A 444,479-nucleotide genomic window follows, 5' to 3' on the forward strand; every position below is an offset into this window, starting at 1 on the left:
CCTCACGCCGGTCCTTGCTCTTTGTGCCACCTGCACTTAACCTGCTGCGCTACCACCCGACTCCCTAGACTTTTATTTTTAAGAATAATTTTTGATTTATAGAAAAAATTGAGACAATAATACAAAGAATTCCCTATAATCCTGCACATGGCTTCCTTTATTATTAACATATTTTTGCTTAAATTAATGAGCTAATCTTGATAATATTATTAACTAAAACTTAATAGTTCATTCAGATTTATTTATTTTTTGTCTGGTTTTAGGTTTTTTTTAAAACTATTTGTTTATTGGATGATGACAGAAAGAAACTGGGATGAGGGAGATAGGGAGAGAGAAAGAAAGACACCTGCAACACCTCTTGTGAAGCCCCCTCACCCCTACAGTTGGGACAAGAGGCTTGAACTTGGATCCTTGCGCACTATAGCACAAGTGCTCAACTGGGTACACCAAGGCCTGCTACCCTGAACCCCCCCATTTTTTTTTCCAGTTTTTGCTGATTTCCTTTTTCTGTTTCAAAATCTTATCTAGGATACTAATTTACATTTAGTTGTCATTTCTCTGTAGGATCTGCATGGCTATGACAGTTTCTCCCTTTTGTTATTTTTGACGACTTTGACAATCCTGAGGAGTGACATTGATGTATTTTGGAGGAAGTCTCCTATTTTTCTCATAATTAGAATGGGCGTCTAGGTTTTGGAGAGCAATACCAGAAAGATAAAAAGTGACATTTTCATCACATCATTACAAAGGCACATATTATCAGTGTGAGAGATGGTTAGTTCTTCTCTTCAAAGGAACATGAATAGAACAACTGTTTAGTACAAAAATTCTTTTTATAACTTGTTATCTATGATGACCTGTGGCCAATAGTTTTGTATTCTCTTTTTTTAATATGTATTTATTTATTCCCTTTTGTTGCCCTTGCTGCTTTATTGTTGTAGTTATTATTGTTGTTATTGATGCCACCCTTGTTGGCTAGAACAGAGAGAAATGGAGAGAAGAGGGGAAGACAGAGAGGGAGAGAGAAAGATAGACACCTGCAGACCTGGTTTACCGCCTGTGAAGCGACTCCCCTGCAGGTGGGGAGCCAGCGTCTCAAACTGGGATCCTTGCGCTTTGCACTATGTTCGCTTAACCAGCTGCGCTACCACCAACTCCCAGTTTTGTATTCTTTAGGTCAGCTTTTTGCAGTGCTTGCTAATCCTCCAGCAGAGACCCTCGGACTCTCTTCCTCCATCCTTATTTAGGCAATGGAGGTTGTGAGCTCTGAAGCCCTGCCCAGAGGTGGAGGAGACAGTTCTGCATCAGTTATAAAAATGGGAAAAGGCTGAGGAGGGGGGGCGAGTTGCCGCCTGACGGCCGTTGTTGACAACATACCCTTTTGCAAAAGAATAAATATCTTGCTTCAACTCCTTTTTTTTTTCTTTTTGCCTTGATAAGTAATTTTAATTGGACGTCGTTTACAACATCAACATAGTCTATGGCTGTTGGTGTGGACTACAATCCAATTACTAGGTCACTCAGAGAGGCAGCGACAGAACTTGAGGAGTTTTCAGGTCTAGTGATATTTACCTTAAAAACACTGAAGGTTCATTGCCTTGTCATCCTTCTGAGGCATTTTTATGTTTGATTTGGAGTTATTTGATGTGAAGGTAAGTATGAAAGTGTCTGAGACAAGAATGTAAAGGAAAATTAAAAGAAGAAGGATCTATATGGCAGAAAGTAGGAGAGTATCTGAACAAGTAAACTCAGAAAGGGGTGAAGGGGTTGAGGGTCTTCTCCAAAGAAGAGTATGGATACTGGAACTTCATTCAGGAGTAAAGTTTGGGATTATGATGTAAATAGATCAGCAAGGAAGTGTTTGATTCATGTTTCCTCACCCTTTGGGCCTCACTTCCAGGGTCCACACCCTTTTGCTGGTTCTGACACATTTTTCAGAGCAGGAACAAGAAAACCAAAATAGGAAGAGCAAAAATAAGGCAGTCTCTACCTTATACCAAGGCAGTGGGAGTTACAGAGATCACTCTGTTGAATAGATCTTAGAATAAGAACATTTGTCCCACATCGAATCGGTGTTAAGATAAGGCTGAAGTTTTCACTGTCCTCAGATGCCTGATTAACTCACAATACTCTGGAAATAACAGTAGGAACAATATACTTCAACTCAGAGAATTTTGAGCTCTTTCTCTGAATCAAGAAATGTAGAAGCTACTGTAGATTTAAGGTGCTGTGCAAGACTTCCTCTATCAGGCATTGTCAGTTATGTGAGGACTTGATACTCTGGGGCACCAGCCCCATTATCTTGTCCAGTTTCTACCAAAAGATAAAATACCACTCACAGTTCACTGGTGGGGAGCCAAGTCTAGAACATAGTGACCTTCCTGCCATGTGTTTCCTTTCTCACCCTCCCTTTTGAAGCCCTTTTTAATTTTATTTTACTATTATTTAAAATATTTATTTATTATTTATTCCCTTTTGTTGCCCTTGTTATTTTATTGTTGTAGTTATGATTATTGTTGTTGTTGGATAGGACAGAGAGAACTAGAGAGAGGAGAGGAAGACAGAGAGGGGGAGAGAAAGACACCTGCAGACCTGCTTCACCACCCCTGCAGGTGAGGGACCCGGGGGTTGGGACCGGAATCCTTATGCCGGTCCTTGTGCTTTGCTCCACCTGTGCTTAACCTGCTGCACTACTGCCCGACTTCCTTTGTTTTATTTTTTTTAATTAATGGTAGTAACTGACTTTCTGGCTCCTACTAAATCCAGAATTCAGGAGCCTGAAGTCCTATATTATACTGTTAGAAAGCAGTGAGAAAATGACATAGCATTTTTGTAACCAAGAAATACATTACATCTTCTTTGGTTCCCTCAACAGATTTTTGGTGACTGCTGTTACTACTGTTTTAAAAAAGTTATTTATTCATTTATTGGATAGGGACAGAGAGAAACTGACAGAGAAAGAGGCACTGGCAGCACTACTTCAACTGTTCATGAAGCTTTATTTCCCTGCAGGTGGGGCCCGGGGCCTTGAATCCTGGTCCTTGCATACTGTCACAGGTGTGATCAGCTGGATATTTCACAGCCTTGCCTGTGATGATGACGAGGAGAAAGAGGAAGAGGAAAAAGAGGAAGAGGGGAGGAGGATGTGTTAGGGACTAAACCTAGGGGTACACATATGGCATGCACTCTACAGTTGAACGACCTCCCAGGCCCACTTAGTGAACACACACACAGGCTCTCTCTCTCTCTCTCTTATTATATAATGTGAAAAAAAAAGTAGAGATCCTCAGAGCTGATGATCAGTGTAGGACTATAGAGGTTCCATATTACCACCCCATGTTTACTGTGTGCCAGGCTTTTTCCATATACTAAGTCTAAGGAGCTAACTGGGATAGGAATTATTACTGTTGTCATTTCCATTACATATGGGTATCAGAGCTGTTAAATGACTCTTCCAGAGTCACATAGTAAGTGGCAGAGAGAAGATTCAAAGTCAGGATGTCAGGCTCCAGACCTCTTGTTCATCACCAAGCCAAGCTGTGCCTGTGTGCTCCACAGCACCTTCTGAATGCCTTTCTGGAAACATTTGACATCAGAATTTCAATTTTGTTAATGTAAGCAATTAGAAGGTATCCCATACTCCCCCCCTCCCTCCCTGCCACACACACACACACACACACACACACACACACACACTGCCTGCCACATAGTTGCTGCTCAGTAAATATTTACTGGATGAATAAATGAATAAATATCCTCTGGGGTGGTATACAGTAAGTCTATTGTATTTATTGTATTTTTTTTTTTTATCTTTTCTTGGCTAACTATGCACTTTTCATTCAAACATTTCCAAAGGGGATTGTTTGGCAGTTCTTGCTGTCCTCATTAACCTCCTTACCACTTTCTTAAAGTAAATATTGTCCCATTGGAAATGAAATGCCTGGCTGGGTGTTGGTGTTCATGTTCAAATGCACAAGGATACAGGTTCTAGCCCTCAGTCCCTACCTGCAGGGGAGATGCTTCACAAGTGGTGAAGTATGGCTGCAGGTATCTTTCTTTCTCTCTTCCTTTCTTTTTTAAAAAATCTTTTTTAGTTATCTTTATTTACTGGATAGAGACCATTAGAAATGGACAAGGGGAGACAGACAGAGAGACACCTGCAGTCCTGCTTCACCACTTGCAAAGCTTGAGTTTGAACATAGATCCTTGCGCATTGTAGCATGTGCGCTCAACCAGATATGCCACCACCAGGCTCCCTTTCTTTCTTTTTAAAAAATTTTTTATTGGGTATTAATGTTTTACACTCAACAATAAAAACAATAATTTGTACATGCTTAACATCTCCCAGTTTTCCACATAACAATACAATGCCCACTGTGTCTCTCTTCCTTTCTATCTCCCCCTTCCCTCTTGATTTCTTTTCATATATATATATATATATATTTTTTTTTTATTTTCCCTTTTGTTGCCCTTGTTTTATTGTTGTAGTTGTTACTGATGTCATCGTTGTTAGATAGGACAGAGAGAAATGGAGAGAGGAGGGGAAGAAAGAGAGGGGGAGAGAAAGATAGACATGGGCAGACCTGCTTCACCACCTGTGAAGGGACTCCCCTGAGGTGGGGAGCTGGGGCTCAAACCCTTAAGCTGGTCCTTGCGCTTCACACCATGTGCGCTTAACCCACTGTGCTACTGCCGGACTCCCTCCCCCTCTTGATTTCTGACTGTCTCTATTCAATAAATAAATACAGTTAAAAAATTTTTGAAAAAACGCACCGGAAATGAAATGCTGTATTTGGAGAATCGTCTCATCAGGGCCAAAGTATCCAGTATGACTGTCTTCTTCTCTCCCCACAGTACAAACTTATTGTCCAGGACTCCCTTAGGACCCCACTGTCCAGGAGCTTGCTCCCCTTCCCTTTCGTGAGAAAGGGAGTCCCTGAGATTTTTTTCCTTCCTTTATTAGGGAATTAATGTTTTGCATTCCAACAGTAAATACAATATTTTGTACATGCATAACATTTCTCTTTTTTCCATATAACAATACAGCCCCCACTAGGTCCTCTGTCATCCTTCTTGGATCTGTATTCTCTCCACCCTCCCACCCCAGAGTCTTTTACTTTGGTGCAATACGCCAATTCCAGTTCAGGTTCTACTTGTGTTTTCTCTTCTGATCTTGTTTTACAACTTCTGCCTGAGAGTGAGATCATCCCATATTCATCCTTCTGTTTCTGACGAGTCCCTGAGATTTTAATGGAAGAAAACAGGTTATAGTTGAGAGACTTGCAGCTAAGGCTGCCTCTTCTAAACTGAAGCCCAGAAATTTGTCAGTTTTGTTTCTTGGTATGACCACAGCAAGTTTTTCTGTTAGAATCATCATCTTCCTCTTCCTCCTTCATCATCTTCTTCTCCTTCATCTTCTTCTCCTTCTTCTTCCTTGTCTTCTCCTTCTTCTTGGGGGGGGGGGTGAGAGCCAGCATAATGGTTACCTCAAGAGACTTTCACGCCTGAAGATCCCAAGTCCCCAGGTTCAATCCCCTGAACGGGCTTAAGGCAAAGATGAAGTGCTCTCATCGGTGAAAACACACACACACACACACAATCTGTTGTTTCACACATCGAGGTATATATACATATATTTAAAGGCATGACAGGGCAAGATATTTTAATGTTGAAAAGTTTTGAAAAATCCTGCACGGTAGTGGATAAAAATGTTTGCTGTTGGACTCTTCAGGTCGGTAATGGATAGACTGGTTCTCATCACGGACTTAAAAAAACTGAAGACAAACGAGATAGGATTCTGATAAACTGGAACCACACGCACGGTGCATTCTGTATTCAAACCAGGGTACTTCCCCCCCCCCCCCTAGTTGCTTAGGTTAGAGATTACTTTGGGAAACTATTGATATTATGCCTCGGCTGAGTCCCAAAGCCCCATTCTCTGGACCATCTCTCTTGTCCGCAGAGCCAGCTCCTTGCGGGTCCGCGACCTAGTTGATGGAGGGCGGGGCCGCGCCGTCGGGAGCGCGCGCCCCAGGCCTGGTCGGTTGGTGAGATCGGAGGTAAAAAGGAAGGCGGCCTGGGAGCGCGCTAGGCCCCACGTGCGCGCGCCCGCCCTCTAGCTCGCGCGCCCACGCGCCCGCCCGCACTCCCGGGAAGTCTCGCGATGTCGTAGCCGGCTGCTCCCGCAGCGGGTGGCTCCGGCTGTTGCTGTGGTTGCCTGAGTTGCTGCTGCGGCGGCGGCGGTGGCGGTGGCGGTGCTCTGCTCGTGGAGGTGTGGGCCCTCGGGCGGATGTTGACATTGTGTTGTTGTTATTGCGGACCGTAATGGCGGCGGCGGCTGGAACCTCATCTCCGGTGTAGCCGGAGCGCGGACAGCCGAAAGCGAACTCCGCGGCCTCTGAACCCGCGTCAGCGACTCCCCTAAAGCCTCCGCCGCCTCGCCTGCCCGCACCCCGGCTTCAAGCCCCTGGAGTCAGGCCCCCTTTGGGCCGGGGGCCTCGGAGGCTCAGGATGGCTGATTTCGACGAGATCTACGAGGAGGAGGAGGACGAGGAGCGGGCCCTGGAGGAGCAGCTGCTCAAGTACTCGCCGGACCCGGTGGTGGTCCGCGGCTCCGGGCATGTCACCGTGTAAGGCCCGGCAGTGGGGGTGGGGGGACAAGGCGAGGACGGGGTGTACGGTTGGGTGGACCCCCACGTTCTCCTCGGGAGCCCGCTTTTCCTGCCGTCTGTCTGGGATGTTCGTGAGTGAGTGTGTGTTGGGGGGGGGGGGGCTCTGAAGCAGAGTGGCCGACCAGGAAGTGAGAACTTGTTTTATTTTCATTTGTTTCGTTTCTCGGGAGCAAACACTGCCCTTGTCCGCTTCACACCCCATTCAGCAGGCCGCTTGGGACCTGGCGAGGTGATGGAACCCTTCTCCCCGTCGAGGCAGGGCTTTTTCTTAAGGATCTACCTCCCCCCCCCCCACCGCCCCAGGATCATCGCCAGGCCAGTTTCAAGGTGGAATAAAGAGGTGCCTCCCCCTGTTTTTTTTTCCTCCTCCACTTGCTCTGTGGGCTCTTTCCTTGCCTTTGCTTTTGAGCCTAGTGCCTTTGAGCCTAGTGACATATGGCTCAGAGGCCAGATCTGGGCCTTTGGAGACCCCAGAGGCAGTCAGTACTGAGGTTCACTGTTGTGTATTTCTCACACATACCCACAGGTCTTCCCCAGTTTCTTGCAGAGACCATTTCTACGGAGCCAATGCCAACTCCTGTAACCGAATATGAGAAACAATTGTGGCGCTGATCATATATTTAAGATATGCAGAAGGATACATGTTAGCAATAAAGAAAAAATTCTGTGTGATGTACACACTCTGATCTGGCTGCTGAAAGATTTCTGTAATCTTAAGTCACTCCATGAGCATGAACTCTGAGATGGCTTCATCTGATCAGAGTTCCTGTGAGTCCGATTGAAAAGTCCAGTGTTATTCAAACAACAAGGAATGAGAGCTTTCAGAAAGGTCATGACTAATAAAGGATTGTGAAAACTTGAACCAAATAATGAGCTGTCCGAAAGCAGGAAGTTTTGTAATGTTTCTTTGAAAAGCCCCGAGTATTGTACAGCATGAAGTATTCATTATTTTATTATTCGTCACCCCTTTAGATCTCTTGTTCAAAATGCAGATCAGACTTAGTTTGTCAGAGATGGTCACACATTTCCTTTTTAGTAAAATAGAAATGTTCTCAGTTTTGAGATTGTGGAACAGTTTTTATTTTATTTTCAGACAGGGTGACTGGAATGCGCAGTGAGTAACTTTTAGTGAAACAGTAAGTCTTCAAAAATAAGATTGTCAGCAGAATCCTTGCATTTCTCAATACAAAAGACTGGCCATATTGTTGTCAGAGTATGCTTATGTAATGCTTTGCTTTCTTTAGCACCTGTTAGTCTATATTCAGGTGATTTAACAGAGTAACAAACACTGCATAATTGCTATCACAGTGCCATTGGAAGACAGTGGAATTTATTGCCACAATAACGATACTAAGTGATTTTTTAAAAAAAAATCTGCCATCATCAGTATTAAGAGATATAAGAAAATATCATGGATATTGAATTTATATTTAACATATAACTTGAAAATTTTTTAGTGTCACAGACTGCCATTGTTGGTTTAACTCTTTGAACCTTTTTTAAATATTTATTTATTCCCTTTTGTTGTCCTTGTTGTTTTATTTTAGTTATTATTGATGTCATTGTTGTTGGATAGGATAGAGAGAAATGGAGAGAGGAGGGGAAGACAGAGGGGGAGAGAAAGATAGACACCTGCAGACCTGCTTCACAGCTTGTGAAGTGACTCCCCTGCAGGTGGGGAGCCAGGGGCTTGAACTGGGATCCTTACGCTGGTCCTTGCGCTTTGCACTATGTGCACTTAACCCGCTGAGCTACCGCTGACTCCCCTCTTTGGGCCTTTTAACCTTAGCTTTAAAGTTAAGAAAAGATTCCCAAATTCCTTTACACTATCCATCTTTTCTATTTCTCATGTTAGAGAAAGCCTGGGAACTTTTGCTATTTAAAAAGGTGTTGCTATGGTTGTAATGTTTACTTTGTTTAAAAAAGTGAAGTTGGGCACTTTGTTGGGTGAATGGAAAATACAGTAAGTGCAATGCTCAGAACCAAATAGGTGATCAGCAGATTTGATTGCAGTTAGCTACTTAGGTTAACAGAATCATTAGTGCTTCTTCATCTTAGCTGCATGTTAGAATCACTGGGGAACACTTGAAACCTTTCCCCCCACAGGTGGCTCAGTGAGTAGAGCGCATGCCGCACTTGCATGAGGGCCTGTCAGTCCTTGGTACATAAGGATCCCAGGGGTATGGCCAAGTAGTGCTTTGTGTGTGTGCTCTCTGTCATTAAATAAGGAAATTATTCTTTTGGAGCAGAAAAACAAAAACAAAAAACCTTGCTTTTGCTTCACTCAGGCCAGTTGAAGTGATTTGAGTGAGGGTCCCCAGTATGATGGCATTTTAAGCCCTACAGGTGATTCTGATGCATTGAGAACCACTGTCCATCATATAAGGAGCAACTATATGCCAGTTTGTAAACAGTATATCTTTCTGCATTAGTTGTTAATATTTCTATGATATTTCTTAACCACTTCTCTCTCTCCCCTGCTTATTTTAGTCCTAAATTCCAGACTCAGATTTACTCTGTGCCACTTGTGTAAATTATCTGTGCCTCTTCTGTTAAGATAGGGGTAGTTATAGTCTCTTAACTTTTAAGATTATTGAGGATTCGACCCGGGATATGACTCAGCTGGTAGAGCATAGGATTTGCATTGCTGAGGTTCCTGGTTCAATCCCCAGTGCTGCATGGGATGAAGTGGTACTCTGACCTCTCTCTCTTTCTCTCTCTCTCTCACACACACATACACACACACACAGTGTTTAATTACATAATACATCAAGGAATTTGCCACATTATGTGGTACTACCCTCAGTAAATACTAGCTTTTTAAATTTTTAATTAATTTATTGGATAGAGACAGTTAGAAATCTAAAGGGGAGGGAGGGATAGAGAGGGTTAGAGACAGAGAGACACCTGCAACACTGCTTCACCACTTGCAAAGCTTTCCCCCTGCAGGTGGGGACTGGGGGCTCGAACCTGGGTCCTTGTGCACTGTAACGTGTGCTCAACCAGGTGTGCCACCACCTGGCCCCCAAATATTAGCTTTTTAAAAGAATTTGTTTATAAAATGGAAACACTGACAAGACCATAGGATAAGAGGGGTACAAGTCCCATGACCAGAACTCCGTATGACATCCCCTCTCTTGATAGCTTTCCTATTCTTTATCCTTCTGGCAGTATGGACCCAGGGTCATTGTGGGTTGCAGAAGGTGGAAGGTCTGGCTTCTGTAATTGCTTCCCCGCTGAACATGGGTGTTGACAGGTCAATCCATACTCCCACCTGTCTCTCTCTCTCCCTAGTGGGGCAGGGGTTTGGAGAGGTGGGGCTCCAGGACACACTGGTGGGGTCATCTGCCCAGGGAAGTCAGGTTGGCATCGTGGTAGCTATCTGGAACCTGGTGGCTGAAAAAGAGTTAACATATAAAGCCATACAAATTGCTGACTAATCATGAACCTAAAGGCTGGGATATTGCAGATGAAGATCTGGGGTCTCTGTTTTGGAAATAGCTAGTAGGTCTATTTTAGATACATTCCAAAGTGCCCATGACTTTATTAGTTTTTACCTGAGCCTAACATCTGATATGCAGGTGGACCCAAGTAGTTGTCTGGGGAGATAATGTCATGGCTGGATAAAGGCTCAGAAGCTGGATCAGGAAAGAGAGTAGCTTCCAAATATGGGAAAAGTGTGTAACTATTGTTGGCTGTAAACCCCATCGATTTGATCTGGGGCCCACATTCAGCATAGGAGCCTATGTAACCTCTACATTCGTGTAGGTCTGAACTCGCCTTCTGTGGTCATGAGTAGGAACATTCAGAACCCATCTTCAGGTGGTAGATAAAGTATGTTATCCAACCCCCCTTTGGAGGATGGAACATTCTCTACCATTGTTTATCCACATTGAGGGCAAGGTCCTATAGGGCCCCCCAAGGGGGTCCCTTATGTTGTTCAAATATTAGCTTTTAATAATTGTTCACCACACAGTTTTACTTTCAGAATTACAGGAGGAAAGATGGTACTAAAAATTCAAACTATCATTTTCTTTCCCTCCCTCCCTCCCTTCCTTCCTTCGTTCCTTCCTTCCTTCCTTTCTTCCTTTCCATTCTTTTTCATTCCCTCCCTCCATCTCTCTCAGTCAGAAAATGTCATGGGTTGGTGACTAAGTTGGGGAATTAGTTGTTTGTCAGTATTGGGACTGTGGAAGTAACTTGCTGATTTGTTCATTCCATTATCACTCATTTTAGGGTATATGAATATTATCTCAGATCCCCAGAACTCTTAACCAACCACCCCATCTTGTGTAGTCAAGCTACCATAAGGGGAGGTCTGGTGGTGGTCATGGGGCTTCCTGGAAGGTCCCCCGTCCCCCATACTTGATGGGAAGAGGGTCACTCATCTTGCTCTGCCAGGGGTAGGCTTACCTGGCTGGCTGAGTTCCTTTGTCATTTTCAAAGCCAATAGTGATTCACTTCAGTTTTATTTTTCCATTTCTAAACAATTTGTATGGGACTAAGTTATTTCAATGAAAATTAAGAATTTTTCTGTACTGAAAAAAAATCTAGACCTATTTTTGTAGTTACCTAGGTAAATATAGTAATACAAAACTTTTTTTTAAAAAAATACAAAACGTTTTTTACATGACTTATGCATAACTCACTGACATACTATGCAGTGAGTGGCTTAGGTAGCACTTACGAAGGGTTTTGAAGTTGGGGGTTCATTCATTTCTGTAACTACTGAGAGTGCTAGGTTTTTCTTGTCTTCAACTCAGTAATACTGATTAAGCTTATCTAACACCTACTGTCCCTGCCCTCTGCTCTGTCCCACTTCTCTCTCTCTCTCTCTCTCTCTCTAAACTGAGAAGGTATTCAGAGCAGTCTTTCCATACCATTTAAAAAATTTTTATCTTTATTTATTGGATAGAGAATAGCCAGAAATCAAGAGGATAAAGGAGTGATATAGAGGAAGAGAGACAGAGAGATACCTGCAGTCCTGCTTCACCACTTGTGAAACTTTCCCCCTGCAGGTGACGATGGGGGGCTTGAACCTGGGTCCTTGTACACTCAACCTTGTGTGCCACCACCCAGCCTCCTCCATACCATTTTTTGAAAACAAATCCTAATGAAAATGGAATCTAGATCAATATGAAGTCTAGGTAAGTCCATCTAGATGTATATTTTCCCAGATAATAACTTTTGAGTAGTGTTTTCTTCTTTTTTTCTTTTTTTTCTCCTGGAGTTAGGGCATGATGCATGCAGTTACACCAATCCTGGTTTCAGTTTTTTTTTTTCCTTCCAATTCAGCGAGGCAAAAGGAAAGATGTCACATCACGAGAGCCCCTAAATGGGAACCTGGGGCTCAAACCCTGATCTTTCTTCATGGTAGCATGAACACTCTACTGGGTGCATCACTGCCTGGCTCAGTATTTTACTTTATTTTAGAAATCACTTTATTCTCATATGGCATGATTTGGTATATGTTATGGTAGTGCAAGAAATTGTTACCATTTTCTATTAAATGGGCAGGTGTTAGTTTTGGAGCATAAGTTAGTTTTGGGACATAAGAATTTAAAATGTATGATTTATCTTTTTAAAAAAAATTTAAAACTTTATTTATTTTGAATGGAGATAGAGGAGAGGGAAAAGAGAGACATCTGCAACACTGCTTCACCACTTGTGAAGTTTCTCCTCTGGAGGTGAGGACTGGGGCTTGAATCTGGTTCCTTGTACATTGTAGTGTGTATGCTCTATCAGATGCACCACTACCCAGCCCCAGAATGTAGAATTTACCTAAACTAAGTTTGCTTTAGTGTGATTTTTTAATATAAAATGTAAAATTTTAATATAAATTAAATTTATATTAAATAAATTCCAGATTCTTCTTAAGTTTTGGATTACTATCATAAGGATAATTTTTATAGAATAAGGTGGCAGCTCCAGTAGGGAGAAGGCTTGTATGAAGCATGTTTTGAGGAAAAGTGTATTTGAAGCAAGGGGGAGGAAGTGACTTGCCCTCACTATTGCATAATCTTTATGTACATACAATTTTAAAAGGTTGAGCTCACCTGTAAATTAAAAGCAGACTTCCTGTAATGTGTGGTTTCTTATTATTTAATGATGATGAGGGAAAATGACTAATTTGTTAGGTAATGTTGGACAAGCTGGTTAGTATTTTAACATTTTGGAGTTCTGTATCTTTAGAATAAATCTGTGCAAAATATGATGACTATTTGTTGAAGTTCTTTGTTTTTTTTTCACAATGATGAGAACACAGAAGGATGTATGAACCTAAAAAATGAGAATTTAAAAATAGTTTTAGACTAGTGTTTCTAACTAATCTATTATTATATCTTACATTATTTGTTCTTGCCTTACATGATAGCTTCCTCTATCAGAACCAAACTTGGGGCATTTCAGAGAGCATCATTTTTGACTTCTAATTTGAATCCTACTACAGTACCAATTTGTTTTGCTAAGGTTTGTTTATTTAATTTATTTTTGCCTCCGGGGTTATTGCCTGCACTATGAATCCACTTACTTAGTCAGTATCTGAGTGAGTATTGGAATAGAGATATTCTTTTTTTAATATTTATTTATTTATTTATTCCCTTTTGTTGCTCTTGTTGTTTTATTATTGTAGTTATTATTGATGTCCTCGTTGTTGGATAGGACAGAGAGAAATGGAGAGAGGAGGGGAAGACAGAGAGGGAGAGAGAAAGATAGACACCTGCAGACTCCCTGGAATAGAGATATTCTATCTCCATTTATTGCTCTTCCATCTTTATCATATGACTTTTTTTTTTTTGCATGTGCTTTATTTTAAGGATATTTATTTTGGGTCTGCAATGTAGATTTTTAAATATTTATTTATTTTGGGTCTGCAATATAGATCACTAGAAAGGTGCCTACTTTATCATATGCAATAAAAATATATATTTTTTTCCATGAGCGAAAAAGACACCTGCGCACCACTCTGGTATATTCCTTGTCTGGTATTGGACTCTGAAGGTTTTGTGCATCCAAGTCTTGCATTCTACTATTGAGCTACCTCTCTGGCTAATTTTTTAGGTACTTTCTGACTTTTGTCTTACCTGTGTGGGCTGACAGTCATGAACCTACTAGCTCTCTGTGTATCTTATTTTCTCCATACCTCCCCCTGACTTTGGCTAAAAGTTGGAAATCTTTGACAGTTAATATCAGTCAGTTTGGTCATTGACTAACCTGTTCACTAAACAGTGAAGTCATTGATATCTGGAACTCTCTAATTTATCAAACTTTTCAGAATAGATATTTACTGATAGTATTGCCTAGTTTAGGAGGATAATGATAATAAAACACAGCAGTCATTTATGTGCTATTACAATAATAAAAGCAACTACTGCTTACAGGGCTTATGTTATGTCCTATTGGTACTTTATATGTATGAGTTCATGAAATAGGCACTGTTAGGCACTGTTACTGTAGCTGGCATATAGATAGGGAAACAGAAAAGGTAACTAATTTACTCAAAGTGACACATTTTGTAAATGCATTGTTAAGGTTTCAACCCAGGACTGAAGAGATACCTGAGGGCTAAAGCATCAAATTTGCATGACTGAAATATTAGGGGCCCCACATTTGATCCCTGGCTTGCTCTTTCATGAAAATAAGTAAGTCTTCAAAAAAAGATAACTAGGGCGGGGGGGGGGAGGGGGGGTAGATAGCATAATTATGCAAATAGACTCTTGTGCCTGAGGCTCTGAAGTCCCAGGTTCAGTCCCCCGCACCACAGCACCACCATAAGCCAGAGCTGAGGAGTGCTCTGGTAAAAAACAAAACATTAAAAGGAAGGAAGGGTTCTTGCTTAATTGCTTGTTTTATTGAGCTAAAGCAACGAATGTAATATAATTTGTTCTATTTATCTTTACAAATACAACAAAATAATATATATCTATCTACAGGTATATGAGAGACAGATTGGTTGATTTTTAGATACAAAAGTAACAACAATTTTTTTTCCAAATCCTGTGAAAAAATTAACATTTATTACATATTAGTTTTTTATTTTAAAATATTTATTTCCTTTTTGTTGCCCTTGTTTTTATTGCTATAGTTACTATTGTTGTTGTTATTGATGTCATCGTTGTTTAATAGGACAGAGAGAAATGGAGAGAGGAGGGAAAGACAGAAAAGGGAAGAGAAAGACAGACACCTGCAGACCTGCTTCACCGCCTGTGAAGCGACTCTCCTGCAGGTGGGGAGCCAGGGGATGGAACAGGGATCTTTACGCCCGTCTTTACACCACCTACGTTTAACCCACTTAACTATCTCCTGATTCCCAATATTAGTTTTTTTTTTTTTTAACACCTCTTTGATGGGAAAATGCTTTTTCTCAAATATTTTCTCAACGTAGAGTTTCTAGTTCAAGGGAATAAACATTTTCTATGCTTGCAGAATAAGTTAGAGACATTGGCCTGTAGTAGAAATTGCCCTGAACTTGGATTCAGGATGGTAAGACACTAGCCTTACTTCGACATATTAGTCATGAAATGCAGATTATTTGTCTCTTATGTGTCAGATTTTTCATCTATAAAAAGAACTTATGGAAAACATGACAATATTTTTGAAGATTTAAAAGAACAGTGGGGGGGCTGGGTGGTGGTGCACCTGGCTCAGTGCACATGTTACAGTTCACAAAGACCTGGGTTCAAGTTCCCAGTCTCCACCAGCAGGGGGGATATTTCATAAATGGTGAAATAGTCTTTATTTTTGTTTATTTTTATTTGATAGGACAGATACAAATTGAGAGGTGGAGATAGAAAGGAAAAGAGAAAGAGAGACCTGCAGACCTGCTTCACCACTTGTGAAGCTTCTTCTATGCAAGTGGGGAATAGGAGGTCAAACCTGGGTCCTCACACGTGCACTTAACCAAATGCACCACCGCCCAGAGCCCAGCTACACAGTATTTAAATATGAGAAATTTTACATAGAAATTTGGTTTTTTCATTCCTCTTGGATAATGAATCTCATATGATCATTCTCCTTTGACAGTAGTCAGCTGAATTTGACTCATGACTCCACATACACACACAAACACACGTGTGCACACACACACTTTCCCATTTGCTACCATTTCTTAATACCTTCACATAACCGACCTCATTCATTTGATTCCTTTGTTCATTTTCACTAATAGTTAAGTTAGGAACCTGTGACCTGCCAGCTCTTCCCTATAGAATCTCAAGGGATTCTTCGTTGCCAGCTACCTTAAGTGCTTTATTGTGTGTTTTAAGAGTTGCTAAGAGAGTGAATCCTCTAATTGTAAGAAACACACACACACAAAACTATGTAAGGTGATAGTTGTTAACTAAACTTTTAATAGTTATTATATCACATAAATTATTATGTGAACTAATAAGTTGTATGTCAATTCTGCCTCAATAAAACTGGCCAAATTTAGTTGCCATACCAAGAAAGATACAGAAAGACGGGAACACTGCTCAGCTCTGGCTTATGGTAGTGCTGGTGGTTGAAGTGGGGACCTCAGCCTCAGGCATGAAAGTTTTTTTGCATAACCATTATGCTGTTTCCCCAGCCCTCACCAATGTCTCTATTATTATTTTTTTGCTAGAGACAGGCAGAGTGTGTGAGAGACCGTAGAACCAAAGCTCTTTTCAGTATGGTGGGGGCTGACCTTGAACTTGGGTTGAACCATGGCAAAGCTGTGCAATATCTGAGTGACCTTTTTTGCCTAACCTGATTGTTTTATCCTTTCCTGGTAATTTATGCAAATGAATAATCAATCATCTTTATGATCTTTGCAGGCAAAGCTTAAAGGTATTAAAATGTTCACCTCTGAGTCCAAGATTTATTAACACAGATTTCTGATTAGCATGATAGGAAGTGGAAAACTATCTGAAATGTGTTGTCTTGGTTCTTTGGCAGCAGATGTTCTGGGACCCTAGGCTTAGGTTATGCTCTTGACTCAAATATATATTAGTGTCTGGGAGAATCCATTTTTGAAAAGCATTTGAATATTTAAGAGAATACCTCTGGAAAGGTAATGAATGCAAAATAACACATTATGTAGGGAAGGCTATTTTCTATTATAAAAAAAAATAAATAAAAAGCCATAAAGCTACTACTTTTCAAGAGGTAGAATGTTAGTAGCAATAAGTTTTGTGTGATAATAAATTGGATTGTTAAGGTTGTACAGTAGAACAAGTATCACCACTTGAATTTTTGAGGCTCTGCAGCCAATAGTTGCAAAAGGGAAAAATGTTTTTGGTACACAGCATATAGAGGTACTTTTAAAGCTATGAATGTATATGAATATATTGTATGAGAAACACCAGTTTTTGTAAAGATTTCCCAAAGCTGAGGGCTAGAGCTATTGAAGAAGATTTGTGTTTAACCTTATATTAACAAATGTATTCTTACTAATATTGCCCCACTGAAATTGTTGTGTGAAGTCTTATATTTCTTTTTTTTGATATTTATTTTCCCTTTTGTTGCCCTTATTATTTTTTTAAAAATGTTCACCTCAGTTCCACTTCTTTAGGGCAGCATAGGGCACTCTTTTCTGCCAAGGGTCATTTGAATATTCATAATATCATACATATACAATCCCTATACAAAATTATCAACTTAAAAAATTAGCCCTGGGATTGGGTGGTGGCGCACCTGGTTGAGCGCACATGTTACAATGCTCAAGGAACTAGGTTCAAGCCCCCAGTCCCCACCTACAGGGGAAAAGCTTTGTGAGTGGTGAAGCAGGGCTGTAGGTTTCTCTGTCTCTCTCCCTCTCTACCCTCTAGACTTCTGGCTGTCTCTATCCATTAAATAAATACAGATAATTAAAAAAAATTAGCACTTAATGGCTAGGAAAATGACTCAACTGGTAGAGCATGCCTGAGGTCCCCAGTTCAATCCTGGCACCACATGTACCTGTGGTGCTCTGACTTCTCTTTATCCCACTCTCTCTGTCTCATGTGAAACACTCTCATATGTAATAGTTTAAAAAAATCACTCGGAGTCAAGCCGTAGAGCAGTGGGTTAAGCACAGGTGGTGCGAAGTGCAATGGACTGGCTAAGAATCCTGGTTTGAGCTCCCAGCTCCCCACCTGCAGGGGAGTCACTTCACAATCGGTGAAGCAGGTCTGCAAGTGTCTATCTTTCTCTCTTCCTCTCTGTCTTCCCCATCTCTCTCCATTTCTCTCTATCCTACCCAACAACAATGACATCAATAACTACAACAATAAAACAACCAGGGCAACAAAAGGAAATACATAAATAAATATTTTTTTAAAAATCAGCACTAAGTACTGCTGTGAAAGAAACTCCTAGATTAATTGGATTTTTGAGTCCTGTCTGGTTGTATTGGCAGTACTGGACTGAACGATTCTGTGGGCTGTGGGGCTAGATATTCCCTATCTCTGTTTTAGGATTACAAATCGCAAAAAAAAAAAAGATCAGTCCATGAAGTCAGTGTGTTACAGCACTCTCTATCACAGCAGTGTAAATAAACTTATCTCAGAAATGCTAACTTCTTAATTTTTTTTTAAAGATTTTTATTTTATTTATGAGAAAGATAGGAGGAGAGAGAAAGAACCAGACATTACTCTGGCACATGTGCTGCTGGGAATCGAACTCGGGACCTCATACTTGAGAGTCCAAAGTTTTATCACTGTGCCACCTCCCAGACCACAACTTCTTAATTTTGTTTGTGGACAAATTTAGATAATTATGTGTGTTTGTCATGGCTGGGACCTCACCACTCCAGGCTGACTTTTCCAGAGAAGGGGTGAGTGTGGTGAGATGCCATACCACCAAAACTTTCACCAGTGTGGTGGGAGTTCAGCTCAGACCTGTGTTGCTCAAGTGACAAAGCAGGTCACTACCCAGACAAGCTATTTTGCTTACCCCAGTTGTGTTGTTTTACATTCCAGTAATATTTGGCTCACAAACACAAAACCAAGTAAATCTTTTCTCTTTGTCATCTCAGCCTCGTATACGAAAGTGTTCATTCAACTGTTAAAATAATTTGTTTTATTTCTTGAATTGCTGGTTATGTTTCTCTACCCCAAACTTCCATTATTAACTTGATATGAACTTGACTTTATTTGAACATTAAGTTTAATGGTCTGTTTTTTTAACAGTGATATGTAAATAACATTTTTTCCCCTTTCTAAAAATAGATTTGGACTGAGCAACAAATTTGAATCAGAATTCCCTTCTTCATTAACTGGAAAAGTGAGTGTTTCAGTTTTGGTTTATTTTTGCTATTTTTATATACTTTAAAACTAGTCTTTTTTTTGGGGGGGGGGTGGGCAGGCAATAGTACATCCAGTTAAATGCACACAAGCAGGTCTCCAGATGCCTATCTTTCTCTTTCCCTCCTTATCTTTCCCTCTTCTCTCAATGTCTCTCTGTCATATCCAGTAAAATAAATAGTTAAAAAAATAAAAATAGTTGCCAGGAGATGTGGATTCATAGTTCAGGCACCCAGCCCCAACATTAACCCTGGTGGCAAAACAAAAAAACAAACAACAACAAAAAAAAACCCAAACTAGGCTTTCCTAGGGACTAGGTATAGTAATTAAGGTGAGCACCTGGGTTCAAGCTTCAGGGCTTCAGCTGCAGGGGAAAGCTCATTAACAGTAAAGCAGTGCTGCAGGTGTCTCTCCCCTCCCTCTCAGTTTCTCTGTCTATCAAATTAATTAAATTTTTAAAAATTCCAAAAAATTAAAACGAGTCTTTCCAAATTATGAAAAAAATGTGCTAATTAGAGATGTTTATAGACAAATGTCACACTAAAGATTTTTTTTTTTGCATTAATATTGCAGTACTTTTACATCTTAAAATTTTTACATCTTAAAATTTCTTTCTAGGTAGCTCCTGAAGAATTTAAAGCCAGCATCAACAGAGTTAACAGCTGTCTTAAGAAGAACCTTCCTGTTAACGTACGGTGGCTACTCTGTGGCTGCCTCTGTTGCTGCTGCACATTGGGTTGCAGTATGTGGCCAGTTATTTGCCTCAGTAAAAGAGTAAGTTGAATGATATATTGTAATTTAAATTTTGAAGTAGGCAAGCGATTTTGCATTTACTTAGTTTTACTTAATTAAATAATTAATGTTTGTATTGAATATGTAACTCTGTCCTGGATATTACACAAGCATGATCTGATCCAGTAGAGGAGTGATTAAATAAATCATGGTGTGTCCACTTATTTTTTATTAAACACTCACCGGAAAACTGTATCATTTGTATGGCACCGAAAGTTGACAGTAGAATACATTCTGTGTATATTGATGACAGTATAATATAATGTATAGGAGTGCAGGGTTTGACTCATCACTTATTTCTCTGATGGTAGGGATGTTTCACTAACCATAATTTTTATTTATTTTTATTTTTGCCTCTCTAATGGGGAATTAATGGTTTCATTATACTTGTTGGCATACAGGTACCTCTTATCTCCCCATGTTAGCTGTCCAGGTGTCTGCAAGACACTGCTTGCTCAACCTAGTTCCTTTTCCCCCCATTCTACACCTGGATACTAAACATTTAAAACTCTTTGAGGAGCTAGATACATTCAGTGGTAGAGTGTATGCTTTGTATAGATGAGTCCTGAATTTGAGCCCTCCATGCCCTGGCACTAGTAAAAAATAAAAACTGTAGAAGACCAGTTTGTAAAATGTCAACAACAACCTATATGAATAGGATTGTAGTATGGATAAGATAAAAGTGTTCATTAAGCTCTTATTTAAATTTCCAAGTGTCTAATACATTTTGATTAATGACATTATTACCAGTATGTGAGATAGTAGCATGAGATGTGAGTTTATTTCCAGATGGTAATATTATTGGGAATTCTGTTTTCTTGTCTCTCTTTTTTTTAATTTCAGTTTTTAAAAATTATTTTAAGGGGAGTCGGGCTGTAGCGCAGCGGGTTAAGCGCAGGTGGTGCAAAGCACAAGGACCGGCATAAGGATCCCGGTTCGAACCCCGGCTCCCCACCTGCAGGGGAGTCGCTTCACAGGCGGTGAAGCAGGTCTGCAGGTGTCTATCTTTCTCTCCTCCTCTCTGTCTTCCCCTGCTCTCTCCATTTCTCTCTGTCCTAGCCAACAACGACAACAACAAAACAACAAGGGCAACAAAAGGGAATAAATAAATAAATAAATATGAAAAAAAAAATTTTATAAGTTGTGATGAGCACATAGTGATGCTGTAGTCAGAAAAATGTTTTAAAGAGTCATGGCTTTGATTGTTTTATAATGAAAGATTAACAAAGTTTTGGCAGAGATAAGCCAAATTAATTTAAATTGAACACATTAAATTTTCTTAATGCTTTAGAAATAATGATACATATAAATACTTCTAACTTGAAATTAAATGATGACTATATTTGTGTAATTACATTGTATCATCAGATAATGATGGGCATGGAAAGACAAATTCTATTTGCACTTTGATCTCTTATAAGATGAATAGGTTCCTACTGAAAAATTTTTACTAGTACATTATTGAAGAGATAATGTCTTTGTAGAATTACTTTTGTAATATTTACAATTGTTTTCTTCAGATCAGTTTCAAAACCGTGGAATTAAATTTTTTTTAATGTAATCTTTGGTGGTTCCTAGAACTACATATGGTTAAATTTATAGTTATTGTAGTGTGCTTATTTTCATATTTATTGAGTGACCTTAAGAGCAAGAACACCAGAACCAGAGCATCACTTGGTATATGCATTTCTAGGGGTCTAACTCAGGACCTCATGCTTGCAAGTTCTGTGTTTTGCCGCTATGCAGCCTTCATGATCATAACTCTTGGTAGTTTAGGTTCCTTCTTTATTTTATTTTGTTTTGTTTTATTTATATATTTTAATGAAAGAGCGAAAGATACAGAGAGATACCAGAATAAAGCTCAGCTCTGGCTTATGGTGGTCTAAAGGATTGAACCTAGGACTTTGAAGACTTGGAATGAAATTCGTTTCCATAACCATTCGGCTGTTTCCCCTGTCAGTAGTTTAGATTCCTTCTTTCCTTCCTATTTTTGTGTGCTTTTATTGTTTAAATGATTTGCTATATATTTAGTAGACTGGTAATTTGTTGTTGTTTAGCCCATAGTTTTATTACTCTAAAAATCTTTTAGATCCTCGGCTGAGGAGATAATATAGTAGTTATGTTAAAATATTCTCTTACCTGAGGCACAAAAGGTCCCAGTTTCAATCCCCAGCACCACCAGAAACCAGAGCTTAGTCATGTGCTGATAAAAATAAATCGTTTGGAGCCATTTTTTTAAAAAATATATTTATTTATTTTTTCCCTTTTGTTGCACTTGTTATTTTTCATTGTTGTTGTAATTGTTGTTGTTATTGATGTCGTCATTGTTGGATAGGACAGAGAGAAATGGAGAGAGGAGGGGAAGACAGGGGAGAAAGACAAGACACCTGCAGATCTGCTTCATTGCCTGTGAAGCGACTCCCCTGCAGGTGGGGATCCAGGGGCTTGAACCGGGATCCTTATGCCAGTCCTTGGACTTTGTGCTATGTACGCTTAACCCGCTGTGCTACTGCCTGACTCCCACTTTTTTTTTTTTTTTTTTTTAAGATTTTGGGAGCCTCTGCTTTTTTTTTTTTTTTTTTTAATGAGTACACAGGATGTTGTACATGTGCACAGTGTAGGATTTAGAAAGTTTCTTAGCAACTTAAGGCATTTTTTTCAGGTGTTTTATTAAATTCCTTTTTTTTTGTTTCAGGGATAAGGCACATTCATTAGTTATGTCTAACACTATAATCTTTAGTCTTAAGATTTTATATATCCAGATTAGATGGAACATTGATATGCCTAATTGTTTATGACCTCTACTATCCAGTAAGCATAATACGTGACTTGGGTTTCTAAAAAGTGTTACATACATTTTCCTCTAATGATGTAAACTATTAAAGAACTATTGAGAGAATGACGTGAAGGTTTTAGAGATCCTGAAACAGGTGCTTTGTATAATGGAGACTAGAGCAGTGGTTTTTAACTTCTCAATTGTTCTGGAAGCCTTCTGAGCCTGTAAACCTTAATTGTGATAGCATAAGCCAGAAAATCGATGCTTTCTGATTTGTGTTTGCTGTCAATCTGGCCTGGTTTTTGTTTGATTTGTTTTCTCTCATAAAGTATTTGTTTCCATTTCCTGAGATTTTGTGTACACACACACACACACACACACACACACACACACTTGTGTATGTATAAATTCAAACTTTGACAGTAAGAGCCTGTATTTTGGCTGTTTCTTTTTTCTTTTTTTTCCCCTGATTTGATACTGATTTACAAATTTTGTCTTTATTTCTTTTATTTTAAGTTTTAGTACACCTAGACTTATTTCTAGATGTCTTTTCTCTCAGCTTCAAATTTAGTTACCTAATACAAGTGAGCTATTTGGGTTATGGTGTAGTAGAGATTGAGAATCCCAATGGAAGAGATGAAAGTATAGGTTTTTGGAGTGAGAATGCAGCCTTAAAAGACAAATTCAAAGGAATTTGAATGTGGTGGAATAATAAAACTAAATATGGGGGTAAAGCAGCGGGTTAAGCATAAGGACCCCCACCTGCGGGGGGGGGGGGTTACTTCACAAGCAGGTCTGCAGGTGTCTTTCTCTACCCCTGCTGTCTTCCCCGTCTCTTGATTTCTCTCTGTCCTATCCAACAACAACAACATCATCATCAATGGCAACATTAACAACAAGGGCAACAAAATGGGAAAAAATTGCCTCTGCGAGCAGTGGATTCCTAGTGCAGGCAACCTAAATGTAAAGTGTCTGTATATGGGAGGAATTGGAAATATTCTTACTTAGTTATGCTGACAGTATTTAAAAAGTACCTAGAACTTTGAGAACTCTAATTATGCTGTGTTTGGGACTTCAGCATTTATAATCAATAACTTTGGATCAGAATGAGAATGGCATTGGACATTTGAATAAAGAATTAGATAGGGCGACGGTAGATAGCATAATCGTTACGCAAAGAGACTCTTGTGCCTGGACCTCCAAAGTCCCAGGTTCAACCCCCCACACCACCATAAGCCAGAGCTGAGCAGTGCTCTGGTGTTTCTCTCTGTGTCTTTCTCTCTCTGCATCTCTCTCAAAAATAAAATAAATAAAATACTTAAAAAAAAGAATTAGATAAAAATGCCTCTAAGATATTGCAGATAATGAAACAAATCAAACAAACAGATTTAAAAGCATCTTAATGAAATTTTAGTGAAAGAGGAATGCTAAAAAGTTTCTAATGAAAGATGATGAATGAAATGTATTTGCATGACAACCATTGTTATGGATTGAAGATGTAATAAATTAGTACTAACATTTTTCAGAATACTCTCCAAATTTATTTTATTTGTATAATAAACATTTATGAGCACTTTTGAATGGTTATTAACACTCTTACCTTCAATATCTTTTTTGTCCTTTAATGTACTTTTAGAAAAATTTTCCCTTTTGTTGCTCTTTTTTTATTGTTCTTGTTGTTGTTATTAGTGTCGTTGTTGTTAGATAGGACAGAGAGAAATGGAGAGAGGAGGGGAAGACAGAGAAAGGGAGAGAAAGATAGACATCTGCAGACCTGCTTCACCACCTGTGAAGCGACTCACCTGCAGGTGGGGAGCCGGGACTCAAACCTGGATCCGTACGTGGGTCATTGTGCTTGTACCACATGCACTTAACCTGCTACGCCACTGCCCGACTCCCTTTTAATGTACTTTTAAATGTACTTTTATTAGGTGGTTTTTGGAACCTAGCCTTCCTTATAGGAGAATGTTTATGCTGTTTTTTTTAAAAACTTTAATTATTTATTTATTTGTTATTGGATAGAGACAGGGAAATTGAGAGAGAAGGGGGAGATAGAGAGGAAGAGAGACAGAGAGACACCTGCAGACCTGCTTCACTGCCTGTGAAGGGACTCCCCTGGGTAGCCAGAGGCTTGAACTGGGGTCCTGATGGTCCTTGCACTTGGAGCCACGTGCGTTTAACCTGCTGCGCTATTGCCCAACTCCCATGCTGTTTTAATATAGTGATAAACATAGTAGTATGAAATAAAATTCACAGAAATTTCTGTCACTGAAATCTAAAGCACACTTGAACTTGTATATCTAAATGATAGATCTTTCAGATTTGTTTAATAAAACCTTCTGCATTATACTGCTTGAACTTTACTGCTACTTTAATGTAATTTTACATATTTGTAGTTTGCATATATGGCTTATAATACAAATCACTCCAAACTGCTAAATAAACACACATAGACACCATAACTCCAAAACTGCTAGTGGTATATTCATATTATATATGTGGACTTACTTTTCTATGAAATTTGTAGTGGAGTGATAGACTCCAATGTGAAAATGAATTATATCTGCTATTGGCAAAATGTAATGTATTGCATTCTTCTAGGATTTTATATCTATTCAAAATTGACATATGATTCATAAAAAGCATACTTAATGTATGCATCTTGATGAATTTAAAGATAAGTATACATTTATAAACTGTCACTATAAATAGTGCCAGAAATCTAACTACTTCCTCTAACAGTGTTCTTTCCCCAGTCTTTATTTGGTGTGTGATTGAACATTTTAAGATTTACTCAGTGCATCATCTTTTTCTTAGCTTTACTGAGATATGCTGACGTGTATCTTTGTGTAAGCTTAAGGAGTACTAATGATTTGAACATCTATATGATTTGAAAGTTAACTCTGTCCTTTTGAGTAATCAAAAGTAAACAAGTGTGATAAATAACACAGCATATAGTCATCATTCATTGTTTATCATATGCTAGAACTGAGTTGATCAATTTACTTGTCCTGATCATTCAGTTACCAAAGTTATTTACATTATTTCTATTTTAAGGATGAGCAAACTGAGGCTTGTATGCTAAATAAGTTTTTTCCCTAGCAAATAAATAGAACATTTTTTTCATAATGCTAAATCATCCTTGAAACTTGTGTATTTCTCTTAGAATGAGAATGCCAAGTAACAAGTTAATGCAATGTAAGGAGGACAGGGACTCTTAATAAAGGAAAAGTTGTATTTTTTTTTTTTTTTTTTTTTTTTGCCTCCAGGGTTATCGCTGGGGCTCCATGCCAGCACCACAAATCCATTGCTTCTGAAGGCTATTTTTTCCTTTTTGTTGCCCTTTTTTTTTTAATCATTGTTGTGGTTATTATTATTGTTATTGATGTCATTGTTGGATAGGATAGAGAGAGAAATGGAGATAGGAGAGGAAGACAGAGGGGGAGAGAAAGATACACACCTGCAGACCTGCTTCACTGCTTGTGAATGTGGGGAGCCAGGGGCTCGAACTGGTATTCTTTATTATTATTATTATTATTATTATTATTAATTTTCCCTTTTGTTGCCCTTGTTGTTTTGTTGTTGTAGTTATTGTTGGTGTCGTTGTTGGATAGGACAGAGAGAAATGGAGAGAGGAGGGGAAGACGGGGGGGGGGGGGGGGGGGGGAAGACAGACACCTGCAAACCTACTTCACCGCCTGTGAAGCAAATTCCCCTGCAGGTGGGGATCCTGGTGCTGGAACCGGGATCCTTATGCCGGTCCTGGTCCTTGCATTTTGCGCCACGTTTGAACCGGTATTATTACGCACGGCCTTGTGCTTAGCGCCATGTTCACTTAACCCGCTGTGCTACCGCCGGACCGAAAAAGTTGTATTTTTATATCTTGTTTTAGATATTTAGTTTGTGGCTTCTTGTCCCCTCCTTAACAGCTCATCTATTCACATTGTGGAATAAATAAATAAGTTCAACTTTGAAGTTTTATTTCAGTTTTGGAAAAGGTATCTCATGTAAAGGTTTTTTTTTTTTTTCAAAACTAAAGGAATATATTGCTGTTTCACTTTAAAGAATTATTTCAGGCTTGAAACTTAGAACTAACTCTTGTATAAACTTAAATTACAGCAATGAATGTAAATGACACGGCTTTTAACTGTAATACAAATATTACTAAATTCTTACTACGAAAGAGGGCACTCAAAAAGTGTAATCTTTAAAGCTTAGATGTGCCCAAATGACACTGGGACTTTAGATATATGTTAAAATTCTTTGAAAATTTGTTTTTCCAAGAGTTTCTGACATTTATTTTTTCTAAATATTTAGAAAATAGAAGGGGTGGTATAGAAAGGGGTTTGTAGAAAGTTTTATCAGTCTTCTTTACTGTCTAGTCTGTTGTAACCTGTTCTTAATTTCAAATGTTTTATTTAATTTTGATTTTTGGTTGTATTTTCCTGCCTGATTTGATATTCTATGTGAAAAGTAGTATAAGTTGCAGAGGGAAACCGCAGCAATCAAGGATCCATTATTTTTACTCTTAGGTAGACTGGTTGAGAGTGTGGGTATTTTGATCTAATTGCAGATTGAGCTGTGTTGGGCATAGGTTGCAAGTGCTTAATACAATTCAGTTCTTTGCGAAATTCTGTTTTTCTGTTTCTTAGGTATGATTCTTCTAGATCTTATTGATGCCGATCACAGTCTTTGTCTTTATCCTAAAAGTTGTATTAACCTTAAGATATTTTGAATTTAGATAAAAAAAACCAAAAAGTTTAATTTAGAGAAAAAGGCCAGAGCACTGCTCTTGTACGTGGTACTGGAGATTAAATGCAAATACATACAAATCCCATGCTCTTATTACTGAACCTTCCCCTGGCTGCCTGAATTTAGCTTTTTAGTCTTTAAGTTTCATGCAGATTCAATTGTTTTAAGGGGGGGTGTGTGAAGGAGGGCAAGAAATCAATCATGTTTGTTGGAGAATCTGCTTCCACTATCAGGATTTTATCTTCTAAGTGCTAGGAGACTGAGTAAAATTTCTTTGCCTCTCTTGCTTGGCCTCTCACCCTTACATGGTGCCCAGAACTCAGTAATCTCTGTAGGGAAAACTGTTACATTATTTAGTTGACTTTTGAGCTGAGCACAACTCAGTTTTGGCATTTGGTAGTGCCAGGGATTGAATCTGCAGCCTTTGGTGCTTCAGGCATGAAATGCTGAAGCTTACATTGCAAAGCTACTTCCCTGGTGCTGACATTGCATTTTAGAGCACATCTAATTTCTAATACATTGACTCAGCTTTTCTTTTTGTTCAATAGAGGCTCACCATTAGTGCCATGCCTGGTTCCCAGCCTTCCCTTAGAGTCAAAAGAGAAGGGAAATGGCCAGTAATCGAGTAATTTGGGAGAACTTTTTCTCTCTCTGATTTTATTTCATCTAATTTTTGTAACTACTGGATTTTTCTGATCTATTTAAAATAAGGAGCAGCTAGAAGATGGCTGAGTATTGGACTGCTCCTGAGGTTCCCAGTTCTATCCCCAGCACTGCCATATACCAGAGTGATGCACTGGCTTATCACCTCCCTCCCTTTCCCCTTCATGTGAAACTCTCTGAAATAAAGTAAATAAAATCTTAAAAAAGAGAAAAGAAATTGAAAGTTTTTTTTAAAAATAAGGTTTTTTCCCCCCTTCAATTTATTCATTTGTGTATGTGGTATGAAGTATAATTCCTTCAGTTACTTTTACTTTAGAATTATGCAGTTTGTTACATGTTTGGAAGGAAAGAATGATGTAATTGGCTTCTGTCATTTTTTAATTTTTTTTTTTTTTACAATTTTTATTAATCTTTTTTCCCTTTTGTTGTCCTTGTTGTTTATTGTTAGTATTGTTGTTGGATAGGAAAGCGAGAAATAGAGAGAGGAGAGGAAGACAGGGGGAGAGAAAGATAGATACCTGCAGACCTGCTTCACTGCTTGTGAAGCGACCCCCCCCCCCCCACAGGTGGGGAGCCAGGGGCTTGAACCAGGATCCTACTTTGTTCCTTGCACTTCACACCATGTGTGCTTAACCCACTGTGCTACCTTTTTTTTTTGTTAACATACTTTGAAAATGATTTCTTTTCACATTCGAATTTGTCAGTACATTTTGTAAGGGCTTTGCATTCATTTATGATTTTGTCTTTGATGGAATTTAATTTTCCAAATATATCTTGTTTATTGGTTAGAGACAAAAATTGAGAGGAAAGGTAGAGATAGAGATGGAGAGGGAAATAGAGACACCTACAACATTGCTTCATCATTCATGAAACTTCCACATTGCAGGTGGGGACCAGGGACTTGAACCTCGGTCCTTACACATTATAATCTATGTGTTCAACTGGGCCTGGTACTACTACTTGGCCCCTGGAATTTTAATTTTCAATGGAAGGATTTAGGAATTCTTATCACTTAATTCAAGTACAAGTAAAAATAGACTTAGCAACTTAAAGTGGAAGGAACATAGTGTTTAAGGTTTGAATCCTGATTTGAAAATCTAGTTGACGTAATCCCCTTTATTGATTATATGATCTTGGACAAGCAATTTTACTTCTGTAAAGCTGAGTACTTAATCTACAAGACAGAAATAAACCTTGTCATGTTGCTGTATTTTATTGCTGAAGACAAGGTGTAAGCAAAAATAAAATGCATTTTGGATAAATCTCACTAAGATGGCAGAACAGAGTGGAAGAAGTTTCTAGATGTTAGCGCAACAGACTGTTAGAGCTAGAAGTTTTTAAATTTAAAGTAAATTGGTTGTTGAAGGCTGACAGTGTAGAGGCTTAGCTATCTAGCAGGATGTTGATATGTTCTTCCATTAGTGATATGTTTTTCTTTTTTTTCCTTCTTTCTTCTTCTTCCTCTCCCCCCCTCCTCTTCTTCCTCTTTCCTCTCTCCCCCCCCCCAGGCCCACATCTCTATAGTGTATTAGAACATCTGTTTCAGATATTGGTGTGAGTTTTGACTTGACAGTACCACAGACTACCTGGAAGTATAATTTCTCCAATTGTTGGTATTTCAGAATCATGCTGTTTGTTACATATTTGGAAGAAAAGATTCCAGAGATCACATGATCTTGATTTCATATCCTAGCTTTACCATTTTCTAACTTTAGTTTTCTTAGTTCAAGTAATAGTTTTCATATAAAAATGAAAGTAATATAAACTGTTCTGTTTATTGTGAATATTAAAAAAAAGATGATAAAGGAAAGATGCCTAGGGTGAGGTCAGATTCCAAGTAAATATCAGGAAGTGCTAGCAAGCTCCTTATTCCTTGTTTTCCAATTGTCTATTTTAATCAATCTGCAGGCATTTCTTCCCATTCTTTTGGTGCTTATATGAGTCTTATATAAATCTGTAGTTTAAAAAAAAATACTACTGATAGGGCAGGGGTAGATATCATAGTAGTCATGCAAAGGGGTCCAGTCCCCTGCACCACCATAAACCACAGCTGAATAATAATAAAAATATCCTGATAGGCAAGGGGGTGGATGGACCTGCCAGCTTCCATGTCCAGTAGAGAAGCAACTACAGAAGCCAGAACTCTTTCCTTCTGAACTCCAAAAAGAATTTTTGGTCAGTGCCTCCAGATTGAGGAAGGGTAGGGAAAGAAAGATAGGGCTCTCTCTGGACCCCAATTCCATGAGGATCAGAAACATTTGTCACCAGGAATCTTTGTTTAATTTATATCATCACCAAAAAGGAAGTGAATCTGGAAAACACCAGAGGAAGTCAGGCACTGTTTCCGTTATTTGAGAGAGAAGAGGAAAAAGTGATATTTGCAAATATTAATAAGTATAAGTGTGACTTAGAAAGAAAATGAAGGTAAGACTGTAGAAAAATGGGGAGGTATAGGTAGATAGGTATAGATATACAATCAACTAACCTGTGACCTTGGTAGAATTATTGCAGTTTCCGCTGGAAGGGAATGGGATAGAACTCTGGTGGTGCAAACAGTGTAGAATTATATGTAACTACATATAATTTTGTAAATCACAAATAAAAATAAAATAAAAAATTCCTGATAGTAATATTTCTGATATATTTTAGTGTAATTTTTAGTAAAATTCATTTGTCTTATGAACAATTTTTCTAATTTTCTGTCAGTTGAAACTTTTTTGAGTTCCTATTGGTAATTTCTGAAGTGCTGCTAGAGGATAGTAGTAACTCCCTTAAGATTTTGTGCCACATTTACTGTATTTGTGCATATATGGCTTTTTCGTTGTCTACAAAGTAATCTAAAAAGGTTAAGAAATACTAGTCTAACTCACCTTTGAACTTATATCAAGCATGCCTTATTTCAGATTGTTGCCTGTAAGCTATGCTCAGTAATGTGTGTGTGTGTTTATGTAAAATTTCTTTTTTTAGATAAAGAGAGGTAGAGATAGAGTGGAAGCAACCACAGCCCTGAAACTTTTTTCAGTGCAGCAGAGAGCAGGCATAAACTTAAAACTTGTTTTAAGGGAGTCGGATGGTAGCGCAGCAGGTTAAGCGCACGTGGTGCAAAGCGCAAGGACTGGCTTAAGGATCTCAGTTCGAGCCCCCGTCTCCCCACTTGCAGGGCAATGAAGCAGGTCTGCAGGTGTCTCTCTTTCTCTCTTCCTCTCTGTCTTCCCCTCCTCTCTCCATTTTTTGTCTGTCCTATCCAACAACAATGACATCAGTAACAACAATAATAACTACAACAATAAAACAAGGGCAACAATAGGGGAAATAAATAAATAAATAAATAATAAAGAAAAAGAAAAAACTTGTTTTAAATAAGATGTTGAATGTTTAAAATTTTATATTCACGTTCTATGACATTATGAATAAATTCCATTTGGGTAAATTTTAATTTGTAAGGTTAAATAGCTGAATTTTTATTAATAGTTATTAGTGAGGAATTGCTTTTTATCATTTTATTGGGGGCTTAGTGGTTTACAGTAGTTGTTGACAAGATATTCTATTTTTTTACTCTCTTTTTTTAGAAGTTCTTAAATTTTTTTATTTATTCTTATTTATTGGATAGAGACAGCCAAAAATCAGAAGGAGATAGAGGAGAGACACCAAATAACACCTGCACACTGCTTCACCACTGGCAAAGCTTTCCCCCTGCAGGGAGGGACCAGTGGTTGGACCTGGGTACTTGTGCATTGTAACATGTGTACCTGATGAGGTGCACCACTACCCAGACCCAAAGATATTCTCTTTTATACATTTTGGTTTCATATTGTCTTCTTTATAGCTTAAGAATGCCATTTCTTGGGAAAATTTAGAGAAATCTTGTTTCCATATTTAATATTTTTATATAGACTTGTACTTTTCTGTAATCCATGACATTTTTATTAATTTTATCATCAAGATCTAGAAAAACCACTTATTGAGAAATCACCTTTTACAGAACTGATTGTGAATAGATGAATCATTGGCAATGAATATATTAAGTAATAATGGTAATTACATATAGAGGTAATGCATCAAAATGATTTGCTTCCCTAAAAGGTTTATTTATACTGATCAGCATAATTTGTTTATAGGGAATAATAATTTATTCCTTAGAAAGCTGTGATATTAAAAACAAAAACCAAAAATGTTTCATAATAAGCCAAATTTGAGTTTTTAGTTTGGTAACTTACTGTATCTGTTGTATTGTGTTAGTATAAACTTATACTAAATGTGTCTTTGGGAGATGATAGAGGTATGTTATATCCAGTATTAATTGTGATTAATCATTGTTTAGTGATTTTATGGAATATCCACACTACTTTATTTCCCTTGCAGCTTTCATGTTTTGCTTTATTTCCACAATTCTACAAAAAAAAAAATTTGAAAATAGAAAACTTTCTATTCTGTTATTACTTATAAGTAAACTTTAGTATTTGAAATGATATTTTTGGATCTCTGGTTTCTCTAACATTGTTGAATGATTATATTAGAGCTAATTTACCAACAAGAAAATATAATCTGCAAGATGCTAAAAAAAAGAAGTGTATGGGAAAAAAACTGTAGTGAGCTCTATGTGATGGAGATGGGTGTGATCTCAAATGCTTGGAGCTGTCTTTTTCCAGACCAGGTTTATGACATGACATTCATTATTCTCATGAAAACTTGTAACTTGTTTGCATGTGAGTTGGTGGTCTTGGTCCTTTTAGTTAAAGATACGATTCTATGATAAAATTAGTTTTCTTGATCATGTCAGGCAGATAGACTGAGGTTTCATTGGTAGAAAAAAACCACTAACCTGTCCTCTCACCCCTAGGGTGTGAGCACTGAAAAGGATTAAGGCCCACTGTAGGGAAGCTTGCACTGAAGCCTGCACTGCCCTTTCCCCTGTTCTTTCAGTTAAATAGAAGATTTTTAGTTCCCATGACTATCAATCCTGGTGCTTTTCAAAAGCACCAAATTCTTTTAAGAAAATTAAGATGACTTATTTTTAGAAATCCACTTGTCTAAAATGCTATTTGTAGAAAGCTAGATATATTTGTTGGCATTTTGTGTCTTATACTTTTTTTTTTCCTGATGCATATTAGTTTGCTTTAATTTTTTAAATTTGATAGTTGATGAAGCATTTAAAAATTAAGCACAGCTTTTTTTTTTAAATTATAGAGTTTGACAGTGTTGAATCTTAGATTTCACTTGAAGTAGCTATTGAACAATCTGGTGGAGATAAACTCTTAACTTTTATTTCCTACTGATTGCATTTATAAGATACTTTATTCTCATGTTTAAAGACTTTTAAATAGCTTTTTAAAATGCTAAAGTGCCACATACTTTTTCAGTATCTGCCAAATAGGTATTTTATGTTGAAATATATTTTGATTTTCTAACTAAAAATCATAGAATATTAAACATTCTTTGTAGTTAAAGCTTTTTTTATTCAATTAATTTGAACTTTTGCTGTTACTAATATAATTTGTGACACAATTTCTTCCTTTATTTTTCTTCTTTTTCTTTTGCATTTCATTTCATTTTTTTTTAATACGGTTGCTGGAATCTATATACTTGTCACCTTGGTGTGCTAGAAATGTTCTACTCAGTTCAAGGGTTTCTTTCTGGTTTTGTATATTCTCACCTGCTCTTCACTGTAAATCATTGAGATGTCAAGTGTAGTGATTAATTAAGCTGCACGTGCAAGTGCCTTTTTTCCCCCACCTGTCAAGCTGGAAAGAAATCTTATAGCAAGATTATATGGTGCTAATTCACAGCTTTTACTCCAGACTGTGAAGTGTGCAGAAATATTTTATTCAGAATGCTGCATACCAGAATTGTTTGGTTTAGAATTCTTAAATATTCTAAGATCTAATTAATTATTGCCAAAACCCTATCATTAAACTCCTAATTAGAGGCAGAGTAAATTTAGAAATCCTACATCAATATTTTGGAATTTAAAGTTCATACTTTGTAATTATCTTTTATTTAAGTTACTTATAGTTTCTCTAAGTTACTTTGTGATGTTCAAGTGATATGTACATGTGTTATATATAGTGTACATATATAAAGTGTATATATTATGTCATATTTACTCACAAACTTCATTCAAAATGAGGTCCATTCTTGTTATAATATAGCATGAGTTTAAATTTGTGATGAAATGATGGTGGTCACTACACTTTTTCTTTTGAGTTAATATTTGTAGTATGTAAGATTAAACCTTTAATTTTTTTCCACTAATATAAAACAACCGACTTGGAAAGCTTGTTCTCCTCACCCTAGTTCTTTCACACACACCTCTTTTTAGTTCAGCATGAGTTAAACCTCAAATTGTATAGTAATCTTAATCTATTATTAAGAGGTCCTAGAAAGGAAGATTACAAGGTAGATTCAGATTTTGAATCAGTTTTGCCATTGGTTTAGCAGCGGGTGGGCAGGCAGATGCCTGCTCAGAGTAGAACCTATTGCCATTTTTCACCATTGATAGAGTAGCCTTTCAGAGTCAATGAGCTCTGTCAATGTGAGCTTGTCAAGGCTACAACTTCATAGACCTGAGAGGCGGTTTGAGAGGTCAGCCCTTTTCAGGTTTGCTGTGATGCAAATGAACTTTAATGCTTAAACAACTATTGGAATTTTTATGTCTGCTCCTTGTTCTTTTTTCTTCACAAAGTCATTGACGAGACATTCAGTGCTTTTTAAATTGGAAGTTGCATTGTGCTAAAGACCTAGTACAGATTTACGGAGGGCTGAAAGCAGTTAGATCATGTTCTTTTCATGGTGCGATTAGAATCAAATCGATTTCCCTACAGCCTTCAGCATTCAGATGGCAATTTTAACAAAGCTTGGGGGCTAGACAAGGGACAAAACGACTGAACTGAATGTTAATTACACTCTGCAGCCTTATTTTCTTTTGATTTGGGGCTGACTGGCAACTAAATTAACAAAAAGTGTGACCATAACTGCTGCCCTATTTTCATTTAAAAGGAGAGCTGCCTCTAAAAGGCTATCTTTACAAAGAAACAAGTGAGGTCTGCTGATCATTGTTAATAAGGGCACTATTTTCTTTAAAATTCTTGCCCCAAAAACTGTTCCCAACAAGTAACATGATAAATTTGGAATTGGTGTAATACTACACAGTGCATTAGTTACTTTAATTTTTTTATGTAATCAGTTTAGAAACTCTAATGTTGTTGTAGTAATTTATTGGTCGTTATGAAGTATAATTGGCACCTACATAGCTGTGGTGTGTCTTTAGTACGTTCAATATGCTCAAAGATTGTATGGTAACTAGATTACAGTGGATACATTTACTATTAACATCAAACTATTCAAGACCAGCTTGATCCTAACAATTTTTTACCTAGCTTATCTTTGCTTCATGTGCACATTTTCATATTTTATTACTTATTTGTGGTACATTAATAACACTAGGTGCTTTTTTCCTTCCATTGCAAGGAAGTGCAGCTGCACCAAGTTGCAGTTGATTCTTGTGGAAACACTCTCCTTTTGCACCTGCAGCTGAGTCAGTCTCATCCTAACACCTGGCACCATGAATTATCCTCTCCTTTCATCATAATCCCAAGCAAGAAGCATTTCATGTCACTTAGTATATATGTACTGCAATAATCAAGTGATCTTAAACGCAAATTTCTGACTTGATTCCTGTAATAGTAGTATTGAATCAAGACTTTGGTATTACTATTAGATAGAACTTTTTGTTTAAATAAATTTTTTCCTGCTTGAAAATCTTTACCTGTGGAGTAATAATTTTCATCTTTTAAATTTGGACATTATTTTTTAAGTAGTTAATTTGATAACTAATTGATTTTTTATTGACTTTTAATTATTCACCTTTCTATTTGCCTTCAACACATTTTGTTAGGAAATATGAAAATAGTCTTATCTTTAAAATATATACTAAGGAATGTCAATACTATTTAAGTATTGTAATTTTTTAAGTGGCAATTAAATTTATATCATAATCTCATTAGGTTTTTAGCCTTTCATAATTTAGAAGCTAGTGAATTTGAAACAGTTAAAAAGTGAAACATATACTATAGAATAAAAACATCTTTATTTTTAAAAGTACTATTTCTGTCAGATTACCAATATTTAATGTTAGTACGTTGATAGTTATATAGACTATCCTATACACAATCACTGTCTTATATTAAGTTCTCTCCTTTTCACACAGAAAGCAGCTGCAAAACAAAGTTTTTCTGAAACCAGTCAAGAGTAAACTTTTTTTCTCATTTGTCTTCCAGACACGAAGATCGATTGAGAAGTTATTAGAATGGGAAAACAATAGGTTATACCACAAGGTGAGTACCACAGGGAGCAGCTTCGTACTGTTGGAGTCTGAATTGCACAGTATGGAAACAGATGCTTTTGTTGAACTAAAAATATGAAAGGTGGACAAATGGTTTAGTCTGTGTGCTGCAATAAAATAGAGCTCATTTTTCTTCTTTTGCTCCTCTACTTGTCTAGCTGTGCTTGCACTGGAGACTGAGCAAAAGGAAATGTGAAACGAATAACATGATGGAATATGTAAGTTAAAGGGCTGTTTTGTGAGTTTCTCTATTAAATGATCATTTATTTTGCTTCTGATCTTATTCTTTCCATGATTATTAATCAGCAAAGGTGTCAGGAGCTTAATCTCCTGAGCGCAAGGATTTTTTACGGTTCACAGTTGCATGGTTTCATGTGCAGGACTGATTTATAAAGTTATGAATGACTTGAAAACAAGGCTTCACTGTGTTCTGAAAAATAATAAATTAATTGCCAAGATAAAATAGCCTGAACATGTGTTGATGGAGTGTGAAATTTTAGATGCTGTATAAAGAATAACCACAACTTTGGTTACGCAGCAAGTCAGATATGGCTTTTTTATATAATGCTAATCAAGTTTCCAACTATGGAAGAAAACCTTTCAGCCAACCCATTGGAGCTTAAGAAACCTTTAGCCTTTATAGATTTTAACTACCCATACTTCAGTAGCCTTTAAAGAATTTTTCAAAATGTTACTAGAATGTTGTTTGTAAAAATTATCTTAAAAGAAACTAGGGGATGAGTTGTTGTTCATTCTGTGTTTATTCTTTAAAAGATTAATTTGACATGTGTACAGTGGATTTTATAATTTATTAAGTATGGGATTTAATTTATTGACTCCTTAATTTTCTTTCCTTTGAAAAGTTGATAATACTATAGAAAATTATGATTTACTTATTCTATTTTGAGTTTAGGTTATTACATTAAAACAAAAGCTCTAAGGAACAGTTAAATTGTTAAAAATTAAAGTTATCGCCTTTGTAAAGTATTTAACACATCATGTCTGATAATTTTGTCCTATTCTTTGAAACAATGTAGCCATCATAGGTAGTATATGTATATGCATATGAAAGATTGATTAAAACAGTGCTTAAATAGTTGGAAATTATCATAAAATCATTTTTTCTCTGTAGCATTTTCCCTTGCTTTCATTATCATACAGTCATATCTCACTTCTAGCCTTGAGCATAAGACATTTTTAGATGTATTTTTCCCCCATAAAATAGCTCTATTCAGTGAATCAAATAATGTAGATTTTACCATTATCTATTATACCAAACATGTTAATTTATGATGATGAGAAAGACACTTGTTACGTCCTTGTAATAATAAAAGAAGCACATTCAAATAACTTGTTTTGAGATTGACCTATAAAAATGTGAGTCTTGTGATTTCCTTGTAGATTATAGGGAATTTTATGTATTTTGGGGGGGGGAGAAAGAATTATACAGATTTTGAAGTTTCTTATGAAAAAAATTTGTTGTGTCTATAAACTAAGCTTAAAACTGAGAGTTAAAAATAAATTGTGTGCTTCTCTAAATGAACTCTGGAAAGGAAAACAAAAGAGTCCCAGTGTTTTTATTTTTAGACAGAGATATGAATGCTATTCACTTGAAAAAATACACATTACATGCTTAGTTTTCTATTAATTAAAAATAATTTAATTTAACAACCTTTCAGATATTCTGAAATACACTTTTGTTTGATTTATCATGAATGTTTAGAAATTAAATACTCTTGCTAAAGCCATATTTTTAATTTTTTTTAAGAGTGTATGTTTTCGATAATTGAATGAGGTATAACATAATTTCAAAAACTTTCTAAAAAATAATTAAAAGTTATGGTAGAAAGTATTTTAGTAAGAAAAGAGCACTTACCTAATGAATTGAGTTCTTTTGCTATGTTTTTCTCTTTGACCTCAGTTTTTTATAGTGTACAAAAACTTTATTTGCTACTGATCCTTGAGTGAACTTTACATATCTGAGGTAATCTAGAAAAAAAAATACTAACTTGATACCAATTTTTTATTCAGATATGGTTAGACAGTATATTTGGAAGAAATGAGATAGTGGTGAATTTTTATGTGATTTTGGGGATGAAAAGTACACAATATTTTTTTAAAGACACTGATGATAGGTTCATATATAGTCAGAGGGTGTTATTTTGCATAATGTTGTATGTATTATGAAGTGTAGTTTTTCTACCCAGGGACTAAAATTATAAATACTACATGATTGAGGACATATTTGAAATATGGGAAGTAGTTATTGAATGTTGACTCACAAGTAGTCTTAAACATTTATCAAGCTTTAGAACTGCAAAGCCACCTGTTAGCTGATCAGTCCTCTTATTTTATAGATAAGGAAACTGAGAAACAGGACTCTGATTTTAATGAAAGTAAGCTAGTGAATATTTTTTAAGCAAGTAACAGAGCAAGGGAGTGAGTAGCAAAGGTGGCACTTATGGCTCAGTAAAGCATCATTAAGCTAATAGAAAAAAAAAAATTTGAGCCAGATAACAGAAGTAATTTCTTCATATAATCAGGTGAAAAGCCAAGACAACTAAAGAGATGTTTTTTTTCCCCCCCCAAAAAGGCCCAGATGACCAAGTGTCAACTTCAAACTAGGAGGTGGGATGAAGATACTGTTTCTGAAAAAGAATGAGGAATTTACCAAACTTGGAAACTCTTAAAAAAAATTTTTTTTGGGGGGGTTGGTATCTACTCCATATAGAGATGGACCAGGGCAATAGTTGAATGTAATTTAAGATAAATCAAGTTGGCAATAAAATTTATCTTTGGTTAACTTTTCTATCTTAGTGTCATTTTTTTTTTTTGGTTTTTAAATTTTTCCTTTAGTTTTCTATTTAAAATCCATTAAACAAGATTTTTTAATGTTTAGTTTTGCTAACCCAAGAAAAAAAAAGAACTTTTTAATAAGGTTGACTTTTATTGGTTAGAGAGAGAAACATAACCAGAACATAACTCAGGCATATATAGTCAATACTGGTCTCTGAACTTGGGACCTCATATTTGTAAGTCTGCTGATCTTTGATCTTGTTGTCCACTTTGAGCCCTGAGGGGAAAAAAAATTCTTTTTTAATTAAAGATACCCCTTATCTGTGACCATATATCCTGGTACAGTGAAATGAGAATAGTTCCAAAACTTAAGGCCTGTGAAGTTAACTTAGAATAAAAGTAGAAAACCTGAATAAGCAAATGTTGGGTTAGCTATATCCACATACCGTAGTAAGTGGGACAAGGATTTGTAATTAAAATACTTTGTTCAAATACCAACTCCACCCACCCTTTTTGATATTAATGCTTTTCAGATTATCAGTTTCCTTATCTGTATAATAATACTTGCCTCATGAAAAATAAGTGGTTGAAATTAAATATCATGAAACACCTAGTATGTGGGTAGTTCTTAGTAAATGCTAGCTTCATTTTTTTTTTAATTTATCATGTATGAATTAATCTATGTGTCAAAAACACTATCACATTATTTTAAATACTGGACTGAAACTATAGCTTTAGAGATGCATTTGAAGCTTTATTAAGATAACAATTAGTGCAAATCTTTTAAAACCTTTTTTTCCTCCTCTTCTACAGGTCATCCTCATAGAATTTTTACCAAAGACACCGATTTTTCGACCAGATTAGCATTTACTTTATTTATAGAGACTTTCCAAGTATGTTGTCTTTCCAATGGTGCCTTGCTTGGTGCTCTCCTGGTGGTGACATAACATTGGTTCTACAGAATCGTGTGGTGTTTTTTTTCCCTCGTTTTTTTTTTTTTTTTTTTAAATAGCCGCATGTTCTAAGAGTGCATTTTTGTCAGACTTTGAAACAGTTATTTCATACAAATGTTTAATACTTAAGTTATTGTGCTCTTTTCTGTTATGTATTCTGATTTTCAAGGATTACTTTTTGTATTATCAAAAAAAATACATTTGAACTTAGCATAAAAAGTGGCCAGCCTTTTTTATTTTATCACTAAGGAACTCACAGTCTTGTATTTATTAATTCCTTAATATTGAAAAAAACACCTTTGTAGGGCTCTATTTATCTATTCTAGCAAGCACACTGTATTATTTTTCTTCCTTTTGCAATTTAACAGTCACTACTTAAAAATGTAAGTTTTCTTTGATAACTTTTTGGAAGTTAGCATCCTTTCTCATACAATGCTTTGTTTATAACAGAAGTATCTGTGACTCTATGAAGACCTATCAAAAAGTTTGAAAGTATTTCTGTTTTCAAAGGTAGCAAGGCAGAGTTACATTATTTTTATTAGAATAGGCAAAACCAATGAATAGTAGGCATGTACCTAATGGTTACTAGAGCTCAGGATCACGAAATACAGTAACATCAGTCAGTGTATTTTTGACCAAGATGATACTAATAATGGCCTTACTTGGGTTATTTTTATTGTTTATCAAATCTTACATGCAAAGATAGGGAAATATTCCTTTTTTAAAAGTCTTAGGTAAACCAGACATACTTGTAGAATGGGTATAGTTTCAGAACAGATTATTACTAAAAAATGAAGGGCATACTTAGTACTGTTTTAATGCACTATTTGCTTTCTTCAGACATGTTTTTGACTAAATATGATATAAAAGTGAATCAAATCAACTTGTTTCTTTTAAATACATATATACATACATAACTTTTTTCTTTCTCTTTTTGTTTGTACATATCTCCATGCATTTTAAAGCTTCTTAAATTTCTGAATTGCTTACGTGTAAATTTTTGTTTTTATAAGCCTGAAGTTATACATATTTTAATGTTACCTTGTTCCATACAACTGTGGTATCGAGCAATAATGTGAATAGTTTTTGAAATTATATAAACTATGCTTAATAATAATTTGTATTAAGAATTGGTACCACTATACATTGTTTTCTAGTATTAAATCTATTAACAGTTTCATTAGTTTACATACCTGTATTTTTTAAAAAGTATTTCTTTGTACTTCTCTAAAGTACTGTAATTCTTATATCAATTTGAATAGTTGAATGCCTGTAGCTTATAACCTATGTTATGACTTTCTGACAACCCAGTATATCCTATATTGGTCATTAGGAATCATTTATGAAAGCTGAGGGTTTTTTTTTTTTCAGTCTGAGAATAACTTATTTACAACCCCCCCCACACACATACTTAACTTGTATTTATAAAGCAATTTTCCTATGAAAAGCTCAAAGTATAAAGTACTCAAACACTTATTTTCTTTACCCTTTGTCTAGGGTGTGACCTGATACCTAAAAGTAATATTATTGAAAAGTAATGCTATTAAAAAACTTGAATACTCCCTTTTTGCTTCATTATAAGAAATTACTGTATGGAGAATATTAAATCTGCCTTAGCATTCAGAAAGAGCAGAATATGACTGTAGATGGTGCAACACTTTGTTCCAGTCCAAAACTTCCTAGTTTGTAGAGCACCATATTAATCAACTTTATCAGAAAAATTGGACCTATGTTTAGGTATAACATTCTCCTGGTGTTAGTCTTCTGTAAATTGTGATTTTAAAATAATTACATTTCCATAAGAATATCTTAACAGTAAGATAATTTGCATAACTGGTAGTATTAAGGATTTTAAAAACTTCCCTAGTTTTACAAAGAGGTGCATCAGTTAAAGATTCTCTAGAAATGTGCAATCTTATATTTCTAATATGTAGAAAAGAACCATGAATACTCAATATGTTGTATTACCATTAAGTCAGTTATGCTTTTTGCAGTTAGATTTCTATGTCTAGATTTTTGTTAATAGCCCCTATTATAATCTTTGGCTTATCTTTTCTTGAATCATGAGTTTATAATACTGAATAATTGCTGAAAATGTTGACGATTCTCATGTTGTGTGAAATTAGTTCAAAGGAAATATTTAAATAATTGTTTTGTAACCCCATACTTTCTGACAAAGTTTTTGAGACAGGTACTTTAAACAAACAAACAAACAACAACAAAAAAAACTGGCCAAGAAAAGATATTATTAGTAGGAAACCTGGTACATAGATTTTGCGTAGGTTGAGTATATCTTATATCTATAACTTTTGTTTATACATTACTGGCATTGAATAATCAGCCAACCTTTCTTATGTCAAAACACTCTTCTATGAAAGAATGTACTTTGTAAATCCTATTTAATTTTAATACATGACTGACTTTCTGGGCTAAAATACACACTCCAAAACCTAGTGACTTTAGTAAACTGAAGCAATACATTTAAGGTTGTTTCTAGGGTAGATATTGCTCCTACTTCAAGAGAGGGTTACTTTACCTACAAAACAAATTTATCATCATATGATTTATTAAGGCTTTGAAAATATTCCCTTGTGTTGCTCTTGTTGTTTTATTGTTGTAGTTATTATTGATGTCATTGTTGTTTTATAGGACAGAGAGAAATGGAGAGAGGAGGGGAAGGCAGAGAGGGGAGAGAAAGATAGACAACTGCAGACCTGCTTCACCACTTGTGAAGCAACTCCCCTGCAGGTGGGGAGCCAGGGCTCAAACCAGAATCCTTGAGCTTTGCGCCACGTGCACTTAACCCGCTGTACTACCACCTGACTCCCTTATTAAGGCTTTTTAATGACTAGGTTCCAATTCATGTGAGGCACAAGTGGCAAATATCTGGCTTTGTAGCCTTCAAAATCATTTGGTCTGGCCCTGCCAAGCAACTGTAGGTGAGATTGAACATTCAGTAAATATAGGAACCTTTTTCATAATGACATTAAGTGCTAATTTAAAAAAACAAACAAACCCAGATTTATTTAATTACTGGAGACAGAAATCAATAAAGGGGAGATAAGGAGAAAGAGATGCCTGCAGCAGTGCTTCACTGCGTGTGAAGCTTTTCCCTTGCGGATGGGGACCAGGGACTTGAACTCTGGTCCTTGTAACATGTACACTCTACTAGGTGCACAACCACCTGGTCCCAAGTGCTAATTTCAAAGTTAATAATTTTGTATAGTCCACAAATATCTAAATGGCCCTTGGCAGGGAAAAAAAAAAAAGCTTCCTTACTCCTGACTTTATGTTTTATGTGTAATTTTGGTTCATTTAAAGTGTTCAGACCTTGAGTAATAAATAGTAAGCAGCTATTTCCCTTTCTTACTTGAAAATTTAGTTTAATAATTTCTTGTAATGTGCTTCTAATGGCTTCTCTTTTAGTTTGTCTGATTACTTCTCTCTCTCTCTCTTTTTTTACAAAAGCATTGATTAGCTCTGGTTTATGGTGGTGCAGGAGAATGAACCTATGACTTTGGAGCCTCACGCTTGACAGTCTGTTTGCATAATCATTATGCGACCTACTCCCCCCCCTCCTGTTTGCTTCTTTAAACTAGTAGATACAGGTCACAGGCATAAAACTTAGACAACACACCATATCAATCTTTCATTATAAGGGAGTGATGTATATAGTTGGGCATATATAGTTCAACCCAAGTTGCATGAGTTCAAACTACTTGAGTTGCATTTAACATCATATATGTACAAGGACTGTTTCAACTTTTATGCTTGACAATTATAATCTTCTTCATGCCTGATGTTTCACTGTAAATATTTACATTGGCTCAACTGTAGTATAAAATCAAAAGAAGGGTATTTTTAAAACTATTTTTGACTGAATTCCAGCATCTAGACCAGAACCCTCTTTCTCCTATTCTGAAGCACTATGGGCCCTTTTGATGCCTTCTTAATGTGTATACAATTTTCACCCAGGCATGTCTGTCTTCCTTTTCCAAATTTCCCCGTGAGAATGTTAATTCTTTTACATTCTTAGCGAGGTGTTTTCAAGACCAGTTAAAGTCAGTCAGTCACAGTAAATGAATGACTGGTCTGATAGTCTCAATTTTATTAAAGTAATACTTCCATTTCAATAAGAGTTTCTTTATTCATTCCCTTTTGTTGCTCTTGTTTTATTATTGTAGTTATTGTTGTTTTTGATGTCGTTGTTTGATAGGACAGAGAGAAATGAAGAGAGGAGGAGAAGACAGAAAGGGGAAGAGAAAGATAGACAACTGCAGACCTGCTTCACTGCTTGTGAAGTGACTCCCCTGAAGGTGGGAGCCAGGGCTCGAACCGGGATACTTACTCTGGTCCTTGTACTTTGCTGCCACGTGCGCTTAACCTGCTGCACTACCGCCTGACTCCCTCAATAAGAGTTTCTTAACTTAGACTTCCAACTGCTTTGACTGTTTAGCTGGTTTTTTCCTTCTCAACAAGCCCTAACAGTCCAGAATTGACAGGGAAGGAGTATGAGGATAGTTGTGTATGGGGCTTCTCAAGCTGTCATTTCTGAAGAAAGTCAGTTTTGTATCTGTTATTAAGATGAAAACAGCAGGTTCAAATCCAATCCTAAATATACTACTAATTATTTCAGTGTGTTCAGTTATACTGTTCAAAAGAAAGTGAAGTGACTTAATTTCTCATAGACAAGATTTCCAGCTTTGTGTTGTTTTAGGAATATACTAAATAAGTTGAGATTTGAAGATTTGTCTTTTAATCTTTGAGTTTTTATGTTCATTACTTTTACAAATACTTTCAGATATTAATTTTTAAAAGAAGCCTAATTATTGCCTGTATGAATAGTCATATTTCAGTACATTTTTTTGTAATGGGGAGTCAGATGTCCCCCATTATAAATTCAATTAACAAAGATTAAAGCCTTAATAGACAATATAGAAAATAGAAATTCAGAATGCTAATTCTGAATGAATTTTGAGTTCTTCCTGATACTCTATAAAATTATTTGACCTTTTTATTTTACTTACATGAAAGAAAGATACTGTTACTACCTCATTTTTCAGTTATTTGCTTTGCTGTCATTTATTGAGTTCTGTATAAAACTTAGTAACTACTTGTTTACTAGTATTGATTGAGTAGTATTTTTATACTTGCTTAGTGCCAGGACAAAAATTGAGTTTTTATCCAGTTTTGCACTTTAAATGAATGAGGTTATTCTCTGTGTGTTTGTGTATTTAAGAGTTAGATGAGCATTAATATAGAGAAAAGTTTCTTTCTAATGGGGTCTTTTAACACACAGTAATGTTTCAGATACTTTTGCAAAATCATGCCTTTTACCTTTTTCTACTTTATATACATGGTTTTCTGGACTTGAGAATCGACCGCTTTTTTTTTTTTAATAAAAATAATTTCTAACTCTTTCACAGAAATATGTAAATGAAGTAATCTCTCTAGACACTCATAATTTTGGCAGATGTTATATCATCCCATAAAAATGTTAATCTTCAAGAGAAGATGTGATATCCATTGTTTTGTCTATTCCTTATTGAACCATAACATGCTTTCAGATGACAGAATTTTCTCTCCTGCTCCTTTTCCTACTGGTTTCTTAATTCTTAAAAGCTGGTTCCAAGTTTTAACATAAATACTGCATACATTTAAAGAGTTCTGGAAAGAAACAACAGTATTCCTTAAAAAAACCTTTTGTACTAAATAAAAGCCCACCTTCAATTCTTTTATCTGTAGCAGCAACTTATTTAATTAGATAATGATAATAATCTCATTGCATTGCCATCAAGTCTTCCTAAATGGGAATTTATTTTAAGTACTTTTAAAGTTTCTATTTCTGTTTGGGGGTTGGGTAGGGGGATAATTCAGTGATAGAGCACATGCTTTACTATTTTCAGGCTTTTAGTTTGATCCTCACAAACACAGAGTAACAAAATAATAAGTCTCTCTTTCTTTCTTTCTTTCTTTTTTTTTTTTTTTAAAGATTATTTATGTATTTATTAGAGAGGTAGAAGGAGAGAGAGAAAAAGAACCAGACATTACTCTGGTACATGTGTTGCCAGGGATCGAACTCAAGACCTTATGCATGAGTGTCTAATGCTTAATCCATTGCGCCACCTTCCAGACCACATAAGTCTCTCTTTCTTTTCATACTTCTTGGAGGTATAATACAATTGTCCTCTCATAATATGAGTTAGACATTATTAAGCTGGTACCAGGAGTAAAATAGATGTGATTGGAAATCAATATGATCAAGTTTACTGGCCGAAAGAAATAACTGTACTGTTCGCCCTGCATTTTGGTTTACTAGGGGAAAGTTATTTAATGGCTAGGAATTGCATATAGCTCTGGACTCCCTTTTATCCATGTTTTATTTATTACAACAGAAATTATTTTCCCAAAAAGATGTTTGAAATAGTTTTTCCTTTGCTATCATGTCCCTTTAAGAAAATAATGGGAAGCTATCTTAAATAAAGTGCTGTATTTATCATTTATTAGTTTGCATGGCATATAATTAAAAATAATAAATGATCATAGGAATTTGTTCCTATGTCTTTAGTGAGCAAGAAATAAAAAACAATCAGAAATCCCTGATGGGTTAACAATTATTCAGAGTCTAGGCCAGGGCCCCTCATGTTTTTAGGTAATTCTATTTGCGTTCTGGCAAGTCTAGTAATAGTTAAAAAATGAAAATGTTAGGTTGGGTTTCAGAAAAGTCATGATTAATTTATCTATACAAAAAAATGTGTCAAGACTTTACCATCAACCCAATAATTTTGGTAAAGTACACAGTTGACTTATAATGGTATTATATTTTTCTTTCAAAATTAGCTGTTGCTAAACAGACATGGTTTTAGTAAAAATGGGGTTTTTGTTTTATTATACAAATTATACAAATATTTGTGGACCTTCCTAATTATGAAGAAATCTGTAGTTGGGTTATATTTAGGGTAGATTGGTTTGGGTCCTATGTTGGCTTTAGTATATTTAGTCTTGTAGAATTAAGCCTTTATTGGCAGAGCCTTTATAATAAAGTCAGATAGTTTTACTATTTTTTTCTTGTTTGCTTTTATCTAGTGAAGTTTTTCTTTTTTTAAAGTGAACTTGTATGACCTCACATAATTCCATGCCCAGAAGTAAAATATGGACTAACTCACAACAGTTGATTTTCACAACAGTTGGTTTTTCTATGTTAAGTAAAAAATTTATGCTGATTTGGTCAAGTTTAAAAAGGGAGCCTGAAACTTACAGAACAAATTGCTCTAAGGGAAATTGACCAAACTAATATCTGTTAAAATGAACATATGAATGAATACATACAAGCACACCCATTATCTCTTGTGAACATGATCTGCACAAATACCTAGAAATAAAATAATGTATTCCCAAGTCAAGTTTAGAAACTATATTCACTAAACTTCAAAGAATTTTTCCTGTGTTCATGAACTTGTCATTTGGGGGGGGGGGGAAGTGCAACTTAGGTATTGCTTTTTTTTTTTTAATCCATAGATTCCCTGAATCCATTTCAACTTTTAAATAGGATTCTCAATAATCCTATTTAGATGTTCAGCATTGGATTTAAGCTTTTGGGGGATGGGAAGCAGAAATAGTTCTAATCAGCACTTCTGTAAATATACGTAGCAGTATTAATGTTTATCTGTTGTACTGTATCTACTGACTTTTCTCATACAATCTTTGTTTCATTATCTTGACTCAGATTCTAGTCACAAATTTAAAAGTAATTTTATATGTATGGAAAAATGTGTGTATATTTTACACACCTATCAATATACATATGCACATTATACAAAACAGATTATAATTGTGACTGGTCACTAAGATACTCATTTGCAATAGGCAATAACCCTCACCTGGATTGTTTTCAGTAAAAAACTATGATAGTTGATTCTATTTGAACCATTTAAATCAAAGGGGAATTTAAATTTTTAAAAATTTTCTTGAGGCATTTCAATATTGTAGTTTTAAAAGAATTTTCTATTTGCTTTTCTTTCATCCTGACAAGAAAAAAAAAAGTTCTCAGAAGTGTTCCCTTTCTCTCAGAGACCTAAGGAAAAAAATGCCATTACTGCTTATAGTAGTTGCTATCTTAGAATCTACCGCAGAAAACCTAAAAGATATTCCAATCTTTTGTACCTACAGTCTTAGATATTGTTAGATAGCTATTCAGTTTTCCTTACTTTGTATGTGAGATGAATATTTCTTGACACTTTTGTTTGCTTTACTAAAGAAATCAAGGAAGGGGGAAAAAAACAAACAAAAAACACCCTGTAACTCATGTGAAGCATGCAGGGTGTTGTAATTTCAGTTTGCAAAGCGGTGTGATACAATGTTGCTGAGCCAAAAGCACACGATAGATTTAATGTAGCCAATTGTGTACTTTTGAAAAAAAGAGTAACTGTTCCCTGTGAGTTAATTTTGGATTTTTTCAAAATCTCTCTTTTAGGCTTTGTGCTGGATTCTTCCAGACAAATGCGTATTCCATGTGGGCCACTGTTCTGCTAAATGCTCTCAGTTCTCCTTTTGCAATCAAGATTATGTTGCTAAGGAGATTTTGCTTTTATTGGTGCCATTGATTTGTGTTAATACGTTTTGAATACCTCTCCGTATTCTTCTGTAGACAAGGCCAAAAGAAAAACTTCCCCGAGCTTCCCAATTTACATTACAAATGGAGCGGTGGTGTAATGAAGCCGATATAAAGTGGGCAGTTGAAAGGAAACTAAAGAGAGGCACTCAAGTGAGAAATGAAGAAATGTGCCGAGTGTAGTCTGTGGACTGCCTTCAGCCCAGCTGCAGGAACTGGCTGTGGCCAGAGGTAGAGTGAGTGAGCACCTCCCAGTGCAAGGACCACCCACTTTTGAAGCCCAGGCTGGTAACCACAGAGTACCTTAGCCCTTGAACTACTGTCAAGTGAGAAACTCCTTATGAAGTGACACAGAGATGGTTATCTCATCCCAAATTCCTTTTTATGTCTTTCCTGGGGCATGACTGATGGTCAACATTCTATGACCTTAAGTTGTCCTTTAAACAGGAGTCCGGTGAATGAACAGCTTGTTTCACTTATATATCTTGTAAGTAGGAGGAGAATCCAATTAGACATATTGGAAACTAGTGAACTGCACAGGTTGCCATACCTAAAGGTGCTAAAAAGAATACTTTTGTGGTACAGTCATAATCCATTGGTGGCTTTGCATGGTTAAGACAGACCTATATATAGATGTGTGAAGTAGAAACACTGCACTGATAAAATCTGAAGAGTTTTTATACATCTTAAATTATAAATGTTGAAGATGTTGATATAGAAATTAGGAATATTGCTCTGCAAGTCTGAGGAAATTAGAAATTGACCACAAGGGAAGCACCTCAAGTGTTAAAAGACATTGGAACTGGAGAGACAGATCAAGCCCAGGCACCACATAGGAAGTGTTATGGCTCTGGAAGAGGCTCTGTTGCTGTGTTGTCTCTCCTCACCTCTCTCTCTGTCTCTCTGGATTAAAAAAAAAAAAAAAAAAAAACAGCCCAGAGTGGTGCAATCATGATGCATGTGCAAGGACTGCACCAAAAACTTGCATTGCTTGGATATGAAAATGACTTTATGTTGAAATAATATTTTAAAGGCTTGCTTACTTCATATACAGAAGGGAAAGTTTAACATGAGTGAAAGAGAAAGAAGTCAGAGCACCACTCTGGTACAAGCAACATTAGGGGCACGAGGCATGAAAATCCCATATGCTTTACCAATTAATTCACTCACCAGTTTTTTTTTTTCAAGGATTTTATTTACTAATCAGAAAGAGAGAGGGAGAGAGAGAGAGTGCAGAGCAGAGCACTATTCAACTTAGGCATATGATGGTGCCAGGAATTGAAAATGTGAACTTTGAGCCTCACGTGTGAAAGTGTGGTGTGCTACCACTTTGCATTTCTCTGGTTCTATCAAAACAATGAAAAAATGATCAACAGAAATCATTAACACTGTACTCACCTAAATAAAAAAATTGTCAGTCTTTTACTATTGGCCAAAAAGCATTATTACTTTGTGGATTTAAAGGACTATCCTTAGAAGGACAACTTAAGACAATGGATAGTTATTGTTATCACATTATTTGGTGATTGGGTTAACTTTGGAAAGTCTCTTTGTTAGGGTTTGGAGTATAATACCCAGCATCTTGTATATAGCTGTGCTACTGGTTGCTTCTGTTCTCCCTGGTCTAGGCTTTTGAGAGAGTCCACCTATCAAAGACTCAGCCTATGTATTAAAAAGACTAAGTCTGTGTTTTAAGAAGGTCTAGACATATGATCAATTTTTCCCCTCTCATATTAATTAAATAGTGGTTTATGTGTTTACACTTTAATAGGAATGTACATAAACACCATTCCCACCACCAAAAGACTGTGTCTCATCCCCATCCCCCCACCCCACCCCCCCACCCCCCACCCCGATCCATACTCCCAGAGAGATAGAGAATGGAAAGGCTATCAGGGGAGGGGATGGGTTATGGAGATCGGGTTATGGGAACTGTGGGGAACTGTACCCCTCTTATTCTATGGTTTTGTTAATGTCTCCTTTCTTAAATAAAAAAAGACAACTTAAGATCATAAGTATAAATTGAAGAAACATAACTTGTATTCTGCTGCCAGTGGGAAATATAAAATTTTCTTTTAAAAAACCTGAAAAAGAATCCTTCATTTTTAATATTTATGGCATTATTTCAGTTTACTCCCCCCAGATATGTGTCAGTTACTGAGCTTCATAGATAAAATTTCAGTTTCAGCAAACTAAATGTGGTAACATATTTGTCTTATATCTCTCATGTTGGCTTACTTGTACTTCTGTTTTTCTCTCCTGAAATAGTTTTAAAGCCTTTAAAAATCAATTATCTTAAAGATTAAATTGAAAAACTTAGAGGTGCGCTTATATTTTCAACTGTTTACTCCTTGGCTGTTTTGTGTTTTTCTATGAATGACACCATTCTTCTATGATATAATCTAAATGAATTGTAAGACCGAGGAAAACAGCTAAGAATTAATTATAGGTAAAATTGAGAAGTACGTGAATACATACATTTTTGTATGCGGCACTGGGGAGTAAACTCAGGACCTCATGCATGTGTAGTACTGGCTGAACCCAGCACTCCCTGCCTTCCTTCCTTCCTGAGAGGAGAGACATCACAACACCACTCAGCTTTTTTTATTTCTTTTTTTTTTTTTAACTTTCAAATCATTTTAATAACCTAACAGTGGTTCAAAATGTGAGATGGTACCAACTGGTCCCCTCTGAGTGGGATGCTGCCATGATTCTCTCACATAAGCACAAAGGCAGTGATGACACAGATTATTTTATTTTATTTTTTATTTTATTATTTGTTTCTACCAGAGCACTGCTCAGCTCTGGCTTATGGTGGTACAGGGGATTGAACCGGGGACTTTGGAGCCTCAGGCATGAGAGTCTGTTTGCATAACCATTATGCTATCTACCCTGCAGATTCTTTTTTTTTCTAATTTTTTATATTTATTTTCCCTTTTGTTGCCCTTATTTATTTTTTTTATTGTTGTAGTTATTATTGCTGTTACTGATGTCATCATTGTTAGGACAGAGAGAAATGGAGAGAGGAGGGGAAGACAGAGAGGGGAGAGAAAGATAGACACCTGCAGACCTGCTTCACCACCTGTGAAGGGACTCCCCTGCAGGTGGGGAGCCGGGGGCTCAAACTGGGAGTCCCTATGCCGGTCCTTGTGCTTTGCTCCATGTGCACTTTATCCGCTGCTGCCCGACTCCCCACACAGATTCTAAAGAACCAATCTTAGAGGGTTCGAGGCCCACAGCTGTAGAGTGTGGTTATGGGATGTTTCTTAGGTAACAGACTGCATAAGAGGCAAGAAACCTCAAGGAACGCAGAGGACTGGGAGCAGTTGCTGAGTCATGAGCACCTTGAAGTGGTTCTTAATGGTGATTTGTGCAGTTTTTGTTGTCTGGAGAGAACTGGACAGAATGGACTGAGAGGCCTTGCTCACTGAGATCAGACTTCTTCAGCATTGCCCTGTTCATTGAGGTAATACAGGAGAGACCAGTGAGGTCTGCAGCACAAACTGCCAGTACCACTCAGTGTTACCCATGAAGCTCACCTGATGGCATCATGTTGCTCCCTTGTCTTTCCTAGGGTTGTGTGGGTGGTTAGATGCACACTCTGCTAGGTGAGCTTTCTCCTGACCCCCCACAGATGTCTATACTATATTTTAGATGCACACTCTGCTAGGTGAGCTTTCTCCTGACACCCACAAATGTCTGTACTACATTTTAGATGCACACTCTGCTAGGTGAGCTTTCTCCTGACTCCCACAAATGTCTATACTACATTTTAGAACTGGAAGGGAGCGTGTTAATCTATTAAATTTACTTTCAAAATTATTTTTAAATCAGTTTTTATAATTAATGTACTTATGTGTGAGAGAACCAGAGCATCACACTCAGACCTAACACAATGCCAGGAAAAACAAATTTGCACGCTTGGGAATCCTAGCTGAAAGAGGTAGGCAAACCTGTTTGAGCACATGAAACATAAGCAGTCTAGTTTTACTCTGAACATCAAACATGTTAAAATTATTTTCCAAAGGCAAGTGAAATTTACCAGAGGTAGTCTGTGATATATGTACTCTGAAAAGCGAACTCCTCATAGTTGTATTTTGTTAATTATGGTACTTGCTTGCTGGAAGGTGATTTTTATCATAGAATGCAGGTTTACATATCTGCCCCTTGTTGACCAGTATTCTATACTTAGAAGACTTTTCTCAGCAAAAACAAATTAGGTCTCTGTAAATGCATGTGGTGTGTGTGTGTGTGTGTATTTTGCCTCCAGGGTTATTGCTGGGGCTCAATGCCTGCACTATGAATACACTGCTCCTGGAGGTTATTTTTTCCCCCTTTGCTGCCCTTGTTGCTTATCATCATTGTTATTATTGTTGTTGTTGTTAATAGATAGAACAGAGAGAAATCGGGGGGGGGGAGGCAGAGCGTGTAAGACACCTATAGACCTGCTTCACCACTTGTGAGGCAACCTCCCTGCAGGTGCATTTAACCTGCTGCACTACCTCCCAGGCTTTTTTTTTTTAATGATATCTGAGATAGAAGAAATCCCAGTCCAGTGTGACTAAATTATACATTAGTATGAAATAGAGTTTTTGTTTCTTTGGATACACCTGACTACCCTCATTCCCCAGTTAGAATTGGAAAGAGAGGGAAGGAGAACATGTATATTTTCTTCATTAGGAGATTTTCCCTTCCATTCTGACCTTAAAATGACCTGGGGAATTTGTCATTTGTCTCTCTAAACTAGGTCATTAGGTATGCTACCAAGATCGCCCTACTCTAGTCCCAATCAATCCTGTGGCCGCTAGCTCACAGGGTACTTTCTGCTATAAAGGCAGTTTTCTGTTTTGCAAATTTACTAGTTTAAAAAATATCATTTGAAATCTAGAAAGCATCAAAAATTATCTCTTTTAGGGAAAACAACAGGTGGAAGGAGGAAAACAAGGTATGGCCCATGCCTGGTGCAGATTCTAAGGGGACATTTTTGGCCCCAAAAATTAAAATGAAATTTTTATACTGCTACTCAACTGAGATCTGTGACCTAGACACTTAAATTATTTATTGCTTGTCCATGTGAAAACGTTTAGAATGGCTGGCAGTCTACCAGACCCTGAGTTACACATTCTGCAGCCGGACTAGACTGCTGGGTAGCCAACTTCACATCAGATTAAACACATTCTCTTCATTCTGAATAGCTTGGAACCCCAAATCTTGATTTTGTTACCAAAAAAAAAATGCAAGGGGTGTGTTGTTTTCTAAATTAAAATTATTTTGTTTTACTGCCACCAATCTGATTGTGACTGCCAAATGTATTTTCTTTGGTGGTGGTGAGATGGAAGGGAAATGGACAATGAAGGAGTTTAGTACTAGTAAAATAAAAAAAAAAATGAAAAAAGGACTCCTACAAGGTCGGATACAATGCAGCCTAGAGATGAACATTCATGAATTTTGTGCTGAAAAAATTTACATTTCATTAACATTTTAAATTACAAAGGCAGGTCTACAAATAATGATTTTTGTGTGTGTGCTCTGCTTTTTCCAAGCAATCATGAATAATGTAATGCTAACTGCATGCTATTTCCTTACTATCATTAACTTCCTTTTTATTTTAAAGTTCAATCTAGCTGTAATATGTAGTAATAACAATTTCAGTCAAGCCTTATTTACACAATACCTCTGTCCCCATAAACTGTGTAATGTTCCCTTTTATAATAAATGCCTTGGGATAATGAAGGATCCTTTGAGCATCCTTGCTCAGCTATGTAAGTAAACCAGTTCTCCACAGACTAGCTATTCTAGTGATAAGGTCTTGGGGTGAATAGTGATACTAACAGTGCAATATTTGATAACTATCATTTGTTAGTGATTAGGATAGAATTCCTCAGCTCCAGTTTGCCATTTTCTCAAAAACATTATACTTGGGAAGTTCCGTGACATCACAAGGAATTTGAAAGGATTGTGGCAGCTGTAGTGACTCACTGTTACAACTATGCAATGAATTGAAGCATTGGAACTAAGTACTCTACTCAAGGGAGTGACTATCCAGCACACTGCTAGTTGAGGGAAATTGACAAGCTGGTGCCTGAGAAATGATAGGAAAGGTTATGTTTTTAGTTACTTATATCAGTAATAATGTGATTATGGCTTAGATAGTGACTGACATAATTTTGGGGGAGTAAAATCATGTCATATAGATTTGAAATATGTTCAGGTGCATACATTTGTTTTCACTGACTGAAAACCTCTGACCAAAATCCTTCAATCTTTTGAGAACTTCTCTTATGTAATTTAAATATTAAGCAGCCTCAAAAATAATGGCTCAGCATATAGTTTTGATATTGAAAGTCACACAATTTTAAAATTATTTTGTGAATATACCCTTTTACAGAAAGCTAAAGCTTAGATAGTTTTGGAATTCTTTTATTTTTTATTTTTTTAATTTTAATGATTTAACACTGGTTTCCAAAAATTACAAGATCTCGGGGATAATTTCATACCGAAATGTGTGTTTGTGTGTGTGTGTGTGTGTGTGTGTGAGAGAGAGAGAGAGAGAGAGAGAGAGATTGTGTCAGCATCACTGCACCCTCCATCAAAGTCCTATGCCCCACCTCTTTCTCTAATAGCCATCACAGTTCTTTCAAAGTCTAAGAGATTACTTTTTTTTGGGGGGGTATGTTAATTCATTTCCTCTGTTTTCCATTTTTCCTCTTTATTGGTGATTTAAGTGTTTTAGAAAATTTTAAAATTTCAGGGGTATAATTTTATGCCAATAATGTGTGTAAACCACCACAAATTCTACCAAAGTTCTGTGCCTCCCCCACCTCTACTACTGCCATAATTCTGACAAAGTTCAAGAGTTCAAGAGGGTTGGAATTCTTATCAAGGAAAATACAGCCTTTTGACTTTGTAGAATTACTGAACTCTTCACAGGGCTTTCTTACACTCATCTAACTGTATGGAGTCCTTATAACTTTCAAAGTATTATCACTCTTTTCCCTTTAATAATGTATGTGCTGTGATTCTTGAATGCCACATCTTCAAGCTCAAGTGGGTTAAATATGAACAATTTCTTGCTTCCTGTCTTGTCTTTCCATTAAGCTTCAAATATGTTTGAAAATTCAATGTGCACATCAAAATTGCATTCTTGGAATAAGTTTGTGTCAAGATCACAAATGAAATTCATTAAACTACTCAAAACCAACAGGATAATGTTTCTAATTAAGTTGAAAGTGAAGTGTAGGAGCTGACAGTGTTCAAATCTAGAAAATTAATATGTTGAGTTTTTATTTTATTTTATTTTGCCTCCAGGGTTATTGCTGGGGCCCAGTGCCTGTACCACGAACCCACCACTCCTGGAGGCCGTCCCTTTCCTCCTTTTGTTGCCCTTGTTGTTGTAGCCCTTTTGTGGTTATTGCTGCTGTTGTAGTTCGTTGTTAGGTAGGACAGAGAGAAATGGAGAGAGGAGGGAAAAACAGAGAGGGGGAGGTAAAGACACCTGCAAACCTGCTTCACTGCCTGTGAAGGGACTCCCTGCAGGTGGGGATCCGGGGGCTCAAACTGGGTCCCTACCCTATGCCTGTCCCTGCGCCCTGTGCTACGTGCGCTTAACCCGTGCGCTTAACCCGTTGCGCTAGTGCCCGATCCCTGAGGTTTTTGTTTTTTTTTAAGTATGCTGCCGAGTAATGATTAAAATGGGCAGTATTTATGTAGTTTTACCAAAACAAAAAATAACTTTAAGGAACTTAAAAGATAGCACCCCAAAACATAAGGGGGAATCATTTTATCATTGTCATTTTAATGGTAAGCTAACCTCAATCTTATTTTTAATATTTATTTTTTTACAGAGCTTCACCACTTAGGCTGACTTTTTCTGACTAAAAAAAAAAAAAAAAATGAGGAGGTGGTTAGGGAAGGAAAGACATGATAGCATTGAAGCTTCCTCCAGTGCAGTGTGGGCAAGACTCAAACCTGAGTTGCAAAGAAGGCACCGTCCCAGGTGAATTATCTTACCCGTCCTTTTCTTAATAGTTTAAAAACAGGTCGTTAGCTGGCCATTTTCCTGAAATGGCAAGGAATTCAGCTCAGTTTTTTAAAATCTATTTTTAAAAACTGCCATGTTAACAAATCTCCCTTTATGAGATTACTTTCAAGTAGTTAAACTGCTTCTTTAGTGTTACTATTATCTTTGTGAAGCCAGGGCTTTTCACATGTGCAATTTCACTGTTCCCAAACCAGCTTTTTCCCACTTGTCTTTGGAAAGTGCCAGGAAGACACCAGAGTACCAGACCTTCCCCAGATATTATGGCACTGCCATATGGTGCCAGGGTTTGAACTTGCACCACATTCGTGAGAAAAATGAAACCAGTTATTAAGTTATTTTTTAATTCCCAATAGAACTTAGGAAAATGTCTGAAAGCCAGTTGTGTGCCATTATGGCTAATGTGCAGTTTTGCTTAATCATTAACATAGGAGTTTTTTTTGTTTGTTTTTGTTTTGAGTGCCAGTAACAGCTAGAAAGATGCTACTAGTGAAAGTGGAGATGTTTGAATTTTTCTACTAAATAGAGTGATACTTTAAATTCATTTGGTGATGAAAGATCAAAGATAAGTTAATTTTGGTTTTTCCCAGATATTGTGCCTAGTGCAAAGGGCAATAAAGGAAGTACTGTCTTTCTGTTGAAGAGTTAAGGATGGAAGAATAAGCATGGAACATATCAAGATCCAATATTCAAGGGAATTACACATGGCACAATAGATCACCAAGGAGCAAATAAGTTTTGTGTTGAGTGGAAAAGTCAGTGATGTCTATAGACTAGAGAGTTGGGATGGTTTTGAAGAAACAGTTGAAACAGTCAACTTATGCAAAAGAAGGGGAAGAGATAAGTATGCTGCATTCAGAGGCTGAGGGCTTCTGTAGGAGTGGGATGTAGAGGAGAATTGGTCAATAGATATGGAAGGCACATAAGTACAATGCTGAAATTTTAACTTTAACTTGAAGTTACTGAATGATTTTAAGAAAATTATTGGCTTAATCAAAACTGCCATTAACCAAAGTTCATTCTGACTCATTTAAAATAAGTCATGATAGACAAATCCTTTGCTAAACTGTTTGAATCTGTATTGTTGTTGTAATTCTTTAAATTACTACATTTAGAAATAAGACTTGATGCAAAAAACAAATATCTTGACAGCCAATAAACAAATATATAAAATCATGAGTTACCATCTTTTCATGCCACAGAGAAGATACTATTTGTACTATCATATATATATAGATAGATAGATAGATAGATAGAAAGAAAATTTAATATGATAGAAGAAATGGAGGTATAGAAAAAACAAGTTTTGTCCATTGCTTGTCTGACAGATCAGTCTAACAATTCTGGAGTTTGTTTCTAGCTCTGCAACTTTTTTCCTGTGTTACCTGGGAAATAATAGTTCTGTGCCTATGTTTCCTCATTATAAAATTAATTTAGTTAAAAAAGCACTTTTGAGGGGGTGGGGACAACTGTGAAGATTAAATAACACAATATTTACACTGGTAATGCCACCAACCCAGAGACAGCTGCAAATGTGGAATTGAGCAAAGTCTGGTTTTCTGCTTGTTGAAAGTACAGTGCATGTAATGGGTGTCAGCCAGAAAGCACTGGAAATGCTTTATAGGATTTGGGCTCATGTGAAATCATTTGAATGCTTTCAAGAAAGCAAGAGTTTGGAATTATATTTTGTTATAAAATAGGATGATTTTATTATTGGGCACCCTGATGAATCCGGTTTGGACAGTGGGAAGAATAAAGCAGAATGAAAGCTGTAGCTGGCAAAGAAGCTACAGTCACCAGCAGGTGGGAGGGAGGAATATTTGGTATTTTGTACTTTGTACTCTTTGACTTTGTCTATATTTAGACAAAATTATGAAGAGATCTTATCTGTTTTCTTCCATCGGAGTCATGGAGTGACCTTGCCTGATAATGGTGTTCTGTGAGGTTTTAGTTTATAGTCAATACGAAAACACTGAAAACACTTGAGGCCTAACACTAACAGCCAGATCCCGAATACCAGGGTCTGCTTTCCTCTTTCCCCTAACTTAGCACAATGTTGACATACAGTTAAAGCTTAAGAAAATACTTTCTAAGAAATTTTAATATTCTGACCCTATGCATAGTGAACAGTTTGGTCTGTTTTTGAGTTTTTTGGTTTTTTTTTTTTTTTTTTTACAGAAAAATTTCAATTTTATTTATTTTGACAGGAGTGAAAGGAAGTGAGAGAGGCGGGAGAGATAGGGAGGGATAGAGAAAGAGAGGCACCTGCAGCAGTTCATTACCACCCTTGAGTCTTCCCCTCTGCAGATGGGGATCAGGGTTTGAGCTTGGGTCCTTGCACATGACAGATAATGTGTGCTCTCAGCCAGAGGCACCTCTGTCCAGCCCCATTTTTAAGATTAATGTAATAGTGGTGTTCTAGGTTTATTGGACAGCACCTTCTTGCCCTTCTTACTCTTTTCTTTCTTTCTTTCCTTCCTTATATTTTATTTATTTAACTTTGCGTAGAGACAGAGAAATTGAGAAGGAAGGGGGAGGTAGAAAGGGAGAATGTCACACTGCCAGTACTGCTTCACTACTTGTGAAGCCAGCCACCCTACAGGTGGGGACCAGGGGCTTGAGTCTGGGCCCTGTAACGTGCACTGGGTGCACTGTCACATGCATGTTCTGCTGGGTGTATCACCACTCACCACCGTGATCACCCTTCACCTACTCCTTTTCTATTTGAGCAAATATTTCTTATGCTTCAGATATTTACTTTGAGCTGTTTTTTTGTTTTTGTTTATCTGAAAGGGAGGGGACAAGTTAAAATTTAATCTACAAGTTAAAACAGTAGATTCTTTGAGTATTTTTACAAATGTCTAATAGAGCATTTTAAAAAATAAAGTTTTTTTTTTCAAGTTCTCTATTTTATGTAAGTGTTAATAACACTGGCTAACCATTATAATGTTGGTCATGGCTGAGTTGACTAGTAATTATAATTTTGTATGTGATATCAGTTACCCTTGATATATCATGAAAGCAACCCTCCACTAGCCTTCTTATTTCACCCTTAACACTTAGTATAGTGCCTGGCAGATTTAGAAGGAAGTGGAACCGAAACTTAACAAATACTGATGATTACACAACAATACCAAGAGTTATTTTAGGTGTTGTAGAGAAATTATTGATATAATGAAATCCTGAGACAAAAAGGGTAATGCCCCTATTCTACAAAGGAAACTTTATTTTCTTCTTTCTTAAAGATACAGAGAGGCAGAGAGGTAGTGAAAGAGATCACAACACTGAAGCTTCCTTCCATACAGTGGGGCGTCTGGCTTGGACCTGGGTCATGCATATGGCAAAGCAGCACTAAATGAATTATTTCACCAGTCCGCAAGTAGACACTTCATAATATCAAAAGAGGACACTTGGGTTTCTTCTGAAAATTCTTTATTCTTTCTCGCTTCTACATGTGACACCTCTTTTCACTCAGATATTCAAGAAAGTAACCCAGGTGTAGACCAGCAAGGTGTTTCAGTGATAAAGCACAGGAGCACCAGACTTGAATGTGCTTGAGTCAATCTCTAGTTCTGTCTGTCTCTCATTAACAAATCTCAAGGCAGAGGGCTGATAGCATAATGGTTATGCAAACAGGTTCTCATGCCTGAGGCTCTAAAGTCCCAGGTTTAAGGCCCCACACCACCATAAGCCAGAGCTGAACAGTGCTCTGGTAAAAGAAAAGAAAAAACTCAAGAACTTTGTCATTTATTCCTCACATCCTATACTCTATACTTTACCTCAAAATACATCTTCTGCAATGAGTTTCTCTCCATATTCATTTCTCTCACTTTTTCCTCAGTGTCCATTATCTTCTTTGCACTGTCACCAAAATTATTGCAATAGTTTTATTTAAAATTTGTTTTTTATTGTTTGTGAGGGCAAGATACCAGAAAACTAATTAGTCATGTGTGCTGCTAAGGACCAAATCTGGGACTCAGACCTATAAAGCATGCAGTCTACCTAGTGCTCCGTCTTCCTGGTGGCAGTAGTTTCTTTACTGTTACCAACCTGCTGCATAATCGCCCTTGCCTGACCTTTACCATCATTTTGCTATCCAGCATATAGTCTCACTTGTACCAGTTTGGCTGCGTGACTTTTGGCTGCACAAAAGGGCAAAGTTTGTCCTCCTTTGGGGTCTTTTATGCATAGTTGCCTAGAATGACTAACCCCTCTTTTGAGTCTCCATACAATATTCAGTGGAGCCTTTCCCAACCACCTCGTCTGAATTCACCCCTCCACACGGTTAGTACCTTACTTGACTTGTGATTATACTTCTCACTGTCTGGTCATGTTAGATCCTAGCACTTCATTCCCTGCACCAAGAACATTGCTTGACACATGATAGTGCACTCAAGAAATGTTTGCTGAAAAACAAATATTTGGGGGGCCAAGCAAAAAAAAAAAAAGCAAGGGGGTCGGGCGGTGGTGCAGTAGGTTAAGCGCATGTGGCGCAAAGCGCAGGGACCGGCGTAAGGATCCCGGTTCGAGCCCCCGGCTCCCCACCTGCAGGGGAGTCACTTCACAGGCAGTGAAGCAGGTCTGCAGGTGTCTATCTTTCTCTCCCCTTCTCTGTCTTCCCCTCCTCTCTCCATTTCTCTCTGTCCTATCCAACAACGAATTGCGTCAACAAGGGCAATAATAATAACCACAACAAAGCTACAACAAGGGCAACAAAAGGGGGGGAAAATGGCCTCCAGGAGCGGTGGATTCATGGTGCAGGCACCGAGCCCAGCAATAACCCTGGAAGAGGAAAAAAAAAAAAAAAGATGAAAAAAAGAAAAAAAGCAAAAACCACACAAACAAAAACCAACCCTGGTAGCGTGCACATATTCCTATGTACAAGGACCCCAGTTCAAGTCCATACCTGCAAGGGACATCTTCAGAAGCTTCTGTCTATCCCATCTAACCCCACTTTTTTTCTCAAATTTCTCTTTCCTGTCAAATTAAAAAAAAAAGATAAAATTTTGTAATCATATTTGTTGATTAAAATGGCCTGACAGATGGATAAACTAAATACAAATAAGCTTTTAGACTAACTAGTGGCTACCATAAGAGAAAGGGGAGGAGGGTGGGTAAACTGAGACAAAGGGAAGGAGCAACTACACAGTGAAAGATAAGATTAGACTTCTACTTTTTATATATATATATTTTTAATATTTTTGTTTTGGATAGAGACAGAGAAATTGAGGGGGAAGGGAGAGGTAGAGGAGGAGAAAGACACCTGTAGCACTGCTTCACTGCTTATGAAGCTGCCCTGCTGTATGTGGGAACTGGAAACTTGAACCTAGTTCCCTGCACACTGTATATGCTCAGTCAAGTGCTAGCCCATGCAGTCCTCAGGATTAGATTATGGGTGAACATGATGTAGTATATACATATTGATTTTCCTTTCTTTCTCTCTCTCTCTCTCTCTCTTCCTCCCTCCCTATCTCCCTCTATCCTTACTGTTTTCTTTCTTTTATTGCCATCAGAGTTATTGCTGGGGCTTGGTGCTTGCATGACAAATACACCACTTTTCAGTGACCATTTCTCCCCTCCTCCCCCCCTTTTTAAAAAAGTTTTATTATCTTTATTTATTTATTGGGTAGAGAGAGACAGCCAGAAATCAAGAGGGAAGGGGTGATAGAGAGACACCTGCAACACTGCTTCACCACTTGTAAAGCTTTTCCGCTGCAGGTGGGAGCTGGGGGCATGAACCCAGGTCCTTATGCACTGTAGCATGTGCATTCAATCAGGTGAAGGCCACCACCACCACCCTTTTTTTTTTTATACAGAGAGAAATTGAGAGGAAAGGGGAAAGGGAGAGAAATAGAGAGACACCTGTAGCACTGCTTCACTTCTTGTGAAGCTTTTTCTATGCAGGTAGGATCTGGGGGCTTGAACCTGGGTCCTTACATGGTAGTATGTGTACCTTATTGAGTATACCACTGCTCAGCCCCACATGCTTTTTTTCAGTGATGCATACATACCATGCATAACTGAACCTTATAATGTGACAGTGCAATTTTACTTCAATTAATACACTTTGAAATAACTGATTTTAGCCTTCCCCCAACCCCTGCCAAATACCACTTTAGAAAAATGTCTCTTGTTTTGGCCATGACTCTGTGTGTGTGGTTTCATTACTTTATTCCTTGCTTCAAGAAACTGTCATCTTTCACTCAAATCCTTCCAGAATGAAGTGTTACTGTCTTTGAATATGCGGTCAAGAAGCTAATCAGTAAGTTACCAAGATAGGTGGAAACAAACAAACAACAACAACAACAGAAAATAGACACTGCTGTAAGACTCTCTCAGCCACTTGGGTCTTGACCCTTGGTTTAAATAAACAAGTATATTTCTCTGATGTGTTTGCTGAAAGGTAATACACAAGTATATGATATGAAGAGGAATGAGACAAAGGCCTGAATATACTGAAAATGTGTAAATTTCTGGTAAGTTGTGATATCAGACCACACACAGACTGCTCTGAGGAAAAACACAGGAAAGAAAGGCAGCAAAAACATTTCTATCCATCTTTGTATTTGTCTGAAGTGGAGTTGAGAGCACAATCCTAGGAGTGCTATACCCCCTCTTCCAACTGCAAGAACATCTTTCTCTTCCTTCAAGTTATATAAAGTTTTTTTTTTAAAAAAAAACACTTTTCATATGAGTGAAAGATGAAACTTGTCTTAATTATTCCAAATGTCTTTCCTAGTGTTAGAATTTGTGTAATGCCAAGCAAACTTTACTAAGCATTGAAAAGTGGAAAGCAGGGGCTGGGTGGTGGTTGAGCATGCATGTTACAATGTACAAGGACCTGGGATTGAGCCCCCAGTCCCCACCTGCAGGGGGAAAGCTTTGCAAGTGATGAAGCAGGGCTGCAGATGTCTCTCTTCTTCTCTACCTCCCTCTTCCTTCTGAATTTCTGGCTGTTTCTATTCAATAAATAAAGTTAATAAAATAAAAGTAGAAAGCAAAGCATGACTGCTGCTCTTACCTATCTCATTTTTTTCATTCCCCCCCCCCCCAATTTGAAAACTTGTATTCTAAAAGAGTTAATCTTAGGGAAATGAGTTAAATTAAAATTGAGCACTTCATAAATTAGGGGTTTGCCAATCTAATCTGTTACCACACTTTTAAAAAAATCACTCCTTGGCTTTAAATTTTACTAGGTCTCTGTTTGCCTAGTTATAGAAAGGGATAGTGTTCTGTGAAATACAAAATAAGTGGTACTAAGACAAATAGAAAAAATTTAAAATTTGTTGGGCTGGTAAAAATAGTTTTTTTGGATAATGTGCTGCGTTGTCTGCCCCCACCACACTGAAGGGAGCTTTGGTGCCCCCCATCTTTTTTTAAAAAAATCATTTGCACACTTGGTTAACCCAGTGGATCAATCATTATCTTTAAACAAATAATGTTGAAAAGATTTATAATTTTAGTATGTGTTCAAAACAACAGTTCAAAATAACCAATGGTGGATGTGAGGACTGAGGTGAGGAGATAGCATAATGGTTATGTAAAAAGACTTTCATGCCTCAGGCTCTAAGGCCCCTGGTTCACCCCCACCACGCCCCCACACACAACCATAAGCCAGAGCTAAGCAGTGCTCTGGTTGAAAGAAATAATAATGATTTGTTTATGGTGGATGTGACTCAATGTGTTTACTCCAACATCCCTGGGGCAGGTACCATGTAGAGAGGCCTCACTATAAGGCAAGAAGACTATGGTTCCTAGCTGCCTTCCTTTCTTATGATAGGGCCATGGGCACATTTTCTATGCCCTTTTTTCAACCATTTTTTTTTTCATATAAAGAACAAGAATAATATAAAAAACAGTTCAAGGTTATTGTGAAGGAAAATCTGTCATCCATACAGCATATACCAAATGCCTATTATGTGCCAGCCATGATTGTGTTTGTACATCCATGGACAGAATAAAGATCCTTTGTGGTTTCTGGCGTCTGCAAGTAAGGGGATGGTAGGTAAGCAAAGGAACATGAACAAGATAAAATAAACGCATGACATATTAAAAGTCCTACATGCTCAAAATAGTGTGGAGTTAAAAGTTCCAAAGATGGGGGGTCGGGCGGTGGCGCACGTGGTGCAAAGCGCAGGGACCGGCGTAAGAATCCCGGTTCGAGCCCCCGGCTCCCCACCTACAGGGGAGTCGCTTCACAGGCGGTGAAGCAGGTCTGCAGGTGTCTATCTTTCTCTCCCCCTCTCTCTCTGTCTTCCCCTCCTCTCTCCATTTCTCTCTGTCCTATCCAACAACAAAGCAACGTCAACAATGGCAATAATAACCGCAACAAGGCTGCAACAACTAGAGCAACAAAAAGGGGGAAAAATGGCCTCCAGGAGCGATGGATTCATGATGCAGGCACCGAGCCCAGCAATAACCCTGGAGGAAAAAAAAAAAAAAGTTCCAAAGATGGACCCTGTGTTACTTTTTTATTTTTTTACCAAGTAGTTTTAGAACTAAGTCACATAGGAAAGAGAGACACTAGCAAATAGTCATGGCATTTAAAAAAATTAATTTTATTAGTGACAATAATATTTTACAAAATTATAAGATAAGGTTATAATTCTATATTGTTCCCACTACCATAGTTCTGTATTCCCATTCCTTCCATGGGAAGTTATAGTAGTTCTTCTCAGGGCGTAGAAATGGGTTGACTATTATTTCTATAACCATCTATATTTACATATATTTGCCCTTTTTTCTTTTAAAAATGTGTTATTAATAATTTATTCCATGATTAAGATTCCACACCCCACCCACCACCAGAGTTCTGTATCCCTACCCTCCCAAGTCGTGACATTATAATGACAGCAAGGCTTTTCCTTTTTCTTTTTTTTTTTAATTTTTATTTATGAAATGGAAACACTGACAAGACCATAGGATAAGAGGGGTACAGTTCCACACAGTTTTCGCCACCAGAACTTGAATCCCATCCCCTCCCCTGATAGCTTTCCTATTCTTTATCCCTCTGGGAGTATGGACCCAGGGTCATTATGGGGTACAGAAGGTGGAAGATCTGGTTTCCGTAATTGCTTCCCCACTTAATATGGGTGTTGACAGGTCAATCCATACTCCCAGCCTGTCTCCCTTTCCCTAGTGGGGTGGGGCTTTGGGGAAGCAGGGCTCCAAGACAAATTGTGGGGTTGTCTGTCCAGGGAAGTCCAATCGGCATCATGGTAGCATCTGGAACCTGGTGGCTGAAAAAGAGTTAACGTATAAAGCCAAACAAATTGTTGACTAATCATGAACCTAAAGGCTGGAATAGTGCAGATGAAGATTTGGGGTCTCTGTTTTGGAGATAGCTAGTAGACCTATTTTATTTATATTCCATAGGGCCCATGACTATACTAGTTTTTTCCTGAGCCTGACATCTGATAGGCAGGTAGATCCAAGTTATTGTCTGGGGAGATAATGTCATGACTGGAAAAAGGACCAGAAAGCTGCATCAGGAAAGAGAGTAGCTCCCAAATATTGGAAAGGTGTCTAAATATTGTTGACTGTAAACTCTTATCGATTTGCTCTGGGGCCCATATTCAGCTTAGGAGCCTATGTAACTGCTGCATCCCTGTAGGTCTGAGCTCGCATTCTGTGGTCATGAGTAGGAACATTCCGAATGAAAAGAAAATATACCTGCTTTTCTTTTTTCTACAATTTGCTCATTATTTAATGAATTAATATCATTGTTATTCATCACATTGATAATATCACATTGGTTCAAGAATAGTAACTTACCATTTATGCAGCAGGCTAAGATCTACTTCATAATTACTTGATAGTCACACCTGGATGAGACTTTTTTTATTGTCACCAGGGTTATCACTGCGGCTCAGCGCTGGCACTGTGAATCCAGCACTTCCGGTGATTATTTTTTCCTTTTTTTCTTTCAATTTAATTATTTACCAGGACAGATAACAATTGAGAGAGGAGAAGAGATAGGGAGAAGTATAGACAACTGCAGATCTGTTCATGAAGCGTGCCTCCCCCTTTGGTCCCCCGCAGGTAGGGAGTGGGGACTTGAACCTGGGTCTTTGCACTTGGTAACTTGTATGCGTTCAACTAGGTGTGCCACCATGCTCAGCCCCCCTTGACAGGACCTTTTCAACCTGTAATTTAGCACAGTGTTAGTTGCACAGTGTTACTATGTGAAGCTAATTTTAGCCCTGGTCCTTATTTTTGCGCTCATTCCAGCAAGCTCAGCCCCTCAAGCACTTCATACCACCAGTGTCAGTTAGACTGCCTCAGGTTGTCTCTGTGTGTTGGATTCAAAGGGCACTGGGAACCAGAGAGTGCAGGTCTGCACACCTCTGCAGAGGGTAACTTAGCTTCAGAAGACAGGCTCAGGGAGGAGGGCTTACCACAGGGCAGAAAGACTTTCGATGCTCCACAAAGGAATGTGTCCTCCTCAAATATCACACAGTCTTAAGGAGAACTTGCCTGCACTTTTTCTCTTGTAACTATAGACTCTGGGGCATGACTGGCTGAAAAGCAGGGGAATGAAACTAAAGCCATGCAGAGTTGACTTCCTTTTAAAAAATCTTTTTAAAATATGTTCTTTTTAAAAATCTTTTTAAAAAAATTATTTATTTATTTATTGGATAGAAACCGTCAGAAATCAAGAGGGAAGGAAGTGATAGAAAGGGAGAGAGACCAACACCTGCAACACTGCTTCCACATTCACAGAACTTTCCCCCTGCAAGTGGGGCCTGGGAGCTTGAACTCAGGTCCTTGCGCACTGTGAAGTCTGTTCAACCAGGTACAACACCACTCAGCCCCTTGACTTACTTTGTATGCACTTAAAAAGTACTGGGTATTGAATTCAGGGTCTTACCCATGTTGCCGAGCCACCTCTCTGTTCCAGTTTTATATTTTGAGAGAGAGAGACCAAAACACTGCTTCACCATCTATTGAATTTTCCAGTTTCTGTGATATGATTTCCTGTAGTGCTGGGGATGGAATCCACGGTCTCTCACACAGAAGGCATGCAATCTACCTACTGAGCCACCGGCTGGTCCCCTTTCATGCAATTTTAAAGAGAAAAGAGCAGGGAAAAAATGACCCAGCTCAATTCTTCTCCTTGTCCCTCCTCCTCCTCCTCCTCCCCCTCCACCTCCACCTCCTCTTTTTCCTCTTCAACCCCCTCTTCCTCCTCCTCCTTTCTCTTCTTTTCCTTCTTCTCATTATTATTATTACTATGATTAGTAATGCAGCGCTATTATTACTGCAATGAGGTAGGGTATACATTATTTTAAAAATTATCGACTTGAAGTTCTTGAATATAATTCAACACTACAAGGAAATGATGGCTCAGAGAATGTAATGAACAAGTGCTGCTGCCTATTTCTGTAGGGTAATAATGAGGGTCACTGCAGATGGGACCCTGTTTCCTACAGTTATAGACTATATAGAGCAAGGCAGTAGGGCTTAGCATCCATGACTAAAAGCAAGAATAAATGAAACAGGAAAATCAGTGAAGCTATGAAATACTTCTATGTAGACTCCATAGATTTCCCCCTCCCCTCTCCTCTTCTGAGAAAGGGCCTTCAGTGATTGTGAGGACAAAGTGAAGAGATGGGAGAGGGAGCAGAGAGCCTCTTCAATATCTGGTGCCTGGATTGCCCTCAGCTCACCAAAAGAGCTCTGCACAATGTGACTCCTTTTAGGAATGAGAACAAGTACCTATTGTTTAGGCTTAAAGAGCGCTAAGTATTTCTTCTGGAGATAATTGATTTAATTAAAATGGTCCCTGAAGCAAAATTTAGCTTTGTATTAAGCACTACACTTGAATTCCTTTTGAATTTCAGCACAAGGCTATTCAGAACTAGCTACGTCTCAGCCATGGAACTCAGGAGATGCTCTGGGCCTAGCCTCCTGCTGTCTCAGCTTTTTACTTTCCTTGGCCCAGAGGCCCCACACAGAAGCTAGGGCAGGGGACTCTTCCTAGGCTGAAGTGGGTGTCATTAATTTTGATGAGGCAAAACAAAAAGTTATCTTTTATATCCTTTTTACCAGCCTTTTTTTTCCATATGAAAAACCCCAACTCCCCACCAGCAGGGGAGTCACTTCACAGGTGGTGAAGCAGGTCTGCAGGTGTCTATCTTTCTCTCCCCCTTTGTCTTCCACTCCTTTCTCCATTTCTCTCTGTCCTAACAATGATGGCATTAGTAACAACAACAATAATAACTACAACAACAAAAAACAAGGGCAACAGAAGGGAAAATAAATAAATATAAAAAATTTTAAAAAAAGAAACAGAAGAATATAAAACCTAAAGGTTATTATATAGTAAAAACATGTCATTCATTTAGCATTACTGAATGCCTACTATTTGCCAGGCATGATTGTAGGTGTTTGTGGTACTTCCGTGGACAGAATAAAGATCCTTTGTGATGTCTGAAGTCTGCAAGAGTAAGGGGGATGGCAGCTAAACAAAGGAACATGAACATGATAAAATAAACACATGACATATTAAAAGTCCTACATGCTAAGCTGATTGAATTTTAACACTGGGCTTAAATTGTTAACACTTTTCTAATAATAACTTTAAAAAATGTTAAATCACCTATAATCTTAGACCAGGGTGACCAGAAGCAACTGGTCTTGTCAGTATATAAGATGTAATTATTTGTAAACAGCATTAAATGACATAAATCATGGTAAGGTCTCATATAGTAAGTAAATCTTTTTTAAATTTATTATTTATTCCCTTTTTGTTGCCCTTATTGTTTTATTGTTGTAGTTATTATTGTTGTCTTTCTTCATTGTTGGATAGGACATAGAGAGGAGGAGAAGACAGAGAGGGGGAGAGAAAGACAGACACCTGCAGACCTGCTTCACCACTTGTGAAGCAACTCCCCTGCAGGTGGGAAGCCGGAGGCTCAAACTAGGATCCTTACGCAGGTCCTTGCACTTTGCGCCACCTGCCTTAACCCGCTGCACTACTGCTTGACTCCCATGGTACATAAATCTTAACCATGGTATTTTCAAAGTAAACCAAGTTCCAAAATAACTTGGTTATAATAATAATTATCTATTGCCCTCTGAAACTTTAAGATGACAAGGAACCTTCCTCATTCTTTATAAAACCTGTATTTCTCCCAGCCCCGGAATCTCTGGGGCGTTGCTTGTTTTCCTTCATGCTTCTCTTGATCTATACTGTTTGATACTACATCTGCTGATCTCAGCCAAATCAGTGCAGCAAGTGCCACCCTGCTATGTTTCACTTTGGACAGTGTCCAGAGACACCAGGTCTGGGACGTCAACCCTCCAGCTCCATTACTCTGACACCAAGTTGCAGATGCTACCATGGCACCAACATGACTTCCTTGGGCAGATGACCTCACCAGTGTGTCCTGGAACCCCACCTCCTCAGAGCCTTACCCCACTAGGGAAAAATAGAAACAGACTGGGAATATGGATTGACCTGTCAGCATCCATGTCCAGTGAAGAAGCCAGACCTCCCATCTTCTCTCCCCCCCCCCATTAAAGATTGTTGGTTCATACTCCCAGAGGGATAAAGAATAGGGAATCTTCAAATGGAGGCAAGGGGATACAGAACTCTGGTGGTGGGAATTATATGGAATTGTACCCCTCTTATCCTACAATCTTGTCCATCATTATTAAATCACTAATAAAATAACAAAAATATGTTCTGCATGTAATGTTAAAAGTTACAGAGGTGGGCCTTCCATCAGGTAGAGTGCACATGTTATCATCATATGAGATGACTTGCATTCAAGCCCCTGGGCCCCACCTGCGGAGGAGAAGCTTCACAATTGGTGGAGCAGTTCTGTAGTTTTCTCTCCTCTCTCTATCTTCACCCCCTCTCTTTCTCTGTCTCTCATCTATCCAAAATAGAATATAAAAAGAAAAAAATGACCTCCAGGAATGTGGAATTGTACAATTAACCCTGGTGGCATAGAGGAAGAAGTGAAGGAGGAGGAGGAAGGGAAAGGAGGAGAAGAGTTCCAAAGGCAGAGTAGGAGGACAGAAGAGGGTGGAAATGAGGAAATTATATATTGGGATAGACAAAGTAGGCCTCGTTGAGAAGTTATTTGAAGTCAGTAGGGCAGTCGCACCTATCTCTGGCTGTCTAGAGACAGACTGTTCTGGGCAAAGGGAAGGGCAGTACAACAAAGGCCAGAGGGCAAGACTGTGCCAGGAATGTTTGAGAGCAAAGAGCAAAGCAGACAGTGTGGAGGAGAAAAATAAACGCAGTGGGAAGCGATGGTCAGAACCCAGAGAGAAATAGGGAGCCTGTCTGACATCACTAGTGGCAGAGGATGGGGAGATTACTGTGTAATAAATAATCCAGTTGTGTAAACGGTCCACATGAGTGCAAACTGGTTGTTCAGGAAAAAGGAGAACAAGTTAGTTGCAAGTTAGAGCAGGTGCTGGCGATCTTTTCTAAGTGGACATACAGGAAGTTCTTTGCTGGCACCAAGACACAAGGCTGAGGATTTGGGTCTAGTTGCCAGTTGGTAGGTAAAGGTGGTTGTGGGAGACTGCGTAAATTTCTTCTTGTCAAAATTTCTTAAGAGAAGCTGGAAGCAAAGTAATCAGCTGACAGGAAGTGAGGAGAATAAAGTATGAACTTTTCCTCTAGGAGATCAAGAGAATGAATAGATTGGGGAAATATATATATGCAGCGCTCAGATTGGGGCCAGTCAGCACTCTTGAGTGTTTGTTTGTTTGTTTGTTTACTTTTTATCCAGAGATATTCAACTTCTCTGGAACAGCGAGAGCTGAGTTTTGACAGCATTGTGATTTTACCAAACAACTGAGAAAGTGTGAGACGGACATGAGATTTCAGGGTTCTAAAGATAGTAATAACAGCATGATAATTAACAACAAAAAAAGTGTATGCAGGCTAAGGAGATAAGATAAAGTTTCAAAGGGAAAAAAAGTGGGGAGGTACTGATGAGTTAGCAGTCCCCAAGAGCATAGAAGGATTGGAGGAATGGGGGTGCTCAAAAGAGCTAAAAAGACAGGAGGTGATGGCAGAGTAGATTATGTCCAAGTGAAGATGATGAACGTGAATCTGGCATCTTAGGATGGTGTTTGGTGCAGAACAAATGCTCAGTAAGTTTAGCTAAGAGTTCATATATTTTATATAAAGTTTGTGAGACCAGATATATGTGTTTTCCAGTGGTACATTTGCATCTCCATTGAGATCTTGGAAAACTTAGTACAATCTAACATTAATATTTCTTCAATGAAATATATGAATATGTTAAGTGGAATCAATAATCTTAAGTCAATATAGCCAGATTTTGTTATTTAGTGAATTTTGATACTAAAGGGAAAAAAAAGGCAACAAAATGGGAAAAATAGCCTCCAGAAGCAGTGAATTTGTGATGCAGGCACTGAGCCCCAGTGATAACTCTAGAGGCAAAAAAAAAAAAAAAAAAAGAATATTGAGATTTCAGAATTGTTGGTAGACAAGAGAAGGTAAAACTAGTTGTCCTGAGATTTTGACTAAGAATGATGAATCCAGGGGAAATCACTTCACCTCTCTAGACATTAGTTATGTCAGTATCTAAAGAATGTTGGCATTTGAAAATTTTCTGAGTCACTATCAAGCTCAACATTCATCCAACTGTTGGATGAGGAAGCTGGGCTTTATATAAATAAATTTTATTTTGATTGACTACAGAGTCTTACTTAAATTGATAACATCAGAAGAATTTAGAAACTTTCTGTATTCAAAGCTAAGAAAAATATCTCAGATACAGCCAACGAAGTCTCTATCAAACTAGTAAAAACTTGCTAACCAGGTAAGTTAAAAGGATGTCATGCTGAACACATACCAGGTTTTAGTAAAAGTATTTATGAAAAGTTGCTTTGTGTAGTTAAATTCAAGTTTATTTTCATTTTTTAAAAAAATTTTATATTTATTTTCCCTTTTGTCCTTTTTTATTGTTGTAGTTATTATTGTTGTTACTGATGTCATCATTGTTAGATAGGACAGAGAGAAATGGAGAGAGGAAGGGAAGACAGAGAGGGGGAGAGAAAGATAGATACCTGCAGACCTGTTTCACCACCTGTGAAGCGACTCCCCTGCAGGTGGGGAGCTGGGAGCTTGAACTGGGATCCCTAGGCCGGTCCTTGTGCTTCGCGCCACATGCACTTAACCCAACTCCCTCAAGTTTATTTTTATAAGGATTATGTTTCCAGTAAATGTTAAGCCACAACTTGCTTAGATGACTAGATGACTCTGATTTTTAGTTTAGTGTGCAAATTATTTGCATATAGTATGCTTACAAAATGCTGGAAAAATTTGTCCTTGAAGGAGATTAAGCACATGCCCTCCTCTCAGTTGCTGTGTTCATCATTTTAGCCAATCCTTTCTTGGTAGGTATAGTAAAGATACATGTCAGCGCAGCTCTGTGTAATTATTACATATTCCCAGGGAAGCTTTCCAATATAGGATTCACTTACTGGGATTGAGCACAACTGTAAAGATCCAAGTGAGTAAATCTCCACACATGAAGAAACAGAATATTTCGTATTCTATTTAAAATAGAGGAGTCTATTCTATTTAGAATATAATATAATGCAAAACATTCTATTTCTTTTCTATAAATATAGGTAAGATACATCCAATTTAAACAAAAAGTGCCCACTTTCTAAAATCCATCTTTAACCCAGGGCATGCTCCTGAGAATCTAGCCACATATCCAGTTGCATTGTCACTTGGATTTGAGTTTGATTCACAGCCACTTTTTTTTTTTAATTTCTTTATTGGGGAATTAACGTTTTACATTCAACAGTAAATACAATAGTTTGTACATGCATAACATTCCCCAGTTTCCCATATAACAGTACAACCCCCACTAGGTCCTCTGTCATCCTTCTTGGATCTGTTTTCTCCCTACCCACCCACCCCAGAGTCTTTTACTTTAGTGTGATATGCCAATTCCAGTTCAGGTTCTACTTGTGTTTTCTTTTCTGATCTTGTTTCTCAACTTCTGCCTGAGAGTGAGATCATCCCATATTCATCCTTCTGTTTCTGACTTATTTCACTTAACATGAATTTTCAAGGCCCATCCAAGATCGGCTGAAAACGGTGAAGTCACCATTTTTTATAGCTGAGTAGTATTCCATTGTGTATATATACCACAACTTGCTCAGCCACTCATCTGTTGTTGGACACCTGGGTTGCTTCCAGGTTTTGGCCATTACAAATTGTGCTGCTAAGAACATGTGTGTACACAGATCTTTTTGGATGGATGTGTTGGGTTCCTTAGGATATATCCCCAGGAGAGGAATTGCAGGGTCATAGGGTAGGCCCATTTCTAGCCTTCTGAGAGTTCTTCAGACTGTTCTCCACAGAGGTTGGACCAATTGACATTCCCACCAGCAGTGCAGGAGGGTTCCTTTGACCCCACAACCTCTCCAGCATTTGCTGCTGTTACCTTTTCTGATGTATGACATTCTCACAGGAGTGAAGTGGTATCTCATTGTTGTCTTTATTTACATTGTTGTCTATATCTCATTGTTGTCTTTATTTATCTAATCTTTGACAAAGGTGCCCAGAGTATTAGATGAGGAAAGCAGAGTCCCTTCAACAAATGGTGTTGGAAACAATGGGTTGAAACATGCAGAAGAATGAAACTGAACCACTGTATTTCACCAAATATAAAAGTAAATTCCAGGTGGATCAAGGACTTGGATGTTAGACCAAAAACTGTCAGATACTTAGAGAAAATATTGGCAGAACTCTTTTCCACATAAATTTTAAAGACATCTCCAGTGAAACAAATCCAATTACAAAGAAGACTAAGGCAAGTATAAACCTATGGGACTACATCAAATTTAAAAGCTTCTTCACAGCAAAAGAAACCACTACCCAAACCAAGAGACCTCTCACAGAATGGGAGAAGATCTTTACATACCATACATCAGACAGGAGTTTAATAACCAAAATGCATAAAGAGCTTGCCAAACTCAACAACAAGACAACAAATAACCCCATCCAAAAATGGGGGGAGGACATGGACAGAATATTCATCACAGAAGAGATCCAAAAGGCCGAGAAACACATGAAAAAATGCTCCAAGTCTCTGATTGTCAGAGAAATTCAAATAAAGACACAACCACTTTTTTTAAATTTGAGATTAATAGTGATTTACAAGATTGTAAGATTATAGAGTGTAATAGTCTCTTTTTTTCCCCCCAGGATATAGTAGTTTCATACCATACCTACCACCTTGTTCCTTGTACTAAACATGATTAGTTCATAGCAGCACAACTTCCAATTTGCCTTTGTGCAGGAATGAAGATTATTGATAAGAACACAGCTGAGCCTACCTATTTGACTAAAGAGTTCAGCTAAGATCCTTATCAGCTGTGACTGTTACTTATGTGAACTAGAGAGGTAGCTGCTCTCAGAGCAGCCTGGGCCATTACTACTCAAAAAGTGGTCATCAGGGGGCCAGGCAGTGCTACCCCTGGCTAAGAGCTCATATTACCATGTGCAAGGACCTATGTTCGAGCCCCTGCTGCCCATCTCCAGAGGAAAGCTTTATGAGTGGTGAAACAAGTACAGCAGCTGTCTCTATGTCTCTCAGCCTCCTCTCTCCTTCCTTCTCAGTTTCTTGATGTCCTATCATGAAGAAAAAAAGGGGGGAAAAGGGAGAGTGAAAGAAAGGAAGGAAAGAAAAAAGAAGAAAGAAAGGAAAGAAGAAAGGGAGGAAGGAAGAAGGAGAAAGGAAGAGAAAGAAAGAAAGAAAGAAAGAAAGAAAGAAAGAAAGAAAGAAAGAGGAAATGTGGTCTTCAATTAAGTAGCATCAGTGTCACTACTGGAAATGTAGACTCTTAGGTTCTCTGCCAGACCATAAAGAACAGCATCTGCATTTTAACCAAGTCCTTAAAAATTTTAAAGCACATTAAAAATTGTTTAAAAGATATATCTTGGGGGTAGGGGCTCGGCTCAGGTTGGAGAGAACCTGAGCATCACCCTGGCACAGACAATGCTGGGGATCGAACTCAGGACCTCATGTTTAAGCAATCAACTCATTCTCCACTATGCTACCTCTTGGGTAGCGCACTAAAATTTAAGAAATACTGGCCTAGAGAGTCACAGAGGACCTAGAACGTGAACCTTACATAGAGATTATTGAGACATTAGCTCAAAGAAGAGCAAGCCAGACAGGCTTAAAGGGATATCAGAACTCAAAGAAAACAAAGCTAGCAGTCAGCCCAAAAATGGGAGTTAAGAGAAATGGGAAAGCTGGACATGCCATGTGGGTCCTATCAGACCTGTGGCTAAAACTCAGAGAGACACAAGCAAGACCAAAATGAGCTACAGAGCACTGTGATAAGGCTTCAAGGCTCATGACTTTGGACTCAGAAGAGTTTTAGAGTTAGATACGCTTGGAACTCAAATCTTGGCTCAGTTTTCTGTGTTGCTACATAACTAACCACTCCATGTTACAGTGGCTTAAAATAGAAGCTATTATTTACTCACAAGATATCTTAGGTAGTGCTCAAGCAGATGGCTCATCTCTGGCTATGTACTATTACTGGACTCCCACTTATGCAAGCAGTTAGCAAGTACAGCAGTTGGGAGATGGGTCCATATGTCTGGTCCCTGTGTCCTCCGTGGGTCCATATGTCTGGTTTGGCTGAGGTAATTTGGCCTCCTCCATGAAGTCTCTCATGCTCAAGGGAGTGAACCTGACTTAGTTCACAAGGTGACAATATTCCAAAGAGACCAGAGCGGAAACTGTAAGCCCTCTTGTGCTCAAAGTTTGAAAGCTACTCCTGTTCTATTCTGCCAGACTGTTAGTCACAAGGCCAGCCTGTGGGATGAGCCTGGAAGAATGTCTGACCTACCACTGTCATGCTCTAGCTCTTTGAACTAAAAGGTATTTAATCTTTATAAACCTCAATTTCCTCCTCCTCCTCCTCCTCCTCCTTATACTCCTCAGAGTGTAAATGATATTCAATGAGACAAGTAGCTCTATTACATGGAATTAGTAGACAATAAATTATAGCTATTATTAATATTAATAACTTATTTTTAAGACATAGCAAAATGTGTGTTTTCCCCATATAGCCTTCTTTCCAACTCACAGAGAGAACTTTAAAAGTGACTAAAGGGTTAGATTCTTACTGGAAGGCATGAAAAGGTACAGAGAAAAGTGTGTGTGTGTGTGTGTGTGTGTGTGTGTGTGTGTGTGTGTATGCGTCTGTAAGAAAAAGGGCATGAGTTGAGGAGTGATATTTGAAGACAGAGCCAGAAGGCCTTTGGTGAGGGTAAACAGGTGTCTATACGCAAGAAGACTCAAAGCCCAATCTAGACCTCTAGTAGAAACTAAACTTTAATAAAATCAGGTGATTCCTGTGACCTATTTTGATAGGTTTGAGAGGCAGTGTTATTAAAGAGAGAGATGTACCACCTCATTTAGTCTACTTAGGTAGGGATCTTAGGAAGCAAACATAACTATTTATATTTGTTTGAACTGAACCTAATAGGAAAATAAAGAGCACACACATCAAATTCCCATCACTTGTGAGACAAGGTAGGCCATGCATTAGAGCCATCACTCTGATCAAGTGACAGCAGAACCTAAGGGAAGGGAGATATGCCGAGATTTATAGGACACCATTTAGATATTTATAAGAGTCATGGCCTGGTCAGACTGAAAGAATGTCAGAAACACTCAGAAAAGAATTAAGCATAAATAAATTATCCTGGCCTACTAAGTGGTTGACAAATGGGTGAAATCTAGACTGTAGATATATCAGATAACAGATTGTCTGGAAACTGAAAGAGACCAGTACTCTCAAAAGAATTTACTATATTGTTAACCATTTAATGGGAGAATAAAAATATGAAACCAGGGGCTGGACAGTAGCGCGCCTGGCTGAGAACACATATGATCGACTAGACACACAAGAACCCATGTTCGACCCCCAGCTTTTCACCTGCAAGGTTTCAGGTGTCTCTCTTCCTCCCTATTTTTCCCCCTCCTCTTTCAATTTTTCTCTGTCCTATTAAAACAAATAAACAAAGAAGCAAGCAAACAAAACTGGGGGTGGGAGGTGGGGAAAGAGACTGCTAGATGCTGTGGATTCATCATGCAGGTACCAAGCCCCAGTGATAACCCTCTTGGCAAGCAGATAAAAAACTTGACTAGATTGGGAGAGCAGAAGAAAATACGTCAATGAACGAAATGGCTGAAGTTCTTCCATAATGTCCCCTGATCTAAGTCACTGATTAGGATCTCAGATTTGGCTCATTTCCCTTCAGAAAGCCCACAGCTCAAGTCTGTATTACAAATTGCAAAAGGTTTGGAAAAATAAGTTTCAAAATGATGCTTGACATTCTGAGGAGTGTGTTTTTCTTGCAGCATGAGACTGCTTCCCTGTCAGTGGTGATGTTAGGGAGAAGCTGCATGTCTGAATCTACTGGAGGCTTTATCTTCCACAGGCTATATATATATATGCATATATATATATATATATATATATATATATATATATATTCTACATTTTGATTCTGTCAGTCCTTCTGGGGACATTGAAAGGAAGAAGGAAACATTCATCATCAGTCCTTCCCATAGAGATTGCTATGTCCCAGAGAGCTTGATAAATCAATTTGAGGTAATAATGGAAGCCATTTTGAAAATTGTCTATTGCCTCTTCATTGGGTGCTGATGTTGACAAGTCCCCTCATTTCCCCACCTTATGTAAAGTATTTGGAGCTAAGAGAAGAGAACCTCTATGAACAGTATGGTCTCTTTTTTTTCTCCTTTTTTTTTTTTTTTTCTTTTTTGCTGTTGTTGCGTTTGTTGTTGCCCTTGTTGTTGCCCTTGTTGTTGTTATTGTTGCCACTGATGCTTTGTTGGACAGGTCAGAGAAAAATCAAGAGAGGAGGGGATACAGAAATGGAGAGAGAAAGATAAACACCTGCAGACCTGCTTCACGCTTGCAAAACGACCTCCCACCCCACCCACTCCCCCGCAGGTGGGGAGCCAAGGGCTCTAACCCGGATCCTTACCAAGTCCTTGTGCTTTGCATCATGTGCGCTTAACCTGCTGCGCTACCGCTGACCGCCCCATGTGCTTTTTTTAATGCAAAATGGGGAAATGCAAGCTCTCAACAGTTTGCTATTAAATTAACATGCCTAGTGCAGGATTTCTTTGTAATCGTTTTTTGTCCTGTTTTCCTGAAGTTTTTCCAGGTTTCTCCTTCAGTAACTTTGTATTTCATTTAACACTGTAATTTGTATCTACTTACTTATTTACCCCTACTCCAGAATACCTTACTGCAAAGCTTATCTTTTATACATCTTGGATACCTCTGTGGCTTTTTTAAAGAGCAATTTGTACATTTCAAATGCTCAAAAACTATTTGCATGAACAAATGAATAAGCCATATTAACCTCTAATTACATTAGCAAGTTTACAGAAGGGAATTTGGAAAGGTTACTTTCTCAGTTTGCTTCAAGTTCTGACTTTTTTTTTCTGCTTAGAATTTCAACTATAGGATTAACCCTAAATTTCCAGTTATAGTTTATTATTAGACATGTGCATATTTTTATTAAAAATCTCTATTTCTAATTTTCTATACTAATGGAGAAAGCATCATGAAACTTAATTTAACTAGGTCTCAAATTATCTAGTTACTAGTTATAGTACCTATTATTTATCCAACATTTATTACATGCAAGATGTTGTTAGTACTTACATACACAATCTCATTTAATGATTGAGATGCTCTAGAAAGTTGTACTATTACTATTTTTAAACTTTAAAGTATTTTTAGTGTTTTAAAAACCGATTTCACCTTGGTTTACAATGTTATTAAATTCACATCCATACATGTATATAAGACTCACCACACCCACCACCAATATTTCAGTGCCATCACATCAAAAAGACTGATCTACCCATACCCCTCCTGCTCCTTCCAATAACCAACATAATTTCCACAAAGTCTAAGAGTTAGTTTTATTATTGCTATTTTGCAAGTACATTTGTTTTGATTGTCTATATTCTACATGAATGAAACCATTGTAATTACTTTTTACTTCCTTATTAATTTTATTTACTATAATCAAAAGTAGATATGACTACTATTATTCCTACTTTACTGATCAAAAAATATTCACCACAAATTTTATAACTTTCCCTAGGTGACAAAGATCATTTAAATTTTTTTTACATTATTCTTATGATGTTATCTTAGAAAAACTATTTTATTGGGAAAATAATAAGATGGTCATTGTCATAGGTACACAATTTCATATCTCCCCATGACTGGTATCAGCACACCACACTCTTTATCAGTTTATTATCTTCTTCTGCCATAGGACATTGAGTTCTCACTCCCTTTGCAACTCCTTTCTGTCTCTTTCCATCCCCCCCAGAGTCCTTGGCTAGGCTCCTGATCAAAGCTACTTAAAATTTCACCCTGTGTTTTCCCTTTCTTTAAGTTCCACCTAGGACTGAGAGCATCTGGTATTCATTCTCCTCATTCTGTCTTTTTCACTTAACATGATTCCTTCAAATTCTATCCAAGTTGTGACAAAAGAAAAAAATTCATCATTTCTTATAGTTGAGCAGCATTCATATATGCCACAACTTCCTTAACCTCTCATCGGTCCTTCAAATATTTTTACATCTGAGTTTGATCACAGCAGATTTATTTTTCCAATGTTTTATTTGAGTTTAAATGAAAATTACTTTAAAATTTAAAATAAAAGTGGGAGTTGGGTGGTAGTGTAGCGGGTTAAGCACAAGTGCAAAGCACAAGGACCCGTGTAAGGATCCTGGTTTGAGCCCCTGGCTCCCCACCTGCAGGGGGATCATTTCACAGGCGGTGAAGCAGGTCTGCAGGTGCCTTTCTTTCTCTCCCCATCTCTGTCTTCCCCTCCTCTCTACATTTCTCTCTATCCTGTCTAACAACAACGACATCAGTAACTACAACAATAAAAAACAACAAGGACAACAAAAAGGGAAAATAAATAAATACAAAAACAATTTTTTTAATTCAAAATAAAATTAAAATTTATGATGGCAGGAAGTGGGTCAGATGTAGTTTTGGTGAGCAAGAGATTAAAATTAGTTTCAGATTGTGCATTTGTCTCTTTAAAGACTACTATTAAATGCCTGTTATGTCTAACGCACTTGACTTTGTGTGGATATGGGAGTCACAAAAGTGATTCAGGACATTATTCTCAACAAAAAAATAAATACCTAACATTGGAAATATGCCCTGATTTTGAGTAAAAATACAAGGTAGAGCATGCTGACCATGTGAAAAGATGAAATGTCAAGGTCCCTATAAGGAAAATATCACTCATAGCTAGAGGACTCTGGGAGGAGTTCGGAGAAAGGGACAGGAAGGATGCAGTTCCTGGTTTGGAGGAGATGGGGCAGAGAGGCAAAGAGGAGCCCTTCCAGTAGAGGGAACACTCAGCAAGTTTAAATGTAAGTTGAAATAATAGACCAAGTACTATTGTTATTATCAATTGCCAGGAGTACTTGGCCTGTCTTATAGGGGCACTGTTGCTAATGTCTTTTCTGAAAACTCTATGCTCCCTTGTCATCTGGACAACTCTTTTTTGCAGTCCCCCCCCCAGATTTATTTCTATGGGGTGGGGGGAGAGAAAGAGAGGAATGAGTGGACAGAACACTACCCAGTTCTGACATATGACAGATCAAGAGATTCAACCTGGAGCCTCTGAGGCCTCAATCACAGCAAGTCCTATGCATTAAAGCTGAACTGTCTCTCTAGCCTTGTGGTTTCTATATACAAGTTAAAAAGTGGAATCTTTATTCAATCAGACTGCTATTAAAAATACCATATGCAGGGTAATTTAGACGGCAAGCATTTATTCTGGGTTTTGGAGGCTGGGAAGTCTGGGATCAAGGTGCTGCCAGAAGACTGTCTTCTTGCTTCTTGCTCCATTCTCCCATGGTGGAAGGGACGCTCATCCCATTCATAAAAATTCCATCCTCAGAATCACCTCCCAAAGTAATCACCAAGGGTGGTCTACTGTCACACTGGAGGTTAAAATTCAATGTGGCTTTTGAGGGTGCAAACTTTCAGAGCATAAGAAATGGAGTTCTGAAACCTCACTTTTAGGCTTGTGTTTAGTCTCCCTTCATACCATCTCTAAGTGACCGTAATGAACTCACTGCCTCCAGTTGCTATCTCTATTCAGATCCTGAGCTTCCTGTGAGCACCAAGTCACTGGTGCCTGAATGCTCAACTTCTACTGACAGACATGTGACTAGCCCACAGCTCTTCCTCAATGCTCTCGTACAAGCCAGCTCTTCCTCATGCTCTCGTACATCACATTTCTGCCCTTAGCTTTAAGCAGTAAGCTTCCACAAAAGCTAAACAGTAATTTCAAGCTACATCCTATAAATACATGAGCCTGCAGTTTTATGGGAATGCAGGATTCACTTTTTCCTTCTACTAGATTCCTCCCTGGGGCTTGGCAAGAGGAAATTGATTCACTCTTAGTGAGAACAAGGAGAGCGTTTTGGGACTCGCAGGGTGTGCTGATCAACATCCTCTCTGACTATTGACTTCAAGAGCTGACTCCCCGCAGCCTCACTGCACCAGCCCCTGGCGTTAGTAACAAATGAAACTCAGAAGCAAATGACTGACTTTCTTTACAATGTTGCTTCTATAGGTGATCTTCCACCTGACAAAGAGATCACTATTGTTCTATAACACCATGAGTGACAGCGGCCTTTTGGAGGATTAAACTGTTATCGATCGTTCATTTTTAAAGAACACTTTAGATTTGTCACATAGGATAGCAAATTTACAACACCCGAGAAGCCAAATAAAAGATTAGTGGGATGAGATGAAAACGACCACCAATTAATTTAATCTAGAGTAAAAACTGCAAAATGGTTGCGAATACTTATCATAATTACAATGACATTAAGGCGCCTTTTTGGGTTGTTTTTGTTTCTTTGTAAATGGGATTTAAGTAACATACCCTACGAAGATGATAAATCTAACTGCATGACGACCAGGTGCAAGAATTCTATTTGTGTGGCATGAACAGGGCTGCTAATCCCTCACTCGTTCTTTTCTGTTTGGCAGTTAAACATTTCCTGGTGTGCCCTGTAATAACAGGCAGCTGTCCTGTCAGCCCTACTGAAAAATGAGATAATAAGGCAGGCAAATGATGTCCTTTATGTCCCGAATCTACCACTTCCTGCAGTTTTCTTCTCAAATGCTTGAAGTAACAAGGATCTGTGTAATTTTCACTGTTTCTTCTTCTAAAAAAAAAAAAAAATGTTAGTCCAAATTCTTGGTGAATGTCATTTCCCTTTGGGACATTTGGTGGAAAAGGAGGCAGCCTGCTTCATTGCACGAGGACAGAAGCCTTCCAAGAAGCCTCTGAATGGGGTCTGTGAAAGGAACTCGCTTGCACCCCCATCCCAATCAAAAGCCACTGAGGTGATCAGAGCTGTAATAAGGGCCTGGAGGAACAGGGGCTGGCTCCCCTCAAAACCTTTCTGATGTGTCACTGGGTCATGGGGCCTTTCAGAAGTTTCAGCAAGAGCAGCAGTATCTGGCTACTCTGCAAGAAGGCTGGCAGGTGGTCTCCTGGTTGAAAAACTTGCAACTGGGTGGTAGGGGGCAGCTGCATATGTGAGCTTTGAGGGGTCATCTATGTCTCTTCCACATAAAAAAAAAATTAAGATTGAATGGCAGAGTCGGATTGTGAACCCAGACACTGTCTTGGCCAGTCTGATATTGAAGACTTTTCCTCTGAGAAAGACACCTTCTTTGGCCTTCTTCATAATCCATACTGCTCCAGAATCAACAACATATCAAATACTCCTGACTTAAATCTCAGTTAAAATGTAGAAGATTCAAGTACGAAGAATATGTATTTTGCAGGAGCTGGGTGGTAGTGCAGTGGGTTAAGCGCATATGCAAAGCACAAGGATTGGCATGAGGATCTTGGTTCGAGCCCCTGACTCCCCACTTGTAGGGGAGTCGCTTCACAGGCGGTGAAGCAGGTCTGCAGGTGTCTATCTTTCCCTCCCCCTCTGTCTTCCCCTCCTCTCTCCATTTCTCTTTGTCCTATCCAACAACAACATCAATAACAACAACAATAATAACTACAACAACAATAAAAAGGCAACAAGGGCAACAAAAGGGAAAATAAATAAATAATTAAAAAAAAAAGAATATGTATTTTGCAATATGGGTTTTTCAATAACTCACCCAGTTATTCATTCATTCATTCATTCAGGCACTCACTAGGCAAGAAATAGAGAAACCAATAGGTCTATATTTTGCTGCCTGTGGTGGTGTTTCAGGAAGTAGAAATAACCAGAGAAACACATTCCAAGCATTCTGGAAATAAGAGTGGTGCCACTGCCCAGTCCTGAAAGGCCTAATGGTATGATTAATTTTATAAATTCCACTTAAACAGCCCAAGAGAAAAATACTTGTTTCTTTTTGTCAGTTGATTCAACTACTTTCCCTCTAGAAGTAGGATTTCAGTTTTGTGACAAAGCTAGTGTCTCTTTTCTTACTCTTTATTGGGATTAATCTTAAAGCAACTGTAGGAAAGAGGTATCCTAGGGGATGGGAATGCTGTGCCCACTGTTTGCTTGTAAATGGGGGAAGGGGGTCATCTGGACTCGAACCCAGGTCACCTGATGGCTACTGAGTTCAATTTTGTCTTGCCCCAGGCAGGGCTCAAGCTGGACGAGGGTTTATAGCTGCTCTATAAGAGAGGTGCCCTTTGAGGGGAAAAGCCCAATGGAGGGCTGAAGGAAGAAGTCACTACGCAGACCTTGCTTTTTTGCTTCCCTATGTTGGAAATTTCATGGTCAAGGTCTAAGCAATATCCATAGCTTATGGTAGTTTGTTAATACTGCTGACCTTCTGTTCCTGCTAGAATAAAGCACTCTTTCATTCCCTCAGAAGTTCCTATTTGTCATTGCTTTGGAAAGAATTATATATATAAACATTATATATATGCATTATATGTGTATATACATTTGTATAATGTATATATGTATATATATAATGTTTATTGAACACTCACTATGCACTCAAGCCCTCGCTCAACTTTTCAACAGGTAGTCAACTCACTAACTCCTCCTAACAGCCCAATAAAGTATTTCTGCTCTTATCCTCACTATATAGATGTGCAAACTGAAGCTCAGAGAAGTTAAATGACTTGTCTAAAGTATGCTTTGGTAAGTGAAAGAAATTACAGTTCAAATCCAGAAAGTCAGACTTCAAACTTTATCCCTATAATTTTTCTCGAAGTAGATGATGGATTCATCCCACGTTTTCTAGAAATGAGCTGTCTAGTAAAAGTCATGCATCACTTAATTTTGAACAAGACAGATTGTGATGACAGTGGTCCCAATATACCATGCAGTCTGCATATGCAGTAGGTTACACCATCTAGGTTTGTGTAATTAAATTCTATGACATTTTCACAACTATGAAATCACCCAATGCAAGGACATACCCCTGTTATTGAGTGATAGATATCCTAACTATGTATAGCTATTTAAATGAGCATATAAGTTAAGTAAAATTAAGTAAATTAAATATTCATTTTTTCCTAGTAGCTCTAGTCCCAGTTCAAGTGACGAGTAGCTGCTAGTGGTTACCATACTGTGTAGACAAATGTAAAACATTTCTGTTATATATAGTGTGAGTGAATATTATTGCTTAGGGGATCCCTGCATACCTATAATTTTGTTCTGTTTAACAAACAAAAACAAAGAGAAATAAAAGCAACCTATAAATTTATAGTAAATGAAAAATATCTGTTGATGATTTTACATGTGTTTTTTTAAGACTAAAAAAGCTCTTTTTAGAAGGATGTTTCTAATGTAGTCACAGAAAATAAAATAATACACCACCAAATTATGTAGAGTGCATTTGTGTTAAAAATACAACTTCTCTCTGTCCCATCCAACAACAAAAGCAGCAACAACAATAATAACAGCAGCAACTACAACAATGGAAAAAAGATGGCCTCCAGGAGCAGTGGATTGGTAGTGCAGGCACCAGGATCCATCGATAATCCTGGAGCCAAAAAAAAGAAAAAAAAAGTACAACACAACACATGTAGGACTAGGGAAATAACATAATGGTTATACAAAAATATTCTCATGCCTGAGGCGCTGATGTCTCAAGTTCAATACCCAGAAGTACCAAAATCCATAGTCGAGCAGTGTTTTGGTAAAAATAAAACAAAAGAACACACATGCACATGTAAGCATCCATACTTGTACATATATACATACAGAGCAGCATCTGGAAAGACACATCACATTGTCAGTCAGGGCTATTCTTCCTAAAAAGTAGTTGGCTCTGCCCACTGAACCACTTCTCTCTCTTTATCTGAGCCACTTCTCTAACACACACACACACACACACACACACACACACACACACACACATTGACATTTGAGTCACATTTAGGATTTGCTTCGAAAACTAAAAAATTCTAAAAAATAAAAATGTATTGACTTTAAAAAAAAATACAGGAAATAGGGACCAGGTGGTGGTACACCTGGTTGAGCACACGTTACAGTGTACAAAGACCCAGGTTCAAGCCCCCGGTCCCCACCTGCAGGGGGAAAGCTTTGCGAGTGATGAAGCAGTGTCTCTCTCTCTCTCTGTCTCCCTCTCTTTTGCCTCCTTCCCTCTCAATTTATGGCTGTCTTTATCCAATAAAAATAAAAGATAAATAAAAATTATAAATAAATAAATATATATACATATATATGAAAGATGTTCTCTTAAAAATGGATAGAGCAGCGGCACACTTGGTTAAGAGTACACAGTACTAAGCACAAGGATCCAGGTGTGACCCCCCCTGACTCGCCACCTGCAGCAGGGACACTTCACAAGCCATGAAGCAAGTCTTCAGGTGTCTTTCTTTTTTAAAATGTCTTTATTGGGGAATTAATGTTTTACATTCGACAGTAAATACAATAGTTTGTATATGCATAACATTTCCCAGTTTTCCATATAACAATACAACCCCTACTAGGTCCTCTGTCATCCTTTCTGGACCTGTACTCTCCCACCCACCCACCCCAGAGTCTTTTACTTTGGTGCAATACGCCAGGTGTATATCTTTCTTTCTCCCTCTCTATCTTCCCTTCCTCTCTCAATTTCTCTCTGTCCTATTCAATAACAAAAAGGAAAAAAAAAGGGTGCCAGGAGCAGTGGATTTGTAGTTCAGGCACTGAGCCCCAGCAATAACCCTGGGGGCAAAAAAAGTAAATACATAAAAATAAAAGTAGGGAGTCGGGCTATAGCGCAGCGGGTTAAGCACAGGTGGCGCAAAGCACAAGGACCGGCATAAGGATCCCGGTTTGAACCCCGGCTCCCCACCTGCAGGGGAGTCCCTTCACAGGCGGTGAAGCAGGTCTGCAGGTGTCTATCTTTCTCTCCTCTTCTCTGTCTTCCCCTCCTCTCTCCATTTCTCTCTGTCCTATCCAACAACGACGACAACAATAAAAAAAAAAAAAACAAGGGCAACAAAAGGGAATAAATAAAATAAATATTAAAAAAATAAAAATAAAAGTAAATATTCTTACTTGGTGTTTGAGGAATTTGGAACCTATATTCATAATTTAAAACATGCTCTGCATCAATGCAAAATACTCTGGGGAAGGTGGAGGAGGCAGGGTGGAAGAGAATTTGGGGATCTTGGTGCACAAAGAAACTGCACCCACATGTCAATGTATACACTGTAAACCATTAAACAAAACAAGCAAACAAATAATTTTTTAAAATGCTCTCCCATACAAGGACATTTTAAGAGAAAACAAATTATATTTAGGGGGTTCAGAAGAAGTCTTCCTAAGATGGCAAGTGGGTTATTTTTTAACTCAAGGCAATTCGACTCTGCAGACTCAAGAGAAACTTTTCCCTCTGCCTTAACTACCTGGAAGAATTAGCTGGGGAGGGCTACACATAGAAAGAGTTCATTCAAGAATTACATTTTGATTCATCATACATTAGATGTGACAGGGTAAACATCTAATTACTAAACATTTCTTTTTTTTAATTTGTTTTAAGTTTTATATTTATTCCCTTTTGTTGTCCTTGTTTTATTGTTGTAGTTATTATTGTTGTCTATCTTTGTTGTTGGATAGGACAGAGAGAAATGGAGAGAGGAGGGGAAGACTGAGAGGGGGAGAGAAAGACACCTGCAGACCTGCTTCACCGCCTGTGAAGCGACTCCCCTGCAGGTGGGGAGCCGGGGCCAGGACCCTTCCGCATGTCCTTGCGCTTTGCGCCACCTGCACTTAACCCGCTGGCTACCGCCCGATTCCCTAAACATTTCTTCTTATGATACTATGGATCGTCCCCCTCCCCTTTAACAGCCCTGACCTCCATCCTGTTAACCAGCCCAGGACGGAAGTCAGGCCTCATTTTACCTTTCTGTCTTTGAAGCTCTTATCTGTGTGGACTCCCTTGTCCTGGGAAGTACACAGGGTGAAGAGTTGGAGGATGATGGGCAAGATGGGGAGCAGTCAATGCAGAAGTAAGTGTGGGGAGTAGGTCCTGAGCTTCAGTTCCGGAGACAGTGGGGCTGGGTCATAATCCCATAACCTCACTCCCTCCATGAGGGGGCAGTGTTGGAGGCCACCTTAGCTGCTCAGTAGAGCACCTGGCCTCCCCTCGCTGCGACTTACCCCTCAGGCTTTTCTCTTTTCCAAAGGAAAGAAGCCCTAACCCTAGTGCGCAACACACACACACACACACACACACACACACACACACACACACACATTGTTAAACAGCTTAACAATAAACCACAACTCTCGGACCAACTACACACACACATTGTGATGCTAAAAAAATTTTGCAAAAGAAAATAAAAGACCTTTTGAAAGAAAAGAAGAAAGAGAGAGAGACAGAAAGAAAGAAGGGAAGCAGAGAATCTACACCGTTATAAATTCCCTTGAATCCACACCTGTTGGCTTTGGCACTCAGCACATGTCTGGCGACTCTCCTGCCTGCCCAGTGCCATTATGGATGTGCTAGCTCACCCATGGCTCCGCAGCTGGTCTCTTTTTGTCTCACTGTAACAGGCCAAATGAGGATTCTCAGGCAGGCTTCCTAGAGGACAGGTTTAAAAAGCAGGGCATCCATGAAGGCACCCAGCAGCTCAGAAAGTTTGGGCCTGGCTGTGGGCTGGGAAAAGGCCTGCTGAAGATGGCTGGCTTGGCTGATCAGTCCAGATGGCTCCCTGGTAGCAAGACAGCTCCCCATACTCCCTCCCCTTCTTCCCCCCAGTGTGGGCTGTCTGCCCAAATGGGTGACTGGGGAGAAGACCAGAGTGCTGGTCACTTGCATGTCCTTTCAACATGCGGCTCATTTGTGGTTTACAGCATCTGTCAAGGGAGTGAAAGGTCTGAGGTTCAAACTTTCAGTGTCTCGAGGGGAAAAGAACAAAACTCTTATGAAGAAAACATTTTTAGCAGATCATCTCAAAGGATGCATTTGAAAGGCCCTAACTCTCGACCCTATGTGAGGAAGTGTGTCACTAAGTAGAAAACCGGAAGGGGGTTTGACCTTGGTCCCCAGCTACAAATTCCTCACTGGCTCAGCTGCACATTCTGCTGTGCTAGGAGCTGCCAAAGCAGCTGGTAAGGGCCCTCAGGGAGCCAGGCTGAGGGAGCCTTGTGACCCAGTGGAAGCTTCATGAGAAGCCTTTCAGTTTTTTTCTTTGAGAGATGTTTGTCTAGGTTGTGGAGTTGAGAATATGTGGCATTTAAGAGCCTGGAGAGCAGTAAATGAAGAGGAAGGCCACCTTGTTATTATAAAAATTTAAATTCAAAGAAAGGAAATTTACCACAATTCAACTAGAGGAAGAAAGAAGCTTCTTGGTAACTTGAATGACTTTTCTTCTAGGAACACAAAACTTTTAGCTAACATGAATGTGTTGAATCTTTACAACCTCTCTAAACAATTTTGGTAAGTGAATTTACCTGGTATCACTACTTAAAAGTAAGCAAAAGACTCTTGCCTGAGGCTGTGTGCACTAGGATTAGCACCCTTTCCCTGGCCCTAGCTTGTGTGGTGGTCTCCTGGTAGCATCTGAATTTATTCTTGCCAGAATAACTTGACAGTTATCAACCTCAGATTCTAGTCAAGATTACTCTGGAAGGAAGGGTCAGAAGCCATCCAGACTAAATACCAAATAAAGACTGTTCTATGTTGGTGACTAAATCAAAACCTCTACAACCTGTTAGGGTAGAGCTAGGCCTCCCTCTGTAACCTCTGCCCATATATCCCTGCCCTAGACTCAGCTTTAAAGTGTTCCATGGAAACCATACATAAACACTTTATGGAAATTATTCATCATTTAGAAACCTATTTTGAGAGTTTTATATGAGAAAACTAGTATGTGTGGGGGAGAGTAGGGGGTGAGGGTGGGGGAATCCTCCAGAGCTGCTGAACAGGAAAAGAAAAAAAAATTAAAACAGGGAGAATCATTACAAAGTTTATTTTACACAGCAGTCAAACTGGAGGCCTTCTATAAGCATGTGTGAGTATGAGCACATGCAAAGAGTTGCAGTAAGTACAGTCCATTCTCATTTTTCATGGTAAAGTCTAGAAAGTCACTGTGAGCGCTGAATTAACAAATTTGAACTAGTGCTCCTGGGAAATACAGGGTTAACTTCCTTTGAAACTTGAGTTACTCTATTTTCATCAGCCAACTAGTACATAACCTTGTGCATGTGCACACGTGTGTGTGTGTGTGTGTGTGTGTGTGTGTGTGTATGTTACAAGTTAAAGACATCTTATTTAATATGTAATGTTTATCCATTCACACTGAACTCAAAGTAAGAGCCTTGTAGATCCTGTCTGAACCAAAGTTGTTAGACACATACATGTATTCCATAAGACACACACAAGTTGTCTTGCACTTAGGAACACTGCACCGTGTTTGGGGGCAGGGGGTGGTGGTCACTAAACATAAATCACCAACAAAAGGACACAACTATGAAGAACTTGGCATTAAACAGCCCGTGAGGGGACAGTGGTTTGCAGAGAGTCACCTAGCTTCCCCTCAGCTGGGCAGTGCAAATCAGCAACTCAAAACTTGCCACTCTGCATATGTCCAAGGAAGACCACAGTGTCCTTACTGAAGATTGATTTTGGGGTGGCAAATGAATTTTAGTGGATGGATGAACTCACAAATATGGGATCCAAGAATAATGAGTATGTCTGGTTCTTGTTCCACATTATTTCCCTAATATCATAAGTTTATCATTGTTCATTCACTCACATATAAAAAAAAACACTGAAGAAAACAAATTGTGTAATTTTAACAGTTTGTATATTATAAATTAATCAGTTTCTTTGTTGGAGAGGACCTATCTGGGATCAGCTTTAGAAAGAACATTATTTGGAGAACTGAAGGGATGGAGAACAGTAAGTGGGGGGCAAGGTGGTGGCACACCTAGTTTAGTGCACATATTACAATACACATGAATCCAGGTTCGAGTCCCCTGTCCTCACCTGCAGGGGGAAAGCTTTGCAACTGGTGAAGCAGTGTTGCAGGTGTCTCTCTGCCTCTCTCCCTTTCACTCCTTCCCTCTCAATTTCTGTCTCTATCCAACAAATAAATAAAGATAATAATATAATAAAAAAAGAATCATAAGAAGAGGTAACAATGATTAAGGTAATTGTATTGTTTACATTTGTCTTCATTCTGCCTGAAAGGTGGTGGGACACTAGAAGGCCATCTTACTATGACCAGGAGAAGGCCATAACAACCTCATCCAATTCTATTTCCATCCTCCCCCTCCAAATTTAACTGCATTTCCATATTTTTCTCTTTAAGCATCCATAACCAACACTTTTGACTTGTCATTGATGCTGGAACCATTTATCCTAAGATAAGGTTTACTTATTATTTATTTATTTATTTTACATTATTTTAATTTTTATTTTTTTATTGGGTAAGACACAGAAATTGAGACAGGAGGGAGAGATAGGGATAGAGAAAGATAGACACCTGCAGACCTGCTTCACTGCTTGTGAAGTGACCACCATGCAGACGGGGAGCCAGAGGCTCAAACTGGGATTCTTACAGCGGTCCTTGCGCTTCATACTATGTGTATGTAACCTGGTACACCAAAGCCAGATCCCTGTTTTCCTATCTTATTTGTTTTTTGTTTGTTTGTTTGTTATTATTGGATACAGACAGAGAAATTGAGAAGTGAGAAAGAGAGACACCTGTAGACCTGTTTTACTCCTCGGGAATCTTCCTCCCTGCAGGTGGGGACCAGGGGCTTGAACCTGGGTCCTTGCACAATGTGATGTGCGCGTTTACTCAGGTGCATCACCACTTGGCCCCTGACAAGGTTTACTTTGTGTCATGACCCTGAAGTCTCCATTCTTTCAAGTTAATGTGATGCAATAAAGGATTCCACGACGTGCAGAAGTACTGAATTAATTGACTCTGAGCAGGCAGGTGGAGGGTGGCCAAGGGCCCTCATTTTCCTCAAAACCTGGACTCTGAATTCTTTGTCCTCCTGATGAGGCATAACCGTCTGCCCATGTTCCTGATGCTTTCTGGGCCACAGCTTATGACTGCTGACTCTGTGCCCTCAGGATAGACTTCCTGGCATCTATCCCTGACCTGTGGCTGACCTTTGCTCCCAGAATTCTCCGTGGTCCTGTTCTGATTTTCCAGTTTCCTGACCTTTTGCTTGGCTTGATCTCTAGCAGCTACAGGCTTTGTCAGCTCCAGCTGGCCTGCTCAGCAGCTTTCAATAGAAGCCAAGTCCTGCTGGCATTAGTCCCTTGCCCCGATACTGTGGCAGTCCTTTGGTTCAAGTCCCTCTCTGGGTGGGAAGTGGGGCTGTCTGGATCCCAAGCCCTCCATAACAGCCCTGCAAAATTTCAAGCCTTTAAAAACTGACTTCCTGAGAACCACTGAGCAAGCTGTCTGCATTGTGGGTGTTGATTTTGTTTGTTTAATTTATTTTGGATAGAGATAATGAGAAACTGAGAGGGAAGGAGGGGATAGAGAGGGAGGGAAAGTGAAAAGGAGGATGAAGAGGAGGAGAGGGAGACTTGCAGCACTGCTTCTCCATTCATGAAGTTTCTCCCATGTAAGCAAGACCAGGAGCTTGAATTGGAGTCCTTGCACAGTGTAACATGTATGCTCTACCTGATGCACCAACTCCCAGCCCCCATTGTGAGTATTTAATATTCTTCTGAGACCATGATAATAATAGAACCTGTATATCCTTATATCAAAGATTTAAAAAAAAATCACATGAAGATGCAGAAGAATAAAGAAACTGACCTGGAGCCACTCATCTATTAAATAATAGGTGTGGCACTAGAACCCAGATCACTAGACCCAAATCTGACATCTGGTCCACTACACAGCATGTACTAAAATAATGTTGATGGTGAAAAAAAAAGAATCCAGGCTGATGTTACATGAATTCATTTTGTTTGAGGATTTTTCTCATTAGGTGTAGTTGCGCTTTGAATTGTATTTTCAAGAGCCTGTTGACTTTGATTTAGCTGTGTGTTGTGGCTTCTCCTATTCAGCTGAACAGGTCACATGAGAAAAGGAAGACTGCACTGCTTGCTGGGATAGCCTGAGGGTGCTTCTAACCGAGCAAGTGCTCTCTGGGTTGGAGAGAACTCAACTGGAGCCAACCTAGGCTGCTGCGTGGGAGAGGGATCAGGAACTGGTGCGGGCTAGCGTCACAGGAGAGAAACTCTGGGACTCTCGGAGGCAGAGGGCAATCCCCAGTGTGTTCAAACAGAAGAGCAGCTGAATATATACTCATCAAGTAGGGTGGAAACAGGATGTAATGTAGAGAGGGTGAAGCGAAAAGAGAGTGGTGGAAATCAGGGTGTGTCTAGGAGAGGGGGTGGAGCAAAAAGGGAGTATGAACCAATGGGGTTTAAACCAATGCCCTGCAGGCAGGGTGGGACCCAGGTAAAACAGTGATTATGTAAATAGACCACATCATAAGTAATACAAGCGAACCTAATGTGATCATCAAAACAGAAGGTCTTATAAGCAGAATTTAGAAGCATACAAACACTGCTTATAATTGTTCGAGTTCAAGTGCAGAGAATATAAACCATTTTAGCTGGTTTAAGCAGAAAGGAGTTCCATAAGGGAACTAGGTTCTTATACAACTTTGCTGGAAGAGCTGTTGCAATAGATCACACACTGTCCTCTGGGAATAGCTTCTGGGAGGAAATAGCAGAACTGGTCCATGGAAGGAATTGGCTCTTTTGCCTCAATTTGGAAATTCAGAAAGTTACTATCCTGATTGGCCACTGAGTCCAGAACTCCCTAATTTGCTGTGATCTGGGGATCAGAAAGGACTCCACAAATGTAGGCAGCTGAGCCTCACATGACCACAGTGATCTGCAAAGCAACTGTGTCCTTCTCTCTGACTAAATCGTATTCACAGTCAAGTCTCTGCAGGATACAGCAGATTGATTAAAGCAAAATCATATTGGGAGTCTTATTTGCAAGGGAGTCTGGGAAATGTGCTCTTCAGCTTTCCAGACTCAAGAAGTTACACCAGAAGGACACTGGAATGGACACTAGGTGAGCAAATATACTGAGTTTCAACCCTGTTTTTACCTCACTTTCCTCATTTACAAAGTAAGAATGCTTTCACTTACTTCATAGAGCTCTTAAAGCCATAGGCTGTTATATGTAAAGTACTATTCCCAGGGTATAGTAAATGATCAGTAGATAGGTGTTACATTGAAATTTTTTAGTTGTGAACTTCTTATAGGTTTCACAGTTTGCTTCTCTGAAAATATTTGTGATTTGATTTTTTTTTCCCTCCAGGCTTACCACTGGAGTTTGGTGCCTACACTATGTATAATCCACTGCTCCTGCAGCCATTTTCCACCATTTTTTTGGATAGGAAAGAGTGAAATTGAGAGAGGAGAAAAAGATAGTGAGGGAAAAAGAAAGATAGATACCTGCAGACCTGCTTCACTGTGAAGCAACCTCCCTGCAGGTAGGGAGTCAGAGGCTTGAAACCAAGATGCTTGCACTTTGTATTATATGTTCCATTGCCCAGCCCTCCAGTTTTATTTTCTTTCTTTAAATTTTTTTAAGTATCTCTATTTATTGGGTAGAGACAGCCATAAATTGAGAGGGAAGAAAGAGATAGAGAGGGAGACACTTTGGTTTTTTTTATTTGTTTATTTATTTATTTGTTATTGGATAGAGACAGAAATTGAGAGAGAAGGGGAAGATAGAAGGGAAGAGAGACAGAGAGACACCTGCAGACCTGCTTCACCACCTGTGAAGTGACTCCCCTGCAGGTGGGGAGCCGGGGGCTTGAACCCAATTCCTAACTGATCCTTGCACTTTGCGCCACGTGCGCTTAACCCACTGTGCTACTGCCCAACTCCCAGGAGACACTGTTTCACCACTTGTAAAGCTTTCCTTCTGCATGTGGGGACTGAAGGCTTGAATGTGGTCCTTGCACATTGTAGCACATGCAATCAACCAGGTGCACCACCACCCAGTCCCCCAGTTTGATTTTCTTCATATGCAATCTAAGCTTTCAGTATCTCTTAGTCTCTTTTTCAGATCTCTTACTTCTTTCTTAGTTTTCTCTAATTTGACCTCAATCTTGCTAATTCTGTTTTCTGCCTCATTTATTCTATTCTCTCTCCCCTCTGTTGTTTTCTGTAGCTCAGCTATTTTGTTACTTTGTTCGGATACTGTACTAGCTTGTTCAGTTAGTTGTGCTCTTAGCTCAGCTATTTCAGCTTTCAGCTCTCTAATTACCTCAAGATAGTGTTTTCTTTCAGAGTCTCATTTGTTGTTTTCCCATTTCTGATGATATTACTTTCAAAAAAGCTTTCCTCACTCCTGTGACTAATGCCTCAATTTATATTTGGATGTTGTCCTCATTCTTATGTTCTTCTACCTTTGGGTGGGGGCTTTTAGCTGGGCTTTTACCCTGGTTCATTTCTCCAATGTTTCTTCTTGGTTTACCATTGTAATTAGTGTGTTGTGAGGTCCCTCTCAGTACTTTAAAATCCACAGATCACTCTTTCCTAGATTGACCTGTGATTAAGTAAGGCACTTAAAGAGTTCACAGTTGTGGAAATTAACAGTTGTTTTCAATGTTATCTCAGTCCCTGAGTTGAAGCCAGTGGCTGTTAAAACCTCTTTTGTTCTTTTTCTTCCCTGTAGGCTATGGGAACCTATAACCATAAGTAGGTTTTTTAACTATAAGTAGGTTTTTAAGCTTAACACTCACTCATTTGCATTTGGTAAGCCTTGGGGGGGGGTCCTCTTCTCCCTTCAGCAGTCTTTTTGTTGGTAAAACAGACTGGAAGTGTCACCTCAACTGGCAAACTGCTAGACTGTAACCAACTGTTACTGTTACTGGTTGAATTTTTAATTTTGTAAAACATTGCAAAAACTATTGTGAATTTCCAATTTTCTAACTTCTCTGCAAATACACAGAGTAGACAAAACACAAACACACCCCAAAAAAGACTTTTCATTATTTCAAAAGATAAACCACTATAGAGGTGTTACCCAAAACATTTGACATAATATAAAAGTAAAATATTAGAGGAACTCTTTTTAAAAAAATTTAGAAATGTTATATTTATTTATTTTGGGATAGAGACAGAGAAATTGAGAGGGCACAGGAGATAGAAAGGGAGAGAGAAAGACACCTGCAGCACTGCTTCACCACATGTGAAACTTCCTCTTCTGCAGGTGGGCACCAGGGACTTGAATCTGGGTCTTTGTGCACTGTAACATGTGTGTGCTACTATGTGTGCCACCCCCTGTCCCTCTGAGGCACTCCTCTTGAGGTAAGGAACAAGATGAGGATGTCTGCTATCACTATTATAATCTAACATTGTTCTGGAAATCCCTGCTCATTCACTGAAATAAGAAGGAGATGAGGAGTAACTGTCAGAAAATAGACCAAGTGATCATTATTTGAAAATTCTATGTTATTTTACAAGATGTATGATATTTTAAGAAAACACAAAAGGTTCCATTGAAAAACTTCAGGATTCAGTATAATTAGAGTCCCGTGTTGTGTCCAGGGAACTAGTACAACTGGTAGAGGACCTACATACATGAGTTTTAGTCCTTCCAACAACAATGACAGCAATAACAATAATAACAATGACGATAAACAACAAGGGCAACAAAAGGGAGAAAATTTAAAAAATAAAGTAAAAAAAACCCCAAAAACTGCTGTAACAACAACAATGATAAACAAGGGCAAGAAAAAGGGAAAAAATAGCTTCCAGGAGCAGTGGATTCATAGTGCAGGCACTGAGCCCCAGCAACAACCCTGGAGGCAAAAAAAAAAAAAAAAAAAGAAAGAAAGAAAGGAAGAAAGGACAAAGGCAGAAACATCAAAAATAAATAAATAAATAAATAAATAAATAAATAAATATAAAAACAAAACAAAAAGAAATTGCTGTAGAGTAATAAGCAAAGAAGGAAAAGACTAGGAGCCATGCTGCATGACTCATGAGTCCTTAACTGTCTGTTCTCCAGCATTCAGCTTTCATGATGCAAAGATTCTGGGAGAAGGAGGGATGAATAGGGAGAAGCAGAAGCAACAGAATAGCAAGCAAGGGATAGAGAGGCCAGAGTGCAAAACAGGAAGTATTTCCTCCAGATTCTTTCCTTAGAAAGTCTTCAGTTCCTATAAGTCCTTGTGAGGTCATGTCCCATGTGCGATATATTTAATTATGAAATAAGTATTTATATATTTAATTCCTTTCTATTATATAATTAAAATTGGATTAACAATTATAATTTTTAAATGAAATCCAATTCTCACCATGAATGTAAATCAAATTAGTTGGAAATATTAAGAAATGGACTAGACCAATGAAAAAGGAAGTAATAATATTTTTTCAAAGGGACATAACAGAGACTTGAAAGAACAAAAAGCACATTTTGTCTTTAGAGGGAAATATTAATAATGTAAAGATGTCAGTTCTTCCAGAAGTAATACATTTGTGTAATGCATCTTCGGTAAGAATTCAGGACAAGAAGCTTAAGGGATTTTGATATGATGATTTTACAATTCACTTGGAAGAGCATTAAATGAAACTTCATAACAATATGGCATTTCACATATAGGTAGGCATAGGTGAAGTTTAAGTTTTAAAATATGGATGAGGAAGTTCTATGTCAAATTCAGGTTGCTAGGTGCCTTTAGGACAGGAGAAAGAAGACAGGGCTGAGGAGATTATATGATACTTTAAATTATTGTAATATTTTATTATTTGTCCTTGGTCATCTAACCAAAAAAACTATGTCCAAATGTCTATTTTTGTTCATATAAGTAGTAGGTGTTATGATACTATCCACTGTGATTTTGTTTTTATCTTTTTAAAGAAAAAAACTAGGGGAAGGGGGGGGGAGAGACTAGACTGTCAGATATTTTGAATTCTCAGTAAGGAAAATAATGTTTTTGCATACAGACCAATGACAATGAAGAGAAACTCATAAGCAAGGTGTGATTTGTGCTTGATGGGTAGATGAATGAAATGAAAGAGAAGTTAGGTGGGAATAGTCTAGATTACTTGTAGTAGAAGGAAGCTTTTGGGAAGCCACTGTGAAGTTTTCATGCCATAATCCATTGGCAGAGTTGCATCTTTCAGGAATAGGCCTGTCATAGTCTCTAGCTGTGTCTAGTTATGGGCTGGAAGCTCCCTGCAGTAAGTGTGACTTCAGAGGGAACTGATTTGACGGAGCAACAATTTGACCTTTCATAAAGTTGTTCTCTGCATTTGGAACTCTGTGAGATCCACACTCATGCCTGCTCAGCCTACCTCTTGTGTTTCACAACTGACTTCTTGCTATAAACTTGGGGAGTATTCTTCCATGATTCTCATGAGCCTTTCTTACCTAGGAGACAGTCCTTCCCAATGCCAGAGGAAAACTGGAATATAAACACCCTGGCTGGACTTACCTCATGATTACCTTATCACTAGTTACCATCTAACCAGAAGAGGGGCCTCCTACATTAGTACCTTTATTAACCCGACCTACATTGGCTGCCTTCTCTTTTGAGTCTCATTTCTTCCTTAATGGGCCATTTGCATTCACCCTGACTCAGGATAAACTCCCCCAGTGGGTTCCTCTGTAGGAATCCACACTGTAATACCAAGGAAATTTTCCAATAAGGCAGTTTGGGAAATATTTACTCCTGCTTTACCTTCACTCTTCAGTGAAGATAGGTATTTTTTACTAAATATCATAGAATACAACCTACCCAGTAGGTGATTTTCTATGCTACCCAATTTCTATTATTTCTTTCTAATTTACCATCCATTTATCAAAAGTGTGCAGAAAAATTCTTATACAGAGACAATGAGATCTCCATCTGTGAAAAGGAGACAAAACTTAAATGGCAATCATTCATTCTAAATAAAGCTTGTTTTAAAATACTAAAACTTTTCACATGAAGTAGTATCAATTAGAAGTCAGCTTCATGCTGGGTGGCGGCACACTTGATAGAGTGCACATGTTACAATGCACAGTTACCTGGGTTCAAGCCCTTGGGCCACACCTGCAGAGGGAAACCTTTCTGAGTGGTGAAGAGTGCTGGAGGTGTCTCTCTTTCTCCCTGACTATCTCCCCCTTCCCTCTCAATTTCTCTATGTCTCTATCCAAAAAAATACAAAAATAATTAAAAATCAGCTTCAGATTTATGTAGCTGAAAGGGAAGGGTCACTGGTAATCTGCATGCACCTTAGTTTAATATGTGATTATGATTTATATAGATACCCCAGTCATTCATTGAAATAAGCTCAAGATACATATTGCATGCTGTTATGTAGTCCTGGGCTGACTGGCCCCTAGAAGAGTGGACCATGGCAGTGTCCTCTGATATAATGCTTGTCCTCATGAGCAGAGCACAACTACCTAGATGTCTGAGCCCACATTGAAAATAAAAAAAATGCCATGGGATATTCTTCCAGAATGCAATGGGCTCTTTTAAACCACTGAACTCTTAACAGAAATCCTTATTTTGATCTTTCATTAGTAGTTGTTAAGACTGATTACCAGGGAGTCAATTTCTGCCTTTTGAACACACATTAAGATTATAATTCCTGGGAGTTGGGTGGAAGCACAGTGGGATAAGTGCACATGGTACAAAGCGCAAGGACTGGTGTAAGGATCCTGATTCTAGGCCCGGGTTCCCCACCTGCATGGGAATCGCTTCACAAGTGGTGAAGCAGGTCTGCAGGTGTCTGTCCTTCCCTCCCCCTCTGTCTTCCCCTCCTCTCTCCATTTCTCTCTGTCCTATCCTCAACAAAGACAACAATAATAACTACAACAATAAGACAAGGGCAACAAAAAGGGAATAAATAAATAAATATTAAAAAATATTATAATTCCTGTTCACTATTACCCCTTGCAGTTGGCTGGGAGCCACGTGGAGTTTTTAATTGTTCATTTGAGATCCTCCAGGATCCTGTCATCATTCTAGATAGTAGGTATCTCATCATCCTGGCTTCCTAGATAACTCATAGATTTTTTTAGCCCAGGGGCGGGTGGCAGTGCAGCGGGTTAAACGCACGTGGCACAAAGCACAAGGATCAGAGTAAGGATCCCAGTTCGAGCCCCTGGCTCCCCACCTGCAGGGGAGTCGCTTCACAAACGGTGAAGCAGGTCTGCAGGTGTCTTATCTTTCTCTCTGCCTCTCTGTCTCCCCTCTTCTCTCCATTTCTCTCTGTCCTATCCAACAACGGTGACATCAGTACAACAGCAATAATAACTACAACAATAAAACAAGGGCAACAAAAGGGAAAATAAATAAAAGTTAAAAAAAAAAAAGAAAAAAAGATTTGTTTTTTAGCCCTGTATTGGACGCAAAACACATGGAAGAAACAGTCATATCTTTTAAAAATTTTTTTAAATTTTATTATTATTATTATCATTATCATTATTATTTATTGTCTTTATTAGATAGAGACAGCCAGAAATCGAGGGGGGAAGGGGGAGATAGAGAGGAAAAGAGACACCTACAGCCCTGCTTTACCACTTGCAAAGCTTTCCCCTTGCAGGTGGGGATCAGGAGCTGGAACCTGGCTCCTTGTGCATTATAACGTGTACTCAACCAGGTGCACCACCACCTGGCTCCCCAGGCATATATATTTTTTCCCTTAGTTAGAGAGAGAGAGAGAGTGAAAGAGACAACTCTGTAAAGTTTCCTTCATTGCAGTGGGAGCCAGGCTTGAACCTGTGTTGTGCACATGGCAAAGCAATGCACTAAGTGAGCTATCTTACCAGTCCCATCCATGTCATTGAAAACCATTGAAAACTGGAATCTAGTTTGTTGTTGCAGAGTGACACGGTTGATCCTGACTGGCATAGTCTTTGGAGAGAGTGGCTGAGGAGATGGCTTTCATGAAAACCTCTGAGCCCCTACGGTGAAGACCTTTGTGTTTGCATATAAATTCCCTATCCTGCCCCCATTCTGTATCATTTCCTGGTAATACTTACAGATAGTCAACCTCACCCCTGTTTTTATAAGGGTCAATTCAAAGGCAGGATATTACAAACTAAGCTCCAAGACACATCAATTTTTAATGAACAACTTCCATGAAAAATTTAAGATTGTTCTAGAAAATTCCCCCTTGCCTAAACCAGATGACATTTACTCACGTGTCTACTGCATGAGTTATCAGGGGGAAAAATTGAATCATGAAACATTGCTGAAGAGTTATTAAGTAGTATCTAGTCCCTAATGGCAAATTCATTTTCGTTTAATAACAACTTATTGTGAAGCATAATGAAAAATAGAGTGGCATGCAAAATAAGCTGGCCTCTCTTTTCATTGACATTGTGCCAGTGTCTTGGGTGCAGCTTTACAATGCTATCCATCTTCATAAAGCACCCCTTGGAAGACATTATTAAACAGCAGGAAGAAATGGCGGATGACAGCTTCATTAGTCATGACGAGGTAATCCTGGCCAACATCTTCTGGGAATTATTAACACATTCCTAAACACCCCTTGGATGATGGCATTCAAAAAAAAAAGAGAGAGAGAGATCAGTTGTAAGATCTTGGCTGTTCTCCAAATCTCACTACAAGTTGTTTTTTTTTTTTTTTTTAGGTCACAGTTTCTCACTCTTCACACAGCTATCTGGAATATTTCCGGGGAATATGTCCAATGTGGACAAGACTTCAAAACTCTTGTCTGTTGCTGAATATTAATAGAGAAAAAAATAGAACCCCACCATTGTGTCCTGGATCCCTGCTTCCCCAGAACCCTGCCCCACTAGGGAAAGAGAGAGACAGGCTGGGAGTATGCATCGACCTGACAATGCCTATGTTCAGCGGGGAAGCAATTACAGAAGCCAGACCTTCCACCTTCTGCACCCTATAATGACTCTGGGTCCATACTCCCAGAGAGTTAAAGAATAGGAAAGCTATCAGGGGAGGGGATGGGATACAGAATTCTGGTGGTGGGAATTGTATGGAGTTGTACACCTCTTATACTATGGTTTTGTCAGTGTTTCTTTTCTTAGAAATAAAAATTAAAAAAATAGAAGTACTGTTCACCCGGTAGACAAATTTTGGATGTATCACGTCAATAGATAGATTAGCCTTCACATTTATTCTTGTCTCTGACTGTAAAATGGAATATCTTAGAGGAAGATCTTTGGGAGTTCAATCAGTACATGGACAACACCAGCATCAAACAGGTTCCTGTGTATCCTAGTAACCAAGATGTCTGCTGCTGGTTAGGATTGCCAATGTTCCCATGATGTTTGCAGCTTTTGGTGAGGCATCTGGGTGGAGTTTTGAGGAGGAACCGTCAGGGAAATAGTTGATTCTGCAAGTAGAGCTTGGACTGTGGAGGTAAAACTATCTTAAGGAAGTTTGTTGGGTGCTTTATGGTGTAGCACAAAAGCTTAAGAATTGGAGAGGCAGAACCAGGAGGTGGCTCAGCTATAAATTGCACAAGACCTTGGGTTTCATCCTGGCACCACATAGCAAACAAAAATGAGTTGGAGGCTTGAACTCATAGCTTTGCTCAGTCACTTACTAACTGTGGTACCTCAGACAATTTAATTAACCCCCCATGGCTTTGGTTTCCTCATCTGCAAAATAGGAGTAATGGTTACCTCGGAGTTTTATGAGAATTAATGAATGTAATTAGGTAAAACACTTGGCACAATGCTGCAAACAAACATCTCTTCCATTTTATGTATATTTATGTAAACAATGCCCTACTTATATACAAACAGAATTAATCAGGATTTACAGAAAAAAAAGCAGTGTGAATTATTCATATTATTTTACTCAAGATACCCAACTAAATTATAAACTACTGTTTTCACTTACTTTTATGATGATTCTTTTTGTTTTATGAGAAGCCAGAGCACTGCTCAGCTCTGAAATACACAACAGTGTTGGAAATTAAAGCTTGGCATTCAAGCATCAAAGTTCTGTGTTCTAAAGTGCTGAGCACTTCCCTTAGTAATCCCATTTACTTGCAAAAGAAGAACAGTGATGGCCAAAAAATAATGGATAGTACTTACAGGTTACAAGATCATTTTAAGATCCTCTATTCAGGGGGTGGGGGTGGGGTGGGTTCAGGCACAGCTTGTTGAGCTCACACATTACCATGTATAAGGACCCTACCAGCAGGGAGAGGTGTCGTGAGTGGTGAAGCAGTACTACAGTTCTCTCTGTCTCTCTCTCTGGTTTCCTTTTACCTCTTAATTTCTCTGTCCTGTCAAATAAATAAATAAAAATATTTTAAGAATATTCTCTATCAACTCTCTTATTGTTCCCATTTTCCAGATGAGGACAATGAGACAGAGAGTAGTAAGTTGCCCATGGTGACACAAGCAGTGAACCTTGAAATTGGAGTGGTAAACCAGACTGTCTGCAGACTCTGTGATCTTAACTCTCCACTTCTCTGTCCATGAATCCTTGTGAATTGGATAGAATCCATTCGAGAACTCTTAGTTAAACTGCAAGCTTTCTAAGGGCATTGAGGCATTTTTACCCATGGCTATCCAAGAATGGTTTTCTCTCTCTCCACATTCGAGTCCTGGACTTTTCAGGATGTTTCCTGGATTCCATCTTCTCTCTCAAGAGTCTTAACCTTAGCCTTTCTATCACTGGCTCAGAATATGCACACAAACACACATATCCTCCAGTGACTCCCAAGGAGATGAGAGAGTACTCTGGTAGCTGAAGAGGATGTGAGAGAGAGAACTGCAAGTAAAAAAAAAAAAAAAAAAAAAAAAACAGGTACAAAAATAGAAGATAAGAACTCTTGTGTAATTCTCACCTTAAGGTAGAGTTTATTTTGAGATACTATGCATCATAAAAATCTCACTATTGTCTTCTGAATTGCCCTGCCTTTGTCTTTTGTGAAATATAGCAATCTATTTTCCACTCTAGTCAGGATGGAAGGATCTTGTTTTTAGTGGTCTTGACAACTGAATTTGTAGCTATGATCATCATGAAATCTTCAAAATAGCTTTTTGTGTTTTCTTTGCAATGAAATTGTGAGCATCACTTTTGTGTATTTGTTTTACAGAATTTGGAAGCAATTTCAATCATTTCTAATCAGTAAAAAATGTTAATAATTTTAATTCCAGTTGGAATGTGGCACCAGTTATGATCACTTTGGTAAATATTTATGAAATACTTGCTTCCTACTTGAAACTGTGCCAAGCCTCAGGACACAAGAAAGAATAAAGATCTTCTCTATGCTGACGGTGGTGGTGGTGGTGGTGGTGGTGGTGGTGGTGGTGGTGGTGGTGGTGGTGGTGGTGGTGGTGGTGGTGGTGGTGGTGTGTGTGTGTGTGTGTGTGTGTGTGTGTGTGTGTGTGTGTGTGTGTGTGTGTTTAGATTTGAGGATGGAGTGTTGATTTCCCAGGAGAGTCCCTTAGGAGTCTGCCTGCATGGGCTCCACTCCAGGACCACTGATCCAGTGGTGTTCTGACAGAGCCCTACCTTTCAATACAGCATTTTTACTCTTCTCCACACCACATAACCCAGCCTTAGAGAGAGTTATCCAGAACTATGTGGACTACTGGGCCAGTGCAGTCACCTCTAGCTAGATTAGTTCCTCTAGGCCCAGGCTAGCCAGGCTAACAAGGTGGTGTGGATAGGCTTAGTCAAGAGACAGGCTGGGTTATGTGGTTATAGCATGTTTGATGAAAAGCTGAAGATTTCTCTTAAAAATTCTGGGGGCCCAGGATGAACTTTGGGGTCACTGGGAATCATTGTAGTGTCAGGCTTTTTAAATAACAGAAGAATTTGTGGCCTGGTAAGTTGACACAGTAGTAGAGCAGAAGGATTTGCAAGTGTGGGGTTTAAAATTTGTTCTCCCCATACTGTATCTGTCAGAGTGTGCTCTGGTTGTCTTTCTCATAAATAAACAAATCTTAGATAAATAAACAATAATTTGACTAGGAATGAATTCCCAACCCCCCCTTTTGATCTATCTTGCATCCTGATTTGCATGAGGATAAGAGAAGCCTTGCTTTAAGTTAAATGTTATGTCATTGGAAATGCCAAATATAATAAATTCATAAATGACCCAGGTAATACAGAACACGTTCTTGTGCTTCTAGATAAGTGAAAAATTAGTCCTCAAATTCCAGCTGCTCCCTTTCCATGGCTTCAGATTTCTAGAAATTATTTTTCTCCCTCAAATTAAACAAAAACATTGATTCAAATGACTAGGTCTTCATTTCCAAGTATTGGGTTGTCAAAAAAAAGTCATTACACATTTTGGGGGGGCATAGAAAAATGTCATGGCTTTTCCAACCACCCAATAATTTGGCCAATGTCAACACATTGAGTTTTACTTTAGACAATTTTAGTCAGGCCAATATGGAAAACAAAAGTAAGCCTCTCTCTCTCTGTGTGTGTGTGTGTGTGTTAGGAATTGAGCCTATTTTTATAGAGTAGTGAGTAATTTATCAAGAATCTGGTTAATACCTTTATCTTGTATTTGAGTTGACTATTTCAACAAACATTTTGAGCACTGGTTGTGAGCACTTCACTTATTCCAACATCACAAATATTGTTTTCTACGTACATGCAATTTCTTCCAAGGAGGGTAGATATTATATCTTCTTATCTTATTTTACTCTTTGAAAAAGAAGAGTAAAATAAAGGTGTGGGTGGATAGAGGAAGAAGGTGGGCTTAGGAAAAAATAAACCTAGTTCTCCAGGTGAAAGTAATGTAATTCTAGGTGGATAAAAATAAAAAACAGTGAAACTTGCTAGACAGTTGGTCATAGACTTAAATATATATAATAATTAAACAGGACTATGTGAACATCACAAATCAAAGGAGGTATTATTCAATACATGGCTTTGTATAGAAAATAAAAATTAAAGGCAAAGCATTTTAAATTCTTGCTCTGAAGCATATCCTGAATGAATTTAACTGGGTGCATGTTAATTGCTTTTTAACCTTCTGCTTTTCCATGTGTCAATGTTCAGAACCCCCTGTATAAAAGCTAGTTACTTGGTTGTGTGGCTGCATTTTTACAAGGGAACAATTGCCAGGATGTCTTGACTCTGGGTTCCAAGTCATTTGAGTTGTAGAATTGGTATGATATTTGGGTAAAAGATAAATTGCAAATGTAGTAAATTATCAAATTATGGGGAACCAAAAGAGGGTAATTCCATTTATAATCTAGATGAAAAGGGAGGAAGTTTAGGAACCCTAGGCTACTCCATTATTCTCCTAAAAAGAGTCCCTGGCAGACAGTAAATGTGGAACAAAGTTGTTGAACTAAAAGACATTGGAGTCTGGGTACTTTCCTGAACAGACCTCAGTGCTAATGGTAGTGGCTATTACTGCTCCAGCTTGAACCTCTTTCAAGTATAAAGAATCCTTACAGGCAAGGTTTCCTTGGGCGCATTTCTCTGATATTTCAGAGTAGAACCAAGAGGATCAAGAGGAGCAAAACTGATGATTAAATGCAGTGAGTTTAATCATCCAAGATCAACTCCTGAGCTTCCAAATGGCTGTTTGGCTGCTGCCTCTGGCAAGAAGCATTTCCTTCCCTTGATTCTATGTTATAATGTGTTATAATGGCATAGAAGACATCGAAAGAATGGGCAATGGGGATCGGGCATGGACTTTCCTTCCTCACACTGGTTGAACAAGCATTTAACAGGCTTTGCTTCCTGTGTCCACTCAGAAATCTTTGAATCTGGCCAGTTCTCCCCTCCCCTACACTACACCCACCATACTTTGTCTGCAGAATAAACCCTAATGTTCTTGGATTCTTGGTTTCAAATAGTGAACACATGTGTGCCAAATGCCTGCAGCTTTGGTAGATCCTGGCTTGGGAGTGATTACTTGCTGGTTGGAATGAGGAGAGGGGCCCTTAAAAGAAATTCACATTTCATTCTTTAGCAATGTGTAAATGTATTGCCATTGGCTCTTACTAGGCAGCTTTAAGCCAGTGGTGGAAAAAGTGTTTTCATTGGCAAGACAGCACATTTTACATATACATATATGTGTGTCTACTTTTTACAGACTGTGAAACTTGTGGCTTAAGCCTTCCCTGCTCCTCTGAGTCCTACCAATGGTTCACAGCCCGGCTTAGTGTCTGCCTCCTGCATGGAAATTTTTTGTGGTCAGTCTAGCTGATTCTGGAGTTGCAATAATCATCTTCACTAGCTACTGGGAACATATACTGTAAAGGGAAAGAAGCTTAGTCTTTTTTTTTTTTAAACTTTCTTTTTATTTTATTATTGGATAGAGACAGAAATTGAGAGGAGAGGGGGAGATGTAGAGGGAGAGAGACAGAGAGACACCTGCAGCACTGCTTCTTCATTCGTGAGGCTTTCCCCCTGCAGGTGGGAACCAGGGGGTTGAACCTGAGTCCTTGCACATTGTAATGCGTGTACTTTACCAGCTGCACCATCACCTTGGCCCCAAAGAAACTGAGTCTTTTGGACCTGCTAGTTGCTAGGAGTGACTTCTAAGACCCGCCAAATAGCGACTCTCAGGGTTTCAGAGGGTATTTTCATGAATTCATATCTGATAAAATAGCAAAAGTAAGATATTTTAACTGCAATAGCTAGGGGTGTTGTCTTTTCCCATTCGGTCCCTCTCTAAAACACTTTTTCCCTAACGGAGTTGTGTGGTGATAAAAAGGTCATGAGTATATGAGTATTTGGGGAGTGAGAGGATGCAGTAAAGGAGAAATTGACCAACAGATTTACTTGTTTGGGGTTCAGTGGATCCTGTCGGATGTTTTACATGTCCTCCCATATTAGTCAATCTAGAGTAAAAATAGTCTCCAGAAACACCCTGATGCCCTCAGTGCATATCCACTTGTCATCAGGATTCTATTGTAATACAAACAGGTTGCACTATGCCTGATACTGGTAGCAGAGAAGAAGAGTGGAGACGTGCAGAAGCAGAGACTAGTCAGCAGAATCTTCTTTTAACAACCAGATTTATATAGTAAGTAGACTCTTTGGTTTTCACTGATATCCAATCAGGACATCATCAGGAAAACACTCAATAATGCAGTCGATTTAATTATAATGCATGGTGCTACCATCTTTTCCAAATAAGAGTGCAAAATAGAATTAACCTGAGTTCTTGTGTTCATGGAGCACAATACTTAGACAACACTATAAAATGAGAGGCAGTATTTCTTGGCATGCCAAATCTCATTTTTATGCCTCTTAGAGTATTGGATCAGACTTAGTTTATCTGAGACATTTTGCCCTAATGAAACTTGGTAATTCCAGGAAAATTTTAGTATTAAAAATACAAAATCATAGCAAAGTTACCTATTTATTCCTGTGATCAAGCCTCCACACATATTCACTCATAAGTTATCATGGAAATTTTAAGGGTAATTTGATTAAATAATTATGTAGTGCAATCCATATAATGGTATTTTAAAATGCATTTGAATTGTTTTCTCTTCTCTCTAGGAAAATGATATTACTGAACAGTCGTCATGTGAAGATGAACATACAAAGAACACACAACCAAAAGGTAGGGAAAAGAATATGACATTATGCTTCATGGTTTTGTTGTTTGTAATATTTGTCACCTGCTAAAAATTTGTAACGTGTTGTGATTTATTTTTCCAATCTGAATGCTTGTTTACTTTCAAACTCAATTATGTATTCCTGTTTTGAATTTTTTTTCTTGAAGAAACTTCTTCCACTTGGAAGCTTCTTACAACCTGAATCTGCCCTTGACCATAATTGGGCGATTTCTTATATCCTTTCATATTATTTTTATAAAAATCATTAAATTATAAAAAACACAGTTTTTTTTTATGCTTGGGGAAATAACTCTTCCATGGTACTTTGTGCAGAAAGTAAATAATATAATCCCCCAGTACTGCTTGTTCCCTAAGGCAAACCACTGTTAATTTGATGTCCATCCTGTGAGCTTTTTTTCTTGCTATTGAGTGTGGGTTTAGCAAACTGCCTGCATTTTTTTTTTCACATCTACCCTGTGACCTCTGGGAAAATGACTACATGTCTTAGAGCATCATCTAAGAGAACGATAAAGAGAGGTTTTGTTTGTATGCTATCTGTCTCTTTGGGGTGTTGGGACAAGAGCTTAGGGCTTAGAACAGCATTTGACACGCTGTACTCATTATATGTTGGTTTATTTGGAAATGCATGCATGCTATTCGTTTTCAGTTATTTCATGGGCTCTCCCTTCCCTCCAAAACCATAAGCTTCTTAAGCTGGGGTACTAATGAAAACCAGCTTTTTCCGTCACGTCTGTTTCCTGGTGACTTTGTGGACGTGAGCGCCATCTAGCTGCAGAATTTGCAGCCATTGTTCCCCCCCCCACCCCCCCCCTCACGGTTCAACTCCTCTGGCTTCTTCTGGTAGCTGGAAACTACTAAAATCTGCCAGAGAATGGAGGACCGCTGTGTGGGACAGGAGTTGAGGCAGGGCACATTCAGTAGGCACTCTGGAGAAGTTAGAAGTTAGAGAAATCAAGAGGTTCTGAAATTTGAGGAGATATTGTCACACAAAAAGTAGGATCATGTTGAATTTATTTAAAAAAAAACTTGGAGGAAAACAAAATAAGGTCTTCAAGTCCTATTGAAATAGCATTTAAAAGTGTCACTAAAATGCTCTACAGGCAAGTAATAGTACTGGTAGAAAGAGGGAAGTTCTTGCCAAGATAACACATCTCCACAACTATATGCCAGCCGAGTTACAGGAGCTGATAAAAGATTAAAGAATGAAGAGATTTTTTTTATTTTATTTATTTTTTATTTAAGAAAGGATTAATTAACAAAACCATAGGGTAGGAGGGGTACAATTCCATACAATTCCCACCACCTAATCTCCATTGCCCACCCCCTCCCCTGATAGCTTTCCCATTCTCTATCCCTCTGGGAGTATGGACCCAAGGTCATTGTGGGATGCAGAAGGTAGAAGGTCTGGCTTCTGTAATTGCTTCCCTGCTGAACATGGGTGTTGACTGATCGGTCCCAGTCTGCCTCTCTCTTTCCCTAGTAGGGTGTGTCTCTGGGGAAGGAGATTTTTTTTTTTTTAAAGGAAGATTGTTGTTGTATGTCTTATTATCTTAAGAATCTTCATAGAAATCAAATACTGATAGATTAATCAAATCACAGACTTTGGAATGAATAAACTCAGTCCTCTCCTACCATTGAATCTAAAATATAGTGAAGAAAAAAAGAAAGGAAGAAGAGGGGGAAAAAAAAAAAGGGTCAGTTCCAGAAGAGTATAAACTCAATTTTGAAAAAAAAAAAAAAGTCTAAGTGCATAAGACTAGAAATACACTATGGTTATTCAAGGGAACACAATTACAAGGCAAGCTGGTTATGCTGTTGTGGGTTGTGATAAATATGCACTGCTTCTGCAACTAGAAAAATGCCTATTTAAAATTAACTTATTGGATGTTCACTTCAAATGCAACGTAGTATTTTGGATGCTTGTGCCTAAAATAACTTTAAAAAATTACTTGATCTGTGGTCCAGGAGGTGGTTCAGTGGGTAAAACATTAGACTCTCAAGCATGAGATCCTGAGTTTGATCCCCAGTAGCACATGTACCAGGGTAATGTCTGGTTCTTTCTCTCTCTCCTCCTATCTTTCTAATAAATACATAATATTTAAAAAATATTTGATCTAGTTTTAAGATGTAGCCATAACATTTTAAAAACAACTTAACAAACGTAGTTGTATGATAGGCCACCTCTCAATGTAGCAAAAATCTCTACATATATTAAAATCAATCTCGGTACATCAAAACTCTTCAGAAATATCTGTAGATATAAGAAAGGGGAAATATAGCAGATATGCTTACATTTGTCAGTCTGTCCTTTTACCTCTTTGCCCATCTGTTGAAAGTGTCTGGAAGTATAGCTAAATTTTCAGTAATGAGTATAACTTAGGGAAGTAGGAATTCTGGGAACGTATATTGTTTATGTTATACATTCTGATTTGAGTTTTTTTTCTTCACAAATATATCCTACATTTGTAGTTAAAAAAAAAAAAAAAACCTTGTACATAAAAAAAACAAACAAAAAACTCCTGTACCAAGCACAGCCACACTTTCTTGTCAGCCTCTCTTCCTAACAGGATACTGATTTAATTGCATCAAATGTCTTCAGACTTCTGGTCTGGAGTGGATTTTCTTATTTCTAGCCCAGTTTAACTCTGCCTTTGGACCTTCAGTTTTGGATAGACTTGAATTGGAATCAAAGTTTCCTCAGTTACAGTAGCTGTGTGACAAAGGAGATGACAAAAGAAAATCTCCAGCTCTCATGCTAAGGAAAAGCACAGTAATGCTCCTGCCCACCCACAATCCACATACTACAAGTTGTGTGGGACCCTTCCCCTCATTCTCCCTTACCACAGATATCCAGTGAAGTAAGGCACAACTCTCTCTCCCACAATGCCCTCAGGACCTCGAGATCCTGGTTATAGACTGCTCTGAGCTAGGGCAAAATTGGACAATTGCCACAGGGTTACCAAATGGCAAACATTGGAGCTGGGGCTGGAAAGTGCACTGGGCCAGGGGTGTGGGGTGGCTGTGAGAAGGGCCACCTAGTGCAGGAGGAAGTATTGCAGTAAAACCTAGGCAAGCACAGTATGTTCTGTTTTGTACCTCATTTACCTGCTATGCTGAACTGAGCACTTAAACTCATATCAACGCTAGAGGCCTACGATTACTGTATTCTCTTTTCCCAACGATAGATATTCTCTCTGTGTGTGTTTGTAGTGACTTTCTCATTTATTTTTAATGCAAAATTAATGGGATCCTGTGGATGGGTGATATAATTTAGCTGCCTTTTGACCCATTTTTTTTTTTTTTCTATGTGCGTGTGTGGTGTGTGTGAAAGAGGGAGAGAGAGAAAGAGACGGAGAGAGAGAGAGAGGAAATGAGAGACAACAAGACAACAGAGTACCACTCCACCATCCCCAGAGTTCCCTTAGTGCTGTCCCTGGTGCTCCCATGTGGTGCTTGGAATTGAACCCAGGGCATTGGGCATGCTAAGTCATGATCTCCACTGCTGAGTCACCTCCCAGGTCCTACTGTGACTTTCTGCACCTACATTAGGTATCAATGATTTTTCTGTTTTTTTTTTTTTTTTTTTTTAGCTGATTGTTAGTTAATCCATCCAGCTGTTCTTAGCTAAATCTCAAGGGAGTCTCAGAGACTATCTTTGAAATAGTAAACCAATTCCAAGTCACTGCGTAACCTCCAGTTACTTCTGTTTCTAATCTTGGGTCTTGGACAAACTAGGCAACCACCCTAGGACCCTTTCTTTGCTGCTTTCTGAGGCTCATGGTGGGGACAATGACTATGCAGATGGGGAGTCTGTGTAAGTGGCTTAGTGGGAGATGCTTTCAGCAGGGAAAGACAAGGAGGCCTCCTCCAGTGAAGAAGCAGACACTGCTTTCACCCAGTAAATCTGCACTCATGGGAGCTCTGGAGCATGGACTGCACTCCAGAGTCTATCCTGCCTTAAGGCCAGGCTCTGACTTTTAGACCTTGTCTCAGTAGACATTGTCTATGAAGAGGTTAACCATCTCCTGCCTCCTTTGAGGCACCAAAGAAAGGAAGCAGGAGACCCATTAACAACTAACTCCTACCACAGAGGGGAGAAGGCAGGGATAGAGTGGGGGAAGGGAGGTACTTCTGGTCCTGGCAGTAGTGTCACTGCAGTGATAGTGACAAACCCTTGATGAGCACCAGACAACAGCAGATGCTGCTCTAAGTACCAGAAGATACACTAACATTTCATGCTCACCACTGCAAGTGGACATAGTCTATTACTATCCACACTTTTCTAATGAAGAAACGGAGTCACAGGAAGATTAACTAATTTACCCTAGGCCACACAGCATGCATGAAAACTGAACTGGAAGAAATAGTCTCTACAATCTATAACCCAGTAGAAGATTGCATCACTCGATCGCACTCTGTCATTTCACAAACATCTCATAAAAACTGCAGCAAAGGTGGGCGTGAGGAATAACATCATTGCAAGACTGGCCAGCTCCTCATGGGGCGCGAGCGCTTCCACACTACGATCATCCTCTCTGGCATTATGCTATTCCACTGCAGAATACTGTGCCCCAATATGGTTCCGTAGCCCCCATGACCACTTGGTCGATTCCAAATTATATTCCTCCATGAGTATAATTTCCGGAACCATCCGTTCCACCCCGGTTCCATGGCTGCCAGTTCTTAGCAACATCACCCCGCCAGATATTCGTCAGGATGCGGCATCATCTAAGCTCATTTCCCACATCTATGCTCCACCAGACCTGCCAATATACGCGGATATCTTCGCCCACCCTGTTCAACGCTTGACATCTCGTCACCCAATCTGGTCCCCTATGCCTACACTGAACTTCTCTGTTCCAGTCTCTTGGAAACAGAGCTGGCAGTCAGCTGAGGTAAAGAACAAACACCTCATCACAGACCCCTGCAAGTGTCAACCCGGCTTTGACCTAGCACGTTATGACTGGGCCCTCCTCAATCGCTATCGAACAGACCATGGCTGGTGCGCCGCTATGTTCCATCGCTGGGGAGCCAGAGACGACCCGAACTGCCCCTGCGGCTACAGACAGACTATGACCCACATAGTCAGCGACTGCCACCTCTCCAGATTCAAAGGAGGTCTCGAAACTTTACATCAGGCTCAACCTGACGCTGTTGATTGGCTACGGAAGAAAGGCAAACGCTAGAAGAAGAAGAGTAACTTTTGTGAGCAGTTTGAAATTGGTGTAATTTATTTGTAGAAGACAGTTGTCCACTTATTCTGCCTTGAAGGAGAGCCTGTCATAGACTGAGAATGCCTCTGCTGCCTTGTGTGCGCAGGCTGATCTGGGGAAGTGCATTCAGAGCCACTGGAGGGGGGGTGGTCAACTAAGACTCCTGTGAGGTGTGGAAATATTCACAGATTCTAGCTTGAAGACAGAAGGGCATTTCTGGCAGAGGGAGTTGTAAAGGCCAGGAGGGATGACAGTGGGGCAGAGTAGGGTGGAAAGTGGTGTTGGGAAGCAGACTGGCAGAGGCCCGAAGTTAGCAGTGGCCTTCAGAGGAGGGAGTGTGTGTCCTGCCTCTGCTTAGTCCTCAGCGTGAATGGACAGAGTCGGTGGAGGTGCTAAATTGTGGGGGTTCGGTCCCTAAACATCCTCACTACTCAGGGGCTGGGTGGGGAGCAGTCCTAGGTCAGCCCGTCCTCTACCCAGCCTGGTATCAGTCAACTCTCCAGCTCAGAGGCTGGAAGAGTTCTGCTGAGTAAGGTCCATGGGTGGGCAGGGAGGGGTTAAATTCCAGAGATTGTGTTCTCATCTCTGGGGAACCTTTGAAATGGACTTGATAAGGAGACTGAAGTTTACAACAACAACAACAAAAAAGATTCACTATGGCAGGCTATCTTAGGTGCTTCTCTCTAAAAACCAGGGAACACAATGCATTCCTATCTTTCTACTCATCCTGTGGAAATCTAATAGTGATCCTCTGCAGGTCTAAGACACTCCCATCTTTATCAAAGCAGTTGCTAGATAACCGTGGAGAGGCTGGGGAGTTAGGATGAGGTTCACAGTTCAGTCCCAGCTGACTGTCTGGGATGGGCCTGGTTGAGTTCTTCATCATGCAATCATCATCAAATCTTGTCAGAAGACTAGGGCATCTTCTTTGCGTCATCATAAAATGATCAGCACAGTCTATTCATTTTGTACAGATTTTAAAAATTGTATTTATTACACACAGAGAGGGAGTTTCACATGAGAGAAAGAGAGAGAAAAACCAGACTATGGATTCTAGCAAATATGGGACAGGGCTGGAACCAGGATCCTTTGGCATACAAGTCTGATGCTCAAACCAGCTGACCTATTCCCCCTGGCCACCAATGCATTCAGCTTTTAAAATTACTAAGTACAATGCATTCTTGACTTTCTAAGAAAGCAGGAATTTTTTTCTAGTTCATTGCTATGTCTTCAGTGACTGGTGCACAGCTTCTGGGAGGTAGCTCATGCCTTTATTATAATTTTTATCATTATTATTTGGCTTTCTGACTTATCACTGGGGCTCAGTGCTAGCACTACAGATCCACTGCTCCAGGCAGCCATTTTTTTTTCTGGTTTGTTGTTGTTTGTTTGTTTGTTTATTGGATAGGACAGAGAGAAATTGAGAGAGGAGGGAGAGTTAGAAAGGGAAAGATAAAGAAAGACACCTGCAGACCTACTATGCCACCTGTGAAGCGTACCCTTTGCAGGTGAGGAGCTGGGTTGAACCCAGATCCTTGCGCAGGACCTTGTGCTTCACTCTATGTACACTTAACCAAGTGCACTACCACCCAGGCCCTGCTTATTGTGTCTTTTAAAATGTAAGCTTTTGCTGGGGATATAGTATTATGCAAAACTACTTCCATGCTTGAGGCACCAGAGGTCCTAGGTTCAGTCCCCAACTCCACTCTAAGTCAGAGATAAGTAAGTAAATAAATAAATAAGATGTAAGCTTTTGTTTTTCTTTGTCTCCTGCAAGTGATCATATGTGATCTTCAACTATATCTCAGCATCTCAGGGTTCTACAAGATTAACTAAAAATTTCAGGTTGACCTTAAGCCTAAGCCATTAATAATTGTTCAGGTTCATTGTCTGTCAAGTGCTCAGCTTTGTGCTAAAAACTGTAATAATATCAATAATCATAATCAAAAATAATGTTTAGATACACTACAACCATCTTCATTTAGTTGCCAGTGAGAAAACTGGGACCCACAGAGATGGTATGAGTCATTCAAGGTTCTAAGTGATGACTGCATCTCTAGAGTGGGAAGAAACTGTTTGGACTAGTCCAACACACAGGATCATGAAGGTTCCCAGAGCATGTTTTTGTGTATGGTATCTTGGCCACCCTGAGCAGGTCTTCAGACATGGGATGGACATGGAGGCCACCTCCTCATTCCCTTAGCCATCCGAGTCCAGCTGTAGCTATTGTTCTGACACCGGAAGACAGAGTCCTCTCTGAATTGTTTTTCTAAGATGGCCTATCTAATGGTATCAAGTTTTCTTTTTGGGTGGACATTTAAAAATTTCCTCACAAAAGTGACAGCTCACTTGGGAGGGTGCCTGCCTTGCAATGCACGTGGCCCAGGCCTGAGCCCCCTGTGTATCACATGGACATACAACATATGGCCCAGTGTAAAGTTTTGGTGCTGTGGTTACTCTCTTTCTCTGTCTCCCTCTCTCACCCTGAAAAAGTTGGTGAAAATTACACACACCCAAGAGACTCTGACAGTGTCATAAAAACCACATCAATTAAAATGGAATAAAGAATTTCTCAGTGAGTTTCCCAGAGCAACTGAGTCAAGTAGATGATATGTGACATGAAACTGCTCCCTGCAGTTGTAAGAAAAATAAAGGCCATGACTCTGAAGCACTTGCCCTTGTAGTGGTGTGAGCTTCATGGTCATTGTGTGGTGACCAAACCTTTGTCTAGAGCTGAACAGTGGTGGCACCTTCAGGATACATGAAAGTCTTCTGAGTTTGCAGCCAGTACTTATTTTCCAGCTTCTGGGCGATTATTAAATTATTACTATTACTATTACTATTATGAGAGCACTGTTCAGCTCTTGGCTTATGGTGGTGCTAGGGATTGAACCTGGGCTTTGAAGTTTCAGGCACGAACATCTTTTGCATAACCATTTTACAGTCTCCTCACCTGGGAAACTTTAAAAAAATATTTATTTATTCATAAAGAAGATAGGCAGAGAGAGAGAAAGAACCAGATATCACTCTGGCACATATGCTGCTGGGGATTGAACTCAGGACCTAATGATTGAGAGACCTTCTTTATCCCCTGTGCCACCTTACAGACCACCCTGGGAAACTGTTTAAAGAAGAATTCTTCATCTCCCTGCACAGGCTGTGCAGACTCAAGGCTTCCTGAAACTCAGGCTCCAGGCAGATTCCCATTCCCTTCACTTCTCTCTCTCCCCACCTCCACCCCCCTCTCCCAGCCTAGAGAGACACGGGAGCTGATACTACAAATTGAGCCTTGTCTTGAATTTTCTTTGGTTGGCTTTCTTTTAAGTCATTAAAGTTCTGTGTTAATTAATTAACTAACTAGCTAGCTACCTAGCTAACTAACTAACTAATTAATTATAATGGCAGAGAGGAAGACCGGAGCACTGCTCAGCTCTAGTTTATGGTGGTGCTCGGCATTGAACCTGGAATCTTGTAGCCTCAGACACAGAAATCCTTTGCATAACCATTATGTTGTCTCCCTGGCCTAAAATCCTGTTTAAACTCTAAACTTTTTTATTTAAATTTTTAAAAAAATATTTAATTAATTTTATTAATGAGGAAGATAGGAGCAGAGAGAAAGAACCAGACATCACTCTGGCACATGTACTGCCAGGGATCGAACTCAGGACCTCATGCTTGAGAATCCAAAGCTTTATCACTGTGCCACCTCCTGGACCACCTTTTTTTTTTTTTTCTTTTAAATGCTGTTGCAAAAATACATTTTAGAACATTGTTAAGTGAATGTTCTAAATGTTGGTGCTAAATTGCATTTGTATGAAAGCTTGCTAAGTCGAGAGACTTTACAAAGTTCCAGTGAAGGCCCATCTGACTGCTGAGATGTTCTTGTTCTCCCCATAGATATTCTCTATCAGAAGAATGAATGGGGAAAAAAAAAAAAAGAAGAATGAATGGGTATTGTGATAAGCTCATTAAGCTATCTTGGTAGGTTGAGTGTTTTTCTTTTTTTCTATTTTTTTAGTAACAGCTAACATTTACAGGGAATGGGATGAGCAAAAAAAAAGCGAGTCGGGTGGTAGCGCACATGGTGCAAAGTGCAAGGACCCGCATAAGGATCTTGGTTCGGGCCCCCTGTTCCCCACCTGCAGGAAAGTCGCTTCACAGGTGGTTTTCCTTCTTCCCCTCCTTTCTCCATTTCTGTCGGTCCTATCTAACAACGCCAACACTAATAATAACAACAACAATAACTACAACAACAACAAAAAAACAAGGGCAACAAAAGAGAAAAAAAAAATCTTATGTTCGAGATCTAAGCAGCTTGTGAATGACTGCGTTTTTTCCAGAAAATGGAGGTCTAGGAGGTCTGAAGCACAGATACCAGGAGTTCTGTCTCCAGGCTTCCACAGTTTTTGCAGCATTAACGCTGAGGGTCAGACAATTCCTGGTTGTGGCAGCCTTCCCCAGAGTGTGAAGATGTTTATAAACTGCCTGACCTCTACTGACTAGATAGATGCTTGCTGTGACCAGTCACAATCCCATAATCATCTCCACAAATGGCTAAGTACCCCCTGGGTTGCATGAGGTATACCTTATAAGGAGTGAACTTTAAGGTGGATCTTAAGAACAACTTTCTGGCAGATAAGAAGATCTCAAAATGTAGTTTTTGATTTCAGAAACTATAGGGGAAAAGACCACCAGCTGATTGGACATCTTGTGATCTAGAAAGAATGGATGGGTCAGTTTTGAACCTGTTCAGGTATTTTGCACCTCTGAACAACTCTGGGCCTACTTCCTCATCAGTCTAATGGACTAACGGCATCTGCCTCCTGGAAATGATAAGAAGAGGTATGCGTGGAGTTTTTGTAGAAATTACTTAGCACAGTGCCTAGTGTAAAGAAGCATCTGCAAAAATAGTAGTAGTTGCTATCAGTGGTTGTTTTTATCTGACTTTCTGTTGGTACTTTCTTTTCAGGAGTTCGGGCACTAACTGTTGGCCACCTGAACTCTGCGTCTGTCATCCCAACTGGAATCTGTGCAAACCTCCCCACAGCAATATTTGGATGGAAATTACAAGCATCTAGAAAGCATTTGTCATTAAAACCGTCAAGAAAGGTTAGAACAACTCTTTGGATATTTTTATATTTCAGCTCAAATGTATTTAAAAGGGCAGCCTATTTCTGGCAGGGAATACTGTATATGAATTTAGTAGCTGAAAGGATCACTTAAGTAAGCTTCTAGAGGGGAAACTTTTTCTGTGTAGAAAGTTCTTTAAAGGCTATGGAGACAGCATAATGGTTATTCAAAAAACTTTCATGACTGAGGCTCTGAGGCTTCAAGTTTAATCCCTAGCACCACCACAAGCCTGAACTTATCGTTGCCCTGGTATCTGTTATCTCTGTCTATATCTATCTATAGCTATCTATTTTTGCTCTGTAGCTTTCATTAAATATATAAAAGGTTTAAAAATAAAAGCTTTGTTAATTATTTTTAAAAGTTTAAACAATGGCAATGTAATGCAACAACCACCATTAGACTCACTATTATTTCATAGGTATGGTATACATACAGTCTTCAAATCAATCAAGTAAAGAACAGACAGATACCTCAGCCTATTGGAGGACCCACTTTCATTCCTGAGGCCCCAGAAGTTACAGGTTCACTCCCTAGCATCACCGTAAGCCAGAGGAGTGTTCTGGTTCTCTTGTTTCCGTCTCTCCTTGAATACCTCTTTCACAATAAGGAAATAACCCTTTCAAGAAATTAATTAATTAAATGTATAGTGGTAACATGCCTTTCTAAAGAGGAGTAGGAGAAGAGAGGTTAAGTACTTGCCTAAAGTCCCACAGCATAATCCCATCATCTCAAGTTACAAGTGGCAAAGGGCTGGGAAAATAGCTCACTTGGTAGGTGTGCTGCTTTGCCATGTGCACAACACACGTTTGAGCCTGGCCCCCAATACATTGAAGGAAGCTTCCGTTCTGTGGTCTCCTTCACTCTCCCTCTGTCTTTCTGTTTCTATCTAAAAAGTTTAAAATTAAAACAAATATGCAGCCAAATCAGAATTTCAACTTTGACTTTTGCTTCACTTCACTTGAAGGCTACAGAGAAAGCATTTGGGTATATGACCCAAACATTCCTCCATTTATTATTCACTTGTCCACATCCCTCGTTTTATTTTCTTACATACACATCTGCTGGCACTCCGTTAATTTCCATTCTTTTCATCTGTTTTTCTTTTCCAAGAAATATTTTACTTTTGTATTTTAATACTCTATTTGAAATATCAGACACCAGAGAGCCCTTCAAAAAAAAAAAAAAGCCTCAGAGACTGGTGAAATTGCTTATACAAGGGTCTTTATACAACTGGACATAATTTTCCCCCCAGATGTGACTCTAGCAGATTTTTCAATCAATACATAGTGTATCTATACCAATAGAAATGCCACCAACCTCTGTGAAAAGCAGTCTGCAGAATTCTCAGAATGCTAAAAATGGACCCAGCAAGTCTTCTCCTACGGATATATCCTAAGGAAGCAAATGCACCCACCTGAAGAGATCTATGTACAGCTGTGTTTGTAGCGGCACAATTTGTAATGGCCCATGTATGGAAGCAACCAAGGTGTCCAACAACAGATGAATTGCTAAGAAAGTTGTGGTATATATACAGAATGAAATAGTGGCCGGGTGATGGTGTACCTGGTTGAGCTCACATGTTACAATGTGCAAGGACCCAGGTTCCAGTCCCCGGTCTCCACCTGCAGGGAGAAAGCTTCACAAGTGATAAAGCAGTGCTGCAGGTGTCTGTCTGCCTCTCTTTCTCTCTATCTCACCCATCCCTCTCAATTTCTGGCTGTCTCTATTCAATAAAAATAAAGATAATTAAAAAATTCAAAAAAGAACACTTCCAATTGAAAAAAAATAGAATGAAATACTACTCAGGGGGTCGGGTGGTAGCGCACTGGGTTAAGCACACATGGCATAAAAGCACAAAGACCAGTGTAAGGATTGGGGTCTGAGCCCTGGCTTCCTACCTGGAGGGAGTCGCCCCACATGCAGTGAGGTCTTTCTCCCCCCTCTCTGTCTTCCCCTCCTCTCTCCATTTCTCTCTGTCCTATCCAACAATAATAACAACAAGGGCAACAAAATGGAAACAGTGGCCTCCAGGAGCAGTGGATTTATATTGCAGGCACCCTCAGCCTATGCCCATAAGACAGTCAGGGCATTTGGGCCTCAGTGTTGCTTGGAGTTCCTTGATGTGCAGATAAAGTAGAGCTACTCTGCTTCCTGTGAGCCCTTCTCTCTCTCTTTATTATTTTTATTTCAGACATATATATATATATATATGGAGAGAGAGACAGAGATTGAGAGAGACAGAGAAAGAGACAGAGACAGAGAGAGAGACAGAGAGGAAGAGAAGAGAAACAGACAGGGAGTCAAATACCACAGCACTGTTCCACCATCCATGGAGCTTCTTCAGGTGATGAATTGTCAGGGTTTGAACCTAGGTCACGAGTATGTTAAAAATTGATCTCTAATAGATGCTCTGCTCCCTGAGTATATGTATTTTTTAACTGGGGTGGGGGGGTAATAGTAAATAGTTTGCAGTGAATGCAGGTATTGACATATGGGTCCAATTTCTTTTTTTTTTTTTTGAGTCCCCACCCTTTTAATTTTTTTATTATTATTAGTTTTTTAGTCCCCACCAGGGTCTAATTTCTCATCTCACCATGGTAGATGTCTGTCTGTTAAATACTCTCACTCCCAGTGTAGGCTTCCCTCCACCATCATGCACCAGGCCTGAAAGTGACCCTCTCCACCCCACCCCTAGTTCGTTGCTTTGGTGCAATACACCAATCCCAGTCCACATTCCACTTTGTATTTCCATTTTGTATTCTAGTTTATCAACTTCTGTCTATGAGTGGGATCATCCCATATTCACCCTTCTCTTTCTGGCTTATCTCGCTTCATATAATTCCTTCAAACTCCATCCAAGATGAAGTGAAGATTCTTTAAGAGTTTAGTGGATCAGAGTGTCCTGAGTTTTCAAAATAGAAAGCTGCTCTCACCCTGGCAGCCCCCCATCCCCCACCCTCAAGTGAATCTGCTGCTGCCTGACTGTGGGGTTCCCCTTCCTCTTCAGTCCTGCCTGGCATTTCTCCAGCCTTTTCCGTCTTCCCCTCCTCCACCTCCATAAACAACCTGGACTGTCTGGAGCCTCAGCCCTGGCTGGAAGTGGCTCCCTGGAGCTAGGCCTCATTACAACCCTGAGGTGGCCAAAGTGTCCCAAACTTGAGGTGCTAATCAGCTCTGGAGAAAAAGCAAACAGGAGTAGCTTCAAAAGTACAGCAACTGTCAGAGTAGGTATTTTTAAAACCTCCCACTGGATCTTGTCTCTAGTGTTCACTAAGTGCCGTTCAACTTTTTAAATGTTGAAATCATTAGCTCCATTATTGTGTCATTCTGCCACATTCATTTTCATCCTTCCATCTCTCTCCACCCACTCACCACCCCTGTTCCCCTCCACAAGCTGAATTATAGCACATTCAAACCTTCTGAAATGGAACTCCCTGAAATATGCTCTTCTCTCAAAATATGTTTACATTCAAGTCACTCAAGTGCTGCAGTGCTGAGTCAAAGACTTCAGGCATTTTCAGGAGGAAGGGAGAGAAAGAGAGGGAGGGGGAGAGGAAGGTGGGGGGGGAGAGACAGAGAGAGAGAGACACAGAGAGAGAGACACAGAGAGAGAGATTGCTCTCAGGGCCTTTGGTGTTGTGTTCTGGGTTGTTTTCCCAGTGCTTTAATTCTTCCTTTGCCCTTTTCCTCAGCTCACCTGATGAAGGGTTTTGCATCCATAGCTGTTTCTTGGTGCAGAGCTGAGAAAAGCAAGAAAGCTCTGATACACTAGGGGATGAAAGTAGCAAGAGCTCCAAAGTTCAAGACTGAATTCTATTGAAACCAAAATAGACCCCAGCACCTTTCTTCCTCAGCTTTATCTCTGCCCTGGTGCTTCTCTTTATTGGAACCATCTGCAACTAGTGCTGTGTTCTCTTAAGATGCACACTCAATTTAGGGTTGAGTGGTTGGTGATACAGAAGAGCCCAAGTTTCACGTTTAAGGACTAAGTGACTTTCATTAAAAAAAAAAAATTTTTTTATTGCCACCAGGATTATTGCTAGGGCTTTGTGTCACCACTCTGGGTAGCCATCTTCCTTCTCCCTTTCCTTCCTTCCTTCCTTCCTTCCTTCCTTCCTTCCTTCCTTCCTTCTCCTTCTCCTTTTCTTTCTCTCTCTGTCTTTCTGATTATAGACAGAGACAGTTGCAGCCTGCTCCACCACTTGTGAAGCGTCCCCACTGTGGCTGGGGACTAGTGGCTAGAACCCAGGTTCTCTCACATGGTAACTTTTGTGCTTTGTTGGCTGCAATACTACCCAGTCCCTGGTCTTAGTGATCTTAACCAGCTCCCCTACCTTCTCTAGCCTCAGTTTTCTCATTGGAATAATGGAATCAGGATATAATATATTAAGTTTTTGTGAGGACTACTTGAACAACTTTGTGTATGTGTTTTAAAAACAACTGAGGTGAAATTTACAGTTTAAAACCAACCATTATAAAGTGATTAACTCAGTGGTATTTGGTACATTCCCTATGTTTTGCAACCACTGCTTCTATTCCAAAAATATTTCCATCATCCCAAGTAAAACCCCATGCTTGTCCCTCCTCCCAGCCTTTGGCAATCACCAATGTGTTTTCTGTGGACTTTTGGACATTCTCTGTAAGTGTAATGATAAAATCAGTGACCTTTTGGATGTGGTTTTTTTTCACTTAGGCTAATGTTTTGGAGGGTCATTCATGTTGTAGCATGACTTTATTACATCTTATGGCTGAAAGATATTCTGTGGTTTGTGTGTATTGTAATTTGCTTGTCCACCCATCTGCTGGTGGACTTCGGGTTATTTCTACCTCTGGACTATTGTGAATAATGCTGTTATGAGTATCTGTGGGAATGTGTTTTTTTGGAATGCAGTAATTGCTTAACAAATGTTAAAGAGAGAGCTGGGTGGTGACACACCTGGCTGAAAGTGCACAAGGACAAGAGTTTAATCCTCTGGTCCCCACCTGCAGTGGGAAGCTTTAGAAATGATGAGTCATTCACACGTATCCACAAACTACTGCAAAATATATACCTGAAAGCAGAAGTACACTAGAGTTTGCAGTGAGTGCCTCCCTAACACTTCCTTTCCACTATTCCAAGCTTTGGGTCCACGATTGCTCAACAATTTGTTTGGCTTCGTATGTTAACTCTCTTTTCAATCACCAGGTTCCAGATGCCATCAGGATGCTGGCCAGGCTTCCCTGGATTGAAGACCCCACCAATGTGTCCTGGAGCTCCGCTTCCCCAGAGACACATCCTACTAGGGAAAGAGAGAGGCAGACTGGGAGTATGGACCGACCAGTCAATGCCCATGTTCAGCGGGGAAGCAGTTACAGAAGCCAGACCTTCTACCTTCTACAACCCACAATGACCCTGGGTCCATGCTCCCAGAGGGATAGAGAATGGGAGGGCTATCAGGGGAGGGGAAGGGATATGGAGATTGGGTGGTGGGAATTGTGTGGAGTTGTACCCCTCCTACCCTATGGTTTTGTTAATTAATCCTTTCTTAAATAAAAAAATTGAATAAAATAAAATAAAATAAAAATCTGAATAAAAAAACTTAAAAAAAAAAGAAATGATGAGTCAGTGCTGAAGGTCTCTCTTTCCTTCTCTATCTCCCCTTCACTCTCAATTTCTCTCTGTCTCTATCCAATATATATAAATATTAAAAAAACAAAGACTAAACTAAAATGAATGTCAAAGAGGCCACCTAGAGCCTTGAAATCTGTCTTAATGACTGGAAAGTTTCCTCACCTCCCCAGAATCTCACAGAAAAAGTTAGTCACAGCTTGATTTTTTTCATGAATGACAGAGCTTTTCATATCTGTGCTCATAAAGATCTAATCATGTGCTGAAACATCCCTAGTGGGAGTGAGTGTGAGAAAACGGGCCGAGTCCTGCTCAGGTCTATTTGTTTGGCTGGGTGACTTCATCAGGCCACAGTAACAGTTCTTCTGAGCACTAGAAAATCAGAATTGCACTAAGCCATAAATATCATGAAGCCTCAGTCTTCTCCTCTTTGAAATGAAGCTGATAGCAGGATGGCCAACTGATCTAGTTTACTCAGGAAACTACTTGTGGATCCAAGACAGAACCCTGGGACTTCGATATCCTCATCCTTACTGCCTATTTACAAATACTTAATTCACAGAAATTTATTTTCAAAATTTCTTTTGTTCTTCTTTACACTTGATACAACAGAGAAGCTGAGAAGGGGAGGGAGGCTAGAGAGAGAGAAAGAGACACCTGCAGCACTGCCTCACCTCTTGTGAAGCTTTCCCCTGCAGGTGGGGACTGGGGCTTGAACCTAGATCTTTACATATAGTAATAGTGTGTGCTCAACTGGGTGTGCTACCGCTCAACCCCAAGAAATTCTTTATGATATAAAGCTAACCTAATGTACTTTAATTTATTAAATATGTATGTTTTGAGCATCTGTTATGTGCTAGGCACTGTTCTAGGCGCTGGGGATGTAGTTGTGAACAAAATGACATAGTCCCTGCCTTCATGAACTTTATATTCAGGGGGGAAAGGTGCTGATATATCAGTGAATTATAAAGCTGTTAGTCTATGAAAATGGGGTATACTTTTTTGGGGAGATGAAAGCTGGTGAGAGGGACAGGATGTGTTGGCAAGAGAGAAAGGGCAGAGTGCTGCAATTTCTGAAAGAGTAGTGTGGCCAGGATTAATTTTCTTGAGGTGATATTTGACCCGAGGTTTGTATGAGGTAAAGCGGTAATCCAGTGAATCTCTGAGGATGAGCAGGCTATGCTGAGGAAAAAAACAAGCACAAATACATGCTCTGAGGAAGAAATATAGCTGAAAGTGTTGACAAATGGCGATATGTCTACAGGTGAGCAGGAACAGCCCTGTTAGGGTTGCCCAGAGAGACCATGGGAGATAGCTGGTGACAGGTCCCAAGTCTGCAGTGAGGACTCTGGCTTTTGGATTCAGAAAGCTGGCAGGGGTGAAGAATGCCAAAGCCCTACAGAGGCTCTCTGGCTCACTCAGAGGAAAGCCCAAGTCGTTGCAAAGTCGACCGTAAAGTCTTATGGTGTGGAAGTCAGCACTTAACATCTAACCCTCAGCCCAGTCATGCCCCTTCTCTCCTCTCCTCGCCCCAGTGAATCCTAACACCACCCACCCAGCTGCTCAGGCCCATTACAGACTGCTGCTATAATGACACTTACTCTTACATTTTTTCTTTGTCTGTTCTATCAACCAGTTTTGCTAATTCTGTCCTCCAAGTGGGTCCCAAATCTTTATTTGTTTGTTTATTTATTTATTTTCCCAAGTGTGACTTCACTGCTCTGGTCATTTTTCCTTTTCATTCTGATAGAGACAAAAGGAGAGAGAGATTTCACTGCTTCCTTAGTGTCACAGCACCTTCCACATAGTGCTGAGACTTGAACCTGAGTCACACACATGGCCAGGCACATGTCCTCCCCAGTCAATTATATCTGTGGCCCAAATCCTATCCCTTCTCTGTCGTCACTACCTCATACAAGTCACCCTAAGAGATAGAGAAGTGATACAATCTGAGCTGGGGAGACAAGTGACTTTTAAGCCTGAGATTCTGAGAAATGACACACGCTGATTTACTTTTTTGAAGACTATATGAAGAAGAACTATGGTGGGCAAAATTGGAAGCAGAGAGACCAAGATCATGGTTTTTGAAAAGGATGATGACTTGGCAGCTTGATGGCATTAGTAGGGACAGATGGCCTAGTTCACCACATAAGTCACAAGGCTCAAACTTTTCTAGAACGCTGTTGTCACAGCAGATAACAGGTCTCTGTGGAAGCTCAACCTATGCAGATTGGACACAACCCTAGGTTGGCACACTTTGCACCCAGCCAGAGAGGAAATTGCCTTGGCAATAAATCTTAGGCTGTAAATCACCATCAGCTGATTGCTGCCTCTATGTCAAGTTACTGGTTAGTACTCAGCATTCCCATCTCCCCTGTTTTTCCTGACACCTACATGAGGACGCTCAGAGGAAATCAGGACTGGGTCTGCTCACTAAGGCCCCCCTGAAATTGTACCCTTGATGGTGGCATTGGAGGCAAATCAGGCTGATTTGATGGACATTTGGGCTCTTCACTGCCTTGTGAGTGTTATTCCAGGGAGGCTCCCTAGGAAAGGCAGGTGCAGCTTCTCTGCTCTGAGCTGTCAATCAGCTTGCAACGGACAAACCTCTCCTGAGCTACACCTGAATCTCTTTCAGGCTTTTGCGCTCTTGTCCACTGAATCAGGTATCCAGATAGAAAGCTGATAAAGAACTTGTGTTATTTTTATAAAGAAGAAGATTCCGTAATTTCCTGCACATATTCTGTTATTTCTGTCAAACAGTGACTCAGCTGTCATCCAATCAGGTCTGACACTGTCTTTTTATCTTGTGCCTAATAAGATGCTCCACTAGTATTTGCTAAACAGATAAATGGGGATAATGAGATTATTGGCTGAAGATGAGTGTGCCCCACAGAATGGACTAGCTCTGCAGTGAGAGGGCAGTAAGCCTTAGACCAAGCCCAATAATACACAGCTTTCCTGCAAAGTCTGACCTTTAACCTCAGGAGGGGGAGGAAAACAAGCAGAGAGGGCACAGGGTAGCTCCATCAGGGAAGTTCTCAATAAAAGGAGGGAACAAAAGGCCCTTTCTTTCATTTTCTCTTGATCACATTGTGTGTAGTCATTTTTAATGGAGAGTTCAGGGTTTGAGTTCCAACTTTGTCAGTTAAGGTAGGTCAGCTCCAGGTATTGCCCATGGGAGCTCTGGTTTTCTCCCTGGGAGCTTGTGGGTTCTCATGTGTTTTGGGGGTACCTGCTGTGGTGTAAGTGCTATCCTGGGGGGTCTCCCAGCCACTTTATCTTCCCTGAGCTTCTAGGTGACTTCTGTGTGGTAATTTCTTTAATGGCCTCCATCTTGTAGCCATCAGTGGGAATAAGGGGCTGTTGAGAGTCACACAGGAATTTGAAGGCACTCAGTGTACTCCAGAGGGCCTCATTAACTCCTCACAAGCTTGTTGGGAATGGAGGACAAAGAGAAAATATGTTTATGAAGCATCTTGTGACTGAACAGTGTTGGGTGCATTATAAATGCACAATAATAGATATGATTCTGAAAACCATCTGTCTCTTTCCTAGAAGTCAAGAGACTAGATAAGGAGTCAGAAGGGGCTTCTGGAATGATCCAGGACTGTTGGGAAAAAGATTTGGCACCATTTGGAGTTCTTATTTTCCTAGGAGATGCAGACAGTGTTCATCCAGTAACACCACTGCAGTGAGGAAGGGTACAGTGTGAAGAGAACTCAAATCCCTGAGACACAAAGCTAGAGATGACACCTAGCAAAGGACTGGGACAGATTCTGCTTAACATTTGATTTATTCTCTTGGCACTTCTTGAATTTCTGGGTCTACAGCCATTAGATTAATTGATTTTACCAACTCAGCAATAGTCCATGCTCATCAAGATATGACAAAGTGAGAGAAACCCTTCAGCTGCATAGGCTTGAGTGGTTGATTGGTTTGATTTTTCTTAACTTCCACTTACAAATGTCTAACCATTATCTTAATAAATGGTAAGGGTATCCACTTTCCAAATACCAGCTGGACCTGGATTCTTTCTTTCTTTTCATGCTGTGACCATCACATCTGTTTTTGTAGTAACACTGTCTAGTCACTCTTGTCAAGGCCCCTGCTCACTTGAGAGAATCCAGGGAATCATGCTCACTAGCTGAGCCTTTGAGAGTTCTGAGCTTCCAAGAGAGTGACTGCTTCTGGCTCAGGTCTGAGGTGTTTGTCCTCAGGCCAAAGGCAAGCCCTATGCTGCTGAATACCCAGGGTGTGGAATGGAAAGAGAAAGAGCCCAATGAAAAAAAACAAACAAACTCTAAAACATAATCAGAAGGGGATGTTGTGCCCTATGTTACCCCATAAAGTTGGAATAAGGATGAAGGGGAGGGAGACAAGGGGAGACATTTATTTTGGGATGAGTAAGGGTTCCAGTTGGATTATCACAAAGTAGTCTAAACTCTTTACTTTTAAACAGCTACCCTGTGCTAGAAGCTATGCAAAGTAATTTCATATAAACCTGGGTTGTAATAACAGAGTACAAAACAGTCTATACAGTCTATGCTTTTCACATAGCTACAAAGGGAGAGAGCCAAATCCAAACTTGATTCCAGACCTTGCCATCAAAAATCATACCACACAACTGCCTCATGTTCTTTTCAAGTAATTCTGTGTTTACTTGTCTCAGTCACTTGGACAGTGTGCTGCTTTGCCATATGTGTGACCCAGGTTTGAACCCAGCCCTGACTGCACTGAAGGAAGCTTCAGGGGTGAGGTCTCTTTCATTTTCTCTCTGCCTTACTGTCTCTATAAACAAACAAACAAACAAACAAAGTAGGAAAGCTGTTAAAAATGTTAGAAGATGGTAAGTTGAGGGGCTGGGCAGTGGTACACCTGGTTACATGCACATATCATCATGTGCAAGGACCTGGATTGAAGCCTCCAGTCTCCACCTGCAGGGGGAACACTTCATCAGCAGTGAGGCTGGTCTGCAGGTGTCTGTCTTTCTCCTCTCTATTTTCCCCCTCAATTTCTCTCTGTTCTTTCAAAGAAAAATGAAATGAAATAAGGAGAAAGTGGCCACTGGGAATGGTGGATTCATCAATAAACCTGTAGAAAATAAATAAGTAAATAAAAGGCCCATCAATAAAACTGTAGGGGAAAAAAAGACTGAAAGTTGATTATATAGTTTTTACCAGATCATTTTTTAAATGTAGCACAAGGGTAGTCATACATGAATAATATTACTAAGATGGGAACAGTTTTTCCATCATTTTAGAGAAAGAAAGAGGAAATGAGAGTAGGAAGAGGAGAAGATAAACACATAGAGGAGTGATGCCTCAGTACCACTCTGCCCTCTATGGAGCTTCCATATGGTGCCAGGATTTGAACATAAGGCCCTAAACTTGGTAAGAACACCTACTACTGGGTGAACTATTTTCTAGTCCCAAGTCAGGTTGTACTTTTCAAATGTATTCAAAGTCCTTATGATGGAATTTGATACTAACATGGTTTTCTATACAAATAATACTGTTGTAAAGCAAATTGGAATTCTTTCTTTCCAGGACAAGTTTATGTTTCACAATGATCTTTATTCTAGAAATTGGGTGATATTAGAACAGTGTATAGCAGTATCAACACGAGTGAAAACTAAATGAGATCCAAGATTGTAACATTCCCGAATCAATAGTATCTTGAAGAGAGGACTATGAACTACTAGACAATAGGGTGGGATGTCTGAGTGGTAGAGTCTTCTAGAATGGCAATTTTCAGGACTGACCCAAGTTTAATTTGGAATGTGCCCTTCTTCTGACCTTTCTCTTAGCACCAGTTCTGGTTCTCAGCTCTGCTTGGGTACCTCAGTATTAGTATTTTTTATAAATTAAAAACAAATTTTATTTATTTATTCCCTTTTGTTGCCCTTGTTGTTTTATTGTTGTTATTGATGCCATCATTGTTGGATAGGACAGAGAGAAATGGAGAGAGGAGGGGAAGACAGAAAGGGGGAGATAAAGACACCTGCAGACCTGTGTCACCACTTGTGAAGCGACTCCCCTGTAGGTGAGGAGCCAGGGGCTCCAACCGGTCCTTATGCTGGTCCTTGTGCTTTGCGCCACCTGCGTTTAACCCACTGTGCTACTGCCCTACTCCCAGTATTAGTATTTTATAGGAATGTACTACAAACAAGTCCAAACTCCTGAAATCCCTAAAACCGGCTTTTAGATATTCCTTTTAAAAAATATATATTTATTTATTCCCATTTGTTGCCCCTGTTGTTTTATTGTTGTAGTTACTCATGTCATCGTTGTTGGATAGGACAGAGAGAAATGGAGAGGGGAGGGGAAGACAGAGAGGGGGAAAAAAAGATAGACACCTGCAGACCTGCTTCGCTGCTTGTGAAGCGACTCCCTTACAGGTGGGGAGCCAGGGGCTTGAACCGGGATCCTTATGCGGGTCCACGCAGGTCCTTGCACTTTGCACCACCTGCACTTAGCATGCTGTGCTACTGCCCAGCTCCCCAGATACTCCTTTTATGTTCCTACTAATGGCGCTATTACTCACCGTCTCTCTGTCTGTTGTCCTACCTATCCTAGCCTGCCATCGTTTCCCTTCTTTCTTTTCTGCTGTGTCCACTGTAATAATCTTACATCTGTTTTTGCAGGAACAGTGCCTTCTGACCTCTGTTACTCCCCCCCCCACCCCTAATGCTCTCTCTCTATTTATTATCAGAATACTGCTCATCTCTGGCTTATGGTGGTGCCAGGGATTGAAGTTAGGACTGTAGAATGTTGAACATTAAAGTCTTTTTGCATAGTCATTATGCTGTTTCTCCACCATATTGCTTTACCTTTGAATCAGATCTACTTCATATCAGACTAATTTTTCTAAAATTGACTCCATCCAGGGTCCTGCTTGCCTCAGAAGTCTCCAGTGGTTTCTGGGACTGCCTCTTGGAATCAATCCACCGACCTGATGTTAAAGCTCTTCACATTGTGGCTTTAACTAGCATCCTGGCCTTTTCTTTTATAAGTGCTTTGTTCAGGTCTGGCACTCTATTAATCAGCCTGTCTTTATAAACCTACTCATTTCTTCTGGGCATGAGGCAGACTCTTCTTTCTGAGATGACCCCTCTGCTCTCCACTCAATCCAATCTTTTTTGATATATATATTATATTATATATAATATATATAGTATATATTATATATATATCCCATTCTGCCTTGTATTATGGTTATTTATGACCTTGTCTGCATCTTCCTGGACTCTTGGTCACTTAAAGGCTAGAACCATGTTCTCCTCACACATAGCAGGGATTCAGAAGTTATGTATGAAAAGGAAGTGATGATGTGTAATTTAAGAGGAGATAAAACAATAGGTACACTTAAATAGACAGATAAGGGCCAGAGAGGCAGTTCCTAGGCAGAGTGCTTGCTGTGTTGTGGGAATAGCCTGGGCTCAAGCTGAAGTGCCACATGGGAGGTGCTATAGTACTAGAGGAAGATCTGGTGCTGTAGTATCTCTGCTCTCTCTCTCCCTCCTTCTCCCCCCCTTTTGCTCCCTGATGGAAAAAGGCTGCCCAAAGTGGTGAAATCACTCATGTGTGAGGTCCAGTTTCCACAAAAACAAAGGCAAAACAAAGCCAGACCCACACCTCCGATAGACAAATCTATCTAAAAATCTAGTTAAGAACGGGTAGGTACACTGACAACATGCACATCTTTTTTTTTTTAATATTTATTTTATTTATTTATTCCCTTTTTGTTGCCCTTGTTTTATTGTTGTAATTATTGTTGTTGTCGTTGTTGGATAGGACAGAGAGAAATGGAGAGAGGAGGGGAAGACAGAGAGGAGGAGAGAAAGATAGACACCTGCAGACCTGCTTCACCGCTTGTGAAGCGACTCCCCTGCAGGTGGGGAGCCGGGGTTCGAACCGGGATCCTTATGCCGGTCCTTGTGCTTTGCGCCACCTGCGCTTAACCCGCTGCGCTACAGCCCGACTCCCCATGCACATCTTTTGAATGTTCAAATTGCAATACTTTATTGGGTAAAATGGTATGATTTGAAAGCTTGAAAGCTATTTACTATTGAAGGTGACTTAAGGCCAAACCAATATAATGAGGGCAGGAACAGGATTTACTCTCCCCCTCCCACCATCACCCCCCTCTCACAGGGTATACATGCATTTTATTTTGAAGTGAAAGTCCTCTAAGTACCTGGAGAGGAAAACCTGACTCCCCTTCCCCACATACTGATAATGGGATCTGAGCACAAAGGGAAACAAGTGCTAACTTTTCAAACCTGGTCCTTAGCTGCAAAAAGAAGGGTTTGAACTCAGTGAGCTTTGTGACATGTTATAATTTGGGAAAAGATGAGGTCTTTATTGTTTTTCTCTGTGAATTTTGGTTAATCTGACTAAAAAACAAAAAACTCTGTACTGGGCAGACTTTCACCGAAGGGAAAAAAGGCGACTTTCCTAAATGCACTTCTGATTTTGTGGTGACGGCAGAGCCCAGTATCTAATCTTCTTCCCCACTTCCTGTGTTATGAAATGCTAGGCATAGTTTTCTTTTGGCTCAGTTCCCTTAAGAGCAGAGAGCTGGGATGAAAGATAGCAAACACTGCCCTCTTTTGGCCAACCTGGGGTTCTGCCTATTCCTCTTGAGTGTCAGCCAAGAGTTAAAGTCAGGCTAAGGGAACCTCAGCATGTAATTCCATTTCAGATACTCTCTGTGTGGTTCTGAGGTTCCAGCAGTGTGCAACATCTTTATTTGGGTGTCACAAACATTTAGCTTATCCACGGCTGCCGCTTTGCACCCGAGACCATTTAATAATAGTTGTTCACACTGACCTAAAAAGAAAAAAAAGTGGGTGTATAGCAGAAAAGAGACTATTGTTTGAGGTTTCTCTGCTCCCACTGGATTACTGGAGAACTAAAGATAAAATCTCAGACAGAAAGCAACGTGTCAGTAGAAACAGATAGGAATACCTCTTATATTGGGTCACCCTTCATTTGAAAAAGATGCCTTTTGTCTTAGAGACTTGAGAAATTCTCAAATAATTTGGTTATGATGTTCTTGTCAGTGCATCCTATGAGATATGACTTTATCCTAGTAGTACTGGCAAGAGAAGCACATTTCTGCTCGTGGAACAGTTTATACATTTTTTATAAGCATCACTAGAGATTAAACATTACTATGATCTCCTTACTTAGTTGATCTGAATCACATTTATTGCCAATTTCTTTCTTGTGAAAATGTGTATGCATTTGGAGGGGCTGTAGATAGTAGGCGGGACGAAGAAGTGCAGGGGCAAATTACTTAGAACTATATTTTATTTTATTTATTTATTCTCTTTTGTTGCCCTTGTTGTTTTTTTTTTTGTTGTTGTAGATGTTGTCGTTGTTGGATAGGACAGAGAGAAATGGAGAGAGGAGGGGAAGACAGAGAGGGGGAGAGAAAGATAGACACCTGCACACTTGCTTCATCGCCTGTGAAGCGACTCCCCTGCAGATGGGGAGCCGGGGGCTCGAACTGGAATCCTTATGCCAGTCCCTGTGCTTTGCGCCACGTGCGCTTAACCCACTATGCTACCGCCCTACTCCCAGAAATATATTTTAGAGTTCTCTTGGCCTTCTGCCAAACAAACTATTTGACTTGGTTTGATAGCTTTTGGGCTCAGTGAATCAATTAATCATCTTATAATTCTGTCCAACCACTGCGTACTCAACCAGGCGTTGATGTACATCAGACAAGCAGGAAAGCTGGGTGACAATTGCAGAGGCAGCTCTAACTGCTGTTCTGATGCAAGGAGACCACGTTTAGAGTCTGCAGCCCATTATTCTGTTTAAAACTGGATTCTGAGTTGCAGCAACTCTCTACCTTTTATATGACTTCAATCTAGTCCTAAGGGAACTTGTTTGTTATTGTTGCTTTGTTATTGCCAGGTTTTCACAACTCTGGGCTGATTTTTTTTCACATAGAAAGAGACAGACATGCAAACGAGAGAAAGACCACAGTGCTGAAGTTTCCTCCAGTGTGGTAAGGGCCAGGCTTGAACCTGCTTGGTCAGCATGAGAGAGCAAGCACACTACCCAGGTGAGCCATGCTGCTATCCCAGGAACTGATGCTTTCTATTTATAGACCTTGTATTTTGATTGGTGGTTTGAAAAATATGGTTAAAAAAAAAGTCACATTCAGCACAAACAACCAGGGAATGGAGCCTAGAGAAAATTTTCTACTGTTCTTCCACTTTGAAAGGTGCTGCCAGGATTGTTACTTTTACAAAAGGAACATCAGGACTCTGCCAGTTCTTGTTATCCTCTCACCAAAGGAAGATCATGGAGGGTAAAGTATATTTAAGAGTAAGAAAATATCTATCCAAAAACAAAGTCAGGAAAAAGATCTGTTTAGTTGTTTTCCTTTTGCAAAGTGCCTTTGATGGAGCATTTGCATTGGCTTATGCCCATGTGTCTAGAATCACTCAGATAAAAGTAGCAGTTTTCAGCCAAGTACTGCTCAGAATGCCTCGTTTGTCTGAGAGTTCCCATTCAGATATGCACAGAGCTGAAATCTGAAACTTGGGGGGTCTGTCTTTTTTTTTTATTTTAATAATCCAGTTGAATAGAGCTCTGGAGAAACATAGTGAGAAATGGGTAGCGTGCTAAAATATTTTTAGAATGCTGACATCAAAAGGTAGACTTTTTTTAAAGAAATAATTTCTGAAAAAATGTTGTCCACTGAGGGAAATGTAAAGGAACAATTTGAAGGAAATACTATAGTTTGAAGAAACTTGATAGCAAATATCCTTTAAATATTGAGAAAAACAGTGCTGGGTTTATATTCTTTCCTTAGGAAATATAAAGTCCTTGAGTCAAACACAAGTTAGACATAGGGAATGTTTGTGGATAACAGCAGCACCACCACCACCAACAAAAAATGTGCACATACTTCAAAAGCTAAGGGGATATTCTTTTTATAACGTTCTATTCATTACTTTTGAAATGTGAATAAGATACTGAAAACTTTTTTTTTTTTTTTTTTTTGCATTTCTGTAGCACTCTGTCAAAGATATTAAGGATAGTTCATTTGACAGAAGAGATGAGTCATGGGGAGAAAATTAAAAAAAAAAGTCACTTTCCAGTGTTGATTTGTGAAGCTAGGAACAGAAATAAGAATGTGACTTTTTTTTTCTCATGGATGTTTGGATGCCATCCTTGGAGATACGCCACATGAGGGCATGTGTCATGGTTGGAGACCTCTCTTCTCCTCATCCCACAGTTTGCACACATTTCAATTTCCAGCAGCCCCAGCAGTGGCAGGCTGCCACATTCTTACTAATAGTATTCCAAATAATGCATCGGAGGGCCTCTTCCTGGAAGTGCTGTTTAGACGGAGGGTACCGTATTTGCTCTGCAACTGCCGCCCTAAATATTGAATTAGCAGGACTGGGCTGCTAGTAACTACTATGCTCTGGACCCAGATGGAACACACTTCCAGGCTTTGCTTGATGTGTCCAGAGTAATACAAAGAAAACAGGGTGTAATAATGACTGTTGACCTTCACATGCGGACATAGATTCAACTAATTTAGAGGTGATTTTAGAACTCCTCCTAGTCCTGGGATCCCAGCATTCAAGAACATTATCACAGATTGGTTTAAGTCACTTCTGCATTGACTAAATCAGTGAAAGCACAAAGCCACTCATGTTTCTGATCGATAGCAGGTACTGAACAGTGGGGGAATACTGAGAGTTGTGCATGGAGCTTCTCCAGCTATTAGCAACGAGCTTCCCATCCAACAAAACAGATTTGCTAGCTTAGCTTTGAACTTAAGTCAACAAAGATAGAAAAAAAAAAAAAAAGAAAAAAACTATGGGGAATGCAGCTATTCAAAGGGAACTGCATTTTGCCAGCAAATAAAACAGTGACTGTTTTGCTCATGAAAAGAAGGCTCCCAACAAAGGTACTAGATGTTTCTTTTTCAGAACCCTCCCATAAGGCCATGTGCATGGTAACTCACAGATGACAATCACTGTGCAGAAATATTTCTAAGCTCATTACAGTGAAAGCACTAGGACATCAGAAGCATAAAAGAGAAACCGACAACTTTGTTTGTCTGTCTGTTTTATAGACAATAGCATGTTGGTTTTGAGAGATCATATTTAGGAAAGTGTAGCACCTGGAATAATTTAGAATCCAATTCTACCTTGGCAGAGACCAATGAAATATTGTAGTAGATAAAGACAGGTCCTTTAATGTGTTAGCTGTTTTTTTTTTCTATACAGTTTCATTATTCCGTAAGTTCTGTCTTCCTTTAATCATACCAATAGCTCTTTGAAATGGGGAAAGAACTACAAACTGGTAATTACCCTTTGTGCTACTATCCAGGGTCACTTTCCCTGCCCCATCTTAAATGTGTTCCCTTGAGTGTGAGATGCTGACCCATGACAGTTTGGGGAGAGTCAGGTGGTATCCTGGACTTCCCTCTCCACACACACACACCAATTAGACATTAAACTTGTCAGCAGTTGCTGACATCTAAAGCCTAAAAGTGGGCTGCTTTGGCACAATAAAATGTACAGGCCAATAAAGTCCGCTTGGTGATTGGTCATGCTCTTCCATATCCTGCCTAGCCTGAGCTCATTTTTATCACCAAATTCACAGCACAGTTTGTCCACAACAAAAGCTCATTAGTTCCAGGCATAAAGTTTGCCCCTCTAGCCACATCTATCTATTCTTAGGCAAGAATACAAAGGGGAAAAAACAGTAGTAACAGCAACAGTAAAGAAGAAACCATTTAAAGAGAAGAAGGAGGAGGAGGAGGAGGAGGAGGAGGAGGAAGAGGAGGAGGAGGAGGAGGAGGAGGAACCATTTCAGGCTAGATTTGCACTTAGCAGCACTTGTCAGGTGGGCCAGGGAGACCTGGTCTTGAGTGAGTTGGGTGCAGGAAGGACAATTTCACTTTGGCATCACCAGTTGCTGGAGAAACAGTGCTGACGAGACTCAAGGCCCACGTGGAGGGAGCACAGGGCTTTGGGAAAAGAAGTTCAGCAGACACGCTGGCTGGGTTACCACCTTTCAGGGAGACTCTATTTCTGGTTCTCAGAGATGCTGCCTTGGACTGAATCTTTGTCACCAAGGGGAGAAGAAACTGCTCTGGTATTCTGTACCATGGTGCAGTCCTTCACTTCAAGTTCACAGAGAACTTTCACTTCACCCTCACTGCTTCCTCTTCTTTGGCATAAAACAATTTAGTGATCTTTGAGGGGGAATTTGATGAATCACTAGTGTGTTGCAATAGTCATTCATCTAAAGCTTCATCAACTATGCTGCTGAGTTAAATCAGTGAGTTCCAGAGAAATCTCTTGAGAAATATGCAAGCACTTTTGTATATCTCCAAAAGGTTTATTTATTTATTTATTTATTTATTTTTATATCAATGATGCTTATCTATTTAAGATTAGTGGTAAGGGGGTGGACAGTAGTGCACTGGGTTAAACGCACATAGTACAAAGTGCAGGGACCCACGCAAGGATCCTTGTTCAAGGTCCCTACAGGGGTGTCGCTTCATAAATAGTGAAGCAGGTCTGCAGGTGTATTTCTTTCCCCCTCTCTGTTTTCATGTCCTCTCTCAATTTCTCTCTGTCCTATCTAATAACAGCAACAACAACAACAAAAACAAAAAGGGGTGAGGGAAAATGGCCTCCAGGAGCAGTGGATTCATAGTGCAGGCACTGAGCTCCAGTGATAACCCTGGAGGCAAAAAAAAAAAATAGAAAAAAAAAGATAAGTGGTATTGTTTTGTTTATTGTTGTTGTTGTTATTGACTTGCTATAGGAAATAGACTCCTGGACTTCTTTTCTCTTTGTTTGTCATTGGCTAATGTCTTTGACACTTTGGTGCAGCTGCTTAAGCTCCAGGGGGATGCCACTGGCACTCACATGCTCAGAAAACTATTCAAGGTGGGTGTTTTCACCAGACATAAAGGTACCTTTAAATCAAAATGCTTTCATTTAGTTGCACCCCAGACTCTTGGTAGATGTATGCAGTCCTGAGAAGGCACGGGGGTGGGGGTGGGGGTGGGGGTGGGTGGGTGGGGAATCTGAGACTCTGAAAAGTGATGACTTGCTTCTTCCAGGCAGAATGAAAAGGGAGGGAAAGGCCTGGCCTGCTGGTCCCCACTCCCAGGATAAACAATTAGAAGGTGCCCTGACCTCAGCTCTCCTGGGCTATTCCTCCTTGTCATCTAGTTCTCCTACTAAAACCATCTCCTTTTGCTGCTTTCTTGCTGTTGTCTGGCCAGCTGGAAAGTAAACAGCCAGGACCTTGATTTTATGCCACCACTGTATTCCCAGCACCTGAAAAGCAAGACCAGAAACACACCCCACAGACACACATCCAAAGTGCTTTATCTGAAGCCCATGGGCTAAAAGTGTTCTGGGACTTTAGAATGTTTGGATTTTAGAAAGATCACAGAGTGTGTGTCACTAAATTATGAAACAGCCTCAAGGGTCCTGTGCAGTGTCCTATAATTAGACACATTTGTGTATCTGCAGTGAAACACAGAGTAGATGAAGAGTCACATAAAGGGAGCTCCTCAAAGGCTTTAAATAGCCTCATGTCTGTTCAGGCCAGAAGTCCTGTCAAATAAGCTTGCTGTCAACTTCTTTGGGTTTGCAGTTTGGATCACACATAAATGATTGTTGGCCTGCAGTCAGTTAATATGTGCTGAGTACACAAATTAATAGATACAGTTACATGCCTCCTATGTACCCAGACTCTGTCACAGGGCTGACTCAGAAGCAACTATGTTAGATAGATATGATCCCTTCCAGCTCAGGCCTACAGAGCTGGAATAGAGCATTAATATGCCATCTCAAATGAGACACCTTTCCAAAGAAGAGTGCAAAGATGGGTTTCCTAATTACCAAAGGGTGAAGTCTGTGAACCACACCTCTCCTCTCACACATCCACCCCATCTCAGCTCCAGGTATATTAGTCATGGACTACTGGAATGTGATCTTCAAGAAGATCCCTTAGTGTGACAATGGAACCAGAAGTCAGAGACACAGAGTTTTCACTGAAGAGTCCAATATTTCTCTATGCCTTTCCTGAACAGTCTCTGGGAAATTTCCTCAGCAGAACATAGTCCCAGACCACCTAGGGGCTGAACACCCCCCCCCCCACACACACACACCTTTTAATTTTATAGTTATCATGGGGGCTTCCCTTTCCAGGGTAACTTTTTTTTAAAGATATAGACAGAGACAGAGAGGTGACCGAGAGAAAGCACCAAATCCTCCTCAGACTCAAATCGGGATCACTTGCATGACTAAGCAGGCAGCCTCCCAGGTGAGCTATCTTGGCGACCCTGAATCTTCTTTAGAGACTAGCGGGAAATGCTGGCATGACTAGAAGTGCAGTGGGATGCTCCTCTGACCTGGAAAACAGGCTGATTTCCTGGGACATCTGTAGCATTTGTCATGGAGGCAGGAAACTAAGTCTCTGAATCCAAGGTACCAACTACCAAGGCCATCTACTTCATTAGGCAAAGGAGTGCTGACCTGTCTTCTGTTGATAAGTCTTTGGAGTAGCTCACCCATCCATCCCTTCCTCCATCTCTCTCTCCTTCCCTCCCTCCCTCCCTCCCTTCCTCCCTCTTAATCAGCAAATATTTACTGACCACCTGCTGTTCCTGGCCCTGTCCTGTATGATAATGTGATTGACATTAGTGCAAGGAGACTGAAGACAAACAGAACATTATTAATTTCACTGCCCCTCCTTTATAAAATGTTTGTAAAATGACTGTATTTTTGATATTTGAGAGGCTGGTGTAGCAACTAGGTGGCTTTGGTGTCAGGTGGATCTGGATTCAAATCCCAGCATTGCCATATATAGCTTTTTTCCATGAAACTCTTATATCTTAGTTTCCACATCTGTAGAACGTGGGCTGGGGTCACTGTGATGATGATTGAGCTAGAAAATGGAGATGTGTAACATCATGCCAGGCATATAGTTGGTACACTCCCATCCATTCATCGAAAGTCTACTATGTGCCAAGTTCTGTGTGATATGAGTCAGATCAAAGAGCTGTGACTAATACTAGATAGATTTCCAAACTATTTAAAATTAAATTTGAATTAATATAGGCTATTTTCTTTTTATTTATTTATTTATTTATTTATTCCCTTTTGTTGCCCTTGTTTTTATTTTTGTAATTGTTGATGCCGTCGTTGTTGGATAGGACAGAGAGAAATGGAGAGAGGAGGGGAAGACAGAGGGGGAGAGAAAGATAGACACCTGTAGATCTGCTTCACCACCTGTGAAGCAACTCCCCTGCAGGTGGGTAGCTGGAGGCTCGAACTGGGATCCTTACGCTGGTTCTTGCGCATTGTGCCACCTGCGCTTAACCCACTGTGTTACTGCCTGACTCCCGATGTTTTTTAAATAAACATTAGTATGTTGCTTGGGAGGTGGCATAGTAGATAAAGCATTATACCCTCAAGCATGAGGTCCTGAGCTCAATCCTTGATATTACATGTTCCAGAGTGATGTTCTAGTTCTTACTCTCTAATCAGTAAATCTTTCAAAGACATTACTATGGTAGTCATAAACTAAATTCATGCTTACTAAAGAAAAACTGGAAGAAAATAGAAGTAGAAAGACACAATGGTGGGCGGGGCTGATAGCATTATGATTATGTAAAAAGACTCTCACATCAGAGGCTCTAGTGTCCCAGGTTTAATCCCATGCACCACCATAAACCAAAGCTCAGCAGTGCTAAAAAAAAAAAAAAAAAAAAGTCAGGTGGTGGTGCACCATGCACAAGGACCTAGGTTTAAGCTCCCAGACTCACCTGCAGTTGGGAAACTTCGTAAGTGGTGAAGCAATGCTGCAAGTACCTCTCTCATCTATCTTTCTCTCTGTCCCCCTTCCCTCTCAATTTTTCTCTGTCCAATCAATAAAATAAAATTTAAAAAATTAAAAAAATAATAAAATAAAAGTACAATGGCGAGGACATTGCAGCTACAAGGCAGGCCTAGTCCTTTGTTTTCATAATGTTTACTTTGTGATAGAGAGGGAATAAGCAAGATAATTTCTAACAATGGTAAGTGCCTCAAAGTAGGGTGATTATTTTATGTCTTTTAACTTCTTAGTTGTGCTGGGATGTCACATGTGTGACTTCACTCTATCTAGGTGACAATTTTCATCATATCTCAGAGAGAGATGGTGTGTGAGAGAGAGAGAGACTGAGACTATGGCACTGGAGCTTCCCAAGGTGATATATTTTCTGAGGCAAATACTCCCATGGGATGTCAAGGCTCAAACCTGAGCTACATACATGACAAGGCATGTGTTCTGCTGGGTGAGCTATCTTCTGACTCTAACATACTTTTTTTTAAAAAAGTTTCATTTATCTTATAAAAGAAAGAGAGACATCTATGTGCCACAGATCTGTAAGCTCTGTTATACATAGTGCTTGGAATGAAACCCAAGGCCTCATGCATGCAAGTCTGGTGCTCTTAAATATGCAGCTGCCTCCTCAAACACCTCAGGGTGGTGTTTCAGGAGAGGCAGTGGGACTGTCAGAGAAGGAGATCCTGAGGAGGGTGTGGTAGAGCTGAGACTGAAATGACCAGGAGCTGGAAGTGTAAAGGTCTGGAAGAAGTATTGTTAACCAGCATGAGTTTTTGCAGTGTTTTTTCTATCCAAACATCCAGCTGTTTTTCATCTAGTCCCAGAGGGAAATGACGTGAGTAAGCTGTTTTTGCCAAAGAGTTATAATTTAATCTTTCTGGTTCTAGAACCAGTTTTTACCAACTTAAAAAAAACTTTTTTTTGGTATCTTTAGTTCTTTCTGGTCTTTAGAACTTAAAAACTCCTTGAAGAGAGGATCAAATGGGCATGGATACTTTATTGAAGTGGAGGCGATGATTTCTCCTAACCGGAACATTACTCAAAAGTCTCAGGAAATGATCCCTCTCTAGACTTGCCATCCATCAGGCCCCATCCTCAAATCTCATGCCTACAGCTGGTCTCTGGATTGGGTATGTCTAGCAGAATATGGCCACTACAGTCAAAGCTGAAGGTTTTTCTCAAATATATTGAGATTTATGAAAAGAATGACAATCCGTTGAAATAAGAGGACATGCACCAGTGAGGATTTGCAGAGACAGATGTTCACTCTTTATTTTGGCTCCCCTCAACTGTGGCTGATAGATTGGCTCTAAATTCTTCACCATGAGCAAAAGTTTTTTTTTTTTTTTTTTTTGCCACACAGTTCTTGTTTTTGAATAACTGGATTGCTGAAAAATGGTCTTGCCGTTAAGAAAAGATAAAATCACCCATACAGACAAAACACACAAGGAACACTGGTCACAAAGGACATAATAGGACCAAGGAGGTTGCTCAGTGGACAGAGTGCATGCATGAGACCCCAGGTTTGATCAAGGCAGTAATAACTAAGCAGTGCTCTGGACTCTCTCTCTCTCTCTCTAATTAAATAAGTAAATAAATATTTCTAAAAGCACGACAAATTTTCTTTGCTAAAATGTCTTCCTTCATTAAGAGGGGTGTCGTTTTTCAACTACTGACATGCATACTCGTAGCTGATCTTTGTACTGCCTTGTGAAAGGCTTCTGCTCTGTTGTTTGATAGAGGGATGCTGCTATCTCATATCTTCTATGTAACAAACATGTAGTAACTGGGAAGTACCAACCTGGATCACATATTCTATTATAAGCTCAGTCTTTGTATTCCAACAAATTATCAAGCCAGATTTTTGTGCCAAATCCCCAAATCTTGCCTGTATCATGTTCTCCATTTTAAAGTAAAAATAAAGCATAAAAAACTAACCAACAACAAAGTCTCCATCATTTTCAAGAAACACTCATCTGGTATCATGTAAGCATTTCTTTGGGGCTGGGGCTATAGGAATAGCTTGTTTCCTCTCCTTTCTCTCCTCCTCCTCCTCCTTCTTCTCATTTTCATCCTCTTCCCCCTCTTCTTGTTCCTCCTCTTCCTTTTTTTTTTGGTCTCCCGCTTTGACCGTTGTATGATAAATTTGGTTAAAAAGCCTTGGAGAACAGACTATTGTGTTTAAGTTCAGTAAAGGATTGCTCACTAGTGCTCCTGAAGATGGTTTTGAACTACTAACTGACTTTATTGTATTTGCCTTAGTCTGGTGAACTTTGGATTTGGATAGGTGAGAAGGTCATTGCTCTTACCAGTAATTTTTTTTAATGCTTAGAATGTACCTTAATGATTAATATATGTTGTCAACTACTGTTAAATTACTACTAATAAAAGTTATTTAAGAAACTAATATGTATGTCCATGGTATAACTAATAACAATTTTTACATCAATTTACATTTCTCCACAATGATAAAAACAAATCACATTCAACATATGGTATACACAGGCAGAAATAACCTTTGGGTTAAACTCTCTAGAGAGCAGTGAATTTTAAAAGTCCTTTATAGTGTGGTTTGGTGGTTAAGGTAGGAACATTAAGGGCCTAGACACTTGCCTGTAGATTTCAGTTTTCTCCCTTATGAGCTTGACTAAACTTGGGAAAATTACTTAATCCTTTAAAACTCCAGTTTGTTTATAAAGTAGAGTTTATATTACCTACCTCATCATGTTGTTTTGGACTAAAACAAGATAATGGATATAAAGGGCTTGCCACAAAGGAGGAACTGAACAGACTATAGTGTTTATTATTATTTGATTTTGCTTACTTTGACATAAGAATTTTTAATGACTGTCAAGTAAAGTGCACCTGAACAGCAACTATAACCACTCCCGCATGAGTCTTCCATTTTTTTTTAAATAAAATTTCTTTTCTTCAAAATTTATTTTTAGGGCAGGGGAGATAGCATTATTATGTGAAATGTCTTTCATGCCTGAGGCTCCAAAACCTTCAATCTCCCATATCAACATAAACTAGTGAAGAGCAGTGCTTTTGTAAAAAAAAAAAAAAAAGAAAGAAATAAAAATATGTTATATCACTATATAACACACATATATGTACATGGTATTATATACATATATTAGTGATTTGTAAGACCATAAAATTACAGGGGTGTAGTTCCACACCATACCTTCCACCACAGTTTTTGTTTGTCCTCCACTCACACTCCTACTCCCAGGATAATCACCATAGTTTTCACAAAGTCTTAGAGATAGTTTGACTATTTTTTAAAAACAAGTTTATGTGTTTCAACTCTTTATATTGCACATACAAACAAAACTATCCTGAAGTTGTCTTTGAGAGAAATGCAGGCCATTTGGTTAAAATTATAAACTACCTCAGTAAGAGTCCTTGAACAACAACAACAACAAAAATCTGAAGGGTAAAACTTTGTGACTTTAGATCTTCCTCCCCTTCTCCACTTTTTTTTTTTTTTTTTTAAAAGCAGAGTCAGGGGTGTGGGAGGTAGCACAATCATTATGCAAAAGACTCCCATCCCTTAGGCTCCAGGGTTAGGTTCAATCCCAGGTGACATCATAAATAGGACTCCAGTGAGTGGAAAAGAAAGAAAGAAAGGGAGAAAGAGAGATAGAGAGCAAGAGAGAGAGATGGAGATAGAGAGAGAGAGAAAGGTGAAGAAAAAAAGAAAGGGAAAAGAAATAAAAAAGAAAAAAAGGGGATTAAACTCATGCAGGATTCCAGTGAGTTGTCTCATGGACCCAATTCTTGTCTTCTTCTTCTTCTTTTTTTTTTTTTTTTAATTTATTTAGTAAGTGGTGGGTGGGGGAAGGAATGTGGAGACACCACAGCACAGAGCTCCTCTGGCACCTTCAATAGTGTTATTTTGTAGTGTCAGGGCTCAAACCCAGGCCTTCACACATGGTAAAGCAAATGTTCTGTTGAGTGAGCTATCTCTCCCTCCTTGCCCCCAGCCACCCACCCCCCAAGCCATCCATTTTTTAAAATGTATTATTGGATAGAGACAGAAATTGAGAGGAGAGGAAGAGACAGAGGGAGAGAGACAGAGAGACACCTGCAGCCTTACTTTACCACTTGTGAAGATTTCCCTCCTACAGATGGGGACCAGGGGCTTGAACCTGTGTCCTTGCGCACTGTAATGTATGTATTTGACCAGGTGTGCCACTACCTCCCACCCCCAGCCATTCTTATAATGGTTTGCTCCAGAAAAATGTAGGAGTTCTTTTTTTTTTTTCTTTATTGGGAAGATTAATGGCTTATAGTCAATAGTAAAACACAGTTGTTTGCACATGTGTAACGTTTCTCAGTTTTCCACATAACAATTCAACTCCCTCTAGGTCCTCCTCTGCCATCAAGTTCCAGGACCTGAACCCTCCTGCCACCCCAGAGTCTTTTACTTTAGTGTAATACACTAGGTGTTCTCTAATTCAAGAATTTTATGAAAGTCATTCTGGGGGGTGAGGAATCACACTATTGAAGATCACTGAGGTTTAAATGCTACACTAGCTTCATTTCCCCCTGATTAGTAAAAAGTGATTTTTTTTTTTTTTTAAAAGCTGTTTCTGAGCTAACCTGGATTGATTTCATTGTACTTCTGAGGACATACTGCTAAACCCCATTGTGTTTACAACCCTATAATTGTACTAGGACACCTCTAGCTAATATTAGGATTTTAAGTAGTCATTGTAGAATGTCCTTAGACTTCAAATTGACATTGGTTAAGAAAACATTTTCACATCCTGGGCTTGAATGGATGCTACATTCAGGGCTTCAATGGATGCTACATACATATTTCACTAATACCACCTCCCACCTTGTTTTAGCAACTAAACAGGAGGGGCTGTGTGTGGCTCCAGCTGTCTCTGCCCTGGCTCACTCTTTCTGTAGGTCTCTCTACATTCTTGGGCCAATCACCTCCCCTGAAATTCCTTTTTAAAAAAATGTATTTAAAGCTATTTAATATTATTATTATTTAGTATAGAAAGAAATTGAGAGGGAAGGGGATGATAAGAGTGGGGAAGATAAAAGATCCCTGCAGCACTGCCTCACCACTTGTAAAGCTTCCCCCCAGCAAGTGGGGACTAGGCACTTGAACTTGTGTCCTGATGTACTGTAACATGTGCACTCTATTAGTTGTGCCACCACCCGGTCCTTGGGATGCTTTTCAGAAAGTGGTTTTGGAACCTTCTGGTAACAGGAGGGAATTTAATCCTCTTTTGAGAAAGTAGCTAGACTAGGTAGTGACATGCTTTGCTGTGTATATAATCCAGGTTGGAGTCCAGCCTCCACTGCATTGGAAAAAACTATGGTACTGTGCTATTTATCCCTCTTTCTCTTTGTTTCTCTCTGTTTCCTTTTAGCTCAAAATAGGCGATCTGGGTGGCCCAGGTTGTGGCACAGTAGGTAAAATATTTGATTCCCAAACAAGAGGTCCTGAGCTCAATCCCTGGCATCATAGGTAAGAGTGATCACTTTCTCTCTCCTTATTTTCCCACTAATAAATAAATATTTTTTTAAAATTAATCAGGCTGGAGTAGTAAAGCTCTGGCCACAAAAATAATAATAATAATACATTTGGGGGGAGTGGTGGAAAAATGTACTTTTTGTTCAAGTCAGAGGCCAAAATACTTCCTTCCTTGGGTGGCCCTTATACTTCCTGGAAGCATAACTGGACATCCATACTAATTTTTCTTTACCCCTGTAGTTCTGTGTCTCTGTGTGATCACTTACTATTTAATTTCCAGTGCCATGTGAGCTAATCATGCTTATTGTACAAAACTTGCAAAAGTGTGGGGGAAATAGAGATAAAAATCACTCCCCAAAGGCAACACCTGTCACATTTCAGCTTTATTGCTTTTCAGCCCTTCAAGGTCTTTGCCTGCTTTAAGTTATTTTTTTTAGAACATGATGCAGAGAACATGCTGTTAACACCATTTCCTTACTGATACTCTGTGCCAGATATAACAGTAGGCCTTTCCCTGTGATTTGTGATATTGTTTGTAGATTTAACCAAAAGAACTTTTGCTAAATTCTTACTTATTACAAGAGTAAGATATATATTTTTTATTAAAACCAGAATATGTGCATAAGTTCAAATAGAAAACTCAAGAATTATCCCACCACTCAGAAATAATTTATGACAGTATTTTGGTCCAGCACTTGGTCAACCATGTTGGTTGGATAAGTGAATTCTCATTGAGCTCACATGATCTGGATGATACTACACTTGACAGTTTGGAGTTTAGGAAGTAGTAAAGGTAGATCTCTGGCAGTGGAGTGACTACAGTTCTGGAGCTGAGGTTAAGTTGCCTCTTCTCTGCATGAGAAGAGGAGGCATGAGACCACTGGAACTCATACTGTCATAAATTGTTTCTGAGTGGTGGGATAATTCTTGGGTTTTCTACTTGAACTTATCCACATATTCTGGTTTTAACAAAATATATATCTTACTCGAGTAATAAGTAAGAATCCAGCAAAAGTTCTTTTGGTTAAATCTACAAACAATGTCACAAATCACAGAGAAGAGGGGCAGACTTTGCATTTTTCTCCAAAGTCATGCAGTTTAGCACGTGGACCACAAGGTGTTATCTGCAGTTCCATGAATATGAGAACCATGGTCAATTTTCATTATTTGGGGGAAGCATTTCAGACTATGGCATTAGATTCTGTAGTGGAAAGAACTTTAAATTTGGAATTCAAAGAGCTGGGTCCCAGTCCCCAGCCAGCCACTCAGGTCTGCAAATTTCATAGCACTTTCTAGCTTTAGTTTTCTCCTTTATCATGTAGATAAAACTAACTCCTAAGAATACACATTCTTCCTGTGTGGACAAGTTATGGTGAGTAACCACGACCCTGAAGACGTGAGTGGGGCTGGATGCCTCTCTGGAATGGGGAGAGGAGGCATGAGAACATTGGACCTCATATTCAGATATTGTCTCAAATTTTGATTTTTAAAGATTATTCTCATACTTGCATGTATATATTACATCAGTGAAAAATAGTTGCATTGCATTTATGAATGTGTAATAAAAATCATGATTTGCTAAGTATTGATTGTACTGTATTTTTACAGCTCTCATTTTTTTGTTTGTTTGTTTTTTTCACTTTATTTTGAGTGTACTGGAAGCCTGGGCCAAAGGAAGTGGCTTTGGTCTTCTGACTTTTGGGAAATCTTCTTTGCTAAAGCACCTCATAAACTATGTGTCACTCTGCATACGTTGAAAACAAAATGGAGGAGGGAAGAGTGGGGTTGTTCCTTGGTGGGTGCTGGAGTGTTTATGGAAAAGATGATGGAGAAAAAGTTGGGGAGTGAACAGGAAATTCCAGAAATAGCCCCCCCCCCCCAGTGTTGTCTGACTCAGGCTACTTCAAACATAAGCAGTGTCGGTAAAATGATAGAAACAGAGGAAAAAACACATTTCAAATGTTGTCTTTCACAGCTGGAGGAAATAGTTCAGCTGATTGAGTGCAGGATTTGCATGCCTAAGTGTCTAGGTTCAGTGCCTGGTGTCATATGTATGGAGTGGTGCTCTAGTTTCCCCTCCCCTCCCCTCCCCTCCCCTCCCCTCCTCTCTTCTCCCTTTTTCTCTTCTTCTCTCTCTTTTCTTTTCTCTTCTCTTTTCTCCTCTCTCTCTTCTACCACATATGAAATAAATAACATAAGTCAATTTTTAGAAGTGCTGCCTTCCTTTCCGCAGAGAGATGGTTATTTTCCAGTCTTTAGGAAGAACAGATTTTTAGGACAAAAATTTTGGCATGAAACAATGAAGGCAGTTAAATATCATTCCTACGGCATTATCTAGAACTCCATGAAGATACTAATTGTAGTAGTAACAGCGTTATTGTAGATGACCCCTGTGTTCCAAACTGCAATTTGTAGTCACTCATGGTCAAGCGTTTCCTTCTAATTTTCTATCCTAAGTCCATTGTATGCCATCATTTATTATGAGGGACAATTTGTATCACAAAACTCATAAAGTTGCTGCAATTGAGTGAAATCATATGACTAGGAAGTTATCTCACAATTTAATAGAGCAAAAATGAACATTTTGCCGTTATATTGTATTCTCAAATTGGCTGAAGCTCTGCCCTTTCATTTATGAGGAGCAGGCTTGAGCCTTCTCATGCTGGGAATTTTCCAGGGTAGTGATGGTTTTCATTCCTCTTTTCTGGTGTCTCTCCTTAGACAATGGTTTCTGTTTAACCTTCACATCCAAGGCCTCCACACTGGCCAGTCCTCGGAGCTAACCTCCCCTAACTCAGATATGAGACGACTGCAGTTGACACAGATAATGTGTCTTGAGACACTTTCCTTCTAATGGCTCCCTGGACCCACTCCACTCTGGGTGGAAGACCTTTTGTAAATGAACTTGGAGACAGCTACTCCCTTTGTTAAAGGTAGACATCACAGTCTTCCTGCTTCTTGTCCCTCCTTCCCCTCTGCAAGACCTGACCAATGAAACAGCTCAGTGCAATCAACTCTTTTCTGATTTTGAGGGTTTGCTGACTCCTGACTCAGTTGAGCCTCTTAACTATCTCAGTCTCATTTGTCATATGAGAGTAGTAGTCATTCCACCCTCACCTGTTTGTTATGAATTTTTAAAGAATTTAACATTTTTAATTATTAAAATTAAATTTTTATTTATTTATTTTGGATAGAGACAGAGAAATTGAGAGGGAAGAGGGGCCGAGAGAGAGAGAGAGAGAGAGGGAGAGAGAGAGATCTGCAACACTGTTTCACTGCTTGCGTGAAGCTTCCCTGCTACAGGTGGGGACTGGGGCCTTGAACCCTGGTCCTTGTGCACTGTAATGTGTGTGTTCAACCGGTTCTGCTACCACCTAGCCCATACTGTGAATACTAAATGATCTAAGACAGTGCTTCTCAATGGGTGTGTGATTTTACACCCCAGCAGATACTTGGCAATTTTGGGGGGTCAGGGGAGAATCACAACACAGGTGGGGAGGACAGGATACAACTGGCATGTGGAAGGGAGGGGCCAAGGATGATGCTACAACTCTCTGCTGCATGGAGCATCCCCACAACCTAGAGTGATGGGACCCCAGATCTCAGTAATGCTGGGGGGGTTTGGGGACTCTGCTAGCAGGCATGTGCCGAGCTCAGTCCATAGGAAATGTCGCTGTCATTGTTGCGGTAGCCCTTCTGATTTGTGGGGACTCTCTTGTCAGAGCAATGAATGTATTTCCTATTACCTCCAAAAGAAAATTTATTTTAGTTCTTGATCTGTGACACAAGACTGCTACTAAAAGGCACAAACGTGGATGGGAAAACTGCATGGGCACTTAACCACAGGGCTAAGCAGAACAAGACAAGAAAGCCAAGTGTCTCTACACTGCAGGTAAACACTAACAAGGGGGGGAATTATATATGATAAGAGCAACTATGCTTTTTCCAAGTTAGCACTAACCCCCTCTGCAAATTGGATGTGTTATGCTCCTTTTGAGAAAAGAGGGCTCAAGTCACCTAAGAGTAAGTAGCAGAGCCAGACCATGAACCTAGGTGGACCCAGGCATTTGGATTCCATGAGTTTGCTATCAGGTGTCCCCCAGTCCCTGGGGTTAATCAGACTTGAGGATGCTCTAGACTCAGACCAGAGAGAGTATATTAAGGTTATACAGCATGCGGGGGAAGAAAAGCAAACAAACATGGACAGCAAGAGTCAATAATTTGAAATGGTGAGTTGATTAGTGTTTATTCAAAAATTTTAATTTTTTTGAAAGTCCAAAGTTGATTTAATTTTCCAGAGCACTGCTCAGTTCTGACCTTTCACACTGCAGGATCCTGGCAGCCTCAGTCATTAAAGTTCTTTTTGCGGGAGTTGGGCGGTGGCACAGCGGGTTAAGCGCACGTGGCGCAAAGCACAAGGACCTGAATAAGGATCCCGGTTTGAGGCCTCCCCCCCCCCCCCCCCCCCGCTCCCCACCTGCAGGGGAGTTGCTTCACAGGCGGTGAAGCAGGTCTGCAGGTGTCTGTCTTTCTCTCCTCCCCTTCTCTTCCCCTCCTCTCTCCATTTCTCTCTGTCCTATCCAACAAAGATGACATCTATAACAATAATAATAACTACTACAACAACAAAAAGACAACAAGGGCAACAAAAAGGGAAATAAATTTAAAAAATTTTTTTAAAGTTCTTTTTGCATAACAATTATGCTGCCTCCCCACCCTCATTATAGAGTTTTGTTTTTTTTAAAGAGAGGGTAGGGGAGTTACCATAATGGCTAAGCAAAAAAAAAAAAAAATCATTTCTGAGGCTCCAAGTACTACCAGAGCTGAGTAGTACTCTAATAAAAATAAGATTAAATAAATAACTAAAATAAATTAACAAATAAAACACACGCATAGGCCCATGCCACCGTGATTTTCAGTGCTGGTGATTGTACCCCTTTCCAAACTCTCATAGCCAAGAGTAAATTAAATCAAATGTGGTTATGATTTAGTTAAGCAGTCAGACTGATTTGCTTTGTGAATTCACTGTTAAAATATAATTCTAATCTCTGCCTCCCATCCTTCTTGCCCCCCTGCCCCCCTCAGTGTCTTCACAATTTCTCACCTTTTCTGAATTCATTAATTACTTTTTCTTTCCTCCTCTCTGCAGCAGGTTAGCATCTTTTAAAAATTTATTTATTTATTTATAAAAAGGAAACTGACAAAACCAAGGATAAGAGGGGTACAACTCCACACAATTCCTACCACCAGAACTCTGTATCCCACCCCCTCCCCAGATAGCTTTCCTATTCTTTATCCCTCTGGGAGTATGGACCCAAGGTCACTGTGGGTGACCTTGGGTCCAGAAGGTGGAAGGTGGAAGGTCTGGCTTCTGTAATTGCTTCCCCACTGAACATGGGCGTTGACAGGCCAATCCCTACTCCCAGCCTGCCTCTCTCTTTCCCTAGTGGGGTGGGGTTCTGGGGAAGTGGGGCTCCAGGGCATATCGGTGGGGTTGTCTGTCCAGGGAAGTCTGGTTGGCATCATGTTAACATCTGGAACCTGGTGGCTGAAAAAAGAGTTAACATATAAAGCCAAACGAATTGTTGACTAATCATGAATGTAAAGGCTGGACTAGTTCAGATGATGAGTTGGGGGGGGGGCTCTCCATTTTCTGGATAGCTAGTAAGCATATTTTAGTTATATTCCAAAGGGCCTGTGGCTATACTAGGTTTTTTTTTTCCCCTGAGCCTGACATCTGATATGCAGGTGGATCCAAGTTATTGTCTGGGGAGATGATGTCATGGCTGGAAAAAGGACCAGAAAACTGGATCAGGGAAGAGAGTAGCTCCCAAATATGGGAAAGGTGTATAAATACTGTTGACTGTAAACCCCATAGATTTGATCTGTTCTGGGGCTGATATTCAGCTTAGGAGCCTATGCGACCTCTGCATCCCTGTAGATCTGAGCTCACATTCTATGGTCATCAGAAAGAATGTTCCAAGCTGTCCCCATATCAAGACCCATACCACCCTGAACATGCCCGATCCCATCTGATCGTGGAAGCTAAGCAGGGTTGAGCCTGGTTAATACTTGGATGAGAGGCAGGTTAGCATCTTAATGGAGGGTAAGTGGTTCCAGCAATTCCATTAGGAGTAAGACTTCTGGCCTTCGGGTAAGTGAGGAGAATGTTCAGTAAGGAGAAAAGCCACAATTCTGAAATGTACTAGTGTTTCACATAAAAAAAAAAAAAAAAAACAGTCTTTTTTTTTTTTTTTTTTTTTCATCCAGAGAACAGCCAAGTGGTGAGTTACAGAGAAATGCCTCAGAGACGGGGTCCTTAGTCTTGCGCCTATGAAGGAAGACAGTCGTGTAAGCAGGAACATCTGGATGGGGCAGAGTCCGCTTTGAAATCCGAATATACAATAACAGTGTTTGTTTAAAGATCATTTGAGCTTGAATAATGGCAAGAGCTAGAGCACTGGAGGAACCTTGTTTGTCAGGCTTTTGGAAGTGGGCACAGAAAAAGTTTGAGGTGATTTTAACAGGGGTGTGGAGGATGGGGCATAGTGGGTGTGAGCTACTCATGTCATCTCAGGCTCTTTAAATTCCTCCTTTTTTTCATTCAGTAGCTCTAATGCAATCAATTCCTATTAAGTCATTTAATTGTTAATTGTTCAGGCTCTGAGTCTCCATTGCCAAATGAGTAAACCTCATCCAACTTCATCTATTTGTTGTGAATGTATATTTTTAATATTTTATTTACTTATTGGATAGAGATAGAGAGAAACTGAGAGGGAAGGGGGGATAGAAAAGGAGATAGAGGAAACTGAGTGGTGGTACACCTGGTTGAACACATGTTACAATGTGCAAGGACCTGGGTTCAATGCCCCAGTCTTCACCTGCAGGGTGACAGATTGTTGAAGCAGGGCTGCAGGTGTCTTTCTGTCTCTTTCCCTCCCTATCTCCCCCTTCCCTCTCGATGTCTGTCGGTCTCTAGCCAATAAATAAAGATCATAAATTGTTTTCAAAAAAGAAGGGAGAAAAAAGACACCTGCAGCACTCCCTCACTGCTCCTGGAGCTCCCCCTACAGGTAGCGTCTGGAAGCTTGAACCTGGGTCCTTGAACATTGTAATGTGTCCACACAACTGGGTGCAGATATCCCAGGAATTTGTAGGTGAGTCGTGTGGATGAGACACAGAGAAACAACCAGCCATACCAGGGAGCAGATCAGAAACCTCCCTCCTCAGCTGATTCCAAATTTCAGCCATGCTTGAGAACCAGGGCGTCTGATGAATTTTTCTCAAACTTAATGATTCATCCAGATAGACTATCATATTATTTTTATAGAAAAATTTCATTATCTTTATTTATTTATTGGATAGATTAGCCATAAATAGGGAAATAAAGGGATGATAGAGAGGAAGAGAGGCAGAGAGAAACCTGCAATATTGCTTTACCACTTGCAAAGTTTTTGTCCTGTAGGTGGGGACTGGGGACTCAAACCCAGGTCCTTGTACATTGTAACATGTTCAGGCTTAACCAGGTGCACCACCACCTGGCCCCTTGAATGTCTTATTAAAATGCAGATTTTGACAGAGTTGTATCAGTTGGAGTTTAGGCTTTTGTTTTTGTTTTTTAATATTTTTTATATTTATTTTCCCTTTTGTTGCCCTTGTTTTTCATTTTATCGTTGTAGTTATTATTGCTGTTGTTATTGATGTCATTGTTGTTGGATAGGACAGAGAGAAATGGAGAGAGGAGAGGAAGACAACGAGGGTGAGAGAAAGACAGATACCTGCAGACCTGCTTCACTGCCTGTGAAGCGACTCCCCTGTAGGTGGGGAGCCGGGGGCTCGAACTGGGATCCTTATGCCGGTCTCCTTGCACTTCACACCACATGCATTTAACCTGCTGCACTACTGCCCAACTCCCAGCTTTTGTTTTTATCTTTTATTTTTTTTGTGGTAGAGTTCACCTACATAAAATTCAGCATTTTGTACTATGTGCACTTAACCTGGTGCACTACCACCTAGCCCCAAAATTCAGCATTTTGAAGTGAATAATACTCAGCAAGGTTGTATCCAATTCTAGAATATCTTTATCACCCTCAAAAGAAATCTAGTATTTGCTGACAGTCCCTCCCACAGGCTCCCCCTACTTCCCTGGCACCATTTCTGACACTCTCTAAGCTACTTTCTGTCTTTCTGCTTTTGCCTCTTCTGGATGTTTTTTTATAAATCAAATTGAACAATACATCATCTTTTGTGTCAGACTTCTTTTATTAAGTGTAATGTTTTCAATGACTGGTTTCAGAGTGAAGTACTACATTAAATTGCAAGTTTATTAGCATTAAGTTTAGCCTGGCTCTCTCTGGTTTTTCTTTTTTTCTTTAAAGATTTTATTTATTAATGAGAAACAGAGGAGGAGAGAGAAAAATCCAGAGAGCCAGATATCACTCTGGTACATGTACTGCTGGGGACTGAACTCAGGACCTCATGCTTCAGAGTCTGATGCTTTATCCACTGCGTTACCTCCGGGATCACTCTTTTTTTTTCACTTATTTTTTTCCCTTTTAAATTTGGCTGATGCTTTAACGAAAGCTCTACCTTCAGATCATCTAGCAAAAATAACCTGAGCTGCTGATAACTGTATTTGGATGATGGTCTTTCTTCATCTTGACCAGTTCCTCTCACTGGCCAAGTACAAGGCACCCACACAGCCTATGTAGGAGATGGTTAGGTCTTCTCTTCTAAGGAACATGAATAGAACAATCATTTAGTTTATATATATATATATAGTTATGTGTAGCCAGCTGTATTTAGTAGTTCTGTATTCTATAGGCCAGATAATAGTTACTTGCAGTGCTTGCTAATCTTCTAATAGAGACCCTCAGACTCCCTTCTTTTCCTTATTTAGACAATGAGAAGATTGTGAACTCTGAAACCCAGCCAAAAGGTGGAGAAGACAGTTCTGTGTCAAGTATAAAAGTCCAAGGGTGGTGGGGCTCTGCTGCCTAACTGCCACTGTTGGCTGCAAACCTTTTTGCAAAAGAATAAACACCTTCCTTAAACTCCTCATCTTTTGTCTTGCAAGTAATTTTAATTAGACATCATTTATAATAGCCTAGAATCCAGAAGGCCCTACTTGGAGAGTCTTGTAGCCATGGGGTCAGTCAGTCTGGCCACCAAAGGGGAAACACTGAAGACACTCGTTAGAGGTGAAGTGAGAGTTAGTGGAGGGCCACTTTTCTGGCAGAGTCAGAAGGAATCCAGATTTGGGGACCCCAGACAGGAAGGGACCAAGGCAGGTGGGGCTTGTTGGGGAGGTCCATCACTCTGTCTGCAGACTAACCCCCTAAGTAGCAGGACCTTTTGTACACATTGCCACCAAAACCATCTCGCAATAGTTCTTTCCACTTGAACCTACTCTGCACTGCTTCTCCATGAGATGACTGAGTCTTCACTTGGTTTAGTAAAGAGATGTGAATGGGGATACATGTATCTGGCAGTCATTTGTTTCTTCTTCACATATCTGTCAAATCCTGACTATTCTCAGGGCTCTGAAAAGATTGTAATATTGTCTTTGTTCTCACAAAATTTATGGTCTCACAGAGATAGCCATGCTAACTTGTTAGTTATTTACTGGATTCATAGGACATGCCAGCCAGTGTTTTAGGTGCTGTGTTTAAAGCAGTGATAATAGTAGGCCAGGTTTCTGTCCTCATGGTGCTTACAGGTACTAGATTTACCACAGTGTAGTTTAGTTAAAAGAGTATCAACTGGGGGCTGGGTGGTAGTGGATTATGCGCAAAGGCACAAAGCACAAGGACCTGAGTAAGGATCCCAGCTCCAGTCCCTGGCTCCCCACCAGAGGGAGGGGGTGTCACTTCACAAGCAGTGGAGCAGGTCTTGCAGGTGTCTATCTTTTTCTCCCATTCCAGTCTTCCCTTCCTCTCTCGATTTCTCTCTATCTTATTCAACAACAACAGCAATGGAACAATAACAATAATAACAACAACAAGGTCAATAACGTGGGAAAAATGGTCTCCAGGTGCAGTGGATTCATAGTGCAGGCACATAGCCCCAGAGATAACCCTGGAGGAAAAAAATATATATCAGCTGTGAGTCTGTTGTTTTTCATTCATTTATTTCAGAAGTAATTATAAAGCCACCAGCTTCCTATACAATAGTCACTCTGTTAAATTCTGCTGAGAAAAACAAAACAGGCCCTTTCTTTCTTGGTAATTAGAGTCAGGTGGGAAATTCAGCTGTGGGCCAAATAACTATACTACTGAATCCATTATTACCAAACTGAGACACAATGTTTGAGAAGACTTCATGAAGAACTGCCCTTGCCTGACACATTTTCTTGGGACTTCACTGTCCTTACTTGAATCCATTATTGAATTGAGAGTTACTCGTGCTTTCCTAATTTTATCATTCCTACTTCTGTAAGGAAGACGCTCATTATATTTGCTCTCTTTTCCTCCCCCTTTTCATGTTGTTATAGACAAAATGATTGTTGTCCTTAATCTATAAATTATAATAATTTCTGTTTATGTACTTTGTCTTAACTTTGGCAAATTAGAGTCTAGTTTAAGTCAGTTCTTATATTTTTAATAAATTTATTGAGTTCTGACACTGCCCATAATCAAAACATACAATGTGACTAATTTGCCACGTGCATATCTATCTCTGTGCATAAGACCATGATAGTCAAGATCATTAAGGTATCTATTGCCTTCAAAAGTCTCCCTGTGCTCCTCTGTAATTCTCTCCTCCTAACTCTGTTACCCTGCTCCTAGGTCCTCAGTGAAGCATAATTTCCACCACCCCCACAATGGAGTAGTCTGAATATTCTTGACTATGATATAAACAAAAGCATACAGTATGTACTATTATATTGTCTGGTTTCTTTCACTTCACATAATTATTTTGAAATCCACTTAAGTTGTAAAGTATATTTATAGTCTATTCATTTTTATTGTTGAATAATATTCCATTGTAACCCAAATGTTCATTCATAGATGAATAAACCACAGACTTTTTAATTTACCCATTAATGAACATTTGAGTTGTTTTCAGTCTTGGGTTATTAGAAATAAAACTGCTCTGAACATTCATGCATGAGTCCTTATAGGGCATATATACTCATTCTTTTTGAGTTTTACCTAGAAATGTAATGATAAACACATAGGTAAGATTTTTAAGAAATTGCCAATTTGTTTTTCAGTGTTTATACCATTTTACACCAGCACTGTCTGGGAGTTCCTGTTCTTCCACATCCTCACAATACTTGATATAACCAGTTTTTAATTTTATAAAGCATCCTAGTGGGTATGTGTTAGCATCTTGTTATGGTTTTAATTTGCATTTTTCTAGTAACAGGTGGTATTGGGCACATTTTTTTCTGCTTATGTGTCACCCATATATGCATATATTTTGGAGAAGTGTTTGTTCAAATGTTTCTATCATATTTTTTTTGTTGTTATCTCATTCTTGAGCCTTTAAAGAAATTACAGAAGAGTCTTACAGTAGGAAATAATAACTACCAGAATAAGCATTTCTTTGCCCCCAATTGACAAATCTTAATGTCAAAATTCCAGGTGATCAAACTCTTTCTTACTGTCTTTTATTTTTATTTTTTACTAGTGGGCTTCTCTGGGCCCACTTCTTTGTTTTTCTTCCTTCCTTTTTTCTTTCTTTCTTTCTTTCTTTCTTTCTTTCTTTCTTTCTTTCTTTCTTTCTTTCTTCCAGGCTTATTGCTGGGGCTGGGTACCTGTACCACCAATCCTCTGCTCCTGGAGGCTATTTTTTCCCCCTTTTCTTGCCCTTGTTGTCTTTATCATTGTTGTGGTTATTATTGTTGTTGTTATTCATGTCGCTGTTGGATAGGACCAAGAGAAATGGAGAGAGGAGGGGAAGACAGAAGGGAAAAGAAAGAGACACTGCAGACCTGCTTCACCCCTTGTGAAGCGAACTCCCCTGCAGGTGGGGAGCCAGGGGCTCAACTGGGGATCTCTGCTGTGTTACTGCCCAACCCCCTCTTTCTTACTATCTTAACTGTGCTTCAGAAGAAAACCAAACATATTTGTAGGAATATACAAATGTTCAGCATCCAGAAATTTAAAATTTAAATTCTTTAGTATCTAACCAAGAAAGTAGCTAGGTATGCCATAAAGTAGGAAAAAATATGCTTCCTTGTACCCCTGTTTCTTTCTCGCTCTACTCTTCCATCTTTTACTTTTCCTGTTTTAACCTTTCACAAATGAAGAAACCAAAGCCTGAGATAAAATAACTGCTAAGATACACGTCAAGTGAGACTCAGATATGGGTGTAAGACACAGATCTTCAGACTCCTTATTGTATCTAGGACCCCTATAACTTTGCTGCACTTTATTGAGTCTGAGCAAAAATTGTCTAGCTCCTTTTACAGCTCTTAAAGTGAAGATATTAATGATATAACAGACCATCAGATGGGAAAAGAAGTGTGACCTACATGCTATTCTTCAATTATTGGCAACTGATTGACATTAGCCAGCACAGAAGCCAAACAACAGTTTGAACAAAAAGTCAAGGAAGCGTTTATTCTATGGTCTGAGAATTGCTCATTGAATTCTTGCTTTCAGGAGAGGTCTGGTGACCTTAGAAGTCATGATAACTTCCTACCACTGGTATCTTAAGTTCAGGATTTGATTTGAAGTGACTCTTCTGGTGGACCTACTATAAAATGGTAGCTGCCAGAGGCAGTCTCCAACTTGTGCTGTCAGTGTGCCCTGTTCTGTTAACTGGTTCGTGAATTTACAGGGAAATCAATTACCATTTGAGCAAGAGCTACGGGAGTCTGAGTGCTGACCTGGGACAAAGGCAATCAAATATGAGATCATCTGAGGTCAAACCCGTGGCTCTGGATAGCCACTTGTCACTTGGAATTGGGCAGGGAACCATAAACACAGGAGACAGCTAGAGGAGTCCACTAATTATACACAACTGTGGCGATAGCTTAGCCTGATAAGACAGGGCAAGGCAGAAGCAATTAAGATGCCAAAAAATGTGTCTGAAAACAGCTTTATTTAGCCAAAAAAATGGTGTAGTCAATTCTCAAAAGACATGAGTAGGATTTAATGGCAGCCTGTTCTTCAATTTAGAGGCCATAGAACATGAAGAGGGATGGAAGGTACTTGCAAGGCTCTCCAACAAACCAATGAGAGCTGTATTGTGTCACTCTGGGGTAACTTTCATGAAAAACAGAAGAACATTTCCCTACTAATCACTAAGCTCATGTTAATGCAACCCAGAGCCCCATGGGAGAAAGACTGGTTGTTGGATACTTTTTTTTATATCATCTTAACTAAACATATTTTACTGGTAAATATATTTACTTAGTCATTTCATCTATTACTACAAACGTGTAGGAAAGAAAAATATCCAACAACAGTGTGCCAAAAATGGAAGACATGACTCCATTCAGTTAAATAATTTAAGGCTCTAATCTCTTCGTCACAAGAAGCTGTGACTGTGGTGTACAAAGGATTCTGGGGTGGGGTTGGGAGGGAGAGCTTTCAGGTCCTGGTGCATGATGGTGGAGGAAAACCTAGACTGGGGGTGAGAGTGTTTTTCAGAAAACTGAGAAATTTTACATATGTACTAACAACTTCATCTAGCCATTAATTCCTTCCAATTAAAAAAAAAATGAGCAGTGCTCTTGTTTCTCATAAAATAAGTAAATCTTAATTTTTTGGAAGGAAAAAAAAAGCTGTGACAAATTAATCAAATTGTCTGAGCCTTATTTTTCTTGAATATGGTAATGGCAGAGAAAGACTACATGTACATAATAGGATTATTTTTGAAGATTAGGAAGAATGCATGCTTCTACAGGTAGCAGGAGTTGATAAAATGGCCATCTTCTTTTTTTTTTTTCTTTTTTTTCTCACTGTCCTCACTGTGTGAATGGCTTTGGGCAAGCTACCTTCCTTTTCTGTCTTTAGGGATTTATTTTTGTTTTTATTTAATTATTTTTTGCTCTCAGGATAGAAAAACTAGAAAGCTAGGAGTGTTATTCTGGCTAGTAGACCAAGCTCATCTCTGAGGTACTAAACCAGAGCAATTAGCAGGAAATTACAACTAATATCCTCTCTACTTTATGCCATGTGCAACCCAGGTTCAAGTCTATCCAATCCTCCTCCCCACCCACACACTAGAGGAAGTTTTGGTGTTGTCATTTCTTTTCTCCCTCTATTTCCTGTCCCTCCCTCTCTCTGTACCTATGTCTATGTCTCTATCTGAAAATGTTAACCTAGAGTGGTGAAACTCTGGTGACAACAACAACAAATTAGCCTTAACAACAGCATATGGTCCTGCCTGAGCTTAAGCTTTCAGATAAAACAAAGTGTCAGGTAGGGGACCAGGCAATAGCGCAGCAGGGTTAAGTGCAAGGACAGGCTCAAGCCCCTGGCTCCCCACCTGCAGGAGTCTGCAGGTGTCTTTCACCCCCACCCCCAGCAAAAAAAAAAAAAAAGAGAAAAGAAAGTGCCAGGTGCCAGATAGAATGTGAGGAGGAGAACATATGTTCTGAAATCAGTGGATCTTAGGGTCAGTTTCTACTGTGCTTCCCACAATTCTGTCACTACTGGCTACCTTATTATGAATATATTTATGAGTAAAATCTGTTTAGTTGAGATGATACAAAAAAGTATCCAGTTAGCAGTAACTACTAATAAGTGGCGGCAATTATAATTAATTAAAATAATTACAGCATTGCTAGTAATCTCAGACATATAATCTCCACCTCATCAATAGTGTTCTCTCAGATACTCAGTTTGCCTCACTCTAAAATTAGCACAGTAACACAGCAAAGAGCCTTTTACATTTCCAAATAGCCTGATTAGTTTCTCAAAATGCAAAATATTGTCTTTTTGTAGGATGAGATTATTATAGGCACAGTGTCTAGGATTTATAAAATAGCCAGGGATCATGGGGAAAAAAAGTTTGTTTTAAAATTCTGGCTCAAAAATAGAAAAATAATGCTGTAAAATTAAAATGTTTAATTCATTATCTATATAAAATAAGCATATACCAGCTTGTCAACTGCAAGTCAATCCATCTGTTATTACATGGAAATGCTATTTGGTGATGGATGTGGGTGCAATTTAGGCTGTCTGCTTTGATGTGGGTGGGGCCTCCAAAAGGAAGAATGAAGGTCTTAAAATAACTCTAATGGGACTGGGGAATGTGTGTTGGCCAGGAATAGAAAGCAAGTGGAAGGCATTCAGGGGAAGAACATGGGGAAATTGGAGAATGACTAGACAGCTAGGCATGACCATTGAGGCTGCCAAGCACCCAGGTATGAGATGCACAGTGTGGACAAAGAGAGAGTAATGGAGATCTCTGCGGTCCTATTACCAACACATTCCACTGCAGCATCTGTGCAAAAATCTTCGCCTGAGCACCTTTCAGCAAGTGGGCCAAGGAAAACCATCAGATAGACAAGTAAGAAGTGACAGTTACTGACAGCCCCAACCACAAATCCTCCCGGCTAAATAGGGACCACTAATTTGAACAGGATACCAGGAGCAATTTCAGCTCTAGAAACTCATTTGTCCTCTCTCAGGTCACTGGTGATACTTCCCTATTTCACCCCTTTTCTCTGGCTTTTGTGTCACAATCCATCTTTATTAAGTAGAGGGCCAAAATATGCCAACAAAATGCCAGGGAGAGTGAAGAAGCAGGACTTTTCCTACGCTAGATGATGGCTGAAGCATGGGAGAAGGAGGAGCCATTAACCCTTAGCCCAGTGGTTTTCCCAGCAAAAGGGCAGCTGACTGATAGCTGTTTATGTTGCTACCTGCTTGCCCATCACCCAAGGGAAAGGAACTCCAGCCCAGCCTGGTAGATGCAAGCAGTGAGGGGCTGAGATGGTACCCTCAGGCATACCTGAATATCAGTAACACAAAAAAGTGACCAACAGCCGGGTCCCTGAAACTGAGGGGACAATGCCACTCTCCTCCCTTTAAGGTTGCTTGTCATTGCATGGACCACTGGGCCAATGCCTCATTACCCCGGCAAGGGCCTTAACCTTCTCATCCCAGACAAAACAAATAAGGGTCAACTGCTATCACTGATCCCAAACACCCATGACAGAAGGGTCCAACTTGATGATTTTCTTTGATCCTCTTCTTGGTGTCCACTGGCATGTGGTTAGCTCAGCAAAGTTTATACTTGTTATTGAGAATTTCTCATTTCCTCTTCAGATTAGCACCCCCTCTGATTCTCAATTTTTTTTTTTTTTGGTAGCAGAAAATTTTACTTAGTTTTAACAACTTATGCCAAAGTGTGTGCCAAAGACAATTCTAAGTACACTACACATACTAAACTATTTTGTTCTTATACAAGCTCTGGAATAGGCACCAATGCAACCCTCACCTCTAAGTCACTTTGCCAAGGTGACTTACTGGCAAGAGGCAAACTGAAGCTGTGAGCCTGAGCAGTCGATAAACTCAGCCCCACCATTGGGCTACCTCAACTTTTTCACTGGCTTGCTCTCCTCAGACTCTCTTAAGGTTGTAGTAAGTTTAATTCAATCATGGTTCAATTTAATCATGGTGTCCTGATGATGCTTTGGGCTGTGCTAGATAAGAGAGTGAGATAGTGCTCACCCCACTTCTGTTCTATATTCTGGTTGCTGTTAGGCATTAAGCCCAGATTCACCCTATGCCTAGTCTTAACCACACATCCCAGTTAAGCAGAGCAGATATTATTCCCACTTTTTTTTTTTTTTGCCTTCAGCATTACTGCTATGGCTCAGTGCCTACACTGCTTGTGAGGCCTTTATTTATTTTTTTCTCCATTTTTTACTGGATAGGACAGAGAGAAATTGAGAGAGGAGGGGGAGATAGAAAGGGAGAGAGAAAGATAGACACCTGCAGACCTGCTTCATCACTTGTAAAGCATCGCCCTGCAGGTGGAGAGTGGGGGCTTGAACCAGGATCCTTGCATGGTACCTTGCACTTTATACTATGTGCACTTAACTGGATGTGTAACCCCCCACCCAGCCCCCATTCCTACCATTTTGTAGATGCGTAGGTGGTATAGCCAGACTGACAGTCTCAGCCACAAAATAATTCAGAAGCAGGCTATTGTACTAAAATCTCAGACTCCCAGTTGTCAATGATTCCACATTGTTATGCATTTCTCCAATTGTTCTGATTTTGGTTGCTATGCATCTCTTAGAATGGTCTTGATTAATTTTATGTCTATTCTCTTACTTTTTTTTTTTTTACATAGAGTCAGAGAAGCAGATCAGCACAGAAAGAGAGTGAAGGAGACTGCAGCACTGAAGCTTCCTTCATGCTGTGGGGGCCAGGCTCAAACCCGCATCATGAACATAACAAAACAGTGCACTATCCATGTGAGCTATTTTGCTAGCTCACATTCTCTTACTTTTTTTTAAAGTTTATTTATTTATTATATTTATTTATTTATTTTTGTTGCCCTTGTTTTGCTGTTGTAGTTATTATTATTGTTGTTGATGTCTTTGTTGGACAGGATAGAGAGAAATGGAGAGAGGAGGAGAAGACAGAGAGAGAGGGGAGAGAAAGACAGACACCTGCAGACCTGCTTCACCGCCTGTGAAGCGACTCCCCTGCAGGTGGGAAGCCAGGGACTCAAACCGGGATCTTTATGCCGGTCCTTGTGCTTTGCGCCACGTGCGCTTAACCTGCTGCGCTACCGCCGACTCCCTCTCTCACTTTTAAGAAAAGAAACAAAGCCAAGAAAATGGGGGAGGGGGAGAGCAGGCACTAGTTTACTTTATTGAACATTTCTTCTATTCAAACTAGAATAACATGTGTTCATTTCAGAGTGCACGGAGTATTTGGCATTTTCCTTAACCTGGCATTCCTTTTCTTAATCCCTTGAAAAATTACAGTCACAATTCACTCAGGAGGTAAATAGCCTCCAGCTCTTGTTTTGGCTGTTCTTCAGCTGACACCCACAGCTACATCATATTTCCTTCAGCCTTCCTAAGAAAGTCCCCTTGCTATTTAGCTCTCTGTCAACACCCGTGGAAATTGAGCACAAATGACAAATAGGTTGTTATTATCAGTCTTGTCAAGTTTCAGTCTCCCTTGAGTTGGTTCGCTTGTGCAGATTTTCTGAAGCTGGTTTTGCAGTTTCCCAGCAGAGTGTCTGGGAAGCTGGTGGTCTGGTTGGAATGGGTGTTGGGTGATTCTTAATGCTACCTGGAGATTACCTCCGAGCTTCTCTAATGCTAAAGTCCTGGGGACTAGGGACAGTCACCTTCTCTCTAGGTTGCCTCTTAAATTTAGCTTAGGGAAACATCTGTGAATTCATTTATTCATTCAAAAGGTATTTATTAAATGCCAACTGGGTGTCAAGTACTGATCTTGGCGCAGGAGTGAAGAATTAAAATTTCCCACTCTCATTTTAAAAAGATGTGTGTGTTGGTGTGTGAGTGTGCACATGTGTGAAAAGGCCTTCAATATCTTAAGGTATGTGTCAGCTACAGACATGTCCAACATTCACAAGTTATAATAATAAATGAGTGAGGCCAAGGGTGTGCTGTTAACCTACCAAACAGCTTAAAATGTAGTGACTTCAAACAGCAACTGTTTCATAGTAGAATTTGAGTTCTGCCCAGCTTGGCAGTTCTTTCATGTGGTCACAGGTGGTAACTTAGATGGGACAGAAGCATCTAGAACACCTCACAGTCTGAGGTGGTCCTGGGATGCTGGATGGAGAGATTCAGTTCTATGCCTCAGGACCTTTTCAGGAGGAGTTTGGCTTGGGATTTGTAGCAACTAGAGAAGAAAACCCGCCTCTAACAAGCATTTTTCAATATTTTGCCTGTGATTATGTTTGCTACTGTCCCACTTGTCAAAGAGAGTCACACAGGAAAGCCAAGAGTCACGGGGTACAGTCCATTACAAGGAAAGGGCATGGATGTGAAGAGATTTGGACACCTTGTGGACACTGCAGCAGCAGCTTGCCCAGAAATCATACTAGAAGCAGGGGCAGAGGCAGAGAAAACCACCAATGGACTGGGACCTGAGTGGCCCTACCTCACTCTGAAATGTAGGCCCTAGGTAAGCAGAGCTTAGGGCCACTGACTGTGTTTAATGCTGTTACAACATTATATTAGCTACTTGTCACACAACCATTAAGTCTTTTAAAAATTATTTTTTATTATTTATTTACTTATTGAATAGAGACAGCCAGAAATCAAGAGGGAAGGGGGAACTAGAGAAGGAGAGAGACAGACGCCTTCAGCCCTGCTTCACCAGTCACAAAGCTTTCCCCCTACAGGTGGTGACCAGGGACTTGAACCAGCATCCTTGCTCTGGCCCCAGCCATTCAGTCTTAATATTTACAACATGATGCTTTGGAATATGTGTATATTGAGAAATAGCTGCCAAAGTAAGAGTTAGTTCATGTTCTCATCTCCTCATATAGATATAATTGTTCGTGTGTGTTGAATTGTTTAAGATATATTTCTAAGGGCAGGGGAGTTAATATAATGGATGTGCAAAAATACTCTCATGTCTGAGGCTTTGAGGCCCCAGATTTAATACCCCTCTCTACCATAAGCTGAGCAGTGCTCTGGTTTTTTTTAAAAAGTATCTGTCTAGCAAGTTTTAAGTATATAATCCAATATTGTTTTCTATCATCGCCATTTTGGTTCTCAGAATGTATTCATTTAATAACTGGAGGTTTGTACTTCTCCATGTCTCACCAAATGTCTACCATCAATAACTGGCAATCTATTCTGTTTCTATTTACTTATTTGTTATTGTACAGAGACAGAACAGTTGAGAAGGGGAGCTAGGGAGAGAGACAGAGACCACTTGTGAAGCTTTCACCCTGCCAGGGGCAGGTGGGGACCCTGGGTTTGAACCTGGGTCCTAGTGCACTGTAATGCGTGTGCTTAACCATACGTGTTACCTACCACCTGCCCCCCTTTTTCGTTTCTATCAATATAAATTTGGCTTAAAAAATTATAAGTGAGATTGTACAGTATTTGCTTTTTTCTGTCTGGCTTATTTCTAAGGAGAATGCCCTTAGAGTATATCCACTTTTCTAATGACAAGCCTCCCTTCTTAAATTTTTCAGAATTTTGGGATGAAGCAAGAGATACAGAGTTGGATTTGAATTTTAAGCCTGACTTCCCTTTTCATGACTTTGGACACATTTTGAAGTCTTTAAGCCTCAGTTTTCTTATGTGTAAAATGGAAACAGTAACATATATATAGATTAGGAGACTATGAACTGCCATGCAATATAAGATGTACTGAATACTCAGTGAGGCAGTCAAAGGGTCAGGGCAGTCCTAGGGAGAAGAGCTGACTAGATAAGGATAGATCATGTTGGACTCAGGAGAATTACTAAATACACTAACTCTGAATTTAAACAACAAAGCAACAAAAATTAGAGATTTAAGTGTTCCCACCCAGTTCCTGGTCACCTTGCCCTTTGTGACTCATCTTGAGCCAAAGACCTAATAGCCCAAGGCTCCCACCCTGCTTGCCGTGGAATTCCACTCCTACAGGTATAACCAACCCCCCAACACCCCTCAGTGCAAATGCAAATACTTGTTTAAACACACCTTGAAAATGCAAAGAGAAAGAATTGATTGGAGCATGCCAACCTCGCCTTGCCCCGCCCCAACCCCTCCCCTTTCAGAAATCTGGAATATATGATGCATATAGACGTCTTCATATCATACATACACATATACAAATACATATGTGTTTGTATTTGTGGTGCATGTTGTATACTTAAATCATATACAATTTGAATTCTCTCTAGTCTTGAAAAAAAACATCAACCATGTGGTGATTCAGTCTATCTGTATCAAGCATACTGTTTCTCCACTCTGCTTATTCTATTTGTTGGAGCTCTGGGAAAGCAAGTGGTGTCTAGTGGTGCCAAGGACAGGGACAGGCAGAGGTGTAGGCAGCTATAAGCCCATTGGCACAGGTAGGTACTTAAGGTTCATTATACATCTTTCTGTTGATGATCCCCTTCACAGTACTACCAGGTAAAGACTTGGTTAGCACTCATTCTCAGTGTTCCATCAAGTGAATGACTCTTCTTAGCTGTGCTGCTCTTAACCCTGCTATTCCTAGTCTTTGGTTGATGACTGAGCTGGCTTTCCCAGGCTCCTGACTGTGGGGGGTTGTTTGTTTATCAGACAGAGACAAAGAGAAATTGAGAGAGACGGGAGAGAAAGGGAGAGAGCACTGCTTCACCACTTGTGAAGCTTCCCTCCACTGGAGGGAGGAGGGGATCTGGGGCTTGAACCCTGACCCTTTCACATTGTAATGTGTTGGTATGTTTCATATTGGTTTGCTCCCCTTCCCCCCGACCTCTGAGAGAATTGGTTTGGCCCTTGCTAGTTTCACTCCCCGCTTTCTCCCCGCCCCCTATGCTAAGGACATCCAGAGTCCCAGCAGGAGCCACGGAGGGAGAATGATGGGGAAGCACATGGTGTGGTGATTTGCCCGTTTGTGAATAAAGATTAAATTGCAGCTTCTCAGCCCAGTCGTGTGTCCCGAGTCTCTGGTCGTCTCTGTCTACTGCCGCGAAGCTAGCCCGGCCTGCTGGCGCCCACAAACGTTAACAACAGTAATGTGTGTGCCCAACCAGCTGTGCCACTACCCAGCTTTCAAGAGTCTTAATGTGGTTTGAATCCCAACTCCCTTTTTTTCACAGAATGAAAATGATGCAGTAGAAAATACAGTTTTTAGGGCTGAAACATCTTCGGTTTAGTTGCTGCTGAGCCATTGGGTGATGTTGAGAAAGTTGATCTGCTTTACTGACCCTCGACTTCCTCATCTGTAAGTAAGCCTGGAGATGCCTGCCACTTGGCATTGTTGTGGAGGCCAAGCCTGATGTCACATTTCTAGGGAAAGAGCCTTACAAATGCTTGGTGCTGAGTAGTCACTTAACTGATGAATTCACAGTTAGAGCAAATCTTTGAGTAATGTTGATTGATTGATCTATGCCACTTCATTAGAACACTGATGAGGAAAAAAGGGAGTGGGAACTCCTGCATAGAGTACATTTATTCTCCCCAGGTCTGCATGGTTTTCTTTTCTTTTTTTAAAAAAAATATTTATTTATTTATTTATTCCCTTTTGTTGTCCTTGTTGTTTTATTGTTGTAGTTATTATTGGTGACATCGTTGTTGGAGAGAGGAGGGGAAGACAGAGAGGGGGAGAGAAAGACAGATACCTGCAAACCTGCTTCACTGCCTGTGATGTGACTCCCCTGCAGGTGGGGAGCCAGGGGCTAGAGCCAGGATCCTTATGCCTGTTCTTGCGCTTTGTGCCACATGTGCTTAACTCCCCATGGTTTTCTTCAGGGACTCTGTTCTCCTCCCATATCCCAGTGATGTCATGTGACATTCATTGGCTGGTCTCAGTGATTCCATCTTAGTGACTGTGGGCGTGTGGTATACCTGTAATGGGAGGATTGTTCTGCCCAGGGCTGACCTGCCTTATATTTTGAGTTTTCAGTATAGATTCTGGCTACCTGCTACTCTGAACTAGAATAAATAATTGTAAAATGAATGAACTAATGATACAGAAGGCTGTTATATAATAGAAGGGCTTGGAGCCTTTACTTAGAAGTTTGGTGATGTTCTTGTGACCAGAAATGTGTAGTAGGAACTTAACTTTTGTTTACAGCAATTCATCTGAGGTAAACTTGGCGGCATTAGACATGGCTTTTGCTTAAAGTGAAGTTTCCAAGAATTTCTCCATGACGCTAAATAAGGGTCAATTACATCTATTAAATGTTTGTTATGTACCAGGTGGCATTTTAGCAGTGGGGAAGCAGCAGGGGGGGAAGTATACAGCATCCTGCTCTAACCAAGCTTACTTTTAGGTGGGGAAACATAAGCAGACAAATAAAGGAACAAAGCATGTAATATACTAATGAAAATGCATCCTTGTGAGGTAAGAGAGGGATTGGGAAGTGGGTAGCCATTTTGGGAAGGACTCTCAGTAAAGACCTCACGGTAGGGACAAGTAGCAGAACCAAGATCCGGTTAAAAAGAAGGGGGAGGTATTTGAAGATGTACATTACCTGAATAAATGAACCAGTACATGCCAAGTCCCATGGACAAAGAGTGTTTGTGGGAGGCTAGTGTGGCTAGAATGAAGGAGACAGAGAAGCAGTGGGGAGGCAGGAAATGGTGCTTTGGAGGTCAGGGCAAGGTGTTCAGAATGTATATGAAGAGCAGTATTATTTCTTTTCTGCCCTTCCTTTACCATCTGTTATCTCTCCTGCTTGACAATTCAGCTTGGGGCTCTTAGCAGCACTGGAGCAAATTCTGACTCCAGTCTCCAGGTCCTCAGTGGGAAGGATCAAATGTTCTGCCACTCTTCCCATATAATCTACAGAGACTATTTCTTCTCAATAGCTAAGCCTCCCTTGCCTTGCTCACTGCTTTTAAGTTTCTTGGTTTGTGTGGAGTTTTTTTTTTTTTTTCCACATTTTAAATTTCTGTGGACTCTTATAAACTTATCTCATCTCTCTAGCTAGACTTATAAGGTCCTGCAAGCAGAAACATTATTCCTTCCATTTCTTTGGTTTTCTCTCCTTCCTCCAGCCCCTTCCATTCATACTATTATGTATGGTTGCTGAGTGAACCAAAGCTCTCGTCTTCCCATTTAAACAAAAATAGCCAGTCCTCCATCACTGTTGATACCACCTTCCTGTTTTATGTTCTTTCAAGCATTAGCCCTATCTGAATTTATCAGCCTTGTTTATTGGTTGCCTGTCTTGACAAGAATGTGAATGCCAGGAAAGCAGGGACGTCAGCTGTCTTCACAGGGCAGGCTTAGAGGGCCTGCCCAGAGGAAAAGCTCAGGGAGTGAGTCTGCACTGAACACACAGCCTTCAATGGGCAATGTTGGCCAAGTTAGATCCATAGAGCTAGTGACCTCATGATTTCATTATGAGGAGGAGGTACTCTGGTCTTGAAAGGCATTTCATTTGTTATAGTTCTTGGGACTCAGACAATGAGATTCTTTGTTTGTTTAGGCTTGTTTGTTTAGGTCAGTGGCAAAATCATGCCCTCCTGTGTCCCTATGCTCTTTCCCAGACACAGGACCTAAAGGTGGGATGTTCTGGAGGAGTTTAGAAGTACTTCCCTGTGGTATACACCCCTCCCCCCCAAACTGTGATTTCATTTGTTGAATCCATTTCAGCCATTTCCCTTTTAATTGATCATTTACAGTCCCCAGGGACTGTAACAATGACCTACAAGGTTAAGAGGAAAATAATGGTGTGTCAATGAAGGAGCCTGCCCTCTCAGCTCTGACGCCTGCTCTGTCTCCCCCATTGGCTCAGGGAAGATGTGGTTTATATTAGTGACCTGGAGAAAGTTCATGCCCTTTGGTAAGGGTATGTCCATGAAATGGCAGAGTGATTAATGGTTTATTTACAGCACTGACATCCAGCCTGTCAGGAACCTTCAGTGGCCTTTGATGTAAAACACACCGAGAGGTCTTGGGTAGTCCTTATCTCCTAGGAGGAGAGAAATCAGAAATGAAGGATGGTGAATTGAGGCTCTGAGTGCTGGGCCTCAGGGGTCTGAATGGTGAAAACAGACAGAGGTCCATGATGGGGGTGGGCAGTACTCAGCAGGGTGCCCAGGAGGGTCTTTCTTCCAGCATTCACTTGGTTTTCCTTTTCTTTCTTGTATCTCCTTCTTGGGCACCTCCATGTCATCTGGGTCCCCAAAATGACAAAAGATAATGACTTCACAAGGTACACATGAATGTCCCCTGAGTAACATCATGGATATTTGTATTTCCGAGGGTAGCTGGGTGGCCAGTGATTACTCCTTGGTACTGAACCATTCATGATAATTTAAAGCTCTCTGGCCTCGAGGACTCTGGGTAAAGGAGCCATACTTCTTTAAGAGAACAAAGGACCCCAAATGATTCCCAGTTGACCAGGACAGAGGATGAAGTTTGCAACAAAAAGCAGACCTACAAGTCAAATGCAGTCCACAGCTGTATTTTGTTTGGCTGCTGAGAGCTGAAAGACTTTTTAATAGTTGCCAACTTTTAACATCAAGATTGCAAATTCACATTAAAAATTGGGCCTCTGTCTTCTCCTGAAAGACTAGAGATATGGAAAAGCTGGGCCTATATTCTCTCACTGCTAAGGGGCCACAGCAGTTGAGGAGTCTCTCTCCACCGCCCCCTGTCTCTGATTTGACACATTGTTTCTCCAAATAGTACTGCTAGGTCATTGCCAATGATCACCACACTTCAGCTATTCCTTTACTTATTTGTAATCTACTCTGTGTATATTTTGGATGAGTTATTTAATCTCAACTCTTTAAATTTTAGTGTTTTCATCAGTCAAATGGGAATACTCGGACCAACTTGATAGGATTGTCATGACTGCGAGAGATATCACATATAAATCCTTTTGTAGTGATATAAAAATGTTCAGTAAATTATAGTGATTATATTATTATATGAATTTAGACCTTGTACTCAGTAAACCCTAGAGTTCCAGAGGGTTTCACTTCTTGTGGGTGAGGACTGGGACCTGAACTCAGGTCGTTGCTCTTGATAATGTGTACTCAACGAGGAGCTCCACTTCCCTGCCCCTAGAATTTTTTTTTTCTAAAGCATCAATTTGAATAATTTGGCTATAATAACCACACCCATAAACCCTCTGAACCCTCACTTAGATGCAAGGAACAGGCCAATACAAATGGAATCAGGTTCATACTAAGATCATCAACTCTCAATTACTCCCCCCACCACACACACCACATTATTTCCAGGCAACAAGTGCCCCAGAGGTTGACTCTCCAGAATCACCAAATGTCAGAACCCTTGCCTCTCTCCTTTTCTGTGTCTCTTGCATGAAAAAAAAAATTCCTATATCCAGAGCATCAATTTTCACAATACTTGTACAGCAAAAGCCTAGCATTGCTCTGCCATAATTTTACTGCATGTTTGAGTTTTCATTATGATAACTGTACCTTCTGCTCCCCACACTGGATATGATTGTTAGATGGAAAGGACTCTCCATCCCCTGGAAGTGCTGGACTTTTATGTGGTTGAATAGGACTTTGGATTGTTTCCCATTGGAAGAGGTTGTTGATGCCAAAGAACAAGTAACATGGACATGCAGTAGCTAATGTTTTGGGGCAATGGTCAAGAGGGGAATATGCTCAGAAGAATCTATTTCCTCTACTTCCTGAGCCCATTGTCAAGGTAACTTGCCCAACTTCCTATGTGCTTACATGAGGTCAAGTGCCTGAGTTTGGGGAGTAAAAGTGCTTTATGCTATTTTCAGTTCTGACCACAGGAATATCCTCCCTGACCTTTTTCATCTTTGTTCACAGGCCAACTTTATTCACACCCCAGGGTGCCTTTGGAAGACCCATGCTATTTTAGAGCTTCCATCAACCTAGGTCTTTGAATGACTGATGCAGCCCTCCCCCAGTGATCCTTTCTAAACACCCACTGTTATCAAGTCATAGGGACTTGGGAATTTATGTTTCAGTTACTAGTATGGGCTTAACTAACATACCAGTGTTCCCAGCAAGTCATCTCCTGTAATCTTTAATATATTTTTCTTAGGGTAGATAATTTATAGCCCAGGAAAAAATGGATTGTCTTACTAGGATTTGAACACCTTAGTGAACTGAAAAGCATAGAACATATAGTTACTGATCATTCAAAATTGTGAGGGGAGTCTTTCTACACACCCATTCCTAGACTCCCCATATTGCTTCCCAAACTTATTCTACAATTCTAATCAGCAGGTTGGTGGCAGGAGTTAGGGAGAGAACTTTTTCTTAATATTAGTCAGAAGGTTTTTCCTATAGTCACCATGCTTACAATTTGTCCCTGTGATGATTAACATGATTTTTTCCCCCCACAAAGCACAAATCCTGGAATTCTGACTAATTTTAGAATCATGTCTTAAGGTGGGGGTGGGAGGGAGTGAACCAGTTTTACTATCTAGCCCCAGGAATGTAGGCCTCCTAATTTCAAGTAATTCATCTCTTAGGGGGTGTTTTTATGTTTTTCTTGGTCACCTACATAGTCATCTCATTCTGCAGCCAGGAGCAATTTGTTTCTCTGAAACCATCCAGCTTCTCAGCTTTGCTTTCCAGCTAGGAAGGGTGATGTGGTGAGCAGTCCTGTCTGACACAGACTGATTCATTGTTGTGTTAGGGAAATAGTTTCTTGTCATCCTACTAGAATATGAATTTGGCAGCTGGGTGGAACTTTAGTTTGTAAAAGGACAGCAGAATGAGGGTGTTGTTGAGCTGGTATGTGATTGTGTGTATCTGTCTTTTATTATGCAACAAGACAATATACGAGGGTTTCTCAGAGGCCTTGAGCATGCATGTTTTGTCAGAAAACTGGCAAGGTTTAGTGGAGGCTCAATTAAATAGTATTGAATCTGATAACTTAGCATGAAATCTGATGAGGAAAAGCATAACCTTAGTTTCTGGGTACTTTGAAGCACAGAAGAGGAAGAGTCATGAAGTTGAACTTTGTTTTTGCCACTAGAGGTGATACTCCATACCTTCTAAGGGTTTAAGGAAGGTGATTTGGGGCCATGTAGGTGGCTTGTATGCCATTCACACAAAAGATCTGGAATTGAGAATTTGAGATTTAAGCAGCTAGTGGTCAAGTGTTACTATCATAGTTTGCAGCATGACTAAAACTGGTCTACTGAATGATGCAGCCATTTCAGCATGTGCTTACTGGATAGCTGCCATGTTATGGGGTGTGGGGCTAGGCCACGAGGATTCAGTGATGAGTCACAAAGAGTCCTGCCCTTGTAGAGTTTGCAGTCTGATTGGGGCGGGGTTGGGGGGCTGGGAATACAGATCAATAAACAGTCTCCATTATAATGAAGTGCAGGGAATGCTACAAAATGGGTATTATAATTCTTCAGGGAGGCTGGAGAAGGGCCAGCCAACCCAGCTTTGTGGAAGGACCAGAGAAGGCTTGGAAGAAATGATGTCTAGACTATGACATAAGGGATGAGATAGAATCATCACAGCACAGCCTGTGGTAAGGGTCAGGGTCTCATAAATTTAGAGAATGTCAAAGAGACTCACAGAAAGTGGATTCTGGCAACTGGGAGAAAATTACAAGTGACTTGATCCTTTTAATATTATTTTTAATTCATGATTTATCACTGGTGATTACTACCAAATTCTAAGATTTCAAGGGTATAGTTTCATACTGCATCCACTACTAAAGTTCTATTCTTTTTAACCACCATAGTTCTCACAAAGTCTTAGAAACAGTTTATTTCATTTATTTTTTAATTAATTATTATTTTTGTTTTCTTCTGCAAATAAATAGATTCCAACAGGTGAATCAGGAATGGTAGAGAGTAAATCTGAGTAAATATGGGAACTGGATCTTGCTGAATCACTAGAACATGTTGAAAGAGGCTGGGCTTTATTTTAAGCTTTATCTTTGCTGTTACAATGGAAAAATACTCTCTTTTTAAAATAAGTTTTTTAATTATCTTTATTTATTGGATAGAGGAGATAGCCAGAAATCGAGAGGGAAGAAGAATGTTCTTTTTAAAGGCTGCATAGTATTTCATTCTAGCATGCTCACTCTTATGGCATCATTGTACAAGGCTTTAAAAAGTAGTATCTATCAATATATGTCAGCACCAGGGAAATATGTGTGTGTGGAGGTGATGAGAAGATGGAAGATGAGAGAATGGGTACCATGGGTCATTTCCTGGAATGTTTGCTACCAGCTTAGAATCATAGTGTTCTTTAATGTAAATAGTATTTCCGGGACTTGCCAAGTTTTTTTTTTTTTTTTTTGCCTCCAGGTTTATTGCTGGGGCTCAGTGCCTGCACTACAAATCCACTGCTCCTGGAGACCATTTTGCTGCCTTTGTTGTTGTTGTTATTGTTGCCGTTGATATTGTTGTTGTTGGATAGAACAGAGAGAAATAGAGAGAGAGGAGTAGAGACAGAGGGGGGAGAGAAAGACACCTGCAGACCTGCTTCACTGTTTGCAAAGCGACCCCCCTGCAGGTGGGGGAGCCGAACTGGGATCCTTATGCCTGTCCTTGCACTTCGTGCCCTGTGCTTAACCCTCTGCACTACCACCCAAACCCCCTTGCCAATCTTTCAATAGATAATATTGAAAGAAAGTGGTCTAGGTTAACTCATTCTGGTTGTGCCAGGTAAAGTTAAATTTCTTTTTCTTTTTTCTTTTTTTTTTCCCTCCAGGGTCACTGCTGGGGCTCAGTGCCTACACTATGAATCCACTACTCCTGAAGGCCATTTTTTTTTCCTTTTATTGCCCTTGTTGTTTATCGTTGTTGTTGTTGTTTGCTGTCGTTGTTGTTGGATAGGAAAAAGAGAAATTGATTGGAGGGGAAGACAGATGGGGAAAGACAGACACCTACAGACCTGCTTCACCATTTATGAAGTGACCCCCCTGCAGGTGGGGGCTGTGGGCTGGAACTGAGGTCCTTGAGCTTTGTGCCATGTGCACTTAACCCACTGTGCTACCCCCCCAACCCCCTTAAAGTTGTATTTCTTTACTAAGAAATGGGTGACAACAACAATAGACATTGTGACTCTAAGAGGGAAACAATTAGCAACATTTCCTGAAGACTCTCCTTGACTGCCTGACTGGGAAACCTGTTTATTTTTCTGTGGAGCATTGTGCAACAAGGGCTAACTGTAAGCCAGTTGAAGAGGGAACACCATGTCTCCATCACTGGGAGTGTCTCTGGGGCAGGGGGTCCATAAGGTCCCTGGAATTTATGATTTGAATGTGTGTCTGGTAGGAACACACAGTGGTCAGCACATCAAAGTGGTTGAAGTCCTCTCCAGGAAAGATAGCTTGTTAGTCTGGTGAATTATCTAGAGAAACATTCACATAGTAGAGTAACCGAATGAGGGAAATCATTATTCCCTTGTAAAAACAAACATGGGCGCTTCTGTATCAGTACATCCCACAGAGAGTAACTAGCTTAATATTTTAATAGGTCTTAGAGGAGGACTTAGGGTCTTCAACTTGACATTGGGGAGAAATCTGCAATCTATATTAAGAATGACCATATGTGAAACAAATGTTAGGCAGCTGAAAATCATGGGCAATTTTGACAAAATATTCATCTGGAGTTTAAGAAATGAAATGAAAAACTCCCTTCTTAAAAAGTTTGCTTTACAAAGAAAAACAACAAAACCCTGTTGAAAAAAAAAAAAACATCTCTGGGAGACATCTGCCTAATGATGTGGAGTTCTGGAAACAACAAAGTGTGAGAGAATCCCTGGGACACATTTGGTGACAGATCTTAAAGAACAACAAACTAGATTTTCCTGAAATGTACTTTCTCCAAATAGCCTAAGCAACTTTTATGTTTTTCATGAGCTTGTAGGATTATCTCAGTATTACTGGAAAAATGATTCAGATTAAGTGAAGGCATGAACATATGATTTAAGAAACATATTAATAGTAACAACACCCTAGGACTTAAAAGAAAGTTTCATCTGTTCACATCAAAGGTTCAAATTTATTATGAATTATTAAACTAGGATTTTAGATGTTGTAAGAGAATCAGTTGAATACAGAGAAGGTTACAGCAAAAAGATAAAGCTTGGATCTTATCAGGGAAGAAAACTAACTTTTCCCACCAGACTCTGTGCCAAGGACTTTCCACAAAAATCTTCTCTTAAATGCACAGCATCCCTGAGAGGTTCATATTATTCCCAGTTTACTAATGAATACACTGAATTTAGAAAAGTAAAGAAACTGTCTCGTGGTCTGGGAGGTGGCACAAAAGCATCAGACTCTCAAGCATGAAGTCCTGAGTTCAATCCCCGGTAGCACATGTACCAGAGTGATGTCTGGCTTTCTCTCTCTCCTCCTATGTTTCTCACTAGTAAATAAATAAAATCTTTAAAAAAAAAAGAAAGAAAAGAAACTGTCTCAAGCCCTATAGTAACCTGCTGAATTCAGATTATAACCCAGGTCTATGGTGCAAGGATGTCTGATCTCTGACGAATGCTTCTGCTTTCAATGGTAGTGTTGTTCCACTTTAATTTGAAAGTCAAGGATGAAAGATCTCAGACCACCATGAAGCCTTCTTCCACTGCTGCTTTTTAAATCAAACAGATTTCCATGGCTGGAAACAGGTGAAACCGGGAATAACCGAGTTTCTGCAAATCTATGCATTTCCTTCAGCACACACTTTCTAGCACTTCATAGCAATAGGTTTAAGTACTTTGTGCATGTGGATTCTCTTAATCAAAGAAATATGCATTACAAAAAAAATGGCAGATTACAAAAATGGCAGAGGCTGAATAACTTGCCCAAGATTACCCAGCTACTATGTGGCAGAGCAGAGTCCTAACCCAGGCAGTCAGGCTGCAGGCTGCAGGCATTCACATCTTTATCCTCTCTGCTAGCTTGTTTCTTTGACCAAACTACTTGAGGTCTAAGGAAATGCCACCCAAGGGTGTAGGTCAGATGCTCAGGTTTATGGTGTGTTTACTTGCCCAGTGTCACATGCACTTTAGGCAAAAGCAGATTTTCGAAGTTTTCCGGAATCCCCCACCCCGTGGCAAGGACAGTGGGGCCTGGACGTCTCTATCTGATGAGGATCTCTTGACCCTATACCACCTCCATGTGTTCTTCTCAGGGGTGGTCTGATTTCACTGGCCATGGTGAATCAAATCCCCACCGAGTTCCCATTTTGGCAGATGGGGGTGGGGCCTGCAATGTCAGGATCATCTAATGGGCACAGAGAAATGAAGACGATTATCTTGTGCTACTCTGTCACTCACAGCACTCAGTTCTAAGACACAACAGGAAGGTCCCCAAAAATCCAATTGAAGAGTAACACTTGCCACCACACACACACCGATGAATACACACAGGCACACACACCCCTCATGCAGCAGTGTGCTGGTGCTTGGGAGAAGCACTTTGGGGCCTCCCAGAAATGGTTTTAGCAGAGCTGAGACTGCAACTAGCTCTATAAATAATGATGACATTTGGGGGGTGGGGAAAATGTAGTCCAGTATTTCTGAATAACAATTTGTATTGATCAAATAAGTACTTCATGATGTTAAAAATATCCTCACTGAATTATCTTTCTTCTATCTGGGTCAAAGCAAAAATAAAGGTATTTTTTTTCTTTCTTTTTCCCATCTACTGAAAGATGAATCATAAAAAATAATAAGCAAAAGAAAAAAATAAATGCAATTCTATAGAAGTTGTGAAGTAGATACTTCAGTTTTCCTGTAGCTGGTCATTTCCTTTTATGAAAATAAAATGATAAAAAACCTCCTTTAACTTATTTCTATTTTCCACAATTGGTCTTTGAAAAAGTTTCCACTTGCTTCTTTTCAACAGTTTCCTCTCAGAAAAGCATGACAAGTGGGATCCCAAGTGCCACATTTAATAAGTTTTTAAATGACAAAACAAGTGAGGGTTTTTGAAGAAAAACACTTCAAATGGTACATTTAATCTAAGGAGGACTGTTGAAAATATGTCTCCTTATGACTGGAGCCTCACAGACCTACATAGATCTGGATTTTTCCAAGCTAAAACACTGGGGAATCTAGTTCTGTGGTCTGAACACGTCATTTTTTTTTTGGAAAGAAGTTGGTCACTGGGCATCTGGAATGAAGAGTGCTTGCCTGAGAGGTATGTTCAAGTTTTGTTTAAAAAGAAAATGACCACAGTGCCAGGAATCAAAACTGACCCTCAGTATTTCCAGATGTGGAACCAAAAGCCAGCATAAATTTCCTAGCTTGTATCAGCTGCTGAAACACACGTGGAGAAGGTGCCAAGGTAGTGGCCAGTGTACAGCTATGTGGAAGTCAGAGCTAAAGAGATAAAGACGATTCATGGCCCTAGCTACTTTGGGAGAATCTGACTCTCCTCCAATATTAGCATAAAAATCTGAGAAGCATAGTGTTCGAGAATACACCTTTTTCCCACTGTGGTGGAGCTGGGGCCTCACACATGTGTGATTTTATACTCCAGGATACTTTTTCATTCAGAGAGAGGTAGGGAGAGAGAGAAGGAGAGGGAGAGGGAGAAGGAGAGGGAGAGAGATAGAGAGATAGGGAGAAGGGGAGTAGAGGGAGAGGGAGAGAGAGGGAGTGAGTAAGGGAGATGGAGAGAGATAGGGAGGGAGGGAGGGAGAGGGAGATGGAGAGAGAGAGAGAGAGAGAGAGAGAGAGAGAGAGAGAGAGAGAGAGAGATGATAGAGACTCTATAGCACCAAAGCTTTCTCTGTTTCGATAGCACCTGCCCTGTTGTCCCAGGGCTCTAACTTGGATTTCCTGCTTGGCAGTGCAGGCACTCACCCTAACTGATGAGCTATCTCCCTGACCCAAGAATGCAACTTAAGTTTTATTTCAAGATACAAAAATATTTAGCCTTCTTCGCCAGCATAACCTACATGTCTCCGTGTGAATATATATTTACATAATATGTACAATTAAATTTTAAAGTGTTGGTAGTATCCCTTTTAGTAGCTGCTTTAAATTAATTATTCTCCTGCTATTGGAAATTGAGCAGCATCTAACTGCTTATCATCATAGATCATTTTCACTCAGTATCTCCCTGCTAATGATTTCCTTTAAACCAATTTGTGATGTTTTTAATTTTTTTTTCAGAGTGTCTTTCAGTGGATTTACATGAATCGCAGGCAAACATCCCTCCTTAGCTTGTTAGTCACACCATCACTTGGAAATCCATTAACAGACAAGCCACCTCCACTGGAAGATGTCTGCGACCATGACCAGTCAATGAAATCTGAATCTACAACCACAGTGAGATCTCTGCAAGGCTTGAAAATGCAAAATGACTTTGTAAAATGGAAAGATCGATAAAATTGCCTACAACTGTAACTATAACTAATATGGTAATTTCATAACCTCACCTTATAGGTGAGATTAATACTGTTATGTTATTTTTGTTTGGTTCCTTTTCATCTGCAGAGATAAAAGAGCTTTGCAAACCCGTACTCTGTAACAGGTAGTTAGTTATATGTGATATAATGACTCATTTAATCCGTGAAAACAACTTTTAGGAAGCTACTATTATTTTTTTTCCTACTTTGTGAATGAGGAAACAGAGCATCAGAGAGGTTAAGTAAGTGGTTCAAAGTCACAATTGTTAGGAGACAGCTGGATATGAACTCAAGCACTATATTCTGGAACCTGAACTCTTAATCATCATAAATAAGTCTGTATGTGACTTTCTTCAGTAACATTGCATCATGATATTTACTTCCTTTTAAAATTATTGTCTTTATTTATTGAATATGGAAAGTCAGAAATCAAGAGGGACAGGGGTGATAGAGAGGGAGAGAGACAGAGAGACACCTGCAACACTGCTTCACCATTCGCAAAGCTTTGCAGGTGAGGACCGGGGGCTTGAGCCAGGATCCTTGCACATTGTAACATGTGTGCTCAAATAGGTGTACCACTGGCTGGCCCTGATATTTACTTTCACATGTACATAACTGTATAGATTTATAATAGCCATCTTAATTATTACATAGTATGTCTACAATAAGTGATCTAACCATGTTCCTACTGTTGGAATTTGAGTACTTATTTTAAATTATTAATGATCTATGACATGTTATTTCATGAACATGAATGCTTTATTTAAAAAAAATTTATTATCTTTATCTTATTTACTGGATAGAGACAGCCAGAAATTGAGAGGAAAAGGGGTGATAGAGAGGGAGAGACAGAGAGACACCTGCAACACTGTTTCACCTCTTGCAAAGCATTTCCCCTGCAGGTGGGGTCTGGGGACTCAAACCTGGGTCCTTATCACTGTAATACGTGCGCTCAACCAGGTGCAAGACCACCCGGCCCCTGAATGAATACTTTAAATCCACCTTTCACAATTTCCTTAACAATTTTCCTTAACAAAGATTTCCATAGATGCTACTTCCAGGTCAAAGGATAAACATTTTTTAAAATTTTTTTCTTTTTTTTTTTAAATCTTTTTTTTAATATTTATTTTATTTATTCCCTTTTGTTGCCCTTGTTGTTTTATTGTTGTAGTTATTATTGTTGTTGTCGTTGTTGCATAGGACAGAGAGAAATGGAGAGAGGAGGGGAAGACAGAGAGGAGGAGAGAAAGATAGACACCTGCAGACCTGCTTCACCGCCTGTGAAGCGACTCCCCTGCAGGTGGGGAGCCGGGGTTCGAACCGGGATCCTTATGCCGGTCCTTGTGCTTTGCGCCACCTGCGCTTAACCCGCTGCGCTACAGCCCGACTCCCAGGATAAACATTTTTTTATGAGTTGATACATATTTCAACAATGATTTCCAAAAATGTCATTCCAACGTACCTCACACCTCACCAATATATGGAAGTACTAGATTCTGGGCTGGGGAGACAGCATACTGGTCATACAAGGCCTGAGGTCTGAGGTCCAAGGTTTAATCCCCAGCACAATGATAAGCCAGAACCAAGCAGTATTCTGGGTTTTTTTCTTTGTATCTCTCTCTCATTTCTCTCTCATTAAAATAAAGCTATTTAAAAATGAGAGTGCTGGGAGCCAGGTGGTGGCACAGCAGGTTAAGCGCACATGGTGGAAAGTGCATGGATCTGTATCAGGATCCTGGTTGGAGCCCCTGACTCCCCACCTGCAGGGGAGTCGCTTCACAGGCGGTGAGGCAGGTCTGCAGGTGTCTATCTTTCTCTCCCCCTCTCTGTCTTCCTCTCCTCACTCCATTTCTCTCTGTCCTATCCAATAACAATAATAATAACAATGATAATAAAAAACAAGGGCAACAAAAGGGAAAAATGAATAAAGTTTATTTTAAAAAATGAGAGTGCTATTTTAAAAAAATTATTTATTTTTTAATGTTTTTGCTTGTTTTATTTTTTCTTTTTTAAATATATATTTTATTTATTTATTTTCCCTTTTGTTGCACTTGTTGTTTTTTATTGTTGTTGTAGTTGTTGTTGTTGCTGTTGATGTTGTCATTTTGGATAGGAGAGAGAGAAATGGAGAGAGGAGGTGGAGACAGAGAGGCGAAGAGAAAAACAGACACCTGCAGACCTGCTTTACTGCCTGTGAAGCGACTCCCCTGCAAGTGGGAAGCCGGGGGCTCGAACCGCGATCCTTATGCTAGTCCTTGTGCTTCACACCATGTGTGCTTAACCCACTGTGCCACCGCCCGAATCCCTTAAGTTTATTTTCACTGGTGACATAATAGTGGTTTACAAGATTCTAGATTACTAGGTGTAGTTCCACACTATACCCATTAACACAGTTCTGTGCCCTCTCCCCACACCCTTCAAAGATAACACCCATAATTTTCACAAAATTCTAGTTGAAGTTTGACATTTTTAAAAAAAACCAGTTTGTGTGTTCCAGCTCTTTATATTGTATATATGAACAAAACTATTTATTAGTTGTCTTTCAGAGAAATGCAGGTGATTTGGAAACAGACATAAACTATAGCAACGAGAGTCCTTGAACACAAACACCAAATTAAAGAAACTTGATATTAAATATCATAGGAAAGATAAGAAAAACAAACCTAAATTTTTAAGAAAGATTAAAAAGTACTAGAGAGAAAATGGCATCACTTAACAAGATTAAGCTCTTCTCTACTTGTCTACTTAGCTGCATGTAGGTAGAAAGCTGGAAAAATATCATGAATGACAAACACCAGACCTGCCAATATACGCGGATATCTTCGCCCACCCTGTTCAACGCTTGACATCTCGTCACCCAATCTGGTCCCCTACGCCTACACTGAACTTCTCTGTTCCAGTCTCTTGGAAACAGAGTTGGCAGTCAGCTGAGGTAAAGAACAAACACCTCATCACAGACCCCTGCAAGCGTCAACCCGGCTTTGACCTAGCACGTTATGATTGGGCCCTCCTCAGTCGCTATCGAACAGGCCATGGCTGGTGCACCGCGATGTTCCATCGCTGGGGAGCCAGAGACGACCCGAATTGCCCCTGAGGCTACAGACAGACTATGACCCACATAGTCAATGACTGCCACCTCTCCAGATTCAAAGGAGGTCTCGAAACTTTACATCAGGCTCGACCTGATGCTGTTGACTGGCTACGGAAGAAGGGCAAACGCTAGAGGAAGAAGAAACTGGAGGAGATGCACTGTCAGTCATTGGTAATCAGGACAGTGACAGCATCAGTAAGAGTGATCAGATTCTAAGGAGATGACCCTGTCTTAAAAACATCAGCAGATCCAAGAAGGATGACAGAGGACTTAGTGGGGGTTGTATTGTTATATGGAAAACTGGGAAATGTTATGCATGTACAAACTATTGTATTTACTGTTGAATGTAAAACATTAATTCCCCAATAAAGAAATTAAAAAAAAAAACATCAGCAGATGCCAGTGACCACTTGTCTTATGCACACTTTCCTACAGCTTTGTGAGGGAGACACTAATAACCAGTTCACCCATGACAAAGTTGAGATTCAAAAGACTTAGACCATTTCTCTAACAGCCCAGCTCATTGGTGAAGTAAAATTGGAATTTGAATCTAAATCTGTCAGATTCCAAGAATCCAGAACATGGAAGGAGAAATCACCTAGTAGTGTCCTTCCCCCCCCCCCCCCCCCAGTGTCTGACAGATTTAGATTCAAATTTCAATTTTACTTCACCACTGAGCTGGGCTGTTAAGGAAATGGTCTAAGTCTATTAACCAGTTCACCCATGACAAAGTTCTCCTTCCACTTCTGGGACTTTGTTAAAGCTTAGAGGACTTGAATTTAATTTTAATAAGGAGGACTGCTTCCCTAGTCACTCCCCAGATCCACAGTTACATATCATCTCTGTAGAGGTTCAGAAATTTGTATTTATCACTAATATTCTCAGCTACATGCTGTTGTTATTTTCACTTTTGAGTCTCTCTAGGAGAAATCAGTCTGGGGGCACAGAGAAAAGACCTTTCTCTGGACTCACCATACATGGCTGCAAGACAGGCCCCTTGGGTAGCATCCAGACACCTTTTGCACCTCTATTGTGGTTGGCACACTCCTGTGTCCTTGGATTCCTATGTTTGGAAAACATTATTGACTCTGTTAACTGACTAGACCAAGTAAGAGGCAGGTCACCTTCTCTGCGAAGTTTGACAACTTTTGTTAGCCCTGGCAGGCTTACCAAAAGCAACCTGGGGTGAAAAGAATGGGTTTGACATTTTCTATTTCTTGTTAGATTAGAGTCATGAGGTGAAATCCTGCCCCTATCAGAGGGAGAAATGTAATGGGGATGAGCAGTGGGTGCGGTGGGTGGCAGAAGCTAGACCTCTGGGGTGTCATTGATAATTTAATGTTGGCTGTGGAATCCACTAGCCATCCATCTTGATTAGCTGCCCTGCCTATAAAGGTCCTGCCTAAAGTCCCTGACCAGGGCACTTCATCTGCGCTCTGTCTCTGAGGCCGGGCAGTTGGTTAATTTCAAGGATTTTGTTGCCCCTATTCCTGCCTGTTCAATGCTTCCTTCTGGGTGGGGTAGATTCTAAAGCAGGCAGGAGGCTGGGAATGCTGGTTTATTGCTGCACTGATATCTGAACTGAGTAATCCATTATGGCTATCAGCTCTCTTGTGAGGTTCTATTGATTTAGGATCATGTGAACATATGCCCAACTCAAAATTTTCTATGGTTGCTGCATTTTAAGAAGATGCAGATACTTTGAGTCGAGAGATATCTATGCTTAGAACTGTGTACAGAATGTGAGCTCAGATCTACATAGGTCACACAGGCTCCTAAGCTGAGTATGGGCCCCAGATCACATCAAATCGATGGGGTTTAAAGTCAACAGTATTTATATACCTTTCACATATTTGGGAGCTACTCTCTTCCCTGTTCCAGCTTTCTGGTCTTTTTTGCAGCCATGACATCATCTCCCCAGACAATAACTTGGATCCACCTGCATATCAGACGTCAGGCTCAGGAAAAAAAAAAACAAAACAAAAAAACCTAGTATAGCCACAAGCCCTTTGGAATATAACAGACCTACTAACTATCCACAAAGCAGAGACCCCCCCCCCCCAACTCGTCATCTGAACTATTCCAGCCTTTAGGTTCATGTAGTCAACAATTTGCTTGGCTCTATATGTTAAATCTTTTTTCAGCCACCAGGTTCCAGATGTTAACATGATGCCAACCTGACTTCCCTGGGCAGAGAACCCTACCAATGTGTCCTGGAGCCCTGCTTATCCAGACCCCTGCCCCACTAGGAAGAGAGAGAGACAGGCTAGGAGTATGGATCGACCTGCCAACACACATGTTCAGTGGGGAAGCAATTACAGAAGCCAGACCTTCCACCTTCTGCACCCCATTATAACCCTGGGTCCATAGTCCCAGAGGGATAAAGAATAGGAAAGCTATCAGGGGAGGGGAGGGGACACAGAGTTCTGGTGGTGGGAACTGTGTGGAGTTGTGCCCTTCTTATCCTATGTTTTTTGTCAGTGTTTCCTTTTTATAAATAAAAATAAAAAAATTAATGTATAGACTTGCTATTTACTTGATGTGTGACCAAAGCATCTTACCCAGTTTCTCTGAATCTTGATTTTTTTTTTTTTCATTAAAGTTAAAGAGGAATTTTGTCTTCTAGGAAGCAGTTTTAGTTGGCCCATAATCTTAGAAGTGGTAGTGGTGAGCTTGGTTACTGGGCGATTTTGGCTTTACAAACTCTGAAAACAGGTGTGCCTACCACACGTAAACAGTTTGACCCATTCTCTCTCTTTTAATATTTATTTATTTTTTGGATAAAGACAGAAAGAATTTGAGATGGAAGAGCGTGATGGAAATGAAGAGAGAAAGAGAGACACCTGTAGCACTGCTTTATCACTTATGAAGCTCTCTTCCCTGCAGGGAGAACCAGGGGCTTGAACCCAGGTCCTTGCCATTACAATATGTGCACCCTACACGGAGCACCACTGCCTAGCCCTTCCTTCCTTCCTTCCTTCCTTCCTTCCTTCCTTCCTTCCTTCCTTCCTTCCTTCCTTCCTTCCTTCTTTCCTTTCTTTCTTCTTTCCTTCCATCCTTCCTTCCTTCCTTCCTTTCCTTTCTTTCTTCTTTCCTTCCATCTTTCCCTTCTTCCTTTTGTTTTCCATCCTTCCCCCTTCCTTCCTTCCTTCCTTCCTTCCACTAGGGTTCCAGATCTGTGTGAAAACTCCTTTTTTCTTTTTTTCACTTTTTTCTTTCTTCTTATAAAGATAGATAGAGAGATAGAGATAGATAGAGAGAGAGAGAGAGAGAGAAACTCAGCACTGTTCTACTACTTGTGAAGCTTCCCCTTCAGGTGGGAGCTGAGGGGCCTGAACCCACGTCCTCATGTATGGTAATGTGTAATCTACTGCCCCAGTTGATTCATTTTCTAAAGAAAGAAGCAGGTTTCACCATCTTACTGAATTATCTGGTAATAACCTCTGGTGACTTAAATGGATTTTCCTTTGATTATTAAAAATGTTGTGTTGATAACTTTTTAGCCAGTGGTATTACTTAAAATGAGAAAAACAAATTAGTGAGACAATTCTCTTCCTCCCCTGAGCTATCTTAAAATGTAAGCTCCCACCCTTCATTTTCATGGGTATGAAATGTATCACCACATGTATCACCTCAGCTGTTGCTTCTTTGACTGTTTCTTTGGAAAACTGGAAAGGTGCACCAAAAAATCAGGTTTGAGATTTCATCTGTGTTGATGTTCAGTCCCCTTAAAATGATTGGCCCTGAGGAATGAATCACTCAAGCTGTCTGGTCGGGAGCACACAGCACAGCACTACTGCTCCATGCTTAGTGCTAGTCTGCCCCTAGACTCAGTAACAGGAAGAGCCTCCAGACAACCTGGCAAGACTAATGGCTCTTGACAAGATGAACACAGGCATCTCAGCGTGCTGACTGCAGCTGTCAGAATTGTGATTTCCATGAAGAATTTTCCTTCTGGAGACTCCCATTCTAAACAGGGCACCTTGGAGGGGGGTGAGGACTGGTGTTTTGAACACAAGCAGATGAGCACTTCTGACTTGGCACTGATATCACTGTAGTTGTATGTGAGGCCACAGGATGCTGAAACCCAGTTAATTCTGGCCTTTGTTTGATTACCTCCCAACCAGCAGCCTCTACTCAGACCATGGGGGCCAGGCAGGATATTTTTCCTCACCTTATGCCTTATCACTCTACCTCCGCCCTGAGGCCTCAGTCAGCTTCTCTCAGCTACCTAGTCCTCTTGAGAGAAAAGTTTTCTTCAAGGTGGGCTCCAGGCCAGAGCTTAATAAATATTGCCCTTCTACAGAACTTTATTCAACAGCCCAATTAGTGTCCTCTGATATCCCTGGAGGCATTTATTTATTTATTTATACATACATATCTCCATACCACAGCAATGCTTAGCTCTGTCTTATGGTGGTACTGGGGGTTGAAACTGGAAATTTTGGAGCCTCAGACATGAAAAAGGCTTTTTGTATAATCATTATGCTATCTCCTCAACCCTCCCTTCAGGCTTTTTCATTGTTAGTGCTTTTTAAATCAGTATCATACTGCATTGAAATAGTCAAATCTATTGACCAGGCTTTCAGAAAATCCAGCAGATTCTCCATGCCTAATTATCACCCCTCCAAATCCCTTATTTATAACCCTTTTGAGATTTTATGGTGTCTTTACCCTCTTCATGTCCTTTATGTAGTTCTACTCCTTGGCTTTTCAGTACTTAATGACTTTTAGCTATGGAAGATGAGGATTTCTCTCTCTTTCCCATCCTCCACGCAACTCTGCCACATGTAAACTGGTTTTTGTCTTTTACCTTGCCAATGGATCAAAATAGTGGTTAGATTGATAAGTAGCTCTTGCGAATTATGGTACATAGCCCTGAATGTTTTTGCAGACTTCTATCCACACTTGAGCTGTATATAAATGCTTTCTCCATATAGATTTTCGCAGACCTTAAGATTAGGACTGGGTTGTTTTAACATTTGCTTAATTTTCTTCAACTGTTGACACTATTCCTAAAAGCTATCCTCGTTGTAAAGCTCTCTCAATAACTCCCCATCCATGAGACAGTCTGTCAGTTTTGTAAGCTGACTTGCAGTTCTTTGCACAACTGTCACTTTATGATCTGTGTCCTTTTCCTGGAGAGTCCCTTCTCTCCTCTGTGGGTCTCATGCATCACGCATTCCAAATATATCTTTTTCTTGATCTAGTCTCCTGAATGAATAATAAGGTATCTTTGGGAAACAATGAATAGGAGAGCTGTTTTTTTTAATCTTAGATTATGACAATGTGTTTAATTTCTTTCCCATTCACCCATCTTGGGCAACTAATATTAAATTTTATGTTGGAAATTATTTTCCTTCAGAGCTTTAAACTAATTTTCCCTTTTTTCTTTTATTTATTTATTCATTTTATTGATTTAATTATGATCGCCAAGTTCATAGGATAAGAGTGGTGCAATTCCACACAATTCCCACCACCAGAGTTACACATCTCATCCCCTCCATTGGAGGCTTTCTCATTCTTTATGCCTCTGGGAGCATAGACCAAAGATCTTTATGGGGTGTAGAAGATGGAAAATATGTCTTCTGTAATTGCTTCTTTACTAAACATGGGCATTGATAGGACAATCCATTACCCCCAGCCTGTTTCTGTCTTTCCCTAGTGGGGTAGGGCTCTGGAGAGGTGGGGTTCTAGGACACACTGGTGATGTTGTATGCCCAGGGAAATCAGGTTGGTGCCATGGTAGCATCTGCAACTTGGTGGCTAAAAAGCATTAAGATATAAAGAAGAACAAATTGTTTAATAATCAGAACCTTAAAGGCAAGGATATAGCAGATGAAATTCGGGGTCTCCAATTTCGAAAAAGCTAGAAAGTATATTTTAAGTATATGACAAGGGGCCCATAACTTTATTTTTCACCTGAACCTGACAGCTAACATGCAGGTGGGCTAAAGGTATTGTCTGGGGAGATGGTGTCAGAGTTGGAAATAAGACCAGAAAGTTGCATCAGGGAAGAGAATAGCTCCCAAATATGGGTGCCCTTCCCATTTTTAAAGATTTTTTTTCTTGCCATGCAGGCTTTTAAAAAATAATAATAATTATTATCTTTGCTTATTTGATAGCCAGAAATTGAGAGGGAAGGGGGTGATAGGGAGAGAACCAGAAACACCTACAGCACTGATTCATCACTCGTGAAGGTGGGACCTGGTTCCTTGTGCATGGTAACATGTGCTCAACCAGGTGTGCCACCACCCAGGCCCTAAATTGCCCCTTTGTCATCCAACTTCCAGTGCTAAGAAAGTTAATACTGTTCTTGTTGATCCTTTATACAATGCCTGATTTTTCTCTGAAAGCTTTTAGAAACCTCTTTGTCTTCTAACACCTTTGACTGGACTTTCTAGTAACAGACTGAAACAGGAACTTGAGTGCTGGCTGGGGAGATAGCACAGTGATTGTGCATCAGGCTGTCATGCCCATGAACTAAAGGTCCCAGGTTCAATCTATAATATCACCAGAAGCCAGAGCTGAGCAGTACTCTGTCCCCTCCTCTAATTAAAGATAAGCCTTTTAAAAAAATATTCATTTTTGTTGCCCTTGTTTATTGTTGTTGCTATTGATGTCATTGTTGTTGCATAGAACGGAGAGAAATGGAGAAAGGAGGGAAAGACAGAGAGGGGGAGAGAAAGATAGACACCTGCAGACCTGCTTCACCACTTCTGAAGTGACTCCCCTGCAGGTGGGGAGCCGGGGGCTTGAACCGGGAACCTTACGCTGGTCCTTGCGCTTTGAGCCACATGCGCTTAACCCGCTGCGCTACCGCCCGACTTCCGAAGATAAGCCTTTTTAAAAAGGATCCTGAATGCATGTGATTAACTGAGAGACTAATTTCAGAGGAAAGGAAAGAGTATGGGTGCTGGCTTGGCTGGAATCTAGCTTCAATCTGATACTCAGAGCTGCTGTGAAGCACACACTCTACTACAGAGTTGGTTCTGTTGAGAGGCAAGACTGTTGACCTCCAAGTTTACCTCCATGAGTTTACAACCTCATGGGTTGTAAACTCTCCTGTACAGGAGCTGATGTGATGGGTGGAACCCCCCGGAGACACAGCTGTCACTGACTGAAGCTTTCCCCCAGAGAAGAGGCTGTGAGCCCTGAGCAGACATCTCTCCCAGCAACTAGCTGTGCCACCCCCGTTAAGGCGATATGGACAAGGCAACAAGAGTGTCCTCTAGACATATGTTCTGAAGGTCACAGTGGTTGGCTTTCACTTTGGAAGCTCTAGAACACTTTATTTATTTTGCTGTTAATATCACCTTCTCTGGAAATTTTATCTAGATGATGGTGTTTCTGAAATTGTTCCAATATTTTCTTATCTGTCCTTCTCCTATTTTCCTTCTCTCTTTCACTTTGTTCTACTATTATTATTTTATATTTGTGCTGTCTTGTGTTTAGTTAGCCTTTTAGACTTCTTTGTTCAGAGTATTTTAATTCTGTTTCATGGTTGCAATATCTTCTTTCCCCAAGAATACTAATGATAGTGTGTTTTCAATTTTTGACTGCTTCCATAGTCTCTTTTTGCTGCAAATTGCTGTTTTCTGTTTGTTCTGAATATTTTATAATTGGGGTTTCCTTTTAATGTATCTTCTGGGCTGCTTGATCACTTTTATTTTTTTTATTTTTTTTTATTTTTAATTTTTTTTTTTAGCGTGTGAACTCAGAACTCGTTTATTAGCAAGGTGGACATGAGTTAAATAGAAAACCAAACAAAGGGAATTATTCTTGAAATATGTCAGACATTATAGGTTTCTTAACGGTCGGCATGCCCCTAAGGTAGGGGGCTGGTATGACAGGAATTGATGAGATACAAGACAGTTCTTCTCCATGATGCAAGCAACTTAATTATCCAAAGGTATCTGAGAGAAGCATAAGGGTTAAACCCGTAGGGTGAGACAGAGAGAAGATGGATATCAAAGAGCCATAGAGTTTGGAATTTCTCTTGTCTGGGGTCTGAGGGGTGTGATGAAGTGTGTGATGAGGTGTGTTCTGTGATCAGAAGGTGACTTTGAATAAGTGAATCTGCGTCCATGTGGCCTGCAGTTAATGGAGGGAAGTACTGGGGTATCTGTGGGCCTGAGAGTCAAGAAGGAAAGAACCAAGTCTGAGTTTCCCCCCTTATGCTCACCTCGGTTGAGAGAGACTCACCAAGAGGTTATCTTCTCACCCTAAGGACGGGGGTGGTTCTCCCTAAGCTCTATCAGGCTTACACGTAGTCCCAACACTAGCCCACCTCTCCAGGCTGGTCCTGGGTGGGCTCCTGAAAGTTCCTCTCTGTTTTCTTTTTTTTTTTCTTTCTTTTTTTTCTTTTTTTTTTATTTTTTTTTATTTAAGAAAGGATTAATTAGCAAAACCATAGGGTAGGAGGGGTACAACTCCACACAATTCCCACCGCCCAATCTCCATATCCCACCCCCTCCCCCAATAGCTTTCCCATTCTCTATCCCTCTGGGAGCATGGACCCAGGGTCATTGAGGGTTGCAGAAGGTAGAAGGTCTGGCTTCTGTAATTGCTTCCTCACTGAACATGGGCGTTGACTGGTCGGTCCATACTCCCAGTCTGCCTCTCTCTTTCCCTAGTAGGGTGGGTCTCTGGGGAAGCGGACCTCCAGGGCACATTGGTAGGGTCTTCAGTCCAGGGAAGCCTGGCCGGCATCCTGATGACACCTGGAACCTGGTGACTGAAAAGAGAGTTAACATACAAAGCCAAACAAATTGTTGAGCAATCATGGACCCAAAGCTTGGAAAAGTGGAGAGGAAGTATTAGGGAGGTACTCACTGCAAACTCTAGTATACTTCTGCTTTCTTACTTTGGTGCCATACTCCAAACTCAGTCAATTTCTGCTTTGCGTTTCTACTTCTTTTTTTTTTTTTTTACATGCATAACATTCCCCAGACCTTGAAAAAATCATGTTGAGTGAAATAAGTCAGAAACAGAAGGATGAATATGGGATGATCTCACTCTCAGGCCGAAGTTGAAAAACAAGATTAGAAAAGAAAACACAAGTCGAACCTGAAATGGAATTGGAGTATTACACCAAAGTAAAAGACTCTGGGGTGGGTGGGTGGGTGGGTGGGGAGAATACAGGTCCATGAAAAATGATGAATGAAATAGTGGGGGTTTTATTGATCACTTTTAAAAGTGAGATACTAAAAAGCTGATTGAACACTGGAGAGTGGGTTATTATTCCTGGGTTCCATGATAGAGTGAGACAGAGGGGCCATTTTCTTAGGGTATTCTAACATGGTTAGGCCTTTTCTTGAATTGATCAGATTCTGCAGTGAAGGCTTTGCCAGTCTTCTGCTTGGAAGATACAAATTTGATTGCCAGTGATTTGGGAACCGTGTAGAGAGAAATGAATGGCTGGACTTGAACATTCAATAAACATTCATTTGAATTCTTTTTTTTTAATTCTCCTATTTTTATTACATAATCCACACCTTCAACTGTGGTTGATGTCCTCTACTGCAGAGGCTATAATTCACCTTTTTTAAAAAACAAACAAACAAACAAACAAACAACTAATCCTTAGTCTTCTCTAGAATAGAGAAGAATCTGTCAAATGTTCTATGAGATAGAAGAAAGGCTATGAAGGGTCTAACTTCTTCTAAATAAACTTTCATTCTATACCACCTATTTTTAGCTTTTTTAGACCTTCAAGAATGATTTGGTACCTTCAGTTCTTGGAAATTCTGTGAGTTATTCACTATAAATCATTTCTCCACTCCCCTCATTTAGAACTCATGTTTTTGAGTCTACTTCTTCTTGTAGTGTTTGCCCTTCTTCCGTAGCCAGTCAACAGCGTCAGGTTGAGCCTGATGTAAAGTTTTGAGACCTCCTTTGAATCTGGAGAGGTGGCAGTCGTTGACTATGTGGGTCATAGTCTGTCTGTAGCCGCAGGGTTTGAGTCTACTAATCAGTAAAGACTTATGTGTGTGCTTCCTAACTTCCAAAATTTTGCTACGATATAATTCTCTCTGGAATTCTTTGTTTGTATGCCCTTTTTATCCTCTTATTGTTATTTTAATAGAATTTCAGGAGAAGCAGATGTTAAGGCATGTATTCAATCCAACATTTCTAAATGAACTCCCCAATGGATTTTTAAAACTCTATTTTTAAAGGGATATTTCTTTTTTCCTGAAATTCCTCTTTGCCTCTTATTGTTTGAGTAGTCTGAACCTGCCTTCTTTATTAGTTATAATTGCCTTCATAATTCAAACATTATTTCTGGTTTGTATTTCATATCTAGTCTATAGTATAAAATACATATTTGGTAAAATACTTCCATAGCACTGTATTTTTTACCAATACTAGACCTTTAAAAAGTTTATCTAGTTAAAGAGAAAAACATGTTGTACAATTAAAGGTTGCCTGAGTGTTTTCCCTCATTACATAGCTGGGCTCGATCAATATGTTTCCTAGCTCTACGGTGGGTTCTCATTCATTTAGCCCTGGCTATTACTGATTTAGACATGAACTTACTGCCCACTAGTGTGGTACAAGTCTTCCTTGACCACAGTAATTACTGTCAGAGGCTGAAGAGTCCAGAAGAGTCCAGATAGTGTGAAGGAGGAAAAAAAAAGGAAAAAAAGAAAAGAAAAAACAAAACAAAAAAACTTAGTTTTATAGTAAAAAGAACTTGGACTTCAGGTTTTGCACTCTGCCCTCGGATGTAGATGAGAAAGCATTTAGTCCTGGGAGCTGCTAGTAGCCATTTTGCTCCCATAAGAAACATCAACTGAACTACAAAGTCAATATAAGAAGGAGGTACAGGTAAGTAAATCACAAAAAGTGGGAAGCAGTGACACAAAGTTATTACCAGCCCTTGACTCATACTGACCCTACAGCTTGCTCTCTAATTTTTCTAGTGAGTCAATAGATTTCCTAGTCGCTGAGTCAATTTAAATTGTGTTTGTGCTCCAGAAAACATCCAAACCGATATTAGCTCTTATAAGTGAGCCTTCTTTTCCTTTCTGTTGCATCTGTGATATCTTCAGAGCAATAAGGACTTCAAACAGAAAGTCATGAATGAAGCCAATAGAACATTATGGTTGTTTTTTCCCCCTTTTGTTGCCCTTGTTGTTTTTCTTTGTTGTTGTAGTTATTATTGTTGTTGTTATTGATGTCATCGTTGTTAGGAAAGAGAAATGGAGAGAGGAGGAGAAGACAGAGGGGGAGAGAAAGACAGACACCTGCAGACTTGCTTCACCACCTGTGAAGCGACTCCCCTGAAGGTGGCGAGCAGGGGGCTCGGACTGGGATTCTTATGCTGGTCCTTGTGCATTGTGCCACTTGCGCTTAACCTGCTGTGCTATTGCCTGACCCCCCCTTTTAAATTTTTTAAAAAATATTTATTTTCTTTTTGTTGCCCTTGTTGTTTTATTGTTGTAGTTATTGTTGTTGTTGTTGGATAGGACAGAGAGAAATGGAGAGAGGAGGGGAAGACACAGGGGGAGAGAAAGATAAATAAACACCTGTAGACCTGCTTCACCGCCTGTGAAGCGAATCCCCTGTCAGTGGGGAGCCTGGGGCTCCAACCAGGATCATTAAGCCTGTCCTTGCACTTTGTGCTACCTGCACTTAACCCGCTGCGCTACCGCCCGACTCCCGACTCCTCCTGTTTTGATGACCCAAATCAAATATTCTCGTTTCTTTTCCTGTCAAACATTTTTTTTGGGGGGGTGCATAATCTTATTTTTGTATTATTACTCCATAATCACCACCAATTCCCTTCTGAATTGATTTATGCCCTTTATCAAGTGAAGCACCATCTACTACTCATGTTAATTACTAGGTCCTGATTGGTTACATAAATAAACAATTCTCTGCATGTGACAGTCTAGACACTGTTGACCTCAGATTGGCAGAATTCACTAGTGAGCCTGATGGCAGGCAGGGCTGTGTGTGTTGGAGGGGGGAGGTGGGAGGGGGCGGGGAGTGCTGAGTTTAATACCCTAGTGCAGCAAAGTAATGTTGTGTAATGTCATAATTTACAAAGAACACAATTGCTTCCTTTTGTCCTGGATATGTATCTCACAATGCCTATTTCAACATTCTGCAAAATTATCTCTCAACAGAAATGACTGAAAAACGCATATATATATATATATTTATATATATATATATATATTGCCTCCAGGGTTATTACTGGGGCTCAGTGCCTGCACCATGAATCCACTGCTCCTGGAGGCGATTTTTCCCCCTTTTGTTGCCCTTGTTGTAGCCTTGTTGTGGTTACTATTGTTGTTGATGTCGTTCGTTGTTGGATAGCACAGAGAGAAATGGAGAGAGGAGGGGAAGACAGAGAGGGGGAGAGAAAGATAGACGCCTGCAGATCTGCTTCACTGCTTGTGAAGTGACTCTCCTGCAGGTGGGAGCTGGGGGCTCAAACCGGGATCCTTGTGCTGGTCCTTGTGCTTTGAGCCACACGCGCTTAACCCGCTGTGCTACCGCCCGACCCCCGCATTTATACTTTTAATTTTACTATTATTTAAGTTATTAGTTACAAACAAAATAGTTGTAAATATAATTATAAAATTATAATTTCCCTTCTAGTACCAGTCACAGAAGACCCATTTAACAGAGAAGAGAAATTTCTAAGGGTCATATAACTAACTGAAATATCCAAAGGCTTCAGATAAGGCAAGATTTGAGGCTGAAACAATGCTACCAAAATTCAACTTCTCTCTGCTTCCCTCTCTGAACTATGGTCTACTACACAGTCTCTGTCCTCAGCTCAACACTATATGTATCCTCCTGGCACATATCTTTTTTTAAAAAAATATTTTTGGGAGTCAGGCGGTAGTGCAGCAGGTTAAGCGCACCGTGACACAAGGCGCAAAGACCAGCGTAAGGACCCGGGTTCCAGCCCGAGTCTCCCCACCTGCAGGGGGTTTGCATCACAGACTATGAAGCAGGTCTGCAGGTGTCTTTCTCTCCCCCTCTCTGTCTCCCCTCCTCTCTCCATTTCTGTCTGTCCTATTCAACAATGGCGACATCAACAACAATAATAACTACAACAATAAAACAACAAGGGTAACAAACGGGAGTAAATAAATAAATATTTAAAAAATTAAAAAATATGTTTTAAAATTAGTAGTAATGATTTAATAGTTATTTACAATATTATAATATAATAGGGATAATGTTCCACACCATTCTCACTACCAGAATTCTAAACTGCTATCCATAGTTCTCCCAAGATCATAGACATGGGTTGAATGGAAATGTATATATATATTTGCCCCCTTTTTTATTCACTTCTACAGCCGTGCCTTCACTTCCTTTCTGAGTCACACCTATACCTATTGCTACTTCCAAGTGTCCTTCCTTTTCCCTCTTCCCTCTCAGATTAGAGGAACAGCACCTGACTTTCTCTGGTACTTTCCAGATCCTATTCCCTTTTAGTGGTGGTATAAAAGCAAAAATTCCTGGTGAAAAATGTTTCAAGTCCTGGTGGAATTGGGCTTTAGAGTCCTCTGGTCATCTTTCACAGCATTTTCCCCCTTCTGGGAGTATGGACCAAAATTCTTTATGGGGTGCAGAAGGAAAGAGTTCTGGTTTCTGTAATTGCTTCTTTGTTGGGCATGTTGGCAGGTTGATCCATACCCCTAGCCTGTTTCTATCTTTCCCTAGTGGGGTAGGACTCTGGAGTGGTGAGGTTCTAGGACACATTAGTGAGGTCATCTGCTCAGGAAGGTTAGGATAAAATCATAGTGGCACCTGCAACTTGGTGGCTGATTGGTGGTAAGATAAAAAGCAGGACAAAATGTATAACAGGAACCAAAGACTTAGAGCAAATGAGAATAGGGACTGTAGGGTGGAAGAAGTAGGATGTCTATTTTAGGTATGTTCCCAGGATCCCAGGACTTTAGCAATCTTTGCTTGAGCTTGATACCTAACGTGGAGGTAGACTAGAAATTTTTTTTTTTTGATCAAGCTGCAAAATTTTATTGTGAACACAGGCATTATAAGGCTTTGGGGAAGGAGAGGGAATGCTGGAGGAGGGGGGAGGGGGAGCAAACTTCAAAGCGGAATGTTCCTTGCAACAAATGGTGGAAACCAAGCTGTGTGTTGACTCACTTGTGTTGACTCACTTGATTACTGATAAATGGTTTTTTAATTTATTTTATTTATTATTGGATAGAGACAGAGAGGACTTGAGAGGGGAGGGGAAGGTAGAGAGGGAGAGACACAGAGACACCTGCAGCTCTACTTCACTACTTGTGAAGCTTTCCCCGTGTAGGTGGGGACTAGAGGTTTGAATCCTGATTCATGCATACTGTAGTGTGTGTGCTTAATCAGGTGCACAATCACCTGGCCCTTAGAAATACTGTCTTGGAGGATGGTGTCAAACTAGAGAACAGAATTTGAAAGCTGGGTTGGGGCAGAGTGGCTCCCACATAGAAAAAAGTATATATATTTCACTGTTTACCACGTCAATCTGTGCCAGGGTCCATGTATATTCATATTGAGCACAAGAGCTTGTATAACTGTCATTTAAAAAATTGATTTGTTTATAAAATAAAAAATATCAAGAAACCATAGAATAAAAGGGGTGAAATTCCACACATTTCCCACCACCAGAGTTCCATATCCCATCCCCTCCATTGGAAGCTTTCCTATTCTTTATCTCTCTGGGAGAATGGACACAGGGTTATTATAGGGTGCAGAAGGGGAGAGGTCTGGCTTCTGTAATTGCTTCTCCACTGAACATGGTCATTGGCAGGTTGATCCATACCCCCAGCCTGTCCCTATCTTTCCCTACTGGGGCAAGGCTCAGGAGAGGTGGGGTTCCAGGGAAGACAGAAGGGGGAGAGAAAGATAGACACCTACAGACCTGCTTCACCTTTTGTGAAGCAACTCCCCAGCAGCTGGGGAGCTGGGGGCTTGAACCGGGATCCTTTTGCCAGTCCTTGCATTTATCGCCACTTGCACTTAACCCACTGTGCTACCGCCCCACTCCCACTAACTATGCATTTTCTATCCTCCACTTATCTATTAAATGCCACACATTCAGGTTATAGATAAATGAATAAATAATCATAAGGAAGTTTATAAGTGATAAAAACCAAAACACAAACCTATCAATGTGTGGCAGCATGTCTTGTTAGAAGTGCATCTTTATTATGGCTAAAAAATATAAAGTACTGGGGCTGGGTGGTAGCTCTGCAGGTTAAGCGCACATGGCACAAAGCGCAAGGACCTGTGTAAGGATCCCAGTTAGAGCCTCAGGTTCCCCACCTGCAGAGGAGTCGCCTCACAAGTGGTGAAGCAGGTCTGCAGGTGCCTATCTTTCTCTCCCCTTCTCTGTCTCCCCTCCTCTCTTGATTTCTCTCTATCCTATCCAACAACAACAACAGCTATGAAAACAATAACAACAACAACTACAACTGTCACAACAAGGGCATCAAAATGGGAAAAATGGCCTCCAAGCGCAGTGGATTCATAGTACAGGCACCTAGTGACTCCAGCTTTTAGGTTCATGATTAGTCAACATTTGTTTGAGTTTATATGTTAACTCTCTTTTCAGCCACCAGGTTATAGATGCTAGTATAATGCCAGCTAGACTTCCCTGGACAAACAACTCCACCAATGTGTCCTAGAGCTATGATTCCCCAGAACCCTGCCCCACTAGGGAAAGAGAGAGACAGGCTGGGAGTATGGATCCACCTGCCAACACCTATGTTCAACGGAGAAGCAGCTGCAGAAGCCAGACCTTACACCTTCTGCATCTCATAATGACCTTGGGTCCATACTCCCAGAGGGTTAGGGAATGGGAAGGTTATCAGGGAAGGGGATGAGATATGGAGTTCTGGTGGTGGGAATTGTGTGGAGTTGTACCTCTCTTATCCTATGGTTTTGTCAGTTTTTCCTTTTTATAAATAAGTAAAAATAAATAAATAAATAAATAAATGAAATACTCTCAACGACTAATTTTATTAGCATAAATCCTTTGTTTTTTATAGAACAATGTCTAACCAGATGAAATATTTTTACAGTAAGCAAATTATTTCCTTCAAACTGCATAATTAGCTGTAGTATCCCACTCCAATTATGTTTATCCTAATAAAGTGTCATAAAATAATGATATATGAGTAAATTATTTTTCCCAGTATAAATATGAGCCACCCTGTTATGAAGATTTTAGTTTTCTCTGATTCAATAGCACATTCAAAGTTCCTGTGAAAGCTCTTTATGTCTTACAACTAAATTAAATCTTATTGTGCCTGTCTGCAAAAATGTAAACTGCATACATTTTTTATTATAGAAAAAATTTTCCATTTTAGTTGTCACAGACTGAGTTTCATATGACATGTTAAAATATCTGATCTGTATACAAACACATTGCTAAGATAAGAATATTTGTGCAGAACACTAGTTATCATTAACTAAACTCTTAGTATAAGAGAAGAAAATAAAGGAAAATTATGAGTATTTTTTCTCAGTTAAGCTACATTAGGCAAAAGGAATAGAAATCTCAGTGTGTCAAATTTTAATCTTGCTTGTTAAATTAATTTCATATATAAAAGGAAATGACTTAAACATAATTTTGTGGTAGCTAAACACATTACCATTTTTTACCTTTGCAGCTTTCTGTAGATAAGCTTACTACAGCCGTTTATAACTTTCACAACCATGAGAAGTTAATGCTGCTATTATTGAATACCAAAAGAGAAATAATGGGTGAAAATAGTACTATCCTTATATTCTTATCATAATTTGTTTTAAAGTACACTGGATCAGAAGAATGAAAGTAAAGACAGGTGATACGTTATTTGTTGTAATAAACATATAAATCCAATACACTTAATACATTATGGATTTCTGGCATTTCAATAAAAATGAGTAAATTATGTTCCCATTAAAATCATATTGTGGATTCCCATTACTTGACGACAGGAAAATTACAATTTTTGGAAACCGTGGCTTTAAGGTATGCATACAAAGCAAGGTGTATATCATAAAACAGTTTCTTCTTCTTTCTCAAGAAAGAGAGAGGAGGCCAGGAAGGTATCTCAGTAGTAGAGTGTGCATCACTCTAGCCCCAGCATCTTATGAGAGCAACAAAGTCAAAAAGAGTTTAAATTCCATGATGATCGAGTTGCAGTTTTGATCTCTCTGTCTCTCATGTGAAAACAAACAAAAAACTAAAATTGGTTGGGAGAAAGAGGCATTTCAGCAAGTTTGAGAGACAGTAAATTCAATACCTAGCACCACATTTTTAAAAGGAAAGGACCTATGAAAAATTGTTTATCATCATTATTAAGAGTCTAAAATAAATGAACAAGCAAAAATTAAGCATCTTTAAGTCTATCAGGAGACTGTGTCCACTAAAGCGATACCCCTAAAAACAAATGGGCCTCACATCACAGATTAACAAAACTATAAGTATTAAGTATATTATTTAGCATGTGAAGAATGACTAATATTTTCCCCTTCAAAAAAATTTTTTTTCCCTCCAGGGTTATCACTGGGGCTAAGTGCCTACACTATGAATCCACTGCTCCTGGAGGCCATTTATTGTTGTTGTGGGATAGGGCAGAGAGAAATTGAGAAAGAAGAAGAGAGAGACGAGAAGAGAAAGACACCTGTTTACCTGCTTCACTGCTTGTGAAGCGACCCCCCTGCAGGTGGGGAGTGGGAGGCTTCAACAGATCCTTAAGCTGGTCCTTGTGCTTGCACCATGTGCCCTTAACCCACTGCGCTATCTCCAGAGCCCTCTCTTCAATTTTTTAAAAGGTATAATCTTGTTTTAATTTTGAATTCTTACACAGAAGCAGGTTCCTGCCACAAAGCAGATATATTCCTGTTCCTAAATACATATTTCCCTTAAAGACTAGCATGTCTTCCTCCATCATAACTGAAAGTAATTTGTTTAAATTTGTCTCCCTGCTTAGATCTCACCCGACATTTCTGTCTAAAACTTCACTTTCATTTGAAATTTGAAAGTGAAGAAAATCTCTAGTCTATCCCATTATGTCTCCGATAGTGTTAATCATTTATTTATTCTTCTCCCTCACTGAAGTCTCCCTAACTAACTCCCTAGTATAAATGGACACAGGAAACACTACATTTTTATATTAACTTTCACTACAATAGCAGCTTCATAAAAGACCAAGTTTATGCTTAGTAATGGATTTTTTTTTTGCCTCCAGGGTTATTTCTGGGGCTCTGTGCCTGAACTACGAATCCACTGGTCCTGGAGGCCATTTTTTTCACATTTTTGTTGCCCTTGTTGTTATTGTTGGATAGGGCAGAGAGAAATCGAGAGAGGAGGGGAAGACAGAGAGGGGGAGAGAAAGATAGGCACCTGCAAACCTGCTTTACCTCCTGTGAAGCGAGCCCCCTGCAGATGGAGAGCGTGTGTGTGGGGCTCTAGCCCGGATCCTTAAGCCAGCCCTTGCGCTTTGTGCCACGTGTTCCTAACCTGCTACACTACCGCCCAGTTCCCAGCACTGGCTTTCTTGAGCATAGTACCACGTTTGGTAGAAGATGTGCTATAAATATCATATGTTAGAAAATGTATAGAACCTTCAGATGAATACACCTTCAGATGAATTATTCACCTAACTAGGTATTGGACATTTTTAGACATTTGTTAGTTTAGCGTTCACCAGTATTCAGTGCAAGTGAAGGAAGATAATCACTTCTTCATTTCTAGCCTGCTTAGGAGTACACGGAGAACTCAAATAATGAAATATATTAATTTTCAAAGATAAAATCCTGATTTAGAAAGACTAAAGTGGAAAATTTGTTCTTGAAGTTTTTGCCATGTGCCAGAGCAAAGAGAAGTTAAGTAGCTGCACATAAGATAAATGTCAATAGTCAAAGGTAAGTCAAAATTTATGTTTCCTAAACTATACTGTAAAGGGACTACTTGCAGAAACATAAAAACAGATACAGAAACCAAAAACCATAAAGTAAACCATTAAACCTCCCCAATCAAATGATTAAAAAAGGGGGGGGGGATCCTGTGGTAGCGCAGCAGGTTAAGCGCAAGTGGCGCAAAGTGCAGGGACTGGCGTCAGGATCCCGGTTGGAGCCTCCCACCTGCAGGGGAGTCACTTCACAGGCCATGAAGCAGGTCTGCAGGTGTTTATCTTTCTCTCCCCCTCTCTGTCTTCCCCTCCTCTCTCCATTTATCTCTGTCCTATCCAACAACAATGACATCAATAATAACTACAACAACAAAAAACCAAGGGCAATGAAAGAGAGTAAATAAGTCTTTAACTAACTCTTCCCATAACATTCTGCTAGGAGCTTCAATTTTAATTTTAATATTAGAGTACGTTCCACCTCCAGATGCTCCTAATAATTTTAGAAAATCCATTCTAAAGGATATACATAAGTGGTCCAGGAGGTGGTTCAGTGGATAAAAGCATTGGATCCTCAACCATGAGGTCCTAAGTTCAATCCCTAGCAGCACATGTACCAGAGTGATGTCTGGTTCTTTCTGTCCTCCTATCTTTCTCATGAATAAATAAATAAATTCTAAAAAAAAAAAAAAGATATACACAAGACTATGAGCATGGACTTGTACAAGGACTCTAATTCAAGCCCCTGCTCCCCACTTGGAGCAGGGATGTTTCATGAGTACTTCTGTTACCCGCCCGTTAAGCCAGCCCGGCGAAAACAACATAATGGCGCCACAACGTGGGACCGGACCTGCGCAACTCCCAGATAAGTGAAGACTTTGCCTACCTATGCACTATGGTCTTCTCTTCTACTTACGAAGAGGTTTTCCAAAGCCTCTACTGTTTCATCATGAGACAGTTACTCTGTCTCTGGAACATTTTGCTCTGGGCCACACTTTGGTTCCCTGACCGGGAACTTTGGTTTCTTGTGACCCTAATCATAGAGCTTGGGAGATGCATGGAGATTTCTCCTTGGACTTTCTGGATTCCCTCTCCCATGTTTCCTGAGGAAAAGGACTACATTTTGCTCCGGGCCACAATTTGGTTCTTTATGACCGTGATCGTAGACCTTGGGATATGCATGGGGATTTCCACTGGGACTTTCTGGACTTCTTCTCGAATGTTTCCCATGGAGAAGGTCTACTCTAATTTGAGGAGCATTCTCCAGTACTGTGGCAGTCCCCAAGAATGGAGACACGTGGTTAGTTCTACTCTCCTGATTGGATTCTTTCTTCAATGGGAAGACACTTTTAAAAACGGGTGCCTGAAACAATCCAGCAGGAACAGTCAGAAGCACCCTAAATGGAATTTTGAAGAGCTTTTTGGACTAGGACGCCCTCCAGGGACTCATGATACTACATGGTGAGATCTGCATAATCTGGTTCAAGTTGCATTTCATAAGAGAGTGATTTGAATGACTGAATTTTTGTATGACATTGACTTAAAAAAAAATGCTGGACACAGCCATGATTTCTAGAGATATCCAGAAACAATCCAAAAAATAGTTTTTTCCCTCCTTTGATTTCTTTTTTACGTCTTGGCATAAATCTGAAACGTTTAATCCTGAAATGGTATGAGTTATGGGTGGGGCAGATAGTGCAATGATTATGTTAATTATTATCATGCCTGAGGCTTCTACCATGGTTCTTCTGTTTACCTTTCCACATTTTATTGAGTTTAAACTGTTTAAACAACCTTAAAATCATGCTAAAAAGGACTTCCAATTATAATGGAGATCAACTTCTAATCTGCTACAAGTTTTGTTTGACAAGTAAGTGAATTTCAGCTGTCAAGTCTTCACATGAAAAAGCATCTACTCAAATGAAAATTTCTGGAAATGCATTTGGACCCCTGTTCTCTGACATCACCCACAAGATGGAATGACTACAACACACCCCCAGAAACCAATTATGTGACCTGGCACGACCTGAAGAAACAGATTCACAGACTCCAAAGCTACTCTCTACAGAAAAGCAGAATTCTGGTGGCCGACATTCCCCATCTAGACAGACATGCAGCGTTTCATCCCTTGGCATTTTCTTCCGTGGTCATCTACTTTGAACTGACACCTCCATCGGACTTACTGGTACACATTGCTGTGTTTCTCAAAGACTAACTTCAGCCAGAGCCTTGGGACTTTATAGGCATATCCCCTCGCCTGCAGGCTCTTCCTCAGAGGCAGAAAACTTCCCCTCCTTATTAGGTTATGCCCACAGAGGCAGGAAACGCCCTTTGAGGCAAGAGATGCCCACAGAGGCATGAAGCGCCCCCAGAGGCAATTGATACCCCCAGAGGCAAGAAATGCCCTTTCACCTGCAGAAAATACCCCCTCAGGCTTCCCCTTGGCATCACACTGGTTATTGCTGCTTGCCTATTTTGTTTTCCATGTCTTATGCCAGTTCTTTTGAAAATGCCTGTATGATATAGGTTTCTGTTCACCCCTACACTGCTATTCCCCTGACAGAGATGAAGCCTTTTACAGACATTGACCCAGTTATATATGGCCATAAAGTAAGAGAGAGATGTTGGGGAATTGTGAGGATGTGGTTGAGCTTGGAAGGGCTTGAGCTTGAGGGGTGTGTCAATCCTGTTAGTCTCTCTCTCCACGGAGAGGTTGAGCCAGGAGGGACAGTAGAACCCCAAAAAGGTGTGCCTCTTATCAGTCTCCCTGCCTCACAAAGTGCCCCACAATCCCGATACTATGGCCATTAGTTAAAAAGAAAGGGGGAATTCTTCGTATCTTCTAATTCTGCTTTTAAAAACCCCTTCTGTTTCATTTGGTTTAAATCCCCCCTGCTTAACACTGCATTCTATTTACATAACCACTGTATTCTATTTACATAACCACTGCCGTCTATTTACATAAATCACTTTTACATTTACATAAAGCACCACCTTCCCTCCAGGGCATTGGTGGTTTAGTAGTAGAATTCTCACCTGCTCCACCCCCTCTCCTTGATCACACCCTGATCCTCTCCTTGTCACACCCTGATTTTCACCAGTCACTTTTCTCTCCACCCTCTCTGTGTCACATCCTTTTCACACCCTACTTGGGAAGTATATATAAAGACAACATTGTTTGTTTTAGTTAGTTGTTAGTTTTGTCTAGCTTGGTATAGATTGCACTGCGTCCTGCATGAATAAAGAGATACTATGTACAGCTCAACCATGAGTCCCTGGTCGTCTGTCTCCCGTCAGTGAAGCTCAGCATGACAAGTAGTGAAGCAGGTCTTCAGGTGTCTGTCTTTCTCTCTCCCTCTTTATCTCCACTCACCTCTCAGTGTCTCTCTGTCCTATGGAATAAAATTGAAAAAAAGGGGGGGGGATGGGTGAGAAAAATGGCTGCCAGGAGCCTTAGTAAGAACCTTGGAGGCAAAATAAACAAAAAGGATATATATGCATGCAATTTAGTAAGGCATTGTTCATATTAGCATAAATTAGTTTGTATATAATGCACATATAAAACATGATCAAAGTTATAATAACTATTATTCTCTGAAAAGAGTATCTGTATATTTTATAAATAAATAACTTTTGTTACCAATTAATAGGTTACAGTAAAACAATATCTAGAACAAAAAGCAGTTGTAGGTTCTGTTTTGAACTATTCAACTAATACCTCTTTGGGCAGCATCAATTAACTACCTAGAAATAGTTATTTTTGTTTTATCAATATAATTGCTTTTAATTTAAATCTTCTAGCTCAGAATCTGTGAACTTGTGCGTCATTCTGTATATAGGCCACTCATGTGCCACAATATTAATTTCATCCACTTTTTTCATCTTTTCTTCATTCTGCTCTGGTTTCTTCTTGTCCATGTGTGATATATATCCATAACATCTGTTATGTACACACTGTTTCCTGTGTGCCACCTGCTCCTTCAGCCACACCCCACAATGTTTATAATTACTTTTGAAATGAGTGACACTGGGAAAAAAAGTGTTTAAGCTGGCCAGTGTATGTTATTAATCTCTATACATTAGTGTGTCTATGGGTCTGTATACATGTATGTATGTATGTTTAAGTATATTCTTACTTGGGAATGAAAACATTTCGGAGAAATTTTAGAGTAACCTATTTAATTAAAGGCCTTCACCTTACTTGAACAGGTATTTGGTGGTCAGCAAATGTTTGTACCCTTGCCCTGCCATTCCAAATATATCATTTGGTTTGGAATTTTTTGTGAACAGTTAATAATTGACGTAGGCAGGATCTTGATGCAGCCAGAGCTAGTACAGGGCCCAATATCTAAGTGTTAGGGACATGCTCCCTCTTCTAGAATTAGGGGGGAGAAAATGAGTCACTTATAAGTAGGATGTAGCTAATGCTTGCAACATAATTATTTTGCTGAGATTGGCTTCCTTTCTCTCTTTTTAATACATTTAAAAATATTAGATTTTAATTAGATAGATATGTTAAACTTTAAATACTAAGATGTTTTCTGATTTATTTCTTTGATGAGCTCTTTGGTTATGTACTTCACTTTGATAACCTAGGTACTAGTGACTCAGTCTGTGGTAAGAATACTCTTAAAAACTGGATATTTATAAACATTAAATATAAATTGAACGCCCCCTCTTCCCCCTCACGTTCAGGCTTACCTTAGAGTAGAGGCATCCAACTCCAGGGAATTGATCACAGGCCTCTAGCTTCACATCCAGTGATGTAACCTCTTGACCACAGCCATCAGCCACAGTGAAGGAAGGTTTCTAATAATCTTAGCTTCTGTCCATAATCATGAAAACCTGCAAGGACCCACTTCCTGCTTACACTCACACCTGTCAGATGTATTTATAAAGGAGGGGGGAAGAGGAGGAAGAGGGGAGAAGAGGAAGAGAAAACTTTAAAAAGCTTACCTAGTTAAAGAGAAAAATATGTTATACAATTAAAGGTTGCCTGAATGTCTTAGAGAAACAATAATCCACTTAGATATTCTGTAGCAAAAACACTTTAGCAACAGCATATTCACAATTCCACATTAGCGGTTCATTAGCTCAACTGGTTATTTTATGACCTTTTAACCCACAGCACTTTATAAAAGATGGTGTTTACACCATATGTTTTACATTTTTCACTTTTCTTTCTTTTCTTTTCTTTCCTTTCCTTACCTTTCCTTTCCTTTTCCTTTTTTTTTTTTTTTTTTTGCCTCCAGGGTTATGGCTGGGGCTCAATGCCGACACTATAAATCAACAGTTCCTGGAGGCTATTTTTTCCTTTTTTTTTTTGTTTAATTTGACAAGACAGAGATAAATTAGAGGAGGGGAAGATAGGAGGATGAGAGAAAGACACCTGCAGACCTGCTTCACTGCTTGTGAGGCAGCTGCCCAGCAGGTGGAGAGCCAGGGTTTGGAACCGGGATCCTGTGCTTCATACTATGCGCACTTAACCAGCTGTGCTACCACCCATCCCCTATTTTAAGGTCTTGAATGTCAAGGAGCTGACTGAAATATAGCATCAGAAACAACTCTAGTGATGGATAGTGAAGGCAATCCTCTCTCCTTGACACTGCATTCTCTGCCTCTTCATTATTTCATTTCTTATTCCTAGAGATTACGAAAAAGATAATCAGAAGAAAGAAATTTAAAAAATTGAGCAGACAGACAGTAGTCTCCAGGCCTTCACTCTTAGTCCTCTGACCAAATTTCTTTGACAGTCACCTCCATACACCTGAAGCTGCTTGCAGTAAATACCTGTGACTCTGTTTCTGAAGACTTTTCACCTGATTGCAAGCCTAGGCACAATCAGAAACACCTGTGGTAATGCCATTGGGTCTCCTCCTTCAATCAATAACACATGGGTATATCACTGGCAGATAAATGCCTTAGCTTCCTAGTCCTTCAGTTGGGGGATTTGAAACTAAGTCCTACCCTGTCTTCCAGGGATCCCTAGAAGGACTCAATTCCTGTTGCTCACAGCAGGACAGTAACCAGCTCAGAAATGCACACTTCACTGGCTTCCCTCCCTTTCTTGTCCTATTTCTTACTTCCCAACTGGTCCTTCCAATGGCCATCCTCTAAATGAATTTCTTTCATTCATTGTTTTTTAATTGGGAAGATATTCCCAATATATCTCAAAGAAGTCATGGTCATACAATGAGCTTTGGAAAAGTAAAGAGAACTCAAGAGATTTATAGGAATCCTGTGTACAGAACTTGGAAAAGCCCAGCAGCCAATCAACACTTAGACATATCTATCTCAGAAAGGGTTTATATGATAACTTCATCATTCTGTTTGAATGAACGTCTCTTGACAGCAACTGAGTGGACCCTCATAACACTCAACAAATGGTAAACAATTTAAACAGCACATGTCTACTCCTAGTCCCATAAATCTCATTAGAGACTCCTTATCTAAGTCTCACCCTCTGGGTAAACAATGAGAGCATCAGAAGTAGTGTGAACACACCGTGTATTGCCAAAAACAGGAGTTGCTTATACAGAGTGCGGCAGCAAGCCCAGTCTTCCACAGAAATGCTATTTGCCACTGGGCTGTTTGCCTTCTCCTCTTCTCCCTTGCCCTATACTACCCTCCCGTCTCCTGCAGCTCCGTAACACTCGCAGACCACTGAGTATTTTTAAGGAACAGTATAACATGTGAATTACTAAGCAGAGAGAAACCAACCAATCTAGAAACTCAGAGGCCAGTCAACAAATTTAACTGATGAGCAATCAAATACAGTGATAGAGCCGAGATGAAACTCACATCTATCCAACTAAAACACCTGTGGTTTGAATTGATACTAGTTAAACCACTGGTGGTCAGAGCAGGTGAGAATGAGGACAAGAGTCAGGGTACTACCAAAGGGGAGAAAATATGCAAATAGAAGAAGGTACTAGTGGGAGTTGGATGGAAAGTCAATCTTTTTTTTAAAAAATATTTATTTATTCCTTTTGTTGCCCTTGTCTTATTATTGTAGTTATTATTGTTTTTGCTACTGATGTCATCATTATTGGATAGGACAGAGAGAAATGGAGAGAGGAGAGGAAGACAGAGAGAGCGAGAGAAAGACACCTGCAGACCTGCTTTGCCTGTGAAGCGACTCCCCTGCAGGTGGGGAGCCAGGGGCTCGAACTGGGGTCCTTACACTGGTCCTTGTGCTTTGTGCCACCTGTACTTAACCCGCTGCGCTACCACCCGACTCCCAAGAAAGTCAGTCTTTTATTTTACTTTTACAAAGTATTGATTTAACAATGGTTTATAAGATTACAGGCTATAGTTCCACACTGCACCCACCACCAAAGTTCTGTGTCCCACCCTCCCAACAATAACCACCATAGTTCTAAGTTTTAGAGACTGTGCTATTTTTTCCATTTTCTTTCATATCTCTCTTTCACTCTTTCTTTCTTTTTAAAATTTTTATTAGTGGTTTAATAATTATCAACAAGATTGTGGGAGGGGGCCGAGCAGTAAGGCAGAGTTGGTTAAGCGCACGTGGTGCAAAGCCACGGACCTGTGCAAGGACCTCTGCAAGGATCCCAGTTCAAACCCCTGGCTCCCAACCTGCAGGGGAGGTCTCTTCACAGGCGGTGAAGCAGGTCTGCAGGTACCTATCTTTCTCTCCCCCTCTCTATCTTCCCTCCTCTCTTGATTTCTCTCAGTACTACCCAACAACAACAGCAATGACAACAACAACAAGCACAACAAAATGGCTTCCAGGAGCAGTGGACTCATAGTGCAGGTGCAGAGCCTCAGTGATAATCCTGGAGGCAAAAAAAAAAAAAAAGATTGTGGGATAAGACGGGGTACATCTCCTACTACCAGAGTTCCACATCCCATCCCCTCCATTGGAAGCTTCCCTATACTTTTATCCCTCTGAAACTATGGACCAAAGATCTTTATGGGGTGCAGAAGGTGGAAGGTCTGTCTTCTGTAACTGCTTCTCTTCTGGAGATGGGCATTGGCAGGTCAATCCCTACTCTCAGCCTATTTCTTTCTCTAGAGGAATAGGGCTCTGTGGAGGTGGAATCCCAAGACTCATTGGTGAGGCCATCTGCTCAAGGAAGTCAGATTGTGTCATGGTAGCATCTGTAACTTGGTGGCTGAAAAGCATTAAGATATAAAGCAGAACAAATTGTTTAATAATCAGGAACCTAAAGGTAAGAGTATAGCAGATGAGATTTGGGGTCTTCATGTTGGAAGAAGCTAGGAAATCTATTTTAGGTATATTCCAAGGGGCCCATGACTTTACTAATTTTTGCCTGATCCTGACAGATAACATGCAAATGGGCTAAAAGTATTGCCTGGGAGGATTGTGTCAGAGCTGGGAATAGGACTAGAAAGCTGCATCAGTACAGAGAGTAGCTCCCAAATGTAGGACAAGTGCATAAATGCCATTAACTGTAAACCCCATTAATCTCACCTAGGGCCCATGTCTATTCATATTTAGAACAGGAGCCTATGTAAGTTTTACATCCCTGTCTGTCTGAGCTCACATTTCATGGTCATAGTTAAGAAAATTCCAAGCTCACTCATTTCAGGACTCGTCTTCCTCGAGTGGCAGAGTATATTGACCCAGTCTCTCTTCAGAGAGTGGTGCAATTTCTACCACTGTTATTCTACATTGAGGACAATGTCCTGTAGAGGCCCACAAGAGGCTTTACGATGTTCCTGTTGGAAATGACCAGTGATGATGTAGAGAGGGAACTGTTAGAGGTCTAGGCTCATCATATCTGTGTGGGAATCCCAGGATTCCCTGACTAGGGCCCCAGGTGATGGGGTGACCTGCTAGTGACCAAAAGGGCCATTATTAGAGGGTTCCAGTCTGTTGTCTTTATCCAGCTTTTATAGTCCTTATTTTATCTGACAGGGTTAGACTTAGAGTGATTGGAGGATGTGAAATAGGAAGTAGGTGATAGGGGTATCTAGGTCTAAATAGAAGATATTTGATTAAGCACTCTATGTTGTCTTTTATTTTAATATTTATTTATTTATTTATACCCTTTTGTTGCCCTTGTTGTTTTATTATTGTAGTTATTATTGGTGTTGTTATTGATGCCATTGTTGTTGGATAGGACGGAGAGAAAATGGAGAGAGGAGGGGAAGACAGAGAGGAGGAGAGAAAGATAGACACCTGCAGACCTGCTTCACCACCTGTGAAGTGACTCCCCTGCAGGTGGGGAGCCGGAGACTCAAACCGGGATCTTTACTCTAGTTCTCGCTGTTTGCACCACCTGTGCTTAACCTGCTGTGCTACAGCCTGAATCCCTATGTTTTCTTTTTTAGGTGTTTTTGTTTGCTTGCTGTACTTATTGAGTCACTGTAGACTATTGCGACCTCTTACTTTACACTCTTTCTTTTTTCAAGTTCATGTGTTAACAGTTCTCTAGTTTCTCTATGTGAGCAAGCCATCTGGTAGTCATCTTTAATCTCTTTACTTACTTCTCTAAGCATATTCACCTCCACTTCTATCTATCTCATTCCAAAAGGCACAATATAATATTTTTAAATTGCAGAAGTATTCCATGTAGGATGTGCCCATAACTTTGTATGTAGTCACCTGTCATTGGACATTTAGATTGCTTTCAATTCCTTGGCTATGAATATGCAGGTGCATATGTCTCTTTGAATTAGTGTGTCCATGTCTGGAAGATCAATTTCTACATGTTGACAGGATCAAATGAAGACTGTGACCAATAACACATCAGATGGGTGGCATAATGAAGCAAGTCATTAGATATATTAGATATGTTCTGCCAAGGAGAAAGTTCTTACCATAATATGTCTAGCTACAAAGAACTAAAAGCCCAGTGAAAAGTATACTACACAGAATGGATATTCTAAACTTTATTATTCTTTTTTTAAGCTTTATTATTCAACTCAATACCAGAGAGAGAGAGAGAGAGAGAGAGAGAGAGGTTCTAGGGTAAATTCTGTCACTTGACTATGCCATCAAGCATCCAGGTATTTCCTATCCTAATATTCTGCCATTCCCACAATGTCTATAGCTTCTCTTCACCCATTGCCACAATGCTTGGCAGTTGCAATAGTTCTTGGCATGTTAGAAAATTCACATCCTGAAAACTGAGAAATGTTTTTTTTTTAATTTTTTTTTATTTAAGAAAGGATTAATTAACAAAACCATAGGGTAGGAGGGGTACAACTCCACACAATTCCCACCACCCAATCTCCATATTCCACCCCCTCCCCTGATAGCTTTCCCATTCTCTATCCCTCTGGGAGCATGGACCCAGGGTCATTGTGGGTTGCAGAAGGTAGAAGGTCTGGCTTCTGTAATTGCTTCCCCGCTGAACATGGGCGTTGACTGGTCGGTCCATACTCCCAGTCTGCCTCTCTCTTTCCCTAGTAGGGTGTGTCTCTGGGGAAGCTGAGCTCCAGGACACATTGGTGGGGTCTTCAATCCAGGGAAGCCTGGTCAGCATCCTGGTGGCATCTGGAACCTGGTGATTGAAAAGAGAGTTAACATACGAAGCCAAACAAATTGTTGAGCAATCATGGACCCAAAGCTTGGAATAGTGGAGAAGAAGTGTTAGGGAGGTACTCACTGCAAACTCTAGTGTACTTCTGCTTTCAGGTATATATTTTGCAGTAGTTTATGGATACCTGTGAACATAACCTCTCTCTCACAGAAACTGGTGTATATCTAGGTTTTGGGACTTTGTTAGAAAGTGAACCACCTGAGATGAAATTAGAGTGTACTATAAAAGGAAAGGTCTCACCCGAGTAATGAAGTTGAAGGGTTGTCATTCCACACGTGAAGTCTCTGGACACAGTCTGAGGTGAAGCCTGTTGAGGTGGCAATCGTTGCGTTGGTTAGGTTGTGATCGGCGGATGCAATATTATTTGGTATGGATTGGGAGATGCATACGGGAAAGTGGGCGTTATCCAAAGGTTCCAGGCCTGGGGGAAGTAGGGGCTCTATAGTGGAGATGTGAAGTTCCTGCTGTCTTAGGGTTCAAAAAGACAATCGATAGTTAATGTTATCATCACATTATTTGGTAATTGGATTAACTTTGAAAAGTCCTTTTGTTAGGGTTTGCTGTACAGTATCCAGTATCTTGTATATAGCTGTGCTATTGGATGCTTCTAATCTACTTGGTCTAGGCTTTTGAGAGAGTCCGCATATCAAATACACAGCCTATATATTAAAAAGATTCAGTTTGTGTTTTGAAAAACTTTGAGACATACAATTGATTTCCCCCTCTCATATTAATTAACTACTGATTTATATGTCTACATTTTGCTAGGAGTGTACATAAACACCATTCCCACCACCAAAAGACTGTGACCCATCCCTCCCACCCTCTCCCACCCCCCACTGGCCCAGGAAGCTGCATGTCTACCCCTCACGACAGGGTTTTTACTTTGGTGCCCTACTTACAATTTGGTCAGGTCCTGCTTTTAGTTTCCCTTTCAGATCTTCTTACTCAACTTCTGTTGATGAGTGGGATCATCCCATACTCATCTTTATCTTTCTGACTTAGCTGACTTAACATAATTCCTTCTAGCTCTGTCCAAGATGGGTCAGAGAAGGTGGGTTCATTGTTCTTGATAGCTGCATAGAAAACTGAGAAATGTTATGCATGTACAAACTGTTGTATTTAGTGTTGAATGTAAAATATTAATCCCCCAATAAAGGAGGAAAAAAAAGAGAATCCACATCCTGAAATTAAGATGTCTGTTTTTTCTATGTGCCCATCTCTTCTCATCAAGAAAGTCTTTTCAGAAGGCCCATTTATTTTGGGCAAGATGATCATACAAAACCATCTCAAGACAAGGGGGGAAAGAAATTACTCTAGTTAGCTTAAATTAAGTTATATTCACCTTTTAGGCCCAAGGAGAGTACCTCCTTTCTTGACTACTTAGGGGTAGGAGTACCTAGACAAAAATCAAGGTTCCACCAGGAAAGAAGTGTGTGAATATAAAAATATGTATGTCTGGGGCAGGAAGTACATGGACATATATGTAGCTGTGTGTGTACAAACTGTAAATGCCTGAGAGGCAAACAGGGGTATAGTTTACAAGTAGATTGCAGTCTCCCTTGAAAGCATAGGGGAGATCTTTGCTGGAATTACATCCATGAGGATTAGTGTGCACCATACTGTCCAAGCAGAGGCTGCTTTTTGAATCCTGAGCATTTTCACTTTATTGCTCATTGATCCTTCCCCCTGCTGGACATGCCTCCTCTCTGTTTGGTCCAGATCAGGCTTGGCATAAACACTAGCTCTTGAAAGACGACTGCAACCTCAGCTGGTGTTTCTCACTTTGTGTTCTCTATACTTTTCTTTTTCACACTTTTTGATCATCTGTTTTTTTTTTTCAAGTTTCTATTGAATAATGGTGATACAGACTTTCAGACCTGTGGCTCTGAGGTCACAGGTTCAATCCCCAGCATCATCATAAGCCACAGCTGAGCAGTTCTCTGGTAAAAAATAAATAAATAAACAGTGTAATATAATAAAATATAATAAGAAATATTACCATCATGAGGTCCAATTTAGGAAATGGTCATGTTAGCCATTCACTCAGAGAGGAATTATTATTTAGGGAAAAGAAAGCCACAAAGACTGCTTTGGAGAGGGAGAATGCCTCCTTAAGTACTCCCATATATTTGGTTCCTACTCACAAAGCTGCTCATCCTCCATGAGGCAGCAGACAAACAAAGCCTTCTCGTGGCTTCTGAGTCCCAGTGACCAGCCCCAAAGACTCAGCTTCCTTGGCAGTTACTGAACATGATGGAGTCCACCTTTCCTTATTCAGATGGTGGTGGGGGTGGAGGATTGGTCTAATGTTAACCAGAGCTACATACAGCTAGTCCTGAAATGAGCAGTGGCAAAGAGCCCAGTATTGAGGACATAAATAAACTGCAGGTTTTCAAAAACCTGCCAGCAGCCCTCTGAAACAGGAAGAGGATACTTAGTGCTGTCCTGCTGACTGTCAGCCCTGGGTCTCAGGCCTCCTTCCCTTACTGTTGAGACCATCAGCCTTGGAGCTGACTCCCGGGACTCAGTGGAGAAGCTGCCTAAGATACCAGGGTGCACTGATGGGGGGACATCTCAAGATAACCCCTCCATTTGCTGGAGCAGAAGGGGGTTATAAATGTCATTCCTCTGGTGGGAAACGTGGTGTCTGACGCCATTAGACTTCCAGGAGAGCTAAAAGCAAACAAACAGAAAATGAAAGGGCTTAGGGTAATGGGACAGGATCAACTCTGCCACTTTAGTGCTTTTGGGGGGTTGCCCCCAGCACCCTGCTTTCTGGGACTCAGCTGAAGTGGGATTTAGAAGCAGGCTGCTCACTGGAAGGGTCTGGAACATGGAAAACACTGCTGCAAATGAACTAGACATTGGAATTTTCTCAAGTCTGGCAGCTTTTAGTTTTGTGTGAAAGTTTATTGTGAGTGGAGATGACCAATACAGTTAAAACAGAGTTCTCTTGTGGAGGCAAATGATAAACACTTCAGGGCAGACTGATGGCCTACCAGCCAAGCTATTGATGTCATAAAATTGTTATGGGGTTTGTTCCTTGGAGCTCATGATAGTGAGATGCAAGCTCAGGAGATGAAAACTCTATAATCAGTACAAAAATATTTTTAGGCGCTTTATGCTCATAGACACAATAAATGTGTCTCCTACTCTTTCGAGGCTTAATGTCACCACAGATACTTCTGACATTCTTCAAATCATTCATAATGATTTGAAGAATGCAATCAGAGTACATGAGGAGTGACACAGCATCACCAGTACATCAAGGCATTTATAGGTGGATCTGATTATCATAAAGTAGAATGGCATGTTGAGTCCTCTAAGAAATTGTGGGACTCTTGACCTGAGACTTGAAAGGAGAAAGATGGGGAAAAATAAAGGAGAAGAGCATGGAGAGCATTAAGAAAGCTGCAAGAATTAGTTATTTGTGCTTGGTGTTATTTCAGCCTGGCATTGTCATTTACCTGCATCTCATCTACTTCTAATTACTTGCCTGAAAACCGTTAGTATTATTACATCTTCTTTTTGCTGCTGTTCAAATAGTTAATTATTTTTATTGTTTGATAGCTTTATTGAAGTACAACTGAAACACAATCAACTGCACACACTGAAACATAAAATTTGATGTTTTGACATGTGTATATAACTCTACAGTCAAAATAGTGAACACATTCACTACTATGAGCAAGCTGTAATTTTCTTTTCAAATAAGAAAGGCATATCTGTGGTTTCAAGACACCCATTCTGTGTAGATTCTACAAGCTAATTTTTCCTTCTCTGTAAAAAGTTCTCTTACTCTATTAATTTGAACTCCTAGGTTTATTTCAGCATTGTCCACAAAAGTCAAGATATGGAAACGAACTAAATGCTTGTCTATGGATGCAAAGAACCCCAGAGCATAGATTTCATGATTTAAGGGTAATATAATCACCATTCATTGAAGATATTTGGCAGCCTGTGACTGTGCTTTATTATGCCTAAGGGCAATCAACCCCAGTGAAGTAGGTAGTAGTTTTACTCCCATTTCAGAGGCAGAGGAAGCAAATCTTAGGAGTTCATCTATGTGTCCAGTTCTGAGGCTTACTGGATAGCAAAGTCATCATTATGGTGCAAGGCTGTTCACCACTCACCCGTGTATTCACATTTATATGCTCCTAGATACTTATAAACCCTTTCCAAGAAGAAAGATTCTGCCTATCTAGCATACAAAAAGCAATGACTTTGAAGATGGAGTTTATAATCACTGGATAATATAGGAAACTCATGTGGGCTCATTCAGCTTTCAAAAATTAAATATTATAGGTTTATATCATTCCAAGAGTACATAAAAGTTCCCTTTTTCCACATCCTCACCAACATTTATTATTTATTTTTATCTTTCTGGTAATAGCCAACCTAATAAATATGAAGTTGTTATACCACCGTGGTTAAGGATAATTTTTCAGGGGGCCAGGCTGTAGTGCAGTGGGTTAAGTACACATGGCATGAAGTACAAGGACTTGTTGCCCCTGGTTCCCCCCATGCAGGGGAGTTGTTTCACAAGCAGTGAAGCAGGTCTGCAGGTGTCTATCTTTCTCTCCCCCTCTCTGTCTTCCCCTCCTCTCTTGATTTCTCTCTGTCCAATCCAACAACAACAGCAATAACAACAAGAAGGGCAACAAAATGAGAAAGAAAAAAAAAAAAAAAGGTCTTCAGGAGTGCAGGCACCCAGCCCTGGAGGCAAAAAAGGGGAATAATTTTCTAGTAGCATACTTGAAAGAAAACACGAAACCAGAGCATTTCCTCACCATTTTATGCTGCAAGGCCTCACATCTGCAAATTATGTAACCTACCTACCCCCCAAGTCACTTTCTCAGTTCTCTCACTAAGCTTTTTATATGCATTTCCTCAGTGATTAATCTGCACTCCCAAGTTCATTTCAGCATTATTCACAATAGTCAAAATATGGAAACCACCTAAATGTCTGTCAATGGATGAGAAGCTAAAGAAAATATTGTATATGTTTATAATGAAATTTTTTTTTTTTAAAGAAGGAAATCCTGCCATTCGTGACAACATGGATAAACCTGGAAGACATTATGTTAAGTGAAATAAGCCAGACACAGAAAGACAAATGTTGTATGGATTCATTTGCATATGGAAACTGAAGAGCCAAACCCATAGAAGCAGAGAATATAGTGGTTTCTAGAGGCCGGGGAGTATCAGTTATACTTCTGTAAAACTGGGGGTGGAACTAGACCTTGTTCCCTTCTGCTTCTTGTGAAGGAGCTCCAGAGGCCCTATGGGGAAGGGGTTTGAGCAAAGGTTGTTCACTGTTATCCCCGCAAGTCACTGAGTCTTTCCTAAAACTCAGCCAGGATTCTTCATAGCTGATAGAAGAAGCCCATCTCAGAGAAGAAAAAAAGATGGGCATCTTGCTCTCAAAATCTCTTCCCCAAAATACCAGGGAAGAAGGGCTCTGCTTCAACTGCTGCTGTATAAATGTCCTGTCAAGCTGTTTATACTCACAGTGCATTTTCTTGGCTTCCCGGGCTCTGTTAATTGCCCCCAGTTCAGGAACCTTTGAAAGCCAGATTGCAGAAACACACCAGTGTTTATCACGAGTGACTTTCTAAGGATCCCTGTAACAGAAAGAGGAAGGTCCTTTACTTCAGAAGCCAACGCTTTTCTGCCTCAAGTCTGGGCCCCACTCTGGGCCCCTTGGAAAGGGGGGTTACTAATTCACAGAAGATGGCTGATTCCTATGCAGAGGCTCTAGTCCCAAAACCTATGTCTGAAGCTGTAGCTTATGATGTGACATGCCTATGTTGGGTGAACCATGTTTTGATCTCAAGTTTCCGCATCACAGAAATCCCATCTTTCAAGTCCTTCCAGCAAAGTCTCATCTGCCCACTGAACCACTGAATACTGATCTCTCTCTAAGTTCTTCTTTCCATCGATGCTCACTCCTATGCTGAGGTATTCCTTTGTTCAGATTCTGCATACAGAAATACTCAAGGAGGGGGTTGAAGGACATATATTTACAAAGTATTTGCCTGAAGATCTTTCTGTCAAGGAAAACATTACCTATGTAAGAATAACTAGAATATAAGAGAAAATGCTTTGAATTTTTAAAGAGAGACTCAATGTAATTAATGTGAGGATTCAAAGAAGTGGGAGAGAATGCACCTGACTGAGGAACATTGGGGGCAGAGGTATTAATTAAGAACGTTTCAGATATTTTGTTATTTCATGATCACAGTGATTCCATGAAGTAAGAAAACTGACATAAAGCAACCAGGGCTTGACCAGGGCTATTTGATGAACAGACAGGAGAGTACAGATTTGAACCTAAAGCTTGAGTCTTAAACTACTTGCTATACTACAGATGCAGCACTGGAGCTCATTCTTGAAGAAAATTATTGATGGAGTGGGAATAGTCATTCCCAGTTTGGAGAACTATAAAAGGAGTGTAATAAGAAAATAATAATTTTTTTCTACAGAAATTTAGCAGTTAATTCAACAAATATAAATTTCATGCCTATAGTGTACCAGGCTCTGCTCAGATGCTTATAGGGGAAACTTATGAAATGAGGACAGAAATGGAAAACACAAAATGAAACTTGGACTGAGTGTGGTGTATTGTACCAAAGCGAAGGTCTCAGGGGAAGGAGGAGGAGGAGAAGGGTGGAAAGGGTGCTGGGGTCCTGGTGCATGATAGTGGAAAAGGACCAAAGTTGGGGGTGAGAGTGTTCAGCACACGCCCATCACCGAGAAATGAGAAGTTGTAGCCACGTGTCAACAGCTGTACTGTAAACCACTAATTTCCGGTAAAATAATTAAAGAAAATCTGTCAGGGTACAAATACCCTTGCTCTCATGGAGTTTATACTCTAGATAGGGATACTGATTATGAAAGAAAAGTGTAGTTTGGTGTGTTGGATGTTATAGACATAGAGAGACAGTCTGGTGAGGAAGGGTTGGGAAGACAGAGTCGGGTAGAGTCAGGTAGTTTCAGTTCAGGGACTGACAGGTAAGCTAGTCATACACTGTTCTCTTTAACTTTCCTTTTTCTTTTCATCTATCTGATTATCTGTCTATCACATCAGATCCAGGAACCATGAAATTCTTGAGTAGTGTCTTAGGACAAATTCTTCCTGTTCCATTGACAATCCTATGCTGCTAGAATGATCCTTGAACCAGCCGGGCAGGCACTAAAAGCTCAGAGGGTTGTGATCTGAGATCTGCACTGAGTGCTGTGGCTGCTGTTTCCTGCTCTGCAGGCCAAGCAGGGCTTGCTATCTTCCTGTTTACACATCCCACTTAGCCTCCTTCAACACAACACATTCAGCTCCCAGCACTAGGCTGGGGATAAGGCTAAGATGCTCAGCCAATGGCTGCATTGCAGAATGACCTCCCAGCTAGGAGGAGGCATCACAGGAATGCAAGGGTGAGATTTAGGAAGGGGAGCACAGAATTCCAGTAAAAAATACAACCCACTCCCAGCACCCTGGCCTGGATTCCACAGTAAACAAACCAGATGGAGGGAGAGGAGGAGCACACTGAGGGGAGGTAAGAGAGAGACACATTCTTGGGGCAGAGACCTTGCCTGTTAGAGGATCAAAATGAGCCAGAACAGAGTTGCTCCCAGGGAAGATGAGGGGGCATGTGCACAGGGTGGGGGGCTCTTTTTATCAGCTCAGCAATGACAATGTGGAGTAGTAGCCTGGTTGGGATTTAGATAAGCAGCATGTGAATGCACATGAGACTCAGGTAAGAGAGGATGCCGTTTTCTCTTTGTACCTCCCAGCTGGTGTATCACCCCAAGTACTAAAACATTCCCTCTAACCCACCAAAAAAGCAATGAATTAAACCATATACTTACATCAGTATGTGCCCTCCTTTGCACAGCTTCTTCCCAGTGCTCTCTATTGCCTCTGCCCCATCACCTGCCAGCAAGGCTTCATTGGTTCTCTCAGGTCAGATGCAGGAGCATGTGTGAGGAGGACATGGGCTGACTTTGAGGTCAGGTGGTCAGATGTTGAAAAACTCACAAATAGAAAGATGGGAGAGGTAAGGTTTTTTTTTTTTTTTTTTTTTGCCTCCAGGGTTATCACTGGGGTTCAGTGCCTGCACTATGAATCCACTGCTCCTGGAGGCCATTTTTTTCCTTTTGTTGCCCTTGTTGTTTAACATTGTTATTATTGTTGTCATCACTGCTGTCATTGTTGTTGGATAGGACAGAGAGAAAACAAGAGAGGAAGGGAAGACAGAGAGGGGGAGAGAAAGATAGACCTGCTTCACCACCTGTGAAGTGATCCCCCTGCAGGTTGGGAGCCAGGGCCTTGAACCGGGATCCTTGCCCTGGTCCTTGCGCTTCATGCCATGTGTGCTTAACTCACCGTGCTACCACCCGGCCCCCAGTTCTTTTTTTAAACGATGGGGTTAGCTTGCAGGCCAGAAGAATGGGGGAGAGTTTGGCTTCTGGAGTGGGAAGACACGGGCTGAATCCACTCTGAAGGCTTCTTTGGGCCCACTGCTCCCCTCTACAGACTAGTCCCCCCCCAACGCAAGTCCAATCCTAGCTTCATGAAATGTCTATTCTCAAGGGCAAGATCTTCGGATTCTAAGCCAAAATGCCTGTGGAAAGACTTGACCTACCTTAGACCAGATGTCCATCCTTTCTTCAGTCAGCTAGAATCAGAAATCACTGTCTGGAATCAGAAGTTGCCAGAAAGAAGTGGGGGTAGAGGTGGAGGAACAGGGAAATACTCGGAGAGAAATGACATATTCTGGAAGAAATCTACTTCAAGTTCCTCACTAACAGGGCAAGTCTTTCATAGAAAGGAACAAATGCAATAATGTATTAATTACATTAGTGCAGCTAATCTAACATGGATGCTGCTATAAAGAAGATGGGCATTTCACTTTCCTATAACAGTTTCAGCATGAGCAGACCAACAATAAAAAGCCAACTCTAGTTAAGCACAGGTGGCACAAAACACAAGGACCAGAGTAAGGATCCCAGTTCGAGCCCCCGGCTCCCCACCTGCAGGGGAATCGCTTCACAGGTGGTGAAGCAGGTCTGCAGGTGTCTATCTTTCTCTCCCCCTCTCTGTCTTCCCCTCCTCTCTCCATTTATCTCTGTCCTATCCAACAACAATACTAACTACAACAATAAAAAAAAACAAGGTCAGCAAAAGGAAAAGTAAATGAATATAAAAAATAGTAATATAAAAAGCCAACTCTATGAGTGTCAGTGTCCAGGGGAGGTAAAATAGCGCCAGGCAATTCCTTCTTCCTGCCATTTATACCCTTGTAATCACTCCCCTTGAATGTAGCTAGAACATTGAATTTTCTCTGGGCCAGGCAGTGGCATAACCAACTGAATACTCACAATATCATGCTCAAGTGTCTGGATTAAACCCGCACCCCCATCTGCAGGGGGAAGCTTCAGGAGTGGTAAAACTGTTGTTTAGGTGTCTCAGTCTCTCAGCTCTCTATCTTCTCCCTCTCAATTTCTCTCTGACCTGTCTAAGGAAATATATGGGAAAAAATCAATACTGGGAGTGGTAAAATTATCTTGTACATTCAGAACCCCAGTAATAACACTGTTGGCAGTAAACAGAACAAACAAAAGAGAAAGAGAGATATAAGGAGAGATACAGAGAGAGTATATTATTTCTCCTTTCTAATAAACTAGATACAACAGAAGTCTTCAATGCCGCTTCTGAGATTGGGGAACAGAAGAACTGACTTCCACTTTGTGTCACTTCCACTAGTTGTTACTCACATTCTTGCTTACTCTAGGGGACAGAGAGACCCACTAGTAAGAAACTAGAATTTTCAGTTAACAGCTAGTTGGGCACCTATGACTGCCAACAACCACATGAGGGTGCTTTAATGTGGCTCCTCCCCCAGTTGAACTCCGTGATACAATAATGTGGACCAACACATTGATGATATTTTTGTGAGACCCTGAGCCAGGGGACTCAGCAAAAACCCTGCTCAGATTCCTGTCCCAGGAAAATTTCAGATCACAAGATGTTTGTTATTTCAGTTATTACATATCTGGATGGATTGTCATAGGGAAACAGAAAACTAACACATGGATTATCATAGGGAAATAGAAAATTAACTCAGTCTTCTTCTGTTTTGTTTCTCTGCCTTTTTTACGCCTTCATCCAATTGGACCAAAATGACTCATTCCCATGCTCACATCCCAACCATCAGAAAAGAGAAGAAAGGAGTGGGAGGGTATGCTTCTTATTGTTCAGGGCACAGTTCAGAATTTGTCCACCGTGCTTCCACTCATAGTCCATCGATCAGAATTTAGTTTCATAGTTACCATTAGCTATCAAGGAAGATAGAAGGGAAGCCTTGTGTCCAACCATAGTCATGGGTTCTGTTATAATGGAATAACAGAAGAAGAGATACTCGCACACACCTAGCAGGTGGTAAATGCATGCTACTTGGGGAAACCAGGATGAGACCAAGGTTTTGTCATTTCTTCAGAGACATGCAATTATTTAGCATCAGAGCTATTATTATCCCAAGTGTTTCTGCCTCCCAGGCCAGAACTCTTACTCCTCCTTAAGGGAAACTTGAAAATATTTGTTTGGGGCAGGACTAAATGTGTGGTATAAAAATGAGGAAAGAATGACATGCAACAAAAGGCCCCATGACAATCATTTGTAGTCCTGGCATTATTTTTCATGCCAGGGCAGAATGATTTGGTCCCCAGCACCTACTGAATATCATGCCTGCTCTTTATATCACTATGAGCTCATCCAGGGCCACATCTGTGGATGGTCAAAATATTTTAGTACAATTGATGCCAGGTGAGAAGAGAAAGGGGTTGTCTTTCCTGTGGTTGCTTTCCCTCAAAAGAATGAATATGTAAGGTATGATGCACAGAATTTAGCTAACTTGTCTTGGGGGTTTCCATTTAAAGGCATCAGACTTTAATATGCCTTTTATTTTCTTGAAAGATTACCTCTTAGGCATATGTGTATCTCTTTTTTTTTATTCTTTTCACTTACTTTATTCATATTTTCTGCCCACTTTTTAATTGGGTTGTTCTTTTTCCTTTTGTTGAGATGTATGAGTTCTTTATAGATGTTAGATATCAACTGCTTGTTTGAAGTGTAGTGTGCAAATATCTTTTCCCATTTGCTGGGTTTCCTGTTTATCTTTAAGGAGTTTTTCTTTGATATATAGAAGCTTTTTAATTTGATATAATCCCAATTGTTTGTTTTTGTTTCCCTTGCACATGGGATAGAATCTCCAAATAAATCTTTAACGTTAAGGTCCTAAGATGTTTACCAATGTCTTCTTCTATATATTTTATAGTTTCAGGTCTCATATCTAGATTTTGATCCATCCTGATTAATTTTGGTGCATGGTATTAGGTGGTGATCTAGTTTCCTTTTTCTGCATGTGGTTGTCCAAGTCACCCAACATCATTTGTTAGAGACTTTCTTTTCCCCATTGGTCAGTTTTGGCCTCTTTATCATATATAATGTGCCCATATATGTGTGGATTTAGTTCTTAGCTCCCTATCCTGTTCCATTGGTCCATATGTATATTTTTGTTTCAACACCACACTGTCTTATTTTTAAAAGTATCTTTATTTATTTATCGGATAGGGATAGAGACAGTCTGAAGTTGAGAGGGAAGGGGGAGAAAGAAAGGGGGTGAGAGAGAAAGAGAGAGAGAGATCTATAGATCTGCTTCACCACTCGTGAAGTTTTCCCCTTGCAGTTGGGGACCGGGGGCTTGAACCTGGGTCCTTATGCATTGTAACATATGCATTCAACCAGATGCACTACCACCCAGCCCCCTATTTTAACTTTTATTGCTTTGTAATATAAACTGAAGCCAGGAATTGTGATGCCTCCATTTTTCTTCTTTTTCCTCAGGAAAGATTTTGCTTTTCATGTTTTCTTTTTATAGTTCCATATAAAGTTATAGATAAGTTGCTCAATTTCCTTGAAATACGTCATTGGAATTTTTTTTTTTTTCCTCCAGGGTTATTGCTGGGCTCGGTGCCTGCACCATGAATCCACCGCTCCTGGAGGCCATTTTTCCCCCTTTTTGTTGCAGCCTCGTTGCGGTTATTATTGCCATTGTTGACGTTGCTTTGTTGTTGGATAGGACAGAGAGAAATGGATAGAGGAGGGGAAGACAGAGAGAGAGAGGAGAGAAAGATAGACACCTGCAGACCTGCTTCACCGCCCGTGAAGCGACTCCCCTGCAGGTGGGGAGCCGGGGGCTCGAACCGGGATCCTTACGCCGGTCCCTGCGCTTTGCGCCACGTGCGCTTAACCCACTGCACCACGTCATTGGAATTTTAATAAGGATTGCACTGAACCTATAGATTGCTTTTGTCAGGATCACCATTTTAATGATATTTATTCTTCTAATCCATGTGCAGGGATGTTCTTCCATTTCTTTGTGTCACCCTCTATTTCTTTAAATAATGTCTTATAGTTTTTGTTGGAAAAGTCCTTCATGTCTTTTGTTATATTTAGTTTTTTTTTTAATTAAGGATTTTTATTTTCTACTTTAAATGTTTAAATACAAGTAACTAAAAATGTTATATTTAGGTAATGTTGGGTTACAAGATCATATTGGTTTTAGGCATACAGTTTCACCATTTTTCATATTGTGCTACCAATCCACACCTCCTACCAGGGTTTAAGTCTCCTACCCCTTACAGTCCACTGGACCTTCTTATCCCTCTCCTGCTTTGGCAACTTCAGGTTTGCATCAGGGTCTCAGTGTTTGCTATTGCTTAACTTTTTTGTTTTTCTTTGTATATATATATATATATATATATATATATATATATATATATATACACATATATGTAGAGGAGGGGGAGCACACTGCTTAGCTGTGGCTTATGGCAGGTAATTCTGCATATTAAACCCAAGCAAGACCTTTGGTACCTCAGGCATGAAAGTACCAAATATACTTTTGCATAACCACCATGCTGTCTCCCCACCCCATTTTTTTTCCTTTTTTTTAGCCTCCAGAGTTATCACTGGGTCTCGGTGCCTGCACTTCGTCCACTGCTCTGGAGGCTTTTTTTAAAAAAACCTTTTATTGCCCTTGTTGCTTATTGTTGTTGTTGTTATTGCTATCGTTGTTGTTGGATAGGACAGAGAGAAATGGCGAGAAGAGGGGAAGACAGAGAAGGGGAGAGAAGCATAGACACCTGCAGACCTGCTTCACCACTTGTGAAGCGACTCCCCTGCAGGTGGGGTGTGGGGGGCGGGGGGGGGGGGGTCGAACCGGGATTCTGAATCTCGTTCTTGCACTTCGTGCCATATATGCTTAACCCGCTGCGCTACCGCCCTACCCCCTGCCCCATTTCTTCTCCTTTTTTATATCACAAATGAGTGGCATCATTCAGTGTTTGACCTTTTCCTTTTGACTTATTTTACTGAGCATGACCTTTTCCAGTTCTATCCATGTTGTAACAACAACAACAACAAATCTCAACTTTCAGCTGAGTAGTGTTCCATGGTTTATACGTATCACACATTAATAGTTGTCTACTATTGGTCACTGGGATGTCTTCCTTTTTTGTTGTTTTTAGAATTTTTTATTAATGATATAAGAATCATTTACAAGGGGAGGGGTGGGTAGTGGTGCACCTGGTTAAGTGCACATGTTACCATATGAAAGACCTGGGTTCAAGTCCCCCCAGGGGCCCTCTGCTCACAGCCTCTTTTGTTAGATTTACTCCTATTTTATCTTTTTTTGTTGTTGTTTTTGTTCATTGTAAATAGGATTGCTTCCTTCAGTTCCCTTTCTTCTGGCCCATCTTTTGTATAAAGAAATACCACAGATTGAGTATTGATTTTGTAACCTGCTACTTTACTGAATTTATTGATGATTTCCAATAGGTTATTCTGGTAGAGTTTTGGAGGTCCTTTAGGTATATCATCATATCATCTGCAAATAATGACAATTTAACACCATTATTTTCAATCTGACTTCCTTTAATATCTCTTTTTTGCCTGATTATGATGGCAAGAACTTTTAGGACTATACTGAATAGAAGTGAGAATTGATATCCTTGCCTAGTTCCTGATTTTAGGGAGAAAGCTCTCAATTTTTCCCTGTTGAGCACAATGTTTGTCATATATAATCTTTATTATGTTTAAGGAATTTTTTCTCCCACTAGCAATTTCTTGAGCACCTTTATCATAAATGGATGTTGATCTTTACCAAGTGCTTTTTTTTTTTTTTTAAGATCACATGATTTTTAGCTTTCTTTTTGTTGATATCGTGGATTACATTGATTGTGGATGTTCAACCATTCCTCTTTCCCAGGGATGAATCCTACTTGGTCTTGGTGGATTATTCTCTTAATATGTTGTTGGATTTGATTAGCCAAGATTTTGTTGATTTTTCCATCAATGTTCATTAGAGATATAGGTCTATAGTTTTCTTTTTTGCTGGAGTCCTTTCCTGCTTTGGGGATCAGGTTGATGTTAGCCTCATATTTGGGAGTGTTCCTTCTTCTATTTTCTGGAAGAATTTGAGGATAATTGGTGTTAGCTCTTCTTTAAATGTTTTATAAGATCAATTGTTATAGCCATCTGGACCTGGGCTTTTTGTTCTTGGAAAGGCTTTTGATTACTGTTTCAATTTTTTTTTTTTTTTTTTTTACTGGTGATTGGCCTGTTAGAGACAAAGAAATTGAGAGGAAAGGGGAAATACAGAGGGAAAGAAACAGAGAGATATCCGCAGCCCTGCTTCACCACTTGTGAAGCTTTCCCCCTGACAAGGGGTGGGGGGAGATTCATAGGTTGTGAAAAAGTACTGCCATTGTTTCTGTTTCTCTCTTCCTATCTTCATCTCCCCTCTCAATATCTCTCTAACCTCACAAATAATCAATCAATAAATATGTAAATAAATACATTTTAAAGAAAAAAAAAGGCCACCAGGAGCATTGGATTTGCCATTCAGGTACTGAGCCCTGGCAAAAACCTTATGGAAGTAAAACAAAATAAAAACAAAGGAATCCTGGAGCTGATGTCTTTCTTATGTAAAAGTTCAGGGGAAAGGAGGGCCCTCTGTGTGTATGCATTCCTCAGAGTTAACCCTTTCTTTTTTCCTGGGCCTCCCAGAAACAAGGACTCCATATGTGAAGTTCCTTTGAGACAGTGTCTCCTTTTGACTGGTTGCCCCAGTTTCAGCTGGTTCACTATTGGATTTCTCTCACCTCTCCAAGAGGTCCTCTTACACCTGCTACCAGCTGCTTCTTCAAGGTCCACATGTGGCCCCACAGACACGCCTACACTCCTGTCCTCCCCATCCTAAAGTCTGCCAATACTGCCTTTTCTCAGGAAAGCTGCAACTCCCTCTACGCTTAGTTTTCTTTTGACATGTTAGGTGGGAATACTAGTCTCCATAACTCCAGGGAACATAGGTCAACATGCAAGTTGACTAACATTTTTCACTTCATGCTGAACAAAATAAACACCTAGATCAGATTTGCAGCCCAAATCCTCTCACTGAGGGCTGACTTTGGTTTCTTTCAGTCCCACTTCTCCTATAAACAGCCATGCCCAAAAGGGTCATTATCTGAAAGCCCTTCATTCTTGTGGCAGGTTGTTAGATGGGACATTGGCAGCAGTCTTGCATCTAGCTGTAAGGCACTCTGGGCAGGAAATGGATATGTTTTAGGAGATTCCCAACTGACCGTTGTAGGTGTGGTCTGGTATGTTAACACAACCACCAGCAAGCAAGCAGTGTGCCAGGCCCTGGGAGGTGTGCGTGGCAAAAGCAAGGCTCACACTAAGTTGTGACTGCAACTCTGGGTGGTACAAACAGAGCCCAGAGAGGAAGGCACACGAAGTCACCGAGCTCCTTATGATTTACTGTCTACTAGACTCCCACCACACCAAGCACACACCTAATAAATGCTTGTTGATTTAGCCACCACTTATGGGTTGAGAAGAAAAACATAGATACATTTTTTTTCTTTCATCCTGAGAGCCTTGACTACTTCATCATCTACTGACAATGTTACCTTTACTAAGCCATCATTTTGTGTCTCCTTCAGACCTGGTCTCTGCTGGTGGTTGAAGTGGGAAGGAACTGTGGCATATTTCTCTCTATGGTCAAAGTTCCTGTCAGGCTGCATGCAGTTGAGAGGAGGCCAAGATGTAGTCAGGGGCCCAGGACTGGAGCCAGACTGCCTGCCCAAGTGAGGTCTGATGCCATCACCGAGGGGCAGTACAGTCTAGAATGAACAACATGCACACTAATGATGCTCCTTCCCATCCCTTTAGCTGTTTAGCTGGGATTGTAGTTGATACAGTGTTCAGAGCAGGGACTGACTGGCACACAGCAAGTCCTCAATAAATGCCAGATGCCATTATCATTATGCAGCAAAAGGTGCCCCACACATTGGCTATGTGCTATTTTCTTCTGTGTTATACTGTATTGTGATTCTGTATCCAAATGACTGGTCAGAAATGCCAAGAGCCCACCGTAGGCACTGCATTTGATGTGTGTTACACTGCTCCTGATGCCATCTGTGAACACATGCATCCCCACTGTGTCCTGTAGAGATCCAGCAGCACCATTTTAGGGATCCCCACTTGCCTGAGCTATCTTGGGCTGCTGTAATAAGATGCCACAAATGAAGTGGCTTATAAATAGAATCACACATGCAGAAGCACCTGACAAAGAGAAGCACTGATTTAATGTTAGTCAGGAACATTCTGATAGTTCTTAAAATGCTTCTTGGTGAAAATTAGTGGTCTGTTATTTAGAGTATTAGTATAAGAGAATCACCTAGAGAGTTTGTTAAATGCCTACAGGCTCCTGCTTTTAAGGTTTCTGATTGAAAAAAACTAGGCTGGGACCTAGAATTTGCATTTCTAACAGTTTGTCAAATTACCCTTGGTTTGTGAACTACACATTGAGAACCACTGAATTATACTGTATTTTTTCTTGTTCAAATCATCCCTTCTCTTATTCTTCTCTCTCTTTCTATTTATTTATTTAATTATTTATATTTTATAGGACAGAGAGAAATTGAGAGAGGAAGGGGAAATAAAGAAGGAGAGAGAAAGAGATACTTGCAGCACTGCTTCAGTACTAGTGAAGCTTCCCCTTTGCAAGTGGGTACTAGGGGTTAAACCCCAATCGTTGTACATGGTAACACACATGGTGCACTCAACTGGATGTGCCATTGCCCTTATTCTTTTCAAGGGAGATCAGGAGTAAGCAAGGTGTACATTTTCACCTTGACCTTAAACAGTGCTCTAAGCTTTTTCAAGACAACAAAGGAGTAGTAATCCTTTTGAGCCTTGTATAAGCAGCAGAAGCTCCAGTGCTGCAGATAAAGAAGAGCCAATTCCTAAACACTGGGGCTTGTAGTCTACCCTTCCTCCCACTGACAACCACATGTTCTTAGGCAGGAAAGTTCTCCCAATTTTGCCAAGACTTCAAAGGAAGGTCTGTTTGCCAAATGTCTGCATGTCCTGAGCAGTTCCAATGTATCCAGAGCCCCTGGGGTTGCTGCAGCATCAGAGTGACTGTCTTACCTTGGCTGAGCCTGGCACTGGCATATCTACGTGTCCTGAGCTGCTGAGTTCCTCTTATGCAACCTTTGCCACACAGCTGTGATCACTCAAACCCTCATAGAAGTCTGAATTATATTGGAGGCACAGTAGGGGGCTCCTGAACAAATGTTTTTGGAATGATTATGAGGACAGGACCAGCTGGAGTGATGCTGGGATTGCAGACGGGTTCCTGGTCACTCCTACCCCCATTATTGGTCTCTGGCCCCAGGAGTGGACTCAGCCAGTGACTTGTTTCTCTGTGGGGTTGACCCTGACTTGATTTAACTCTGTTGCCTGGAAAGTGACCTGAAGGTGGTCAGTACTGTGAGTGTTTGTTGAATGAATGTCTGTGGGGTCATCTTCTGATTTCATCTGGGACAGGATCCCTTCTGGAAGCTGCATATGTGTATCCACTAGCTATTTGAGCTGCTTTTCAGGAAGCAACAGGGCTAGCCACCTGGGCATAAGACCTGAGCAATCACAAGAGACCCCAAGTTAAAAAGTGACTAGACTTGGCTTAATATTCTATAGTTACTGTTTTGAAGTTCAAAATTATTTTGGAATGGGTTCTGAATTTTCATTTTGTGTTGAGTTCTCCGACAAGTTAAGAACTTGATCCTGAGCAATTGTTTCAATTAGAAAACAAGATTATTGCTATCAAGAAGGAAGTAGAGTTTCTGTTTGTTTGGTTTTTGGCTTTTGGTTTTGGTTATCACTGGGACATCACTGCTACAGGCTGAATCTTTCATATCGAAAAACAGACAGAAGTAGAGAGACAGGCACCACAGCTCCAAAGCTTTCTTCAGTGCAGTGAGGGTCAAAGTCAGGTCTGGGTTGTGCCCATGACCAAGAAGTGCATCATCCAAGTGAACTATCTTTCCAGAAACAGAGTTTTATTATAAGGAGGAGAGCAGAGCTGAAATCTTGCTACATCAAGCAAGATTTCAACTCTGCTGTCCAAAAACCTAGTAAACTTCCAGTAAAAGAATTTCTTAAGTTTACTAACTACAGGTCAATCTACTGAAGTTGGCTTGTTTTAGGTGAAGTCTTGTAGGGTGCAGAGATTAAAATGATGGGTAGAGGCCAGAAGAATATTTCCCCTTTAAAGCTCTTATGTCTCATTTACCCTGAGAAAAGTCTGACCAGTCTGAGTCAATACATTAAGATGGAATTTCTTTTTATATTTGTTTTATCATTGATTTAATAATAATCAACAAGACCATAGGATAAGAGAGGTACAATTCCACACAATTCCCACCACCAGAGTTCCTCATCCCAACTCCTTCATTGGCAGCTTTCCTGTACTTTATCCCTCTGGGAGTATGGACCCAGGATCATTATGGGATGCAGAAGGTGGAAGGTCTGGCTTCTGTAATGGCTTCCCCGCTGAACATAGGCATTGACAAGTTGATCCATACTCCCAGCCTGTCTCTCTCTTTCTCTAGTGGGGCAGGGATCTGGAGAGGTGGGGTTCCAGGACACATGGTGGGATTGTATGCCCAAGGAAGTCAGGTTGGTGTCATGTAAGCACCTGCAACTTGGTGGCTAAAAAGCATTAAGATATAAAGAAGAACAAATTGTTTCATAATCAGAAACCTAAAGGTAAGATTGTAGCAGATGAGATTTAGAGTCTCCATTTTAGAAAAAGCTAGGAAATCTATTTTAGGTAGATGTCAAGGGACCTATGACTTTACCAAGTTTTGCCTGAGCCAGGCAGCTAACATTGAGATGGGCTAAAGATATTGCCTGGGGAGATGGTGTCAGAGTTGGAAATAGGACTAGAAATCTGGATCAGAGAAGAGAGTAACTCCCAAATATGGGAAGAGTATATAAATACTATAAACCCCACAGATCTGATTTGGGGTCCATATTCAGCATAGGAGCCTAGGTGTGTAACCTCTGCATTCCTGTAGGTCTGAGCTTTCATTCTGTGTTCATAGCTAGGAGCATTCTAGGCTGCATTCATTTCAGGGCCTGCCTTCCTCAAGTGACAAAGTATGTTGACCCAGCCTCCCTTTATAGGGTGGGGCGGTCCTTACCATTGTTGTTCCACATCGAGGGCAAGGCCCTGTAAAGGCCCACAAGAGGGTCCATTATGTTGCTCCTGATGTAGATGACCAGCAATGGTGTAGAGAGGGCTCTGTTAGAGGTCTAGGTCCATCACATCTAGGTCAGAATCCCAGGATTCCCTGACTAGGGCCCCGGATAATGGGGTGGCCTGATAGTGACCAAATGAGCCATCATTAAAATATGGCGGTCTCTTGCCCTTACAGATGGAATTTCTTATGAGGCTCAAGTATTGGCCTGCGATAAGATCAGAAACTTTCCTAGAGCACTGGTTTTACTTTATACCTCTTTATACTTTATGCACAGCACCTGGCATGTGGTAGGCTGCTTTCCAGTATTTGGTATTGAGGATGCTGTCAGTAAACACAAGTTTAGTAGTCTTCTCTGAATTCCATGGAACTATGACAGGCAATCCAGAAAAAAAAAAAAAAAAAAAAAAACACCACAGTTAGTGAAAACGCAGTTCTCCAGATTGTTTTAACACAGGCAGGGAATCAACCCCAACCAAACCAAATAAATCCCTTCAAGTTCTTTATAACTACTAAATATATTGATTTGCTTGGGCTACCAAAGTGCTGTGCAACACATCACTACCAAATTAAGTGACTAAAAACAATAGTCTCTTTTTCTCACAATTTATTTTTGAGGTTGGCTAATCTAGGCTTGTCTTCTCTGGAAGGTGCTGCCTCAAGCTATGGGCCCAGCTGGACTAATCTGGGACGCTCTGCTCCAAATGAATTTACTTTGGGACTAGAATGAAAGGTGGCAGCTACTCAGAGGAAACTCCTGTCAGGACTTTGGCAGAAGTGCAAGAGGGCAAGTAGAAATGCCAAAGGTCTCTTAAGGCTTAATGGAGAATTACATACTGTTACATCTGTCTACATTCCTTTGACCAAAACAAGATACAAGGGCACACAGGGACATACTCTCCACAGTATGAGGTGTAGGGAAGAATGTCACTCTGGAGGTAAAGAACTGGGGACAACTGTTAGATTTACCATACCAGCACTGTTATCCAAAATACTCTAGTTGTGGTACATTAGTGGTCTGGTAGGGGAGCAAAGCTGTCTCCCCCAAAATCTGTCTTTACTCTAGTCATGACTTTTTCTTTTATATACCCAGCACTAGCAAAATGTCAACTAACCAAGTCCTTGAGCAAACAGTAAATGGAATTAAGTGGAAAGAGACCCTATTGTCTAAAATACCTGGGTTTTCATCAAGCAAGCTAGCTCACTAAGAATCTCCTAGGGAGAATATTAAAATACATATACCGTATTCCTAAATGGCATGACAAGGAAATCTATGTCTCAGGAATTTACATTTCTAAGCACCTTAGATGAAACAGGACCCATGTTTGAAATAAATTGCCTTAATCTTTAATGCCATTAGGTTAATTAATAATAGTATGTTAGAAAATTTGGGAAGATCTGGAAAAGTTCTTAGTGAAGCATATTTAGAGACTCCCATACAAACAAATTAGCCTTCTGATCTCCCCAAGCTTCTTAATTTCTGCATAAAGTAGGTGTTAGCCATGTACCTGGCAACCAATTCTGCAATTGGTTTCTGGTCTCTAGATACTTGTTGAACACATCTGTGTCATTTTTGGAATCTGAGAACAATCTTCTTGTGATTGTGCAATTCTTGCCCATTGAGCGGTGCAGCTCCTCCTTTGCCTACTTTAATCTGGATTTTGTTCAACAGCAGTTACATCTTCTCTATGTGAATCAATGGGTTAAATCACAACTGAATCCAGCCCCCCTAAACAACACTTGTTCCCAGTAGAAGACTCAGAAAGTCACAAGGACAGTTATGAAAAGCCATGTGACTCAGTCTGGACCAAACTTCTGTCTATAGTTTATTAAAATGGGAGAACAATTTGATGCTGCTGGGACTCCTCTTGTCACCAAAGTAGCTAAAACCCACCTGACTTTAAAGCCAAGGTAAAGGAAATCTACACTAAGTGGCTTGGCAATATCTCCAAGCACCTGAATCCAACTGTGCTTGATAGTTGACTATCAATGACTTCCCCATTATGTAAAACAATGTGGGGTTTATATTGTTTAAGCTAGTTGGAGCTTAATTTTATTTTCCACTTGTGATTAAAAAAAAAAAATCCTTACCAGTAAGTTATAATCTGATGTTGACAGAAATAGCACCACAAATAATGATACTGATCAGAGCCTACCAAAGCCCAGGATTCACTCAGTTACATACACATACATCAGACTAGACTAGGGGAACAAAACTTCATTTGTGGCTATTGAGACACTTTAAAAGCAGAATGGGTTGAAACAATCATGTTAAGATAAGCTAGAAAGAGAGGATGAATATGGGATGATCTTATTCATGAACAGAATTTAAGAAACAAGAATAGAAAAGGGAAACACAAAGCAAACTTTGGTGTTTTGCACCAAAGCAAAGGACTCTAGGGAAAGAGGACAGGGAGAAGAATGGGGGTAAGGGAATTTGAGGTCCTACTATATGACGATAGAAAAGAACCTAGGTTGGGAATGAGATTATTTTGCAGGCACCTATCATGGTGAACTGAATAATTGTACCCATGTGCCAACAACTGTATTATAAACCATTAACTTCCCAATAAAAATTAATATAGGTATTAAATACTAATCACTGTATTCTAAGCAAGGTTTAATTGCATTATTCAAATTATGTGCTTAGAGGAGGACCTAGTGGAGGTTGAATTATGTGGAAAACTGAAAAATGTTACACATGTACAAACTATTGTATTTTACTATTGACTGTAAGCTATTAATCCTCCAATAAAGAAATCTTTAAATATTTATTTTATTTATTCCCTTTTGTTGCCCTTGTTTTATTGTTGTAGTTATTATTGTTGTTATTGATATCGTCATTGTTGGATAGGACAGAAAGAAATGGAGAGAGGAGGGGAAGACAGAGAGGGGGAGAGAAAGATAGACACCTGCAGACCTGCTTCACTACTTGTGAAGCAACTCCTTTGCAGGTGGGGAGCCTGGCCTCCAACCCGGATCCTTATTCGGGTCCTTGAGCTTTCCGCCACAAGTGTTTAACCTGCTGTGCTACCGCCCAAGTCCCCAATAAAGAAAATTAAAAAAAATTAAAATATGTGTTTGTTTTTTGAAGCTTTCGCACCAGTCATGTTTTCTCTCACCCAGTTCTCACTGGTAGCATGTTTAGTGACTTCTTCCCAGGTATCATATAGATATTGCTCTGAAATCTTTTTTTTTTTTCTATCTGGCTATGATAAATGGACAGAAGCCTAACTTGGGGGCAGCAAGAAATGGTGCATCACTTGGGACATGTTGTCTTTTCATTATAAATGTGATAATATGGGTCGGTGGGGTGATTTCAAAGAAACAGGATGTTACCTTAAACATTTATAAAGCTGTGGTTAAAACGATCTCCATAAACCACCTTTTCAACCCACGGAACTTATATAAATATTTGGCTGTTGGTGACAGACCTAATAAATCTGTTTAGAATGTCGCAACAATATTTACTTACAAAGTAAAGGCATAGCCTACTTTGGCCAATGATTTTAAGAAGGAGAGATGCTACTCTTTAGCACCTTGAATAAATATTTGCAAGACATATAAATCCAAGATAACCTTGCCTCTTGCCTAAAGCTATTTACTGCTTCCTACCACATCCAGCCAAGTGCCCATGTTAAGTGTCTTTCATCTTGGTAGGAAAAGCTTGACATTCACTCAAGATATATTGGAAGACATCAACTGGCCTAGAATGGAGGAATTCTTAGGTTTCTCAATGACCCAAAAGTCTGCAAAGTGCTTTCATGGTGGGGAAACAGCAGATTTTTTTGTCACTAATGCTTGTGGACTAGAACATAAACATTAAGGAAATAAATCTCATTGTATCTAGCCAGGAACTAAACGATGCACCATTTTTGGATCTTCCATTTCATTAGGGCATTCTCAAGGAAAAATGGAGGCAGTAAGTGTTTGGGGCAAGAGAATTCTGTAGACTAGAAAGGATTCGTTCTCAGGTAAAGTGAGTTATCATTTGTCTTCTTTCTGACACTCATCAAAGGCTAAATTTCACCTTGGTTTTGACAGATGATTTCCCAAGACTCAAGACACTGAGAGTGGTAAACATCTATTTATGAATGTCAAACAATAAAACAACACCTTGATTACATAACGTGTCCCTGGAAACCTTTTAAAAAAGATTTTGGAATATTAAGAGTCATTTCCTATTTACTCGGGTAGGGAAATAGGCTGCTGAAACCTCAACTACTAGAGAACTTGCATATCAGAGGTACATTGTTGCCTTTCACTCATCTAACACTTAGTGAGTGTTCACTAAGCAAATGGTCACCATTTACAAGGAGACAGAGTGATCAATTTATTTAAAAAATGCTTTTTTTTCTTTCCAAAGACTCCTATTAAAAATTACATTTGGAGAGACTTATCATGAAACTTCCTGGTATGAACATCCCTGAGGAAGGAGAACAAAGAATTTTACTTAGGTATTTACATTTTCCAGGGACTGGAGAATAGATAATCCCATTGATAGTCTGAGGAGGATGAAAGAAGATTTGGTATTTCTCCATTTTTCATAAATGAATTTGTACCAGATGGTCTCTCTAAAATAGAGCTCTTTCTAAAGTCTGCTACATTGTATGGGGTTGATAGAGAAAGTACTCCTTTCCTCTCTGGCAATAACTGTTATAAGAGCAGCCTACTGGGAGGAACTGGCTTGCTGTCCTCACTTCTACTGCCAGCCTGAAGAAACTGGACTGTGAATACACTGCCAAAGCCAGCCTGCCCAAAGGAATCCCAGAAGAGAAGGCCTGCACTTGCCATTAGTGAGAGAGAGGGACCCAACTATAGGTGCAACTTTCCCTAGACAGCAATTTGGAAATAATGTAAAACTATTCACATTGGCAAATCCACTTCTGAGAAACTATCCTAGGGAAAAAAAACTTAGCTATGAACTTTGTTTGTGGTTAAAGACATTCACTATATCATTATCTATAATAAAATGAAAATAGTCACTGACCCCAAACAAAGGAACAGTTAAGCAAAGGGTAACAACTGATCCATTTAATACAATGTTATCCACCTATTGAAAGTGCTGCTTATCACAAAGTTTCTCTCACTGTGGGAAAAAATCTGTGCTGTCAGGTAAAGAGAAAAAGTAAGATACAAAATTATAGGTACCTTTGCTTAAAATAATTTGGAGAATGAGACAAGTGTAAAGGCTACATGAAAATTATGTGCATACTAAGGAATTAAGCAAAAGTTCTAAGTTATTGGCAAAGTGATAGCCATGAGTTATTTTTTGAAAACTAGTTTCCAAACTATGTGATATTATTCTATCCCTAAAAATTACTTTTAAAGCTTTTGTTAAACAACAACTAATAAAGGGTTGGGAAAGACTGATTCGCTCCTTCCACCAGAGTTGAGAGCAATCACAGACATGGGCATTTAGATATTGCTCAGGGATAAATGTATTAGTCTGCATGGAATAATGCTGTAACAAACAAGACCATCTCGGTGCTTAACACACCAACATTTTTTTTCCTCACTTCTGAGGAAAAAATACTTCTGAGTATTGAGAATATGGCCCTTTTTAAAAAATGTAATACTCAATTGTTTATATTTATTTATTGCCCCTTTTGTTGACCTTTATTGTTGTAGTTATTATTATTGTTGTTGTTATTGATGTTGTCATTGTTAGATAGTACAGAGAGAAATGGAGAGAGGAGGGGGAGACAGAGAGAAGGAGAGAAAGATAGACACCTGCAGACCTGCTTCATCGCCCGTGAAGCGACCCCTCCTTCCACAGGTCCTCGCGCTTCGTGCCACGTGCACTTAACCCACTGCACTACCGCCGACTCCCAGAGAATATGGTCTTAAATCTGGTGACTCTGGGATCCAGGGTCCTTTTATCAGTTCACTGGGATCCTGAAATTTTTTTTATTGCCAGCCACCATATAATGAGAGACCCAGAATGTCGAAAATTCCATAGGGCATTTTAGAAGTCAGGTCAGGGATCCACCCAGTCACCATATGCAAGAGCTAAACATCAACCCTATTGGATGAAATAGAAATGGAAAAGGTGAACTTGCAGTGTTATCAAGTGTTGTTTTTGTCATAATTTACACAGTGGAGGAAGGGGGTAAAGTATGTTACAAGGGAAGAGGCTAGCGTGTTAGGGGTTATTAAGTGTTATGGTTTGATACAGTTTGAAGTCTAAAAGAATACGAAGCTCTTGAGACATAGAGAATCTGAGGGTGGGTGTGGTGTAGGAAGAATGTGGTAAGAAAAAGGGATTGAGAGTGAAAAGAGGACAGATCAGCTTGAAACGAAGATTGAAGTCAGGTTATTAAATCCCTCTCATGTTTTTTTTTAAAGATTTTATTTATTTATTAATGAAAAAGATAGGAGGAGAGAGAAAGAACCAGACATCAGTCTGGCACATGTGCTGCCGGGGATCGAACTCAGGACCTCATGCTTGAGAGTCCAAAGCCTTATCGCAGTGCCACCTCCCGGACCACCCCTCTCATGTTTTATGAAGTCATTTCAAATTATGACCTGGCAACACGGAGAACTAATGTAACTGCTTCTCCATTGAACATGGGCGTTGGCAGGTCGATTCATACTCCCAACCTGTCTCTCTCTTTCCCTAGTGGGGCAGGGATCTGGGGAGGCAGGGCTCCAGGACACATTGGTAGGGTCATCTGCCCAAGGAAGTCTGGTTGGCATCATGGTAGCATCTGGAACCTGGTGGCTGAAAAAGAGTTAAGATATAAAGCAGAACAAATTGTTGACTGATCATGAACCTAAAAGCAAGAATATTGCAGATGAAGATTGGGGTTTCCATTTTGGAAAAAAGCTAGAAGGTCTGTTTTAGGTATTTTTCAAAGGGCCTGTGACTTTACTAGTTTTTGCTTGAGCCTGACAGCTAATATGCAGGTAGACCCAGGTTATTGTCTGGGGAGATGGTATCAGAGTTGGAAAAAGGACTAGAAAGCTGGATCAGGGAAGAGAGTAGCTCCCAAATATGGGAAAAGTATCCAAATATTGTTAACTATAAATCCCACCAGTTTGATCTGAGGCCCATACTTAGCACATGAGCCTATGTAACCTCTGCATTCCTGTAGGTCTGAGCTCTCATTCTTTGGTTATGGCTAGGGACATTCCAAGCTGCAGTAATTTCAGGACCCATCTTCCTCAGGTAGTAGGTAGAATATGTTGTCCAACCTCCCTTCAGAGTATAGAACTTTCCCTACCATTATTGATCCACATTGAGGGCCTGATACGGCCCACAGAAGGGTCCATTATGTTGTTCTTGGTGGAGATGACCAGTGACAGTAGAGAGAGGGATCTGTTAGAGGGATGTCTGTGTGGGAACCCCAGGGCTCCCTGACTAGGGCCCCAAGTGATAGGGTGGCTTGGTCATGACTGAAAAGTCATTGTTCAAGTGTGCCAGTCTTTTGCCCCTATTCAGCTTTTGTAGTCCTTACTTTGTCTGACACAGTTAGCTTTGGAGTGATTGGGGGACGTGTAATATGAGGTAGGTGAGGAAGGTATCTAGGTCTAAGTAGGAACTATTTCATTAGGTGCTTTGAGGTGACTTTTTAGTTCTTTCTATTTTTCTGCTTCATTATTTGACTCACTGCAAATTGTTGTGCACTTTTCTTTAAGGTATATGTTTTCCCCTAACTTATGGATACATGTATATATGCCCTATCTCATGGGCCCTGGTCTATATCTACGTTTTGAGGTTTTGTTATGAAGTGTGCCACTCAAAATGGAGTTAAGGAGTCCTATGAGCTAGGAAAGGTCACACCAGCGTAACGTAGCTGAAGAGTTGATATTCTATGCCTGACGTCTCTGGACATAGTTCAAAGTGAAGCATGCTGAGGTGGTACTGGGTGCATTGATTAGGCTGGGATCAGCAGATGCAGTATCAGTTGGTATGAATTGAGAGAAGCATGCAGGAAAGTGACCCCCACCCTACAGGTTCCAGGACTGGGAGATGTATGGGCTTTACAGAGAAAGGGGAAGGTTCCTGCTGTCTTAGGGTTTAAGAAGGCAATAGGTAGTTATTGCTATTAGCAAATCATTTGGCAAGTGGGTTAACTTCAAAAATCCCATTGTTGGGATTTACTGTATCACACAAGACCTCACCATAATCTTTCCCCTTTTGTTGGCTTTGTTGTTCATCGTTGCTGTTTTTATTATTGTCATTATTGCTGTTGTTGTTGGATAGAGCGAAATTGAGAGAGGAGGGGAAGACAGAGAGGAGGAGAGAAAGATAGACAACTGCAGACCTGCTTTACCACTTGTAAAGTGACTCCCCCCACCTTGCAAGTGGGGAGCCAGGGGCTCGAACTGGGACCTTAGGCCTGTCCTTGCATATGCGCTTAACCCGATGAGCTCTTGCCCATCCCCCTGACCTCACTATAATTTATGACCTTTTATGCTATTTATACATAGCTATAGTCTTATAAAGTAATGCCACCAGCTGCTTCTGTTCTCCCTAGTCTAAGTCTTTCGGAGGCAATATTTCAAACAACAAGTCATTATTAGAGACATATTAACAATTTGAGTTAACTGTTAAAATTCAATCTGATTTCCAATTTTAAGTCTTAAGTGCTTAGATTGAAGGAACAAATACTCATCCTATGGCCTATGCATCTAAAAGTTTGAGACATTCAATCTATTTTCCCCCTCTCATATTAACTAAATAGTTATTTGTGAGATTTTAAATTATTAGGAGTGTATATTAACACTATTCCCACCACCATTCACCATTTTTAATAGCTGAGTAGTATTCCATTGTGTATAGAGACCACAACTTGCTCAGCTATTCATCTATTGTTGGACACCTGGGTTGCTTCCAGGTTTTGGCTATTATAAATTGTGCTGCTATGAACATGGGTACACACAAATCTTTTTGGATGGGTATGTTTGGTTCCTTAGGATAGATCTCCTGGAGAGGAATTGCAGGGCCATAGGGCAGGTCCAGTTCTAGCCTTCTGAGAGTTTTCCAGACTGCTCTCACAGGGATTGGACTAATTGACATTCCCATGAGCAGTGCAGGAGGGTTCCTTTGTCCCCACAACCTCTCTAGTATTTGTTGCTACTGTCATTTTTGAAATATGACATTCTCACAGGTGTGAAGGGGTATTTTATTGTTGTTTTTATTTGCATTTCTCTGACCATCAGTGACTTGGAGAATTTTTTCATATGTTTGTTGACCTTTTGGATAACTTCTATGGAGAATATTCTGTTCATCGTCTCTCCCCATTCTTGGATGGGGTTATTTGTTTTCTTGTTGATGAGTTTGGTGAACTCTCTACATATTTTTGTTATTAGCCTCATTTCTGATGTATGGCACGTAAAGATCTTCTCCCATTCTGTGAAGGAATCTCTCTCTTTGGGTGGTGTTTTCTTTCGCTGTGCCGAAGCTTTTTAATTTGATGTAGTCTCATTGGTTTATTATTTATTTAGTCTTCTTTGTAACTAGGTTCCTTTCATTGAAGATGTCTTTAAAATTTATATGGGAAAGAGTTCTGCCAATATCTTCCTCTTAAGTATTTTATAGTTTTTGGCTTAATATCCAAGTCATTGATCCACTTGCAAGTTACTTTGGAGTTTTGTGAAATATAGTTGTTCAGTTTCATTCTTCTGCATGTTTCAACCCATTTTTTCCGACACCATTTGTTGAAGAGACTCTCCTTTCCCCATTTAATAGTCTGGGTACATTTGTCAAAGAGTAGATTCCATATGTGTGGGGGATTACTTCTGGGCTCTCAATTTTATTCCACTGCTCACTGTGTCTATTTATGTTTCAGTGTCAAGCAGTTTTAATTACAATGGCTCTATAATAAAGTTTGAGATCTGGGAGTGAGCCTGCACATTTTAAAGACCAGCCATCTTTTAAAATTTTTTTTTCCCCAGAAATGTTAGTGACTCATAGTGACAGTCTTTTGGAAACTACCTCTTAAGCAGACATTGCCATCTTTCCTTTTCCTTTCTGAGAATAAAAACCAAGGGTGCTATTAAATCTCAGTTAAAATTTAGAGAAATGGTACTTTTGGATTAAAATGGGAGACTAAGAAGTCATTGAATTGACATCTCCTCCAAAATGTTTGTTCTGGACAATGGAGAAAGCTGCCCTTTGGATCATGTTCCCTGGAAAGGAGAAGGCAATTTCATAGCCCATCTCTTAAAGACATCCAAAAGGGTGAGGAGAGGGCATGGGTGTGGGGATTACAGAGAAGACTGTGTTTCCCAACAGGCAATCATTTTTATGCCAGTAGGTAGACTCCTCCAGGTTAGTCCTATGGTAACAGAACTTAAGTGTTTGGCATCCAAAGGTGATGTCATACTTACCTAACTTTCTGGTAAATTGTGGGTTTGGTTAAGCTGGTTGCATTTCAAGATTAAGGAAAACTGGAGGTTAAAATAGTTTCTTTTGATCACTGCCTGGTTCACACAGAAATTAAATGGATAGACCAACTGTCAGCAAATTGTTGAAATAGTATAACAAAAAACAGAACAAAACTCACTGTGGGGCCAGTAAAACTGCTGCCTTGATTAGTCTGCTTGCTATGTCATGGACATGATTCAAGTTCAGGTCCATTTTCCACTGTACTGAAGGAAGCTTTGGTCTCTCTCTCTCTCTGTCCCTCTCTCCCTTTCTCCCCCCCCTCTCTCTCCCTCTCCCTCCCCCCCCCCCCCCCCCCGTCTTTCTATTGGAAAACATCATCCTGGAGTAGCGAAGCCTCAGTAATGACAAAAGCAATAAGCAAAAACCCTGAGGCATCATAAGGAAATTTTGGAAGGCTGCATTAGCTGCAGTCAGTTTGAAAGCTCAGTCTGTTCAATGACTATTGAGCTTCATTCTTCTTTCCTCTAATTTTTTTCATTCTCAGTGAGTATAGTTCTGGTCTCCAAGATCTTTGAAACAAATTGAATGCTTGAGAATAGTCTGCTCTGGCTTTGAGTGCTCAGTTGGCTACCCAACATTCAGACAGATATGGTTGCCAAAACAAAGCCACCTGAACTCACCATGTGACCATCATGCCCTGTTCCCTTTTCCCACCCCACAGATTTTCTTTCTCATCTTGTTCTATAAAGGTTAAAAGCTTTAAACTTCTCAGCTGGGTTTTAGAAGCAGACTCTTCTTAACATAAGAAAATGAGCTCTGAAATAATGTTATTTAATTTATCTTTAGCTGGGAATTTTTTCTCATCAATAGTTTAACAAGGATTTGAAGGTAGCTCACCTTGTAGAGCAAGAGTTTCACCATGTCTATGAGCCTGGGTTCAAGTTCTGCACACAACACAAAGGAAGATCCAAGAATGATGGAGTCATGCTGTAGTATGTCTCCCTCTTTGTCTTTTGTTTGCCTCTTACTCCTCCTTCTCTTCCTCCTCCCCCTTCCTTCTCTCTGTCTCTCTCTCCATACACACACACACACACACACACACACACACACACACACACACACGCACACACACATACATATGAAATAATGAAAAGGTCAGCCTGAGAGCAATGCCTTTATGTATACAGGTGGCTCTGGTGCTAGAAAGATTAAAAATGTCCTCACCTGCAAGGAGAAAGCTTTGCGAGTGGTGAAGCAGTATTGCAGGTGTCTCTCTGTCTCTCTCCCTCTTTATCACCCCCTCCCCTCTTGATTTCTGTCCATCTCTATCCAATAAGTAAGTAAAGATAATAAAAAAATTTTAATAGAAAATTACTTAAACAATTTATAATGAGGGAGTCAGTGGTAGCATAGGGGGTTAAGTGCAGGTGGCACAAAGCACAAGGACTGGCATAAAGATCCAGGTTCGAGTCCCTGGCTCACTACCTGTAGGGGAGTCACTTCACAGGTGGTGAGGCAGGTCTGCAGGTGTCTGTCTTTCTCTCCTTCTCTCAGTCTTCCCCTCCTCTCTCCATTTCTCTCTGTCCTATCTAACACCGACCTCAATAACAACAATAATAACTACAATAACAATAAAAAGTGAGGGCAAGAAGAATGAAAATAAATAAATATAAAATTAAAAAAATTATAATGAAATTAAATAAAAATAATATAATAGAATGATGCAGAACTAAGTAACACTATTTGAGGACCTCCTGTGCTGGTAGAGTTTGGAAGTGATTATTTTATCACTAAGCCTTCTCAGCACTAGCCTTAGGTATGGGTGCTGGGACAACTCAAAGATGAGTCACCATAGATCATCCACTCAGAGCCCCAAGGCCAGGCAACTAATGAGGCATGCATACTACCAAGTAATGCTCACGTGAGGCATGCATGCATAATGCCAGGAAAGAGACTCAAATGACACACAGCAGGAGCTGAAGGAAGTGGTGGGAAATTGCTTCCAGGTGAGAGAACAGAGGAAGTGACGTTAGTTCTGTTAGAAGTCTTTTGGGGAGGGGATGATTGGGCCAAAAGTGGGAAGACAAAGGGCTTCCAGGTGTCATTCATCACTAGCTTCAGAGAAGAGACACATCTGCCTTTGTGAGTGTAAAGGCAGAGGGGATGCAGAGTGTGTGGTGGAAAAAAAAATAATAAGTCTCACCAGGCATTATAAGGAGAATTCAGAAGTAGAGACAACATGACCTGCCACACTTCCAAGGGGACATTTGGTAAACAACACAGGAAGATAGGAAGCGAGGTGAATGGGTAGATTCTGGATGGAAAAAAATAATTTTTCCTTGTTTTTTTCTTCTAAGTTAGGGAACAAAAGTATTCAGAGGCAGCAGGCCCATTGTGGGCATAGAGTGTCTCCTTTTCTGGGCAGTGTCTGAAAAGCCAGGGAAGCACAGTGCACTTGACCTTGCTCTGTTGTTGCCCTCACATCACCTTGAGATCTGCTCAGATGGAGTCTTCTTCCTAGATGATGACAAGATGCAGATGTTGCCCACCTGTTCAAGTTCAGGTGCATGAACTCTCTAGGAAATGGAGTGATAGGGGCAGATGTGTCGTCCAGGATCTTCCCAGAAGAGAATGTGGTCTCAGTGGTGCTGAATCCAGGTCAGATCCAGAGGGACTTGATTTTTATAAATGAGCTCTCAGAGAAAGTACATGGGCTGCCAGGATAAGTTCTTCCTGGGCTGGGGATAGCACTAGTCTGATAGGACATGGCTAAGCAAGACCTAGATTGTCTTCTCCAGTTGTACGCTAGCCCTCTATAGAGTCCTGCCTGGCAGCGGTGCAATGTAAGGGACTCCAAAGGAGAAGCCTCCTTAGGCTACATCACACCTGCTCCCACTTAGCCCAGCCACTTTCCTTCCCTTGCACTCTGCGTCTAGGCTGAATAAACAGGAGTGGAGTGTGAGCATGTTTGTGTAACATGTGCATGTGCATGACAGCTCTTCAGGGACTCCACAACCTTCTGAACCAGTGCTACACGGGCACCATGACTCAATTATGGGCTGTGGGGAGTGGTGGTTGTGAAGGGGTGATGTGTTGGGACCTTGGGGGAAATAAAGGAGCTAGAGATGCCATATGAGTTGTTAAAGATATGTACAGCCTGGGAGTCGGGCGGTAGCACAGCAGGTTAAGCGCACGTGGCTCAAAGCACAAGGACCAGCATAAGGATCCCGGTTCCAGCCCCCGGCTCCCCACCTGCAGGGGAGTTGCCACACAAGAGGTGAAGCAGGTCTGCAGGTGTCTATCTTTCTCTCCCCCTCTCTGTCTTCCCCTCCTCTCTCCATTTCTCTCTGTCCTATCCAACAATGATGACATCAATAACAACAATAATAACTACAACAATACAATAACAAGGGCAACAAAAGGGAATAAATAAATACATAAATAAATAAATAAATAAATAAATAAATAAATAAAGATATGTACAGCCTAAAATAAGCACAGCCTAATGTGGACTCCAGAAACAAAAGGTGAGAGGGCCCAAGGCCAAGTGGTACAGAAGAAGCACTGAGAATTGACAGGGGCTGGGATGCTTAGAGGAAAGAAAAGGGACAAGGAAGGGAGGGCACAGAAGAGTAGCAGAGAAGAGGGGGAGAATGTTAGCAAGGGCAAACCGAAAAGGAAGGCATCATGATGAAAGGAAACTTGATCTTAGAAATTTCAGAGGAAGCAGCTTAAATTGAAGATTGACAGAAACGAAAACATTCCAGAAAGAAAGAAGTGGTAGGTCCGAAGGCATATGACTTGACTTCTCCAAGCTTCAGCTGTCTCATGTGTAAGTGGGGACATTATAATTATATTAACTAAGCTGTAGTCATAATGTTTCATGAACCTGAGATGAATCAAGCCCATTGTTTGTCCATAACTCAGTTCTCAACAAATGCTAGCTGTTATTATTAGTAGTATTATAAATTTACTTATTTATTTATTTTTACCAGAGCACTGCTCAGCTCTGGCTTATGGTGGTGCAGAGGATTGAACCTGAGACTTTGAAGCCTCAGGCATGAGAGTCTCTTTGCCTAACCATTATGCTGTCTACATGTCATACTTTAGAGGATGAGAAAGTGACCTTGCATCTGTCACACCATTGTGACCAGAAGGTCTCTTGGAGTAGAAAGCCCTTGTTGCTTACTCAGTGTTCATGCCCTTATTCCTTACTAATCTATGCTTTGTTTTATTCAGTATAGTGTCATGCCTAGAAACACACACACACACATACACACACACACACACACACACACACACACACACACACACACACACACCACTCTGTTTTCCCTTGCAGCTAGGGGTCATCATCCTTTCACTAATATATAAGGATCTCCTATGGGAATTTTTAGTTGAACTCATTCCAAAAGCACTCACTACTTTGCTCCTTTTACTCTTCCGTCTTTACCAAATGTAGATGTGAGGGATAAAGTTTCAACAGCCTGTTGAGCTAAGTGACAACCTTAAGGACAGAAACCTTGAACTATGACTGGATGGCTAACGTCCACGAGTAGGTTAAGTACACGTGGGTCTCAGAATAGTCTCAGACAGTCTGTCTTTTACGTTTTCTTTACATGACAAATGTAAGCAAGCCACCTACATTGCTTAAATCACTGAATCTGTGAGACTCATTACTAACTGCAATTTGGAAATGGTGCATTTTCTTTTGACCAAAAAAAAAAAAAAAAAGTAACTAGGGACTGAGGCTGACTCTACTGTACTTTGTAGATTTGGGGTGTGTGGGGGATGGGTATAGGTCTAGAAAGCAGGGTAGGGAGAGGACAGACTGGGAATTATGGAGCCTTTGAAGGCAGCTCAGAGTTGCAATCAGGTCCCATATATTGCTGTCAAGACCCACTTTCCCCAAAGGAAACCAGATTTTGTAGGATCTTGGGAGATGTGTAGAAGTGACACAGGAGTACAAGAATGCGACATGCCTGGGCAGCTCAGGTACTGGAGGCATACAGTCTCATTTGTAAGGACACTGGTTCATGTGACCTATGAAGTAAGCTCCAATCCTAGTCAATGCTCCCCCGCACTATGGAGGCACTTGAAGTCCCAAGCAGGCAACTCATTTCTACTATTTCCTGTTCTTCTTTTCTTTGTTTCATATAAGTACACAGGGGAACCCTGAAAAGAGATCTGGACATGCCCTCATATCCAGAACATGTAAAAGTTACCTCATTTGGAACAAGAGGTTTTTACAGATAGAATTAAGTTAAAAGGATGTTGAGACCAGGAGATCTCCTTGGATTATGTGGAGATGTTGTAAGTCTGGTGGCAAATGATTTTATAAGAACCCACGGAATGTTGGGGGTCGAGCAATAGCACACCAGGTTAAGCACACATAGTACAAAGCATAAGGACCTGTGCAAGGAACCCTGTTCGAGCCCCCAGCTCCCCACCTATAGGGGGTCACTTCACAAGTGGTAAAGCTATGCTGCAGGTGATTCTCCCTCTCTATCTTCCCCTCCCCTCTCAATTTCTCTCTGTCCTATACAATAAAACAGAAAAAAAGATGGCCACTAGAACAGTGGATTCTGTGCAGGAACTGAACCCCAGTGATAGCCCTAGAGGCAAAAAAAAGTAAGTAAGTAAGAAAGAAAGAAAGACAGAAAGAAAAGAGGGGTAGGGCTATAGCGCAATGGGTTAAGCCCACATGGCATGAAACTTGAGGACTGCTATAAGGATCCCGGTTGGAGCCCCCAGCTCCCCACCTGCAAGGGGGTTGCTTCACACGTGGTAAAGCAGGTCTGCAGGTGTCTCTCTTTCTCTCCCCCTCTCTGTCTTTCCCTGCTCTCTCCATTTCTCTCTGTCCTATCCAACAACAGCAGCAATAACAACAGTAATAATAACCACAACAATGATAAAAACAACAAAAGCAACAAAAAGGAAAATAAATAAATAAAATATTTTTTAAAAAGAAAAGAAAAGAAAAGAACACACGGAGAAGACAATTGGGGAGAAGAAGAGGACCTGTGGAGAGAGAGGCAAAGATTGGAGTCGCATAGTTACAAGTGAAGGAAAGATGACAGCCCCCACAAATGGGAAGAGGAAAGGAACAGGTAGTTTCCTAATGCCTCTGGGGGAGTCTAACCCTGCAAAGCTTGACTTGGGATCTCTATCGCTCTCTCCAGAACTGTGAGAGATGGCATTGCTCTTCTTATAAGTCACCAGTTTGTGTAGCTACAGGCAACTAATCCATGCCCTTGACACACTGCACCTTGGCTTGCCCCATACAAGGTTGGGGTTTTGGGTCTTTTGCAACTCTTCAATAACCTCTTAAGCCAAATGTGCGTGTTCTCACATTAGAAACCTGCCAGCCAGGCTGTTCTCCTTTCATAAGAGGGAAGGTTGCATTGACATTCCCTGCATGTTCCCTTCAGAGACTCTGTAAACAGCTGTATTCCAGTGGCAGCTGCAATCCTACCCTACACAGAAGAGTAAACCATTTGTAACCATCTGGAGGACATAGCCAGATCCTCTTTGCTCCAAAAATGTCCTTGCATCTAGAAATCTAAACATATTCCAGTTTGTCACTTCCTGAAGGACTGGGATGTATTAGATGGTTGCATAATGCAGCTAAGTGACTGCACTGCCTCTGTCTCCTCCACCCCCGTGTTGGGACCAATGTTAGGAGAGGAAGTGACTGGGGAAGACTGGAGTTGGAGGATGAGAAACAGGAGGGAAGAGAATCAGGGGGAAACATATTCAGAGCCAAGACCCTTCCATGGGATTCTGGGAAGAAAACATACTGCCCTATCTTCATCGGAGCTGGAAGGTAATATAGAGTGTTGGTATCAGTCATGAGCTGGAGTCCAGGTTCTTCTTCTAATCAGCTTTGTTTCCTGAGCCAATTTAACCCATAAAACTTGTTTCATTTCTTCATAAAATGGGGACAGTAACTAATCCCACCTCTTAAGAGTTGTTGCGATGACTGGAATAAACATAGGGAAAATGTTCTGAGAAGTACCTGATTTAAAACAAGTACAGATTATGAACAGAAACATCTAGTGATTAATTTTCAACAGAATCCATGATGATAAAGGCACTACATTTTTCCCAGTCACAGAAGTCTATCAACAGTGCATCTCTTTCCTGTGGACAAGTTGTTCAATCCAAACTCTTCAAGGTCTCTCTTTGTATCTTCTGTAAATTTTTAAACAGAGCCAGTCCAAGTCTTATACTATAAAATTCCTCCATTTTACAATCCCTCTTTGATGGGAATCCAGTGGGGTCAGCAAACTCTTTACAGACTACATGTGTTCATCATCATCATATAGTCTTATTTCTAACTCAGGAGGGCCATGTGGACTGGAGTTGGCTCAAGGGTCATGTTTTGCTGGTTCCTAGTAGAGGAAAAATAAAGAGACCTAGAGTTTTTTGAGTGGGTTACTGTCTACATACTGGAAGCTGTGGAAGCTCTAAGAGAAAATGACTTCTGACTCCCCCCATCCCCCACTTTACCGCCTGCTAGAGACTAAAAGGACACTTAGCACTTTGGTTGGTTCTCGAAGACTGCAATAGTTAAAAAAAAAATATATATATATATAACAAAATCAGGTTCTAGAATTAAAAAATTAGTAATTTTTTGTGGTCCAGGAGGTGGCACAGTGGATGTAGCATTGGATTATTAAGTATGGGGTACTGAGTTCAATCCCTGGTAGCACATGTACCAGAGTGATGTCTGGTTCTTTTTCTCTCTCTCCCTCTATCTTCATGAATAAATAAAACCTTTAAAAACATTTTTTGTAGTTTTTTAATTAATGATTTACAGAGCACTACACCACATCTACCACCAAAGTTCAGTCATCTCCTCCCCCCCCCAACACACACATTTCTATAATTCTCACAAAGACTTAGAGACAGTTTGGCTTCTTTCTTTCTTTCTTTCTTTCTTTCTTTCTTTCTTTCTTTTTTGCAACGCTCATGTGTTTCAATTATAATGCTGTATTATTCAATGTCACTGGGGTTCTCATCAACATTACGATGAACTGAATTTAAATGAACATATACATGTGCATATATATAGTCATTAATATTTATATGTTCACTTGTATACGCTTCTGTGTATTCATATCATGTGTGCAATAATATCATATATGTTAGACATATATGTATATATATTATTGGTTCAGGTTCTCTGGAAAACCAACACTAATAATTGGATATTAAAATATTTGGGTGCAATCAAGGAGACTGCTTAGTGGTAGAGCAGACGTTGCATGCATATGGTCCAGATTTGACCCCGACATAATCAGATAGATACTCTAGTTCTCTTCTTCTTCTTCTTCTTCTTCTTCTTCTTCTTCTTCTTCTTCTTCTTCTTCTTCTTCTTCTTCTTCTTCTTCTTCTTCTTCTTCTTCTTCTTCTTCTTCTAGCGTTTGCCCTTCTTCCATAGCCAGTCAACAGCGTCAGGTTGAAAACTGTCAGGAGCTGCTTGTTGCTGGCTTTGAAAGTGACTGGGATCCATGTGGATTCAGTCGGCTAAGAAGGATCGTCAGTTTCCCCAATGAATGGGTACTCACGGGATGCACCACTCTAGTTCTCTATAAGTAAATCAATGCATTTTTTTCCACCACTCCCATCACTAGAGGCCCGTGTCCCCATCACCACCACAAAGATAGTCACTGCAGTTCTCCCACAGTCTTGAAATTAGGTTGACATTTTGTTTTTCTCACGTTTGTATACTCATTTGTCTATTTTCCACATATGAGTGAAACCATTCTGTATAGATATTTTTAAAAAGAAAATCTTTTAGCTTAAAAGAAAACTTAGGGGAGTTGGGTGATAATGCACCAGGTTAAGCCACGTGGCGAGAAGTGCAAGCCCTAAGGACCCATCTGAGCTCCCAGAACCCCACCTGCAGGGGGGTCACTTCACAGAGGGTGCAGCAGGTCTGCAGGTGTCTATCTTTCTCTCCTTCTTTCTGTCTTCCCCTCCTTTTTCCATTTCTCTCTATCCTATCCAATTACAACGACATCATCAACAACAACAACAATAACTACAACAACTAAAAAAAAACCAAGGGCAACAAAAGGGAATATATATATATATATATAGAAAAATTAGGGAAATAAAAAGCTTCTAGTGGGAAACTAAGGCCCTTCAGATACATGCTTTGGTGGAAGTCATGAAAACTTATTTCAAATTTTGTTAAGTATCTTTATAATTTTCTTACGTATTTCTCAATTTTGCATAAAAAATACAACCATCTTTTTTTTTTTTTTTCCTATAAGAGTAGTTCAGATTCCTGCAGGTCTAATTTAACTTAATCGATCTTCAGCATTACTTTTTTCCCCCTCTTCAGCCATGACCATTAAACTCTGCCTTGGTCGCACAATGCAAATGGAGTGCTCCAGGCTTCGGGTTCACATGTATGATTGCACGTTCTCATGCGGGGGTGCGGGGCGCGGGACTTGTTACTGCTGAGTTACAAGTGTAGCTGTGTCTTCTGCTGCTTGGCATGAAAAATATGGAAAAAGGAGAGCCTATCAGCAGCAGTAAATTATTTTATAAAGTTAGATTTTGACTTTTGAGCATCTTATTGGTTTGGATTTCTGGGGGAGGGGCAGTGACTATTTCTGAGTAGTAAGATGAAAGCTATCCTGGAATACAGATGTTAGTCTGGTTCTCACCTGTTCTTCACTAATGTCTGAAAATTGTGGCCTCCTGCATGGGGAGGAGCCATTAATTTTAAGGAATTAGCTCGTGAATTGTGACAGCTAGCAAAACTGAAATCTGCAAGGCAAGCTGCATGCTAGAAACCCAGAGTTGAGCTCATGTTGCAACTCAAGTCCAAAGGCAGTCTGCAGAAAAGTTCTTCTTTTCTTACAAGTCAGGCACAGCGGGTTAAACGCAGGTGGCACAAAGCGCAAGGACTGGCATAAGGATCGCGGTTCGATGCCTTGGCTCTCCACCTGCAAGGGAGTGGCTTCACAAGCGGTGAAGCAGGTCTACAGGTGTCTATCTTTCTCTCCCCCTCTGTCTTCCCCTCCTCTCTCCATTTCTCTCTGTCCTATCCAACAACAACGACATCAATCATAACTACAACAATAAAACATCAAGGGCAACAAAAGGGAATAAATAATAAATAAACATAAAAAAAGACTTACATCTGACAATTGAGTCGAATGAGTCCCACCCACACTATGGAGGACAATCTAGTTGGGGTCTACTAATTTGAACGTTAACCTTATATAAAAATTCCTCCACAGCATTCTCTTTTAGAGTACGAACCAAATAGCTGGGTAATATGCCCTAGCCAAGTTGAACACATAAAACTAACCACCACACCCATCATTTGATTGTTTTTTCTCTAGACTCCCTATATTATCCATAAGCACCAGATAACCCAGTAATTGCCTTTCATATTCTTTATTTCATTTATTTTATTTTTGAGAGAGATACAGAGAGAGACACACACAGAGAGAAAAGCCACCTTTCACATTCTTTAAGATGACAAAAGACAACAACAGACTATTCCCAAGTGGCAGAGTCTCCTCATTAGAAATGGCTTTGACTGAAGGTGACGTAAAATTGAAAGAATTATACATCAATAGCTTTAAAGGAAAGTTTGTTTTTCCCACAAATTCATATTCATTCTCTCTTTTACTTTGCTATGTTAAGTGTTTTAGGTTTCCCCCTCATGCTAATTATTTCATAATTTCATGTCAGCTTCAGCAGCTCCAGATCCAAGTGAACATTTAAGGCACAGAGAAAGCAGGGGAGAACGACTGATACCAACTACATACAGTGTTTTTGCTTTTTTTTTTTTTTTTTTTAAACAAGTAAAGCTTTCTTAGAAACTTTCTCAGATATTTATTTGGACAGGCTTGTCACATGGCCACCCTGAGCTATAACGAAGGCAAGCTAAGTTATTCAGATAGGAGATTTACTGCCCGAGCCTCCAGAAGTGGTAGTATATATAACATTAGTCTAGCAAGGAAAAAAGGAGCTGTAACTACTGAGTAGACAAGCTACAAGGTCTGCTATCAAGGTAGTTTACAACTATTGGTTATGGATTTGAAAAACATTTCCTTAATTGTTCATTTAGTCACTTATCAAACAGATATTTTATGAGATAGCATTGTGAAACCATATTAAATATGACAGTATACTTAACATTAGGTAAATCAAGTCCCTAGCAATTTGCAACAGTAAACCACCGATTCTGAGACAGAAGTGGTGAAGATGGATGCTTAATTTATCCTTCGGGAAGAAGTGGGTGAAAAAAAAAATAGTACAGCTTCAAAAGGTAACTTATGTAGAACTAAGTCTTTTTTTTTTTTTTTAGTGATTTAATAATGATTAACAAGATTTTAAGATAACAGGGGTACAATTCTATATAATTCCCACCAGCAGAGTGCCATATCCCATCCCCTCCATTGGAAGTTTCCCTGTTCTTTATCCTTCTGGGAGTATGGACCAAAATTCTTTATGGGTGCAAAAGGTAGAAGGTCTAGCTTCTGTAATTGCTTCTCCACTGAATATGGACATTGGCAAGTCAATCCATACCCCAGCCTGTTTCTATATTTCCCTAGTGGGGGAGGGCTCTGGAGAGGGGAGGCTCCAGAACACATTGGTGAGGTTGTCTGCCCAGAGAAGTCAGGTTGGTGTCATGGTAGCATCTGCAGCTGGTGGCTGAAAGGTGGTAAGATATAAAGCAGGACAAATTGTTTAATAATCAAGAACCTAAAGGTAAGAATAGAGTAGATGAAATTAGGGGGTCTTCATGTGGGAAGAAGCTAGGTAATATCCAAGGAGTCTATGACTAGTAATTTTTGCCTGAGCCTGATAGCTAATGAACAGGTGGGCTAAAAGTATTATCTGGAAAGATGGGGCCAGAGTTGAGAATAGGCCTAGAAAGCTAGATTACGGCAGCTACAGGATGACTGATGTTGACCCTAAGGAGGTCATTAACAAAGCCTCAAGTTGCCAGAGTAGATCATGAGATTCAGTGAGGGTTTCTCTAGAAAAAAAATGGCACTTCAAATATTTATGACAGAAAATAAATAAAGCAGGGGATTGGAAGATGGGAAACCTCAACATGTTAGAGCATGTGATTCACATGTTTGAAGTTGCCGATGACCCAGATTTAACCTCTGGCGCCTCAGCATAGGCCAGAGCTGGGCAGTGTGCTGGTTATTCTCTTTCTCTCATAAGCATAAATACAAAATAAATACATATTTAAAGCAAGGAATTAACTACTGATAGAGTGAAATGCTGAGATAGTGGGAGGATGAGGCAATACAGAAAATGGCACTAGCAAGAAGTCACTGTCACTTCTGCAAGATGGAAAAAAAAAATAATAAAAAGACCAGAAACTGAAATTTTAGTGACCTTGTTTGACAAGAGTGGAAATACAGGGAAATCATAATTAATGCTGCAGAAGCCACTCAAAGCAGCAAGGAGAAAAAGACCCTGCTTCTCCCTCCTTTCTAATCATCTTTGTTTAGTCAGTGTCTCCAATGGATCTGATACAGTCAGATGGACTTTTGAATGAACCTACAAGAGGGCAAAAAACAGAGCAGGGGAAAGATGAGAATGAAGGGACCTGTAATGCTTCCTTGGGGTGCTGTATCACCAATGGACAATGATGACAGTCAGCATTTATAAGCATTTACAAAAGGCTGAGAGTTCTGGTCAGTGTTTTATATATGTTAACTTATGTACTGCACGTAAGTATATATGTTAACTTATGTACTGCATTCACCTAGAGGTGAATGGCAGATGATGGTGCATTTTTTAGTTCAAAGCAAAGTGTACCACACGAAGGGTGGGGGAGGGGAGGTGCATTTAGTATTGAAGATGATGGAAGACTCAGTGAAAAATTGGAAGCAGAGGAGTTACACAGTTCAATTTGCATTTCTTTTTTGTTTTATTTTTTTTTTAATTTATTTTATTGCCACCAGGGAAATTGCTGAGGCTTGGTGCCAGTACTCCAAATTCACTATCCCAGACACCTGTTTTTTCCTTTCTTTCTTTCTTCCTTTCTTTCTTTCGTTCTTTCTTTCTTTCTAATTTTTATTAGATATGGCAGAGAGAGATTGAAAGAGGTTGGAGAGAGAGAGAGAGAGAGAGAGAGAGAGAGAGAGGGAGGTAAACACCTGCACCCCTGCTTAACTATTCATGAAGTGGACCCCCTGCAGGTAGGGAGAAGGGGCTCAAACCGAGGACCTTGCACTTGGCAATATGTGTGCTTAACCAGATGTGCCACCACCCACCCCACCCCCAATTTGTATTTCTTAAAGATCATTACAGATGTTAGGGGGTGGCATGCCCAGTTGAGCACACAAATCTTTATGCAGAAGCCCATGGTCCCCACCTGCAAGGGAGAAGCTTCATGAATGGTGAAGCAGTGCTACAGGTGTCTCTCTTTCTCTCTCCTCTTACTTCCTTTCAATTTCTCCCTGTCCAATAAAATGAAATACATGACATGACATGGAAAAAATGACCACTGGAAGCAATGGATTCATTGTACAGGTACTGAGGCCCATCAACAACCCTGGTGGCAATAAGAACAAATAATAATAAATAAATAATGATAAGTCATTACGTGATTATGTCTGAAGTTCTGAGAATTGCTACTTTTATCAGAGTAAATAGTGAATACATGACCAGGAGTGCAGACTACTTCTCTTCCCACCTTCTCTGTTCTACTAGAATCAGCAGCAGTAGCATATCTGAACACTTGTGTCATCTGTTGACATAACTAGGATCTTTGTTTACTTTGGCTCAGTGAAACTGGAGCAACCAATCTTTTCAAAGTAAAATACTGTTAATCTATACAATAGTTAATGTATTAATATATTGTTCACTTCTTTAACATTCTTGTAGGAAACTATTATCCAGTGGCTTAGTAAAGATAGCCTCTCTCTCTGTCTGTCTGTCTGTCTGTCTCTCTCTCTCTCTTTCTCTCTCTCTCTCTCTCCCTCCCTCTCTCTTTCGCCTCCCTCCCCTACCCCATCCTTTTAAAGCCTATATGACCAGGTACCACATTTTTTTCATTGATGTGGAGGTGACAGTTGGAGTCAGCCTCAGATTAACATGAAATGTTGACACATGTTGACATAGAACCAAGACTTATGGTCCAAGAAGAGACATCTTGAATATCTATTTTGTTTTGTTTCATTTTGGATAGGGACAATTAGAAATTGGGAGGGAAGAGGGAGATAGAGAGGGAGAAAGAGATACTCCTAACGCACTGCTTCATCACTCATGAAGTTTCCTACTGCAGGTAGTGAATGGGGGCTTGAAGAGGGTTCCTTAGCATGGTGGTGTGTGCCAGGTGTGCCTACAAACAAAACCTTCATCTTATCTCACAAAAGTTTAAGCAGAAAAGGGTTTTATTTGCTCAAGAAACAGTTTAGGGGAGGAATACCAATTCCTAGCTGCTGACATCAGGACTCAGATACTTTGTTTCTTGGATTTGCTTTCCTCTGAGCAAGATTCTTACATGTAGGCTCCTCTCATAATGGTGAAAGGTGGCAGGAAGTTCAGGCTTACAACCTGTCTGCTACATAGCCCTGGAGGAAAGAATGTACCTAGTTCCTTACAATGTCAGTGAAAATCCAAGACTCAAATTTTATTGCTCTACCTTGGGTCTTGTGTCTGCCTTCAACTAATCACTGTAGGTAAGAGGAGTGGAATACTCTGATTGGCTAGTTCTGACATTTCTAGCCATACTAATGTTAATGGATGGGCGTAGCACCTTTATGACAAAGTACATATTTGAGGAATACTTCCTCAAGTGGACATCCTCAAAGGAAAATTGAAGTTCTGATGACCCAGGAAGGGAGAATAGATGTTGCTTAGGTACACATAGCTAAGATGTAGTTTAACTGTTGAGACTAATGTAAAATAACAGCATATTTCTAGACATATTTCTTCTTGTTGGTCACCATATTGTAGGGGGAAAAATCCCTTTTAGGTAAATGGGACTTTTCCTGTGCAAGACACAAGTCGACTCCTTGGAATTCAGAAAAGCCAGTTGGTTCTGCAACTTTGAATCTGTGGAAAGAAAAGTAGCAAGTCTCCACCACCCCCACTTCCATGGAATGGTCATATATGTATCCCCACAAATTCTCTGGGAAGCATTGCTTAAGAAAGAAGTCCTTGTCTTGGATCTTAATTTTAAAGGCAGTCACTCCAACTAGTTTAACAAACCTAGCATTCAGCAGGTAAGGTGCTAGGAGTGAAGAGGGAGCTTGAGATAAATTAGACATATGATACATTCACTGTATATATTATAGTGGGGGAGTAAGTTATAAATATGGAAGTTAGCATCTTCTTCCACTTGGTTTTTCAATTTTAAATTAGATAGAATTTAAAATCACAAAGATTGGGGCCAGGTGGTGGCACACCTGGTTGAACACACATGTTACAGTATTCAAGGACCCAGGTTTAAGCCCCCAGTCTCCACCTTTGTGTGTGGGGGGGTCAGGGGAGTGAGTTTCATGAGCAGTGATGCAATGCTACAGGTCTCTCTCTCTCTCTCTTTCCTCTTCTTTAGCTCCCCATTTCCTCATGATTTCTCTCTGCCTCTGTCCAATAAATAAAGTAAAAAGTAAATAAATTTTTTTATATTTATTTATTCATTTTCCCTTTGTTTTTGCCCTTGTTGTTTTATTGTTGTAATTATTATTGTTGTTATTGATGTCTTCATTGTAGGATCGGACAGAGAGAAATGGAGAGAGGAGGGGGAGATAGAGAGGGAAGAGAAAGATAGACACCTGCAGACCTGCTTCACCGCTTGTGAAACGACTCCCCTGTAGGTGGGGAGCTGAGGGCTTGAACTGAGATCCTCTCACCAGTCATTGTGCTTTGCGCCACCTGCGCTTAACCGCTGTGCTACCGCCCGACTCCCAATAAAAATATCTTTAAAATAAAAATAAAATCACGCAGATTTTAAAGACTAAGAACACATTAATATTGGTTTTCTTCTTTTTTGACTATTTTTTCATTATAATTGATCTTAGATGAAAATTAAAACACTAGGCAAAGAAAAGGCAGGGGCTAGATAGTGGCACAACTAGTTGAGCACACATGTTACCATGTGCAGGAACCCAGCCACTCCCCACCTGCAGAGGAAATGCTTCCCAAGTGGTGAAGCAGGTCTGCAAGTCTCTCTCTCTCTTTCTTCTTAATTTTTTTCTGTCCTAACAAGTAACAAATAAAAAGGGACAAAGGGCCACAGGGTGGGTTCACAGTGCTCACTCTTCCTCCTCCGGGAGTCGGGGAGGGTACTTCTGCCTCTGTTCTGGCAAGCCACTGCGATGCCCTAGGATTTCATAAGACAGAAACTAACTCTTCATTTACCCTAACTCAGAAAGGCTTCTGTTTTTGTGGCTGATACCTGTGTCTGACCACTCCTGCATTTGCAAGAGCTCCCAGAATATGGGTAGGCCAGACAGGCCAACACAGGAAGATTTTGATCTTCATGCCAGGGCAAGTGATTCTGAGATTAGCTAAGATTCACTCCCTATATCAGTGTGAAAAGGGGAAAGGGCCTTTTCATGTACACAATAGCAAGTTTGTTCTTTTTTAATTTTTCTAAAACATAATGTTTCTTAATTCTCCACTGTCTTTGTTCACAGTCGTTTATCAGCTTTTATAGAAGAAGAAAAAGTGGGAGCAAAGAAAAAGGGAATTAAGTAAGCTCTGTTTGTCTCCAGATCCCATTTGATAGATGTTTTAACATCATATCTCCTTTTGATTTTAAAAAACCCTTGATAAGATTCCATTTTGGTATAGCTATGCCTTTCAGGGAATGAGGCTAAAAGCTGGTCAAACCCTTTCATCTCTAACTGATAATGCTGTGTGTTTAGAGTTGGTCAGATTGTATCCATTTCAAGAATTACATATCCCCCCACTCCTGAACAATAGATGCTCCCTTCCCCCTAGCTTTCATGAGATGCTCTTTCCCTCCTCCTGGACTTCTAAGGAATTTGAGATGTGAATCAGAGCTCTGGGATGCAGTGACTGGAAAAAAAAAAAAAAAAAACTTGAACACTATGTTTGAAGATTATATGAGACTGACATATTTTCAAGTGTCCCTGTCCTTCCCAATCTCTCACTAAACTCAGTTTACCTAGTGTGACTTCATTTAGTTTTCTTTGATTTTGTAATGGATGGAAGGATAGTACCTTCATTGTTCTGACCATGCTTCATGTGGAGGGAGTTGCAGTGTTATTCTCTCCCACCTGATGGATAATTTCCTGCACTGCATGCTACAAGGCAATCTGGTGAACACTCTTTCCTCCTGCTGAGCCAAAGCATTTCATAATTCTTTAGCCCCACACCAAAGGATCCAGCTCAGAAGCTACAGTGACGCAGAAAAGGATAAATGTTTCCTTTAGGTCTTATCTCGGGCTCTCTCTTTTTTCTCTTTAAGTTTCTAAGTATAAGTCTCCAGTGTTATCAGGGAGCATTGCGTCTTATGGATAGAATTCTGTTTCAGACATCAGGGCAATGTCTTATAACCATCCACTTCAACAGTAACTTTCTAAAAAATTCTAAAAAGAGCATGGAAGTAGATACCTTTTCTTCCTCATCTGTTTACATTAAGATCGCAGCATACTGGATTGGAAGAACATTGTTTACAGAGAACCTGAAAATGCCCGAAGGACACATGTACCTAAACCTTTTTTCATAGTTGTAAACCTGCAGCTAGAAAAACAGATATTCTTCATCACAGGATGACTTTTGTCTCTCACTCAGCTTTGTGTAGTACTTATCCCGCTCTCAAAATTTTTCAAGTTTCTCCATATGAACTACAGTTTTTGCTGCCAGTGAAGGTAATTTTCTTTATCTTTGAAAACTGGAACATTTCAGAAGTTTAGGAAGAGATATGTCAACTCTATAAGGAGTTTCTATGGAGGGATTGATTGTTTCTGGTGGCAGTGCTGGTTGACAGCTACATATATATGTTAAACTTGATCAAAGTTGACCCTTTAAATGTATATATTTACTGTATGTCAATAATCTCAAAAAAATCATCCCATTTCTGGTCTCATGCATCCACTGTGTTGCCCTGAATTATTACTCACAGATATTTAAGTTTAAAATACTCCATAAGAAAAAAAAAAAGAAAGTAATATTGACTTAGGCAAATGCTGTAGAATCACCCTGTGTATTATTTTATCCAATTATTTTGACTATGTTCAGACTCTAAGAAAACTTAAAGCAAGGCTCTGTTTCTGAGAAAAGAGATTTATCATAAGAAAAAAGAAGTGATAAAGTTCTACCAAAATTTTTTTAATTTAAAGCTGCATATAGGAGACAGCTGGCAATCCACTTTGAAACGAGCTTTAACATTTTTTTATTACACATTTTTAGTCTTGACTTGAGTACCATCTTAATTGCTACCATATGGTCAACTTGTCACCTCTTCTGGTGGCCTACGATTTAGGCAGTACTTACTGGTCAGTTTTTAAGGCTAAAATTTCAAACAAGACTGTACAGATTCAAGCAGGAAGTATGAAGCCAGAAAAGAAAAGAGCCAAGTTATTTAAATGCTGAGAATTTTTTCTCTATTAATAGTACATTTGTTCTACTAATCTATTTAGAGCATATGTTAAAACTATGTACACAGAGAATAGACTAGTGAGGTAGAGACCATATGCAGTACTTATAGTGGCTGGATGCTCTAAAATGACATGATTACTCTCACTGGGGGAGGAAGCAACAGCAGTGCTTGAGTCTCTCTCTCCAGATTAAGGACCCATGAATAGGACTAGGAATTATCAAATAAATACACTTCCAACTTATGTCGGCCTGACTTGTTTGTTTGTGATATGATTAGTGTTCTTTTGACCTAAATCTTACCTTTGAAACAGGCACAGAAAAAGCCATCTGAAACACAAGGACATGAAGTAACCCACCCAAGTTCACAAAATGCTAATACTAAAACCAACACACACCTACATTGCCTTTGCTAATGAGCCAGGGACTAAAGCACTTATGTTAACATATATTAATACATTTATCCTCTTAATAGACCTATGAGGTATGGTGTGCTTTTATTCCTGATGAGGACAAGGAAAGGTACAGTCCCTTGCCCAAAGTCTGGTAAATGGTAGTATCTGTGCTTCACTAAACACATTATGTGCATGAGTGTGTGTGTGTGTGTGTGTGTGTGTGTGTGTGTGTGTGTGTGTGTCTGTTTATTGGGAGAGTAGGTTTGGGCAACATAACTGTAGTATTTGTAATGCAAATGACTAAGGTTGGAGTGGGCCTTAATATGAATTTATGCTTTGCCATTTTGACCACAAAATGGTTGTATGACATTAGCCAGTCTCTACTAACAGCTCCCTTTGGGGGAACTAAGCCTCCTCCTACTCCTGTTGGTTCCAAAAGGGCTGCTATCACAGCATTGCCCTTGACTGCAGAAGCAAGGACATGAGATGACACTGAGAAACCTGTCCCCAAACCTCAGAAAGTAGACTAGTATTTGACTAGCCAAAACCCAATCAGACCCCTCCTTAGGAACTGTGTGTGTGCAGTATGGGGCTGCATATGCTCAGAGAGACAACCTCTCTATATCTTCTGAAATTTTTCACAAAGAGAGACCATGTCTCTGCCAGCTGTTTGAAGCCATATTTCTCTTCACCAAAGTCCTCCTGGCCTCTGAGCTTCCTGATTATATAAACCAATACATTCTCTTCATTGTTTCGGCTGGTTGCATTTTAACTTTCACTTATCACTCTAAAAGTGATGACACATACAGATAATATTCTTTTTAGATAAAAATCAAAATTATATCAACTCTAAATTTACTTTTATTTTAAATTTACTATTAGTAATAAGTAAGCAGTATGTTTATTGCACTATAGGGGAAATAATTGTGAAAATAGTATTCTATGCATTTTTAGGTAAGTCCTTCTATATGGAAAACATTATCACTAGAAGGAGTATCAAAAAAAGTAACAATTTTATCTTCTTTATTACAAAACAGAACCAGAAGACTAGACATATGATTCAGACAGAACTAGTAAAATGCGCTAGGCCTGAGGAAAAAATCCGTTGCTAGTGTAGGTGATTCTCTCAGCAACACAAAAGATTAATGAAGACTAGCAACCTTCCAGAATTTATCTTTAAACCAAAATGTATTTGATTTTTTTTTCTTGTGAAGTTTACTCCAAATAGAGTTCACATACTAGAGTCTCTATGGTAGAGAAGTTTCCATGAAGTCCTGTTCACTGCCATATGCCTCCTTTTGTTGTCAAATATCCGAGAGTCAACTTTTCATAAGCTATATTTTATTTTATTTTAGCCTCCAGGGTTATTGCTGGGGCTCTGTGCCTGTACTATGAATCCTGGAGGCTATTTTTCCCCTTCTGTTACCCTTACAAGTTCTCATTTTTGTTGTTATTATTGTTGTTATTGCTGTCGTTGTTGTTAGATAGGACAGAGAGAATTCGAGAGGAGAGGGGAGGGGAAGACAGAGAGGGGAAGAGAAAGACACCTGCAGACCTGCTTCACAACCTGTGAAGTGACCCCCCCCTGCAGGTGGGAAGCCAGGGATTCGAACCGGCATCCTTATGCCAGTCCTCGCACTTGGTGCCAGGTGTGCTTAACCTGCTGCACTACCCAGAAGCTATTTATAAAAGTATTAACTGGGAACTGGGTGGTGGTGCACCTGGTTGAACGCATATGATACTGTGCTCAAGGACCCGGGTTAGAGCCCCTGGTCCCCACCTACATGGAGAAAGCTTTTCAAGTGGTGAAGCAGTACTGCAGGTGTCTCTTTCTCTCTCCCTGTCTCCCTTACCATCTCAATTTCGGGCTGTGTTTATCCAATAAACAAAGATAATAATTTTTTTTTAAAAAAAGTATTAACTGTTCCCTTTTCCCTATCCCCCCTTTTTTTAATTTTTAATTTTTTAATTTTTTAATTTAAGAAAGGATTAATTAACAAAACCATAGGGTAGGAGGGGTACAATTCCACACAATTCCCACTACCCAATCTCCATTTCCCACCCCCTCCCCTGATAGCTTTCCCATTCTCTATCCCTCTGGGAGCATGGAACTAGGGTCATTGTGGATTGCAGAAGGTAGAAGGTCTGGCTTCTGTAATTGCTTCCCTGTTGAACATGGGCGTTGACTGGTCGGTCCATACTCCCAGTCTGCCTCTCTCTTTCCCTAGTAGGGTGGGTCTCTGGGGAAGCTGAGCTCCAGGACACATTGGTGGGGTGTTCAGTCTAGGAAAGCCTGGCCGGCATCCTGGTGATATCTGGAACCTGGTGACTGAAAAGAGAGTTAACATACGAAGCCAAACAAATTGTTGAGCAATCATGGACCCAAAGCTTGGAATAGAGGAGAGGAAGTGTTAGGGGGGTACTCACTGCAAACTCTAGTGCACTTCTGCTTTCAGGCATATATTTTGCAGTAGTTTACGGATACGTGTGAACATATGCTCTCTCTCACAGAAACTAGTGTATATCTAGGTTTTGGGACTTTTGTTAGAAAGTGAACCACCTGAGTTGAAATTAGAGTATACTATGAAAGGAAAGGTCTCACCCGAGTAATGAAGTTGAAGGGTTGTCATTCCACACATGAAGTCTCTGGACACAGTCTGAAGTGAAGCATGTTGAGGTGGCAATCGTTGTGTTGGTTAGGTTGTGATCGGCAGATGCAATATTATTTGATATGGATTGGGAGAGGCAACGGGAAAGTGGGCCCTATCCAATGGTTCCAGGACTGGGAGAAGTAGAGGCTCCATAGTGGAGATGTGAAGTTCCTGCTGTAATTTGGTCAGGTTCTCCTTTTAGTTTCCCTTTCAGATCTTCTTACTCAACTTCTGTTGATGAGTGGGATCATCCCAGACTCATCTTTATCTTTCTGACTTAGCTCACTTAACATAATTCCTTCTAGCTCTGTCCAAGATGGGTCAGAGAAGGTGGGTTCATTGTTCTTGATAGCTGCATGGTATTCCATTGTGTATATATAGCACAGCTTTCTCAGCCACTCATCTGGTGTTGAGCACCTGGGTTGCTTCCAGGTTTTAGCTATTATGAATTGTGCTGCTATGAACATAGGAGTACACACCTCTTTTTGGTTGGGTGTTATGGAGTCCTTGGGGTATAACCATATCTAGCCTTCTGAGAGTTTTCCAGACTGCTCTCCACAGAGGCTGTACCAATTTACATTCCCACCAGCAATGTAAAAGGGTTCCTCTGTCCCCACAACCTCTCCAGCATTTGTTGCTGCTGTCCTTTTTGATGTATGCCATTCTTACAGGAGTGAGGTGGTATCTTAGTGTTGTCTTAATTTGCATTTCTCTGACAATCAGTGACCTAGAGCAGTTTTTCATATGTTTGTTAGCCTTTTGGATCTCCTCTGAGGTGAATGTTTTGTTCATATCCTCTGCCCATTTTTGGATGGGGTCATTTGCTTTTTTGGTGCTAAATTTGCTGAGCTCTTTATATATTTTGGTGATTAGTTTCTTGTCTGATGTATGGCATGTGAAGATCTTCTCCCATTCTGTAAGGGGGTCTCTCTGTTTGTTTAATAGTTTCTTTGGATGTGTAGAAGCTTTTCAATTTGATGTAGTCCCATTGGTTTGTTTCTGCTTTAGTCTTCCTTGCAATTGGGTTTGATTCATCAAAGATGTCCTTGAGGTGTATGTGGGAAAGTGTTTTACCAATGTTTTCCTCTAAGTATTTGATTGTTTCTGGTCTGACATCTAGGTCTTTGATCCATTTGGAGTTGATTTTTGTTTCTGGTGAGATAAAGTGGTTCAGTTTCATTCTTCTGCATGTTGCAACCCAATTTTCCCAGCACCATTTATTGAAGAGAGCCTCCTTTTTCCATTTAATTCTTTGGGCCCCCTTATCAAAGATTAGATGTCCATAGGTGTGGGGATTTATTTCTGGGCTTTCAATTCTATTCCACTGGTCTGTGTGCCTATTTTTGTTCCAGTACCATGCTGTTTTGATGATGATGGCTTTATAATATAGTTTAAGGTCTGGGAGTGTGATGCCTCCATTTCTATTTCTTTTCTTTAATATGGTCTTGGCAATTCTAGGTCTTTTCATGTTCCAGATAAATGATTTTAGTGTTTGTTCTATTCTCTTAAAGAAGCTTGGTGGAACTTTAATGGGTATTGCATTAAATTTGTATATGGCTCTGGGGAGAATATTCATTTTTATGATATTTATTCTTCCAATCCATGAGCATGGGATATCTTTCCATTTCTTGGTATCAGTTTCTATTTCCTTGAGTAGTGACTCATAGTTTTCAGCATACAAGTCTTTCATTTCTTTGGTCAACTTTATTCCTAGGTATTTGATTGATTTTGCTGGAACAGTAAATGGGAGTGATTTCTGGATTTCTTCTTCTTCAGATTTAGTGTTTGCATAAAGAAATGCCACTGACTTTTGTACATTGATTTTGTAGCCTGATACCTTGCTATATTGCCTAATAACTTCCAGTAGTTTTCTGCTGGATTCTTTAGTTTTTTCTATGTATACTATCATATCATCTGCAAATAGTGAGAGCTTGTCTTCTTCCCTTCCAATCTGTATTCCTTTGATTTCTTTCTCTTGCCTGATTGCTATGGCAAGAACTTCCAATACTATGTTGAAGAGTAACGGTGACAGTGGACAGCCCTGTCTAGTCCCCGATCTGAGGGGGAATGCTTTCAGCTTCTGTCCATTGAGTATGATGTTGGCTGCAGGTTTGCTATATATAGACTCCACTATCTTGAGGAATTTCCCATCTATTCCCATTTTTTGTAGAGTTTTGAGCATGAATGGGTGTTGGATTTTGTCAAAGGCTTTCTCTGCATCTATTGAGATAATCATGTGGTTTTTGGCTTTGCTTTGATTGATGTGGTGAATGACATTGATTGACTTACGGATGTTGAACCAGCCTTGCATTCCTGGGATGAATCCCACTTGGTCGTGATGAACAATCTTTTTGATATGTTGCTGTATCTGGTTGGCCAAGATCTTGTTTAATATTTTGGCATATCTATGTTCATCAGAGATATTGGTCTGTAGTTTTCCTTTTTTGTTCTGTCCCTATCAGCTTTTGGTATCAGGGTGATGTTGGCTTCATAGAAGGTGGAAGGAAGTATTCCTGTTTCTTCAATCTTATGGAAAAGCTTAAGAAGTATGGGTACTAACTGTTTCCTGAAAGTTTTGTAGAATTCATTTGTGAAGCCATCTGGTCCAGGACTTTTGTTGTTGGGGAGGTTCTTAATATCTTGTTGTGACAGATGGGATTCTTGCAAGCAGCATATGGTTGGATTATGTTTTCTGATCCATCCCCCAACTCTGTGCCTTTTTATGGGTGAGTTTAAGCCATTGACATTTATTGATATTATGGATTTAATGTATTGTAGTGCTATTGTTCAAAAAAATTTTTTTTTGTTTGCTCTGATATATTGCCTGTATTATAGGGATGTTCTTGCTTATAAGAGGTCTTTTAAGACCTCTTTCAGGGCCGGTTTGGTGATGGTTGTGTCCTTTAACTGTTGTTTGTCTAAGAAGGTTTTGATCCCTCCATCTAGTTTGAATGAAAGTCTAGCAGGATATATTATCCTTGGTTGAAACCCTTTTTCATTCAGGGCTCAATAGATATCTTGCCATTCTCTTCTAGCTTTTAGAGTTTGAGTGGAGAAATCTGCAGATAATCTTATGGGTTTTCCCTTGTATGTGACTTTTTGTTTCTCTCTTGCAGCCTTTAGGATCCTTTCTTTATCCTTACTTCTTCTCATTGTGACTATGATGTGTCTTGGTGTCTTTAGGTCTGGATTGATTCTGTTTGGTACTCTTTGGGCCTCTTGAATCTTGATGTCCTTTCTGTTATTCAGGTCTGGGAAGTTTTCTTCTATTATTTCCTCTAGAATGTTTGCTTCCCCTTCCTCTCTTTCTTCCTCTGTCAGGCCAATTATGCGAATGTTACTTCTTCTGAGACCATCCCATATGTCTCTGTTGTTGTTTTCAGTGTCTCTCAATCTCTTTTTAAGCTCTTTCACCTCTTTCTTAGTTTTCTCTAACTCATCCTCTATCTGACTAATTCTGTTTTCTGCTTCTGTTAGTCTGCTTTCCCTTGCCTCCGCTTCTTTCTTCATTACAGCTATTTCAGCTTTCAGTTCTCTAATTGCCTCAAGATAATCAGTATTTTCCTTGGGGGTCTCAACTGTTGTTTCCCTAATACTGCCATTCCTTTCCTCCAATGTTGTTTTCATTTCTGTGATTAATAAGTTTATTATTGCTTGCATACTTTTCTTTTTATTTTATTTTATTTTTATTCCCTTTTTTTGCCCTTGTTGTTTTATTGTTGTAGTTATTATTGCTATTGTCAACATTGTTGGATAGGACAGAGAGAAATGGAGAGAGGAGAGGAAGACAGAGAGGAGGAGAGAAAGACAGACACCTGCAGACCTGCTTCACCACCTGTGAAGTGACTCCCCTGCAGGTGGGGAGCCAGGGCTCGAACCAGGATCCTTATGCCGGTCCTTGTGCTTTGCACACCTGCGCTTAACCTGCTGTACTACAGCCCGACTCCCCTTGCATACTTTTCTTATCTATGGTTACTTCTGGCTGATTTGTAGTTTCTTCTGGGCTCTTGTCTTCATTCATTGGAGTAGTAGTTTTATTTGTTTTTGATCTACCCATTTTTTTGATTTATGTGTTTCTTTTTTTATGCTCTGTTGTTCCTCAGTTGTTGTGTCTTGAGCACAAGCAACACTATTCTAAATACCTTTATGACAATTGCACTCACCAACCTCAGGAATTACAGTAGCAACAGAAGCAAGTATTGAAGCAGTTTAATCACTACCAGTTAGCCAAACCATTTCTCCAGTCCATTAAAAAATAGTAACCAAATCCCAGTGAAGAAGAAAGAAAAAAGAAAGAAGGGATAGCAAGAATAGACAGTTATGCAAATCTACTATCCACTGTATATTCTAGGGGTAACAAGAGGGGAAAGGGGACTAGAACAGAGATACACACATAGAGAGTCCACTCTGAGTCAGATTTCTTCCCCAAAATAATTCACAAATTCAGAAAGGCAAAGAAGAAGGAAGGAAGGAGTGTATGACAAGATAAAAAAAAAAGAAAGAAAGAAAAAGAAAAAAGAAAAGACAAGTGATAGAAAAGGGAAAAGATAAGAAAAAGAGCTGTAATTAAAGAGCAATGAAAAGAAAAAAAACCCTCAGGACTAGACATGGATAGCTGAAATAGACAGTTATGCAAATCTACTATCCACTGTATATTCTAGGGGTGGCTAAAAGAGGAAGGGAAGCTGAGCAGAGACACTCGCAGTGAGAGTCCACACTGAGTCAGAATTCTTCCCCAAAATAATTCCCAAATGTGTATCAGTGAATTCAAAATAGCACACTGTTTAGTGGTGTGGGGGCTGGGGCCTGTGGCTTTGGAAGCTGTAGGATTAAGGAAGAAAGGATGACAAGAATGAGAAAAAGAAAAAAAAAGAAAGAGAGAAAAAAGAAAAAGATAAGAAAAAGAACAGTCATAAAAGAGCGGTGAAAGGAAAGATTTATTTTTATTTTTAATTATTTAATTAGCTATGCGGGGTGAGGTGGGGGGGTTGGCTACTTAGAAAGAAAAAAAAAAGGCCAGAGGTTTCAGAAGGGTATAGACTTAGAATGAATGATACTCCCTAGGACAGGTATTTGGTAAAGAAAGAAAGAGGCTCAGCAGGGGAGCCTGCTAGGAAATGGTCCCCAGGGACTGGTTATGGGGAGGTGGGGAGGGGTGCTTTATAATTAAAAGGAAAAAAAAATTTTCCCCCTTTTTTTCTACTCTATTTCTTGACCCAAATTAAGTTATAGTCACCTCCTTGATGTCACCGCTAGGACTCCTTATTGACTGGCCTACTAAAGGCAGAAAATCCTACCATTTCCAGAAGATGTGGTCAGAGCTCAAGCCACTAGCAGCTTCTCAGTCCACCATCTTCCAGGAACCCTCCCCCCCTTTTTTTTTTTTAAAAAAGAATCTTTGTAGAGCAAAACATATTTTTCCTCTTAAGACAGTCATTTTATCACAGTAAAGTATCCGGACTTGAGTAGGACAATATGAGGTTACATGCTGGCCACACTGTTTTCTAGCTGTGTGACCGTACTGTGCTCCTTACTTAATTCCTCCCTATCTCTACCTTAGCTTTTCCCTCTGTCAAATTGAGGTTATGATAATAATGTCTGTCTATAGAGTTGTTTGAAAATTAGACATGATAAAATATGTGAAGTTTGGCCTGGTGCCCAGAATATAGTATGTACTCAATAAATGCCAGCTCCTTTCCTGAGAGTGAGGCCTTCTGGCTGTGTACGAAGAGCAGTAAGAAGTTGTCCAGGAGCCCTGATGTTAAGTCTCCCCCTCCAAACAGTGTCTGAGTTATCTAGATAAAGTGCACCGGTATACTCCCCACCAGGTAAGCAGCAATGCTACAGCCACCTCATGCCAAGCTCCCAGTAACAAATTTGAGATGGTTATTTTAAGAATAAAATGAAGTAACAGAAATGATAGAGGTTCAGACAGAGCAAATAGATCGTATGAACAACCAGCACTTGGGAAACAGTTTAGCTGTTCCAACTAATACTAAGTGTCTATCAAATATAAGGACCAAAGTACATTTCTATCTTTCAGCAACTGGCAAATCCTGCTCTGTGATGGAAGGCATTCAGAAGAGAATAAAAGCCAGAGACAATTAGGGAAAGTGTAAGAAATGAGAGATGAGGAAACGACCAACTTCACCTTTTTTGTAGTTCTGGCACAGATTGACTCCACAGTTTCCCTAAGCGTTTCTCAGCCTGGCTATCCCCTGTAACACAGCCGTTCTCCAGGCCCGCTCCAGCTGAAGTCAGTATTTCTAAACTGTTGGGAGAGAAACCATTTCCATATATCATTCCTGTGGTTCTGCATTAATCTCAACTGACCTCCAAGGAGAAGTTAAGTATATCTACATATACATGTGATTTTTATAAGTTATAGACAAAAAACATTTAAAATACATAGTGATAAAATGTACAATGTAGAATTTGCCATCTTAATTTTTCAATATACTTTTCAGTGATATTAAATGAATCCATAATGTTGCACCAGTACTGCCAAGGTTTATCTCCAGAACTCTTTTCTCATCTTGTAAAACTGCAGGTCTGGGGGTTTATAGTTAACAATATTTATATACTTTCCCCATATTTGGGAGCTACTCTCTTCCCTGATCCAGCTTTCTAGTCTTTTTTTCTAGTCATAACACCATCTCCCCAGACAATAACCTGGGCTCACCTGCATATTAGCAGTTAAGCTCAGGCAAAAACTAGTTGTGTGATGAGCCCCTTGGAATATACCCAGAACAGACCTACTATATTTTTCTAAAATGGAGACCCCAAGTCTTCATCTGCACTATTCCAGCCTTTAGGTTCATGATTAGTCAATAATTTGCTCTGCTTTCTATCTTAACTCTTTTTCAGCCTCTAGGTTCCAGATGCTAGAATGATGCTGACCAGTCTTCCCCTGGACAGACAACCCCACCAGTGTGTCCTAGAGCTCTGCTTCCTCAGAGCCCTGATCCACTAAGGAAAGAGAGAGAAAGCCTGGGAGTATGGATCAACCTGACAATGCCCATGTTCAGTGGGAAAGCAATTACAGAAGCCAGACCTTCCACCTTCTGCACCCCATAATGATCCTAGGTCCATGCTCCCAGAGGGATAAAGAGTAGAGAAGCTATCAAGGGATGGGGTGGAATATGGAGTTCTGGGGGTGGGAATTGTACCCCTCCTATCCTATAATCTTGTCAATATTTCCATTTTATAAATAAAAAATTTTTAAAAACTGTAGGTCTGCTCCATGAATCAACAGCTCTTCAACCCCTGATCCCCAGACCCTGGGAAATAACATTTTCCTTCCATCTCTGTAGCTCTGACTACTCTGGTATAAGTGGAGTTAGACACTGTTTGCCCTTTTGTGATGGGTTTATGTCACATAGTGCTTTTGAGGGAAAAGGTATAAGATTAATGGTCCCTGGAAACTGGGATTTTGCCACATTCTTTCTTTTCTTTTTTAATTTCCAGGCCCACCAGTTTATGACAAATTCTCACTCCAAGTCTCAGTAGGTCAGAGGGTATAATGAAAGGGCAGATGTACTTTATTCCATATTTTCTATGGCATTTAATGTCATCTTTTTTGGAGCTGTTCCCGCCCCCACCCCGCACTTTCATATAAACAAGAAAATGCAGAAAGATGTGGAATGGATGGGACTAGGTGGTGTATGAGCTGTAGCCCCCTGGAAACTTTTGTCCAAGGAGTTTAATGGAGGTTTCTGAGGTCTGCAAAGCAAAGTGAGAAACAGCAGCTGTTCATCCACTCTGAACATTAATAACAAGATGTGCAATTTGTCATAAAGGTAAACACTCTGAGATGGGAACATTGGAAAGAGGACTCTGAGAGAGGCTTATCAGTAGGGGAGAGGCCAAAGGTTCAGCTTGCTGGTGATTCTGGGGTCAGCAGAGCTGTAGTTTGAGAGTTGCCCCAGCGTTTCAGGCCTTTCCACCCAACACCTAGAAGAGACCGTCTTTTGCCTGAATTGACTGTATCTGGGCTCCAAAATGTGCTTTCAGATAAACAAACACACTTCCATTGTAGAGATGACTTTTTCAAAAGCACAGACAATGGAATTTTTTCCTCATAAATGATTTTTTTAATTGAGATGTCATTGACTTACAACTTTAGATGGTATATGAAATTTTGGTATGTGCACACAATGCTAAATGATCACCTCAATAAGTCTAGTTAATGTTCATTAGCAGACAGTTATGTTTTCTCCAGTGATGATTTTTTTTCTTAGTAGCTGTTAAATGTACCACAGTTTTATTGTGTTATCAGTTCAAAAGATGTGCTTGTTCCATCTAAAGGTAATTTGAGAAGGGAGACAGTTACCACACATATTACCGAGTGTAAGGATCCAGGTTCAAGCCCCTGCTCCCCACCTGCAAGGGGTCCACTTCATGACTGGTGAAACTAATCTGCAGATGTCTATCTTTCTTTCCCTCTTTCTTTCTCCCCATCCTCTCTCAATTTCTCTCTATCCTATCTAAAAAAAATTAGGCTGATCCCTGTACGGGCCAAAAGTTGATCATTTCCCGGACTCCCAGCCAGAATGGGGATTGCTTCACAAGCAGTGAAGCAGGTCTGCAAGTGTCTATCTTTTTCTCTCCTTCTCTATCTTCCCCTCCCCTCTCAATTTCTCTCTGTCCTATTATAAATAAATAATTAAATAGGCAAACAAATAAAACAAACAAACAAAAAGGTTTTTAAAAATTAGGGGGAAAATGGCTACCAGGAACAGGGAATTCGTTGTTTCAGCACGGAAACCCAGCAGTAACACTGGCAATTAAATTAAATCACTGAAGATGATTCTGTTATTTCTTCAGGTGAGTAGTTAAGTAGGGTCAGATGCCCACCATTCAACTATGAAGAAGTAGTTGGATACTTCTGGGAAAAGATTCCTCTTTTTGGTTCCTACTCTGTGCCTTTTAATAAGTGAATTCCTTTTTACTCTTAAAGATACTATGAGAAAACTATTCTTTCTATCTTCCACAGCCTGACACCTGTGACCCAATGACTTTTGTTCTTTATTTTATTTTATTTATAAAAAGGAAACACCGACAAAACCATAGGATAAGAGGAGTACAAGTCCACACAGTTCCCGCCACCAGAACTTCATATCCCCTCCTTTGATAGCTTTCCTGCTCTTTATCCCTCTGGGAGTATGGACCAAGGTCATCATGGGGTGCAGAAGGTGGAAGTCTGGCTCCTGTAATTGCTTCCCCACTGAACATGGGCTTTAGCAGGTTGATCCATACTCCCAGCCTGCCTCTCTCTTTCCCTAGTGGGGTGAGGTTCTGGGGAATTGGAGTTCCAGGACACATTGATGGGGTTGTCTGTCCAGGGAAGTTGGTTGGTATCATTCTAGCATCTGAAACCTGGTGGCTGATAAGAGAATTGACATATAAAGCCAAACAAATTGTTGACCAATCATGAACCTAAAGGCTGGAATAGTGCGGATGATGAGTACCACCTCAGCATGCTTCACTTCAGACTGTGTCCAGAGACATCAGGCGTGGAATGCCAACCCTTTAGCCTCATTACTCGGTGAGAACGTTCCTTCATAGGATTCTCTAATTCCATTCCAGGTGGTTCACTTCCTTACAAAGTCCCAAGACCTAGACAGAGACCAGGTCCCATGAGATAGGGCATATGTTCACATGTATCCATACATTAGGGCAAAATATATACCTGAAAGCAAAAGTACACAATAGTCTGCAGTGAGTCAGTTTAAAGTTCATAATAATAGTGTCTACTTGGACTTAGATACCCTCGTCACCTACTTCCTGTTACACTTCCCTCACTCACTCCAAAGCTAACCTTATCAAAGTAAGGACTGCAAAAGCTGAATAAGGGCAAGAGACTGGCATACTTTAATGATGACTCTTTAGTCACTATCAGGCCACCCCATCAGCTGGGGCCCTATTCGGGGAGTCCTGAGATTCCCAAATAGACATGATGGTCCTAGACCTCAAATAAATCCCTCTCTCCATTGTTACTAGTCATCTCCATCAGGAACAATAAAATAGACCCCTTTGTGGGCCCCATAGGACCTTGTCCTCAACTTGGATCAACAACGGTAAAGAATATTCCATCTTCCAAAGGGAGGCTGGACAACATACTCTATGCTACACATGAGGAAGATGAGTCCTGATGTTGAGGCAGCTTGGAATGTTCCTACTCATGACCACAGAATGTGAGCTCAGGTCTATAGGCATGCAGTGGTCACATAGGCTCCTAAGCTGAATATGAGCCCCAGATCAGATCAAATCGATGGGGTATACAGTCAACAATATTTGTACACCTTTCCCATATTTGGGAGCTACTCTCTTCCCTGATCCAGCTTTCTGGTCCTTTTTGCTGTCATGATATCATCTCCCCAGACAATAACTTGGATCCACCTGCATATCAGATTTTAGGTTCAGGGAAGGAAAAAAAAAACTAGTATGGCTACAGCAACAGGCCCTTTAGAAAATAACTAAAATATGCCTACTAGCTATCTACAAGACCCAATGACTTTTGAAGGCTCCTTGCTGAGCATCAGCCATACAGCCTGAGAAAAGATCTGAAAATGATAATGCAAAGCTAAAAGAAAAATACAGAAATGTTGCTAGAGGCTAGACTATGCTTGAATCTTACCTCTAAATTTGGGTTATGTGGGTCAATAAAGTTCTTTGGTTTAGGGGCAAGGTGGTGGAACACATAGTTAAGAGCACATAACATAAAGCACAAGGACCCACTTAAGGATGTGTGTTCAAAGCCCCCACTCTCTGTACTCCCTCACCCACTCCTCTCTTGCAGAATGATGCTTCACAAGCAGTGAAGTTTGTCTGCAGGTGCCTATCATTTCCTCTGCCTCTTTATCTCCCTTTCCCCTCTCAATTTCTCTCTGTACTATTCAGTGGAAGGAGGGGAAAATGGCCATCAGAAACAGTGGATTCATAGTGCCAGCACTGGGCCCCAGTGAAAACCCTGGAAGCAAAATAGGTAAATAAATTAAATAAAGTTCTCTATTTTTTAGTCAGATTAAGTTCACACCCATATACATACATTCAAAACACACTTAACTGGTGAGGGAAATGTGGTGATCATGAAGGCAGTTACCCTGGGTGAGGCTTTACCCATTGCACACACTGGAACTTAGACTTCCAAATGGAAGGTGCTCTCCTCAAAGTCCTTACCCAGTAAGATTTCATCTTGTCCATGGACCTGGAAGTGCTGCATTGAATAGCAACAAATGAAAACAAAGTCTGGTGGCAAGTTGAGCTTTGACTTCGATTTGAGACAGAAGCTGAAGCTTGTTAAGTAAGGCACAAGGTCTACCAAAAAAATGTGGTTGGGGTAGAAAAACCAAGCATGAATTCATGTTTTAAAAAATCACTAATGTTTATGGAGGTGTTCTGGGAACTGTTCCTAGTGTTCTGGGTAGTATATTTTATTTAATTCTCATAATAGCCTCACAGGTTGGATAGCATCATCCCCATTTTACAGAGAATGAAATGGATGCACAGAAGAGTAAAATAATGTGCTCAATACCAGAATTAAAAATATTACAGTGGTGGTGCTGGAGTCTTGACTTTAGTTACTTCATTAATGAAATTAAATGTCTTGGGACCAGTCAGTGGTGCACCTGGTTAAGAGCTCACATTACAATGCACAAGGATGTAGGTTCAAGCCCCTGGTCCCCACTTGCAGGGGGAAATCACAAATGATGAAACAGGCTTGCAGGTGTCTTTCTGTCTCTCTCCCTCTCTGTCTCCCCAACCCCTCTCAATTTATCTCTGCCTCTATCCAATGATATATAAAATATTTTTAAGAGATAATTAAAATAATAAAGTCTCTCCAAGTTCTCTAGAGAATCTTTGGGTAGGTACAGCTACCCAAAGAGCCCAGAGGTTTGCCACTGCTGTCTATTTTCTGTTTCCTGGTGTCTTGGGAGAACATGGGAGACATGAGTGCTCTGCACAAGACAACGTGGCAACATGGCTGCAAAGACATTTGGTATTCAGGAGTCCATTGCTGAGAGGGGAGAACAGAGAAAACTTTCTTCTCTCTGTTCTTAGAAGAAGAACAACTAAACATAAAGGGGGGGGGGCTCAATACTTTATATACTATACTCTGAAAGCTGCATTCATTTAAAATGGACTAAATTAATTTATTTTGGAAACATCCCAGAAGACAAGGCTTGAGTAGAGGTTCATAATATATAGAAGAGAGTAATTCCAATTACTGCTAAGCATATACATTTTAAGTAGTTATACTAATAAAGCTAATAATAACAATAGTCATTGAGATTTTACTCTGTACTAATTGCTACATTGTCATTTCTTGCTCTCACTAGTTATCACAAGTAGATACTAAATTATTTGTATCCCATGTTACAATGGAGAGACAGAGGTCTAGCAATATTGAGCTGGCCAAGTTCTGAACACTGTAAATAGTACAAGAGGGCTGGCTGACTTCAACACTACTTTCTAGTACATCTCTGGTCACAGATATTTCTCTTTTTTTTTCTTTTAATTTATAAAAAGGAAACATTGACAAAACCATAGGATAAGAAGGGTACAACTTCACACAATTCCCACCACCAGACCTCCGTATTCCATCCCCTCCCCTGATAGCTTTCCTATTCTTTAACAAGGCCCTTGTGGGATGCAGAAGGTTGAAGATCTGGCTTCTGTAATTGCTTCCCCGCTGAACATGGGTGTTGACAGGTTGATCCATACTCCCAGCCTGCTTCTCTCTTTCCCTAGTGGGGAAGGGCTCTGGGGAAGCAGAGCTCCAGGACACATTGGTGGGGTTGTCTGTCCAGGGAAGTCTGGTCAGCATCATGCTAGCATCTGGAACCTAGTGGTTGACAAGAGAGTTAGCATACAAAGCCAAACAAATTGTTGAGCAATCATGGACCAAAAGGCTGGAATAGTGCAGATGAAGAGTTGGGGGGTCCTCCATTTTGTATATAGCTAGTAGGCATATTTTAGTTAAATTCCAAAGGGCCTGTGGCTATACTAGTTTTTTTGTTTGTTTGTTTGTTTCCTTTTTCTTTTTGTCCTTGAGCCTGCAATCTGATATGCCAGGGGATCCAAGTTATTGTCTGGGGAGATGATGTCATGGCTGAAAAAAGGGTTAGGAAGCTGGATCAGGGAAGAGACTAGCTCTCTAATATGGGAAAGGGGTATAAATATTGTTGACTGTAAACCCCATCGATTTGATGTGATCTGGGGCACATAATCAGCTTAGGAGCCTATGTGACCTCTGCATCCCTCTAGATCTGAGCTCACATTCTGGTCACAGATATTTCTATCCAAATGATAACTCAACTGCTACTCATTCATATTGAAAAGTAGGTTTCTTAAGAAAAAGGCCCAACATCACCAGACTTAATATAAAAGTAGATGTTCTTAAATATATGAGTTCAATGCAAGGTTACCATGTTTTATTTTGCTATGCAAATAATATTTTCAAAGCCTATTCCATCACTTTTTTTCCCCCAGGGTTAATGCTGGGCTCGGTGCCTACATCATGAATCCACAGCTCGTGGAGGTCATTTTTCCCCCTTTTGTTGCCCTTGTTGTTGTAGCCTCTTTGTGGTTATTATTATTACCATTGTTGATGTTGTTCGCTGTTGGATAGGACAGAGAGAAATGGAGAGAGAAGGGGAAGACAGAGAGGGGGAGAGAAAGATAGACACCTGCAGACCTGCTTCAACGCCTGTGAAGCGATGCCCCTGCAGGTGGGGAGCGGGGGCTCAAGCTGGAATCCTTACGCTGCGCTTTTCGCCACGTGCGCTTAACCCACTGCACCACCGCCCGACCCCCTCACTTTATTTTTTTAAGGACAATTTTAAAATAGAAAGTGTGAGCTAATTTCCAAATCTAGAAGTTAATTAAATTTAACCCTATGAATAAAACAGTTTGTTTTGACTGCGGCTTCTCTTATTTTGTTTCTGACCAGTGAAAACAAGGCCCAAGCCACTGACTGACTCCTGTAGAAGGGTGAGTATTTGGGAGGATCTAACAACTGGCTTTTTATTATCAACACTTTGATTTAGAATGTAACTTGAGGGAAATAAATGGGATGACATTTCTTGTAATCTCTTATAAGTCAGACTTTCCACTACCTTCATCTGGTTTCTATCCTCTCCCACTACACAATTAGTCTGAATATTTGAGGTTTCCCTATTGTCTCCAGTAAGGTTCCTGAAGGCAAGGTCAAACTAAGGGCAAGTATCACAGGTCAGAAGGATTCTATTCTGAACCACATGAATGTATCTCTAAATAAGTATATATATTTTTAAATTGAAGTCACCATGTTACTGAAGTTATTGAGTGCTCAAGCCAAATGAGTGAGTGAGGCTTGTGTTAAATCCAAATACCCTATTTTAAAGATGGCAAGTGATTTAAAACTGACAATCTGTCACAGTACAAATGGGCAAAATCAGTTCACCACAGCCATGAGAAAGACGCAGCTCACTGTTTGGGTGGGTCTGATTTGTTTGGGGCCAGTGACCTTTTCCTGCTCTGGCATTTTTTTTTTTTAGACCTCCTTAGACCATTTGACATGATACAGTTGTTCTTAGTTTATGAGTTGCGGGTTATCTTGAGGGCAGCGTCTCCTTTCCTGGAAACATGCATGCAAAATTCAACCAGGTAAGCCATTATCTTACTTCATTATTTGTGTTTTTGACATTTCAGGGACAATCTGTCGAAAGCATGAGGAACATCTTAACCTCTTTCTTTCTAAGTAAAGCCAAGCACACTGTGAAGATTTACCACCGTGGTGAAATTTCTTAACATTAAAAACAGTACAATGTAGCACTTGATATAAGACCTTTGAAGAGCATCATTAGTCCTAAGCCTATCACCAATCTGAAAGTCACATTTTTAAATTTGTGTGGTGTAGACAATCATTTCAAATATTTCAGGGTTTGGACCTTTTATTTTTCCTTCAGTTTTTAGAGTGGTTTAGAAGACAGGTAAAAATAAGAATAAGTTGTTTCATAGTTTTAGTTAACAATAACAAAAATCCTAGTAACTATGGGCTTAATGGAAACAGATAAATCCAAGCCACCATGTGTAATTAACCACTTAAATTTTGTATTACTGTATGCAGTTTCCAGAAAGGATGAAACAAAATAATAAGTATACTATTTAAGTGTTCTAGCTAGTGTGTAAAGATTTTTTTAAAAATGTAAGAGAGGGGGCCAGGTGGTAGTGCAGTGGGTTAAACACACATGACACAAAGCCCAAGGACCAGGTAAGGATCCCAATTGGAGCCCTCAGCTCCCCATCTCCGGGGGGGAGGGGGCTTCACATGTGGTGAAGCATGTCTGCAGGTATCTATTTGTCTTCTCCTCCTCTCTCGATTTCTCTCTGTCCTATATAACAACAACAAGGAGGAGAATGCCTGGTGAATCTTACCAGATTTTGTTGTGAAGACACATAAAATTGTTTTATATAAAGTTACTGAGGCATTGAGGACTGTGTGGTAGTTTATGTTACTTACTTTAATGTACCTAGTAAGTTAGAGGCATATGTACCATCAAACCCATCAAACCACATTTCTTCTACCAGGACTCCATATTTGTGATGCTATTTCTGTTACTCTGAATAGGAAATTCAGAAAAACTTTTGTAGCTCATATAGATCTCCTGACCTTTATGAGTAGTAGTCCATTTTCAGGGTCTGACTTAATACGATCCACTTTGCAACTTATTGGGAGTTATTTTCTGGATGGCCAAAATGCCCAAATTCTTCCCAGATTATTTCTACTCATCATAGCATATGTAATATTTCCTGGTGAAACATAATTATTGGTATTTTTAAGTCTAAATATTGGAGGTTGGAAGTCGAAGCTCAAGATGTCTTGCACTATTAGTTTCTTCTGAGACTTCTCTCCTTGGCTTTTAGGTGGCTATCATTCCCATGTGTTCTGACATGGTCTTATCTCTGTACTTATCTGAGTACAAATTTCCTCTTACATAGACATCATAGTTTTGGGTTTGCTTTGGGTTATGCCTATCCACATCACTTTTTTTGACTTAATTACTTCTTTTAACATACTCACTCCAAATACAGATATATTCTCAGGTATACTAGGAGACTGGCTTTCAATCTATGAATTTGTTGTGTGAGGGGTGAGGGAGGGAAATTGCATCTATTACTTTAGGTGAACAGGATTTTTGTAATAGAAAAAGCCTAAACATTGGCAGTCATAGGTTTTTGGTCTCATTGTATGAATCTCTAGCAAGGAACCACAGAGCAAGTGAGTAGCCCTGGTATGGCCTTCCATTGATTTTTACAACAAATTACAAGGTAGTGGTAGTCAATTGACACACTTTTAATTTAGCTAAATCAGGCATTATATTTTTGATCTTTTATTATCTTTATTCATTTATTGAATAGAGAGTCAGAAATTGAGAGGGAAGAGGGTGATAGGGAGAGAGACAGAGAGATACTTGCAACATTGCTTTTACCACTTGCAAAGCTTTCCCCCTGCAGGTGGGGACTGGGGGCTTGAACCCAGGTCCTAATGCTTTGTAACATGTGTGCTCAGCCAGATGTACCACCACCCAGCCCCCTAAACCAGATATTCCTTTTTAAAATATATATTTATTTATTTCCTTTTTGTTGCCCTTGTTGTTTTTATTGTTATAGTAGTCATTACTGTTGTTGATGTCATCCTTGTTGGATAGGACAGAAAGAACGGAGAGAGGAGGGGAAGATAGAGAAGGGGAGAGAAAGTTAGACACCTGCTTCACCATCTGTGAAGCGACTCCCCTGCAGGTGGGGAGCCTGGGGCTCAAACCAAGATCCTTACGCAGGTCCTTGCACTTTGAGCCTCGTGTGCTTAACTTGCTGTGCTACCCCGCCCGACTCCCAGCAGATATTCTTAAGAATGTTTGCTAATCTTTCTGCAGCCAGTTCAAAGAGTCTATAATTTTAAAAGTTATTTGCAATAGAAATTTGGCTATTTCAACATTTTATACTCCTCAAGTTAGTACACAATAACAAAGAAGTACAAGCAACAAAATTCTCAGTTCCCAGTTTGTTCTTTAGCTTTCATGCTTTTGTTTAGTTTGTGTTTAGCAGTCAACTGGAACTGGAAAAGTGGATCAGCTTATTCACTGAATTAGTTTGAGTGGTTGGTTCTGTTCCTCTCTTGGGGGCACATTTTGACCCTGCTAAGGAAGCAGGGCATTCAGATAAATAAATAAGCTCGAGCTATCATCTTTTCCAATTAATGAGGAATATTTCCTTTTAAACTGATTTTGCTACACTTTTCTGAACATGTCAAAAACTGACTTGGGGCTTCCTAGGTGCTCCAGGGTGATTTTACAGTTCTAAACTCATACATATGTGTGGAAACATAAAAGGGACCTAAATCAAGATGCTTGGAGCAGGGTGGTGTAATTGCTGACTTTTTAAAGACAAGTCACTACACAAAGTGAAGCAATAAATTAATAATGCCTCGGATCGCAAGTTAATGAAGATGACTTGCCTAAGAGGCTGGTGATCATTTGTGCAGGCAAAATGTCTCAGACAGCCCTTGGGAGGTAAAACAGTTGGGAACAGCATCCACCCCTGCAGCTTTCACTCTTGCTATAGGACATACAGCAAATCAGTCTCAGATCCCAGAGCAAATTCCAGCTTAGACTAGCAGGATGACTTTTTATTGACCCCAAAAAGGTTGGTTGGTCAGAATGGAGGTTACAGTTGTGGTGTGTTTGGCAGCCACAGTGGTGGGGGAGGGGGTTTTAACAGAATCCTTAGTGGTTTGGACCAACACATCAAATTTCTCCTGATGGCTCAGAAATCAGCGAGCCAGCTCCATGGAAATTAAAACAGATTGGGAGTCTGCCAGGTGGGTATGCTGAGGGGTTTGCTCCCAGAGGGGACTGGGGCAGAGGAGGGGGGGGGCAGGCTGTGGGTCTAGGCTGTCTCCAAAGGATCTGTAAAGGCAAAGGCTCATGGGAAGTTTTCTCCACTGTCAACATCACATGGGTTGGGAGCCCTCACATGGGCTGTGCCCAGATTCCCTCCCAGCTGGGCAAGCTGGCCAAGCAGGCTTCACTCTGAAGCCGGTGCTGGGTCACAGGGCTGTTTGAAAGCCTGCAAGCTACTTAAGTGAGACCTGGTAACATATATGCTCAACTGGGGACACCACCACCCAGCGACATCCAGGTAAGACCCTGAAGAAGTCTTTCAGCCCTTAAATCTGCCTGTTTCTCCAACATGCACCTACATTCAGGACAAAGCTGCTCACTGCCTGGCCTCAATTTGTGCAAATAAACTTTATTTATTTAAGATAGAGATAGAAAAATTGAGGACAAGAGGGAGGGAGAGAGAGAGGGAGAAAGGGAGGAGAAAGAGTAGGAGGGAGGGAAGGAGAGAGAGAAAGAGAGAGAGAGAGAGGGAGAGAGAGAGAGAGAGAACTGTAGCATTGCTTCACTTCTTACGAAGCTTCTCACTTCTCACTGCTGCAGGTGGGGACTTGGGGCTTGAACCTGGGTCCTCATACACTGTAATGCATGTGCTCTTCCAGATGCACCACCAACCAGCCCCTCCTTACATCCTAAACTTTTGATCTTTCTGTGGTTTGACTACTTACTGATTTGCTATAAGGTTTGTACATGGTTGTAAGTATAAAATGCCTAGCAGGCACTCAGGTTTTCCTACACTAGCATGTGGCTCTCTCACTTTCTAGTCACTCTCAGTCTAACTTTTCTCTCGTCTAAGAATTCCTGTCTTCTATTCCTCAAACTTGGGTGGTTGACTTCTCATGACATCTTCAGACATTGTAGCTATCTTTGAAATCTCCCTGTACCTGCAAAAACCCTTCCTCCAGGTGTGTCCCTACAACAAAGGTGGAAAGGAAATATATTCCTTTAACCACCCGGCACCAGCACCCTGGATTTTGTCCATTGTAGGACAAAATTTTTTTTTTTGCTCTTTGGGAGAGATTTTTTGTTCATAGTGGCACCAGACCACAGGGATCTTATTCCCCCAGTCCCTTTGGAATTATTTTTCTACAGACATCCCAGTCCATATTTGACAACATTTTCAATTCTTTTTTAAAATATTTATTTATTTATTTATTTATTTATTTATTTCCTTTTTGTTGCCCTTGTTTTTATTGTTGTAATTATTATTGTTGATGTCATCATTGTTGGATAGGACAGAGAGAGAAATGGAGAGAGGAGGGGAAGACAGAGAGGAGGAGAGAAAGATAGACACCTGCAGACCTGCTTCACCGCCTAGGAAGCGATACCCCTGCAGGTGGGGAGACCGGGTCTCGAACCGGGATCCTTATGCAGATCCTTGCTCTTTGCACCATGTGCGCTTATCCTGCTGTGCTACCGCCCGACTCCCAACATTTTTCAGTTCTATTAGATTCCTTTGTCTGTACAGAAGAGACTTTCACCAACTCCATGACAGTGACAGGTAATGTTTCTCCATCTTCCAGATCACTGGTGGTAAAAAGTATGTAAACCCAGCCCCGACCATGCCGCAGTTCCTAGTTTAGCTTCTGCTAAATATTTTTCTTCCCTTCCTTGGGACCTCAAGTTGGAGGCAATGTGATTTATCATTTCTTTGGTTGCAGGAAAATAGATTCCATTTCCAAAAAGTAGGATAAATATAAAATGACATCTCCTATTTCTTCTCTTCTTTTCTCTCCCTTTTCCTCCCCTCTTCCATTCCTCTTCTCTCTGCATTTCTACTATGTCTCCTTAGATTACTGCTGAACTAGACTACCTGATTTGCTATCCTTGTTCCATCACCTAATAGCTATGCAGTCTGGGGGGAGAAGTCTCACCCTTCTACACCTTGATTCCCTCATCTCAGAAGGGGTGATTATTAAGCTATGTCTATCTTATATGGTTGTTTTAAGTATTAAAAGGTAATATGTAAAGGATTCACAAGTATGCTTAATATAAGATAAATAAAATCTAGGCATCAAGTATTATTAGTGCTTTATTTATTTATTTATTTATTTATTTATTGCCTCCAGGGTTATTGCTGAGGTTTCATGCTGGCAGTTTTTCTTCTAGTGTTTGCCCTTCTTCCGTAGCCAGTCAACAGCATCAGGTTGAGCCTGATGTAAAGTTTCGAGACCTCCTTTGAATCTGGAGAGGTGGCAGTCGTTGACTATGTGGGTCATAGTCTGTCTGGAGCCGCAGGGGCAATTCGGGTCATCTCTGGCTCCCCAGCGAGGGAACATAGCGGCGCACCGGCCATGGCCTGTTCCATAGCGATTGAGGAGGGCCCAATCATAACGTGCTAGGTCAAAGCCGGGTTGACGCTTGCAGGGGTCTGTGATGAGGTGTTTGTTCTTTACCTCAGCTGACTGCCAACTCTGTTTCCAAGAGTCTGGAACAGAGAAGTTCAGTGTAAGCATAGGGGACCAGATTGGGTGACGAGACGTCAAGCGTTGGACAGGGTGGGCGAAGATATCTGCGTATATTGGCAGTACAAATCCATTAATCCCAGTAGCCATTTTCCCCTTTCTATCAATACGCTAACACTTGAACTCAGGTATGTCTATTCCTGTCATTCGCAAGCATCATTGTGGATCAGATCACCTGATAGGTTTGTTAGAGCAGAGATTGTGGGGCTCTACTTCCACAGTCTTTCATTTTGTAAGTCTAGAATGTGGCTTGAGAATTTGCATTTCTAATATGTTCCCAAGTTTGTCTGTGGTCATATGTTAAGGTTCACAATATTAGTGGTGGGCATTGATCATTTATCCTTAGAATAAGTATAATCCTTTAGATGATGTCTTGAATTTTGCTGCAACAATCTTAACTAAAAGTCTTACTTTTTAGGGTCCGAGCTGTAGCACACATGGGTAAGTGTATATATTATCATGTGAAAGGGCCCATGTTTGAGCCCCTACTCCCTGCCTGCACGGGGAAGCTTCAGAGGTCTGTAGGTGTACCTCCCCTCCTTTCTCAATTTCTGTCTGTCCTATTCAATAAAATAGAAAGGAAAAAATGCCCACTGGAAGTGTTGGATTTGCAGTGCCAGCACCGAGCCCCAGTAATAACCCTGGTGGCAAAAACAAAACAAAAACCCAAGAATAGGGGGAATGCTTATGTTCATCATTCCAGTCACAATATTCCAACACATTGTGACTTCAGCTTGGTCTTAATTTGCAAGCTTATGCTTTCAAGCTCGTAGTCAAAGAAACAGACCCTCATTTACATCCTATTCACTGGCTAGGATTAGGCTTATATTCTTTCTTTACCTTTCCACTAAAATGTTTTCTACTAAAAAAAAAAATGTCAGTTATTTTAGGTTAGGAGTTTTCCCTTGCAAAGAAATCATGAAGTGGGTTTCCAGGGATGTTTATGCTTCAGGTATTAAATGCCATTCTGTTGAGGAGTACAAGGTTCAGTAGATCATTAACTTGGTGGAGGGATGTGATGGTTAGCTTTGTGTATTAATGTAACCAGTTATGGGCTTCCCGCATAAAGAATATTTGAACTGATGCAGTCAGAAGGTTGTCTTCTCAATGTCGATGAACATCATCCAGCTCACAGAGGTCATGAACAAGACAGATGGCAGAGAGAGGAGGAATCTACTCCCTCTTTTTCCTACCTTACTGCTTTCTTGGATCTCTAGTTTGCAGACAGTCATGAGAATTCTCAATTCCCATTATTATATAAGTCAATATCTTACCGTAAGTCTGTCCTTCTTTCCTTCCCTCCCTCCCTTGATGTATGGTACTTGACTACAATGGTAATGAGGAGCTCCTTGCTGATGGCAAATGGATGTTAATGATCAACAGTATTCAGTTAAGCAAGTTATACTGGTTATGATGTCATTGGAGCTGAAGGAGTCTGTCTACCTATGGTGTTAGGTAGACTCCCCTGAAGACACTGGAGCATTTATAGGAGACAAATGACAAAATATAAGACATGCTTTAATTTTCAGTGTAAGTCATGGTCCGAGATCAGACAGTTTCCAAGATACTCTTTTCTTTCTTTTTTTAAATCATAGGCACAAGCTCATACTACTGAACATCACATGCACCGTTCATTCAGGATAGTTGCTAAATTGCAGTGTCAGTTGAATTCACAGCCTTACTACACCACTTCTCTTATGAAACTTAAGGAATATTTTTTTAAGATTTCATTTATTTATTCATGAAGATAGGCAGAGAGAGAAAGAAAGAGCCAGACATCACGCTGATACATGTGCTGCCAGGGATTCAACTCGGGACCTCATGCTTGAAAGTCCTATACTATATCCACTGTGTCAACTCCCTGGGGCCACAAAACTTAAGGAATTGATTGAAAAAGAAAGAGATACTTAAATATAGAAAAGGAATATTAAGTTGGAACTGACTCTCCAGTCATTCTGAGTCTCCTTTTGATAGTGGAGGTACCTTGTCTTTCTGTGTCTGAAGAGACTGACTTTCCTTTTGTTGAAAACTCAGGCAATTTTACTCAGGACAGAAACCTTACAGGAAGGGAGTCAGGCAGTAGTGCAGTGGGTTAAGCACTGGTGGCACAAAGCTCAAGGATCCCGGTTCAAGCCCCTGGCTCCCCACCTGCAGGGGAGTCACTTCACAGGCTGTGAAGCAGGTCTGCAGGTGTCTATCTTTCTCTCCCCCTCTCTGTCTTCCCCTCCTCTCTCCATTTCTCTCTGTCCTATCCAACAACAATGACATCAATAACAACAACAACAATAATAACTACAACAATAAAACAATAAGGGCAACAAAAGGGAATAAATAAATAAATTTTTTTTAAAAAAAGAAACCTTACAGGAGTATGTTAATTCTCCTCAAGATTCATCACAGTTATTTCTTGTTGCCACTAGCATGATAACTAGGGTCTAATCACAGCATGTTCCATAAGTCAGTAACCTAGAAGAAATGTATGCATGCAAGATTTTGCTGACATATAATGGCAAAATCCTGATTGATACGTGGATTATGTAAAATAGAATATGATGTCTTACTTCATAGGTCTTAAAGAAACAAACATACCAAACTTCATTTGTTGAAAGAATTATGGGAGATTTGCCTTCAAAGAAATTAAAGCATAACATTATACTTGAAAAACTGGGGCTGGGCATGGTGGCACACCTGTTAGAATGCACATGTTACAATGCACAAGGGCAGGGGTTCAAGGCCGTAGTCTCCACTTTCAGGGGTAAAGCTTCACAAAAAATGAAACAGTGCTGCAGGTTTCTCTCTTTCTCTCTCTCTGCCTCCTCATTCCCTCTTGATCTCTACCTATCTCAGTCCAATAAATAATAAATAAGTAAAATACTTTAAAAGAAAAGAAGGGTAGTACATAAATAATCAGTAGAATAAAGTAAAGTCAAGAGAAATATTCAACTGTGAATAGTAATTTGACATTTTAAAGCACTGGAATTTAATGATCAAAATATAAATCAATGATTCAATAATGTTGAGATAATAAGCTAGTTGTGGAGGAGAAATAGAGACAGAAGGAAAGAGAGTAAGGGAAGAAGGGAAAGCTGAGTCCCTGTATCATTTTTTTCCTAAAATAAATTTCATTTTGGTCTATTATTTGTGATATGCTAAAAAATTCATGGAAGTATTAGGAAAACATGGAATTTCATCCTCTTGGGAAGGTGAAAATGTTCTAATCATTACACAAAATATGGAAAGTATAAAACAGATTTATAAATTTGAAAGCTCAAAAGTTTTAAATAACAAAATAAAACAGACACTAAGCAACAAACAATAAACTATAAAATAAAACTGCCATGCATATTGCAGACAGAGTAACACACAAAGGATTACTATAAGCCAACACAGAAAAGGTAAAATATCAAGGGAAAAAAAAATGGGAAAAGATGAAGCAAGCACCAGCTCACACTAAATTAAATACAAAGATCCTTTCACGATACAAATGAATGCTCAACTCCACATAGAGTTTTAAAAGTAACATCAGGAAAACAAAAGATTGTTGGCACCCATGTTGATGAGGGGATAAGAAAAGGGAACTGGTTTACACTTTTTAAGAAAATATAAACTTATTCAGGGTTTGAAAGTTTAGTTAGTCTGATCTATTAAAACCTAAAACGTGTATCCTCTTTGATTCAACTTTGATACATTTATGAGTTTATGTACACACAGGTGCACGACATATTTGACCAAGATGAATTAACTGAATTGCACCCCCCAAGAAATCTGGAAATAAATTGCTGAATAAATAAATCATGTTACACCTATGTGATTAGTCTTCAAATCCATCTGATGTAAAATCACTTCAAAGAATGAGGTAGATAGATCTTCCATCCAGGTAATTGCCTATAAGAGTCACTCCCAAGTTGCCATCCAGTCCTAGAATGCCATGGAACCAGGGAATAAGCAGAGCTGGAGCCCTGAGTTCTCCCTCTTGGTTTTACTTCTTCCATGATCTATCTTGGGCAGATCAGCTTCTCTGAGCTCCATTTCTTCCTGTGGGAAATGAAAATGCTGAAGAGGATTTCTTCAAAGGTTATTTATTTGTTTGTTTGTTTTTCCTCCAGGGTTATTGCTGGGGCTCAGTGCCTGCACTTCAAATCCACTGATTCTGGTGGCAATTTGGGGGGGGGGATGGTAGGACAGAGAGAAAATAAGGTGGGTGGTGTAGAGAGGGGGAAAGAAAGATAAACACCTGTAGACCTGCTTCACCCTGCAGGTGGGGAGCTGGGAATTCGAGATCCTTGCACCAGTCCTTGTGCTTCGCGCCACCGCCTGGCCTCCTAAGTTTTTAAGGGACTGGTGGTCTAGGCCATGACCTTCCCCAGTGAGCCCTGCTCCAAACCCCTCCTGCACCTTGTGCTTTCCTGCCTTATATGGGAAGTTGCCAGCACCCACCTTTCACATGTAGGTGCCGCTGACACTGATGAGCAACAGAGGGCTTTTATTTCACCTACAGAATCTGCTTTATTTCGGGGCTGCTATCAGCCACTGCTCATCTCAGACATGCCTTTGTTATCTAAATGGTCATTTGGGGGCTGGAAAGCAGATGCTAGAGCCATCCTGGAAAAAACTGTCTTTGTCTAGAGTTGAAGAGGTCTTCTCTGAACAACCCTGTCTGGGGGGCTACGGAGTTGTATCTACAGAAACTGGATCACCTTTACTTGGAAAGAGTGTAGACCCAGGCCTCGCTCACCACCAACAGCCAATTTTCTAAACATAGCCCAGTCAACTCCATGAACATACATGTGTGTGACCACTTTTTGTCAGAAAGTCTCTCTATGCCTGACAACATGTTTGGTGCTTTACACAGGACACACCAGCTGCTCTCCCTTTCTCCCTAGGAGTTCCATGTCATTAACCCATCTCATAGATGCAAAAACTGAGGCTCAGAGAAAGAAAGGATCCTCTAAATGTATTTTTAAAATTAGAGGAAATCAATTTGTCTTTTTTTAAGGATTTAATTAATTTTTAAACTTTATTTTATTCTATATAGTTTGAATAGGGATAAAGAGAAATTGAGAGGGAAGAGGGAGATAAGTAGAGAGACAAACAGGGGCCAGGTGGTGGCACACCTGGTTGAGTACACATGTCACAGTGCGCAAAGATCAGGGTTTAAACACCCGGTCTCCATTTGCAGCTTCAAAAGTGGTGAAGCAGGGCTGCAGGTGTCTCTCTGTCTCTTTCACTCTTTCTCCCCCTTCCCTCTTGATTTCTCTCTCTGGCTGTCTCTATCCAACAAATAAATAAAGATAAAACTTAAAAGTAAAAAACTTTTTAAAAAGAAATCCTAAAAAAAAAAAGGAGAGAGACAGAGAGAGACATCTGCAGCACTGTGTCACCACTTGTGACACTTTCCCCCTGGAGGTGGGGACCAGGGGTTGAATCAGGATCCTTGCACATTATACTATGAGTACTCTACAGGAAGTGTCACCACCACCCAGCCTCTTAATCTGTTTATTTATTAATAAGAAGGATAGAAGGAGAGAGATAAAGGAAACCAGACATCACTCTGGTGCATGCATTGTTGGGGACTGAACTCTGGACCTCATGCTTGTGAGTTCAACACTTTATATCTCCCCCCAACTCACCTGTCACCAGCCGCCAGCCACCAGCCACCTCCTATACCACAGAGGATACACAAAAGCCTCCTTCACCTACATCAAGCCTACCCTTTTGCTGAGCTTTGGACAAAGACAAAGCATGTCATGGCAAGCATCCTAATGGCTATTAGAGAAGCATGAAATTTATTGCTGGCTTCTTCTCAATTTCCCCACCCCACACACCCCAACTTACTCCTACAAACACATACATCAACCATCAGTAGTCACTAGAATTTAACTATTTCCATTTTCTCCCTTCATGAGATATTTGCTTAAATAAATAAAATCCTCATGGGTAGCAGCATTGCCAAATGGTGGCTACTAGGAGTGGGTTGAGGCAGAGGGAAGGCCAGTGCCAAGAAGATGGGGTACAAAGCAAACATTTGTGTCTCTTAAAATATGATCTGTGCCAGTGTCAGAAGTTTGTGCAAAATTCTGAATCAATTTTGTTGATTCAGGCACTTTTTGGAGGGGAAGCCACATTCTTTAAACTATAGGGCTAAGAAACACCTTCATTGGAGCTCATTTTTCAGTGACAATTTCCACCTTATCTCAAGTGCCTCCATTCCGAAAATTATAAGCATATGTCTTGCTGCTATTGAAAATAAATTTGTCAAGACAATAAGCTGGCATGCGGGAGACAGTGTGCAAAACAGGAAACCACTGCAAGTGCTTCCATCCTTCTCCAGGAGACAAATTACTTGGTAAATTTCACTAAGAATGACCATAAAGTTAGTATTTTATTTCCTGGACCTGATAAAATCCTAATTGGTGCCCATATGTCAGACTATAATATTTTTTCCAAACCCTCTAGACTCTGCTGCAAGACTAGAAGGGAGCATCAAAATGAAGTGAGCAAAATAGATCAAAATGAATGAAGTGAGCAAAATAGATCACTTGGGTAGTCTGCTGGTTTGGCCCCTGTGTGACCCAGGGCCAAGTCTAGCCCCCGCCATATTGAAGGGAAGCTTTGTTGCTGTGGTCTTTTTCTCTACCTTCTGTTTCATATTGTGTGTGTGTGTGTGTGTGTGTGTGTGTGTGTGTGTGTGTGTGTGTGTACTTAAAAAGAGAGAGAGAGAGAGAGAGAATAATTGAATTATTTTTAGAATGAAATGGCTTCACCTGAAAATACCCAGACTCCAGAAAGGCTATTTTCTTTCCTCTTTCTCTCAGTTCTGGTCATTATCACAAGGAAAACCTCACTCAGTTTTTGCACCTTCCTCCTAATGTAAAAGCACCAGACAAGTCCTTTAAAAGAGCACAAGAAACTGTCTCCTATTAAGCACAAAGCAACTTTCTGGAAGGGCAGGGATTTTTGCCTGCTTTCTGCCCTCTGTATTCCGCTTGACTTAGACAAGGTCAGGCACATTCCTGATAGTTCAGTAAATTTTGGGGAATCAAGGACTAGATAAGTTTTGTTGACATCTGTCGATATCACCTGTCTGTATGCATTTCAATTTGGTAGGAACACCTGAAGACTGAGGGGTGGTATGGGGGGGAGGGGAATCTGACCTTTTCCCTTTCTTGGTGTATATATATCTCAGGAATAGTGGGCATATACTTTGTTCCTGGAATGGGTTGGAACATGTCTCATGCCTGAACCAGGGCCTACCACTAGTTCAGATGCACACATGTTTGAGTAAAAGTTCAATAAGAATCTACCTTGAGACTTAGGAAGGAACTCTGGGCTAAAGATGAACCCTCTTCCCCTTCCCCAACTCTGTCTGCCTCTAAGCCAGGAGTTACCAGAGTTTATGTCAGAAAAAGGTCATCCATGAGAGTCGGCCTAACACAGGAAAAAGCAGTGCTGAAATTTCGATGGAGGGAGAGAAAAAGTGAGATTGCGCATTCTAAGCACTGTTTTATCCTTACATTTAACTATACCTGGGTCTAAAGTTCCCTGGAGTTTATCATGTGAAGCAGTGAATTCCGTGAAGCCAGCAGAGAGAGTTTCCATAAAATTAACACTTTAAAAAATAAAGAACTGATTTAAGAAAATGGCAGTCATATTATCTTCCTAGAAACTATAATTTCTATTAGAATATATTATGAATCTTGCTGCTGTTTTTTTCCCTTCTAAAACCTTTTTTAATTTTTAATGGGGGGTTAATGGTTTAGAACAAATACAATTGTTTATACATGTGTAAAATTTCTCAATTTTCTGCACAACACTCTCACCCCCACCCAGCCAATCATGCATCAGGAACGGAAAGTCCCCTCCTCCATCCAGCCCCCAGAGTCTTCAGTTTAGTTCTTCTTCTAGCATTTGCCCTTCTTCCGTAGCCAGTCAACAGCGTTAGGTCGAGCCTGATGTAAACTGCCCACAGGGGCAGTTCGGGTCATCTCTGGCTCCCCAGCGATGGAACATAGCGGCGCACCGGCCATGGCCTGTTCGATAGCGATTGAGGAGGGCCCAATCATAATGTGCTAGGTCAAAGCCTGGTTGACGCTTGCAGGGGTCTGTGATGAGGTGTTTGTTCTTTACCTCAGCTGACTGCCAACTCTGTTTCCAAGAGACTGGAACAGAGAAGTTCAGTGTAGGCATAGGGGACCAGATTGGGTGACTAGACGTCAAGCGTTGGACAGGGTAGGCGAAGATATCCGCGTATATTGGCAGGTCCGGTCGAGCGTAGACGTGGGAAATGAACTTAGATGATGCCGCATCCCGATGAATATCTGGCAGGGCGATGTTGCTAAGAACTGGCAGCCATGGAACCGGGGTGGAACGGATGGTTCCAGAAATTATCCTCATGGAGGAATATAATTTGGAATCGACCAAGTGGACATGGGGGCTATGGAACCATACTGGGGCACAGTATTCTGCAGTGGAATAGCATAATGCCAGAGATGATGATCGTAGTGTGGAAGCGCTCGTGTCCCATGAGGAGCTGGCCAGTCTTGCAATGATGTTATTCCTCGCGCCCACCTTTGCTGCAGTTTTTTATGAGATGTTTGTAAAATGACAGAGTGCGATCGAGAGTAACGCCAAGATAGACTGGCTGGGCTTCATGCCGGATTCTCATATCGTCAAGCTGCACATTAAGCTCACGCGAGGCTGAGGCATGGTGTAGATGGAAAACAGATGATATTGTTTTTGCAGTGCTAGGGATTAGTCGCCATTTTTTACAGTAATCAGATATCAGAGACATGTCTTTCGTGAGTGTTTCCTCGAGGATGTCGAACTTGGATGCCTGAGTTGCACAGTTTAGTGTAATGCATCATCAAATGCAGTCCAAGTTCTACTTTGTGTTTCTACTTTGTGTTTCCCCTTTCTGTTGTTATTTCTCAACTTTTGTCTTAGTGAGATCACCCCATATTTATCCTTCTCTTTCAAGCTTCATCCAAGATGAGGTGAAAAAGGTGAACATATCATTCTTAACAGCTGAGTAATAAATATCACAACTTTTTCAACCATTCATCTGTTATCAGACACCTGGTTTGCTCCCAAGTTTGGGATATTACAAAATGTGTTTCTATGAACATAGGTATATATAGATCTTTTTTTTATGAGTGTGTTTGGCTCCTTATGATATATCCCCAGAAAGGGAACTCCAAAGTCATCGGGTAGGTTCATTTCTAGCCTTCTGAGAGTTCTCCAGACTGCTCTCCACAGAGATTGAACCAATTTATATTCCTACTGGCAGTGTAGGAGGGTTCCTTTACCCCCTAATACCTCCCCAACATTGTTTGTTACTATCCTTTCTTTCTGGTGTATGATAGTCTCACATTCTCTTGGCTGTTGTTTCTAGGAGACACCAACTTAAACAAGTAGAAGAAAATCTTTTCTTCCTACAAAGGTTTGGGTGAGCACTCCAGGACTTTCAGTATGCCTCCATTAGGATTTTGTCTTGTCTTGCTTTCTTCCTCAAAGTGTGGTTATTCTTTCATAACCTCATGGTTGAGATGTCTGCTGGTGCTGTCACCCACATATCTTCCAGTCAGTAGGAAGAGAAAAGGAAGTTAATAGGAAGATGGTCATGTTCCTTTAAAGACTTCACTGGTGGGGCGGAGCCAAGATGGCAATGTGAGGACATCTCTTGAATTTCTCTCTGCAAAGCAGCTGCTTGAAACCAGGAAATCCTGAGTGAGGGCATGATTTCCAGGCTAGTGGCGGAGGACGTGGAGCCAAAGAAGAGAGCCCCAGATCACATATAGGATGGAACAGGCTACAAAAGGACAAAGCACACTGAGCAGAGTTTCTATGAGTTAAAATGAGCCCTCTGTACAACCCCTCCCTTCACTCTAGGGAACTAGCCACAGGCAAAGAGGCCGCCTGTGGAGACAACCTGGGTCTCAAGATTCCAGGATCAGCCAGGAGCCATCAGAAGGAGGTTTTGTTGTTTGTTTGTTTTTCCCTATTTCTCTCCTCAAGGGGGCTGGAACTCTTTCTGATTGGTCAGCTTCCTTTACCAATCTTTTGCCTCTTCTGGAGCCCTGAGAACATTCTGCCCTAGATATCTTTTTTTTCTTCTTCTTCTGTCTAGTTTTGTAGCTTATGCTACTTTTTTTTTGTTTTTGCTTTGTTTAGGAAGGCAGGGAGGTTTAAGATAGACAATTTAGAATAGTTTAAACTTCAGACTGATATTTAGGTTTTGTTTGTTTTGGCTTGGCTTTTTTGTTGTTGTTGTTGTTGTTAGTCAGTTTTTTTTTTAATTGCTATTAGTTTATTTTCCCATATCATTCCTCTGACTAAAATCAGTCTTGGCTGTTGGTGCATTGCATTTACTGGTTGTGCTCTCTAGTGTGGTAGTAATTTTTTTTTTCTTTTCTTTGCTCTCTCTGTTTTTTTTCCCTTCATTGTTTTCTTTCCTTCTTTCTGATTTGAAAAATCTTAGCCTTTGCTCCTGTATTTGCTGAATTCACTTGTGCATATCTGTGTCTATCTTGTGCAAGAAGACTTATGTGATAACGTTTTTTATCTCTTGCTCTCTCTCTTCCTTTATTTCCTCTCCCATTCCATAATCTCTTAAATTTGTTTGATAGTAATTTCCGTAATTGTGATTTCTGTAATTGTCTGTTCTTGCTTTGTATTTTTTTTCAACCACTTTTGTTGTTTTGTTTTTGCTTCTGGTTTGTTTTGTTTTTGGTGGAGAGAGTTTTTATAGCTAAAATATTTTGGTTGAATTGCATTAACCATCACTTTTGTTGCTGCTGTTGTATTTGCTGAGGTTTTGTGACCTCAGTTGTAAGAGGCCTTTGGTTTAGTGGGGCTTTTCCTCACTCAACACAACAATTGGATATAAATAGCCAAGGCACAAAAACACAAAACACACCAATAAAAAATATGGTCAAATCAAAAGCAATTAAATCAACTATGGCAATGAATCAGGACAGAATCCCAGAAAAAATTCCAAGTAAACAAGAAACAACTATAAATAAGGAAAATGTCTAAATATTAATTGACCTATTAATCACAGAAGTGAAGACAGATATAGAGAAAAAAGCTATCAGAAATATGAAAACAATAGATGAGACCCTCAAGGAAAATATTAGCTACCTCAAGGTAATTAGAGAACTAAAAGCTGAAATAGCTGACCTAAAAGGCCAACTAGCAGAATAAGCTAATACTGTAACTGAGCAAGGTTAAAAAAAAAAAAAAGCTAAACTGGAGAAGGAAGCTGAGGAAAGGGAAAGCAGATTAATAGAAGCAGAAAACAGAATTAGCCAGACAGAAGATGAGTTATAGAAAACTAAGGAGGAGGTAAAAGAGCTAAAGAAGAGATTGAAAGACACTGAAAACAACAACAGAGACAGATGGGATGATCTCAAAAGAAGTAACATTCACATAATTTCTACCAGAGGAAGAAAGAGAAGAAGGAGAATAAAACATCCTAGAGGAAATAATAGAATACTTTCCAGCCCTAAACAGCAAAAAGGACATTAAGATTCAAGAGGCCCAGAGAATCCCAAACAGAATCAACCCAGACCTTAAGACACATCATAGTTACAATGAAAAGAAGTAAGTATAAAGAAAGGATCCTAAAAGCTGCAAGAGAAAAATAAAAAGCCACATACAGGGAAAAACCCGTAAGACTATCAGCAGACTTCTCCACTCAAACTCTAAAAGCCAGAAGAAGATGGCAAGATATCTATTGAGCCCTCAGTGAAAAGGGGTTTCAACCAAGGATAATATATCCTGCTAGACTTGCATTCAGACTAGATGGAGAGATAAAAACCTTCTCAGAGAAGCAACAGTTAAAGGAGACAACTTGGTGAAACCTGCCCTGAAAGAGATTCTAAAAGACCTCCTATAAACAATAATGGCACTGCAATACATTAAATCCATAATATCAATAAATGTCAGTGGCTTAAATTCACCCATTAGAAGACACAGAGTAGGAGGATGGATCAGAAAATACAACCCAACTATATGCTATGGTAAAGCAGGGCTGAAGGTATCCATCTTTCTCTCTCCCTCTTTATCCTCCCCTCTCAATTTCTCTCTGCTCTATTGAACAACATCAGTAAGAAAAAGAGAAAGAAAGAAAGAAAGAAAGAAAGAAAGAAAGAGAGAGAGAGAGAGGGAAAAAAGAAATTGTCACCAGGAGCTGTTGATTTGTAGTGTCAGTACCAAACCCCAACAATAGCCCTTGAAGGCAAAGGAAAAAAAAATCCAGCCAGGGATCACATATCCTGAAAAATTATCCTTCAAATATTCAAATATGAGATGGAAATAAAGGTCTTCTCAAATATCCAAAAGCTAGAAGAATTTGCCATCATCAATGCCATCTTACAAGAATTAGTGAAAGAAGTCCCACAGAAAAAATGAAGCAAAGGAATATATATTCTAAGTGAGATGAATAGCAGTAGACTAGAACTAAGAACACAGTAAGAAAAGGAAAGGACAGTAAAACAGGAAAGGGAAAGTAATTAATAGAAAAAGTGGTTCTAGAAAATGTTAGTTAGTCAAGACCAATTTAAAAAAGGCTTTTTTAAAAGACACACTGTATGAGTTATTACATTTATGACAACTACAATACAAAACAAGAAACAGAGATTTATCGGAAGTACAAGAGAAATCAGCAAAGAATACATCAAAGAAAGCCATACACAGAAAAAGACAAATAGAAGAAACTGAGCAAAGAATCACCAATTTAAGACAAACTGAAAACAAAAGTCATAATGTACTTAAGTAAATTACATAGATCAATAATAACCCTAAATGTGAATGGCGTAAATTCACCCATCAAAAAACTCAGAGTAGCTAAATGGATTAAAGATCAGGATCCATCCATTCTATGTCTTCAGAAAACACACATCCAGAGAAAAGATAAATTTAATGTAAGATGATGGAGCAAGATGTTCTAAGCTAATAACTCAGGGGGAAATGGGGGGGGGGTGCAGGGACAGCTATTCCGTTCTCAGATATAATACACTTTCAGGTAAAGAAAGTAAGCAGAGTCAGAGAGGGATACTACATAATGGTCAAAGAATTAATCCAACAAGAAGACATAACCATTATAAATATGTATTCCCCAAATTCAAGTGCATCCAAATATATATAATAAAAATACTGAATTTTAGGGAGAAATTGACATCAACAGAATAATAGCAGGAGATTTTAACACACCACTCACAGCAAGAGTCAGGTCATCTGGACAAAAAGTCAACAGGGAAATAGTGGTTTTAAGTGAAACCATGGATGAAATGAAGCTAACAGATATATAAAGAACCTTCCATCTGAAAAGAAATTAATACATATTCTTCTCAAGTACACATGGAACATCTACAAGGATTAACCATATGCTGGGCCACAAAGACAGCCTAAACAAATATGCATATATTAAAATATAAAATGTATCTTCTCAGACTGTGATGGAGCTAGAAATCAACCACAAAAAAGAAAAGAAACTCCCCACAATGTACAGAGATTAAACAACATGCATCTGAACATTACATGGGTAATTAAAGAAATCAAAAAGGAAATTAATAATTTCCTTAATACCAATGAAAATGAAGAAACCAGCTATCAGACCCTCTGAGATAAAGCAAAAGCAGTCCTGAGAAGGAAGTTCATAGCAATACAGATCCAAAGTAATAAAGGCAAGAAATCACTTGTAAACCATTAACAGCTCAAATGAACCAACTAGAAGTAGAACAACAAAAGACCAAATAGTCAGCAGGAGATAGGAAATAGTTAGAATAGAAATCTAGTCCAGGAGGTGGCACAGTGCGTATGGCATTGGACTGTCAAGCATGAGGTCCAGAATAGAAATCTTTGAAATAGAAAACAAAAGGACCATTAGAAAGATTAATGAACTAAAGAGCTGGTTCTTTGAAAGATAAACCACTAACTACACTCACTAAGAGAGTAAGAGAGAAAGCTATGATAAAATCACTAAAAAATGAAAGAAAAGATATTACAACAGACAAGGGAGAGATACAAGGCAAAAATCATGCAAGACTATTATGGATACCGGTATGAAATAAATTTAACAACTTAGAAGAAATAGACACATACTTAGAGTCATACCAACTGCCAACCTTGACACAAGAGGAAGTAGATAAATTTATGAGGCCAATCACTAGTAAAGAAATTGAAACAGTAGTCAAAAGTCTTTCAAAGAAAAAAAAAATCCAGGTCCAGATGTCTATACTAATGAATTGTATAAAACATTCAAAGAAGAACTAACGTCCATCGTCCTCTAATCTTCCAGAAAACAGAAGAGGGAACATTCTGAAACACAATATATAAGGCTAACATCACCCTGATCCCCAAAGCAGGGAAGGACTTCATCAAAAAAGAAAACTATAAGCCTATATTTCTCATGAACACTGATGGAAAGATAAAATCTTGGCTAATTGAATCCAGCAACATATTATGAGAATAATATACCAAGATCAAGTGAGATTCATCCCTGGGAAACAGGAATAGTTCAACATCTACATGTCAATCAATATAACAAAAAGAAAGGAAAAAAATCACATGACTAATTGATACAGATAAAGCATTTGGCAAAGTCTAACACTCATTTATAATAAAGGCCCTCAAGAAATTGGGAGCGGTAGGAAAATTCCACAACATATTAAATGGCAAACCCATGGCTAACATGATATTCAATGAAAAAAAAATTGAAAACTTTTCCTCCTAAAATCAGGGATTAGGCAAGATGTCCACTCTCACCACTTCTATTCATCATAATCCTAGAAGTCCTTGCCATCACAATCAGGCAAGAAAGAGATAGCAAGGGAATTCAAAGGTGATGTTGAGTCATCATTATTTGCAGATGATATGTTGATATACCTAGAGAACCCCAAACATTCTGCCAAAAAACTGGAGGAAATCATCAATAAATTCAGTAAAGTAGTAAGTTACAAAAGCAACACTCACTAATCAGTGGCATTTTTTTTTAATTTTCTTTTTATCTTCATTTATTTACTGGACAGAGATAGCCAGAAATCAAAAAGAAAGAGTGATAGAGAGGGAGAGAGACAGAGACACCTGCAGCACTGCCTCACCACTTGAGAAGCTTTCCCCCTGTGTGTGGAGACCAGGGCCCCAAATCTTAGTCTTTGAGCATTGTAACACATTCCCTTAACCAGGTGTGGCGCCACCTGACCCCTCAGTGGCATTTCTTTAGACAGAAGATGAGCCAGAGGAAAGGGAACTGAATGAAGTAATCTCATTTACAGTTGAATCAAAAAAAAAAAAAAAAAAGATAAAATACCTTGGAATAAATCTAACAAAGGAGGTAAAGGACCTTTTCAAGGAAAACTATAACACACAGTTAACAGAAATAGAGGGTGACACAAAGAAATCAAAGAACATCCCCTGTTCATGGACTGGAAGAACAAATATCATCAGAAACATGAGCATGTTGTGCACACTATTTAAAGTAAAACACTAAGAGCTGGGGCGGTGACTCAAGGGTAGAATTTTCTACCTTACATGTGTGAAGCCCTGGATTCAATCACAGGCACCAAGTAAAATGGCAGATCAGTACTCTGGTTTCTCTCACAACAAAAATAAAATAAAATTATTGGTTAGTATTACTTGAATTTGACATTATAAAAGTGAAACTAATACAAAACTGGAAGAATTTCTGCCCTTTAGTTAACTGCATCTTACCACAAAGAGCTATTTCCTTAAAACCCCCGCTTGGGGAAATAAGGTTAAGACACTGTGAAAAATGTTAGGAGGCTGAAGTCATTACTTTTCTAATAATGGGTTTCAATTTTAGACAGCACTGAATGAATATGAAAGATGAGTAAGTCTTTAGACCTGTATTTCCTCCCATCTGTTCACCCTTCACTGCTCAATGCTGGCTCTATGGCTATTTTTACAATATCACTGGGGACGGGGGGTGGAAGGAGTGGGACACAGACCTTTGGTGGTGGGAATGGCATTAATATACACTCCTATTAACTTATAGTCTCACAAATCACTATTTAACTTATATGAGAGGGGAAAAATGGATAGAATGCCTCCAACTTTTTGATGCGTAGACCATAGCTGTGAGTATATGTTCCTTCAATCTAAGCACTTAAGACTTCAAATTGACAATCAGATTGAATTTTAATAGTGGGCTCAAATTGTTAATACACTTCTAACAATGACTGGTTTTTTTAAAAATATTAAATCTAAAAGCTTAGACCAGGGAGAACAGAAGCAACTGGTGGTGTTCCTTTACAAGATATAAGTATATGTAAATAGCATAAAAAGACATAAATTATAGTGAGGTCTTGTATGCCACAGCAAATCCTAACAATGGGATTTTCAAAATTAACCCAACTGCCAAATAATTTGGTTATAGCAATAACTATCTATTGCCTTCTTAAACCCTAAGACAGCAGGAACCTTCCCCTGTCTCTGTAAAGCCCGTATTTCTCACAGTCCTGAAACCTCTAGGGTGGGGCTCACTTCCCTGATGTTTCTCCCAATGCATACCAACTGATACTATACCTGCTGATCCTAACCCAATCAATGCAACCAGTACCACCTCGGCATGTTTCACTTTGGACTGTGTCCAGAGACTTCAGGTGTAGAATATCAGTATAGATTATGTTGAATCGTAGTGTGAAAACATTATTCCCATAATATCTTTAATATCATCAAGTCCATCTTCAAATACATTTTATATTCATTACGAATTCTTTGTGCAGTCCTAAATATTTTATTTTTTTAGATAAAATTTGTTTTATTTAATTTTTTCTAATTTCAAGATTGTTTTATTTTTTTATTATTAAAAAATTAATTTATTTTCCCTTTTGTTGCCCTTTTATTTTTTTAATTGTTGCTGTAATTATTGTTGTTATCGTCGTTGTTGGATAGGACAGAGAGAAATGGAGAGAGGAGGGGAAGACAGAGAAGGAGAGAGAAAGATAGACACCTGCTGACCTGCTTTACCACCTGTGAAGAGACTTCCCCGCAGGTAAGGAACCCGGGCCTGGAACCAAGATCCTGAAGCCGGTCCTTGCACTTCACGCCACGTGCCCTTAACCCGCTACACTACTGCCGGACTTCCTAGATTGTTTTATTGAGGAAACGTTGATGTACGAGATTTTTGTTGTCATAAGTGTGCATTCCTACATTTCCCCAAGGTAAGTATTGATACATTTCTTTTCGTGAAATTTCATTTTATTTATTTATTTATTACTCTAGCTTATGGTGGTGGGGGAGGGGAGGACTGAAACCTTGGATTTCAGAGCCTCAGTCATGAGAGTCTCTGCATAGCCATTATACTATCTATCCTGGACTGTCCTTCACTTTCTGAAGCAGATGATTATCAAGTTTTATTCAGTTCCTTGTTTGCTACTGTTGATTTATTTCACTTTTATTGCTGGATTTTGCTGTTTTTGTTCACATTTTAGATAGCAAAGATGGAGAGTCTCTATTTTGTCATCTTCCTTCTGAATTAATATTTATTATGAAGTCAGAAAAGTGAAGTCTATTTTAAGTAACAGTGACAATACATGAGGTTCATTAAGAACCTGGAAGTACTTCAAATGCTATTTCTAACTGATGAGATCATGGAAAGTGAAAATTGGAGTAGACTCTGAATATAAATTTGAAAAAAAAAAAAAAAAAAAAGACAACCAGACTATCTCTTATCCAATATAACAACTAAGATGGATCTCATGTTTTACATGAGAAAACTTTTACTCCGAAAAATTTACTCAGAAATCTTACAATGTCCCTCATGACAGCCTCTGCTCACTGTGATGAGAATTTACTCTTTGTCAAAGCTCTTCACACAGTGGATAAATATGTCTCAGAGTTAATAATTCTCTTTATATTAAGACAATATGAGCTTCTCTGAACTTCAAGCCATCAATTCTAGTCCTGCTCTGTTTAACAGATGACACGATGGGCAACATATGAAGTTGGATAATGCAGCATCACTGACACACAGAAAGGGAAAAGATAGCAACAGAAAGATCCTGGTGATGAGCTGGGGAGACAACATAATGGTTGTACAAATGAATTTCATGCCTGAGGTTCTGCAATCCCAGGTTCAACCCAAGCACCACCATAAACCAGAGCCGAGTAGTGCTTTGGAATCTGTTTCTCATTTTAATCAATCAATCAATTATGAAAAGAAGATCCTGATGTTTACATAGGAATAACAGAGACCACAAACACTTACATGAATTCTTTTGGTTCTCCAAACATACCAGAGGAAAGCAAATTTAACAGTAAACATGCCAGGTGAGTTTTGTAACAAGTTGTTATGTGAATTTAACTGAATACTACAAAAGTTTTATCAAAAGTTCATAGGTAATTGCTCCTGCAAATACTGGCAGTATTAAAAAAAAAAATCTAAAGGCTATCTGGCCATTATCACCTCTCTTTCTGCCTCTCAGGCTGCTGAATAAGCACTTGTTGAGTGAGAGACACATTTACCAGTGTTCAGAGCACTTTTCTGAAGGAAGTAGCCCATGGGACACTTCTTAATCTACACACCCCTGCTTAGTGGTGTTCAGTGGCCCATTTGGAAAGATTGTCTGATGAGACAACTATTTTTGTAGCTAGGTGCCTTTAAAATAATCTTCTCAACAATACTGGCTCTAATTTGTAAGAGAAATGCATTTGTATTTTAAGGTCAGACTCTGCATGTTGCCTCAGCACACATTTCTCTTAAAAGTGCCGGGGGGTGGGGGGGAAAGTCGATGATCATATAGTGGCTATGCAAAGAGACTCTCATTCCGGAGGCTTCAAAAATGCTAAAGGGTCTGCTGAAGGACCTTAGTTCTCTTTGTGAGAGTGAATGATCTTGAAGAATTTGCATGACACATCAGTATTGACACACAAGAGCCAGATAGGAAACATTTGGAGGCAAGAGAGTCAAATAGAGTGCAGAGGTTGAGAGACCCCTGACCACCCCACCTCCCCAACCCACCCCCCAGTTGTACACACTCTGTGCATGTTCTTCACAGCTCTTCATAACAAGGGCTGAGATCTCTGGGCCTGGAGAGGATCTTGAGACTCCTCTGTGGAGATTCAGTTTTAGATCAGTGCACACTGGCTTTAGGTAATCCTGACCTAATTCTATATTTCAAAAAGCCTTTCTTTTTCTTTAAATTATTTATTTATTTATTTATTTATTTAAAGATGGAGACACTAACAAAATCATGGGATAAGAAGGGTACAACTCCACACAATTCCCACTACCAGATCTCCATATCCCATCCCCTCCCCTGATAGCTTTTCTATTCTCTATCCCTCTGGGAGTATGGACCCAGGGCATTGTGGGTTGCAGAAGGTGGAAGGTCTGGCTTCTGTAACTGCTTCCCCGCTGAACATGGACGTTGACTGGTCGATCCATACTCCCAGCCTGCCTTTCTCTTTCCCTAGTAGGGTGGGACTCTGGAGAAGCAGAGCTCCAGGACACAAAAAGCCTTTCTTACCATGTTTTGGTTTGTCTATTTATTTATTTTACTTATTCCCTTTTGTTTCCCTTGTTGTAGTTATTATTGTTATTGATGTTGTTGTTGTTGGATAGGACAGAGAGAAATGGAGAGAGGAGGGGAAGAAGGAGAGAGGGAGAGAAAGATAGACACCTGCAGACCTGCTTCACTGCTTGTGAATCGACTTCCCTGCAGGTGGGGAGCCAGATGAGCTTAACCTACTGCGCTACTGCCTGACTCCCTTTGTTTTTGTTTTTTCCCTGAGGATTGGATCAAAACTGTCTTCAGTCACATAGGCCATTTTCCTTCCTTTTTCCATGGTCAGAATGGAGCTACTCTATCTTTTAAAATTTAATTTAATGTTATTTTATTATCTTTATTTATTGGATAGAGACAGCCAGAAATTGAGAGAATGGGGGGAAATAGAGGGAGAGAGAGAGACAGATACTTACAGCCCTGCTTCACCACTCACAAAGTTTTCCCCCTTTAGGTGTGTGTTGGGGGGCTTGAACCCCGGTCCTTGCATATTGTGACATGTACACTCAGCCAGGTGAGTCACCACCAGCCCTTTAAATATTTTTATTTATTTATTATTGACTAGAGACAGAGAGAAAATTGAGAGGGGAGAGGGAGAAAGAGGTAGACAAAGAGACACCTGCAGCCCTATTTCACCACTCATGAAGCTTTCCCCCTGCAGGTGGGGACCAGGGGTTTGAACCTGCATCCTTGTGCACTGTAATATGTTCACTTAACCAGGTGCACCACCACCTGGCCCCAAGAGCCACTCTATCTAGATGAGTTTAATTCCTCCATCACTAGCATAAAGACTCAGAGAAGATCTCTGTTTTAGTCAGGATCTTTCCTTTAAACTAGCAAAATCTAAAGGTATGTCTGATGGGCCTGAGCAAGAACTCAGTGGATAAGGCACATGTTACTTTATGCCTGTGGTCCATGTAGAAGTTGCTGTGGTACTGAAGGAAGTTCCGGTGATGCTGTTTCTCTCCCTCTATCTGAATAAAGAGTGGTGAGATTGCACCCACACACAAGGCCCCAGCTACACACACACACACACACACACACACACACACACATGCACGCGCGCACGCGCGTGCACACACACACACACACACAGAGTTATGCTTGATGGATAACATACTGTGTGCAGGGGTTCTTTGCATTTAAGTCACCTCATCAAATCCTCTCAGCACTTAGGAAGCTGTGAGACTTTACCTTGTATCTCATTTGGATGAGATGGTGGTACAAGGAGTGCCAGAGAGAGTTCTAACACCTGCACTCTGCACACACTCCAGAATCCAAAAAGAAGCACATCTTGCTTCACAACAGGAAGTGCTGTTGACCCAAACGGAGGAAAGAGAAGGCATCTCTGTCCAGCAAGAGCTCAGCCACTGCCAGAATGTCTCACCCAGCAAAGGGAAAGCCATACGCCCAGCTTCCACCTCTCTACAGCCTAGAAAAGAGTCATATCTTTCTCTGTTCTGGGCATGTGTGCCCATTTGTTTCTCATGAGACTCTATAGTTTCAAAGAATTTTGTTACAGTTTCCCTGTAAGACCCCATGTGCTGGTGAAATAGCTGACTGCTGATTGGTTCAATGTCAATATTTTTTTTTTTTTACTGCTGTTCCTATTTCATGTCTTGGCAAGTTCAGTGGGAGAAGTTAAGTGGTTTGTCCAAGGTTACCTTGCCTTGGAAATGAAAGAATAGGGAGTTGGGCAGTAGCTCAGCGGGTTAAGCACACATGGCGCAAAGCGCAAGGACTGGCTTAAAGATCCTGGTTTGAGCCTCCGGTTCCCCACCTGCAGGGGAGTCCCTCACAGGCGGTGAAACAGGTCTGCGGGTGTGTCTTTCTCTCCCCCTCTCTTTCATCCCCTCCACTCTCCATTTCTCTCTGTTCTGTCTAACAACATCAACAACAATAATAACTACAACAATAAAACAAGGGCAACAAAAGGGAATACATAGATATTTTAAAAATAATAATAAAAATAAAAATAAAGGAAATGAAAGAACAATTTTAAATCTCATCAGTATGGTCCTAGAGCTCATGGTCTTAAAGCCTCCTCAGTCCTGCTCCCCTACTGTGTAGTCATTTGCCCTCAGCATGTGTATGTGTGTGAGGGATGGGAGAGGAATAATATGTCCAATGCCTCACAGGCAGGCTCTACTGTGCTCTCCTGGTATCTCGCTCAAGTGAGCATGTCCAAGAAACATTGTATGAGCACCTCAGAGGTGTTGTTTGAGGAGCTAAAAGTGGCAGAGGGAGAGATTTGTAGGTGACATCAGAGACAGGCATGGGTTTACATGGGATCTCACTGGCTTAGTGGAATTTCTCTCTCCAGCAAAGTGGTGGATTGTATTTCATACAGCCCTCCTGCTAAGAAACACCTGGGGACATGATATGAAATAGAGCTAGAGTACCTTTAACTGTCCAACTGGGCTCAAAAAAGTGGGGGTGGGAAATTGAATCTGAGGGGCCAAAAATGAAAAGGAAAGCAAACACCCAAATATAGACTCCAATGAAAGTTGGGGCTGCCTGGGGAACTTGATGCTATTGGAAACCAATGAGTTTAAGATTTAATGATTATTCCAGGACAGAAATAAAATTCAACACCCTCACATACAGCAGCTATCTAGTGACAAGTTAAAGAGAAAAAGATTCCTGCACCTCCCCCAAAAAATAACAAAGGGAGTAAGGAATGACAGGCAAGCTTGCATCCTTTGGTATAAGCTCTGAGTGGAGAGAATTTTTGAAATTCTGTGTTTTCTTTTGCAAACTTTGCGGTTCAATGGTGTACTCACTCTATAAGGCTATTTACCTATGCATGGATGTCAGAGTGGTAAAGAAATGGCTACTGGAGGGAGTCGGGCGGTAGCACAGTGGGTTAAGCGCAGATGGTGCAAAGCCCAAGGACGGGTGTAAGTACCCTGGTTCAAGCCCCTGGCTCCCCACCTGTAGGGGAGTCGCTTCACAGGTGGTAAAGCAGGTCTACTGGTGTTTATCTTTCTCTTCCCCCCTCTGTCTTCCCCTCCTCTCTCCATTTCTCTCTGTCCTATCCAACGACAACAACATCAATAACAACAATAAAACAACAAGGGCAACAAAAGGAAATAAATAAATAAAATATTTTTTAAAAAAAGAAAGAAAGAAAAAAGAAATGGCTACTGGATGCTCCTAAACTTTCTAGAACAAGCATGGGTCAAGTCTCTTTGGAGAAATCCCAGATCTGAAGCCCAAGGAGACCTGGCTCAAATATCACTTAAGATGAATTTACAGTTCCAGAAATTTTTTTAAAATCCTCAAATATATGATCCATTGCTATTGATAGTTGGCATGTCAGTAAAAGGAGAGATCTCTCCAAAATTCACACATCAGTAGAAACTATAAAGTAAGAATTATTAAAGAAAATGAGATTAAAATAATGAAAAAAGAAAGTTATTAGAAAGACCAATCAGATTGTGCTAAATAGAACTCTGAGAAATGAACAAGACCATAACTTCCAGGGAAGCTTAAGCGTGAGTATGTGAGAGTGAGTATGTGAAGCCTTTGAACCCACTCTCTCTGGCATCTGAGTGGAGAAGACAGAAGACAACACGGTCCCACCAAAGCAATCTTGGGTCTTATTAGAAATAATGGTAAAAAATAGATCTTTTATACTGGAGCTCCTATGTTGGCAAATGCTTTCTGTTAAGAGTCAGATAGTAGAGCCACAGGCCCTTTGGAATATAACTAAAATATGCCTACTAGCTACCTACAAAACGGAGACCCTCCCCTCCCCAAACTCTTCATCTGCACTACTCCAGCCTTTAGGTTCATGATTAGTCAACAACTTGTTTGGCTTTATATGTTAACTCTCTTTTCAGCCACCAGGTTCCAGATGCCAGCACGATGCCAACCAGACTTCCCTGGACAGACAATCCCATCAATGTGTCCTGGAGTTCAGATTCCCCAGAACCCCATCCCACTAGGGAAAGAGAGAGGCAGGCTAGGAGTTTGATCGACCAGTCAACACACATGTTCAGTGGGGAAGCAATTACAGAAGCCAGACCTTCCACCTTCTGCATCCTACAATAACCTTGGGTTCATACTCCCAGAGGGTTAAAGAATAGGAAAGCTATCAGGGGAGGGGATGGGATATGGAGTTCTGGTGGTGGGAATTGCGTGGAGTTGTATCCCTCTTATTCTATGGCTTTGTTAATGTTTCCTTTTTATAAATTAAAAAAAATGAATAAAATGTAAAAAAAAAGAGTCAGATAGTAATTATCTTCAGCTTTATAAATCATACATAGTCACATAGTTGTCTTTGCACTTTTTAAAAAAACCTTTAAATTTCTCCCTTAGTTCACAAACTGTACAAAACAAAGCCTGAGGTGGGATTTGGACAAGCACTGTCCTTTGTTGCAATCCTGGACTGAGTCACAATGCTGTACTTGCTCAGGGGTCGTTTCCATTGTATGAGGGCAAGTCTGCTCAAAGGAATAAAGAGAAGGAGAAAGAAGACACAGATTCCTGCTGATGTGGTTTGAGTGTCTGGACCCACCATGTATTAAATCAAACTAGTTATGTAAAACAGTAAATATTCTTTTTTTTTTAAATCCACTTTACCTTGGTTTTATGCCATTTATAAACAAAGGAACAACATGAAAATGTAACAATGCACTTGAAGCTTATTTTAAAAGAATTTTTTAGTCTTTTGTGTATGAGAGTCTGCCTGCCATAAGATGATGTAAATTGCAATTGCCATTGTTCAGGAATCACTTAAAATAGTTCAAACCAAATGAATGCAATATTATTTCATACTCAGTTACTATATGGAGGAGAAAATAGGGGAGAGGGAAATAATATTTTGGTGTATGTTCAGCGTTGTGTTGACTGTATGACATGTTTTCTCACTGAATATTCACAGAGGCTTCATAAAATATGGAATAGCTCTGTTTACTGACGAGAAAATTAGATCCAGGGGAAGGAAAGAGCAGACCAACCAGACCAACTGGCATCATCTAGGACTATCACAAGCATACTGGGTCAGGCCTCAGCAATTTATTTCTGTCAAGGACCAGATAGTAAATATTCTGAGTTTGTGGGCTACATACAGTCTACCACAATGAATTAGTTACACATGCAAAGGAACATCTTACGACTGTGTTCTATATAGCTAAAATATGCCTACTAGCTATCTGCAAAACGGAGACACACACACCCCCCCAATTCTTCATCTGAACTACTCCAGCCTTTAGGTTAGTGATTAGTAAACAACTTGTTTGGCTTTATAGCTTTTCTGTACTGGAGCTCCTATGTTGGCAAATGCTTTCTGTTAAGAGTCAAATAGTAGAGCCACAGGCCCTTTGAAATATAACTAATATTTATAAATATGCCTGTCTACTAGCTACCTACAAAACGGAGACGATCCCCCTCCCCAAACTCTTCATCTACACTACTCCAGCCTTTAGGTTCATGATTAGTCAACAACTTGTTTGGATTTATATGTTAACTCTCTTTTCAGCCACCAGGTTCCAGATGCTACCATGATGCCAACCAGACTTCCCTGGACAGACAATCCCACCAATGTGTCCTGGAGTTCTGATTCCCCAGAACCCCATCCCACTAGGGAAAGAAAGAGACAGGCTGGGAGTATGGATCCACCTGCCAGTGCTCATGTTCAGCGGGGAAGCAATTACAGACTCCCAGAGGGTTAAAGAATAGGAAAGCTATCAGGGGAGGAGATGAGATACGGAGTTCTGGTTGTGGGAATTGTGTGGAGTTGTACCCCTCTTATTCTATGGTTTTGTCAGTGTTTCCTTTTTATAAATAAATTAAAATTTAATAAAGACTGTGTTCCAATAAAACGTTTTTTTGTTTGTTTGTTTTACAAAAATAGGTGGTGGTTAGGCTTTAACCTACAGGCTGTAGATTGGTGACACCTATCCTAAATACTTACGTCATCTGGGGGCCAGATGGTGGCACACTTGGTTGAGTGCTTATGTTACCGTATGCAAGGGCCCAGGTTCAAGCCCCCATCCCCACTAACAAGGGGGAAAATTTCATGAGCAGTGAAACAGGGATGCAGGTGTCTCTTTGTCTTTCTCCCTCTTTATTTCCCCCTCCCCTCTCAATTTCTCTCTGTCCTATCGAAAGAAAAAAAATATGTATTTCTGTCATCCTAGCAAGTAAACTTAACTTGCCTAAAAAGAATTATTACTCCTCCCCCTAACACTACCCAAGTATTGTGTGAAGAAATTTTCATCCAAGGATTAAGTTAGATGACTTGAATCTGGAATTTACCATTTACCATCTATCAAAATGATTTTCATTTTCCTGCTCATTTCCCTGCTGATTTGAAGTTCCTGAAGGACTGAGCCATTCATTCTCTAGATCAATGGTCAATGATGTGGCCTGTGGGCTAATCCTTCCTCTCCTCCTCCCATGCCTGTATTTATAAATAAAGTTTTGTTGAAACATAGCCACACTTATTCATTTACATATAGGCTGCTTCCTCCTTTCAGTGGCAAAGTTCAACAGTTGTGTTAGAGATGTTGTGACATATGGAGTTTAGATTATTAGCTATCTGGCCCTTTGTTATAAAAGATTATAACAAAAAGTGCAAACGCAGAAAGTGACACCTATCCTAAATACTTATGTCATCTGGGAGCCAGATGGTGACACACCTAGTTGAGTGCTTATGTTACCATAAGCAAGGACCCAGGTTCAAGCCCCGGTCCCCACCAGCGAGGGAAAAGTTTCATGAGCAGTAAAACAGGGATGCTATCTCTACATAGATATGGCTCTAGATAGAAAGATATGGATTTCAACTGAATATATATACTGCAAAATTTATGTTTAAAAAAAGGACAATCCTGAGTTAAAAGTCTGGTTCTGTCACTTCTTAAAGAAGCATAATTACGACTACTCCAAGCCTCAATTTCTCCTTCAGAAATACAATAATGATATCTTTGTGACAAAATTGCAAAGAAAAAATAACACAACATATATGAAATGATCAGCCCAGGGGCTGTCACATAGCAAATGCTCAATAAGTAGAAACTCTTTATCTTCTAATTAGATGGGATTCTTTTTGTCCTTGATTCTTTGATATTTTTTTTTGTTCTGTTGTCCAATAGAGTAGTCATTAATCATGCGTATAAAGTGAATGAAATGGGGTGGAGGGTAGATAGCATACTGGTTAAGCAAAGAGACTCTCATGCCTGAGGCTCCAAAGTCTTAGATTCAATCCCCCGTACAACCATAAGACAGAGCTGAACAGTGCTCTGGTAAAATAAATAAATAAACTGAAATATACTCAGTCCAAATTGTGATATGTTGAAACTGAAAAAAAAAGATCAGTTTTTAAAGATGTTGTATGAACTACAGTATGCAAAATTTTAAATAAATTTGTATATTGGTTACATATTTAAGTTGTATTTTGAATATATTAAACATACATTTAGAATAATCTTACCTGTTTCTTTTTAATTTTTTTAAACAGTGGTAATAGGGAAGTGTTTGTTTATTTGTTTGTTTGCTTGCTTGCTTGCTTCTTTTGCCTCCAGAGTTATTGCGGGGGCTTGGTGCCTGCACTATGAATCCACTGCTCCTGGAAGCTATTTTTTCCCTTTTGTTGCCCTTGTTGTTTATCATGTTGTTGTTATTGCTGTCATCGTTGTTGTTGGATAGGACAGAAAGAAATCAAGAGCAGAGGGGGAGACAGAAAAGGGGAGAGAAAGATAAGACACCTGCAGACCTGCTTCACTGGTTGTGAGGTGAACCCCCTGTAGGTGGGGGGGGGGGGCAGGAGCTGAACCAGGATCCCTGCACTGGTCCTTGAGCTTTGCACAATGCATGCTACTGCCTGACCCCCAGTAGAGAAGTTTCAATTATGTCTATGGTTTGCCTTATATTGTTATTGGACAGCTAATGATCTGGAGAAATTATGGAATTAAATTGCTAGTTCTCAATAAAGCTCAGGGGAGCCATTAAATTATTTCTCCATTTTTTTTCTGCAATGATTTAGTTACCTAAAATGCAATGGAGTTTAGAAAGTAGGAGTCAGTCAGTAGCCATTAGAGATCAGGCTAAATGACTTTGATGGGAAAAATCCCAATTGTCAACATTTCCCTTTGTTCTTTTTCCTTTTGTAGTTTCACCACTGTCTGTAATCCAAATATCCTGTCCTCAAGTCTTCAATGTGAATACGTGGGAGGGGAGGGTTCAAGTATTGCCTCCTCAATTCTCTTCTGATGGATGGAAGCCTGAAGCCTAGCCACAAACTGCACTCTCTCTCTCCTGGATTGCACAGTGAATCTGTTTTCCTTTTATGTGTGACAGCACCTTCACTTCTTGACTCCTCACCTTTTTTAGAAATCACCTGGGCAATGTTGTGGACTTTCAAGTTTAACATTAAAATAATTTACACACACACACACACACACACACACACACACACACACACACACACGGAAACCTAGTAGAAGAGACTTGTTCACTATCCAGAAAATCCAATGTACTGGAAGTCTTGGGGGTTCAGAAAAGCTTTAAGCATTCTTTCATACATTGTGCTTTCTCTTCCTTGCCAGGTTATTTCTTTTCTCTTTTTCCTGAGGAAGGCAAGGGGTGAAAGAGGGTTCTGTTCCTTGGATAGGGCCCACTTTCCCGTATGCCTCTCCCAATCCATATCAAATAATATTGCATCTGCCGATCACAACCTAACCAACACAACGATTGCCACCTCAACATGCTTCACTTCAGACTGTGTCCAGAGACTTCACGTGTGGAATGACAACCCTTCAGCTTCATTGCTCGGGTGAGACCTTTCCTTTCATAGTATACTCTAATTCCATCTCAGGTGGTTCACTTTCTAACAAAAGTCCCAAAACCTAGATATACACCAGTTTCTGTGAGAGAGAGCAGATGTTCACACGTATCCATAAACTACTGCAAAATATATACCTGAAAGCAGAAGTACACTAGAGTTTGCAGTGAGTACCCCCCTAACACTTCCTCTCCTCTATTCCAAGCTTTGGGTCCATGATTGCTCAACAATTTGTTTGGCTTCGTATGTTAACTCTCTTTTTAGTCACCAGGTTCCAGATGCCATCAGGATGCCGGCCAGGCTTCCCTAGACTGAAAACCCCACCAATGTGTCCTAGAGCTCTGCTTCCCCAGAGACCCATCCTACTAGGGAAAGAGAGTGGCAGACTGAGAGTATGGACTGACCAGTCAACGTCCATGTTCAGCAGGGAAGCAGTTACAGAAGCCAGACCTTCTACCTTCTGCAACCCACAATGACCCTGGGTCCATGCTCCCAGAGGGATAGAGAATAGGAAAACTATCAGGGGAGGGGGTAGGATATGGAGATTGGGTCGTGGGAATTATGTGGAGTTGTACCCCTCCTACCCTATGGTTTTGTTAATTAATCCTTTCTTAAATAAAAAGGAAAAAAAAAAGAAAGAAGGTTCTGTTAAATGTTTATGCAGGTGAAAGCAGAGACAAAGGAGAGTGGAGGCATTTTTCACTGTGAGGTACTGTCATTTCACAGTTCCCATTTCCTTTCTTTTTAAAGATTTTTTTATTTTAGAAGAGAGCTTTATCTACCCACTGGGTCACCTCCAGGGTCACTTCACCATATCAAGTTCTGATAACCTTAGGTGCTAGCACAATAATCTTTCAGATCTGTTCAGTTCATTCCATCTTCCCTGCCAGCCCCTGAGCCAGTCTTACCAATTTGCCTTGCTTGGACCACTGCAGTGGTCACCTGTCTTCTTCATTTTTTTTTTTTTTTTATAGAGACAGAGTGAATCTGAGAGCAAAGGGGGCAATAGGAAGGAAAGGGAAAGAGAGACACTTGCAGCACTGCCTCAGTGCTCCTGAAGCTCCCCTTCCCCTGCAGGTGGGGATTGGGAACTTGAACCTGGGTCCTTGCTCATGGTAGCATGTGTGTTCTACTGGGTGCAGCATCACTCAACCCTACTGTTCTGTTTTCTTTTTCTCTCACTCTCCTGTAAACATAGCTACTAGACTAATCAATCATATTATGGTTCCCTTTGTGTTATGAATCTGTGCTGTGTCAAACTTCATAAGTTTAATCATAATCCCCAATGTGCCAATACTTGAAGACAGAACCACTGGAAATCAGGTTTAGATGAATCATGAGGTTGAACTGTCCATGACAGGATTTGTGCCCATATTAAAAGAAGAAACTTGAATGGGTACCTCCTCTCTCTCTCTCTCTCTCTCTCTCTCTCTCTCTCTCTTTCTGGTACAACAAGAAGATGGCTATCTACAAACTGCAAAGAGGGTTCTTAACAAGGAACCAAACTAGCCAACACCTTGAACTTGGATTTCTAGTCTCCAGAACTGGAGAGCTGAATTTTGTTGTTGTTGTTGTATAAGCTATTCAGTTTGCTGTATTTTGCTACTGTGGCCTGAACTAACTAATCTCATAAAGGTTATTAATGCATATCACAACATATGGGACCTTATAGCTCAGCTAAATCTCACTAGATAGTTTAGGCTTAATGAAGACAAATGTGATAATAATAATAAAAAAGCCCATTGTTTTCATGTTTTTAAATGCCAGTTCAAGAAAGGTCAGATCAACTTTACCTTCATTTTGGTTCTCCTCTTGCTCTGAGATCAGCTACTCTCACTAGCTATACATATCACCAAGCAATTACAGCAATGAGCTTTAAAAATTAAATATCCATAATGAAGATTTGGTAAATTTTTTTGATATCTTAATGTGCTATCCAAGTGATTCCTTTAAAAATAGTTTTTCCTTTGAAAGTATTTCAGTTGATATTATTTAATTTTAAAAAATCATGTGACACATGTAACATTAGCCATCTCTAAATATGGAAGAAATTTTTAAAAATCAACAACAAGTCTTTGATTTCTTAAGGCATATTCAATCATGGTACAAGGAAAAATGAAAGACCACAAATCTATTCAGACATTCCAAATAGTGAAGAAATATTTTTTATCAAAATCTTGTAAGCTTATTCATACTGAAAGCAATTGTCCCTAAGCAGTGCTGACAACCCTGTTCAAAATGTAAATGTCATATTTTTAAAATTATATTTTGGAAGCATTGAATGTGCTCAGTGGAATTCCAGATTAATCCATTGTAGTTTTGCAACAGGCACTGACTCACTCCAAACTACTTCCCTCTTTCCTTTTGGCTAAGTCAACCTCTGCCACCATCCCTGTAAACCCACACTCACATTTATCCATGTGTAGATGCACCCACCATGCAAATGTTCAGCTAAGACCAATGATTATAATACACAAAAACTTGCAGTTAATCCTATAGGCATTCTTTTCATCTAGCAGAAATGAGATACTCCTATTTTTCTTTTTTTTCTTGTTTTCTTAATATTTATTTTATTTATTCCCTTTTGTTGCCCTTGTTTTTATTGTTGTAGTTATTATTGTTGCTGATATTGATATCAACGTTGTTGGACAGGACAGAGAGAAATGGAGAGAGGAGGGGAAGACAGAGAGGGGGAGAGAAAGACGCCTGCAGACCTGCTTCACCGTCTGTGAAGCGACTCCTCTGCAGGCGGGGCAAGGGGCTCCAACCGGGATCCTTACGCCGGTCCTTGTGCTTTGCACCGCATGTGCTTAATCCGCTGCGCTATTTATTGCCCAACTCCCGAGATAGTCCTATTTTTCATCCAAGATGGAGAGATGACATCTTACTTTCCAGCTGGAACATTTCCTTGGTAAGCTCGGATGCAGAAACCCTTGTGAGTTAAGGCTAGGAGGTTGGCTCTTATGTCCATAACTCTAGGTTACTCAACTCACTTTAAAATGGCAGAACTGTCTGTTACTGATCCCCACAAATGCTAACATTGAGTAGATTGACATTTACTGTGCAGTCACCAAGAATGAATAGTCTACCTAGAAGGAGACACAGTTATCTGGTGAGATGACGGTTCCTTTTTCCTCCCAGCATTAAAGAGGTAGAGTAAGTCCATGACGCAATTGAGCTTCAAAATCCATGGCTTTTAGAGGTATAGTAGATAGCTCTTCCTTCTTACCCTCATTTTTCAGATAGAATTTACATACATAAAATTCATCTTCATAAAAGATGCAGTGCAGTAGTTTTTAGCATATTCATACATTTATATAATTATATATACACAATTATCACTATTATCTGTATTCAGAACATTCTTATCAACTGCAAAAAATAACATTAGGCCACTAGCAGTAAATCTCTATGCTTCCAAACTTCCAGTCTTAGACAATCTCTAATCTACTTCTGTCTCTATAGATTTGCCTCTTCTTGACGTTTTATATAAATGGTATCATACAACATGAGGTCTTTTGTGTCTGGCTTCTTTCACTTAGTGACGTTTTTAAGATTCTGAGTGAACATATTTGGTGATATGCTGAGTTTCTCTTCCAGCTCTCTCCTAATGCTGGGTGCCTCTCTTTTTCAAAGTACTTTCCATGCATAACTTGACTTTATCCTCACAGTCGTGGAGTGAAGAATACATAAATATGTCCATTATACAGATAAGGATTTGGAGCTTATAAAGTAGTCAAAGAACTTGTCCAAGTTCAGACAACTAACACATGATACAGCAGAATTTCAATCCATCCCCCATTTGACTCCAAAGATAGTCATTTTACCCTTCAGGTTCTACTGCCAGATTCCTCAGAGATGAGTTCTGCTTTATCTACCATCTAAACAGGAAAATCATATGTCAAGAATACTTAAAAATTGAAACGATTCCCTGAGGATTGACCTTGAGTGGGAACATTTGTGTAATGCAACAGTAAATTGTCTATCAGTGAGTGAAGGCTGGAAAATTAAGGCCAAAGGAATCCCAAGATCTTTAAGCAGAATGATCTCGGGTCTCACAACACACCACATGGTCAAATAGCATGGGTGTCTGTTCTAGGCTTGGAATCTCACTAATATCCCTGTTTAGATCTCTAATTGATGAGCTAATAAATCACACTGTTTCCCTGCAGATTCTAACCTTTTTAATGGAGGATCAGAGATTGCACCCTGGTCTCATGAATGCACAATTCCAATGAAACAATTCTCTGGATGTATTATATATGGAGAGAGATAGAGAGAGAGACAGAGAGAGAGAACAGAATTCAGTAGTTCCACCATAGCACAGAATACAGTAGTTCCACCATCTATGATGTTTTCTTCGTTGCTTCCAATGGACCCAGAGATTGAATTCAGAGTCTTACAAAGTATATGCTTTGCTACCTCCTCCCCAGCCCAAAACTGGTCTTCTTGATGAATCTTGTAGAAAAGTAAAAAGAATCATCTTCCCCATTATTATGCTTCCATAGATGATATGACTCCAGTAACCTGAGAATGAGGTTGAACATGTTTCTGAAGACTCCCTAAGACTGGAAAAGCATCCAAGCAGAAACCTACAAAGGCTGTTCATTTTCATGCTTCTTTGTGAAGATGTGACACAAATTCTAACTGAAATCCACAGTTTAATCTTTAACCTTATTTCAACTTTTGGTTTCACTTACCCTGAATATTTCAGTCTTTTTTTTTTTTTTTTTTTTTGTCACCAGGGTTATCACTGAGGTTTGGTGCCTATAAGAATCCATCATTCTACAACAATGAATGAGAGTGGTCCTAAGACATGGATTCAGTTACTTTCATGATTACACTATCACCAATGCTCCATCTTTTATAGTTGACCTATTGAGAGCTGATTCCCATAAGGTATATGATTTAGAATCAGTTGAGTAGATAGAATTTTTCCTAGTGTGAATTCTGCACAAATATATTAGCAACAAAGCCAAATTTAGCCTTAAAAATCTTCAAATGAAAAAAGAATTAAATGAAGGGCTGGGTAGTGGTGCACTTTGTAGAGCACATAGGGTATAATGTACAAGAACTAGAGTTCCCTGGGGCAGTGGAGAAAGTTCAGGTCCTGGAACACGATGGTGAAGGAGGACCTAGATGGGGGTTATATTGTTATGTGGAAAACTGGGAAATGTTATGTATGTACAAACTATTTTATTTACTGTTGACTATAAACCATTAATTCCTCAATAAAGAAAAAAATAATCCATCATTCCTGGTGGCCATTTTTTGATAGAGGGTGAAAAAAAGAGAGAGGAGAAATATATGTATCAGTGGCTCCCTTGCAACTGATGTTACCCCCTTACAAGTGGGAGCTTGAACCCACACCCTTGCACATGTGTTTTCTACCAGGAGAGCAACCTACTCTGAAATTTTAAAAAGTCAGTGGGTAGGGGTTTTCAGCCTCATTTCTCCATTTCCATCTTCTGAAGCCCTAGAGACCTTCTTTTCAGCAACTGTAACACAGTTCAGAAATGAGCGGTACGAGTAGAGAAGAAACAAAATAGAGGGTGTGAGTAATTCTTCCTTAAAACACTAGACCCTGGATGCAATTTGGGTGCAGGTGCAAAGGAAATGGTTTTCAAATGATGATAAATTGTTAGGCAATGGTGAAGTGAAGCCAATCAAACTCCAATGCTCAGATCTTCACTCTTGTTCAATTTCATACTGGAGCCAAATCCTTTAAAGGGGAAAAGAAGAGCCTCATTCCCCCTGCACTCCAAAGGGAGGGGTGGTCTGTCTGCCTGGCTCTTGTTGCCTTACTCTCTAGGGAGCTAGTCTTTGGCTGTTCCCGAGTTTTCTCTCACATTTCACATTACAACTGAGAGCACTTACTTTAGTCATATAGTCACACCAAACACATCTGAAACCAGTTCTGCCAATTTGTAGGTGCAAGGCAAATTGTTCAAACCCTCTGTTTTTTTCTTTGCTAAAAGAGTATTAATACCAACCTCTTGAGGGTGTTAGGAGAATTAAATGAGATAAAATATATAAAGCACTCAGCTGAGTAGCTGACATGTAGTAAACTCCCCATAAACACTACTGTTTTTTCATAAACTTCTCTGAGATATTTGGAAGTACATTTCAGGGAACTGTTTGGGATGCATTGGATCAACCTTCCCGTGGTGCATCCCGTGAGTACCCATTCATTGGGGAAACTGACGATCCTTCCTAGCCGACTGAATCCACATGGATCCCAGTCACTTTCAAAGCCATTAACTGGCTACGGAAGAAGGGCAAACGCTAGAAGAAGAAGAAGGGAACTGTTGCACTATTTTTATTTTAGTCTATGGAACACACATGATCTAGAGAGCCTGTGAGGGAATAAAATGTGAGTTGACTCTAGTAGGTGATTTTTGGCATAAGCACTGTATCTGAAAAGGAAACCTAGAAAGTTTTTAAAAAATGAACATAATTTTGTCCTTGGCCCATCAGATTTCTTCCTGTCAGAAAAAGGATTTAGAAGTTGGACCCAAGGAAGGAGGTCAGGTGCCAGGAGATAGAGCCCTGTGTTTTTTGTTTGTTTGGTTTTGGTTTTTGTTAATTTTATTAGTGGTTTCATATTGGTTTACAAAATCATGAGGTAACGGGTATGATTCCATAGCATTTCCACCACCAGAGTTCTGTGTCCCATTCTCTCCACTTGAAACTGAAGTCATTCTCCCAGGGTCACAGATATGGGTTGACTATTATTTCTATAACAATACATTTGCCCATTTTTTTTCCTATGGTCCTGCCTTATTTATTTTTTAACTTATTTTTTTATTAAATGGAAATATTGACAAGACCATAGGATAAGAGGGGCACAACTTCATACCACCAGAACTCCATATACAGTCCCCTCCCTTAATTATGGGGTGCAGAAGGTAGAAGGTCTGGCTTCTGTAATTGCTTCCACGTTGAACCTGACAGTTTGATCCATACTCCCAGTCTATCTCTCTCTTTCCCTAGTGGGGCAGGGGTCTGGAGAGGTGGGGCTCCAGGACACATTGGTGGAGTCATCTGCCTAGGGAAGTCACGTTGGCATCATGGTAGCATCTGGAACCTGGTGGCTGAAATAAGAGTTAACATATAAAGCTAAACAAACTGTTGATTAATCATGACTTAAAGGCTGGGATATTACAGATGAAGATTTGGGCTCTCCACTTTGGAAAAAGCTAGTAGGTCTATTTTAGATATATTCCAAGGGGCCCAAGGCCCTACTAGTTTTTGCCTGTGCCTGACATCTAATATGCAAGTGACCTAAGTTATTGTCTGGGGGGATGGTGTCAGAGTTGGAAAAAGGGCCAGAAAACTGGATCAGGGAAGAGAGTAGCTCCCAAATATGGGAAAAGTATTCAAATATTGTTAACTGTATACCCCATTGATTTGATCTGGGGCCCATAGTCAGCAAAGGAGCCTGTTACCTCTGCATTCCTGTAGGTCTGAGCTCACATTCTGTGGTCATGGCTAGAAACATTCCAGGCTGCACTAATTTCAGGTGAATGGCAGACTATGCAATCCAACTTCCCTTCAGAGAATAGAACATTCCGCTCCCTAGTTGATCCACAATGAGGACCAGGTCTGATAGGGGCCCACAAAAGGGCCCATTACATTGTTCCTGATGGAGATGACTAGTGACAGTGGTGAGAGGGGTCTGTTAGTGGTCTAGGCCCATCACGTCTGTGTGGGAATCCCAGGACTCCCTGACTAGGGTCCTAGGTGATGAGGTGGCCTGGTAGTGACTAAAAAGTCATCATTAAAGTATGCCAGTCTCTTGCCCTCATTCGGCTTTTGTAGACCTTACCTTGTCTGACAAGGTTAGCTTTGGAGTGATTGAGGGACGTGCAATAGGAGGTAGGTGAAGAGCGTATCTAGGTCTAAGTAGAAACTATTTTATTGGGTACTTTATGATATCTTTTTAGGTCTTTCTGCTTGCTTGCTACAATTATTGACTCACTGCAAACTACTGTGCACTTTTACTTTAAGGTATATGTTTTTCCTCAACTTCTGGATATATATACACTTATGCCCTATCTCATGGACCTGGTCTATATCTAGGTTTTGAGGTTTGTGAAGAAGTGTACCACCTGAAATGAATTTGAGGAGTCCTATGAGAAAAGAAAAAAAGAGTCCTATGAGCTAGGAAAGGTCTCACCATAGTAATGAAGCTGGAGGGCTGCCATTCCACCCAACATCTCTGAACACAGCCCAAGGTGAAACTTGCTGAGGTGGTACTGGGTGCATTGATCGGGTTGGGATCATCAGATGCAATATCAGTTGGTATGAACTGAGAGAAGCATGTAGGAACATGAGTCCCACCCTAGAGGTTCCAGGCCTGGGAGAAATATGGGCTTTATAGAGAAAGGGGAAGGTTCCTACTGTTTTAGGGTTTTAAAGGGCAATTGATAGTTATATCCATAATCAAATTATTTGGCAATTAGGTTAACTTTGAAAATCCCATTGTTAGGATCTGCTGTAGCATACAAGTCCTGCCTTTTTTCTATTGTTTTCAAGTCATACCTACACCTATTACTACTTCCAAGTGTCCTTTTTTCCTCTTCTGTCAGAGCCCTCTGATCACCTTCCCCTAACATTTCTCCCTCCCTGGGGGTATGTATCAAAATTATTTTTTAAAAAATATTTTATATTTATTGGATAGATACAGAGAGAAATTGATAGCTGAGAGGAAGAGAGACACCTGCAGTACTGTTTCATCACTCACAAAGATTTCCCCCTGCAGGTGGGGACCAGGGGTTTTGTAATATGTGCTCACTGTAACAAGTGCACTCAACTATGCCATGGCCTAGCCTGCCAAAATTCTTTATGGGGTGCAGAAAATGGGAGTTCTGGCTTCTATAATTGCTTCTCTGCTGGACATGGACATTGGTAGGTCAGTCCATACCCCCAGCCTGTTTCTATCTTTTCCTAGTGAGGTAGGGCTCTGGAGAGGTGAGGTTCCAGAGGTGAGATCACCTGCCCAAGGAAGTCAGGATGGAATCATAATAGCATCTGTGACTTAATGACCAAAAGGCAGTATAATATAAAGCAAGGCAAAAATGTTTAATAAATAGCAGCCAAAAAGCAGGGATCGAGTTGGTGAGAATAGGGGTATTAGGGTGGAATGAAGCCAGGAAATCTATTTTAAGTATGTTCCTAGGAATGCCCTGCATTGGCCCTGATAGGCCACTTGGCTGTATCACATATGTTCAAGGCTCTGATGGGGATGCATTGGATCGACCTTCCCGTGGTGCATCTCGTGAGTACCCATTCATTGGGGAAACTGACGATCCTTCCTAGCTGGGCAAACGCTAGAAGAAGAAGGCTCTGAGTTCATCCCTCAGTGCTATATATATATATATATATATATATATATATATATATAGAGAGAGAGAGAGAGAGAGAGAGAGAGAGAGAGGAGTGCTTATAATGGAAGATGTTGAAGCAAAAGAAAAAGGTAAACAACAATTCTCAGGAGAGTCAAAGTCTAGAAAGCGAGAGTGTGGAGAGGGAATTCAAGTCACATGGTGAAACAAAGAGACAGCTTTGATCACTGCTGGTTATGTGGTTACTGAGAACCACCCTTTTTAGTCAATGGTCTTTGCAAGACCAAAGCTCAAAACAGTGCTGCAGGTTCCTTAAGCAGGACCCAGACTTCACTGCCCCAACCAGTGGCCTTGGTTTGGGAATGGGCAGTTAAATTTGGATATAGACCAAGAGTCCAGAACAGGAAGACAAGAGCAAGGAGGCTGATGTCTATGCAGGACAGAAGAGGAAGAAGGGAGGATCTTAGTGAAATATGTCTCTATATTTTGCTTATCTGTGAATCTTCACAGAAAGTTGGATTCTTCAGGACCTGAAATGAAGGTTAAGTTATGAAATGCTTCTGAGGGATCAGTACCAGAAGTAGTGATGGGGAGGGAGCAGCAGTGGATGGAGATAAAAGTCCAAAGCAATAATATCCTGTAGACTCAAAAAAATCTTCAACCCAGGTCTGGGTGGTAGCACAGCAGGTTAAGCGCACATGGCACAAAGCTCACAGACCGTCATAAGGATCCTGGTTTGAAACCATCATCCGGATCCCAGTTTGAGCCCCTGACTCCCCAGTTGCAGGGGGAGTCTCTTCACAAGTGGTGAAGCAGGTCTGCAGGTGTCTATCTTTCTCTGGCCCTCTCTGTCTTCCCCTCCTCTCTCGATTTCTCTCTGTCCTATCCAACAACAATGACAGCAATGGCAACAATAATAATAACAACAATAAACAACAAGGGCAACAAAGGTGAAAAAATAGCCTCCAGAAGCAGTGGATTCGTAGTGAGGCACCGAGCCCAGAGATAACCCTGGAGGCAAAAAATATAAAAATAAAAATAATATAAAGACTAGTTTGTTAAAAAACAAAAAGAAAAAAAAAACAAACTTCAACCCAGGGATGAGGGTAGGGAGGGGAGGGAATAGAGAAAGTGTTGCTCATCAGAGAGACCAAAGTGGTGGGGGTTGCTTCTCCATGTACACTTCTCCATGTACACTGTATACCTCACTAATAGGTATAGTTAGTCCTCATTACTCATGGTAGCTATGGTGCATAAATTTATGGGAAACACCAAATTAGCAAAGTGAATCTTTGCTTCTAAGAACTAGGTTCCTATGAGTGTGTGATCACATTTTCATCAACAGATCAATGCATAACCTTAATTTAGGTCTGTGTCTTTTTGAAGACATCTTTTAAAACAGGTATGGCTTTAAATACACTCAGGGTCAACAGGACCATACTTCAGGTCTGTGAGGCTCCTCACAGCCTACCAGTGCTAGGGAACATCATAAGTCCCTCCAGCCCTGGGACGGTTTTAAGTAGTTGAATCAACAAGCAAAACTACAGAAAGTATGGCACTGCATATCAGCAAAAATGAGAGCAAAGTATTGAAAGCTGGGAAGATGTATACAAGACAATGGTAATCTTCCTCTCTCTGCACATTTTCAAGACTGTGAGAGCTCTATGAGTACTGGCTTTGGGGATATATATATATATATGTATGTATATCTATATTATACACACACACACCTTTGGATAAACAAATTAACAAATTCAGAATCCTTGAGTAATGAAGATAAAATGTACTGATTAGTCTAAGCAACATTATCAATGAAATCATGGTTTAGTTCTGAAGCATATTTTTTTTCAAACACACATTAACTTAAATATATTACTATTAAATTGTTTATCTTTTCTTGTACCCCTAGTGGTACACAGACCTCAGGACCCAGTGATTCTCTGAGTTTGGATTTTGTGGGTGTCAGAAATTAGATCTATAGACGGTTTGGTTTTACTCACTTTCGGGAAGTCCTTCTCTAGTTTCTGCTGGGATTATTCATTTGTTCCAGAACATTGGTCTAAGAGGGACTTCTTTTCCATATTCCACTCAGCATAAGTTATGTTTATTCTTCCACTGCTAATAAAACAACAGCTTGAACTTAATGTGAATTCACTCCAATAAGAGAATTCAGCAACTTTCCAAATCCACCAACTTCTTCCTGTGTGGTTAAGCGTTCCCATATTTGACAAAAATGAAGAAAGGAAATGACAAAGGATTTGGATATTCTCCTAAAAGTTATTTGTTTGCTTAAATATCTTAATGAGAGATTTCTCAACTTCAATCTTCATAATTTTATGAAAAGCAATAATAATTTTTGTGCAAAAGTCTGTTTTCAAGCAACACCACCATCTGATCTCCATTTATACTGTGAATCAGTTTTAAGTGCTGCCTGGCATTTGCAATCAATGATATCAGGGGTTGATAACACTGCGGCGGTTCTCTGCTACAATAATCATGTGGACAAAATTGATTTCCTTGAGTAGGGTATCCATTAAAAATATAGTCCTTTTAATGGACCTCAGCCCCTCTGCCATATTGTGATTGTCTTGTAACTTGTAAGCACCAGTTAAGTTTTTTTTAATAGATGAAATTAAATATTTGTTTGTTGAAGACAATGATTTAAACCAAACCAAAACTGACATGGATATGGTTATTTAAACATTATCATTCAATGTTTAGGAAATGAAGCTCTCTTATTTTCAGTTGAGGAAGTGTTGTTTTACAAGACTGCTGTTGTTACAGAAGTACAGGTTTACAGCCTCTTCCCCAACCCAAATAGGTGTCAGCACAATTTACCCAAAATTGCCATTTCTCTCCACCATAGACCTCCCAACCCCCTTTCAACTCTCTCATAGTTCCCTTTTGAATCTCTGAATCTGCTGAAATAGACCACAGTTTCTTCATATTTCACTCTATATTTTCCACTGCTTTCTATCTTTTAACTTCACCACTGAGATTATCTAGCATTCATCCTTTTCCTTTTGGTTTATTTCACTTAGTATGATCCTCTGCAGTTCCATCCATATTGTAGCAAGAGAGAAGATCTCATCTTTTCTTACAGCTGAGTCCTGTTCCATCATGTCTATATATTGGGATAATGAGGCATCATCTAAGTTCATTTCCCACGTCTACGCTCGACCGGACCTGCCAATATACGTGGATATCTTCGCCTACCCTGTCCAACGCTTGATGTCTCATCACCCAATCTGGTCCTCTACGCCTACACTGAACTTCTCTGTTCCAGACTCTTGGAAACAAAGTTGGCAGTCAGCCGAGGTAAAGAACAAACACCTCATCACAGACCCCTGCAAGCGTCAACCCGGCTTTGACCTAGCACGTTATGATTGGGCCCTCCTCAATCGCTATGGAACAGGCCATGGCCGGTGCGCCGCTATGTTCCATCGCTGGGGAGCCAGAGACGACCCGAACTGCCCCTGCGGCTCCAGACAGACTATGACCCACATAGTCAACGACTACCACCTCTCCAGATTCAAAGGAGGTCTCCAAACTTTACATCAGACTCAACCTGACGCTGTTGACTGGCTACGAAAGAAGGGCAAACGCTAGAAGAATGTCTATATATCACAACTTCTTCAACCATTCATCTGTCATTGGACACTGGAGTTGTTTCCAAATCTTGGCTATCGTATATAGCACCACAATGAACATAGTTTTGCATAAATCTTTGTGTGTGTTTTTATTTTTTAACAGATATCTAAGGAAGACTTGTTGAATCATATGTTAGGTCTAATTTTAATATTTTGAATAATTTCTGAACTGTTTTCCATAGGGGCCAGACCAGCTTACATCCTTAACCAATAGAATAAAAGTGTCAAGAACTTGTCCCTTATTTCTTTCTCTTTCATTTTGTTTTGTTTGGCTCTTTTAAATTTCTGCTTTCATTTGAGGCATAACTGACAAGTAAAATTGTAAGATACTTAAGATATATTTACTTTAGATTCCATATGTGAGGGATACCATATGGTATTTTTCTTTCTCTAGCTGACTTACTTTGCTTATCACAGTACCCCTGAGTTTCATCTAATTGTCACAATGACAAAACTTCCTTTTGACTCATAAATGAATAATATTAAATTACATACATATACATCTTTATATATTTAACCAGAGATAGACATTTATGTTCCTACATTTTAACCTGCTATAAGTTAGGAAGAAGATCCTCATAGGATACCAATTTTCCTGACACCTTGGTCTTAGACTTGGACTTCTAGATCCTAGAACCACAAGACAATAAATTTCTGTTTTCAAACTATGTAAAGTGTGGTATTTTGTTCTGGTAGTCCCTGTAAACCAAAATATGTGGTCAAGTATCCTCAGGCACTATCTTTATTTTCTTATTTCCCAATATGTTTGCTAGTCCTTTATATCTATGAGCAATTGTAAGTCTCAGAGATGTTCACTTTGACAGGTTGACTGTACCATACAGACTTCCAGTGAGTTTCAATAGACTTTAATAATTACTTTTCTCACAGGAACCCAAACACCTACACTGCTTTGCTTGAAGTTTTCCACATTGTAATGACCTTAGTTATAGAAGCTTATTTAATAAAAGTTCCTACCAAAAGCTGCCAGGATTTCAAATTAGGTCTTCCCAAGATCCCAAAAGAAGCAGGACTCTCCTATGACTGCATCTCCTTCCCAGTCACTGCCTTCAGTGCCTGTTGCTTATTACCTAAGTTACAGGTTTCTCCCACACTGGCTCTAGCTCTGGAGGCAGTAGGCATGAGCAGCCCTGCCTGGTATGGGGATGCAAGGTCAGCGGGATTATCCTGCTCTTCACCATGAGGAGCAGAAGCTGCCTATGGAATCCAAAAATCCATCTAACTGTGGCAACTGTCATATTGAGCCAAAACCACACTCTACTGGTGAAAGCAAGATGTATAATCCTGGGTAGTTCATAAACCCTAAGACCACCTTGCAGATTCTTTGCTCTGGCTCTCAGCATTTGAACAAGCAACCACCCCATTTTCAGATGAAGCTTCCAAAGTATACACCGGTTTGGCTAATTGTGAGTACTGGATTTTACTAATCAGCTTGAGGAATATATTTAACATAGCTCCCTCTACTGGGCTTCTATTTACTCTGAAGTTTTTGATGTCATAGTTGCAGAAGAAAAGAACCTACATGATGCCAACCAGACTTCCCTGGACAGACAACCCCACCAATGTGTTCTGGAGCTCTGATTCCCCAGAGTCCCTGCCCTACTAGGGAAAGAGAGAGGCAGGCTGGGAGTATGGATCATCCTGTCAATGTCATGTTCAGCAGGGAAGCAATTACAGAAGCCAGACCTTCTACCTTCTGCATCCCACAATGGGTCCATACTCCCAGAGGGTTAAAGAATAGGAAAGCTATCAGGGGAGGGGATGGGATACGGAGTTCTGGTGGTGGGAACTGTGTGGAGTTGTACCCTCTTATCCTATGGTTTTCTCGATGTTTCCTTTTTATAAATAAATTAAAATTTAAAAAGAAAGAAAGAAAGAAAGAAGGAGAGAAAGAAAGAAAAAAACCTACCCAGTGATAAATGTCAGGGCTCCTCAGGGGGAATGAGGCAGGAGTGAGCTAGCTAAAGGGGTCTTTCAGTATATCATGGCAGTAGACAATACACAAACCTCTTTAGGGTCCCATTGTGGGGACTGGAACCTCTTTATTGACACAGTTACAAGTTTATAAAGGGGTAGCTGTGCAAGGGAAGTAACCAGCTGGCCAATGAGGTCAATATCTCCGTATAAGGGAAAAGAGAGCAAAGCAATGAGAGGGTACTGATGATGACGCAGGAACAGGGAAATAGAAATATAAGGAAGGCAAAGCCCACCAGAAGGGGGGAGGGGTGGGTGATGTGGCCAGACTGATAGGAAGGTTGGAATTCCCCCGAATACTCTTGCCACATCTTGCTAAACAGCAAGGCTGGCATGCCAAGAGGAGACTGACAGATGAATTTCTGGGGACGGGGGTCAGCCATTCATGCTCAAGCACACATCAGACCCCCAATAAACTGAGGAACCAACTGATAGAACCAATGAGGAGACTTGTGCAGACCCTTCCTGGTTTCCCATGTGTTCCCACAGTTCCCCAACTCCCCTCTTCTAAGCCACAGGCCCTCAAATTGAATTCCTGCCTGGAGACTTGGTTTATCTAACCTGGGAAAACATAAAATCCTCTAGCAATCGTAGTACAGTTAATAGGGAGCTGTGTGGTGGCGTACCAAGTTTTGCACACATGTTACCATTCCCAAGGACCCAGGTTCAACTCCCCAACCCCCAGCTGTGGAGAAAGCATCACAAGTGGTGAAGCAGTGTTGCAGGTGTCTCACTTTCTGTTTCCCTCCCTATCTGCCCCACTCTTCTCAATTTCTCTCTGTCCTATCAAATTTAACTTAAAAAAAAAAAAAGGAAAGAGAAAAAATGACCACTAAGGGTAGTGGATATATCATGCTGGCACCAAGCCCCATTAATAACCCTAGTGGAAAAAATAAATAAATAAATCAAAAGCACAGCTAATAGAATTCAGGCTAAATATTCATATATTGAACATCATACTTTGGAGAGGGGGCCCCTGATATAGATTTGAATAGTACCTTGCTCAGAAGATGCATTTAATCAGGATGTTGATCAATACACTATCTCAAGTGCATTGATTGCAGATACAACAGCTCAGACTTTTAGCAGATGATGGAAAGAGGTGCTAAGACACCTACTGACTTCTTTCCAGGACCTGTGTTATGGTGGTTAAGACACAGAAACTAGCCTAACAGATCTGTGTCTGTATTCCAGCTCAACTGCTTTGCCCCCAGAATTTCCTGAATGGCAGTTTACTTTTCTGTGATGTGACTATAATAAATGTACTTACCTCAGAGAACTGTTGGGTAGGGATTAAAGAAAAGACATAACATGCTCAACCTGGTGTCAGGTATTTGATAAAACCATTTTTGGAAAGATTCATTTACTCATTGTGAGAGCAGGCAAGAAAGAGATCAAAGCACTGCTCAGCTCTGGCATAAGGCGGTGTTGGGGACCTCTCGGGCCACAAGCATGCAAACTGGTGCTATCTTGCTGTTCCCCCCCCCCCAAAAAAAAATACATTTTTAGTTGCAGATGCTTTCATTATTTTTTTATGAGTTAATATTTCAGAAAAGTGTAGGCGGCCATTGGAGCTTTTTAATTGTTTCCCAGGGGCCTGTGTTGAAATGGTAAAAGCCCAGGGTGACTCCACGCTGTGTCACAGACCTGGGAATCACCAGATGTTCCTAAATGGAAAGGTTTGCTGCAAAGTAAAGATGATGTGTAAATGGGGTCAGGGAGCTCAAATTGTGAGCAGCAGAGTGTTCAGTCACTAAGTCAAGCTCCAAAAACTTCCCCTGCCATGCTGACCCAACCCTGTTGTCCTGGGGGCACGTCTGTAGCCCAGGTGCCACTGTCAACCTTAACGGGGCGCCTCCTAGCAGAGCTGCCAAGAAAAGCTAAAAGAGCCCTAACATTTTACTTCTCAGGGGGAACCTCTTGGGGGGTGCTGTGGAGCGATGGTCTCAGAGGGCAGCAGCTGATCTACACACGGGGACCTCAGGGGTAGCAGAGAATCTGCAGAGTAAGGAGAAAGATCTGGGGTTATTTTAGGCCCAACGCAGAACTGGAGTCAATGGAGCTTTTGTTTATGTAACATCTGCAGAAGGCCCTTTGGAGAAAATAACCCCGGGTCCCCAGGCCAGGGCTGCTGCGAGCAGGGGTGCGGCGGGCGGCGCGCTTCCTGTTGTTCTTGGCCTGGCCCCATTCAGTTTGTGTGGCTCTTCTCAGAGCCTTTGGTTCCTTGCCTCCTGCTCCTTCCAGTCTCTTCAGTTCCCTTCCGCTAGGCAGGGTGGACAGATTTGTCCCTTGGAGATGGTGACCCAGTCTCTGTGTCGCCCTCTTGACCCCCGCTAATTCCCCCCCCCCTCACATTTCATTGTTTCTCCCTTCCTGCACACATTCCCTGGGCTGAGCAGCCTCACACTCAGAGCTAGTGTGGGTAGAGGAAGGGACACGGTCTGGGTCAACCAGGAAGAGCCTGAATTTAGGAGTGGCATTTGGAAGCTGCTTGGATTAGAGCTAGATTCATAATCTCCTGCGCTATTTATGACATGCACAAGTAAGCATACATATGAGATCAATAATGCACGTTCATTTCCCTCCTGCCTTGCTTGCTCAATGGCAATAAGGTTTCATCTCTTCTTAAACACAGATTCCCTTTGTGGTGTGGTTTGAATAGTTGTGTCCTTCCAAAATTCATATGTTGAAATATTAATCCCCCAAAGGTCATGTTATAGGAGGCTGGGACTTTGAAAGGGGTTTGAGAAAATGGAAGCCTCACAAGTAGAATCAGTTCCATTAGAAGACAGGTTCCAGAGAGATTCCCAGCCCCTAATACCGGGTGAGGCCAACACAAAAAGTCTATGGCCTAGGCCACTGAGATAATTCACCTGGGAAGGGGTCTACTTTGCCGTGGGAGTGACCTGGGTCCAAGTCCTTGTCCCCTACCACTACCTCATGGCAAAGAAGGAAATGTATGACCCACCCACCCCCATCTGAAAAAGTCAGCTGTAGTGAAGCCCTAGTGATGACAAAAACAAAGTAATGCAAACAAACACTGGAACCCCACCTCTCCAGAGTCCTGCCCCTCTAGGGAAAGAGAGAGACAGGCTGGGAGTATGGATCAACCTGCCAGTGCATATATCCAGTGGAGAAGCAATTACAGAAGCCAGACCTTCCACCTTCTGTCGTATGCTTTACATTGGTTTGTTCTAGCCCTCCCCCCGCCAAGAGAATTGGATCAGTCCTATTAATTTCGCGGGCCTGCTTGGCCCCGGCCAAAGGAACCCCGGGAGAGGGTTCCTGAGTTCGAGAGTGCCAGAGTTCCTGAGTTCCAGAGTTCGAGAGTTTCAGGGTTACAGAGTAAGAGAGAGTTCCAGTGTGCCAGAGTTTTCAGAGGGTTCCCCAGTAAGAGAGTTCCAGAGTTCTAGAGTGAGAGAGTTCGAGGGTTCCTGAGTTTGAGAGTGCTAGAGTTTTCAGAGGGTTCCCCAATACGAGAGTTCCAGAGTTCCAGAGTTGGAGAGTTCCCGAGTTACAGAGTAAGAGAGAGTGTTTGTTCCGCCGCAAAGAGACAGCAGAGTTCTGTTTGGTGATTAGTTTGTCTTAGTTTATGAATCGTTGTTCCTGAATAAAGAAATACAGCTTCCCTGCCCAGCCGTTGTCTCCGCATCTCTGTTCACCACCGTGAAGCAAGCCAGCCCGGCAAGAGCCTCCGAATTTTTTTTTTTTTTTTTTTTTTTTTTCGAATTTTTTAACAACAACCTTCTGCACCCCATAATGAACCTGGGTCCATGCTCCCAGAAGGGGAAAGAAGAGGAAAGCTTCCAATGGAGGAGTATGGAACTCTGGTGGTGGGAATTATGTGCAATGTACCCCTCTTATCCTACTGGCTTGTTGATCATTATTAAATCAATTTTTAAAAATAAAACGAACAAAAAAACCTCTATGACATGGCGGAGAGGCCTAAACTTGCATGTTGGTACCCAGATTGCCTGCAGATCCAGTGCTGTGAGAAATCCATTTCTGCTCTCCAGCCAGCCAGTGTTTTCTTACATCAGCTCAAACTGAGATAGTTGAGAAGGGTGGGAATAAGAAGACATTTAGTATATTTATGTAAAACCCACAAATCTTACATGGACAGTTGGATAAATCTGTTTAGCCACTTCTCATTCCATGTCAGTACTACCCAGAGGCCATCACCCTTGTGTGGAATGACTGAGGGATTTGATGGCCCCTGGTAGTCAATAGCTTGCTCTCTCCATTTGTCCTAGTCAGCTAGCTTTGCTATGAGAAAGTACGCGGACAAAGTGGCTCAAACACCGACAAATGATTGCTCACAGTTCTAGGGAAGAGACACAGGCTGGTAGCATAACCCAGGTTTGGTGAGAGAGATCTTTTTCCCTAGCTAGAAAAGTCCCTGTCTCAGCTATGTGTGCTCAGTTAACCTCTTTTTTTTTTTTTTTTTTTTTGCCTCCTGGGTTATTGCTGGGGCTCAGTGCCTGCACTACAAAAGAGGTTATTTTTTCCCTTTTGTTGCCCTTGTTGTTTATGGTTGTTGTTATTGCTGTCATTGTTGTTGGATAGGACACAGAGATCCAGAGAGGAGGGGGAGACAGAGAAAGGGGGTGAGAAAGATGGACACCTGCAGACCTGCTTCACCACTTGTGAAGCCACCCCTCTAGAGGTGGGGAGCCGGGGCTCCAACTGGGATCCTTGTGCTGGTCCTTGTGCTTTGAACCCTGTGTGCTTAACCGGTTGCGCTACCGCCCGGCTCCCATCTAAAGTCTCTTTTTATAAGATGCTAATCCCTCATGAGCTCACTTAACTTTAATCACAACTGTAAAGATTCCTGCAAAGTTCTCCAAATACAGTCACACTAAGAACTCAGTGCTTCAACATGTTCATTTTAGGGGAACACAGTTCTTTCCCCCTTGGTTCAGTTGGTAGTTAGTACCTCAAAATACAAGGAACCCAAACACCCATCAACATAGAAATTAGTAATAAATTTTGGTACATGCCATATAATGGAATACTCTGCTGTAATTTTTACCTTTTACACAATTTTTTTAAAAAAGATGGAGTTACTGATGCTTAAGATTCATTCTAAGTATTCCCTCAGCTCTACCTAAACTGGCCCCAAAGGCTAGTTCCTTTAGACCCAATTCAAAAACCTCCCTCCTCACATCAGAAAACAAAATTTCAAGTTTGCAGAGGCCTTGCCTAACCATTAGCAATCCCTCTACATTGAAATAAGGAAGGAGACCTCTGTTTATGGCAACCGTGGCTTCCAGCAAGACACTATTATTATAAAACATAGCCGTCTTGGGGAGAAATTGGCTTTGAATTAGGACTTTCTGTTGTCATTATTAAAGAACGATAGAATAGCCAGTTGGCTAAGGAAAAAACAGTTGTTTCAAATTAGGTGTAATTATGTATTAAGCCAATGTTGGCTTAACAGGTTTTATGCAAGATGTTTTTCTATGCAAAAGAGCTCACAGCCCTAGAAAGATTGTGGGAGATTTCCACGTCCATCATTATTTCCCTCATGTTTTGTAAAACATCAAAGTAAGTTTATTTTTAACAGTTGTGCTGCCAATTTGAGTTAAACTGTTTAACAGGAGAAATAATTTTTATTTAAAATCTCATTGGAGGTTGGAAGTCTTAATTTACTCAAATAATTGATTTTAAAATAAGAACTGACTAGAATTTGAGATTTGAATCAACAAAGCAAACTCCTCATAATTCTGCAAAACACAGCTTTTCCCAGGCACTAGATTGACTTTCCTATTCCCAGAAGTTTCATTCTGGTTTCTTGAGTCTGGTTTTATCTAGAGAGACCTTGCTTTCCTTGATTGTCCCCATTTGCCTTTGTTTTTTGCACTGGATGGATATTAAAATGACCGGAATCAGAGAAGCCAGTGAAGAGTAGAGAAAGGGTCTGTTTGTGTATTAACGTTACAAGGGTCCCGGGTCTGAGATGCTCCCTGTCAGGCATATAACTTTCAGCAACTTATTTAACTTTTCCAAGCCTTGTTTTCATCATCCATAAGAGAGAGATGATAATGCCTACTTCCCAATCCTTTTAAAAAAGGATTTGGAGAGAGGGATTTATTCGAGTTCTAGGCCCATTAAGTCTGTTTGGGAATCTCCGTTGTTACCGGTCATTTCTATCAGGAACAACAAAATAGACCCCTTTGTGGGCCCCCATAGGACCTTGCCCTCAACTTGGATCAATCTTGGTAGAGAATGTTCCATCCTCCAAAGGGAGGATGGACAACATACTCTATGTTACACCTGAGGAAGATGGGTCGATACTGGGGCAGCATGGAATATTCCTACTCATGACCACAGAATGTGAGCTCAGATCTAGAAAGTTGCAGAGGTCACACAGGCTCCTAAGCTAATTATGGGCCCCAGGTCACATCAGATCGATGGGGTTTACAGTCAACAATACTTATACCCCTTTCCATTAGGGAGCTACTCTCTTCCCTGATCCATCTTTCTGGTCCTTTTTCCAGCCATGACATCATCTCCCCAAACAATAACTTGGATCCACATGCATATCAGATTTCAGGCTCAGGCCAAAAAAAAAAAAAAACTATTATAGCTAAAGGCCATTTGAAATATACTAAAATATGCCTACTAGCTATCTACAAAATGGAGGACCCCCTCCCTACACTTCATCTTCATTATTTCAGCCTTGGTCGATTCCAAATTATATTCCTCCATGAGGATAATTTCTGGAACCATCCGTTCCACCCCAGTTCCATGGCTGCCAGTTCTTAGCAACATCGCCCCGCCAGATATTCGTCGGGATGCGGCATCATCTAAGTTCATTTCCCAAGTCTACGCTCGACCGGACCTGCCAATATACGTGGATATCTTCGCCTACCCTGTCCAACGCTTGACGTCTGGTCACCCAATCTGGTCCCCTACGCCTACACTGAACTTCTCTGTTCCAGACTCTTGGAAACAGAGTTGGCAGTCAGCTGAGGTAAAGAACAAACACCTCATCACAGACCCCTGCAAGCGTCAACCCGGCTTTGACCTAGCACGTTATGATTGGGCCCTCCTCAATCGCTATGGAACAGGCCATGGCCGGTGCGCCGCTATGTTCCATCGCTGGGGAGCCAGAGACGACCCGAACTGCCCCTGCGGCTCCAGACAGACTATGACCCACATAGTCAACGACTGCCACCTCTCCAGATTCAAAGGAGGTCTCGAAACTTTACATCAGACTCAACCTGACGCTGTTGACTGGCTACGGAAGAAGGGCAAACGCTAGAAGAATTTCAGCCTTTAGGTCCATGATTGTTCAACAGTTTGTTTGGCTTTGTATGACCGGGATCCTGACGCCGGTCCTTGAGCTTAGCGCCACCTGCGCTTAACCCGCTGTGCTACAGCCCGACTCCCGCCCCTCTTTTTTTTTTTTTTTTTTAGTTTTTACCAAATAGATAATTTTTTAAAATTTCTTTATTGGAGGTCTGGTGGTAGGAACTGTGCAAAGCTGTACCCTTCTTATCTTATGGTTTTGTCAGTGTTTCTTTTTTATAAATAAAATTTTTTAAAAAAAGGATTTGGAGATAACTTCTGTGGAATATAATAGTATATTTATCCAAATAATAATTTACTGAGGAACTTCATGCATCAGACACTTTAACAGTAAGGACAGAGTAGTGAACATAATAACCTTTGCCCTCTTGGATCCCACAGGTATTCACTGAATAGGCAGACACTTACCACCAGTACATGAGCAGATGCTGCACATCACTGATCATCAGGAAAATATAAATTCAAACCCAAAAGCCAGGTGGTGGCGCACTTGGTTAAGCGCACACATTACAGTGCGCAAGGACCCAGGTTCAAGCCCTGGTCCCCATCTGCAGGGGGAAGGCTTCATGAGTGGTGAAGCAGGGCTGCAGATGTCTCTCTCCCTCTCTATCTCCCCTACCCCTCTCAACTTCTGTCTCTATCCAATAATAAATTAATAAAAATATTTTAAAAAAATAAATAAATTCAAAACCAAAATAAAATATCACTTTGCACCTAGCAGAATGGCTAGTATATAAAAACAAAATGGTTGAGAATGTGAAGAAAGTGGAACCATTATGCATTGTTGGTAAGACTGTAAAACGGCATCACTGTGGAGGACAACAGTGTGGAACTTCTTGGAAAAATTTTAAAATATAACTACCATTGTCATTCAATAGTCTCTTTACTTACTATATATCCAAAGGAAATGAAAACAGTATCTTGAGGAAATATTTGTACTGTATGTTTGTTGCAGCAAAAATGTTTACTGATTAAAAGATGGACAGAGAGAATTTGGCACATGCATACACTGAATTATTATTGGATTTTTCTAAAAGAAGGAAATCTTATACCATGCAGTATAGGCAAATCTTGAGGACATTATGCTCAGTGGCAACAAGCCAGTCACAAAAGGACAAACATTGCATGAATTCCACTTACATGAAGTATCAAAGTAGTCAAACTCGCAGAAACAGCGAAGAAGTAGCTTGGTGGGTGGGGGACTGGAGAGAAATGGGAATGGGAGTTACTATTCAAGGAATTTGAAATCTCAGATACATAAGATGAAAAAGTTCCAGAGATTTTCTGCACAAATAAAATGTTTCTAGTTAACAAGACCTAGTGGGGGTTGTTTTGTTATATGGAAAACTGGAAAATGTTACGCATGTACAAACTATTGTATTTACTGTTGAATGTAAAACATTAATTCCCCAATAAAGAAATTTAAAAAAATTATCTATTTGGTAAAAACTAAAAAAAAAAAAAGAGGGGCAGGAGTCGGGCTGTAGCGCAGCGGGTTAAGCGCAGGTGGCGCTAAGCTCAAGGATCGGCGTCAGGATCCCGGTTCGGGCCCCCGGCTCCCCACCTGCAGGCAGGTCCCTTCACAGGCGGTGAAGCAGGTCTGCAGGTGTCTGTCTTTCTCTCCCTCTCTGTCTTCCCCTCCTCTCTCCATTTTCTCTCTGTCCTATCCAACAACAATGACATCAATAATAACTACAACAATAAAAAAACAATGGCAACAAAAGGGAATAAATAAATTAAATTTAAAAAAAAGAGGGGCACAACTCCACACAATTCCCACCACCAGTAGTCCTTATCCTCTCCCCTCCCCTCCCCCAATAGGATAGCTTTCCTATTCTTTAACCCTCTGGGAGTATGGACCCAAGGTCATTGTGAGATGCAGAAGGTGGAAGGTCTTGTTTCTGTAATTGCTTCCCCGCTGAACATGGGTGTTGACAGGTCGATCCATACTCCCAGCCTGCCTTTCTCTTTCCTTAGTGGGGTGGGGCTCTGGGGAAGTGGGGCTCCGGGACACATTGGTGGGGTTGTCTGTCCAGGGAAGTCTGTTTGGCATCCTGCTAGCATCTGGAAACCAGTGGCTGAAAAGAGAATTAACAATAACAACAACAATAATAACTACACAACAATAAAAAACAAGGGCAACAAAAGGCAAAATAAATAAATAATTATAATTTAAAAAATTAAATAAAAATAAAGAATAGGAAAGCTATCAGAGGATGGGAGAGGATACAGAGTTCTGGTGGTGAGAATTGTGTGGAATTGTACGTCTCTTATCCTATGGTCTTGTCAATATTTCCATTTTATAAATAAAAATTATATAAATTAAAAAAAACAGTCAATGTAATAGTATTCAGTACTCAAAAGCGATAAGCCATGAAGAGACCTGGGAGAATGTAAAAGACACCTCCTAAGTAAAAGAAACTAATCTGAAAAAAATCAGTATGCTATATGACATCAGTTATATATCATTCTGAACAAGATAAAACTAAGATGACAGGCTGCTAGCAGTATTATGGAAAGAAGAGAAGAATGGACAAATCACAAAGAAAAAAAAGAGAAGAAAAGAAAAAGCCCAGAGTAGTGAAAATGCCCCAATTATTTATAACATTGGATATATGTCATCATACACAAGTGTAAAGTCGTAGAATCTGTAAGAGTCAGCCTTAATGTAAGCTATGGCTTGTGTGTGTTTCTAACACGTCAGTGTGAGTCCACCCTTGGTGACAGGCCTACCATTCTAGTGGAGGAAGCTAATAATAGAGGACGTTCTCTGCATGTGTGGGGACAGAAAGTATTGAGGAAATCTGTACCTTTCTCTCAATTTTGTTGTAAACCTAAAACTAGTCTAAAGATAGTCTTGCAAAAGTAAAGGTCACTATAAATTGAACAGCTCCATCTCCTTCAAAATGTTCCCTTATCTTGTTTGCCTCCCGGTCACCTTCTAATATACTGTATAGTTTATTAACCAGGTGTGTTTGAGAGTCTAACCCTTTATCCACTGCACCACCTCCCGGACCTATTAACCAGGTATGATCCAATCTAAGTTACATGACTTTTTTACACTTCAACATACATAAGACCAGGATGTATTTTGCAATCACAGCAATTCATTACTAGTACTTTTCCTGTTTCCTTGACAATAAATATAGAGTAATGATGCACCTTCTAGCATTATTATCTTAACAATGCTATGATTTATTCTTTCCCCTCTAGGTCATCACTTGCCCAGGGTCCAGGGGCTTTGTTTTGTTTATCTCTATATTCTTTTTTTTTAATTTTTAAATTATCTTTACGTATTTATTGGATACAGATAGTCAGAAATTGAGAGGAAGGGGGAGAAAGAGGGAATGAGACAGAGAGACACCTGAAGCCCTGCTTCACCACTCGCAAAGCTCTCCCCCTGCAGGTGGGGACCAGGGGCTCGAACCTGGGTCCTTGAGCACTGTAACCTGGTTGTGTACTCAACCAGGTGCGCCACTACCCAGCCCCTTGTTGGTATGCATGAGACTCCTTCTGTTTCATTTGCTTTAAATCCCCCCTGCTTAACACTATTCTATTTACATAACCACTACATTCTATTTACATAACCACTGTTAACAAGTACCACCTTCCCTCCAGGGCATTTGTGGTTCAGTGATAGGATTCTTGCCTGCTCCACCCCCTCCTTGTCACACTCTGATTTTCGCCAGTCACTTTTCTCTCCACCCTCTCTATGTCACATCCTGTTTCCACTCTACTTGGGAAGTATATATAAAGACAGCATTGTGAGTTTTAGAGTACTGTACTTTGAGTTTAACTTAGCTTGTCTTAGATTGTGCTGCGTCCTGCATGAATAAAGAGATACTGCCTACAGCTCAACCATGAGTCCCTGGTCATCTGTTACCCGCCTGTGAAGCCAGCCCGGCGAAAACAACATAACCCATCGAAAATAACAGCCCCTTACCTCTATATTCTAAGTGCCTAGAACAGTGTTTGGCAGGTCCTCTAATAAATATTTGTTGAGTAAGTGAATTCAAGAATGGATGACTAGTTGTCATGCTTATTGTTAACAAACTGCTAACAACTTTTTTTTTTTTAAGGAGCTAAAATTGAAGCTGAGATGAACCACTAATAGAGCATTCCATTTTCATTATTTGCTCTTCTGTTCTGCCCTCCAATACCAGGAAAAAACGACTAGTGAAGAGAAATGTTAGTGAATCATGAGGACTCCTGCTCCAGCAGAAGTCAGCTCCTTTGGGAACGTTAGAAAGGTTATTATGTTTAACTCAGTTCCAGAATCTTCCATCTGTGCTGTCTCTCCACTAAAGCCTGTATTCATTTGACTCCCTAAAGCTGCTGGGAGTAGCCCAATCCTGGGGCAGGGGAGGTGAGGGGAGGAAATGCTAAAGGATCCCCCACCAGGTGGTCAATGAATCTTTTTCTCCACATTCCCCAAAGGCCCAAAAATCACCTGTCGACTAAAGCACGCTAGTCTTTCAGTTCTGTTCAGCAGTCATTGCTGTTGGCCCTCCTGAGCTGCAGCACAGAGATCCCTGAAGTGGGGTTGAGGGAGGATAGTTTGTAGGCCAGTCCTGAGGGGCTGCTGGGCATTCATGAGCTTTAACCTCGGGCCTGTGGGTCACACCAGGCCTGGGTCTGCATGCCTGGGAACACTTCATTTCCTTGTTGGATGGAACTTTTGCTCTGGTTCACATTAGTTAACATTCACTGACCTGCCACAGGCTGCCTCTTTGTTTTCCTTTAATTCCAAGGGACTAGTTATATTGTCCCTCCCTTTGCCAGAGGGACTGAAGGGTCAGGGAGCCAACAAAACCCTTTGGTGGATGAGCACAATTTTCCTTATAAACTAAGTCTCTCCCTCAGCCACTTAGAGTGGCTTTACTTTTATGTTCCTTTTTGGTACTTTCTATGGGCAAAGTCGTTGGGGTACATGATACTTTGAGGTGCCCACAAATGTTAGCTTTTTTTTTTTTTTAGATACGAATGGGGGGAATATACTTTGACTATTGAAAATGTTGTTACTTTTTGCCACACATTAAAAAAAAAAAGAGTGGATGAGAAAGTTGGGTTCTATAAAGATCGGCATTTTGCCTAAAATGAAAATAAGTTATGAAAAACAAATGAGTAGATTGTGTTCCTGGGAGATGGCTCAAGGGACAGAGCACTAGACTTGCAGGTGTGAGGTCTCAGACTAGACACTTAACACTGCATCTGCCAGAACAGAGCACGGTGATGCTTGGGACCCTCTCTATCTCTCACCTGTCATCAATAAATAAAATAAGTCATTAAGTATGATATTCAATGCTGAAGAATTCAAAGTTAACACTGAATCTGGTTTGTTTGTTTGTTTTAATTAGAGACAGAGTGAGTGAAAGAGACCACAGCATGAGAGCTTTCTTCAGTATAGTGGGGGCCAGCACTGAATGTGAGTCAGGCCATGGCACAGCAGCACTATCCAAGTACGGTATGTTGCCAGCCCCTCAGAACTAATTTTTTAATTTCGATAGTATACATAAGAGGCCCACAAGATTCACATGTGGGACTGTTTGTTACCAGATTAGAACAGTAATCTTGTTAGTGGATCTTTAAAGCTTTGAAAGGTGGACATTGGGACTTTTTTTTTTTTAATTTCTTTATTGGGGGGTTAATGGTTTATAGCTGACAGTAAAATATAATAGTTTGTATATGTGTAACATATCTCAGTTTTCTACATAACAATACAACCCCCACTAGGTCCTCCTCTGCCATCATTCCAGGACCTGAACCCTCCACCCCCAAACTAGAGTCTTTTACTTTGGTGCAATACCCCAACTCCAGTCCAAGTTCTGCTTAGTGTTCTCCCTTATGATCTTGCTTTTCAGCTTCTGTCTATGAATGAGATCATTCCATATTCATCCTTCTGCTTCTGACTTATCCCACTCATGATTTCTTCAAGCTCCATCCAAAATGGGCTGAAAATGGTGAAATCACCACTTTTAATAGCTGAGTAGTATTCCATTGTGTATATAGACCACAACTTGCTCCACCACTCATCTGTTGTTGAACACCTGGGTTGCTTCCAGGTTTTGGATATTACAAATTGTGCTGTTATGAACATGGGTATACACAAATCTTTTTGGATGGGTGTGTTGGGTTCCTTAGGATATATCCCCAGGAGAGGAATGGCAGGGTCATAGGGTAGGTCCACTTCTAGCCTACTGAGAGTTCTCCAGAATGCTCTCCACAAAGGTTGGACCAATTGACATGTCCACCAGCAGTGTAGGAGGGTTCTTTTGTCCCACAACCTCTCTAGCATTTGTTGCTGCTGTCATTTTTGAAATACGACATTCTTACAGGTGTGAAGTGGTATCTCATTGTCTTTATTTGCATATCTCTGACAGTCAATGACTTGGAGCACTTTTTCATATGTTTATTGGCCTTTTGGATCTCTTCTATGGAGAATATTCTGTCCATATCCTCTCCCCATTTTTGAATGGGGTCATTTGTTTTCTTGTTGCTAAGTTTGGTGAGCTTTTTATATATTTTTGTTATTAGCCTCATTTCTGATGTATGGCATGTAAAGAGCTTCTCCCATTCTGTGAGGAATCTCTCTCTTTGGGTGGTGTTTTCTTTTGCTGTGCAGAAGTTTTTTAATGTGATGTAGTCCCATTGGTTTATTTTTGATTTAATCTTCTTTGTAATTGGATTCATTTCATTGAAGATGTATTGAAGATTTATACTGAGAAAATCCCTGCCAATATTTTCCTCTAAGTATCTGATAGTTACTGGTCTAACATCCAAGTCCTTGATCCCCTTTTATGTTTGGTGAAGTATAGTGGTTCAGTTTCATTCTTCTGCATATTTCAACCCAATTTTTCCAACACCATTTGTTGAAGAGGACATGGGGACTTTTAAAGGGAGACTAAGCTTTCCTGAGTATGAGGTATTTTGGGGACATCACCCCATTGATACTGGCCTTCCACCTCTATATGTCCCTTCCAGAAAAATAAATTAATATGCATATCTGAATTCTTTGCAATGAGTTTATCCAAATGTTTGGGATGCATTGGATTGACCTTCTCGTGGTGAATCCCGTGAGTACCCATTCATTGGGGAAACTGACGATCCTTCCTAGCCGACTGAATCCACATGGATCCCAGTCACTTTCAAAGCCAGCAACAAGCAGCTCCTGACAGCTTTCAACCTGACCTGTTGACTGGCTACGGAAGAAGGGCAAACGCTAGAAGAAGAAGAAGATCCAAATGTTAATTTGGAAATGTGTTCAAAGTGTCCTTTCCTCTCTGATATTTTGATTATAAGCAGGAAAGTGGGTTTTTATGATCAGAGTTCTTACTTGCGTTTTCAGCAAACCTTAACCATGTTTCTCAGATGCACCTGGGCTTTGGGCTGCTCGATCACCTAAAGCAGTCTTGGAGAAGCATGTCACTTTTATTTATTTTTAAGGCATGTTTCAAATATCCAAAGGTAATTAAAAAAAAAACAATTTCCCAATCAGATCTTGATTATGTTGGCCCCCATACAAACACCCACGCTGTCCTCAGAATGTGGCCTATGGGTTGTTCAATTAGGGAAACAGAAAACAAAGCTTGCCCACTGGAAATGAAATCCTGCAAAAGCTGACACTGGAAAAACAAGCAGTGTTGACTTGGGAAGCTCTAGTTTCTGGATTAGATGACTTGATGTCTTCACTTATTCCATGCCTTCAAGTGCCTGTTTTGTCGTGTGTTGGGTCCTGTGCTAACAACTGGGAATGAAGACATCAATGGAGCTTAGTGCTAGCTCTCAAATCCTTCCATGCATAAGAGGCTCAACAAACCTGGACCCAGCCATTATGGCCCTCACTGGAGTATTGCAGGAGCCTTTCTGCTGGTCTCTGCATTTACCCATGTATTCTGTTCTCCACACAATAACCGAAGGTGTCAGCTCACCACTCATCCTTTCTGCTGGCTCTCTGCATTTCTTGTGCAGGCTCACTCACTGAGCATCATGCACACTAGCCTTCTTGCTTGTCTAGCAAGGGCCATGTCCACTCCCACATCCAATCACCTCTACTAATTGTTCCCTGACCCAGATGCTGGTCCCCAGATTCATGCTGTTTCCTCCTCACCTTCTACATGCTTGTGTTCAGATCTCACTTCAGTGATGCTTTCCCTGCCCACTGGATAGCACAGAATTCTTTTCCTCTGTTATTCTCACCATCCACTAACCATACAGGCTATTTGACTTGTTTATTTGTATTGCCTGTCTCTCTTTTATTCTTGAGAGCAAATATGTTGTGTGTTCTGTGTCCACCTATGTCCCTAGTCTGTTTTGTGAGACTTTATTTTTTGAATCAAGAAACCCAGTAGGTTCAATGCCTTCCTATGTGCTACATGCTAGGTTCAAGCCACCAATCCCCACCTGCAGAGGGCAGCTTCATGAGTACTGGAACAGTACGACAGGGTGTATTTCTGTCTCTGTTGCTGTCTTTCTCTCTCTCACTATATGTATATATCACCCTCCATTAAGAATATGAGATGGAAAAGAGTGGTCACTGGGAACAGAGGATTCATCATACAGGCACCAAGTTCCAGTAGCAACCCTGGTGGCAATAATATAAATAAAAGAGTAAAAAAGGAGAAGTGCTGCAATTCTGAGAAGTAGGAGGCAGTTACGCAAAGTAGCTACAAGGTCAGGAGAGCAAGTTGGATAAATATATTATGGTTGTCAGTCAATGCTGAGGGTTCAGCATGTGGTCCTCAATTTTTCCTAAGCCTTACTGAAATATAATTAGCATGTAGCATTGTGAAATCTTAGGTGTACAATGTGCTGATTTGATGCATTTATATGTTAAGAAATGATTGCCACACAAGCATCTGTAAACACCTCTGTCACCTCTCATATTGCCATTTCTTTTTCATGGTGAGAGCATTTAAGAACCATTGTCTTAACAATTTTCAAGTATATAAAACAGCCTTCTTAATTATAGTCACCATACTGCATACTAGATCCCCAGAATTTACTCATCTTGGAACTGGAGGTCTGTCTCCTTTGGTGAATATCTCCTCATTTCCTGGCACCCACCTACTGGCATTCACCAGTCTAACCTCTATGAACTTGACTTAGATCTCAAGTGAAAGTGAACCTATACAGATTTTGTCTTTCTCTGACATGTTTTACTTAGCAGACATGTTTTACTTAGCAGGTCCCCAAAATCCACCCATGTTGTCAGGGCAGGAAGCCAAAGAGCTCAGTCCACTGGTATTGGGTTTGAAATATGCAAGAAGATCTGAAGAAGTTGGGAATATGCAAAGTGGTTCTTTGCCATGTAGGTAGGAGATTCTTAAAAGTCCACTTGTATGTTTTTCTTTAAAGTCTATCTTTATTTGTCTCATTAACTGTACAGTGTTAACACAATGGTACATGCATTGTTATATAATAACTATGCATATACTGGGAGATGAACATACAAATATTTATTTTGACAGAAGTGTTTAATCAAAAACACTTAGAAACTACCAGCCACATGTGAGATAGTAAAGGGAAAGAGATTACAGTTAAGTGTTCCCCAAACAGACAACACTGAAAATGTACATGAGGAATTCCATCAGCTTTCTGCAGGGCACAGCCCCCTGACCAATCCCATCCTGTGTTGGGAATTAAAATTCCTAAGTGATGAGCCTTCCAGAAGTAGGACAGAATAAAAATTTCAAGAAAAGTTTTATCATGATGGTGCTGTCAAAAATCAGAACAAGCTGTCATGCGACAAGAGGGAGACCATTTGGCCTGGGTAAGATGACTGATGGTGAAGAAGGCTGTGGGGCCATGGGGTCCTTGGCCCTGCTGACTTGGTTGAGACCATCAAATTGCATGACTTCCCGCTATCTTGTGCCTTTTTTTTTTTGTGGTGGTGGTTTAAGTGTATATATGAGAGAGAACATAACCCAGGAATATGTGGTGCCAGGAAACCACCCCAGAGCCTCACATATGCCAGATACACATTTCAGCACTGAGATGCACCCCCTCCCAAGTCCAAAAGCCTTGTAACTGAGTATCCACGGGTGTTCAAGGTACGGACTATGAATTTGGAGTTGTAGTAACCTCTGTATACAGGGAGTCAGAGTAAGGGATGAGTCAGCCTTGCATCTCTACACAGAGGAGTGAAGTTCTGCCCACACTGTAGCAAAGGGAGAGATGGAGTATGTGTCAGCATTTCCATTTTCCTCTTCAGGAGAAGTGCCTCAGGAACAGATGAGAATATTTTGGTTTCTGTGGTTGGTATTTTCCTTTAGTGAGAAGAGTGACTCACAAGGTCCCCATAGCTTCAGAGAGGCAGCTGAGAACAGTAGAAAGTTACTCCTTAGTTTATTATCTCCAGTGTTCACAGGTGAAGAGATTGAAGTTTAGAAAAGCTAAAGTCACCCTGCTGGCAAGGGGTAGAGCAGGAATTCACAGCCAAAGCTACCTAACGTAAAACCCCATCAAGTTCCAGATGTTTCCACAGCGACCGGACCAGTGTGCATTCCCACCAACATGAAGGTGCTTCTTTCCCATCACATTCTTACCAGCACTAATCCTTTCTGACCTTTTAATTGCATAGCGTTCTCCCAGGATGAGGAGGTAACTTGTTGCTGTCTAGACCTGCATTTCTCTGATAATCAGTGACTTTTGAACAGGTTTTCATATGCCTACTGACCCTCTGAATGCCTTCTTCAGTGAAGTCAGTTAGGTTGTTTCCCCCATTTTAAGGGGGTTCTTTGGGTTTTTTATTTTGTAAGTTATTCACATATCTCAGTGATTAGCCCTTGGTCTAATATATGGTGTGTGAATCCAAGTTGCCTTCATCAACAAGATTGTAATGCACACAGCTTTCCACCACATCTACTGAGACTGCATCTCATGAAGGGAGTCCTTGGGTCCTTCAGATGTGGCCCATCTCCTCTGAGTATGTCTGCTCACAGACCCTTGGTCAGCACTAATCACACAGCCATTTCACATCAGGGAGAAACAGGGAAGTGTTTCCCGGGGAGTTGTATGAACTGAGTTAAAACTCAGATTTTGTTCTTAAGGGAAAGAAAGAGGGAATCTGATAGAGACTCCGAAGCCTTGAGCACAGCAGAGTTCAGGTTTGAAGGACTAGAGGGAATGGACACAAAAGGATTCAGACTACTCTAAAGCAATAGGGACACGATCAGAAATACAGCTGTGCCATGCACAGGCTGAGAAAATTCTGGTACTAAGGTATCTCTCCCTGCCTCTCTTTTTTAAAAATTTTAATTCCACTTATTTATTTATTTATGTTTAGAGACAGAGAGAAATTGAGAGGGAAGGTGAAGATTGAGAAAGGTGAAGAGACAGACACCTGCAGTCCTACTTCACCATGCGTGAAGCTTTCCCCCTGAAGGTAGAAACCAGCAGCCTGAACCTGGGTCCTTGAGCACTGTAATGTGTGTGCTTAACCAACTGTGCCATCACCTGCCCCCCATCTCTCTCTCTGTCTCTCTCCATCTCTCTTTCTCTGTCTTTCAATAAGAATGAAAAAGTTTTCACCAAAGAAATAAGAAGAAAAGAAGAGAAAAGAAAATAAAAGGGAAAGGAAAGGAGAGGAAAGGAAAGGAAAGGAAAGGAAAGGAAAAGGAAAAGGAAAAGGAAAAGGAAAAGGAAAAGGAAAAGGAAAAGGAAAAGGAAAAGGAAAGGAAAGGAAAGGAAAGGAAAGGAAAGGAAAAGGAAAGGAAAAGAAAAGAAAAATAGGAAGTAAAGGCAGAACAGCCCAGATATGGGGAACGGCCTGGGCAAAGGCAAAAGAGAGGACTCACTTGGAAAGGAGCTAGTGACCATGTTTTTGCTGAAGAGTTTAGTATCAAACACCAGGGGACTCCGGAAAACAGGGCTGTGGATTTTTTTTTCTCATTGACTTTGAGTCTATCAGGTGAGGAGTTTGTGCCACCTCTTGGTAGGCAGGATATTGCAGGTACACCTTCCCCCCAAAAAAGGTATGATTAGGACTACACCTTCCAGAACTTGTTCTAGCAGCTGTATACAGTGAAGCTGGAAAAAGGATCAAAAGCAAGTGAGATCATCTGATAGCATTAGATGAGGGGCAAGAGGCTTGGCTGCAAACCCCAGCTCTGCCACAGACCAATAGCAGTGGGGCAATTAAGAGTCTGCCTTGGGGATATACTCACTGAATTCACATCTCAAGTTCACCATGCAAAAGCCAGATGGAAAAACAAGATAATATACATAACACGAGGTAAGTGTTAGATGAACTCTAACCTTAAACTTTCTCTTTTTAAGTTAAATAGACGATTCCCCAAAGCTTCAACAAGTCAATAACTAAAGATACTTTTGGCTTGAAAATTCTTACTTTTTTTTTATTGTTGTAGTTATTGTTGTTATTGATGTTGTCATTGTTGGATAGGACAGAGAGAAATGAAGAGAGGAGGGGAAGACAGAGAGGGGGAGAGAAAGATAGACACCTGAACACCTGCTTCACTGACTGTGAAGGGACTCTCCTGAAAATGGGAAGCCGGGGACTCAAACTGGGATCCTTACACCAGTCCTTGTGCTTTGCATCACCTGCGCTCAACCCGCTACGCTACTGCCCAACTCCCTCTGATTCATTTTTTAAATCCCCACCAGGGTTCTTGCTGAGACTCAGTGCCAGCACTATGAATTTACTTCTTCTGGCACCCTTTACACTCTCTCTCTCTCTCTCCCTTTTTATAAAAAAATTATTTATTTATAAGATAGAAACACTGACAAGACCATAGGATAAGAGGGGTACAATTCTCACCACCAGAACTCAATATCCCATCCCATCCCCTCCCCTGATAGCTTTCCTATTCTTCAACCCCGTGGAAGTATGGACCCAAGGTCATTATGGGGTGCAGAAGGTGGAAGGTCTGGCTTCTGTAACTGCTTTCCCCATTGAATGTGGGTATCGACAGGTGAATCCATACTCCCAGAATGTCTCTCTTTTTCCCTAGTGGGGAAGGGCTCTAAGGAAGTGGAGATCCAGGACACACTGGTGGGGTCATCTGTCCAGGGAAGTCCAGTTGGCATCATGGTAGCATCTGGAACCTAGTGGCTGAAAAAGAGTTAACATATAAAGCCATACAAATTGTTGATTAATCATGAACTTAAAGGCAAGAATATTGCAGATGAAGGTTTGGGGTCTTCATTTTGGAAATAACTAGTAGGTCTATTTTAGGTATATTCCAAAGGGCCCATGACTTTATTAGTTTTTGCCTGAGCCTGACATCTGATATGCAGGTGGATCCTAGTTATTGTCTGGGGAAATAATGTCATGGCTGGACAAAGGGCTAGAAAGCTGGATCAGGAAAGAAAGTAGCTCCCAAATATGGGGAAAATGTATAAATATTGTTAACTGTAAGCCCCATTGAGTTGATCTGGGGCCCACATTCAGCACAGGAGCCTATGTAACCTCTACATCCCTGTAGGTCCGAACATGCATTCTGTGGTCATCAGTAGGAACATTCCAAGTTGCACCAATTTCAGGACCCATCTTCTTCAGGTGGCAGATAAAGTATTTTATCCAACCCCGCTTCGGAGGATGAAACATTCTCTATCATTGCTGATCGACATTGAGGGCAAGGTCCTTCTCTCTCCCTTTCTTTCTTTCTCTTTCTTTCTTTCCTATTTTGTTCGATAGGACAGCGAAATTGAGAGGGGAGGGGAGAGAAAGAGAGAGAGAAAGAAAAACACCTGCAGATTTGTTTTGACGCTGGTGAAACATCCCTGCTGCGCGTAGGGAGCAGTGGCTCGAACCCAGGTCCTTGCATGGGTCCTTCCAAATAGTACTATGTACACATAACTGGGTGCACCACCCCTGACCATCTAAAATTCTGATTGTCAATGAGCCATGAGTTTGGGCCCTGAATGAAGAGGAGAGGGTAGATTTTTAGCTTCACTATAGGGGGTTGGGGATAAGGACACAGACCTTTGGTGGCAGGAACAATGTTAACATACACACGTATTAACTTATAAATTTTAAATTTTTTTAAAAAAATTGACACTAAATGAAACTACCAGAAGATGTTCTAGAATACTTTCTTTTGATTCTCTCCTAAACCAAATTACAATGTTTTGTTGATCTGAAGGAAGGAGGGAGGAAGAGAGAGAGAAATTGGGAATATGGAATTCAAATCTATTTCACTTGGTGCAAAGAAGACCCAATGCTAGTCTAGGGTCATAGGGACAACAGAGTCATCATTATGTACTATCTCCCACCCACAAGAGAAGCGGGGACTCCATTCAACTGTCAATTTCCTAGAGTGATAGCATAATGATTATGCAAAAAGACATTTCTGCCTGGGGTATCAGAGGTTTCAGATTCAATTCCCAGCACGGCCATAAACCAGAGTTGAGTAGTACTCTGGAAAAAATGAAATAAAAATGAAATTAAATTAAAATTAAAAAATGAGGTCATCAGAGCAACCTTAATCCAATACAACTGGTGTCTTTGAAAAAAGTGGAAATCTGGCAAAGGCATATTCACAAAGAGAACATCATGTGACAAGGAAGGGAGAGATCAGAGTAGGGTTTCCAAAGAAGGCCAAAGGTCACCAGAAAGCCACCAAACACCAGGTGCGAGGCCTGGAACAGATTCTCTCTGATGCCTTGACCTTGAGTTCCTAAGCCTCCAGAACTATGAGACACACGCAACTCTGCTGCTTAAATCTTCCAGTTTCCTGTAATCTGTTACAGCAGCCCTAGCAAATTGATCCATCCACATCATACAGCAGATTAAATGACCGATACTTTGAAAATTACCTGGCACATAGTAAATGTTCAGTAAATATTTGAACAAATGATGACATCTTTACTCTCTCTACAGAAAGTCCCTTTATCCTAAGCTGTCTGTCTTGCTTCTTTGGAACAAGGGGAGGGTGAGGGCATTGCTAGAGCAGGGAGAGGAAGCAATAGAAGCATTCAGTAATAACCCACACTTTCTAGAAATTTTCCCCATGCAGTGGACAGGCTGGCCTTGGCCAGACCTGCTCAAAGAAAATTCATCAAGAGACTTAAAAAAACTGACAATTTATTATTATTTATTATTAAAGCTAAAAGCATATGCATGTTCCTTGTTTCTTTTTTTCTTTTTTTTAATTAGCAAACTAGCTTGAAACATCTTTGAAAATTTGCAGACCTAGGGTAACCTCTGATGTGTATTTTCAGAGCAGTTTTCCACTCCATTGTGAAAGACATCTGAGTTTCTAGGAAAATACAATCCATATGTTTCTGGCCCATTTACTCTAAGAACCTCAGGAAGATTTGCTTAGTAAGAACCTCATGAGGGAGAAGTCCTGGAGTCCTTGCAACCCTTTTCTTCTTTGAGTGAGTTGCATTTCTTTTTACCAACTTTACATGGGGGCTACGGAACCATACTGGGGCACAGCATTCTGCAGTGGAATAGCATAATGCCAGAGAGGATGATCGTAGTGTGGAAGCGCTTGCGCCCCATGAGGAGCTGGCCAGTCTTGCAATGATGTTATTCCTTGCGCCCACCTTTGCTGCAGTTTTTATGAGATGTTTGTGAAATGACAGGGTGCGATCGAGAGTAACGCAAGTTCTTTGATTCATTTCCAACATGTTTTCCTATCAGAGTTCACCAGACACCTTTAGGACTGTCTTTTTATCCCCCAGAGCACAGACCCATCTTCGAACTTTCAGACACTCCTAGAAGGGTCTAGGGAGCCAGCCAGGCCCCCTAACATCACTTCAGAGATTGAGGGCCCAGGTGCTGGTATAGTCAATTGATTACACATGTTACCATGAGGACAAACCAGAGTTCAAGTCCCCAGTCCCCACCTGCAGGGGAGAAACTTAATAAGCAACGAAGCAGTGCTGCAGGTGTCTCCCTTTCTCTCTCCTTCTCTACCTCCCTTCCTCCTCTCAATTTCTCCCTGTCCTTGTCAGGAAATTGTGAGGATGTGCTTGAGCTTGGCAGGGCTTGACTTGAGGGGACATCCATCCTGTCAGTCTCTCTCTCTCCTGAGAGGTTGAGCTAGGAGGGACACGACTCCCCAAGATTTGCCTCGTCTTATCAGACTCCCAACACTGGCCACCAGCTATAGACCAATTTCTCTCCTCTCCGTGTGTTACAAACTCCTTGAGAGGCTGCTTCTGTCAAGTATTTCTCCTCTTACAGAGAAATTCCTATCACCCGCCCAAGCTGGTTTCCGCCCAGGAAGATCCACCTGCGAACAAGTCCTGGCCCTCTCAACTTACATTGAAAATGAATTCCAGAAGAATTTAAAGACGGGTGCTGTCTTTGTTGATCTCACAGTAGCCTATGACACGGTCTGGTGCCGTGGTCTCCTAATCAAGAGCTCAAGATGCCTGCCTCCATGGGTGGCCAACGTTTCTTTTCCAAAATAGAAGATTCCGGGTGCATCTGGGTGACAAATCTAGCAGATGGAGACTTGTCTCAAGTGGCCTCCCCCAGGGCTCTGTTCTGGCTCCTATGATATTTAATATTTACATCAATGACTTTCCAGAAACTTCTTCAAGTAAGTTCATCTACGATGATGACATCTGCTGTGCAACTCAGGCATCCAAGTTTGACATCCTCGAGGAAACACTCACGAAAGACATGTCTCTGATATCTGATTACTGTAAAAAATGGCGACTAATCCCTAGCACTGCAAAAACGGTATCATCTGTTTTCCATCTACACCATGCCTTGGCCTCACGTGAGCTTAATGTGCAGTTTGACGATACGAGAATCCGGCATGAAGCCCAGCCAGTCTATCTTGGCGTTACTCTCGATCGCACTCTGTCATTTCACGAACATCTCATAAAAACTGCAGCAAAGGTGGGCGCGAGGAATAACATCATTGCAAGACTGGCCAGCTCCTCATGGGGTGCGAGCACTTCCACACTACAGTCATCATCTCTGGCATTATGCTATTCCACTGCAGAATACTGTGCCCCAGTATGGTTCCGTAGCCCCCATGTCCACTTGGTCCCTGTTCAACGCTTGACGTCTCGTCATCCAATCTGTTCTCCTACACCTACACTGAACTTCTCTGTTCCAGACTCTTGGAAACAGAGTTGGCAGTCAGCTGAGGTAAAGAGCAAACACCTCATCACAGACCCCTGCAAGCGTCAACCCGGCTTTGACCTAGCACGTTATGATTGGGCCCTCCTCAATCGCTATTGAACAGGCCATGGCTGGTGCGCCGCTATGTTCCATCGCTGGGGAGCCAGAGACGACCCGAACTGCCCCTGCGGCTACAGACAGACTATGACCCACATAGCCAACGACTGCCACCTCTCCAGATTCAAAGGAGGTCTTGAAACTTTACATCAGGCTCAACCTGACGCTGTTGACTGGCTACGGAAGAAGGGCAAACACTAGAAGAAGAAGATCAGACTCCCTGCCTCACAAAGCACCCTGCATTTTTCTGCCTCCAAGAGCCTGGCATTCTTTAAAACATTAAGCCAACTCCTCCTACTCTACCCTGCATTCCTGATACTGTGGCCTGCTCCCTTAGTATCTACATAATCATTGTTTTGCCTGAAAGATCCTCACCCATTCCATTACTTTGATCTACCCTCAAGACCCTCCCTGCCTGCAGGGTATTATTATTAATTCTACCAATTAAAATCCTCGCAACAGTTGCTAAGGAAGTTCCTACCTTTCTCAGCCCTTTTGCCTTTCTCCCCCCCCTTTCCTAGCCATTTCCCTTACCAACTTACCACTTCCAGGTCTTCCCTTTAAAAGCCTTGGCTCTCGAATCAATAAAAAATCGAATTGCCTCACTGCCATGAGCTCTGTTCATGAGTTGTCTCCCTCATGTTGCTGAGTGAGTAGCAGCCCAGGCTGGCTCCGGCCATGTTCTCTCCAACCCAGAGAGTACGCGCCCGGGAAGAGGCACCCCCACACTAGCCCGGCATGTCCTATCAAATAAAAAGGCAACCTGGAATGGTCAATTCATAGTGCAGGTACCAAGCCCAGCAATAACCCTGGTGACAATAAAATAGAAAAATTTTAAAAGAAGAAACTGATATACAGGTGGATCCAAGTTATTGTCTGGGGAGATGATGTCATGCTGGAAAAGGAACAGAAAGCTGGATCAATAACTTGGATCCACCTGTATATCAGATTTCAGGCTTGGGGAAAAAAAAACTAGTATAGCCAGACCCTTTGGACTATAACTAAAATATGCCTACTAGCTATATGCAAAATGGAGTACCCCTCAACTCTTCTCTTGTTTGGCTTTGTATGTTAACTCTCTTTTCAGCCACCAGGTTCCAGATGCAAGCAGGATGCCGACCAGACTTCCCTGGACAGACAACCCCACCAATATGTCCTTGAACGCCTATTCCCCAGAGCCCTTCCCCATTAGGGAAAGAGAGAGGCAAGCTGGGAGTATGGATCAATCTATCAATGCCCACATTCAGCGGGGGAGCAATTACAGAAGCCAGACCTTCCACCTTCTGCATCCCACAATGACCTTGGGTCCATATTACCAGAGGGTTAAAGAATAGGAAAGTTATCAGGGGACGGGATGGGATATGGAGTTCTGGTGGTGGGAATTGTGTGGAGTTGTACTCCTCTTATCCTATGGTTTTGTCATTGTTTCCTTTTTATAAATAAATAGATAAATAAATAAATAAATAAATAGAAGAAGAAACTGATTTCACTTTTCTAACCTGTCTTACCCATGCATCTTTTTTAATGGGAGGTGGCAAATACTTTCTTCTAGAGTTTAGGGTATGAAGAGTCATGTAAAACACAGACATCTAAATGGTTGGGCAAGTTTAGGTGTTACTCAAATGTTTGTCCCACACAGGTCAAAAGAAAGGTTTGCTTCTATTCCAGGAAAACTGCAGATTGTATGACCCACCTGGAACTGAGCCCCTTCAGTGCCTCTTGGGAGCACTGATTCTTTGAGATTTTTAAAATTCATTGTTTACATTAATTCTCAAAAAACCTATTCTTACTTTATAGCAACAAAATAAAGTCAAATGAGAATTCTGTTCATAGATTAGACATTATATTGGCAGAATGTATAAGAGATACAGTTATTACTAGGGATAGACAAACTCATCAGTCTTTGGACAACCTACAAAGAATCTGAATAAACACATTCCAGAGCTGGCTGACTCAGCTGTATCATTGTCATCGCTGTGCTGTCAGTCACTTATCAATGGGGAACAGAACAGCACTGAGAGAGGCAAAGAGTGTCACAGGTAGAGATCTTCTGTCTTAGCCCCTGTATCATTTATCCAGCCTGAACTCCAGGTCCCCCACCTGCAGAGTGAGATCAGTGAGCCCTCTCTATTCTGATGCATCAGAGGAGAGAAAGGAGAATCCTTTGGGTTAGTGAAAGTGCTCTGGTACGTTTCATTTTAACCTTACACACTTGACTTTGCATGAATTCACATTCCACTCTTCACAGTGCTTTATTATAATTTGTCCTTGGGAAGTCCCTTTCATTCTTTTCCTTCCTGTCATTATTCTTTTCTTCTGTACTTCTTTCCTTTTATCTCCTTTCCACACCATCTTCTGTTCTAATGTGTTTAATACGTACTTGTGTGTATATGTGCATTTCCAAAAAAAGTGAATACTGTGCACTTGTGCACATGCAGTTTAGTTTCTGCACAGTATGTAGTGTTACTGAGCTTCTGATATGCAAACTCAGTACTCAAATTATCTTCAATAACCTGCTCTACAAATAAAGCTGCCATGAACCCACGTATTTAACAAATGTTTACATAGTCACCTACTATCTTTCAAGTGTAGTTCTTGGCACTTATGGTGTATTAAAAAACAGTTAAGAATTCCTCTGCCTTTGGAGTTTGCAATGCAGTTGCAAAGTAAATAATTGCAAAATAAATAAGGAGACATAAGATATAAGTAAATTACATAGTTGATTAAAAAGTAATACATGTGATATGGAACAAGAATAAACATATCAGGGCCTGAGATATAGCACACCCAGTAAAGCATAAGTAGGTTCAAGGTCCTACTCCCTACTTGTAAAGGGGAAGCTTCATAAGCATTGAAGCAGTGCTGCAGGTGTCTTTCTGTTTTCCTCTCACTCTATCTCCCACTTTCCCTTTAATTTCTACCCCTATAAAAACAAGAAAAAGGGAGAGACAGAGAGAGAAAGAGAGAGAGAGAGAGAGAGAAAGTGAGAGAGAGAGAGAGAGAGAGAAAAGGCAAGCCATGGGGAACAGTAGGTTTATCATGATCATGCAGGCACTGAGCCCAAGCAGTAACCCTGGTGACAAAAAATAAATAAACATGAACTTTAAAAAGAATAAGCAGACCAGAGTAAGGAGGACTGGCATTATAGAGAACATAGGCAGCAATTTAAATAAATAGTTCATAAAGATGGTCATTTAAACATAGACTAGAATATAGCATATAATCATGCAACTTCTGTGAAAAGAGTTCCAGAGAAAGGGAGCAGCCATTGCAAAATCATAACAGTGGAATATATTTCACTATTGAAGGTATAGCAAGCCGGTCAAAGTGATTGGAACTGAAGGGTGCAAGGAAGAGGACAATGAGAAACTAGGACAGATGATGTGAGACTGTGGGTATGCAAAGGAATTTGGTTTTTACTTTATAAAGGAAACTTGGGAGAGATTTGAACAGTGATTAGCTATGGTTTGACTAATGTTTTTGCTTTTCTTTCTCTCTTCCTTTTTTTTTTTTCTTTGAGGATCTCTTGGGCCTACATGTTGAATAAAGATGGTAAGAGGTGATCAGATTTGGGCAAGTTTCCATTTGAAAGCTAACAAGATTTCTCAGAGTTCCACTTCTACTTCTACTCAGGTTATAGAGGACCATGAGAATATATTGTTCTCTCCCACACTGACAATGAGAAAAGTCTGGACAACCTGAAGTTGTCCTTCTCGAGGTAACCAAAGAACTGGGATTCAAGACATTGAGCAGATTCTCACAGGAGAAACAAGGTACTCAGACAGTTTCACTGTTGGTGAGCCATGTGGAGAAATGTCTGCTGAAGAAGGAAGAAAACAGAAATACACCACAATTTCAGGGCCTTTCTAGAGCCCAAGTGTGTCCTGGGATGATTGTGTAGTGTAGCTGCAAGGGAAAATGAAGGCTGAGTGTGACTTAAGCAGCCAGCAGCAACATCCAAAGAACACTTCAAGATACCAAAGACACCATATATATATTTGCCATCACCAGCATTTCCATATCTGTGTGTTTTCACTGTATTTAGTGTACTTATTTATGTTTTATAGACAGTGAGAGACAGAAAGAAGGAGACAGAGAGAGAAGGATAAATGCAGATAACTGCTTTCCACTCGTGCCATTTCTCCCTTTGATGCTCCCATGTGGTATCCAGGGGCTTAACGGAGGTACACATGCATGACAAAGCATGTACTCTACTGGGTGTGCTATCTCCCAGCCAAGAGTGTGAAAAAGAAGGCAGGCTAAGGTGATCTAAAAAGTGATGCTCATAATAATATTAACACAGGGCTAGTGAAATAGCTCACTTGGGTAGTGCACTGCTTTGCCAAGTATGTGACTCGGGAGGAAGTTTTGGTGCTATGGCTCCTTTCTCTCTCTCTCTCTCTCTCTTTCCCCCCCTCTCTCCCTCTCTCTCCTCATCTGAAAAAAAAAATCATCACAGAGCAATAAAGCCCACAGACAACAACAACAAAACCCCAAAAATCCTGAATCTGCATGGTGGCCTGGAATACCACGACAATGTGATGTTCATGTTACAGTTTTCAAGGACCTCAGTTCAAGCCCTCAGTCCCCACCTGCAGGAGGGAAGCTTCATGAGCAATGAAACAGTGATGTAAGTGTACCCTTCTCCCTCTTTATCTCCCCATTCTCTCTCAGTTTCTCTGTCTCTATCCAAAACAAATAAACTAATTAAATAAAAAAGAAACATAGGTTCAATAACCAAATGATAATAGTTTCAATTGTTAGTTCAGATAGTCGCTTACATGGTTTCAGCAGTTTGGTGACTGGGGGCTCATACTACAAGGTGGTTGCCACAGCTCCAGCTATCACACCTGAGTTTCAGTTAGGGAGAATAGGAGGAAAGGTGAGTTAATGCTGGTGTTCTCTTTTCCCTTTATCATGAAGGCAAGTGAAGTTCCAGAAATGCCCCTCTTCTTCCGTTAGTAAGGAAGAAGGGAGTTTTTTTTTTTTTTTTAACATTGGGTAGACAGTATCAGTTAAGTCTGTTCTGTGAGTATTCACAGAAGTACTGCCTGCAAAAGAATTTAATGTGACATCTGGCAAATAATAAGTGCTCAGTAGCTTTATGTTTTTTAAACTAACAGGAACAGAGGGAAGGATAGGGAATGCCTGAATATCAGAGGTCAGGTTCCCACACTACAATACTAACAAATTGAAAGTTTGTACTTGATTTCATGATTCCTTAAAATACTCAGCAAAGACATTACCATCTATTAGAAGAGTCATGTTAACAGCTGGAGCAGGGTGGCTGGTCATATATCCATAATGGGCAAGATGGTTATTATAAACCAAGAGAAGAGAAACTGGGCCAGATGCAGAGAAATAGCAAATGTCACAGAAAGTAAGCAAAAGCAGAGGTAGCCTCCATTCTGAGAGGTGAGAGACAAATAGCACACAGCGTCTGCAAGTGTGCTGTATATATACACACATGTGCATTGTATAAATATCACACAGGCCCCAGGCCACAATTCTTCAGGATCATGGCATAGGAGAGGTTTCCATGCGCCAAAACAAATGACCTCAACCTACATCTTCGATCAGCTATGTACCGTTATTTCAAGAGTATCAACTTTTGTTACTTTTAAGAAAGTTTAAGGGATGGACTTTAGAATCTGTGTCTACACTGTGTGAGAAAAGGAACTGAGTTACATTCTGGGTACCTTACCAAGGGGACCCACTAAATCAACAATAAATTTAAGTTCACAGAAAAATTCAATGATAACAAATTCCTTCTTTCCTGATATTTCTGATGATAAAATTGTAAATCATAATTAAATTTTTTTTCATATTTTTATCATCACCATGACTATTGCTGGGGCTTAGCACATGCATAATGGTGGCTTCTTTGTTTATTAAAGACAGAAATTGAGAAGGAAGGGGAGAGGGAAAGAGAGACAGACAGATACTTACAGCACTGCTTCACAATTCATGGAGGCTCCCCCACTGCAGGTGGGGACTGGAGGGCTTGAACACAGGTCCTTGCATTTGGTTATGTGTGCACTCAACTGGGTCTCTGATCATAATTTTCATCTCTCTGTTTTACTTCAGAAGAGTGCATGATCCCAAAATTCAGCAGTAGCACAGCATAGTAGGTACTGATCCCATTCCCAGGCAGATGTTCAGAATCCCCAGTGCCATCACATCACCTTTTCAGCCTAGTAGTCAACAGTGGAGCAGGGTATCCATAAAAGAGTCACAGACCATCTCTATAGAGATGTCATTTGGAGTACATATTTAGTGGAGATCTACTTGGTTAGACTCATTGTTTGCAATCAGTATTTATTAACTGCCACTTCCACACAGTTCAGCATTACACCTAATTATAAGTGGACAGCATAAGAATGTTTCAGTCTGACCACCAGACCTCCTTTATTTAGGAGAATCAGATACTGAATTTGGATACAAGCTTTGACGCCTAAAATGAAGACACCAGAATAACAGTGGCTTAACTGAAGTTTTCTCTCTCTTGCAGAAGGCTAGTATGATGACACCACACTCACCATAAACGTAACTTTAATTGCCTCCTTAAAGGCCCTAATTTATTTATTTATTTATAAAATGGAAATATTGACAAGACTATAGGAGAATAAAGGTACAATTACACACAGTTCCCACCACCAGAACCCCATATGTCATCCCCTCCCTTGAAAGCTTTTCTATCATATATATACATATATATATTCCCTTTTGTTGCCCTTGGTTTTTTTTGTTTTTTTATTTATAAAAGGAAACATTGACAAAACCATAGGATAAGAGGGGTACAACTCCACGCAATTCCCACCACCAGAACTCTGTATCCCATCCCTCCCCTGATAGCTTTCGTATTCTTTAACCCTCTGGGAGTATGAACCCAAGGTCATTGTGGGACACAGGAGGTGGAAGGTCTGGCTTCCGTAATTGCTTCCCCGCTGAACATGGGCATTGATAGGTCGATCCATACTCTCAGCCTGCCTCTCTCTTTCCCTAGTGGGCTTCCCTTTCTTCTCTTTCCCTCGTGGGCTCTGGGAAATAGGAGCTCCAGGACACTCTGGTGGGGTTGTCTGTCCAGGGAAGTCTGGACATCAATAAACAACAACAATAACAACTACAACAACAATAAAAAACAAGGGCAGGTCCATGTCTATCCTTGTGAGAGTTCTCCAGACTGCTCTCCACAGAGGCTGGACCAATTTACATTCCCACCAGCAATGTAGGAAGGTTCCTTTGTCCCCACAGCCTCTCCAGCATTTGTTGCTGCTGTCCTTTTTGATGTATGCCATTCTCACAGGGGTGAAGTGGTATCTCAATGTTGTCTTTATTTGCATTTCTCTGACAATCAGCGACCTGGAGCAATTTATCATGTGTTTATTAGCCTTTTGGATCTCTTCTGCAGTGAATGTTCTGTTCATATCCTCTGCCCATTTTTGGATGGGGTCATTTGCTTTTTTGGTGCTAAGTTTGCTGAGCTCTTTATATATTTTGGTGATTAGTCTCTTGTCTGATGTATGGTATGTGAAGATCTTCTCCCATTCTGTGAGGGGTCTCCTTATTAGTGTGATAGTTTCTTTGGCTGTGCAGAAGCTTTTCAATTTGATGTAGTCCCGTTGGTTTGTTTCTGCTTTAGTCTTCCTTGCAATTGGGTTTGTATCATCAAAGATATCCTTGAAGTTTAGATGGCTAAGTGTTCCACCAATGTTTTCCTCTAAGTATTTGATAGTTTCTGGTCTAACACCTCCAGACTGCTCTCCACAGGGGTTGGACCAATTTACATTCCCACCAGCAGTGTAGGAGGCCTCCTTTCACCCCACAACCTCTCCAGCATTTGCTGCTGTTACCTTTTCTGATGTATGACATTCTCACAAGAGTGAAGTGGTATCTCATTGTTGTCTTCATTTGCATTTCTCTGAAAATCAAAGACTTGGAGCATTTTTTCATATATTCCTCAGCCTTTTGGATCTCTTCTGTGGTGAATATTTTTGGATAGGACCATTTGTTTTCTTGTTGTTGAGTTTGGCAAGTTCTTTATATATCTTGGTTATTAGCCTCTTGTCTGGCAAACGCTAGAAGAAGAAGCCTCTTGTCTGATGTATGGCATGTAAAGATCTCCCATTCTGTGAGGGGTTTCTTTGGGTGGTATTTTCTTTTGCTGTTCAGAAGCTTTTTAATTTGATGTAGTCCCATTGGTTTATTTTTTATTTAGGCTTCTTTGTAACTGGATATGTTTCACTGAAGGTGTCTTTAAAATTTATACGGAAAAGAGTCTTGTCAATATTTTCCTCTACATATCTGATAGTTTCTGATCTAACATTCATCCACGTCATTGATCCATTTGGAATTTACTTTTGTGTTTGGTTAAATATAGTGGTTCAGTTACATTCTTCTGCATGTTGTAACCCAAATTTTCCAACACCATTTGTTGAAGAACTTTCCTATTCTTTATCCCTCTGGGACCATGGACCCAGGATCATTATGGGGTGCAGAAGGTGGAAGGTCTGGCTTCTGTGATTGCTTTCACGCTGTATATGGAAATTGGCAGATCATTCCATACTCCCACACTGTCTCTCTCTTTCCCCTGTGGGGCAGGGGTCTGGGGAGGTGGGGCTCTAGAACACACTGTTGAGGTTGTTTTCCCAGGAAAGTCCGGTTGGCATCATGGTAGCATCTGGAACCTGGTGGCTGAAAAAGCATTAAGATATAAAGCAGAACAAATTGTTGACTAATCATGAACATTGAAGATGAAGTTTTGAGGTATCTGTTTTGGAAAAAAAACAAGTAGATTTATTTTAGGTATTTTCCAAGGGGCCCATGACTTTACCAGTTTTTGCCTGAACCTGAGAGTTGATATGCAGGTGGACCCAAGGTGTTGTCTGAGGAGATGGTGTTAGAGTTGGAAAAAGGACTAGAAAGCTGGATCAGGGAAGAGAGTAGCTCCCAAATAAGGGGAAAGTATATAAATAATGTTAACTGAAAACTCCATCGATTTGATCTGGGGCCCATGTTCAGCACAGGAGACTATCTAACTTCTGCATCCCTGTAAATCTGAGCTTGAATTCTGTGGTCACAACTAAGAACATTCTAGGCTGCACTAATTTAAGGACCCATCTTCCTTGAGTAGTAGAGTATGTTGCCCAACCTCCCTTCGGAGAATGGAGCTGTCCCTACTAATGTTGATCCACACTGAGGGCAAAGTCCTGTAACAGGGGCCCACAAGGAGTCCATTATGTTGTTCCTGATGGAAATGACCAGTGATAGCGGAGAGATCTGTTAGAGGTCTAGGCCCATCATGTCTGTGTGGGAATCCCAGGGCAAGGCCCTGTAACAGGGGCCCACAAGGAGTCCATTATATTGTTCCTGATGGAAATGACCAGTGATAGTGGAGAGATCTGTTAGAGGTCTAGGCCCATCATGTCTGTGTGGGAATCCCAGGACTCTGACTAGGGTCCAGGGTGGTAGGGTGAAGGCCCTCATACTAAATCAAATTATATTGGGACTTAAGGCTTCTACTTTTTAGTGGAATTTCATTAAAAATTTTTGGAGTACATTAACTCAGTCCATAACAAGGTCCAAGATGACTGCTCTAGTTCCTCTCACTATAACCACAGCTGAGTCTTACAATAGAAAAGGGATGGGGGGAAGGAATAATGATTCTTCTTACACAAACATGGTGGGATATTTATATATGCCACTTCCATTCAAATTACATGGGCCAGGTCCTAGTCACATGGCCACTTCTAAGTGTAAATCTATCTAGGAAGTAGATTCTTTAGCAGAACTTCCATACATTTATTCTAAAGGGCTAGTCAAAAAAAAAAAAGAAAATAGGGATCAACTAGGAATACCAAACGAGACCACCTGGGATCAAAACAGGACAGGAATGGAACGACTTCAGGAACCCACCAGATCATCGGTGAGTACAAACACATGTGGCTGGTGGATAGAAAGAAGCCTAGGGAGAAATTGGGTGGTCTGGCAGTTTATCAGTTGAGGCACCATCTCCAGTCTATTTCACCAAGGGGGGGTGGGGGGTGGGACGACAGAGGGGAGGAAAGAACTCCCCTGGGACTCACCAAGTGCAAATCTTAGTCTCCATTGCTGCTACCCTCAGAGTCTGGAGCAGTGGCAGGGAGGCCCTGTGCTGACACCAGAGGTCAGAAAACTAAGCAGGAAACTCAGGAGAAGACCTATACCTCATAGCACAGAGGTGGGGCTATGAAAATCTCTTTGCATAACCCCTGGATTATCTCTGCCACACCCTGCTTTATCTCTTGGTCAGGAATCAGTGATTAAACTAAGAAGCCTTCTTATACTTTAAAAGCCCTCAGGCTCCCACAGCCTACAAGGAAGAAAAAGCACAAAAGAGGCTTTTAAGCCACTGAGCTCCAAATCAGGGAGTAAAATACTATTTAAACAACTGTTAACTTACACAACTGTGAACCCTTTAATTATCTTACCTGGATTGACACAAGTCAATCCAGGCAATAGTGATCAGTAATTTGAAAGTACTGAGAGAGGGACCTCATAATATACTATATAAAATGGTTAAACCAACAAGAAGAAATATTGGAGAAATGAACCAGGACAAGAGTCCAGCTAAAACCTCCCCAAAGGGTGAAGCACAAAATAATGAAGTCAACATCCAAACACTAGTTAATGAAATAATCACAGGAATGAGTAAAGAGTTTGAAAGAATTGTCACCAGAAATTCAGAAAAAAACAAATGAGACTCTGGAAGAAAACACTAATTATCTCAGGGTTATTAGAGAACTGAAAGCTGAAATAGCTGAGCTAGAACACAAGTAGCTGAACAAGCTAAAACAGCATCAGAACAGGGTAAGAAAATAGATGAACTCCAGAAAACAGTAGAGGGCAGAGAGAATAGAATCAATGAGGCTGAAGACAGAATTAGCAAAATCAAGGACGAATTAGAGACAACTAAAAAAGAAGTAAGAGATCTCAAAAAGAGATTAAGAGATACTGAAGAAAACAACAGAGACCTATGGGATGACTTTAAAAGAAACAATATACGCATTATTGGCTTACCAGAGGAAGAAAGAGAGGGAGAGGAAGAAAGCATTCTACAGGACATCATAGCTGAGAACTTCTCTAGTCTAGACAACATAAAAGACATAAAAGTTCAAGAAGTCCATAGGGTCCCAAACAGAATTAACCCACACTTAAAGACACCAAGACACATCCTATTTAGAATGGAAAGGAATAAGGATAAAGAAAGGACCTGAAGGCTGCAAGAGAAAAACAAAGAGTCACCTGCAGAGGAAAACCCATAATATTAGCAGCAGACTTCTCCACACAAACACTACAGGCCCCAAGAGAATGGCAAGATATCTATCGAGTACTCAATGAGAAAGGCTTTCAACCAAGAATACTATCCTGATAGACTTTCAACCAAGAATGTATCCTGCCAGACTGTCATTCAGACTAGATGGAGGCATAAAAATCTTCTCAGACAAGCAACGGTTGAAAGAATCAACTATCACCAAGCCTGCCCTTAAAGAAGTTCTGAAAGGTCTCCTATAAACAGTCAGACCACCATAAATAGGCCATCTATCAAAACATTCTAAAATTCTACAAGAATGGCATTAAAATATTTTCAATCTTTGATATCAATAAATGTCAATGGCCTGAATTCACTTATTAAAAGACACAGAGTAGGAAGATGGATCAGAAACCACAACCCAACAATATGCTGTCTACAGGACACCCACCTCCCTCAACAAGACAAACACAGACTTAAAGTGAAAGGGTGGAAAACTACCATACAAGCCAATGGTCCACAATAAAAGGGCAGGAACAGCTATTCTCATATCTGACCAGATAGACTTTAAAATAGATAAGATTTAAAAAGTTAGGAATGGACACTACTTAGTGCTCAGAGACAAAATACAAAAACATCGCTTTATGATCAAAAAGCTACAATAAATGAGAATAGATGGAAAATTTCTGAAGATACTGGAGTCTATATATAGCAAACCTACAGCCAACATCATACTCAATGATGAAAAACTGGAAGCATTTACACTCAGATCAGGTACTAGACAGGGATGCCCACTATCACCATTACTATTCAACATAGTGTTGGAAGTTCTTGCCATAGCAATCAGGCAGGAGCAAGGAATTTAAAGGCATACAGACTGGAAGAGAAGAAGTCAAACTCTCCCTATTTGCAGATGACATGATAACATATATAGAAAAACCTAAGGAATTCAGCAAGAAGCTTTTAGATATCATCAGGCAATACAGTAAGGTATCAGGCTACAAAATTAAGATTTAAAAATCAGTGGCATTCCTCTATGCAAACACTAAGTTAGAAGAAGTTGTAATTCAGAAATCAATTCCTTTTACTATAGCAACAAAAATAATAAAATATCTAGGAATAAACCTAACCAAAGAAGTGAAAGACTTATATACTGAAAATTGTGAGTCACTACTCAAGGAAATTGAAAAAGACACAAAGAAGTGGAAAGATATTCCATGTTCATAGGTTGGAAGAATTAACATCATCAAAATGAATATACTACCCAGAGCCATCTACAAATTTAATGCTATCCCCATTAAAATCCCAACCACGTTTTTTATGAGAATAGAACAAATGTTACAGATGTTTATCTGGAACCAGAAAAGTAGAATTGCCAAATTCTAGAATTGCCAAACAATCTTGAGAAGAAAGAACAGAACTGGAGGCATCACACTCCCAGTTCTCAGATTGTATTATAGGGCCATTGTTATCAAAACTGCCTGGTACTAGAACATGAGTAAACACACTGACCAGTGTAATAGAATTGAGAGCCTAGAAGTAAGCCCCTATACCTATGGACATCTAATCTTTGACTAAGGTGCCCAGACAATTAAATGGTGGAAGGTAAGTCTCTTCAACAAATGGTGTTGGAAAAAATGGGTTGAAACATGCAGAAGAATGAAACTGAACCACTATATTTCACCAAATACAAAAGTAAATTCCAAGTGGATCAAGGACTTGGATGCTAGACCACAAACTGTCAGATACTTAGAGGAAAATATTGGCAGAACTCTTTTCCGCATGAATTTTAAAGACATCTTCAATGAAACGAATCCAATTACAAAGAAGACTAAGGCCTACATGGGACTACATCAAATTAAAAAGCTTCTGCACAGCTAAAGAAACTACTACCCAAACTAAGAGACCCCTCACAGAATGGGAGAAGGTCTTTACATGCCATACATGAGACAAAAGGCTAATAACCAGGATATGTAAATAATTTGCAAATGTCAACAAGAAGAAAACAAATAACCCCATCCAAAAATGGGGGGAGGACATGGACAGAATATTCACCACAGAAGAGATCAAAAAAATCTGAGAAACACATGAAAAAATGCTCCAAGTCTTTGATTGTCAGAGAAATGCAAATAAAGACGACAATGAGATATCACTTCACTCCTGTGAGAATGGCATACATCAGAAAAGGTAACAGCAGCAAATGCTGGAGAGGTTGTGGGGTCAAAGGAACCCTCCTACACTGCTGGTGGGGATGTAAATTGGTCCAACCTCTGTGGAGAACAGTCTGGAGAACTCTCAGAAGGCTAGAAATGGACTTACCCTGTGATCCTGCAATTCCTCTCCTGGGGATATATCCTAAGGAACCCAACACACCCATCCAAAAAGATCTGTGTGCACACATGTTCTTGGCAGCACAATTTGTAATAGCCAAAACCTGGAAGCAACCCAGGTGTCCAACAACAGATGAGTGGCTGAGCAAGTTGTGGTATATATATACACAATGGAATACTACTCAGCTATAAAAAAATGGTGACTTCACTGTTTTCAGCCGATCTTGGATGGACCTTGAAAAATTCATGTTAAGTGAAATAAGTCAGATACAGAAGGATGAATATGGGATGATCTCACTCTCAGGCAGAAGTTGAAAAACAAGATCAGAAAAGAAAACACTGGTAGAACCTGAACTGGAATTGGCGTATTGCACCAAAGTAAAATACTCTGGAATGGGTGGGTAGAGAGAATACAGATCCAAGAAGGATGACAGAGGACCTAATGGGGGTTGTATTGTTATATGGGAAACTGGGGAATGTTATGTATGTACAAACTATTGTATTTACTGTCAAATGTAAAACATTAATTCCCCAATACAGAAATTAAAAAAAGAAGGAGAAGAAGAAGAAGAAGAAGAAGAAGAAGAAGAAGAAGAAGAAGAAGAAGAAGAAGGAGAAGAAGAAGAAGGAGAAGAAGAAAATAGATACTGAAGATGACCAGCAACTGACGTCACAGCTGGAAATGCTACACATCATCAGGCATTGCAATTTCTCTGTTTTGACCCATCTTGCTCCTATCTGCTTCCTAGTAGCACCTGTCTGTTTCTCCTGCTGAATCCTGGTTCCTCTCAGCATCATCAGGGAGTAGCAGGTACATAAACTCCTTTATGTCACCCATAGTAGACTTGAATTAGGGGGCTAGGTGGTGGCACATATGTTTAAGTGCACATATTACCATGCGTACAAGCTCTTGGTCTCCACCTGAAGGGGGAAAGTTTCTAGATTGGTCAAGCAGTGCTGAAGGTGTCTCTCTGTCTTTCTCTTCCTCTTCATTTCCCCTTCCCTCTCAGTTTCTCTCTGTTCTTCAGATAAAATAAAGAAGTATAGTTTAAAACGGAAGACTTGAATGGAGTATTATAGCACAATTATAAGGAAATAAAATATGGGAGGATGCAATAAAACTAGTCAAATGAGGATCATTATAGGGATGTGTGGGGCCACTGCTGAGAATGTGGATGGAAATATTGGAGCGCCTTCTTGGTGGGAGTGATAACCCTTTGTCCATTTTTAAACATCTTTATCAAGAGCAGCCCTTGTGTGGGGGGAGGACTTTGTGAACCAACTGACTTCCTCCTACATGACTGCACTCTGAGCAACAACTGACTTTTGCCTCCTGCTTCATGTCTCTTCAAAGTGGAATGTGTCCTTTCCTAGCATTTTTTAAACTGACTCCTGCAAAATTGTGCAATTTCCTGCTATTTCTCCTATGGTCCTCAAGCCAAGTTCTGCTTTGGGGGACTTTCCTCAGTTGCTTTAAGAGCTCCCCAATGCCTTCCATTAGTCTTACATATCAACCCTTGTGGGAACACTTTGCTCTGGCACTCATGAAACAGCTTTATAAAACTACATCTTGTTACCTTGGCCCTATTTCATTCAACAAATATTTTACCAAGAGCCTTCTTTTTTAAAATTTCATTTTATTTTTTTATAGGATAGACAGAAATTGAGAGGGGAAGGGGATATAGAGATGGAAAGAGAAAGAAAGAGATCTGCAGCACTGCTTCACCACTCATGAAGCTTCCCCTTTGCAGGTGTGGACTCAGGGTTTGAACCCAGGTCCTTGTGCATGATAATATATGCACTCAGTTGGGTGCACCACTGCCCAGTCCCCCTCCACTAGTGCTTCCTTTGCTGTGATGTGATTCTAGATCCTGTGGCTTAAAAATAATTGTTAAGATAAAAAAAATGGCATAAAAATGACTCGAGGTCTGGGCAGAACCTTACAGCTGCTAAATACAAATATTCCAAGTGAAGAAATTTTAGATACAAAGAAGAAACTATTTACTTCAGATGATGCTGTTAAGGAGACTGTGAATGACCCGTGGGGTTTTCCTGTTCCTTATTCTTATTGAAGTTTGTGCTTTGACTGGGAAGATAAATGAGAGTTATAGAATAATATGCTGCCATCTCTGGGCAACCTGCTTTTTTTCAGCATGTTATGTAAATTAGATTATCCCCTCTCAAAAGACCTTCATTAGATTGCTCTGTGAGAATTTAGCTTAAATCAACATAAACTAGTTTAGTTATGCACAACACCCCTTCCACCCAAGGGCTTAACTTGTCACAGAGGGCTGAAGATCAGGTCCAGGAGTGTCAGGTGTTGACACTTGGAGGGACATTTGGAGACCTGCCTGCCAGATGTCTAACATCTGTATTACTCTTTTTTAAAAAAATTATTTATTTAATAATGATCAATAAGACCATAGGATAAGAGAGGTAACAATTCACAGAATTCCCACCACCAGAGTTCTGTATCCTATCTCCTTCACTGGAAGCTGTTCTATCATCTGTCTTATTCTTGATCTCATTTAAAACTTCACATGTGTTTTACTCCATCCCCCCAAAAACCCAAGCAGATATCACAAAACCCATTTTATAGCATCGAGGTTAGAAGGGAACAACTTGAATGGGAGTCTGGCCTGGTTGCCAAAAGTTTGTAATGGAAGTAAACTTAATCACTGCTTCTTTCTGGTTTTAAAATGTTATGAGGGATCAAGTTTCTCTCTTGTTATTCTCCAGTGCAAAATGTTGTGCTTATGGAGTTACAAGGCATGCACATGGGCAGGGCTAGAGTGTCACGTTGAGCATGATGGTGAGTGCTGGCTCAGCGATCTCTGTGTGACACAAGGGCCTTGCTCCTTCCTGTACAATGAGAGAAGTCATTTCATGATGAAATAGGGTAAGACTATAAAACTCCATTCTCACAGGGGTGAGGTGGTATCTCAATGTTGTCTTTATTTCCATTTCTCTGATAATCAGTGACCTCGAGCATGTTCTAGAAAGGACTCTGGGTGTTATGTAGGGAGAGAAGAAGAGAAAGGTAGGCCTGAGAGGTTATGTGGGGCCAAAGGTATAACTGGTTCTGTTTGACTTGAAATGGCATTTCATGGGAAAAACAAAAATTTCCATCTTCTAGGTTCATCTGATTGCTTCTTTCATAGGCAGGGTTTTGATTCTAGAGCCTTTCAGATGTTGCAGATCTATGGATAGAATTATATACTTGTATATAAGCACAGGAAATTTTTTTCTGAAATAATACCCACCAGAATGCTATTAGTTATTGTTCTTGAGGGGAATAATTTAGTAATTTTTACTTTCTTAATAAAAAAAGAGATGGGGATATTTTTATTAGTGATTCATTAATAATTAACAAGATAGTAAGATAACAGGTATACAATTCCATACAGTTCCCACAACCAGAGTTCTGTGTCCCATCCCTTCCATTGGAAACTTCTCTAATTATCCCTTTGGGAGTCTGGACCAAAATTCTTTTTGGGGTGTAGAAGAGGGGAGGTCTAACTTCTGTAATTGCTTCTTGAACATGGACATTGGCAGGTCAACTCATAATCCCAGCCTGTGTCTATCTTTTCCTAGTGGGGTAGGGCTCTGGAGAGGTGAGGTTCTGGGACAAATTGGTAAGGTCATCTGCCCAGGGAAGTCAGGATGGCATCCTGGTAACCCTGGTGGCTGAAAGACAGTAATATATAAAGCAGAGCAAATTGTTTAATAAACAGGAACCTAAAGATAAAAATAAAGCAGATGAAGCTAGGGGTCTTCATGTGGGAAAAAGCTAGGAATTCTATTTTAGGTAATTTTCAAGGTGTCCATGACTAGTAATTTTTTACCTGAGCCCAATAGCTAACATGAAGGTGGGCTAAAAGTATAGTCTGGGAAGATGTTGTCAGAGTTGAGAACAGGCCTAGAAAACTGGATTAGGGAAGATAGTAGCTCCCAAATAATGTAGAAAGTATATAAGTACCATTCATTAGCTGTTTATCTTATTGATCTGACCTAGGGCCCATATCTATTCATATTTAGCACAAGAATCTGTGTAATCTTTGCATTCCTATCAGTCTGAGCTCACAGTCCATGGTCACAGCTAGGAACATTCCAGGTGGCAGTCACTCCAGTCTTCTTTGAGTGGCATATTAGTTTGACCCAGCCTCCCTTCAGAGGGTAGGGCAGTCCCTACCACTGCTGGTCTACAATGAGTGCAAGGTCCTGTCGAGGTCCACAGAAGGGCTTATGTTGTTGTTCCTGATAGAAGTGACAGTGATGGTAAAGAGAGGTTTATTAGAAGTCTAGGCCAATCATATCTTTGTGGGAATCCAAGGATTCTCTGACTAGGACCCCAGATGATGCGGTGGCCTGCTCATGACCAAAGAGGTCATCGTTTAAGTATGCCAGTCTCTTGCCCTTATCCGAGCTGTAGATTTTTATGAACTCAGATTAAAAAGTGTTCTACATTGTCATTAAAGAAACAACAACAAAAAATTCACCCTATGGAATCATTAGCCTCAAAAAAGAATGCTACCTCCAGAGTGTTTGACCAGTTCATATTGATTCTGCATAGGGGTTGGGATTCTGCATAGGGATTCTGCATAGTTGCTCTCTAGCAGAGCCCACTTGCGACCATAGTTCAAGCCCCTAGTTCCCACCTGCTGGGGGAAAGCTTCACTAGCAGTGAAACTGTGCTGCAGATTTTTCTCTTTCTCTCTCCCTTTCTATCTCCCATTCCTTCTCAATTTATCTGTATCCAAAATAAAAATAAAAACAAAGACTGCATACAGCATAGCCTTCTTTGGCCACAGAAAGTGGAGGAGAGATAAACGTTATACTAGGTTTTGGACCTGAGAGTGTCTGTGCTGTACCAAGTACATATCATGCTCTTTCTAGTTCCAAGAATTGTCTGATAGCTCATATCTCCATGCAGCATCACCTCATGCCATTCCAGCTGTGTGCTCACTGCTCCGAAGGGCTAAAAAGGCTATTGAGGACTAGTAGTGTTTGCCCAGGATTTCATAGGAGAAGTTCACAACAAAATTACAGAAACTGAGTGAACTTTTCAGAATTCAAAAAGGGAGATGATGATCAGCTGCTTCATAGGGAGTCCCAAGAAACAGAATCAAAATGGCCCCCGAGTAATTTAAAATGAAGCCACTGAAAGTTGGCCTGGGTACTGACACTGGTCAGAACCTTCCTTCTTTGAAGTCTTCTAGCAAAAATACAAGCCCACCAAATACCAGAAAAGAAGCTTAAGACTACATCCCCAAATGACAGGTAGTGGGATTAACACTGGCACAATCCCAGCACAAGTGGAGCAGGAAAGCCACAAAGCAGAGAGAAAACCAAGAGGAGGGAGGAGAGAACCATGGCTTTTCACTTGTCCCTTTATCCACCTTTGGGTTGTTGAAATTGTTTTTTCAATGAGGGTGCTTTCATTTTAGCATTAGAACTCTAATAGAGTCTTTAAAATAAACAAGCAAGCACATCAGCACATGGATCCAAAACTCCAGCTAATCTCATTTTTCTTCTCTAAGAACAAAGGTTGTGAAGAATAATAAACAAATGTTTGGGAGGAGATCTTGTCTGCTTTCACCTGCCATATGTTTGGCTGGATCCGTAGCAGCTGTGGTGGCCTCCTTACCCGCAGTGTTTGGGGAATTTAGCTTTACACTGTGTCCAGGGCTCTGCAGCTCTAAAATTAGCACAAGAATAGATAGGAACTTTCTTCTCCTTCACTCACATTCACCTTCAATTCTAGAGGGCCAAGATTTGAGGTCTTTGCTTTGCCTGGTGCCCTTAAACATATCCTAGAACTAATTCTGTTTTATTTGGGGGTGGGGGTTGTCAAATTCACTGAGGTGCTGAGTTTGCTCTCAATATGTCAAAAAAGATTTTGAGATATTCATCCCTGTCAGGTTTAGCCATTCTGCCTATTATAACTTAGCACCAACTTGTAGCAATATGGGAAGGCATTTTATCAATTCCTTGGTCAAGAAGTCAACGGTCTGTTCTTATTTAAATGAAATCCATGCAGTTTATAAATTCAGAAAATGATACTCTGAAATGTTTCTCAACTATGTGTCAACTTCCCATTGCATTTGACTTTTGATGAACTATATTGTCCATACAAACTAGTTGAGAAACAAACTTATTGTCAGTTAAAAAAAAAAAAAGGTCTTTTGCTGATAAAGAGTAGTGAAATAAGGAGGGATTGCATCAATAAGGGTGGAGACTCTTGTCATCTCTCCATTCTGCCATCTTTAAGGCTTCCACATTCTAGGTAGCACATCTGTACTTAGTAATATCTGAAAGAGAGAAAGGAGGGTATCCTTCCAAGCATCTTCTTTCCGCAAGATAGAAAGTCTTCTGCAAAAGTCCCCCTGTTGATTCTTTTTTAAAATATATTTTTTTTTATTTTTATTATTGGATAGAGACAGAGAAAATTGAGAAGGGAGAGGGAGCTAGAGACAGAGAGACAGAAAGAGACATGCAGCCCTGCTTCACCACTCATAAAGCTTTCCTCCTGCAGGTGGGGACAAGGGTCTTGGACCTGGGTCCTTGTGCACTATAATCTGTGTGCTGTCCCCCTTCACCTACCTCCCCCCACCCCAGCTGATTTCTTATCAGGTCCCACTGACCAACATTGGGTCACATGTGCATGTTCTAGCTACCAGGTGACTGGGAAAATCTTTAGCAAAAATGATGACTAGAGAGATCGGGTATCCAACAGGTCTACCATACAGGAGTCATTATATAAGAGCCTCTGGAATCAGACTAGAATGTGGACTCTTCTACTTATTACCACTGCATACTTGAGTAGGTTGGAGTCTTCCTATGCTGTATGAATTGCATGCAGCAATATATGTAAAGCTCTCACAATAGCATCTGCCACATGGTGAGTGTTAAACATCAGGATTATTTGCACAGCCAGAGTTACAGAAGATCTCCTGGGGCCTGGGGTTCATCCAAATGTTTTGGCAAAGAAAATTCACTGACAAGTTGAATTTAAGGCCTGAATATTAAAATTCTATAGGATTCTCACTACTGTTATCTTTAATACTTCTAACTTAATATATACTATTGTCATGATTTCTTTTAAAAGCTTTCAGTTGGCAATCTTGTCTATTAAAATAGTTTCCAATAAAAGTTATTAGAAATAAAGCATGCTGGGTTCTAGAGGAAGAGTCAGTCTTTCAAGATCCAATCTACTCTTCTCTCACTCACCTTTGAATTTTCTTTTTTTTAAATATATTTTTTTTATTTATTTATTCCCTTTTGTTGCCCTTGTTTTATTGTTGCAGTTATTATTTTTGTTGTTATTGATGTCATTGTTGTTGGATAGGACAGAGAGAAATGAAGAGAGGAGGGGAAAACAGAGAAAGAGAGAGAAAGATAGACACCTGCAGACCTGCTTCACCGCTTGTGAAGCGACTGCTCTGCAGGTGGGGAACCGGCAGCTCCAACCGGGATCCTTACGCTGGTCCTTGTGCTTTGCACCACCTGCGTTTAACCCGCTGTGCTACTGCCGGACTCCCACCTTTGAATTTTCAACATCATGTCACTCAAACTTTTCTTTCTGTGGCTTAAGAGTAGTAGTAGCAGCAGCAGTACCAAATAGTGACTCATCTCAAATCTTTTAATTTTCCAACTTCAAATTAAAGCAAATTTAGAAAGGGCCATTAGCAGATTATTAGGACTGTCCTTTAAATTTTGATATACTTTCAGTGGAATGGAAATTGGCACAAACATTTTGATATGCAATTTGATACATCACATATTTAAAGATATAATTCCTTTGACACTGTAGTCAAAGGAATTCCCCTTCTATAAATCTAAGCAACCAGAAGACTAAAGCTTGCATTGGCTGAATTTTGTAAACAAACTAAATAGACATTAATAGTAAATACATTAAAAAATTAAGACATTTCTAAATCCATATTCCCAGAGGGTTAAAGAATAGGAAAGCTATCAGGGGAGGAGTTGGGATATGGAGTTCTGGTGGTGGGAATTGTGTAGAATTGTACCCCCTCTTATCTTATAGTCTTGTCAGTGTTTCCATTTTATAAATAAAAATTTAAAAAATTAAAACATTTCTATATTATGAAATTTACCAGTTGAAACATTTTTTTTTCCCTCCAAGGTTATTGCTGGGCTCGGTGCCTGCACCATGAATCCACAGCTCCTGGAGGCCATTTTTCCCCCTTTTTGTTGCCCTAGTTGTTGCAGCCTCGTTGCGGTTATTATTGCCAATGTTGACGTTGCTTTGTTGTTGGATAGGACAGAGAGAAATGGAGAGAGGAGGGGAAGACAGAGAGAGAGGGGAGAGAAAGATAGACACCTGCAGAACTGCTTCACCGCCAGTGAAGCGACTCCCCTGCAGGTGGGGAGCCGGGGGCTCGAACCGGGATCCTTACACCGGTCCCTGTGCTTTGCGCCACGTGCGCTTAACCCACTGCGCCACCGCCCCGACTCCCGGTTGAAACATTTTTTAAAACTGCTTTTGTTCCATTTGGTTTGGAGTGTTATTTGTTTTGCAATGTTAGAGCCCTCAGCATGCCTGACTTTACTGTTCCAAGATTGCCTTTTTCATTCTTTTATTTCAGATGTATGTAAGAGAGGGAGAGACATCACAGCTTCTCCCAGAGCCATGATACTCTCATGTTGTCCTGGGGCTTAAAACTAGATCATGCCTGGGAGTCGGGTGGTAGCGCAGCGGGTTAAGCGCACGTGGCGCAAAGCGCCAGGACCGGCCTAAGGATCCCGGTTCGAGCCCCTGGCTCCCCACCTGCAGGGGAGTCGCTTCACAGGCGGTGAAGCAGGTCTGCAGGTGTCTTTCTCTCCCCCTCTCTGTCTTCCCTTCCTCTCTCCATTTCTCTCTATCCTATCCAACAACAATGACAACAAGAATATCTACAACAATAAAACAACAACAAGGGCAACAAAAGGGAATAGATAAATAAATTTTTAAAAATATTAAAAAAAAAAAAAAAAAAACTAGGGGAGCCGGGCGGTAGCACAGCAGGTTAAGCGCACGTGGCGCAAAATGCAAAAACCGGCCTAAGGATCCCGGTTTGAGCCCCCGGCTCCCCACCTGTAGGGGAGTCGCTTCACAGGCGGTGAAGCAGGTCTGCAGGTGTCTGTCTTTCTCTCCCCCTCTCTGTCTTCCCCTCCTCTCTCCATTTCTCTCTGTCCTATCCAACAACAACGACATCAATAACAACAACAATAATAACTACAACAATAAAATAACAGGGCAACAAAAGGAAACAAATAAATATATAAAAAAAACTAGATCATGCCTATCAGCACCACCACCACCCTTAAAACAGTTTTTTAAATATATATATATATATATATATATATATATATATATGCTAGCATGAAAGAATTCCTGCAATTTATTGTTAAGTTTAAGAAAATAATAGTTGCTTGTCTGTCGCCTGTTTCTCACTGTTGGCCGATGCTAGTCGAGGGGGGCGACACGCCGCAGGGAAACTGGTGTTGAGGGTGAGCACAGAGAAAGACACAAACTTCGGGGAGTGCTTCAGAGAGACGGCTCATTTACTGTACACTGGGCAGGTTAATATACTGCGGTTTAGGGAAGGGGAAGTAGTAGAGATCCAATCTCACAGCCACACCTCATACCACACCACGCCATGCCCGTAGCATAAGTCCCTAACAGGTGCTGGGCACACTCTTCGTCATGAGTTAAGGAACTTGTGATGAGGGAGTCTCCACCCCCAATCTGGAGTCTAGGTGCTATCTTGGGTCCACATGGTCGAGTAGGGACATGCCTACCGCCTCTCTTTGGGGCGTGGGGGAGGGCTCAGGGTTTACCCTCTCAAGACTTGATGTAGAGATGATAGGCCTTGACCCAGCCTAGGGGGTAGATCTCTCCCACATTTTTCTTATTTTATCAGTCATCACTGTGCTCTAACAAAGTGCTTCGGTATCTTAAAAGCAGGGCATGGTTTGGCAATTTGCATGGGGTTCAGCTAAGACATCTCATCATCATTATAGTATATATGGAATTAGTTAGTTCATTAATGAAGCTTCATATAGTTCTCTCCATCTGATCTCTCTGTGTGTTCTTTCATCAAGGAGATCAACCTAGTTCAGGTTTGTTCCAGAGGATGAGAAAAGGGAATTTTTGAAAATTTGGTTTAGGATCTACACAATGTCATGTCTCTTGATTTTTATTGGTTGAAGCATGTTGCAAGACTAGACAAGGATCAAGGTGTAAGGAAAGAGTCTTCAACCCTAATGAAGTGTTGTGCCAGAGCCATCACCTAAAATGCCCACAATTACCCTCACTATCTAGGATGTGTACTTTTGTCCTCTCCCATAATGAGCTTGTACTGAACTCTGTGACCAAAAGCATATGGCAGCAGTAATTGTGTGTGATTTCTGAGGCTGGATCTTAAAAAAGCATTGTACCATGCACCCTGTACTCTTAGAAGACATCCTATGTGAAAGTCAGTTGCCCTTGAGGAAGCTTAAGTAGCCTGTGAAGAATCCTTCATGCAGGGAAACCAAGGTCTCCTGTCAATAGTTGGCCCCAACTTACAGCTGTGGTGTGGATAACTTTAGAGATCCTTCAGTCCCAGTCAAATCCTAAATGACTGGAACTTCATCGAAGGAATGACCAAAAGTCTGTTTGAGTCTCTAACCCTTCTAGAGCCCAGAAGCAGTACTTCGCAATAAAAATTAAAAAAAGAAAAATGATGATGATGAGGAGGAGGAGAAGGAGATTGTATCATTTGGGATAAAACAGATGGAATTGGAGGTGATTATGCCAAATGAAATAGGAAGTAAAAGACTTGATCTTGCACATCGATGGAGTACAGATGACTCAAGTCAATGAACTTGAAAAAGAATAATGATAGTAAACAAATACCAGTTACATTTTATGAGAACTGTGGTGGTTATCAGAGGTTGGGGGGCAGTCACAGTACTTCTTTGGTAGGTGAGGCAGCTTACACATACACACACATACACTTGAGCATAAAGCTATATAGTCCTTGAAAACTTACAATTCTTTTTAACCACTGTTAATTTACTAATAAAAATTTTAACACTCTTCCTAAGTGCTCAATAGCAAGTTTTAGTGTTTTGTAACATTAGATAATGAATAAAAGATACAAATAATATGTAATCTTTATTGTATACATTCACATAAATACAAGCATAAACATACACACATTTTGTGTACAGATATATTCATATGCATGTAGATATAATGATTTTCTCTACAAAGTGTGTGTGTATGTGTATGTGTGTTAATGCTGGATATCAAAAATGGGCAGACTCACACTTTTGTAGTTTTGCTGTTTTCTCCAGATTTGCTTGAGATAATGTTCCACTAGGTACATTTGACTTCTAGTTTTTGAAAAATTTTGAAACAAAATCTAATTTCTCTTGCTATTTCACAGCAACTGCATGTCCACATGTATGTGAGCAACTAGAAGAGACAGGAGTTAAAACCATTTGGGAATCTTCAGAGGCCCTCTGGCATGATTGCTCTGGACATTTAAGTCCTACAAAGTGTAAAACATGCCCCCAGAATGTCAGCACAGGCATGGTGAGCCAGATGACTGCTTCCCGACACTATAGCATTTGGACCACACTAACAATACAACTACATTGCGACTGAAGCATCCGTTTTTCTTTTAAATGAGATTTCCCCCAAAAGACAACATCCAACCTAGTCACTGAAATGTAATTAGTGCATACAGCTGGATCTGGTTTAGAACACGAAGAATCTGTTTGAAAAAACAAACAGAAAATGGGGTCCAGCTGTCTGAACCAGTTTAGAGAACACCACATTTATTATAAAAAGCAAAGTGTTACTATATGATTTCCTAGTCACTTCTTACTAGTCTTGAGGTTTTTTAAAACAACCAAACCAATTAATTAATTGGTACACTTGACCAAGCCTTGTCAACATAAGGAATCAGAGAGCTTTTGTCCCCTGAAAACAGGTAGATATCAGAGTATGTGGGGATTTTGTCCCCCAATTTTCTGAGCTAGCTCCATGAATTTCTTATTGGATTGTAAGGAATCTGGAATATTGCTCACATTGGTATTTCCATTCATAATATTTATTACTAGTCTTTTTATTTAATGAATGTTGACAGTAGCCTCAGGGCTAGAAGCAGACTCCTAGAAATGGCAATGGCCTTCGCCTGGTAGATTATTGTTCAGTTCTCTTCTCCGACTCTCCCAGAATCTACACTATCTGGTCTTGTAGCATTTCACAGAGCCCCAGAAGAGGTAGTTTCATCTCAGAAGGAAGTATCTCTAACTTTAAAACAGGCATGAAGTATGCAATTAGAGAAATAGCTCAGCTAGAGAGCATAGGACTTGCATACCTTAGGCTCTGGGTTCCAGCCCCAGGGCTGCATGTGCCAGCAGGGCTCTCACTCTTCTCCTTCTTTCTCTCACATTAACTTCTCTTTAGCTTATAATAATAAATAATAAAAATAAGAGTCACAGTGACTTTGAGTAAGTCTCCTACAGTCTTCTAAACCTTGTTGTCTTCAGTGACACAAGAGATAGTATTCTTATAACAAGGATATAATGAGCAAAGCATTGCAAAACTATTGTGTGGGTGATAACAGAAATTCTGGCTATGAGTAGATTCATAGCTTGGCACTGGATTGGATGACTCAACAGCAAAATCAATACAAATAAAATTCCTCAGGCAGTTTGCTTAGTTTTTGTTTGTTTGTTTTGTTGTTGTTTAATATCTAGGATGTAGAAAGACTTCATTTTACCACTGTCTTTGGAGACATGGCAAAAACCTGATTTACATACTTCCACATTTCAGTGTGAGGTTTGTTTTCACATGCAATTTGCTTTTAGATATAGAAATGTGATTTATGAAATACAAGAAGTAAGACCCAATTTGCTGACATTAGTGGGAAAGATCCTTGTGACTGAGGAAAAAAATATCCAGCCAAAAGAGATCTTAATAAAGTAACCTGCTTTCTGTACACTAAAAGGAGCTAGATTGAGCACCATAGAGAGTCTTATGATGCCTTCCCTAAACTATAAAACCCACTTAAGTCCTTCAGCTAATAAAGAAAGAGTTAGAGAAAATGAAAACAAGAAAGCAGACACCTGTGTCAGCTGACCTGGTGCCCCCACATGGCCTCCATAGAACACAAAACTCACCAGGTTCAAGCCCCTATACCACCATAAGCCAATGCTGAGCAATGATCTGGTGTAAATAATAATAATAATAAAAAAATAAAACTCAGAGGTTTATGGACACCTCCTCCTCCACTCAAGTCTGGGCACTCAAATCCAAGAGATAGAAGGAAAGCGGTTGCTTTAAGCAGCCCAGTTCCTCATGCAAAGGGGCCCCAGCTCATGCTTTCCCTGCTTCACCAGTGGGCTTCACTGTTGCAAAGCAAGGCCTGGAAAGGTCGTCGGAAGCCTACTCCACATGGCTCCTTATGGAGAATTAATTGAAATTTCCCTCTGCAATATGGAGAGGAAAAGAAGTGTTTCCTGGCTCTGCCTCAACACAAATAAATCCACCCCTTGTGTGAATAAATTACTTTGTGGGCATTCCTAATGTGTCCCAAGCATGCTGACTGGTGCCCAAATTAAGATCAGGAAGGGTGTGGCTGGTGCTGAGTCACTACATATTTGCAAATTCATGTAAAACACAAAACAGGCAACCACTCTTAAAAAGGTTTTGTTCTGAGAACTTTTTTGGCATATTGGTTGTGAGAATTTAGAACAACCCCCACCACCACCAAAACTAAAGTTTTAAATCTAAATGGTGTTTGAGTGCGCAAAGCTGCCCCCCCCCCCCCATTTGTATAGCAGTACAGTTTTCACTTTGCCCTATTGTCTTAATGGGGAAATAATTTAAAATCTCATCACAGAGAGTCAGAAACACATTAGTTCTGGGTCCACACCAGCTCCCTTCTGGGTGGGAACAGCACTCCCAGAAGCAACGGAAAGTGGTTTCTGAAAGAGAAGACTGTCTGCATTGGATTCTTTAGAATCAGAATGGTCTGCTTATTCTCTACTTTTGCACAGGGGAGACTATATCTACTTCTGAATAAGAACAAATAAGTGATTAGGTGATGGCTCTCCTAGCCTAGTACACACTTTATGTGAGAGAACCCGAGGTGGAGCCCCCAGCACCACACAGGAGTATCATACACAGCACCAAGGGAGGCTCCATGAACAGTGGAGTGGTACTATAATGTCTGTGTGTGTGTGTGTGTGTGTGTGTGTGTGTGTGTGCGTCTCTGTGTGTGTGTATCTTTCTGTATATGTTATCTCATTAGAATGAAAGAAAAGAATAAAGAAAGAGAGAAAGGAAGTAAGAAAGGATGGGAGAAAGAAAGGAAGAAAGAAAGAAAGAGAGACAAAGACAGTCGGGTGGTGGTACACCCAGTTGAGCACACACATTACTATGCGCAAAGACCCAAGTTCCAGCCTCCTGCTCCCCACCTGCAGGTGGGACACTTTATGAGTAGTGAAACAGGTCTGTGGGTGTCTATTTCTCTCTTCTTTCTCTCTCTCTCCCTCTCCCCCCCTCTCCCCCTACCTCTCCTTCTGTCTCAATTTCTTTCTGTCCTATCAAACAAAATAGAAAACAAAGGAAATGGCCATTGGGAGTGGTAGGTTCGTAATACCGACCCCAGTGTTATCCCTGGCAACAATTAAAAAAAAGAATAAATAAATATTTTTAAAAATAAGCCAAAGAGAAAGGTAACCTGGCTTCTGACTTGTTTATTATAGAAAGCTGAAGTGGCTCTTACATAACTCTATATCTCCAGGATTTACTATTCCTCCTTCAAAATGTGCCAAAAATGGAGGGCATTTTCCCAGCATATAGCTAGGTATGTTGCTTTTCTGGAATACTCTAGAATGGGCCATCATTATTGTGTCCTAGAGTGATTTGCTTTCCCATAATGATTAGGTTTTTTGTGACATCTGGACAATTCTGCTGAATTGGAGCCTGTCACTCACCTGGAATGGCCCTCACTGATGGGAAGCACTCTCAAAAGCCATGGGGTTTGAGTAGACCCAGCTCTCACGAGGGCTGCCAGGGAGTGAGTAATTCTGGCTTTGGAAAGGGCACATTTTGTAAAGCTAAATTAATTTGTCCTGTATCTCATCCATGACTTCTCTGTTTCCCATTTTAAATACTGAGCTGCTTTGGTTACATGATCATTAAGGGGAAAAAAATTATTTTGTTATAGTGTGCATTCATTTTCAATAACAGAATGAGCTTGATTTTTGGAACCAAATCAGTCAGCACCCATCCAGATACTCACAGGAGAGGAGGAAGAAATAAAATCTATCACCTTTACCTTTCTGAATAGGAAGCTCCAGAGCTTCTGACTGCCCTCAATTCTTTCCACTCGTTTCCCCTGATGGTAAATGTACATGGCAACAGCTCTTTTCCACAATTTTGGGTTTTAATTTCCTAAGATAAGGCTGAAAAGGCCCATATGACTATTATGAATTATCTTTGCTCATCAAAGAGCTCCAAGACCAGAATCTATAAACATATCTGGACACTATGTTTAGTTATAAGCCATTGGGAAAGAAAAATGAAATGATATCTAAACTAAATATCCAGCCCCTCTTCCAATCTGCCTCTTTATAGCAGTGACTCCAAGAAATAAGTCTTTTATATGTACTAGAACCAAAAAGCTAACCAACGTCAAGTTTAAAGAATTATGTGATCCCAGAGAAAAATGTCCCCAATTCCATCAAACCAATTCCAAGGTCAACAAAGGTATACAATTACCAGGATGTCACAACTCCTCTCCTTATACAAACAGCTTGGCCCCTACTGAGGCCATCTCCTTGTCTCTCAGTGAATAGTTTCCCTTTCCTTTGACCAACAGCCAGCTGCCCTGGGTAACAGCTATGATACAGGAGAGCTAATTGCTCATAATCAGGAGTAAAAATGAAGACAATAATATAAAGCAAAACAAAACAAAATCTTGCAGTGTGACCTGAAAACTGAAAACACATGTGGCAAGATCTTCTCACCAAGCAGAAGATTCCAGACTTGGAACTTGGTGTCATTCATTCTGGGAGTTATTGATTAAAAGAATTTTGTAACTGTCGGATTCTTAAAGTCAAAAGTATAAGTTCAGGATTGGACCGTGATGAAAGAGCATAGAGAGGTCAATGGATTTTCAAGGCACTTACTTGTTAGTAAATTAAAGTGCAGAACATGTTGACAGGAGGCTGCAGCATCACTTGGCATTACAGAGAACAGGGTGCACCCACCATGCCACTAGGAAGAGACTGCTTAACTTGCTAATGATCAGGGTCTTGGTTTGGAAGTCTAATCCAGAGCTGAAAGCTTACTAAAACAAGCTTGTTAGCCAACACCAGACCTATCAGAAGTACTTAAGCCAGCCAGGGGAGGATGAAGGAGAAGACTTCCTTAGAAAAGCAATAGATGTAGGTATGACTTAGAAAAGTCATATATAGTCATAGAAATTGTAGTCAATCCACATCTGTGACCTTAGGAGAACTAATGTAATTTCCATGGAGGGAATGGGGACATAGAACTTTGGTGGTGGGAATAGTGCTGGCACTGAGTCCCAGAGATAGCCCTAGTGAGAAAAAGAAAATGAGCTGAACCTTTTTGCAGACGTGATTTAATCACTCTGATGTTGTTTCTTCATCTATAAAATAGGTATGTGCTAGAGGCAATCCTGTCAAGTAAAAAAAGCCAAGAGGGGAAAGACAAATACTTGAAGCTCTCAGTAATAGATGAGACCTAAGGAAACAAAGCAAAGGGAAATACAGGATGAAACTTTAAGGGACTGTGGTCTATTGCATCAGATCCAGCACCATGGTAGGGAGAATGTGGGTGCATTAGGACCCAGTATCCCGTGGTGGAAGAGGATGGTTGGTGGAGGGAGGTTTCTCCCTACTGACAATGGTTAGGGAGAAACGTGGAAGTATACTCCTGTGATAACAAAGATCCTATAAACCAACATTCTCTCAATAAAGAAATCATTTTTTAAATTTTTGTGTTATCTTTATTTATTGGATAGAGACTTCAGAAATCAAGAAGGAAGGAGTGATAGGGAAAGAGAGAGAGAGACACCTGCAATTTGCCAATTACAAAGCTTTCTCCCTGCAGGTGAGGATGGGGGAGGAGGGAGGCGTCAAACCCAGGTCCTTGTGCATTGTAACGTGCACTCAACCAGGTGCTCCACCACCCAGCCCCAAACTTAAAAAAAATTAAGAAATCCAAAACCCCCACATAGTACTTTATCTCAATATATATATAGTATTGAGAAATACATGATTGTTAAAGAATTAAATGAGGGGCTGAGTGGTGTGCACCTGATTTAGCACAAATATTACGATGTGCAAGACTCAGGTTTGAGCCCCTGGTCTCCACCTGCAAAGGGGGAAACTTTGCAAGTAGTGAAGCAGTGTTGCAGGTGTCCTTCTATCTCTATTATTTATTTATTTATTTATTTATTTATTTATTTATTTATTTATTTATTTATAAAAAGGAAACATTGACAAAACCATAGGATAAAGAGGGGTACAACACAATTCCTACCACCAGAACTCCGTATCACATCCTCTCCCCTGATAGCTTTCCTATTCTTTAACCCTCTGGGAGTATGGACCCAAGGTCATTGTGGGATGCAGAAAGTAGAAGGTCTGGCTTCCGTAATTGCTTGCCCACTGAACATAGGCATTGACAGTTCAAACGATATTCCCAGTCTGCCTCTCTTTTTCCCTAGTGAGGTGGGGCTCTGGGGAAGCAGAGCTCCAGGACACATTGGTGGGGTTGTCTGTCCAGGGAAGTCTGGTTGGCATCATGCTAGCATTTGGAACCAGCATAATGAGGCTGAAGGGTTGACATTCCACACCTGACATCTCTGGACACAGTCTGAAGTGAAGCATGCTGAGGTGGTACTCACTATGTTGATTAGGTTGGGATCGGCGAGTGCAATATTATTTGATATGAACTGAGAGAAGCATGCAGGAAAGTGAGCCCCACCCTAGATGTTCCAGGACTGGGGGAAATATAGGCTCTATAGAGGAAGTAGAAGGTTCCGGCTGTCTTAGGGTTTAAGAAGACAATAGGTAGTTATTGCTATAATCACATTATTTGGCAGTTGGGTTAACTTTGAAATATCCCTTTGTTAGGATTTGCTGTATCATACACAACATCACCATAATTTATATTCTTTGACATTATTTGTATATAGCTCTGCCATCAGTTGCTTCTGTTCCCCCTGGTCTAAGCTTTTAAGAGAGTCAACAAATCAAAGATAGCCTATGTATTAAAAAGACTCAGTCTATGCTTTAAAAAGTTTGAGACGTTCAATCCATTTTCCCCTCTCATATTAATTAAATAGTGATTTATATGACTACAGATTAATAGGAGTGTACAAAAACACCATTCCCACCACCAAAAGACTGTGTCCCATCCCACCCACCTACCCCTATTATATCATCTGCAAATAGCGAGAGTTGACTCCTTCCCTTCCAGTCTGTATTCCTGATTCGTTTTCTCTTGCCTGATTGCTATGGCAAGAATTTCCAATACTGTATTGAAGAGTAATGATGATAATGACAGCCCTGTCTAGTCCCCGATCTGAAGGGGAATGCTTTCAGCTTCTGTCCATTGAGTATGATGTTGGTTGTAGGTTTGCTATATATGGACTCCACAATCTTGAGGAATTTCCCATCTATTCCCATTTTTTGTAGTGTTTTGAGCATGAATGGGTGTTGGATTTTGCTGAAGGCTTTCTCTGTATCTGTTGAAGTAATCACGTTGTTTTTGGTTTTGCTTTTATTGATGTGGTGAATGACATTGATTGATTTACATATGTTGAACCAGCCTTACATTCCTGGGCTAAATCCCACTTGGTTGTGGTGAACAATCTTTTTGATACATTGCTGTATCCGGTTGGCCCGGTTGGCAGGCTCTTGTTTAATATTTTGACATCTATTTTCATCAGAGATATTGTTCTGTAGTTCTCCTTTTTTGTTGTGTCCCTATCTGCTTTTGGTATCAGGGTGATGTCGGCTTCATAGAAGGTGGAAAGGAGTGTTCCTGTTTCTTCGATCTTGTGGAAGAACTTTAGGAGTATAGGTATTAACTGTTTCCTGAAGGTTTTGTAGAATTCATTTGTGAAGCCATCTGGTCCAGGACTTTTGTTGCTGGGAAGATTCTTAATAACTGTTCCGATGTCTTTGTCTGTGATTGGTACATTTACCGAAATCTCTGTCACCCCCTTCCCTCTCGATTTCTGACTATCTCTATACAATAAACAAATAAAAGATAATACAAAAAAAGAATTAAATGAAATCATGCAAGGCAGGTAATTAGCACAGGCCCTGGCAGATAGTGAGAACTCAATCAGAGCAAAGCTAGATGTTGCTCTGGATTGCTGTGGATTTTAGAAAACAAATAGAAGGAAATCTCACTTGAACAATACAATCCTATAACCTTAGACCTTAAAATATTAAGTAGTCTCATTTATAATCTTATTCTTTTTAAAATTTTTATTAGTGATTTAATAATGATTAACAAGATTTTAAGATAGCAGGGGTACAATTCCACACAGTTCCCACCACCAGAGTTCTGTGTCCCATCCCCTCCATTGTAAGCTTCCCTATTCTTTATCCCTCTGGGAGTATGGATCAACAATCTTTATGGGGTACAAAAGATGGAAACTCTGGCTTCTGTAATTGCTTCTCCACTGGACATGGACATTGGTAGGTCAATCCATAGCCCCAGCCTGTTTCCTCTTTTTTCTTCTTCTTTTATTTTTATTAATAGTTTAATAATGATTAATAAGACTGTGGTATAAGAGGGGTACAGCTCCCACCACCAGAATTCCATATCCCCTCCCCTCCATTGGAAGTTTCTCTATTCTTTATCCCTCAGGGATTATGGACCAAAGATCTTTATGGGGAGCAGAAAGTGGGAGGTCTGGCTTCTGTACTTGCTTCTCCACTGGACATGTGCATTGACAGGTTGATCCATACCACTAACTAGCCTATTTTTATCTTTCCCTAGTGTGGTAGCACTCTGGGGAGGTGAGGTTCCAGGACACATTGGAGGTGAGATTCCAGGACACACTGGTGAGGTTGCCTGCCCAGGGAAGTGATATGGTGTCATGGTAGCATCTGCAACTTGGGGGCTAAAAGGGAATAAGATATAAAGCAGGACAAATTGTTTAATAAACAGGAACCCAAAGGTAGGAATAGAGCAGATGAAATTTGGGGTCTTTGGGTGGGACTAAGCTATACAGTTTATTTTAGATATGTTCTACAGGGTCCATGACTTTAATAATTTTTACCTGGGCCCAATAGCTCAAGCAGATGGACTAAAAATATTATCAGGGAAGATGGTGTCAGAGTTTATAATAGGACTAGAAAGCTGGATTAAGGTAGAGAGTAGATCCCAAACATGAGGAAAGTATGTAAATACCATTTACTATTTACCACACTGATCTGGCCTAGGGCCCATATATATTCATATTTAGTACAGGAGCCTGCTCATTATTCTTCATTGTCTACAAACATTAGCCAATATTTAATTCTGAAAACTCTATCTACAGTAAATCTTTGGAAGTTGTGACAATGTATGGCAATAGTGCTTTAACTAACTGTTAAACACTTTAGTGTTAAGGTTTTTTTTTTTCATATTTAAAAATAAACCAATGCCTAGGATTCTGAGGTCCATCCAGGCAATCACCCTCACCTATTTTGGAACTGGCCCCCAGTAAACTGTGTTTGTTTCCTTGTTGATTTCTTTTCCCTGGCGCCAAAATCATTTTCCCATTGCCTGCAGGAAAACAACATCCAGGGGTGTGGTGGGCCTGACTTGGCAGCTCTAAAGGTGAACAAAAGAATTCTGTGTTTTGGCAAAAGTAGAAGGAAGTTCCAGGGAGACTGGCCCATCCAAAGCAGAACAAACCTGTCACTGATGCTAATGATGACTGCTTGGCAGGGGCCTGCTCTCCCTGAAGCTCCCCTTAGGCTGCTCTAAGGTTGATGGATCAACTCTACCCAAAGTCTTGCAGAAGAGGCAGGAGCTGAGCTGATTAGCCCCAGGAGTGGACAAGGCAGAATAACTTTTGTGTATGTCTAGAAGACAGGGCATGGGAAAGAGAAACAAGATTGGTGGGGGCTACTGTTAAATCAGAAAATCTCAGCCATCAAATGGACTGTTCCCTGAACCCTCACAGAGATGGGAACTGAACTGCAATCCAGCAAAGGTAAGACACCCTGCTTCTCTCCAAGGTAGCACCTCCTGCAACTTGAAAAAAGATTGCCTTAGACTACAAAACTCACTCTCCTTCTGTTACACACACGCACACACACACACACACACACACACACACACACACACACACACACACACACACACACACCATACCTCAAGTTCTTTAGAATCTAGAAGTAGTGAGCTATGTCTTTTTCAAAACACTCTAGTAAGACCTCAGGACATTTCTTTCTTTAAGTTGAATATTTTCCTTTATTGCTCTTCATGAAAAATATCTTTTTTTTTATTGAAGGGATTAATGGTTTACAGTCAGCAGTAAAATACAGTAGTTTGTACATGTGTATCATTTCTGTTGTTCACATAACAATCTAATCCCCCCCTACATCTTCCGCCATCATGTTCCAGAGCCTGAATACTCTCCCCCACCCTCAGAGTCCTTTACTGTGGTGCAATACATCAACTCCAGTTCAAGTTCTGCTTTGTGTTTTCCCCTCTGTTTTACTTTTTAATTTCTCTATAGGAGTTAGATCACCCTATATTAGTCCTTCTCTTTCTGGCTTATCTCACTTAACATGATTCCTTTAAGGAAAAATGTCTTTACTTTTAAAAATATAAGCTACTTCCCAGTTATAATTTTTTCTAGCCAAACAGGTCATTAAAATGTATGTAATCCCATTAATGATGACTAGATCTATTTAATAATTTTTATTGATAGTAAACATATTCATATCTTTTGTTTTATTTCTATGATAGAAATGCCATGTACGGGAGTCAGGCAGTAGTAATGGGTTAAGCGCATGTGGTGCAAAGTGCAAGGACTGGCACAAGGATCCTGGTTTGAGCACCCAGCTCCCCACCTGCAGGGGAGTCGCTTCACAGGCGGTGAAGCAGGTCTGCAGGTGTCTATCTTTCTCTCTCCCTCTCTGTCTTCCCCTCCTCTCTCCATTTCTCTCTGTCTTATCCAATAATGACGACATCAATAACAACAACAATAACTACAACAATAAAAAAGGGCAACAAAAGAGAATAAATAAATAAATAAATAAATAAATAAATAAATAAATAAATACTAAAAAAAAAATAGCCATGTACATTACAGCTTTGCCCAGAGCGAGTGAGATCTAGAAAAACTAATTTATCCAGGAGCATATAATAAAGTCAGCATCCTTTCTCCACTCCTGTCTCTTTTCAGTGGAATAATGCCTGTTATTAAATGCTAACGGGCTCCTGAAAGAAAGTCAATATTCAAGAAACAATTGGTGAGAAAAAAAAGTAGGTTTATTCAGATGCTAGCAACCTGATAAACTGTAGACTCATTTCTCCAACTCTCTCTCTCTCTCTCTCTCTCCCTCTCCCCCCCTCTCTGGCTGTATCTTATATTTTATATATAAGGAACAAAAATAAAATAATTTGGGAAAAGGAAAAGCATATTGGTAGGGAGGAAAGGCCTAGTGGCTAAGTCAACTCTTTGATACCAGTGGTTGGTGTGTTACTTCAACATCCGGGCCTATTGATCTTACAATAAATTTGTCTGCTTTCTCAAAGTCAGCTCCTAGAATTCTCAAACAAGTATGATAATTTTTCCTTAGGCCAAACTACCAAAACAGACTTGGACTCTAGTAAGCCCAGATTAAGCTGCAAAGTTCAAGCTCTTACACAAAGTGTTACACAATGTGAAGTTTCTCCTACTTGGTTATATTCTATGTTCTAAATCAGAAACCAAAACTAAATTCTCTGTCCCATATCTTGGCAAATAGTCTGATAAAACAATGGAAATTTAGAAAGTGGAACTTTCCTGGAAAATCCAAAGACAGTCATGGTCTCCAGCACAATATGCCACCATGTTATTTACTCCCATTCACTTTCAATCCTGAATGTGTCCTTGTTTCCATTTCTGGGTCATAATGTGGTACAGGTTGAAGAGTTGAGGTGGCCAGGCAGTGGTGCACTTGGTTAAGTGTACATAGTACAAAGCACAAAGACCAGCAAGGGGTTCAAGCCCCTATCTTGGCTCAGCTCCCTACCTGCAGAGGGTTCACTTCATGAGTGGTGAAACAGGCCTGCAGGAATCTATCTTTCTCTCTTCCTCTCTATCTCTCCCTCCCATCTCAATTTCTTCCTATCCTATCCCCTCTTCCCCCCAAAAATGAGGAAAAAATAGTTACCAGGAGCAGTGGATTTAGAGTGCCAGCAGCAAGTCCTAGTAGTAACCTAAAAGGGAAAAAAAAGTTAAAAATGAAGTTAAGGTTGGAGTACAGATTCTCCAAAAATATGTGAGTTTTCACAACTGGGATTAGCTTAGAATGGGAACTTGGATCAAGAAATGCACTTCAAGTTGACACAACTTGCACTTAAGAATTGACTCAATGAATGCTAATAGTTAAGACTGAGGCAACTGAGTAAGGACATAAAGAGCCTAGACAGGCTCTCTGAACTTGAATCCTAGTTCTGCCCCATACTAACCCTGTCTCCTAGGATAATTCAGTTAACTCAGGACCTCAGTTTTCTGGTTTGTAAAACATAAATTTTTAAGACTGATATTATGAGACTAAATGGGTTTAAATGGGACAATGCTTGGGAAGTCTCTGCTGGCACACCACAAGTGCATAGTAAGTTATAATCATCATACTCCTGACTCCATGGGAAATGCTGACAATAGAAATAAGAGGAGTCCAAGACCCAACCTGATCAGAATATAGTGAATTAGTTAGGTGTAACTAACTATATGTTGTGTGGTCAATGCTCTAAGGTCATTGAAGAGGGATCTAATGTGTCTGTGAGATTTGAGGAGTTCTAGGCAGCCTTTTGAGGGAGTAGAAAGAGTTCACATCCTCATTCTCTACATATGCAGAATATGACTTCCATAGAAAGTAGTCTGGAGAACTCTCAGAAGATAATGAAAAATACTTTAGCACTAATTTCCTGTAAACAAGGACCTACCCTATGACCCTGCAATTCCTCTCTCGGGGTTATAGCCTAAGGAAACAAACACACGCCTCCAAAAAGATTTGTGTATACCTATGTTCATAGCAGCACAATTTGTAATAGCCAAAACCTGGAAGTAACCCAGGTATCCAACAACAGATGAATGGTTGAGCAAGTTGTGGTCTATATACACAATGGAATATTACTCAGCTATTAAAAATAGTGAGTTCATTATTTTCAGCCCATTCTGGATGGATCTTGAAGAAATCATGTTAAGTGAGATAAGTCAGAAGCAAAATGATGAATATGGGATTATCTCACTCACAGACAGAAGTTGAAAAACAAGATCATAAGGGGGAGGAACACTAAGCAGAACTTGTGCTGGAGTTGGTGTATTGCACCAAAGTAAAAGACTCTGAGGTGAGTAGGGGGGAAGGTTCAGGTCCTGGATCATGATGGCAGAGGAGGACCTAGTGGAAGTTATATTGTTATGTGGAAATATTATACATGTAAAGACTATTGTATTTTACTGTTAACTGTAAACCATTAATTCCCCAATAAAGAATTTTTTAAAAGAGCAATAAACAAAAAGAAAGAGAGAAAAGAAAAGAAAAGAAAAGAAAAGAAAAGAAAAGAAAAGAAAAGAAAAGAAAAGAAAAGAAAAGAACATGACTTCTAAGTCTACTTGGGCTGCCATAACAAAATACTTCATTTTGGGTATATGAAACAGCAGAACTTTATTTTCTTCCAGCTCTGGGGTCTCTGTAAGTCCTACATCAAGGCATGGGAAGTTTTTTTTTTTCTTTTTCTATTGGATTGTCAGAAAATTCATACAGTATTTTTCTGGACAGCTGAAAGCACAGTACTCCTTTCTTGTTCCTTCTTCTAAGTTCTGCCTAATAAGTCCATCACCAGAGAAGTCAAGGAGACACCATGACCTGCCCTATGGATGCCACATGCTATCTCTTCCTGGTTACTTGGGAATCTATTCATTCTTTGCCAAGTTAGTGGGTGACAATACCTCTTTCCTGCTCCACACAACCCTGGCTGTACTTCTTGGGTGGCCACTCTGATCCGAGTACCTGTGCCCTCACAAATCTGGAAAACGTTAGTATTCCAACCTAACATAGTCATCATCAAATGTAGATTTCTAGTTAATTTTTTAGAAATCTAAACGTATGGAAGTTATGTGCACTGTACAGTATAAAGACTTGTATACCATATAAGAAAAAAATGATCCCTCGTTTTCCAAAATACTTTAGCATTAATTTCCTGTAAACAAGAACCTGCTCCTCTATACCCACAAAAAAAAATCAGGAAATTAACTTTGACACGTTACAGCAATCAAATCCTTAGTAATTTTTTTAGTTGCCATTGAACCCTCAGACCAACACAGGGTTTCTACCAGTTATCCAGTCTCTTCTAGGGAAATTGCATTTTAGAATTGCTGACATGCTGGACCAAGTGGTTGTGTCTCCCCGCTCTGCCCCTGTATGGCACCATTGCTCTGTATTTCCTGCCTTTTCATGACTCTGACATTTTAAAAACCACACACCAGTGATTCTGTAGAATGTTGCCTACTGTGGGTTTGTCTGAGCTTCCTTGTACATGGATTCAGGTTGCACCACTTCGGCAAAAATATTGCAGGAATAATGTGGCGTGGCATTCTTCTCACTGCATTCGAGCAGGTGGCAGCTGATTTTCAACCTCGCTGGGTTCACTTGGTTAGAGTCGTGCCTGCCACTGTTCTCCACTGAGAAGTTGCACTTCTTCCCTTTTCAATTATTAGTAAATGTTCTCTAAAGAAGGTGAACAGATGGGAGTCGGGTGGTAGCACAGTGGGGTAAGCACATGTGGTGCCAAGCACAAGGACTGGCATAAGGATCCCAGTTCAAGCCCCCAGCTCCTCACCTGCAGGGGAGTCGCTTCACAGGCTGTGAAGCAGGTCTGCAGGTGTCTATCTTTCTCTCTCCTTCTCTGTCTTCCCCTCCTCTCTTCATTTTTCTCTGTCCTATCCAACAACAATAACAATAATAACAACAAGGGCAACAAAAGGGAATAAATATTTTTTAATATTTATTTATTTGTTTATTCCTTTTTTGTTGCCCTTGTTTCCTTGTTGTAGTTATTATTGTTGTCTGTCTGTCTTCATTGTTGAATAGGACAGAGAGAAATGGAAGAGAAGAGGGGAGGACAGAGCAGGGAAGAGAAAGACACCTACAGACCTGCTTCACCGCCTGTGAAGCGACTCCCTGCAGGTGGGGAACCAGGTGCTCGAACCCGGATCCTTGTGCTGGTCCTTGCACTTGGTGCCACATGTGCTTAACCCGCTGTGCTACCACCCAACTCCCAAAATAAATATTTAAAAAAAAAAATAAGGTGAACAGATTTGAAATTATGTCAACATACCATTCATAATCAAGCTTTCAATGCAAACTTTGGCATGTTTTCATGATCCTTTTAAGTATTTCCTGGTATATCGAGATGGTCCAGCCATCAAACTAACTATTTCACTAAGGAGTTCTACTTCATTTTTTATAGTGGAGAACCACTTTTATTTTTTTAAATCAGTGCCCCCCTCAGCTTCTATGGTGTTGCTGAGGATTGAACCTGGGAAATCTGATGCCTCCGATTTCTACAAAAAACACTGTCCTATTTCTCCTGGCCAGTGAAGAATTGTTTAGAATCCAAAAACTGACTTCAGGTATGGTCATGGCTATTTGGATTGTTTACGCTCTCAGACTTTCAGTAAACAGAACCAGGGCACATGTGTATGGATGCCTATATGTGTGTCTCTATATCTCTCGCTCTCTATTTTTAGTTTTGCATTGATCTACTGAAAACTATAAAGTGATACTGATGCTCCTAATTCCAATCTAATACCACAGGGTTTGTTTTATTTTCTACTCAGATATAGTCTGGCTCTTATTGTCCTAAATGCAGGCATTCAATGTCTTGAATGTAACCTACTTCTCTTCTCACAGTCACTGTCCCTCACCCAGCAGGATGCCCTCCTCATCCGGCTTGGATTCCTACACTCCACTCCTAATGCCCCTCCCTAGCTATACCATCCGCTGTTCACTCAGGCTCTAACACCTGTGCTGAGCAGCCCCACTATGTGATGAGCGTCTCACCCTGACTGGGGCTCCTTGACCTCCTTGTTGACCTCCCTCCTCCACTTCCATATGGTAATTACACTTCATGAATCTAAGGACAGAGTTCTTGTTAGCTCTCAATTGCTATCTCTTGTCAGGAAAAGACAGTCAACCAAGGCTGACATTTTTGAAACACTCAAGTCACTAACCCATCATACACCTTTTGTGCACATATACATGTTGTCACTATCTTTGAGTGTGGGGAGCTGTGCAGACTTCCCATATAGACAGGGCACATGTCCCCAGTGACAGGCCTGGAGATGAGAGTCAAACCAGTCATTACCACTGCGATCTCATCCCATTTAATTCTGCCCTGATCTCCAGGGACCTGGGCTGCACACTCTGCTCAAGGTGCTAATTCTATTTCCAGGGTGGAAACTACTGTTTGAACAATCACTTTTTCTTTTTCTATTCAACCTCTTAGTCTAGAATATCAGGTCCTTGGCTAGATTGAAACAGAGAGACTCAAAACCTTGCTCTCTGCACTCAAGGAACTCTGAGTCTACTATGGGAAGCAAACAAGAGCCAGACAGCTGAAATTCCATGTGGCAATGTGGAATGTTACCTATTTCAATAGGCCTCCAAGGGAGAGAACCTAACTCAGACAGGGAATGAAAGAGGTGGTGCCCAAGAAAAATCCCCAATGGGCAGGGACTGACAAGGTGAGGACAGTCTGAAAGGGAGGCAAAGGGTGTGGTGTCTGGGAAGGGCCAGAGGCAAAAGGAGGGGCTGGAAAGGCAGGTACAGGCTGGTGGAGATGGGCCACACATGCAATCCCACTGTGATTTAGAGCAAGAGGACTTTAGAACTTTCTGGGTTTAAATTCTGGCTCTTCCATTGACTTGCTGTGTTGATTTTTAGGCGATTTGTTGCTCTGTGCCTCACTTTCCCTGGTTGTACAACTGGAGATTATAGTCATTACTGTACGCATAATATAATAATTAAATTAGATCTTTGACACTGCCCAGAAAAATACACAGCATATAAAAACACTTAATAAATACTAGATGTTATTATTCTTTCCCAATAGGTGGGACAAGAAGGACTAGGGATATGGCCTAGTAGTAAGTGAAAGACTTACATGCATGAAACTCTGGGTTCGATTTCCAGCACTGTATATGCGTATACCAGAGATGTGCTCTTATTCGCTCTCAAATTAAATTAAATTAAATTAAATTATATCACTAATTACAAAAATTTTTTTTTAATATTTGGGCATTTTTTTTCAAAATTTATTATCACATTTTTTAAAAATTATTTTCTTTATTTATATATTGGATAGAGACATCCAGAAACAAGAGGAAGGAAACTGTGGTGCTTCTTCACCACTCGTGAAGCTTTCCTCCTGCAGGTGAGGACTGGGGGCTTGAACCAGGGTCCCTGAGCATTGTAAGAGGCACACTCAACCAGTTAGCCACCACCCAGCCCCAAGAATTGGGCATTTCAAAAGTCAACTCTGACTGAAACTTTTATCTTGGGAAAAAATTCAGAACTTAATCACACTTCTATAAACACATTTCATGACTTACTATTGTTTTTCTTTTGACATCTTTGAAGGAGTTTGGAAGCCACCACCAACCTTTGTCTGTTTTGGTTTCTTAGGGGCTCAGAGCTGTAGAAGAGACATGATCCTGAGGCGTCCTCTCTCCTTTTGGTTTCCACCACTGAGCTTTGTTAAGAGTATCCAGTGAGTTTGGGATCAAACTCACTAAGTTCCCAACTGAATGTTTTGGCAATCCCCACACCAACCAAGGATACCCCAAAGTTGAAAGGGGGACATCTTTAAATTCTACACCTTGACTATGTGTATGTGTTATGTGGGGTGGGGTAGGAGAAGGTGACTTGAAAACATCCTAAAGGTGTTTAACACTGGGGTAAGTCATTCTACAGTGGCCTTCTAGCCATCTGTGGATGCAGCTGTGAAGGAGTCTTCCTTTTTGCAGTCCACATACTCTGAGAGCCAGAGAGCAACAATGGAAGCTCAGAAACGCCACAGGACATCATCAGTTAAAGCTTCTGTACACAAAAGCATACAAGCAAAAGAAATGAAAAAGGCAGCCCATTAAATAGGAGGTGATATTTACAAAGCCTATGGCCAATAAGGGGTGGATAAACAAAATAGATTAAGCACTCCCATAATTCTGGGCTGGGGATACAGCATAATGGTGATGCAAAACAACTTTTATATATGAGTATCTGAGCTCCCAGGCTCAATCTCCAGCACCACTGTAAGTCCATGCTGAGCAATTCACTAGAAAAGTAAAAACTCACAATTCAACAACAATAATAATAATAAGGGGGCAGAGCCAAGATGGCAACTTGGAAGCAGCTGCTGGCTTTAGCTCTAACAACTGCTGGAAAGGGTCCTGGCCTTCACCAGGACGGGGAACAAGGAGTTCTAAGCATGACACCAAGGAGGTGACTATAGCTCAATTTGGGTTATAAAACAGAGAAAAAAGAAAGGAATTTTTTTATTATTTCTGAACCTCACCCCCCAACCAGACCCAGGGGGTGGGGAGCCACTGATAGCAGGCTCCCCGCTGACCTTTCTTCTTTACAAAGATTCCTGGCTCATCAGGGGTGTCATTATGACCCACATAGTCAACACTGCCACCTCTCCAGATTTAAAGGAGGTCTCGAAACTTTACATCAGGCTCAACCTGATGCTGTTGACTGGCTACGGAAGAAGGGCAAACACTAGAAGACGAAAAAGGGGTGTCATTCCAATCAGGTTGCTTTCTGAATCCCTTGACTCTCTTTTTTTTTTTTCTGCGTAAGTGACTTAGGCCCAATTGGAGTGACAAATATCTGATCAAGCAAAGCCTCACCCCACCTAGGAAAGACTGCCTGGAAGTTTTTTGTTTTTGTTTTTTTTTTACACTCAGTTGTCTTGGCTCAGGGTGCCTGAGCTAATCGGGAGCCATCCAAGCTGCAGACCCACTGTTAAGGCTTTTTACTCTGTTCTATTTTATTATTACTATTATATATACGTGTGTCCCTTTGCCCCCCTTCCCTCAGGTTGACCAAAATTAACTCTTAGTGTATTTTCCATTGCTAGGCTACTCAGTGTCTTATCCCTTGTCAGAGGAACTTGTTTCACTTTTCATACCTCCTCTATCTACTCTCCCCCTTCTCCCTCCTCCTAGCTAAATAAATAAATAAATAAATAAATAAAATGAAAAAATAAATAACTCTCCTTTCACTCCTCTTTTTTTTTTTACTGTTTTTTTCTTTTCTTTTTTATTTTCTCTTTTTGTTTTTTTTTCCCTGTCTTCCTTTCTTCCTTCCTCCTTCCTCTGCTTTCTGAATTCACTAATACTCGTTTATGAATTATTTGGGGGAAGAAATCTGACTCAGAGTGGTCTCTTTGTGTGTGTCTCTGCTCTACTTCCCTTTCTCCTCTTGCTACCCCTAGAATTTACAATGGACAGTAGATTTGAATAGTTGTCTATTCTTGCTATCCCTTTTTTCCTTTCTTTTTCTTTTTCATTTGGATTTGGTTGCTATTTTTTCTTGGGCTGGAGACATTGTTGGGCTAACTGATATTGGTTAAACTGCTTCAATCCTTGCTTCAGTTACTATTGTAATTTCAGAGAGTGGTGATTGCATCTGTCATAAAGTGCATTCTCCTTTGTGATCAAAAGTGAGGTGGATGTGTGATCTTTGAGTGAACCTTAAAGCAGGCAGCCATGTGGCCTGCCTGCAGAGAGAAACTAAGTGTAAGAGGCCTATAGGATTTCTGTGAGCTTGGGATACTAACAAGGGAAAACTGAGTCTGGGAGACTTTTCCCTCTTGTCTCATCTCTATGGGAGAGGCTAACAAGCAGGGTGTCTTTCCAGACCTCCATCCAAGGATGGGGAGAGCTTCCCTAAGCTCTACCAAGCTTTCACATAGTCCCACACCTAAATACACCAATCACAGACAAAGAAATTGAAACAGTTATTAAGAATCTCTCCAACAATAAGTGTCTTGGACCTTACCATCCAAATTAATCCTTGTGCTATAAATCTATCTTCTCTCAGCAGTTACAGAGACAGCTAGTAGAAAAATTAGCAGCTCCCCTGACATTCCTGAGTGACAGCCATTTCTAAAAGGCAATTTCTGTGGCCCTAGGACCTTCTTATTAAGTAGATAAATCAGCTCAGTGGATAAAGTGATGGTTATGCATGTGATGCTGAAAACAGTTCAGTCATGCATGAGAAGGAAACCCCTACACCTATCATTCACTGCACCAGAGGACTCTGCACCAGAGAACTTCCAGGGTTGGTGACTTACAATGGGGAAACCTAACCTCCCTCCTAGAATGTTTCTAGGGAGCTCGTTCACACCCCTAGAGTACAAAGCTTCATAAGTGTTCCCTGGTCAAAGAAGGCTAAAAACTCCAGCAGAATGTGTCCATGTTTTTAAGTGCCCTCTGTCCCATGAAAAAACATACAGGCAGAAATATAGCATTGTCTTATGCTCTATTCTTATTCTTCAGTTAGAATGTTGCCTCGTTGAGTCCTTATCACCTGGATTATCTCTTGGCTCAGGGGTGATTCTGTGGGCTTTCTCTCCAGCACTTTGCCAGAGCCTTCTCCCCAGCTCTTTTGAAAATCGAGAAGAGGATTTTAACTGAGCTGCTTGTAATCCTTACCCAGACTTCCTCCACTCTGTTACCACGCCTCTCTGTTACTTTGGCTAAATATCCCCTTTGAGCCAACCTCACAGAACAGGTTCTCTGGGTTTGTAACAAATGACCTTCCAGAAACACCCTGAGCTCACTTTGGCAGAAATCTCACAAGTTCTGCTTGGCTGTGTGGCAATGAAACCTTTCAGCTGCCCGAGTAACTGAAACTACCTGCGATGTTATCCGACAGTCACTTGACATGGGATCCCACTCTGTCCTGGAGTGGGACAGCCCACAGTTCCTGAGGAGTCCCAGCTAGAGACCTATTCCAAGGCCTCTAAGGAGTTAGGATATTTAGTTCATGATGTATTTAACTTCCGACAAACTTTATTTGTGCACATTTCTTTCCATGGGTTATAAACATATAGGCACACATAAGCATAAACACCTCACTAAATAATAAATTGCTTTAATTTGTGTGTTTTTTGTTGTTATATTTTTTCAGATCTAGTTTTTAAAAATATTTTACTTATTATTATTTAATATAAATAGAGATAAACCAAGAGGAAAGGGAGAAGTTAGAGAGGGCAAAAGAAAGCAAGATTGCTCCAACACTGCTTCACCATGGATGACGTTTCCCCCACTACAGGTGGGGACAGGAGATGTCCTTGCACATTGTAACATGAGTGCACCACCATCCAGCCTTTTTATTGCTTTAATTTAAATAACTTTTTAAAAAAAATTTATATTTATTTATTCCCTTTTGTTGCCCATGTTGTTTTATTGTTGTAGTTATTATTGATGTAATCATTATTGGATAAGTCCGGAGAGAAAGACAGACACCAGCAGAACTGCTTCACCACCTGTGAAGCGACTCCCCTGCAGGTGGGGATCTTGGGGCTCAAACTGGGATCCTTAAGCCAGTCCTTGCGCTTTGTGCCATCTGAGCTTAACCCACTGTGCTACCACCCAAGTCCCTAAATAACTTTTTCTTCATTTCTTTCACCACTAACATGAAGTATTTAACCTGGGGAGTTCAACATACCAATATATTTTGTTTCTGAAGGAAAAAGAGTTGTCATTCTCTAGAAGTTCTAGAAGAAATGTTTTCACAGACTAATTTTAAAAATGTCACCAACTGGCACTAAGCAGTTAGAAACATACCTCTATGCCACAGGGGTGCTTTATACTCAGTAGGTGCTCAGTTGACTGGATAATAATAATTAAATTATTTTGTTTTTAAATAGAGACAAAGGGAGAGGGTTTTTTTGTGTTATGAAGTTTATTTATTTTTTTCTTTATTAGGGGATTAATATTTTGCACTCAACAGTAAATACAATAGTTTGTACATGCATAACATATCCCAGTTTTCTACATAATAATACAAGCCCCAGTAGATCCTCCTCTGCCATCATGTTCCAGGAACTGAAACCTCCCACCCACCCACCCACCCCAGAGTCTTTTACTGTAGTGCAATACACCAACTCCAGTCCAAGTTCTGCTTAGGGTTTTCTTTTCTGACCTTGTTTTTCAACTTCTGCCTATGAGTGAGATCATCCCATATTTTTGTCTTTATTTGCATTTCTCTGACATTCAAAGACTTGGAGCATTTTTTCATGTGTTTCTCAGATTTTTTGGATCTCTTCTGTGGTGAATATTCTGTCCATGTCCTCCCCCCATTTTTGGATGGGGTTATTTGTTGTCTTGTTGAGATTTGCAAGTTCTTTATATATTCTGTTTATTAGCCTCTTGTCTGATGTATGGCATCAAGTCCTTGATCCACTTGGAATTTACTTTTGTATTTGGTGAAATATAATGGTTCAGTTTCATTCTTCTGCATGTTTCAACCCATTTTTTTTCTAACACCATTTGTTGAAGAGACTCTGCTTTCCCCGTTTAATAGTCTGGGCACCTTCGTTAAAGATTAGATGTCCATAGGTGTAGGGGCTTACTTCTGGGCTCTCAATTCTATTCCACTGGTCAGTGTGTCTATTCATGTTCTAGTACCAAGCAGTTTTGATGACAATTGCCCTATAATACAATTTGAGATCTGGGAGTGTGATGCCTCCAGTTCTGTTCTTTCTTCTCAAGACTGTTTTTGGCAATTCTAGGTCTTTTCTGGTTCCAGATAAACATTTGTAGCATTTTTTCTATTCTCCTAAAAATGTGGTTGGGATATTGATGGGGATAGCATTAAATTTGTAGATGGCTCTGGGTAGTATATTCATTTTGATGATGTTAATTCTTCCATCCCATGAACGTGGAATATCTTTTCACTTCTTTCTGTCTTTTTCAATTTCCTTGAGTAGTGACTCACAATTTTCAGTATACAAGTCTTTCGCTTCTTTGGTTGGGTTTATTCCAAATATTTTATTGGTTTTGTTGCTATAGTAAAAGGAATTGATTCTGGATTTCAACTTCTTCTAACTTAGTGTTTGCATAGAGAAATGCTATTGACTTTTGAACGTTAATTTTGTAGCCTGACACCTTACTGCATTGCCTGATGATATCCAAAAGCTTCTTGCTGGATTCCTTAGGTTTTTCTGTGTATACTATCATGTCATCTGCAAATAGGGAGAGTTTGACTTCTTCTCTTCCAATCTGTATCCCTTTAATTCCTTGCTCCTGCCTGACTGCTATGGCAAGAACTTCCAACACTATGTTGAATAGTAATGGTGAGAGTGGGCATCCCTGTCTATTACCTGATCTGAGTGTAAATGCTTCCAGTTTTTCACCATTGAGTATGATGTTGGCTGTAGGTTTGCTATATAGAGACTCCACTATCTTGAGGAATTTTCCATCTAATCCAATTTCTTGTAGTGTTTTGATCATAAAGGGATGTTGTATTTTGTCAAAGGCTTTCTCTGCATCTATTGATATGATCATGTGGTTTTTGGTCTTGCATTTATTGATGTGGTGGATAACGTTGATTGATTTATGTATATTAAACCAACCTTGCATCCCTGGGATAAACGCCACTTGGTCATGATGAACAATCTTTTTAATATACTGCTGTATCTGGTTGGCTAGAATTTTGTTCAATATTTTAGCATCTATGTTCATCAGAGATATTGGTCTGTATTTCTTTTTTGGTTGTGTCCCTATCTGCTTTTGGTATCAAAGTGATGTTGGCTTCATAGAAGCTGGAAAGGAGTATTCCAGTGTCTTCAATGTTCTGGAAGACTTTTAAAAGTAGAGGTAAAAGTTCTTCTTTGAAGGTTCTGTAGAATTCATTTGTAAAGCCATCTGGTCCAGCATTTTTATTTTTGGGAAGATTTTTGATAACTGTTTCAACTTCATTAGCAGTGGTGGGCCTGTTCATGTTATCTAGTTCCTCTTTACTTAATTTTGGAAGTTGGTAGGTATCTAGGAAATCATCCATTTCTTCCAGGCTCTCTAGCTTGGTGGCATATAGTTGTTCATATAAGCCTGGCATGATATGTTGAATTTCTGAGGTGTCTGTTGTGAAATCTCCTCTTTCATTTATGATCCAGTTTATTTGGTTATTCTCCCTTTTTTGTTTTGTGAGTCTGGCTAAAGGTTTGTCGATTTTGTTCACTCTTTTAAAGAACCAACATTTACTTTTGTTGATCTTTTGTATGGTTTTCTTATTTTCAATGTTATTGATTTCTGCCCTAACATTAGTGATTTATGTCTTTCCGGTTGCTTTAGGGTTCCTTTGTTCTTCTTCTAGGTCTTTAAAATGTGGAATCAGGCTGTTTATTTGTGCTTTTTCTTGTTTTTTAATGTGTGATTGTATGGCTATGAACTTCCCTCTCAGTACTGCTTTAGCTGTGTCCCAAATATTTTGATAGCTTGTGTCTTCGTTTTCACTGAACTCTCAAAACATTTTGATGTCTTCCTTTTATTTCTTCTCAGGAGTTGTTAAGGAGTGTACTGTTAAGCTTCCACATTTGGGGACTATTACTAATCTTTTGTTGATTGTTAAGTGTTAGTTTAATTCCACTGTGGTCTGAGAAGATGCTTGGGATGATTTCAGTGCTCTTGAATTTGCTGATGCTGTCTTTGTGGCCTAACATATGATCTGTCCTTGAGAATGACCCATGTGGACTTGAGTAAAATGTGTATTCCAGTTCTAGTTTATCTATCTCCTCATTTAGCTCCCTCATGTCTTTATTGATTTTCTGCTTGGATGATCTGTCAAGGTGAGAGAGTGTGGTATTGAAGTCCCCTACGATGACTGTGTTGATGTTAATATATTGCTCTGACTCTTTCAGTCAACTTTTAATGTATTTAGATGGCTTCTCATTAGGTGCATGGATGTTATTAATTGTTAAGTCCTCTTGATTGTCTGATCCTCTGAGCATTAAGTAGTGTCCATTCCTCTTTATTTATTTATTTTTTTATTTAAGAAAGGAGACATTAACAAAACCATAGGATAAGAGGGGTACATTTCCACACAATTCCCACCACCCTCTCTCCATATCCCATCCCCTCCCCTGATAGCTTTTCCATTCTCTATCCCTCTGGGACTATGGACCCAGGGTCATTGTGGGTTGCAGAAGGTGGAAGTTCTGGCTTCTGTAATTGCTTCCCCTCTGAACATGGCCGTTGACTGGTCGATCCATACTCCTCTTTTTCAATCTTATCTATTTTGAAGTCTATCATGTCAGATATGAAAATAGCTGTTCCTGCCCTTTTTTGTGGGCCATTGGCATGTATGATAATTTTCCATACTTTCATGTATGATAATTTTCCATCCTTTCACTTTGAGTCTGTTTTTATCTTGTTGATTTAGGTGGGTTTCATGTAGACAGCATATTGTTGGGTTGTGGTTTCTGATCCATCTTCCTACTCTGTGTCTTTTAATAGGTGAATTCAGGCCATTGACATTTATTGATATCAAAGATTGAAAATATTTTAATGCCATTATGTTAGAGTTTTAGAGTGTTCTGATATATGGCCTATTTATGATGGTCTGACTGTTTATAGGAGACCTAGAACTTCTTTAAGGGCAGGCTTGGTGATAGTTGATTCTTTCAACTTTTGCTTGTCTGAGAAGATTTTGATGTCTGCATCTAGTCTGAATGACAGTATACCAGGATACAATATTCTTGGTTGAAAGCCTTTCTCATTGAGTACTCGATAGATATCTTGCCATTCTCTTGGGGCCTGTAGTGTTTGTGTGGAGAAGTCTGCTGCTAATATTATGGGTTTTCCTCTGTAGGTGACTCTTTGTTCTTCTCTTGCAGCCTTTAGAATCCTTTCTTTATCCTTATTCCTTTCCATTATTACCCTTATTTCCTTTCTAAATAGGATGTGTCTTGGTGTCTTTAAGTGTGGGTTAATTCTGTTTTGGACCCTCTGGGCTTCTTTAACTTGTATATTTGATATTGTATAGACTAGAGAAGTTTTCAGCTATTATGGCCTAAAGAATGTTTTCTTCCTCTCCCTCTCTTTCTTCCTCTGGTAAGCCAATAATGCATCTGTTGTTTATTTTGAAGTCATCTCATAGGTCTCTGTTGTTGTCTTCAGTATCTCTTAATCTCCTTTTGAGATCTCTTACTTCTTTTTTAGTTGTCTCTAATTCATCCTTGTTCTTGCTAACTCTGTCTTCAGCCTCATTGATTCTATTCTCTCTGCCCTCTACTGTTTTCTGGAGTTCATATATTTTGCTACCCTGTTCTGATACTGTTTTAGCTTGTTCAGCTACTTGTGTTCTAGCTCAGCTATTTCACCTTTCAGTTCTCTAATAACCTTAAGATAATTAGTGTTTTATTCCAGAGTCTCATTTGTTTTTTCTGAATTTCTGGTGACAATTCTTTCAAACTCTTTATTCACTCCTATGATTGTTTCCTTAAATAGTGTTTGGATGTTGACCTCAGTATTTTGTGCTTCACCCTTTGGGGGCTTTTAGCTGGACTCTTGTCCTGGTTCATTTCTCCAATATTTCTTCTTGTTGGTTTAACCATTTTATATAGTATATTATGAGGTCCCTCTCTCAGTCCTTTTCAAATTACTGATCACTATTGCCTGGATTGACTTGTGTCAATCCAGGTAAAGTAATTAAAGGGTTCACAGTGGTGCAAGTTAACAGTTGTGTCAATAGTATTTTAATCCCTGATTTGGAGCTCAGTGGCTTAAAAGCCTATTTGAGCTTTTTCTTCTCTGTAGGCTATGGGAGCCTGAGGGCTTTTAAAGTATAAGTTGGCGTCTTAGCTCAATCACTGACTCCTGACCAAGAGATAAAGCAGGGTGTGGCAGAAATAATCCAGTGGTTATGCAAAGAGACTTTCACAGCCCCACCTCTGTGCTAGCAGGTATAGGTCTTCTCCTGAGTTTCCTTGTCAGTGCTCTGTCCCCTGGTGTCAGCCCAGGACCTCCTTGCTACTGCTCCAGATTCTGAGGGCAGTAACAATGGAGACTCAGAGTTCCACTTGGTGAGCCTTAGGGAGTCCTCTCCTCCCTTCAGCTGTACCCTTATTAGTGAAACAGACTGTGTCTCAACTGATAAACTGCCAGAGTGCTATCAGCCACCCAGTCTCTCCCTCGGCTCCTCTCTGTCCATGAGACACACGTGTTGGCACTCATCAGTCATTTGGTGGGTTCCTGAAGTCATTCTAGTCCTGTCTTGTTTCAGTCCCAGGTGGTCTCCTTTGGTATTCCTAGTTGATCCAGGGGAGGAGAGGAGAGGAGAGGAGAGGAGAGGAGAGGAGGGAAGAGAACCACATCTGTTGCTGCTCCGAAACTGCCATTTTAATAGCTGAGTAGTATTCCATTGTGTATAGAGACCACAATTTGCTCAACCACTCACCAGTTTTTGGACACTTGGATTGCTTCCAGGTTTGGGCTATTACGAATTGTGCAGCTATGAACATAGGTATTCACAAATTCTTTTTGGATGGGTGTGTTTGGTTCCTTAGGATAGGTCCCCAGGAGAAGAATTGCAGGGTCATAGTGTAAGTCTACTTCTGGCCTTCTGAGAGTTTTCCAGACTGCTCTCCCCCAGGGATTGGACTAATTGACATTCCCACCAGCAATGCAGAAGGATTCCTCTATCCCCACAGCCTCTCCAGCATTTGTTGCTGCTATATATTTTAGTGTTTGACATTCTCACAGAAGTGAAGTGGTATCTCATTGTTGTCTTTATTTGCATTTCTCTGACAACCAATGACTTCAAGCATTTTTTCCATATGTTTCTAGACATACTGGATCTCTTCTGTGGTAGTCTGTCCATGTCCTCTCCCCATTTTTGGATGGGGTCATTTGTTTTCTTGTTGTTGAGTTTGGCAAGCTCTTTTTATATATTGGTTATTAGCCTCTTGTCTGATGTATGGCATGTAAAGATCTCATATTCTGTGAGGGGTGTCTTTGGGTACTGGTTTCTTTTGCCATGCAAAAGCTTTTTAATTTGATGTAGTCCCATTGGTTTGTTTTTGATTTAGTATTCTTTGTCACTGGATTTGTTTCATTTTAAAATTTATACAGAAAAGAGTTTTGCCAATATTTCCCTCTAGTTTATGGTCTAACATCCAAGTACTTGATCCACTTGGAATTTATTTTCTGTTTGGTGAAATATAGTGGTTCAGTTTCATTTTTGTGCATGTTTCAACCCAATTTTTCCAATACCATTTGTTGAATAGACTCTTCTTTCCCCAATTAGTAGTATGGGCACCTTTGTCAAAGATTAGATGTCCATAGGTGTGGGGGCTTACTTTTGGGCTTTCAATTTTATTCCACTGGTCAGTATGTCTATTCATGTTCCAATACCAAGAAATTTTTATTACAATTGCCTTGTAATACAGTTTGAGATCTGGGAGTCTGATACCTCCAGTTATGTTCTTTCTTCTCAAGATTGTTTTGGTAATTCTAGATCTTTTCTGGTTCCAGATAAACATTTGTAGCATTTGTTCTTTTTTCCCCAAAAAGTGTGGTTGGATCTTGATAATGATTGCATTACATTTGTATATGTCTCTGCATAGTATATTCATTTTAATGATGTTAATTCTTCCAAAATATCATACAAGCCAATGGAGCACAAAGAAGGGCAGGAACAGCTATTCTCATATCTGACACAATAGACCTTAAAATAAATAAAATTAATTTTTGATGTATGCCATTGTCACAGGGGTGAGGTAGTATCTCAATGTTGTCTTTATTTGCATTTCTCTGATAATTAGTGACCTGGAGAAATTGTTCATGTGTTTGCTAGCCTTTTGGATCTCTTCTGTAGTGATTATTCTGTTTATATCCTCTACCAATTTTTGGATGGGGTCATTTGCTTTTTTGTTGCTAAGTTTGGTGAGCTCTTTATATATTTTAGCATCTCTATTCATCAGAGATATCAGTCTGTAGTTTTTTTGTTGTTGTTGTATCCATGTCTGCTTTTAGTATCGGAGTGATGTTGGCTTCATAGAAGCTAGAAGGGACTATTCCTATGTCTTCAATCTTTTGGAAGAGTTTTAAAAGTAGAGGGATTAACTCTTCCTTGAAGGTTTTATAGAATTCATTTGTAAAACCACCTGGTCCACGACTTTTATTCTTGGGAAGGTTTTTAATAACTGTTTCAATTTAATTGGCTGTGATTGGCCTGTTCATATTTCTAATTCCTCTTTATTTAATTTTGGGAGTTCATATGTGTCTAGGAAATCGTCCATTTCTTCCAGGTTCTCTAGCTTGGTGGCATATAGTTGTTCATAGAAGCCTGGCATGATATGTTGAATTTTTGCAGTGTCTGTTGTGGTATCTCCTCTTTCCTTGATCTTGCTAATTTTTTTTCTGCCTCATTTATTATAGTCTCTCTCCCCTCTGTTGTTTCCTGTAGCTCAGCTATTTTGCTACCCTGTTCTGATACTGTGCTAGCTAGTTCAGCTAGTTGTGCTCTTAGCTCAACTATTTCAATTTTCAGCTCTAATTACCTAAGGATAGTTAGTTTATTCTTTCAGTCTCATTTGTTGTTTCCCCATTTCTGATGACTTTACTTTCAAATTCTTTCCTCACTACTTTGACTAGTTCTTCAATTAACATTTGGATGTTGACCTCATTCTTCTGTGCTTCTTCCTTTGGGGGTATTTTAGCTGGGGTTTTTTTCCTGCTTCATTTCTCCAATGTTTCTTCTTGGTTTAATCATTGTATATAGTGTGTTATGACGTACTTTTGTTTGTACTTTTCAAACTACTGATAATTCTTGCCTGAATTGACTTATGTCTAAGTAAAGTACTTAAAGAGTTCACAGTTGTGGAAGTTAACCGTTGTTTCAGTGTTATCTCAATCCCTGAGTTGAAGCACAGTGGCTGTTAAAATATCTTTTGCTCTTTTTCTTCCCTGTAGGCTATGGGAGTCTAAGGGCTTTTTAACTATCAGTAGGCTTCTTAGCTTAATCACTCACTCCTGATCAAGAGATAAATCAGGGTCAGGGAGAGATAACACAGTGGCTGTGCAAAGAGATTCCCACACCCTGAGGATCCAAAGCCCAGAGCTCAGTTCAGCTGCTCTGCCAATAGCCAGAGACAAGCTGGCAGCACTCTTTGGCCCTGTGAGTTTCCAAACAAATCCGATTTATATTCTGTGGGTTCTGTGGCAATTATACACCATGTCTCCCAATTCATCAGGAGAACAATGTGGAAAGGGTCCCACTATATAACCCCACCCCTAGTCCACCAAGGTGTAGATCTTCTCCTAAGTTTCCCAGCCAGTTCTCTGCCTCCCAGTGTCAGCACAGGGCCTCCCGGCTGCTGCTCCAACCTCTGAGGAGCAGTAGCAATGGAGACTCACAGTTGCATTTGGTGAGCCTTAGGAGAGTCCTCTCCTCCCCTCAGCACTCTTTTTTGTTGGTAAAAAAAGACTGGAGGTGGAGCCTCAATCGGAAAATTGTTGGACTGTTACCAGCCACTTGGGAGTAGATATGGGCTTTAGCCCTGGGAATCTCTCCTTAGGCTCCTCTTTGTCCACAAATCACATGTGTTTGCACTCACTGGTGACTTGGTGGGTTCCCAAAGTAGTTCTGATCCTGTCTTGTGATTCCAAGTGCTCTCTTTTTATATTCCTAGTTAGCCAGGGAGGGGAGAGGAGAGGAGAGAAACACCATAGATGCTAAAGCTGGGTGAGGTTTTTTTAGATAAAGACAGAAAAATATATCACAGCACCAAAGCATCCTTCAATGCAGTGAGGGCCAGGCTAGAATCTGGATCATATACATGTGTTATCCAAATGAGCTGTTCTGCTGTGCCCACAGTGCTTATTAAATTTGTTTTGTATGTTACCTGTCAAACTCTTTCCATGGTTTTACTTATCATGATTAATTCTCATGGTACAAAAAACACTATTGCTTTTTTTTTTTTTCAGGTGGAGAAACTGGTTTAAAGAGATCAACTGACTTAACCAAATTTACAAACAGCAAGACCTGGGTTTGAAACCAAACTTCACACCACAAATCCCTTAACAGGAGGGACCCTGGGAGGGAGTGGGAGAGAGAGAGAGAGAGAGAGAGAGAGAGAGAGAGAAAGTAGGAGAGAAGTTTAAGGCAGTCGGTTCCAACTTGACAACATCTGTATCTTTATGGTGGTATTTGTCTGATTAAGACATGAACTTGAGGGCCGGATGGTGGTGCACCTGGTTGAGCACACATGTTACAATGTGCAGAGACCTGGGTTCAAGCCCTCGGTCCCCACCTGCAAGGAGAAAGCTTCATAAGTGATGAAGTAGGGCTGCAGGTGTCTGTCTTGCTCCCTCTCTATCTCTACATTCTTCTTGAATTCTGGCTATCTCTATCCAATAAATAAAGATAATTTTAAAAATGGTTTTAAATGCAAGAACCTGATTTTTTTCCCCTCTGAATCTTCATTAGTCATATGCTCTGCTCATCCCAGCTAACACCTGATTAAATAGACAACACCAAGATTTTTCAATACTAGCAATTGGGGCTGTATGGGAGAACTGTTTTCTACAATATGCCTAACTACTGGATGCCTCCCCCCTCACCCCTGCCCCTCTGTGACAATCAATATTATGTCTAGACTATGCCAAGTGATACCTGGAGAACAGAACTATCCCTTGCATGTGATACAACCAGAGGCAGGAGATTAAAGTTCCAAGAGAACTTTATGCTGAGAATTCTAGAGGGCAGGAGTTTCTATGGACATGACTGAGATGTCTGTGGAAATACTTCATCTGAAATGAACCCTCCTGGGGTCACAGTACCTATCTCTGACTTCCACATACAAGGAAAGGGTGACAACTCTAGCCCAAAGGTAGCCTTGGGTTCTGTAGGCTGGCAGAGGGGTGAAATAAGAGGTCTCTTCCAAGGACCAGGCAGTGGCATACTTGGTTAAGCACAACAGTACAGTGTGTAAGGACCCAGGTTCCAGGGCCTGGCCTCCACCTACAGGGGAAAAGCTTTATGAGTGGTGAGGCAGGGCTGCAAGTGTCTCCCTGTCTCTCTCCCTCCCTATCTCCTCCATCCCTCTCAATTTCTCTCTGTCTCTATCCAATAATAAATAAATGTTATTTTTTTAAAAAAAAATTTAAGTTCTTTCTTTAGTGGTCCTGGAGGTGGCACAATGGATAAAGCATGAAGTCCTGAGTTTGCTACACGGCAGCACATATACTAGAATGATGTCTTGTTCTTTCTCTCTCTCCTCCTAGGTAGGAATAAATAAATCTAATTAATAAATGATCTTTTTTATTATCTTTATTTATTGGATAGAGACAGGCAGAAATGAAGAGGGTAGGGGAGATAGAGAGGGAGAGAGAAAGACACCTGAAGCCCTGCTTCACCACTTGCAAAGCTTTCCCTCTGCAGATGGGGATCAGGGGCTTGAACCTGGGTCCTTGTACACTGTAACATGTGCACTCAACCAGGTGTGCCACCACCAGGTCATCTTTTTTTTTTTTTTAAAAAAAAGGTCCTTTCCAATAGTTTGGCATTTTTTTGAAAGTTAAATGTGTAACTCCCATATTATCCACCTAAGTATTTACCCAGGAGAAATGAGACCAGATGTTCATACAAAGATTTGTACAATACATTCATAGCAGCTTTACTGGTAATTATCCCCAAGTGAAAATAACTCCAGTACCCATCAACAAGTCAATGAACAGACTGTGGTAATGTCCACAGGAGCCATGACCAGCATTACCATCCTAGCAGGAAATTTGTGTGTCAGGAAGTGGTCCTTTCTTCTGTAGCTTCCGTCTCTGTAGCAGTCATTTGGCTGCAAGAATAGACAGAAAAAGTATGCCCACGTCAGATATAAATTTGGGGGTGCACAGAGAGCGTGTCAGATTGGACTTTAGAAGTATCAGCGGTTTGTTAGAAGTATTCCAAGATGGTGCTGGCCTCTTTTATGTCACAGAAGATGGACAATGGCCAAGAAAGATTATTGTCTCAAGCTCCTAATTGGGCCTCAAATTTTACATTTTGACATTGTCTCATATTATACTTTTGCATTATGTTCAAAAGTACTAATTTGTTTAATATATAAATTTAAATACATCATACTTTCCATATGTCTATCTTGGAATGCTTTCATTTTCGATATCCCAAGAGGCTCAGCAAGTGGGAGCAGCCAAGGCTTGTCCTGACTTCTGGCATGTCTGCTTTCATCATTACCAGAAGGTCCTAGGCCCCAAATTGGTCCCCACATGTTCTGATGAGTGCTGAAAATTCTATGAAAACTTTCTGTTCAATCTCTGACATTCCAGGATAATTGTTTAACAAAAAAAAAAAACTTCCCTGGGAGAATATACAACACCCTCTCAAACCTTAATCATGAGACAAATATACAAGCCAACTTTTAAAAAAGGTCAAAAGATTTGAATGGTCACTTTGCCAAAAGAAGTCATAAAATGACAAATAAGCACATGGAAAAAAATATGCTACATAATTAATCATTAGGGAAAAGCAATTTGAAACTAAAATGAGAGTCCATTACATGCCAGTTAGAATGACTACACTTAGAGTGGCTAAATGTTGGTAAGGTTATGTAGGAATCAAAACTGCTGGTGAAAAATTAAAACTGGGCAATCACTTTGATAATAGTTCGGCAGTTTCTTAAAAACTGTGTCTACCTGCCATATTATCCAGTCTAGATGAGAGTGGATATTCCTACAAAGACTTGTATATTTATTCATAACAGTTTTGTCAGTAATCACCCTAAATTGTAAACAGCCCAAGTGCCCATCAACAAGCCAATGAGCACAGACTGTGCTATGGCCACATAATGGAATATTACTCAGCATTAAAAAAAAGAGTGAATTGTTGATATAGACGTTATGAGTGAATCTCAGTGTTATGCTGAGTTAATAAAAAAAATGAACACATGTTCTTTGAAATCTTTTTTATTACTTTATTAGGGAATTAATGGTTTACAATATTTCTCGAAATCTTCTTTCCAAAGAAACAGTCTATATTTATTGAAAGCGTAGAGATGAGAAGGAGAAGAAAAGAAAATTTACCAAAAGGCACAAGGAAATTTTGGAGTTTCATTATCTTGATTTTGTAGTGATAGCTTCATGGGCATATCTGTATGCCAGAGTGGATCAAATCATTTACATTAACTATGTACCTTAGAATGGAGCTGAATGAGGGACAGATCCAGTTGGCCTCCTTGGAGTAAGCAACAAGGTTGTACCCAGGCCCCTCAGAACTGCCTAAACTGTACTAGCAGAGTGAGATGTGATTAAGTCATGAAAAAGGCAACTGCTTCTCAGTCGGTGAGTGGCCCACTGTAGTACCTGCTCGCATTCCCTAAAGGGCACCTTTTATCTGGGTGAGTCCTCTTGGGAAGAAGAGATTGGTTCAAAATACATTGGATATATTTGCACAGTAAAAAGAAAAAAACAAAATCCCTCCTTCATAAAGAATAAAGGGGGTGATTCCTCTCGAGAATAGAGAATGTGGCCCAGAAGCTTGGCTCCTCTCCAGCAGATTCAGGCCAAAAAACCTCATGTAGCATCTGTCCCCAGTGTTCACTGAAGAAATTAAATGTGCCCTGAGAGCTTCTGAGAGCAGAGTGGGCTCTGCAGGTGCAGGCTCCGACTAGAGCAGCCGAGCCTCCAGTACCTTTTCATACCAAACAACGGCTGGGTCTCAGCCCCAGCCAGGGATTCAGGAAGGTCCCGGAAATACCACCAACCAGGCTGTGGAGAACAAAGACTGTCCAGATAAAAGCAGCTCCTGTGTGTTAGTTGAACCTGATACCCTAGCTGCATTTCCAAAATCTCTCGTGAGAATCAGTCGATGCTCAGTTTTGTGAAAAATCAGTCAGTGACCACAAGGAAACAAACCGCCTTCCAGAATCTTCTACATCCCCGATAGGTTATATGAGGGTGTCTTCTTTTGCAAACCAACAAGACACGGTATTTCTAGGAGGGCACATAATCTTGTTGGCTGTTTCCACCATTGCTCCCACTTAAAGTCTTGTATTTTTCAGGAGTGCAGACGCAAAGCGGTCCCACTGTAGCTAGCTATCACACCAAGACTTAAAACAAAAGCACTCCTGACCTTTTATTTGCAGCAAAGAATTGTGTGTTTGATGTGTTTGCCAGTGCTTTATCCCCAATAGAAAAACACTTAAGACCACAGGATCATTTTCTCCACGCCTCATATTTCTTTTATTTGTACTTATTTATGTACGTATTTATTTTCAGCCAGATCACTGCTAACCGTTGGCATCTAGCAGTTCAGGATATTGAACCTGAAACCTCTGGCACCTCAGACAAGAATGTCCAAGGTGCTCCCAATGGTGCTGTCTCTCCAGTCCCTCAATTAAAGACGAGGTTATGAAGAGTCAGACACTTATCTGGAGCTCTGAGGTGCCTTTATATACTTAAGGCAGTGTTTTCCACAGGAAAGGGAGAGAAGAAGTACTCTGAGAGACAGTCAGTATGGGACTCTCTGGGCTACTCTACCAGCGTCACCTTCTCTTGTTAGGGACTGCACTCTCACCATCCAAACAGCCTGTCTTGTTTCTCATGTTGCATCACCAAAGGCTATTAATGTTAGCAGAGCAATGCTTTAAAAAAATTTAAACCCTCCATGTGTCTTGGAGCCCACCTCCCCAGGTCCCTGCCCCACTAGGGAATGAGAGACAGGCTGGGAGTATGGATCCACCTGTCAATGCCCATGTTCAGCAGAGAAGCAGTTTCAGAAGCCAGACCTTCCACCTTTTGCACCCTGCTATGATCCTGGGTCCATGCTCCCAGAGGGATAAAGAATAGGGAAGCTATCAAAGGAAGGGACTGGATATGGAGCTCTGGGGGCAGACATTGTGCAGAAATGTACCCCTCTCCTGTAGTCCTGTCAATATTTCCATTTTATAAATAAAAAATTAATTAATTAAAAAATTTAAACCCTATACTTCCACCCCACCGACACTGTTCTGTGCTCCTCTAGATTGTATGACTAGATATACGTGTGTGTGTGTGTGTGTGTGTGTGTGTGTGTGTGTGTGTGTGTGTGTGTGTGTAAAAGTCCTTAGTACTCCTCTAGCTTAACTTTTCTACTGGGTTCACAGTCATGAGATAATGACATGATTGTATGAATGGCAAGTCAGCAAAAGTTCTTTTGACTCCTTAACACCCTCAAGTAGTCAGTTCTCATTAGACTAACTGCTCCTTGGGAAAAGAGAGTTATGTTCCTGTGAGTCTCCAGTTCTAACAGTTTTGTCAATTGACCAATGTATAACCATGTTTCATGTGCATTTCTTCTTACAGATATATTGTCAATATACACTATTGAGTCATTAGCATTAACTTTGCTGGCAAAAGCTCTACAACCCTTGTCTGAATAAATCTTCCCTAATACACCTGGTTTCTTTGAAAGGCACATCAGAGACTTCTTGGGCTTAAGAGCCCACATCTCACTCCTGAAGTACATTTGTGAGTCATTTTAAACGATGAAGTTTGAGTCGACAAATTTCACCCCACATAAAGCACAGCAATTCAAAAATATGGCACCAAATAGACCAAGAAAAAGAGATTTACTTGCAGTATGAGAATGACACCGGAAACAGATCATGACCTTATACAGCCTTAGCTGGTAGCTTGTGTGTCAGGTGATGCTTTTAGCTCTTTGCACATGTGAGTGAATGATTGTGGAGGGGGTGGTGGGGTCATGTAGATTGATAAACCATTTTCTTCCAAAGTATTAGTTTCACAAATAAGTGGTAGGAACCTACTACCAAGTGTCCAATGTCATCTTCAGAATGGCAAGGTCTAAATGAGTAGAGTTTATCTAAGGCAGAGTCAGGCAGTCTGAGTTTGAATGAAGAGTGAGACTGCTGTCCCCATGAGCAGCTTGACTGGGAGCAAGGTCTCCATCAGTAAAAGAGGAAGTCCACAGCTCATCAGTTTGAAGATGCTCATTCTTTCTCATCTGAACATGCCTGACCCTGTGTGTTCTTTCTCTTTTATTTTACCATTGGTGACATGCTTGGGTTTAATTAGCAGTTTCTGTTTTCATTTTGGGTGGTACACACACTAAAGGAGCCTATTTCTCCCTTTGGCATCTGAGAAGTGATGAAATATGGTGATAATGACAGTTACTTTGTGGTATTGTGAGGACTGAGCAATGCTATATCACAGACTTGTGAAAAAAGCCAATAACAAGTGCCAGTCTGTGTATAGTGAAAAGTATTTGCAAAGTAAGGAATTATCATCATGACTGGAAGTACTATCGTCCTGCTCCTGGAAGAGATCAGTCTTTTTCTTTTAAAATTGCTCAAAATAACTTTATGAAAGTTGTACTGTGACCCCCCCTACACTTCTGATTATATTTTTATGTTAAGAGGGAAGGAATGAAGGAGAGAAAGAGGGAAAGAAGGAAGGAGAGAGAAGGATGGGAGATACTCACCTGATAGGGTGCCTGCATTGTCATTAAAGCAACATAAGTTCATGTCCCCACACTATATAGAACATGTTATGGCAACAGAGGACACTCTAGTGCCATGCTTTCTCTCTTCATGTATCTCTTTTTTTCTGTCTCTCCCTCTCTGAATGAAAACATGGTGTGCATCTGTGAAAAATATTATAGGCAAATCCAGAAGAGGTGTCTAATTCAATTAATGTGTTCTCTTTCTCACTCTACATCCAGTTTCTGCCCTAGATTATTTCAAGCTATCTAGGGTTTGTTTTTTTTTCTGTCCATTCCCACCTCATGTAACAAGAAAGATGGATGGTAGGCCTCATTCTAACTACTTGTTTTCAAAAAGCAAAGAGAACTACCCCACTACCATAGACTCTAAAATACCACGAACAGACTAGGGAGATAGCATAGAGGTTATATTAAAAAAAAAAAAAAAAATCTTTCATGCCTGAAATTTCAAAGTTCTGGGTTCAATCCCAGCACCACTATCCAGAGCTGAGCTGTCGGGCTAGCATCGCAAAAGGGAGAGATGTCCCAGGAACTAAACTCGTGGCCGCAAAGCAATACAAATCTGCTGTATTAAGCCATGTGGTGCCAACCACAATGGCCTGCATCAGCCTCTCGATCTGCATGCCCACCTTCCCCCAGGTCGGGACAGGAAAAAAAAAAAAAAAAAAAAAGCCGAAGTGGCTTGACAATACCATACATGGTTAGGAAAGAAGTGGAGAAAAATGGAAGGGGCTGGAAAGGTAGGAACTTCCTTAGCAACTGTTGCAACGGTTTTAACTCGTAGGATTAATAATATACCCTGGAGGCAGGGAGGGTGGGCGTGATAGATCAGAGGAATGGAATGGGTGGGGATCTTTCAGGCAAAACAATGATTATGTAGATGTCCCCTCAAGTCAAGCCCTGCCAAGCTCAACCACATCCTCACAATATCTCCACATCAAGCAGGTGAAATAAAACGTCTGGGAGAGCGCGGGATTCTGACAGACTTAATGAACTAGTGACTGTGGGATTACTCCCTGTCATCCAGGAAAAGTAAAGTGATCATCCAGGTGCCCAAACTCCCTCAAAGTTTGGGGATGCACTATCAGACACTGACATTCCATGATGGCAGCCCCACTAGGACTAAAAGTGGAGCAGTAGCCCCCAGAGGAAAGAAAGTGGTGGTGGCAGAAAGACATTAGTTAAATGAGTTTGAAGAAAAGTGTTAATTAGCTCAACCTGTTCCGTTGGGCTTTTGATGATGATTGAAATTGTAAAAATTCAGTTCAGCAGTTGGTATCAGGTGCTCAAGGCTAATGTGTAACTTTCAGATCTTCATCCTCTTTAATACACTGTTACTATGATAGCTGTGGCTGACAGGATAGCAAAACTCCAGTGAGTTGATGTACAATGATTTCATAGTGTTAAGAACAGAAATGTTAGTGACAACATTTTTTCTCAGTCAGTTTCTGCACAGGTTCCTGGTGCTTCTCAAATTATGTTTTATGACCTCTAGGAAATCCCTTGTGAAGTTAATGGTACATGTTTTGCTGTAGAGTCTTTCTGGCAATAGAGTAATTGGACATGCAGGAGGTTACATAATCCCCCCCCAAAGTCCCACAGCAGTTTGTGACCAAGCCAGTAAACTCTTGTCCCCTGTTCTGACTGTGGGGACCAGCTCGCTTCTGCTCTACCATTTGGCCCCAATATTGAAGAATGATGTTGACGAGGATTCTTATGTCAAGCCCTAGTGGGAGTGGTTTTTAATGACCTTTATTTTCATCTTGCAAAGAAAACAACACATCTTTTGCTGGCTAAATACCACCTCAGGAAAAGCCACAAATCAGCCCCCTGAGTCCTGCTTACAAAATCAAACCTAAACAGCTGAGCAGACAAAAAAATGATAACCTCACTCCAACTTCCCTGGCCATGGCCCATAGAACAGGGAGCGAGCTGTATTTCTGGGTATTGCTGAACATCTTTCTTAGTTTTGTCATGTTTAACATGTGCTTTTGTTTACTCATACTTTACTTAAATTGCACTACTGATCTATTAACATTTAAGCCACAGGTAACAGTGCTATAATTCATAACAGACTGAGTTTCCTTAAATATACCTATCCCTCTGGATGGCATATCACAGACTTCATAAGTTTTTTCTGGGGGAATTAATGGTTTACAGTCAGCAGTAAATACAGTTGTTGGTACATGTGTAAAATTTCTCAGTTTTCTGCAAAACACTCTCACCCCCAGCCAAGGCCCTTCTCCATCATGCACTAGGACCTGAAAGTCACCCCTTCTCCCCTTCCCTATACCCAGTTCTTTACTTTAGTGCAAAATATACCTTTAGTTCAAGTTCTGTCTTGTGTTTCCCCTTTCAGTTATTTCTCAACCTCTGTCTATGAATGGGATCATCCCATACTCATCCTTCTCTTTCTGGCTTATCTCACTTAACATGATTCCTTCAAGCTCTGTCGAAAATGAGGTGAAGAAGGAAATTCATCATTCTTAATAGCTGAGTACTATTCCATTGTGTATGTAAGACCACAACTTGCTCAGCCACCCATCTAACACCTGGGTTGCTTCTAGGTTTTGGCTATTACAAATGACGCTTCTATGAGCATAGGTATACACATAGCTTTTTGTATGGGTGTGTTGGGTTATATATCTCCTTAGGCTATATCTCCAGGAGAAGAATTGCAGGGTCATAGGGTAGGTCCACTTCTAGCCTTCTGAGGGTTCTCCAGACTGTTCTCCACAAGGCGTAGGCCAATTTAGATTCTACCAGCAGTGCAGGAGGATTCCTTTGCCCCCAACAAGGCCTCTGGTATTTGTTGTTGCTATTGTTTCTGATGTATGGCATTCTCACAGGGGTAAAGTGATCTTTGCTTACCAAAGCATTGATCAGCTCTGGTTTATGGTGGTGTAAGGGACTGAACCGTGAAGGTCTCTTTGCATAACCATTATGCTATCTATCCCCTGCCTCGTTTTTATTTGCATTTCTCTGACAATCAATAATTTGAAGCATTTTTTCATATGGTTGCTGACCTTTTGGATCTCTTCTTTGGCGGATATTCTGTTTCTGTCTTCTCCCCATTTCTGCATGGGGTCATTTTTGTTGTTGCTGCTGCTGCTGCTGCTGAGTTTGGTGAGCTCTTTATGTATTTTAATTCTTAGCCTTTTGTCTGATACATGGCATGTAAAAATATTTTCCCATTCTGTATGGAGTTTCTTTGGATGGTGTCTTCTTTTGCTGTGCAGAAGCTTTTTAATTTGATGTAGTCCCATTGGTTTATCCTTGTTTTAGTCTTCCTTGCAATTATATTTATATCAGTGAAGATTTTTATGAACTTTAAATGGAAAAAAATTCTTCCAATACTTTTCTCTAAGTATCTCATAGTTTCTGGTCTAACCACAGAGTCCTTGACCTATATGAAGTTTACTTACATTTAGGAACGCTGGATAACACTTCAACACAGTGCTTGCAGGACCATCCTCAGCCATAAAATCACTAACAGAAAGCACAGAAATGCAAGATCAACAAATAGACACTAAATAGGCCATGAAAAATTATGGCTGTTGAGTTGAAAAGAAAGGTAGAAGGATCTGTGCATGTCTGTATGATTATAAAAAATGCCAGGGCCATTGATTTTGAGGTTACAAATAGCTATTATCAAGTAGATAGAATCTACAAATAATGAGAATCCACTGTATAAACACCCAGTTCTGAGTGACAAGATGTTCTCCTGCCTCTCTAATAACTTAGTGGTCTCTGGTGTTTGTTTGTTTGGATTTTTTTCTTTATGGTGGGGGGGTTAATGGATTATAGTACAGTGTTGACTCATGGGCATAGTTTCTCACCCCAACATAGTACTTTTCCACCATCATGCAGAAGAAATAGAGAAAGAGAGAGAGAGAGAGAGATAAGAAAATGAAAGAGTGCACAGTACTGAAGTTTCCTTCAATGCAGTAGGGGCCCTGCACAAAAGGCCCATGCACAAAAGACTGTTTTAATCAAACTCTCCTGAAATGCTGTATAGCACAAGTAAAATTAAAAAAACAAAATGCTGTTATATATAACACTCTTTTAGTTGAGAAACTATGTGGGAAAATACTCATTTCCAAATATGATTGAGGTTTTTTAAATATATATTTATTTATTTACTTTCCCTTTTGTTACGTTTGTTGTTTTTTATTGTTGTTATTGATGTCATCATTGTTAAGACAGAGAGAAATGGAAAGAGGAGGGGAGGACAGAGGGGGAAAGAAAGACAGACACCTGCAGACCTGCTTTCACCACCTGTGAATCGACTCCCCTGCAGGTGGTGAGCTGGGGGCTGGAACCAGGTTCCTTATGCTGGTCCCTGTGCTTCACCACATGCGCTTAGCTGGCTGCACTAGGGCTCAACTCCTGAGGGTTTTTTTTTTTCCCCAAGACCAATGAAGCATAATAGAAAAATAATAATATAAGTACATTACATTAACTTGGACTTTCCACTGGAACAGTATTTGGCATGAGAAGGAAAATATTTGTATTTGTAGTTGTTATTGTGGTTACAAAAATGATCTTTTAATGGTATCATTCATTTAAAAAAGTCAAACCGGGAGTCAGGTGGTTAAGCCCATATGGCTCAAAGAGCAAGGACCAGCATAAGGATCCCGGTTCCAACCCCCTACTACTCCCCACCTACAGGGGAGTAGCTTCACAGGCGGTGAAGCAGGTCTGCAGGTGTCTATCTTTCTCTCCCCCCTCTGTCTTCCCCTCCTCTCTCCATTTCTCTCTGTCCTATCTAACAACGACATCAATAACAACAACAATAATAACTACAACAACAATGAAAAACAACAAGGGCAACAAAAGGGAAAATACATAAATTTTTAAAAATACAGATTCTATCATTAAAAAAAGGGAGGTCTGGAAGGTTCTACTTCAGACTGTGGCATTCCACATCACGATAAGTCAGTACTGTCTGAACCATAAACAGATTATAGAAATCAATTACTTTGGGAGTCGGGCAGTAGCGCTCCGGGTAAAGCACAAATGGCGTGAAGCGCAAGGACCGGCATAAGGATCCGGGTTCAAGCCCCCAGCTCCCCACCTGCAGGGGAATCACTTCACAAGCGGTGAAGCAGTCCTGCAGGTTTCTGTCTTTCTCTCCCCTTTCTGTCTTCCCCTCCTCTCTCCATTTCTCTCTGTCCTATCTAACAACAACAATAATAACTGCAACAACAATGAAAAACAAGGGCAACAAAAAGGAAAATAATTTTTTTAAAAAAGAAAGAAAGAAAGAAGAAATCGATTACTTCGATTCAATGTAGTCATTCAGTAATTACTAGCTTTTTTAATATTTGAATTTTCTCTTTAGGTTAGAAGAATTCACTATGGAGTATCTTATTTTAATACAGTCTGCAATTCAGAGCAGCAAATCTTGTTTTCTTGATCTGTTGTTGCATTACTTTCAACATAAGAGGTCACCATAGCAGAAATTCTCATGGAAATTATAAAAGTCAGTCAAGTTGGGGGTTGGGTGGTAGCGCAGCAGGTTAAGCACACATGGTGCTAAGTGCAACGACTGGCGTAAGGATCCTGGTTCAAGCCCCCAGTTCCCGCCTACAGGAGGGTCGCTTCACAAGCGGTGAAGCTGGTGCCTATGTTTCTCTCCCCCTTTCTGTCTTCTCCTCTCTCCATTTCTCTCTGTCCTATCCAACACAATGACAGCAATAACAACAATAATAATAGCCACAACAAAGATAAAACAAGGGCAACAAAAGTGAAAAAAAAAAAAAGGCTTCAGGTACAGTAGATTCGTGGTGCAGGCACCCAGCCCCAGCAATAATCCTGGAGGCAAAAAAAAAAGAAAAAGAAAAAGAAAGTCAACCAAGTTAATTTCTGATTGACTTATCTCAGTATTTATGTTATGATTTTTAATTTCTTTAAATTTATTTTTTATTGCCACCAGGGTTATTGCTGGGATTTGGTGCTAGTACTATGAATCCATCACCACTCCTGGTGGTCTTTTTTTTTTTCTTTTTTTCTTTTTTTTTTGTTTTTTTTTGTTTTTGATAGGACAGAGAGAAATTGAGAGAGGAGACAGGGAGAGAGAAAGATAAACTACCTGGAAGGTGGGAGAGCAGCGGCTAAAAACTAGGTCCTTGCGCAGGGTGATATGTACACTTAACCTGGTGCACTACCACCTGGTCCCCTTAGGTTTTTTGTTTAACTTTAACTAGAGCACTGTTCAGTCCTGGCTCATGGTGGTGCTGGGGTTAAACCTGAGATTTCAGAGCCTCCTGTATAAAGTCTTTTACATAGCTATTTTCCCACTCCATTATTTAGAAGGGAATTAATTTTTTGACAAGATTGTTTGCCTATCAGTGTAGCAAAATTTGACTAGACTTTTCTTATAAATGTTGATCAGTTCACAATGAAATAGATGACAAATACATCCTGAGGGCTGTTCTACTTTCCAGAGCCATGAGAAGAGAGCAAGGCCCTTGGCAATTCAAATGCCCAAACCTGGGGACTTTCACAATATCTAGTAGAACTCCAAATTGTCCTCTCTTTGAAGACACCGTTAGCCTATGAGACAAAGGCTGGGTACAAAGCTTGAACTTCCCTGATCTATAACCCTATTAAAGTCAGTACTAGCTGGGTCTAACAAAGCTGAGAGGACACAAGCTCATACTAGAGCATGTGATGCTCTTACACGCCATCTTGTCCAACTGAGGTGGCCTCAGTTCTTAGCCAGTCTTTATATAGCGTCTTTTGTCAAAGATGTGTGAGGAATGAAGATGTAGTCTTCTCAGACTATTTTACTATGTGCCTGGCTTTGATTTCCACTCCAGACTCTTGGCAAAGACAGACATATGACAATTGTTTATTGTATTTCAAAAGTAAACTTAATACTCGAATCTTTGGTTTTTACAACTATAAAGCACTTTTCTAAAGTTGCCAAGAAACCCAGAGTCTTCTTCAGCTCACAAAACAAGCTGAAGAAAAGTTTACTTCCTTTCTTTGGTTTGTTTATTTACAATGAAAAGAATGTGAACAAATGGCTTTATACTAAGAAGAGATGTGATTCTTTATATTGACTAGTTCCCAATTTTGTTAACTGTCCACTTGAGACCTGGTACTCTTCTAAGCTGGTTGCCATGCTAAAATTAAGTGATGTTTTCTAAATGACAGTGAGGCTCTTGGGCTAGGGCAGTAATGCAACAGACCTTTCATGCCTAAAGCACCAGAGGTTCCAGGCTCAATTCCCAGAACCAACATAAGCCAGAGCTAAGCAGTGTTCTGGATTTTTATTTTTAATCAATAAATATAATTAAGTAGATGGTATTATATCTAGCACCTAACAATCTCTGGTTTACAAAACGTTCCACAAAGATTTGGCTTAATAAATGGATGAGGAAACGAATAAGAGAGAATGAAAGAGAGAGAGAAACATCACTCTACCATTTTATGCTGTGCTGGGAGTGAATCCAGAGTCTCTCATGCATGCAAAGCATGTATACGCTACCTCTGTTAATTTGTTTGTTTTTTTTTTAAGTTGAGTGATAATTCAGTTACCATAAAATTCATTCTGTCAAAGCATATGGCTCATTGATTTGCAGTAAACTCACAAGCTTGCACAAATTCACCACTGTCAAACTTTAGAACATTTTTATCATCCTGAAGTGAAACCCTAGCACCAGTTACATTCCTTTGTCTGTTCAGTTCCTGAAAAATGCTAATCTATTTTTTTCTGTATGAATGTCGCTATTCTGAGCATTTCTTATAAATGGAATCATGTGGTATGTGAACTCATCTCTTTCCACTAGCATTATGTTTTCAAATTCTGTCCATTTTGCAACATGTATCAGCAATTTGCTCTTCCTTATTGGCAAATGATAGATAGTCCATTGATTGGCTATACTGTATTTTGATTATGCACTTACAGAAATCTGGGCTGTTTCCATTTGGAACTATTATGGAGAATGCTGTTATGAACATCTGTGAACAAGTTTTATATAGATATATTTTAGCTCTCTTGGGAATATAAATATAGAATTGATGGATCATATAGTAATCTTGTTTAACATTTTGAGGAACTGCCAAACTCAAATGTGACTGCACAATTTTACAAACTCAGCAATCTATGAGGGTCCCTATTTCTCCATATCCTTGCCAAAATTTATGTTTTGTTTCCTTGATTAGTTTTAGTTTGGGCCATTTTAAGTGGATAGGTCCCTAGCATAAAGTATATTCATTTATTGTGCAACCACCACCAACACAACATTCCTTTCCAAATTTTTTTATCTCCCTAAATTTAAATTGTTTACCTGTTAAATAAGAAATTTTCATTCCTTTCTCCATCAGCCCCTGACAACCCCCAGTCTACTTTTTGTCTCTATGAATTTGACTCCTCCAAATTCCTCACAAACATGGAGACATCTAGCATTTGTCCATTTATGGCTGGCTTACTTAGTATGTCTTCAAGACTTATTCATGCCATAGCGTGTGTCAGAATTTCCTTCCTTTTAAAGCTGAATAATATTCCTACATATGATTAGACCACATTTGTGTTTTCATGTATCTATTAATAAACAGTTGGGCAGTTGGGTTGCTTCCACATTTTGACTATTTTGAATAATTCCCTTAAAACATGCGTATACAAATATCTGAGTCCTGTGGCCGGGTGGTGGCACACCTGGTTGAGTGCACATGTTACAGTGTACAAAGACCCAGGTTTGAGCCCCCAGTCCCCACTTGCAAGGGGAATGCTTTGCAAGTGGTGAAGCAGTGTTGCAGGCGTCTCTCTGTCTCTCCCTATCACCCCCTTCCCTCTCAATTTCTGGCTGTCTCTATCCAGTAAATAAAATAAATATAATAAAAAATGAAAAAAAAAACAAATATCCAAATCTTTGTTTTCAGTTATTGTTGATGTATAGCCATACATAAGTGAGCTTTCTAAATCATGTGACAATTCAGTGTTTAATCATTTTGATATTTATTCATTTATTCCCTTTTTGTTGTTTTTTATTGTTGTAGTTATTATTGTTGTCATCATTGTTGGATAGAACAGAGAGAGGAGGGGAAGACAGAGAGGGAGAGAGAAAGATAAACACCTGTAGACTTGCTTCACTGCCTGTGAAGCGACTCCTCTACAAGTCAGGGGGCTCTAACAGGGATCTTTACGCTGGTCCTTGAGCTTTGTGCCACCTGCGCTTAACCTGCTGTGCCACTGCCCAACTCTCTAATCATCTTTTAAATATTGACATACTATTTTTCATAGCAGTTGCACCTTTACATTCATATCAGCTGTGTATAAAGATTCTAATTTCTCCATATTCTGGTCAATTATTGACATTTTATGACTTTTTAAATACTGACCATCTTAATGGGTATTAAGTGATATTTTGTTGTAGCCTAACAACTGTATTGTTTGTCTTTTTAATTTTTAGCTATACTTTGAAGTACAGAGTAGATTATCATGATTTTTCTTTTTCTTTTTTGCCCCCAGGGTTATCGCTAGGGCTCGGTGCCAGCACTACGAATCCACTGCTCCTGGGGGCCATTTTTTCCATTTTGTTGCCCTTGTTATTGCCCTTGTTGTGGTTGTTATTGTCATTTTGTTATTATAGCTGTTGTTGTTGGATGGGACAGAGAGAAATCGAGAGAGGAGAGGAAGACAGAGAGGGGAAGAGAAAGGTAGACACCTGCAGACCTGCTTCATCGTTTGCGAAGTGACCCCCCTGCAGGTGGGGAGCTAAGCGCTCGAACAGGGATCCTTAACTGCTTAAGGTACTAGCGCTTTGCACCATGTGTGTTTAACCTGCTGCGCGACCGTCCAGCCCCCATGAGTTCATTGATCATTTGTACTTTTTTTTTAGAAATGACTATTCAAATCTCTTGCCCAGTTTTTAATTTTCATTATTGACCTGAAAGTGTTCTAATATATTCTGAATAAAAGCTCCTTGTATCATCAGGAGATAGTATAAATTAATTGTCTTTTCATTTTCTTGATTGTGTTCTATGAAACATAAAAGCTTTTACTTTTGATGAAGTTTTTTCTTTTTCTTTTCTTTTGAGATTACATCTAAGAAACCATGGCCTAATTCATAAAGATTATGACTTTTATTTATTTCCTTTTTGTTGCTTTTGTTCTTTATTGTTGTTATAGTTACTACTGATGTCGTCATTGTTAGATAGGACGGAGATAAATGGAGAGAGGAGGGAAAGACAGAGAGGGGGAGAGAAAGACACCTGCAGACCTGCTTCACCGCCTGTGAAGTGACACCTCTGCAGGTAGGGGCTCAGCCGGGTTCCTTACACTAGTCCTTGTGCTCTGCGCCACTTGTGCTTAACCCGCTGCCCGACTCTTTTTTTTTTTTTTTCCAACCAGAGCACTGTTCAGTTCTGGTTTATAGTGATGCCAGAGGAATTGACATGAGACCCCTGGTGCCTCAGTCATGAAAGTCCATTGCATGAATTAATGTGGTATCCTCAAAGTCCTCATGTTTTCTTTTAAGAGTTTTGTGGCTTTTGTTCTTGCTTTTAGGTCAGTGATTCTTCTATGTTGAAAAATATTTGACATATAGAATTAGATTAATTTTTTAAAATTTTTTAATATTTATTTTTGTAGCCCTTGTTTTTTTTTTGTTGTTGTAGTTTTTATTGCTGTTGTTGTTGATGTTGTTGTTGGATAGGAAAGAGAGAAATGGAGAGAAGAGGGGAAGACAGAGAGGGGGAAAGAAAGATAGACACCTGCAGACCTGCTTCACTGCCTGTGAAGCGACTGACTTTCCTGCAGGTGGGGAGCCGAGGGCTTGAACCAGAATGCCTTTTTGCTAGTCTTGCGCTTGGCGCCATGTGCGTTTAACCCGCTGCGCTACCGCCTGACTCCCAGAATTATATTAATTTTAAGTGCACAGTATACTTGATATATGTAGATATAGTGAGATTGCTAACAGAAAAAAAAACCTTACTAGCATCCATTAAGATAATTATATTTTTCTAGTATTGACATCTACTTCCTTACCAATATTTGAATTTACAATACAGTAATATTAATTATAATCACCTTGCCAATGATCTACTTTTAGCTTATATTTATACTTAATTTGCCTAATATTTAAGAAAGTCATTACTTTATCCATAAAAAACAGAATTTACTCCATACTCTGCAAAGAAGGACTGATACTACAATGTTGGGCAGTTTCCTTAACTAGAGTTATTTTCTTATCAGTTATCTAAAACTATACAAAATGGTTTATATGTAAAAAAAATCTAGATAATCATGATATGATTTTACTTATATGTGGTATATAGCCAAAACAAACAAATAAATCAACTAAATAAAATAAGAATAATTTTGAGGGGGAATAAAGGTCCCTAGTATTTAGCCACATGCACAGTGTGTTCAAGAAATGGAAGTTATCTAATGGTCAAATGTTGCAAAAAGTTCAGTAAGGAGGACAACCCAGGAAAGTCCTGCTGATTAGAAGTTTACTCACTAGAATTCATGAGTGTCCTTGCAGACAGTGCAGGTGGACAATGACAGCCATAAAGTCACAGCTTAAGAGACCAATAGTGATAGTTTAACTTCTCATCCCTTTAATTTCTTTCTCTTACCTAATTACAATGGTGAGGGCTATGTTGAATGGTCCTGGAGACATAGTGCAGCCCTGCTTATACTTGACCGTACAGGGAAAGCTTTCAGTTTCTCTCCCCCACTGAGTATGATGTTTGTTGTAGGTTTGCTAGACATAGACTAAACTAGTTTAAGGAATTTTTCATCTGTCGCCATTCTTTTTAATGTTTTGATCATGAAGAGCTATTGGATGTTGTCAAAAGCCTTCTCTGTATCTATTGAGATGATCGTGTTTTTTTTTTTCTTTGTTGATGTAATGGATCATGTTTATTGACTTAAGTTTATTGAATGAGGCTTACATCCCTAGAATAAATATGACTTGGTCACAGTGTACAATCTTTTCTGTTTGTTACTTTTTAAATTTTATTTCTATGAGTGAGTTAATAATGGTTTAGTTCCACATTACACCAACCACCACAATTCTGCGCTCTCCACTTCCCATCCAAGGATAACCACCAAAGTTTTCATAAAATTTTACTTGAAATTTGGCTATGTTTTAAACTAATTTTAGCAAGTTCATGTGGGGACTGGGCATTGGTGTGCCTGGTTAAGTGCACATATCATCAACAAGTTCATGTATTTCAGCTCTTTATATTGCACATATGAGCAAAACCATCATCTGGTAGTTATCTTTCAGAGAAATGCAAGCCATTTGGTAACAAATATAAACTATAGCAACAAGAGTCCTTGAACACAAACACCAAATTAAAGAACTTCAAGGTATTATACATAATAAAAAAAATCATGAGAAAAACAAAAAAGATGTAGGAAAAATTAAAAAGTATTAGAGAGAGAAATTACATTATTTTAGAAAGATATAGAGGACTGTATGCTAATATCCATGCTCAGTGAAGAAGCAATTATAGAAGCCAAACTTTCCACCTTCTGTACTCCATAAAGAATTTTGGTCCATACTCCTAGAGGGATAAAGAATAGGGAACCAGGAGTCGGCGGTAGTGCAGCGGGTTAAGAGCACATGGCGCAAAGCAATCCCTGAAGGATCCCTGTTGGAGCCCCAAGCTCCCCACCTGCAGGGGAGTCACTTCACAATTGGTGAAGCAGGTCTGCATGTGTCTGTCTTTCTCTTCCCCTCTCTGTTTTCCCTCCTCTCTCCATTTCTCTCTGTCCTATCCAATAACAACGACATCAATAACAACTACAACAATAAAACAACAAGGGTAAAAAAAAGGGAATTAATAAATATTCAAAAGAAAAAGTTTTAAAAAAAACTTTTTAAAAAAATCCCTATTTTTTGGAACCTTCCAGTGGAGAGAATGGGATATGAAACTCTAATGGTGGGAATTGTATGGAATTGTACTCCTTCTTATCCCACAATTGTGTCAATCATTATTAAATCACTAAAAAAAAAAAAAAAAAAAAGAAAAGAAAAGAAATAACATTCATGGGCTAAGGAGCTAGCATAATAGTTATACAAAAGTACATTCTTTTTTATTATTATTTTATTTATAAAAAGGAAGCATTGACAAAACCATAGGATAAGAGGGGTACAACTCCACACAATTCCCACTACCAGATATCTGTATCTCATCCCCTCACCTGATAATACTTTCATGGCTGAGATAACAAATGTCCCAGGTTCAGTCCCCAGCAGCACTATAAGCCAGAGCTGAGCAATGCTCTAGTAAAGAAGAAAGAGGAGGTGAAGGAGGAGGAAGAGGAAGAGGATGACAATGGGGAGGAGGAGAAGGGGAAGGAGGATGAGGAAGGGGAGGAGAAGGAGGGGAAGGAGGAAGATGGGGAGGAGAAGGGGGAAGAAGAGGAAGAGAAGGAGGAGGAGAAGAAGAACAAGAAGAAAGAAAGGGAAAGAAGAAAAAATAACATTTAAAAATCAGTAACATACCTCAGTGTAAACACCAAGCTAGAAAAAGAAGAAATACAGATTTACCATAGCAGCAAATACAAAATATCTAAGAATAAACCTAAAAAGAAAGTGAAGGAACTGATGAAAACTATAAGTCATTATTCAAGAAAAAAAAAAGATATGAAGAAATGGAAAGACATCCCATACTCATGGACTAGAATAAATTAATATGACTACTCTCTATGCAGATTTACTGCAATTCTTATCAAGTTTCCACCAAATTTATTTGAGAGTAAAAAAAAAAGATAAAAATTATCTGGAGCCCAGATGTTAGCATGATGCCGACCAGACTTCCCTGGACAGACAACCCCACCAATGTGTCCTGGAGCTCTTCTTCTCCAGAGCCCTTCCCCACTAGGGAAAGAGAGAGAGAGGCTGGGAGTATGGATTGACCTGTCAACGCCCATGTTCAGCAGGGAAGCAATTACAGAAGCCAGACCTTCAACCTTCTGCATCCCACAATGACCTTGGGTCCATACTCCCAGAGGGTTAAAGAATAGAAAAGCTGTCAGGAAAGAGGATGGGATACAGAGTTCTGGTGGTGGGAAGTTGTACCCCTCTTATCCTATGGTTTAGTCAATGTTTCCTTCTTATAAATAAAAAATTAAAAAATTATCTGGAGCCAAAAAATACCCAGAATTCAAAAAACAATAAAAGAAAAAGGGCAAGAATGGAGGTATCATGCTTTCTGACCTCAAAGCATACTATACAGAACCAGTATAAGAAAAATTGACTGAAACCGTAATAAACACAGACACCTGTGGAACAGAACTGAGAGTTCATAAATCAGTCCATCTGCCCCCTCCAACAGCCATCTAATTTTTTACATAGAACCAAAAATATTGGGAAAATTGGATTAAAATGTGCAGAAGAATGAAACTGGACCACTATGGTTCACCACATACCAAAGTGAATTCCAAATGGTTCAAAGATTTGGGTGTTAGAGCAGAATCCATAAATACTTAGAGGGAAACATTCCAGAACTCTTTTTGATGTGAATTTTATTTTCATAAGAGAGAGACCAGAGCATTTCTCACTTCAGACATATGTTTGTTCAAGGAAATGAACCTGAGATTTCTGGGGGCCCAGGCATCCAAGACTGGCTCCCTACTGTTTAGCTCTCCCCCTGGCCCTATGTAAATTTTTAAAAACATCTTTGATGACTCTGATCCAATTACAAGGGAAACAAACACAAAAATAAATTTATGAACGATGTTAAATTGAAAAGCTTCTGGACAGCAAAGGAAATCATCAACAAAACAGAAAATTTCCCCACAGAATGGATGAAAATCTTTATATGCCATACATCAAAGGACTAACAACCTAAATATATAAAGAACTCAACAATAAAATTTTTTAAATTTTATTTGTTTACTTTCTCTTTTGTTGCCCTTGTTGTTTTTATTGTTGTAGTTATTATTGTTGTCGTTGTTAGATAGGATAGAGAGAAATGGAGAGAGGAGGGGAAGACAGAGAGAGGGAAAGAAAGATAGACACCTGCAGACCTGCTTCACCACCTGTGAAGCGACTCCTCTGTAGGTGGGGAGCCCAGGCTGAAACTGGGATCCTTCAGCCAGTCCTTGCACTTCACGCCACGTGCACTTAACTCCCCCCCAAAAAAAAAAATAAATAAATAAACCCTGAAAAATGAGAGAAGGGCATGGACAGAATCTTCTCCATAAAAGAGTTCCAAAGAACCAACAGATGTATTAAAAAAAAACTGCTCAAAATCAGAAAAAAGATAAATAAAAACAACAATGAGATGCCACTTGACACTTTTAAGAATGTCATACATTAGAAAAGATAAAAACAGGAACTCTTGGAAAGGCTGTGGGGGGTGGGGGAAGAAACTTTGCTACAATGCTTATAGGAATGTAAACTGGTCCAACTCCGATGGAAAACAGTCTGGAGATTCAGCAGAATGCCAGAAATGAATTTACCCTATGACTCTCAGCAATTTACCTCCTGGTGATATCACCAAAGGAAACAAAGACACCTATCCAAAGAAACATATGCGCACCTATTTTTGTAGCAGCGCAATTAGTTATAACCCAATCTTAGAAGCAACCCAGATACTCAATGACAGATGAAAGGCTAAGAAAGTTGTAGTGCGAATACATAATGGAATACTATGGAGCTGTTAAAAATTACTAAGTCATCTTCTTTGCCGTATTGTGAAAAGAACTTGAAGGAATCATAGTGGCTGAGATAAGTCAGAAAAAGAAGAACCAATACAGAATGATCTTACTCATAAGTGGAATTTAAGAAGCAGTAACAATAAGGGAAAACATAAGGTGAAACTTGGACTAGGTGTGGTATATTGCACCAAAGCAAAGAACTCTGGGAAAGGAAAGGAGGGATGCAGTGGAGTGGTGTTGGGGCGCAGGTATATATGATAGGTGAAAATACTTAAGTTGGGGAGTGAGTGTCTTGCAGACACCTTGACACCTCATGAGAGGTTATACCAATGTGCATACTGTACACCATACTGTAAACCACTAGCCATATATGCATATGACAAAAAGAGACCCATTTGGTATGGAAAAGAGAAATGGGAGAATTAGGAAAAGATACAAGAATCCAGAGAGAATTATTCAATAAGAAGACCTAAGAGACAACATAGTGGTTATGCAAAAAGATTGTCAGGCCTGAGGCACCAAATATTACAGACTTGGTTCCCATACCATCATGAGTCAGAGCTGAGCAGTGCTCTGGTTAAAAAGGGGAGAAAAAAAAAAAAAGGAAGAAAGGAAAAGCTGAGCATGTGCATAATGAAAAGAGACAGCTGGTACAAGGTAGAGCCTGAAGAGGTCAGTAAAAAAAAGAAGGAAGGAAGGGAGGGAGGGAGGAAGGAAGGAAGGAAGGAAGGAAGGAAGGAAGGAAGGAAGGAAGGAAGGAAGGAAGGGAGGGAGAGAAGAAATTGAGAGCCCAGTTCTCAAGGTGAAATGAAAAAAAGGGGGTAAAAACACATGTAGCTTAGATATCAGAAAAAATAAATGAACAACAACAACCTTTATTCCTCTGAAGAGTCATCAACTATATATAAGTATTCTAGTGCAAGGTTGTATCTTCAACTAAAAACAAGTTTATTATTTAGAGCCTGAGTTGTCAAGGAGGTAGTTCAGCAGTAGTGCGTGTGACTTCCATGCATGAGGCTATAAACTTGGTCCCCAGCAGAGCACAGGCCAGAGAGAACAGTCCTAATTTGTTCTCACCCTCTCTTCTTAAAATAAATTATATAGAGATTTCTTTTTAATATTTTAAAAAATCTCCTAGAATTTGAACTCTGGGTGAGGCCAGTGAGACTTAGGTTTAAATTTTGGCTTTGCCATGTATCTAGCAGCACCATTAGGTGAGCTATTTACTTCATCTGGGCTTCAGTTTCCTCTTCTATAAAATGAGAAGAATTATAGACCTAACTCACTGGCCTATTTGCGTGAGGATTATGTGAGAACCACATAGAAAGCTCTTGATAGCTACAAATTATCTATAACTCTTAACAGAAATAAAACACATCCATAGTACTTCAACCCAGAGTTGGCTGCAGTTATATTTTATACTAGCATAACCCTCTTGCTAGCATTGTCACAATACTCTTGACAAATAACCTGAGAAATACATATGGTTTGTGTAAGAATTGCTCTTGACACATCTTCATTCATGTTAATCTCATTTTCCTCCCAGCCTCTGATAGAACTAAGACAGAATGAATTTTAGTCGGGCAGTTTACATAGGAGGACTTCGAGATACTCCCGCACAAGATGTGTTCAGCACCAAGTGGAGGATGCTGCATCCTGAGTGGTGACATCATACACCATTATGAAATCTTTTCCAGTCTTGAGTTAAGATAAATTATTAAAGCCCTTTATGACTGAATATCACCATGCAACATTTCCTCTAATCTCTGTGTAATGAAAACACAAGCTGTTTCCAATTGTCTTGTGCAACTATATCCACTCTGGGCAAAACCCATTAAAACTTAACTCCCAAAGAATAATAGTTTACTTCTAAGAGAAATAAAATGGTAGAAGAAAATGCAATTGACTCCCCATGAAGAGTTTAAGTCCCATGATACAGTGGTAAGAGGTCTTTCTGCTGGTGTATATGTCGGCCCTGCTTACACTACAGCAATGTTGTGTTATGCAGAAAATCCAAGTCACTGCACTGAGTTTAATGGGACTGTATTTTCCTCTGAGGCCTTTTTCATTTACTCTTTTAAACCTTTTTCCCTCTCACAAGCTTCCTTCTTTGTTATCTTTACTGTATCCTGTGCTAGTAAGTGGATTTTGTTTTTATACCGATTCGGAAAACTTCCTTCCTGCCATTCAGATTCTCTCTTCAGATGTCAGAATGAGAGATAATGGTCCATTGCTGCTCCTTGTGTGACGGGGAACAAGAAGGCTGTAGTCTCCACAGGCCTGTCAGGTTGACACACTTCATGTGTGAGAGCGGCCCAGTGTGCGTCAACAGTGGGTTACTGTTCATTCCCACCACACCAGGACATTAACATGCAAGGCCAGCATCTGCAAAATTGTCAGTATTTTCTAATCTACGCACTCTTTGAAATGTCAATAGGTTTTTCTAAAGAACTTAATCACTCAGAACAAAGTTGGATGTATTGCCAATGCCAACTTTCTTGATTCAAAATTCCCTCTTCCTGGCTTCTGATATATCTACATCTTTCGGATGCAGACACAGAAATTTATTAGGAAAAAAATAAATATACAATAATTTATTTCTTTTAAAGATTTTATTTATTTATTCATGAGAAGTGATAAGAGGGAGAGAAAGAACCAGACATCACTCTGGTACATGTGCTGCGGGGGATTGAACTCGGGACCTTATGTTTGAGAGTCCAGTGCCCTATCCAGTGCACCACCTCCCAGACCATTACAATAATTTTTTTCCATCTAGGGAAATATGTGCCTTAGTGTAATTTGCCTAGTAAAGACATTTTGAAAGCTGGTTGTTATTCTCCCAAGGTTTAATCAAATGAAATCCTCATTTCCAAAGGTTGCCTACATACCAGAACATATGAGAATTTTTCTTCTTAGACATATAGTGCAAGGGGTGGGAGACACAGATCTAGGTAACTGAGTCTCTCAAATGTATTATTAAGGAGACAAAGTCCAAGAAAGTGAAATGGAAGTCCCAGAGCAATTCAGTGCTGATGGCATCGTATTAAGAACCCAGCTCTCAAATCAGTGTTTCTGTCTTTTGAGATTGGACCTGATAAATCAAAATATCAAAAGTCATAGTGCAAATTTTTCACACATAGAAATTAAATTTTCTTTGTAACTTATAGTTATTGTCCATTCCCCTCATCTCCTATTTTCTACCTGATTCTCTTTTAATAAACTGGACAGTGAGCTAGAGCTCACTGTGTGATATAAAAATCCATTGATGACAGGATTCGGGCGGTGGCGCAGTGGGTTAAGCGCACTTGGCGCAAAGCGCAGGGACCGGCGTAAGGATCCAGGTTCGAGCCCCCGGCTCCCCACCTGCAGGGGAGTCGCTTCACGGGCGGTGAAGCAGGTCTGCAGGTGTCTATCTTTCTCTCCCCTCTCTCTCTGTCTTCCCCTCCTCTCTCCATTTCTCTCTGTCCTATCCAACAACAAAGCAACGTCAACAATGGCAATAATAACTGCAACGAGGCTGCAACAACTAGGGCAACAAGAAGGGGGGAAAATGGCCTCCAGGAGCGGTGGACTCATGGTGCAGGCACCGAGCCCAGCAATAACCCTGGAGGAAAAAAAAAAAAAAAAAAAAACACCTTCAGCCACATCTGAGCAATAATTAAACTAAAACTCGTACTCATTCACTATTAGGTGCCACAAATGGGGCGGGGGGATTAAAGAGAAAAGAAAGAAAAAAAATCCATTGATGACATAGTAACTGCATTGGTTGCTGGGATGCATCTCACTCATCCATGCATAATTTCATCAAATGAGCACATAGTAAATGTCCACTACATGCAAGGCAACTAGTAAGGCCTGAATCCCTGCAAAGTACAGAGAAAAACCAGAGTAGTTCCTTGGAGAGACTCACAATCCAAGACAAATAGGTAAGCAGCCCCAGACATTGTGCTTTCATACGGAATGCCTTATTTCTCAAAGGGCCCAGGGTAGGCAAAAGAGACAAGGCGCTCTGCAGAGAGTGTCACACAGAATAAAATGTTTCAATTTTGGAGAACTGTCAGATCCTTCACCCAAGTTAGAACCTTTGCTTCCTTGCTTCTGCAATTTAACATGCACACAAGTTATGCAGGTGGGGTGGGGGGTGGGATCTTGTTGAAAATGCAGATTCTAGCCAGAGACATAGTTCTCTGTTCTCATAGTTCATAGTGGCAGAGCAATGATCTTGTAGGCATGAAGCCCTTGCTTCAAGCCTAGTGGTGCTGCATAAAAATAATTTAAAAAAATTAAAACAACAGGGGGCCCAGTGACAGAGTGCCCAGTTAAGCATACACATTAACATGTACAAACAGAAACCAAGCCCCTGACCCCCACCTGCAGTGGGGGATGCATCACAAGTAGTGAAGCAGGTCTGCAGGTGTTTCTCTTTCTCCTTCCTTCTCTATCACCCCTCCCCTTTAAATTTCTTGGTCATGTGAAATAAACACAAAAAGGAGAGAGGGAATGTCCACTAGGAGTGGATTTACCAGGCAGATATCACACCCCAGTGATAACATTGGTGGTAGTAAAAAGGAAATGGAAGACAATGATGGCAAAACAAAAGAAAATATAGCATCTGATTCTGTAGGTAGGAGTGCCCATTAGCTCCCAGGCAATGGCAATGTGTTCTATGATACACTCTGAGAAGCCAGATACCACTGGGTAGTTGAATGTGAAGACATAAACAGGAACTAATTAACAAAGCATCTGAAGTTCATGCTATAGAATTTTATGATTCTCTCTTGAAAAATGCAGAAGTTACAAATATAACTTAATAACTCAAGAGTGTATTGATAGCCTAGAGATGATTTCCATCAGGAAGCATAACTTCATTTAGAGTCTGCTGCATTATAAAATAATGCCGATCCACCCACTTATCAAATTCACTGGACAGTTACGTCTTTTTAAACTTTGAATCTTCAAAGTGAATGCAGTTCAACACCCAGTACCCTATCTGACCTGTAGGAGTTTTCCATAAACTTTGATTAGATTATATGTTTACTTCGATCAGTTGTTTTCAAATGTTAGCCTGCAACAGAATCATCTGGAAAGCTGGTTAAGCCAGAGTTTGTTGGATCTCATCTGAAGATTTATGATTCAATAAATCTGGGATGATGGAATCAGAGATTTTTCATTTCTAACTTGCTTCCAGATTAGTTGTAAATGTGTCTGGCCTGGGTGCCACAGACCTGGAGGAACCCATGTTAACGAACCAAGGTACGTTAACAAATGAGACTGTTGTTAGCTTCCATGTCTGTCTGTCTAGCTAGCTAGCTAGCTAGTCTATCTTTATTAACGTGAACTCTGCTATAGAATCTTGTACAAATTACTTAACCTTTTCAGACTTCAGAGTGCTCATTCATGAAATGAAACTGATAATGACACCTACTCCCAAGGGTCAATGAGGATTCAATGAACTAATACTATATGTGTGTGTGTGTGTGTGTGTGTGTGTGTGTGTGTGTGTGTGTGTAGTGAGATAATGTTATATCATATGTCTATGTATCTTCTTTTTAAGATATAGAAATTAAAACTATATTTTTATGAAGTCAACTATTTTTTACAAGTAAATTGGGTATATATGAGTTTAATCTCTAATCCTTTAAATCAGTAGGAATATATGAGTTTAATCTCTAATCCTTTAAATCAATAGGAATATTACGCTCTCTGCTGCATTTATATAACGACGGTTTTATTTTCTTTATTGGTGAAAACAACTGCAGACCCCATTTGATCAAAAGATTTGTACTTTGGGATCCAGGTAGTGGTACACAGGTTGAGCACACAGGTAATACCATGCACAAGGACCCAGTTTCAAGCCCCTGCTCCCCACCTGCAGGGAGGAAGCTTCACAAGCATTGAGGAAGTTCTGCAGGTGTGTTCCTGTCTTCCTGTCTTTCTATACCGCCCCTCTCAATTTCTCTCTCTCCTATCAAATAAAATAGAAAAGGCAAGAAATGTCTACCAGGAGTGGTAAATTTGCCGTGCCAGCACCGAACCCCAGCAATAACCTTGGTGGCAATAAAAAATAAATTAAATAAAATAAAAGATTTGTACTTCACTTTTAATAATATGGCCACTAGAAAAATTTAAATTCTGTACGTGGTGCACATTATCTTTCCATAGTCCAGCTCTGTTTTCAAGATCCTTCCCACTAGGTTTCTGTCTTTGTAATGACACATGGGAGTGTGCATCTGGGGGCTACAGAAGCCTAGAAGAGTCCTTTTCCTTTACATAAAGGGCTTTGTACACACACTTGATTAGCTCTGACCCATTTGCATGACTCAATACATGTAAACAAGGCAATTCAATGGATGCTTCCAGTTTTTGTTCTTTGAGTAGAAGGCCACCTGCAAAAACAGAGACTTGTTATCTCAAAGGGCAATGTTCTGGGTCATTATTATTCTAGAAAGTACTTTTTGTGTCTCTTGCTAATGAACTATACAGCAAGCCATCTGAAAAAGACATCTTTTAGACATATATATTTTTTTCCTCCTCTGGGTGACTTTTTTCTGTACACTTCTTCTTCTTCTAGCGTTTGCCTTCTGTACACTCAAGCCCTGCATCAAAATTATTTTTGTCTTGACATGTAATTTTAGATATCAGTGAAATGTGATCATCAGAATTACCCTGTAGGGAGAAACTGTTTTGAAATGAACTGAAGGCAAGGATTTATTTGGTAAGCAAAAGTAATGGAAGGAAAATTATTTAAACAGTGTGGTAACTTTTATTGGTACTTAAGTAGGTTATACTTCTTCAATTAAAGTATTTTTTATTTAAAATGCTGTATATCATTTAAACTTCTTTCAGTAGTAACCATATTGTCTCTTAGAGTCTAGAAAAACTATAGTGACTATCAGAGTGTGGGGGGCAAGGGTGAGGGACATGGGATAACTATGGTGGGTGTGGTGAATTATACATGATATTTTATAAATACACAAACTGTGCCCATGAAATATTATAATTTTGAAAATTCAAACTAATATTTTTTCCAAAAGCAAAGATAGCAAAGAGGGGCACGATAACTAACACACCTAATTCTACTGCTAAAGCAGCAGCAATATCTAGATAGATGTCCTTCCAAAGGAAAAAGTCTTGGTAAGACAAAATTATTCTCTCTAGAGAACATTGATCCACAAATAGTGAACATTTATTTCTCATCCAAATAATCAATTATATTGGCACTCTATCATTTCAGAGAGAAAGTCTGATTTTTATAGGTTTGGTTACTTAAGAGCCCTGTGTTACAATTTAGTGGCTGGATTAAAAGTAATCCTTTGGACTTAATTTCAATAAAACAAGAAAGATATTTATGTTGTACACAGAGATGATGTGGGTGGGCATGTTTCTCTATATTATTCATTTCACTCAACAGAAAGGTTATATAAAAATATTTACTGTTTCACTATAGGTCCTTGTGCAGTGTAGTGTCCACGTCACACAGCAGAAGGATGGATTATTCACTGGAGTTTTTATGGCCCCACATTCAAGTGTTTCCCCAGCTGTGTTTACAGCTTTGTGTTCCTAAGCCTCTTGGGAAGTAATCAGTTTTGATCATCTTAAATCCCAAAGTAAATTTTATTTTCTAGAGATTATTCTAGTAGTGAGCACAGGTTAGTCTGGCCTATAGAACTCTCTTTTAGTACTGTGGCATCTGAAAATGAAAGCTGTGGTTTTGCTTCAGAAAGAAAGAGGGAATTGAAAGAGAGCTCAGATTCTTCCCTGTGAGAGGTGAGGTCTCTGGAGTTTTATGCTCTTTTACAAAGAAAATTATTGCTGTATCTTGTCTTACCCTTCAGTCACTTCATTGTGTAAATTTGGTCTCTTCAAAATAGAGTAAGCACCATTACAGTTAAGATGTTCCCATGTTGTTATTTCTGTCTTGGTTTATATGGGTTGCAACCTTGCTGTACTTGTGTTACTCTGCACACATGCTGCCATATATTTATGTCAATAACACTGACATATGTCAGTAATTTATGTCAGTACTGATGTCAGTGATACTACTTCAGTGACTAATGAACTATACACATGATATTTGAGTTTTTGAAGATTGTATCTGATAGACAACTACTTATTAAGAAAAATTTTATATTTTAATATTTTTTAGTTTTAAACCTTTCAGTCACAGAGTCAGAATGTTTACTAAGAGCTAAACTATGTTTATTATTCAACTATGTTAGTCTGGGCAGATCAATTAACTCGTCTGTATTTCAGTTTCTTTATGGAAATGATAATTAATTAATTAATTAACTAATTTGTATATAGCAAATGACATGAGGGCTACCTTATTGAAAGGGGGTCCATGAGTATTAGCTTTTGCTACAGTTGCTGGAACTGCTCTTTATCTTATCCCAACTATCACATTGAGTCTTAAACTCAGTCCTCCCCTGACTGAGGGGCTACACTCTTCCTCCAAGAAGGGATCATTCCACCTTTGTGGAAATGTGAGGCAACATCAGCAGAACTGCCAGGTAAGCCAGGTCAAGCAGCCATTTTGCAAAGCAATAAGAAAACAGACAAAAGTAACAGCAGGTGTCCCATGAGAGTTGCTGGCCATTTGCTGCCCTTAGTTCAGAATTCTGAAAAGTAGACATAAGGGCAAGTGCTTCCCATTGCCATCAACTCTTTCATGGCAACCTTTAAGGGAATAGTTAGTTAGAGGAGTTAGTTGTATCCACATGGGCAGTGTTTTTTCCTAGTTTCTATGGAAAAGATAGAGAAGAAACCTCATTAAACATGGAAAACTGAAAAAGAGAAAGAAAAGCCAGTTAATGCATCAAAACACCCAAACCTCTGAGTTAATCGGCTGTAAGAAACCATTTCAGGTGTCTGTAGTTAAACAGCCACCATTCAACTTCCAGGCTGGCTCACTGAGCTTTTTTTTTTTTTTTTACTGATTTAATATTGATTTATAAAATTACAAGATAGCAGGGGTACAACTCTGTACCATGCCCATCACCTGAGTTCTAGATCTCCAGTCCCTCCATTGGAAGCTATAGTAATTCTCTCAAGGTTGTAGATATGGGTTAACAATTATTTCTACAACTATCTGTTTATATTTGTATATATATTTGGCCTTTTTTTTTTTGGTAGGTACAATCTTCTCTTCCTTTCCAAGTTATACATACATTTATTACTACATCCAAATGTCCTTCCCTTTTTACCCCCTCTCTCTCCAGGTCCTGAAGGAGTTAGAGTTAAGAGCCCTCTGGTCATCTTTCTTCTATCATTTCTCCCCAAATTATTTGGGGAGATGTAGAAGATGGGAGTTCTGGCTTCTATAATTGCTTCTCTGCAGAACATGGACTTTAGCAGTTTGATCCATACCCCCAGCCCATTCTATCTTTTCCTAGTGGGGTAAGACTCACTCAGGAGCAGTGAGGTTCCCTCAGGAGCAGTGAGGTTCCAAGACACACTGGTGAAGTGAGCTATACCCACATGGGTTTTGTCCATCCTTTTTTTTTTTCTTTCTTCCTCCAGGGTTATCTCTGGAACTTGGTGCCTGCACTGCAAACCACTGCTCCTGGAGGCCATTTTTCCCATTTTGTTGCCCTTGTTGTTATCACCATTGTTGTTGTTGGGTGGGACAGAGAGAAATCGAGAGAGGTGGAGAAGACAGAGAGGGGGAGAGAAAGATAGACACCTGCAGACTTGCTTCACCGCTTGCAAAGCAACTCCCCTGCAGATGGGGAGCCAGGGGTTAGAACCTGGATGATTGCGCTTCGCACAATATGTGCCACTGCCTGCCCTCTCCAGCATCATTCTTTAGGCTCTCTTCAGCTAGAAGGTCCTGTGGGTCCTTTCTCACATGTTTAGGAGCTGGTGCTGGCTGTTAAGAGTCTTTCATTCACCAGCAGGCTGACTTGAGTTCCTTCACAGCATGGCCTATGGAATCCTCTCTCTTGTTTCTTTCTGCAGCTAAACAACTTGAAGCAAGGAAAAATAAAAACTAAACTTCTCCCTCACAGAGTTCAAAAGCAGAGGAGTGAATTTAGAAATAGCTCCAAACTCAATCTGGGACAAGGTGATGAAAGTATGGAACCAGAGCCAGAGATTCAGAGACAGGCCACACCCTTGGGTCTTCCCTGCACCTGGAGGCTCCTTTGAAGTGAAGGAAATGGCTCCACTGCAAGGAGGCTGAGGGAGGCAGACAGAAATGAGCAAGGAGCAGATAATTAGTAAACATCTGTAACCATCAGGTGGCAGAGAAGACATTAGCAGTAAACGGTACGGTCTGAATCAAGGTATCTCAAGTTAGTCTTCTTATTTTACCTCACTTCTGTTTCTGAGATAGTTCACAATTAAAACAACTTTTTTATGACCAAACTAGCAAAGGGTGATTTTTCCAGACACCTCTGGAAGCAACGCTTTACCATCTAGCTGGCTTCTCTGTTGTAAAGAGAGAAGAACCATAGCCTGACAGTCCTAGAATCATTGTTAAATATCCCAGACAATGCAACAGTCCTTGAAATCTGATGTGGTTTTCAAAATGTTCAGCCAGCAATCTATCAGCACAAATGTCAGGAACCAACTGAATACTTGCCCTGACTATAACCCAGTTGCGACTCTGCTAATTCATCTTTTTCTCTTTCATTTTCCAAGCTGAACTTTGATCTGTAGTACATTCAACCACAAAATCATTAAGGTTTTCCATAGTTCTCCCAAATTTTCCCAAACCATAGTTCCTGTTCCATTGTCACTCAATCAGGTATTTTCCCTAAGAAAGCCTATGCATGTGTAATCTCTTCTGGGCAGGACTCAGACTAACACCTGATGGTGTGTGAAGATCACAGCTATATAGCAAAACCCACTTGTTATGATTGGACCCATTCCTGAATCACTGCAGTGACTAACTTTGTTTTCATTACTTTGGGCATGAGCATCAATGGATTTCTATTTCTTGCTCTGTCCCTCTTTCTATCATACCAGAGAACTCTAAGGTTTCTCAATAAGGATACAGTACTGTTTTGTTGTTGTTGTTTTATAAAAGCCTCAGGAAAGTTTTTTGCATAACAACTATGCTATCTCCCCAGTCCCTATTAGTGAGTGTGTGTGCATGCATGTGTGTGTGTGTGTGTGTGTGTGTGTGTGTGTGTGTGTGTGTGTATAATGGCATCTCACATGGTTATTTTCAAAGAGGATAATGATGCTTGCTGTGGTCATTTCTAAACAGGAATACTGGGGCCAGGCATGCTATACCTGGTTGAGCACACCTTACCATGGGCAAGGACCTGGGCTTAAGCTCCCAATTCACATCTGCAGGGGGGAAGCTTTATGAGCAGTGAATCAAGTGCTACAAGTGTCTCTCTTTCCCTCTCCTTCCCTAGCCCCTCCTCTAACAACCCTATCAAATAAAGGGGGAAATTAAAAAATAAATAAATAAACAGGATTACTAACAGTGGTAAGCAGATCTATAGGGGAGTTTGTTGGAGAGGGGATGGGGGTCAGGGAAAAATAGAAATGATCAGTTTAGAAAGTTTGGTTTTAAGATAACTGGAAACTTGGACTGGCCTAGAGAAGATGCAAGCTTGAGCTGGTTGAGAATAGACCAGGAAACTCACAACTCTTCTCCTAACTTCACATTTGAAGGAATTGCATTATAGAAGATCTTAGGGGAACAGGTAAAGAGGGGCTCTAGCTAGCACAGCTGCTGCCCCTTTTGTCCAAAGCCTGTAGCTACCTGCCACTGAATTACTGAAAAAAAGCCTCCCACAGTACTCTCGGGTTGCTGCCACAGCCATGCTGTAGTCACAGCTGTGAGTTCATGGCTAGGTGGACAGAAGATGGGTAGTGTTGACCCAGGTATTGATAAGTCACCTAGAAGTACTGGTCACCTTGGGAAGACACTTCAGTGAGAGTCCCAGGAGTGTGAGTATGCCTGTGGTAGGACATGTCGAAGCTGTACTTTTAGTCCACCTCTTGAGGCAACTCAAAGAAAGTGGGAGAAGACTGGCAAGGCAGCCTCTTCTCTTGCCAAATAGACATACCACTTTAGAGGGGGACAACCAGACTGGACAGACCAGCCTGGCCACCCTGGGCTGATGGTCAGAACTGATATTGACAAAGGCTCCAATTAAGACAGTACAAACAGAGAGCTTATTATCATTGCTCCTAGCTCTTAACTCTCCATAGCTACTCACTGGACTGAGCTGAATGGATTTGAACACAAAATGCAGCCTTCTCTGACATTCTCATTTCCCGAAAGGAATGAGTTCCTGCTGTCTCACCTGCACTTTGGCCCTTTGGTTGCTGCTGAAGTCCACATTTCCAGTTCAGCGTTAGCTGAGATACTCAGCAGTGGGGGACACCTGTGAAGGTTCCTGATAATAACAAAACTCATACTTAGCCAACGATAACAGGAAGGGGAATTATTCATTACTCTGTGATAAGCTATGTTTTGAACTGGAAGTATAACTTCCATACTGGACTTGGGGAAGAGATGGCTCTTCCTGGCACCAGCATGTTAGGAACTGGACATGGAAAGCCCTTCCCTCTACAGTACTCAAATGCATGTCCACTGTTCCACCTTGCTTTGGCTTCTTGATCACCAGAATGTTTGCCTTATTTACCCCAAGCACCTCATCATGGATTAGAGGCAAAGTATCCCTGAGGAATTCAACAGCAAGAAGGGCTGAAAGGAGAAGGCACTCATCCAGGTTAAACAGGATCATCTTTACGGGTTCAAGAACTAAGGACAACTATACAAATTTCCCTTTGTTGCGACTTCACCACTGAAAATCTGACCAAGAGACCATCTCTCCACGAACGGTGAGTGGTTTTCATGATATTCTCTCCTCTATATTCTTTGACTTAAGTGACAAGGGATGGACTTTTTAGCAATTATTCCCATTTCCTGAGGATTTTCTTTTTCTTATATGTAAGCAAAATAATTATAGAGAAGTAAAAGTACCTCCTCACCCAGAAAGTTGACTTCTTTTGTGCTTTTCCCAATGGAAGAGAATAGCAACAAGTTGCTACTATTTTTCTCTTTTTAGTCATTTCTACTTTTCTTTATTCTTATTATTTATTTACTAATAATCAACAAGACCATAGAATAAGAGGGGTACAATTCCACACGATTCCCATCACCAGAGCTCTGTAT

The 444,479-nt window shown here is 40.2% G+C and overlaps 2 protein-coding genes and 5 long non-coding RNA genes across 9 annotated transcripts in view; 5 read left to right on the forward strand and 2 right to left on the reverse strand.

Moving 5' to 3' along the window:
• Positions 1-6,129: 6,129 nt before the first annotated feature.
• CHIC2 (cysteine rich hydrophobic domain 2) lies at positions 6,130-45,724 on the forward strand. Its single transcript, XM_007539718.2, has 6 exons — positions 6,130-6,629; positions 18,839-18,893; positions 19,532-19,687; positions 36,173-36,229; positions 36,396-36,455; positions 39,847-45,724. Exons 1-6 carry the CDS (start codon positions 6,511-6,513, stop codon positions 39,895-39,897), a joined length of 498 nt encoding a protein of 165 aa, XP_007539780.1. The 5' UTR covers positions 6,130-6,510; the 3' UTR covers positions 39,898-45,724.
• A 35,319-nt stretch (positions 45,725-81,043) lies between these two features.
• On the forward strand, positions 81,044-314,309 carry LOC132537550 (uncharacterized). Of its 2 annotated transcripts, none has more exons than XR_009549021.1 (5): positions 81,044-81,117; positions 108,055-108,154; positions 108,637-108,700; positions 118,899-119,038; positions 314,093-314,309. It is a non-coding gene; the product is annotated as an uncharacterized LOC132537550 (long non-coding RNA). The 2 variants fall into 2 exon arrangements; XR_009549022.1 differs by lacking the exon at positions 314,093-314,309 and adding an exon at positions 124,245-124,899.
• On the forward strand, positions 134,671-148,652 carry LOC132537708 (uncharacterized). The gene is made up of 3 exons (XR_009549166.1): positions 134,671-134,747; positions 146,965-147,062; positions 148,391-148,652. It is a non-coding gene; the product is annotated as an uncharacterized LOC132537708 (long non-coding RNA).
• Positions 210,387-221,837, reverse strand: LOC132537709 (uncharacterized). Its single transcript, XR_009549167.1, has 3 exons — positions 221,351-221,837; positions 218,996-219,108; positions 210,387-211,084 (listed from the first exon to the last, which is right to left on the reverse strand). It is a non-coding gene; the product is annotated as an uncharacterized LOC132537709 (long non-coding RNA).
• On the forward strand, positions 283,131-310,852 carry LOC132537549 (uncharacterized). Its single transcript, XR_009549019.1, has 4 exons — positions 283,131-283,290; positions 283,593-283,749; positions 309,482-309,594; positions 310,526-310,852. It is a non-coding gene; the product is annotated as an uncharacterized LOC132537549 (long non-coding RNA).
• Positions 314,310-370,375: 56,066 nt separating the features above from the next.
• Positions 370,376-379,462, reverse strand: LOC132537710 (uncharacterized). Its single transcript, XR_009549168.1, has 3 exons — positions 379,293-379,462; positions 378,234-378,382; positions 370,376-373,226 (listed from the first exon to the last, which is right to left on the reverse strand). It is a non-coding gene; the product is annotated as an uncharacterized LOC132537710 (long non-coding RNA).
• An 8,467-nt stretch (positions 379,463-387,929) lies between these two features.
• LNX1 (ligand of numb-protein X 1) overlaps positions 387,930-444,479 on the forward strand; it is a 221,676-nt gene continuing 165,126 nt past the window's right edge. The window contains exons 1-3 of one of the 2 annotated variants that reach the window (XM_060188050.1): positions 387,930-388,178; positions 395,549-395,617; positions 399,669-399,761. The gene's annotated coding sequence lies outside the window, so the exon portion shown is untranslated. The remainder of the gene's footprint in view (positions 388,179-395,548; positions 395,618-399,668; positions 399,762-444,479) is intronic. The other variant, XM_007539715.3, reaches the window with a different exon arrangement.

The sequence above is a fragment of the Erinaceus europaeus genome, chromosome 3 (genome assembly GCF_950295315.1).
Source record: "Erinaceus europaeus chromosome 3, mEriEur2.1, whole genome shotgun sequence".
NCBI lineage: Eukaryota > Metazoa > Chordata > Mammalia > Eulipotyphla > Erinaceidae > Erinaceus > Erinaceus europaeus.

Coding starts and splice junctions, on each gene's coding strand:
- CHIC2 (XM_007539718.2), top strand. CDS start 6,511: ATGGCTGATTTCGACGAGATCTACGAGGAGGAGGAGGACGAGGAGCGG. Junction 18,894..19,531: donor CTTCTTCATTAACTGGAAAA/GTGAGTGTTTCA, acceptor ATTTCTTTCTAG/GTAGCTCCTGAAGAATTTAA. Junction 36,456..39,846: donor CGAATAACATGATGGAATAT/GTAAGTTAAAGG, acceptor CCTCTTCTACAG/GTCATCCTCATAGAATTTTT.